Source organism: Platichthys flesus, chromosome 13 (assembly GCF_949316205.1).
Source record: "Platichthys flesus chromosome 13, fPlaFle2.1, whole genome shotgun sequence".
Classification (NCBI taxonomy): Eukaryota; Metazoa; Chordata; class Actinopteri; order Pleuronectiformes; family Pleuronectidae; genus Platichthys; species Platichthys flesus.
In genome coordinates this window covers 11,000,367-11,577,082 of record NC_084957.1, presented here as the reverse complement: position 1 = coordinate 11,577,082, position 576,716 = coordinate 11,000,367, and the positions used below count along the sequence as shown (strand labels likewise).

At 41.3% G+C, this 576,716-nt stretch overlaps 17 protein-coding genes, 1 long non-coding RNA gene and 1 pseudogene across 30 annotated transcripts; 13 read left to right on the top strand and 6 right to left on the bottom strand.

Moving 5' to 3' along the window:
- The first annotated feature begins 28,753 nt into the window (after positions 1–28,753).
- On the top strand, positions 28,754–55,033 carry fign (fidgetin). Its single transcript, XM_062402656.1, has 2 exons — positions 28,754–29,290; positions 48,612–55,033. Exons 1-2 carry the CDS (start codon positions 29,266–29,268, stop codon positions 50,846–50,848), a joined length of 2,262 nt encoding a protein of 753 aa, XP_062258640.1. The 5' UTR covers positions 28,754–29,265; the 3' UTR covers positions 50,849–55,033.
- Positions 55,034–59,461: 4,428 nt separating this feature from the next.
- LOC133967651 (uncharacterized) lies at positions 59,462–65,013 on the top strand. 2 transcript variants are annotated; one of them, XR_009924054.1, is made up of 2 exons: positions 59,462–64,098; positions 64,470–65,013. It is a non-coding gene; the product is annotated as an uncharacterized LOC133967651 (long non-coding RNA). The 2 variants fall into 2 exon arrangements; XR_009924055.1 differs by having other exon boundaries at positions 64,396–65,013.
- A 32,607-nt stretch (positions 65,014–97,620) lies between these two features.
- Positions 97,621–134,171, top strand: LOC133967787 (potassium voltage-gated channel subfamily H member 7-like). The gene is made up of 15 exons (XM_062403445.1): positions 97,621–97,696; positions 98,015–98,245; positions 107,390–107,549; positions 111,148–111,575; positions 112,631–112,842; positions 114,719–115,144; positions 117,693–118,092; positions 118,277–118,476; positions 119,854–120,106; positions 123,000–123,205; positions 124,000–124,087; positions 124,251–124,412; positions 127,141–127,297; positions 130,437–130,617; positions 131,839–134,171. Exons 1-15 carry the CDS (start codon positions 97,621–97,623, stop codon positions 132,172–132,174), a joined length of 3,516 nt encoding a protein of 1,171 aa, XP_062259429.1. The 3' UTR covers positions 132,175–134,171.
- A 1,182-nt stretch (positions 134,172–135,353) lies between these two features.
- On the top strand, positions 135,354–145,959 carry ifih1 (interferon induced with helicase C domain 1). The gene is made up of 15 exons (XM_062402474.1): positions 135,354–135,859; positions 136,272–136,443; positions 137,331–137,396; positions 138,935–139,161; positions 139,770–139,980; positions 140,991–141,208; positions 141,775–141,876; positions 141,967–142,090; positions 142,219–142,434; positions 142,767–143,023; positions 143,113–143,262; positions 143,376–143,537; positions 143,626–143,819; positions 143,903–143,996; positions 145,477–145,959. Exons 1-15 carry the CDS (start codon positions 135,425–135,427, stop codon positions 145,672–145,674), a joined length of 2,826 nt encoding a protein of 941 aa, XP_062258458.1. The 5' UTR covers positions 135,354–135,424; the 3' UTR covers positions 145,675–145,959.
- A 941-nt stretch (positions 145,960–146,900) lies between these two features.
- fap (fibroblast activation protein, alpha) lies at positions 146,901–155,268 on the top strand. The gene is made up of 26 exons (XM_062401980.1): positions 146,901–147,122; positions 147,342–147,423; positions 147,831–147,920; positions 148,030–148,124; positions 148,221–148,295; positions 148,445–148,497; positions 148,675–148,747; positions 149,384–149,504; positions 149,585–149,739; positions 149,901–149,998; positions 150,130–150,259; positions 150,358–150,396; positions 150,488–150,586; positions 150,671–150,741; positions 150,842–150,895; positions 151,099–151,223; positions 151,406–151,456; positions 151,905–152,003; positions 152,587–152,656; positions 152,755–152,949; positions 153,060–153,114; positions 153,202–153,301; positions 154,049–154,107; positions 154,211–154,283; positions 154,529–154,602; positions 154,807–155,268. Exons 1-26 carry the CDS (start codon positions 147,120–147,122, stop codon positions 154,906–154,908), a joined length of 2,241 nt encoding a protein of 746 aa, XP_062257964.1. The 5' UTR covers positions 146,901–147,119; the 3' UTR covers positions 154,909–155,268.
- An 872-nt stretch (positions 155,269–156,140) lies between these two features.
- gcgb (glucagon b) lies at positions 156,141–158,427 on the top strand. The gene is made up of 4 exons (XM_062401988.1): positions 156,141–156,226; positions 156,329–156,434; positions 157,263–157,412; positions 158,175–158,427. Exons 2-4 carry the CDS (start codon positions 156,340–156,342, stop codon positions 158,293–158,295), a joined length of 366 nt encoding a protein of 121 aa, XP_062257972.1. The 5' UTR covers positions 156,141–156,226; positions 156,329–156,339; the 3' UTR covers positions 158,296–158,427.
- A 1,458-nt stretch (positions 158,428–159,885) lies between these two features.
- LOC133966903 (sodium-driven chloride bicarbonate exchanger-like) lies at positions 159,886–190,222 on the bottom strand. 3 transcript variants are annotated; one of them, XM_062401979.1, is made up of 32 exons: positions 189,514–190,222; positions 189,134–189,288; positions 188,871–188,992; positions 188,481–188,639; positions 188,153–188,214; positions 186,767–187,581; positions 183,602–183,672; positions 181,579–181,641; positions 177,945–178,020; positions 175,384–175,533; positions 175,106–175,244; positions 174,460–174,620; positions 173,454–173,639; positions 171,948–172,036; positions 169,509–169,666; positions 169,287–169,374; positions 168,654–168,800; positions 168,456–168,559; positions 167,600–167,774; positions 167,330–167,463; positions 166,790–167,035; positions 166,568–166,673; positions 166,013–166,174; positions 165,374–165,487; positions 165,127–165,288; positions 164,785–165,036; positions 164,591–164,659; positions 163,476–163,649; positions 162,244–162,363; positions 162,099–162,163; positions 161,884–161,997; positions 159,886–160,872 (listed from the first exon to the last, which is right to left on the bottom strand). In XM_062401979.1, exons 1-31 carry the CDS (start codon positions 190,203–190,205, stop codon positions 161,922–161,924), a joined length of 5,292 nt encoding a protein of 1,763 aa, XP_062257963.1. In that variant the 5' UTR covers positions 190,206–190,222; the 3' UTR covers positions 159,886–160,872; positions 161,884–161,921. The 3 variants fall into 3 exon arrangements, with proteins under 3 accessions (XP_062257963.1, XP_062257962.1, XP_062257961.1); XM_062401978.1 differs by lacking the exons at positions 181,579–181,641; positions 186,767–187,581; positions 188,153–188,214; ... (2 more) ...; positions 189,134–189,288; positions 189,514–190,222 and adding an exon at positions 182,529–182,570 and having other exon boundaries at positions 162,105–162,163; positions 183,592–183,776; XM_062401977.1 differs by lacking the exons at positions 181,579–181,641; positions 186,767–187,581; positions 188,153–188,214; ... (2 more) ...; positions 189,134–189,288; positions 189,514–190,222 and adding an exon at positions 182,529–182,570 and having other exon boundaries at positions 183,592–183,773.
- A 15,127-nt stretch (positions 190,223–205,349) lies between these two features.
- On the bottom strand, positions 205,350–210,093 carry tank (TRAF family member-associated NFKB activator). Of its 3 annotated transcripts, none has more exons than XM_062401983.1 (8): positions 209,896–210,093; positions 208,882–209,023; positions 208,526–208,637; positions 208,310–208,380; positions 207,479–207,537; positions 207,256–207,374; positions 206,413–206,810; positions 205,350–205,796 (listed from the first exon to the last, which is right to left on the bottom strand). In XM_062401983.1, the coding sequence occupies exons 2-8, from the start codon at positions 208,978–208,980 to the stop codon at positions 205,626–205,628; spliced, it is 1,029 nt and encodes a 342-aa protein (XP_062257967.1). In that variant the 5' UTR covers positions 208,981–209,023; positions 209,896–210,093; the 3' UTR covers positions 205,350–205,625. The 3 variants fall into 3 exon arrangements, with proteins under 3 accessions (XP_062257967.1, XP_062257968.1, XP_062257969.1); XM_062401984.1 differs by lacking the exon at positions 209,896–210,093 and adding an exon at positions 209,580–209,862; XM_062401985.1 differs by lacking the exon at positions 209,896–210,093 and having other exon boundaries at positions 208,526–208,633; positions 208,882–209,021.
- Positions 210,094–222,659: 12,566 nt separating this feature from the next.
- On the top strand, positions 222,660–243,296 carry LOC133966905 (RNA-binding motif, single-stranded-interacting protein 1). The gene is made up of 13 exons (XM_062401982.1): positions 222,660–222,962; positions 229,704–229,882; positions 231,668–231,726; positions 233,147–233,238; positions 236,437–236,594; positions 237,547–237,626; positions 238,198–238,310; positions 238,655–238,704; positions 238,816–238,903; positions 239,026–239,076; positions 240,394–240,504; positions 240,632–240,712; positions 240,820–243,296. Exons 1-13 carry the CDS (start codon positions 222,912–222,914, stop codon positions 240,889–240,891), a joined length of 1,185 nt encoding a protein of 394 aa, XP_062257966.1. The 5' UTR covers positions 222,660–222,911; the 3' UTR covers positions 240,892–243,296.
- A 2,398-nt stretch (positions 243,297–245,694) lies between these two features.
- On the top strand, positions 245,695–250,223 carry cd302 (CD302 molecule). Of its 2 annotated transcripts, none has more exons than XM_062401987.1 (6): positions 245,695–245,836; positions 247,363–247,488; positions 247,600–247,710; positions 249,140–249,322; positions 249,450–249,467; positions 249,553–250,223. In XM_062401987.1, exons 1-6 carry the CDS (start codon positions 245,746–245,748, stop codon positions 249,753–249,755), a joined length of 732 nt encoding a protein of 243 aa, XP_062257971.1. In that variant the 5' UTR covers positions 245,695–245,745; the 3' UTR covers positions 249,756–250,223. The 2 variants fall into 2 exon arrangements, with proteins under 2 accessions (XP_062257971.1, XP_062257970.1); XM_062401986.1 differs by having other exon boundaries at positions 249,447–249,467.
- A 7,775-nt stretch (positions 250,224–257,998) lies between these two features.
- Positions 257,999–293,323, top strand: LOC133966901 (bromodomain adjacent to zinc finger domain protein 2B-like). 2 transcript variants are annotated; one of them, XM_062401973.1, is made up of 40 exons: positions 257,999–258,172; positions 264,620–264,662; positions 272,337–272,396; positions 272,527–272,688; positions 274,238–274,423; positions 274,939–275,070; positions 275,389–275,576; positions 275,687–275,902; positions 276,240–276,911; positions 277,661–277,722; positions 277,820–278,271; positions 278,474–278,776; positions 279,369–279,429; positions 280,454–280,562; positions 280,726–280,827; positions 281,155–281,365; positions 281,891–281,983; positions 282,069–282,130; positions 282,416–282,481; positions 283,285–283,350; positions 283,909–283,953; positions 284,153–284,179; positions 284,986–285,051; positions 285,202–285,342; positions 285,843–286,094; positions 286,575–286,798; positions 287,261–287,335; positions 287,455–287,620; positions 287,739–287,801; positions 287,880–288,024; positions 288,106–288,551; positions 288,772–289,060; positions 289,229–289,384; positions 289,545–289,699; positions 289,853–290,058; positions 290,290–290,425; positions 290,933–291,079; positions 291,277–291,425; positions 291,880–292,023; positions 292,128–293,323. In XM_062401973.1, exons 1-40 carry the CDS (start codon positions 258,149–258,151, stop codon positions 292,279–292,281), a joined length of 6,456 nt encoding a protein of 2,151 aa, XP_062257957.1. In that variant the 5' UTR covers positions 257,999–258,148; the 3' UTR covers positions 292,282–293,323. The 2 variants fall into 2 exon arrangements, with proteins under 2 accessions (XP_062257957.1, XP_062257958.1); XM_062401974.1 differs by lacking the exon at positions 284,153–284,179.
- A 1,077-nt stretch (positions 293,324–294,400) lies between these two features.
- LOC133967086 (WD repeat, SAM and U-box domain-containing protein 1-like) lies at positions 294,401–306,295 on the top strand (annotated as a pseudogene).
- Positions 306,296–307,136: 841 nt separating this feature from the next.
- Positions 307,137–406,864, bottom strand: tanc1b (tetratricopeptide repeat, ankyrin repeat and coiled-coil containing 1b). 2 transcript variants are annotated; one of them, XM_062401975.1, is made up of 26 exons: positions 406,757–406,864; positions 394,642–394,735; positions 376,186–376,377; positions 365,035–365,139; positions 354,499–354,632; positions 351,446–351,635; positions 347,674–347,985; positions 338,920–339,042; positions 335,897–336,178; positions 335,605–335,759; positions 330,977–331,208; positions 330,380–330,546; positions 326,989–327,596; positions 325,353–325,461; positions 325,011–325,133; positions 321,407–321,643; positions 320,867–321,052; positions 319,739–319,817; positions 313,954–314,087; positions 313,709–313,832; positions 313,415–313,590; positions 313,090–313,222; positions 311,974–312,065; positions 311,145–311,291; positions 309,982–310,082; positions 307,137–309,877 (listed from the first exon to the last, which is right to left on the bottom strand). In XM_062401975.1, exons 2-26 carry the CDS (start codon positions 394,700–394,702, stop codon positions 308,281–308,283), a joined length of 5,799 nt encoding a protein of 1,932 aa, XP_062257959.1. In that variant the 5' UTR covers positions 394,703–394,735; positions 406,757–406,864; the 3' UTR covers positions 307,137–308,280. The 2 variants fall into 2 exon arrangements, with proteins under 2 accessions (XP_062257959.1, XP_062257960.1); XM_062401976.1 differs by lacking the exon at positions 307,137–309,877 and having other exon boundaries at positions 309,978–310,082.
- A 5,201-nt stretch (positions 406,865–412,065) lies between these two features.
- htr1fa (5-hydroxytryptamine (serotonin) receptor 1Fa) lies at positions 412,066–415,161 on the bottom strand. Its single transcript, XM_062402812.1, has one exon. It carries the CDS (start codon positions 415,159–415,161, stop codon positions 413,965–413,967), a length of 1,197 nt encoding a protein of 398 aa, XP_062258796.1. The 3' UTR covers positions 412,066–413,964.
- Positions 415,162–464,123: 48,962 nt separating this feature from the next.
- Positions 464,124–490,404, top strand: pou1f1 (POU class 1 homeobox 1). Of its 5 annotated transcripts, none has more exons than XM_062401827.1 (9): positions 464,124–464,254; positions 476,489–476,589; positions 477,017–477,392; positions 479,386–479,547; positions 480,177–480,275; positions 486,470–486,733; positions 486,889–487,053; positions 488,341–488,410; positions 488,506–490,404. In XM_062401827.1, exons 3-9 carry the CDS (start codon positions 477,257–477,259, stop codon positions 488,744–488,746), a joined length of 1,137 nt encoding a protein of 378 aa, XP_062257811.1. In that variant the 5' UTR covers positions 464,124–464,254; positions 476,489–476,589; positions 477,017–477,256; the 3' UTR covers positions 488,747–490,404. The 5 variants fall into 5 exon arrangements, with proteins under 5 accessions (XP_062257811.1, XP_062257814.1, XP_062257809.1 ...); XM_062401830.1 differs by lacking the exon at positions 464,124–464,254 and having other exon boundaries at positions 475,514–476,589; positions 477,017–477,208; positions 477,296–477,392; XM_062401825.1 differs by lacking the exon at positions 464,124–464,254 and having other exon boundaries at positions 475,517–476,589.
- Positions 490,405–491,993: 1,589 nt separating this feature from the next.
- chmp2ba (charged multivesicular body protein 2Ba) lies at positions 491,994–502,419 on the bottom strand. The gene is made up of 6 exons (XM_062402922.1): positions 502,225–502,419; positions 499,483–499,574; positions 496,532–496,726; positions 495,645–495,747; positions 494,847–494,953; positions 491,994–493,670 (listed from the first exon to the last, which is right to left on the bottom strand). Exons 1-6 carry the CDS (start codon positions 502,256–502,258, stop codon positions 493,557–493,559), a joined length of 645 nt encoding a protein of 214 aa, XP_062258906.1. The 5' UTR covers positions 502,259–502,419; the 3' UTR covers positions 491,994–493,556.
- Positions 502,420–513,016: 10,597 nt separating this feature from the next.
- Positions 513,017–515,829, top strand: vgll3 (vestigial-like family member 3). Its single transcript, XM_062401845.1, has 4 exons — positions 513,017–513,444; positions 514,114–514,471; positions 514,572–515,123; positions 515,242–515,829. The coding sequence occupies exons 1-4, from the start codon at positions 513,340–513,342 to the stop codon at positions 515,280–515,282; spliced, it is 1,056 nt and encodes a 351-aa protein (XP_062257829.1). The 5' UTR covers positions 513,017–513,339; the 3' UTR covers positions 515,283–515,829.
- Positions 515,830–535,022: 19,193 nt separating this feature from the next.
- LOC133966833 (coiled-coil domain-containing protein 138-like) lies at positions 535,023–547,711 on the top strand. The gene is made up of 15 exons (XM_062401865.1): positions 535,023–535,149; positions 535,582–535,621; positions 536,300–536,414; positions 536,487–536,587; positions 536,929–537,095; positions 537,334–537,471; positions 537,864–537,983; positions 538,408–538,485; positions 538,608–538,727; positions 539,227–539,379; positions 539,509–539,625; positions 541,036–541,231; positions 543,434–543,604; positions 545,943–546,081; positions 546,348–547,711. The coding sequence occupies exons 1-15, from the start codon at positions 535,066–535,068 to the stop codon at positions 546,472–546,474; spliced, it is 1,866 nt and encodes a 621-aa protein (XP_062257849.1). The 5' UTR covers positions 535,023–535,065; the 3' UTR covers positions 546,475–547,711.
- Positions 547,712–555,453: 7,742 nt separating this feature from the next.
- edar (ectodysplasin A receptor) lies at positions 555,454–574,837 on the bottom strand. Its single transcript, XM_062401923.1, has 11 exons — positions 574,783–574,837; positions 573,246–573,365; positions 570,350–570,531; positions 567,884–567,969; positions 563,435–563,512; positions 563,161–563,286; positions 562,982–563,056; positions 560,310–560,382; positions 557,570–557,885; positions 557,391–557,454; positions 555,454–556,988 (listed from the first exon to the last, which is right to left on the bottom strand). The coding sequence occupies exons 1-11, from the start codon at positions 574,828–574,830 to the stop codon at positions 556,603–556,605; spliced, it is 1,554 nt and encodes a 517-aa protein (XP_062257907.1). The 5' UTR covers positions 574,831–574,837; the 3' UTR covers positions 555,454–556,602.
- Between the last annotated feature and the right edge of the window lie 1,879 nt (positions 574,838–576,716).

The following is a 576,716-nucleotide window of genomic DNA, read 5'->3' as shown; positions in this document are numbered from 1 at the left end:
CCTCTCTCTGTGTCACTCACGGACAATTTCCAGATTTTGACGTGTTCATTTAAAGTTGTTAATCAGATGTAAATATGCAAAGTGGCTTCCCAGGAGCTCCCTTTGAAATGCAAATACAGGGAGCAACAAAGGTGGGATGGATATAGGTTCTGATGCAGCAAAATCATGGCACTGTAATACTGTTCATGTCTCATTAAAATATGAAAGACATCATTCTGCCTGCCTTTTATTAGCAGACGGACTGTGATATCTGTTTTTCTATCTATCTATCTATCTATCTATCTATCTATCTATCTATCTATCTATCTATCTATCTATCTATCTATCTATCTATCTATCTATCTATCTATCTATCTATCTATCTATCTATCTATCTATCTATCTGTCTAACTGTCTAACTGTCTAACTGTCTATCTATCTGTCTAACTGTCTATCTGTCTGTCTGACAGAATGTTTAATAAACCACGGCCTTGTATTATAAATGCTGGATCTTAGAATTATGCCACTGAGAAGCTTTTTTTGAAATTGGGTGGGAGGTCTGTGGGAGGTTTTAAGTGATTGTGTGAAGGCAATTTATGAAAAGTGTCCCATTATGCGTTATGCATTATATTAACCTATTATTACTTGTGTAATCTCTACACATGTGTTCATAAGTAATGTTACCCTGTTAGAAATGGTTTTTTTTGCTGATGGGGAGTCTTTAAAGAGTGAATATCTCACTTGAGTTGGGATTTCCTCATAAACGTTTGCTCAGTGTAGTTTTTGATGGTGTCATTCTTGGTAGAATTTCTTTGACAGTTGTATTTTCAAAATTTCACAAAACATGCATCTCTCGATACGGAGTGGACTTTTTTCAAAACTTTTCCTACAGTCAGCTCAGCAGCAGTCGACTGATCTCCATTAATCCTCGTCCCCTTTTGTCCAAGGTACAGGAGTCCTCCTGTCTTTTAAATTGTCTTTTGTACTTTTTGCAGTTTATTTGCTTTATTTACACGAGAGGTTGTCGCACTTGTTGTCATTCTTTAAAAGAATTGGGTTGTTGTGCCTACGCAAAAGAAAAGCTATTTTATCAATGAAATGTATTATTTAATTATCTAATTGTGTTATGTGTTATTGTTGTAATGTGTGTTTGTGAACATTGTCATTGTTTTATTTGTCCTCTGCTGCAACACAAATTTCTCATCTGAATACCGAGCTGATCCTAACCTATCTGTAATAGCAACTTGGATACAGTTTTTCTTATATAAGTTTTTTTATATCAGTGTATTGTGAGTGAGAAAAAAAGCATTTTAGATGTGAGAATAACTGTTGTGCCGAGCTATTTGTCTGTAAGCAGTGAACTCAGTGATGAGAAATGTGGGTAACCATTTGTAAAAAAATGTGTTCATTGTCAAAAGATGCAGTATTGACACTCAATACGGACACTGAATCTAAGAGTGAACTGTCAAGGAAACCTAATGTGTGGAATAACTAAAAAACGATACCTCTGGTTAATGCTGCATACATTTTATAATGTCCGCCTTGACTCGCACTGTGTTACAGGACTGCGATGCTAAATCAGTGGAGTAATCTCTTAAACAACCACAGCCACTTTGTCATTTTCATTTCATACAACATATAGAAAATTACCGTGTGTGGCATAATAATAACCTGAGAGAAATGATGTGGACGGGTGAATGAAGCGCTGCTCCCTGCCACTGGTCAGCCTAAACTTTGCTGATGATTTGCACCTCACACTCATGTCTACACATTTCCAATTTCAGGAGGAAAATTGAGATTCCTGAGTGTCTGAAGTACCATTTTCTGACTCTTTGGAGTGGAAAATAGGATTCAATTCCTGCTCAACACCTCTTCATTAACTAGCCACCAAATGCCAACCACAAAAAGTGCTTGTATCACAGAACTTTGATAACTGCATTTCCATGCTTCCTAAAACATGTTGGGGTCTATTTCAGATTTCTCTTTTTTTGATTTAGTAAAAAAACAACCAGTGAAACACTAGAAGTGTCAAGTTCGGCGTAATTATTCATTGTGCCTTTGCTGTGACTGGTGAACGCAATTTTGTTTTAACAGAGTAACCCTGACCAGTTGCTCTGGAGAGGTGTTTCAGCCGCCTGTGTGTGCAGCCACTTAACCAGACTCACAGACATTAGCCACCCATGACTTTACTGCCAATCCACATTCAACACCCACTGTACTCAACCATTAAACTTTTACAGGTCAAAAATTTAAAAGGCAGTTAAAGAAATGTTCTTTTTCATTACATGTGACAAAAAGTGACGAGGTCAGCCTGTGGCGTAATGGCGCTGTAATTAGAGACTTACTCTTATGATAAAGTGTGAATTTGAATCAATCTGAGACTAATTAATGAAAATTGTAATTATTAGACATTTAAATGAAGATTTTGTTAAATTCCCCCGGATCTTGCTGCCATATTGGACCCTTCTATCAAAAAGAGCAGGTTTTACTGAGTTGAATTTGTCATTATTTCAAAATTTTCTAGTGACATAGGAACATTACATTTTTTCGTTTAATATAAGCAAAATGTTATTTAATGTATGAATTCATTTATGAACGATTGCACTGAGATATGGCTCCGGACACACGCTCTAACTTTTTTACTCTAATGGTATAGTTAAAAAGTATCTACAGTATATTCTGTAGACACACGGAGACACAATCAATGACATGACGAAGTAACTGAGGGTAAACCAACTTGTACTTTTGTAGTGAGGTCGCAGTGTTTTCATAGAAAGCTGCGTTCCATGTGTGCGCATCTTTGGTGGGTCCGTCTGGCATGCTACGTGATGTAGCCTAGCACCGTGAACAGATGTGCTTGCCTGAACACCAAAAGCAGCAATGTTATTCATGTTTGTACTACTGTCATGCATACAAGGATACAAGGACACATTTTCCCTAACTAGGGCTGGTAATGAATAATCGTTCTAGTCCCGCACATTATGACAACAACATCCTCCAGTATCTTGAACGAGCGGCTGTAGCAGCAGCTGTAGCTGGAAGTTAGGTTCGTGAGTGTTGTGCTCTCCACGCTCTTTCCCCCCCCTCCGCTCGCGTGTCCTCCCGTTAGTACTGTGCCGCTGATTTTTTCCCACGGCAGCACTGGGCTGGAAGTTAGCTATGGTCGGAGCTCATAGCCGCTACTACAAGCATCCGTAGCTAACTTCAAGCTACAGCAGCTACAACCGGAGCTCGTAGCAGCGTCTTCAAGCTCCAGCAGCTATTACCGACGCTCATAGCAGCTACTACCGGGGTTCGTAGTAGCTGCTACCGGGCTCGTAGTAGCTGCTACGGCCCTCAAGGGGGTGGGGGGGTTTGGGGGGGGGAAGAGAGTGGAGAGCACAACACTCACGAACCTGCCTTGCGATCACCGTGGACTCTGACGCCGTCTTCTTGCTAAGACTCGCCAGCCGTCCTCGATTAATTGTTCAATAACGTAACATGAAAACTCCTGTAAAGTCTCTCCCTATCCCCCACCACTACATACTAGCCCCCCACCCCTCACACACACGGCACAGCATGCTAACGGCACTAGCCTCCACACAAAATGTCTAAAAGAAGCAAATACCAGAATTATAAAAAAAATACTTACATTTCCCTCGTCTTCAGTATTGCCATGGAAAGATGGCACCGACCCCTCTTTCAATAACAACCTATTTAGAGAATCCGTTGTTATATTGGCCCAGGTTGATAAAACATTCCGATTCAAAGTGGTGGCAGGAACGTTGCCATCATACATGAACTCAATCCATCTCAATCTTGTGTCTTTTGAAGCTGGAGTCACATGAAGACATTTGTGCAGCCGACCACTGAGCATCTCGGTTGTCGAATTCGATTCATGCTGCTAGTTAGCTTATCCAAGTGTTTCCAAGGCTTGCAAGAATGAAATGGCTGCCGGACACCGAGAGACTGTCTAAAAAGTGGGTGGGTCCATCCATGGGTGGGTCGAGTTGTAGTGGGGAGTGCATAGATCTATGGGGGCATGGGCATGTTGCGACTATGACGTCTATTTCGGTCGTAATTCCATTGGACGCACTCTAGCACATAGTTTCTGAAATAGAGGAACCACAACAAATCGCGCGAGTTGTTTTTTTCCAGAGTTTTTGGGAAGGTAGACATGCCAGATACCCAATGAATGTGTAGAAGCACTACAAAAGTGGAATTTTCATAATATGTCCCCTTTAAGCTATTGATAGTTACATAGCTTCTGAGACTGTGGGGGACTATCCAGGTGAGTTAGCTGCTCAATGTAGCCGATTAGCATTAATCGTGTATTAATTTCAGGAATTCGTAGAGCAAAATCTAGTCGTATGTTATGTTGTGAAGTGAATATACTGTCAGTTGTTTTGGCTAATGAGCTGCTCACTGCTTTCAGTGTGATCACAGCCTAGAAGCTAAGCTAAGCTAAGTGCTACATTAATGCTAATACCATGGCTCAAGCAAGATCAAAGGGTGATTTGTGTTAACTTCAAGTAGTAAGTATTTCAAACTGATGATTAAATGATTTCAACTAAATGTTCTTCAAGCAGTAACAAGAACAGGTCCCTGTCCCATTTCAGAGGATACATCTCATTTCAGTGTATGGACATTTCAGTGGTCCCCCTTAATGCTTATGGTTTTGGTTGTAATTTGTTTTGTGTTTAATATGTGAATTGGTTTAGCTTTAAAATGAAATTTGCATTAAGTAAATGTGCAAAGAGAAACTACATTGAATATAATATTTTGCCAATCAATTTTTCCCCCTACTATTCTCATAAATGCTTGACTGGTGTGTTTTTGTGTAGGCTGAAGGTTACTGCTCGTGTAGAGCGCTGCCGCGATTCTCCAACATGTAACTAATTAAGGTCCTGTGGCCAAAATGTTCATGAGACATATTGAGATATTGATGTATAAGATACTCACCCAGGATCAGATGCAGAGATTTTCAGCGGGAACAACTTATTTCACAGTAAAAAGTGTTACATCAATAATTATTGGCTTTATTTAACACTATATTAAAGCCATAATCGTACACATTCCACATAGGGTACTTTCAATTTGTGTGCTTTATAAAACAAGTTCCAACTTTGTGTTAAATTTCACTGACTGGACCAGCGTCCTGGATGTGCAGAACAAATTGTGTGTCTGTCATTATACAGAACTACGCCTCCTAACAGTGAATTTTTGTGAATTCATAATCGCTGTGATTAAGGGTTAAGATTCCGAAGTTTGTGGTGAGGTAAATGTGATGCAGTAGTTATAAGGTACAGCAAATTAACCATCCCAAAAAAATCTGGATCTCATCAACGCCCTTGCTGATAGCAAATTCTTACATTTAGTATATTTAAACCCAAATCATTTAAATTTTACATCAAACTAAGTCATTTCCTATTCTTCAATAATTTTAATTTGTTTAAATTGATATTATTGTGTATTCATTTACGAAGCATAATCAAATTTGTTAGTAGATATGTACTGGAGGAAGAAAAGATACGTTTTTGTCTGCAGATTTCTTTTATAAACCTGCTTATTTTTCACCGGAGCTCTGCATCCTTATTAGATAATGAAAAAACATAATTTAATCTAATTTGGGTCCCAGTAAAAGCCAGGGAAAATGTTTTTCTTATGCCTGCTTTGTGACTAAATTAAACTCTGGGCTAAGATTGGCTGTAAATAATATAAAAGTGAGGATAACCAGAGGAGAAAGGGTGATGCTATGGCAAGTTTTGCTTATGTTTCAGTAGTGGCTCCATGAGTTTTCTTTAAATTAGTTTCTGTAATATAAGTTATATCAAATTTATATACATTGGCTATTTTGCAGCTCATTGTATATCAAACCTGTAAAAAGCATTTTTTTTTTCAATGTACACTGGGCAAATGCAAATCCTTAGAACTCCTGTATCTAAACCGTTTCGCTCATGTCAACAGTCAAGAGTTGCTTGAAATCTAGAATTTAATGTTCCTGATCTCTCTTCAACAGCAGTCACGTGGCCCCACTAAACCAAAGACCCATGGATGGATATCACAAGACAAGCTGATACATTTAAATAGGCACTGGGTTAAAGGTTCATATCTGATTACACAAGCAACATAGTTAAAATGTAGGAAAGAGGAAAAGGGTTAATTGTAATAAGCACCCAAGTCTTTCTAGCTTCTGGTGTTGCTATGGTAACCCGCACATAAGCAATGTTTTTTTTTGCCCCTTCTCTGATATCACTTTGCAATCAATCGGTGTGGCCCTGCAGTTATCAGCTTTACTTTCTGCAGGTGGCGCTCTTTTCTTTGTCTGACCATCCATGTTGGTTCTCACATCACCAGAGGGCCTGAGCATATGATACTGGGAGGTTGAAGAATGTGCACCGTGATAATAACTTTAAATGTACTTACTTTACTCATTTTATGAACAGATTCTGAAGGTCAATATGTAGAATCTGTAGGCGAGGGACAATATTTGCCTTCTGGTTTCCATTTCTAGTTTGACCGATTAATGTTTGAGCAGGACTTGGTCGCCTGCAGGTAAACAGTCCGTGTCGAGAGCGAAATAGGAGGAACGTTTTGCTTTTGAATTTATTAGCATTCATATGTTCAGGCTGCTAAATGTGGTTGAACAAAATTAAAGTGGATTCAGGGTTTTATGTGGAGAACCATTCGACTTGTTTGATATGAGAAACTGGTCTCACTGTTAACAGTGTTCAGAGAATGGACCAGGAGTAGTCTTATAGGCCGGCAGCCCCAAAATAATGTGCCCTGCCCCCAGAGGCTAATCCATCATCAGACAGATTGACTGAACACTTTCTGGTTTACTTCACGTAAAATAGAGCTTTAAGAATACTGAATATGAGATTTCACCGGAGAGTTTTTATTCACAATTCTCTCTCTCTTTCCAAGATAAGTAAATGTGTTACTCTCATGTGATAATTTGAATAACAGGTTTGCTCCACAATTTGTCTGAATTCATTACGACTAATTTAACAAAAACTGCTCAAAGAAGTCAAAGCAAAGAGAATATGAAATGCAGCTGTGAGACATTGAAGTGCATGAATATGACCCCGGGAAATTCCACTGACAGCAGTCGCCCGTCTTCAGTATGACATGAGACTTAAGGTTTTTGAGCTGTGCAAAGACATAAATGGTGGAGATGTTCAGCAGTCTCATCTTGCTTCTTAGTAAAAGTGAGGAACTAGAATGACTCGTGGTAGAGCACATTCCTCCTATAAGGCCAAACAACCCTACACATCTGTGTTGTTGTTATAATAAGATAACTTAAGTAGTCACCAAGCTAAACTGAATAAACGCATAGATTTTAGATTGATACATTATTGCACATAAATAACAGATGGAGCAATTCAATGATTTTGTGTATTCTTCCTGGCAAATACAAAAGCCAACAAACAAACCTGGATGAAAACATCACCTCCTCGGTGAAGGTGACAAACACAAATCTCATGTTGATCACTCTGACTGAGGTCAGGGACTGAAGGCAGATCTATAGAAGGATGTCAAGGTTGAGTTTGTCACACATAGAGAGTTGGTCCAAGGTGACTGTTGCTTTAAACACAATGTGGATGAAATCCTGCCGATGCAAATGGCCGGGCCGAGATGGAGAAGCTAATGTATCGCCTGCTCACAATTAGTTTGTTCCCCTTTTTCAGTTATATAATATTGCAGCTATGATTTCTTTCACATCGTTGAAAAAGCAGGCTGTTGGTCCTGTTGGTTTCTCATTAACAACATTTATCACACCACAATTTTACGTGCTTGAAGTTTTGGTGTTCATGTGTCTTTTAGATAAAAAAATGATTCCTCTATTCCTCTATCAGGAATAGAGCAATTTAAAAAAAAAAATCAGTTCACCAATAGACGCTCACCGGACATAAGGAATGCAAAATGCTGCTGCCTATTTTTTTGAATAATATGTATCCATGTTGAATCCCACTACATTGCCTATTCAGTTACACTCAGGGCATGGTTTAGTATTTTTCTGCTGGTCAGGGGCCAAAAAGGCAGCAAAGCACCAACAAAGGATGCAAAATAGAAAGAAAAAAAACTACTTTGAAATAAGCAGTAACAAATTTAAACTATTTTTTGACTAGAAAATATTGTATCTGAAATGAAATGCATTAAGCACGAATAGAATATAATTAATAATCATTGTAATTGTTTACAGTATTGTAAAAGTCTCCATAAAACATTTTATATGACATTATAATGACGGATTATCTATTTATCGATTGGATAGTGTTGCCCTGTTCAGTCAAAGTTTACATTATTTTCTCTGTTCTAGAAGTCAATCCCTGCAGATAGATATGGCTAGAACTGCCCCCTTCACTCTGGTTATTCAAAGGGTTTCAGAGTTGGGGTTGGGGGTGGTGTGGGCAGGGATGGGTGGGTATGGGGGGGGGGGGGTCATATTAGCAGGGCTATGAAGTGGAAGAACAAGCAAGGTTAATGAGCAAGAGTAGACAGAGCAGTGCTGACACTGGTGAAAGAAGAAGGCAAAGAGAGGTTAAAAGGGAATGCCTTTGTTTTGGACGGTCGGAACAAAGATGGCACACGCTGGAAAGGGGGGGGGGACCCAGTTGAAATGAAGATGCAGCATGTAACACATTAAAAGATGTTGACAAATATCTCATATCATTTTTTTGTAAATCGTGATTTGCCCGCGGGACGTGCCGTCCGAGTGAGATTATACAACTCGCCTGAGTGTGGCCAGTGGATGTCAAGCTACATCTTAACCACAACCGGCAAAACTGTGTGGAGCTCATCTCCGCTGAGGCAGAACTAAAATCTGGAAATAATCAGCTAGTGGGGAACACAAGAAATTCTCAAGAAAACACTTAAACGCCACTGGAGCCCACTGCTCCTCAAGATTGGATTCAGGTACCTAATCCCAGGCGGCAGCTAACCCACCCTCCCTCCCCGCACCCCCACCCCTCACCCCCTTGCCTTTCTTTCATACGGTGGGGCTGAGCAGCCATGGGGTGTCAAAGGGGGCAGAGAGACTGCTGCGGCTGACACCTGCTGGGCGCTATAAATATATATAAAAAACTGGAGCTGCCACTGTTAGTTTGTACTGTAGTTCTCTCTCCCGGGCCACTCGCTCTCGCGGGCTGATGTCTGCTTTAATGCAGACTGAAGGCTTCTGCCATCACCAAACCATTAGATAAGCAAGGCATCCAAATGACTCAACGGATTCTACCCAACAGCAAAGATCTTGTCCTAGATCACAGAGAAAACCTGTCACTGGAGCTGGTGCTCCCAGAGAGGAAGAAATCCATGGACGAGTCCGACCACGAACACACTGGTTCATTTTGGTGGTGCTGCGTTTGAATCATTTTTTAATTGAAAATGTTCATTACATCGGCAAAGAGGTTGTGTTTTCACCCCTGTTGAGTTTTTTTTTTGTCAGAATGTTCATTTGTAAGTAAGATTACAATAAAACTACTGAATGGATTTCTACTTAGCTTGGTGGTAGTGTGAGGTAGGGGTCAGGGAAGATGAAAATAAAGACAGGCCAAGGATTTATTTTTTCTCATTTTCCTTAACATCTTTAGCAAGAATTAAGGGCACTTTTAATTTTGTATTATATTTTTGACTGTGTACAGTTTGGTTTGGATCATAATATTGAAAAGAAATGTTTTTACACAACTGTTTTTTGTGTTGTAGTCTAAACTTTATAGTTGGCATATTTTCTGCTGCTATACTTTATTTCTCTTAGACAGATATATGTCAAAAATGTAATATATGTAACATTCGTTTTGTGTCCACTGTATAGGACTAAATACTTTTAGGTTAAATACTGTTTTGTTTCATATATATTTAAACTAATAGAACAATACAATTATGTGTGGGATTATTTGTCCTTGTAGATACACACTCTACTTATTGCCATGTATGTGTAAAAATATCATGTTTACCACAGGAAGTGATTGGATTTGTCAGCTCTGAAGTTGCTTGTAGTTGCTGCACTTTTAAAATATCTTAAAAGGAACAGATCTAAGTGAGATATGAAGAAGCGTAAATTAGCTCCTTTCATCAACCCAACAAGCTCTTAAGTATAAAGAGAGAAGAGTAATTCCTCGGACGAACCCAAGATATTGGATAGTGATTGAATGAACTCATAACAAGGTGTTTCTGCAAGCATGTTCCTTAAGAAAATAATTACTTTAATACACGTAGTTCATCTTTGTTTATGACCTGGTCAAATTCCTTTAGGTAACGCAATTTACCCCACACGTTCAAATAAATACCCGGGGATCCTGGTCAAACTCAACAACCCGACAGTCGTCAGGGAGACGGAGGGTTTTTTGTTTGAAGATCAGCGAGATGTGAAGCACACACTCCTAACAAACAGCTGAACGGCCACACATGACACAATATATAATCTGTTCTGTATGTGTTACGCAGGAAAATTCCATAGAAAATCAGGAGCAGAATTCCTTGCTGTTTGACATTGTTCGGCCTGGAAATGTCTGGGCTGTGTTCTGCTAGAATGTCTGTGGTGCTTTTATTCGTTTTTTTGTGCCGGGCTGTTTGCTTTCTGGCTCTTTCTCATCTCCCCTCTGTGGCTCGGTTGTATCCTACACCACCGGTGGACGTGTTCTTTACAGATGATCTCCTCTGGATTTCCAATTTGCAGTGCTCTGACTGTTAGAGGCAGCAGCAGTGCTTTAGCAGGGCTGTCAAAGCCGAAACGGCCCCCTCCACTGTCTGCGCGTGTGACACCTCCATTCCATGCTCTTGTCAGTCTATGGAAGAAAAAGTGGATTAATGTCAGCTTCTCGGAGGCTCACAAAGCAAAGTGTAGCTTTGAACATGAGAATGATTCTTGTTGAGATGGTCATCTGCAGCGTCTGTCAGAGGCGAGGGGAAAATAGAGCGGTGGGAGGTAGAGGGGGAGAGAGGAGCGAGGAAGAGGAGAGACGTTACAACACGTTGGGTACACACACCAGCAGGGTCATCACAAGTAGCCTGTTTAGAGGCAAAGGCTTAATCACATGTAAGCAGCATCAGACAGCCCACACCTTGCTTTGTGGAGATGTGATTCCGGTGTGTGTGTGTGTGTGTGTGTGTGTGTGTGTGTGTGTGTGTGTGTGTGTGTGTGTGTGTATGTGTGTGTGTGTGTGTGTGTGTGTTTGTGTGTGTGTGTGTGTGTGCACTTGTGTTTTCTGACAGACCCTCCCCCCATGGCCTTCCCCGCCCCTTGATTTTCCCAAGAGACACCCTGCTGAGAAAACGACAGGGCAGCAAAAATGTACAAAACCAGCTCTCTGCTGGCTTACACCACCTTTCTCTGCTCGGGGAGAAAATGTCTGAACCAAACCAACAAAAGAAAAAAAAGGGAAGAAAAAAAAAGATAAGCTTTCCTCTTCACTGTCATGCAAATAAACTGAGCTTGAATACCCTCAAACATGATAATGCATTAATTTAACCTTAAGGTTTTATTTTTCTTTCCATTTTTTGATTATACTGCTAAAAAGCTTTCCAGTGTGTTAGACAAAACATTTCTAACAAGGTTGTAGAGCATATCATTAGCAAAAAAATCCACTAATCAACACATTAATGTATAAATGTGTCATACATATGTAGCACGAATTTAAATGCAATATATAACAGAAACAAAAGTCATACATGTACAACTTGTACTCCAAAACTGACAGATCACTGTATTCACATTATAGTAATAGAAAACAGGTGAAATATTTATTGGTAATATTTCATGTTACTGTAAATGGTTTATTTATACCAGTAAAATAATAATTAAATGAGAATAGTAATGAAAGTTTAATTTTCGAGATTAAGTGATTGTCATTTTGATTCCATAAAGTCTGTGTCCCTACAGTTTTGACTGTATACATGTCACTGAGTTGAGTAAAAAGTATTGATGTGGGACTTTAAATACCAGCAGACTTGAAAGCACCAGAGGTGGTGGAGACTTGTGTTCAGCGAGAGTGGAGGTGAAATGTGCCAATAAATATGTATTAGATTTTGCTGCTGTCTCCCAGGTCATATGTGCGCTTGTGTTCAGGCCTCACTCCTTCATAGTGAGCCACATGGGCGGACTATTTATATCCTGACACTACAGTCTGGAAGATGTCAGTGACAGCTGGATAAAGATGACTATTCATTTCATTTATTACTTAAAACAAATGCCCTTCATTGTGCTATGTATTTTCTCTTAAATTTGTTGAATTTTAAGAGTTAAAAGATTACAAAGGACTGTTATTTATACCAAATCCTCCTGGAGCTGACAGTCTGAAATTGTTGCATTATCAACTGACCTGTTTTCACCCACAATAAGGTCCTAGAACACACCCACCATGGCATACATGATCATTAGGACAGTTAAGTTTTGTTGCTATTCTTCACTTTTTTTTAGTTTTTTTCAACTGCAAAAAAATCCGGAGATCTATATTATATTTAATGTCACTCTTTCAAAGCAGCACTAAGGGCCAGACTACCCTGCATAAAGATAAGCACACAGTATATGAAACCATTAGAAGTGGTCGATTTAAAGTTGTGACAGTTCAAGGCAACCGGGAGCCATAACATATTCAGAATGGTCCTGAGCAAGGTCATTGTTTTAGTACCTCTCCATGTCTATGCAGCGAACCAGACAAGGATGCAGCACATTTCATTTGGGACCGCCGGGGAAGACAATGTAGAGCCATGACTTGTCTAGACGCCTGGTACTTGTCCTTAGCTCGATGGCTCAGTAACCACCCTGAGTTGAAATAAATCCGTGACCCAGTCTGCGTCTGTATCAAAGAATCAGCAGATTCTTCTGCTCCCCCGACTAAGCAATGCACTACATCTGCTCTGTAATGCATGCACTTTACATTGCGATATGTGATATTGGCTCGGTCTTGCCTGATTGACCTGCATTCCGGAGCCAGCCCGCTCTCTGCTCACCACACCTGGGGCCCCGAAGCTGGCGTGTGGCTGTCACCGGCCATCGCCACGCCACGCGATTGATGACTGCTATTCACTGATGAAGCTGTATTCATCATTCCTGTCCAGGGCTGCACTGACCAGATGGACCCTGACCATCCATCCTCTGTCAGGGACACATCTGTTCCCGTTGTTGCTTAGAGTACTAACAAGTCACCTGCTCCCTGAAAGGCTGGTGTCAGCCGCAGAGAGATGGACGCAGCGACATGCTGCCTGTTAAAGACAGAGAAAGAGCCCCAGAACAAAACTAGCGCATCTTTGTTCCACAGTCGGAGGGGTCTTTACTCAGCATGATGGCGCAAGGTGCCTGCTTCTCATTGTGATTTAGAGAAAATCTGCAATGTTGCCTTTTGTTAAAGGGTTTTCATTTATTTTGCCATTGTTAAATCATTACCTCTACTTGTGTCCACAATAAGAACTTAAAAGGGAATCTTCAGGCCATGTTAAAGACAAAACATTTCAAATTTAAAGATCTTTACTGTCATTATACTCAGGCACAATGAAATTATAACCACTTGAGAATCAAGCAACAACATAATTAACCTAATTGTTGTAACCTCACGAGAATTTGGTTGCAATTGAGAAAAAAAAATTTATTCCGAGTAACAAGCCGTGATTTTACAAAGTCCTGATACTTATGATAATGTGGTGCTGATGTGCTAAAATGTTAAGCACTACATTGTTTGTGACACCTACAGTATACTTAAGTATAAAGTTACAGGAATGCTCCAATACATGGCCTAATATTATGACTTTACTCTCAAAATGTAATTTTCTTTCTCAACATGGCACTAATGACTTAATGCGATAACAAACAGAGTTATTTTTTTATGAAACTTTTGTGAATTAATTAGAGCTGATATTTTCAGTTGCATTCCTCCCTGCTATTGTCTGGCAGGTGGACATAACGTATAAAAGAAACATAATTCAACAGAGAGTAGTTTAATAGCTTTAATCTTTAACACCCCTATCTTTCATTATCATTTAATGTCTTGGAAGGAAAAATATTACCTTAATTTTCCTCAAAGATAATGTTCCAAAAACGGTTTAACTCCTCCCGACCATGTGTCAAAAGACAGTGAAACACAGCAGCTGTGAGTTTGAAATATTGTGTTGAGAAACACATCACTATCCGTGTCTACTTAACCATTCGTCAAAGAGAGAGAGAGAGGGGGAGAGAAAAAAATGAATGGTTGCTTTGACTGCTCTGAATATACTGTGAGAAGAGCTATCATTCTGTCAGGTTTTCCTGCTGCTTCTGAACATGTAACCTCCTGCCAGCACACGGCTTCCCATTCCAAACTCCACACAGAGGAAAGAATGATTTGTGTAAGGGCACCATGCGAGGGTTCAGTGGTCATCAGCGCTGTTTCTCTTTCTCTTATTATGAAAGGTTGCAGTTTTGTTGCTCCTAGCCAGTGTGTGTGTGTGCGTGTGTGTGTGTGTGTGTGTGTGTGTGTGGGTGTGTTTGTTTGTGTTTGTGTTTGAGTGCTTGTGTCTACATGCTTGCAGGTGAGAGCCGGTGAGTTTGGCAGCAGTGCAGAAGGGGCCAGTCTCTCAGGATGTTCAGCTGAAGCGGTTCGGAGGCCTGTTTAGCAGGTCTGAGTTCATTAGACTCCCCGTGTGGAGGCTGATTGTGCCTGAGGAAGCCCCGTGAAGTTCTTCATTGTCTTAAGACTCAATTGTAATCACCTTACTCAGCGTGACTGACAGAGGAGCTCTCTGGCGTGATTGAAAGTATCGATCCCCTCGGCCGGTCTCTCTGGACAACTTTGAGATGCACAATCACAGCTCTCACTTTCAAGAGAAAAAAAATCTCTTCATCTGCCTTAATCATCTGATCAATAATTAGTGTCAGGACGGTGGGGGCTTTTTGCCACGTGCTCGTTTTAGGTTGCTTTCAGCCGCCTGCCGCCTCTCCTCTGTTTCCCACCGGAAAGGAATCTGCTGAGTAAAGCTGATCTGGAGGACCGGGGCAGTGAGGCCAGGGTGGAAGCCCAAACAGCAATGACTTTCATATTCATAAGCTCCACCCAGCCAGCTCTGTACATCCCCCCCCCCCCCCCCCCCCCCCCCGCTGTCGTGCAAGATCGGCAAGATTTCTGTCACCTTCAGCGATGGCAAACAGCCAAATGCTCTTGGTACCACAATTCATTCTCGTAGCATCCTGTTGGAGCAGCATGAACTTGTTAATCTTCTGATAATTGCAGCTTTAGAGGAATATCACAGCTCAGGTGGTGGGAGGACGGTGGGTGCACTCGAACACAGCCGTGTTGATAAACATATTTCTACATCTAATTACCCGTAGCCTGTATATGAACACATACTAAAGTCTATATTTAACTGGCTGTTTCTGTATATTGTGGACAGGCAGCGATATTTCATGGTAAGGGAATACAAGCTACATGGAGTGGTGCTGCAACGTGGCCCAGTTACAGAGGCTCACTCGGTAGTTTGCAGAGTGGTACACCCTCATTAAAGCTGTTTGTGACACATCTTTTCCATGGCAACACAATAATGACTGCCCAACTCGCTTACCAAGACCACGACAGTGTTCGGTGGTACTAACACCCCCAATTGGGCTTCCCTCGCAGTACATGCATGGTCCAGAACCACAAAGAAGAAACACTGAAGTCCAAAGATACTAGAATTATCAAACCAAACCTTTAGTGGCAACTGCCTGTCAAACTTTGGACGACCAACCTTGTCTTTGGTGCCTGTTATCCCAATCTAACCTATTACAACAAGATGTTCAACATCATAATAATGATTCCTCCAAAACATATTTAAAAGCTTCCATATATTCATAAATCCAGTTGGTTTGTTGAATTAACAGGTTTTATGAATTTTCTGTCATTTTCATGCTTTGCAATTCATACGATTTATTTTATTTTACGAGGAAGAAAATGTTTTCCTTATAATTCCTGATAAGGACCTGTCACCCAATGGAAACTACTGGTTCTGTGCCCAACAAGTCCTCTAACTTCAAGACTTTTGGGAAAGAGGTTTTGCTAAAGGTCATGAACATGTTTGTGATTACGCATCGCAGCATTCTCAAAATCACAGACTTACAGGCAGATAATTACAGGGATGAACATCTTCCACCTGATGAACTCTTGAACACTGCACTTCTTGGTGTATCGAGGTTAACATTTGTTGTGGGCCTCCCCTTCATCAAACACCATTTGATTATTGTTTTGTAATTAATAAAATGCTGTAAGGTAAGAGGGCTTGAATGTCGGGCCAGTTCCCTTTCCTGAGAAGCCTCTTTGTGTTTGTGTTGATTACGACCCGATGATGCTGACCCGCAGCAGAGGCACACTCATCACCTAATTGCTGAGGGTATGTAGAAAGGTCACGGAACAATTAAGAGAAATCTAACCTGCTGAGACTGAACACCGCTCACACAGAAAACTTAACTATAAAAACACCATCCTGCTTCATACAGAGATATGAAAATGAGTGTAAAATCTTGTAAAATGGATTAAATGGAGAAAATATTGGTATTAATACATCAATCACTGAAATTGAAATTTAAACAGTCTTTTCTCCACTTTTTTGATACAACCAGGGAACCTGTGACACCTGTGTGATTCTAGAATTATAGACTCTTTAAAATCGAAAGAAAGGGTGTTACATTATGATAAAATAAAAAGCTACTTCTCAGTCCCACCTCTCTATATGTGTAAAGTCTCTCTGATTTGGATTTAACTACTCAGAACAGTTTATTAATCATTATCTCCTCTCCAGTATAAAAGCATGTAATTTTGTGCTGTGTATTCAGATTGTGAATCACCTTCCTACAGGGCATTCACCTCCTTATTGTGAGTACAGTGATAAAAGTACAGATGATAAGAATTCTTTTGAACCAAGCATATGTTATTTACAGCTTCAGGATTGCTCTCTTGAATATCATTGCACTGACTCAACAGGGAGAAATGCATTCTGCTGGTAGTCAGCATGGATGAGTGAAGAAGGAACGAAATGAAATATTAACCACATACAACACACATGCCTGAATGAATAGCATTTGGAAAATGAATCCTTAACATATATATGTTTTTACAGTCCTTATATTAATAATACAAACTATTCAGTTAATAAAATACATGAAGCATTATAATAAAACTTATGCATGATTTTTACAGTAAAAGAATCAAGTGTTCAGACAGTGGACTGCATTTAAATTAAGCAGAAGTATATGATAAACACTGCCATGAACACTCTTAAGCTGAATATGATACTTGGAGCCAGAGTCCACTTGAACATACATCAGTGTGATAAGAACTACCATAAATGCATCCACCTTGTGGATTTCATACCTTCGCCCACGTCCTATCAACTAACATGGAGGAGGCAGGGTTCATGACATGACCTTAGCTTCTGGGAAGCTGCCAAGTTGTTCATCTTCATGCACACATACAGGAGAGTTAGCCTTTTCCTTATAGCAACTCTGAACTTTGAGTAAGACACCAGTAGTTCTTCCGCCTTTATGGGACAAACAATTAGCAGGAGAAGAATTCATGTTTTCCTTAATCTATGTTGTGTTTTTCTACCGGAAAGCATTTAGCGAGGCGTCTCTTTGTGTGTAACTGTAAAGCTGCTGTGGCGTCGCCTTCCTTGGGGCCATTTCTTGTTGGAGATGTGCCAGTGGTGTTTCACTTGTTGAATCCACGGTTGTGCGAGCAGGAGAGCACACAGATGGACTAGCCCCGGCACACACAACCCCGTCTCAGAGGCCCAGGGAGCTGCTCTATTATTACCTGCTGTTCACCAACAACAGATGACTCCCATATAGTTCTCAGTGAGGCACCACTCAATATCTTTACACGGTTGAAATCTGGTTCTGCCATCACACTTTTGGCTTCTTGTTTAAATTTACAACTGCAGTTCTGGAAATTGGGGCATAAAACCAGTGACTATATTAGAACAAAAGCTTTTGACAGCTGTTTGCCTTCTTTTGAATGGATTAACAAGTACATGTTCTGTACATGTCTTTTAGAAATTGAGAAAAAACATGTGTAAGACAACAGGAGTTTCCAGTGCAGATTCAGATTCCCTCCCCTCGTCATTTTGGTTCAGGTTTAATCCCTGGGAAATGCACCTTTTCCGTTTCCTATATTTTACATTTGCACATGTATAATACTAATTTCCTTTTATCCATGGACAGCTTGTGAGAGACTATACAGATTTAGTCCACTTTGATTCAGGTCAGGAAGAAATTGTGGTTTTCAGGGTTAGATGTAAATGCATATCATATGTTGTGCTTTTTCCTCTTACCTCAACCTATTGTTTTGAACAAAAAAAAAAATCATGAAACCTCAACAATGCATAAGTTACTATGAGAAGGGTGAATATTGTGGCAAAGAACATGTTATTTGTTAAAGTTTGATTTGTGAATATTTAGCATTAAAGCTCAGCATGAACATTTTGTGCTTGTGCAGATAAACGTTACAATTTTATTCTGGGATCCATTCTCTGATATAAATGAAAGGAATATTTGAACCAGGATAAAAAATCTGATCCAAACCAAATATCACCTTTTAATAATAGATTTTAGCAATCTAAATATGTATTTTTTTCATAAATATTTTTACATCATGATCAAAACTCCTGGAGAAGCCCCACAAATCCACTCCAAAGCTCACAGGTTATTTCATAGATCATACCCGACCCCTCCACTCGGTTGTGGTAATCCGTCCAGTAGCTCTTGTGTAATTCTACAAACAAACCAACACTAATGAAAACACAACCTCCTAAGTGATTACCAATGGATACAATAAAATCATATACCTTTAAGTTAATACACAAAGAGGTACTACGTGTTTTACACTGTCATGCTTGTGTAATTGCCAGTGTGAATACAGTATACAGGTTTCACTGCCCATGTGTGTAGGTGCATGTGTGAGTTGGTGATCCTGTGCATGAGCCTGAATACATCTGTTTGCCTGTGTATGTGTGCATGTTGCGCGCAGATGTGTTCGTTGATGCCCGTTGTGTGCTCCTCTGCTCATGCACAGGCACTCCAGAGATGTCTCAGCTAATGGCCGCTGAAGCTGTCGTGGCCGTATCGATTGCTCAGACCTGCAGATTATTGCTCTGAGGAGTGACCAACAGCAACCCACCAAGGTAAAAGAGAAAAAAAGAGAAAAAAAGAAAACTTCTCGAACCAACAGGAGTCCGGCTGCTCTACCCTGAGAAGCAACATGTTTAATTGTTTGTGCTGTTCTCCGGCCCCTCTTGTTTGGAGCCGTGGGGGAGAGAGGCGAGTCCAGGGCCTGACCTTTCCCTTCCATCGCCAGCCTCATTCACTCACACTGACTAGGAAATGTATCAGTGCTCCTCTCTTCAGTATTACTACAATTACCAGTCACCAGGAGAAATAGAAGTCCTTATCCACTGGAATAGGAACACTGTATTCTTTGGGGTCTGTTAGACGCAGCTTATGCACTGGTTTCAACAAACGGGAGTAGATATATGCGGTGGCTGAGATGTCTAACACAATCGCATTAACAGAAAACAGGAATGCAAAAGCAGCAACACAATGCGAAAGCCGCACAAGGGAAACACAATTATAAAGGAACTGAGCAACAATGGATGTTGACAATATAACGGGCAGCTAATTACTGTGGTCAATATTTTTGCTTACTGTGGCCCAATAAGCCTTGGTTAGTAAAAACCCGGTCAGGCCAGCTGCAGCTTAACATGTGAGGTTTGTCTGTTTGAGGTGTTGAAGGTGCATGTGTGTTTTTTTTAAAAATCTTTTTGGATGCTTCAAGCACCTGAACCACAACATCCCAATTTGACCAGCAACACATTTAAACCAGGGACCTGGTTACATGTGTCCATGACTGCGTTGAATAAGTAACTCTGCTCGTTTCACTGTCAAAACCCGTCATCACTCGCTTCCGTTGTGGTTGTGTTTCTGTTGCATGGCTATGGTGGTTGTGTTTCTGTTGCGTGACCATGGTGGTTGTGTTGTGGCTTTTGCATACCAGTTTCCTGTTAATGCACCATGCAACGTCTCGGCCACCAGAAACTCAGTGATCTTTATGGTTTCACTGATGTTTCTGAGTTTATATCTTTGCCGTGACAGCTGGGATGTTTCCACGACAAGCGCATGTTATGACTATTGTATGTTAATTTTTCTCCTTCCCCTCCAGGGTGTCATGAGCGTCCTGATTGAGTGGAAAAATGAGTAAAAGTCAGATTGGGTTGCGGACGTCTTCCTAAACACCTCCATTTATTGTTGTGCAGATGCCACTGGAGATACATTAGAAAAAAGAGCTGTGCCTGTGTGAGCATCTGAGCACACTCCATCAGCATTCAGCTCAGTAGTTTGCAATTATAATGAATATTAATGACTGTTTTCTCATACATAATATTCTCATAATGACTCTACAAAGTAAATGCAGCCCTCCTAAAACAACCATTTATCATAACTACATACCAAAGCAGTAACACTGTCAACCCCTGGAAAGATAAAGCAATCAGCTCCACTCTTTAAACTCCAACATGCAAACATGCGACGGAGAGAGACGCTATTATTTTTCAGGAGAAATTACATTTTATATTGCATCAGATACATCCACAGTAATTTTAATAACCCTCATCATGTTCTGTGTTTTTATCCAGAGGATTTACACGAATGTTTACGTTGAATCCGAAAAACGAAATAAAGCAGTAAAGGTAATTTTAGTGTAAATGCTATGTTAACTCTCTTGCACACCATTATCAACAGCATCCAAAGAGCAAATGCATGACAGCACCTAAAACAAAATGAAATCCAGCGCTGCGTATGTGTTTAAGAGGACTTCTTTACTTCCGTCAAATGCCTTTTCCCGTGGGCCATTAAAACAGCAGAGGAGCCGAGCTCAATCCTCACAGACATTATCTGTGAGCGACTGAACCCTATTTGGGAATTGGTAAAGCGTACAGAGAAATAGACTTGGGATAGAACACCCGGGCAAATTCCATTTCACATCTGAAGTGGTCTACTTGTGAAAGATCATTTGGTATGGAGTGAGTAAACAGAGGGGACTCCATCGCTCTCAATGACTTATGTGTGAAAGCTGAGGATTACAGCCGATCAGGAAGTCTTGGCTTGCGAAAGCATTGGCTTGCAAAATGAATCCAACTCCAGGCACTGTGTTTCACAAGCCTCTTCTTCCCATCACATTTGTCCGAGCTACATATACCAGGCTGCACATATGGTGATCCTTTCCACACTGACTATAAATATGTTCTATGTTCTAATGCTCACTAATGCTTAGTCTCTTGTCAATATTTTCATGACACCCAGGATGAGTTGTTCCATGGCTCAGAAATAAGGATGTGGCTTTACACAAGAGTCCATAAGGACAAGCAGCACGTGTGGTTAAACATCACACCCATTTTAAACCCTTTAATGCATGAGTGCAATACATCCCCTACAGAATCAGATATCCAAATAACATTGGGTTTGAGCTCTTAAAATGTAATTTTGGAAACAATACCTTCAAACCCTTTTTTTAACTTTGATAATTTACACATGAATGTCTCTTGGTTCTCATACTGTGAGTATGACAAGAGAGAATTTGACTTGGGGACTTGATTGTATCTTTATTATTTATTTATACTGTGAATAATAAGGGACCTGAAGTTAATACCCCCCCGTTTAACAACATGATCTTAACAATTCTGAAAGAAATGAAGCAAATATTGATTTAATGGTAAACATGTTTGCACACAGAGCTACATTGTTCAATATTATATAAGTCAATATTAAACCATGGGGCATTTAGGTAATAACTATAATATATTACTTAACCTTGTAAGTAAAAGGTTTTAACTAATGTTACTATTAAAATGATAAGGGAAAAAAATAACAATAAATTGAATACAAAGGGGGAAAGGTCATTTAATTTTAAACATTTTCATGGTGTCTTTCCACTGTCATTAAAACGGCATCAGAACACGATGCTGTGTGATCGTGAAAGGCTTCAGTTTTGGGCACGATAGCAATTGCCTGTGATGGGCGAAGGGGCACCGAGTCAATGTGAAGCTAATGAAGCTAATAAAAGGGAGAGATATGAATTGAACGACATTAGTATGAAGTGAACCTGCCTCAATTTAAAAGGATGGTTGTAGAGCTTGTGAAAACATCTAAATCTTTGACAATAGCTTCAATTATGTTTTATTGTTTGTAAGAATACAGTTTAATTGTTAAATCAAGTTTGATACACAATGTGAGAGGTGATTTAACTTATTTTAACCAGGAGATTCTGAATCTTCAGAGGAACTAAGGTTAATTATCATAGGAATTAAATAAAACACTTAAGAATTGTAGTCAAACAATTGTTTTATCTAATTACAGACAGGTTATCTTGAAATGGAGCTGATCATGGATACTGTATTGTCCTTCAAATGCACCACTAAAGGGGGGGAAAAGAGAAAATAGACCTGAAATCCAAACTGGGATAGTAATGTGTTACTGGTGGTGAATACCTGAACCCCAGCTGAGGGTAGACACTGGCTGCTATCACAGATCCATCAAAGCAGCAGAGGCTGTCTCTCCTGATGTGGACTCCGGCATGGGCTCTGCCTGCTGCTGCGGGCGGAGGCCTGCTCTGCACTGTCCACTGGCTCCGAGCCAAACTGCCCCCTGCTCCGATTGTCCTTCACCCTCCAAGCTCTGACGCCCGCTATTCAATTAATATATAGTAACTTTGTGAGCTTCCCTTCAACAGATACGTCTATGGCTTCCAGCGTGAGGAGCGTGCGTCTGAATGTCCCTTCAGAGGCTCTTTAGAGTTGATGGTGGCGAGGAGACTGCAGAGCGCCTGCACACGGGACTGTTTTTGTCATGCTTTCCCGCGGACCATACGACACCGGGCTGTACAGTATGCCTTGGACCAGACTTTCGAACAGTCCCTGCATCATCTGGTGTATCTGTCACATCCACAATTACATTATTGCTGTTTCACTCACACGAGCCACTGTGTCAGAGCTCTCAAAACCAAACAGATGGAGCTGGTTGGCAACAGACGGCACGCAAATCATGGATCATTTGATTGGAGAACTTATTTAATTATTCCACCAAGTGGCTGTCTTGGAGGAGGCTCAATGCATGCTGCCTAATGTGCAATATGTGTAAGCAACTGTTACAACACTCAACTAATAATGAGCCGTACAAAGATGAAAACTGAGGCAAGGCATTGTTTAAAGAGTCTGTGGAGTGTACATGGAATAACTGGTGTACTTGTCATTTTCCAATTTATGAGCTGATGAATGCTGCTTCAACCATTTTGCCCTTTAGTTTCACTTTGTCAAACATAATGCGGTGATGAGCAGGAGGCAGCCGCACTTCTTGATTTCTTCATGGCTGCATTGTGTTACATATAACGCAACTCGCACATCAAGCACACGCAAAAGAGCAGCTCATTAAATATCACTGCGGCCCCGTTTTCAAGTGTGTCTGTTCATTTTTTTGCGTGAGCCTTGTGAAACCTTGAAACGCGACGGGACTGGAGAGGCAGCTCGGACAATGAAGCAAAATTACAATCATGTGGAAACGAGACCGGGGATTTGAAGCACAGCGAAGTGAATTCAATGAAAAATTTAGTGTTGGCCGAAACCAGTTTGCAGAAAAAACAAAATGAGCTGTATTTAACATTCAGGCACAATGCTGAAAAGTGACAACTGCTTATCTCCATGGAGATCAATAATGGCTGCGGGATCATTGTGTAAAGTGTCTGCAGGTTTAATGCAGATAGGATGTCATTATTATTTTCTTTCTCCTAATGACCATCATTATGCACGGACACTGATTGAATTCCATTTGTTACCTACGTTTGAGCCTGAGTGGAATAATTACCATTTAAGTATCTCCATTAAAATTCATGCACGGATGTTCATACTCAGACCTTCTTTTAAAAAATAACTAAAATATTCTTTGAATACAAAATGCTGTGGATCTAACCCAGCCTCGGCTTTCATATTTCAGGTATAATTACAAGCGAGTGTTATTAAAGCGTGTGTTCTTTTTTAGCGGGTATGATTTTTCTTTTCTTGTTTTTTAATGACGACAAGAGAAAGGCAAGAAACAGTTGCTGCTCGGCTGCTATCAATGCAACACACTCTCTTAATATTTAATTAAAATGGATCTGCTGGTAAGTGTGATCAATATCCAGTACCCTGTCTAAATTGCTTTTTCAACCTCTTGTGTCACATACAAAATAAATATGTTTTAATAGTCGCACGCACTTCTATTAGATTTATGTATTTCCATCACAAGACACAAGGTGACTGTGTTGTATTGCGATATTAGTGTGCGTTTTCCGCTGTTACACAAGCATGGACGTGATTTCCCCCTCCTCAAAAAGCAAACTCATTCATAGGAAATAAATCTGTTGGTTTATCCACCAGTGCACGAATTCAGCAGCATTAAGAACGTGTCACTTCTTGTTTCTTGTGTTGCCACTGGTCCTCCTGAGTGCACTGGAGCCCAAGTGGAAGTATCCATGTTTATTTTGCAGGTAAATAAGGAAGCCACTTCCCTAACAGAGCCATCTTTCTGTAAATACACGGCTGTGGCGGAACGGTGAGCCGGCACAGGCGAGCGGTGAGGGGATTTGGCCACACCTAATCAATCACTGACAGATTACTGCTAAAGCCACTTCCACACACATTAAAGAGGGACAAATGCAGAATTGCAACTGAACAAGTTCTAGTTTTGAGCCAACAGCGGGACTTCCTGGTGATTTATCAAAGTCACTGCTGCTGAGCGGCACGCCCGTGTGATTGTAGTTCACAGCAGACGGAACTGAGGCACAGCATTGAAAGGAGTGTTTATGCCCTCAGCTGTGGCACTGTCAGCCTTGTGGAATTTACTGTAAATCACATTGCTTTTATTGCAAGATTTAGTAGCTTATCCTCTGTGGGCTCTATTCACTTCAAGCTTGTCCCTATTAGGACTTAAGCTCCAGCCTATACTGGGACTCGGATACACATCTTGAAATAATGTGGGAAATCAGGCCTGTAATTTTTCACTTTTTACACATCTTTCTTCCCATAATAGCCGGTGCCCCTTTTGTAGTAAAAATGTTTCATTGCAGAAACTAGGCGACACTCTTATGCCTCGGTGTCTTGCGTGTTATTCCTCCTCAGAGATCTCTGTATCCGATAGCCCAGAGATAAGCAATCTGGCAAATTATGTTGTTTACAGCGCTGCTCCATGAAAAGCCCCCAAATCAGATTTGGTCAAGTTGTTAAATGATATAAAAAATATGAACACAGTAAGTTGAAAAAGGAAAAGCACCAGGGATATAACCCGATATCTAAGATCCTTGCAACAACCACCCGGGCCAGCAACATGACTGGAGTGATCACACATGACACGAGAGTCTGTAGGCAGGAGGTTAAAAAGCAGCCAGTCACGTGCTCTTAAACCCCCAACCTCATTCCTGGGGAAATTAACCATCTTTTCTCTGTGTGTGTGTGTGTGTGTGTGTGTGTGTATTTGTGTGTGAACACGCTGGATAGGAAAGTGGGTGTCAGCAATTCTTGTAAATTCATTCACTTTTTATTCTTTCAAAGAGTCTTTTCAAAATAAAGGTGCGATAGACTTAAGGAATATAACCCAATATTCACCTATACATTATTTGTATGTAATTAAAGGAAAATAATCTTCCTTTAGAGCAGTTCATGTTAATATGTGTTTTTCATGATATCCCAAAACAACATATAAGATCCTAAAATCTTTTTCATCCACCAAATCTAGTCTGAAATGGTCTGAAATTGTCTGACTCCAAATCGTATATATATATTTTTCCTGAAGGTTTTGATCCATGTCAAGGAGGATTCAAGTGTGTGATGGACATGAACTGTGATCCCTGCAGCCGTATGTGCGGGTGTTCACATGATGTGTGTATTGACGTGCCGTAGCAAGAGTTCAGGGAGGCAGCTGAGCAAAATAATTCAGAATGTCCTGCCTGCTGACACAAGGACAAAGGCACAGACTGAACATGCCCATATGAGGAAGGAGACAATGGACGTGGCCACACCTGGAAATGCACTGCTGTTTTCTTTTTTCCTTTTTTTTCACCGCCCTGACCTCCACAGCACACAGAGATTTTCACAGGCTGCTCCTACACGCGTGGACACTGGCTTCTGGTCGAGTCAGCCGAGTGTTAGCGCGATTTTGTTCAGCCACTGCCAGAAAATTACCTGACCAACTCTAGTATCTTCGCATTAGCGGCCGAATGGATGAACTCACACACACACTGTTATTATGGTGACCGTTTGCTCATTCCGATCTTTAAATGTTGAACAATTGACAAAATCAATTGACAAAATCTGCAAATGCTTTTGTCTCTTAATTTCTCTAAACTGGATTTTTTACATTTTATTTTACTCAGACGTTATATTCTTAGCTTTTGTTCCTAAGTAGAAATGTGCAATGCTGCGTATGAGAAGAATCTCTGGGATGAAAATAAGAATCTCCTCATCCCGTGCAATGACTGACACTGGACTGCCCCTGTCCAGAACGGCTCCATGTCCTGCCTTATGGGTAGGATTTCTCCAAAGAGCTCGGGCAGTTGGAATTAGCATGGTGCAGTCAAGGGAGTTCTGAAGGCTGAATCAATGCATCACTCCCAGGGCCTTGGGCATGGATATGAAAGGGCATAATGGGACTTTTGGTGCCGATCCTCATATCATGTGTCTAACCAGGGTCTTCCTGCACAGCCTCCCCAAAGGAGAGCAGATCTCCTCCCTCTTTCAAGGCTGTGTGCAGATAATAGAGAGTGGCTGCAGAACACCCTGGAAAAAGGGAAGGTGCCAAAACAAGTTTGACAAATTTTTTAAGCAAGGGATTTTTACATTTTTTGGTGGAGTTGAGAGGATTGACACAGCCTTCACATTTGCCTGCTAAATATTGAGCCGCCAGCAGCTGGCTAGCACAGCTTAGGATAAAGATTTAAAACAGGGGAGAAAGCTAGTCTGTCTAAAATAAATCAAATCTGCCCACTATCACTGCTACAGTTCCATAATTAACTTTTTAACTGATTAGTTGAATCCATGCAAAAACCAATGTCTCTCAACAACAAACAGTAGTTTTACAGAGGAAATCTTTCCTGGAAGGTTTCTGTCCTTGCTGTATGGTTTCCAGGCAACCTGCAGCAGCTTCAGGTCCCTCATATTTAATATTTTTGCTAAGCTAAGATCTGCTGTGATATTTCAGGTCTATTTCCTCATGTTTAGTTGTCATGTATAAGATAGGTATCAGTTTTAACTCCCAACACTACGCCCTCACCTCGAAAAGCAGATGTGTTGTGAGCGTAACTGTTCACATGCTCAGCTATTATACGTGTATTATGCAAGTTACTGGTGTATTCCACTAGAGGGCGCACCACAAAACTCAGACCTTATACTACTTCAAAAGTATAACGTAGCCACACTAAAATAGCACCAACAAAAAAACAGATCCCAGTGCCAGTATGATCTTCACGAGGCCCTTAAATCAACAACATTGTGGCAGTGGCAAAGATCTGCCCCCATATCCACCCCCCTAGTGGGCATGTGTGTATTGCAGCTTGGGGACACATAGCATGGATTTCTGAGAATGTGCAAAACTGCTGCAACAACTGGACACAACATTGGAGAGACAGAGATGATCCATACGCATAAACAATCTCTCGCACTGATGGAGCAAAACTATTTTGTGGGTCAAATTATTTATTTTATCGCAACAAATACGCAGCATAACGACCAGTGGAACTAAACCAGTTGGGCGTATTCCAGTAGGTTGGTGAAGATTCGTTTTGAGGTTAATTCAGGTCATTTTGAATATAACAAAATACTGTAGATCCATACTGAGGTTATTCTTCAAATCTGCATACCAATGTGAGGCAATGCATGTGTAACGCTGATCACGTATTTTAAACCATTGTCATTTATTAGACATAATTTAATTCTGTTTACAGATCAGTAATGATATCAGAATGTGCCACACATGCACAGTGCAGGGCAGAAGAAGTCAGTTCAAGCAGAGTACATTCAGATAGTTAATACTTGGTATTGGCTGTTTCATAATGTCACGATGGGCTCTTCTGTGAGCTGCTGCTCATTAACGTGGCTCCTCTTTGAATTTGGCTCCTGCCTCAGAGAACATGCGCAGTGCGCAGCAGCGCTGCCTTCAGTCAGCGGAGCAGCTGTCCAGGGTTTGGAATTCCAACATGGCAGAGGCTGTGGTCAGTCTTCCCCTCACTAACTTGGAATGGTTTCAAATGGCGAGCAGCCGCGTTTAACCCCCAGTGAAGCCGTTCGTCTGCGCCCTCAGCACCGGATCGATGCCGCTGTGAAGCCCGCTCGCCTCCCCTCTCCGCGGTCACCTACACAGGTAAGTCTTTATCTCCCGTGAGTCAGCGGCAGTAACAGTTCCACGGGCAGGGGAACGGGAGCAGCTCCGTGCGCGCAGTCACCGTGGGGTCGCGCATCACGCAGCTGCAGTGCAGTGCGCGGCCGGTGTGGCTCCTTCCGAGGCGCACAACACACAACACAACACTCCCGATCGGCGCTCGTCATTACTTGTCAAATAATAAGCAGCAGCGTCGGGATCGCTGCGGTCAACGCGTCCGAGCAGCACGCACACGGCCGGAGAGAGATAACTTTCCCACATCGAGAAGTTTCCCCCTTTCCTTTTTTTTTTCTGCATGTCAGCCTGAATACAACTTGCTGCGATAACCGCAGGCGGGGGGTTAATAGGCGGCTTGTCATTGCGGCTCTTAGTGGGACAACTGCTGGCAAGTAATCTATTTTAAAAGTAAAGGCAGGAGAGGAGGAGGAGGAGGAGGAGGAGGCGGAGGAGGAGGAGGAGGGGGTGCATCACGCTGGTTTAGCCTCTTCCTCTAATGGGCGGCATGAAGAATGTGTGTTTTATGTCATCCAGTCCCCTCGCATGCTTCCTATTCTCCTGTTTCAACTCGCGCTAAGAAGTGACAGGCTCCAGCCGTGCCTGAGTCCAGAGAAACAAAACAACAATCCACATCAGGCTCCCGTGTTCCGTTTTATCCCTCGGTCTCGCATTGTTCCAAATTACACGGCCCCCTAAATGAGTAGGATCCGAGGAGAGAACACGCAGGGGACCGTGCGTTTTTTAATGTTGTGAAATCTGATAGCTGCAGGAAAGAAGAAGAAGGAGAAGAAGAAGAAGGAGAAAGGAGAAGAAGAAGGAGAAAGGAGAAGAAGTGCCTGTAATGAGAAGCAACCTTTGGAATTCCTCCTCGTGAAAATCCGATTCTGCTGTTTTTCCCCTCTCTTGTCTTTAGGCTTGAAGACATGATCACTAGCACCAGTATTTATGGTATGTTGATTTTTGTCATTATCTTCACTGGTGTTATGATTTCATATTTGCCATGTTTGAGGGGGTGAAAGAGGCTGTTGTTGCAGTTTTGCATTTTTTGTTTCTTTGTGCATGCATGCTTCATCTGCAAAAGTTTATTTAATCCAGGTTCTAACATTTTCATGACAGTAGTCCAGCGAAGAGGACTCATTATGTGATTAATTCTATAGCATAAGGATCATAGGATCATTTAGGTTCAATGAACCGAGTGATAGTTAAATATTTCAGTTGGTTGGTTTTCCTGCTGGTTTTCTTTATCTTTATTATTGCACTGCTTTCATATTTTTGCATGCAAAACTTTTAAATATGATATTTTGGCCAATGCACAATGGATTTGAATACACCCAGAGGGGCTGCTAATTTTAATTTGGAGATTAAATCTTAAATAACTTGTTGCAAACGTTTTCCAATGTAGAATCTGCTCATCTTAAAATAAAATAAAAAAATCACCCAAATGTAGATTATTTCTAGATTTTGTATTATCATAATTGCTCGGAAAATGTCATGAATGTTTAGATTTATGACAACGTTGCAACTCAGGATCTCTGGGAAATAAAAGTTAATTTTAAACTAAATTATTAGCTCATGTGAAAATTGCTATTTACATAAAAACGTAGAAAGAAACGTAATTTCTCTGTTTTATCACAGATGTACTATAGATTGTGATTGATAATTATAAATGTGATAGACAATTGGAAAGTAAATAGAACAAAAAAAGACAACACTTGGATTAGAGCAATACTATAACGTGACCAGACTGCCAAACCCCTTCTGCAATAGATTTGGAAAACGCACACTTGCGAACTTATTTTAAGTTTAATTTACAAAGTTGCCATGTTCTTTCTTTTTTATTTACTTGTCACAATCTGTAGCAACTTGCCGGCGAAACTTTGCAACTAATTTGCTCCCAAATTGGTTCAAAGGCAGTGTCAGAAATAGCCGTTACTCATGTTCTGGTGGAAATGCTTTGTGACAAGCCAGTAAATGGATCTGAGCGTGGACACAGAAGTCAGCAGAAGTAACAAGTTGTGCGCTGTCTCTCTTGATTTTTTTTTTTTGTTGCAAACACTTTGTCCCAAGTTAACCTTTCCCCACCTCCGTCGAAACAATTTACTTAATTGTGTTCGCACATTTCATTTGCCTGTTTTGCTCTGAGAGGGAATTAACATCATCAGCAGCGAGCTGAAGTATGTTTTTACTCCTCTTCAGAAATAACAGCATTGCAGCATCTGTCACTCAGCGGGAGAAAAAAAAAGTGTACATTACCACCACATTCATTATGCCTGAGTGTTTGGTTGTAATGTGTTTTTTTGTGAAGTGGGTTTTAAATTTGTTGGTTAGATTTTCATGTTATTTCATATTTAGACCCCCCCCCCCCCGACCCCCCCACCACCATGCATGTGTGATGTGATTTTGTTAATGATTTGTGCTGCAAAGATATGGACACAATGTAGGAGGGGAAATTGTTTATTTAATAGATGATATTTAAATCTGTATTGGCCGTTTGCATACACTCTAAATCTATAATACCTTGCATGTATAGACTCTTCAAATGTAATATTTCATTTTAGTTTCTGGATGTTTTAATTGCGAAACTTCTAAGAGGATCACAGATTCATGAATTGTCCCTTTGCCGTGCACAAGCCTAATCTTTGCGGAAGTTGGAGTTTGAACCTGCAGTGGAAGAGCAGATGTATCTTTTAAATCACAACACATCCGCACAGAACAAACAAATAATAATCTTCTTGCAATTAGAAAAACCCTTCTCTCATAGATTTAATCATAAGTGTCCTAATTATTAAGTACCTGAGGATATTAATCAGTTCAAGCCCCTGGAAAGGTTGATGTGTGCGCGTGTGTGTGTGTGAGCTCCTGCAGTGTGTGAGGTGGTGCTCGCAGGTCCTTACTTAACCCCAGACACCTCTGCTGTGCATGAAAGAAGCTTGACAGCTCTGTTAATTTCTGATAGGGCAGCACTTATGATCGCAATCTAAACTGTTGCTTGTCATGAATCTCTGCGCTGCAATTCGATGACAGATTCTTACCCTCCGGTCTTTATCACCCTCTTTACACAATGATACACACGTGCACACCAAGAGATGGTGAGTGTAACCAACAACAAGGAGTTGGGTGAATTATATCACAGGGACACCGGGAGAGATAGATAGAATTATACTTGTCATTTTTACTCGTGTTGTGTTGAGAAGGAATTGCTTGCAGATGATGGCCAAATGGTCTTTGCAGCTTCCAGAATGTTTTTATTTAAAAATATATTAAGAATTATCTAAATAATCTTTATTGCTACTTTAGAAGCTTCCATTAATTTTGGTTTTGCACCACATAAATCTATTTAATTTTCCATGAATTCAAGCTTTTTCTCCTATAATTAACACAACACATACTCCTGATTCATTGTTAGGGGAGTGAATCAAAAACAATCTCTTTCTTATTGCTGTTATCAGTCCGTGTGAAGTGATGTAGCGGCTATAAATGTTCGGTGCACGTCTGAAGTGCACGTGTAACACTACCAGTGATGACTTAAATTGACAGCACGACTTAAACCATAGGGGAAGTGGTGCACGGCGGCACTGACACGTTATACATGTCCGCTAATGATGACAATTAAAGGCAGCTCCTGGATGCCTCGAGCTGCCTCCGTGTGTATACACCCCCTGGGATGTCTGCAGGAGCTGCTGTAAATTGATGAAATGTTCATCTTAACAGAGGGATCTATTTGTCATTAACTGCAAGAAAATCCCACTCAGCCTCCCGACTACAGAGATCAGTGCAGGATTGTCATCTTTAAGCAAATATGTTAAGTGGTGGTCTTTTCATATGAAGAGCGAGGGGAGTCCCCGGTGGAGTCAGACTCCGTGAAGAAGAAGAAAAAGAAAAAAGAAAAGCACAACATTTCTTCTTCTAAGTATTCAACATGTTCCACCCTCCTCCTCTCTTCCCCTCTCGTTCTCTCCCTTTCTCCGTCTGTCTCCCTCCCTTGTATCCACATCGCTGTCGTTTCCCTCATGGCAACTCGCTGTGTTATCTTTGTGTGTTTCTCTCTCCGCGCTGACAATCCTCGCCGTGATCTAAGTTGGACTGCATTAGAAAGTGGAGGCAGCTGTCTGTTGCTATACTGAGGGACGTGTTTGCTCTACTGCAAAGATGAAGGACCACGAATCCTTGACATCCTCCCTTTTCTCTCCCCTCCTCCTCTTCCCACCATCTCATTTAGACACGGCGACTGTCTGCTCAGACTTGTTTTTTTTCCTCTGAGTGACAGCATATGGCATAGACATTTTCTAAAATACATGTGGCTGCCATTGGCTGCTCGTACTTCCCCTTCATATGTCTCCTAGCTACAGGTCTGTCCCTTTTTTACCTCTAATTCAGACAAAATACAGTTTAATCAAGGTGAGCAGATTCTAGTGGATAAACTCATGTTGATGAGCTGTTACTTGTTTATTGTCACATACATAATGTATTTTTTAAAGGACTATGTGAATACATATATGGTGTATGTGTGTCTGTGTGTGTGTGTGTGCATGCAGGTCTGCCTGCCTTTTTGTCTTTGTGCTCTTTTTTTTCCGAACCACTTTTATGGAGGACGCAATCCCTTTTTCTCACTAATCCTTTTTTGTCTTTTCAAAAAAGTAACTAATCACTCCCATATACATGCTGTGATGTTCTTATGATCCATACCATATTGCACGAAGCGCTTATAGGACCTCAGGGTCACTAAATGACAGATTATAATAGAAACACTGTCGTAAGTCATGTTGTAGGGCTGGTTTATTCAGGCCATGTGTGCCAGGCAGGCATATTATTAATGCAGAGTACACAGCATTTGTTGCCTCAAACTCCTCGTCCTCCTCCTTTCCACACATGGAAACAGAGGCTTTGTTTCATCTCCTTCACTTGAAGTGTGTCTGCACTCATAAGGAGACAAGGCAGCGCCGTGCCTGTTGGGGATTGGCCAGAATAGACAATCCCCAGGTGTACGAAACTAGGTTTAGCACTAAGGCTTTTAATCTGGACTTGTAGGAGATTCATGTGCATTCATAGATTTGCCTCTGTAATTATCATACCCCCAGTGGCAGCCTAAGAGATGTTTGCCTAAATCACTGATGTCCTCATTACACTGTTTACATTTTAATTAGACATGCACATTTCTTCTTTCTCTTTCATAGTGGCCACAATGATTGGAGGTTTTCCTTTCTACTCAAGGTGTTGCCTGGTTGTTTAGCAGTATCTTGCAAAAATTGATAATTGTCCGGAGTTCATATCTTCTTAAGGTTGCCTCCTTACATCCGTACATCTCCCTGAAATGATCTATATGCTGTATTCTGTAGGTAAGAATATAATCTGTAGGATCTGAGTCGAGCAGTAAACAACCCTCGACAAAAGCTTGGACATATTTGTCAAATACAAACAACGCTACTACAGCATATATTTGAATTACAGCAGCAAACATATCTCCAGCTCAAGGACCCTGATTAAGAAAATCCACAATTGCATGACTTTTGAAAATCGCTGGCACTTTGAGCCGTCATTGTGCGCCTGAGTGCTGTTGCTTATCATTGAATAACCTTGGTTAGAAGAGGTTTTTTTTTTTTCTGTCCTTCTTCCAAGGTGTTTTTTATTATTGCCGTGCTGTTGGTGACTTTTGTATTGTGGGAGAGCAGAGAGCCTTTCACTGGAGGATAAGAGAAAACTGTATTTACTCTATTGAAATTCCCCCTGTGTTCTCGCAAAACACTGTCTGACTAATCTGGTAATCGAGGCCGCCATTTTAGCTGGACTGAAAAAAAACAACAGTGCAACTGGAGAACCTTGAAGTACTTTTTTTTTTTCTTCACCTCTCCGCATTTGTCTGTTTCATCGGTAATTCTAAGGAGTGCAAATTTGAAATATTTACTTTTATGAAATGTAAATCCTCAAAGTTGTCTTGATATCATGCTCTGTGAATCAATACAACCTCTTAAATATTATAAAAAAGGGTTTGGATCCTACTGCTGCGGTAAAACCTCTATTTCTATTGATAAAAAGAAAATGTGTCAGTTAACCACAGCTATTTTATGTTCCCTTTGTTGTGATGGCAGAATAATAGTGTTAGAATTAATGTATTAAAATGCATGCTTGAATTAACTTTGATATTCATATTCAGGAGCGTGCCTGGATTTGCTTTGAATATAAAAGTTCATCTTTTGACTGTTTTTCATCCTCTCATTCATCACACCCCGTGCTAATTGCCTCAAATTGATATTTGAGACAATTAGCTAAAGCGATAATCAGACGAGATGTGAGCTTCCCGTGTTTTTTTGGTGTGTTTTTTTCCCCCGCTAAGTTCTCAGCGATTCATTCATCCTCGGGAGGCGACGGGTGGCTGACAGGTTGGCATGGTGCCAGGTACTGGCGGAGGGGGGCGGGGGGGGGCTTGAGTGCCAGGACGGAGAGAGGATGGGTTGAGGTCTCGCCTGATGGTGTGGAGAGAGGAGGGGGGGTGAGAATGACCAGAGGGAGGCAAAGGAGGAGAGGAGGGGGGGGGGGGGTGTAGAGGGGTAAGTACCTGCTGCCATGGAGGTTCAAGGTGTCAGGCTGTGGCGGAGCGGTGGGTGTCACTGCAACGTGACCACGGCAGCCTGTGGAGAAGTGAGACAGGAGGGCTCTGTTCCCGGGGGCAGATAATGATGCTGTGTATTTCTTTACTGATTAAGTTGTACGGTGTTGTGTTAGCTGCATAAACCACAAACTAGAGGGGCACACAAATAGCACGTACATCCGCCAAGGCCCGACAGTCCCTTTATGAAAACCATATTTAAATTCACAGGTCTGGATTTATATTTGTTCATCAAGATCTATTAATTATTCTCTAATAAACCAAAGGAATGATGGAAAAAAGATCTCACCATGTTAAAGAAAGTGAAAAAACATCCTGCATCTGCCCCCTGATCCTAATCCTCACCAAAATGTTTCTTCCTGGATCACAGTTTTGTAGTAATTGATTCAGTAGTTTTTTGCTGAATAACAGACAAACAAACAAACTCAGACACATTCACCCCGACAGAGGTAATAACCGTTGTTTGCTTCGTGGGGGGGTGTTAGGAAATGGAAGTGAACCTGCGACTGAGAGGCTGCTCTCAACAATTGGCGTGTGCAGAAATGATTAAACACGAAACAGTGAGAAATATTATCTCTTTCAACACAACACATGTCTGTAATTTGATTTCATAAATTTGTTTTAATGGTGTTTAGTGAATAGTCCCTGCAAGTCGTGTTTGGCCTGTTTTCTATTTGACAGTCGCTCTTAGAGTCTACATGGAATTAGTTGAATTTAAATCAGAAAAAAATACATGCAAAAAAGAAAAAAAAAGAGCACTCAAGAGTTCAGCATCATCACAGAGCTTTATGAGGGCTGACACTTCTTTTGTGTTCATTATCAGGAACTCACCTTGGGGAGTCGTGTTGACTTCGCGTGGTTCTGAAATAGCTCTGAGAGTGGACTGCCCCACGCCCGCTCGCTGCCTTCCACTCGCAGTGTCGGGGGAGGCAAGGTGGAAATGCCAAATGAAGATTTCACACAGTTTTGACTCGCACTTAAGCAAAGGAAATTAAGCCCTTTCTCTGTTTGTGTTGCGTTTGAAGTTACAACAAACAAACGTTCAAAATGTCTGACTGCAGTCTGCAGTAGTATTACATCTGCAAATTTCCAAACAGTTTGAAGTTTTTTAACAATTTCCACTGATGTGTCCAACTTGATTTGCTCACAGATCTTCAGATTCTCTTTTACAGATCACTTTTATATTTTCACTCTAACATTCTGCCGACTTAAAGCAAAATGGGTTAATAGGCCTGCACACAGTTTATAACAGACTTTCTATACGGCGCAGAACAATAGCAGATTCATTTACTCGGAGCGTGATGTTTCTGCAGCCCAGACCCTGACTGCATCGCCTCTCCCACATCTTTAAATGGATCCCATGAGTCTTCGGCTCTGTTGTTTCCATAATTCATTTCAAAACTTCCATGCGGCATGGAGAGGCTAGAGGGGTGAAAAATAATTTTGTGTCTGAAAAAATTGATGTAGAGCAGAGTCACTGCTTTATGCAAAGTGTGCCATGCCTTGGGAGCATGTGAGCTGGCGTACTGTTGGAGGAGTGTGGGCCTGGGCTATGGATGGACAGCGTGTGTGTGTGTTTGTGTGGGTGTGGGTGTGCGTGTGCGTGCGTGCGTGTGTTCCTGCCTCTGTGTCTCTATGTTCCTGTCAGTCTGTCAATAGGCCTAATGTGGCTCCCAAGAGGTACCTGGGGGAGACCCATCTAGCACCCAGTCAGCCTCTGCTGGCGGCCAAGCAGTGACAATGGTTTCCCACAGAGAGAGGAAGTGTCATAGTATGTATGTTAACCAGTGACAGATGACTGGAGACATGTGGCCTGTAGACACTGAGCCTGCAAGTAAAAGCAGATTTGCCTCTTCGCCTCCTTTTCTTTCATCCCACTTGAGACTTCAGAGAGCGAGCATCAGGCTCCGTAACAGCTCGGAATACATTGACAACAAGTCAAAGATGTGAATAAAGAGGATGCAAATCATTTGGCATGAAAAGACACGGGCTATGTGCAAAGGTTTTGTTTGCCTTTGAAAGGCGGCAGCAAAGGAGCTCGGAGTTTTTTTAGTGTGCACAGCTTCAGGCTGCTTTTCTAGGCCACAGGTCATGTGGGTCAGTGTTACACTCCCCGCAGCCTCACTTCAACCTTCGGTCTGGAAATAGAACATGCAACGTCACCCAGCCAGGAGGGAGGTAGATTCCAGACCTCAGTGGCCACGGGCTGCACATGTGGAATCTGCTCATGTAGTTGACCCCAAGTGTTTGAAACTCAGAACGCTCCCAGTAGGGTATTGTTTTTTCATGCATACCCAAATGAGCAATGCTTTTTACGAATTGCCTTACACAAAGTGGACCACTATACTTAGACTGTACTGTCGGCTGTTCACAATTCATCAAGGGAGCACGGAGTAGCCGGAGGCCGATTTGTTAACAGTATGCGCATAACCTGTAAGAGAGGCAGAAAACTGTGCGGTAGGTTTTTCTTACATTTTTTCAGCCACTACTTTACTCTTCCAAGTATTCGTTGTAATAGATGGAGAACTGGCACACGTACCATAGTCGTTTACCACTGTACAGTAAAGAGGCAAAGTTTTCTTAAAGATTTCCATCAATGTCTGAACCTCTGCTATTAGGTCTATATCGTTTTTGTGTTTCCACATAAAATCCCTTATTATTTCACAACATTAAAACAAAAATGTAGTTTGTATGAAGCCCCCCCATTGGTTTGGGTAAATTAGGACAATTTAAAAACATATTTGTCAATATTCAAATATCACAAAATGTGAATTGTTTCTTCTATTAGCCATTTTTGTACTCCAGAGTACATCAAATATATACACTATAAAACTGAGTTGAAATGGGTTTCCAGAGAGAAAAGGCAACGTAGAAATAAGGACAATATTTTATAGTGCAAACTTATTCATGTTGATATTACTTGGAATAATTATAAGGAGCCAATAACTTAATAGGGTGCAATAGTGCTAAATACAAACTGATATTGAAAGACAGAATATGGTCAGGTTTGGATTTTACCATGCAGTTCCACTGAAGAAACCCGGTTTTGCTGTTTGTTTTCTATTTTGTTTCTATCGTCTATGTTTATTTATGAATCTTTTATGCATGTTCAATTCTTTGGGTTTCCCTGCAAATGCAAATGCTTGAGGTACGATTCAGGTCAACCCAGGCAGAAAGCAGACATTTGTTTTCCTAAACAGCCAGCAGTAAAATAAACACTGATCCAGCAGCGCTCCGGTTGCATGACTTGCATAAAAGAGTCGAAACACAGAACGAGTGCAGGAACACGTGAGCATCAGTTGTTCTATCACCTGGATCCTGTTTCCTAGCAGCGTTTGAGCGAGGGGCTGCGTGTCCGAGTGACGCCTCGCGCTCCTGCCTTCTGTCCAGGGAAGCAAAATCTATCAGCTCTGATGAGTTCATGCTCCGTCGAATATATCCGTGCCAAACTGCTTATTGTGAGCTCCAATTGTGCTATTGTGCTATTCTCTAGTCCGCGCGGTGCAAAGAGCCAATTCACGTTTGAGCAACGGCTGACCCTGGGTTGTGTATATTGATGAGTGGGATTTGTTTCTTAATAGAATTGTGTCTAATTAATTAGCTTTTAATTGGTTGAACTCTGAACATGCAAATGCAGCACAATGTAGAACAATCATTACTTTCAACTGCGTAAAGGACGACACATTGAGGTCGACACGATGAAAGGTGGGACATGTTTTGTGTCTGTTTGCTCTGTTAATGGTAATTCATGTTTGGTGGATTAAAAAAACTTACCTGAGGAACGGAGCTTTAAAACCCAGCAGGTGTTAATTTGAACAAAGAGAAGGAAGAAATGTTTAGGATTCCTACCTCTCAATTTCTCTTAATCATCCCAATTACTTTGTGCCACATATACAGATTAACCCTTTATTCACTTCATATTCTGTTAAAGAAATTATCCGAAAAATAATTCTAATGGCAGAGTAATGCTTGCTTTCTGGCCTGTGTGAAGGCAGCCACGCTCTCCTCCCCCCACCTCAGTGGTTCACAGTAACTTCTTATACACAGTGAGAGTCCTCATTCATTTCTATCCGTGTTTTTGTACAAATACTGAGACAGTTGAAGTGTTGCTGGGCTACGGCATGTACATGTGTGTATTCTCTAAAAGATGGAGCTATTTATACAAAAGAGGAAGGTTTTTAAGTTATTCATATTTTTGTATTATTTAGTGATAAAAGATGATGATAAAAGCTTTATATCTGCAGCACATTCAATTGTATGGACCACCAGCCGCTGCAGAGTTTCCTGCTTTTGATTGGTCGATATAGTTATAATAGTTGATTTCAAAAAGCTATGTAATTATACTAGTCTTTCAGAGTGTCAGGGTTTTTCTGTACATGGCCTGCACATGTTTACTGAGAACTACGGTGTTACATGGCAGCTTCCTGGAGCTTCCATTGAGACTCAGTGAACATCTTATAAATCATAGACATTTCTAAACATGATACTTTCATGTTTCTAACGTCACCGTCATTTTCTGTTAATCTGCCACTGTAACGCACAAAGTGTTGTGTTTTTATATTAAAGTTGGACATTTGCATCATTTAAACAGTATAATGCTGTGAATTATGATCACAGAGTCACATCATCACATATACTACAATAAACATTTCACAGCTTTACTAACAAAAGAAACTGATTTAATGTTTTCCTGTCGATGCTGTTTTGAAATTAAACACATCAAACCAAAGCATAAATAATGGTATTTAGTCATGATATTCTCAAGGAAAATTACAACACAAGTTACCACTGTTATTTCTAAACGATTAAAACAATCATTTTAGATGTTAACTGTTGTTTTATACTATATTATCAAATACTTAAAGAATCACTTAACACTGTCAGGATGAATACATAAATACTTAGTTTGCTTCACTCAAGAGCTCCCAGTGTTTTCCTTTTCATTAGATTATATCACGTTTGTATGTTTAGCACAATACTTGTTATCTTTTACAACCTCATCACAAACTCATGGTCTGTGAACAAGTTTTCTATTGGTCACTTTTTAATATAACATTTCATCACTTTTAAGCCACTTAAAGAAAAAAATATACAAATTTTGATTTTTTTTACATAGTTTGTCAAACACAACACAATAAGTTGTGTTACATTTCCCTGTGTAGATGCTGTGTGTCAGCTCCATGTTACTTTATGGCCGCGCCACCTTAGCTCTCAGAAGCCATTGTTTGCCAGTGGGCGAACCAATCTTCCAGACGGCTCTTTCCTTGTAAAAGTTCCCCTTCATGGCTTCACTACTTCACTTCAGTAACTTTATTACAGTATAGCTGAGAGATTTCTATTTCATATTGACCTAAGATTGCTTCAGTTGTCTCATTTCACCTTTTGTATGGCCTGTGTTGCAGAAGTGACCTTCTTTGAGACTTGCAGTCGATACCAGTGAAGGCTTCAGAATGCTTCAGCGAAAAGCTAGCACCAGTCACGGGCAAACATCCTTTTTCTTTTTACTTTAGTATTTTCAATTAGAGTTCAAGTTAAAACTTTTAGTCACTGAGATGTGTAGGGAGGCCCTGTCTTTGAACAACAGAAACATATTTCTCTATTGATCACCACCAGTGCATATACATTTATTTCTACATGAAAGGACAGGATGCTTTTAGTCAAATTCAGAGTTTTTCCCCACCCATTATTCTCAGTGATACATTCTCAGTAGAAACAACAGATATATGTCTCTTTATTCTTGCTGTGCAAACATTTTAGAACATTAATGTACAGTTTTTCAAGTTTAGAATCTTAAAAAACGGGCGGTGTTTCATTATAAATGAATATTAAATTGATCTGGTGTGATGACATTGTGCAGCAGCATGGAATCATGGGAGTTGTTGTCTTCTTGGCCAATAACCTTCATGGGTTGCTTGGTTCCTCTTTCCTCGTAACCAAAAGAAAACAACCTGTTTCCTTGAATAAAATTGGGGATTACTTCTGGTTTGTTGTTTGAACCCAGATAGCATAAGGATGTGGTCGATGTCCGCTTTTTTTGGCAAACATGTGCTGCTCCAATCAAGCAGTAATCTGTATATTAACCTAAAATGGCCCATGTGGTAAAATGTGAATATGGCCCAAATAGCAGTAAACCAATTCGGGCCACCTTAGACACCTTTGGTTGACATGCGTTAATGCAATGGCTTACTTGTGGCCCAGATCTGCCAAACAGGCGGTAAGTGGGCTGGATGACAGTGTTCGGTGTGGGACAAATCTGGGCCAAAACAATTTTGCTATGTGGGAAGTAGTACACAAGTCAACAAACTATATAACATAGGCCTCGTCATATTTTTATATTTTATTGATTGTTATATCTTTCAGCAGTTTTTCTGTGCCACTGGTTGTGTATCCGCCTGTTTGACAAGAAAAATATAATGTTTGTCTTCCTTTTCATTTTCATCCTGATCTGTGTCTCGCTGCAGGATCACAGTATGAACAATGAGGTTCCTTTACAATGTGATTTCCTTCCCCGTCTTCGCCAGGTTAACGCAGCTGTAAGGTCTAATGGTTGGACGTGTGGAGTAATCACAGTTGTGACTCGGACCAGTGAACAAGATAATCTGTTAATTTCCAATGGGGCCTGGCCTGTTGGTTTGTAAATCAAGTTGACTTGCTCCTGGTGCCGTTGAAGGAAAACGTGTTAAAAATCCAGAAAATCCTCCTAAAATCTTCACTTCACTTTTTACATTTTTTGACCCCCAGCTCCATTTTCCGCTTTGGTTGGGGGGTATTCCTCGGGAGGGGGTGCAGAACTTTGGGGATTGAAGATGTTAGCGAGGAGCTTTTGGTCAATGAGTCTTCATGTAGCAAGGTCACAATCTGCCTCTTTTCTCTTTTGAAGTGTTTAAGTGATCCCCGGAGAGGCGGAACAGTTAAGTTCATATAGAGTTTCGCAAAAAAACACCGCCTCTCCTGTACTTGAGCGCCATGGTTAAACAAGTTTCACCAAGTTCAACGACTGCTCTTTTAACTAACAAGCCATTTGAGTATTCATCAGTATTCTGCGCTGCGGAACACCATGAAGCCCGTCATCCTATAATTGTCTGAGTTTTGTTCTATGTACAAGTTCGGGTTGTGTGTGGAGCGCTGTTAGTAGTTTAGTATGTGTGTGGATTTAGCTCTACTTAGGGTAGTAATGGAAGATGTAGCCTCGGGGGCCTCTTGGCCTGAAGAGTCATGGTTTAATGAGCATCACTGAGACAGAGAAATGACAGCTCGGAGAATCTCTCAACCTCACAATTTATGGTATTACAGGGAAAAAATGAGAAATGCATGTTCCCCTCTAGCCAATATAGTTTATCATTAGCTCAGACCCAAAACCCACAGGATCCGAGAGTGTCCAGCGTACGCAGCAGAAAAACACATTATGTTGTAAAAATGGAAGTTTTTAGAAAGTGAGCTTAGCAAATGACATATGATGTCATCTTTGTTTCTGGTTGTTAAAAGTTTATATCTGGTTGCTCTGCTACACTGAACATTTTGTCTTCTTCTAAGTTTGTAAGTACCACATTTATTATGCTGGGTGCAAATGAGCAACAATCATACATAGATGATTATGTAGTTCTAATTGTGTATGTTTCAAATACACATACACAAGTTTTCCTTTTGTCAACAAATGCCATGAAAAGATCAAAACTAACAGCGTGTTTGTTAGTCCTGACTCATCCTGTTTATTCCCGCTGAGGCTATAAATCATTAAAAACAGGACTCAAATGTTTTTACTTCATTTTAAGCACAACAGCTGGCCTCTGTGGTTTTTAACAAACATTTCCTTGCTGCCAGTTAAAACACATTTTGCACATGTGTCACTGACTCACAATAAACGGCAGTGCATGTCCATTTTTATATGGAAGGAAGGAACAAATCCGCCTCAATGTCTCCGCAAGGCTGCTGTGTGCTCACCAGTACTTTTTATTATACCAAAACATTTACACAGATGCTTTACACAGTCATATGCTTTTTACTACAGCATAGCTGTATTTAGAGTTGTATTTAAAATGGACATTTATACAGTAAAATTAATTATTCAGATCATTAAAGGCTCTGTGGCGGCAAATAGTTTTATTCTGTTGAAAACTCTTAAAATAATGTGCTGCTCTGCAAATTAATTTATTTTTTACTGGAAGAAAAAAAGAAAAGGAGTGGTGACTCCATTTTAGTCATTTCAAGGACAAGGTGTGAACTTACAACATGCTTCGCTGCAGCAAAAACACAACCACTTCCACTACTGCACAGCCATGTCCTGATTCAAATCACTTTATGTCTGCCTGGTTGAGTATAGGCTTTTCACCTGCCGAGGCACAACACGGGGTGAGACGAGGTGGAACGCCGCCCTGCAGCGGGAGCCTGTCAGGCTGAACTCAGGGCAGAGTTAACCCTAAAACGAGACATATTTGCAACACACATTTGGAGATTTCGGGCAACAAAAGTCAGAGGCACGAAGGCCGACAATAGAGAGGCGCGCACAAGGTGGAAATGAAAAACTATTATTTTTTCCAGGTCTGGAAGTGATATACAGTTTTCAATCATAACAAAAGGGGCTCTTGTTATTTGTTTATTTGACTGTCACAGATATTGTTACATTTACAGATCCGTGCACACGTTAATGTGCACACTAAAAGGTACTTTCAGACACTCTCAAATATACATATATGAAGACTAATATATAGTTTAATAATTCATTTTTTGTTTTTATCCTATTTATAATTGACTGAATGGGAGGAGAAGATCAAAACATTCACCTACTTTGTTATCGAGGCTGTCAGACCACATTATTTTCTAATTCTATATCTAATAGTCTTACAGTTTAACCTTTCTGAGTCACTGTCAAAGAACATCAATTCATGTTATACTCATCATCTCAAGATATTTCAGCTATGAGACGTTTTCACTAACACAGGGTGTAAACTGGAGATACACAGCATTAGCATAAGCAAATGTTCATTCGGCTTTTTTAACCAGTTTCATCTGAAATATTCTGCTACAGGAGTAGTTGTTTATTATTCTCAGATAGTTTAAGTTTGAATAGACTAATTCACTTTGGACTGACACTCATTGTAGTTACATAGAATCCTTCTGTCGTGGTGCTTGCACTGTCAGGTTAAATACAATAGACATATTGTGACTGTTTGTTTATACAGTCATCTTCTTCCACCTTTTATTTCGGGATTGCTGTAGTATCCTCTGCACTCATGTGATCGTGTGGAGACTTGTAGTAGTGTGTTGCCATGGGTGTAATGTATGGGCAGCAGTCCTGGAAAAGACAGTGACTGAGGGAGGCATATCTTTTCTAAATGAGGGGTTAAATGGCACCCTGCCATCTAAAGATTGGAATTACTGCCACATGAAGCTCTAAATGGAGTTTAAATAGTCTTAACTTGATCTGTGAGATGAATGGGACTCGGTAGCTGCGCTGATTACCGCTCCACATTGCACTAGAATGTTTCGCTCCACCCCTACTTAGAATATCTGCGGTGGATTTGAATATGAATATGAGCTTGTTTTTATTTATAAACGTAATTAACGTCTGCCTGCAATATTTGCACGCTTGTCAAGCAGAGCGGTCCTTGTGTGCGGAATAAAAGCAAAAGCTCCCGTAATTATGTTTACGTCCGGAGATGAAAATCCCAGGGTTGTAATGATCAGTAATTATAAATACTTTTCAGCATGTCTGCGGCCTCAGCTGGGACTATTGTGTGGAGTGAAGTGCAGAGTTTGTGCGGCTTAATTATGACATTGTACATGACTAAATGCACCAGGCTGCTTCGGCTCAGGCAAAACACTTCCAGTGCATAATCACGCTCAAGTCTGACTTTAAAGAGCTCATTACAGTTAGTTTTTTAAAGAGTGGCTTATTAAACACAGTTACCTAATAGGCATCTTTGGTGGTGCAAATTGGTAAAAATGGTAATGAGTCTGATTAGGCCACGTTTCAATTACGACAGCTTTCACTTCCCTCCCCCTCTCTCCGCCGGCCCTCCCACCTTCCCCTCCCCCGAACCCCCCCCCCCAAAAAAAAAACAGAGGAAGGAGAAGTCCAGCTCTGTATGCTTGGGAATCCTCCTGGAAGGCATTTTGCTCTCTCGCTTTCTCTTTCTCCATCTCTCTCTTTCTCTCTTATACACACACAGACTCACACGCACACACACGCACGAACATACACAGAAAAAGGGAAAGAAAACCGCTCTGCCACCTCTGTGCTTCCTTTCAGCAGCACAGTAATGAATAGAGAATTGTGCAAGCGGCAGTCCAATTTACTCGCTGGGAAATTGGATGGACAGAGTGGAGGCCCACTCTTGTTTGCTTAAAAACGGCCGAGGCTACCAGATTAATAGTTCCCCAAAAAGGTCAGCATCTCTGTTTCATCGATGATGATCACTGAACCAGAAATTAAACACCACGGCGCAGCGTAACACCCTGGCATCATATGCCAGATACATTTCAGCTCCACCTGATGGCCTGTTTGTCTTTAATGACTGAGAGATGTTTTAGTATTTAACATACATTGCCAGTATCACTTTCAATTATAGTGACGATACAGTTTTTTTGTGCTGGACAGATATGTGCTGTCTCAAATTAATACATTCAAAGAGGAATCATTCAGATCTGACCTTAAAGACAAACATGTAATCAATAAAAAAAAAAAATGCATGCACTTTGGACAAAACACTGTTTTTTAATTTGATGATCATCTTAAAATTACCATCAAGGATTATTCAGACCTGTGAATGGACAAACAGACACAGGACTTATTTGTTGGTGGCTGATGAAAGGCATTTGAGCTCGAGCCCCAAGGCTATCTGAAAACATTCCATTAGTAGAGCGCGCTTTAATTCCACCATTTCACAGAAAGTTATGAATGTTGTATTTAAATATCGATGCAATTAAAACCAAATTACAGTATCCCTATGCTATTGGGCTGTGTGTCTTTGTGCATATTTGTGCATATTTGTCTATTAATGTCTTACAACACTATGGATATCAGAATCAGAATTGGCTGTAGTATGTGAAAACATATTTTGAACGATACTCACAGTGCATTCGATCAAAACTGAACAAGTTAAAGAATCCTAAAAAAATATTTATGGCAGTGGATAGCTCAGACTGTACTGTACTGCAGCATGTGAAAAGAAAATGGTGTATTGACCAACTCCATAAAACCTGTACACCATATTTATATTGGTAAAAGTATTAATAATATAGATATATATATTTGTTTTTAGAAACATTTACTATTCATTCCAACGTCTTAATTTAAACCACATAAATGTGATTCTTATTCAATAAGGTTTGCTTTATACCCATTAAGAGAAGTCTGGTTAATGCACTGAATCATTAAAAAAAAAAAAAAACAACAATACAAATTGTGCTGACTTGTATCATTGTATGTATCGATCGGTATGGACAGAATTGCTTTTTCGAGTATTTCTATATAGACAGCCTTCTCAGGCTGTTTAGCAGCGAGCTGTAGGTCGACAATCATCTTGAATGTCCTCCTTTCTGTGAAATACCTGGTGCTCAGATCTCAAGTACACTTTGCAAGCAGCAGTTCTTTGATTGTCCAAAGTGGCGGAGAGGATTAACAGTAATACAAGAATCTCACTCAATAAGTCGTGTGCAATTATGTTATTGAAAAAATGTGATTCGAGTGTTAATGAACACGACTCAGTGATTTTTTATAGAAAACCATTATCCTGATACTTGGCCCGAGTTGTCAGGAAATGCTGTGAATGCCTAACATTGTTTTGGCAGAGATTTCACTACTAGCTGCTGCAGTTGTGAAGAAATATTTTCACTCTGGAATAATGAGGAGAAATGTTCAATTGAGATGTTGGGGAATTTGTAAAAAATTGTATTTTAATGTAGTTTCAACAAGAGGGTGCATGTGTGTCTAAAGCTTCTGTGGGAAATACATTTGCACTTTAAACTTCTACTGTTGCATTACACATACATACAAACCTACAAATAACAGCTGACCTTGTGAATGTAGAGTGTTACTCAACAAGACTTAATTTAGGTTTTCTAGACAATGTTGACAGCTCCATTTTCTTTAATTTATTTTCAATGTGTACACCTTCACCAAGGTCCAACAGTCACATTGAGCACAACAAATGTGCTAGATTTTCATTTGGATCAGCATCAAATAACACACACTCATAAACATCAGCGCCCTAAATATTTTGTTTTAATCAAAGATTAAAAAAAATCTTAAATGTAGAAAAATTCCTGGATCCTGCCCCCGATCTGGTCCTTACCAAAAAATGTGCTGGTTATCTGTTAACTAGTTTTTGAATAATAAGCCTTCAAATTTTGCTTTTGAACCTTTTTTCAAATTCATTCTCAAATTCTTTGTCATAAATGCAATTATCGCATTTGTTACATACAGTTTGATGAACCTGTCTGTTCCAGCACAGTGTGGCCAATGTAGTTGCCTGCCCTGGCTTTTTGCCTCACACATTTTTTTTCTTAATCATTAGCTTGGAGGGCTGACAACCATGTGAGCCATAGCATGGATCTCTTTGACTAAAACCTTGTAAATTAACACAATTAGTGCAGCATCATCCTGCTAATTAGCTCCTGGTGTCTAGTGTGGCGGGTGGGCAAGTAGCTGGGAGGGAGTCGGAAGGGAATCTGCTCTGCCTCTGGACAGTCGCTGTTTTTTTTTCTTTGCCTAAATCCTTTGATATGGACTGAACCCACTCAAGTATGAAGTATAGCAGTGCAGCGCCTGCTCATAGTGAAGCCAAGGACCATTGTAAGAGCCGGAGACGGCTTGGTTAAATTCTCTTTCACATTATCTTGAAGCTTTTGCTGAGATTAGTGTTGATTTAAGATTTGCGAGGCTCTGCGCACTATCTCTGATTGTTTTGAGCCATAATCTCTCTAATAGTCCACATTCTTCAGGGATATATACATCCACTGATAATCCCAAACAGAGTAAAACATGACAGCGTGTGTTAAGCAAACTTTTATTCGCAGATTGACTTTGGGGTTTAACATGATTATTTATGTCATTCAAACCCTTATAAAGAGGCTGCAGAGAAAAGACAAGTGAAGCATGTTTTTTTATTTTTTTCCTCTCTTCCCTCACTCTGTGGACGAGGAAGCAGCAGGCAGACTGGATGTGGATGTAATTCATGCTGGGCTGAGGGGTTTGTGTGATGAAAGCAACGGAGCGCTGCCAGGGAAGATTGCTTTGCTGCTCTCCTCCAAGCAGATTTGAAACTGTCTCAGAATGCCTCAGATGAGAGTTGGATTATAGACTGACCTGCAATGTCTGTGTCATTCGGCTCTGTGTTGGGTGGATTATACCGCGCTAACCAGGTGTTAGATCCCACATCTGTACACTGACCGTGATGCGTGTTCTGTCAGTGCTGTCTGTTTGTCCTATGGCAAACATTTGGACTGGAATGCAAGTTTTCCTGATAAGAAAAATTGAAATACTGTATATTATCACATTTTTTCTTTTTAATTTCCCACCCGATCTTCAAGCAATTACAAAAAACAAATGAGCTTTTGTTACTGCACTACTTACTGTATTATACAGTAAGTAGTCATTTTTGGATGATTATGAGCCATGATTTGATGCATACGTTGACATATTTCTCCCTTATGTGGAATATCTAGGTCTAAAGATGCAGTGGACCCCAGAGCACACACAATGGGCAGAGCAACACTTTGACATCTCATCCACTACCCGCTCACCAGCACACAAAGTAGAGGCCTACCGGGGGCACTTACAGCGAACGTACCAGTATGCGTGGGCAAACGATGACATCTCTGCACTGACTGCCTCCAATCTGCTGAAGAAATATGCAGAGAAGTACTCTGGGATCCTAGAGGGCCCAAATGAAAGAGCCCTGCTGTGCTCCTACTCCGATAGCACCACCGGACTCATGAATGGACGAAAGTCAGAGAATGAGTCCTGGCAGGAGGGGATTTACCCAATGAACTGTGCTCCAGATGTTATATCTGTGAGCAAAGCTGGAATGACAGCTGCCCTACCCCCTACAGATGTGTCGGCTAGCATAGGCAGCTCCCCGGGGGTGGCCAGCAGCTTGTCTGAGCCTAGCTATTCCAGCAGTAACTGTGGGAGCCACACAGCCACTACTCTCCACTCGGGCCTCCCCTCTCAGGAATATACCGCCAGCTACAACGGCTCCTACCTACACTCTAGCTACAGTGGCCAGAATACCCCAGGACTCCCCTCCCCACACCCGTCCCCTTTGCACAGCGCTGGGCTCTTACAACCCCCGCCCCCACCTCCTCCCCCTACCTTAGTGCCGAGCTACAGCGCCGGGTCTCCAAACCTTCCCAACTACAATTATCCTCCAACAGGGTATCCTTCCCAGACTTCTGTTGGCCCTGGTTATAGCCCTGGGGGAGCACCCCCTCCTTCTGCTTATCTGCCGTCCGGTATTGCAGCTCCAACCCCAATACCTCCCTCCACACTGCCGGGCTACACCTACCAGTCCCATAATCATACGCCGATTGCACCAACACCTTTGAATGGCAGCACATCCAACTCATTAAAACGAAAAGCTTTCTACATGAGTGGACATGGAGATATGGACTCCAGCTATGGTAATTTCAACTACAACCAACAGCGCTCTTCACAGAGCCCAATGTATAGACTAACGGACAGTGGTGTGTCAGACTCAAACAGGGGCAATGGCTTTGAGAGAACTGCTGAAGCTTCATCTTTAGCTTTCAAGTCAACCAAGCTGCCAATGACCTCTGATCAACAAAGGAAATTTAACATGCAACCTGGCAGAGCACTAACTCCTCCATCCTATGGATCAACCAAAAGCTCTGTGGGTGACCTCAGAACTGGAGAGCCCTACAGCAAGTTTGGATCTCCCATCATGAGTGAGCAAACTGAAGAGCACAGACAGCACCTCTCTCACTTACTAACAGGGCCAGACCTCGGTACGGCTACCTCGTCCATCCACGCTGCAGAGGAGCAACTGAAGAACAGTGATTCCAACCTGGTGGAGATGGTGACCTCGGAAATCCTTCAGCATGGCCCTCCGGTGGACTGGAGTGACATTGCAGGTCTGGATATGGTCAAAGCAGCTATCAAAGAGGAGATACTATGGCCCATTTTAAGGCCAGATATGTTTAGTGGACTTACCACATTACCTCGAAGCCTCCTTTTATTCGGACCTCAGGGAACGGGTAGAACGCTGCTGGCCCGCTGCATGGCTAGCCAGCTAGGGGCTGCCTTCCTGCGACTCAGCAGCTCAAGTCTGGTGACTAAGTGGCTGGGCGAAGGAGACAAGATCATCCAGGCTGCGTTCCTGGTGGCCCGGTGCCGCCAGCCGGCTGTGGTGTTCATCAGTGAAGTGGACCTGCTGCTGTCCCCCCAGCTCAGTGAGGAGAGCCCGGTGAATCGCCTCAAGGCTGAGCTCCTCATGCAGCTTGACAGCATTCTGACCTCTGCTGAGGACCATGTCCTCGTGGTGTGCTCCACCAGTAAGCCGGAAGAAATCCCAGAGTCCCTTCGGAGGTACTTTACCAAGCGACTGCTTATCCCCTTGCCTGATGGGACGGCACGACATCAGATAATCAGCCAACTGCTCTCACAAAACAACTACTGTCTTAGTGACAAAGAGATGTCACTACTGGTTCAGAGGACAGAGGGCTTTTCAGGACTGGATGTGGCCCAGCTGTGTCAAGAGGCTGTAGTAGGTCCTCTCCATGGCATTCCTGGTGCTGACCTGTCAAGTATCCATCCCAGTCAGATGAGACTGGTCTCCTACCAAGACTTTGACAATGTTTTCTGTAAATTCCAGCCTAGCATATCACAAAAAGAACTTGACATGTACACTGAGTGGAATAAAATGTTTGGTTGTAGTCAGTGAAAGAGACTCATCAAACACAATTTCTTTAAACCCAATAATTAAATACAAATTCAAGTATTTGGCCTTCAATGAACAAGAAAGAAAACAGTGGCGACATTGACACGACATAAAGGGATTGTCAGCGAAAGACAGATGACATTCTGGACATCACATATTTGTAACAATTAATGAAATGCTTTACATGGCTTAAGCCATCTACTCACTAAAACTAAAAAGACTTGACGAAGATACCCCCCTTTTTGTATATACATATATATATTCAAATATATATATGTATATAGTAAACTGCTGATCTTGAGATTTAGTTGCTATCAAGTGCCTGAGGTGGTGCTTTTTTTAATTTGCTTTGGTTTCTTTGCCACACAATCTCTGACATTGGTGACATGTGCTAATATAAAAGCTTTAAAATGAAACAAAAAACTTAAAACTTGCTTTTTATTCCCCCATTTGAAACGTGTTCTGCAGCCGTGTCCGTTTTGTGCTCTCTGTGAACAGTTGTGGTTATTTTGAGGTAAACTGAATTTATTGATATCAGTTTTCATTGGGCTTCATCAGCTTACACAGGTCCTCATGTTTGTGCATGTTCAATAACATTGACATTCATATTTGTTTCCTTGGAAATTCACAGTGATGCTTCACCAGCCTCTCCACTATAGATGAAATTACAAAATAAATATTATTTACAATGTGACTGCAAGTTAAACAATAAATTACTATGTAATTGCTGTTAAAATAATGTTACAGCAGTAATTCACAGTGTTTCCCATTAATGTAAATTCTACAATTTTTTTTCTTTCGGTGTTCTCGATTTGAAAACTCAGGAAAGTGATATTGATATGTATAGTACCTCATAGGCTTGTGTCGAAGCGCTACAAACTACAAGAGCATTTGGCTTGCATTTGAACCTCCACCAACAAACCATGTAAGGCTATATAATACCTTGAATAGCTTAAAATGACTTCAGAAGGTTAATATGATGAATGTATGAGAGTATTTTCTGGTTTATTTGCTAAACATGATCAAGTAAGTAATTGGATTTGTTTGAAATAGAAAGCATTATCATGATTAGAGATTTTCCTGTGAAAAGAACCATTGTGTATCTTGAATTGTAGCCTCAAGGCCATTTCTGTTTGAGTTATATTTCCTGTCGGGGAAAACCTTCACTTCCATCACGTACAATGATCTTGTTCTTCAGTTCGCTGTTTGCAGAAACGGCCGTTCAGCTTGTGGTGACACGCAGCTCCAGAGACATTTAAAAAAAAAAAAAAGTGCAGACAAACATCTGTGGGTTGAGGAAGACATCTCGCCCTGAGCTATTTCATTCCATCCTGCTGCTGTTTTATCAATAATGAAACCTAAGGATTATGTATCGCCTAAGTTCCTTTCTACCTCAGTTCGTTAGTTATCTCTGAAAAACAAATTCACCAAGACTGCGAAATGTCAGCACCTATTGCGAAATCTATTAGCTTTACATTTTGATCACGCCCCAATATGTCCCTGTTTCTCACCACATGATGCACTTAAAGGGGAATACCACTGAACACTATGCCTTTGCCTAGGGACAATTTGGTCTGTGTTAGCTTACACCCACCAGTGGATCATGTTGCCGTTGCCTTTTTCTTGCCCCTGAATCTGTGATGTCAAACAGAAAATTTCAATGTGAGAGTATCCATGATGATGCCACACACACACATATTTCCCTGCATTAAACCAATTCCATTAGTTTCATATAATGTACAGAGAAGAATTGCTTTGACCTTCTCAGGCGTAACTGCAAAATTCATGAATTGAGTGGCATTCCTTTTTAAGAGCATGTCTCAAAGGCTCGTCTCACAAGGTCTGTACACAAAAGGTAACTGTTATTTTTCGGTCTATTTTCTCTTCATGCTTAAAGTGTTACAGTGTCATTAATCACGTCGCGCTGCCATTAATCTGTACAGTTTTCCATGACATCTCCGGGACACCTGAATTGGCAAGTAAAAGTATTGAATGTATTATGTCCTCTGAGCAGTAAGGAAAGCAAAGCACTTGCACAATGAGAAATGCCACAGAAGTAGAGAGCACTGTATGTGGATGATACTGCAGAGGCACCACAGGACCTTGTGTTTGTTTTCAAGCGGGGTCCCTTCATGTTTGCCGTCTATTGCACATATTTTACCACTTCTTTTTATCAACCTTATTACATAGTGTGCATATTGAATAACAGCCACCTGGTTTGGTATTGGTATTATCACTGACAGACCTGAATCAGGATGTTTCCAGATAATCTGAGCAAACAGCAGAAACACTACAAAGCTTCAAAGACAGCTAAAAGAGTTGATAAACTTGCATGGTAATGCAACACAACACAATTTGATTTCTTTGGTCAATTGTCAAAGGAAATTACAGATCATTTTCTAAGCTTCAAACGCAAAACAACATTTTCTGATGTGAGAGTCGACCAATATTCATGTAAAAGGCATTTTTACACTTTCACTATAGAAAAATGAACAAAAGAAAATGAACAGAAAACTCCTTAAATATTGTGTCTTCAACTATTGCACCTTGAGGTGTTTATTCTAGTCCCATCTTTTTGTCTTAAAGCCAAAGCAAAACATCTTTCTTTTGAATTTGATGAAAACACTTTTGACAAAGTTTATAAATTTCACTGACACAAAAACAGAACATTTTGAATCGGACATGTTCAAGCTCTCTCATTGGGCTCAGTTATTGTATCACACTATAATATTAAGAGTTAAATAAGAGTTTACTTCAATGTGTGAGTTCTGTGAAACATGTCAGATTCAATGAACAGTGTTTATCTCTGAAATGGAAAAGCAGCACAGATATTATCAGAACATTTCATATGTCACTGTGTTTTCTTAGAATGTAAATGTGTCCATGATTCCATGATTTGAATAAGTGATTTTGTTCATTGCAAGGTTTTTGACGAGAATTTGATAAGAAGCCCTAAGTGCCATTAACAAGCACAGATTACACGAGTTTAAGAGGTCGACTGTTCATGAACTTGTTAAAGGGGAAATACTCCACTCACATCAAGAAGTACTTAAAATCACTCAGACAACAATGGACATCGTGCCAGATATTTGCTTTAGTGAACAGTGCACAGTGCAGCGGTGGGCAAACGGACTAAAACGTACATTTTGTATCTATTTTTTTTTGTTTTTATCACAACTCGACAGAAAAAAGTCTTAATCGGAGGAAAACAATTACTCACGGTGTATATTTCACATTCTGTAGATGTTATCATTAAAAAACAGTCATTCATTATTGAGGGTGATGCGATCAAAGAGCCTAGAGTCACCAACAACAGTTGAGCAGAACCTTTGAAAAGCACATGGAGTCTGACAGCAACGCCGACTCGGTCACTTGAACCATTTTTTTGTTTTCATTTATTTCAAAATCTGTCAGTATTTCTGTATTTACATTTGTGTAGACCTGCTTAAGATTTTGATTCCATCCTTGTGTAATTTTATAGTCTGGCATTCTTTATAACCATTTCTACCTCATTACTACATATTGTACATGTAGTACTTACGTCCTGTCATTTTGAATGTCATGCATTTGTGGATTAAAACTTTAAAAAAAAGAAAAAAAGATAAAAAAAAAATCAATGCTTGCCGTTGAATCTGAACAGTTTACCTCAAAAAGACTGTCTTTATCAAATACAAGTCACAAAAAAAAAATGAGGCACCTTGAGGGCAAAAATGAAGTTGGCCTGCACATACAGTACAGACGTACAGTTTATTTACAATGCCATGTTTTCATTGAAGTGTTGTGGGCTGTGTAGGTTTTCTACAATGTCTCCAATGTGAATTAATTTGCTGAGACTTAACAAATTGCTTTAATCCTTTGTCAGCTGTTGTAGTGCGCATGTTAATGTGTATGTATGTGCACTTGCAATTTTACATGCAAGTATGAGGTGGACAACATTACGATTTGAACAATTTGAATTTTCACTTTTCATATACATGTACAGAGAATAAACTTGCACATAGCTGTATGTATTGTACATTTGCTAATGATATACAGCATACATACGAAAATGCACCACATACATGTTTATATGTGTGTATGTATTGCCATACTTACAGTACAGTCAATTTAAATGTATTTTAATTTCAAGGTACATAAAGGTTATCGGAAAATCTGAATAAAGATGTTTTGTTTTTTTTGTCCTGAAAACTGGATTGCATTTTGTAACTTAACTTAATTAAATTTTGGTGTGATTGATATAAGCCTGTGCTATTTCCATTCCAAGCCTATTCAAAACTCAACTTAGTTTGGAAACTCAGTACTTAATTTCTTGATTTAACTGGTGTTTAGCAAAAAAGAAAATATGAAAAAAGGGACTATAATTGAGCTTGCAGAGGTTTACAGAGGCTAAGTTAAAGGCTTACTTTTCAATGCACTCCTCCCACAATCATACCTCTTATGAGCCACAATAATTTATAAATCCAATGCTGTGTTTTTGTCAGAAAATTGAACAGCTATGCATTTAAAAATCCACTTTCCTGCTATCATTAGGAAGCGTGCGCGTGGGAAGTTTATGTGCCATTAACATTAATGAGAACAGACACTGCTTATTGTGCTTGTGCTGGTTTTTATCCCACGATTATGACAACATCGGATGCAGGTGGGTGCACTTTGTCATTAGATAAACTGCTTCTATTAATTCATGACTCTATATGTTGGAGGTGAATAATACTGCCTTCTCACAAAAAGCATTGTGCACCAACTGTTATGTTATTTATGAGCAGAATTGGGATGAAGTGTCCACTCTTTGCATGAAACTTTCTCTTTCTAAATAAAGACTTGAATGATAATTAACAAATTCACAAAAACTTAAGGGGTGAAAAAGGTCATTTCCTAGTATCAGTTCATTGGCGTGTCTCAAGACTCTCTCTTTCTCTTTCTCTCTCTCTCTCTATCTCTATCTCTGTCTCTCTCGTACGCACTGATAAGTCAAGGCAAACACACTAACTGTTAAAACACTCCAATCTCCCGTGGACGACCGCCCTTGGGGATGGAGGAAATCCGTCTGATTCAGAATGTCCGTTCTCATTACCTCACAAATTACGTGTGCTGGAGAAGAGGAGTATAATTCAGTCGAGTTAATTCTAAAGATTTTCCTCTTTGAATGTAAAAAAAACTTTGAAAAAAACCTAGGAGACATTTCACATCTTATTTCTCCAATGCAGATGTTAACAACGAAGCAGGGGACTGTCAGTGAGACGTTGCACCGAGACTCTCCTCCCACCTGATCTTGTTTCTTTAGCAGGCTGTCGCTGTCATAGTGTTGAGTGGGACTGCTGCTGGTGGTTTGATGCACAGATCAAAACACCTGACTGCATGTGCATGCTCTGTTTTCCTGTTTAACACTTTAACATGGAGTCTATCTTGGGTTTGTGCCAAAGCAGCATGTCTGTCATAAGAGAGAGCCGCAGGTAGATGTACTGTCTATATCTTTCTCCCTCTATATATGTGTAAAAATATAAACATATATAAATATATACTGTCCTTTCTCCATCCTGCTGGCTCTGAAATTCTAGCAGCAAATGCTTTGTTTCCTTCCACTGAATTGTTTAACAAGAGCCATTTGACCAGGCTGGAGAAGAAGAAGGTAAAAAAAAACAAAAAAACATTCAGGGCTGATAAGAGCAGAATAAAGTTGAGTCAAACAAATTACACTCAAGTTATTAGTGGCTATTTTGTAAATATCAAAGATCCACTTGTCCCAGTGTTCTGTGCTTCATTTGCATTCTGATGAAACTGGAGTGGATGTGTTTGAACTCGGGGGTTATCTGCGGAGCTGCAGCGCCGAGCGGTCGAATCAGACAGCTCGGCAACCGCATGGCTCAAGAGGATGAGCCACGGACCTCTCTCAAATCACTTCCTTCATAACAATTAAAATATGCAAAGTGATAATTTTCCTTAAGTAGCCTTAAATGTGCAATCTATTTAAATGCGAGGGAAATTGCCTAAAGCTTGCGGTGTGTGCATGTGCGGGTGTGGGGTGTGAGGCGGGGGATAAATTATGCAAATAGCAGAAAGGACTCTTGAAAGCCTAATTTTTCTGTAATAAGCATACTGTTTCATTTAATTTTTTTGCCTCTTATTAAAAGTGACAGTTCTTTTGCTCTGTCTGATGGCTATATCTGACACAGGCCTGGAACTGACTGCTCGGCTAAATAGTAAAGCATTTCTGTAGCTTTTAGATGATGGTTACATTCACAAAGTAATTATGCACTGGAGAGTGCAGAAATAAGGTTTAATTACACAGTAATCGCTTCTGATGGACACTAGGAAGTGTGAGCACTGCCAGACTGCAATCCATCAATGACAAACCTCTGGCCAGTTTTAATTCCTCCTCATTTGCATCATAACCTCGGCACCAAGTTGCACAAATGCTGTTAAATGTTAATAGGACCTGTCTCTCCACTCCAAATGGATGCTTAAGCCATTTCAATTCTCCTTTTTCCCTCTCTATCTCTTTCTTTCACTCTCGCTCTCTCTCTCTCTCTCTTCGCCTCTTTGCCTCGTAACACACACACACACACACACACTATCTCAGGCAGTCCATATCTCCTCTCTCTCGCCTCAATTCTCACATTCTCACGAGTCTCTACATAAATAGCCCCTCTTCAGAAGGGAAGCTGAGCACAGGAGACGGTGCACGGTCACTGCTGTGCTAATTGGGAGCAACATGTAAAGTTTTATCTCTTGAGTGCTAACAAACCATACAGACAGAGTATAATTCCTTGTCGCGTGTGTTTGTGTGTCTGTGTGTGTGTGTCTCACTTACACATTCACACAGCTGCATAAAGCATAAAGGTTTGAGAAAGCCCTCAAGTTTTCCCCCCGTTCTCGGGGAACTGGACAAAATGATGTTTTTTCTTAATTGAAATTTGTTATTAGTGCTGCAGCCACTTTCCTGCTCCTCTTCAGCCTTTCATGAGGGTGATTAGAGCCGGGACGTCTCATCATCCGCCTCCGTCATATATGTTGTAAGTATTCTCCTCATTACACGGGACATCCCGGTGATCTGCTGTGTGCTCAGATACGCACAACAGCTTGCCAAAGGTGGACATTAGACCCAGTGGACCACTTGTGTAAACAGAGTGGACTAATAACACGGAAAACAAGCACATTTTGTACTTCACCGATTCCTCTGCAGCATCGAAGCCTGCAACACATTGTAAAGAGCTAAATGCGTACTGCATTTGTAATAATACTCGATCAACATATACAGTTTACATGATAGTACACTCAAATCGTAGTTTTACTTTAATGGTTGTAGTACACATAAACTTCCAACCTCCATAATAATACATGGATCTTTTTAGTATATTGAGGAGCTATAATGGTAATGAGATTATTAATGGTAATTACAACAGACCATAAACTGGCTCGAAACGTAAAAATAGAGATTGGTTTAAACTTTAAACTACACTAAATAAATCATGCTGAGGACATTCATACGCTAATTTTGTTAATGCATCACAGACTGACTGTTGAGAAAATATATGTCATTTAACTACACGTGTGGTACATCAAAGTACATCAAGTAAATCTAAATGTAACTTCAGAAAATCGTGTTATATTTCACGTCATCCTGAATTTCAGTTGTATGATTATTCATGTTCATAAATTTAAATTGTTGTCCCATATATATTGTTGTCCCACTTGCTTTCGCACATATATAAAATGCTCTTTGACCAGGTATATTTATCAGGAAAGCTTGAGCAGCAGATGACTTTGCTCTTCAGTTAATTCATCACTGATTACAACAGATTACTGGACAGCAGCTAAAAACATTCACTTCTCTCCTCTTTAGTTATCACAGAGAGAGAGAGAGAGAGAGAGAGAGAGAGAGAGAGAGACAGAGCAAGAGCGAGAGAGAGAGCAGGCCGCCTGACTCAGGTCAGAGCTCCACATTTTCAGATTCCACCTCCGAACATCTGCAGGAATCACTTGTAGTTTACAGCAGATGTCCCCCCTCTCTCAGCATATACACTGAGCTCGGTAACCAGCTGCCCCCCTGCGCCATTGCGATCACGACTAAAATGTCGCTAGGTCAGTGCCGTCAACCATCCACTTCCAATGTTTATGGCAAATTTTGGGTTGTGCACTGTAATATTGCTTCGGAAACACTGGACGGTCCCCATGTGTGATCTCCACGATTCAGATAATTCCATTTCACATTTTCTCAAAGTGGGCGAAGTGGTGTGTAGTTACCATTACTGTGTGGTCTTCTTTTGAAAAGGATGGGATCTCTGTGTATTTCAGTAACAGCAGGAGCAGGGATACAGTATCAAGTCAATGGGATGATAGTCCCCAGGGAGTTTTTTTTTTCTTTTCTTCTTTTATCCACTAAATAATGATATTTTATCAGATATAAAATTGGTGTCATTTTCTTTCTTTTAAGGCATTGAACACTCAATTGATTGAATTAATTAATGTCAATAAATTGAGACATAGCATCAAAAGTGACCTAAAAGATTTCTTTCTTACATCCTAATTATGTAATCTCTAACTAATTGCCATATTTGGAGCTTTAATGTACGGCCGGTCACCACAAATTAAATAGACTCAATGGGGGGGGGGGGGGGGGGTCACCACTGGGGTAAAACTAATTGGGTTTTGCACATTTTCACCATTTCTTTACTTAAAAGTTGGTGGATCTCTTTAGTCTGTCTTAACCCCTGGCAGGGAACAAGTGGAGCTAATGGGGAGCAAAGGCAGAGGAATATATGTCCAATAGCCACATATTCTCCAGTCAAGGCAATCATGGGAAACACAGAACGTCACTCTTTCAATTTCATCCCTTCCACTGTCGAAGCCGCCCTCTATAACGTCATTATCTCCAGCAGATCTGCAGGGTCCTCTGACAGGGCCATGTTATCCAGACACCGGGGAAATGCAAATTGATTTCATATCAGCCGTGGCATTTTTAAGGCCTCCCCATGTTACATAGACTGTCATTTCAGGCAGAGATATGAAAATCTGAGGGAAATGTCAAACTGTGGAGGGACTATATTATGCGCAGTGTGTTGTTTACTCTGATCACCAGCTCATGGAACAAGATACTTCTTAATGCCACGCCGTCAGTTGTCTGTTTAAGAGGTTTCTATTACACTTTTGATCCTTATGAGTCTGGTGTAGTTTTTTGAATGTCAGAATAGCAGCAGACTAACAGGAATATGCATGATTAGCATAATGTAACAGAGCCAACAAAAGGCCGTCGTTGAGAGGTGATTAATTTGAATGACACCTCTAAAGCGAATCTCAAATGGATGTTAAAGCTGCCGTGATAAATATTTTTATCTTAATAAAGAATCACGGCTACTTGAATGTGAGAGTGGTTCATCACCTGACCGCGGTCCCCATCAGCTCTGCACAGCGTGTAGCATCACACATTGCATTCTGTTGTTGTTAGTGTGCAATCACTGCTTTCAAAGTGTCAAAAATTATACTATGGCTGCGAGCTAAATATCTCTACTAACTAACTAACTGTGTGCTATATATGGCCATGCACCAACAGCAACGTTAGCTGCTAGCTGGTGAATAAAGTAGAGCATTTTGTAGACAGACGTCCTACTCTGGAGTTGGTGGAGACTAAAATTGAGCTAAAAGGAGCGGTAATGATTGAATGAACTTCTATAAACAGATTCTGTGTGTGAATACGCACGACTTGAAGGCACGGGACAAGATTTTGGAGCCACAAGATCTGGTTTCTGTTTCTAATTAGACCAATAACGTTTGAGCAGGCTTTGGTCCCCCGCAGGAAAAAAGTCCATGTAGAGAGTGAAAGGGGCGGAGCACAGTGACAGAAACGCATCATCAGGAGTTTTTCATTCTTCTGCATGCATGCGTGATAGAAGAAACTATTCCTATTGTAAATCTAGAGTGACCTTATTGGAGGTCTTGGCCTGGATATCCACTATCTACACCTGAAGCCCCAAAATATTGTCCATCGCCCCCAGAGGCCAATTCATCGACTTTAGCTTCACAGCTTCAAATGAATGCTGCTGTTGGTCTACATCTGTAGGATGTGAAAAACAGGGCAAATGTGTGCAAACAAGTCGGCCACTTAACTTCAAAAGTTATAACGTCAGCATTAAGACATTGTTCAAACAAATGAGGCTTTTAAGCTAGTGCTCCACCAGCTATTTAAGGTACACGAGTGCTGTCAGGTGAAAATACATACACTGAGTGGGAGAGGATGAGGAGGAGGAGAAAGAGAAAGAGTAGAAAGCAGATGGCTAAAGATGAAGGTCAAAACCAATTGAGAAGTTTGTCAAAATTTGATGACATAAGCAATCTGTAAGCTGTTATTGCAGCCGAGCTTGAGGTGCAGAGAAACATATTGAAATTACAAAAAAAACCACTGCAGCTGCCAGCGCACTGCCAGGAATGATTGCCCCGAGTGTTTTTTTTCTTCTTCATGCATTGCCTCTCTCTTTTTGTCGCTTAACACCCCCCCCCCCCCCCCCCACACACACACACGCATGGCTGCCTGCCAGATGTGCGGCATATCTGGATTTAATGATATCACAAATGCCTTTCTTCATGCTCAATAATAACTCAATTCTGATTGATACACAACTGTCAGCGGCTTATCTTGATACAAATAGAGTTGTCTGTCATTCGGTATTGAGTCATCAATTTTAGCCGGTGATGAGGCTTGTTTGCCGCACCTAATCATCTGTCTCGTTGGGAAGCCTGGGAGGCTGATCAGATAGCACTTGTAACCATCACAACACAAGCTTTCAGGGAAAATTGAGTGGGGCCCATTATGCCTGTGCTCCGAGCAATGTCAGAGATTTCTTTGTACATAAAGCAAAGCCCAGAATAAATCACACAGTACACCCACATTTCTATTGATTAAAGCCTTTCCCATGCCTGCATCTGCCGAATTGTCCACAGAATAAAGAGCAGCTTTATATTTTGTCCTGTCAAAATGTTAGGTCATTCTATCAAGGCCAGCCAGTTCCATACAATGGCACAGTGAGGCTTCTGTTGAAAAACACCAAGAGGCAGAGAATGAATTCTGGTATTTCCGTGCAACAGGAACCTGCTAGGACTGATTTTTTTTTATTTTGTCCGTTAGATATTATAGCTCCGCACTGTGAGTAAATACCAATTTTATTTCCCATACTTTAACCCAAATAGTTTCCCTACAAAAAGTCAACAAGCATAACCTTCTAAAACTGTTATGAATATGGCGTCCGGGGCAACACTCTACCTCCTCCTGTAGACCTCCTTATTTAGCATTCATAGTCTGTATATAAACATTTAATAAATGGTTATTAATACTCTGTATTGAAGTTTTAAGTGGATGCTAGGGTTATAATATGCTAACATAAAATATGTCAAGCAAATTATTCTTCTGATACAATAATGTGAATATTATATATGAACAAACATGTATACCATATACATGATATTGTTTGCTGTCATAATAGTAACTTTAAAATGATTTTCCATCTGGCTATAACTACTTATTCATTACAGATCCCAAACTGTGAGTTAACACTTTATAATTAATGTAAAACGTGCAAATATTGTGACCTTATTGTATTGTAATCAGACTGATGACAAGTGCTGCCGGACGCTGCCTTGGCATTTTACTGCATCCTATACAATTATCCTGATGAGAACTTGAAAGACCTCTGTTAATGTGGGAGTGTGAGAAGGCCTGTAGCCTAAAGACCCCTGCTTTCATTCATCTCACTAACATCAGGGAGCTCAAGCTCGGCGTCACTCAAAGCTTTCCTCCTTTGAAATTCCCCAGGCAGACCCACAAATTAAGCTCACTTCTGTTTGACCAAAGATGAGACCAGCCCTGAAGTAAGACAGCTTTCCCTCCCTTTTATCACAAGAGTTTGCAATCTATCCCTTAGAACTCCACAGACCTATAAATCTCTGGAAAATCTCTCTATTCATTGTCAGGCCGCGATAAAGAACCATACAGAAAATTCTCTCCGTCTAAATTTCAGTCACGATCCTGCAGCAAAGGACAAACACAGTTTGCTTGTGAACGCCGAGAGTGCATTTGCAAGAATGTGCCTGAATTCTTCAACTTTTTCAGACTATTAAGTGTAATTCTAAAGACGACTCCATCCTGAATGCTGCAAAAAAACAAAGAAAGAGTTGTGCATTTGTTTAACAGCAAACACTGCTTGCCTCTAGGATGTAGACACATAGGCCTTCTTTCTTGTGTATTGAATTGAAAAGGTGGCATCTCAATCCATAAATGTAAATAACCAGCTCCCTCATTTGTTATGATAAGAAATTGCTTGGCTGTAGCATGATTTATAAGGAGAAAAAAAACATTTACTATATAAAATGGTGGGTAGAAATTATTGATTGAGGATTTGTGCAACTTGCAAATAAATATCCATCATACATTTTTTGCATTTTGTAGAAGGACTTTGGAATGAAAACAACTAGCATGGACCTCTTCTTGGCGCGTTTACACCAGTATTGCTTGTGTGTGTTTCAAAAGAACCACTATTCTCCCACAGCAGGGAGTGTGCGCCCAAATCTTCAAACTCCCCAACTTGGAGGACGTCTCGTGACAAGCAATCACTCTTAATAGGATTCTTCTCCTCCAGAAAGACTCACAAGGAAAGATTATCTGACTCTATTCTGAGCACATTCAAAGGCAAGGGACCATGCACTCCCCCTGCGAGTTCATTATCATGCTCAGGTTATCCCGGGCCCAGTGAATCTGGAACGCAAATGAATTAGTGAGAATTAAGAAGTCTCTGTGGTCTGAAACCTCTCCAAATCTCCTGCAAGATGAAAGGTACGTAGCCATGGCTTATTCGCAGTCGCTCCCCTCCTGAGCCCAGGAGGCATCTCCCGACCCATCCCGGGACACTCCCATCCCCCCGACACACACACACACACACACAAACACACACACACACACACACACACACACACACACATACACACACACTTACAAACACAACACTGCTGCCTTTCGGAAAATGGAAACAGTGCGGGCAGTTAATGTTGCCCAACATCTTCTGACTCGCAGTTTTTTTTTTTTTGTTGTGAGGGAGAAATTGAGCTGGGCTGCAGGACGGAGGCGGCCATCACTGGCGATTAATTACAGCACTGTGGTGCTGGCACTTCGGTTACGGCTGATCCCTCAGCAGGCAGGGCTGCTTCTCATCTCAGCCTCTCTGTAGCCTTCAAAGGGCTCTCCTCTGCCTGCAAGACTGAACCCAGGCCAGGTAAGAAAGATGCCATGGCTCCATTGTGCCTGTACTTCATATATTTCAATGGGACTTCAGTCACTGGTCAGTATCACCCCCACATTGTTCAGTGAGTTATCAACGACACTTTGTGACGAAGGTGATGACGGCTAAAGTGAAATAATATAAAAGGGTTGATATAATAAAGATAATTGTGTTACGTTGCAGGATTAGAAATGACAATGTTTGTCCCACACCAAGTTCCTACATGTGCTTCATGGCCATTTTCCCTGTCACAAAACAGATGAAATACAGTAATGGTGTGTGTGTGCTCAGTATTCCCCCCCTCCTTGCCTGCCCGTCAGCCTGGTCCTTTGTAACAGACTGCAGAGTCTGCCCCTCTCCCTCAGCTCATTCAGCATCACACCCTGCCCTTGTGCTGGACATCAAATGACCAGCTCGCCCCCCGAGGAGCTCTCAAGTTTCTTCATTTCAGCAGCCGCCTGGCTCTCCCCTGGTCAGCAGCCGGCCACGCAGGGAGAGGGGACATCTGCCTGTCTGAGGATAAGGGACAGGCTGGGCTCACCATCCGTCTGTCAGGCCCTCAGACTGGACCCCGCACGTCGCCGCTCCGCTCCCTCCTTGTTATTCTGCAGAGGACGCCGGGATCTGATATGTGGCATTGTCTGTGCCATACTGGTCAGAAAGACAGGAGGGGACTGACGCAAATGCAGTGAAGGAATGATCTGCAACAGAAACATCCCTGCTAACAAAACCAAACCCTGTGTTTTGCATTGTAACAGGAAATGTATTGTTTATTCCATTTGTGTGACATGCATACTAAAACTAGAAGCAATCTAGCTACAAACCAAAGTCATGAATGGTAGAAATTGTGAAGCAGTTGTACGCAACATGATTGTCTTTTCTTCACTGAATAAACATGTTTGTTATTTACATTCGTTAATGATTACCTCTATCTAATTACATGCAGTCGTCTCCATCCTGTTCCATCAAAGAGAGGAAAGGGGACCACGATCGATGGAGACATATTTGCATAAAAATCTATTTCTCACTAACGGAAGGATCAAGACTGAGCTCCCTGGATAAAGATCCCTTTGGCCCTCTCTCTCTTCCCTCTCACCTGCAAAGTAATTAATTTGCTTCCTGAACTTCATATTTGTTCTCTTCCTCCACCGATTTATACGAGCGGGTTATGGAGTCCGACAGCACGTGGAGGCAGGAAGAGAGGAGTGAAATCATCTACAGGTTCTAATTAACACTCAAGCTGGTCACCTGCTGCTTGAGATTCTGTTTAATTTGATTCTATAGAACACTGTTTGAACATATCCGCTGAAAAGTCCAAGTTGGAAATCTCAACACTTGCCCCAGTTTCGTTATTAATTTCATTTGCATCCGTGGCTGTTACCGAAGCAGAGCCGGAGCAGCGGTGGAGAAACTGATACCCCGGGTGCACTCAGAGAAGCGGGGTAATGTAAATGATCCTGTGCGTTTGAATGCGGGCCAGCAGCCAGGTCCATATGAGCCGAGGAGGACCACCACACCTCCTGGACTGAGCCGGAGGTGAAGGAGAGAGTATCACACTCTCCTTGTCAGCTGCAAGGGTAATTACTGCTGGCTGAAATTACTCAACATTTGTTTATTAGCTCCCCAGAGCACACTGTAAATAGATTGTCTGTTACAGTCCGATCACATTAAAACACTGTGCCGCGCGGCGCCCCCCTGCCTCCTGTTTGCTGTGTGCCAGCCTGCTGCTCACTTATTGAACAGCTAGAACCAAGGAGCCATGTTAAATGTGATTGTTTTCCATTAGCTGCATCCTGTCTAATACCTCACTTGTGCGTCGCAATTACTGAATTCTGCCATGCAACATAACCTTCATTAGCTGACTGTAGAGTCCTGCAGCTCCAACGGCCCCCTTACCATTTTTCATTTTTTGTATTATTTTTTATTCATGAGTGGGGAGTGTTTTAATTCAATATTGATTTCTACATAGACACCGTGTGCCTTTGCTCGGTGCACCGCGCGTTTACCGTGCTTTAAGTGTACGTGGTGATCGAACAAACAAAAAAATAAATAAAAAGGATCAGCAGGCCGTGTCTTTCCTTGAATTCATCGTGCTGGTTGGTCGCTGTCAGAGATGACATTCTGGAACATTTGACCTACAAAAAAATGAATTCTTGGCCAGAGCCCAGTGACAGTGGAGAGCAATTCATTCCCTGAAAATGTAAGGAGATAAAAAGCAGAGGCATGCAACGGTGCTGTCAAAAGAGAAAAAGGGGGAGAGAGGAAAGAGGAGGGGGGGGGTGTTAAAAAAAAAGAAGAGAGAAATGGAGTGTATTAATGTGAATGAAAAATGTGAATGAAATCTATATTCACGGCTGTCTGCAGGGAGAATCCGTTCGCACAGTTTGAAACACCGCACCAGATAACTCATCTCCAGACATCGGCGGAACACTTTGGTGATAATAGCCCAAATGTTGCTCTATGGACAGAGACATTTGTAACAGAGATATTTAGCCGTAAAATGAACTAAAACAGCATGCTTTTTTTTCTGCCCGTGACAGGTAGAGCTCGGCACCCTGGGAACCGGAGTAATAAAACGCCATCTTTCTGTCGCATCGTCCCTTTTTCCTCTAATGTTACCCTAATAAAAGCAACCGCTGAGGTGACTGCGCACAAATAAGGGCCTAAAGCTGCTGGACATCTATCCCAGCCCCCTGGAGCACCATTACACACACCTAATGGCCACTCCAAGCTTCATTAGGATATTAATTCTCCGCGTTTCTGAAGTGATTCCATCCGTAATGTGACAGTCTCTGGCTGCTAGCGAGACAACTTGTTGTTATTGTTGTCCCCACTCCCTCCGTTCCAATCATTTTATCCTCCAACCCCCACCCACCGCTCCACCCCCTTCCTTCTCTAAGCATATTGTTATTCTTACAGTGCCACTGTCTCAGTTCTTTTTTTTTTCCAAGAGAAGAGAAATCTGATAATGCTGGGTGTCCTTTGAGATGGAGGCCAATGGAACGGCTCTGAGCGCTGCCAAAAGCGGAGCTCCATCTGACCAGGGGAGCAGATGGTCAGGTCCAGGACGAGGTCTGGGAAACCATCAGTGACGCTCAACATTAGATGTCATTTTGCATTTTTAAATACATATCACCTCCATTCACCTGCAGCATGTCGGGGTCCAAGTATTCACTATGGCCAGCAGTCATGTGGAGTGAATGGGACAATAATAGAGTAGTTGTTAAAAGGACACATGGTAAAATACAACTTGATGTAAGATGAGGCCGGTAACCTCAAAGACTTAACGGCAAACTATATTAACACACACTATTCCTATATCTACTAAAGCTGACATTGTAGAGCATTGTAGTTTATTCTACAGGGGCGGAGACAGGGGCAGGACCAGAGGGGCATGGACCATAGCGGGAATCTGATTGGCTGGTGAAGTGACTCTGTGTAACCTAAGGCCCCTTTACAGCCCCTGGTTTAGAAAACTTCTAGCTCCGCCACTGATTATATAACAATTATTAACTTTTGATTTGCTACTTATGAAGCTTAGCAGGGTGGGTTAGAATTAAGTGGAAAATGAATGGATGAATCTGAGTTTTCAATAACATTATTGTCACATTCTTGCCAATTAGTAGTATTTTCTTTGACATTTTTTCACTCGAGTATAAAGCATAACATGTTATAATAAGACACATTTTTTTCAGTAGTAGCTAATTACTAATTTACTCAATTAGTTCAACAATTTTGACATTTGTGTATGGTTTGAAATTAACCTTCTCAAGACGTGAGAATCTCTTTTTTTTAGATGATTGTAAATGGCATATATCCGTCATTTAAGTTTAGGATCATTCATCATTGTTTTTTATAGGTTTGAGTGACAAGCTCAAATTAGTCACATTTTACACACAAGCACTGGAACACATCTGAGCTAATTCAAAGGAAAAACACTTCCAACATTACAGGAATTCCGTCCCTCCTCCGCTGTCACACCAATTAAACCCTGAACCTAAAACCTCTCCACCAGTGTGATCCTATCGCTCCTGTGCTCACTTCCTACATCTTGAAATAGCACAGCGGTTTCTTGAAGAATATCAAAGTAGGGGGAAATGAATTAGGAATATTCAAAATGTAAAAGAAAAAAAAAATCGTATCTTGTTTCAAAGAGCGCCGTATCAGAAGGTTCGAGGGTTGGTGGGAGAGGGCCGCTCATCTCTGTCGGGGAAGAAATTCCATTCATCCCAACAAGGCTCCTCAAGAACGGGTTATTTTGGGATATTTCTGAAGTGAGATGATAATTGTCTTTAAAGACTGAGGAGGGAAAAGGGAGACGAGAGATGAAAGATAAAAGGTTGGAACTAAAGAGAACATTAGGGGGGTGAGAGGGAGCTCGAGCCACAGAGACCAGCCACTTAAATAGTCATGAATTAAGAACTTTCTGCTTTGTGTTGAAGTTAAGAAAGAAACATTCAGCGAGAGGCCAACAGGCCAGACTAAATAATCCTTGACTGAGCCTCCCATTCTGAATCCCATATTAGCTGCCCATGATTTTAATGTAAATATGCCATTAGGCTGTCATTAAAGTGATCAGACTGCATGGCTTACAGGTCAGACCAGCCACTGTTAATTTTGCAGGCAAAAGCTTTTTTTCCCCCTGTCTCTTGAAATGTTAATAACTTTCTATTAGTTAATGTAGCGTGACTAAAATTCAAATTAGACCTAATTTATTTTAATATCTGTGACTAGCTTGTCTGACCATTTAGAGATGGTCTCCTGCTGAATACAACGCTCTAAATTGTGGTAATTTGCATTCGATGGCCAAGGCACGACAAGTCTCAGTGTTGTGCCATCGCAAAAGTCAAGGATGATTCATTTTTGCTCCTCGAGGTACAAGTATTCAGAATTGAATAATGTCGTCCGTCACATTTTATGCTCTTTGGGGAAGTACTTCATGGAAAAAATTTGACATTGTACAGATTTTGTTTGAGTTTCATCAAACGTAACAAGAATAGCTGTAATTTATTGGTGAAATATTGACGCTCTATTTACCTGTTAGGGGCCAAACTAATACTGCCGTGCCCCCAGTGACCCTCATTCCACCGATACCTCCTTATATATATTGGGTTTGCACCTTTTTGGTTACACAGTCCAATTAGTGCACGCAGCACATGCACTGTACATGTCAACTTCATTATATACCAAGACACGCAGAAAATATCAACAGCCCCTATCAGGATAATACTTCCAGGCCTTCCAAGTTGTCTAACTATCAATTGGGTTGTAGAATTTTATCAAGATGTAACTGTATTCTGGAATAAACACCTTTTATGAGCACACAACAATCTAGATTTGCACCGAGTAGAGTGCATTTCTCTGCCCAACAGTCCACTTAAATTCAGTCAAGCTGCACCAATTTGCACACACTTGTATATATCAGTTCCCTAAATGTGCCTGTTTTGGTTTGAATCAATATCCACAACTTATACCCTGGAAAATCTGTAGAAATGTCCAAAAAAAATGAAATGCCTTTATCTCGCAAAGAAGGTGAATTTTGATTCCTACCAAGATGTTAATGGGTTCTTCCCTCAACCACACTGCTTCCTATCACCAAGTTTTGTTAAAAGTTGTTCATTAGTTTTCGTGTAACCCTTCTTGCAAACCAGCAAACCAGCAAACCTAGATTTTCAACCTATGTTAAAAGAAGTGCAACAAGTTGAAATAATAATCTAAGGCCTATCAGGGTTAATAATGATTTACTTAAATAAATCATTGACTCAAATCATCAAACCCAATTTACTAAAAATGAGTTTGTGTTTGTTCCCGTCCCTGTTGTTCTGGGACCCCAGAGTTGCACACTTGATATTTTTCTACTTTAAGGAACTTAGAGGTCACACTTATGTCATTCATATAGCATTTTTTCAAGGTTTCTTATTGGTTTCTTCCTTTTTATTGTTGCCAAACAACTTTCAGTAAGCAGCGTACACGCTAACAAAATGACATGCACCATTTGCTTATTCTTTGAGGTGCATCAATGTGTGCTGTGAAGGCTGATGTTAAGTGGTTTACATCACACCTCCTCTCAGCCCCTTTATCCTGCTACTATAAATGATTAGCGCTGTTCTGTTGCTACGTCTGTTTGATTTAGAGACAAGGTCACTGGCTACAATGTCTCATCTCAGGCACCTTGTCCTGGTGGAATCATCACATGGTCAAATTACAGCTGCAGATTTGCTGTATTATCAGGTTTCAGATCAGGTTTCAAAAACAGTGTCTGTACAACCTCATGAATAACTCTTATCATTATTATTATTCAGGATCATGCTTAAAATTCCTGGTCTGTTCAAAGATAGAGTTAGTTATGAATCTAAAAATATCGATAAAGACATGGAGAAAGACATAGATAAACATATACATACACAGATGGGATGAATCAAGCTTGCTGATCCAAATGGACATGGGTTTAATTTAATCAGATTAAGAGGCACAAAAACACACAGTTGTCATTTACAGTGCCCCCCCACACACACACACACAATCTTACAGATTAAGGTGAATAGAATGTGAATTACATTGTTTTTGTATGTAATGATCATTAACAGACATTGTTATTTAAAATATCTAATTCAAAATCTGCTGCTGTCACAAACAACTGCTCATCATATGCACAATACTTAAATTCAAATTTATTTATCTAATAGTTTTTGCCCTTGTTTTTCAATAGGAGCAGAAAGAGATTAGGTGACGAGTTACAGTTATCACTGGAAACGTCAGCTCAGATTTACACTGATCAGATTCTCTCCTCCACCCTCACAACCACGTCTTCCAGCGGGTTGTCGGTGGCGCTCGCCGACTCAGACCGTGCACAGGGTGTTTGAGGAAGGATGCGGAGAAGCCCAGCTGATTGGAAACATCTGGGTGATTGTAGGGAGCACTCCCACATCATCCAGCGCTGGCTGAGATTTGACAGTGCCCTCTGAAGTGACAGCTTTGACCTCAGCCAGTGTGCATGCGTGCAGCTGCCAGAGACCAGTCTGGCTGAAAAGAGAGGACAGAGCCAGACGCTCTAGGCACTGGATGGTACTGGTGCCTTTGATGGGAGTTCTGTTGACAGCCAACGTTTCAGCGCGGGTAAAAAAACCCGCGTTTGGTACCAAAAAGAGAAAAAAAAGTGACAATGCAACAGCTTTTCAGAATATTTGGGGCACATTCATGAGATGTACGCCATAACATGTTTTCTTTATGATGAGCTGCATATGTGTGTTTCTTGTTCTTTCATAGGGGAGTGCGAGTGTGTGTGTGGTGTGTGTGTGTCTGCCAAATGGGTCCATGTCAGTCCACGTATACTTTATGTTTAAGTATAGACTTATTTACACCATAGAATTTTGTTGCACTGTATCAGGGGGGAGTTTAAATGCTGCTGTGTTAAATCCAGTGATTTTCAGATGATATAGTTATTATTTCTTAGTTACATGGTTATTCCAAACAGATGTTGTGGAGAGAATCAAAAACAGGCAGCAGACAATGCATATTACATCTTTACCTGCTGCAGTTCAGTGACAAACTGCATATTGGAAGCATGGTGTTTCCAGTCTATGTAGAAATGCCGTAAAATGTTTTTTTTTTACAAATTTTATCTCCAAAATTGCTTATTTGCAGAGAAAATGTAGTGAGTGCTTTGATTTTCCTTTTTTATTTTCTGCAAACACTGACACATTAAAACACATCATTAAAAATTTTAGCTCAGCACATAGCGGCATTAATATTAATGTTTATGGTAATGAACATTTTTTTGAAGAGGAACACTTATTCATATTTGATTCATTAATGTAATGAATGCACGGAATGATCAGATAATATGTTCTTGTGCCCTTGATATGCAATGAGGGGTATTAGACTGACTTGAATTCAAGATAGGTGTGCCTAAGCTGTATTAATCTATGCTAGAATATAGAAGCTATAAAGTCTGTGAGAAAAGACCGCGGAAAACCTACAATATTATAGATTAAACAAAACAGAGTGAAATGGAGTTCATTTGCATCACCCTCCTCTTTTCAGAGCTGAGGAGCTAAACTGCTTACCATTATTCAAAGATATCTTTTGAATGAGGCCCAAATACGCGGGTGAAACCAATTTAACGAGTGGCCACCAAAGACGTTTGTCAAATGATCTATATTGAGATTTTGAGTGTGTAAGCCTCTTATCATAACTGCTATAAAACACACATCATTCTGTTTCAGGACTGAATTTCAGAGATATGAAAATACAATAAATGTGACAATTTAAAGCTTTGGCTTACTTGTTAATTACAAACCCGTTTCCAATTGAACTTGAGGGGGGAAACTTAATAAGTGCATATTTGTGTTGAGGAATGAGATTCACCCGCACAAAAAAAAAAAGTGGAATGAGTCCTACAGCCAATGTGTTCCACAAGAGATCAACCAAAGGTCTGGTAGAGGCAGGTCCTTCGATTTAACTGCTAATCGAGTTGTATCACAGGTGCTTCCCTCATTCCAGTGACCTCTGCATCCTCTAAGTTTTATCCAAAAGTGAAAATAAAAGTGTTCAACTTCAGGTCGCGTGTGTATTCTCTTGGGGTTTGATGGAATGTGCTTCACAAAAGGCGTTTGAGTCAAACAGGGGACGATAAGGACAACATCACTCATGCGGAACAGCTTAATTACCTCGAAGAAAAAACAAATGGATGCATCCTCTTTAATTGTCTGCAGAGAAAGGAAATCACTACACACCTTGATCAACAGTGGCTGTGTGTATACATGCATGTTCAACTGTGTGGAGAATATAGTGTTGTGCGTTTATGGTGCATTTCATTCGTCTAACTCCAGTGACCAACTACCTGACACGCACAGGGGCGACAGGCACCAACCTGTCAATAGACGGTGAAGCTACCTTCTGTACATTAATAACACAAAACTATGAAAAAAATAAATAATCTCCTTCCAATTCAAGTAGATAAGTCTCATAAAACTGGTGAATGAGCTGCTGAGACAATTTAAATATATAAAAGTGACAGCAAATTCTATGGGAAACTCAACCAATAACATAAAAAAAACATAATTCCCTGTTATTATAGGGCAGAACAAACCGGCATTCCTGTACTATACCAGAAATAGAATACATTACATTGGTTGTCTTTACAGTGGCTGTGTGGCTTATTAGGGCTCTCTGTCTGGCTCAATAAACACTGCACTCTCCACACACACCCGCACAGCAAAGATGGATGAGCAACACTCCTCGGTTACTACAGCCACATTTATTTAGAAACAGTGGGGAGAGTTTTGGAGGTGAGGAATAACTCTAGCCAGCGGTTGGTGCCCAGTTGGAGAAAGAGGAGGAGGACCACCATGGGGCACCTGACAGTGATGAAGAGCATGGGTACATGCTGGCAGATTCATCTTGAGCCACAACGAGAGAGAGAGAGAGAGAGGCAGAGAGGGAGAGGCAGAGAGACAGAGAGAGAGGCAGAGAGGGAGAGAGAGAGAGCTCAGGAGGGGGGGCAGACAATGGCTGAACACAGGTTTAACAATAAAAACAGCACAGTGTTGTCTTTGAGGTTTGTTCTGCAGCAGAGAGGTGCTCTAACTTTTCTCGGCAACTTGCAGGAACGTGTGAGGGAGAGAGAGACAAGACGAAGAGAACCTCAAGATTGGTATGTGACTTACAAATTGTCACAGGGCTTACCAAACAGTACCCGCTACCTGGTCGGTGTTGGTCAATTACCTGTCACTCCAGCGCTCTTTTTGACTCCCCCACTTCCTTCCCCCCGCCCCGCTGTGTGTCCCCTGTGTGGTGCTGTGATAGGGCTGATGCTGATCACAGTCCCCGGCTCTCGTGGGTGCGGGCCAGCTGTCAGACAGGGAACTGAACAGTGTGTTGGGATGTAAAAGAGTGCACGGCTTCGATGACAGAAAGATGCACCCTTCTAGTTTGTATTTATGTATTCAAGCTGCCCTCTGCTGTTCGCATTCCCAATGACAGCAGACGGAACAAAAGAGAGGAAAACCGTCAAATCAAACCCGCGTCTGACATGTGAAAATCAGCAGCACTTTCATGCAGCTTCCTTTGCTTGACAAGTCCTTCGCTGGTATTGGATTCACTCGTCTTTCTTTATTTATTTCAAGGCACATCACTGTAATAAACTTCTTTCACTATGTGTCATGAGTGTTTAGAGAGTAATTTAAGGACTTCTGCAGCTACCCTGCAGAAGTTTTTTTTTTTTTATTTAATTCCTTTTTTATCTGCTTCCTTTTTGTATATTTTTTATTATAATGTTAATTCTCACAAAGCACTAACCTGCATACTAAACAAAAACCTTTGACAAACTCATTCACAAGTATTTCATCTGCAAAAAAACACACGAATCTACCCTCTTTTCTTATTCCACATTATCTTTGACCTCACTAAATGAAATGATGCAGTTTTTTCCCCCTCCTACCTGACAATTAGATTATTGCAGTGATTTTCAGAAACGCGCTCACCGAATTATAATACGTTTCTGAAATGCAAGTGGCCCATATGCTAACGAGGGCAACATATTTCCCCTCGCATTTACATATCATCTGAATTCAGTTACCTGACACAATTGCAGAGATCAACGCAGTTGATGTGTCAGCTACATGTATGTGTTGGCTTGTAAAATCAGCTGCACTCAAAGTCAAGTGGATGTTAATGCCCCACAGACCCGTCAGTCTGATTTCCCTCATAAAGCAGCAATGGCTCTCCTAACATCTTTTAAGAGAAAATTGTGGAGTTTAACCTCCCAATATTATCTCTCCTTCCTTCTTTGTGCGGGGGGACAGGCGTATATCCACAAGGAATTTGGCACAGTCCACACAGTGAAGACGCTGATAATCCCAAGTCTTTGACTGCTGATAAGACGGCCAATTTAACATAATTATAGACCAGTAGGATGAATAGTAACGATTCATTAATTCGGTACAGAGAGGAAGATGATAATTCAAATCTAGCATTTACTCACAATTATCACTCATGGTAATGATTTCATTAAATCCAGCTCCGATTTTTTTTTGGCATTATAAACATAATTGTTACACAGTAAAAAACAGTTTAACGTAATAAAATTGCGGCGCGTAAATTAAAGAATGTCTGCGCTGCATCGGAGAGGTGAGGCTGACGAATCCCTCTCTCAAAACAAATGCTGTTGACCAACACTATTATTACCTCCACACTTAATTACTTTTTGCTTTTTGGTTTAATTGCTTCAATAAAAATAATCTATCACGCTTTTTTAATTACACTTTGGGAGTGACCTATGTAAAGAGAATTTTATTATGTGCGCACAGTAATTACCCTGTCACAGTCCAGTTAGGGGCTATTGTCTGGCTATTCCTTTGCATAGCTGTTACTGGCATGACCAGCATACCTAACTGCCTTTTTACTGAGCTCGTAACGTCCTCAACAGTTGAATCATGTGGACAGTGTGAATAGACTTGGTTTTATTTAGTGCAAAGTATTGTGTAAAGGAAGAAGAAAGCATCTAGATACTTTAGAGTTAGGTATTAGTTAGGTATTACCATATTATTACATGAGTAATCACTCCTCATAAGGTTAGACCAAGGCCTCAACACCCACCTGTACAGTTTCAGGACTGTTCCTGCACAGTGGTGACAAAATGTGTGCTTATACAGAGAGACAGATAGACAGACAGACAGACAGAAAGACAGACAGAAAGACAGGCAGACAGACAGACAGACAGACAGACAGACAGACAGACAGACAGACAGACAGACAGATAGATAGACGGATGGATGGATGGATGGACGGATGGACAGACAGACAGATACCTGCCAAATTTCTGGATAACATTTTGCCACTATGAGACAGAGCCTCACGAGGTGATTACAGAACAAGTGTTGCTCTGGTTGCTGGTACAAACATTCCATTTGTGTACAATACCAAATGGAACGTTTACCGTTCACAACATAATTACAATTAGACAAATGAAAACATGCAATGATTTCAAACCACAGAATCAATGTGTGCGGCCGCTGTACAATAACTGGTCCACACACGCACACAGATATATTTATAGATGTGGACTTTGTCAACAGTCTGTCTAGAAATTAAAAGGGGGAGGAGTGGATGAGGAAATGGCGTTAATTAAATGGATGAGGACACTGTGCAATATGTATGCCGCTAATGAGTCGCTAATGCCTACACAGTAATTGTGATGTTTTGTCAGTCTCGGTGATGGCATGCTTACCTAAATATTATTGTTGCTTATAATTGCTTTTGGTTCACTTTGGTCGATCATGCAGGCGAGGAAGCCACGTGTAAGCTGTAAATGATTAACATCTTTTGACAACGGCACCATGTCGGGGGGGGGCTGCCTCACGATCCTCTACCACCTGGTTATAACTTAAGAAACCTGACCGCTTTCCTTCTCCGGACGTGAAATGTTGTGAGCAGCGCATCATCACAGGAGGCACTAGTATTTATTTCCTGCTGTTAGATGAAAAAACTAAAGACGTCTATGAGTGTTAACACAATTAAAAGATTAAAATGGACACAAGTATCAAAGTAATTGCGATTATTATTGTGGCTGTTGTGACATTCACTTGCCTCCCCTCCCCCCAACTGGATCACTAGAGGCTAACCCCTCCTTTGTACGGGTGGCCTTGTCAGTCCTCATCCATTTCCCAGCAGACTTAGCCTCCCCAATTCTAGCAGCTCTCACTAGTAACAGCAGCTCCTCATGAAAATCTGTTCAATCTCTAAGACACAACACAATTAAAATAAAACTGAAAAACTATGCGCTGCTTTAAATACACCAGTGAACAAGATATTTTGAAAAAAAATCACACATGCATTAGAATATGTTTTCAAAATTAATTCTAAATATATATAGATATTAGAAAAATGCACTCATTCGGGCCCCCTAAGACAATACGCTTTCTATTGAGGTTTATATTTTTTGAATGTCAACAGAAAAGGATAAGAAATACTGAGTGGAATTCACCACACACTTACAACATGAATCACAAGGGTCATTTGAGCAGTTTATGACCCAGCTGTAACACCACGCTGACCATGTTGAAAGCAGACTTTCAGAGAAATCCACAATTTCCAGCTGTACTATAGGACAGCCTCAGAAACATAAAGGCTCAAAGCAGATATATCGTCCTCAGAATCTCTGAGCAAGGGCCGCGGACAGCCCTGGGACCGGGGGCCTTCTTCATGCTGGCTTGCCAGAGAGCCGCCCAAAGCATGGACAATTAGAGGGGTCCCTGGTGCCTCTTTGCTCTCTGTGCGCCTGGTGGGCTGCTCTGTAAGGCACCGGGGGGCTTGAGGAACTGACTGGGATGGCTTGGCTGGCTGGGCCAGAGGCATAGAGCTGGGGGAGGCCTGATCTCAATAATCCCTTTGCCCCAAGAGGCTGTCACACCACTCACACTGCTGGAAGCTAGAATGGAAATGGACCGAGGGCTTTCTGAAGCTTTTACCTGCTAGAGGAGCTCATCATTGTGAGACAGACGTACTGGGAACTCGCTGCGGTTCAAACACACAGAGAAGTTTTTTTTTTTTTATATAAAGTGAACTGGTGCCTTTGATTTGACATGCAGCACTGCAAAAACACTTTTCTTTCCATTTCACATACAAATCAGCAAATTGATTTTCTTCTTAAGTTACACATTTTGATTTGGAAACAAAAGGGCGTCATCAGTAGTTATTTTACACCCTAGACATCCGCACCTCTCACCAGGTCTGAGGCTCCTTTACTGAAAAGATGGAGAGGAAAAGAGCAATAACCCTGCTGCGAATCTCCTCCGCTGCCATTCTCCGCTTTCATTAATGTACAATTTCTTCTTGAAATTCCCTAGACCGTGGCATAATCTATTGGCCTGGTGGAGTCTATATGATGTAGGATCACCTTGTTGTACAACTTAAAGTGAGCCGTCCCATATGAATATGGCGACAGTCAAAACCATTGGCCTAATTAGACCGACATGCTTCTGAATGTGAGGGGAAACTTAGTGCAAATGGATAAAGGTCTTTCCGCACTGTGCCACTGGCTGTCTCAGTCCCTTAATGTATTACCACCTGCACCCGCAATCAGCACAGGAACATTTAAATGACTGCGATTCAGTGGAGACCAAGCGCCAAACTGGTGGGAAACACATGAGAGGTGATTTAAGATATTGGATGTAATGAAGCTGACCGTTGGCGGGTCTGCTCTGAATGTGATGGGGGAAATTAGGGGCGGGAACGGGTCATGGACGTACGTATGCCGGGGGCACGGCGGCAAATGAAATGCAGAGTAGAAGTCCACAGTCCGCCGCGCTGTTTACCTCCGTGTCAGGTAAACATCAACCGCGGTGAGCTTCGGGTGCCTGTAAAAATGATATAATCAATGTTTTGTGTTTGTTTTTCCGGCAGGTAGAGTATATTGTGGTGTTCCCTTCTTATCACCTCTGACTGCTCTCTTCCCCAACACCAGCCCTCCCTTTTATAGACTCTAACACAATCACAGAAACGAACAGCCTCCCTTGAGGTTGGAAATAACATTTTGTTTTTATCCCTCTGCCCTTTTTAGCTGAAGGAACAAGTTTCTTTGTTATATTTTTAAACAACAAATTACACAGAACAAGCACGGAAAATGATCATGAGTTTCCGACAACATTAGCTTATGATGTCAGGGGGTAGAAATCTCAAAATACTAGTAATGGAAAAGAAGACAGGCAACATCTGGGTGTGACTCCTCAGACTGATGGCTGCTAACTGATCCTTGTGATTGTGATTGACAGGCGCTGACCACCACTCTGCTGGCCCCGGCTTCTCCACACTGCTGAGCACAGCAGGTAGTGTGAAGACTCGCCGAGATTCCCAATAAAATGGACATTACAGGGATAAACAACAGCCGGCCGCGCAGAGGTGAATGTTGGTCACGTAGCACTCCATCACACAATGTACCAGGGTTCACTGACTCTGCACTGTTCCAGGGATTGCAGAATATAGAGCCACACTCAGGCAAACATCTTATCGAAAAAAGTTAAAATGACCAGTGGTTCTGGCAAGATGTGTTCTTCAGTCGCACAAGTGCTCGCCACAACAGGATATACAAAGTACGTGCTGCGCAACGATGCTAAAGATAGCGTGTATATTTGAATATTAATGTAACTGGTTTTTAAAAAAAGCATAAAAGCCCATTTGCTTGATTGTCTTGACAGGGGCTGTTGTTAAAAGCATGGTTTAAATATGTGTTTAGCGTCTATCCTTGAAATTGGCTGAGATCTACTCATGTGCTTTCCAAAAAATGAGAGCGTATGTATAATATAGGTTATGTAAGTGTCGCCTCAAACCGGTAAATATTCCCACAAGCAAGGAAAATAAAGGCTCAAAGCCATTTACATCCCTAATTTTCACATCCATTAAAGAGATGAATGCTTTGATACCATTGCAGTGTTTATCTGGGGTCTCTGGGGATTCATTAAAGTGAGCACTCCTTTCAAAATATAATCTATTGCTTCATTAAACTTCCCAAATATGAAATTTGAACCCGCATATCTGGAGGGGAGTTACGGTTTTGTTGTTTCCCTAATTTGCACAATATTTTAATGAACAAGTTGCTAAGATATATTGCCATTTACATGTAAATAAAGATCTTCTTTAAAGCACATAGCAGCTTTGATTTGAATTATTCTTGTCTTGTGTTGTGTGTTTTGTGAGTCTATGTATGTGTATGCATGTGTGTGTGTGTGTGTGTGTGTTTGTGTGTGCGTGCGCGTGTGGTTGACGAACCTCCCCACAATAAGAATTCAAGCTGCACTGACTGCTTAGTAAATTTCACAGCTTCTAGCGCTGAAGCACATCATTACAAACGTGTGAAATTTTAATCAGCGATGTTGTGAGGAAACAGCGATCAGCCGACAAACCTAATTAATGTCCTCTGTCATGGAGATTATGATGGCAAATTTGAATGTGCAAGTGTTTTAAAGAGCAAGGAGAAAGGCATTAACTAAATTACATAGCTTGACGCCAATGAGCCATCATGCTTCTCTGTCAGTTTATCTATGCGCACATATCCTTTATTATACAGGACGCCATTACTTCCCTTTTTAATTGAACAGTGTTTTGTTTGGCGCGGGCCGACTGAACTTTTCATCAGCCGTGCATAAATTTCACGCGTGGCTCCCTCGTGCGTTGTCTCAATCAGAGCAGATTTTTCAAAGAGCCACGTGCAACACATGACTCGATGCATTCCGAACACACCAAAACAAAGAAATCAAAAGAAAGCCATTTCACGTGCTCAAGTGCATTTTGAAATAGTCTGTTTTAAAATTAAATCATATTGATAGCTGATCCAGAAAATGTGTTCGTAAAATATTTGATCGCTGTATTAAGTCGCTGCTTTACAGTGAGAGTGACTCTCGCCAGCGCACAGTTTTAGTTCACACTGCTCACTTGCTCATTAAAATGCAAATTGTGCATATGCTTTCATTTTCCTGTACAATAATCCAGACTCAGACTGTTTATCCAATCGTCAACTCCTCTATAAAGACAAGCTGGGGTTCACAGTTGTGCTGCACCTATACATCAGACATATGCGCCAACACATGCACCCACTTGGCCTTGCACGCGCGGACGCACCAACTTCAACGCGGTTTTTTCACCACGCACCACGCATCCATACGTGCACGGACATAGTTTGAAGCTGTGGGCCAGAAGTACTCCAAGTGCTTCAAAAACTACACTTGACTGAAGCAGAATTCCGGAGTCGTTGTCAAGCACCAAGTTGAATGCAAATCAAGGAATAATTCTCCATTTCATTATTTTTTCCTTTAGAATAGAGATTATACATTTAAAGAGAAGCGGCTCACGCGCTCTCTGTGAGTGGAATTCAGGGGAACAAGCAGATACATGTTCACATGCGGAGAAACAAAGCTGCTAAGTTATCCCAGTGGTCACATTGTGCGTGTCGTTAATGTGTCACAAATGTGCGAGAGAGAGAGAGAGAGAGAGAGAGAGAGAGAGAGATAGAGAGAGAGAGAGAGAGAGAGAGATGCTGCAAGTGAAAGACTGTACACCCGGCACCGTGCCCAACAGTTGCCAGGGCCGTACTCTTGTTTCTGTCACCAGCGTTTGTTTCACAAGCCTCCTAATCAATTGGAATGCGGCCCCCCAGAAATAGAACTTGGCACAGAACTCAACTCCCTCCGTTGTGCCGGCTGGTCAATGCCCAGAGAATACCCGGCCGTCACTCATGTCACTTTCCAGTTTCCCCTTTCCTTTAACAGGGTGAGCGTGGGGGGGGGGGGGGGGGGACAATAAACAAATTTTACATTATCGGCCTGCCAGCTCGCGCGAAGAGGACTCCTACTGTACGACCGTTTACTCTGGATGTGTGTTCTGCCAGGTGTGTGTCCCTGTGTTCTGTTGACAAGCAGTGTTAATGGAATCAGAGGCGCTGGCAGGGAGAATAAAGAGGAGCAGTTAGGTTGGTTAGTGAACACTTGCAGGGGGGGGGGGAGCCAGAGAGGCCGCATTCATTCTAATTTACTCAAGACAGCAGTGAGAGGGATCAGCCGCCGAGAACAATGTCATTAGTCCCCGTTTGATACACTGCGAGGCACCGGGATGCAAATAGCTGATTTTCTCTCAAGATGGATAAACAGCGGATAAACAACCCCCAGTGGGGAGCTGGGGGGCTGACGGACCGGTGCAGCCGTGACATGCCACTGCATCAGCCGCTGCATGTCGCCACGTGTTCCCCGACTAATCAAGGGCATCCTGCCTCCCATCGCCTCCGTCTTGGCCTGCCAACAGATTCATCACAGGCTGGGTTAAACAGGAATAAAAACACATTAGTGTCATGTTCGACTGATAGAGAGAAGTGCCCGGATTCGGCGCTGCACAATGGTAAAAGTCTGACTGCGTATTGATTTGTGCTACATAAATCTTGTTTTCTGTCTGCGCGAGTGAATCAGTCGCGACCCCCGGGGTTAACAAACGTGGTCGAGGCTTTTCAGCTGGCGTGTGAGCCAGCACCGCCCAGGCACTGCAATGGCCGTGGCCCCATCTAGTCGTTTCTCAGCCTTGCATGGCTCTGCTAATTGTTGGCAATCAACAGACGATTTTATGGGGCTGAGAGAGGTGGTGGGTTTCTTGTGGTTTTTTGGCTCTAACAAGGTGGTTTGCGGCTCCTGCAGCCAAAAACCATCAACAATGGATGTGAATTGGTCAGCAGGAGTCTGTGAGTTACAACCTGGATTAATTGGCATAAGGGGATCCAGCATGGCCAGCGCCAGATCACATTAAGCTGATGAGATTTGACTCAGTAAACTTTCACAAAGGCAAATCCCTCGTTACAGTGACTGAATGGCACTATAGCATGGAACCTCAGCTATGCTTATCTGTGACTCCTGCACTGACAAGACAACAATATATAAAACCATCTGCTGATAATACACTGCTAAATTTACCCGAGAAACTATAGGAAATAGCAGCTTGTATCTTATTACTAAAGGCTGCTGATGCTAAAAGCAACAAGGTACACAATATGTACGTTGAGCAATGTAATGACAGCAATATTTTTCGCAGGTCCCCGATGTCCACTTTTTGTTTTAATAAGTCATGGAAACCTCAGGTGTTAAATTGTTTAATCTTTCCGCACTATATGAAATCCATTTGTTTGTGGGTTTGGAAGATTACCATTGAGAAGGTAATTACATTATCGCAGGTGCTATCATCATCATTTATCTTTCTGACATTTCAAGACTCACTAAATGCCAAACTGTTCCTCGGAGATTAGCGCCTGATCCTCCGTGTCGCTCAAGCACTTTACAGCGCACAATTACGGGATCTTGAAATTCTAATAGTGTCCATCTGTAAACTTCAAGCATATGAGAAGCTTATGAAAAAACATTTTTATAACCCCGGGTGTTGTCACGACCGAAGAGTTCATATGCTCTCTCAAGTCTGAAATGGTATGTTTTTATTCGACCAATTTGCCAAAACAAGTGATCAAATGAATTCTTTCATATTTTCAAGTACAAGAGGATAACATGAACCAGTGCACCTGCTTAGAGTGTATGTGTGTCTGCGTGTGTGTGGAAAGAGGGAGAGTGGAGTAAGTTAAAGAGAGAGAGGATAACAGAATTAAACAGCCAGATATAGAAAAAAAATTGGGATGGCATGTCTCCGGAGGCCTCCACACCAGAGCTCACCCTGCTTCCAGGCACACTGCACACACCAGAGACCTTATTTACCCAGCAGCCCCCAAAGAGGCCTGGGCCCCAGATCTTATTTACTCAGAGCCTGGGCAACCATCAGGTGCTGAGGGGATCTGGCCGGCAGCAAAAGCAAATACCCCAGATCAAAAACAACCGTGGAGGAAGAGAGGGGCGCTCAGCCAAAGTCCTGGTCAAGCGCTAATGTTTACACTTTGGTTTGAAGGGCTGTGGATGGGCTCCATTTGAAGAACTCCGAACTGCCACCCCCCCTCCCACCCCCACCCGACGCCCCCTATAAAGAGAAAAGGGGGAAGAAAATCTGATGGCTACTACTGTCTCATATCCATATGTCTGGAGTACCTGCGGTAATGTGGACTTCTCTCATCTTTTAAACCAGCACTGCCACCGGTCTTCAGGATCAGACATGGTGTCGGGGGAAAGAGAGATGAAGACGGAAAAAAAGCCCAGCTAATGACTAGCTCTTATGCATCAGTGCACTTACTAATGAGCTTCCAGGGAGAGGCTGGCAGAGCCGGAGCGAAGGCTGAGCCGGGATGTGAGAGGCCTGGGCCATCACTTCCCCGCTGTGATCCCTGCCTTCCCACTCGCAAGGAGCCCCGGATCCCAGCCACTAATGAGTGTTAGAGGGAGAGTCCAAGCTCGCGTCCACCTGCCAGCCTTCAGAGCCCGGCCTGCTGCAAGACAGTAGGGGTCAGACACATTCCTGAGCTCTTAATAATTTACATCATATTGATTTCCTCACTGTTAGACACTCTCACCTGCATGGGCTCTCACTCCTGCTTTCTTCCTCAGCCTCTCTCTCTCTCTCTCTCTCCCTGAAATAAGCACATTCCACCAGAGAGAGGGGTCGGAATGATACAAAAGCATGTAACTTTGCCCCGGCTCCAAACCTGTTAAATACAACATTCAATTTAATAGAGTGTGCACAATGTCTGTGTCAGTAGGGACACTGGGCGCTCTGTGTGTGTCAACGACCGGAGCGTGGGCCTTGGAAATGGAAGACTCATATTGTTCTTGGAGTAGGTTTGCTGCACTCACAATACTTTTGCACAGTAATAGTTGAACTAAGTTATTGTTGAACTTTTTTTTGACATGCTAAAACTAACGACACGTATTGTCCTTTCTTCTTTGCTGCTGCTCCTCACCCGATTCCAGTTCAGGGGTCTAATTTGGCATGGAGAAGTTATCAATGCTAAAAAGTAGAGCCAAATCAAAAGGTACGAAAACGCAAGAATAAAAAATAAATTATGCAGTTTGCATTCTGCTTAACCTCTCATCAAATTCAGAGAAGAAGACATTAGTATTCCCCCTTTGTCAATATGATGATCTGTATACTCAGGCCTTTAAATATTCATCAGCTTAGAACATAGCGTTCTCCTTACTCTGATTCATAATTCAAATGATATGAATGTTACATAGGTATGCCACCAGTCCCAACCCCCCCAAAAGAACAACTTTCTATCATCAGTGCCACACTTAAGAATGACTTTTAACACCGTCCACCTCTTTTCACTGGAGACGCAACTTCAAAGTCTAAGAACTAACTCCACCAGGAAGAATTTAAATTCCCTTTTAACACATCATTTCTTCTGGAAATAGAAAAATAAGTATTTGAATGTAAGTATTTTATCATGTGAAGTACATATATATAGTGTACAACTTTATATATATCTATGTAACTATGTCATCTCTATGGATCTATCTATCTATGTATCTATGTAGATGTCATACAACCTATCTATGTAACTATATCCTGTCTTTGCATCGATGTTTCTTATCAAGGTTTCTTAACTATGTATCTATGTATCTATATATATATCTGTCTGTCTATCTATCTGTCTATCTATCTATCTATCTATCTATCTATCTATCTATCTATCTATCTATCTTTCTTTCTATCTATCCTTGTCTGTCTCAGTCTGCACGTCTTTTGTCAGGTTACGTCTCTGGTTGTTTCTGTACTTCTCACCCTGCCTCCGGCAAGCTGAGACAGGCTTAAAACCCTCCCCTGTTAATTCCCAGTGTGGTAATCCAACACACACTGTGCCATGGGTTTGGTGTTTGCTGTCAGGTCATTCTGAGAGCATCCGTCTGAATCTATATCCGGCCAAACAATGCTTGAAATAAGTGTCAAGTTAAAGAAGGGATGGTTGTTTGCAAGCATCGATGATCTCCTTTATGTGTACGTGCTGAAACCTTGAACAAATGAAAGGGTTGCTCATAATGTAGTTTGTATGTTATGAAATGGAAATGTGTGCTATAAGACTACTCACTTACTTACTTACTTACTTTCTTAATTACTCACTTACTTACTCACTAACTTACTTAAAAAATTCATGAAGGCCAACGATTCATGGAGGATGTGATAGAATCAATGCTAGTAAACCAGTCAGACAAGTGAAACTGGATGACAGTTATATCCCTGGTCAACACTGCCCTCTTCTGTTCACATGTTCTTTGCAATATTTGTTTGCTGCCAAATTCATTTTGGAAAATCTTAATATCCGTTCCCACTGATTTTTCTTTTCCACCACCCAATTTACTGGAGTAATAAAGTTCAAGTAGAGCATCACTTAATGGAGCAGAGATCCCACAGTGGACGGAGCTTTAAAGCAAATTTATTCAGCACAGTCTAGACGACTGATAATAAATGTCTAAAGACCATGGTTACATTTAAGAGAGAGTTTATTCACTTACTTTTAATGAACGTCATCAAATCGTTTTTTTAAACCCATTCATTTTCTGTGACGGATAAACTGCTAATGACACTTTATATGCGCACCATCCATAAAACACGACTCTAATTGTTAAAGGAGCGTTTAAACTGCTTGTCAGCTGCATAAATCTGCTGGTTACATGTCTGAGCAATGTTTCCAATCCTTCACTTGGAAGGATATGAGGTAGCTAATTCCAACACATACAAAAACACTTCTGCACAAACCATAACATGGCAACTTTACCTCTGATGAAAAAAACACGTCGTTATTAGATTTGTTGTTGATTCTTTGAACCTGCTGGTGTGAGTCTGTGGAAAGTGAAATTTCACGTCAGGTCAAATGACACAGAACATTTTTTGACCGTTTTTGACAGTTGCATTCCTGTGGGTGAACTCTGGGATGTGTCTAGTGAAACTGAAGACAGACTTGTTTACTACTCAGTCACTTAGTAACTTCAGTGTGTATGAAAAATATTCAAAGTAACACACTCTAAACCCATTTCTATATAGACAGAATCCTTCAGCCTCACATGCACTTGATTAACCTGCTTCTTTTACAGATATTGTAAGAAATATGATCATTCAGGGTCCAGGGTTTGACTGACGTTACCCCTCAATGTCCAAAGAAGAAGTAGAACCAACAATATGTAGGAAATCAGGATTTATTCGTATTAACGTTTAACTAAAACAGTCATTTGGAAAATAACAATCGCGAGGGATATAATTCAGCATCTTTTCTCAACCTCACTTGCAATTAGCAGTCCTGATCTGGTCATAAATATGTAATTATAGCATTCAAAAGATTGAAAGCAGGGATGTGATGGCACTGCACAATGTTTCTCTTACGTCAGTAACTTACTGTTTATTGATATGTGGTCAAAGTAAAAAACATTAACAGATGAAGTGCTTTTAAACTGGTCACATACCGACTGTAATGCTGTTTAAATCAGTGGTCATCCTAACATGTAATTGTTAAAAACCATTTAATTATAGGACAGCTGTTTAAATAGTTTGTCTTTACTCCATTAATGGATTCTCATTTTCAGATAAAGTGCATACAGTAAAGTGTCATGTTATTATTTAGAGTGAGAATCACTACTCCACCATCTATGCATCACTGTCCAACACTGTCCTCGTGTCCGTGTGATAGAACAGGAAGACACAAGGGCCACATGAGTTATGTCAGCTGTGCAGATCACGTGCTTGTGTCAGGGACTGCGATGCTCCAAAAGGATCCAGGACACAGCGATTTTGAAAAATGTAATTTGACTTGATAACCACATGGTGTCAGCACAGAGCTATTTATTTCTGCATAAAACAAAACCTGCACAATCTTCAGGTTTAGCTGTCATCATTTGTGCAAACACCAAAAACAAAGGTCATGAAATAAAATACTGTAAAAGATTGAAGGTTTGTGAAGTGAGGTGTGAAATTGACATGACTCCCTCTGATCGTGCTGCTGTGAAATGTAACTGGAGCAGACACCAGAGGGAATTGGTGACTGAGAATACAGAGAAATATCCATTTCTGAGCAAAAGGACAAAAGACAACAAACGAATACCAACAAGTAAACCCTTTTTTTATAACAGTTTGATTTTTTGCCACAACATACACTTTCTTGTCATGTTATCCCACAAATTGGCCCATAATTCACTCTGTGAATCTGTTTGTGCAGCTGTGTCTTTTGGGATTTCCTGCCCACTTAAAAAAGGTACCTCGCACAGGCAGGACCCAGTGAGAGAGCCATATCGGGGAAAGATTCTCACCAGCTCCCCAGTAACAAGCCGACTGTACCACTGCAACACAGGGCGCGTAAACACTGCACAATTCAATAATATTCTCATGCAGTAATAAACACAACACCTTCATGAAGCTTAGTTCACTCAACTGTGGTGAAAAAACTGAAATAATACATACAGCACCACTCATCTCAGGAATGACATAATTAGACAATATTATTGCACCTCCGTTTCATCTAATTGAACCAGAGCTCTTTAATTGCATTAAAATTAGAGATAATTTACTGAATTGATTGAATTGAAGGCTGAGAGAGATTCACTCCATGTCTTCCTGTTCCTCTGGGTCTTCCAATCAGGTCATCCTCCCCGTTTTTTCCCTCGGACATCAGAAATCTTACACCGATGTTTTATTTTTAATCATCACGGATAATTGCTTGTGCATCATTGAACCCCAGTGGATGATTGTGAAGATTAAAGAGAAGTACAGTGCAGCACGAGAGAATATTCATTAAAAAATGCTTTGGTGTCTGGTATTGCTGTACCAAAATAAACCTTTCCCCTCGGAGGAGAGAAGCAAAGAGGAAAGATGCAAATGCCTCGTGCTCCCTGTTTCCAGTCGTATATGATTCATGACAGTTCCATGTCAAAGGAGTTTTTTATATTGTAGTGACTGCATACACTATCTCCCCAGGGGAAATATATGCATGGATCTGTCTTCACGATTATACACACTACATCTTCAATGTGCTGCGTTACATATTGTTATATACATATTTCATCGTTTCAGTGTTTCTTATTACCAAGTAATCTGTCCAGTGTGTGTTTGTGTGTGTGTGTGTGTGTGTGTGTGTGTGTGTGTGTGTGAGTGTGGGAGTGAGTGACACATAACAACATGTGTGTTCATTAGCTCGGAGGTAGAATTTCTCTTCACTGGCCGCCCTCCAGACAGATAGTGGAGCTGTGGAGACTGTTTACAGCCACAAACCCTCATGTGAACGGTGCCAGCCAGACACAGCTCAAAGACAAGGGTCTTCTCTGAAGCATAATACAAAGCCTCAAAGCTGCTGCTACCAAGAACACAATGACTTGAAGGGTCATGTGTGATTAAACACTAAATGTTCCTGTATCACCGACCTGATGTTTACAAGAAAGGGTCTGAGCCTTTTATTTAGCCTTTTTGGCCACTGAAGCAATAGAGTATTTAATTTCATAGGTAAGTTGTCTTAACAGCATTTGAGGGGAGAACCAGCAAGCGATTTCCTGAAAGGTAGAGTGATGTGGGGAAGAGGGGCAGCCGCACGCCTCCTGGGGCACACCAGTTTCCATGGTAACCTGGAAATCACAGAAGGGATGGCTGAAAGGAGGTAATCACTTCCATCGAGCGCGGCCAGCAAAAGACACCAGTCAAATAAACTGCACCTCCGAAAACTTGTCAGGGATGATGGCAAGAGCTAAAGATTATTTTATCTTTCCACATCTTGACGTTTAGTTTACAGATAAGATCCTGTCGCTGGGTATTTATGGAGACAATGTTCATTCCTCTAGTGTATTATACAGGTTTTTAGTGTTTGTAAAAGCTCGTCAAAGTTTAGTCTGTACGAGAAAAGTGAAGTAAAGTAAAAGTGAATTAAAAGCCGAGTCAGAATTCTGACCTGAGCATAATATGTGTCCTTTAAGGATATACTACTAAGAATTATGAAATTGTGTTGTTATATTATTAGGGCCAGAGCAGTGACAGTTAAGTGACCCACATTGTTCTTATTATTATCTAACACATGATTTTATCTAAAGGCTTTCAGAGACATTGTAAAAACACAATCACAAGCATATTTACACATTTACACATGTACTCATCGTCTTCCGAGCTACACAGAGCAGGAGATAAGATGAAAAGTCCAGAGTTGACGCCTCAGTACTTTTTACTATTTTTCCACCGACACAAATACTTTTGATATCAATGTTTAAATGCGACTAATGAGTGAGCATCTCTGAGACAAGAGTGTTTCCTTCAATCCATGAGATTCAGTGATGTCTGCTGCAGCAACAAGATACAACAGTCGCTGTTTATTTCATCCTAAATGATTCATCTCCAGTCGGAGCAGAAGGTCAAAGCCATCTGAGATGGTGTTCCTTTTTAGTCAGCCTCACATTTTAATTGGAGGCATTTTAATTATTCATGAAGGCAAACTGCTACTTGCTGGGCAAAAGTTCAGTGACGGAGCCATTTGAATGTCATCTGGCATTAGACCGGCCTCTGAGAGCCATTTGCACTGGAGGAAAAGAAAAAGGTATATTTCGAATGACCTCGTTGGGGAAACTCCTGCCGTTAGCAACAGGCTCTTAAATCACTTCAGAAAGATTTACATTCTTCCTAATTAAGTATGAGTTTGAGTTTGATGGCCGCTGGGGGTAATGTCAGTTGTGATCCTAATTACCTTTTACCGAGTTAATATCCTTAACTTGAAGTAATATATCCAACATTTTGACTTAACATTATGCCTACAGGTACATACAGTGTGATTCACAAATATGATCTCTATGTATCAGGACCAAACAGTAAAATAAAGATGTAAAGCTGACCTACAGAAGATCCCTCCGTGGCTTTGTGATAAATCAGCACTCAAGGCCTGGACAAAGGCAAATGGCGAAGCAAGCCACACAGGCAGTTGCTACCTGTCAGATGACTTTGTAACCTATTTGTAGGTGGCAGCACATGGTGTTTGTGCCGAGAGACTGCAGCTGTATCCATCCGAGACCCTGCACCAGTTCCTTGGTAGTGGTGACACAGGGAACTGTGTTGTGTTGATTTTGGAGAAAAAAATGCACTTTCCATGAGACAGCTGTGACCCAGGGGGAAGAGTGGGTCCTCCATCCCAGTCTCCCCCACTCAGCAGGCTGTCCTGTCCTTGGGCAGGATAGTGAACCCCAGGCTGTGTGTGATTTATGAAAGAGAAAGTGCTGCACATAGAGTGTGAGAATAGGTGAAATGCAAACCGTACTGTAAAGCTACAAGAGTGGACTAGAGACTAGACAAATAGGAACAGACTGTTTGCTATGGCACAAAAATGGGTAATTATTGTGTTTATCACTATAGTCTCTGATCTTATTGTATATTTGCATTGATTCATTCAGATAAAAAAATAAAAGGGTAAATATTGTATTTATTTGCGTGTTTTGTTTCATCGAAAGCAATATAAAATAAATTATTTAATAACAACACAAATTATTTATCAAAAATTCTAAATCGCATAGATTTAGCATTTTACAAAAAGTAATGTGGAGAAACGTGTTTTCACACCCCTTTTTTTCTCCCTACACGTGATAGGTTTATTTCTAATCGAGACTAAGGGGCAAAGAACTGACCTCTGGCAGATTAAATTATTTTGTGAAGTCTCATATTAAGCCAAAAGTGCAGGGTGGCTTTTTTCTTTTTTTTTTTTTTTTGCTCACTGAGGGCAGATGGTGGAGGGTGTGTGCAGTGGCATATGGGGTTAGGCAAAGCGGCAGTAGCAGCAATAGAACTAGTGTTTTGCACTAGTGGATTACTCTAAGGGACGGGGTAGTAATGGTTTATATGGACAATGAGTAAGCCCCTGAGATTGTACTCTGTGCGCATATGTGTATGTGCCACAGTAGCAGGGACGGTAGAATGGGTGAGAGAGAGGGAGGGGGACAAAGAGGGCTGTACTGCCGTGAGACCTGGATTAGGCTCTGGACAGTGAATGCTGCTGCGGCTGCCACTGTTTTTCAAATTGCTCTGAATTCAAAGAGATTAAGTGGAATGAATGACCGGCTGACTGATTGACTGACAGACTTAATGAATGATTTACCCACCAACTCGATGAATGAATGCATGAATGAATGCATGAATGAATGAGCACACCTCTGCCAAGGCCCAACTCCCTTTGTTAAACCACATTTAAATTAGATTCAGATCTTCATTTGAAACTCCACCAAACTGCACACAGATATCATTCCTGGAAACACACCTGGACCTTTTACATTAAGATTCATGTATTATTCTTTGAGAAATCAAGAAAAAATGTGAAAAACAAATTGATAAAGAAAGAGGAAAAAGATAGTTCACAGATCCAACTCCTGATCCACTTCTGCACCGGAATTCAACAGGTTCTTCTTGGGGTCACCCAAATGATATGCAGAGCAACCACCCAGTATCAAGAAAGTGTCAATAAGCTGTGGCCCTGTACTGTGATTAAACACATGCCCCATGAATTATGAAGAATTGCATTTACTTGAATGTGACGTGACAGCAACAGCCCTTTTGCAAAAGTTTGCTTTTTACTTTCCCCGTCCACTCAGCTGAACTCGACAGTGAAACAGTAGAACAGAGCAGGTTGGGATTCACCTTTGTTGCTAATAAGATGGATGTGTGCTGGCACAGAGCTCTGGATCTAGGTGTTCCTCCGTCACCAAAGCACTGTCCTCCCGTGTGAAATCACTCAAAGCTGTAACTATTGTAACCCGACAGGCCAATTACCAGTCCTGCGGCCGCTGAGGGATGAATGTCGTCCTCTCATTCACTCGCGGGCACATAAACCTGTCTCTGGCGAGAGATTAATGCGCCTTTACATCTTGTTTGAGTCGCGTCTTTTGAAGATAGAAGATCAGGTACCATGTCATCAGAGTAAATGCTCTCTTGACAACAGTATAATAGGATGTACGCCGCGCTGCAGGTTTGAGGTTTCACTCACTTGATTTAATTCCACGTTGCTAAGTGGAGTGCAGTGCGCTCATCAGATTCCTGACCTCGACTTCTGCCCTCTTTACTTTAAATTGAACAACAATCATATTAGATGTGAACACTGCATCATGCATGACTCTTCTCACGTTCACAAACACAATTATTGATTGAAGCAATAATTATTGAAGGATTAAAGCTCACACCGCTGCTCTTTTGTCTCCGCTACATGAGATGGTGGATAAAATTGTGGTTGTACCTTTAAGTATGTTTTTCCCAAGGGCACACGGCTCTCTGTGGGATACAGTTCTTGTGCACAGCTCTCAGTAAGTGTGACCCCTCACCCACCCTTTGCTTTTACCAGTCAGCATATATGCCAGTATTTATCAAGTATGTTTCCAGAAGTAAGATGCAAAGAAGAAACATATTTCTCCCATTACACACAACACTGTTATTGTTAGAGTAATAGTATTGTTAATAGTTAATTATTTTATTTCTCCACCTGGATGCTGAGGACTAGTTTATCCTCATGTGAACGTGAAAAAAAATTATTTTTTGGGCCACGCACGACCTGATGTTGTCTTGAATGTATTTTTTCAGAAAATACAAGATTTGACTTTTCATATTTTACCTCATACATGCCCTACAGCTATTCAGTTACAAAAGAGAGCTTGAGGTAAAAAACAGTATCTCCTAACCTAATTATTAGTGAGTAATGGCTCTCCTCTGAAAGGTCCGACTGTAGCTGTGTTGTGAGTAATGGACACAAGCTTCAGATTGGCCTAATGCAACCGTGATTTAATAGTAAAGCTGACAAAGCACTGTGGCCTGGGGAGGTCTGCCTCAATTGGTACATGGGGAAAAAAAAGATCTAGCATGTTACCAATTTTTTTTAAGTCCTATGTTTTTTAAAGAGCACTACAAAACAAGAGAAGATATACTACCACATGTTTACGCCCCAATGATCTAAATGTGGGCCAATGAAACCGAAAAGAAAAAAAACAAATCACCCTGAAGTGCAGAGCTGCAGCTCCACGCAGGCTCCCAGGAAGTACAGTTCAGTGTCAGATAACAATGGTGCCTTTTATCCCTGCATATAATGATGCACCCTGCCAGTTTCAATAACACCAAGATGCATCACATATTTGGTGGTAATTGGTTAAAAGCAAGTACAAAGGAATACACAAGACTTTTGATAGTTTGGAAATGTGTATGATCTTGGCTTGACATGATCACGTTTGTATCTGTGTGTGCATTCAGGGGTCAGATGCTTATAATCCCACTGTGGCTTTGCATCGAGTATACGTTTGAATGTTTTGCCCCCGCAGCATTCACAGATCAGCTCAGTTTTTTTCTGCTTCTCGTGCAGCCATTCATGATAATCCCCGGGAGGAAAATGTGTGTGTGTGAGTGTGAGTGTGTCTGTGAGAAAGAGAGAGTGAGAGAGAGGGAGAGGGAGGAAAAAGAGAGTAGTGAATACACATCAGGAAACAAAAACAACTTTACCCCAGCGCGCCTGGAGTTTACAGAACATGTGACTGAAGCTGCAGGACCATGGACAGCGCCGCAGTAAAAACTCACCTCATTTTACTGTGAGTTTGACTCTGAAATGTTTTGAGGATCCTCTATCAATAATAGCCACCCATCCATCTTTAAGTGTTGGGTCGAGTAGCAGCAGGCAAAGCAAGGTGGTCCAGGTGTCCTTACCCTAGCAACAGTTTTCAGCTCCGGTTATCCAGAGGTGCTTCCAGACCAGTTGAGACATATTTGATCTCTCCAGTGTGCTATGGGTCTATCCTGGGGCTTTCTGCCGGTGGGTCACTGACTCATCCCCAGTGTCTGGTAAATCACTTGCTTTTCTAGTGAAGCCATGAACAAGACTCTGAGATACTTAAACTCCTTCACCGAGGGCAGAATCCTGGAGGAAACAATGGTGTTAGACTTTGAGATGTTGACCCTCATCCCAGCCCCTTCAAACTGATATCCAAACTGCCCCTGTGCATATTGAAGGTCATGGACTGATAAAGCCATCAGAACCACATTATCCACAAATAGCAGGGAATATTACCTTCTGAGCCCAACAAAATGGCTGAGACCTTTGTTGAAAAGGGATTCAACCTCGACGTATAGCATCTAAGGGATGTCAGTCAAAGCAGCCCAACCTAGTCCATCTCAGGGCGAATCTCAGTGACTCCTGGCACCGACCTACCCCTGAGGAGCGTTTTACCTCCCCTAGTGACCTCTGCCATGGATATGGATGAAGCTTCCCTTGATTCTTCTGACACTGCCTCCGCCTTATAGGACGTGAGTTCATGCCCATTTGTTGCTCAAGGAAAAGTCTGAGCCACCCAGGCCTGACCGTTCTCCTATTTTAGCTTTATTGCTTCCTTCACCACTGTTGACCACCAGCAGGATCTCAAGTTACCTTCCCATTCACAATGGTGCACATGGCCCACTCTGATTGCACATCCCTATCTCCCCCAGTGGAAAAGTCCATCTGGGTGTAGGGTTTAAAGACTTCATGAAAGGGCCTCACAACAACCAGATGAAAAGCAATTTTTAAAACAAGCTCACCTTGCCCGGATTAGGGAAACTGGGCCACACTCCTGGAGCCAATGCTAGGGGAAAGCATCTATTGTGTGAGTGGATAGCAACACAATTCATCAAAAATATTTGTTGTGTATCTTATACTAAACAATGTACCAAGATCTCCAATTTGGCATTTTATAAATATATTTATAACACTGAATGATATTAATACCAGTATTTTTCAGGTGCTGCTCCATTAGCACTTACATCCCTGAGAATCAACAGTCCAACAGTGTTAACCCCGGGCAGCTTTCAGCTGATTGATTTGGATCACTAAACCTTAGGGTTGAGTCCCTGACACTCTAATTGAGCCCTGATGCTAAATCTGTTAGTTCCCAGCACACACTCAGAAAGCTGGATGGGTGCTGCTGTCACCATGGACCAAAAACAAGCCATTCAAAGCTATTTTCTCCAGAGTTAGTGAACAAATCCAGTTCAAATCCGTGAATAAGACCAAACCAGAGCTCAAACACTAGGACCTTTCATATGTATTTAATTCACAAGGGTTGGTGCAGCAGCAGGGCAACAGACACTAAGCTTACACTGAGCAATAGTTTTAGTGTTAATGTCTAAGGGCCTCTGCAGTATGCATGTTAGCTACTGCTACACATAGCAGAACAGATGCATAATGAACTGAACAATCAGTGCTACTATTTCATTCTCTGCAGTGTTTTAGAAAAAGGTGATTGGCGCAGAACGATGCAAATATCTAATCTGGATTTCCTTCATCACCTGAAGTCCTCGTGACAATCCTCTTTAGCACCAGGGACGGCAACTTTGAAAAGCTCCGATCAGTTACATGCCAGAACCGACATTTCATTCATCCTTTCTCTTCCAATAATACGTCATCAAGGGCTATTGTGTAGTAAATAATAGCATGTGATTTTTTGTAATGTCTGTGAACCAAAGCTAAAACCATTATGTAGAGTCGGTACACACGCACCAAGTCCCGGGAAAAGGTTGGTTCTGGTAAAGTGTGTGTCTGTGTGTGTGTGTGTGTGTGTGTATGTATGTGTGTGTGTGTGTGTGTGTGTGTGTGTGTAGGTGTGTGCTATTTGACAACACACTTATCTCACTAGATCAGATAGAAGTGTTGAATTTTGTTTTATACAACTTAGATCAGTAGCTGAAAAACATCAAAAAGGCTTCATCTACTTGTAATACCTATGAGAACAGATGATGTAGTAACCACTCATTGAAACTTGAGGAACGCCTTGTTAAACACAGATGACTCATTCATAATTTACACAGATGAGGTTTCATCATCTGAGCGGATCCAAGCTTGCATTCAAGATAAAAAACAATATTGCTTAAATGTATTATGCCTATCTATCATTGAGTAGATCTTTAATTAAAATAAATCAGAAATATGGATTCCACAGGAGCTCAAGATCAAAACTAATCTTTTTTGCTATCTTAAGGTACATGACAAGATCAATCCATCATATTTTATCTCAGCACGAAGCCTGGAAATGGGGGAAAATAACGATGTCTGGCTTTCTCCTGAAGTCACAAGATCCACCCACCTCAAACTCTGATTCAGTGACCAAGCCAAAATACTGTAAAAAAAAAAAACTCAACCATAAAGGGAGTTTTAAACCAGATTTCTTCCCGGTGAACACACAGATTGTACAGCTCGAGGACCTTGAGGAAATATTGAATTTGATTAAAAAGTGTATCGGATTAAAATCCCTTATCCCTCCTTTAACAGCTTTGATTGTTGATAAGATATGTTGATTAGTAGGCTGTTCACTATTTAAGATGATTTTAACAGTAGACTTATACATCCATTTTTACCGTGTAAGGTTTAAAAAGGGTTTATTCTTTGCTTGAAACATGTTTTCGCTTGTTTACACCCAAGTATTTTACCACATTAAAATGCATATATGTCCCTTATTCACGAATGCACTGATAGATAACAACACTGGAACCATGCTTTCATTTGATGATACTAATGTATAGGCTATATATCATTTCACTCCCAACTGAAAGAGCCATCACATTGTGGTGGAAAAACACATAGGCTGTGTTTTGTTCTCAGCTTGTTTATGAAATATAAAATTCCAGATGAGCGCATATTCCGACAACAGCTTCGGCGCATACAATGGCTGCATGGGATTTATCTTTGTACCAGGGGTGGAGGGAACTAAGCCCCTCGGGAGCGACGTCCCTCCCCTTGGCATTTCACCCAGTGTCCGCTGTGCGCGCCCGGCACAGCAGCACCACAGCAGAGGACGTCAGGATCGCATCCAGTCTACAACTCAACGGAACGCGCAATGCTCTGCGAACTGATCGGGAGCCGAGCGGTCCTCCCCGAATCCGTGCGTCTCGGCGAGGAGGTATCCACACGCGCAGCAGGCACACAGGCGGGCTAAAGGAACTCCCCGGTGAAGTAAGAAGGTCATTTAAAGTGGAGAGAAGGGGCTCTCGCGTCGAGCTCGAGCATGGTCCGTGGCGAAGGAAGCATCACCCACAGCCCGCTGTATCTGTAACTTGGGGGTTTTGACTCTTAAAGGCGCTTTCATCTGGAGATCGCGGGATTTTCTCTGCGTAAACATGCCTGTGAGAAGAGGTCACGTTGCGCCACAAAACACATTCCTTGGATTAATTATCCGGAAATTCGAGGGGCAGAGTAAGTATGTTGTTTGTGTACAATTTCTGTTGCCGGAGAAGAGAATACTACAAAGTAAATGTTGTGAATTAATTCAAGAGCATGCTGAAATGAAACAGTTCCTTTCATAAGAATTCAAACAAAACAGAAGCTCAGTTGTTGAGGTTTTAATATGAAGTTATGTGAATAGGCTGATTATCTTAGAGGTGACAATGAACTCATTCATCTTCTTGAACTGATTGGATTTATTCATTGGCTAACCCTAACCCTAGGGTCAGATAGGTCAGATGGCTGTACACACACACACACACTGCTTATACTGTCTTCCTTTACGTGCAGATCGGAAATTTCTGATAGCCAATGCCAGGGTGGAGAACTGTGCAATCATATACTGCAACGATGGCTTCTGCGAGATGACGGGCTTCTCCAGATCGGACATCATGCAGAAGCCGTGCACCTGTGACTTCCTGCACGGTGACCTGACGGACAAAGAGGCCATCAGCCTGGTGTCCCAGGCTGTTCTGGGGTCTGAGGAGCGCAAGGTGGAGATCACCTACTACCGCAAGGATGGTAAGTCAGCCAACCTGGCTCAGCAGTGTGGCTGTCACAGCGTGCGCCAGGAGCCAACAGGGGTCTTTTGTTACATTTTGTTTCCAGAGAGAGCGCACACTGCTCTCCTCACTGTGTTCAGCTCACAATGTGGCCTGTCAGTCTGATACTAACCAGCCAGAGTCAATTACTGTATAAGATGCACAGCACACATTACTCCGAGAGAAATCCAATCAGGGCAGCCAGCTCTGAAATAGCTTCTTTTCTGTGCGTTTATAGTAGATCTCCACATTCAAACAATAATTCATTACAAACTCTGGACGATCTACGATGTAAATGCGGGGCCATAAAGGGAGCCACAGTTTACACAGTGGCCAATTAAATGTCTAAATAGAATTATTGTATTGCATCATTGAATATATCGTGTACGTCCAAAAAGTGTCATTTTCATAGTTAGTATTGTTAGCAAGTGACTATTTTTGACAGAGCAGGGGCCAATCAAATTTCAACTGGGGCCAGTGCCCCCCCTAGCCCCGCCTCTGGATCCGCCCCTGCTTGAATGTTTCTTATTCCTGCTTCATATTCAGTGATAGGCAACTTTGGGAAAATGCTAATGTGTGCAGTACAGATGAGATCTCACTGTGTGTCAAATACAAGAATAAATTGCTCCGTATGGGAACACTGTGAGTCACTGAGGTGGACGTGAAGGACACATCTTTCTGGTGCCTGCCTTGAGCAGCATCATGTGCCTGGATGACAATAGGAAGAAAAAAAAAAAATTGGGCTGCCAAATATGACGGTGTGCAATTCCTCATAGTTTTGGATTCAACAGAGAGCTGGCAACAGAAATAGGATGAAGCAGAAGCTGCTAGGTCAGGCGATAACAGGATGATGGACAGTGTGAGAGACAGTGGAGCTCACCTGCTGCCTTTGTACAAATATAATGCTTCCTGACTTTACTGTCAATTCAGTTGCGTCACACATTTCAGAGAAAACTGCGTATTTGAAGATCCATGGTGCATTAAGCCATGTGGCATAGGTGTCCAGAAGCTTTAGATTAGGCAGTGGATCAATGCACTAATCTGTAAAATTGCAGTTCATGTGATAGGGTCAGGCTTTTCCAGCTTTGCATAAAAAAAAAAAAAAAAAAAAAAAAAAAAAAATGCTCTTCCTTTTAATGCTGGACTGGTGTTTGTCATGCATTTTTTTGGCCAATCCTCGTCCTGGTATGAATGGTGTTCTGCGCAGGCAGCAATCCTGAGACAGAGAGAATTAATACGATGTTACCGCTCAGTGGTTTAAATCCCTGGATTTGACCACCTCCTGCCATGCTCTCACATGAGCTTTTATGGTCAGCATGACATAGCTCTACGGAGTCAATCCGAAGGTGCTCTTCCTGTAGAGCAGGACATCAAGTACATGCTTTCCCCCTTTTAGTTTGTACCAGTTTCGCACCAAGTGAACCCAGCATATATTTGTGTGTATTATTGCTTTACACTCATATTCTGATATGAGTGTATATGAGATGACTACTGAAGCATGTGCAGACAGCAGTACTGTATGTAAAGAGTCTAAGACTGTAAAAAAGGAGGCATAATATTTTATTTAATCATAAGGAGCCAAGGTTTTAATTTTTAATTGTGAGTTTGATTAATTTCTAGGCCATGGATACATGTTTAATCTACTATCAGCAGCCATCAGCTTAGCCTTTTTTTTTCCTTTTTTTCTTATTTGCTCGTCATGAAGAAACCAAGAGCCAGCTGCTACACTGCTAAAATAGATTCAGTCAGAAACTTGCAAGACAATTACACAAAACACTCTAGGGTCTGTTTGTGAGAGCACGAATAGCTTAGTTTTTTTTTAAGCAACTTCATTTATTTCCCCATCCTCCTCCCTTCTTGCACCCAGCTGCCGCGCTCCCTCTAAACGTCATGTGCCTGTAATGTTCAAAAGCGAGTCGGAGGAAAAGTACAGAAACCTTCCAACATAATCTTTGCTCCCCGTCTCGTTCACAATCCTCCGCGGTCTGCATCGTGGCTTCAAGACGCAACTCTTGGTACTCCTCAGAGGAATTTATAGTGAGCGCGTGTGCTCATGAATAAAGATGTCAGCGTTGACAGTGCAGTGACTGGGAATGAGCGGCTTACAGGGTAAATGCATTAAACTGGGAGGCAGCACACAATCCACATGCTCCCACTGCTATGGAGGAATGAAAGATTCATGGCATCCTTGAGAGTGATGGCCCTATCGATTCAAGTCACTTGACAAATTGAAGTTGATGGGCGGAAAGTGGATGGATTCCACTTTCAAGTTATCCCTCCTCATGTATATTGCTTAATCCTTTGTATTTAAGCCCTCCATTTAACATGGACCAACTGTATGTCAGAAACCACACAAGCATGTTGGAAAAGAAAACAAATTGAGCCACCCGCAGCTTCTCTGTTGGTTACGCACCAGATGCAGCTGCTCTATATGTTTGTCGAATTATGTGTACATTGTGTGAAGGAATGACGTTGGGTCATTTTTGTTTATCTCGTCCCCAGAATACCAACAGCTTGGAAATCCTCAAAAGTAAGGTTAGGGTTTGAGGAGGCTGGATGACATCAGGAGAAACAAAGCTTTCACTCTTTTCACTGAAAAGGCAAAAAGTTAAGCTGCTTACGCGTGTGCTTGGATATTAAAAGGAGTGGAACAATGGGGACTGCGGGAGCGCTGCAGCGGCTCAAGGGCATGTTCTTTTAGTTTCTGTGCTTCCCCCGTAGGTGAGCGACGGGGATGGGTTTTCACGTGCGCATTCTCCGACGATGATACATAATCAATGTGATAAATGCTTTCCCTTGATGGCTTTGTAAAAGCTATCCTATTCCCCGGGGTGTAATAATACTTTGTACCTGAATGAGTGTTAACAATAGGAAGCTGACACCGTGCAGCGGGGAGAAGTTAAATGGATAATGGCTACATAACAGCGGCAGCTTAGCTAACTGAACGGAATGATCTGGGCCATTTGGTACGCGGGGGTGCAGGGTTTCATAGGTGACTCCCCACCGAGGGGACTGCAGGGGCGAGTACCCCTGCTGAGGCTTTGGTGGTGGGGGGAGCAAGGGAGCAGGGGACACAGAGTACCTTAAGTGCACAGGTGCTGCAGGACGTTTGGATGACTTGCATCCATGAGCACATCCATTTTTCATCAGCGTCAGCCCCCCTTCGGAGTCTCGTTGTATGAAGTGAAGCACATTGAGAGCTTTGCTGATCAGGTTTCATGGACTATGGAAAGCATGGTTAACATACTGTACCTGGAGCTTATTCCCAGGAGAAGAAATTAATATTTTACTCTTTATTATTGCAAAATTTTCATATGTATTTATATATATGAGTAAATTTTGACAATCGCTTCCAATAAAAAGAATATGGATTTGGTTTATTGATACTGTTGAGGAACAGATGGAGCTTCAAACACAGGAAACAATACAGGTCTCACTTTACATTGGATAGTATCGTTTTTCCATGGGCTATTTTCATCTGATGGGATGTTTCTACCGGAGGTGTTAATCTTATATTCCTCCCCATGCCATCTGTGTTTTTCTCATAACTCTATGCAATCTTAAACTTTTATCAACCATTAGATCACGCTGCCAACATTTCTGCCTAATTAAAAGGGAATAAAAGACCACGCTGCAAAATATGAGGAGCATTATTAATTGATAAATGTAAACACAAATGAAAATGTAGTTTGAGCCAGAGCTGCTAGCGCTCCCTGATGGCTCCGGAGACATTGATTGAAGATGAAATTAGGCCAGGCTGCGTAGCTCCGAGCCGTCTTTACTGAGGCGAGATACCGCCACGAGGCCCAAGGACTCAAAACAAAGGGCTAGCTTGCATGGCCTCTCCCTACATGCCCCGGTCCTGATTGGCTATGCCCCAGTTACGTTGTGTATTGGCTTAAGCAGAATAGCCTTAAAAGAGAAACATGTCAGATTACATTATACAAGACCGACTACCAGGCAGTGGTCTGCGGCTGTGCTGTTTAGAAGCTGCGGTTGTGGATAGTACATTTGTTGGAAAATAAAAAAACAAAAAAATCACTGCTTAAAAAATAATTCTCATGTTTCCCCCTGAAGCAGCTTATGCAGATTAATAAGAAGCCTCGATACATCCAAATCAAAGAGTGAGGTTCAAGTAAGAAAAAAGCCCCTCTCTTTGAAATGAGATTAAAAGACGTATAGTGGTATCAAAAATAAATATAACCACAACTATGGATTTGTGCATCTTTAAGAAGTCTCACGTTTCACCACAACTCTGTCCGGCTCACCTGCCGTCATTGTATCAGCGTCCAAAGGGTCGCTTGATTAAGCACAAATGTTTTAATAATGGATGAACGAAATGGAATCTACAGTACTGATATTTCCAACATGAAAAGGGAGCCTGTCTTAATACAGCGTCCATTCATTCAAGCAGGTGTAAATAACATTTCTTAGCTCCCAGGGAAACACTCTGCGTAAAGGTCAGGGAGGGAATGAACAGCCGCTCTTTCAACACACCACTTGACTGTCAACGATGTTAACCGTGTCCGGCAGCTACGGACGCTGTGTTATTATGTTGTGCAGAGTTGAGTGTCGGAGGAGAATGGGAAGGCTGGGAGCTTGTTACGTGCTTCAGCCGTGAAGAGAGGGTTAAAAGAGCCGCGGATAGAAGATATGAACCAAACGGTTTCGCCTTTTTGACAATACACTTGTTACTTGAAGATAAAAAAGACACATTCACCTATTTGAAAATACATAATGCCACATAAACAAAGCACATCTGGACGTTAGGTGTTGGATAGTGTGCTGATAGTGTTATACATGATATATTTTTGTACAAAAGCTCAATGAGGCCTGTCAGGGTAAATGTTTTTGTTGGACGATATTTTATTCCCAGAATATAATATAATTAATATTGATTATAAATTATAATATTGTCATTTTTGTGCCCGACAGTCTCAGCATCCTGAGTTCAATCCGTGTATTTAGAAAGTCTGTTTCAGTCTTCCACACAAGCAAAACACAATTGAGTTCAATCCAGTTAGATCAAGGCTAAAACAAAGAAAACAAAAACAGTCCGCTCCAGGTTTAACCGCGGATCCGTTCAAACCAACAACTCAGGAACATAAAGAGAAAGAGAAGCTCTGAATCTCCTCTTTGACTGCTTTTCAGTAGTACTGTAGTAGTAGCAGTAGTAGTAGTAGTAGAAGAAGTACTGCTGCCTACTGGTCTCTTCCGTAGAGTGGTTCAGAATACGTGGGGCTGTGGTCGGGGTTGTGATTCGATTATTGACTGATTGTGGGTGTGGCTGTGGAAAACATGAACGAATGAACTCTCTAATAGGTGATGTGATCCAACACTGGTCGCTACAGTGAACAAACAGGCATTATCGAGGTCACCAAAAAATGATGGTGGTCATGTCCATACATTGCAAGATAACGTGGTAACTGTAATTGCATTTTTGTTACGTCTTTGCCCGTGTTTCTTTTATTTGATTTGTAATGTGTTTCTTTATGCTGAATATGTTTTACCTGCAAGACTCAAATAATCATACATACATGTAAGGATATTAGCACACACTTTTGGAGAATGAATAATGAGCTAGAGGGGATTTTTCTGCGATATAACAAACACATTGCAGTATACTGAAGAAATTAACAATAACTACAGAGAGCAAAAACTCAGTCGGTCTTCAGGAAAAGAACAGAGTAAGGAAGTGAAGATAGGAAACCAAATGAAAAGAGTAGCAGGAATGCAAATACTTCCCCTTTGACGGAATACCACAAAATAAAAGGAATTGGCTTACAATACACTGGCAGATTAAACAGAAGACAAATGAAACAGGCAGTATTGATAAAAGTGAAATTGTATTCCCTGATGATGTCTTAGATTATCTACACTATTACTGTATAATATAACTATTCTGTTTTCATTTAGTATCAAACATATACCACTGAAATATCAGAATGTAAGTTTTTTTTACTGTTACATATAATATAATATAAATAATATTTATGTGCACCAAATGTAGTACATAGTATCACAAGTGCTCGTAAATAGATCAAATTCCAAGAATATGCCTCGGTTCAAATGAAACAGACCATAGCTTCTTATAAAAGGCTCTGACAATCTTCTTATTGTGACACTTTAGCTGGGAACTTATCCAAGCGTCACATATTTCGAAAATGGGATCTGCCCGTGAGTGCAGTGTTTGGTCACAACAGGGTTTGTTTTTCTTTTTGTAGTAGCTATGTTAGGTAATGGTATTTAAGTTCACACAATTTGCCCCACCGAAATGACGTCAGCAAACTATTTGGACAGAAAAAGAGAAGAATAACACAGTTGTTCCAAATCAATAGCCAGTTCTTCTCCAGTAGCTCTGCTGATCCCATGGTTCACCGCCACTGCCTTTAGGTAGAGAACAAAGAAGCTCTCACTGTTTTATTCATAAAACGTTCCCCTTGTTTAGCAGGCTAAGAGCACTGTGGGCAAGGACGTGCGATTCCGAAATCATAACGTGATTAGAACGGCGTCAAGTTTAGAACGGAACACTCTCTGCTGATTTGTAGCATTTTTTGCCGTGAAGCGTTTCTTTCATCCATGTTTGTAGAGGTGACTTTGAGCAGGAGACCAGCTGAGAAGGGACCTCCATGACTTAACCCTCAAGCATGACCATTGTCTTCCCATCTGGTAAGGTGACTCCAGCCCAGAAATATTTCTGCTGAATTTACCTTCTTGGCTGCACACAGAGCACGGCTCTGTGCACACGATGTCTGTTACTATTAACAAATACAATGTTCACCATGCCGCTCTTAATTTAGATATTTCACCGAAGCATTTTGCATATTCTTTGTAAATTCACATACAGAACTGTCAGCTGCCAAGTTCCATCACATTTGTGTCAGGTGGCTGTAAAACACAGGATGTTGTCTCAAGTGTTCTGTAAAGAGCAATATACTGTACATGAAAGACTGCAAACTAAAGTGAGGAAAGCATCTTAACAAATTTTAATCATGTGCTCACTGCTGCGTTCAGACAAGTAGAGCAATACATATTTAATGCTTGGATTATTGCTTTATTCATAAAACTTTAGAAAACACCTGACATGGTTGAGCAATGGAGTAAAGAGGACGTCTTCAGCCATTGTGCACATAAGGAAGGAGCCACGTCAATAACTACATTTAACTTACACTACTCTACTCTGCTCCGTGTTAGGGCTAAAGCCACATGATAGGGAAGTGTCATGTTTTGTTGCTTATAGGTTTCCAATACACTCACTTAGTGGACCTGGGGTTATGGATTATACTGACCAAGAGTGTTGCAGCTTCAACTTCGACCGGGGAACTCGGTCTCTGCTTCGGTTCTTATCATCCACCCTTGTCTGTATTAAAGTCAATAAGCCACGTTTTAAAATATACACTTTTTGTCCATGTTAGTCATTTTGGATTCCAACATTTGTTTTTCATTACGTGTGTCTTCTTCCTGTGAGAATATTCCCCATAACCAATAATCATGATTGTAACTTTGGAGAATTTTAATTTCTACAGGATTTATCAGCCAACTAAAAGTCGACACTGAACATCTCCCTCGCTGTTATTCTTCACTCTGAAAAATGAGCACACTGTTAAATAAAACCCATCAAAGCTAAAAACTAAAAGTGTTCCATTTCCTAGGAAGGACGATGTAGACTTAGGTGAAGGATTTCTCAGAAATACGGGAAAGGGCTTTTTATGAAAAAGGAGATTTTCTGGGCAAGAACTTGCAGTTCCCCTGCTCTCTAAGCGCCAATCTCCTGCTTCACAACATAACATCACCAGGCTCCCATGACACCAGACAAGATGGGTGTGTGGTACTATCGTCCACATACAACACATGATGTGTCCCATTTTTTACTCTATTCACATGATACTGTTAAATTACTCTTTTCTTTTCCTATATTCTCAAATAGCGACTTACACTTTTTCCACGTTTTCCATTGTATTAAAATCCCAGTAGGATATTGTCGGCGGTGACAATGCGGGAACAACTTCTGGTAGATCTGATGCAGAAATCCTCCCAGCAGAACTCTGGCATGTTGAGGCAGAGCAAGCTTGTTATATTTAGTCAGACAGCAAGTCTACGGCTAATGAATGCTGCTGGCAGGGTGTCTGTGAGCCCTGAGGAGATTACAGTGAACACTAGTAATATGTGTCCTCTGTGAGTACGAGCAACAAAACAAGCCCGACAGTGAGACGGGCGGACCTACACAGGGTGACAGAGACACCGCTTCGGTGTGAGACACTCAGATCTTAAAGGCCAGGTGACAAACACCATCCTCCCTGGAATCAGTTACACTTTTTAAATACATACAGCGACGTGGTTTTTTGAGTATGTGCTGAAAACGGTCAGTCAGCTGTGCAGTATTAGGTCCAGTGAGACAAGATGTTTTAAAATCATTATTATTTGGCAGTTTTACCCGCAGGCATCAGGATATTTTGCTAACACAGCTATTACCACTGAGGTAACAAATGGTGAGAGTAAGATTAGTTTTGTGTTTGTTTCTGCTCCGCCGCCTCACACGCCAGTCAGTCGATTATCCCTGCGAGCACATCACACTCTGCTAAATTGGCAGAATTTTGTCCTGCGCTCTTTGATCTATTCTATTAAACCTCACCATCCACACTACCCACTGTGGCCCTTGCATCCTATTCATCTGACTTGAAGAAGCTTAGTCCTTTTCATGCCACACACGGCGCTTTAAAATACACATAAACATTGCTTGCGTATGCGTATAAATATGCATGCAACACACACGACCACATACGCACACGGGTAAACTTAGTTTAACCCCAGGGCTTACTTATATTATCTCAACTATTTCATTTGTTCTGACACGCAGGCGTTGACCTTTAAAAAGATCAACTTCTCGTCCATTTCCCCCCCAACGTTCATGTAAAACCCTGAGGTGTCGGCCATTTTTGGATCCAATTTAAACGACAATAATTATGATTATGAAAAGACTTCCTGATACATTTCCTTAATGTTTCTTCTATCATTTTATTTTGAAAACAGTTAAGTCATCCAGTGGCATGCCAGCCCTTTTAGAGATGCCCAGGAAGGATGTGTGATTCAGCTCTTTGACACGGACACTCGGTCTCTGTTTCAGGTACTGACTTCCAGTGTAACACTCACATAATCCCAGTGAAGAACGAGGAGGGCCTGGTGATGATGTTCATCCTAAACTTTGACTACGTTCTGGATGAAGGAAGTGACAGCTCCACGGAGAAGATAAGCCCCGCCTCCCCAACGAAGTCAGACCAAAGTGAGTATTCAATGAACCGTTGTCTCTTTACCATGGCAGGATGGAAACAGCATTGATGTGGATCATAATAACTGGATTTGTTTTTGGCTGTGGTTTACTCAAAGCAAATTCACAACCTAATATCACGCCTGCCATCGTGTCTGTGGTGTCTTCTTCTGGTCGTTTTTTTTTTTCAAATTAAATGTGTGCGTGCTTTGTGAGATGTCAACCCTCCTGAAACGGCTCACTCCGTTAAAGGGCAGTTATGTAAATAGAGACTGTAACTGAGATAATTCATTAAAATAGCCCTCTACATCTATTAAACACTAATTAAGCAGTGGAGCGTTTGATTCGGTTCCCTGTCATGCTCGGTGAAACTTCCTAACAAGTTGCCCGTTTTCATCATTCTCAACAGCAGGGCACTACAATGGAGTTTTACACGTACACTAGTAAAATAGTTGTGTGCCTGCGGGGGGGGGGGGGGATTACATAACCTTATCTTGCTGAAAATGTAGAACTCCTTATCTCTTTAATGTCTTTTTGTAGAGCAGCATATACTGTGCTCCTCATTTGTATTTGGATGTGTGTCAGGAGGTGTAAATGTCAGCGAGACTTTCCTGCTCCTCCCTGATTGGAGGCACTCAGCATCTCGTGCCTGACTGGGGCTCAGCTATCCACTTCACTCAGCATGAATTCCTCCGAGGCACTGACTTTCGGCTTGTGCAGTACTGTGTGTATTTAAGCGCGTGTGTGCATGCATATGCATCGACGTGTGTATACTTCTATGTGTGCGTGTATGTGTGTGTTCGAGCGCCCGTGTCTATTGCTAACATTGCTAATCAGAGTTGATTGCTTGTGACCGGGCTTCAGCGAGGGGTCATGCGGGTAGATGGGTAGATAAACATATGATGTGACTTCAGATAAGAGAATGTCTTGACTACATGCACACATCACACTTTAAGCGTGACCTTACCGTTGTCTTTGTCTCTGAGCAGCCCTTAGATAACAGCAGGGCAGGAATTCCCTGCTGTTCTTGGTTTTACTCAGGATCAGAGACTGATGCTAATAATCTTACATTAAAGCTGCATGCTATCAAAGTAGAGTATTCATAGATATTGTCTTTCATATTGACCATTTTCATTGCCATATATTCACTATATTATCAGATGTGTATGAACAACACATTAACAGCATTTAAACCATAACGAGATTCACATTTTTGGCACTAGCACCCAATGCAATTAGCACCTAATGCAATTCCTCCCAGGTTATCACGCTGTAAAAAGTAGAACGACAGAACCGTACCATTAGCAAAGGAACCCCTTTGATTCTTAGTATATCACCTGAAATGATGAGGGAGCATATTTCCACATGATCTGGTCCCATATTTTACTGTAGCTGTGTCTGAAAAGTGAATTTTGGACATTGGAGGACTAATTGTGATCCGGGGATGACAGCAGCCTGCAAGCCGGAAGGCATTAACCATCACAACACTGAATCGGCTAGAGATTAATCCCACTTTCCCCAAGCTGACGTCAAGAACAGCCCACTCAGCAAATACATTTTTATGCAGTGACAACCCCTTAAACTGTTAATGTTCCGGTCATGTATAGCAAGAAAAGTGGATTACGAAAGAGTATATTTATGCTGGAGAGTAAATTAATAAATTGGACACTGATCAATGTTTTTTTTATCGTTCCTCAACATTGAAGCTCCTCAGCCTTTCCATACATTCCTGTTTAATAGATCTAAATACATGCACAACAATATGCATTCAAGCTGAAAGGCCAAATGTGAGAGAGGTAACTTTAACTGCAGCTTTGTACCAACTGGGTGTATAAACAACAATGAGAACAGAAAAGCTTTATCAACAATATGTTCAAGGTCGGTAACAACACCACATGTCAACAGCTCTGACGAACACAGTTTCCCCCGTTATTTAAAGAGCGATGCAGCCACCTGAGCACCAATAGGCAGGTGTGTTAACACATTTATATCTTGACACAGTGGAAAAGCAACTGCACATTTGACCAACTAAAAAAACTGGTTTGAAGTCACATGGTGCAGTATTTCACTGGTATTGTATCAAGATAATAATGTGTACATACCCACTTTAGGCAGAAGGGCAATGTGTGTTCAATCTGCTGGTTACACAGCGTTTCCAGTTTCCAATTGCAAGGGCACATCACTTTTAACGGTAATGGGAGATGGCACTCTGATTGATTTATTGCATGTTGTGCCCAGAATACACCCATCACTTATTAAGTACAAGCCTTCTGAACCATGCGCCCGACGTCGCAACCTTGTCAGTGCCCTTAAACCAGCAAAGACGGATTTGGACATGCTCTAAAATGCACCTGAGCTTCCGATGATGTTTGTGGTTTGTTAAAACAGAGTACCAACATTTACAAGTTCCATCCTTGGATTTGTTGCACTTATGTGGCTAAATATAAATGGATCTTATGATTGTCCTTATCGTGATAAACATTTTTAAAATTGCAATCCATTTAAAAGGAAATTGGCAAATAACAATGTGATTACTGTAAGTTTGTATAGTAAAATGCAAATGTGTCCTGTTATGGTATATGTTGTATATGGACATGCTGTATGCCTTCGGTAAGGGCTTGTATCTTGTTTTCTGTAAGCTACTCTAACAACAAAATCCATCTTGTTAATTTGACATGAGCCCGATTCTCAGTGCAGAAGACACATGGTCTACCTGCAGAGAAGAGCCGGGGGGGGGGGGGGGGTTGTCCATATCGCCTGCCAGCGCAGGATGTCATTAGGGTTCCTCTCCAGGAATCTCTTTGAGTGTCACGGCTCTATAGTTGTCACATCAGCACATTTGGCCAGGGAATGGAAACAGATGGCGTTATGTAAGGAGGGTGCTGAGAGATGGGTGCCACGCAAGTGAGGCCAGGTTCACTTTCACTCTCTTTCAGTCGTTAATGAGCCAAAACTTTCGCTCTGTCCCGAGAGGTCGGTGACATTTGCCGCTGTGTCCATTCTGAAGATGCGGCTGTGCTCAAAGAAAGTCCGGGTTTCTGTCTCAAATCGATGAGGCAGAGTAAAGCCAACTGCACAATTCGCTCCTCCTCAACCTCATGGGCACTGAAGGGATACATATGCTTCGATTCGGCCAGATCAATGGTTTTTCCCTTTTGTCTGCATTTGAAAGTTTTGTATAAAATTTAACATTTAGTGAGAGAACACAGTAGATGCTGCAGTCAATGTGAAGAAGAAGAAACTCTAGCAGAAATCAACAGACTTTTACAACAGCGTAGGACCTGTGAGTGTGTTTATCGTGTGACTGTTGTCGGTGAGTCAGGTAAAGACTGAATTACAAATTGTCAGACCAATAAGAGATTCTCCTTAAGAGATGAATCAGAATAATCAGCCCTTTTTCATTTGGATGCACTGCCATTATGATCTTTGCTAAATGGATTTTTATTTGATCAATTCCGACAAATCTCTGATGTCATTTTCCCTTTTATTCCCCTTGTGTGTTTTCAGCTGAAAAAGTACTTCCCTAATTACATACTTGTGGGATGCATCAATTTTTCAGTGTTGTTCACTCAACCATAATTCACATAATTTTCTTCTCAACTTTTAGGGACAAGCAGATTCTTCCGCTTCCGCCAGGCCGCTTTGAGCCTAATGAACACTAAGCAGTCTCTTCCGCAAGAGGACCCAGACGCCGTGATGGTGGACTCACCCAAAGAGAACGAGAACTCGGTGGCCCTTCAGAACCTCCCCTCACCCGCCAAGAGCGTTTGCAGCCCCATCGAGGCGAACGACACGCACGCCCTCATAAGCTCCAGCCGCCATTCTTCCCAGGCGAGCGTCGGTCCGGAGCCACTTGACCATTCATCCCCTAAACTCCTCTGGGAGAAGCTGTACCAGATGGAGGCGCACCAGTCCTCCACCTCCCTGTCCAACATCTTCCCCAGAGGCAGCATCAGCAGCATGAGGCGAGCCTCGTCTGTCCATGAAATTGAGGCCTATAGCTCCAATTCCAAAGGTGTTTTCAGGGATCGGCATTCCAATGAAGGTATTTAAACAAACAAAAACACTTCACAATCTGTGGTTAGTGGAGCAACACATCACATTATATCTGGGGACATCACTGGGGACTACAATCGGATGACAGATAACTTTGCTCCTAAGATTTATTTCCCTATGTGGATAAGCTTATTAAAATGTTCATCCTTTACTTTCTCTGTCCTCACAGACACTGTGAGAGGAAACCATGCATTTCCGCCCAAGATTTAATTGCTCTGTGTTTGTTTTGGACCATGACATTCAAACACAGACAATCAGCACAAATGCTCCTCAAAGATTCCACTTCTGTTTCTGACATTTTTAATGGGCTCAGCGCACTTAACTTTGTGAAATGATTGTATACTCAGACCATTGTAGTGGTTTCGTCATCATACAGGAAAGCCTCACGTCTGAATAACATTGAACTTAACCTGCATGATCACATGCCTTTATTATGTAATATAATAGTTCTAAGCTACACTTGCCATTAAACATAGAGTGTTTGTTTGAAGACACTTCAAGGTTACAGAATAGGTCAAACGGCTGCTTTTAGGATAATGTGAAATTGTGAATTTCACTAAACCAGGTTATTTAAAAGATTCAGATTCGTCTTTATTTTTCACTTCCATATTAAATTTCCCAGCATATATTTGTGTAAATGCCATAGTCCAGATCTGAGCTGTAGTCCATTCAATTTCAGAAATAACTAAGCTGAAAATCTGTGTAGTTGCTCCACTATTAAAAAGCATATATAAACAGGTACAGTGGATTTATCTGTCTCACTTTTGTCACCTCAATAAAAACATGAAAATAAGGTTTTAAAATCTGTATATTCATTAGTTGTTTAAGTTTATAACTGCTAAATGATGACATGTTTTTATATTATTTACCTTTTCTGTTTTTAGAGCAACCATTTTAACAACCTGGGTTTCACTGTATAATTGTACTGTGCATCAATGGATTAGGTTGAGACATAAATAGCCAATCTGACAGCAAGTAGTTAAACTAACCAAGATATGATCACTTGGGTACTTATGGGACCGCTCTCTGTTGTGAAACCACCAGGCCCTTTTAATCACGTGAAGTCCAGCCGGCTTGGCTCTACTTCTGATTCCAACATCAACAAGTACAGCACCATCCACAAGATCCCCCTGATTGCACTCAACTTCTCTGAGGGGGCCGACAAAAAGACTCACTCTCCGCCAACATCGGAGAAAACCATCATCGCACCAAAGGTCAAAGACAGAACTCACAATGTCACGGAAAAAGTCACACAGGTGAGTGGGGAGGTTTTACACTTTTTTTCATGTCTCGTGTCCTGTGACATCTGCGGGGGGGGGGGGGCACAGAGGCTAATCAGCTCCCATTAAGACAAACTGGGCTTCACTATCCAGTAGTCCTGTGTTGTGTATTTTTCTTAGCACCGTTTGCAGTGTTTGATGGTAAGCCGGCAAAAGGACAATGTCCTCATGACTGCACTAATGTCTGCTTATGTTGTCACTGGCTGCAGTGCCTCCGAGGAAGGCTGGGAGATAGCGTGGCACTCATTCACAGCACATGTGTTCCAGTGAAATGTCTTACTGGCCGTCTGCGTTCTGCCCTCATCAGCGGTGGAGCGGTCACATTAAAAAACAAGAGGACAGGGTAATTGCAGATAAAGCTGGGATAATATCGAGAGAGGAAAAAAGGTCAAATTCTCACCCATCAACATCAGATAGGGATTAAAAGAATGCTTGATAATGAAAGTGCATGTCCATAACAGCTCAGTGGAGAGGACTCAGTTTTCTTGCCCAAGGACAGTTCAGCAGGCCCAACGTTGTATAATATGGCTGAAGGGATAACTTGGAGCAGAATTCCCTGGTTGACTGGAGGAGCAACACAGCTGCTGCCAACTTAGCAAGGACAGGAAGGAGTGCAGATGCAGAATTCATCACTTTCTCAAATTTAAGCTACAAAATACCCACGATTCATCAAGTTAAATGAAGTAGAAAGGGCTTGCGTTTCGTTCTTTATTTTATTTTGATTGTTAGGCGAAAAAACAGAATGTGCACAAATATGCCGTGTGTAGGTCACACCGTGACACAACAACAACACTGCTTATGAGCAACAAGGCATAAGAGAGGCACAGAAACCTTCTATTGAAACTTCAAAACAGCTTTCTCATTCATAAATGAAGACGAACCATCGTGGTGATTAAATGCTCTTCTTCCCCGCTCACTTTGGTTTTGGAGTTTGCAACCACTGAGATGTGAACACTGCATCCACTTCCTGACTGGTAGCATGGGGAAATCTATAATTCATGCGCTGAAGATAGGGGATGTGCAGAATAGAAAGACCCAGCACCCTCACCCTCACTCCTGCACTGTTTCCTGCCATAAGAGAGCCTCTCTGCCTTTGTCTGCCACTGCTTGTTAAGCCCAAATCATGGTACAGCTCGGCCTCCCCTGGCACACTGAATAATTTACTGTTCCGCCCAGGGCTCATATGGGGAAATTAAAACAAATGTTGGCTCACTAAAAAATATGAATGAGATATCCTTCAGTGAAAACATGTACAGCTTTTCTTCACTTCGCAAAGTGTTTTTCTTTTTAGAAATGTAGAACAAGTCATCATGTACATGGTGACGGGACCCATCCGTTCTTCATATACCTCGTTACCACCAAAAATAGAAAGTATGCGCAGAATTCACCTTTCTGTTTTTTTGTCCCGGTCACTGAGGCGCTCTCTCACCTCTCTGTCTGCCCATAGGTCAAGTTAGCGCGTTTCAGTGCGGATCGGATCCGATTAAAACTTGTGTCTACAGAAAAGTAATTCGACCCGAGAGTGGGTGCCGATTAAATCTATTTCCATTGCAGACAAAAGCCAAACGTTAGCGGGTGTAAGTGGGCTTTGTGACCAGAGGAGGAAAAGCTATTAGCTGCTGAAGGGAGGGCGTCACAATTACTGTCAAATCAGACGTTGAAGTCTACGAGTAAATTACTTGTTTTGCTCAACAAGTAATTACCTAAAAATTCACAAACTGTTTTTTTTATATCATGAAGTAAAAGACAATCAGAATCAATGACGACACATCAAGGAAAATACAGCTTTTATATTGTTCGTCAAACTGAGGGTTTCCCTCACAGCTCTGACCCTCTCCTGCTACTCCTCCAGGTCCTGTCGCTCGGAGCCGACGTCCTGCCCGAGTACAAACTCCAGACATCCCGCATTGACAAGTTCACCATCCTCCACTACAGCCCCTTCAAAGCCGTGTGGGACTGGCTCATCCTGCTGCTGGTCATTTACACAGCAATCCTCACTCCCTACTCTGCAGCTTTCCTCCTCAACGACCAGGAGGAGCAGAAGAGGCGTCATTGCGGTTACTCCTGCAGCCCCCTCAACGTGGTGGACTTAATGGTGGACATAATGTTCATCATTGACATCCTCATCAACTTCAGGACCACTTACGTAAACGTGAACGAGGAGGTGGTCAGCCATCCAGCAAAGATAGCGATCCATTACTTTAAAGGCTGGTTCCTTATAGACATGGTGGCTGCAATCCCCTTTGACCTTCTTATCTTTGGCTCAGGATCGGATGAGGTATGTTATCTCTAATGCATATATTTTTTTTTTTTCCCAGGGAGATTTACTGGTCATCACCCAGGCATGCTTGCACTGTTATCCATTGACTTAAGTCCAGACTTGTGCCCCTGGGCCACTACTTACAGCCTGAATCGTCCAGTCTCTGCTCTGAAAGGATTACTTTAAATTGCATGTTGTATTTTTTTTTAGTTTTTTTTTGTTGCTGTTGTTTTTCCTCTTTCCTTTTTTCTTTTTTTTTTTGAATGGCCCTCATTCTAGAATACATTTACACGGATTAATGGCTTACCAAAGGGCAATCAATGATGCATTTGTGTGAGGAGCAGGCCAGCAGGGCTGTGTGCAAAGCTTACATGCAGATGTGAGATGGCCATTGGTAGGCCGGCTGCCAGGCGTCCTGGCTTGTTCGTTGGTAGGATATGTCCCCTCAGGATCTGGACCCACTTCAGTGCTTTATCGTGCTTTGTAGGCACTCCATTACACCAGAAAAGCCCCTGATTATAAACCATAATCATCTTTTCCACCACTGCTGCTGCTGCAACTGCTGAGTCAGTTCAGTGAATGACCGCAAATCAAAAACGCCATGGACATTTGTTTCTCTCACAGGATGATAAAAAAATATTTTTACAAGTAGTTATTTGGATGTTGGTCTCTCTGAACTTTAGTTCCATTTGATAAAGAAACGTACGTTAAAGAGCAGTCGGCTCTATAAATAGACCGCCATATACTGCGATAACGTGGGGATACATCACTTCTATTAATAGCGTTAAATCTTGTTCATAGTTTTCACAGTGAGCTCACAAGGTTCCACTGCAGCCTCATTCAGAAAATAAAAGCTGCCGAGACGGCAGCAGATGTTTTTTTCCTCGAGGTTAATTTAATTTAGCAGCCTAATAAGACGGTTTTAACCTACAAGCACTTAGGTATAAACCTTTTCTTCGAGAGCATAGAGTATATTTGAAATCATTTTCAATCAATGTCTGGCTGCTTTTAAAACAACTTGCCCAGAAAATTGAACATCTGTGAGAGGCATTACGTGAAATTGGCACCAAGCAGCGTTTTGTTCATGATAACAATGACAATTATAGATTATATTCAAACAAAAGATGCATTTCAAGCTGTGTCGCTGTGAAAAGGAAGTTAAGTGCTTTGTCCTCACATGAACTCCGAAACGATGTTCCCATTAGAGAGGAAGAGAGACGAGGGCAGCGCAGCAGTATTACGTAATTGCTTGGTCATGCAGGTACACTTAAGACAGAATTTAACTGAGTGGAATGTGCTTGTCGCTTTATCTAATATTCAGAAATATATACCATCCAACAGAATGCAGAAACTGACATATAGATGTTATGCCAGCAGACTTGCAGGGCCTCTGTAGACAGTAACTTCCCTTTAAAGGTCACTCAGTAATTTTCAAGTCGATAAATGACCACGCTGATGGGGACGGTGGTTAGTGTTTCTTGGTGACGCAGAAGAAGCAACACAATCCCATGGACCCAGTGTGTGAGTGTCAGTGCATGTTCAGTGAGGATTTACCTGAGGGCTGCTGGTTTCATCACTTCTGGTTCATTTGCTGTTAAGCAAAGCACTCTGCTTTGATAACTTATTTGCCTTTTCTTCAACCGTTAAGAAAAGTAATTACTTGGGTTTGTCTTGATCGTTCACAGCTTTGATTTGCTGTTGACAAAGAGAGCATGTCCGAGGCAAAAGACAAGCTTGTCAATAATGAGAGTAGGATTGATCCATTGATCCAATCAGAGCGGGGCAGGTAACATTAGACCCCGCCTCCTGCATCAGCTACACTCACTGCTGAAGAAACACCTGGATTCTATTTATAAGAGGAAGGGACTGAGCCTACATTTGTTTTCAGTAGCAGCATCTGAAGCACGCTTTGATAACACGACTGAGTCTGTATTATTCTTGTACTAAACAAAAGAGACAGAAGGTACAGTTAATGATGTAGTTGACCATGGGGTTTTTTATATATTATATTCAAACGAAAGTACTTACTTTTACTACAGTTGAGAGGTTAATGCAGTACTTTAGTGTCTATTTATTTGTACTGTTGCCTAAAGCTAGGGCTGGTAATCCTGGATAAGCTAGGAAGAGTAAGCTATACGATGAGAACGTGCAATTGATACACGTCCCAACCCCTCCCAGGCCACTCCTCCTTGACTCCTGGCCATTGTCTCTGCTTCAGCAGCTTATGTCTCCCCGGCTAAAGACTCTGGTCATGTGCAGTAACAGACTGAAATGACTGGTCGGGTTTATTACAGTTCTGCACGAGCCCCAGACACTGGCTTTGTTTTTCTTTTTCAGACAATTTTATTTATTCATGGCTATTTGACGTTTCATGAACCACTTAACAACCCTATCTTTGAGAAATGTTTCAATGATTCCTCCACCACTGCCAATAGTGTGATCATATCTATGTAATATAATGCTGTAAATATACTCTTAGTGTGACATAACCTATTAACATGAAACAAACTTTGTATTACTTGTACTGCTTTTACAAATTAAATTCCCCACTGTACTTTTTATTCAGACCACCACTCTGATTGGCCTGCTGAAGACAGCCAGGCTCCTGCGATTGGTGCGTGTAGCCAGGAAGCTGGACCGCTACTCTGAGTACGGAGCCGCGGTCCTCATGTTGCTCATGTGCATCTTTGCGCTCATCGCCCACTGGCTGGCCTGTATATGGTACGCCATTGGCAACGTGGAGAAGCCCTACTTGGAGCACAAGATTGGCTGGCTGGACAATCTGGGCGTGTCCATAGGAAAGAGATACAACTACAGCGACCCCAGCTCTGGTCCGTCAATCAAGGACAAGTATGTCACAGCACTTTACTTCACCTTCAGCAGTCTGACCAGCGTGGGCTTTGGAAATGTTTCCCCGAACACCAACTCGGAGAAGATTTTTTCCATCTGCGTTATGCTGATTGGCTGTGAGTATGCTCTCTGTGCAAAACTTAATTATGCTTTTATTTCCCGTAGCACTTGAAATAAGACCTGCCCAATAACGTTCATTCAAGTTAACATGGTTTCTCTGTGAGTAGAGGCAGTAAAAATGCAAAGCGGCCCAGTAGATTCGAAACCCACCTCATGTATTGATCCTTGTTTTTGTTCCAGCCCTAATGTACGCCAGCATCTTCGGAAACGTCTCCGCCATCATCCAGAGGCTGTACTCAGGTACGGCTCGTTATCATGCTCAGATGTTGAGGGTCAAGGAGTTCATCCGCTTTCACCAGATTCCCAACCCGCTGAGACAAAGGCTGGAGGAGTACTTCCAACACTCATGGACCTACACCAACGGCATTGATATGAACACGGTAAATATCAATTATCCACACATCTGCAGTATATGCCATTGTGACTGGGTAGCATGTACCACCATGCAGGAATAAACTATACTTTTTTTAGAATTCTTAATGGTCATATTGCAATATTCTAAAAACTATTTTCTTTCCCTTGTCTGCTTTTCATCTGGATTAACTTCTCTTCATTGGTAAGAGCAGGAGGTAACTTTTGAATTTCTTGTCATTTTCATTCATTAATGATTCGCTGTTGCTCTAGTCTAGTATAGTTTCATCCAATAGCAAAGAAGTCAAAACATGTGGACGATATAATATATTATACTTTTGCATCTACTGAAATTTTGATACTGACTTCAACCTGAAATTGTATTTGTAATATTTTATCAGTAACAAATTTGCTGTATATTTAATTTTGCTTTCCAAATTAGATTCCCTAATAAATAAACTTAATCATCATGTAGATAAATTGCAGTTGCCATTTTAGTAAGTGCACATTTTGATTAAACTCTTTCTCAATCACAAATCAGTTCAAGAAATCACAGGTTTAGGGTTTTCAGACAATAGCTCAAGATTTCCCAAGGTAGTTCAAATTTAAGTAATACTCAAATTAATCATTATTTCCCAAGAATAAGCTTCTCTTCAATCACTGTGATTTTAGTTTTTGTTTCCAATCCTTTAATGTATACCACATAACCATATAACCATGTAATACCACAGTATATGATCTATCTTGTTGGATAAAGCATGAAAGTCTTAACTTAATAACTGGGGTTGCTTATCAAAAACAGCTTTTCTACATGAGCAGGTTACCTCATAATAATGTCATATATGATACTATTTCCTTTAAGGTGGATGCATACATCAAAAGTCTGAATTTAATGCTTGACTCCTACAGTTGAATGGATTCAGGGTATAAGAACGGGGGCTTCATTGTTGCTTCCATCACACGACACTCTTCCTCCTCACTCTGATACAATGTGTTGACAGTTGTGATGAAGAAAGAGACTAAGCCACAACTGAGCACGCATTGTGTTGTGTGTTAACCTCCGAGGTGGTTATATAAATCCAAGTGGCAGTTATGCTTCAACTTGATTATTTGTTAAAATGTCTTAAACAAGAAACATAATGATGTCAAATTTTTTTACATTTGATCATTTCCTTATGGTTGAGTTTGGTTGTATTAAACGGTAAATGTACATGACAGTGTGTAATGGCTCAATGACTCTGTGGGATGTTTGTTTTCATAAGACATCCTTTTCTCTGTGCTGCTCTCTTAGTCAAAGCACATCAACCCAACTCATTTGCTGCCCACGGTGTCGATCTAAATCCATCTCTTTGGGGGAAAAAAAAGTATTTTGTGCATTTCACTCAGGTATTCTCTCTGCGCCACAGGTGTTAAAAGGTTTTCCTGAGTGCCTGCAGGCAGACATCTGCCTTCACCTCAACAACAGTCTTCTTCAGGACTGCAAAGCGTTCGAGGGAGCCACCAAAGGCTGCTTGAGGGCCCTCGCCATGCGCTTCAAAACCACTCACGCCCCTCCTGGGGACACGCTGGTTCACAGTGGCGATGTGCTCACCGCGCTCTACTTCATGTCCCGCGGCTCCATCGAGATCCTGAAAGACGACATCGTGGTTGCCATCCTGGGTAAATAAGATCCCTTGTTAGTTGCGTGTAAATGCCATGTTGACACCTCCGTCGTGATGAGGACACACTGTGAAATTGTCAAATATAGATTAAGCACGATAAATGCTTGTTGATTTAACTTTTTTTCAGTGTCATCAGTATCATCAGTATCATGGATGCATTGGCAGCCTCGCTTGCACTCTAAACCACCACCATCCTATTAGAGGTGTGAACAACTGTAAATGTCGGCGTAAATGTCGCAGTTCTCGAGGCTGACTCTGCGTTGAATGTCAGCATCAAACCTGTGGAGACAAAGGAAAAACCCTTGTTACACTCTTGTCTGAGGGATATTAAAGTCATATCTCTTGTAGGTTTTACTTTAGGACGCTGGAAGTAAGGGTGCTGAGGGGGCTTCAGCATCCCTACTGGTAAGAGGCTGTAACTGCAAGACAAAAAAAATTGGAAAAAACTCCTTTCATTTAAATCTATTACAGTAACATTTTGGGAGTAGCAAAGCAGCAGGCCTTTTATTTTGTGAGACCATTTAAAATGATATATAAATATATATTTGATTTCATTTCACTGATATTTTCTGTGATCTTTATTATTCAGAAATGTAGTGACGTAGATAATGTTATAGACATGAACTGAAAGGATTTCAATGTTGGTCATACAGGGTTGTATATTTCTCAAAAAATATCTGCTTCTTTTAATTGCACAAAAGCGAAATTTGCTGCCTGTTGCAGAGTAAAATGTTGTCAAACTGGTTTAGAAATGAATCTTGCAGCAGCCGTGTATTTAACATGATGTTATTATATAGACATCCTCTCAGGATTTCCAGCGTCCCTGCCCTATTTTGAATTCAGAGAACATGGTTATGGACACATAGGACTTCATCTTCACAATCTCCGTGTGAAAACATGCTTCATACGGTGTCTGATCACAAAACACAAAATTACACCTTTAATACACATGTGTTATTCCAAAATTAATCAGATCACATCACAGAGTGAACTCCTTTGTTGTTAGTCTTTTTCTTCAAGCAGCTTAGCCGTGCTCACACACTTTGACAAGAATAGCAAGGTGCACCTGCTGTTCCCCCCTCGTTTCTGTCCTCGGGCGACGGGGCTGCTCGTTTGACAAGTTTGAGACTCTGACATTTCTATTAAGTGGCTCCGTGAAAGGTTGTTTGGCAATTTCAAAGACCACCGTAAAATACCTGCTGCTTTTTTGACAGCATGTGGAAATGAGTTAAAGCTTCAAAAGAGAAATTATTGGAAAAATGGCAGGAAAAGACGAGTAAAACAACTGCCAGCTGTAAATTAATATCTGTAAGGTAGTAATAATGAAAACTGAAGACTCATTACTCTTATTAGAATAATGGGTATTTATCTTTTTCCTGACGGGTGAACCACAACCAGGTGCTACAGGCCAAGCCCGGATTAAACCTGCCATTATTCATGAGATGAATGTTCTCCGAAGCTGCACCTGACAGAATGGGGTTTAAGCTTAGCAAAAGCTGCTGAATCACACAAGACCCATTATTAACAAACACACTGGAGAAGTCACCGATCTCATACAGAGAAGCCCATTTGTACTTGATACTAATAGAATGTCCCATCAGCACCATTTGTATGTCAGGACCTGTACGTCGCTAAAGCTGCTTTCAGACATGCACCGAAGTCTGGCGATTCTCCTGGAGTTATCCAGAAGGGCTGAATGTGAGAAAGCAAATGCCCGAGTCAGTTGCTCTGGATAATCTCCAGGGTATATTTCTGCAAGCCCCCCGAGTAAAATGTCGAGAAAGATGTAAGAGTAAGCCAACGCGAGGATATACTAGGATGATGTCTGCAAAATGCACAGCTTATATGTGACGGATGCAAAACGGATGAATACAAAAAGACGACAAATAACTGAGCCATACACGTGATGCCGAAGAGGACGTCAACTTGGAAAGACAACAAGAATCGAGAGGTTTTGGCTAAAAGGACCGACAGACTTCATGTCCTGCGTCCTGCACGCTCCAACTAGGCACCACCCCTCCCCAGAGGATTTTCCTGTTGTTAAAGCCTCTGACCCAGAAAGGTCTTTTATCATCTACCAAACATCCTCAGTTTTTAAATTAACACGGCGGTGGTCCCCCAATATCCTCATCCTCCAACAAGGAATTGCTCTCTTACACCGACATCCGAGCTAATGACAGTCTTAATCCTCGTGGTGAGAGCTGCTTGTGGAAAGAGATACACCACTCTGTGGGAGGTTGTCCTCTGCGGTAGAAAAGGTGTCCGGTGCGTGCTGTGAAAGGCACTAGGGCCGCCAACAGATCATATCTCTTTCACCTGAACCCCCGCTTACAGTGTTGGCATTTCAGTGAACCCAGGGAGGCCTTATAAAGAGGACCTCTGCAAAAAGGATGCTCGTTTCAGCAGGTTATAGTTTGAAAACCAGATTTTAATGATTTCTAGGGATATTTCCGGAGAACTGGCTTCATTATGTGACAGCCATTATTATCAACACGAGTCGCTCCCTTTGAAGTGCACGAGTAAAGTGTGTCAGTCACAATCAAACCCTCCTTTCCCTCCCACATCAAACCTGTTAGTGGCTATTCCTCGGCATTAACGATGGATCAAAGATGGGTAGACAGCTGATGCACGGCGCCTTGGGAGAATATCTACACAGAGGGGAGAGTCTGTTTGATTTTCATTAGCCACAAAAACAAACACGTCTGCTGCCCTTTAGTGAGAGCCTGAGGAATTGATGCGTCCCTGTAGAAAACACAACACAGATTCCTCCCTCTCCCTGATACGCCCGACTTATTGTAAAAGTCATTGCAGGTAAAACTGACGTCCTTCCCAATTCTCGGTGAACCTCTGAGAAGATTTATTATCTGTGTGTGTGTGTGTGTCACCTCCAGGGAAAAATGACATCTTTGGAGAAATGATCCATCTCTTGGCCAAACCTGGGAAGTCCAGCTCCGACGTGCGAGCTCTGAGCTACTGTGACCTGAGCACCATTCAGAGAGAGGACCTGCTGGAGGTGCTGGACATGTACCCGGAGTTCGCCGACTGCTTCCTCAACAACCTGGAGCTGACCTTTAACCTCAGAGACGAGGCTGTCCAGGTAGATCACGCTACGCTGACGTTATCAAATCATCGAATCCAATTGAATTTGTACCAGTGCAGTGCCATCGCTAAACATTCCCATTTGTGATGGGCTGTTTGCTCGGCCTGTGGTATTAATGCTCCAGAGCTATTTCAGAAATTGAATACAAAATAAAAAAAGATTTTAGAGTCAATGTTTTGCATAAAATTTAAATTGATTTAGATTTTTTAATCTAGCTGTGTGTGGCTTGTGTGTAAATTTGAATTATTTATTTAATGCTGTCCATTTTACATACATTGCTTATTGGCTATTTCATCTATTAAGCACTGGGGTTTTTTAAGCATCGACACAATCTTCAGACCCAAGTTCACAAATCTTCAAAATGAAAGCTCTGTAATTCAGCTCAATACAAAGCATTTCAGCACAATTTGCCTATAGGGCAATAACAAATCTGCACAAGGATGTGACATCCTCTCTCCTTAAGCCTCGACTGGAGGGAGGAAAACCTTTTAACAGGCTAAACAAACACAGAATCCTTCGAGAGAGTCTCAAGTGAGGGAACTATCTCCCAGTGTGGACAAAAGTATGACAGTGTGGCGTTTAACCGCGCCCGTCAACAAAATAACAGTATTTACAACATTAATGAGAAAAGACAATGTCAAACATGAATGGAGAGCTTTATCAATGTTTAAAGTATCGAAATGTTAAGAGTAATACGTCTTCAGTTGGTGTTTTGAACATTTTAACATTGACATTGTTAGGAACACGAACATTCATTTTATTATTTCAATCATCCTCGCCTGATTTTGTAGGCTTCAGGTTCCCAAGACTGTGAGTCAGATGGCGAGGGCACTAAGAGCATTAAGAGAAGAATCTCCTTCACACCAGATCTCTCCACAGGTAAGAAGAAGCTCACCTGCACAGCTCCGGTTTGTTCAGCTCGGTGGTTGTAGATTTGTTCTTTATTATTTTTCACTGACTGCCGCTCGCAGAGAACATCTGCTCTCTGTGGAATAGCGCAAAGTGTTATTCCCGCTAACTCCTGCTAATTGCCATTCTACAGGGGAAAACAAGGAAGTGGTTAAGGACGTGGGAGGAGAGAGGGAGTCGAACTTGTGCCTAAAGAGTTGCTCAGGAGTCCTGCGTCCCTCCTCACCCAATCCCCCAGTCCTGGACACAGAGCTGATTGTCAGAGACAGCCGGAGGAGAAATGCATCCTTTGAAGGTAAAGATCTTCTTTTTACTAATGAGCTGTAACTATTTATAGTTAATGAGTGTTGCTACACGTTCCTGGGATGTACATGGTATAAAAAAATAATATTCAGGAAAGGGCAGAATGTCTTTATTGTTACAAAAGAAATCTCCATAAAAAAGATTCTGTATATTCACATGCAGAGGTGAGGACCACGGTTTTGTGGTCAGAGCCCTCTGGTTTTTGTTTCTAGTTTGACCAATCACGTGAGAGCAGGCTTTGGTTGCCCACGGCCATTGAGCAGGAGAGGAAGAACAACTTGAACCAAATGCATTGACTATCTGCTTTTTAATTTGTCTGCACTCAAATGCTGATAGCTTTTCGTTGAGACTAACCAAAATGTCGTTTGGACCTTAAATACTTAAGTTGTGTTTAGCTGTTTGAGCTTTTTGCGAAGAAAGGATCCACTTGTGGGATTTAAGAAACTACTCGGACTGTGTACAGCGAACAGAAGACGGAGTCCTGGCCCAGGTATTCTACCCGGAAGCCCCCAAATAGTGTGTCTGCAAAAACACATCACAGTGGTTCATAATAGTACAAGAAGTATTTTGTACTTCCTCTTAAACCTGAATTGCAGAACTTTATTAATTGTACAAACAATGAACTCCAATGAGGTTTGTACTCGTCAGCTCGCCTTACTGTTTCTGTTTTATCTGGAGCTTCAGAAGATGTTCTTGGACGCTAACTGGGGTTTTCTGTGTTCAACATACATCCATGTCCCGTAGCATAACCCATCAGCATCACACGAGTGGCTCTTCTCTCCAGCTCTGGCCATCAAATCATTGCTGTTGGATATAAAGGGCATTGCTACAAACTCTCAAACTGGTTTACTGTGAAACACGCAGAGATTTACTTTGCACTAACACACTTAAATAAGCATAGTGTGAACTCCTTTGGTGGCAGACCTTTATTTATATATGAAAGTCCTCCATTCCAGCTTTAACAATTGCAAGGTTATAGCAGTGCTATAGCACTCACTTAACAAAGAAATGTTTGCTTGCATATATTTCATTCGTCAATGTAGTTATCACATTGAAATTAATGAAAAGGCTCCGTTTTCATAAAGTGCTTCTGTTGGTCTGGACACAGAACTTGCAGCAGCTCTGGGCTCCACAGTGCTGAGGCATCAGCCCGTTCCCCAGAGCAGAATCAAAACAATTGCTTGATATAATCATTATCCAACTTTTGTGCAAAGCCAAGAAAAGCTGAGCAAACAAACTTCACAAAATCAGTTTTTTGTTTCATTGCATTGTTACTGCCATGGATAGCTATTTTTTATTTCTCTGATGTCTTTGTGTCCACACCCATGCAGATCCACTAGAGCCAATCCAATGACCCATTTTTCTCCAATACAGACATGACTACGACACAGGCAAACATTAACAAGAGATACGAGTCCACCATATGTTAATATATCACTTTCAGATGTGTAGCATCATTTAAAGACACGTGATATTGTGCAGCATGCTACAAAGTGATCAGCAGCTTTAGTGACAGAGAGTGCTCTGCTTTTTTAATCTCCATGGATCTTAAATATACGGTGGCCCTGAAATGCAAATCAAAAACACGACAGCAAATAAGAGAACACAAGATCAATAACTTCGAACAGAACAAAAAGGTACTATCAACCACACTCACAAAAGAATTATGCCTAAACGTTGACTATATGTATTTCAATTACATGTTAAATTTCCCATGAATCTTTATGCCAGAAGTTCAATGTTAAGGGTCATATTTAATTAAGTGTTTTGCATTTGTTCACATTAGCTCATCGTGATAGAAAACACTTAATTAAATTTGACCTTTTACATTGAACTTATATAATACAGCTCATGGAAATTTGATATATAATTGAAAAACATAATGTCAACGTCTTAGGCATAATTATTTTTGAGTGAAGGGTCTTGATTGGACGAACGCACTTTCCAAGTGTTTGGCAAATTGTTGTTGTGTTTTTTTGATTAACACTGTGTTTTTCCTCATTTTATGCTGTTCTTTTTGATTGGCGATCGTATTTTTTTAATGGCTGTTGTGCTTAGTGATTCATTGTAGTACTTTGTACGGGGCCACCGTGAAAATACACCACAATACCTGCAAGACTTTGTTCACATTACTTAAGTGCACATCCGATTAGTAAACCACAGGGTTGTTGTAGGGACGTAGCATTTCCTTTGCCTAGACTCAGTAGACAACTAGTATGAAAATAGACAGAATCTGTGAGTGACAGACTGAGGCTGTTGTTCAGTTCTCTGTCTCCATGTGAGGGGAAAGGTAAGAACTGACCATGGTGTAGGCCCAGAGAGCTGCCGACAAGGAAGCTCATATCTGTACAGCTCATCCTGGTCGTGCAAAACCTCCGGTGCAGACTGCCGCAGAAGATAGTGTAATCACAGACCTAACCATCTGTCTGTTTAAAATCACAAAAGAGGCTCAACCCATATCACTGGACAACCAGCTGAATACCACCAGGTGCCCGGCAGAGATAACAACAGGGTTAGTTTGCCACTGGAAAACACTGCATGAACAATTCTCCCCCAGTGCCAGAGCTTGATGAATTACAACAAAGGAGCCACATGCAGCTCTCCTGTATAGATTAATTACATCCTATTCTCGTGTGTTGTTTTTTTATTCAACGATGACGTTGTTTCCGACCCACATGTGAGGATCTTATGCGTATGTGTGTTGGTTTGGCTGTGTCCAGATCTCCGCTGTGATAAATGGGCCTGTAAGAAGCCTGCAGACTACCTGGATGAGTCAGCACAGTTCCAGGACCTGAGAGAGGATGATCATTCTGCCAGTGAAATCACGTACGGAGAGGTGGACCAGCGCTTAAGTCAGCTGCAGGAGCACTTAAACAGGTACCTATTTTTAGAGGCAGTATGCAGATGGGTGATCCTCATTTTTTTTGTCCTAAACCAGAGTTTGAACTTTAAAGGAGACATATTTTGCTCATATTTAGGTTCCTTTTTTTTATTTGGGTTATTACTTGAAAGGTTTGCACAGTAGAAGAAAGAGAAAAAATTTAAAAACATAATATGTCTCAAAAGTCACTTTATAAACCAGGAATTCACCAAACCAGAGGATATTTCAGGTGGATCAGAAGTCAGATGACCCACGTCACAATCTAAAACTGTTGTACCTCGGGTTGCGTTCTCTGATTCCCACTCAATACAGTGGCTGTTAGAACCCAGTGTAACAGTTCACCAGACCCACCAGGACACCTGATCAAATAATGGTAGATATCATCAGGCCACTTGCAAGATAAACAGAAGATAGCAGAGCAAACTTCTCACACATGAGTACAACATTAATAACGATTGAATAGCACCGTAAAATTATACACAGTTTTTATGCAGATACTTTAACTTTATGTATACTTGTCAGTAGAGGTGGTGGTCTAGTGGCAGAAACTTGGACTATGGGCAGAGAAGGTCTCTGGTTCGTCTCTGGTTCGACTCCACGGAGAGACAACAAAAGACGAACCTCGATTGATCTGCCCAAAAATCCAAGCGTCTCCCTACCCTGTCTAGTGCCCCTGAGCAAGGCATCTTACTCCCCCAACATCTGCTCCCCGAGCGCCGTACATGGTCGCTCACTGCTCTGTGTCTCCTGCACCAGATGGGTCGGAAGCAGAGATTAAATTTCCCTACCTGCATGTGTTTGGGACTAATAAATGCATCTTAATCTTAATCTTAATTTGGATGATTACGATTATGTCAATACCTCTTTCGTGACTGTAATCAGATATTTTGTCACGTGTAGGAAACTGACATAAACAGAATTTATTCTTCCTTCACTGGAGCTTGTTCTTCAAATGGCTTTATGTGAGTTTGACGACACGCCTCCACTTCCTCCCACTGTACAAAGATTAATGATTAATGCGTGGCCTGCTTGCAGTGGGGAGGTCATCTACCAGTGCAAACAGCTCCATAATTAAATAAAACCCAACTTGAACATACATCAGCGTAATTAAAACAGCATGAATGACTGAGTGACAGAAACCATCTTTTAATAAAATGTGTACTTTGCCTTTTAGTTTGGCCCATGTCCCATCTGCTGACATGGAGACAGCTAGATTTATGACCAATACTGCGCCCAGACACCAGAGCCGATACATTTTTTGAATTGAACTTTAGGGGATCAGTCATGATGCCTAGCTTTATTTATTATTCTTCAACTGTATAACCTCCGTTATTAAAAAATAGAAAACTTGGTGGTTGGAAGTGTCCTCCTCAAAGTCATTCTCCGATTGTGGTTTGGAACATTTGTTGTTTTTTAAAGACGAGGGGATGTACAATTAAATGTCTCTGGTGCTTTGTCAACTATAAAGGGTAAAAGGGAAGTCACGCTACTCTATGGCAGCCTGATTTGCTTCTACACAACTCACCTTGCTTTTCCCTTTTTTCCATTGTTTACACTGTCATATAATGAAAGCAGGACACATAGCGGCCATGCCCAAAGAGCCTTTTTTAATCAAACAGCTTTGGTCGGACATGTGCAGGACTGAAAACCAGCCTGTGCAGACTTCTGTAAAAGCACCTATTACTGGGAGGACAGAGCATGTTGAAGTAATGCAATTACATTTATTCTTATTAATCATCCTACCAGTAGCACTTCTTCTTTTTTAAATTGTCACCTCCCACACTGCTAAAAAAAAGTAAGTTACATGTCCGCTGCCATCACTGGAAGCGTGTGTACTTCTATTGCTGCATGTAAGAGAATGTGGAGGAGGGAGCTGGCAGGAGCTGTAGTTTGAGGCTGGATCTGCTGGAAGCAGGATGTACCAGTGTGAAACCAGAACATATCAAACATGAGACTGTCTATCTATCTATCTATCTATCTATCTATCTATCTATCTATCTATCTATCTATCTATCGATCGATCGATCTATCTATCTATCTATCTATCTATCTATCTATCTATCTATCTATCTATCTATCTATCTATCTATCTATCTATCTATCTATCTATCTATCTATCTATCTATCTATCTATCTATCGATCTATCTATCTATCCATCTCTCCTTCTATCTATCCATCTATCTATCTATCTATCTATCTATCTATCTATCTATCTATCTATCTATCTATCTATATATCTTTCTATCTCTCCGTCTATCCGTCTATCTATCTATCTATCTGGTTCCAGTGACACACCTGCAGTCAGCATGGAACCTGAAATAGACACACAAATGACCAGCAGGTGTTATTTTTAGCTGGAATTGTCACAGACAGAGACAGACAGCATCGCGGTGCCTGAAACAGGGATGGCTCATTTTTATTTAGCACAAATAAGACATATTATCCACTGTACCCTACCCGACCTTGTTTTCCTTTTTTTTCTCTAATGCTAGCCGGCTGCAGGATGAGCAACACCACCCTGTCATTTTGTGTTTTTCTGGCTTTGACAAGTCAGAAAGGAAATGACAGGAGAAAAAAATGTTGGTGTAGGAGTTTCCTCAACGAATCCATATAAATATCGAAGAAAACAACAATCTGCCTGTTACAGCTGCGAGTGAAGATCTTCTTTGTGAATCAGGCATTACTTAGAAAATAACCATGCCTCTTTACGTGGGAGCTCTGTGAACATAGCCAATTTGACGTTATCCCTATATGTTAGAAGGGATGCTGTTTATTAGAAGGTTGTTCAGCACTATCCGGTGTTGCCTCATGTCTTAAATATAGAGCTTGGATGGAACCCAGTCATAATTAGTTTTACCAAACGTGTGTGATACAGTCATTTCCACAGTAAATGCTGAATTCACACCTCCCACACAAAAGCTCATTATCACTCCTCGCAGGAGCAGTGTCTTTTGTCTACTGCTCTGGCATGAAGAGTCTCCACGCCTTTAACCCTCTCCTCGTCTGTCCACTGGTGAGGGGCAGAAGTGCCATCTAGTGCTCAGTGCAGGTACAGCCGAGCCCATAATGAGCACTCACCTCCTCATCTCTGGGATTAATAGTCCGTCTGTGTCTCGCTCTCTTCTTTTTTCGAGGATGGAGTCCCAGATGATGTCGGACATCCAGACCATCCTGCAGCTGCTGCAGAGACAGCCGACTCTGGGACCTCCAGCCTACAGCACTGTGACTGCCAGTCCAGACTATCACAGACCTGCTGTGAAGGTTCAGCCAGTTGCTCTGCCCGCAAACCATTTCTTCAGTCATACAGCAACTCAAGTAAGGATGTTCTCCCTTTATTTATATATATATATATATTTTTTTTTTATTTTATTTCTGCACATCACATGAGGTATTGTGGGGATTTTTCCATCGACACTGAACTCGAGCATCAGCTGGTGCTACAATCATCAATCACATTCGCACCAAGTCATTAGTGATGTTCGATGAGGAAATCAGGCGCTCTCTATAACCTTATGAGCTCCTGCTGTTTGGTGAAGCCCTGCTTGTACCTACTTTACACTGTGACTGAGGAACATCTTGATGGTTTGTCAGGCACAGGTTTTGCAAAAAATGTTGTAATAATCACAGCAAAGGATCTGAGCCAGCGTCACACAAGTTTTATGATTTTTTCAATTTATCCGACACCATCTAACATTTCAAAACCGGTAATAGTTTTGTATACATAGTGACTGGAGGCGTTATTGTTTAGGGTCAGTCCCATTCTTGTGAACAAATATCTCAAGAACACATTGTGCATTTTTTTTCAAATTTGAGTTAGGAATTAACGGATTCAAATTAGATGGTCCAAGGTCTAAGGTCAAAGGTCACTGTACCCGTACAAAGCATCGTTATTCTATGAATGTAATATCTCAGGAACACCTCCAGAGAATCCTTTCAAATTAGGTGCAAACATCCACTTCGACTCCTGATAAGAATTTGGATGTGGAAGGTCAAAGGTGAACATTACATGTCAGGAACATCCCTAGGAAATTTCATTACATCTGCCACAAAGATTAATTTGAATTTAACGATGACCTTATTTGAATTTGGAGGTCAAAGATCGAGGTCACTTTGACAAACCTTTTTTGTCTTCTCGGTGCATTATCTTCAGAATACCTCAAATTAATCCTTTTTATATTTGGCACTAATGTTCGCTTGGACTCACCAATTAGCTGATAAGATTTCATGGGTTAAAGGTCAAAGGTCGCTGTGACATTTTATGAGTCTTGAATTGAATGTATTTAGACTAAAACTGCACTAGTTGGTGGAGGCATACAGCTGCAAGACGGAGAAATTTGTCTTAGTTTCGTTTTTTTTGTACTGTTAAAATATAAAGTTTTGTCAGCTTAATTTATAATGCTAATTGTAGTAGAGTTGTTTATATTACTTTCCATTAATTTATTTAACAAGGAAAGACAAAATAAATTCATAAAGAATATTGAATTAACAACAAGTCAATTTACTAAGCTTTGTGTACTCTGCCACTCTTCTGTTTAGGGCCCCAACCACCAACTGGAGAACGTCATTCAGGAATCCAAAGACTCTCTGTCGAGCTTGGCTAACACGAATGCACCCATTGAGGACAGCCTTACAGCACTGCTTGTACAAACACAGGCAGAGCCACTACAAGAACAACTACAACAGCAGCAACAACAACAACAACAACAACAACAACAACAACAACAACAGATCACAGGCCATCAACAGTCTGCACTGATCCTTCTTCAAACCGAAACGTCCTCCTCCTCTTCCTCCCAACCTCTTCCCGACTCCGACCTCAACAGGGCTGGACTCCATAGACATGTCTCAGACCCGGAGTTACCAGGACAATGAACCTCTCAGCAGGACAGTGTTCTAATATCCGGGTTGTAATGCTGTAATTACTAAGGAGCATAACTTTTTATCAGCATGCTGGCACTGACATCTGTATTGTTTATTTGCAATGCCTAATAGAAATAAGAAGTTGTTGTTTTTTTCAAGATGCATGTGGTTAAAACACTGTTTTCTGCAGTTAACAGTGTGACGACAATGGTTACATATTGTAAAAGTAGTTCTATCTACACAGGAGTCCTTTGATTGAATCTTTAGGTGTCATTACGCACTCATGTTTCCCTAAATGTGGATGCCCAACCAATCAGGACGGACCTCTTCAACCCAACCCCCATATAAGGATAGAAATTCCTTAGTAATACGTTTAAGCTTCTGGATCAAATCTAGAGTGGTGCTTGGTTGAAGGGCTCCACCTGGTTGTGATAGAGCGCTACAACACATTCCTGTGTCCCTGCTGCAACAAATCCCAGAATCCAACTGGTCACACCCGGACGCAGTAGTGGGGATGTATCATAGTACATTTACTCAGTTACTGTACTTGACTACATTGTTCATGTATGTGCACTGTTACTTAAGGAGATTTATTGTCTGGTACTTTTCACTTTTAATCCAAGACATTTAAAACTTCAAGTATATTTAAAAGCAAGTACTTTGACTTTAATTTGGCACTTTTACTTTCACTTGTGTATATATTGTCTATTTATTTGTACTTCCATTGAGTAAAGTGTCTAAGTGCTTCCTTCACCACTGCTGGGCTGTGTGACCAGGATGAAGGTCTTATGACCGGGTCATCACGGAATCTGGTCTCAGTTGCAAGGCACTGTCATACACAGGCTCCAATGCATAAGTCCATCAATGCCCTTGACCATCACAGAGATGTTTACCCCGCTCTATTTTTTCTTGCTAAGTAAGAGGCACTGACTGACCTACCTCACACTAGGCTGGTCCCGCGATCCAGCACACTCCAGGATACAGGCATTAGTCCATCACATAATGTGGATGTCCTCCTGGTGTCAGCTGCAGAGCCAGAAAATGTACCTGTGGCGGCTGGGCATGCTTGAAGAGGGTCCAGAAAGAGAACAGAAATGTGGAATTCTGGCAAGATCCAGTACTGTCAGAGCAGATTCAAGTCTAAAGCATGTGAGCGACACATATACAGGCTCCATCTCTTAGCGGGCCTGAGCTTGCATATTAAAATACCATACAAACTACTGCAGCTATTAGTTTAATACAGCATTATAACAAAGGTGCAAGAACACGTTTTTCGTATCCTTAGCTGTAAGCCTGTCTTCTCTGAAGTGTGACTCAGGGGTTATGGTCAATTGCACTGCAATATACAGTTCAGTATCAAGTATACTGTAGTTTTCTTCTTGACAATGTGCATTATTTCTGCGGTCACTGATGTGCATCCACTGTATTACATTAAGCCAACGGAACGCACCATACATGCTTGTCCGGGCAGACGTAACAACATGCAGATTTGAGCAAATCTTCTGCCGTTACCCCAGAGCTATGGGCCTCTGACAAGCACGTATGTTGCAAGCGTTTCTACAAGGCAGTGCATGTGTTTTTTATCTATATATTTACTGTTTTTTGCACTGCTTATGAGCCCAAAGTAGCACATTCAAATATAAAATGATGTCAGCGCACTCTTTTAGGATGCACTTAGAGGGAGTGTCGAGTTGGGCGGGGGGGAACACACAGGAAGTTAGTACTTGCGCATAAACAGGCCCCAGAGGCGGGTTTCGTGCCTATAAAACCGATTCAAATGCTAAGTTAGCATTTCAAGTATACAGTTACTAACCATACAACAAGTCATATTATTTCCCTTGACAGTTTTTGGTGGCAATGTACATAACAGATAACATGTTGTTAGACAAGTCGAAATAATACATCATATTGCAAGATGTATAAAAAAAATATGTATTTTTTTTAACTGAGTAAAATATATGAGAAACTCTTTAGCAAAGCAGTTGTACTTATGTTTGTTTTGAAACTTTGGGAGCAATAAATTAAAACACGCTCGCAGTTGTGTCATTGATTTTTTCAGTCAACCTAGAAATACAGTATTTAGTCAACAATACGTAAAGTATAAGGGACAGTATGAATTCACAAGGGATTCCTGATTGTGGTTCAAGGAAAGTCCTTCCTTCGTATTCCTAAATTATTAATATTATAATCTGTAAGCAGCATTGCAATGTTGTATTTGAGCCATGTTTGAGCTTTCTATTGCTGAGTGGCCATGGCAATACAGGATTTTTCATTACTTTTTAATTTGTCGTATAAATATGTGTTCACCAAAAGTAATATCTACAGCTGTAATTATATACAGCGAAGTAGGAGGTATAATATCCCTCTGAGTGTGATACTGTGTGCTGTAAAACTGGTGCCTCAAATTACTCTAATTAGACCTCATCGCAGGTTGAGCACAGCTTTTCTCTGCATTGCCAGAGGTCGCCTAAATGAATGGATCGGTTATAACAGGAAAAGTAAAATGTGTCCTTCACAGGTGCAACATGGGAGTTAGAAGAGTGGACGTGTAGGCCCTTTCAAATTCTTTCTAAAAGAAATGAGATCACAATATTGTGTTGCTACAGAGGGAGCTGGTACAGGAATGCAACGCACAGCTGGGTCCTAACAATATTTGATATAGACTTTCTGCCAATAGATCACCGTACTACGACCTTAATCATACACACTGGATCTTTATAAAAGGATCAAAGTAGCATTGAAAAGTGTCGAACACGAAGAGTAGGTCACCTCAGGAATAAGAATGTCACAGAAAATAATTTACATAAAATAGCTGTTGATATTTATGTTAATATAGTGATACCAATAAAAAAAAAATGAGAGTTAAGTAAAAAACTTGATAAAAGCAATTTTATAAATATTATAATATATATATATATATATATATATATAATATAATATAATTAGACATGTATGTCCAGAAAAGTATTTATAATTATTATATATATATTAAAACTATATATATATAATATTTGTACATGCAACTGTATAATAAAACATACTTTATTTATTATAGTTATTGCACAATAGAAAAAACAGTTGTAAATGTTTCATATGAACTTCGTGTGTGTGCAGATGGTACAATATCTCCATCTAGTGGCTACATTAATTTCCGGTCTGCTTTGGAGAAACGAAACTGAAAGAGTTTTTTGTTTCCGTTGATATCAACAGGAACATTGAAACATTTTGATCAGTGGTCATCAGCGCTGCAGGTGCAGTAACCATGGCCTCTGCCACGGACGAAGCCTGGGAGAGTTTCATTGGAGACATCCGGCCGAGGCTGAAGGAGCTGGTGGTGGTGGAGCCGCTCCTGGATCATGTGCACTTCATCGGCCAAGAGGAGAGGGAACTCATCCGACAGAAGGCCAAGGCAGAGGGGGACAGAGCGGCCGCCGACCTGCTCATCGACGCGGTCATCAGGAGGCCGCATCCTGTCGGCTGGTTCCGAGCGTTTGTGGATGCGCTGGTGAGCTCGGGCTTCGATTATGCTGCGGACATCATCCAGGCCGAGCTCCCCGAACCTGAGGTGGAGGCAGAGAATGATCAGTGTGTCCGGCTCATCCAGATACTGTCCCCCAGTCTCGTGCAGATGAAGACCGATGAGGTGTGTGTGCACTGTCTCGCTGAAGGCCTGGTCACCAAAGAGGACTCCGAGATTGTGAGTGGGTGAGATTGACAGTGAGAGTCAGATGTAACACCACTAATGACTGTATGATTTATTCTATTCACCTACTAGTCATTAAATAAGTACTTTTCATTCTATGAGTGCATCAGTCTCAAAGGGCCACAGCAGGCAATCACAATAAGTCATAACATGTCAACACATGCAGGACTGCACCTTATACACAACTTCTGTTTCTGCACTTTCTCTGACTCGACTTTGGCCACAAGATGGCAGACTAATGCCCTGCTCAGTTTTGCAGGACACCACACTTCCCTGACGATTGGATAACAACCAGTCAAAATCCATTTGATTGTGTTCATCATGCTGCAGATTAAAGCTGGTACAGTTCCTTGATGATTGCATAACAACAGGTCTAATCCATTTGATTGTGTCCATCATGCTGCAGATTAAAGCTGAAACAACAAGCAGAGGACCCATGTGCGGAGCCCGTGAACTTCTGAGAGGAATCGTGAGAGGCCGACCGGGGTGGTTCCCCAAGTTTCTCAACGTCTTGCGTGAGACTGAGCATCAGTCCCTGTATGAGCTGACGGGAGGGTCACCTGACTGCGACAAGGAAGGTGGTGAAACCTCAGTGGAGCACACACCCATGTTAAGGAATGCTACTTGTGCTTGAATATTAAGGAGTCAGCTGTTAAACAGGTTCTTGACGAGTGCAGCCACCTTTCTTATTCCAACTTTAACTCGAGCTCACAAACTTTAAAGGTTCAGTGTGTGGAATCTAGTGACATCTAGTGGTGAATTTGCATGTTGCAGCTTATCATTCATACCCTATATATCAACATTTAATAAATTATTATCAACTCAATATAATGTATTTGTAAGTAGATATGAGGGTCTATTAGAGCAATTAATGCATAGTGTAAAAGTTGTAATAATATTAAAATATGTCCTCGCATCAGATGCTTTTATTTTGGGGACAAATGCTGTACAATGATAAGATGAGGAAAATATCTTTATTTGAATGACACAGTGAAGCATTAAAAACATCAATTGCAATGCAGAGTAAGTAAAGACCCGTTCTTTGTAACAATACACTGTGTAAAGATACAAGTAAGATCAGTTACAAAAATATAAAGCCATGAACTAAAAACTAGCCTAAAATAGGAATAGAGCAGTATTAGATATTACACATGCAATTTAATTATTGCACATGAAAATGAAGATAATATTACAGTAAAAATACTGCAGATAATAAAAGGATAATGCTTTCAGGAAATCCCCTTGTATTGTTCACCTGTCTTGTAATCGTGACGCAACAGAAACCTCAGAGACAGATACTGTTTATCAAATCCTGAGCAAGTAAATCAGAAAGGCAAATTCAGGGTGATCTGCTATTTTTATGGTAATTTGGGTGAACTGACCCTTGATCAGTTCATGGGTTTAGATGTATCTCCTGCCTTCCTCGCCTGTCATGTCTTACATTTGGGCTTTTATCTCTCTGTAGGACTTTTCGCAGGAGCGAGCCCGGAATACGAACAACTGCCAGAAAGCCCGGAGCCTTCACAATCAGGTGATTCAACCTTCGCTCACCACAGATTACATTGTATTTGAATTATGTCGATAACCTGAACAGGTTGCTGCTGTTCTGCCCCCGGCTGATCCCACACAAAAACCTAACAAGTCTCTAGAATAAATGGATCTATAGTATCATACAGGCTGTCTGTGTAAAAGTGGAGCGTTGCCGTCCTGACACCAAAGAATACGTTCCATGTGTGTACCATGATCAACCGCACAGAGGTCAGAGAGGACAGCGCCTCAAATGTAAACCACATGCCTACTCCATATTGTTGAAAAATGTAAAGGAAGACATTTTATTCAAGTTACTGTGAAGTCGGGGGCCCTGCACTCAACCTCCTGAGTTGAACTGAGAAAAAACTCTTTGATCACTTCAATAGTTTTATTGCACGGTCATTATTATGTGGACTAACAAGAGAGTAGCAATGAGCGGAAAACGTGTGTGGTTACAGTCCAGCTCATCCCATGCATTTGAGTCGTACCATAAACACCGACGGTTGCCGGCCACTCTAAACAGCACAGATCACATCCACCCGTCTGTGAGGAGAGCTGCAAGAGGGCTGAATTATATGTGTGGCCCTCTGAAATGAGTTTCACTGAACCAAATCACATTGTCAAACAGGCCCGTGGCTTTTTTCTCTTCTTCCATCAAACAGAGCTGATTGTTGACTTCCCTTCTCTTATAAGTGCAGCGTCTGGGAACTGCTGGTAAGAGCCGAGGGGGGCGGCTGCACCGGCCACTGTTGACTTCCTATTGTTTTTAAAGCTTTATCTCTCCGTCGACCAGACATCTGTTTACTTTATGTAGTTGCTTATAACAGCAACTTTAACCTCTGGGAGGGAAAATTAAAAGCTGTCTGAGCTGAGGTGGGGCGGGGGGGGGGTGCTGATGTGGGGGGATTGAACTCATAACGAGGGGCGGAGATGTAAAAAAGCTGAGCCCAGGGGAAAGGGTTCCTTAGTCATGCTGTATCCACGTCCTGGACAGCAAGTGAGTCACAGCTCGGCAGCGACTGACAGAAAGACTGAAGTGGAGAAAGTCTGCTGTCAATAAAAAACGTTACAGAAAATCACATGATGAAGTCATACACCGCTGGCAATTCCCTCAAATGTGAATGATAAATAAATGATTACAGATGTGAGCTTGTGCAAAGGAATTAGTCCCAGCTGTTCGAGTATTTGAGAAAAATCTGAGGCTGTTAAATTCTCTCACATCACAGTAGGTATGTGAATTATATTTTCACATTAGTAAGGAAACAAGACATATTTGTACATGGACGATAGCATCTGCTGCACATGTTGGCCTGTCTTCTCGGTGTTCACGTCCCAACTCCCTAACACGTTGTTTTATAGGTGTTCCACTCAAGTTAATTTAGTCTTTTTAATAGCAGCAGTGGGAAAACATTCCAGTACAAAACCAAAACCACCAGCAGTGACAGGCGCAGCATTTTTCTTGCCCCCGGTGCCTGTAATTGTGGGTTGCTGACACGGACAGAAGTTGTGTCTCCTCTAAACCTCTGCTCTGCTTCACAGATGGGACTGTCCCAGAAGCCGCGGCCAGAGGCCCAGAGAGCACTGATATTCATCTGCGAGATTATCAGATGGATGTTGCAAGACCTGCCCTGGAGGGGAAAAACATCATTATATGCCTCCCGACAGGAAGCGGTAAAACCCGGGTTGCAGTTTATATTACCAAAGAACATCTGGACGGCAGGAGGGCGGAGGGACAGTCGGGGAAAGTGGTCGTGCTAGTGAACAAGGTACCGTGGCCTAAGTCTGGTGTTCCTGACTTATTGCTTTGTGCTGTTATGGTAGCCTACTTCTGTCCCCTTCACATCCAAAGACAACATTTTATCTTTCACTCAGTTTGCTCATCTGGGTCAGCTCGCCACAAGTTACAACCCACAAGGTTTAGATTTCCCCTCTACTTTGTTACTATTAGGCACATTGATCTCCTCTGCAGGAGGAAAATAATCACTTCTCACATTTTTGCCAAAAGATTGTCTTGCTATGAAACTATTTAGTTAAAAAAATAGCGATGATATGTGACTGAAACTCACCCTAGTGATTCTTGCTTCAGTACAATAAATAATTATACCTTAGGCTATTGTTGAGTCTCCTCCTTGAAAAACAATGAACAATGGAAACTTATGAATCATTGCACAATTAAATTGAAACCCAGCCCGTGTCAAAGTTTAAAAAAGTAAAGCACATATGCACAACACTGCTGTCAACAAATCCATTAACACTGCACTTATTGTGGTTGAGATAATGTGTTCACGTTTAGTTAACTGTGTTTCTTCTTTGTCTTTTAATTGAGCTGCACCCTTATTGTAGAAAAAAATGGATCTGCTCTGTTTTCCTGCAGATTCCTCTCGTCGAGCAGCATTTTTCGGCAGAGTTCCAGCCTTTTCTGAAGCCCACATACAAAGTGGAGAGAGTCAGCGGAGACTGCCAGCTCAAAATCTCTTTCACGGAGATCCTGAAGAAAAATGACGTTGTCATTTGCACGGCCCAGATCCTGGAAAACCACTTGGAGATGTCTAACACAGGAGAGGACGAGGGCGTGAAGTTAAGCGGTATGCTCTTTTAAAAGAAAGGGGTTTTCCTTCCGCTGTGTTGTTTTCTCAAGATTCAGTCAAATCGATCTCACGAAACCCATTAATGAGCAAGGATTCTTAAAACCCCAACTAAAGTCTGGCCAGGCTCAAACCACAGACACTGACGGGCTTTGGAGCAAAACACCTCATCTCCGCTGCATCTCCCCTGATGATACCTGACAGCCTCTTGTCAAAGTATTCCAGCTCTGCTCTTCACTCCTGTTGGCACTCACCACTCCAAGGTGGAATAGCCATCTCAGTGGAACATATGCTGTTTGCTGAAACGCCTGAAAGCGTGTCCTTTTTTTTTTTCCTCCATCCTAGCTCCTGGTTTCCAGGCCACACGTCTGTTCAAGCCATCAGTGTGTGGCTGATCAAATTCACTTGAGAGCCTCTATCACCCACAGCACATCAAGCTGCCACTCTCCGTGCTCTGTCTCTCGGGGGACACGTTTGTATCACTCTGAGTGAACATATAAATGTGAATGATTGTGAGTCGCGTTTACGAGCTGCTGGGCACTTTTTTTTTGTGAAAGACACAGTAGCTGAAGTTATTTTGGGGAGCAGAGAGTTTTTTCCAGCAAGTGTTATTGTGTGGCTTCAAGTCCTGCGTCAAAAGTTCCTGGAAAAATCCTGGCTTGTGTGGGAGAATCTTTCTTACAGAGGGATGCTATAATCTGTGAGGGACAATCATCCCTGTTTATTTAAGAAACCTAAACGAATAACAATAAAGTGGGCGTGTTTGGGTGAGAAAATTATTGTTTTTCTAAAGATGTGAGCAATTCTATCTCAGGCCATTATTGTTCCTCTGACAAAAACAGAAATGTATAAGCTCTTGTTTTAAAAGCAAGCAGTAATCTTACTCAGCAAGTCTTTTGTCAAGATCCTGCAATACACCGCGTACTTGTCCCTAACAAGGACGTTATCAAAAAGACTGCATCACATACAATACATTAATTTATCGTTTTTGTTTTCCCCTGCCTCTGTAGATCTGACACTGATCATCATAGATGAGTGCCACCACACCCAGAAAGGAGAAGTCTACAACGACATAATGATGCGCTACCTGAAGCAGAAGCACAAGAATGAAAAGATGAAGAAGGAGCAGAAGGAGCCTGTGCCCATTCCTCAGATACTTGGCCTGACAGCTTCACCCGGGGTCGGGGGAGCCAACAATATGAAGAAGGCGGTGGAGCACATTCTGCGAGTAAATGCAATTCTCAGTTCGCTTCGCCAATAGCGTCAGCACATCAGCCTAGGCACACAAAATATTAGCTAATTTCGTTGAATGTGATTAAAGGTTTAGCCGCCGATGTGAAAATAAATCCGCCTTAAAACAGATGTGGCAATTTCATAGACTGTATAAGAAGATGGATTAACCCTCTCTGCTTTCTACATTTGGACCTATTCTTTTAAACGTATGGTCTGAAGGAGTATTTTTTCACAGCTTTGGTCAACTACTACAAATAATCATGTGTCATTATCAACCGTACGAGTTTCTTTTCTGTGGTTTCAGTGTTTCAACAAAGCCCTTCCCAACTTTCTCTTCCTCGTTCATCGAGGATTCTGTTTATCCAGTTGAGCTGCTTCCAAAAGTTCCACCCTGCATATGCACACAGGGCAGCCATAAACTTTTCTGCTGCCACGTTAGAAAGAGAAAATTGAAAACAGCCTTTCGGTTTTTAACTCGGCGTTACACATGCAGACATTCGTTTGAAACAGACATATGTATTTTGATTCATTCACCACCACTAATCTGTGTTTGTGTCACAGATCTGTGCAAACCTGGACGCTTCCAAAATCATGACGAGCAGCCTCGGGGGCTGCAAAAAGTCTCCCAATAAAAAGACTCTAAGTGTTGAAGACAGAATGGAGGTACGTTTGTTTCACAGTGGAGTTCCCATTTTAAAAAGCTTCTCTGCGGACTGTCAGTACATGTCTTGAGGTCTTGGATGTCTTTTTCAGGATCCCTTCGGTGATGTTATCAAGAAAATCATGAACGCCATCCACGCTCATGCAAATCTGAGCACCAACTGTGACCTCGGTTCCCAGCGTTACGAACAGTGGATTGTTGTAACGGAGCGAGAAGGTGCGTAGAGCTTATCGCATGAATTAGGATTCTCATCTTCAAATACTAACCCCTATCGCTGTGAAGTAGCATGTCGACATACCACCGGACTTTTCGGAATCTGTCACCGGTTTCTTTCCTTTTTTTAGCTGCAGCAAAGGAAGATCACAAAGTACGGGTTTGTGCAGAGTACCTGCGACGGTACAGCGAGGCCCTGAATCTCAGCAACATCATCCGCATGTGCGATGCCCTCGAAATGCTGAATGAATACTACGAGAAGGAGATACACACAAAAATGAATCCAGATGACGTGCAGGCCATACAGATCACAGACACTGAGAGATTCCTCTTCAAATTGTTTGAAGGTACAGTATGGGAACTGTGTATACAAAATTTGGGGTTGTTTCTTCTTGAGACCGTGTTAATGTGGAATGTTATGGTCCGCATCACATTTTTATGATCAAAAACCAAAGAACATTTTAACCGTGAGCAAGTGGATTTAGGCTACTAGCCAGTCTTATTGCTAAGCTAAGCTACCCACCTGCTTGCTGTGGCAGTACATTTATCCGACAGGCACGAGAATGCTAGGAATCTTCTTATGTAACTCCCAGACAGAAGGCCAACACATGGAGCTATGCATTTAACCTCTTAAATGACATGTAGACTCGACTTCTTCTTTAAAATCGGTGTCCTGCAGAGAACAAGGAAGAGCTGCAGACTCTTGCAGGGAATCCAAAGTATGAAAATGACAGCCTGTCAAAGCTAAGAGGTAAAATCCTGCATGAGTTCAGCAGCAGGGAGGAGGCCAGGGGGATCATTTTCACCAAAACACGCTTCAGTGCCATCGCTCTAAGCAACTGGATTCAGGGAAACCCAAAGTTTGCTGACATAGGAGTGAAAGCCGCGTATGTGATTGGAGGAGGAGACCAGAGTGTCGTCAAACCAATGACCTCTGTGAGTACACACTGCACACACTATTCTGCTCCCACCACCATGTGCACTTCAAATCCAATTTACACTTCCCACCACATTGTGTCAATCAGGCAGAACAAAGGGACGTGTTGAAAAACTTCCACAATGGAGATGTCAACGTGCTGATTGCCACCACGGTGGCTGAGGAAGGTTTGGACATAGCGGCGTGCAACTTCGTCATCCGGTACGGCCTAGTGACCAATGAGATTTCTATGATTCAGGTCAGTGATGGCAGTAAATGAGTTGGAGCCTGTGGATTATTGCTGTCGAGTAATTCAGGTAGTTACAATGTCGACTGTAATGTCTGTACTGACTCAGTCTTTACCCTCTGCAGTCTGAAGGAAGAGGAAGAGCTGAGGACAGCACCTACACTCTGGTCGATGTCAAGAACTCGGGGGTTGCTGAGAAGGAGTGGGTCAATGAGCACCGCAAGAAGATGATGAACAAAGCCATTGAGAACATCAGAGCCTTAAATCCAGCGGACTATAAAAAACAGGTTTGTGGGCAGGTCCGTCCCATTCTGGTGAACACGATATCTCTAAAAAAAAACCTCTTGAGAGAATTTTTCTTCCCCTTGTTCTCAGATTATAGATTTTCAGTTTCAAGCTATAACCGAGAAGAGGGTGATCATGGCAAAGAAGAAGCAGAAAAAGTTGAGGAGTGAGAGTCCATCGGACGTGAAATTCACCTGCCGAGGCTGCAGCCAACATGTCTGCAATGGTGACGACATCCAGGTCATCGAGAGCATGCACAGAGTCAATGTTACTGAAGAGTTTAGGTACCATTTACAATTTAAAATGTACATTTACATTATAATGCTACTTTAGGTGAATTAAATAATCTTGAATAATTTTTTTACAGAGAACTTTACATTGAGAGAGAAAACCCCTCTCCCCAAGAGCGACCTCTGGATTTGGAGACCAAAGGCGTCATAGCATGCAAGAAATGTGGGAAGGTAAATGTGTTCCAGGATTTCAGTTGTCGGAATTGTTTTGTTTTTGAAGGACGGATTCAGAATATTTTGAAATAAACCCTTATTTGCGTACTTGCTGAGAGCGAGGTAAACTACCACGGCATACCAGTGCTCAGCCCAGTGGCCCTGAAGTGCACTTCACAGCAGTAAAACACAACAAATCACAAAATACAACAAAAAAATTCCAAAATATTTGTAGTCAACAGTTCCTTCCTGTTAAAAAGACAGACAGTGCATCCACCCAGTCAGGGATAAGCTATTGATAGCTGGTACCTTTCCCGAAAAATTGTCATAGTGTTTTGTAATTTGTTGATGTTTTTTGTAATTTGCTGCTCTGTTTTGTGATTTGTTTTGGTGAGTTGCCCTTCAGGACCATTGTACAGGGGAACTAGTTCCATCTGCAATGTTCTACTCCTGACTCCTGGAAAAAGAGAAAAGAAGGACATGAGCTGTGATCAGTCGTTTAGATAGATACATAGATAGATAGATAGATAGATTACTTTATTCATCCCCGAAGGGAAATTAAGTCGTCATAGCAGCCGGTACATTTGAATACAATAAAATACAATACAATAGAATAAAATATAAAATATAAAATATAAAATATAAAATATTGCGGTAGAAAGAATAAAAACAGAAACACAAGATAAATGGGTAGAAAAGGTGCAGTGGCAGATGATGGTAATAGTACTGATGATATGATGGTAATGTTATTGTTAGACAGTATATAAAAAATAGTACAGTATATATAGTATATAATATATATTTATATATGAAAGTAATTATACCAATATAATAGCAGTATATAGTAATAATAGCAGCAACAGTATATAAAATAATAATAATAGTAAAATATAATAATAATAACAACATGTACACATGTATAAATATGTGTATATAGACTTATATATACAAAGAATATATAAATATATAAAGAGTGATATAATATATGATATATAGTACGGGTATAAATATAAGTATTTGGCGATACAATAGATAATATAATATACTATGAGTGTAAGAATATGTAGACTGAGTGTGCAAAAGACAATATTATTGTATAAAATTATGAATTGAGACAGGTATGTTTAGTGCAGTTCTGTGATGGTGGCTCTGACAGAGGTAGATGCGTTGGACAGTCTTATTGCGGTTGGGAGGAACGATTTCCTGTATCGTTCCTTAGAGCAGCGGGGTTGAATGAGTCTGTGGCTGAAGCTGCTCCTTAGCTTGTCCAGTGTTATGTGGAGGGGGTGAGAGGGATTGTCCACTATAAGCTGAATCTGACAGAACACGACTGCCTCATGCAATTATTTCCTTGAGGCCTTTTTCTCCTGGATTATATTACAGCTGTTGCCGCCAAATGGCATAAATATAAAAATTGATTTGTGTTGTCCGTAGATAGACACATGCATATACCACCACATCACCCCTTTATCATTTGAACCCCTGTCCTCCTCTGCAGGGATGGGGTGTGATGATGGTGTACCATGGCATCGAGTGCCCCTGCCTCAACGTGCAGAACTTCTTGGTGACGGTCAACGGAAAGGCGATTCCCAACTGCACCAAGTGGAGCAAGCTGGCCGTCAGGTTTTCTGCCTTCGACTACGCTGAACAAGCGAGACAGATGGCCAGCAGCTCTGACGAGGACGAAACTAATTGAATTCAGGCAAATCTAGAAATGTTGGTATATGAGAAAACTCTGAAATTCTTGTATTTTCAAACGTGCATCACAAAGTCAGACTGTGAAAGGGAGCCCCGTCTGAACTGGAGCTTAACAGTTTAAACATGTTCCTGTGTCTTCCCACAAATGTATTAAACTCATGCACGTCAAATGCAGATGTTCTACTTATAGGCTGAATTTAAAGGTGAAATGCTGCTACGATCCTGAATGTGCCTCTGTGCTAGAAAATGAACTGGGAAAATAAATAAATTTCCTCTCAAAGCCCTGAAGTCTCATGAGATGGGAGCCAATGAAAGCCCCTCGGAGCCCACCTGTCATCACACATGCAGACAAACAGATGCTGATGAGTTTCTATGATGTCCAACATTTGTGAGTCACAGCTACTGAGCCGGTCACAGCTATTTATAGGAGTTGTCTTTCCCACTTAGTATAGATTAGTGGAACACACACAAACTCAACTCAGATGTATTTGTGTAGAGCCAAATCAAAACACATGGCACTTTATTTGTCTGAAGCACTTGTTTAGATGAAGTGTTATTTGTATTATTATTTACACATAGTAAGGTCAGCACCTCACAATATTTTAGAGAAACCTGACAGTTCCCACAACGAGCAAAAAAATAAAAAAAAGTTTAAGGGGAAGAAACCAGCAGAGAAAGAGACCAGTACCAGTTGTGTAATATTTAAGATCTCTCCGATACAAAGATAAAGATAAAGTAGCTTTATTGTCAATTTCTTAACATGTTCAAAACATACAAGGAATCTATACGACGTTTCCCACTCTCCCACAGTGAAATGGATACATAACATATAATGATGTGATAATATAGAACCACCAGCTAATAATAAAAAAGACTTGACCCTCAATGTCTTTTTTTCTATTGCCTTTATTTCATTATCAATTAATCCATAATATAATAAAAACCCATCCCATCTCAATTGGCTCACAGGGTAAAAACAACTCAACTTTTATTCAACTTAATTGAACAACTGATGTTAAAGCGCACGAGTCGGATAGAAGGAGGAAATCTCTCCAGCCTGGCTGTGGCTGTGCGCTCTCACATCTGTGGAGTGGATGACTTGTTGCGCCCTCGCTCCACGAGCCACTTCCCAAGAATCAGCAAGTTTGTGCGCTCCTGGAAAGTTTGCGGCGCCGCAGACTTCAGGGACTCATCTCTGTCCGCCTGCCTGAGTCGGGCTGCGCTCAGGAATGCAGCGAGGAAAAGGGAGAGTAAGGAAGAGGATCACTTTTTCTCATGTGGCCACATTTGCTCCAAACTCACTGCTCCGGCCGTTTTCACCAAGAGTGTTATGTCTGTAGATGTATTTAGTTTAAAGTGTCTTTAAGCTCAAACGCCAGCACCAGTCTCTGAGGATTACTGAGCAGAGCAGAGAGAGATCTTCACAGCGACTGCATCTGCACCATGGTCAGTAATCTATTACTCTACTGTGCGCTTCACTGGTGGAAAACCAGTTTGTGAACAACAGACAGTGATACACTCACTTTTTTAAGGTTGAATGGATTTGCACTAAAGTCAAACCGTGTGTGAATTTAGAAAGTGGTTTTCCAACTTGTGTGTGTGTGTGTGCGTGTCCGTGTGTGTTTTCGTGTGTGTGTGTGTGTGTCTATGTGTGTCACCTCACAGGGCTGCAACAAGGTGCTGTTGGCGGTGGTGGGGGCGGCTGTCGTCATCACGTTGATCACCATTCCATCAGTCTATTTCAGCAGTAAGTTAAACCTCAGGCCTCTCCTTTCTCTTCCATCTGTGTGTGTGTGTGCGTTTGTCTGTGTGTGTGTGTTTGTGTGTCTGTGTGTGTGTGTGAGTGTGTGAGTGTGTGCGTCTATCCTCTACAAAATTCTACGATTTCTTTGATGTTGTTTTATTATGTTGCGTATATTTTTTTTTCTTTGGGCTTACCTCAATTGACAGACCAGGAAAACCATATTATGCTTTGTGTTTATCATCATTGTCAAATCATGGCTGCTCGGAGTTGTAGTGCAAACAGCGCCACCGTGTGACGGAGTTTTTTTTTCTTTTTTCATTCCAGATTTCACTGGAAAACAATGAACCAGTCAAGTCTTTCACATTTCGCTGGTTCTACATCAAATTAATGCAGTTTACCTGTAATTTCAGAGTCTGCTGTCATCAAAAGGCCGTACTCCTTCGAGGATTACTTCAATGACACCATAAGGTGGAGATCCTACGGTTTATATTGGATATCAGGTATCAACGCCAGTCATGTCTCAATATACAAGTAATACACATAATGTGAATCCTCAAGTTGTGTACAAAACTCTCACATGCGTATTTGTTGTCCTTTCTAAATGTGCAGATAAAGAATATCTGCATAAGGCGAGCGATGGGAATATCTTTCTCCACAACGCAGAAACAAAAGAGGAGTCCATATATTTGAGCAATTCAACCTTTGTAATAACTTTAATTACTTCCTGAATAATAAACACTGTTTTATCAATGCGGAATTATCGTTTAACACTACTATTTCCACTATGATTTTCACTGTAGGACCAAGTGGATGCCACAGATTACATGCTGTCTGGTGATTATATATACGTCGCTTTTGAAAGCAATTTCACAGAGGTCAGAAACCTCTGGAGAACGTTCTCCAGTTTGCTTTATATTTGTTTTTGCAAAAGTTTATCTATTTTTAGTTTTCCACTGTAAATATCAGTTTAATCATAGGAAACTTTATTAAAGTCTGAAAAAGTCTTGTGTTTCATATCCTACAGAAATGGAGACATTCATTTACGGCCTCGTACACCATCTATGACAGGGAGCGTTCGTAAGTAGACATGTTTTAATGGGACAGTGTCAATTGTCACAGTGACAATTCAAGAAACTCTGATTTTATGTTTCTAGGATGATAATGTTTAATTCTTCCCTGACATTAAATCAACAGACACATATCACAATGAAGTGAGTGATCATGACCTGCGATCATTTCCATGTGTCATTGCAGGACATTTGTTACGCCTGCGAATCTTCCAAATGTGGTGCAGTACTTTTCCTGGGCCCCAAAAGGAAGCCAATATGTGAGTTGAAATTATAAAATTTTCAGCTATGTCAGTTTTGAAATACACTTTGCGTGTGGGTGAGGCTAAATGAGCTGATTGCGTCAGACAAAACTAATAAAGGATATTTGATGAAGTACATTTATAAGTACATTTATACATTTGTGGATTTCATGTCATTTGTTTTTTCATTTGCTTATTGACAGTGCTCACTAATCAATAGAGACAGTATACTGTAAATGAGCCAATTATAAAGGCAGTTTTTACAAGGAAACCTGAAATAGAATAATTTATTTCAAATATATATATATATATATATATATATATATATATATATAATTATAAATATCTATGTTTTCTTGTGCATTTTACATACCATCCACATTAACTGTATAAGAAAGCCATGATTAAAGAACCATTGGTTATCTTAAACAAGAAGATAACCAATGTTTAAAACCAAACAATACAATACAACGCTCAGATACAATACAAAGCCAAAAATGTGAGATAAAGTGAAATAATAACATTTAAAGTTAGGTTTGCTTTAAGCCATGTCTTAAGTTTGTATTTAAAGGTTTGGGTCATTGTTGTTTCAGTCAGATTTTTAACATGTTTTTAGATAAAATCCTCAAAAACTTCTAAAATTGTTTTTTGCAGGTTTACGTCTCAGACTTCAACATTTTTTACAAATCTGGTGTCACTGCTGAAGCCATCCAAGTGACTCACAATGGCAAAAAGGATGAGATCCTCAATGGCATCCCAGACTGGGTGTATGAGGGTGAGTGACAGGAACTGGTTCAGAGGTTTCCATGTGGCATGTGTGCGTCAGATGATCATTGAGTTGTGTTCTGTCCTCAGAGGAAGTGTTTGCATCGAACGGGGCCATATGGTGGTCGTCAACCGGGAAGTTCTTTTCTTACCTGGAGTTAAATGATACAGATGTTCACAAAGTGGAGTACACCTGGTATGGATCCGAGCAATATCCTCAAACCGTGGCTGTACCGTACCCTAAGGTGGGATAACATTCAACATAACAGTTAAAAGATCATAACTGATTTAAAGTTTAAAGACCAAATTCTAGTAACTTCTCTGTTCACGTTGTCCTTATCACAATCCATCCTCCACACCATGTGATTATTCATTACAAATGTGTAATATATTGTGTCGCGTGAAGGCTGGATCGACCCTGACCAAGGTGAAACTGTTTGTGGTTGACACCAGGAATCCAACCCTCCGCACACAGGTGCCGGCTCCTGCGTCCATTTCTTCAGGGTCTGTAGATTCTCCAGTTTGCAGCATGACTTAAATCCCTCCACGTTTTTTCAAAGCATGAGTCAAATACAGCATCTTCACGGTCTGCCTTTATGTGAAAGCCCTGTCACTTTCTGTTGCCTTTTACTCAGTGATCACATTTTGTGCTCAGTGACCTGGGTTACAGACGAACGCTTCGCGGTGCAGTGGCTCACGAGGAAGCAGAATTACGTGGTCGTGCAGATCTATGACCTCGATGGAAGCATCTGGAGAGAAATGCAGGTATCTGTCACTCCTCAGATGATCTCAAGCATTAAATGCTCACGCAAGTAAATGCCGATTAACAGATTGTAATGTCTCAACATCTCTGCTCTCTATAGAAATTTGAGCAAACAAGCAAAACTGGATGGGTCGGCCATGTGAGTTTCCAAAAGGTTTTCACCATCTATTGATCCTCAGCATTTGATTTGATGGATAACCCTAAAATATTGATTCTTTTTTCTTTCCCAGTATGTGCCTTTACCTCTTTTCTTTGCTGAGGATAAACTCAGTTTCTACAAAGTGATGAGCGACACTCAGGGCTACAAGCACATTCATTTTGTAAAAGATGTAAGCTATGCAACTATGCAAAAAGTCACTTGTATTTTGTTGCGAGCGTTACGTCACGTTCACTGTGGGTTTTGTGTCCTTAAGGGCAAAGCAACACCGATCACCTCCGGGAAGTGGGAAGTCATCTACATCTCCAAATTAACCAGTGATGCCATGTGAGTGATGACACCATATGTTTCTGAGCAAGCTATATAAACCTTAAAGCATATTTGGCAGAAAGGACATTAAAAACCTCATTAAAACTCTTTTCCACAGATATTTTGTGAGCAATGAGTACCAAGGAATAGCCGTAAAGAGAAATCTTTACAAGTAAGCATATCTTTTTATTTGTGAGACTGTTCTCATTTGTTTAATCAAATGTTCCCTTTGTTCCATTATTGTAATCATGGCTTTGTGGAATCCTGGAAGACAGGTGGCATATTTGGGATGAATTAACAATAGTAACGATATAGTATTACAGCAGTAACACAAACTGAATGACCGACATGTGCTGCTGGTTGTTTGTTCTTTAGACTTCTGATTGGAAGCAGCTCCTCTGCCCCTCAGTGCCTCAGCTGCGACCTGCACCAGAACAGGTGTCAGTACAACTCGGCTTACTTCAGCCTGGACGCCTCTTTCTACCGAATGGACTGCTCCGGTCAGTTACTCCCACCACCCTCTCTTAAGCAATGATTCATCTATGGTTAACGTGCAGGAAGTCACCTGTGGTGTTCAGCATCGGTGAACCATAATCTGAGCTAAAGTAATCATGTCTGAAGTCACACAAAAGACCTGATGTGTAATCAACTGTTGTTCGTTTTCTATTTTTGTTCTTGCCAGGACCTGGATTGCCCCTCTACACACTCATGGACAACAGGGGCCAAGGTGCACGTATGTAAACATGCAACATTTTACCAAGTGTCATGAATTCACCCAAGGACAGTGGGTAATTTATATTCTAGAATTGCCTGATTTTACAGTAATTATAATCGTTTTGTGTTTATATTTTTATGTAAAAATGATAATCTAGTGTAAAATATTTTTGAAAATTCACATCTGTACAGAATACAATAAACAGTATTTTTTGGATGGATTTAGATTTCCCATTACAGAATTTGCATGAAGCTTGAGTATGGATCCAGTCTTGATAACAGTAAAACGAGACAGTAAACAAATTAAGAATCAAAAGAATTGAACTAAAGAACGAAAAGTAAGGTCTCGTTCCAGTTAAATAATTTTTCTGTCTCAAAGGCTGTCATCACACGTCATAGTTGCACGTCCACATCTATAATTTCTAAAGTGATTAGTGGTTATTCCCTGTTTCTTTTTCTTTTTACAGAGATATCCATCCTAGAAGACAACAAGGACTTGGAAAATGTCCTGTCCGAATTCCACATGCCCACGATGCAGTACGGCACACTGAAGGTTGCAGGATTTGGTGAGACAACACAAGCTCGAATTTTCCCCCCAGAAATGTTTGAAGACCTATACATATTTAGCTAAAATGTCTTAAAAGCCTGTCTATAGGTACCAATATACAATTATCTTTAGTTCAAAACTTCACTGTTGGACACAAGACATTTCCCACTCTACTGAAATGGCTACTTTCAGCATATGTGCACAGGAGGCTTCAATTGTCCACATCACACTTGTGAAACACTGGGAAAACAGCTTTTAGGATTAAACTCACATTCATCATTCTGAACCATGGTGGTCAAACATCCATGTAAAGTCAAACATACGTTTCAATGTATCAGATATTTAAATGACATGCATTGTATCATATAGAAAGTTCCAAGTGAGGTCTAACTTTTTTTCTATCTAAAAGGACACATCTTTCCTTTGGAGACTTCAGGCATGTGATGTAATAGGTGGAATAGGGTCGAAGTAAAGACTTCAGGGAACAGAAGAATTGATTACTATTTGAAACGAAATTTAATGGGAAGACTTTAGTTCTCTAATGACACCTTTTGCAGTTTAAACATAAATGTCTCTCTTTTATTGTTTTTGCTTGCCAACAGATCTGTGGTACCAAATGATGCTGCCGCCAAATTTTAAGAAATCAAAGAAATACCCTCTTCTCATTGATGTGTAAGTGAACAACCCCCCCCCCCCCCCCCCCCCCCCGAGCTAATCCTGTGAAAAATTCTGTTAACATCTCTCAATGTGCCGTCGCTGTACCCGTGCAGGTACGGCGGCCCGTGCAGTCAGAGGGTGAGCTACCGGTTCAAGCTGAACTGGGGCACGTACCTCTCCAGTTCACACGGGATCATAATCGCCAGCTTCGATGGAAGGGGGAGCGGTTACCAGGGCGACGCAATTATGCACGCGATCTACAAGCGCCTCGGGACGTTCGAGGTGGAAGATCAGATAACTTCTGTGAGGTAAAAACAAAAAGACCTTCACATGCACGATTTATACAAAAACAGGTAAAATAAAAGTCCAAATATGTTTCTATCGCTTTTTCGAATGATGCTTGATTTCTATGTTATAGGAAATTCATTGACATGGGTTTTATCGACAAAGACAGAATAGCCATATGGGGCTGGGTAAGTTCTCTCTACTTGTCATGTGCTTATCTTTGTATTTCATGTTTCTTTATGCATTCACTGAATATCCTCAATTGTGATCTTCAGTCATACGGTGGTTATGTTACCTCAATGGCCTTGGGAGCTGGAACTGGAGTCTTCAAGTGTGGAATCGCAGTGGCTCCAGTAGCCAAGTGGGATTATTATGGTGAGTTGACGTGCTATAGTGGATGGATGGATGGATTCCTACTTTAATATTTACCCAGAAACAATGAATCATTTTGTTTTCTCTTCCTCTGCACCACCAAATTTCTACAGTAGCCCAGACAGGACAAACTAATCCCCGGCTCTGGAAAGGGACCTGAACATTCTTATGTCACCTCTCTTTAGCTTCAGCGAGTTACTTTCTCTGCTATGATCACCAATGCTGGAACCTCCTCTAGTCTCACCATGGTTGCTATTTACTTTGTCGGCTGTGGTTCAGGAGGCAGAGAGGATTGTCCACTAACTGGTGGTGAATCGATACTTGGCTCCTGTAGTCCCCGTTCCGAAGTGTCCTAATATTGTCCCGACAGCTGTATGAATGGGTGAAGTGTTTGAGTGGTCAAACATACAGTTCATAAACTATTTGCAATTTGTGCAAAATAGGAAGGTCACAATTCAACTTTTTGTTTCCATCCGGGGAGGATTGGGCCACGCTCACATCTCCAGATACACACAAAGTTAAAAGCAAGTATATCAGTGACCCTACGACATGGTCATAATAATAGAAAACAGTTTGGTAACTACATTACCCACAAACATATTTGCTTAAGGTTAGAATCCTTAGTAAGTGGAGTTCCTACTTAAGAATCCAAATCTCTATTCAATTTCTCTGAAAACCTTTTTTCTTATTTAGAATAAGTATTTGATTATTTGTATTCATTTAATTGGTGGTATCGGTTTTCTCCTGCAGATGCGGTGTACACTGAACGCTACATGGGCACACCTACAGAGAATGCAGACGCTTACAAAGTAAATATCACACAAGCTCAAGTGCATTAACCTTTTACTGCAGCACATTTATGACTGGATACGTGTTATTAACTGTGGTAAATGTCTCTTTTAATTTGAACAGAATTCCACAGTGACAGCCAGAGCAAAGAACTTCAAAAATGTGAACTATCTATTGATTCATGGCACAGCCGACGGTACGTTCAACTGTGTCATTCAAACACTCTGTTCTCCTCAATGTACGTGGCACAGAGGTGCCGGCTTGTTGTTCTGGCTTTGTCCCCTCATGGTTGAATGCACTTATTATAAGTCGCTTTGGATAAAAGCGTCAGCTAAATGAAATGCAATGTCATGTAATGTGAACAAATAGACAGTTTTTGCCTTGATGGAAACTTGAGCTCTGATGTTGGGTCACGTACTGACGGCACCGTCTGTCCTATAGACAACGTCCACTTCCAGCAGGCAGCACAGATTTCCAAAGCCCTGGTGAACGAGCAGGTGGACTTTGAGACGATGGTAAATATTGGCTCGGGGAAGTGGGACTAATATTGACCTTGATGGTGTTTTTTAATGCAGGTTTCAAATGGGGGGGGGGGGGGGGGGGGGGGGGGGGCATGTTTTATGTGTTTTGTCATGCACGGTCTCAAATATGCAGGCTATGGTTTAAATTTGTGTTATTTTAAGTGGAAAGAACTAATCTGACTTTGGTGTTCATTTCAGTGGTATACTGACAAAGACCACGCTCTCAGCGGACCGGCCTACCATCACATGTACAACGTCATGAGCCACTTCCTGCAGAAATGTCTCCTCAATCCCAAATAGATGTGAAGAGCGTGAAGGCTTTTTAAAATGAAGATTACCACAGTGTTTTTTGTTCACTGTTGTGTTGCAGTATCTCACTGATATTCGGAAGCGTCAGGTCGATCCACTTGTTGTCATTTTTATGTGCAAATAATATTTACTGCTTGTACAAATGAGAGTTTGTATTTTGTGTGGAACTTTTTCAAGATAGTTGTTGTTTAAATTTTAATAAATACAATTGCATGCATTTATAGTCAAAGACAATTTGTGAATAAGACGGCAAAGTGTCTAATTTGCTCTGCCCTGATTCAAATGTTTGGGTAGAGTGGGAACATTTGTCATGTTGTAATGAAAGTAAAATAAACATTGTTTGAACAAAAATGGTTTCCTTGTTTTTCTCATTAGAGTTGAGTTTACTTAAAATAAATTGTCCCAAGCGTCTTATTTTTTTAGTATTGTTTCAAGTTATAATATAGAGTTAGAGAATCTGTATAAAGAGTAGAAAAGATTAATTCTTTCTTCGTATCAACAAACTTCAGTGACAGGGAGACATGTCCACTTCCTTATGCAGGGATTACAGCATTAATACCTGATGATGACGTGACATAAAGCAGTGGCAGCTTATTTTACAGTCAATAAATGTACAAATAAAATCTTAACAATGAAGGTATCATCTTTGAGTCGTACGCAGCAAGTCCAGGATACAGAGAACAAAATTCGACATCTTTTGGAAATCCCACATTGTCCCTTCATATTTAGATACATGGGCACAAGCAAAATATGAAGGAATGGTCCACTTGCAATGAATAGATATTCAGAAAAGGTATATTAATATAAACTTAAAACTGTGTCATTCATTTCTGTCTCAAAAGTAATTATTGATAAAAAACAAGTTTAATATTATTTAAAATATGTTTTTTATGTATTTTTGCTTCATTTGCTCTTATAATATGATTTGCCTACGGGAGAAAGCTTTCAGTTTCCCCAGAGGCAGCAGTTCAAACACATCTGGGTGCCGGTATTTATTTGTCAGGGCAGAGGTCATGTTTGATTGTGACACCTAAAGTAGCAGCTTTTATCACTCAGACGTTGTTTTTCAAGTCAAACCCATCCAGTGGACTGAGACGGAAGCTGACTAATGGGTTGAGATAAGTGAGGATGTGCTGAGGTCTGTGTGACGAGGGAGTCACCTGAGAGAGAGCTCCTCAGCTCGACTATATAAGATCCAGCAGATCAAGAGGGGACCATGAAACAGCTGCAGAAGCCAAGAGAGAAGACGGACAGCAGTCAACGCTCCTTTTGATTCCCTCGGTCAGACGCTCAACGTAAAGGAGCACAGGTGAGACATGCATCGTATTTGGTCAGGAAAAACTTTTACTCCAACGAGGTGAAATAATCTCAACATGTTTTTTTTCTCTGTCTGTCTTTGTTCACGTTTCAGAAACTCAAACGATGACAAGCGTCAACACTTTGTCCGGACTCCTGCTTCTCATCATCATCCAAAGCAGCTGGCAGGTGCCTGACCAGGACACAGATCGTAACTCCATGTAAGATCAACTCTCTGCTTTCCCTCTTTCTCACAGGCTCAGCAGAGGACTCTCCAGCCTGACATGGGGTTCAGGTTTATCGAAGGTTTAGAATTTTCACAGCGAGTAACCAGAGTTGAACATAATTTATAGAAACTCTCATCAAAATTGTTCATCTATTTATTTTGTATGGGTGTCCCTCGGTCAAAAAGAAAGTGAGATAAATTCAATGTTCCAGATTTCACAAACAGATGAAAAGTGATGTCTTGAAATTTCAGCAGAAATTTGTAATGAGAAAACCGTAACTGTAAATTTACAGATTAGTAAAATTATGTCAGATTACACTTAATCATTTTTTTAGCAAAAATGTTACAACAAATATCCTAATGCCTGAGTTTATGTTCATGAATTGTGACTTTAATGTTTTATTGTTATTATTTAGTCAACTTTATTGATGCATGACAAAAAAATTGCTTCAGTTTTGTTTGTCCTCATTACCTTTTTTTAATCTAATTTTAGGAATCTTGGAGCACAGCATCAATGAGATGCACATTTACCGTTATGATCACTGAGTATGAAATGTGAGCATAGTGATTAGTGGATGAGGATGGTGAAGCTGCTGGAAGAACAGCTGTGGCGTGGGGGAGATTTTGGCAAATAAGAACTCCCTCGGGAGACCCTGCAAGAGAGAGGAAGAACACAGGAGATGGGCAGGGAGGGTAGGGTATGAAAAATGAGAACAAATAGGTTTGCATGCAACCCAGGTACAAGCACATGACAGGAAGAGGAGGGCTGGAAGAGAGAGTGCGTCCTGCTCGGCTTGGCTGTATCAATGTCTTCTTCTTGCAGGCTATTGCCCGAAAACTCCATGATGATGGAACCAGTTGAGCTCCCGAAGAGACATTCAGAGGGAACATTTTCAAACGACTACAGTAAATACCTGGAGACAAGACGAGCACAAGACTTTGTCCAGTGGCTAAAGAACTCAAAAAGGAACGGGTGAGTGTGTCCTGTCGAGCTTGTGCACAGATCCCAGGTTTTGGCCTTTAAATAATTGGGAGCCTTATGATACTTTAGATACTCAAATTATATTTTTTAGATTTGTATCGTTTTTTTTTTTTAAATATTACCCATGATAGCATCAGTTCTCAATTCAAAACATTTGAGATCTAATTCTGCGAGTCCCTTCCCTTACAGCACACTCTCAAACCCGTGAATGTGCGAGCAAGGAGGCAAAGAATCTGCTTCATTGTGGTGCAGCAGATCCACAGTGGGGCTTTGACCAACAGTATTTGCATTGCCTTCGCGTACGTGTGACCGTGCTCTCATCCAAGCCAAGAAGATTTTATGCGCCTGAATTGGCATCAAGTTTATGTTTGCCTGACATCAACGTCAAGTGATAGGATTTGAAAGCCTCAATACTGTTTGTCACTGCTGTGAAATTGAATATCAGATATATTTATTATCATTATTATTTATTATTAGACATCCTTAATTAATTAATTAAATAATAATTTTCAAAAATTATGAGAAGGGTGCCCTTTTTGTCATTTGAGCACCTATCCCCCAAAATATGCAAGCACGGCCCTGTAACCTTTTACTGCTGAATCACTTATTGTTGGGGCGTAACTTCAATTATTAGGAATGTTGTGATATATTGAGGAATTGACTATAATTGTTTTGTCTCTTGATCTAGTTAGACGACTAAACATGATTTAGTCATATGTACCCAAGTTGTAATGAATGTATCTGTTTTTGCAGGAGTCTATTTAGACGCCATGCGGACGGCACCTACACCAGCGACGTGAGCTCCTACCTGCAGGACCAGGCAGCCAAGGAGTTTGTGTCCTGGCTGAAGACCGGCCGGGGCAGGAGAGAGTAGACTCCACCACGTCAGAGCGCCACCACCAGCTCCCCATTAATAATGCAAAGATTCCCACTGACTCTGTGCCATTCTATGTTTCACTGTCTGTACAAGCCTTGTCATGCTATTAAATTCCCATCATAAAATCTCTGTCGGCCTTCGGTGGTTGAAGGAAATGTTAAGATGCAGAAAAGTACGTTTGAAATGTGTGTCAATCCTAAATGCTGGTGATTTTCATCAAGCACTCACATCATGATTCTTCTTTTCACATTTTCTTCTTCCTTCTCATATAATCTTAAAAAGAATAAGACACAATTATTGATCTGGATTCTGCAAGTTCACTAATTACTTCTGTAGATAGTCTCGACACCTTTTCTAATAATTCAGTAAAGTCATATTTAGTTTTCAATAAAGAAATGTGTACAATCAATGAGTTCCCTCTTGGTTTGACAAGGATTGCTCTACATCTTATAGCACAGGATCCACCTGTTAATGTGCATCAATAATTTCATTAAAACGAAATAAAAACATGGTCAATTTAATCAATAATAGTTATTATGATAATAGTGTTAATATTTGGCCAAGAAACAGAATTAGTTTTTTTCTGCCATGCTCACTTAATCCTGTTTAAATAAGCAGAACCAAACTCAGTCAACACGCCATGCAGCCCCCAGGGGGAGCTGTGCGCTGGGATTACTACCATATAATAACATGATGTGTCACCTGTCAACTGTTCACTGGTTATTTCCCACTGATGCACTGACAGCACACCAAGGACACTGGTCATGCTAAATGAAAGGAAATGTAATTATGTGATTGGAGTGAACAATGACTGGGTTGACACTTCCTCCTGGCACGATAAGCAGTGCAGCTCACCCGAGCCAGCAGCTCGACGCGCTCTGGGATCAGCCACATCTCTCAGCTGTCATCCGCCGCTCATCAAACCATCTGTTGATCTCAGGAGCCCGGCCCTCTCCAGTCGAGGCCAAATCTCAGAGGGTTCCTCCATGTTGTTCCCTTCCTGTCGTTCTGCATGCAGGAACAGTGGGTGGAGGCAGTGTGTCATCACACGTACAACTGGCTGATCTGACATGATGCAAGCAGCTGATCAATAAATGTCAAATAGATGATACCCTAACCCAAATAACAGCAATACCTTTGAGTGACCCTTCATACAAAACACATACAGAGAGAGAGAGAGAGAGAGAGAGAGAGAGAGAGAGAGAGAGAGAGAGAGAGAGAGAGAGAACCAGTGAGTTAGAGAGAGAGAACCAGTGAGGGAGTGAGCGAGAGATAGTGAGTGAGTAAGCAAGAGAGAGAGAGAGTGAGTGAGTGAGTGAGCAAGTAAATTTTTTTTTCTGAAAGTCCAATCAGTTATAAGTTCACTGATGATGTAAATGTCAATAATCATTCAAAGAGGACACATACAGCAAAGTGATTTGATCATTCATGATATATTCTACTTAAATTCATGGATTGAATCACATTATTATGAATTACTTTTGTATTTTATACCCTGATTATAAAGTCTCACCCATGATTCCATTGTTGCTGTGCATGCACAAGCTGCTGAGTATGAGAAAAGAACATGAAGAACGAGGGTGATCATTGAAATTTATTAAATTAAAATAACATTGACAAAATATGTGTGTATAATAAAACAGTTTTTTGTTTGTTTTAAAACTCAGACATTACAATCTCAGTGTTATCCTCAGGAACTGATTTTAAATGTTCTCATATCTTGTTAATTTATGACATCAAAGTGAGGTTATTCATATTTACATTTTCAAAATAAGCCATACACTGACACCATAGAGACACAAGTCTCTGTAAACTATTCTTTAACAAACATATTTATTATATTCCACAAAATAAATATAGATAATACTTTCTTATATAAATATGTAGTATTGATATCTTACCAAAAAAGTGCTTTGGTATTTGGTTCAGTTTTAGTATAGAATATTGTCATTTAGTTAGTTTAAAACTATAATTTCCATTTTAGGTGAGTCACATTCATTGGGCAGAATTAAATGGTTCCACCAACTCACATCAAGTTTACAGACTTTTTCATGAGGGACACAATTACATATGGCTTTTCAAACAGATTCTATGTAGTAATTGTTAACAATGATCTTATGTGTATGCTTGTAATATATGTAAAGCTGCATTTATTGTATGAATATTGACTAGAGCTTCATGTTTTATTACACATCATATTCAATGTAGGGAATTGTTATATAAATAGATAAAGAATGCAAGGACTTGCTGACATGATGGTATCTCGAAGAACAAAGTATGAAACAAAATACACATTTATCCCAAAGCAAAAACTTCAAATCAAAACCAATCTTTTTGTAGTTTGCATTCCGTTTGGTATTAATACACATTTTCTAGCTTTATAAAGTACAGTTTGACATCATCGACACAGGAAAATTCTACACAAGGCTCAATGAATAGCAGAATATAATTGTGACACATCAGATAACACGCACACAAATGTGCAAAACATATATGTGAGGGATTTATAATTGGTAGTAACACAATGTACACACAGAAGGGACAGTGACAGAAACACACGACACTGCCCCTCGTCTGTAAGAGAAAGGTAAACAGTAAGTAAATACAACATCTGTGCAAAAAAGTTTCACAAAGATAAAAAGGACAGTAAAACGTTCTTAAAGTGACAGAAATAGAATCATTCATTATGAAGTATCATATTATGTCATGTCATGTCATTTCATGTTATTATATACTGTCTATTTCATCTTGTAAGGAGTAAAAATAACACTGCACTGTAAAACTATAAAACCATGAAACTTGACCACACACATAACTGTAAAACGATTTAAAAAAACTATCAAACATAAAAGATTGTTTTGACATTTTCTTTTTTTCAAAAGAATTAAACAAACACTACAAAACATGTACATTTATGAGCTCTGTCACCATATATACCCTCCGACAGAGCCAGGCAGTTAGTGTTTGGAGTCTTTGTGCTAAGCTAAGCTGAACTAACTGGTGGCAGCCTCATATACTGTACAGACATGAGAGTGGTATCAACGGACTCGTTTATATTCAACAAGAAAGCTCATTTCCCACACACATATTCTTTTATATCTAAATTCCAGCACAATGGCTGATCAGACCTGAAACGTCGGTAATCCAAATGGACCACTTCGGTGCGAAACAGACTTTTTTTAAACATGAATAATGTTGTGAGTAATCTGTGTTTTTGTTTTTTGACTGGACATTTATTAAGACTCTCATACATCCCTGAAAGAGCTCTGTAAAGATTTCAGCTGCAGAGGAATATGAAGTACATGCCATCTGATAAGAGAAGCCAAAGATTTAATGAGAAAATGGCAGCCAACTTTGTGGATAAATACGAGAAATATTTCCTTATTTGAATGTGAATCCAAGCTTATTAGTGCCCACACACAAGTTTGTTTTTTTCTTTCTCGGTTGTTTATTTGTTGGAGTTTTTTCTGTATTTTGGTCAAATTTGACGTTGCTTATAGTTTATAATAACCAACTGTAGTTTGGCTTGTCTCCGTTGGCTCTGTCCATCAGCAGCTTTCTGTGAATTCAACTGAGGAATCTTACCTTAATTATTCTGAAGTCGTTATTCTTCATCAAAAGTCTCAGCCGTTTGCATTCCAAGTATTTCCAAAAGAGCCTTTTGACATTTCGTCTGTGATGTCGATGATGGGTATCCCTCTGCAGGAAAACAGAAGCCAGATAAAAAATGTCAACATTTACCAATTAAAATGTGCAATTGAAATGTGGTTTTAAAACTTTACAAATGTACGATAACATACTTGTACCCTTCTAATGGCACTTGCACGACTCCCTCGTCCTCTGCCAGTATACTCTGCTCCTCCTCCTGAGGATTGAAGAAAATACAACGTGAATGTACGTTAATAAATGGATTCAGCATCGACTGGCGTGTTGTGGTAACAGCACCTCATCAGCATCCTCAAGCTTCTTCTTCTTGCTCTCCGGCATGAGGTCATCCAGCCAGCTCATCTCTCTCTTGGTGAAGATGCAGTCCATTAGCTTCCTAATAAACACGAGCGCTAACACCTGCAGGATTCACAAGCAGGATCAAAACGGCTGAATCCACAGAAACCATATGTGTTGATGAAGGAGATAGATAGATAGACAGATAGATAGATAGATAGATAGATAGATAGATAGATAGATAGATAGATAGATAGATAGATAGATAGATAGATAGATAGATCGATACATAGATATATAGATAAATAGAAAGATAGAGATAGAGAGATAGAAATTAGTTTAAATGAGCTGTATTTTAGCAAGGTCATGGATGTGTGTTGATAAAAGTTATAAGCAATTACTTTGAACAAACTCAAATATTATGAATATGATGTTTTGTATGTATTATATATGCTTTTTGGTCAAATTTACATTATTGCTCATTTGAAATTAAGAAAACAAATATGTAAGTAAAATATATATATATCTCATCTCATCTCATTTTCATCCGCTTATCCGGGGTCGGGTCGCGGGGGGAGCAGCTCAAGCAGGGGGCCCCAGACTTCCCTTTCCCGGGCCACATTGACCAACTCTGACGGGGGGATCCCGAGGCGTTCCCAGGCCAGTGTTGAGATATAATCTCTCCACCTAGTCCTGGGTCTTCCCCGAGGTCTCCTCCCCACTGGACGTGCCTGAAACACCTCCCAAGGAAGGCGCCCAGTGGGCATCCTTACCAGATGCCCGAACCACCTCAGCTGACTCCTTTCTAAGTGAAGGAGCAGCGGCTCTAATCCGAGTTCCTCACAGATGGCTGAGCTTCTCACCCTATCCCTAAGGGAGATGCCAGCCACCCTTCTGAGAAAACTCATCTCGGCCGCTTGTACCCGTGATCTATATATATATATTTTTTTTTTATGAAATTCAATTAAATGTCAAAAATAAAATCACATTTCAGAGCAACATGAGAAAAAGTGACCAAATGATTTGCTGCAGGTGGAATGGTTAAGAAGAACTCGCAGTGTTGTCTATAAATAGACTTGGATCTATTTTATCAATGAGAGCAGAACAGAAAACACTTTACGGAAGATATGACTCTGATTGTCGTGGTATGAAAGTGTTTACATAATTTTGTCTGACAACAGCTGTGCTGCCCGTGCGATGTGCCTGCAGCTGCTGTACTTGGACGGTTCACGCACCATCATAGGGAAGACGATGGCAGCCTTGGAGGTCTTGATGACCCAGAGCAGAATTAAGCAGGTGAGCTGGATGATAGTGAACAGGTGCACCTTCCTCAGGGGTACGTGGCGGAGATAGATGAAGTCTGGCTGGTGCTTGGCTGGCATACCGAACAGTGTCAGGCGGTCAAACAACTGGAGAGGACAAATTATCAGAGTGAGATTTATTTTATAACACATAAAAATCCTTGTATTTAACAACAACTTACATATATGTGATGTAAAATATATATTTTTCAGAGAGACACAAATGGCTCTTATACACAACACTGCCTTTCCATCATGAAACACCAAACAAACTGAACCACTGAGGCTTGTGGAGAGAAACAAAAGTCTATCAAGTAAAAGTTGCTGGAACTACAACAGAATCTTCAGATCCGCATATTTCTGTCTTGGTTTATATATAATTTTCACAAACCAACAATAGAAAGTATTCAGAATTGAGGAAAATGAGAAGTAAACAGGGCAATTAAATCCCAGTCAGGTGTTCTGTAAATGCTGGGAACACACTAGTGGCCAATTAACACTTCTTCTCTGGGCAGCCAGACAATATGGAGGCGATCCCCTATCGTGCATTGCAGGGAGTTAACAGTCCACACAGAGTCGACGAGTTATCAACACAGAGCAGGTCTCTAACTAATCCACGGCACACAGATCATCACAAAACCATACGACTCAAATTCAGCTCAGGTCCTAAAGTGGTCGTTCGTCACATTTTTAATTGTAAGTGTCCAGACCTGTTTTCCATGCCCGGTTTGGATATTAAAACTGATTCCAGACAAAGTACCATGATTAAGACTTTCCTGCGAACACGGACATGTTTACCACTTTCTTTAACATCGTGCGATAGAACTTTTTCCAACATTTTGATGGATTTCTCAGATTATAATTTGTGGATTTTTAGGAAAAATATCAGGTATGTTTAAGGGACTGGTATTTTTGAGTGTGTGCAATTTGGTGCATAACTAGATACAATTTTAACAATCAAAAACCTGAGTGCTAGTTATTTCTTCACATTGATACAGTTCAATCTGAGCAGAATCTGCATTAAATACACCCAAACTCTAATAACTCACCTGAATGCCTCGGAGAGACGATGCCCCCATGTAAAGGAACACTCCGTACAACACAGGCATAGGAATGAACTGAAGAGCAATAAAAGCATTTAGTCAGTAACACTGTCATGCATTTCATCAACACTCAATGATTGAAATTAAACTTATACTGTTGTATGATCACAGAGGGCAAGTACGAGGGGTCCGTGACCCACCTTGAGCACAGACGTCATGAACACGGAGCAGCCCATGAGGGTGAAGATCATGAGGCCCGTAAATCGTTGCTCTCTGATGCCGAGGAACTTGGGCTGCTCGCCGGGGGCCGAGCACTCGGACTCCAGCTTCAGGCTGTTGACGTGGGTGATGGAGAGCACGGTGGCCGCCACGAACCACGGCAAACCCATCAGAGAGCACACGCCCAGCATCACCCCCACCACGAATAGGTCCAGGTGATAGCCACAGCTTTTCTGAAAAGAAGGGGGGGGGGGGGTACAAGCGGATGAAGCCTCGTCTTACTAATGTGACGTAGCTGTGACTGCATTGAACTCAGGCTGTACCTTAAGCTTGTGCTCCTTCCTGTTGATGATGACAGCAGTGATCTGCTGGTCCATGAAAATGAGGATGGTGCAGAGCAGAGCTGGGATCACTGATATGACTGCCGTCCACCAGGGGTTGGGCCCCAGCGGGTTAATGAACCAGCCTCGATCATCCCTGGTCGGCTGATAAACATAAAGAGAATGATTGTAATTAGTTTGACACGAGTAGATGGTCATTGAAAAATGATCTGCTGAATCAAGTTCTTACCTTAAACTCACTGGGAACCTGCAGCTTCGGAGAGGGAACCCCTAATGCGTAGTCCACTAACACCATCGTTAGGATGGTGAAGAAAATGGCAAAGTCACTGATGAGGGCCCTCACCTGATAGAGATGAGATTTATTTAAAATAAACTTCAAGCAGAGAGTTTTTATATTTCACAGTATTCTTTATCAAACTCAGAAACAAAAGCATTGGCAGGAAACAGGACTTCCTTAACTCCATAGAGGAGGAAATGTTTTCATCTGCGTTTGTTTAGTTTTGTTTGTTTGTGACAAGGTTTACTCAGAAACTACAGACAGATTACCATTTGTTTTGTGGATTGATGCCGTAGAGGTAAAAAAGGAAACCAATACATTTTGATTAATTTATGAAAAAGCTATAATTCTGGCATATTTAGGGGACTAATATTAGTGCAATTCCAGATCTAGTGAATTTAAATGTGCTTTCATATAGGGTACTGTCGTTTAATATACTGATTCTCGTCATACATTTTCTTTCCATCCCGCAGTACCTACGTTGAACCAGTAGAGGATACCACTGCACCATGCTACACATCCAAAGCTCTGTTCTGCAGAGACAGAAACATGAGGCATATTGATGTGAGGACACCAGAGGATGTACACTACCTTTGTGGGAAAGTAATTGCTGAACTTGAACTCCTTTAGGAAGGCAGACATGATGACAGTGGAGAAGAAGAGAATGGCCGACCAGAAGAGGACGTCAGGAACATAGGGGCCGTGCGGGCCACAGGCGCTGCCCACAAACTCGCCTCGTTTCTCGATACAGTCCTGCAACAAAGGGTAGAGGGCCATTATTCAATGTTGGCACATGATTAGCAAAAGAAACAGCATCAGCTGATTCTAAGCCTCCACAAACGGTTCATGACCATCCACATTTGTAAAAATAAAAAAAAAACTTTACAAAGTACAACAAATGTGCTTTTAGAGTGATTTGCAACGAGTAATCCAAAATAATCCAGCACACATGCCCTTAATCTCCTCTGTCCAGCTTCCTCCATCTGGGAGAGCATGCCACTTTAAGGTGGAAAAAACGTTTTTGGTCTGTCTTTGTGTCACTTCATAATTCCAGCTGCTGTATATTTAGAACCTCCATGACAGTTTATTATCTCATTTTTGTAACGTTTGTTTTTGTTTTCATTGCCGAGCTGGCGCAGGTTGTACCTTGACCTCCAGAGCTTCCCAGTAGATTTCTGAGGCAGTGATGTTGTTGGTCTCCCAGAACCTCAGGGTGCCGTTGGCGGGGTCAGACGGTTCGACGCACGAACATCTGCGGAGGCACATGAACATCTGGGTGAATGATTAATCCCATATCTGTCTGGGATTCACTGTGCCTCCAAGGAATCCACTTAATTACTTCTACTTTAAAGAGTACCCCGGACGTACGAGTACATGCTGAGTTTGTCCAGGTTGTTGTTCTTGTTGAAGGGATAGTGTTCCCCCAGGTGGATGAGTTTCTCCAAGGCCTCGTAGATGAAGATGATGCAGATGAGTGAGGCGAAGGCTTCCTCCGTGAAGCGCGTGATGTAACAGACGAGGGAACTGGCGTCTGTGGCCACCAGCACGATGCAGAGGAAGGCCGTCCACAGGCCGATGCATGTTCTCAGGGACAGATAGGATAAGCCATACTCCCTGCGTGGAGATGAGAGGGAGGGAAATGATTTTAGAAGAAAACAGATCAAATCACATCATGTTTTGATTGTATACTATTGCAATGTGGCAGATGGGAGAAAGACATTATCACAATGAAATGTAAATGCAATGTCGATACAATCACATTACATTTTCTATAGGAGGCCAGATGTTACATTCATGTTCACAGCCAGATGATAAAACGTCGGATGTGTGATTACAAAGTGATGCAATGATCCGGAATAACTGACGTGACAGATTTTGTATGTGCGGGAACATTAAATCCAAACATACTTGCAGAATTTGAACAATATCTTTTCGAATACAAGCACCGGCCCCGTGCTGCCCAGGATGGTGAGGGGCTGCCCGGCGAACAGGGAGTAGGCTATTCCAGTCAGCGAGGCTCCAAACAGCGACTCAATTGCACTCTGGGAAACGGAAATGAGGATAGAGAGATTACTGGTGCAAAGACAAAATGTTTATGGTACTGAAGGACTCATACAGCGCACCGCAGCGGACAACTAGAGCAGTGTGAACACTTAGAGGAAAGAGAAGGTGCTTTACTATGCGTCCTTCTGTTGCCTCGCCCAGCAGTCCTCCGAAGGTGATGACAGGGGACATGCAGGCACAGTAGAGGAACAGGAAAGAGGCCACGCACTGCAAACTCAGAGCGTCCGTGTAGTCAGACAGGTAGTGGGGGGCCTTTCGCTTGATGTCAAGAAAGAGACCACCGAACCACCTGGGGATGGAAAGAAAACGTTTGCCAGCTCTCTTGTTTATTTACTCACAACAACTTCATTTTCAAAAAGCATTAATAATTTGTTTCAAAGTTCAAACAGAAATAATAGGTTCAATGCAATGGTTTGTGCATTTTTGAGAAAAGTTTTGAAGATTTTTGACAATAGTCTTCATAAACAAAATATATTTAATGATTTTGTTCGACTTTTCAACCTTTTTCTTCACATTTCAATTCTTTTCCAGAGATGCAAAAAAGGAAATAAACATCTTCGACAGATTTTCTTCAACTTCCCTCGTCTCACTGTTCACCTCTGGGCACAATTCAGTCCTTGTAGTGGCGAAGCGTGGATGCAAATAGATATCTCAAAGCAGGATGTTTCTATGGAAACCCCTTTATGACTACTACTAGAGAGCAAGTGTACAAAGAAAGAGATGACTGCAGAATACAGTTGTGGAAAGTGGTGTTTTTGTTCCTCAGTATAAGGGCTTGATTTTAGCTAAACTTGCAGAGATGATTCATTTCAACTAATCTTTCAGTGTATTTAATAACATGATATTATCAATTGTCAGACAATAGTTAGAGCCCACTCCTTATTTGTAATGATATTCACTTAGAATATTTTACTGTTGATAAGAATTCAACAAAACACACACATTGTTCTTCCCTTTGTGATTCACTCACCTCCCAGTGCGTTGCAGTTCAGGACCACCATGGCCTCCAATTTCCTCCTCCTCCTCACCCTCGACTAAACCGTTTGGTAAAATATGACATTTCTTCCTCTTCTCCTGTTTGACAAACAGCACAGTTACTTTAAATAACTCTGACGTGCTGTAGAAATCTACTCAAGACGAATAATCAGCCGACCAAAGTCCTACCAACCTGAGATGGTACATTTTTGGGTGGCTCTATCCGTATGGACGGGTCCCACTCTCCTGGAGGCAGCACTGTCACCTGGTCGAGGAATTCATCGATCCCAGCGGTCAGATCGTTACGGTCTTTAGCTTTATAGGCTACGTCATGGAAAACCTGGGAACAGAGAAGAATGGATGGCTGTGAATGCTTTCCAGTGACAAACCCTGAGTGAACTGCTCATGAAGTGTACGTGTAAGGGGATGTTTGCCAAATGACATCACGACTGAACACACAAGTGCATTCACACTTATGGACTGTTCGGTCAAATTATCCCCATAAAAAGAGCTAAGATATGAAAACCTGGAACCTGCTCACCATGAAACATCAACCACTTAAACGACTTATAAGAGTGTATGATAAAGTCCATAATTTCCTTAATGGTGATGGAAGACATGAGGACATGAGCACTGTATATTAACCAATAACATGTTATAAAAACTCTGAGAAATGTCCCATTATTTCAGCAGTTTGTTGCGTTCTGCAGGACCATGAACTGGTCTGTACAAAATCTGACATTAATATTCAAACCCTTCTGTTCGGAAACTGACATGCAGGAATAAATTACGATAACGCTGACTGGGAGGTTCAGGGGATTCTTACCTCATCCGTCATAAGTGTTGCAATGGATCTTCCAATCTCATGATACTGCATCCCTCTACCCAGAGGCCCCAGGAGAATAAACAGAAACCTAAAGGGAAAAACACAGATATTTGCAAACCATATGTATAGACTGTATTTACTGCAAGGTTCACTGGGGATATATCAGCAGGGGGAATAGGAGGTGTTTGTCGAGGTTGATGTGTACAGGAGAATCAGCCTGACCTGGTGGTGATGGGGACTTCAGACAGACCGTTGAGCATAACCGCCGGGGAGAGACGCACGAACGCCACCACAGGTTTGTTCAGAAACTCCAACTCTCCCACCAACACGTTACAAGCTTCAGCGCCGACTGGGATCTTCTTCATGAAGTGAAGGTCTATCTGAGAGAGAAGAGGAGTACAGTGTGGAGAATGTCACAGAGAGGTTCAGCTTTAAACAGGGAGCAAGACTCTCGGGTATTGTGTTATGTTCAGTTTTGAAATGTTCGTGGGTTATTCTTCTTTTTTCTGACAGTGTGTGGGCTGCAGGATGAGGCAGCTCCAGTTTGCTTTTGAGTCGGGCTGTGTTTGGACACAGAACCGATGAATGCATGTGTTTTTGTCCAAACTTTTGTGCGAGCTCTCCGGGATCGTGCACATGTTTCTTTGTCATATGTAAGATTCGTCCTTCTGCTGGGAGTCCATGCTACTTGCGGGGGTGCCAACTGGTTTGAAGCCCAACAACTTTTAGATTTTGAGATTTTAAGATGTAAGAACAAATCTTCTGATCAGATCCTACAAGACACTCAGACATTATTTGCGTTTACTTTGACGTTACATCAAACAGCAACATGCACAAATGTTTAGTGTATAGGGATCAAATAATATATTCATATTTGCATTGGCTTCCCAAATTTGAGTCAAACTAGGAATTCCCAGTTTTAGATAATGATAATGATGCGAGCGAATCCTCCCTCTCTTCAGAAATCACATTCACTTATTACCACTATCACTTATTATTATTATAAATTGTAACGTTTATCTGCACATTAATCCTTAAACTGGTTTAACTGGACTGCAGTCCAAATATAGACCAGCTGTCCAGGCCTTTTGTGTCACAGGACAAAACATTCAAACTTGTCACAGATGTGCTACAAATGACATGTTCCTGAATCCTTTGTATGGACGAAGTTTCTTTCATTACCCATAGTGCATCAGAACTGACCCTCACCACGAAACTGCTCCTCTTACTCTGTTTCAAATACTGGACTTGCACTGAACAGAAAGTCTCTGAATATTAAGCGTGTTGATTTTTTCAGCGTTAATTATGTGCAGGAAACAAGTGTTGACTGGAGTGTTGTTTGTTCATGTGACTCTGTGTGGGGGGGGGGGGGGGGGAACGAGATCTAGATCCAAAATAATTAGTCACTGCTATAGTTTTGGGGATTTAAAGTTAAAACAGATTAATTTATTTCCTTGTGTCAATAAAAGCATGCAGCTGAGATCTATAAACTGTAGTGACATGTATAAGAATGGCACTACTGGACTGTGAATCATTTCATTAACATGCACATGAGACAGTTCAATAACTGACCTGGACAAAAGGTTAAACCCACAGACATCAGGCCGAAAGGTCGGCGGCAGGCTTTTATCTTTGCTGTGTGTGGTCATCCAGAATCAGACAAAGGACTTTTATCATATTTTTAGTGACTGTAATCCTAATCCCAGACTACATGACCTTTGAATTAAAATGACCAACAATGACCTTCTGTTCATCGTTGGAAACACACAACTAAACAAGAGGCTGCTCATTTTCATCAGACACGACATAAATGTTAACTGATACATGCTCAATACCATCACACCATAATCCAACCGGGTGTAAAGTGTTACTAGGCCAGACTGACACTGCTGCAGCATGGATAAGTACAAGTAGCAGAGAGCGTTCACAATAGTCAAAAGTAACTATAAATTTTCATCTCAAAACAATATCATGGGTATTCGTTGTGCAAAGAAAATTGTGTAAATTACTAATTTAATTATTATCACCTCCCCCACGGAGGTGATATATTCACATGTGTGTGTTTGTCTGTTTATTTATTGGCAGAATCAAACAAAAATACTAAACCGATTTCCACCAAACTTGGCGGAGGGAAGAAACCCAACACATTTTGGTTTAGATGCAGATTAAGGGCCAGGTGATTTTTGGTATGCTCTTTTAACATTGCCTGATTTTTATTGATTATTCCCGCATCTTGTTTTTTAAAAATCGTGCAGATTTAGTGAGCTGTCTTTTATGATGTGTACAATTCAGTGCTGATCAACATTGTTCAGATTCAGCCTGACAAATCTGCCTAATATCTTATTTTTCAAATCCCCTACTGTAACCATAGCTGTCACAAAGCTTCCCTGTTTGAAGTATAAGAGATATGTTTATTTGGTCCTTTGAGAAATTCATCATGCGACACAGTTTATGTCAGAGACAAATAAATACAGGACAGTGACAGAATCAACATGACTCCAAATAATTATATATTATCAAACTGAGGCTCAAGTAATTTCCTAAGTTTACTCAGTGGTGCAGTACGGGAGGTTTGGTCCCGACAGTTAAACTGATATATAATCATGTGAGTGTTACTTGAGAAACACTGTGTGCACAATGCAGCCGTCTGTGCAGTCATACCTTGCTGAAGTCGACAGAAGTGTTTTCCCTGCTGACGTCCACTTTCCCATCCGGACCCGCTAGGTGACACTGGGAGGACGACATCTGACCTGGAGGATCCAGAGAGGAGAAACATGATCTAACACTTCTCAATCAAGCTGGATTTCAGCAGCGGGGGATTTCACTATTTATCATGAGACCGACCAGGTGAGGAGAATATCTCTAAGAAGGAAAACTATGTTGAGGTTTCCACGTGCAAATCATGGAGGGAAAAAAACATCCAGACTGTCGTCACAAAATAATCCAGCCTCATAGTAGCAGGATTACTGCCAAGCTGCTTTGCAGGTCTAACTTCATTCACACACTAATTCTATCATTCAATAAGCTCACAGAGAATGAAGTGAGCTTCATCAGAGGACAATGATGTGTAATTGGCATTCGATGCCTCACAGGTGAAAATAAATTGTTCATGATGTACCATCTTGATTTCTGGTTCACTGTGAAATCATTTTACAAACACTTTGGTGGGTTCTGCACACCTCGTTCTGTCACTGGCTTGTAAAATGGAGTTGGCAATGAAGTAGCTAAGAAATGCTTCCAAGTCTGTGTCTGTCCTGGGCTCACTCCTTGTTCTGTGAAGACCAATACCAGACGGATGGGCATATTTATAGAATTAACTTGTTTTGTTTTTTCATCAACCTTCATTCAACCTGATAAAAAAACGTCTTATGATTTGCCAACATCCACACAAACCATAAGAATAATCCACCTTTGAATATGTTTTAAAGAATTAGATGGTAATGGTGTAAGAGCACTTTATTAATCAGCACCTGATGACTCCAGTGGGGCTGTGGCTCTGTGGCTGGGCTGACAGCGGCTGAAAAAATATGCAAGCTAGGCCCACGTGCATGTGGGACAGATTCTCACAGTTTGAATCTGGTGATCGTCGACAATCTATTTAATGCATCATATTAAAAATGCATTGTAGCAGCACAACTTTCATGATTTTAAACTTCATTTAAGTGGTCAGCAATAATTCACATCCGTTTTTGGAACATTTTCCATCACAGCAAACTTGAACGAAAGTGTATGTCAAAGGGACATAGTGTTTGTAATACAGCTGAGGACGGTTTGTGCATATTACTAGTCTACATCACGTTCTATATTTTTTGCATTGGATGGCCTACACAGAAAATACTCTGATGTTATCAAAATGAGATCAAATACTATTGTTACTCTAAAAAAATCATATGACGTAAAAATTCCAGTTTACGTTTTGGGGGTTTGCAGTTTTACCCTTTGCCAATAGGGGGCAAAAGTCAGATTTTTCCTTCTCTGTGTTTTTATTCTAATCATCATAGAAGCCAGAAGAAGTAAAACTCTTCAATAGCACCCAAGTCAAAAGTTTTACACGAATGCTTTATTTCTACTTTCGTCTCCTGTTGTCGTCTCATGATCGATAAGATGTATTTTAGAACCCTTTTCATGCTTCAAAGCCCCTGGAGACAGAATCTCCGGTTACCTCACCATTCTTGTCCAGGTGGGGGTCCGATGTCCGTCGGCCCATGTCAGCAAAGGAGCGTACGATCGGCAGGCGGTTAGCCAGCTTCTTCTGGTTCTGGTGATGGTGCTGCTTCAACAGTGTTTCCCGCACTTTCAGCCGGAGCTCATCCCCCAGTGGCGAGTACAAGTCCTGGTGGTCCAGGACCATGTCTAAGGACAACACACGCTGTGAGGACTCGTTCTGCAAGAATCTGGCTGTGAGGCTAAATAAAGTGTCAATAGGCTTAAGTCTTCAAGATTTAAAATAGCCTCACAAAGTCTCAGCAGGAAGGCAACAAGCACTCATTATACCGTATGATGAAAAGTAATCTAAATAAAGGAGGATTGTGTCTCTAATGTTACTGGTTGCAAAAGTTGGTGCATTACTACGCAATATGATTATTTTTTCTTCATAGTGACGTCATGATGACATCATTCCTATGATAATGAATTATCTATATGCGCTCCAGGTCATGTCTACAGTCCTTTACGAAGCAGAGATAACTTAACAATCTATGATGTCATTTTTTTTTAAATTCTTTGTGACTTCTTCATGACGTCACTTACAGTAATTTACTGATCATTACATTACATGTCATATAGCTGTGGCTTTTGTCCAAAGTGACTCACAATTAGTACACTCAACATTTATGAGGGGCCATTTAGGGGTTCAGTATCTTGCCAAGGACACTTCAGCTTGCAGATGGGGAAGAGTGGGGATTGAACAGGCAACCTTGTTGTTGGAGAGCAACCACTCTACCCCCTAGGCCACACCGCCCCTGATCAGTAAAAACGTCTCTCGATGATTTGCAGAGATATCTATTTTTCCAACCATATTTTGGTTCACCTTGACCTTTGACCCGTGAACTCTTAAAGTTAATAACCGGGTGATGCCGTCCCAGGTAATACTAACACCATTCATGCATTGTTAAGTCATTTTGTACACATATGAGCACGCAGGGTAATAAACGCGCCTCGTCTCTGTAGCTACCTGCGATCTCTTCGATGGAGTTGGCCCTCATGTCGAGCAGCACGGTGCTGTTGATGATGCAGCTGCGCAGCTCGAACAGACTGTGCAGAGACAGGGTGGCCACGTAGGGTTTACTCCATCGCTCCCCTCCGTCCTCAACGTCCTCTTCAAACTTCAGCCACCTGAGACACCAGCGGGAGTTTCAGTGAGGAGAAGGCAGCAGACGGCAAACTGTCGGACAATCTGTTCTCGCTGCAGCAACACTCGCTTTCATGTATATATATATATATACAAACATCTCTGTCTCCTGTTCTCTGTGTGTGTTTTACTCATTTACTCTCCTTCCTTATTGCCTCTCATCAGAGTATCACTGTAAATAAAATATGTCTGATTGGAGAGAACACCATAACTCCCATGATGAACACATTCCACATCTTGATTAACACTCGCAAGTCTCCGAGAAAAAAAACTGACAAACACAGACTTAAGTCCTCGAGCGATTACAGCAATGCATTGCAATTACTTAATGCAAGGGCCACATCTCCTCATCAGTGGGAGTGGGATCACCAGCCGGACCGCTCCATTCGATCGGAGCTTTGAGTAATGACGTGCAGGTCATGAAGGTCTGTGGATGCCAAGTTAATGACATGACGGTGTGACAGTATACCTGGCACTTTCCCTCCACTCCGGATCCTCGCCGTCCCTCACACAGATCTCGTCCATCTCTGTGAACAGGTCGTGAGGAATGTGCTCCTCGTCGTCGTCCTCGGCGCCCAGCAGGAACTGCACTCTCTGGGAGGGGGTGTCTGGGAACGTGAGGAAGTGCATGATTGGTCAAAAAACATATATGTGAAGTTTTGTCCCCCGTAGTTTATACCGTTGTATTGTAATCAGGTAAAAATAAAGATTGAATTAATGGATGAAAGTATATTTTATGGTCAGTACCATAAAGAGGAGACTCTCTACCCTCGACCAATGGGAGAGCCCGGTCCCTGCTCCTCCTCCTGTGCTTGTTCCCATGGCGGTGCCTGCGATGGCTGCGGTGCCTGGTGCTGCCCAATGGGACGTGGACCCCGATGTAGAGAGTCTTGTGGTCTGGGGACAAGTCCGACAGCGGTTAAAGGATGGTCTAATGTGTGTGTGTGTGTGTGTGGGAGTGTTTGTGTGTGTGTGTGTGTGTGTGTGTGTGTGTGTGTGTGCCCAGAAGCTTTACAGATTATAATTTCACCTATCATAGTTCAGCTCTGCTTCTTTAGCCTGGCCATGAGTTTGTGTGTGTTTTTAATGTAATGAAGTGCATTGCTCAAAACATCATACATAATAATGTAATGCTTAATGCTGGTATGTTTAATTCATCATGCTACATTAAGCATCAGACGGTATAGGCGTACCACCTGTTATGGATGGAACATGAAACATTTGACTTAATAACAATGAACCCACTAGGATTACTGGCCCATGGTTGTAAACCTTTGTCAACCAGTGCAGTTTGAGTCTCCATCGATTCTTTTTCCAGACTCATCTAAGGTCACTGTGACATTTGACCAGTGAAATCTCACCATTTAATCTTTGAGTCCAGGTGACAACAGTGCAAAATGTGAAGAGATTCCCTATGGGTGCTCCTGATGTATCATGTTCACAAGACATTGAGGTCACTGAGACCTTGACTTTTGATCTTTGACCTCTTCAAATCAGTATCAAATTCTAATCTGTTCATTTTTGAGTCCAATAGAACAATTTTACCAAATTTGAAGAAATTCCCTCCAGGTGTTCTTTAGATATCGCAACCACAAAATATACTTTGTGAGGTCACAGGGACCAAAACTAACATAATGTGAATGCTGAAAAAGATGGTATTAATAAAAAGTAATAGTGATCAGTGGTGGCATTTAAAAGGATAGTGTAATTAGTATAGGAGTTGCTGTATAACCTGTATTTTCATGATAATGAAAATATGAACGATCAAGTATATTATGTGCAAAATGTACCGCTGCAATTATATAATAAGTAATTGATGTTTGTATCTTAGTTGCTTTTGAACGGCTGTTCATATACTCAAGGCCTGCAGCGGTGTGGATTTGTGTTGCCTGGTTGTTAATTTATGTATCCTCTCCTTGTACTATTTAAAAGCCTTGCACAGCTGTGTGTGTGTGTGTGTGTGTGTGTGTGTGTGTGTGTGTGTGTGTGTGTGTGTGTGTGTGTGTGTGTGTGTTCGTGTGTGTGTGTGTGTTTGTGTGTCTGTTGGTGTGTTGGTGTGCTGGTGTGAGACTGTGAGCGAGATGGATAGCGAACGAGAGATATCTGTTTACGAACTCGTAAGTCAGCCCACTCAGCTCCCTGCAGTACGACATGAGGATTCAAACAACCACACACACTATATATAGTTTATATATCAAATTAACAGCGTGCAGAAGGATTTATGTGCCAAACAGCTTCTAACACAAGCATTTTAATGAAGGTATTTTTCAATCAGAACTTACTTTCTCTTTTTAAAACCAGCCACTACGCATGCATAAACATATATGCATGCGTAGGATGTTGTTTCTGAATATTGTAAATAAAAAAATCTTTGTATTAGTTAGAGAGACCCATTGAACTTTGATTTCGTATTGGGACGCATTCAATTTGGGTTATCTTTGCAAAGACATATCAAAGAATGATCTTGTCTAAGGCATTAGAGCAGCATTTTTTATTTTACAAAAACTTTTTTTTTTTACTTTGCTACTCTTATCAACTCAAGAGAAATCGCAAAGAGGAGGCGATCAGTGAATCTGATAGTCACGGAATAGAGACTTAAAACCTTCTGTTCCCAATAAATTTGTTCAGCTCTTTCCAAATCTCGTGTGGTAATATGACACTCACCATAAACTGAATATAAAGACGACTGCTCAACAAATGTGATGCCAAAACGTTACAATCGCCACCTGGTGGCTGGATGCAGTACAGTTTGTAAAACACACCTCCTCCATGTTAGTCAAACTGCATGTCAAATACATTTTTCCTCAAAGATTGTTTCTGTCATTTTAGTTATTTCTTTCAACACTGATGGATTTTCAACGGTTCATGTTTGGTGGCGTCGACCATTTTTACAAACAGTCTGTGGCACACACACATCCGGCAGAAGGGTATGAGACTCTGTTTGGTTAGCAATCTCTGACAAAAAAAAAAAAGAAGGTATTTTTTAAAGTACAGCCTATGATTTCATTATTAGTTTTGACAGAAAGTTTCCTTGAAAAGCTGTGGGTCATTATCAGTGTATGCAGATACAGATGGGAACTTACTGCTTTGTACTCTTGGTATCTTTTTTGTTTTGATTATCTGGGTTTCGCCAGTGATTGTGATATTGCTGATGTGAATTCCTCTCACCTACAGTCTCTGCCTCCCACTCTGCTCTTATCTCTTAGCTACGGGACCAGGACAGAGTGGGCGGACTCAGCTGCCGCAGCCTTTTAGCGTTTCGGGCTCTGTGTGTGTTCCTGATGCGTTAAGTGTTGGTCGAGTTATACCTTCCTCCTGCTCGAAGTTGGTTCCCTGTTGAAAGCGCGTCCCCCCTCTGTCCACCACGGCCTCATCGTCGTTTCTCTGTCGTACACATTGAAAACCAAACACACACATTCACAAATTCCACATGATGAAGTTACGAACATTCTACAACTTATAGAAACAGGATGAAACACATTGTCCTGTTAACTGATGTATCAGGAGCATTGCATTAAACAAGTGTTTGTTGACTTGGTGTTCCCCTCACAGATGAACTCGTTGTGAACAAACACATTATCCAACCGAATAGCACTGTTGTCATGGAAACTAATTGCACATCTCTTCTTGACGAGGAAAACATCTCAGTCCAAACAGAAAGCTTTTTTTTAAATGGGAACAATAATTTACCCACATACAAATAAAGTGTTTGGTTCTGTTTATTCATATTTTTTTTCTTCAACCCGCCACCTCTACTTACAACACATTGCAGTTGTTCTTACAGGATAGATCATAGACCGTATGTGAAGTTGGACAAGACATCTCCACTTCCTTCAAGTATCCAGAAATAAAGCCAAAATATCAGACTATGGTATGGAACCAGAATCTGCACTGTTCCATACCATACCTCCACAAACATCAGCGTGATAAGAACTACCGACTAATGTATTCAACTCTGACTTTTTAGTTTGGTCCATGTCCCATTCGCCAACACGGAGGAAGTGACCAACACTGCAGACAGCCAACAGGCGATGACACTTTGCATTCTATGTTATTACAGTCTACGTGATGGATTAAAAAAATACACTTCATTATTTAACTATATTCAAAAAGAATGTATGTGATCGCAGCAGAAATAAAGATCGAACCCAGAAGAGAGAGAGAGAGGAGAGAGAGAGAGAGAAAGACAGAGAGAGAGAGTATAATTTTGAATGCAGAGCTTTTGCCAGATTATAAGAGACAAAACTCAATGGCCGCTTCAACATGTGGCTGCAGTTAATAAGCAGTGACCGTAATTAGTTAGAGTGTGTGCGTGTGTGAGTGTGTGGGTGAGTGGGGGGGGGGGGGGGGGCAAGAGAAATACAGCAGGACACACAGACAGTGTCATAGCAGGAAATTACTCGGAACTGATTAGAGTCAGTGAGAAAAACCATCATTCTGTGGTGTGAACGCCGGCCTGCTTATGTAATAAGCAAGAAGAGAGGAGTGAGGAGGTGGCAAGAGGGAATCAGAGGCACACAGCAGAAATATCATTATTTCCAGTGTGCATGGAAGTGATGCAACCTCAACCACTGCTTTTGCCTCTTTTCAAAATCCTGTTAAGAGTCAGCACGCTAATGCAGCTCACCATGAGCAATCAAAATGTTCAGCTTCAAACTGTGAGTGACCAACCAAGAGAAAACCAGACAAAGTGACAATGGACTGTTACATTAATAATGATGTTTAATAAAACCGTATACAATGAATCTGTAAAACCCACATGTGGTTGATTGGAGGTCTAAATGTCTGTAAATGTAAACAAATCACATGACACCAACAATTTAAATAGCTTGGTGTATTTTGTATTTATTGAAATTCTCTTGGTCTGAATATATTTCTGTCCTTGGCTGGAGCAACTAAACCCATTTCCCCACAAGGGATCAATACGTTTTCTTCGGATTCTGATTCTGATCCTTTGGACAAGAAGTCAGCTTAAGAGGCTACCAGGCAAAAGGCCATGACATGACAATAACAATTGAACCCAACTTACATCATTTCTAGCACTCTGTGATATAAACTATATGTTACTCGGTAGATCATCCCAACAGTCCCCTTATGAAACTTCATCTCATAAATATCCGTCCCCTAAATATTTGCAGAATGGATTGTTTTCTGAGAAATCAATGAAAATGTAAAAATATGTTCTTTCTATGGAGAATGTTTTTTAACAGGAGCCCAGACTGGTCAAACTGAACACCTTTTGAGTTTTTATGACAGGTTCCTTTTCAAGTTTGGAAGGGGGGGTGGTGAGGTAAAGGGTTATTCAGCTGCAACGTGCAACTTCACAACTAACTTCTACACACTGAACCTTTTAAGAAAGTGGAAAGACACTGACAAATATCAGACAGACAAACAAAGGGGGTAAACGTGAAATAAAATAACTTTTCGGAAAACTTAAATGAAAACTCCCACTACGACAAGTGTTGTACTGGGATGGCGTTGATTTAATGTTGCCTGATCAATCCGTGAGATGTGTGACTTACAAACACAGCTCAGACGATGATTGCTTCTCGGAGCTGGACACTGTGCTGGTGTTGATTGCTACACCACTGCTGTGGATTTAAAACTACCTGTCATTTCCTGTAAATCCAAGCAACAGCTGGGGTTCAGAAAGCAGAACAAACACACGCGGGGCCCCGGCTTTTGCTAAGTGTTCCTCAAACAGAGCCAAACAATTCAGAAGCACTTATCAGAGCAGGTATTTCTATCTCCATGTAAGCTCACTTGATATCAGCTTTTCCCCACCAGTTGACCATCGGGGCATTATGATAATGAAGGGTGCTGCTGTTCACAGCTGCACCGACACATGGGCCGGCCGAGGGCACCAGGATGATGTTGATAATCTGTCTACAAATACACAGGCCAGGATCATCATCCCTACTCAGATTAAACTGCCAGTATTTGTTACTAAAGCAGGGGCCACATTAGCCCATATTAAAAATGCATATAAAATGTGAATGTTTAAACAGTAAAAACAGCACTTTACATTTAAATAGTATTTTTACTAAGAAAACTGTCTCTATAGAAAGAGCTTGACTACGTTGCCTCTAACAACATAATCAGATGAGTCCTGACACAGAGACACTGATACTATTGATTCACAGATATTATTTTCAGACTCACAAGTGACAAAACTAGGTTCTCAATGCAGATTGCAGGCTCTAAAGAAAAACTGAATCCAATGACGTCTTCTTCTGGAAGACTATACAGGATACTCACAGCTAAGGGAAATATTTTTAGGCAGTTGGAAATTCCTTCATCTGTCATTTTAACAGACAAACAATTTGTATGAGCTGAATGTTAATGTTTTCATCTGTAGTTATCTGTTGATGAATGTACATAAGCCCCGTTTCAATAAACTGCCTTTGTCATCACGATAAAAGATGTCAAACCACGCAAACCGCTGAAGTGGTGTGACAGGGCGCGGAGCATACTTGGATCTGATCCATGCGGACAGCCCTGGCACATTTGGAAACATCTGTGGCAGCAATGGCATGAACCGCACTGGCTTTCATGTGCTGCAAAATGCACTGTAATCCTTAAATGTCTCTGATATAAACTTCAACCTCCTCTAAGAGGACACATTAGTAGTGAACACAATTTTTCTATTTTTTCAGAGCTGCTATTTAAAGAATTTTCAGCTCTGAGCCCTCATTTAGTCAAGTATAATATCTGCTTCCTTGATGTCTGAAGGGCAAGATGGATCAGTCGCAGTCAACAGGAAAAGCTCTTTTCTGCTTTTGCCCTTTTTTTGCTGTATTTTATCAGGCGTTAACTGTCATTTTTGGACACGTGGAGAGAACGATCTCTGTAGAATTCCAGCCTTTGAACGTACACACGTCTGTTAACCTCATATTAGCTAAAACATCAGAAGATCCTGTGAACATTAAGCCTTTATCCTACCTGATTTTTGGAGAGCCAAGGAGCCTGCAAGTTTTCTGAATGCATGAGCTTTTCCTCGTGTGTCTCTGTCCACTCTTTAATCAGTTAAGTCAGCGTGCGACGCAGTGAAAGCTCTGCAGTGCGAACTCCTGCTGCCCGGCTTCACACCATGGCTGATAAATGCTGAAGCCCTTCTGTCCAACAACTGTAATTCGTGATTGAGCGTCTATCAACAGCTCGACGAGAGAGATTATAGATGTGACATCACATCACAACAGAGCTTGATTCATACTAAAGCACATATCTCTTACTGTATGTGAATACAGGTAAACTATATATATATATTATAAAGTAAAGATAATCTTGTCACATAGCATCAAATCAACTTGGTCACTCATACAGGGAAGTGTATCAGCAGCTTGGCCACTTCAGGCAATGATACAGCATTTCTTCCTGTGGCCCTGATAAAAATGTATGTGAACCCAAAGTGGCCCACTTGTAAAATTGCAAACATGGTTGAAATATCACAAAACAAACGTGGGCCTTTTTGGAAAGCAGGTGTTGCTCTACACAAGGTGAAATCTGCATGGGACCTAAAGTCGCCCTACGAGGTAAATTGTGAATATGGCCGAAATAGCACAAGACTAATTCAAACGTAATTCACCTTTGGCACCTTTGGTTGACATACAGTATTGCTATTGAGGATTACTTGTGGCTTGATCAGGTTAAACAGGAGCGGACCATCCAAAGGCCATTTTCCACACAGGACGTATGGACCAAATCTGGGCAATAACAATTCTGCTATGTGCTCTTAACAATTCGTTCAAAGGAAACTAATACACCTCAATGCATCAGAATGTACATGATATATGTTACAAATGCATATAAGATGAGAATATTGTGTATGTCGTATGTTTGTGATGTCAACTTTCATCGTTGGGTTCAGAAAGCAATAACATCCAGGAACTCACCAAACTTCTACGTCCAAATGACGAGCCAAACAAAGGGTTAACCTGAAAAATAAAAGAGGATCATGAGTACTTGCAGTATATTATGTGTAATCTACATAGTTCTTGAATTTCAGGAAATCAGCCACCGGAAGCATTCCCACATTCTCACATATTTTTTCCCCTTCAAATGAGATAAAGATTAACTCTGAAATGTTTTTTTCTTTTTTTTTATTCATGTTCGGTGACTTCTAAGGTCAGGTTGTGACCTAGCGCTTTGAAACCAAAGCCACTAAAAGTAGCATCAGAGCAAACTCGCAGCCAAAAGCCTGTCAGTCTAAAACCTTTTGGCTAAATGGGAGAAAAAGCTGTTGTGATGTAAACAGCAAAAGGATAATGACAAACAAATCTCCTCCAAAATGATGAGCATAGGGCTCACAGCTGTCTGAGAACATCCTCTGAGTGTCTGCGCTTTCTTTTAACCGAGAATTTCCCCAAAACAGATGCTACAATTTGATGATGGGAGCGTATCTGACACTTAAAAGTGTATTTGTGGTGCTATGTTATTCACAATTTACATTAAACTTAATCTGTCTCTCAATTCACTTCCATGAAGAGATCACACAAGGTCACTGCTTTCTGAAAGTGGAACATCTGTCACAGCAGGGATTTGTCCTGTTCTGTAAAAATTGTGTAGCACAAAATAATGGGACTTGAAATTATTAACTATTAAACAGTTTCACATTGAAATAAAAGGGCTAATGGAAGCCTCCAGGTAGTGTCAGTAATCTTCCACATCATGAAGATGAAGTCACATCTTGTCTCACTGAATAAAAAACTTGACGTAACAAAGCAGGATCAGCATGTTGCAAGTTCTATCACAAAGTCATTTTGTTTGGTCGAAGCTCCACAGGTGATCTGCAAACTGCAAAAAGCTCCACAGTCACCATCATCATCTGTGGAATGATTCAGGCTTTAACCCTCATCTGCCTCCTGGAATAACTCTAAACAACATATTTAACATTTTACCATTGAACTCCATGCTATACATGACATCAGTAAAATCAGTGCATCAATTGTCGTTTACCGATGGCAGCAGCAGCGGCTCGATCTGTGCGCCCTGGTCCGTGGGGTTCATCGTCTTCTCCCGCGGCGCTCCACCGTGTACCTGGGGCTGGGGGTGGGGGGACTGGGCGGAGATCTCCGGCTGGGCGTGTGTCTGTGGGTGCGTAATCCAGTCAGGTACAGCGGAGACTGAGCAACCACACGGCGGGTCACATGTGTAAATGGCCGCGGCTCGGTCAGCGGCTCGGAAACGATTAGCGCTTCTCAGACGCTTCAGGGAAACATGCGCGCCTCTCGCACTGCGGCGGGCGCGGGCGCGTCACTTTGGAAATGTTGTTTTTGTTTCAGACACATGGAAAGTGAGACATGGTGACGAAATCTGTGGAATTAGAAGAGAAGATGTTTAATGTTTTATCTCTAAATATGATCAACAAAATGTACCATTCATTCGTTGCAGATTATTTAACCAACCTTATTCATATAGACTCCGGGTTGGGGGTCATCGTTCAAAGGACACAAACTTGCCATTTGTGTCCTTTGAATGAAACTGCTTTTTCAATCTAAAAAACAATGAAACATTTAATACGATTTTCAGAATTTGGTTTCCATGGCACATCTTGTAAAATAAAAACATATTGGTTGTTTTCTCTTTTAAATTTTAAGCATCTTGCAAAAATGGAAGTCTTTCCCTCAGTCTGACACAACTCAGACCAGCTATTGAGGCAAAAAAATTTAAACTCATAAAAACCTAGAGCCTTAACAAACCATCAAGTGTTGTTTCATTACTACTAATAATATATCTCACTCCCTTATAGGAACTGAACTCCAAGAAATCAACTTGGTGTAAGAAAACATCCATTCAAAAACAAACGCAATGAAAACAATTGTGTGTAAGATGATAAGAAAGTGATTCCCGAGGCCCAACCTGCACATCAACTGAAAATGGAAAGCAACAGGGACACTGCTCAGTTAGACAACCGTGATCATTGTGAATAAGACTGAACTTTATCTGAGAGAGATGTGTTGAATGGTGAAGCAATGAGAGCACGTGTTAAAGTTAGTGAACTAAATGTGCTTTCCCACTTCTTAGCTGCTGTATAGTATCAATTTTTATTCAGAGCGTGTGTTAACATCTCTGTCCACCTGGAAACACGTTTGTCTCTGCAGGTTCCAGTCCTGCATGTGACCAGCAAAGGTTTCCTTTAATAACAGTGAAGTGCCGCCATCTGGTGTAGATCACAATCCATGTGTGTCCAGAGGAAAACCGCAGGGAGGCGCAATAATCGAGTCATAAATAGAATTTAATTTATTAATAAATTGTGTCCCGATTAGAATATTAACGATAATAAATGTGTGTGTTCTAAATTTCTCATTTAGCTGCTCCTGGACTGTACTGACCTTCCTGGGAGCCCTGAGGAGCAGTTTGATTTCAGGAGCTGCATTCATGTATCGCCATCTGCTGTTTATCCCTGAGAAGGCCACAAACACACACACGCGCGCGCGCGCACGCGAACACATCGCTATATTGACAGCTGTGAGCATCCTCACATTCAAATTAAAACGGAGCTTATTGCGCATCATGTATTCATGTTATATGAAGCCAAATTTTATCTTCGTTAATTTGATATCAGTTTTAAGTCATTTTTCAAATCATGCAATTATAAAGGCATATGGGCTGTATATCATTCAATCTACAATTAGGTGATCCATACAAACAATTAGCCTATAATTTAGAAGAATTCTTACTTTTAAATCATATTTTATAAAAATAATTTGTGGCTGTGGGTCTGTTCACGCCCTTACGCAAGTTCACCTATTTTCTGTTAATGCATAACTACAGCCAACAGAAATAAACAAAATGATCAGTGTGTATAATAAGACGAAATTAAAAATGATTATAATATAGAAATGCAATATTGACAATCTATGGAAAATCCCAAGGTCATTCCAAATTGTTGCTGCAAAAAGTATTTTTGGCACATCCATTCAGTCAGTTGTTGCTTCTTTTTTATTTCTAAAAACTTGATTAATATAAATCATTTTGAATTGTGACTGATATTAAAGTCACACACTGAGGTAAAAGACTGTGGCACATTTTTTTTTTTACACATGATGTCCAATTAGGACATAGGAGTCTCATAATGTGTGTGTGTGTGTGGGGGGGGGGGGTCTCTCCAGCATCATGTGACTGGGATAATTTCTCAGTGATAATAATGAGAGTTAGATGTCTCCCATTTATTCACCTGCATTTGTATCCTCTCAGCGATTGGCACCTTGATGGCTACCTGATATCTCTGGAAGAAAAGGGATCCACGTGGCGCATTTAAAGAAAAACAGACAAACGTAAACTCTTCGTCGGAAGAAATGTTAAGCCTTGGGTTTGATATCAAATAAAACATTATATACTGATGATAACAACGTTTATTAGGTTTAAGTCACGTTACAGTAGATACAGAAAAAATTCACAACAGCATATATGAAAAATAACCATTCTGAAAAGAATGAATGAATAAATAAGACCCTACGTTAGTCTACATTATACCAACATTTATAACTTCTTTAACAACGTGTATCATGGATGTAGCAGTGATCATAAACGTTTGGTTTCCTACGAGCTTAGATAAAGTACAAAATACATCATTTTTTTTACTGACAGGGATTATTATGCCAGTTTATGCTACACAAGAACATGTCATGTACACATTACCAATAACTTTTTTCTCTTCTGACAGTTGAGGCTACTTAACAGAAGAGGTTTTTTTTTCGAACACTACTTTATGAATCTATTATTGTGTACATTCAATCACTATATCACCAAAATGTCCAGTATCAATATTTACATTTGATTTATTTAATTACAGAGTGGAAAGAAAGTAGAGCCAGGACTGAACAGTCTGCGGTAGAATAATTTACACTTTGGCCATTTACTGAGGAGGTGGCAGTCCTTGTCATGATTTTATCACGATTTATTTTGTCAATTAACCTGTGGATGATAGATAGATAGATAGATAGATAGATAGATAGATAGATAGATAGATAGATAGATAGATAGATAGATAGATAGATAGATAGATAGATAGATAGATAGATAGATAGATAGATAGATAGATAGATAGATAGATAGATAGATGGATAGATAGATAGATAGATAGATGTTTTTCTTTTGTTTTAACTGTGAGGATAGAAACTGTAATAACCAATGTCCTTTGTGCAGTTCTTCTCACACTCCCTCGGTGCCAGCAGCTCAGACTTTAGCGGGGACACAGTCTCTGACACCGGGGTGGCAGACGGGGAGATTCTCCTCCTCTTGGCCTGTTCAAAGATCCCAGAGTCGCTCGAGTCGATGGACTTAATGGAGGACGGCGTCTCTATCCAGTTCGACTCGGACGTCATGTCTTTGGGTTTGGCCTCCTCCGGGCCGCTGATGGGCGACCTCTCCGTCGGGATGGAGTCCACCTCCTCGGCCAGGTAGTTGGCGCCCGCCCGGCCGCCGAGGGAGTTGGCGGGCCAGCAGGAGAACACCGAGCCGGGCTTGCTGTTCACGCCACAGTACTGCGGCGGCGTGCGTCCTCCCCAGCCCGACGGGTCTGCGTAATAGCCAAGGGGCCGGTTGGAGCAGCCCGCGGTCGGCAGCGGGAGAGCCTTCACTCCGGCCGCCGCGTAGGACAGCAAGGTGGCCGCGTTACCGGCGAAATCGGCGGCGTCGTATGCCGAGGCGGCAAAGTCCAGTCGGTTGTTGGCAGGGGTGACAAACCATCGCTGCGGGTGGGAGGCAACAGTGGGATCCTCGCTTTGCTGCGGGGATAGCAAGCTGTTGCCGAGTGGGACGCTGCGCTCCGTGCCAGGACCAGTCCCCACGCCAGGGTGAAAGCGAGATTTGGCATAAGTGCTGACAAATTGGTCCTGCAGGAAAGAGCTAGACATGGCATATCTAGCACCCGGCACGATCTGTGAACGCGGAGAGTCACCCGGTGATGGAGTTAGGCGGTCAATGTCGCAGCCTGTGTAGACACTGAAAAGATGGGGAAGAAAGAAAAACAGAGAAACAATTCAGACACGAAGCTGTGCGTAAAGGGCCGGTTACGCATCTAAAAGACCAACGAGATGTAGAATATTGTCACCACAGTTCATATGTTTTCCAAATAGGCATAAGAGGAAAAAGGCCTTGTATGGAATGGGAGATCATTTCGACATTTCATTTTATCTCAAACGCCTTAAAGAGAAAAACGCAGGACATGCAACGTTGTACTGCGCATAAATAAAATAATTCAGGGGGCGAAGGCCGAACTCACATAAACCATCAAGCCACGACAGCACTAATATTTAAAGAATATTTCATTATTTCTTCTTTACCGAGTACATGACATTCCCCTCAATTAAACTAGAAGCCCCTGAAACCAAATCAATTTCAGGAGCCTCCAGCAATTTTGGAAAAATAGTCTAAAAATATTCGGCGGAATAAGAACAAATGCCTTCAATACAACGAATTGACATATTTAATAGGACATTTCCTCAATGCCAGATATAAATTGTATTCAATGAAATTGCAGCAGTGTGTGACAAAATGAAAAAAGCAATCTTACGTGTCATAGTTGTCCCGAAATCCTTTAGCAAATGGATTGTGGTCGATTTTCAGTTGCGTAATCTGTGGGTAAAAATAATGTATCAATTACAATAATGTTAAATGTTTTTAATTTAGTGTGGGTGTGTTTGTGTGTGCCTTGTTAGAATTTGAGATTTTTTTCTCGATTTCCATTCAAGTTCATTTTGTTGTGCCTTGTTTTACAATATAAATGTAAAATAATCACATTCAACACATTCAAAATCCAGTCTCTCTCTCTGGTTGATATTGTCACAGATCAATGTCGTGTCTGGGCGGAATATTTTTGCTGAAATACTTCGTGCCCGTACATCGGTATTCTGATAAGCGGTGACGGCGATGAACTGCGTCTCTGTGAAGGTGAAAGTCTGGACTCGTCCCGGTTGGCTGGTGTCCTCTGTCCCGTCCTCGTTCACTTCCACCACATGGAGCCGGGGCTGGTACTTGTGGAGGGACTGGAGAACCACCATCTGGAGATTCGGAGGAAAGAAACGCTGTCAGACTTCGGATGGACATGCAGCTCCATTTGATCACCAATAATAACAACGCTCTAAAAGTAACGTTGCGCTGAAAGTGATGCATTCATAAATTCATAGGAAATCAAAACAAACTGAAAAATAATAACCTGGATACTATATTGTTTAGTTTATCAAAAATAAAATAAAAAAACCATTGGAATATTAGATAAAGTGTTGCATTACCTGTCCCGTGTTATTTGAGGCACCTTTATTGTTTGTAAGCTTTAGCTTCCCAAATGATATTTCCTGACGCATCCAGTGCGCACCGGTATTCGGTGAATCCGGGTGCATGTAGACTCTATTTCCTGAAGATGTAACACAAAGAGCAGAAAAGTTATGAATATACATCATCTATTAATATTGTCGTAACCACTCAAATCTGTTTAAAATCGAACTAACTTATTTTTGATTGTTTAGTAAATGTGATAATTAAAAGATTGTAATACCTATTACATTTGTGTCTGCTTTCCCACATGGTACCCACTTTCCTCCTTGGAATCGCCAGTGATTTGGATCAGCAAGTATTACATCCACAAATATATTATAGTGAGCAGTTGGGTCGAGGCCAGAGATGTTGAAGCTTAAAAATGGGAACATTCGTCTGTGGGAAATAAGGGAGAAACACATTTAGGATGGGAAAAAGGAACCAAAAACAAATTCCCCGTTAGCACTGGTCTCCTGCCAAATCCGTTCTTTTTATATCCGAAAAAAATGTGGAATTAGAGATACATTTAAACCGTGGAAACGCAGCCATCGCAGGGATGAAGCCCCCAAATTGACTATTTCTGCAGGTATGTGCCAGATGAGCGTCTGTGCGCGCACTCACCGTCCTTGCTTCGTGATGATCATCTCCGTCTGGTGCCTGTGAAACTTCAGCCACAGGGCCCTGTTGCACAGGTACACCTGCGCTTTCCCCGGCACCAGTCCCGCTTGCGCCGAGGAGAACTGGTAAAAAGCGCCTCCTTGGTACGCGTGTCCATACTGCTGTGCGTAAGGGTAGCCCGCCGTCGCGTAGCCCTGCGGAGAAGTGTTGGTCAGAAGGCTGTTGTAAGCTCCATTGGTTATGACCGGGTGGTGGGCCATGTAGCGGCTGGGACTTCCGATAGAAAAAGCCGGGTGCGCTGGTCCATGCTGGCTCGCGTAGGGGAACATGGCACTGGGAGCTGCTGAGACTGGCTGAGGTTGTGCGGATGGAGAAAAGATGCACCTTTCTCCTGCAGATCCATCGAAATTATGACGGATGTCAGAGACTCCGTGAAGATCAGGAGAGAGTTTGCCCCTCTGGACGTCCCCTGATGCGTCCTTGGAGTCGGGGAAATTGTCTGCCTCTGACTGATTCGTCATCTCCCTAGAGTTTTTTTTCAGAGGTGAACTTCTCTCCAGGTTGTCACTTGCAGATATAATAGGATGGTCCTGCAGCGAGAGCTCTGATCCATCGGCGCTCGAAAAGCCACTGCCCACATTCATAAATTTCTTGGAGAGATCACTCGCTGGCGAGATGCAATTCTCGACCTGCATCGCTCGATAGGAAGCCGCTATTAGTTCAACCTATATCACGGGCTTTTTGCGCACGCCTTTCCTAATCCAACACTATTTAAAACGCCTCGCTACGGCTTGAGGAACCAAAGGCAGCAAATTAGCCAATTGACACCATCCTGCAATCAGGGAGGATTTTCTCTCCCTCACTCTCCCCGCTTTGCTAATGAAACAAGTTCTGCCATTGGTTAACTCAAGGCTGTAATTTAATTAGACAGCTCTTAATTAGAACATTATGCGAAGCGCTGTGAGCAAAGTGATTTGTTTACAGTGTGACAAGAGCCTATATTTGATTACAACATATGGATTCCGACTTCCCCCCCTGTTAAAATAAATGCAAGGATAAAATAACACGAAAAAAATCTTCCACTGTCAGTTGTGTTATTTACCTATTTTTCTGCCATATTTACCTATTCATGTGCTATGAGTGCCAAAGTATGTCTGCCCAAGAAGCCAAGATATATTATTAACACACCAAAAATGACAGGCAGTGACAGGCAGTGCATCTGATGCCTTAAAATGTTTGTGATATAGCGTGAAATCATGGCGTCCCACTGAAGATGTGTTTATGAGTCCCAGTGCTGGTTAATATTTCATGGGCTAAAGTTATGAACCGGTGCACTGATAACTGGGCTCTGCTGCGGCAAACACGGCTCACAGGAAGTCAAAGGAAAAGCCATTTAGGAAAATATATGTCTGGGACTGTTGGGTTTGAGTTATTTTAATACAATTTAGATCTATTTGTTGTTTTTAAAAATAAGTCAAGTTAACATATTAAAACTAAAATTAGTTCCTACTGGTTATAGTGAGACTGCAAGAAATATCTTTTTGCAACTTGATAAAAAAAATAATCCATAATTTAAGGAAAGGACGAGGAGGATGATGATGACGATGATGATGAGTCTTTTACTTACTTGCATATGTTAATATTTCATATTTATTTAAACAAGTTCAAAATATACACCTAACCTAACAATAATGATGATGATGATGATGATGATGATGATGATTGATTGATTGATTGATTGATTGATTGATTGATTGATTGATTGATTGATTGATTGATTGATTGATTGGTTTTGATTTGATTGGTCAATTTTTGCATATTGATATTTTTTTATCTTTATTTGAAACATGTTCAAAATAAAAACCTAACTTAATGATGATGGAATTGAAAGTAGTGGTTAAAGTATCATAGTGTCTGCATGTTAAAGTGACTCAGTGCAGAGAGACAGTGGGAGAGGCTGCAGCCAGAGAGTTAATTTTTGATCATGCCTTTCCTAATCCAACACTCTGAAAGACGTGTTGTGTTTCTTTAAAACTGCAGTTTATGGCAATGTATTGAGTTTCATCGTATTATAATGTGCTTATCCATTCTTGTAATTGCTATAAATGAGGGCAGAAATTTGAAACTACCTTACATGACCACTCAGGACCAAGCACTTGACTTGGAGGCACATAGTCCCCTCATCCTGAAACCCTAACAAATCAGAAAGTGCAAATTGTCCACCTTCCATCCAGTACTTTAAAAACACACCTCTTCAGAACATCCCTATACTAATGTGTATTCTATATTTCTAGTTATTTACGTTCTCCGTTTTTTAGACTATGTTTTATATATATACGTCTTTATGTATTTATACTATATATAGTATACTGCTATTTTGTATACTACATTGAAATTATAACTTTACTATACCATACCTATCTATATACTATAACAATATATGACTAAATATATATATAGATGAAATCACTTTCATCACTTTACTCAAATAAATTTAGTGAAAGGTGTATATTATGGACATATTCTTTATTTCTATTTCCTATTTTTTATTTCTCTATTCTATTACTGTTGTATTCTATTTTATACTACCACATGTTTTTGTCTATCTGCTGCTCTAACAGCTGAATTTCTCCAGCGTGTGATCAATAAAGTTGATCTTATCTTACTCTAAATAAAGTTTGTATTATTATTATAATAATCTCGATATAGAGGAGTCTGGTTCAGCATCACTGCTGTATCGAAAAGGGATCATTGCCACTTCCCAGAGTAACGTTTCCTATTCATTGAACAATCTGCACCACACCAGGTTAATACAAAAACTGACTCCAGGCCTATTTCACCGGAGGCTACATCCGCACCATGCAGCCTGTATGTGTCTAATGAACAGCCATGATTCTCTGCAGCTAACAAGAGGGGTCATTACAGTGGGGCTATAGGGCCCGGCAATCTATTCCTGTGAAACATACAAGCACAGGCTTGTCTGAGCCCAAGGAAAAGAGGTCACTCTCTGCTCTCCTCATTACAGGATTATGGTTCACTTCCAACACTGATCTTTAATAAGCAAAATGGGCATGAGCTTTTTTTTTTTCTTCTCCCCCACCCTGATCAAACCAATTGTTGAATCACCCGAGCATAAACTCAGTGTGTCCTCTTGGTGCAACAGGGCCTGTGTATTACACTTGTGTCCTTACTTTCCATTGGCTCAGTCAGCCATAATGGGCATAACCGGCCGAGGAGGGGGCTGATTTGTTATGCCCATGACCAGCTCTGTCCCCTGTGGTGAGAGTATAATACAGGGTAGGATCCCTGCCCTCTGCCTTGTGCACAAACACCCCATCAGCCAGCTGAGCTTAATGCACTGGCTCCCTTTGAACACTACTAATCCTATGCCTACCCCCGAATAATTATACTTTTTTAATTTAAATCTTTAAAGGTGCATATATGTCAATTTTTCAGTGAAGGTATTAATATGAAAAAATATGTTTTTTAAGCCAGATAACAAAGTATTTCTTCTCTTTTAGATCACTATAAGAAATATCCAACATAAATCTGTAAAAAAAATATATAACAAAATGTAATTCATAGATCAAAAAAACCTTAAGGTTAATAATGTTCAATTCAGCAAATACATTTTTTTTTTCAAGCATTGTGTCACGTCTTTTTTTTATTGTGCCATAGGAATCTGCTTGCCACCTGGGTCTAATCTAATCAATGTGAATGACAAGGAGAGAAAAAGCCTGAAAGTGAGCACCAGCTCAGGGACTTTACCTAATGCCCAGCACTGTCACTTCAATGATATGATCACAGCACACAAAATGACAACAAAATTATTGCCAGCAAGGATATGGGGGACATAGTGTGCCACTCCAGTCAGGTGAAATTGCTTTTTCCGACTATGAAATGGCATGTCTCTTGTCGGATGGGTAAACATTTCCTTGTCAGGCCAGTAATAAGGAATGAGGCACACTGGGCTGAACTAAGAGGATGGAGCCAAGGTTATTTGGGATTCATGACAGGTAGTGGCTTATATTACAGCGGCACTAAAAATTTCATGGGAATGCATTTAAGATGGCCTTTAAGTTATTTATATGTTGTTTGCCAGACGTCACATTGCAATTTCCATCAATAAATCAAAGTGAAGCCTTTCCTCCCGTCCTTCTCCCTCTTTTAATTTAGAAAAAAGAAGATGACAAAACTTGTGTTTACCCTAAGTCTTTAATTACCCAGCTAGGCTAATCTGATGAAGTTTGGTGGTGCTTTGTGCTATGCTAACATAACTATCGCCCCCTGTGGTTTCCTGCCATCGGTGATCTGCTTTGTCAGAGGCAATCGGGCAACCTCTGACAGAGAAGACAGCTGGAGGCCTGCTAAGGGGCGGAGTGGACAGTTGTGGCTTTTAAAACCTTATTAGCCGTCCTCCCTGGACACACCAAGACACGCGTCTAACGCAGAAGTGCACTCCTACACCTGCTCATTATTGATGGCCTTTAAGGGTCAGACCAGACCTTTCCCCGCGAATCTTCACCACAAAGCTCACAGCAAATTAACCTCAGGACAGGTGATTATGACGTTTGGTGGAAAATACAAGGGACACGGCTGCTGTCTAGAGACTGCACCAAAGGGACTGCTCACCCAAAACAAATATTTATACATGTGCTTGATGCACGCTTTATTTGGAATACAATTCTATCTTATAAAAAAGCCATTTATTCAAGAAAGGTTGATTTTATCTCTACAGTATTTTTCTCATTTAAACCCCATTCCCATTACTTTCTTATTAACACATTTACGGTGTTTCCATATGCAATTTGACTGTTTATATCAGTTTTAATAAGAGAATGAAATAAAAACACACCTTTTAGTAGTTAGTTATAAATGATGGTTATGAGCATTTATTATATGTGCATTTATTCTCACTTTTCATCTCGTGCACTAAGGCCCTAGGCACAGCTCTATGTGCCGTTTCACATTCAATGCATTTATTCCCCGTACCTCTTCAATTAGGTAAAAGTATATTCTGTTTCCATGAGATATTTTTTAACTTCAGTCTTTCTGTCAATGTCAGTTGTTTCTACATCACAGGACAGTGACAGCATGATAATTAACACACTCCAATGGAAATCATAGTACAACTCTGTGGGGAAATGAGCCATGAGGTATCCACACTGCTCAGCTGAGCTCCCTCTCTCTCCCTTTACAAGCACTAGAATTACGTGCATACACATGATGGTATGTTAAAGTGATGAATAATTATAGATGTGTGAATTTCCTCTCTTACCAATTCTACAGCAAGGTAACACGTGTAAAATATAGCGATCCCTGAGGTACCACAGTCCCTGGGAGTCCTCTCCGTGCCCCCGGATGTGTACTATTTGGCTTAGCAAATGGTGAGGATGTAATGTCAGGAATCGCAAAGTTAGTGGAGAGGCTAATGTCTATGAAAACTTCTTTTATCACCTGCTACTGACCTGTTATCAACTGTTTGGTTTGTTGCTACTCCCTTTAAATATTAACGAGGCCTGTGTGACCCAACCGAGTGCAGTGGGGTTTGTGACCATTTTGTTATTTCTGCTGCCATGCACTGTCAGACGTCTGCGAGTGAAGAACATGGCCACTGTCCCCAGCATGCCCGCAGCATGAAAAATTCAGACTAACTCCACTTTTTAAGCCACTTCTGATGAAAAGCACGCAGAAATGAAACTGACTTATGCCAAATGAATATCATCGAGTCGCTGTGATTGTGAGGCTGATGTTTGTTACTTTCAAATTATTTATAAAACATCAGTTCCATTTTAAGAGTGGCCGTGCCATGAAGTGTGCACTTACTCCTCTGAGGATCCTTGGAGGTTTCTCAGGCACCATCAGCCTCAACCCGAACAATAGAAAACACATGGCTGCTGTCCAGCAACTTAAGCTTGCCTATCTTTTGATGCGAGTCTATGTTGCTTGGACAGGATGAAAATAAGCACCAATTACCAAGTCACAGCTGTGTCTGCCGGCGTATTGTTTAATCGATAACTAGTTTGACATGATGATGAGTGTTTAATCTCAAAACAACTCATAAATGCATTATCTTCCAGATCTGCCACATAAATATCTTTTTTTTATAACCATAATAAATCAGTGATTCACCTGTTAAGGAAACTCTCTTAAAATAAGGAGAGAATCCCGCACGGATCCCTTGACAATAGAAGAAAATTATGTTTGAGGAGAGCAATATTTTGGGGGAGAACAGGAGCAAACAGGCGCCTGTCGTGTTACAAGAATAATCTTCATTAAAATCACAGGCAACAACACCAGGCCAACACGCAGCTCATTGGGAATGCAGTGTGAAAAGAGAGGCCCACAGATTATCACTCTACATAACTCATGTTTAATTTATCCAGGAGCAATATTGTCAAGAGTCCTTCCATTCCAAGGAACGAGAGACACAGATAAAAGCTGCAATAGGACTCAGGGAAACCCAAAAATAACACAGAGTAAACTGCCGCGAAATGGACTGAGCACACATGAGAGCGAAGGCATTAGAGACGTCCTCTGATATGTTTAGCACAGCTTCACAGGACTATAATACAACTGCTTTCGGGTTGTTAATATTTCAAAAGAAGACTTCTAAATGACGATAAAAATGTTCAAACAACGCGCAGACATGATACCCAGCACTTAACCTTTGCTCTGATTTGGAGCCATTCTACCAAAACCTGCACCTTTGAATTGACATGGTCCTTAAATCTCTACATACAGGAAAACAAAATAGCCTTACATTCGATTATAAGAAGTAACCCTAGACCAATTTCTGTGGTGTATGTGTTTTTTTTCCCCCCGTGCTACTCCTCCTCCTCCCCATGGCTGAGTGAAATGGAATTGCCTCTCACATTCAAAGACAGCTCTAGGAAGGTGATAATAGAGCTACTCCCTGCTGTCTGCAGGCAGGAAATAGGAAAGTGGCATATGGGGCCAGGAACCAAATAGAGAGGAAATGTGACCAGGCAAGGGAAGGAACTAAAAGAAAGGTTAATGATCAGCTCTGAATTCTACAGGGAAGAGAACCATGTTCCGAGTTGAGAGGGAAAAATAAAAAAAGTGACATGATTTATGTCTGTGGCGCTCACATCGGGGCTGTCACAAACAAACATGTGGAAACCGGTTGGTTTTCTTCCGAAACTTTGCCGATGCTAAAGCCGCCGAAGAAATATGAGAGGATTCACATTGATTAGAGAGATGAGAAATACACACTGTAATATGTTATCAAGGAAGAATCCATCTTCACAGTTTCACTAGTGCGCTCCAGCAAGTATGAACCCACTGCTGCCTGCAGATCCCCCGGCCCTCAGCATCTCACAACTAAAAAAAAACGACTAAATTAAATGCTGGACGCCAGATTCCTGTGTGAGAAAAAGGAAGAAGAATAAAACGTTTCCAGCGGAAGAGAGTGAAATCAGGGATATTAGCGCCTTGAATGCAAACCAGTGGGTGTTATATCATTGAAAGGGGGGGGAGACGATGTCGGCTGCATTAGGAGCAAATTTGCTTTTAAATTTTCACCTTGTTAAACTATGCCTCGGCTGAAAGAGTTTGTGTCCCTTCACCACGAGGTTGGATTCTCACCCTTTAAACTATTACTTAATTCACGTCTTCCGCTGTAAAGGAGGGATCAATTTTGAAGTCATTAGCACTTGGTTTGTGCCGCTATACGGAGTGCCCGCTAACGCTCATTGTAAGTTGTCCTTTTAATTATCCGAGGGAGTGAGTGATACCGAGGACAGCACGAGACGAGAAGTGACTGAAACGCACACGGTGGAATTTAATGGTATTCTGCAAATACACTTAAGCTAACAGCAGTAGACTATATACCTAGATGATCAGATATCGGCAGATTGAACAGCATCTATACGCTGGCCTTCAACATGTTGCCGGGGAAGACTGTTGTTGCAACAGCTGGACGTTAGAGACAAAGCAGCATCACGCGGAGCGGCTTTTTCCAGATCTGACAGCTAGATCATTTGAAGCAGACAAGATAACACTTAAATGCAAAGGTGACATGACAGTGTCTTCAGAGCCAGATGGATCAATACACCGCTTGGCTCGTCGTGATCGGAGCAGTGGTTCTGCAGCCATGTTTTTTTTTTTTAAACTGCCGTTTTGAAAATAGGCTATCACGGTCTCGCACAATGTCTGGTATGTTGTCAATAAGCAGATTTCCTTTTCTTATGTTCCGACTGAAATATTGATTCCTTCGATTTAACAAAACAACTCTGGATTCCAAAGGAGACCTGGAGCCTTTTACCTGTTTTTAAATTGTAGTTTGTTTGGTGTTGTTTTTTTTTTTTTGTTACGTGCCAAATCTTCAGATCTTGAAATGTTTTGCAAGGTGTAACAGGAGGTGCAGCATCTGGAATGGGGGGCAAAGCGCGGCGCTAAAGAGCTCTATGCACGGATGCATGTTCAAATTCAAGCAGCGATAATTAACTATGAGACTAAAATGATCAATAATCTGTCAGCCCAATGTCGCAGTCAAAAGGTACTCGAAAAAGCACATTTTTTCCAAACCGTCCCCCAGTGAGACGGCCAAGAAGTCCCGTAGATCGGTTCGAAAAACTCGGCAAGTTGCCTTGGTGACCATCCAGGCTGCACCGACTGGCACTATCTCTATTTCCTTTTTTTTCCCCTTCTTCTGCCCCCCCCTCCCCCCCATCCACATATATACACTTTAAATAAAAAATCAAATCTATCTTTCAAATATTCAACGGTCCCTTTTTCCCTGGGAGAGGTAAAGGAGCATTGTTGAATAATGCAACCAGACGGGGATCTCCCAGGGCCGGTCTCTACAGGCATCACTGGGCAGGTCGGATCCCACTTGAGTAGCATCTATCACGGTGACATCATCCTTCACACAGGGAGATATGATCAGACAGTAGTACACTACTCTACTACTTGAGCCAACTCTAAAGCAGGCAGTGGTGTTACTCATTTAAACCGATCCATCGGCCATCTGTTGACGCTTAAATCATGGTCCGACTGCCATTTCTAAATCAAACACCATCAGTGTGCCTTTATTGCTTCCTGCTGAACGAGAGCATGTTCTTTAAGGGGTGAAAAAAATTGTAGCTTGCGAGACATATCGCATATTCTCTTTTACCTTGTGTGATTCTGGTGGGTGTGTAAATCTAAAAAAAAAATAACCACAGGGACATGAAGCTCAGGAAGAAAACAACATCTACATGCTGCAGCGGCGGGTCTCTACCCTCCAGATTAGGGCATTGGGAGCACTTTGCAGGTTGTTGTCACAGGTATGACGAGGGAGAATAGCGCTCACTATCCCCAGGTTGCACAAGGTGTGAACAAAATGTGCAGCCAATTTGTTTTGTGCTGAATTAGAAGAAGGGAGAGAAAAACAATGCAGCAATATGCTTTGCTTTATGTATATGTGTCTCTGAATTTGTGTGTGAGTTTAGTTTTTTTCCCCTCATTAGCTTGGAGGTACTTTCTGAGTGCGTATGTTCCGGTTCAAATGGTTATTTAAACTGGACGGCGAGTGACATCAAATCAACAACCAAACAGCATCAGAGAAGAAACAGGTCCAATCCAACGGGCTTAATCAAACCACAAGGACAAAGAGAGAGTGTGAGCATTGGCACAGGAATGACTGATCTTGGGGGAATTGGCAAGACCGACTGCAAGCAAGTGTATTACATATGGCGTGCCATTTTCACAGCTTCCACAAAGAGAACACAAAAAGTGTTATATCTCACTATCTAAGACGAATAAACAACAACCCAGATATGCTGAATTGAGTCTTTAATCCTGCAACAAAGGCTCGAGGTAGAAGGAGCTCGAGGAAGACGGGGCTTGCAGAAGACTCTTCGGATTTCTATCCGCGAGAGGAGACGGCGGGGTTGTCTGAGCTGAGCAGAACACACTAATAAATGAAGCTGTCCTCCCACTAATTCTATGAGGTGTCAGTCAGGAGGACTTTCAGCTCCAACCAAGCCAGATGGTTTCTTAACACTGCATTAATGAATTGATTTGAATGTGGCGTCTCAGGGAAAAGAAAAAAGGTTTGTGTTCTCCTGCAGAGGTGGCCAGCGTGAGGGTAGGGAGAGACGCAGTCCGCTGACCCCGACGGACGACGAGTTACACGGTGAATCTCTTCACTTCACGCTGATACCAATGTGACTAATATCTTCACAGTGTTTGTATCTGCTATGTTGACAAAGTGTTAAGACGAGGCCTTTGTCGTCACCATCGGACACAGCTCGCGCCTCAAGTGTTATCATCTGTGTCCTACCCCACTGCACTTTATTACTATCATTAGACGGATCGCTGCACTTTCCCTGTGGTGTGAATTGCTATCAATTATGTAGCCGTCTTTCAATTATTGTGTATTGTTTTAGTACCTGCTAATGAAATGTGAAACTACCGTGTTATGGTGTGATTGTGCCGGGCAATAATCGGCTACTGTACACTTAGGCACATTTTTCAATTAGGTCTGGGTGGCGATTCCTTTTTCAGTCATTAAGCACATTTGGTGCAAGGCTGTCCACCTTACACTTAGCCAAAGGTGTTTCTGCAGTTTCTTTTCGCCAGCAGCATCGCCGGCCCCCGGTGCAAAAAAAACCCCACTGCTGTATGCAAGAGGACTCTGAAGACAATACAAGACGACCCACTGTGATTTTCACTGGGGATTTTGAAATTCACACCTGTGCTAGGTGTTGTTTGGGAGTCTGATAAGCATGTGTGAAACCGGAGGGGTGACTAGAACGGGGGCCTTATTTGAAGGGACAGATCTTTTCCGATGTATCTATCAAGGATTGAAGGATTGTTTTGGATTTTCATCTATGACAATAAGAAGGGACAAGGCCAATCGAGCAGCGTGTATCTTAGTTACCAGTCATGTGTCTAACTGAAGCCGCACATGGCCATATGGCTGTGTGCAAAAAATAGACCCTCCAACAACGCTACATGAGGATTCAAGCATGTAGCACATGGGGAAATGAAGTATTCCCAACATCGCTGCCAGATGATAGTCAGCCACTGCACAGCTCGAACAATTCATATGAACATGCATGAGGAAAAGAATATTATAATTTTCAGCGTATGATTAAATCCCAGACCTTATCATTACAGGAGCAGAGGCTGGAAAACAAAGTGCATGGGAGTTGATGCTCCTCCTCTCTCCACATTGGTGATGTTCAGAGGCAGCCTGTTATCGGAGGTGTTAATTGGCAAATTCAGTACAAGTCAAGAGTATGTTCCCTGTCGTCCTCGCCCGGCGAGGCTAGGTCATTAAACCGAGAATGGATTCTTTCATGCTGCCTTAACCCTTGAATTGCGATTCGCCGCTCCACAAACATCCCCCATGCTCAATCCCACCCCCATGTGTCAAGAGAAGAAAAAAAACAACACTGGTTTAACCGTGACAACACAAGGACAGGAGGAAGGCACATGTTTGAGAGCAAGACTTTTTCAATCCTTAAATTCGTTTTAATTCAAAGCCAAACGACTTCAAAAAGTGAACTAGTTTACAAGTGTCCGACTGTCCCCATGTGAGGGTAGTCTTACATGGTGGCTGAACATTGTGAATTCTGGAACAATGGCATCAACGAGCGCGGCTGATCAGTGTCTATGTGTTCTGTGTATTGAACCAAGTCTCTCATCCGCCTGAAATGTGAGCCTCCTCTGGGGTTCCGGGTGCGATCTCACCACTGCCTCTGTCATCACTTGCTGTGACTGCCAAATCTCTGCTCCAGAAACCAGGGGCTCTCAGACCAGCACTGAAACACACACACACACACACACACACGACGGCCCGGGGCTGCTCGGAGACTCTGCGCACACAGGCAGCGACGGCTTCAACACATTTAATCGAACACACAAAGTCAGCGCCACCACTTCTGCACAGAGAGCACGCCGGAGCCCAACGCATGGCAAGACAACTGTGAGGTGATACTCTCAGCTCGCGACGCCATGAGAGTTGGCAGTCTCTCATGCCAACGGTGACCAGTGCACAGACAGTTGAATATGCTTCTCTCCTAAGTTGTTAATCATCGAGATGACATTGCTGTGAAGAGGGCATTCCAGCCAGGTGACCTTAATCAGTTTTGTTTTTCCATTTGACTAAACCCTTTGACAACTCTTTTATTCCCCCTGCTTGGTTTCTTGGCATCTGATAATCTGATGAACATTGTTTGAATAAATCTAAATATAATATTTTGAGGAGTAATTGTGAGAAATAATTACTTATACCAACAAGGAAAAGGGTATGTTTATGTGGTGTGAAGGTTTGTTTCATGGAATTTACTAATTCGAATTATTAGCCTATTATATTGTGATGCTTGAAATCAGTAAATATCATGAATTAAGCTCGCAGAGATGTGATGGGAGGTTTCAGAAAATATTCAAACCCCTTCTCTTTTCACGTTTGCTGATGTCTGATGGTAAAATCAATACAATTATTTCCCCCCCATCAATCCACAGTGAACAGACGATACTGACAAAGCAAGAACAACATTTCAGAAACTTTTCCAAATGTATTAAATGGAAAAACTGAAATATCACAAATATTAGGACCTTTTATTGAAGCACCTTTCCTGGATAGGATACGACAGACTTTGTTCACATGTGTTTGAATATATTTCTGCCATTGTTCTCTCGCAGAGATGTCTGATATGATTCAAACCAGGGTTCGGCGTGGGCCACCCAAGGGAATCATAGGGTTGTTCCCTGAGCCTCTCCTGTTCTTGGACTGTGTATTAAGGGTCAGTACTGTGCATCAGTCCAGAGGATCTTGTTTCCCACAGTCTGATGGTCCTTTATGTGCTTTTATGTGACTATCAGCCAGGAGAAGACTCTGTCTGGCCAATAAACCCCATTTCGATGGAGTGCTACAGGGTTGTGCTTCTGGAAGTTTCTCCCATCTCCAACCAGGATCTCTGGAGCTCTGACCATCACTCCAATGGTCACCATTACCCGGGCGGCTGATTTTGGTGGGGCTTCCAGCTATCAGATGATTCCTGGCTGCTTTAAACATCTTCCATTCAAGAATCATAGAGGCCATTGTCCCAAGATACAGTCCTGTCTCTGAGCTTTGCCGGCAATTCTTTAGACCTGCTGGATCGATTTAGATCTGATGTGCATTATCAGCTGCCAGACCTGATATAGAGAGGTGTTGGTCTTTCATGTCCAATCAATTGAGTATACAGCCGGTGAACTCCAACCAAGGACATCTAAGACGATCAGGATAAATGAGACGTGCCTGAGCTTAATTAGTCATTGTCATACGATTTGTCATAGCAAAGCGTCTGATTATTTATGTCAATGGATTTTTTTATGTTTTCCCTTTTAATCGATTTTTGGTTTGGGGGCAACACAGTTGGGCATGGTTGTATTTGTTATGTAATAAAGTTGTGGGCATTTTCAGTAACTTTTTCAAGTCTTCTATTGTTATTGAAACTTTTTCATGAAATTACCACATATTTTGCAGTACATCATATAATCAGCTAATTTCACAAACACGAGCTGAAAGCACAGGCCACAGAGATCAGTCTGTGCATGCGATCACCTCCAAGCTGAAAGAAGCAGTGGTGGAGTGCCAACAGCTATACCGTGCCCCCCCCCCCCCCTTCTCTCCCTCTCGTCTCTACTTGGAAATGACTGTGCTCCCCTGAAGCCAGTGACTTCCCATCTCCCCGAACTCTCTGCAGCACCGACTGGTGGTGCAGAAACACTGCTTATTAGCATGCAGTAATGATGGTGAGCTGGGCTCCATTGTTCTAACACCTCCCCTCTCCTCCGCACCAATCTGTCACCATTCAGTGGGCTAGAGCTGCCTCAAATGCTTCTCTCCACAAATGAGATGGATAATTAGTTGCCCCTCACGAATGCTGCACTCTTCTCACCCCTGATTGCTTTCACCTTCTTGCTCCTGGCAATTTTGACACCTTGTAATCAGCCTGCTACTTCACCATCTCAATCCATATCCCTCATCTCTCTTTTTGGACTCCTTTTACTTTTTTTTTTTTACAGCTCTTAAATCTAACATCAAATGTCCCAAAGAGAGAGATGGCTCACATATCTGTTCTTTTACTGGAAAAGACTGCAAACCCAATTGCTCGGCTGTAAAGAGGAGTTTTCTCAAAGCAGCACGGGCAAGAAAATACAGAGTGCGTTAAAAAAAAAAAAAAATGTAAAAAAAAACCCCTAGCTGTCACTATGAGTTTCCTCTTCCAAATAATGACAACATAATTATGAGCAAGCAGCTGTTCATGATCCCAGAGAGAAAAGCTTGCAGGTCGCACAATGTTCAACTCTTCACAGATTAACCACAAAGCATCATTAGGGATATGCACTTGCCAAAAGAATCAAGACTAAATTCTCCCCTTAGTATCCATGATGTGATGTGAAATATAAAGGTACGTGGTTTGCATCACTCGGATGATGTGTAGCCCAATACATTAGATAAATATGTAATATTCACCTCTGTAAATACACCAAATGGCATGTTCAATCGGTCTTTCACTCCATGTAGATTATACAGTGAGTTTGACAAGTTCTCTTATATTTATATTAGTCCAGAATATTTAATAAAATCCATCCCATTTTTTTAAACCCTCCTGAGTTATTTATGAAACAGTGAAATGCTCAACGCGGAAATAAGTTAAGGCTGAAATAACAACATCCATCAGTCTAATAAGCCGTGATTGACTTTCTTAGATCATGACGCCTAATACATGTAAAGGGGGAAAAAAGGTTGCTTGCCGACTTCACACCAGCTCATCTAGCCCAGCACAAGTGTTACCAGCCCATAGCTGAGGGGCTGCGAGGTCCTCGCCGCACAACCAAGTGTTCCAACACTCACAGCGTCCCCATTTCTTTAAACATCTTCACGCTGAATGGTGAAAATCACAGCAATTGTTGGCGGAGGTGTGAATAAATACTGCACAAATAAAAGGCTGAAGCTGCCGTATGGAAAAGACTCAGGTTTAGTCAAATGATTACTGTACACATACTGTAAGAGATGTATTTTCACACAGGGACCAGACAGTGACTGACACATCATCTGTTCTATTTCCAAATTATGATTAAGTGTTTTTCACTGGTCAAAGCTTCATGGAACTGCTTTCATTGTTTGTGTATTTCTCATATAGTTGCATGCTTAATAAAATATACCCTACAATGTTATAAAATGTATTCATAGGGAATACCTAGACTGTCTGAAATTTAAAATGTAGAACATAATTTGAGTAAAGATGTAAAACTGCTTGAATATAATACACTTGAATATATCAGGAAAAATTACCTATTAGTATTACCTATACAAACAGAAAGGTAATTGGACAACTAATTGAATGATGAGCCTGTGCCTAATGCTATGCAATGCCATCTGTGTTGATCATTTTATTGAGCATGTGGCATGCTAACTTTTAAACTTATTTCAAAGTTATAAATATTTTTTCAACTCTGCACCAATTATGACATACAGATGCTTCAAATTATCCTGGTGTGACTCAGAGAAACAATAGGGATTCATGTGAAAATAGCACTAATCACCGTTTTAATGCCTGATTGAGGGATGTGATGCACATTGTTGGTACGTCTAATTCATAACATATGGATGTTCTGTGAGATATGATGCCAATACAGAGAGCGGGCAGAACTCTCATGTTTTAGAATAAAAGTAAATGGTTGTATTTTAATGCAATTTCTTTTAGAAATTAAAAAATGTATACTAATTTGTACAAGAAAGTAAATAGATACACATATTGTCCACCGGATGTCTTGTGCACAGATACAATGTCCCGTGACGTTTTCTGTTTACATGTTGGAAACGATTCAAATGATGCAAGCGTAAATGTCGGTTTTATTTGCTTATATATACCACGTTATGCATCATCATCACTTGCTTTGGTAAAATCTCAACAAGTTATTAGAAAAATATATTGGGTAAAGAAGTGTACCATTTAATTCTTCAAAATTAAATAAATGGATCCAAGTCCTATTGCAGTGTTTTTTCAAATCCAGCACAGCGCGTGTGCTTCCTGGCGGTCAGGCAGACCGCAGGTACAGTAAAGTCTTTGGAGGAGTTAAGGCCGGGGCCCATCAGCTTGCTTACACTGTCAATCGTCGTCTTCACTCTTAGGAGAGAAATGCGAGTAGAGGTGGCTGTTCATTTGGTCCTGAGGAACCACCGCGTGGCAGAACGCGCAGTTATCAGGACTGCTGCTCTGAGGCGTCGCCGGCTCTGTCCCCACGTCAACTGCATCACACAGCTCAGGGCTCCAGAGAGGCTGCAGAGCAGGACGAACCAAACAAAAACAATACATTATTCATGCTCTAAACAATCCTTATATTATATTCATGCTGGACCACTTGGCCCTCAAGCTGAAGTATCTGTTGCTTTAATGTCCCCTGTCAATCCAAAAGGCTGCACAAACACTCAGGAGCACTAAAGGCAAAATGCGAATTTATCTCTTACTATTTGTGTTTGTTCAAGGTTTCAGAACCACCATGTCCGATCTAAACGTCCATGTTGATAAATCCAGGGGAATTATCATATCACGATAAACTGGAACAACTTCTAAAGCTTGCTGCATGTCATTCACAATTTTTTATTGGGCATATATTCACATCAGCAGATGAAATTCGGACACTGTGTTGCATTTTTATCTGGCTCACACTTTCCAGCAAAGATGCCAAATATAACCAGAGCATCAGTGCTTGAGTAAAAAAAAAGAGAAGAAAGAATCGGCACAGATTACACAGTAATACATTTCTAGTTAAATACCCCGAGAGGATTTTTTTGGGGGGGGAACTTCACACCGTTTCACTACTCCATTAGCAAAGATCAATCATAAACTGATAATCTGCTACTAGTTTTCTCAGACCTTCTCCTGTGATTCTCACCTGCTGGGGTCCCCGCACACTCTCCTGGGAGAGCGAAGATGATGTGGAGTGGGAGGGGGTCGGAGGGTAGACAAAAGGCATGGGCAGTTCCACGGGCTCCTCCTCTGTCAGTGCGGACGGGTCACCACTGAGCGGTGGCTTCAGAGGCATCATGAGACCAAAGTGTCTGTCTGGGGCACTGTTCAGGAAGTCATATTCACTGTCTGCAGAGGGCGGGAATTTGACACTAAGTTTGGTGAGAGAGTCTACTAAGTCCCGGTCCTCAGGGCTGGCGCCGCGGGACGCCAGCGACTTGGGCTGGGGGGGGATATCCACTGCTGACCTGAGCACTGAGGGTAAGGGTCCCCCTGCCTCTGCTGTACCGTCCGTGCACTGGATGGGCATGGAGAACTGATGATCTGTCAGACGGCAGGAAATTATTTGACATTATTCTGTCTTCTCTGGCTTTAAGGACATTTCTGCTCGTCAGAGAAGCTTCAGAGACATAAAATACATCTCACACTAGTACACTAATACACCTTTGACTTTAAATGTATTCAAATTTGAGTGTTATATTACCGTTTATAAATCCTGTATATATAGCCAGCTTCATGCATTAATTCAATTGATGCCTTCAAGTACAGTCCTAAGTAAGGTGCTCTTATTTAATTATTGTAAACATAGGTTGATTTGATATAAGTTATTGTTTTCAATTCAACACAATTTATCTCAATAAATGGAATAAATAAAAATACTGAAGTTTGCAAAAAATATGCTTGATTGAACTCGTTCTGGAGGAAGGAGTACGCTTGTTTTGTTAAGATAAATTGTATTTTTTTTCAATTTGATGAATATTGACATTACCATTTGATGCTTCGTTTCCTCCATGGAATCTTTTCAGGTGATCTTTTTGTCTTTGTGTTAGAGACCGAATCTGCCGAAATTTTCCTTGAATTGCTTCAAATAGGTCCAGCATGTCCTTGCTGACAAATAAATAAATAAAGAGTTAGGGGGGGAAAAAAATCCAGTCTTGACCTGAACTTTCTATGATTAAAGAAATAAATAAAAAGAAGAAGATGACACATACTTGTCAACCCTGCTGTTGACTGGTAATTTTGAAGAAACAGCAACAGGGCCCACATTCTCCTGAAAAAAGCCATATTGCATTCATAGAAATTATTATCACAAAATATCCAAGGAAATGTTTTTAACACTACTGCATGTTCATTAAAATTGAAGATTTGTTTACTCGTGGCTGGTTAAATAATGAACAGCAAAGCTCAAGCTGCTCAACTGTGCAGGGATATTATCCTCTAGCACCATCTGGTGAAGTAAAAGTGAATAAACCTTGTGTGGCGTAAAAAAAAAAGAAAAAGAGGATGGATTCTGTTACAGCAGCAGTTCAAACTCAGGTCCTCTCGATCGTTTGAATAATGTACAAAACATTTAAAAGGAAGCATGAAAAATTCAAGGGCATTCCCTTCTGATCGGCCGAAACGACTGGACAAGGACAGAAGTTCCCTCAACTATCATGAGGTTATATGCTAACTGCTTTGGAGCTGTGTTAACAAGGGTGAGCAACACTAACTTAACTTAAAAGATGAAGCTCAGACGTTACAGGGCTATAAATTGATCAGATAGTATCAATCACATGGGGCCAACACTTTGTTTCAAGCCTCATAATTAGTGCCATGTTCACTACCTAACCTAATGAGTTCCTCTGTTGTCAACACAAGTGCAGCAACATCAAGCAGAGGTACGTACAGAGTGTGTGTTTTGTGTGCGAGAGGAAGCTGTTTGTATGCTTGTGCATATGTTCCACTGTGAGAATGAAGAAAAACCTGTTTTGGAGTCATTATATAGACATTTACACACAGTATTGACCCAGAAGAAGCTCAGTGTCAGACAACAAACATACCGGGTACTGTTTTATCCTGTAGGCACTGGCCCCATCGAGGAGATGGTTGCAGGGCTCACATTTCATCTCATCTTAAGAAACCAAAACAGTGAGAATGAACATTTTGCACAGGTGAAAATACAAAATTTAACAAATGAAGTGTTATTTATGCCAATTCATCAAAATTGGATCTCACTGAAATATGAGTGAGGAGATGGTCTGATACGACGCACTAACCTGCTGATGGTGGCCTCATCGATGTCAACTTCACTTGAAGTTTAACAATCAACTGCTGCTGGTCCTCTATCTGCTTCTGAAGTGTTTGAGTGTATCCCTCGTAATATTCTGTCTGGGAAAATGTAGTTTTTGTTATTTATTTGTTAGCACCAATATGTGGAATCATGTTGAAGCCTTTACATCAGAAAGTGACACATTTCATCTACAAATATGTTATAATTAACAGTGAGTGACATATATTAAGAGTTTCTCAGGAACAGTGCGAGCTGCTTGGTAGAGAATCATTTGAGCTGCACTGGTAATGTTTGGCCGATTTTACACACAATTATATTAAGGAGACTTTCTCCTTAAGTTACCATTTTCTGCAGCTCTTTTTTTGCATTGTCCTTCTCGATGGAGACCTGGCGATAAGCTTCGAAAGCTTTGTTGAGCTGGTCTCCAATGTTCCTTTCCATGCCGTGTGCTCCACAATCATCACGAACACAGTAGACATGAGCCCTGAGAGTGAAACCACAAGATATTTTCTTTTAAATTACAAACCATCTGTTGCCAAAAAGACAAAAGAAGTTTAAAGAGCAGTTTTGGGGGAAACTGATTGAATCTTTTTGCACATTCTATTGCGTCTTTGCACCACATCATTCCACTTTTAACACACTCTTAAAACAGATGAAAGTCAGTGGAGTAGGGCCAAAACCTCTTGTTAATTTCTGTGAGCCAACCCTGAGTGAAAACACTTCCTAATATCTGCTGGCTATCAAAAAAAAAAGGAGAAGAAAAGAAATTCCAGTTGAGTCTCAGCCACTTGCATGCAAAAGCCAAATTGCATTCACATTTCAACAACTCAGGCCTTGGAGGATGTAAATGAGCAAAGTTAGTGTGAAGAAGTTGTTCAATGCATTTGCAGAATCAGACCCAAAAACCACTGACCAGGACCGATGATCCATTATCTGTCCCAGTGTCTGTGGTGACGTTCAGAAAAACATATCAATCTACAGCGTTAAAGGTTAAAAAAAAAAAAATGGACGTGTGGTGCAAAACAAACAGGAGATCATACCAGAGCTGCTCGTCATTAATTAACGCTCGATCCTCCTGATCAATGCCATAGCAACACTGAAGGTTGACAGGGCAGCAGCAGCCGGGTCACACAAGTTGAGTCGAAAAGAGAGAATGGCCTGAACTGTGATAACGAAGCTCCACCGGGACACGTTGAAGAGGCACTTCACAAAACTCCAAACCCCATAGTTCCGTATTTTCTACGGTGTTAGTGAATGGTTAGCTTTAGCTCATTCAACCGGTGGCGGATCAAGCGTCCGGGCAGACACTCCTCAGCCCGGCTCGGCCCGGCTCGGACCCGGCGTCTCTCCTCTTACCTTCATCCGAGTTCACAGCCACCGAACAAGTCCAAATGAGTTGTTCTCACTCCACCGCAGCGTCTTCAAAAGTTGTCTGAGCAGCAGCGGAGGATATGGCGTGTGAGTGTGTTTGTCTGCGTGTGTGAGTGTGTCAGTATGTGTTTGTGTGTGTGTGTGTTTTACATAGCCCAGTTGAGTTGGGAACTTCCCTCGGGGAATCCCCCCGCGTTATGGACTTCCGCCTTCAACCGGGCTCGGCCAATCAGCGCGCGGCATGAGGAGCAGAGCTGGGCGGTGAGCTGGTTGAGGGTTCTTCCATCCTGCGCGTCTGCAACCTCTGCAGCAGTGTGTACGTGTGTATGTGTGTGCCTCTGTGCGTGTGTTTGTGTATGTGTGTGAGTGTGTGTGTGTGCGCGTTCGTGTGTATGCGTGTGCGTCTGCCTCTGTGTGTGTGCGCGCGTGTGTGTATGGCATACGTGTGTGTGTGTGCGTGTTCGTGTGTGTGTATGTGTGTGTGTGCACGTGTGCGTGTGCGTCTGTGTGCGTGTGCGTGTGTTAAAACTGTCACCAAACCTGAGCTGCTGCAATATGCTCATTTTCATTCTTTTGTCACTGAATATCACTTTTTTACTTTCAGCAATTTCTGGGGCAAGAAGTGACTTGGTTTCTGTGAAGATAAATTAACACAATCCCTTACTAGTCCCACAACGGGTTAACCTGCAGTGTTACAGCACCTTCTTTAGCTCTTTTCATGAATGAAATCCTACATCTAAATTACTGTACTATACAAAATATGTAGACTGACAGAATGATTGTCTTGAGGGAGAGACTAATGCATTATTGGCTTTATCTCTTTGGCATGAAATCGTTGGAAAAACTATATGTAAAATATCACAGGCCTTAACTTGCACCCTGTTAGTTCAACCATTGCTTTGATGTTCCCAGAGCTTTCCTTAAAACAAATAGAGGCTCTGCTCTACAGTCTTAGCTCCTCAATCTCTGGAATGGCATAACTCTTACATTTACATCATCCGCTGTACCAACTGGAGGAAAACTCTAAGATAAGTGCATAAATTCTTACTTTTCAACAACGTTTTGCTTTTGTTATTTGTGTATTGTAGCAAGTTGACCTCCCTCATGCTGCATCGATTTATATTTTAAAACTATAAACATATTCCCTCACAAAACAGCCCCATCTACATACAGTGAATTTAGCTGTAACAGTTTATCAGCAAACCATAAATAAGTGTTTCCAGATGTAGGTTTGGCGTAGTTTTAGTGCCTCCTGGTGACTGAACCATTAACATGTGACCACAGTTTGTACCACACTGGATCAAGCTCTTATAATGTGGCACAGCCGCAGACTCAGGGTATAATGATGCACTGCTAAAACCTGTTCAGTGCCAAATGAGAAATACATGTTGAATGCTGATGGCTGAATATCAAGTCCTTTGGGTAAATGAGCCATATGGCCTGCAGCTGTTTTATTTAGGTATTGATACTATCTGTTAATCTCAGAAGGGAAAATCAAAATATACATGAAAAGCCTTTATCCTAAAGGAAGAGTGGTTTACTTACCTTAGTGAAAAACACTACCTGTGTTTTTCTCCATGTGTCTCCCACTAACAGTATAGAGAAGTGATGCAATACTCTGCTCTAGTGACTTCATGGTTAATGACTCTACTGCTTATAAACACCAAGTGCTCTCTTCTCGAAAACTCCCACAGTTTAGTGTAAGAATACGCATGACTCTAGTTGATCAAGGTTCATATTTCTGTATGACCTCTGACCAGGATTAAATGCATCAATGTTCCAGAGTGGATTGTGTGTCACAGTGAGAACTGTGTCTTCACCAAAGGGAAACCCAAGAAATGCTGGCAGCACGCAAAACAATGACCAGCAGATGGCAGCTGAGAGCGACGTGTTGCGATGACCTAGATCTTATTTTACAAGTTATTGAAACTATGTGATGTACCAACTACAGAAATTATAAGTGAAACTATGTGATGTATCAACTACAGAAGTTATAAGTGAAACTATGTGATGTACCAACTACAGAAATGATAAGTGAAACTATGTGATGTACCAACTACTGATGGTATAAGTGAAACTATGTGATGTACCAACTACAGAAATTATAAGTGAAACTATGTGATGTACCAACTACAGATGGTATAAGTGAAACTATGTGATGTACCAACTACTGATGGTATAAGTGAAACTATGTGATGTACCAACTACTGATGGTATAAGTGAAACTATGTGATGTACCAACTACAGATGGTATAAGTGAAACTATGTGATGTCCAAATCCCTGAAGTTATAAAATTAAGGCAGTTCTATTGTGAAGTCTCACTTGCTCATTTAGGTAAAGCATAAACCTGACGTCTCTACGTTTACAGTTTCCATTTAATGTTTTATGATTGTACATACTGTAAATAAACATTGAATGGTAAAAAAAAACACATTGTAAAGTGTGAGGTGGGTCACAGATAAAGGCAATCATATAATGATTAGTTTTTACTTTCTCTGTTGAATTAAACTTTTTTTATGACACCACTCTGCACAAAGACTCGTCATTATTATATTTTTGCTCTGTGCTGCATTTCGTATATACAAAGTATAAATTTAAGTAAAATTATTTACCGGCAACTTTCATTTCAGTATTATTATACAGTAATTATATGTTTTATATATGAATGTCCACACGTTAAAGCCCCTTTAATGTCAAAAGATGGAAATGGGAATTTTACTACAAACATATTCACATTTAAAACAAATGTTACAATCTATCAATCAATGTAATACATTTGTCAACAACGTTTTATTAGTGATGTAATTTAATATTTTGAAGAATTTTATCACATTCATCTGTCTACCTGCCTAGAACCTCACTATGTCCAGGACAAGATTATCCCTGAATTTGTGATTGATATATTTATACATTTATAAATGAACTGGTGAAGCTAACAGGTCTGATTTGAGCTTGAAAAAACACATTGTTCAGCAGCTTTTATTTTAACAGCTTAAATTCATTCGAATAACAACGGTCATCAACCATCTTTAGTGTTTAAATTGCACACAGGAGGGTGTTTGTGTCCATTGTGATGAGTCAGTCTAATTTACCCCTTAATTATTGATCTAATCCTGAACTGTGTAACAATGACACAGCATTGACACATTAAGGCTCCGGTGGCCTGGTTCATCCAGGGATTGTTTCCTTGCATCCTGTCACAGAGATTGTCATCTCTTACCCTCGCTGACCTTTCAACCTTCACCTCTGCTCCTGCTGAGGGTGATTTTTTTCCCACAAATAACCCAAACTCAAACACACACGCGGGCGCACACACACACCCTCTGTCGGTCCATGGAACACATATCTCGCGACACATTCATCCAATCGACTCAGCATGTGTAATGTAAATTTCTCGATAAAGTGTACCGCTGAGTGTGGGGCGGTACACTTTATACTCTGATGAACTCAACTTCAAACTTTGAAGAGATGGAACTCTAGTCTTCTGGTTCTGGTAGGACAGTTTTTTTTAACTGATAACCAATGTTTTGATAATTGAGTAACTGGTGAGTCATTTCACTGACCTCAGAACCCTTTACCTCAGGAATTTTATTTTATTTTCACTTTCTGTTCAGAAAACAATCCCCCCCTTTGTCCTGCTGTTCTGGAAATCTAAATGTTACCTAACAACATCAGAAAATGAAATTAAAGAAAAACTATATAGAAATATTAATCCAATGTTCTCTTTATCGACTCAACCTGAAGCGACAGTGTGAGCGTGAACCGCACATAAGATGAGAGAAGTGCAAACGCGATAAGACAGATTTATGAATACTCCGATGCCCTTTCATGTTGCACTATGCTCTGTTTGATCTCTCGCCCCTTCTTCCACTCTCTGTTTTTCTCTTCCAAAGTACCAAGCTACTGAATCTACCCATGTGTGACGCATAAATAAACTAGCACGTCAACATTTTCTCACATCTCAAAATGATGCATTTCCGTCAACAATAGGTGCATTTCCTGCGTTGTGAGAACACAGCATGAACACTTCAGTAACCCACACTTATTATAGGGTACAAAACAAGAGGAAGTTAACACACAGGTTGTTGTGTGTTCATTATAAATGACGATTACAACACCAGTATCAATCTGTGTTACATGCAGCCACGTGCAACGGATAAGAAATTAGTGTTCCAATTCAATTCTTATCTAATATCCTGATCTCACCACTTACTGTACAAGGGGCCAGGAGTGGTCCAGAGGCCTCATCAATTTCGGCAGGACCAATCTCTGGGGAGAAGCCATGTCCTCAGTTTTACCCTTGGAGAAGACATGTGAAAGGGTCAGATGTGGTTTCTTTGCCCCTCTGTCCATTAAAGGACATCTGTGCATGTGATTCATTGATTGATCTATGCCCTCAATCTCCACATTAGTGGGACGAAAATACTTTTGTATGCACAGCACCATGGCCTATCATCTAATGGTGTCTTCTCCCAGCCAGACAATCATTGTCCTTTTAGTGACGTGTCAGTGACAATACGAAACGTGCTGATTTCAGGGAGCCCTTCCCACCACCACCATTCTTGATACACACCGTGCTGGAGCCTGGCTGAGCTGAGCAGTAAATCCTGAGCCAGTGAAGGGTCCAACAGTGTTTCCTCCATGTCTGGCAAAATAAACAATCTGCTGTAGGTCTGCAGAAACAGGAGATCAGACAGAGGGCAGAGCGGAGGACTCCGGCATGCCGGGGGGAGGAGGGACTCAGGGGGAAACACACTGATCAGATTTCAGGAGCCAAGAGAGAGAGAGAGAGAGAGGAGGAGCAGACTGGCTGTCTATAGAAACCCACACGATATAAGTGATAGTACAAAACACACTAATACAGATATTTCTTTTTCTATTTACACCTTTTATTTAATAGAAATGTTTGCATTAAATAAGGCTTTGTGGAAAACCAATCAGTTCCTCGTGCAATTTGTGTAGTGTAATACATGGAAGCAGGGCATGTAAAATGCATGAATTCATGACATCAGAGCATTCCAGAGAGCCACTTGAGTTTCCATCAGAAGCTAAAGCTGCACACATAGTTGTTTGGGTTGAGGCTCTGCCCTCAGGGACTTCCTGCTATTTGAAGAGGATGGGGTGGGGATGAGTGTGTGTGAAAACAGTGAGAAGATTTAGGAGCTCTGAGAAGTTTTCACAATCAGGCATTATACTCTAGATCTTTATGGGTCGATTTAATGATAATCAGCTGTACTGGACGCTTAAAGACTCTTGGCGGCGGATAGCTTTGTCAAATGCCAAATTCCAAGAGGGATAAAAATGCAACACAACTATGGGGTGATTGTTTTGTGCCAAATAAACATTTCTATCTATTTGTGCCCCAACAGTGACCTAAATAAGCTGCTGCCTTTAACCATTTCTGACCATGAAGAAATAGAAGAAGAAGACTTTCCTGCATGCTTGTACAGAGTTCTCTTGAATGGCAGTGAAAGGATGTTCCCTCTCTGTTCCTGTTACAAAATGACTAAACCACAAAACGTAGTTGTGTATGAGCATTGAGCATTCCAGTATCACCTTTAAAGAGCGGATGAATCGTATAGCATGTTAATTCACATTCTGTTGTCTCAATAAGATACAAAACATGTTTTTTCTGTCACCGGTCTCCGGTTATTGTTTTGTCCTATTAAATTTCACTTTTTAGCCTTTCTATTATTACATTGCCTTATTTAACTTCAAGCAAACCCTCATTTTGTTTTCTACATGGTCATTACCCCAAAACATGGGCCAGCAATAGTTACATTGATCTTCCAACAGTTCAATCACATCCATATTGAGGTTAGGTCAATTGGAGACTGTGGACTGAATTGACTGTGGATGTGAATGATTGTTTGTCTCTGTATGTCGGCCCTGGGATACGCTGCCAGGGTGACGTCAGCTGGGATTGGCTCCAGTCCCCCCGCAACCAGCGATATAGATAATGCATGGATGGTTTTCTGGCGTTCATGTGTTTCCCTCAGATCTTGACGTTCAACAGTTATGAATGTGGTGGGAACACTTAAAAAGCAGACACCACTGAATGCAATTCATTCTGTTCTCATGGGAAAGCTAGGGAACCAACACTTATTACCGATACTTCGATGCCGCATGAAAGTTAAAAAGATCTCATCCCTTTATATTGTACAAGCTGCATGCAAGACCTGGATTGTTGTTGCTGCAGGTGGGATCAATGTCTGATCTGCCCTATAGAGAAGAGAACAAGCTGGTTATACAGCTCTGCAGAGTAAAACAAGACAAAAAGTCGCTGAAGATTGGAACAAAGGTGAGAGGGTATATGAGGTTACAAGTAAAGTCCCTAGCTAACCTCACTTAAAGAGCCCTCCGGCGCTCTCCATTACTCAAGCTCATGAAAATGTTATTAGCAGGAGACTGGAGGCTTCACATACAGACAGCAAGAGGAAACACAGGCAAGGCTTTCACACTATCAGTAAAGCAACAGTAAGAGTAGCAAAAATCATACTTTTTGGTCAAACACGTTTCCTGAGCGGTATTCAGGGAACAGACTTGGAGGAGTTCATTCATTCATGGCAGCTCTTGGGAATATAAAGGGTGGTATATGAGATTATTCAAATGCTAACCAGTTGCATAAATTAAACAATTTGTTTTTATAAAGCGATAAAATCGGTTTTATTTTCTTGAAATAAAAGAGTGGCCTGCTGACATGTAAACAGATTTTTTTTATATTCTCCTATGTGGCCTCCGTAGAGCAGGTTTTTGTTCCACATAGGCTTTCTTGGTTTGCCTCATCTAAAATAATATTGTATTTATTATAATAATGAATTTGAGGCATGAAATTGAGCATTCTGTTTTCACAAGATTGGTTGTGCAGATTTTTCTCTATCATTAAACTAAAGTAACCGGGTATAAAACTGTTCAGAAAGTAATGATAATTTGGTAATATGTTGTTGAATACTGATAGTAAGCTAATTCAACAAAGTAAACTTTAAACCAGGCATCATATCAGACGTATTTAATGCTATAATGAGACTGAGGACAATTGCATTATGCTGAGGCTGATTAGCACAATACAATGTTTACAATAAAGTTTGGAGAGTTGCCAGGCAGCAGAAACAATGAAAAAAGCTCAGTGGCGCTGCTCTTTATATCAGTGTTCAGGCCTGAAAGGACGATACTGTAGCTTTGTACACATATTACGCACATGCCCAGTACATGAGCGGAACAAAGGGCAAGCTCCACAATAAAGCCTTTGCTACTGTTATGTATTTCCTCAAATACATTACAAAGTATTCAGAGAAGTTTCAAATAAACATGTAAGAGAGAAATGTGACTAAAAGCCAACTTATCGTACAAACCCCTGTGAGGACAATTTTAAAAGCAAACACTGACATATTATGTAGCTCTATAATGTGTAATTTGAATATAAAATGTCATATTTACATCCTATTAGAAATTAGATTTTTCATAATTCAAATATGACTTCTAGAGTTATGTCTTCAGACGAAATTATCATTCATGCCAAGTTCAAAGAAGTTCCCTCGAAGTGATCCTGAGATGTTCATGGGAATTGGACATACAGATGGACCACTCGAACAAACATGCTGCCATGATGGTTGCCAATGCATAGGCATAAATACTGACGTCCAGGGTGATTGAAGATATATGTTGGACAGTTTGTTAATTTGTCAGTAGGACTAAGCAACAAATACAGAGCATATTTACACACTCATAGAAATGGGACGGGTTCATGGAAAAAGCTGCATATTTTTGCTGCTGATCTTTTTTATTTTGGTTAATCAGTTTCCCTAACATTGCAAGAAAGTGCCCTTTTATTCAGCTTCACAGAATTATGTATGGATCCTGATTTTAAAATACAGATATTGAATATGGCGTCTCCTGTTGTACTCCTGTTATTTTCTCTTTTAAAAGCTAGACAGACTGACTGGTGGACCCTGGTGGAGGTATACGCTCTATTTGAGTTCCATGCTGGGTAATGAGATATATATTAAAGAGTATTTCACATAAAATGGTTTCAAGAGTTTCAATTTGTTGCTTTTAGATTCATAAATTGCCTTGCCACATGTTTTATACATTAAGAGTACGAAGGCCACTTTAGAATAAACGAGTACGTCCAACGCCGTGCTCCAGCAAGAATAAATGCTGCATAATTGTGTGCTCTCTAATAGGTTCCAAGTGTTCTAATGCAGTATAATCCTCTTACTCACCTCGACAAAATGATATACACAGTTTTAGAGTGCACTGGACTGAAGGACGACGCTGCTGCACTCATCAGTGTGATCATATCCCAAGTTCTCTGTTACTGTAAATCAGACACAAGCCCCTTTTATGCATTCCTGTTGGAGGTGGGAATGTTATTTCGCCTCGCTGCTCTGTATATTGTCGTTCCACCTTGATACTATCCAACACTTTTGGCCTTTGAAGGGGAAAAGAAGCTTCAGAGGTGTAGATTCATACAGTAGCTCTGCCAACCACTTCCATGTGACCTCTCGAACCCCTCCCTCTCTTTCTTCTCCACAGGAAGAGGCCACGGACCAACAGGAAATAGAAGCAGAAGCAGAACAATGTCCACTCTAGCTCTTTTTTCTGGGCTTCACGTGATGACTTGCTCCTTGCGTTGTAGAAGAGAGTGGACAGTGTGGTGGAGAATGACCTAGAGTCTGTGTTACTACGTTGTATAAAACGAAATGTAAAATAAAATGTTACAATACCTTTACAATCCATTCACAGATTGGCATTAAAAAAGATTGTTACATATAGTAACTTGGCCAGCAATACAAAGATTACAGACAGCAATACTATGAAGGGTTCACACGTCATTCCAAACATCCAGCGATAGCGTAACATCATGTGATTGTTAGACATTCAAAAAGACAATTTGCAGTGGTTGATCAATGCCTTGAAGCTATTGAGTGATTCATTCGTTTTGGATAGCTGAGCAGGGCTGTCATGAACACTCCCACACCAGCACCTCAATTAAAGACCAGAGTTGTGAATGTCTCCATTTTTTTTCTTTGACACACACAGCTCAGATCAGCTCTATTTTATTGTGGCTACTTTACAGTCAAGAGTCAGGGGAAATGAATCTGCTGCTGCTGCCAAAGCAGTGTTACACGCCCAGCCCTTCCCATCCAGACAGGAAGGTAAAGAGCTGTCACTAACAAGCTTCCTGGAGCTGCGAAAAAAATCTCTGCAACACTGATTGTGGCGATACCGCTTCTCAGGAATCTACAACACAGGGAGGAAGTGAGGAGGAACGGCTGTCTCTGATTTTAACAGATTGAGCTGTTAGTGATGTGATTGCTGTTGTAAGCTGTGAGGACTGAACTGGGAGCTACACTTTCTCAATCTAGAGTTATTTGCTGGCGGAGACTGTTTTTATTAGTTCAGGGGAAGAGTGAGAACGAGTAGTACAATGTCCTAAAATAACCTCACTCTCTTATTTCTCTTGGAAATACCCAGTGTGTGTGTGTCGGTGTGTGTGTGTGTGTGTGCGTGTGAGTGTGTTTGTGTGTCTGTGAGTGTATGTAAGCCTGTTTTGAAAACTTTACATCTATGCATGTCCATGCCTGTTTGAATGATTACGCATCCATAATAAAGCAGCATCTATGTTGCATGCTTGTTGGATATCGGTTTCTTACATTATTCTTTTTGCCATAACATGTCAATGAAGCATCATTTTTTCCATTGTGTGTGATTTTAGTTTTGTACAATTTGATTTGCTGACTTTTAAAAGACATTCGAATAATTAGCTTCTTGTCTCGCTTCACATTCTTTGTTTTGATGTCCTCTTTGTGAAACACTTCGTTATTACTGTTTTGAAAGGTGCTATATAAATAAACTTATTATCTTAATAATGAAACAACCTGTGTGAAGTGATTTAATGGTACAAGTGCAGTTCCCGTCCTAAACATGGCTGTTTGCTTGGCCTGTGTTAATGAGCTACTTCAGAATTATTTCTTGTCATTAGTGAGTCCTCCTCAAACTGTTCTATACTATACTGTCAATTTTTTGTTGTTTGTGTTCTGGAAGCTGTGTGCAGAGTTTTTTATTCACAGTCTATGGTGCAGAGTATTTAATTTTTTTCCCATGTTGGTTTTATATGTATATTTGAATGATTGACTTAGCTGCTGTTAATTTTTTACAACAAGTGAAAGATTTCATTTAATGGTATAAATAATTGTTAACACGGTGAAAACATTAAATGCGTCATTCATTCAAGGCCTTGCTTGTGGAAATTAGTGAGTTTAATTATAATAAAGATAATTTTCCTGTGTTAATAACAATGATTTATAAAAGAAAGAATAGTTTTTTTTTAAGTGCTATTATAGTGCTACACAAACACATGGAACAGAGAACAAATTTCCTTTCACTGTTTCATAAAAGGTGGTGGTTCAATTGCCTCTCTGTCTGCCCTGCCCTGCCCCCCCTCCCTTTAGTACCCTGAGCAGAGTGCTGAATCAGACCTCTCTCCCTTTCCTCTAACATTGACCCATTGACTCCTTTTGGCCCGGTGAACTTCTCTACATGTTCCACTGGTGACCCTTGCTTTCATTTCGGTTGATATATCACATATCACACCAATCCATACGCATTGTGCCACCGCCTTCAGTGGAGAGGGACACTGATGTCATAGTGGGCTCAGGAGGATATTTGCAGTGATTACTAAGGGTTAGGGACCCTCTTTCTTTTCATTACACAGCTAAAACACAGGCTCTGTCAGTTAAAGGTTCTCTCCAGTCGTGCGTGGTTTGATGTTTAAGTGAAAGTGAGAAGTGAGAAGATAATATTTAATATAGCTTCCTATCATGTCTCGAGTCAATATCGGACAGTTGGGACATAAAACAGCTGCCACACAGGGAGAAAACAGAAGGTTTGACTGTTTGGCCAGACTGTAAAACCACAGCACGACAGTGCTTGTACCTTGCTGGAGGTGGCCATTAATTCACATTTTCTGCCACCACTGTTGGTTTTCCAATCAGCCGGTGACAGCGGTTGGTAGATTAGCTTTGATTTATAGCCCAGCCTGTCCCTCTTACCTGCTCCAATAAAGATCCCCACTCTGACCAAGACCACAACAACAACCCATCACTCACATTAAGAGGGTCCTACTCACAATCCATAATAGAAGCCACCTTTTTTCCAACAAAATTGTCCTTCGCCATGAAACCCAATCCTTAAAAGAGCAGTTAACCTAATTCTCTCAGGTTTCAAGCCATATATAACGCAGCTTGAATGTTTCGATTTTTCAGAATCCACTGCTGGGACTCCTGTCTCCAAATAAAATGGAGGTTAATGGAGTATTGTTTGGTTGCTCTCTACTTCCATTACCACTGCTAAAAGTGCAAAAAAATACATATATTTTTTACTTATTTGTTCATTTATGTATTTATTTGTTGCCTTGGGTAAATGTATTGTATAATATGCAATGCTATTACTATATCTGATTACCCTCATGCAGTGACTAGGCTCTGTTCACAATATCCTGCGTTTAGGTTCTTTAGATGTGAAATTGTAGGCATCCGTATTATTTTAGGGTGTTGGCTAAAGCTGATTTGCTCTCTGGTGGATTGACCTTAAATAGTTCCATTCATTATAAATGCAATATAACAATTATATCATACATTTTGTACAATGAATACATATCATCACAGCATGTTAATGTTGTTATGTGTGACTAAGCTACAGATTATGTTGATGTAACAGGTAATGTAATATTCTGTCTTTTGTTTTACTTAATTTTTTTACATAGATTTTCACTTTGTAATGCAATTTGAGGAATATAGAGGCACAAAACCATAGCTTTGCTCTATTTGGCAAGTTAGATTTTCTATTTTGTATGTATATCTTATTTTTTCATGTAAAATGTTTTTTTAGCTTTTATTTTGCTACAGCTTTACAGAAGACTTTAGGAAATTCACCTTCAGCTGTAAGTCCTGCATGATCGTTTTTGTAGCCTAAACTGTGGACTGTAAAAAAAAACAATAAAGAAAGTATTAAAAAAAAGGAAGTGGCTGTTTTTGCAGATGTGTCCAGGTAAACTGAGCATTGATATCTTACATCCCATTTCAGTTGAACAGGAAAGGGATGACCTGAAACTATAATAATGATACATTTATTTGTATAGCACTTACCTAAATAAGGTTTGCAAAGTGCTTCAGAAAAAACAATGGCAAAAAAGAAAATAGAAGATATTTGGTCCATAAAAATATCAAGGTGGAGACCTTAAAACTTATAGAGGAACCCAACAGTTCCCACAACTACAGCATTTCGTAAATGTGTTTTCATTGAGCCACACCATCTCTTACGTCCATCTGACTTGGAATTGAAAATCACACTGAACTGCATGTTGAATACCCTTTATTTTTTACAACTGTGGCAGCATAACTCAAAATATAAAGTTAAAATGGTCAGAACATCGCAGGAGCACCAGCCGCACGGTGGAATGCGTGGTATGCAACCTTCCATACACAAACAACAACAGAGGTGAAACGCCACTTTATATCGTCTTGTTGGGAGAATATGGACAATTAGAGTAGACAAAAAACACCATGTTGTATATCATTAATCAACAAATCCTTTAAATTATCAATCAAGTCGACTATGAACGAAGTGTGGTGTTATTTGGGGGACTAGTATTAAACGAACACCCCTACTTCAGGAGAGTGAATGGTTCCTCCCGCCGTAGCAGTGCCCGTCTTGCGCGGCCCCGACTGCAGATCAATGAATCCAGTCAGGGCAGCGGGGCTGGGCGGCTCCAACTTGGGACGATTTACAGAGCTTTCTCTCGCCGGATAGTCGACGACCACACGGACATGTACACGGCGAATATGCGCAGAAACATCACCTCGGGGCCTTCAGCGGAGTAAGGAGGACGTCGGCGTCAACCACTTTCACACTTGTACGAGAAGTTTGACGTATTCCGCGACACGTCCTGTGGCTCCCACCGGAGAAACCGAACACCCTCCCTTTTCCCGAACCCAGGATGATTTTCGCCAATACTGGAAACCTGCTGAGGACTCCGTACCGCAAACAGGTAAACAAACACAGAGTCACCTCACATAACGTTTTCGGTCTGGGTGTCAGAATTTGCCATTGGCCATTAGCGACCCAGACCAAAATAAACTTAACGCGCAACGTAGAAAGAGACAACAACTTGTTTATTGTTGATTTGACCGAGGTCGTGTGAGGTGGACGTGTTGTGTTCACGTGTCCGATGTGAGATCCAGACGTAATGACAATACCCGCTGCTCTGACAGTGTTGGACGAGGTCCAGGCCGATCTCTTGAGTGGATGCTCTGCTAATGTCATGGCTCCACTGTTCAAACAGAAGGCCAGCGCTCTCCTAAAGTGACCCTCATCTATTATGTAGTATCTCTAATGATATACAGTGTACACTCAACCAGTTCCCATTGAGTACGTCCCCTGCGTGGTTTGGATCAGTGAACCTTTTACTGGATTTCAGTTTTAGCACTTTAGGGTGTAATAATCCATCTTTTACCCAATTGTGCTTCAATATCATACATGTGCAATAATGTCATACTGTTTATTTGGTTTGCTTTGTACATATATTTCTATCTTTTATAGATCCCTGTGTTTATATTTTGTGTTTTTATACTTATTATCATATATTTGTATACGTATTATGTGTATTTCACTATTTCCTTTTTGCTGCTGTAATATGGTAAATGTCCCCATAGTGGGACTAATACAGACCTATCTTATCTTGTTTTATGCATTACAAGAAATCTTTTGCGAGCAGTATACGGTTTCAGAAATAAGAGTCTAATTGCCTACATATGCTTTGTCCACTTTGTCCCAGTTCCAATTACATATAGATTTAAGAAATACATTTAAAAAAAAAACTCCCCTTAGCCAAAAGATTTGAATAAGCATATTTATTCTATCGTGCTGATGCTGTTCATCCTGTGGCTAGAGCTCCATGGGCGAGGCTTGTTACTGGAAGCCCTGTGTATTTCCAGCTCGGATATGACAGGGCTCTGCTGGTCTGGAACTGGCTGATAAGATGCTGTCCTCTCCCCCCATCACAGTGTGTCACAGTCCCGCTGCATCTGAGTAGAATCAAGCATATGAATGAAAACAAAATTTACTTTCAGTCCAACAGAGAAAAGAGGAAGTTGAGGTCATCCGAATCCTTGACTGTGAAAATAGAGATTGGGGCTCTGTTGCATGAATTTTTCTTTAAATGCTGGCTTGTAATGTGTGTTTGTACATAGGTTATAAGCTTTAAACCAACTGGTATGTAATGTATTTACAGCTCACAAATGCAGTGCAGAGTGAATACACAGGCCACTACCAGTTAAACGTTAAATACAATTCAAACTTAGATCTTTTGTATATTTAAAACATTTACTCTCTCAACCCATTGATTTCCCAGCTTAGGTTTTTATTTATTTTTCTCATCTCTTGTCCTGGAGTTCAACTTAATGCAGTTGTTAGCCTTGGCACTAATTAATTTCTCCCCCACACCCCCTTTTTAAATCTGACATTCATGCTTGGAAATCGAACCATCCCAAACAAGGTCAAATTACCATGGCTTTATTGAGATGCTGAGAAATAGCTTGCATTATTTGATGTGATCATTTGATGAAAACCATGTATCGAGCAGGGATGTCTATACACCAAGCATTTAGTATTCCATACGATACCATGAAATTTACACCTTTCTCGATACCCAATTCAATACCACGGTAATAGACAAAAACAAAACAAGCTTTTTTTTGTCTATGCTCTCTTTACATGTTCTAATTTCCAAAAACATTCCTCCAAAAAAAGTTACATCGGCATTCACTATAGAGTATTGGGTGTTGGTCACAAAGATGACTCACAAGAATAAAAATGCAACGCCCCTTATAAAAAACAATATATGACGTTCTTCAGTGTTTTTACAGGGATGACAAATCCTTTGAGTGCTGTCACTGCTTTCTTCCACGTTGTCCTGGATATATGCTACATGCGGTGTCTGCACACATCCGTCTGTGAGATTGTTGCCAACTTAAGTTGAAGCACAACACTATTTAACATGTGTGTTTAAAAGTTTGGCATCCAGACACAGTTTAAATGGTAATGAAAATATGAAAAGGTAATACTAACTGTCCGGTTCAGTGTGTTATCCGTAACCATTTCATCAAAAATTACAAAGGACAACTTTATCTTAAAACTGCGAAAAATTGGCAAGCTGCACCAACTGTGAGAGACTGAAATAGAAGATTCAAGCAACCTTAAAAGAAGATTGAAGTTCTGCTTGAAATTCACTCTGGAGCAGCTACTGTACTAGGCGCCGATACACCAAATGCTAACAGACGGACCCTGTATTTTTTAATGAAAGGGATTACATCAAATATGGAGCATCCAGTTACAGACTTGGTTGATTCGCCCCCTGGATGTGTCGTAATGCAAATGGATTAGTTATGGAGGCTCCCAAACCAGCCTTCCCTAATTACACTTCTCACTGGCGCCAGACAGAAAACATCATCTCCAGCCAGGACTTGGACTGACGTTGTCCGGCAAATCCAGCAAGAAATCAAATATAAGTGCATGTATGCCCACTCCTGGACTCTCATTGCAAAACAGACACAAACCGTTGGCTCTGAACAAAATGAGCTAGTAATAACTAACTAATATATTTAACTAAGTGGCGGTGAGCATTTAGGATAACCGAAAATCCAGAAATCAACCGAGGGCTACATGAAACTATGCTAACTCGCCCCCCAATAAGGCGGGCACTACTCTGACTGGGGACTCTATACCCAAGCATGTAAAAATCTAATATAACAAATGTAGCTGCCTGGCACATCTGTCTGTGAGCCAATGGACCCTTACTACTACGTAATACTCGCCACTACTAATAGAGCAACTGAGCAACCTCTCAGGTCTCATTCTAACTTTGGAGAGAAGAATCAAATATTTTACCAACCTCCTTGGTCTGAATACATGACTGACATCAGCATTCCTCATCAATAGGATAACGTTTATTGACATTTTCTATATCTTTTGTAGCTGTGAAGACAAATTTAAACCTGATGGGATTCATCTAAAGATCCTTGAAACCAGAATACTCTTCTCTGCCAATCTAAAACACTCTTGGCTAGTGATACCCAAACAACAATAATGTGTGAATAAGAGCGAAGCCTCTATATTTCTCTCCTCACCTGACCCTCTGCTCCACACCACCTAAGGCAATCAAATGATATCTCTCTTAGTCAAGGAATCAAAAACTCCCCCATTCTCCCTTCAATATACTCACTTGTCTTCTATCCTGTCCTGTAATCCCTAAAGGGGCCCTGCTAAAGCTCATCAAATGAATGAACTCTTAAACAGCAATAGCTAGAGACTGAGGTGTTGTCCAGTGATGGGATAGACCTAATGCCACTTCCTTAATCATACCGGTTATATAAAGAGGCATAGTTAAACACATCAGAGCTAACATAGATCATCTGGTAACTGTCACAGTAATCTTAACATTGTCAATGTTCAGTCACAACCGGTAGTCCTATCATAGATTTCCTGCAGCTGAAATTTACTCTTATAAATTTCAGGTCCTCACACATCCTTTTTGGTTAATTTTGTGGAATTGTGTTACCATTAGATAGAGTGTAACTAAATTATCTGTATTTTCAGTCAGACAAAACAGAACAGGAGGAGGGATTGTGGACAGTTTGTGTGTCATTACATTGACCTGGGTGAATTCATGATTTGGATATCCTGGTTTTGAGCTCAAAGCAGAATTAACAGTACATTATGTCCATCACCAAGAGGTTCATCACTCTTTTTTTCTGGAATTCTCAGACATTACCTCACTTGGTACGACCAGCTATAAATTAATAATACTAAAATAAGACGTTCAACAATCCAGCCACACCCCCACAGCTCATAGCCTCAAAATGTGAAGAACTAGAATCGTATGTCGCTAGCAACATTACCCATTTTAATAAGAGCCATAATTGCTGTTGTTGTAAACACACACAACCTCATAAAACCTTGATGGAACCATGGGAAAATGTACCTGTGTTAACTGAGCTTTGCAGATTGTCAATGAGTATAGCTCTTCCAAAACATGTATGGACCCAGCATTTTTAAGTGGATGTTCAGTAGGGTTTCAAGTCATATCCTGAAGGTTATAAATATCTCTTCAAACTGACGTCTTCCCAGATACCTTTCCTTTGAAACCCAACCGAGATGGCAATGCACTGAGCTGCTACAGGCGATATTCAACCTGAAAAGTCATCTGTTAATAGGCTACTTGAAAATGAAATTCCAGTGCAAATGAAGTACTTAATTAAAGAAAACTATATTTCAAGGCTGTAGAACATGTACAGCCCTGAAATTACTTTTATGAATCAGTGATTTCAGACAAAACTCTGATGAAAATTAGGTTTCAATTCCTGTCTTCTTAGAAACAAGCACATTGTTTAATATTGGTGAACGTGAATCAATCCTCTTGAAATATGGGTTCAGCTTTAAATGTGAGTTCAGCCTTAAAACAAAATGTATCAAGAATCAAAACTCCCTTGATTAACTCTGAGCTCATGAATCTTGGAACACCATCTCACACATGGCACAAAGTGGCAACAAGCCTCATGCATCACTCATGTCCGACATACACAGTTGTCACCTTCCTATCCAGTGCCCACATTGTTTTAAAAGAAAATGCATGGGTGCAATGGTCTCAAAATGACTTGTGGTGTAGGATATTGCTGGCATAAGGCTATCTTGAAGCACTGGAAAGGAATTGTGGTTTTGACCCCAAAAAAAGGTGTGAAGTCAGAGGGTTGGTATGGTCTACTTTTAAGCTTTCACTTTCTTTTTTCTTACTTGCAAATTTGCCCTTGTCATGGCAGTCTGCCAAAGTGCCAAGAGTGCCTAGCTTTTAAAAGAACTGAAAGATGCCGCTCTTTGATTCATTCCATTTGATGCCCAAATCACAGTCTGCCAAGGCTTTTATATTTGACACGCCCTCAATACATTTTTGCCATTCCCTTTAGTCCATTCACTCAGATTGCTTGACGTAAAATTCACAATAGATTTGATGGTCCACCCCCTTATATAAAATGGGCTTCTACCAAGTTACATCACAAACTCCCTTGTTAAGTATTTGCCTTCAACAACACTGCAATTAGCTGCTGTTGGTTTTTTGGGATGTAGCCATCACAAGTTACCCCACAAAGCTATGGAACACAACCATAGCAGATAAGGGAGCTAGCAACGTATCACTTCACTTTAGCCTGAATTTGGCTTCATTCTATATGAAAGGTACAATACAAATAAAATGTATGATTATTTGTATCATTTTTTGTATTATTATTGTTGTTGTTGCCAAAATTAGTTGGAAAACAGAAGGTCAAACTTGGGAAGGCATGTTAGGCAGTCAACCAGCCAGGAACAAGAGAAGACCCTCTAGGCTGAAGTCCAAACTTGGGTTGCTCTATCCTGTCAGCACCTCATGCCTGGGATTCCATCATCTTCCTCTCAGCTTGTTATTCCTCAGAGGGACAGAGGGGGGAGGGTGGTTTGTTTCAGATAGTAAAGTAGAACACAAATCCCTGAAGGGGAAAGCTCTCCCACACCAGGACATCTGTGTCTTGTAAACATGAATCACAAAGTTGGGCAATCACAGAGGGATTTTTGCTTGTTTTTCCCCATTGCCTTTAGCAGCTTTATTATGCTATTCTTTTACTCAGAAAATTATCTTAAAACTGAATAGCATATGGGGAATTCATGTTGTCTGGCTGTGTCTTAATATAATCTTAAAAATCCAAATTTCGTAACTTTTTTTCCCTGTGACAAATTGTGGGGAAATGTGATTATTTGTGTCACTTAAACCAATCTGATAATCAAAGCTATATGTAAAAGGGGAATTAGGGTTAAGAAGTCTGGAACTAGACAAGAAATAATTGCTTATGTTGACCCACAAATACCTTGTTCAGAACCCCACAGCAGTGTGACATCTGTGTGACACTGATACAGCTCTCAGTGGGCCCTCATTGTGTTAACAGAGAAGGTGCGATGCAGGTTAGCCTGCAGATATGGATCACTGCTCTGTAAAACAGCAATCCTTGCACTGAACAGAAACCTACAATGATGGTGATACTTATAATGGTGTGCCCAGGGATTTTAATCTTTTTTATGTGACTGTGACTTTTTTATGTGACTGTGACTTGTTGAGGGCATGGCACACAGTGAGTCTTGTCTTGGACTTCATTTTCATGAGATGTCATTCAAGAGGGAAATCTTTTTATTCTGATAAATAAAAACACTGTGTACACTGTGTCGACTAGATTTGTATCTATCAAGTGGCCAGCAGCACGACTCCAAATGTAAACTGTTGCTCTGACATGCTGGACCAACTTTCTCTCATACATTTTTAAGGTAGTAAGATATCAAGAGTGCCTGCAGATTTACCCCCCCCCCCCTTTCTGATGTCATTTGACTTCGAGCAGTCAAACTAGCTGCAGTGATGCATTGACAGATAACGTACACTACAGACTGAACCAGCCCCCTGCTCCAACCATCCGTGACATTGGTGTGGTCAGAGATGAAACAAACTTGAAACAGAAGCAACATTGTTTCACAGCCCTGAGGTTAATTTATATTCTCCATGACATGCTTTTGAAGTGTCACATTTTATTCATTTTTTGAATAATAATCTGAAGAGCACATATTGTAATCTCAATATTATCTAAAAAATCTGCCACAATATTATTTAATCACCACCCTGGATTAACCTCATTTTTCCCCTGTGTTTTGCTCATCCCAGCCACTGGTTGCCCCATCGTCACACCCCATGGCTCCACCCAGCCCGAGCACCAACAGCAGCACCAACAACAGCAGCAGCAGTAGCACTGCAGGCTGGGACCAGCTCAGCAAGACAAACCTCTACATCCGAGGCCTGTCCCCTTCAACCACAGATCATGACCTGGTCAAGCTCTGTCAGCCGTGAGTACCGCACTTCCCCTCGTCATTAGCTGGTATTGATCAGACATAGATTTTGGCCTAATTTATTTTTCAGGTTTAGTTTTAATTTGCAGTCAGTGATGTATTGATTTATATTTGGTGAAAAAAAATTAAGGTGTGAAAAACTTTAGGGTAAGATGTACATGCTATAAAATGTTTGTCTATGTAGTAAATTATTGTTATTGTAAACTTTCTTTCTTTCTAATAATCGTAATTTCAGAATGAGATTTTTACATTTGAGATTTTAACAAAAGTAACAGTGTTGTAGGCTTTGTTTACATTAAAATATCCTAAAAGAGTGCACACGGACAGAGTTTAGCTGATATGCTTGTTGACAGCATGTGGAGCACAGCAGCAGAGATTTAATTTATCATGTATCAGAGCAACATGTAGTGTTAGTGGTGGTCCACAGCTCTCTTTGTGCACTGAATGCTTTATTATTTTCCAAGCAGAGAGAGAGAGAGAGAATGAAAGAGAGAGATAGAGAGACCACCCTGGTGGTTTGTTTGCTTTATTTTCCCAGGCCCCATCTACAAACAGGGCCTTCTTTTTTCTTCTGTCGCAGGGTCACACTGAATGATCCTGAACCGTGATTGTAACTATATGTACTGTTCATGAACTACAGTCTGATGGCACTGTGAGAGCGAGCACACGGTGGCCACACATGATTTGAGATTAGAGTTCAGATGATGGGAAGCTCTTCACCCAGTTAGTTGCTGTAATCCCAGGCTAAAACTCCCTCCTGGTTGATTGCAGGGCACATTGTGGCTTTCAACACTGTCACTGTATATTGTATGCATACATTTCAAATTGATTGTAGATAGATTGTGTCTCAACATTATTGAACAAAGAAAATAATGAGAGTAGACAGTAATGTGCAAAATGAAACCTCCACCCATGCAGGGATCAACGGGCAGTGAAACCAAAATAATTATCTTTCAAATGAAAGAATAACTTTATGAAAAAGCAAAAGACAACCACTTGTGAGACCTTTTAAAGATTATGGATTGGATTTAAAATTTGACATTTATTCAAATATGATTATTATTTAATGTAATACATTTTATAGTGTGAACAAAAGTTAATAAATGAATAAGCTTCTAACACTCAGAAGAATTCACATAAAAAATAGATATCATTACGTTTTTTTTAACAGTTCCTGCATCAAAGCTTCTGCTAGCTCTTCGTACTCTAAGTACAGACATTGTAGTAAAACTTTTTTCTCAGATGTTGCCATTAACACTTTGCTGTGGTCTGCTTGCATAACAACAATATTGCTCTGCTCAAACCATGGCAACAGCACGAACCAGACATTACTATTACATACGTTTTTTTGAGGCAATCATTTGCATTAACATACAAGGATTTGTAAGTTTGAAAATGTATCTTATGTGAAAAAAAAGTACCATTTAAAAAAAAAAGTATACACAGAGCATTGTCCCGAAATATAAAATATGTAAAAATACTGCATTTACATGACTCCCCATATTCAAATATAAGATATTGATAATTCAATTCATCCAAAATACTTTTGTGACAGTTTATATAGTTTGATTTACTGGCTCAGTTTGGCTGAAAAGGGGGACTGTTAAGCTTTGCACTCACATGGTGGGGATTTTCAGCACCACATGGAAACCACTTCCTGTTTCTCATATTTTCACGGTGATGTCATAGATTGTTGCTCAACCGTCTCTGTGTGTTTTATAACTGGCTGTGTCTGGTATATAATCCTGTTAACAATGCCTCGCCTTTCTGCTCCTCCCCTAGGTATGGTAAAATTGTTTCAACAAAGGCTATCCTGGACAAGACCACAAACAAATGTAAAGGTGTGTGGGTTTCTTTTTGTTCAGCTTCACAACGACACCCTCTTTTATTTATCTTCTAATTAAGTCTGAATAAAGCCCTTCTGGATATTCAGCCCCTTGCTGCGAGGGAGAACATCTCTTCTACACTTTCACAAAATATGACCAATGTGTGAATCCTGCCGAAATCTTAAGTAATACAACAGCTATCTAGTTGTCTCAGAGGATCGGGTCACGTGAGGAAACAAGGCAGCCAGGCTTCTCAAAGCTTCCTCCCAGCTTGTGTTATTTTAAGCCTCAGCCCTTGTCTGTTGGTGTGTCTGTGATGTGGGTGGGTCCTGGGGAGGATGTCGCCTCCTCCTCCTTTCTCTACTGAATGACAGTGCTGGTTTTGTTCCAGTCCTTGTAGACAGTCCACCTGGTCAAAGAGAGATTTACCGATTCTCTCATCTAGAGCTGATGGATTAAGAGAATACTTTGTCACTCTCCACTGGATTATGCAGATGCAAGTTAATCAAAGGTTCTCTGTGAAACGGGACACCATTAGATGCCCTGTAAAGCTCCAGCTGAATTTTAAATAGAACCCAGAAATGGCTGTGACAATAACCCCATGTGACCTTAAGTCTCACAAAAATCTTTTTTTGACTTAAGTCTAATTTTATACTTTTTCAAGAACTAAGCATATACATTAATCTTTTAGTACCAGTGGGGCCCGTTTCTAAAGCTGAACGAGCTCTGACATATTCACCATCACTCATGTTAAATATAGCAGCTGCAGGACCGGCACTGCGGTTTCACCCTGTTTGTACCTCCCAGGACAAAGAGCTGACCTGAGCCATGAATGTCACACTGGTATCTGCATCCTCAGCACTTTCTACCTCTACTCCCACACACACAAACACACACACGCCCACACAAAAGCACATATACATATAAAATTAGACAGATTTAAAGCAGATGTGTATGAATATGTGTCTGCTGATTTTACGCCGCTGCCTGACATGCCCATCCCAAGAAATGTAACCACACATTGCTGTGACACAGACCACAACTGTGATTGGTCCACTTGGTCCAGACTCTCTGCGGCCAGACAAGCACACAAAACAGTCCAACTGTCATACACATCATCTCTTCTGACGTCTTCTCTCTTTCCTGTGTGGCAGTAATTTCTGTAAAAGTAACTCTAGATCAGCATTTATGAGTTCCAACTCCAACATGAGCTGCTGTTTCAGTCCACAAAGAAGACACAGTCACACCAGCACACAAGTAAAAATACTCAACACCATAGAGAACTTGGCAGTAACAATGTTAACGCAAAGATTCCATATAGTAACACATGAGATACGCACAGACCATCACCATCCACAGCAGATGACAACACAGTGGCTCTTCCATTAAGCTCGCCAAAGATCTATTGTCCTAACTCTGCTGCCCGTCTCCACAGGATATGGCTTTGTGGACTTTGACAGCCACACTGCGGCCCAGAAAGCTGTGGCTGCCCTGAAGACGACTGGTGTCCAAGCTCAGATGGCAAAGGTGAGGATTTATTACGGTCTGATCCTTATATCACATCCATACAAGTCACTCATTCACACTGTTTCTCCTCCATCTGGATTCTATGGGAGCTCAGACCTAATCCTTGGGGTAAATAGACTGGAGTTCTTGACTGGTAGGTGTAGGACCCCCAACTCTGTGACTCTGAGATCAGTGACTTAAATTATGACAGACTGCTGAATGATACTGCACAAATAGTGGGTGCAGATATTTAATGCTGGCTGAGTAAGTGTTCTGCTGGATGTACTACAGTCACGTATTCATAAACACGACATTAGGTTATTGTGTAAATCCAGACTGGTTTGTGTTCATTATATTGGATTTTGAATTTGACAAATGGATTGAAAAGATTTTCATAATCATGGTGAGACATGAGTACAGCATGATAGATAAATCAGACTGAATCACTTTTAGAAAATGTATTTTTCCACATGGTTCCCTCTCATGTTTACACACTTAGTTCAGCAGTTGTTGGGGACACAGATCTTTGTTATCACTTTGTTATAGTCAGTGAAATGTCAGTGGCCAGCCTTTAAGGATGAGAGTGATCCACTAGGCTCTCTGTGCCATGTTTGAATACAGCAGTCTACCTGTTCACCATGCTGTTAGAAGGGACACCCTCCCCCCGTGTTGCCACCACATCCTTGGGGATCTCCTTAGGCGATAAGCCCTTAACTAAGGTAGAGGATGAAATCACAAAGGCCATCATTGTTTATTTTTCTCAGATGGTGCTGACTTGAGATTTTAGATTTAATTCCAAAGTTATTAACTTAGAAAGTTTCTGCATAATAATTTCTGCATATGTAACAAGAGATGTTAAATGAATCTTCTTCTACCTAAGGCCACAAATGTATCTCTCACCCTTTACACATTTTTAATCAAGAGTTCATGGGAAAGAAAATATCATAAATTCATACTCTTTCACCCGGTTTATTGTTTAGCTAAATCCCTGGTTAAAATATCCTCCTTGCTGAATGCAGGGTCCATCATAGTTTATATCACTGTCACTTAAGATCATGGAGGCTCTTTTTAACATGATACATAGACAGACTTTTCACATGATTGAGTACAAAAACTCTAATTGTAGGTGTGTGGTATGGATTTTTAGCGCCACATGGAGACCATTTCCTGTTTCTCATATTTTTACAATGATGTCATGGACCCTCCCTCTCTGTGTTTTTGCATCAGGGATACATTGCTATATAAACACAATTTAGTAGCTCAGAGTGCCACCTCCTGCATCTGAGCTGCCAGACTCTTTCTCATTGGTTTTATTCTGTTTCTTTTCCAACTGCAACAAAGTCAGTTTGACTCCCTTTGCACTAAAGCAGGGTTATGACCAAAATTCTTCACATTTATTTTGTAATAAGCTGCTGTGCTCATGCATGGTATGTTTACTTCCAAGTGGTGTAGGCTTTTACACCACTGATGGTTTCAAGAGGTATTTATGTCAGCCAACAGCACCCAGCCCGGCTGACAGAAAGATTTCAGATGTGATAGGCGCCTTTAGTCAGACTTAACATTTAGAGATTTGTGTTGCTGACAGTGGGATGACATACTAGGGGTATTATCCGGCACGTGATTGGGTTTCTACACTTAAGTCAGTCGAGGAGCTCAGAGTACTCACACTGAAGTCTTATAGATCAATAAAGTATCTCTGAAAGAGGAATTTTTGATTAAACCTCTCAAATATGAATAATTCTTCCCTTATTGGTTTAAAATGCTCGGACAAAAGTCAAGAAATACAGATTAACACATCTTTCTTTGGAGTTACTGTAGATTAGCAGATTATTTCTATTGAGTGGAATTTGGACAGATAGTTATCGAAATTTTAAACACTAGTTGGCTCTGTTTTTTAGGAGTTTATCAGATATGGGACCATAAAGGACGGCCACATAATTGTTGACATTATACTTGTCCCTGACACCAGTAAAGGAAGTAAATAATTGCATGTTGTTATGGTAACAGGAACCAGTCAGGGAAATGAGTTCCCATATAGCTCTGAGAAAGAGCTCTTTGCCTCATTTCTCTGTCTGGGGGTCTGTGGGGCTTCTTGACATGCCTCCGTGCACCCATTTTACTTTTTTAATTAAAAGAGAGCAGCGTTGAGGGCCATGCCTCAGTTTAATCTTTTTATTGTGGAAGGTAAATGCCATTATAAAGTGGGAGCCTTTCACTCCAGCTTTATTCTCACAATGGCAGTGGCTTGTTTGGGCTTAATGGACTCCTTGACAAAAGTCCCTTTTCCTGTTTTATTATCTGCCCTGGCATCCTTCCACTGACTTTTCCCCATTATTAGTTGAAAGTCAGGAAGTGGCCTTATAGGAATTTGACTTCTTTTTTTTGCTTAAACCATTTTCGTTTCAATGAGTTTATTTACTTGTGTTTATGTTTGTCCCTGTCTGTGAGTACATCCAAATTGATACGCCTAACTTTCATATAAGAGAAGATATTTAATTTAGGCACAGTATATGTCCCTGAATTCATCAAGCTGTGTGGTGTAGCATTATAGAGAACAGCATTCCTATATTGTTTCTTATTTCCTCTGACCTTTCTGTCAGTGCGTTACTTCAAATAAACTATTCCATCCCTGTAGCTGACTCTGAACACAACACACAATAGATGAATAGTAATGGTGAGAGGCTGCCCCCCAGGGACTAGTAGCCACATCCTTTGTTTCTGCTGATGCTATTAAAACACGGCAAGAAATCAGCTGATGTGAGTCTTAAGCCACCGTGGGCTGCATGCAAATCACTAATTATCACTGCTCATATTGACCCTTTATTACCTTAAATCCCCCAACACACAGACAGGAGGCAGCAGGACATGTGCTTACTCCATTACTAAGGTCTACAGTATATTAAAAGTCTATTTTGTGTTACGCTTTTTCCAGGGATAAATGATAAGTGATTGCTAAGAAACTCCCTCTTCCCTTGTTTCTTCCTCCTTCATCTTTAAATTAGTACGTCACTGAAGATTGTATGGAACCGCTTATGAGAAGTTCTATGCTAATGTGTTAAACAGCAAATGATTCCTGCTGATAGCAAATATTGTCTTAACAAATATCAACTGTCGGGACTTCCATAAATCTGAATCTGATGCTCAAATGTATATATCTGTGTGATTACCAGTGTGTTAATACTTTAACTCTGGCTTCCTTCTCATTTACGGACTATACAGCAACAAGAGCAAGACCCCACCAACTTGTATATCTCCAACCTGCCTTTGTCTATGGACGAGCAGGAGCTGGAGAACATGTTGAAGCACTTCGGCCAGGTCATATCCACACGCGTCCTGAGAGACTCCAGTGGAGCCAGCCGAGGAGTGGGCTTTGCCAGGTCAGCTGCTTGTGTCATTTCTTTGTCAATGATTTGTGCAAATGGAACAAAATATGTTTCTACAAAGGCAACTTACTGTAGGAATGTAATATCAGTAAATCTCATTAGAATCAAATGTAACAAAAAAATGTGTACACAGTGACCAACTGAGATTATTGACTTCCTCGTCCGGCCTCTAAACAGCATTTTGTCCATTAGGAAGTTTATTGGATGGCTTCATCGTCAAAATAGATCACTTTTCCGCAGTTAACAGGAAGAGACCACTGTACGACAAGTGTAATGGAAAAAAATCCAAGAGACAGCGGAAATTAGACGTAGAAGAAGTAGCAATTTAACAACCTTTCCATGTTAAGCCACATTATATATACGTGAAATTTATTTGGAGAGACAATAGTGCTAACAGGATTAAGATTGAGCCTAATATTCTACACCTATTGTCAGTATAAGTGTTGCATGTAACACCTTTTAGGTAGTAAGAAAATACAAAGTGGTTTGCTGATTCAAAGTACGTGTTTCATTTCTAAAATTAGTAACATGACCATGTTATCAATAGCAAAGTTGAAGAACAGCTCAGGTATGCACAAACGGAAACTCTTCTAAAACAGTTTCACAATGACTGGATGATATAATTATAGTGATAATGCTGGCTACCACCGTCAACACTTGCATAACCGGATGTTTGACAGAAACAAAAATAACTTAATGCATCTCAGGAATGTGTATGTGCGTGTGTGTGGGTGTGTGTATATGTGCATGTGTGTGTGTTCACTCATGGGTCTCTGTTAAGACTACAAGTTGCTTCCATAACATATTTATACTTAATGCTCACAGATAAAAAAACAGATTATTTTGAACCACCTTTTCTACCCAACCGAAAAGGAAATGATGTAAGAAAGCCGCTCACCCTCATTACTGCCGATGTGGTTAATGCTGTTTGTCTTTTTAACTTCAGGATGGAGTCAACTGAAAAATGCGATGCAGTCATTTCTCACTTCAACGGAAAGTTTATTAAGACACCTGCAGGTTTTCCAGGTAAGACATACTCCTGAATTATATTTGCAGACATACCTAGAAATGTAATGTCAAATTGTGTAGTTTAATTGTCATATTGTGAAAAGAATAAGTTTGAAGGCAAGTAGCCTTAGTAGGATTTGTATTTTAATGATTAGAATGGGTTAGACGTGGAGCTGTATAGACAGGATGTAATGGTCAGCCAACTGATTCATGCTTCCAGGAGGAGTCAGAGAGTCTGCTGGTACAGAGCTCATATACACTCAGCTTTAAGTGGCAGAGCCCAGACAAAGAAAACGAGAGAGAGAGAGCGGCTCTGTGTGGCCTCCACTCCCTCTATAAGCTTTTTAATTGGATTATTAGACTGAAATAGTCTCTGCTGGCCTTGCCTCCTTTAGGAAGCAGAGGGGATTACAGCTCCACAGCTGCCAAACTAGATGTCTGTGTTCCCAGGCCACCTAGTGAATGTACACTCCCAGGCTGCAGGGAGCGAATGACTGCATTAGCGAGCAGCGACAGAATGATCTGTGTGATAGTCTTAGTCTAGGACAAACATTTTATTTTATTCTCTTGCCCTTTTCTCTCTCCCCAGTGCCCTCTGAACCCTTGCTGTGCAAGTTTGCTGATGGAGGGCAGAAAAAAAGAAGTCAGAATAAATTTGCACAGAGTTGTCGGGGCTGGGCAAGAGACAGTGACTCAAGACTGGTGAGTGGTGGATTGAGAGATCTGAGTGGCTGATAGGAAGAAATCCATGTGCATATATGAATAATGAATGATAAACCTCAGGTGTTGATGACAAACAACAGCTACAACTGTCACACAGCAACACATATTAAAACCTACAATGTACAGTGTCGTATGTGTGAAGCATCTGAGGTGGTTACAGTCTCTGCTGGGAATTCTCCTGTGTAGTTAATGGTTCCCTCCCTCAGGTTTGAGTGTTGTAGATACACAGTAAACTGTGGAAACTTTAGCACAATGCTATTGAGTTTGTTTTGAGTTACATTCATCAGTTGAGCTGCTAAACCTGTGCTGTTTTTCTCCCCCAGGCTGGAATGACACTCACTTACGATCCCAGTGCAGCTGCTATGCAGAATGGGTCAGTACAACAACAGATTAGATTATATAGCCAATATATTTTCACCATACATATTTTACCAAAAATGTACCCTCCCATTTTAATGAAATGAACTTTATTCCGTGTCCACAGATTTTTCCCACAAGCATACAGTATTTCAAACAGGATGATTGCTCAGACGTCCATGTCTCCTTACATGTCTCCGGTTTCAACATACCAGGTTGGCTGCTCTTCAATGATGTAGATGTAGCTATAATAAAAGGTTTAATTCCAGTACTTAAAAAAAACCCATTTAATATAGAAATCAGACTTCTTACAGAGTGTGTTTGTGTGACGTTCCAGGTGCAGAATCCATCCTGGATGCCTCATCAACAGTACATCATGCAGCACCCAGTAAGAGCTAAATCTCTTCATCCTCTCATCATCACTGAAACCTTTCTCTTTCCATTTACTCTTCAGTGGGACAGTTGCTCACTGACTGACTGCTTCTTTTTGGGAGAGTTTAGCGTAGCCAACTTTGCGAAATTGTCACAAGCTTTCCAGATTATTATTTTTTTACTTCGATTGCAAAGAGGCCCTAAACCTTTTGAGACAAACCTTAACTCCTTTCAGTACAGGAGTCACCAGTATTGTCCTGTGAGCACGGGATCAGTCACACCACTCCACACGTCTCATTCAATTGACCTCACAGCGGCTGACATAGACATGAATAAGCTCCTAGCATCCTCTCTGATTGGTCATTTTACGAGTAAATACAGCTGAGATCACAGCACAGCTTTTGACTCAGGGTAAAGGCTTTTAGAAGCTTGGAAAGGGCTTAGAAGTGACCACTGGTAAACATGAACTGCTTTAAGGTGCACGTTTCAGTCACAATTTTATTACCTGTCCCATTCTCTGACAACAGTCAAATGTGTAAATGAGAACATCTTTATTGAGAATTTGGCTTCATTACAATACTGTCAATGTGAGCTAGTAAGAGCATTGATCATAAATGCTTTGACCATTTACAATGATTTAGTCTTGACTTTTTCTATTGACAGATACAATGTGGAAGAGTTATAGTTGCACATAAGGTGACACTGATTCTTGAGGCTTTACTGTGTTCAAGTGTTAGTACAGGAATGTAAAAACGGCCACTCTAGTGAGGCCTTATAAAGACGGGTAGACGATGACAGATGCCGGATATTTCATAACAGATGGCTGTGAAATTAAGTGCTTTGAAAATGAGTCAATGTACATGAGGGAAAAATGTTTTGGAGGCGTCAGGTCCGCCATGTTGCTCATAGACAACTTGTTCAACTTGTAAAACTCATGCTCCGACCTTCGGCTGCCGGCACAAGGTCTGACCTAATTCAGTTTCGCTTTCCCTGAAATCCAAATGGCAAATGGACTGCATCTATTCAACGCTTTTCCAGTCTTATCGACTACTCCAAGTCACAGACACACACACACACCTTTCTATAACACACCATTCACACACTGTTGACACAGGCATCAGGGTCAATTTAAGGTTCAGTATGTTGCCCAAGGGCACTTAGGAAAGTAGACTGGGGGAGGTGGGGATCAAACCATACAACATGCTGGTAATTGCTCGACCCTTTCTGCCTCCTGAGCCAAAGCCTGTATTACTCATGTGTTATTTCACAAGCAGAAAGACACTACTCCACCAGCTGCATCCGTGCCCCTCACCTGCATTTTCTTTTCCTCAAGGGTACAGTGCTATCGCCCTCTATGGACCCATCTATGTCACTGCAGCCTACTTCCATGATGGCGCCCCTTGCGCAGCAGATGAGTCACCTCTCTATGGGTAACGCAGGAACGGTGAGACCTTGAGCCAGACATGACTTCACACATTACACCCATTTGAGAATATGATATTTAAATGTGTTTTACTAAACTGTGAAACGTACAGATCATGACTCTTGCTCTCTTTTTCCTCACCGTGCAGTTTATGGCTGCCAACACAGCTATGCAAGGAGCATACATCCCACAGTATGCACACATGCAGCCAGCCCCTGTTCCTCTGGAGGTACGCTATAAACATTAATGCTGCCTTCATATCGCAGAAAGCATTATCTTCATCCAAAACGACAGCTCATTGGCAAAGAATCAGAGTTATCTCACTTTGTCTTCCAGGACAATGGGGGACAGTCACAATTGGACTCTTCCAGAAACCACTCCCCATATCCATACCAACAAACCAAGTAGCGCTGAGGTAACGTTCTGACAGCAGCTGAAGCAATCACGTCTACAAATGCAATGGGGGAGCCGAGGATCTTTTCACTGTTTTGCACAGGTTCTGCAAACGTTTAAGTGAGACTATTTTTTTGGGGATCGTTTTCAGAATTAAACAAATGATTCAAATTATATACAAACAAAAAAAAAAGTTTGGAAATGTTTTATTTTGATACTACATTGTTTATTGTTTACTAAGAAATGCAACAGGAGACAAGAAAAGACTAGTTGTTTCAAGTGCATGATAGTTCATATGTCATTTGTTAATATTTCCAGACAATTTCTTTTTAAGCCAGACATTTTTGAAAATGATGTTTTTGTGCTTGCTGTGTGAGTGTTGCTATGGTGAAGTATTAATTGTTGTTGTTTTTTTGTAAAGTGATTTCTCTTTAGAACTTTGGAATTGATCTTGCTGTCTGATTAAAATTTGCCTTAATAGTTTTGATACAGTAGTTGTACAGACCACCACAGAGAGTGGTGATACGCAAAAGCTGTCACATTTGAACCGGCCACAGACGAAGTCAAGAAATAAAACAAACTCCCAGAACTGATAGAAAAGTTATAGTAGAGAAGGAAATATCTTGGATGAAATGACTCCACATCGGATGCTTTATTGGATGTAATATTTATTCAGTCAGAATGCTCTTCATGTGTCTGGATGTTGGATGAGGACATTCTTCTGAACGATCACCATTTTGAACCTTGCCTTTTAGAATACTTAGTATTGCAGAGAAGCTGAAATGGATCTTGGTGGGGGGGGGGGGGGACTATTGTGTTTTGTTTGTCGGTCTTTGCTTTTCTCTTTTTTGGATTGATATTAATTGTGATATTTTTTTTCTTCTTTTTATGAGGTGTGTCTTTTTCACTATTCTTTGAAAAAAAAATAACAGTAAAAAACAGATGATTGTGCAAAAAAAAACAACTCGTCGGAGCCTTGTAACAGAACAGAGTCGTGGGGTAACAGAGATTAGTACGTGTGTTTTGTTGTACCTCGCTCTTTGATAGGAAACAAAAACTTGGCACTTTTCAATTGTAGTTTACTTCACCAAAGATTGTGAGCTATAGTACACTGAGGAAATAGCATCATTTGTCTCTTAAACCAGGACAGAAGTGACTCTGCAAAAGGAGATTGCAGTGCGGACAGTGTGCCTTTTTTTGTACATTTACATTCAGTTTTCACAGGTATCAGTAGAGAACCGACACACACACTCGAGCATGAAGGAAGGCCTGGATCCAGCAAGTGCCACAGATGAATTTCACTCAGACAGAAAATGCAACGTTATTGTAAAAAATAATCTGTTTAAAAGATGAATCAATATGAAAGGGCAGTGCTGTAAAAGCTGACGATAGCACTAAAACAACAAGTCCGATTATTTCAATCATTAACGTTAGCTTTTTGATCAAGGCGTCCTCCAATAAGCCTGTGATTCGACCTGGTGGTCAGTCTGACCAATTATCTACCTCAGAGTTTTCTTTCTCCTCTGCAATAGGTCGGGTTAGCAGGTCCAGCCCGCCCTTCCAGACCAAACGCCACGCTCAGGAGCTGGCCACATACAGCTGTTTCCTTTTAGGTTGTTTTTGAGTACTTTTCTTTTTTTTTTGTGATTTGCATCAGACATTTTCTTAATGATGTTATTAATGTAGTCACTGGCGGGTGGGGCAATGACATTATTCTCCTGATGCTCACACATTCAGCTTTATAGTTCCAAAAGAGCTGCTGCTTTTTTTTACAATAATGGATTTCTGACTCTGATCTAAGATATCTTGAGGCCGTCGATGACAGGGAAGCTTTGTGGCGTTCACTGGACCTGTGCTCCTTTAAACAAACACGTCGGTTGCTTTGTCTTTGGGTCCAGACAAACACGCAGCAGCATTTCCTCTGTAGCTAACGGGCGTGCGACACACGGAGGGGCCGCGATACTTGAGATGTAATGCCTCAGACTGAGAAGTTGTACTGTTATGTGAGGTTTATGCTGCTAATGGTGTCTGAACCAAGTGCCATAAGTACAAGGATCAAGAGTTGCAGAGGTGCGTCAGAGAAAAAAGCTCATATAGGTAACCATCACGTTGAACAGTCATTAAGTTATACAAGGAAAAGAAGTTCTAATTTATGACATTTTTTTGTACAGACAGCTTGAGAGAAGAAAGATTTTCATAGTGCTAGATGAAAGTTCTATCTTTTATTTTACTCGTGCCACACAGATGCCAGTGGTAACTTGTATGTACAGTTTAAGGAAACTTTCCTCTGTGTTTTTGTTTTGTAGTGTTTGTTAAATCCAAAGACCTGTTTTTTTTTTTAGTAGCTTGTTGCCTAAGGTTTATTCTGTTCATTTCTTTGACATTTTTGAATAAAGATTTTAAAGATTTTCACCTTTTAATCTGTTGTGAGTCTAGTGTTTGTTTTCAGGGCGAGCTGCTGTCCTGATTATGAACCCTGAGGAAACCTGTTCTTTTAATATCCTTGTCCTGTTCAAGGATAAAACTATAGACTTATCTTTTATGTGGCTCGTCAGTAAAATATCAAGAGTTGAACTGTATATTTTAATATGTTATTGTCAAGGTAGGTGACTAACATCAATGCACCGTCTCTCACTTTATTTTTAATATGTGTTATAAAGAAAATGGCTTTTATCATAACAAAAAACAAGATATATTAATCTAGCTTGACAGAAACAACATGCCCACTGACAAACACATATATTCCATAAGACAAATAAATGGTTTATTATTATTTGTGATTGTCACTGACTTGCTGCTTTTATTTTCGTCTTTTGCTATTTAGAACATAAGGTGGAATAAATATTCTCTAAACGAGTTCAGGAAGGCAGAAATCTGGGAAGAGAAGGAACAACATCTGCTTAATACTCTAATTAAAGCAGCAGCTGACAAAGGTCGCTTCACTGTCAGTTTTCTCCGAGATACCAGACTCCATTAACATGACAGTGACCATCCCTTGCACACACACATACTGCACAGTCCTTCAGGAGTCCACTCTGCATGTGAATTAATGAGACACTATTATCTCCTACAGCTGCAAGTCAATGTGTGGAGGTATGATGTGCATTTCTTCTTAAATATGGTTTCTCTTTACTGCACAGTTTGCTTGCATCAAACCCATATGTTTTTTTTTAACAGCAACCTTTACAATTAAACAAATATATTAATGTCATCACATTTAATAACAGCACTTAAACTCAGCTTTGTCTCAATGTTCCTGAGCATGCAGCTCGGTGCAGGAACCAGTATTTAAGAATCTCTGTGCTACCAGAGGACCTGCTTGAGGACTTTAACGACACTGTCACATGGCATTGTTGACAACATGCATGGCCTGGACAGTAATGGGTATCAGGAGGTAGCAGTGGGTGGACTGGGGGGGCGTCTGCGAGCAGGCCTTGCCATGGCAGATGGGTCCCCAACGGTATCCTGCAGGGTGTTGGTGCCACCCTACGGGAAGCCACCAGCTCCAGACGAGGAGGAAAACTCACACTCCAGCTGTCTGTGTTTGTGCCACCTGCGCCTATACGGGCCGTGGACATGAAGCCCCCTCATCCCTGTGTCCATTAACCATTCTGCCCCTGAGGCCCGCTGCTTCTGCCCTCTTCTGAGAAAGAAGAAGTGCTTTATCTTATACTGTGGTAGACTGGTAGGTAAAAATATTGATTGTGATTGCTGAGCACATCTCAACAACCAGGCATCTAAAAAAAATGACCTTTAGAAAGAGTTATACAAAGAATAAAGAAGAAGAAGAAGAAGAAGAAGAAGAAGAAGAAGAAGAAGAAGAAGAATTAAATTGATCTCGAAATCGAATGCTTCCATAAACTGACTGGATTTAGAATATTTATAAACCAGACAAAGGTCTTCTGGAATTTAGCTTTAGCCGAGACTCATTGCCTTTTTCGTATATTTACATATAACAAAGATGGTTATCAGAATGACTTTTCAAAATAAAGTTAGAAGATTTACATTATAATAAAATTAAACGACAGAACCAGTTAAATATAATAATGTGATGTATAACAATGCACATCCTCTAAGGAACAATGTGCACACAGCACCATCCAGAGGGCCCTGTGTGAAATCCTTTTTGGTCCATGAAGTTGAATTCCTCAGCAGGATACGTTTTAAATCAGGAGGTAAGAGGTGGATGGAAGACAGGAGATCCGAAGAGGGAAGAAATTACACCTAAAAACAAAGTCATTAAAGATGACTTGAGGTGACTTTTTTCATCCTGGATAAGGAACTCCTTTTCCGCTGAGGGGGTATTTAAAAACAAATTCGGGAATTATCAATTTTCCTTAAACTTTTGGGGAGTTTTTTCTAGAGAGAGCCTACTGCCCACCACCCAAAGTTCTTTACGTTGACTTTAATTCCCATTAACTACCGCCTTTGTGAGGTTTCTGGTATGACTAATATATTTCCTTGTATAAAACTAGTTCCTTAAAATAAATACCAGCATATACAGTCTGAAGCTGTGCTACTCCTGCACATATTTCAGCATAAAAGCTTCTTTTTGATCTTTGTAATGAATGGATTCTGTCAACAGAAACACTGGAGAGCCTTTATTTTGAAACAGCTACAAGTAGTGTTGATCTTAAATAAATATATTTAAATAAAATAAAACCCCATCGAAATTAGAATGCCTTTACTGTTAAACTAATTACAATCTTCTAATTTGTATGCATCCATCCATTATGGGGGGGGGGGGGGGGGGGGGTCCAATATTATATCGTTTCACAGGGCCCAAACCTTCTAGCAACGCCCCTGGCTGTGGGAGGGATTTGTTGAGTCAGAAAAGTAGTTTGGTGCTGAAGTGTCTTCTCCGCTGTCATGGAGCCTGTGAGCAGGAATCACCATCTTGGATCCGTGTGGCGCTGCGTCTTCCTGCTGAGCCTCCACCTGAAGTTCGGTCTGACGGGAGGTGAGAGACGCGTTTAAACCTAAAGCAACGCGTACCGATCGTGTGTGGTGTGTGCGAGCAGGCCTGTGTGTGCGCGTGGGTGCGTGTGTGAGTGTGTGCACGCGCGTGCAGGGCTTCACTTGATAAGACATGTCAGTGGAGTTTGGCTGCACGTCGTCATGCGCGTGTGTTGTTCAAACTTTCCTCTATGTCGACACTGTGGTTTGTGACCCCCCCACACACACAGCTTACAAAAAATGATGTGAGTAAGTGTGTGTGTGTACGTGCGTGTGTGTGTGTGTGTGTGCGCGCAAACACTACAGATTGAAAAGCCTGGAGGCGTCTAATCTTTGGTTTACTTGCAATGAAAGTGTTCAATATGTCATTATGGAGATCAGATTTGTGTGATCAGACAGTGAGTGGCAGTAGTGTGGGTCAATAGGGCACATTCCACTTACACAGCTGGTACACCCTTATAGAGGGGAAAGATGTCAGACTCACTGGGAGGAGACAGATGTGTAACTTTGAAGCAGCTTGAGAAGGAAAAACAGAGAAAAACCTGATGGGGCCGAAAAACTCCAAACAAATTTAAGAGGAACCTTGTAAACAGCTCAAACAGGCTGGACCAGTAAAGAGAAACCATGTTCACCAGTGGAGTACTCAGGGTAGTACAGACTTGTGCAGTCCATTAGGGGACCGGTGCTCAAATGTATGCATTTCAAGGACCCTTAACTGACACCCCCCACTCCACTGAATTTGGAGGTGTAGACGTTTTATTTGAAAAACTGAATGAAATTCAGGACCAGATTTGTTGGGTCTCTAACTGGTACTTTTTTGGCATATTTTCAGGGGTTTTTCTCAGATGTTTTTTGGTATTTCTCCATTAACAAATTCTTCCTCGTTATTCAGGTGAGGTTTGTAGCAGCCGAGTCTAGCAGACAGAGGCAGGAAGTGACGTATTAACTCGGCTGTGCAGATCAAGTGATTTTGTTTATAGCACCTGACACGTGGTCAGCCTTTATCACCACAAACGAGCTTGACATCTCCGTCGGTGTCTCCTACTTGAATGACACCGCTTTTAAACAGGGAGATATTTGTTTTCTGGATTTATCGGCGGATAACTTCCATAGATACTGCAAAGTGTCTCACTCTGAAATTAACATTCACACATGCTCCTCCTCCAGAAAACATACTGAGGGTCTGTGGACTCCCGTGCATGTCTGAAAGCAGCTTTAGTGTCTAGCTTGTGGATGAAAGGACTGTTAAAATAAACAATACTCTTTTTGCCAGGGATCCCCTGAAATCCCTTAAGGACCCTAATTGTTCCGTGAACCCCACTTTGAGTACCCCTGTATTCCCGGTTGTGAGATTGTGTAAACTGGCCTTCAGCTAAACTTATTGTTTTGAGGATAAAATGTTTTTTCAAGTCATATTTCATAAGGTGTGTTGTTAGATGTCTTCCTGTATATGTTTTAAATATCCTAATTCGGGTAAATGGGACACATCAGATATTTCCATGACCACATTTCCCCCCTGACGCTCCTCAGACTGCCCTGCAGATGGACGCACCTGGGTGCCCCTTCAAGACAGATGTTACCACTTTGTTCACGGAGACGAGGACAAAATCAAAAGTTACACTTTTGAGAGAGCAAAATCCCTCTGCCAAGGGTTCGGTACGTGAGACGTTTTATTTTCAATTTTTCATCAAAGACCAAATGACAAATGTTCGCCGTATCCTCAGTGTGGTGATATATTGAACACTGCTTTGTGTTTTATTCCCCCAGAGCTTCTGACCATACAGAGTGCGGAGGAAAATGACTTTGTCATTAAATATAGCCCAGAGGTGTGGAAAGGCATTGTCAACGTGTGGCTGGGAATGTATTATGACACAAATAGTAAGTACCATGTGACCGGAGGACTGTGGGAACATGCTGGACAACTTCCATTAGATCAAATCTAAATATTGATGGCAATCAGAAACTGCAACACCTAATTTATCAACTACAATTGGTTGGAAGGAACTCGGTGGACACCCGACATTGAACATTACAGTTTTGTTTCACATGTATTTATGTTCTACACTCAAGATTCATAATCTACATGTTTCTCTTCTTCTGTATTATATTAGCTTTAAAGTTGAGCCTGAAAATCAATAATCAAGCCTGGAGAGAGATCTCTGAAGAGATACTTTATTTTTATTTTTCATGAGATACATTAACTAAACATAAGTTTGTCTTCCCAGCTTTTTTAAATTTTTAAACAATCATGACTGGCATTGCCTCACTGCTGATAAAGCACTGATACAATCAATATTAGCTCAACAAACATCAATATGGATAGAAATCAAAAGAAGTTGAGTCTGTGTGGCAACATCTTTAATAAACTAATTTAATAGTGTAGGTTTACCTGATTCAAATTGTGAGAAAAAACATCATCACATTATCAGGACGATATTAACATTATTCTGTATTTGTATTATTGTCCACAAATCACATTTAAACATTCTGACATCCAACTGAAGACCTGAAATTAAATAATTCCATCTTTTTAATAATTTTTCCTTTCACAGTGATTGAAAATGCATCGACCTGAATAAGGTCATACTCTGATAAGCAGTATTCTTATTTAACGTGTGGAGCTTTCCGACCTTATTTGCATGATGTGCAATGGTACATGTCTCAATCACATTATAACGACATCTCGGCCTTTTCACAGCTTTTTGCAACCTTGACATAAGGCAGTTACCACCTGCATGACAGTGCACTTCCTGGATCGAGTGTAAACAAGTAGGAAGTAATGTGGACATGAGTTATAACTTATCTGACTAAGTTCTGTAACATGTAAACAGGAATATGCATGGAATATTCAGGATTAAGGTTAAAAGTCATAATATTGCTTCCCATGTAAATACAGTCACTGTCTCTGTTTCAGTTATTGTTCCAGTTTCCTGAAAGACATGTTTGCGTTTTCCTCCGTCTGTTGGCCTGTCCCCTAATTTCTGCTGGTGCCAGCAGCTTTTCAAAGCTTCGGTGAAAACACTGATTTATCTTCCTCTTGAAATCCTGGCGCAGCTTCGGGAATCCCTTTTTTCTTTTACTATATTAAAACAGTCATGGAAAAAAAAAAGTTGCATATCCCTTTCATATTCGTCTTTCATATTATTTGCGGCACAGTATGTGTGTGAATGCCGGAGAAGGGGCACAAAGACAAAGCAAAAGTGGGAACGGTGTAATTCCCCCGCTCCATGGTTGACGGTGTCTGCGATGGTGCTTGGTATTCCTGCTGCCCCGTCATGCTGGAGTAGTGATTGGCGTGTCTTGACAGGTGAGGACATGAGGTGGTTGGGCGAGGACCCCGTGGGATTCACTAACTGGGAGGACAGCTCGTCTCCGTCAGACCTCGTGCCCCTGGACACGTGCGTGACCCTGCACAGCAACACGGGAAAGTGGGAAAATGTCAGCTGCCTGGACGAGGCGGAGAACGGTGTGATCTGTGAGAGCGTTCAGAGTAAGATATTTGGCTTTTTTCCCCCTAATAATTTACTAAATCAATGATTTATGTGTAGAAGGAAATTGAACCAGTGTGACTACAGGATATTGTTTCCACTCAAAAATGTTTTCCTTCCCCTCAGAAGCAGAGAAGGTCAAGCAGAGTAAGTGGACGTTTGAGCTATTTTATTTTGTTATTTTCTCTGTGTTTATACTTGTGACCTTCCTTGCATTGTAACCCCTCCTCAGAAGCCAGCGTGCTGCTGACGGCCCTGGTCATTCTCAGCGTAGTGGCTATCATGGGAGTCTCAGCGGTGATTTGGTTCCTGCACCAGAAGCACAATCTTGGCTCCACCCTCTTCACGGCATTCGAGTACCACCCTCCGTTCCGAGTCCTGGAGACGGACCAGTCGTGCCTGGTGGAGGCTGAGGAGAACGACAGTGTGCCGTAGAACAACTCCCCCTTATCACTGGGTGGGTGTTCATGCAAAGAGAATTCCACTTTTTCAGCAGTTCCTGAGGCTACATCCATACTCGTTTGTTTTAGTTGTAAAAAAGGACGAAAAAATCTACGTCCAGCCTTGTGCTTTAGCTCCGAATCAGTATTAATCTCCATCCATATTAAAAGGCCTGAGAATGAGAAACAGCAACATGTTTTCTTGGACCGACCATGAGGTGGAACAAGTCTTCACCTACATCAGTTCATGCAGTTTGTTTTTCCTAACCTCTTTCCGTTTCTGCCCGTCCATGCTAAAACACAGCCCAGGAGTTTTCAAACTAAAATGGAGCCAGTAGTGTTTTCAAACTTCTCCGTTTTAGGCACTTGAAAACACCAGAGGCATGTGGTGCATTAATCAAACTAAAACGTTGCCGTGTGGATGAAGCCTGAGACAGTTTTTTTTGGGGGGGGGGGGGGGGGGGGTGTCATGTCTGTGTCCCGACTGAATAATATTGTGGGAAAACTGACCAGGATACTAACCTCTTCACATAAATATGTCACTGTCAGCTTTTTTTTTGTCGTCTGCACTAACGGACACTAACGGACACTCGAAGTCAACCTCACCCATCACACTAGGTTCACATCAAGCTCTACACTGCCTGTGGAAAATAACTTGTTGCGTATTAAAATAGGAGTGGATCAATGTAAGAGCCAAGCGTTGATACTTTTTGTGAGTAGAAATCTTGTTTGCCATATATAGTACTATCCTCAGATGAAAAATGGAGATTCTGACTCAAATTCCTCAGTATTAATTAAAGCTCATGAATGCTGCATTCTTCTGTACATTAGCATGTTTTCTCTATTATACATGTGTTGTCTTTAAGCCTGAGCTGAAATACCCCTGATCCCCAGGGGTCATTTTATCAGACATCAAACAGCTTCCTCCAGAGACATGATGTGAGGACACAACGGTAAAACTTCAGTTGTTTCCCTTCATGTGGTGTTCATAGGAACAGGAATCTTCAATCACAAGGTTTTCAAAAATGCACATGTACATAGTGGGATCAGAACGCGAGCCAAGTGATCAGTTGCCTGGTTACATGTATGTAAATGAGCCAATGAGGTTGAGTCTGTAGAGCGGATTTTTTTTTGTCCAGGTATCCTATCGACATGGAAAACCTTCCTGAATAAATACACAGAGACGTCCTGACCAATTTCCAAGCATTGTTATTAAGTGGACCGAAAGATTTCTACCAACTCGTTAGGATGGTTTAAAATCTTCCTGCCTCCTCCAAGTTGGGATGAGATGAAAGAACATAATAAATATAAAACTCTCATTCCAGAATATTTCAGTGTGGTTATCATGTTGATAATCTTTATCCACACTTTGGTCTGTTCTTTTGTCTTTTTAAGAGGACAGATGTTACAGTCTTTAACATACAGCATTGTCATGATTTTGATGTAAATGGGAATAATGAATCATCCTGTGACATTAAAGACAATCAAGTCTTGGCTCTATATGGTGGGTATGTTGCAGAATAATGAGAAATGTCCCTCTGAATACTTCTAATGACAACAGCATGAATGCTACTGTGCAATATCTGGCATTCATTTGGCAGAATCTGAGCCCCTGTGTGCTTTTCATAATAAAGTATGTTTGGATAGAAGAATGGTTTGATTAGCTTTTTCTTGAATTGTTCTGGGTTTAGATTTCCATGAAGAGAAATCTGCAAGTATTTCTTATTTCCAGGAATATGCCGCCCTCCAGTCTTGGGTGTGTGTATATATATATATATATATATATATATATATAATGTCAATGCATAATTGAGGAGAAGAAGATGAATTAGGATGCCAAAATAAGGACTGGATCCTAATTAGCTCTGAAAGGACATCTAGGTCACTGTCATTGAAAAGCGAGTCTCCATCTGAATGTCCAGCGGCTCTGTTGACATCTCAGCGTGGTCCAAGATGAAACAGAACTGAGACAAGTCAGCAGGAAATCCTTTCTCTTTCCACTCATGCATGTCTAATTTTAGACCTCCAAGAGGTCTGTCACACAACGAATTCCCTTTGAATCTCCGCTGCATGTTCCTCTTTTTGTTCAGATCTCTCTCTTTACGTGTTTTTTTTATCATCCAGAAATGTTATGTTATATTGAAGATTTTTATGGGCCAACATTTTGTGATGTGGTACCTTAATGAAAAACACCAACCGTAATATTTTTCACCCCAAACCTTCCTGATAGTTTCTGTATTTGGCCACCAGGTGGGACAGTGACACACAATATGACACGTCTCTTTCTCTGGGATTCTGCAGAGAAGCCATTAATCGATGAAATTCTAAAACATGGAGGATGATCACTTTGAATGCAGTGTAAATACAGTGGATGACATAAAGAATCTGATGTTAAGTCATAAAATAATATATAAACATAATCTTTTCTTCAGGCTGAGGTGAAAGTCCTCCTGGTTATTAACCAATTATTAACTTGTGATTGAGACCCCAGATTAAATGATTCTGACTGTAAGGCTGCTAATGTATTAACGTTCTGTTGCAATGATGGCAGTGTGCACACTCCCAGTGGCTCAATGCTCTCCCTGTCGGTGCATTCTTGGTAGGTTTAATTTATCTGTATAATTGATCTTGGGCACTGTATGTCTTTTTTAAGAATATTTATATTTATAGAATCTGTTAAAGGAATATTTATATATCTATAGGGCCTTGAGTGGGAATATTTATATATTTAGAGGAATCTCTATTATTTCTTGGTGAATTATCTTTTTTCTTTGCTGTGTTATGTGTGAATGCACAATCTGGAGCGCTGAAAATAATCCTGTTGTACTCAATGACAATGAATCTATTTGTTTACTGTATATCACCATTTTCGAAACGGGAGTGAAAGTGACACTTTTCAAATAAGAGACAGGTCTTTGGGCCTTTAGAGGTGGTTTATGTGGTTGTGGCTTTGAGCAGACATGTCCTTTTGAAACCCGTGATTAACTCTCATGAATATGCAACCAAGTATAATTTATCAGAAATACAACAGCTGAATGTTCCAGGGGAAAAAGCCTTTGAAAGGAGCCCAAAGTGATGCATTCATAAAGCTCGGGGTGCGATTGCAGATGTTCCTTTCTTCCCGCAGTCTCGCCTGGTTCCAGACCTCTGAGCTGCTGCCCTCATCTCAATTTGTTTTCAAATAATAGAATGAATAATGAAGCGAAAACAAAATGACTGCTCAGTGTTAGTATCAGCAGTATAAGGTCTACTGAACCTATACACAGATCTGCAATCTGTTGTATTGCAGACAAGTCCTCGGGTGCTGCAGTTCACCAGTTAAAATAGAGAAATGTGTATTGACATGCAGAAGGTGGGGTCCTATATTTGCCCTCCTGCACAGTTATGATAATTCGAATAAATCAATGCATTTATTTTACTCCGGATTAACCCTTTAAAATATGTGTATTCACAAATTTGGATTTGCAAACATCTTGAGTGATTTTTCCTGTGACATCCCTAAAACCATCTCCTCTGTTTACCTGAGATGTATTTTACAGTCACACAGTGGCTGTTGTCTCATCACAAAGGTTCCAACGGCCTGTTTTAACTTGGATAATAGCAGACATGATTTCATTCACACATCTGCCACACCACTGCTTGGAACAGGAGGGGGTCCTCGCTGACCCAGAATGATAAATTAAAACAGACATTGGTATGCATGAAGATGACATACAGTCGCATGATGGATGGAATGAAAACGAGAGGCGGTGAGAGGCAAAATTCATCAAGCATATGAATTATGATAAGATATGAGCCAATAAAATCAAATACAGAACTAAAAACAAAAACCCTCAGCTTGCTCACAGACACATTGTCTTAAATGTATAAATACATAGATAACAGCGCTGACTGTGGACTGTGTAAGTGCAAAGAGTCTGTGAGAACTGTTTCCTTTTCTCCTGTTCTCACTCATCCTGTCTTTCTCATCCTCCATGATCCTTGGAAACAAGTGTAGAGCATCTATTTCTCATGTACCGCAAATCTCAGGTTACTCTCCCATTTTATTTACTCTCCTGGAACATGCTGCTATTAACAAAGGAAAACAATGGCATCTTTTAAGGAGACGCCTCCCTGTTCTATATTCTTTTATGCCAAGGCATGGCATAGTACAGCCTTACTACTGCACACAGCTAATCTTAATAAGCGTGTGTAATATTCATGTTTAAACCTCAATTTTTTTCTTTCTTTATTTTAAAATCTGGCCCACATGATGGCTTGGGCAGTTCACGTTGGCATCCAGATTACACCTTGCCTGGAGCAGTGCATGTTTGCCAAAAAAGGCCCACATTTGATTTGAGATATTTCGGCTACGCTTGGTATTTTACAAGTGGGTCACTTAAGCTCAACTGCAAGAAGCCCAGAAGTGACCCACATCTGTGTGCTGTGATGTTAATGCCAAATAAATGAAATCATTACATTACACTATTCATTTGATCATCCCCTAATGCATGTCAAAGCATATGTTACTCAGTATATCTGATTACACACATGTTGTAGCAGAGTTTAAGAGTAAATCAGGTCTGAGTTGTTTGGGGGAAAAACTGTTGCACTAGACTTTAAACTGCATATTTCAAAAACTGACACAAACTTGATGAATGATAAATGAGCGTACGCAGGTTTCAGCTCGGATAATGTTTCATTTTCTAAATCAAATGCATGTGCAGTGCTGGGAGGCTTTGGCATGAAAGGATCAGAAGAAGTGTGCTGACATGATTAAAATCTGTATTATGGAGGGGGAGAAAAACAAAATCAATGACAGTGAGTCCAACTCCTGCATGCGCCCTTAGGGGTGTCCTGAGCTTTCTGAGGATTGATGGAAAAAATAATAATTAAAAACAAAAAGGAGTGTCTTAATTTGTTTTGCATCCGTCTCCAGAGACATCATCTTTGCTGTGTCTTTGGTATCTCATTATACTTTTTAATCAAGACTCTTAAAAAAAAAATCCCTTTTAAAAGGAGGACAGACTGCTTGCCCTTCCCCCAGCAGGCTGCTTGCATTGCAGCCATCCGCCACGACTTGTGTTACAAACGACCAAGGAAGGCTGACATTTTTATTGTACAATACGAAGAGCCACAGCCAGAAAAGAGGGGCTTTTTGAAAGCCACGTCGCTCTGATCTCTCATTCCCTCTAATGAGGAGTGTCCAACATAATTAAAAACCCAGGTATCCTGTGGCTCGGCTGACAAATTTATCAAATCATATTTTTCTCCCTCCCTCACCGTGTGTGTGTGTTCATCCAGGCGGGCATGTGTGTTTCTCTCAGTCCATTCAATGCACTAGCTCCTGTGACTGCAGCTTCTACAATGACACAAGAATTAAAGCGTGGGAGAGAAAAATCAATGAGCACAAGGGACAGTGAACACGCAAATAAGCCTCTTTTAAATAACAAACGCTGATCAAGGATTTTTTTTTTTGCCTCCCACATCTTTAATTCAGACGTGCCTTTGTGCCTTAATTACTGTGTCCAATTAGTGCAACTTTGTGTACAATGTGCAAAAAAGGGGCAAAGCCTTAAATGATAAATCCACTGAAAAGCAGCCTCTTGTTTCTCTTTAGGAAAGAATCGCATCGTGTAATTTTGTCAAACACATAATGAATCAGTGCAAATTCAAAAGGTAATTCAAAATGCCACTTTACCTCAGTCCTAATCTCCCAAGGCCAATTTATACTGTATCGTTATAAGCTGAAATATAAGCTAGCGTTATGTATAATTTGTCATCTACAGCACTACTTTAGTCACAGACTCCCAAAGTGTTTCCATCCACACTGTGTTGTAAATGTCTGTTTCAGTACAATGATCAAACGCACCCCCTTTTTTGTCGTCTGTGGCCAAATGTACGCTTGCTTAATGATCAGAAAGAAAGGCAGATGGTAGTCCTTGGCCAAATGGAGTCTTGAATAACGCATTTATTTATAACATGAATGTCTTGTTGACAGTTTCCCGCATCACACTTGAAGCTCCACTTGGTCCTTGTCTGACCGCAGCGCTTCACACATTTACACAATTAGACAAAATAGAAGAGTATGGCAACAGGCAAACATATTTCACACGGCTTCGCACCTGATCTTACATAAAGGGTTTGTGCTTCTCTCTTAGGTGAAATAATCACTTTATCTGCAGTCTGAATTGATTAAAAACATCTTTATTTCCCAACACTGTTGCGCTGTATCAACAACTCTGTCTTAAGTGTCACCTTGTTCTTAAATATATTGGTTTAGTATTACATGATGCTTTCTTTCTAATCTATGATATCAAACTGTTTTTGTGGCTGAATGAGTATGTGTTAAGTGTGTGTGTGTGTGTGTTTGTATGTGTTTGTGTGCTTGCCATAATGCAAGCAAAACTTTACAAAGCTGATAGGGGAATAAAGACTGAATTGCTGTACTTATCAAAGCCCCATTAAATCTTCAAAAACAGAAATGTGTCCTTCATCTTTATGTCAGTTTTACTTTCAGACATTACACTTTGTCCTCACTGTCAGAGCCAAACTTGCTGCGCCTGCCTCCTTTGGTTATTAATTACAAAAGAAGATGAGAGTGTATGTGGCACTGTCTACCACCAAATGCATTTGGCAGCATGTCCTCCGAACTTTATTCTGTACTCACTTTGATTAAACACCCCCAGGACGTGGTGACAGATTAGGTTCTTCTTAAATTTGAGTTAAATGCTGTGTAAATATTTCCTCAGTCATTTTTTTTTTCAGGCAAAAGCGGAAACGATTTGTTCTCTTTGCCCACACAAATGTTATCATATGATATAATGATACAGTTTAAAGATGTCTGTAAACATGTTGGAGTAAAAGAACAAAATGAAACATGGGAGCAGTGAGATGAAATAATTAACTTGTTAATTTATTTATTAGCTCAAGTCGTAACAAATACCTGGTTTTCTGAGCTTAATTTTCAAGGGTATATATTCTCTTCCCTTTCCCTTTCCTGTATTTAAACTTCACCTGCCTTGGTTTCCATGTAGCCACATTGTTTTTAATTAAAGCTTTGTTTTAATTTATTTAATTTGACTTAATTCGTGACATTATTACACTTGCACTTGTATCAATGTGAAGGCTCAGTGCTGTCATGTTAATGTGTACATGCTACAAATATGGTTTCATGTGTTCCTGGTTTATAATTTCTACTCTCCTTTTCACTTGGAAAGCTTGAAAACTATGATTTGAAAAGAATATCTATGATACTAACTGATGGTGTGTCTTCACATCCGTGCATGTAGCTGAGCTCATGCTGTCTGTCCTGTCAGTGTGTGTAGTGCACTTGCATAAAAAGTACAAAGTACTTCATAAACATTTTCAACAAGACTGCTTGATATCACCTACCCACATACTCTACCATTAGTGAAAATAACTCATTGGTGCTGTTCTGTCTGTCCTGGTAGAGGAATTATCTTATTCTTGTTGAGGGCTCAGGACAGAGGATTTCACACTGTGTCTAACTAATACGTGTTTTACTTATTGGTGCATGTTGCTGCAGAGCTGCTGCTGTCTGTTCTGTCAGTCTTTATAATGCGCTTTCTTGAAAAGTGCTATATAAATTAAATCTGTATATCAAAATATATGATAAACTCATGTTTTTCTTACTTGTGCGAGTTGCTGCAGAGCTGCTGCAGAGCTGCTGCTGTCTGTCCATGTCTGTACTGTCAGTGTTTATAATGCCCTTGCATGAAAATAACTATACAAATAAAATATGTTATATTACAAACTACAATATATTATTAAGTCATGTGTGTTTCTCTTGTTAGTGCATGTCTCTGCAAAGCTGCTGCTGTCCGTCCATGTCTGTACTGTCAGTGTTTATAGTGCACTTGCTTGAAAAGTACTACATAAATAAAATATGTTATATTACAATAGATGATTAACTCGTGTGTATTTTTCTTGTTGGTGCATGTTGCTGCAGAGCTGCTGCTGTCCTTCCATGTCTGTACTGTCTGCGTCTGTAATGCACTTGCTTGAAAAGTACTAAATAAATAAGTCTGTCATATTACAATAGATGATTAACTCGCGTGTGTTCTTCTTTGCATGTCGCTGCAGAGCTGCCGCCGTCTGTCCATGTCTGTACTGTCCGTGTTCAGCGTGCACTTGCTCGGCTGCAGGTTTGAGAACAAAAGTTTGCTTTGTAGGAGCCTCGAGCTGACGTCACTTCTCTTGAGTTGCCTGGATGAGACGGAGGAGAGACTGTGTTCAATCTGCGACCAGAGACCAACACAACCAGTCGCCCTCACCCGGACTCAATTAACTCAGCACCTCTCCGCACGCACCTCGCACCGCTGCTCTCAAACTGCGCTCCACTGGGAACTAAATGAGTGGCATCCTGTATGTCCCCTTTGAATTTGTATGAGGACACAGATCTTCGATAAGGTGAGTCTAATTGTTTTTTTCTCCCCCCTCCTCCTCTTTGGGACATTAGCAGCATTAGCTTCGCTGGACGTTAGCGCTCACTAACAGTGCTGTTCATTCACAGGTTTGTGGCTAGCAGCTAGCTACGCTAACGGTCCCTAGCTTCGTAACATCCTTCCCCCGAACACTTGCCACATCGAGGCGTCCTCCGCCCCGCGGAGTTCAGCACCGTGATGGAGAAAGTTAATATCAAAGTGCACGCGAGGTTTTCACTGGTCGTTCGGTTTGGAATCGGTCGGAAATGTCACTAGTTCTCTGTCTAAAGTGTAACTTGGTGATAAAAACACCGGCTCGGAGGCGAGGTTGAGTAACTAAAGCGCCAGCGGGCGCCCGGTGCTCTCCGGCGAGCGGCGGTGCTCTCCGGCGGGCAGCGACGCTCTGTGTCGCCCGCTCCTCGCAGCAGCCGCAGCGTGGATCTTTGTCGCCAGCTGCGGACCCGCCAGAAGCGGTGAACGGTCGGGCGGTGGAAATAGAAGTTGAGCTCGTGAGAACGTGAAGGTTTAAATCCCACGGCACGTTTCTCGTGTTTCATACTTGAAAACAAAGTGGTGGACGTGTGTGTGGCTGCCTTGTTGCGGTTTGACGCCTCTTGTGACAACACGTTCACGTATGACCCAATAACTGTATAAAACACAGGTGTGTTTGTGTGTGTTCTTTACGTGTTATCTTCTTCCTCTTTCATTGTGTTGTCACAGTGTTATGGAGCCGGGCTGCTCTTCTCCTCCTCCTCCTCCTCCTCCTCCTCTTCTCCCTCTCCCCCCTCCTCACTGTCTTCTCCTTTTGTGGCTTCCTCTTAAAGCAAAGCGCAGCTAATGCAGCAGCTGCGGTCTGGGCTGAAATTTACCCTCTGAGATTATGACAATACCTCCATTTTTTTCCGCCTGCTTTCATATAAAAACAACAAGGCATTCGCCATCTTGGGCTGTTTAGAAAATCAGCACTGTAAACAGCAGTGATCTGCCCTGAAGTTTGCGAAACTTTCAAGGTGGAAAGATCTGAAAGATAGGACCTTGATTTGTGTTGAGCTGAAATAGGAGGAGTGTTTTAAACACTTAAATCTTGGAGTTGCTTGAGCAGCGTGGAGGTCTGACTGGATGTGTTAAAACTGCTAAATAGCTGCTTTTATCTGCCTGTGATGCCACACGTTCTGGGTTTAATCCTAGAAATGAAAGTTTATCCTTAAAATGTGCCACAAGTCCAAACTTCTACAGTGCATGCACTGGGGGCATTTGAATCCCACTGATTTCTACCCTGATGTGCACTAAATGTTTTTATTATGACCCTGCTTTTTGGATTTCTTTCAATTCTGGTCAGGCACACATGCCACATAAGCACATTCAGAAAACCAAAGGAAGTCTTTCAGTGAATAAGGTGAACTATTAAGGGCAGGTCTAAAGGGATGCCACTGACTGAAATTAATTCAGATGCTTGAGATAAACATCAATACGCCTTTTTTGACTTGTCTTCGATGGGAAGGCACAGGAGACGGTTGAATTCAAGTGCTCCATCAAGCCATGAAAGCAGTGTGACAGAGAGCCAGCGGTCACATCGCCAGGCCTGTACCTGAATACATGAAGCCATTGACAATTTGAATAATAATTTTCCTTACTGTCATATGTTAAAATGATTTTGTGGAGAAAGGCCTGTGAATTGTTAAAACAATGTTAGACCTTCTTTTTTCGGGAAATTAACTTTTATAAGGCCATTTCCCATAAGTTTGTGATGAGTGAACTCACCGAGTCCAAATTGGACCACGGAGCTTGTTGTGATCGCATTAATTCAACGTTTATCCTTCAGTTGGCTCTGGCATGCAGCAGCTTTTGTTTAGCTGCACAGTGGAGCTGATTTGTTGTCTTTTACGGATATAATTGATAGTAATGAACCAGCGTGTGCCCTTTGCACACACACACACTCACACACACAGTCTACGTGAAATGGCAGTAAACATTATTCCTGATGAAGTTCATCATTTAAATGGCTTCAGTCGCCAAGGCAGCGAGATAAATCAGATCACAGCCTTGATGTGCTAGGCATGCATCTAGTAACTGCCAATGAATCAAAACACAGGTAGAAGGTCACAAAATGTTGCCTCATATTTATTCAGAGCTCACGTCCTTGAAAAGCTGTGCAGACAGTGCAGTGTATAACCGATGTGTAGTCGGCTCCTAATGTGAGCTTTTAACATTGTAAAAATCAAAAGAGTCAGCATCTTGCCATTTGAATGCTAAAAAAATAATGCAGGCTTTTGTTCTCCCATGCGCAAAAAGAAAGTGTAGCTCATGGCTGCTAAAAACAGGACTAAATGTTAGCAGTCAAATTGTAAGATATGTGTTTTCAGCTCTCTGGCTTTTCCAGAGATGTATCACTTGACTAAAAACTATTTGTTGTGTTACTTTAGAACCACTGACAGATCTGGGTTTTTCTTTTGCTGAAATGATCCCTGTTGCTTCTTTGCTCATATTTCACATGGAGTTCACATTAAACATGCTTTACCGGTCCGACATTTTATGCACGTCTCATATTCTTACATAATATGAGATCGTCCCTTTTGTATGTCCCTGTGCGTCTCTTTAACGTGTCCTCCTTTCCTTTGGCCTTTTCGAACGGCCAAAGGAAGATGAAAAAAAAAAATCTGTTCTTCTTGCTAATAATTGTGTTTTCACCCATTTTACCCTTGTCTCTCTATTCTTACCCTTTCCACAAGTTTGCACTCATTAATCAAAGATGCTGGAGTCCTGCTGAGGGCTGAGCTGGTCCATCAATTTGGCAGCCGGCTCGCTGTATAAGGAACAGTGCAGAGGCTCTTAACACACAAGCATAAATAAATCGGTGGTCTTTATATGCAAGCCCTGAAGGTTAATGCTGTATAATTCAATGCACCCTCTTTGTCTGCCGTGATTGATGTTTTTTAAACATGTAAGGCTTGACAGGATTCCCTTTTTGTAGGTCAGTGTTGACACTTTATGATTGGGTGAGCTTGGGGGGGAGCGGCACGAGGGAGGTGGATTATTAGGAATATGTCAGGGTGATTACTCTTTTTCACTCATCTTCCTGGTCTATTTTCTCTCTGCCTGGAAATGCTTATCCTCACCCATGATGTCTCTGAGACTGGAGGGTCCCCGCTGCGTTAATGGAGCGGATGTTTCAATTGTACTGCTGTTTAGTATATATTTGTGTTGGTATACTTTACTTCAGGAAATGCAGGCCACTTGCCGGCCCTGGTGGATTTGACTCCACATTCATAATTCCAGGCCAGTTAGCTTCATACATACGGTAATGCAGACTCTTTTTGTCCTGCTGCTGTTGTAAACCATTCCACTCTCACACAAAGACCGGGCCTCAGCAGCCCCCTTTTTTATTGATCCTCATGCATTTAAAACATGGTCACAAACACTACCCACTTGAAGCATGCTGCTGCAGCGTCATTTTTAAATATTTAATTTTTACTCGCCTCACACTGGCCTGATAAGAAACTGGATCAAAGTAATTCATCCACAGAAATGTCTGTATCAGCTAAGGCTAGAATCTAATGCGCAGTGAAGCCAACTGAGAGAATTGTTTGCAGACAGTGGCAATGCATCCTGGCCTGTAGTGACAATACTGCAACTCTTTTAAATAGCATCTTCTTGCATTATAATTATAGACCTCTGACTAATCTCTAACTACTCATTATGTATTGTACACAAAGCTTTTTAAATATTGTAATGCTCTCAAGTGTTTCAGCTCTATATTTATTTCACAACGCTAGGTTGGGACACACCAATGGTTTGATCGTTGCTCATTCCTCTCTGTGCAAGTTAGAGTTTTGCTGGACGTGCAGAGATTGATCACATTAGTTTTATCATAAACTATATATGAAGATGGACGACATGTCTGATCCCCAGACCTGTGTCCCTCTCCTACGGGGAGTGGGACACGAACCTAGAACACAGACCAAGACGAATACACATCATCAAGCACTGCACCTTTCTTTTTCGCTGCACTCTCTAAATGTCACACTGCTGTCTGTGTTGGCACTGAATGTTGCCATTATTAGAACATTAATTACCCGCATTAGTAAGAGACAGTGTTGGTTTGTTGGAGCTGAGAGGGGGGGTATTAACAAATGAGGAAATGACAGATGCTGCAGGCCTAGTCACGCCAAACTAAATGTTCAAGCGGAAAGACTCAAGTCAAGGACTGTCAAGGAGACTAGGAACAGAGGTTACCATTTGTTACCGATGGATAGTAAACAGCCTTATGTGCAGGGGGGTGGGGGGAGCAATCTCATTATCTCTACTTTAAATGATGACTCCGAGCGTGACAGATGGATAGCTGAATTACCTGAGATGGTTTCTCCTTGTAGTCAAAGACTACCTGTATACAGCCCATTTTTTAAGACCATACCAGTTATGGAGTCTGACCTTTTGTATGGTTGATTTTCAATGAATCATTTATGTGTAGAAAAACATTTAACAAAAGTATTCATATTACAAAATGACACAACTACAACTGAGTGTTGACTTGCAGGTTTGTGAAGGAAAACACGTGTAGCCGCTACGTATGAGATTGAATGGAGGCGACGCTTGTAAGTTATTAGAGATAGTGTTTACTGGTCATATTTATAGCTGATTCAGAAGGTAGAGCAAGGCAGGTTAACAGCGTCCCTGCATCAAACAATAAATATATGAAAGTGGCAGATATTTTATCCAGAGCCATTTTGCTTTATTTCCTCCCCCTGCATCTAGACATTTCAAGAGGATCAGTGTTTTGTGTCATTAGGATACAAAGTGAGCCTCATGCGACTGAACGCATTGCCCCTGTCTTTGTAGATACGGGTTCAGGAGGTGGAGAGGGTCAATCAGTCTCTATACAGAGGTTTGCAGACAAATCTGCACTTTGAGTGGTCGATAAGAATGGAAAAGTGCCATATAAATGCAGTGTACTTACGTTGTGATCATAGCGCAATTATGTTTTGAAGATGTGTTACAGTCAGGAATGTGTGAACCTGTAAAATCTTAATTAAGTGCCTTCTAAAACCATGAGCAAATAGCCTGTGCTTGTCAGGTTTTCTTGACAGTTTCATTAATGTTTGGGCCTGAAGTAGTTTCTGAAATTCTTAATAAAACCGCTTCAAGAACGGATATGTTGTCCTCTCACAGCACTAACAGTGTGAAGACTTTATTAAACAGTTAAATCTAAAATCTAAAGTTAATTAATCTCTTTTGGCCTTTTAATATATTTATTTACTTCTATTTCCTTAGCCGGGTTTTAAATCTATTAAACATCTCCTTTCAGGGAGAAATAAAACTCAAGAGAAGGCTTGACTTAGAATAATCTTCTCTTTTTTCTGCCATAGGACATGGTCCTGTAATTTATTGACACAATCACAATAGAGGACTGTGGAATGTCTGTAATTTTATATGTTTACTTTGTGAATAAATTATTTGAGACAGAAGCTTACTCCTATGACACTACGAGTTGGCATTCAGCCCTTTTTTAGGTTATTCTATGAGGGTAACAACATGGGCTTCAGCCCTTCAAAGAAAACCTCCAAGAAACTAACATCAGTGCAAAAAGAATCCAAACTAACATAGGACTATCCAATGGTGTGACCCCACAGTTTATAGAGAGGGATGGTGTACAGATATTGTAAAGGAAAAACACTGACTGGTTTTACAGTAAGCTAAATTCCAACTTTAAAGTAATAATAAAGAAGATAAAAGCCTTATGGATTGTTATTGATGGATGTCAAGTGGTTTTAATTTACTATACTGGACCATGACATCAATACTCTTATGGTTGCAGTAAAGCCTGCAGTCTGTGATCAAGTGATTATTTAAGTGGTGTACGAAGACTTGAAAGGGTTTCAATGATTCAGGGTTGATTCAAAGATATCTGGTCGAGGTTTTGTTTCTTTACATTCCAAACAAAATGGACACAGATGCTATTGGCATAAATAGTAAACATGTGGTGGCAGGTCAGAGGTGTTTGTGCTGCCTCACATATGTGTATTACATCATCAGAGTATTAACAGAATCAACAGAATTATATTAGGAAGGAGGCTTTATAACTAAGATTTAAGAAAAAACTTGTGCTTGATGCCAATTTATTTGATCTATAAATGTTTTTGTTTCCTAAGTCATCGGATGTTGGCTCTTCAGCCCCGTAACTGCTCTTGTTATACTGTAGCCTATAAACCAATTTCTCCAGAGTGTTTTTGTCATGTTCCATTTCCCTGTGTGTTTTGCTGGGAGCAATAGCTTTATTTTTTTTGCGCTGATGTTTAGAATGGATAATTCACCTTTCCTCCAGTCTATATTACCATTTTTATTTCATTTTCACAGAGCTCTCATGTAGGAACCATGCTAAATGAGTAAATCCATAAAATCACGCAATAAATCTGAACGTTGTTGTTTCGTGTTTCAGGTACAGAGCCGGGATGTCACAGAACTGAGGATCATCTCATACAGTAAGTGTCTGGATACATCAGCTTCCCCATCCCCCTTTTCTATGGAGTGCATCTTTAGATTTTTGCATAGGCAAAAAACTGTTTGCATTTTGAAACTGGAAAATGTCACCCATGAACGGAAATGCTGGACTGAGCTGATCACCTCATTTTAATGTATTTTTTAGGCATAGGATTAAAATTCTCCAATTAGGCTGAAATTTAACAAAGTCCTCATTTATGAAATTAGTTTGTGCTGCATTATGCTCTGCACTCATTTTGTGTGCATCTAATTAATTCTGTCTTTCTTAGGATTGGAGTATCAAGGCTTCAGAACACATTTAAATCTCTTGGGGGAGAAAGGAAAACTTTTTAAGACTATAGGGTATTTCTAGATAAATTACTGTGAGCTAAACAGGGCTAATTGGTGAGGCTGGGGCTATTGTTTGGCTTTGTTTTAAAAAATGAATATGGGTTACTCCACTAATAGTAACTTTATACAGATGTTTCTTGGCTGCAATTAAAAATCAAATTGTTGCCGCAAGACAGAGGTGGTGGGTATATCAAATTCACCTACCCTTCAGCCTGAGCTCTACTCTGTCACCATGTGACATGGTTTTCTTTTGACTGCTAAATTAGGAGAGAGCTAATTTGCAGTCTTGTAAGCCAAGTCAATTTTTTAAACGTCTACGTTGTGCTTGCTGCTTTGTAGAATAGGTGTGAATTGATGAGAGGTTTTTTTCACAAAACACTTCTTCCTCAGAATATATTGGGAATATTGTGCCTGCTCTCAGACTAAATTAGCAGCGTCAAAGCAGACATATCTCAAATCAAGTATTGTTGTAAGTGAAATATTATTAAAAAGGAATACTTCAGACCCCTAATTGTCTTGCTGAATTGTTGGCGAAACTGATTTTTACTCTCATTTACAGTACCCTTGGCAAATCCCGCCAAAGTCTTCTCTCCTGTGTCCTCTCTCCTCTGACTCCATTCGTACTTCCTCACTCTTTCAACTTTTAACAGTGTCCTGAAAGAGAAAGCGCGGGTCTACCCACTTAATTTTTATGAAGCAAAGAAAACTGAAATTGTGCCATGAAATTCATGACATGGACACGGCCACTCTTGATCTACAGTAGGGGGGAAAGTCTCCCGCTCTTTACGTGACCGACCCTGGGAAGGGACAGGTCATGTGCAGCACTGTGTGGACAAGCCGGGTTGAAACAGTGACGGCAAAAAAACAAACACGGTCGCACAAACCCATCATCTGTAAAGCTGAGCTCCCTCCCTTTTGTGTGAGGGTGTTGTAGAAGCTTTTAAGGATTTATTATGGCTGTTACCGGTAACCTTCAGTTTATCTACAGGGGCCACAGTAGGTTTTAGGATGGCAGAGTAGACAGCCAGTGCTTTTGGTTGTCCATTGGCTGAGGTATAATGATTGCAGTCTCCTGATACAACACATGCAAAATACACACACCTATAATAAGTTAACATGACACAATGCTAACTGTAACCATTAATTCAAGGCTGGGACTTGATATACACTTATTATTATTGTTATTTCTGTAGCGCTTCTATGCTATGAAGGAAAAAAAAGAACACGAATTAAGAATTCTGAAGACTTGTTAGGGAAGAGAAAGTTCATCATATGCCATTAGAATTAACACATTAGTGTATTATGATATTTCAAATCAATTATCTGAGTTACATTAAATGGGTTCATCATTTTATAATTTCCGATTTGTAATTTTCAGTATATGTGTATATATACCTTTTTAGATTGTGTTGGCATTGAGAGTGTTATCCATAATTTGCAGTTACATGATTGTCATTTAGGTCTTAAGTGAGGGGGAGGAAAGTTTTATGGACTGGTGATTGACATGTTTAATATTGATCATTATTTTATCCTGTATTGTCTTTGTGTTTATAAAAAGGAGAGGTTGAGCTGCGCAAATTACATTTTTTTTTTTCCTTCTCTTTTAAATTTTCACGACCCACAGTTAATAGTGTAGCGTCACAGAGCAGGCTATTTTTTTTTGATTTTGCCAGAATAGCAAACTGATAGCTGTTGTAATATAATATGGTGTTGTAGTTAAAAACAAAGCTCAGGCTTCTTTCCACTTCTTGTTCCTGCCTAGAGGGTGAAGTGAAATACACGCAGGAGAGAAAAGTGACGAGATGAAAGAACTCTGTCAATGGTAAATCAAAGGCTTGTGTGAATGATGCAACTATGAGATGTATCAGTTGTATGGATGGCGGATTGACACTGAGTGTTCTCAGTCTAATGAATATACAGACATATTTAGCTTCCAAGAATAGCTGCCGGGCGCATTATGCGTTTGTGTGGTAATCCAAAATCCCTGGTTACATCATACAGCTTTATGATATGAAAGTCTATTTTGAGGTAGTTTCAGTGCTGTAAATCTTTAGAATATATCGTCTGAAGGGCGACGTAGAATCTTTCTGTGGATGCATACGCCTGTTTATTTCAACTCTAAAGAAGCCTCTCATTAGCACAAAAGTGCCCTGAACTTCCTGTCATTTACAGCAAAGTAGCCCATTGTGGTGCATGTTTATGTGACTTTAAAACAGGCGGATGCACAGACACATATTCAATTTTTCTCAACTTGGTGATATATACAGCCTGCTAGTTTAAAGAGAGTATTATGATATTTAGGATATAGAGACAGTGAAGTTAGAAGTATGGATTTAAAGAGCAACTGGGGTCTGCTCTACAGCCATAAAACCACTTTGAGAGAAATTGTACATCAGAGAGTTCCAGGCAGCTTCAATCACAGGGGCTACTTCGTTGTCAATAAAGTGGAATTCATTATGTGAGCCTCTCCTCTAAGGTGACAGGTCAGGTATGCCTGGGATGTGGGACGATGCTGGCATGGTCTACTGGGGAGCCTGAGACTGTAGACCTACAAGGGCGTCTCTGAGGTGTGCAGATGGCATTGAGGAAAATTGAATTTGCTTGGGCAGCCGTGGCCAGCTGCCTGCTGTTCCTTCTTTACTGTTGGCATGAAGTCTTTATTGAACAACAGGGATTTTAAGTGTCTCTCTGACTCTATCACTACACAGCTGCACTGTGCATTGATTTTTGCTGCTGATCCAATGAAATAGTTGTTTCTTTGAGTGAAACAGAATTTCTGAAACCCTGCGTCTGCTCTATCATACATCTCAAAAACACTTAGACATTAGCAATGCTAATAAACTGCTTACCATTCTTGTGTAGGCTTAATGCCTTTTGTTAGACGTCTGCAGGGGCTGAACAGTAAGGATCTGTGGTGTCAGCGCTCAAACTGGTGTAGAGGTGACACCAAGGTGAACGCTGAGTTGTGGAATGGTTGGAAATCATTGACATTCTGACTTGAAGGCTGCAAATGGCTTGGTGGCAGATGGAGTCTTTGTCAAGGAAGAAAAATGGCAGCTCGGGAGCATCAATGCCATTTCCTCTATCAACTCAGCTGGCGGGCGGTGACCTTCTGCTGCTCACAGAGATCCCCCAGCACATGATCAATTATCTAATTTCCATTGTTGACTAAGCTAGTAGAAAAGGATTTAAATGTCAGTTTTTAGGGAGAGACTGCATGTGCCATCACAAAACTGTTGTTTGTTGTTGGTGTATAATGAGGAGACAAATTGCAGGCAGTGAACAAGCATGTGTTTGTTAGCACAGTAGAAAACTAAACTGGTGTATTGATGCATATGAAACCAATACATGGCAGCTGTTTAGCTCAATTTATTCCGTGTTGTTACAGAATTGCCGTAAATGATTTGAATGAGTTCCATCATATTTTACTAATGAAAGAGGATCCTCTGGAGTAAAGATAAATCACATGGCATCAATTTGGCAAGTGGCTTTCACTGACATTGTTTGATTCATATTCAATAATTTGCCACAATGAGGATGTTTTATTAAATAATATACATTCACAAAATCTGAAGAACCATAAAGATCAAGAAAATGTGGCAGATTAAATTACACTTTGGCATGAAATGTTATGGTTTCTGCTTAGATGTTGGAAAAGAGACAGGCTAATGTAGAATCGGCACAGTTTCACTTTTCGTTCTCAAAGTGTGAGAGACTCTTTCAGTCAGTCAGGATGTTGGTCTGTATAACTGTCAAAATCAAGGACATTTGGATTAAACCTAAAAGTGGTTCTGGTGATGATGTATGTAATTCTGGTGCTGCAAACTCGATCATTAGAGATGAGACAGCAGTGTTATCCTGAACAAAGTCATATTCAGAGCAGATCCTGGTTATAGTCGCTCTCTATTCCACATTAGCTCTGATTTGTTGGGTTTATAAATTAAGTAGTGGTCACACAATCTTCACACCACAATGACCTCTAGTATGTTACTATTTTAAAACTTGTACATATAAACCTTTTAGAATGGACACTGGTGTTTTGTGCCATTTGCTCAATGTTAGCAACACAATAGATCCCACAGTGTCTGACATATAGTCCAAGCTGGTGATGGAATTATTCATTCAGCAGAGAAGAAAACTTATTTTCTGAACACATTCTTCAAAAATATAAATAGTCTGAGTATCCCAATTGACTTTCCCACATCAATTGAAGCCATGTGTTGAGCAACTCTCCCATGAATTTCAGGTGTTTTTGAGCACCATTCAAATAAGCCCTCCTTTTTTTTCCATGCTCTTCCTCATCTCAAAGTCATTGTCCTATGTTTCATCCCATAAGAATTAGCATATTTAAAATAATGAAATGCCCTACTTGGATTTATAACCTTCACTCATTACTTTCCAAAATTATAGTGTGAAACATAGTTACGTCCAAGAGCCAAGAACAAAGAATTCTGAAAGGCCAAATCTGTTCCATTAATAATGTTTGCCTTTTAAAATTAATAGCCTTTGATTTAATGACTTAACAGAAGCAGAATGGGTTTTGTTATCCTAATCGCGCTCTTTGTGTTTGGACGGCTCCTCGTGTTTCGTTGTGTTCCAAGAATTTGTTATATGGTTTTAATCCCGTGCTCCTCCACATCAAAGTGACTGATGCAGAGATGTGATGTGTCAGTCCTTGTGCGTCTCCATTAGACGGCTGATGTAAGAGTTCCGCTGTTGAGAACCGTGCTCCCCTTTTGACAGCCCAGCATTATCCAGCTGTAAGGGTGCAGTGCCAATTTCCTGATTAACTCACATTTTACATTTCAGTGACCTTCATTTAAGACATTCAGTGTAGCGCACAGGTGCTTGTTTGAATGTAGCAAGCGTCGTCTGCTTCAATAAAGCAGTGGACATATGGACACTGTGTGACTAATGCTTTGAAAGGTTGGATCTGTTTTATTGCTTCATTTGGCACACTGCAGTCCTACTTCCCATTACGGTTGCCATGTGATTTATGTTGTGCTCTTTGGAGAGTGAGCGAGAGAGAGAGAGAGAGGGGAGCGCTGTATAAAAAGCTGTGATAGCGATGTTTACCTTGATCCCGCTGCCTTTTTATTTCATCCTGGGATTTGACATTGTGGAGAAAGAGGTTAAAAACGCAGTCAGGTTTTCCGGCACATAAATGCTGGTTGATCATTTGAGGCATGAGGTTATTGACATTGCAGCGTGAAGCCTAAAGGACCGGCAGAACCTTGGACTTTTTATCCTCACTGTCTCTGCTATGATATATAGCCAAAATCACACCGTCAGGCGTCACCACCTTCCACCAACAGAATACAAGCACATACTTCACTGTTGTCAGGCAGATTTTTGCCTCAATATACAGTAGTTCTGTAGCATAGTCCACACAATGTTCTCCTTTTGTCTAACCACGCAAATAAACAGTCATCATAATGTCATGATGTTACAGTAAATCCCAAATAGTATAGGCCGTGTCTTGTATGCTGCTGTGTTTGATTTAGCAGCGCGGAATAACGGATAACCTTTGCATCAGCATCCTCCTCTCATGATTAATTTGTAGCTCTGCTTCCTGTCAGGTGATGCACGTGATTATTCTTTAGTCCCCAGCTATGTTTTTTCCTGTTTACACGGAAATGCACCTTTCTCAGGCCACGTAGAGCTCGCCTTAGACAGCCGTCAAAATAATTAGTTGTATACCATCATGTATAGCACATTCTACACAAAGAGAAAAAAAGCTTACTCTAACAGTTATTTGAAGCTGTTTCACTCAGTTGCAGTTGAGGAGATGTCTAGACAAAGGGCTGTTATTATAAGAAATGTTGTTTAATAACAGTTTGTGATACTGTGTCATCACTCATCATAACCCTTTCAGAGTAATTTTTATTATTGGCTAATGGCTTTATTGTTTATTTGAATAGTTGTGGCTTATAAATGATTGATGGTGTTCTGTGCTTTCTTTGTCTGATTAGAATCTCTTTCTGTTGATGAGCAAATTTAGGTCATTACAATTCAGGGTTAGTGGATATATTGAAACATATACTTACAGTATACAGTTTCTTTTAGCTGTACTAGATTTGACAACATGAAGTATAGATAAAAAAAATTCAATTTGGAATTTGTATAGGAAATTGAGATGTCATTTCACGATTCTCATACGCCAGTTTAATTATCCAGCACAAAATAATGACCTCATAATGACATCATGTCTGCAGCATTTCACTTTAATGAATTGAATTATCACCAAAATGTAGAGTATGCAGAATTTATCACACGCACTTTAATCCCAGTCAACACTCTCGCCTCCTCAGCTGAATATTTAATTTCTACAACAGATTTAAAATTAATACACACTTAAGGTTTTCCCATCAGCATACTGCACATCTTAGCTTGACAAATGAAGGCTGATGAAGCAAGGTCAAAATGATACTCTGAATGTGTTTTTTTTTTTTTTAACGATGCATCATAAATATGAAAGCACCTTTTGTTCTTCGCTCTGCACAAACCCCGACTCACTACGGCAGGAAAACGGTGGCCTTATCAGTGAAGCATGGCCGCAGCCTTCATGTCATTTACGTCTCATCAGTGTCGTTCCTGGTGAGGGATGATACTTGATATTCAGAGGGTAGCTTTGTCTCCTCAAATTAATCAGCTGCTCCTGTTTTCCTGTGCAGAGGAGAATCACCAGGGAGATGGAGAAAATGTTGTTGTAATGTACAATGCTATACCAAAGGCCGGCTGCGAAATACAATCTGCATGAATACGTTATGTGGGCTTTTTGTGTTCAATGAGATCTGAAGCAATAGACTGGGGATATCAGTTGCACTATCATCTCTGCGGTTTGGGATGATGATTTGGACGATGGGCAAAGTCATCAGAGAAAATGGTGGAGACTGTGATTACAACCTCTGTGTATTTATCTGTGTTGATTTAATGTAAAGGTTGTGGAGGGAAAAAAGGAAAATGTGCTCCCATGAGAGTGAACATTGAATTTTCTCTTGAGGCTCACAGCTTCATTAGATTATCACAGCTTGGATGGCAGCAGCTTTACATTAAAGAGCTCTGGAACCCCTTGATATACATCAACAGCTTGTTGTCTCGTGTGTATATTGCTGTTGTATCTACTCGGTTTTATCCGTTATCTTTGTCAACTCTCCATATCCCTGTGCTGTGTTATTGTGGTTCACTTTCTATTTGTCTTTTACGTTGACGTGTACACAAATCAATACATTTTTCTTTCAATTAATTTGTTGTTTATTCATCATTCCAGCATTAACAAAATCAATGAAATACATATTAGACTGTTACCTGTTTCTTTCAAATAGGAGACCAAGAGACTCGGAGCAAAACGCATGCTTATTTCAAAGCAGAAAGCCAGTATTGTGGTGAGTCTAATTCAGTTGTGTGTCAGAAACTAAGTCTCAGTGGGGTGTGTGGCATGTGTGGGTGTTTTTTTCCTCTCCACTTTTTTTCTTCTCTTACATCGTTAAGTATTGACTGGATTGTGTTTGACAGATATGGAGTCTGGAGAGCGGCTGTCCTCCCCATCTTCAGTCTCATCCTCCCTTCACATGGCCTTCTCTTCAGCCAGCTCCTCCCCTGCATCACCCCACAAGCCCTCCACCAAATGCAGCCCGGACCCTAACCGTGCAGGCAGTTCCCCTCAAACCACCTGTGGTATGTGCACACACAAAAAATGGTTTTCAGAACTATTTGGGTACAAACAATTTAAGCACATGATCAAATGTGACTCACAGGTAATTGTTTTAATGTGTGATTTGATTTCAGTCAGGATATTTTATTATGTTGCCCACATTTTGGTTGTGAAATAATTTGACATACATTTCTACGCACCCACAAAACTGCCAGGCTATTAATAAGTGAACGGTAAATTACCATTCTGACTGACTAGCTGTCATTTAATAACTACACTTCTACACAAGCTTTTGAGAGGAAAAAAAAATTGAAGCAAATCTATTCGGGGATTCTGTCCAACTAAAATCTATGCAAAACACTGAATTAAAACTGTGCAACAATAAGGAGCTTAAGACACCTTCCTCTAGTTTTAACACGTAACAGACAATTTTGATAGAAATGGAAGGGCTGTTGAAATAATGAATGCCAACAATTAAAAGGCTGTGTACGCTCTTGTGGATGTCTTTTGACAACCTTTAGCTCCAGTTTATCCCGTGTGATTTGATGTGTCTGTCAGTCCTCACACTGCGCATGCAGCCGCCAACATCCTCTTGTTTTCTCTGAATACTAATTGTGGTCAGAGCCATTATGCATTGAGCAGGCAGCGATGCATAAACTGTCAGATTACCCCTGACCACAAAATAATGTGCAAATTTACATACCCTGGTTTGTGATTTATTTTTTTTGCTGTCATTATAAGATGCCCCCAAAATAATTTTTTTGTAGTGCTATGACAATGAAGAACACATTAGAGACACTCATAAATTATTCATTTATGAGCCCCTCACACCAAAACGTGCACAGAAATTTCCCCGATAATTTGTTTTGGGCTGAACACTAAATACTGAAAGTACACTGGCACCTTTGTAGTTGCTTCTATGTAGGATGGCAAACACCCTTTTGATTGGAACTACATTCAGGTGTTTATCACTTTCCCTGGTTGAGTTTATCTAAGAAACGTATATGCAAAGTGTCCCAGTCCAAATTGGTATATGACCTGGTAATTTTAGAGAAGTTGGTGATAGTTCCAGAACATCAGGAATTCATTATATATAGCCGAAGCTTTAAACTTGACGGACTCTAAAATAATAAATTCTGTGTGGGTTTAAAACTTTCCCACTCCACATTCACATCAGTTTAATTGTCGTTTTGAAATTAGTGAGGATTGCAGTTAGAGTTTAGGGTATAAAGTAGTTATAGACAAATATACATATAACTTATTGGCAAGGTTGTAAACATCAATCAGTTGTAATAAATAAATATTTGTTTTAATATGATTAGTTGTGCCATCCCTGAAATGGTATTTATTCTTAGTAATGGTTTTCAGACTCTGAATATACACAGTAGAATAGACATAATAGTCTATACTGTGTCTGTTGTTAGCTAAAGCAGTTTTGAACAGGAAGTCTGCTTCGTCTTTATTGAGTATTTTATTGTATGTGAATGTACGAGAGGTTCTAGATATATGGATGACCTATCTAGATAACAAGAATGATGAATACCTCACTTGATAAAATCCTTTCTTCTCCAGGCCCTTTGCTACAGATGAACGGGGATGCGTGTTTAAATCCGTCCGGCGAGCCCAACAGTTTTCCCTTAGTCGCTCATCCTGCTTTTGGGCTCTTCCCTCCGAGTTTAGGCCAGTCTCAGTTTGGAGGTCTTGGGAGTCTGGGTTTATCTGCCTTTGCTGCTAACCCCCAGTTTGGTACATTTCCAGGTAAGGAAGCTCAAGATGCAGTGGTTTTAATCCTAATAATCAAGGTGATGTAAAATGTCTGTAATGGAAATTCTTCCTTCAGTGAAATACTTTGCAAATGATAAGGAAAGTAGTATTTTGTATTGTCACCTGCTGATCATCAAGCAGGTACATACAACAGCATGCATATCCTCAAGTTGTCATTGTATATTTTGATGTGGAGAATGAATATGTTTTGAACAAAGTATTGTACATTAACTTTAATAATTTGTTGTCTGAATTTTCAATGACAAAATGATGATTGTGTCTTTCTGGAAACTGTTTTGTATCTAGGAAATGTCAGTAGATGTGGTGAAACCACAGAATTCCAGATCAAATGCAAGACCATACTCTGAACTGAGTGATTAGTGCTGTTATTGAGTTAGATAAACTGCTGCTCTCCCAGCATGTTGACAGATTGAATTGTCTGTATATCTAGAGCCGATAGAATTGCTATTTTTGACTTAACTGTACAGTTCCTCGCTCCCACACTCCAGACTGGTTTTGGCGATATGACGCACGTACCGGAGGAGCAGCATCCTTCTCCGTTCCTCCTCTCGGTCTCCATCCTGTATTTACACCAGTCTTCAAGAGCCAAGATCCTGCTCACTCCCAGTCCCGTACGTCAGGTTAGCTCCTGTTCTAGGTCATACATGTTGTAGCAGTTTACAATAAAGCAAATAATGAATCCATACATGTATTTTGTGTCCTTTGAGGCAGGAATAAGGGCTTGTCACTGAATGATGAACTAGCAGGCAGCTGTCTTTACTGTTAATGTAAAGGATTACTCTATTGCAAACCTGCTTTTGATATTATGAGACTAACCTTGCAAAGTGTTACTGGTATTAGTCAGGTTGTTTTTCTCTCTCACCCTCTTTAATAGTTCTCCTTATGTGTTTGACTCATGTTCCTTGTGAGTGTCCATCTGACAAAATGTACAATGCCAGTTTCTGTAGGTGTGAATGGAACAGTGAATGGGCGGAGCAGTTCCTGTCCTACTGGGAACTCTGCTGGGTATGCCAGTTCATTTCCAGCAAAGGCAAACAAGGATAGAACCAAGGCCAACATTCATCCAAAGAGCATTCAGGACCCAGGCCAACTAAACCAGAAGAGTGTTCAGAAAACAAAAGAAAAGGTAAAGTTTCGGTCAAGCCCAAGACAGTCATCCTGACTTATTTACGTATATGCATGAAAGTCCACTTCCCCGATCTGTTTACATTTCTGCGGAATTCTATTGTTACTTAGAAACCCAGCAAAAGACCACTAGAGACCTCAAGCATGAGTGGCAGCCAGTCTGGATCCCTATCAGATAGCTCCAGTGATGGTGAGGACAGCAGCAGTGATGCTGATGACATGGAGTTGGATGAGGAGGAGGATGATGATGAAGATGAGGATGATCAGAGCAACGACAGCGATGACTCTGATTCCGAAACAGAGCGTCAAGTTAAACAGGATTTCAAGGTAAGGCCAGGCTGTGTTGAAAGGCTGTTGTCTGTGTTTAAACATTTAGCAGAATATTTACAATTGGCTGAGACATTATTTTTGGTGTATCATTTTAAAATGATAAGCCATATTTCCACCTTGGTGGGACATTTCAGATGAATACTTCTGGTACAAGAGGTTGTTTTGTAAAGTTTTTTGTCTAACAGTTGTTAAAAAATGTCTCTCTGTAAAGCAGCATTAATGGCAGCCAACTGGATGTATGTGCTAAGTGACAGAGCTGCCACAGTGAGGCTTTCTCAGCAGGATTTGACATGACATGCTGTCTTCTCCCTTTTCTCCCCATCCTCCCACTCAGCGGCTGACAAAGAACACTTTAGAGAGTAAAAATCGAAGAGGTTGCGTTGCTGAAGGAAATGCAACTCAAGACAGTCGCCGCGGTGGTGTCTCTTTGACTTCTTCGCACCATATCCAGTCTCCCCATCCTGCTGGCAGGACTCAATCTGTCTCAATTACTCTGTTTCTTGAGAAATCCAGGACTGCAGACGAGGACCGACAGAAACACATTAGTGTCATTCAGGCCACAGGGCTGGCAGCCATTAGCAGCAGTCCCTCCTCGCAGTCCAACAGGGAGGTGTCTCCTCTACCCTCCAGTTCATCACCCAAACCCATATCCTTCTCCAACTCACCCAAGCACTTACCTCCGGCTTCACCAAAGCCCTTCTCTCATTCGTCCTCACCACAGCACATATCTGTCTCCTCTTCCCCCAAACCTCTTGCCCTCTGTTCCCCTCTGAAACCCCTCTCTCTGGGTACCTCGCCCAAACGTTCATTTCTTTCTTTACTTAAACTTAATCCCCTCTCCTCTTTACCCAAACCACCCACACCGTTAGCCACACAGAAGCCCTCACATAAACAGAGGGGTCTGATGCCCTCTTCTAAGCACACACAGCCTGTTGATAACCCAAAGGAGAGCAGTGGAAACCCAGATGAAATCTCATTGCACCGCAGCAGTTTTAAATTGAGAAAGGTGAGTTTTAATTTGTATTCATGTTGCTGCATTGTAGATGGTTTTCTTTTATTTCTGAATTCCATCTCGTGTACAGAAAATTAATTCTGTAGTTTGTTTCCCTCTTGCAACAGAATGAGCTCTGTTCTCATGTGTTGTCCATCATTTTCGCTGTCATGAAATAAATACAAATCTGTGGGTCCCGTAACAATAGACGATGAATGCATAGACACAATGTTTAGTACTTTTATTGTACTACACAATAGTGTACTTTTAGACTTCTAGTCCTGCGCTGGTCAATGTTTTTAGCTCTATAGAGAAAACTGACAAGCAATTAGCTCTGTTCTGCTTCAGGATGTTTGTTATCAAGAGAGAGAAGTTGGCCTTTTTACAGGACTCCGTTATTGTCACTGTATTGAGAAGGAGGTAGAATGTGGCAAGCTGTAACAAGAGCACTTTAATTCATATGATGGTGGTACATTAAATACAGGCTTTTGTTTGCCAGAGCATGACAATAGCAACCAATGCGAGATGACAGCTGAACTTGCAGGATGGCACTAGGCCAAACAATTTGAAAATATTTTTCCACAGCAGCCTTTTTTTCCCTTCATTGTCATTGACAGCCGCGAGCCTGCTCTTCATTGTCCCTGTCTCCTATTACACCTTAAATTCCTTCATTCACAGCCCACAGCGATGTAATGTGAGTGACAGTTTGTGTAATTACTTAATTTTTCCCCCTTTGTTTCCCTTTCTTTTGCATCTTTATTTAGCGCGTCCATGCCGAGGCCCCTTTAAAGCAGCCTTTCTCTCTGCAACTCTCCAGCCAGAACTGGTATTAAGTCACATGAATTCAGCATCCTCTTCAACATTGTTACCACCCAAATATTGACAGATATATTGAGTAGTCGTTTGCCATCTCTCCCACACAGCAATGACACCAACCTGTTCCTGAACCCTTGTCCTAATGGAGCGTTCGACAGCGAAGTTCAGAATGCCCCCTTGCCTCTCAAGATGTGCCGCATGCAGAGCAGCACCCTCAAAAACAAGCCACTTGTTGCCGCTATTAGCCCTTCCTGCCTGATGCCCATCAACTTGAGCACTGGCACCAAGGAACCAACGGACTCTGCTTCCCTTCTTAAATCAACGGCCTCGCCACGATTTTCTCACGGATCGAGGAAGACCAAGAGTCCTAAATCTCTACATGCAGGAAGGAGTCTCCTGAAAACCAACTCGTCCTGTCCTCTACCTGTAGAATTGGTCAGAAGCAGTGAGTCTGACATCCACAGCAGCAAGGACTCAAACTCGGACTCTTTGGGAGATGACTGCGATGAAGATGAAGAAGATGATCTTGAGGAGGAGGATTCTGGTAGTAGTCTATCAGGTTAGATGTAACACCCCTCTCTTAAATTAATCTAAATTAATTAATTGTCTTCACTGATATGTAAGAGCAGAAAGAGCTGTTAGATCAGGCATCTTTGAGAAATTATCAGTGCTCTGGATTGTTTGGCTGTTTGAAGAATGCTAATTAGGATTTATTTCTGCTCTTTCACTTGTTTTTCTTCTGTCACTCTGGAATTCCCCAGAGAGCCAGTCAGAGAGCAATCTGGAGAGCGACTCTGTCGGCGCTGAGGATGACATGAAAGAGCGTGCTGAGTCTGAAGCAGATAGCGATGCAGAAAGCACTCCCCTGAATCTAGCGAAAGCGCCGCTGTCAGCTTGCAAGTCCTCCTCGAGCCTTTCAGCCAACTGCTCCCTGCTCAACCATCAGGTCATCACGCCACCTAGTTTATCCAGTAGTCTGCTCAACCCCAACACACTGAGCAGCTTAGGAGCTCTGAGCAACCACAGCACCCCGTCCTCATCCGTCACACTTACCCCACTGCCAGGTAACAAACACATCCATAAACTACGATACAGCTTGAAATTACAGTTGACTAATTTCATTAAATCTCGGCTTCAGGACAGCATTGAATTCTCAAAATGTTAATTCCCCCCCCCCCCACACACACACACACACTTTTTGTCTCCCTACCTCTTGTACAGTATCTATCTTAATAGTTCCAGGTTAAAATTATCTCTATGGAAGATATTTGTTAAATCCTTGTTTTATCTCCAGCATCTTTTGTTTTTAAATCCCAGGCAAATGCCTTTAGAATCTGATACTGGATGAGTCATGGAACATGTTTTGTTACTAACAGAGAACATTGTGACTTTCTCAAAAGAGAGTTTATTTTCTGTTAGTTGTTCTTTGTAGTAACAGCATCTATATGCAGTGGATCAAATGGCCATTTAGGTGAAATTATGGGAAGTGAATTGTGCAATTCATGCATCAAATAACTATCCAAAACCGACTGGTCTGTCTATCAGTGTCTCCTTTTGAGGGACGTTATAGATTTTCAGTTGTGTGGTTCTTTTCTTTATTTTGTGTAGTGTAATTTGCTCAGTTTGAAGGTGCTAAGTCATGTCTCCTGTTTTAAGGATCAGGGAAGAGGAGGAGAGTGACAGATGAGAGAGTTCTGAAGTCGCCTCTTGAGTTTGGGTGAGCTGTTGTGCATGAAATTCTTTCAAAACAACTAACATTGTTTGGATGGTCTGACCGTGTTCTCTTTGTCCTTCCTGCTGTCATACTTGCTGCACTGTTTGTGTTTCTGCTACTGGTCTTATAGTTAAATGTCAGCTCACTGAGGGCTGACTAGTGGCCTTTTATAAAAGGTCACCTATGGCCAACTTTTCTTTGTGGGGCTGCCTGGATGTTTCTATTTTTAATTTTTAAATGCAATAAACACTGAGTACAATTTCGACAAACACACAAATCTATAGGAAATACTATATACTCTCATCAAATGCTATTATTGTGCTCCTGGTTATTTTTCCACTCCCGAATGTAAATGTGGGTAAATATGAGACTGGGCCCAAAAGTAGAAATCACGCTCAATTTTCCCAGGCTAATGTTTTAAAAAAAATTATTAGGGTTCCAGATCTGATCACTGTGGAACTTCTGCATTTTTTTCGAGTATGAGCAGACCACAAAAACCCTCGATACCTTCCTTTTAAGAGGCCTTGCTAACCCAGTCTCGGGCTGAAGGTCACAGTGGTCCGGAAATGAAATGAGGCCCAGCTGTTCGACTCAAGGGGTTAATTGCATCCAGTTTCAACACAGACAGGCAACATTAGCTACTCCCTGCCCGCAAATTCTGCAGCAAGGGATCAGAGCAACCTTTCATCTGATGGGGATGTTTTTCCTCAGCAGGTTCACAGGAAACAGGCCACTGGAATGTATTCCAGCCCCTATTTCTGTCTGGGATAACAGATTACATGTTTTTTCCTAAGTCATGGCTGCTCTCCAGTTGATCTCTTGGGGACTGAGGGGTTGCCCCTCTTGGCTCATGTCCATCTAGGAGTAGACAGCTGTACAGTCATCCATTAAATTATTTTCCTACTTGTTTCCCTGGTGGTTTGAATATGTATATTAATGATGACTGATTACAGCTGAAACATTATTTTAATGATATTGATTTCATGATTTATATGTTGGTACTTGGTTTGCAATTGTGTTTGCTCAGGTGGCAGAGAGAGACTCGGATCAGGAGTGTTGCAGGACGACTTCAAGGGGAGGTTGCTTACTTTGCACCATGCGGGAAGAAACTGCGTCAGTATCCAGATGTAACGAAGGTGAACTAACAATTTATGGAAAAAATAAAACCTTAAACCATGGCATATAGTCAGTGCAGCTTTATGTAATCACACACCAGTGGAAATCACAACATGTTACCAGTTATATAGCTCAGAGTTCTTCCCATGCTTTAATTACAATGCATAATTCTTTTGCCTGCAGTACTTAGTGCGGAATGGAATAACTGAGATCTCACGGGATAACTTCAGCTTTAGTACAAAAATCAAAGTTGGTGCCTTCTATGAAGCCAGAGAAGGACCAGAGGTAAATGTTCCCTTTTATTTACTTTACACAACATATATGAGATACATACATTTAATGTCTAAATTGTGTGAGGTCTGATAGAAACATTACTCCAATGAAAACATTCTGTTTGAGAGAAATTTAGCCAATATACCCACATAGTCGCAGGTATGAAGCAGAAGAATTCACATATTTGTTGAGACATATCTGTCACATTTCATTTATGATGAATCTTAAGCTTGAAAGCTGGCTTTTGTTAATGAAAGCAATCGGTAGATACAAGTCAGTTTGAACATCTTTTCCTTTCATTTTCTTTAATCCTTCCTTTGTCTATGTAATATTTCTCAGGGTCCTCAGTGGTTTTTACTGGCTGAGGAGGAGATCACTCCCATTATCATAGCGATGGATGGCCGCCGCAGCCGCCGCTTGAAGTCTGAGCACCAGCCATCAGGTGATGATTCTGGGGGCCAACGATGGAAGAATCATCCTCTAAATGTTGGAGAAAATAACTTCCAGAACATCAACAATGCCAAGCTGCGCCGCAAACTGGAGGCTCAAGGTCAGTGTACATCTTTGAAATGTTTCAGTGTCACCTGTAAAATAGGTAAAACAAGCTGAATCTGAAATTTTAACTTTTGTAGGTTGTTTGATCAACTTTTTTTCATGAGGATATCTGGCCACCTGCACATATATGTGAGATCACTTTAAGATGTTCACAGATCAGCTACAATAGAGTTTACTTCCAAAACCATTTCTTCAAACAATGTCAGTGGTGGATTATTTGGTGTCAGCACCACAAAATCAAGTTGTAAGAGTTGCCCACCTTGTAAGAGCCACCTTAAAAGAGGCGCCCTTTAACACTAAGCACATAGAGCAAGGTTTATCGCCTATGGGGCTTTTCTTTCTCAACTGTTTTCCTTACTGTTAAGACCAGCCTAAACCATCTTTGCAGTATGTCGTTAAATGCTTCAGGCTTTTACTCTGGAAATCAGGACTTTGGAGTTGTATGCAGGTCAATATTTTCCTAATCATTTCAATTATATTTGGCGTGTGATTTCATAGTTTATATCCCATCATGTTTCAGAAATGGCTCGACTGGTAGCTCAGATTAAATTGATGAGAAAACTGGAGAAGCAGGCCATGGCACAAGCAGCCAAGGAGGCCAGGAGGCAGAAAGGTAAACAGCCACAGTCTCGTCAGACTCTTCTCTAACATCGGATCAGGTTGTGTGTGTGTGAAGCTAACATGTTTGCGTTTTCTAGCAATAATGGCTGCTGAGGAGAGGCGGAAGAAGAGAGAGCAGGTGAAGATTCTCGAACAGCAAGTAAGGTTCTTTCTTTGCATGCTCTGTTTAATTTTCCGTGTATATCTTCCCAACTATCAGCTGTTGCATTTTCAGAATTTGTGCACTCTCAATGTTTTAAATTGAAAACAGTTGAACTGCTCTGAATTTCCACAAGGAAGTTGCTATCCTTCAAAATGCTGCACCTTCCTGATTTGCATAGACCCACTGTGCTTCCTCACCCCACACCCTGCTCCCCTCCTCCTCTCTATAACATGCATGACTTAACAGTTAATTCATTTGATCTTGCCCTCATCCTTTTAACAGAAGAAGATCAAGCGCAGTCAGCAAATGCGAATGGAGAAAGAACTCCGTGCACAGCAAATTCTTGAGGTTGGTCCTAAAAGTTATTGCAGAAACATTCTGAAACACTTCCTTTCTGCTGTTGATAGGACTTTTTTTTTTGTAAGCCAACCAAAGGCTATTCCTTAATTATATCATCCCACTTTTGGTCACATCCAGTGAGTACACGTGAATAATGCTTAATTGTTTTTTTGCAAAAGTGCCATTGAATATGAAAATCTCCTCAGACCGTGATGGAGCTTAATACAAAATACAGTATTTCATTAAGTTAGAGGTGGCCTTGCGTTAACCATGGCTAGGTGAAATTCCTATTTTGCATTCTCTCACTAATAGAAGCTGTGAAGTATTTTAGCTTTTCAAAATTTAAATTTCAGTTGACACACATGGCAAGTGGCTCTTAACAGGATTTCATTGGGGGCTATAATTACTGATTAAAATGTTGCCTAATTTATTCTTACTGCCTGCTGGTGTTTCATAATAACTGCGCTGCGGCTGCCATTTTGTCTTTGAGTTTTGATGGGAGGGAATAATCATGTCTTCACTCCGCGTGTCAATATGTTAGATCTGATATTACCAGTGAGACACTTGCTCTATTTAGATTTGTGTGAAATATTTTCTATCGACATCATTAAGCAAACTAAACCCCCAATTTTTTTTTTTTTTTAACGTTTGTTTCATGTTATACAGCTAATCAAAGAAATGATCGGTTGATTCATTAATCAAACATTGTTGCTCCGGTTAAATGTTAATTTATCTTTTCTGTTCTGGACATACTGTACTTATTGAATGAGTGTATCAGCCAACTCTTTTTCTTGAACTTTTTGCATTCACAGGTTAAAAGACAGAAACAACAAGAAGCAGCCAATGCCAGATTATTGGAGGCTGAGAAACGAAACAAGGTCAATAACTGATGTTTATGAGTAAATTGTGTTTTTCACTGTTGCTTCTGTTGTCACATCTTACAGACTCTGCCTTGTCAGCCAGGTAATGTTTTGGCCCCATTAATATGTATTTAGCAATTTATTTTGCCTTCTTAGTCCTAGTAAATGGACCCTTACTATAATTTAATTTTGTTATTTATAATGTTTTATTGTTATGTTTTATAATGCTTTTTTGTGTCCTGTCTGTGTTGTTTGTAAGATGTCTGTCAAACGGATGCATCTTTCTTAGATTGCAATTCAAATCTAGCTGCGGATACAAATAAAGTAACCTGAACATGAACTTTCGTTCTATTTGATAGCAGATTTTCCTTACCTTGGTTTATGACTATGATAAAAGACCACCTCCTTTTATTTAGGGTGTTTTTATTTTGTGATTTTCTCAACAAGCAAAGCCAAAATACCTCAAAAAAATGTCAGGCTGCTGCTGGATGGGATGCTTTTAAAATTATGTATATAATATAAGAATTAGTGTGAAACATATTTCAGTTTCTAAAGGATCTGTTCTTTTTCCCAAAGGATAAGGAGATGCAAAGACTGCAAGCTGTTATGCTGAAGCAACAGGTGGGTGTTTTTCCCTCAAATGATTTGAATAACTTTGAGATGGTCTCCAACTAATTATCGCACAATATATCATTTAAAAATATTATTAATTAATTTGGGGTTCTTTGGTATATTTTTAACTATAGGTTGGATTTTTCTTGCATTGATTTTCTCCTGTGATTTTTCTATCTCCTAATACTTTGCCAACTCTTCCTACCAGGAGTTGGAGAGGCATAGACTAGATATGGTATGGGTATGTTTGTTTCTGTACATTTAACAACATATTGTGAATGTGTTGTGGTAATTGGTTGCCATCCCAGCAGTATGTTGCGTGTAGTGTTTGGTTGCAGTCATACTACATCCCTCTGCATGGCTTTTCAAATCAGGGCACTGCATACATCTGCGATACTTGTCACTCAGGGAAAACAAATCCATTAAGTCCACGATATGATCGAAAAAGGCTGGACTGCACAGAATTTATACAAGGATGAGAAGATTTATGATCCACCTAAAGAATACTGACTACTTGTAAAATTCTGTTTCGAATGAAATACTTTTCTCACAACAGCATTTGAGCACGACTTATCTATCGTCCCAAGAGTTTAGCAGCTATGAGTGAGTTAGTATTATTTATAAATCAGATATACAATTTAATCCTTTAAATTCCATCATTGTTGATTTGAAAAGCACTCATTCTTCTGCTTGCTGTTCTGAAACTCTTGGCCTGTACCAGCTTTCAGTCTGCTACTTGGCAGATTAATAATGGCTGTTTGTAACTTTGAGTTTATGCTTTCTGTGTGCATCACTACCCATGTATGCTTTTTATTAATCACTATGTTCCATTTGCTTTAAATGTCGTGTATGTCTTGTACTTAAACTACTGTGCAGTATGCAGCATGTTGATTATGACATCATTGTGACAGTGTGACCTATGCAGACGCTTCTTCTGTGCATGTCAAGTGTTTCATATTGTGTTCCATCTGTGACCCTTGTCTTCATAGTATAATAGAAACTGTGATTAGGAAAGAAAATAATGTGTTTGTGCTCGGCTAGGAGACAGAAAGACGCAGGCAGCACATGATGCTGATGAAGGCTGTGGAGATTCGTAAGAAGGCAGAGGTGCGTTACTGCTGATTCACACAGATGTTTCCTCACTGGTTTTAAATCTCTGGGAAATGTTCTTTTTTTGATGAGTCAACACTGTGGTAATTTAGTTCCTAGTTTGTGTTTTTATACCAATATCATCGGGAATAATATGATATCTTGCAGGAGAAAGACCGTCTGAAGCAACAGAAGACGGACGAGAAACGGCAAAACAAGGAGAGGAAACTCCAGCTCAGACGATTGGAACTGGAAAAAGCAAAGGCGCTAAAGAAGCCAAACGAAGACATGTGTTTATCAGATCTTAAGGTATTCACGCACAGAGAGTCTGTACATCAGAGTGCGAACATATTACCACAGATTGTCTCCATCTGTGGAATATACATCATACATGTATGTGGAGAGATTTAGAATTGAACCAGGCATGGGTTGTTGTTTTTTTACATAGGAAACAAATCAGTATAATCAATGTAGGAGCTATAGGCATGAAGATTAGATGTTTTGACAAATTTATGGTTTCATTGTTTTACTGTCACATACAAAAATAGATTCTTAATATCACTGAAAGCATCTATGTTTGATTAAAGAGAGCAGGTATAAGTCAGAGCACTGCCACCAAGTGGCTACTGAAAGCATAACAAGTTCTACTGATCATATACCTGAATCTATATACTGTGTTGTAGACTCTAGTATTTATATCACATTTTACCTTATAGTCTTAAACAAGACATACTTGGGTCAGATAGATTTACAAATTATCTCAAAGTATAACATAACATTGAGCTTAATTTTTTAATTTTTTTATTCAGTGTCTTCCAGAGCTCTCACGAATCCCTGGTCTGGTCTTGCAAGGAAGCACCTTATCTGACTGCCTGATGGTGCTGCAGTTTTTGCACAGTTTTGGAAAGGTCCTGCGATTAGATAATTTAAACAACCTTGACTTAAGTGTCCTTCAAGCGGGTTTACTTAACTCTGGGGGCAGTATGGGGAAAGTACAAGACCTGCTGGTGAGCATGGTTTCTTCAGCCGTACAGGATCCTGGTATACCTGCAGGTCACAGGGTGAGTCTGTCATTGTCAGTGTAGTATTTATACAGTTGTTGAAAATTATTTGTTAATGATGTATTTATGCACACACACATTCATACTGATCAGAAGTAACTTTTTACAGGTTTCACATTTAATTGCTTTAGCGATGACTTTCACCATTTCTGTAGCTGATGCAGAACCACTGCTGTAGTTCAAAAGTAGAGTTGTATTTGTATTCAATATGTTTAAGGAAGACCTGACAGCAGGGACACTTTAGTTTAACAAATTCTGTATAAATACATGTTGGCAACAGCATAACAGCTGAGCTGAAATTGTTTTGTTTTTTACTAGCAGACTGCCTCTTCTCTGCTAACCAGTCAGAACACACTTTAGGTTTCTGTTCCTGTTCTGTTTGACATTGTAGTATACAAAAATACTTACTCTTCACGCTAAGAAGGTGAAGAAACATTTATTAAACACCCTGACTGAACTTATCAATATTTTTTCTTTTAGCGCAAAACCTGTCTAGGGGTACACTTGACTAATGTGGCGATCAACAGAGACAATGTGTCTGAGATCCTGCAGATCTACATGGAGGCTCACTGTGATCAGACAGAGTCAGCTGCTCTGGCCCTCAGTCTCAGAACGAAAGCTTTTCAGGCCCACAGTCCGTCTCAGAAGGTGTCCATGTTGTGCTTCCTTGTTAATGAGCTCTGCTGCAGTAAAGCTGTGATCAGGTGAGGGATCCATTTCCTTCTAATCCTCACATATCTCACTTCTCATTTATTTTTGCTTATATTCACAATATAACAAAATTATGGAGTTTTTTTTCAAAGTGTTGTGAATCTCACCCGCCTTTTAAGAGGTTAAAGTTGGGTTGAATGAGCCATTTTTATTTTGTAAAGTTGATTGCTTGCACTGTTTAAACGAGTGTTTATTATGTGCCTGGAGCTTAAGTTAATCTCTTTGCCTGATGGCAGAAAATAGTCACTTCAAATTGTGAAGAAACATCGGATGTATCAAAAGGAATATGACAAATCATGTTCTGATGGATAGTTTCAAAAGGTTGGATCAAACTATGTTTCATTAATCTTTCATTAGTACCAGCAACACTTTGAAAGGCATCTCCTACCCACTGCAGTGTGCTGCAAATGTATGAATCTAAGAATTGAAGCATGATTTTCAATGTTACTTTGCAGTGAGATCGACAAGAACATGGATCACATGACCAACCTGAGGAAGGATAAGTGGGCTGTAGAGAGAAAGCTCTGCAAGTGAGAACATGCTTCTTCTTCCAAGTTGTTACCAGAAGGTTCTGTGCAAAGTTTTCAAAATCTTTTTGTGGATAAATTAATATATATTTTCTTTCCTCTGTACATTTCTGCGTTCAAAGACTGAGGAGCACTCACACCAAGAGGACTGAGAAGAGGGACAGCAGTGTGGGCGGAGATGACAGCCTCACCTTTGATGACGACAGCGAGGACCAAGCAGATGACGATGACGAGGAGGAGGAAGATGGAGGAAAGAAAGGGGCAAAAGCAGAGATCTGTGAGGAGGAGGTCAGTATCAGCACAATGCTTTTTTTTTTTTTTTTGTTGCCAGCGGCTTAATCAGCGTTTGTTAAAGTTAATGTCAGTCAGTCCACTGGCCTCACACTAATGAGATATTTTCATCTAGGACGACAGTGTGAACTCCGCCAGTGTGGAGGAGCTGGAGAAACAGATCGAGAAATTATGCATGGTAAACTTCACCCACATTCATTTTCTCAGGTTGAGATAGTTGATGAATTAAACAAATCCCTGTTTTCTGTCTCTTTAGCAACAGAGTCAGATCACACAGAAGCTGCTACACTCCTCTCAGTCACAGCGCTCCATGATGATTGGACAGGACCGCTACAAGAGGCGTTACTGGCTTCTCCCAGAATGTGGCGGCATCTTTGTTGAGGGCATGGAGAGCAGCGAAGGTGAAAACTCATACCGAAATATACATTTGAATTGTTATGTTTGTTATGCACTTTCAGCTGATTTTTTGAAATGTTACTCAGGTTATGAAGAGTTGAAGGAGAGACAGGAAACGGCTCAGGTGATCAGAATAAAGGAGGAGCAGCTGGAAGAGACTAAGATGGAGTGTATGTCCAGCCCAGCACCGAGCACAGACCGAGATAAAGCCACAGATACTTCAGGGCCATATCCACTGTGTTCCCCCCAGCTCAAAGGCAGCCCCTGGATAACCTCCAGCCCCCAGCCTGTCCTTCAGGAGGATCAGCTCACTAGGACACTGATGGAGAAGAGCAGCCAGTGGTTTAGCCTCCTGCCCCGCTCTCCTTGTGACGAGCTTTCGGTCACCTCTGGCTCCAGTCCCCGTGCCGCCTCTTCTTCTCCACACACCATGAGCACTAAATCCCCCTCGTCCCTCTCCCCTAATCCCCCAGCTACAGCCGGCTACAACGCTCCTGCTGGGATCAATAACATGCATTCTCCTGTCCTTCAGGTTGGTGGATAAGTAATGCTGTCTTCATCTCAGCCACAATTATTTCCAATCGTGTTGTGCTTTTTTAGAACGATGATGTGTTGCAAGAATTATTCAATGTTGCAAGAGGATTTCCTCATGTTGCAAAACCAAGCGAAACTCCATTTATTGTTGGAGCGATTGTGTCTTACATTATGTATGTGCTAGTGGAATACAATTCTGTGTGTATTCTTCCTCCCAGCAAGTAAAGTCTGGCATTCATCAGAGCGGACTGACACTGTGTGACGTGTCCAGTGCAGCGACAAGTCCCAGCCTGCCCTCCCCTGGCACTTCTCTACCCCCTGTGCTGGATCTGTCCTCCCAGCATGCAGTGGGTAGTGGGAGCGGGGTCTTACTCCTGGTGAATAACAACACTGTCAACAAGCTTGAGACCCCAGAGGCCCTGTGTGACAAGCCTGCTTGTGCCTTGTTCCCTGCTGTGGAGGCAGCCAAGACCCAGGACTACCCCAGACCTCAGCCTATCCCTGAGGGTAAGAATGGCTCACTGCCAGTAAGCACAAGTGAAACAGGCTGGACTAAAGATCATCACTGCCCAGACAGTCCTGGAATATATGCTGTGATGACTGTCACTCAGCTTTACAACTTCCTTATGCTGCTAAAATTAAGCAATTAACAATACTCCTCTCTTTTGTTGGCAGAGATGCTGCACGGTTGGTGGCGAGTGTCAGACGTGCAGGAGCTCCACAGTCTGGTGGAGGCGCTCCACAGTCGAGGCATCAGAGAGAAGGTCCTGCAGAAACAGTTCCAAAAACATATGGAGTATTTGACCCAGCTCTATGCCAACAGTGAAGATGGTGTGTCCACTACTCCTCTGCTCACTTTCATTCTCTTTAATACAAAACATAACGTTATTTGATATTTTCATGTCACCTGCTCCCAAATTAACATGTATAAATATGTTGCTTTTCATAGACAGTCATTTGCTGTATTGTTTGTATGTATCTATGGGGGCAGCGTTTGATGTGGCGAAGCTGGAGAAACGGGAAGTGAGTGAGAAAACCTTGGAGAGTTGGTGTGTGGAGGAGCAGGCCATGGAGGTGGACATCAGCCAACTGCAGCAGGTGGAGGCTCTGGAGAGGAGAGTCGTCTCTGCCGGTCTGCAGATCAAGGTAAAAGTATCATGCACGTTTGTCTACTTACAGCTCATAAAAATACAAACATCCCAGATTCATTTCAAGACTATTTCTCCAGTATGTGCTCAGATAGGATTTCGGGTCCTTACTTTGTCACCAAACAGCATATTTCAACTCCGTGTCCCTCAGGGCTGGATGCACCCTGAGCCCCAGTCGGAGAGGGAGGATCTGGTTTATCAAGAGGACAAGCTCCTCTCTTCTCCAGCTCCCGAGAACAAGTGGCAAAGAGAAACCAGCCCGGAGAAACTCCCTGGCAGTGTGGTGCGGCGGCCTAACAATCCTCTTGATATAGCTGTCATGAGGCTGGCAGAGCTGGAGGGGAACATCGATCGAAGGTAGCTACAGAGAAATGAACCCTCAGATCAAACAGAATAATGCCTCTATGCCTGTGTCTGGATGATGAGTACTTTTTTCCTCTGCATGATGCATCCCAGTCCAAGAAGTACCCGACATTCTCAATGTGCATTGTACAGTTTATTTCTACTAACTGATTTCCCGGAAGTCCCTGCTTGTGTATGTGATGCTGTCCAGTAATTCTGCCGTCTCATTCCCTGTAACCTTCAAAGCAGTGAGGAGGAGGTGTCTCCTGGGATGAGGTTGTGGCACAAAGCCCTCGGAGAAGTCCGCAGCTCGGCTCAGCTGTCGCTCTGTATTCAGCAGCTGCAGAAATCCATAGATTGGGACCGCCCCGTCATGAAAGTGGTTAGTGATGCCTTGTTTCTCTCGCTATCAAATATTTGTTCTTATTATGTCCATGCCAGTGACAGCCATGAACTGCAGGCGTTACCATTGCGCATTATCCGTCCGTCCGTCTGTCCCATTCTCTTCTGCCATAAATCAAGAAGTTATTTGTTGTTTGTGACACATTTTGAGAGTTTTACACAAAAGGTTAAAGGTCAATTCCACTGCAGTATCCTATATACAGTCTATGGCGGTATCCCAATGTTCTTCTGGCCATATTTTAGCACCGTAGCTCAGGAAGAGTAGCTGAAGCTGTGAGCTTATTTCAGTTAAATGAACTGGTTATCAGGGACAAGCAATTATACAGGCTACAGAGGATAAGAAGAAAAATACACTAGCATCAATTTATAATGCACCATCACCAGGAAACAACAATATCAGATAAAAACACAATCTGCATCGTCCTTTATCAATGCACATTGTCTCTGTTTGAATTTGTCACTGCTGATGTTTTCTTTTGGTTTCCAGCACTGCCACCGTTGTCAAAATGGGGATAATGAAGAACTGCTCTTACTTTGTGACGGCTGTGATAAAGGCTGCCACACCTACTGCCACAGACCTAAGATCAGCACAGTTCCTGACGGCAAATGGTACTGTCACATTTGTGTTGCAAAGGTAAACCTGAGACTCTTTTCTCTTGTCTTTCACTTAATAAAATCTCCTAGTCCACAAGCAGTGCAGATCAACGAGCCTCAATCTGTTCAACTGTCCAATATCTTCATTGTTCCTCATGTCCACATCCATTTAATAAATCTGCACGGTATATGTTGCACGTGGCTCCTCACCAGTCGTTTTTATGACCCGTCTTTCAGGAAAGCGGTCAACTCCGCCGCAGTAGGAAGCAACAGAACCGAACAGCTGTGGGAGAGATGAGAGGCAGGGCCAAGCTTGACAGCCCTGGGTCCTGTGCCAAAAAAGCCAAACTGGCCAAAGATGACAGAAATTGGCTGGAAATGTGCCGGTAGGTATGAACGCATTCTCACTGCATGGATAAAAAAAACCGCATTTATTTCATCTCACTGTTTTAAGCGCAAACATTGGGGGAGTTGGACGTGACCCAAGGAGGAACCCATCAGATTAGATTTAGTTGTGGATTTTTTACTTTAACATTGCAAGAGAGGATGTTTCGCAACATTTTTGCTAATTTCTCAGAAAAGGATTTATGGATCTTCGTAAAAAAACGGGACTGGTATTTATGAGCGTGTGCATATCCAATGAAAATGAAAATCCAGATGTAAAGAATCTAACTTTGGTTTTGTCAGGGGACTGTTGTTGGTCATCTTGTTAGATGAGCTGTGATGACATGTCCAATCATCCTTGTTCACTTAAATATCTGAAATCTGTTTCAAACTTTTTCACAAATATCTGAAACTATATTAAAAGCTCAGCTTTGTCGACTGCTCATTTTCCTCCAGAGTTCTGCTGGCTGAGCTGGAGGCTCATCAGGACGCTCAGCCCTTTCTCACTCCAGTCGACCACAAAGCCGTACCCTGGTATAAGAAGATCATCAAGAAGCCCATGGACTTCTCCACCATCAGAGAAAAACTCAGCAACAACCAGTATGTTTGTGTTATACATACACTCATGCATCCTTTATTTCAGTTGCTTTTCTGATTTGAATGCTGCCTCTGAATAACAATTAAACCATTTCCAATCTTTGCAGGTACCTACATTTCGAGACATTCATCATGGACGTCAACCTGGTTTTTGACAACTGTGAGAAATACAATGAGGACGATTCAAAAATCGGACGAGCCGGACACAACCTGAAAGAATTCTTTGACAAACGATGGACTGAGCTGCTGAAGAAAAACTAAAGCTAAAATAAAGAAAATCACTTGTGCTACTTTCTACTTATCAAACGTCCTCTTTGGTGTCGGAGGCCTTCTCTTCACCTGTGACACTAGATCAGTATGAGCTTCAATAAAGCCGATTGTGCAATGTGAAAGAACAAAAACCCTCCATGGATCAGTATCTTCAAGTGCAATACGGTTTAGTTCATGAAAATAACTCAACATTTTGTTTGGGAATCAAACAGGTCATTGACTCTTTCTTATCATCAGCACTGCAGTACAGCTTTTTGTATATGTGTGTTTATTTTTCATATTTATGTTGAGTCTTTTCTAAGAAACGGAGGGAGATGGCCCACAGCTTTAACTACGTCTAAAGATTGTTTAATGGAGTACTGATCAAGCCGATCAAGGAAAAACAAAGTTTACAGCATTTATTTGTGACTACGGGGTCCAGCAGTGCTACTGTTCTGTTTAAGTGTAAAAAGATACAGAGGTTTACTGTCACATGTATAGTGTTCATTGCTTTCTTTATTTACATTTAAAAAAATGTATAGTGTACATACTGAATAGTGTCTGTGGGTGAGGATAGTTGAAGCATTACAAACACTGTCTGAACATTCACTCAATCACTGCTTTCCTCAGTATTGTAGTGCCTGACCTCTGAACAGTGAACGGAGTAGTGCATTTGTCTCTTTCCTTCTTTTTCTATTTACAGTGTGTGTGTGTGCTCTGTGTGTGTGTCCTGCACAATATACTGTAAGAAACCCCTTACACAAAATGCAAAGTTCTGTGTGGTGCATTGTGTTTGATCTCCGAGCCGTTCCTTTAACCAGTCTTGTCAGACGTCCTGCGGACAGACATGACACCTGCGCTGGGCTTTAATCCAGCAGGGAGTTGGATGAGTCACGGTCGGCTGGAGGCGGCTCCAGACATCTGCAGCTGGAACACTTGGAAGTAACTGGATTTTACTATTAATTTAGTAGTAGCAGCTTTTGTAGGTATATTATTTTTAAATGGTGGATGGCACAGATAAAATAAAGTTTTTCTTCCAGAGGTAGCACTATTATTAAGCAGAATCTCAGCCTTTGTAGCTTTGGGTTAACAAGTTTAATAATCATTAAATAAATATATATTTTAAGGACGCTTACTTGAGAATTTACCTTTTTTTTTAAACTTCGCTTCACTAGGAAGTATTTCCTCTATTAATCACTTCACTCCTGCTGCTTACTTACATTTCTTAGCTTAGTTATTGGGTAGAATAAAACATGATCAACAAACACAATACAATGTGTGGTTTGAGATCTGATGATCTAACAGGATATAAAGGAGCTCAAATCGGTTCAGGATTTAAATTTAAAAAATAATATTAAAGATAAAATTACTTATGGGGAAATAATAAAGTTGCGCTACTTAAAAAAAAAAGTGTAAATGGACTAAAAGACCAGAAGTTCATCATAAACATGCTATAAAGGGTTCAAAGCATCAGTGTCAATGAAGGTTTATTCACTACTTCAGTGATATTTTGAGGGATTTAAAGATTTGCATTTTTTCTACTTCATACATAAACCACTTCATGCGGAAATATTCACTCCAGTGTTACTGCTTAATTTAATTTCCCAGCTACAGAAGTTGGGTAATCAGCAGGTATAATTCTGAATATAAATGATCAAGAGATAAAATTGAATACATTGTCATGGTTATAAAGTAAAGTTATTGAACTCAGCTCCACTGAAAAGAACCACTCTGGGTTGTGTTAGGTTTTTATACTGATCACCTTCATATTTTAAGATATAACTTTATAGAATTTGGGGTTCAGTAACAAGTAGGGAAATCCCTTTAAGAGAAGGTCAAACTGTAAGAAGAAGTGAGCGTTGTGTGACTGAGGATCACGTCACTGATAACATCTGAGATAAACACGTTATAACTGGGCTGAAACAGGAAGTCCATGTTCCTCCTGAGAGTCTCCACATCCGCCTTCATCCCTGTCACAGCCATAGATATATATAAACAGTAAAGTAAAAAAAAAAAGTAAACTTTATATATATCTATGGTCACAGCTCCCATTAGCTGTTTGTCTCATATTAGATCAGTGTGCGCCCCCTGGTGAGTGAACCTCATTCTCCCCCTCCTCCTCTTCTTCATCATGGTTGCATTAAATCACATTCTGCAGCAGCACACAGACGACCTGCTCGCCACCTGCTCGGCCGATAAAACCCTCAGCGTGTACGACACTGGGGGTTTCTCGGAGCTGCCCGGCTCTCCGCTGACCCGACAAGGCTACGGGGTTCACTGCTGTCTAGAAACTTGTAGGAAAAAATTTATAAAAAAAAAAAAAAAAACTGCGCGCGCAATTCCTGCGCAATGGGCTTCTGCGCAGGATATGCGCAATGGGCTTCTGCGCAGAATGTGCGCATTGGGCTTCTGCGCAGAACGTCATGATAAATCAGTCTCCTGTGTCGCCTGTACCAGGATCCCCCCTGTCACTGGTTATCTTGGCTCGCTGTCGGGCCGTTAACCAGCCGTCCGGACCGCTCCATGAAGAAGGAGGAGGAGATGTTTCTTTACTTGGAATGCGGCCACTTTGTTTCTCTGATAAACAGCAGGAGCAACACTCGCATCGCCTCTATGTGGTCCGTCACTTCTCGTTATACACACACTTTCGGCGTCTTCTCCCATAATACCCTGGTGCACTACGTCACACACCACAAACTTTCCTTAAAGGGGCAGGCCATACCTGCGACACAACAGCTCTTGGTCTCATATACAGATGGCAAGAGAAAGCAGAGAGGGATTTTTACACACTGTCTGATTAAGATTCTGACAGTAAAGGCAAGGGTTAGTGATGGATAAGGTTTTCTTTTACAAGTTAGGACTTTCATTCTCACTTTCCACCTTGAAACTATGAAATGACTGAACTGTGAACTAGTTCATGACGGTGTTTGTGCAATCCCCCGACGTTGTTTGGTGATAAATGAACCACAACATTAGCGCCGCTGAAAACATGACGTTGAAACTGGTCCGACGTTTCCTAAAAAATATACAAACAAAACCTCCTTGATTTCAAAGCCTTGTCCAGCTGTTTACTGAGGTTTGTCATGTTTAATGAAGAGAGAGAGGGAGAGAGATACAGACAGACAGACAGACAGACTAGGTATATTGTGGTATATTACTAGTGTAATGCTGCTTTTGCTTCAACTCTGTCAGAAATCCGTAAAAAGAAATGTGTGTGTACTGTGTTGTCAGCTTTATAGAGGTTATGTAAGTCACTTTTGATAATTATGCACAACATTGATTTATATCATTTACAAAATTTGCAGCATAATGCCAAGAAAAGAGAGACTCCACAAGCAGAAGGACGGGGAACTGCAGCAAGCAGCTCAGGGTAGCAGCTCTCTTTTATCTTGGATCAGGCCATCAACTAGTAAAACAGATGAGGGAGAATCAGTAACCCTACCTGGTCCAGAGGAGCCCATCACATCACTAACCCTAACATATTATTTGGTTAGTCAATATGGCCTTGTTTAGTCTGTTTTTGCCTGTTATTCATTTATTTATTCAAATTGAAAATTTGAGTTAGTTCGTTGACAAAAATAAATATATAAGTTGAAAATATCCTACTGTGTTCTTTAATTATTATCATTATTTTTAATTTCACAAATAATTTTGGCGATGGGTGCCCTTTTTTTGTTGGTTTGAGGACCTGCCCTCCAACATGTCTGTGCATGTGCCAGAGTGTAGGGATGTGTTCTCTTTCATCTGAAGCAACACTGTAACTTTTACTGAGCAGCAGCGCCCTCTGCAGCCTCAGGTGGTGAATCATTCTGTAAGTCAGTTTCCTGTAAAGACAGAACTAAATCTATCTATGTGTTGACTGGGTCTCCCACTCACTGAACTGAAACACAACTGAACGGTCGATTCACAGCTTCCTCAACTAGAGGAGCTGCTGTTGTTTCAAATTCACCAACCTCTGTTTAGGATTCATATTTTAGTTCTGTCCTGTTCCTCTCATATAGAATATAAAATCCACTCACGCACAAATTAAGTTTTCACAGAGAGCAGATTGTTGAAAAACGGCCTGTTGCACACTTTCTTCAATCATAATGTTCATTTTATGATGTTGATTTTGAATTAAATGCTCATAAATCTAAATATGAAAGCCTGATTCTAATCCAAAGACTTTATCTATGACACTTACTGTGTGAAAGATTCATGCTGCATCATGTTCACACACACAGTCCGTCAGAGAGCATCTATTCATGTTTGGTTGTTAAACCCAGTTAAGCGTGAATATTGAGAGGTGTGTGTGTGTGTGTGTGTGTGTGTTTTGCAGATGGCAGCTGTGTGGAGTTTCGAACTGGCCTCCTGTGGACAGGACAGCCAGCTGAAAATATGGATTGTTTCCCAGCGTGAAGGAGCAGGTATGAAACCTACGCCTGCTCCCTCAACTGAAAACTCCCATCACTCCATCACCAGAGAGGGAGAGAGAGAGAGAGCGAGAGGGAGGGAGAGAGAGAGAGAGAGAGCTTTAACCTTGAAATCTCTGCAGAATAGAGGAATTTTATTAGTGTGTGGAATAAATCAGCTGCAGACTGAGTCATTAATAATGCATCACTTTAAGACATTCTCCTGAAATACAGAAGCAGCAGAGGTGTGTGTGTGTGTGTGTGTGTGTGTGTGTGTGTGTGTGTGTGTGTGAGTGTGAGTTTGGAGGAGCGTATATATCCACTCTGACATTCATATCTTGTACGAGCGATCGCAGTGAACGTTGTGTGTTTGCTCTCTGGTTGTGTCACCTGCTCACAGACTGTCTGTTGGCGTCTGTGAAAACGCCATGTTGCACGTTGCCTAAGATGTGTTGCCGTGGTAACAGGCGTTTCCTGGGAGGATGCAGCGTGTCCTGTGTTGTGACCCTTCTGGGGTCCGTGGGGATGTTCTCTCTCTCTCTCTGAGCAGGTGGTAGAGGGACACAAACCTCGTTCACTTCCTTCAAAACACTGTTGTCCACATGTGTCTCTGTGGAGGAGCTGGTTTGAAACTGGGATTTCTCTGTTTGCCGTTGATGTGGAACATTTTTCTGGTCCCTGCCTTGGGCCCGATGTTTGGACAGCAGATGGAATAGTTATATTCCAGAGCTGTTTGGAAGCTCTGTGGATTTGATCTTTTAAAATATTGTCAGTCAAATCTTTTTCCTTAAGCCTAGAAGAATGAGTAGCCTCGTGCTTGCATACACATCACATCAGTTTTATTCTCATGTCTACAATGTATTTTCTCTTCTTTATTCATGTAGTTCAGTTTTTTTTCTCCAGCCTCACCTGTGTTTGTTTCACATCGCCACATGAATATGTATGAAAATAACAAATGATCTGTCCACACAACAGTTTGTTCTCTAATGGAAGTTTGATTCAAGACATTTGTTTACAAGATGATTATTTAAACAGTGCTACGGACCAATTAGTTTTGGCACAAACAGTAGAATTGGGTGCACAGTGGTGTATTTCTTTGAAGTGTCTCAGTATCTCAGGCTGTGAGAACCACATCTTCACTGCCCGGAAGAAGAAGCTCTTGTTTCCCAGCAGCTGTCAGCAGGTGGCACCGCTCTGAGCCAGACATGGAAGAGAGCTATTGATAAAAACAGAAAAATAAAAAAGTTTTGGGTTGTCATACTGTGGGGTGGGGCTCCAGTCGATGATGCACGGTGAAGGGTGTGTGTGTGTGTGTGTGTTGTTGCAAGGGACTGAATTTTTTGACAAATTGCAGGAGGCTGGTAGTTGAACAAATAGACACAACTTTGCTTTGACCTTTTGTGTGTGTGTGTGTGTGTGTGTGTGTGTGTGTGTGTGTGTGTGTGTGTGTGTGTGTGTGTGTGTGTGTGTGTGTGTGTGTGCATGCATGTTGATGAGGGACTGAATTCTTTGACAAATAGCAGGAGGCTGATAACTGAAGAAATTAACGACATAACTTTACTTTGACTGTGTGTGTGTGTGTGTGTGTGTGTGTGTTTGTGTGTGTGTGTGTGTTCAGCTTGGCACATGAAGCGCCTCCACACTCTCACCAGTCATTCGGCTCCAGTTCTGTCCTCAGAAGACACTCTCCCCACAAACACATCTGAAAATTGTCCTTTTTTATCCATCTTTAGTTTTTTTCAAACATTTATTGTAAAACAATCTCCTCCCTGGTCCTCTGAGCTGATCTGTGGCACTGCTGTTCCCTCAGTCACCACAGGAGGAGTGTGTTTTGTGTGTGTAGCTTTTGCTGGGTCCATAATCTCTGCTCTGTTTTGTGACACTTAAATAGAAACATGAGAAATTGTGTTTTTCATAACAACAGTTATTCCATAATGCAAATGACTGCTTTGTGAATCCTGCGAATGAAACACTTCACTCTCCGACTCTTCAACAGTCCAGTGGGTAAAAGTGTTGCAGTACTTGACGCAGTGAGTAAAACACAGAGAACACTCGCATTCTGTTGCCTTCAGGTGGTTTTAGAGAAAAACAAAGATGTTCTGCTCTGCTCACAGAACGCGGGAGCCCTGCTCCACACTTTGAAACAGCACGACAGGTGAGCGGCCTCCGCTGCGGAATCTCTGCAGACAAACACGATCAGAATCGGATTCCCAGGGTTCGGGCATCCAAACGTGTGATTTTTGCTTGATTACTTGTTCTCCCAGAAGCCCCGGGTGCGGTGATGCAACCGGGCGCTGCTCGGCTCCGCTCGCCAGTCGAGTCATTGAAGTGGCACCGCGGGGGGGGGCTCCGGCAGAGCACTTTGAAGTGTTCGAACGGATTTGAGATACTGAACGATCCAAGACTTGATTTAGATGTTTTTTTGTATGAAGAGGAAACTTGACTTTTAACGCAGATCTCTTCCTGTGCAAGTTTCTCTCTGTCACACACACATTGCACATGTCCCCCCCCCCCCCCCCCCTCCTGCAGGTATGTCACTGCTGTAGCTCTGTCTCCCACCATGCCATGGATTGCAACCGGCTCCATGGACAGAACGGTGAAAGTGTGGAGAATAGGAGATGGAGACGGCTTAACTGGTAAATGCTTAACAGGGGATTGTTCGGGGGGGGGGGGTCCAATCACTCACTGCAAATATTACATGTGGGGTGGTGTCTGGCTGCAGCGTCTCAAGGAAACTACCGCTGAGCCCGGGAGAGCGGTTGTTATCGAGGTGAATCCTCTTCCAGCCCGACATGAAAGAAAATATTTGGAATAGAAAATGAAAAGGTGCAATCGTCAGACATCTGGAGGCCTTGAAGCTTCATCAGGGAAGCTCCTCCATCTGCTATCAGTCAGGCCCATGTTGACAAAGCAAATTCCTCCTCAATTGAGATCTGACTTTCTCCCTCCCTCTTTCTCTTACTCCCCATCTCCTTTAATCTTCTCTTTCTTTCTCTTCACGTATTAAACTTATTCTCTTTCATGTTCTCCTGCAGCAGTTGAATCGAGGCCGACAGAGTGCCAAGGTAAATAAATCCATTGCTCTGTTTTGCCCTTTGAGTTCTTCATTCACAGTCGTATTGGAGCTCAAAAGTGCTGCGTCTCAGTTTCAATATTGTGTGTGTGTCCAGATTGAAGGAAGTTGATATAAGTCTTAGTGCAGGTGTTTAGATCATTTCATGTCCCAATCCACTTTTCATGTCCCGCTTTTCTTCCAGTCTCTGCCAACTAGGTTAAGTTTTTTACGCCTGTTGTTTTTTCCGACTGTAACGTGATTTCCACAAAACTGGGGAAGGGGTTGGATGTGGGCCAAGAGAGAGAATCCATCAATTTATGGCACAGATCCGTACAAGTGTGGGGATCCAGGGTTTTTGTTTTTACTTTCTTAAACATTGCAAGACATGCTGTTAACATTTTCCTATAGGTAATAATTTAAGGATCTTGTCGGGAAAAAAAAACAGGCGTTTTTAACAGACTTCCATCTCTGAGTGTGGGGCAGCTTGATCTCATTTCAGGGAACTCTTGGGCTTTGCATTCACCTGAGTGCTATTCTAGTTTTCTCTATGTTGCATGTGAGGGAGAGCTTTCCCCATGTTGTGTTTGTCATGTTGGTCCACTGTAAATCTACATGCTGTAAACTGGGTTGCGTGGAGCCAGAAACACAGCGCTTCAGTTCGGGTGAAGCCAAGAAGAGAAGTTGCACTTTACCCAAAGGAAACATCTGCCATTATGCTTTCTGTCCACGCCAACAAATCCAATGAAAAGACTAAAATCAACAATTGGTTAATCTCTGTAGTTTTTACCAAATCCATTAATTCCTACTCTATTGTTAAATGATGCAGTTTATAGTTTCAGATCCAAAGAGGCTGTGTTATATCCTACATCAGGATTTAGCTTTTAGCGATGTTACAGCCATGACTTTGGGAATCACAGTGTCAGTTCACCAGTTTGGTCTTAAAAATATCTCAGCAGCTATTGTTGGAACTGTGATCAGTTTAGTGCCAATTAGCAAATGCACGGAGAACCCTAACACAGAAGAGATCTGTTTCTACATGATGTTCCATGTTGGTTTTCACAGGGTCAACACTCGGTTTTTAATCCATTTTAACACAAGGCAGCCACACGGAGGAATTCTTGGACATGGTGTCAATTAGTTTGGAGCTGACGCAGAAAAAACATTCAGTAAACATGAAGTTATTCGAAGCAGGCAGCCTTTTATTAGGTTTAATGACTAAATAATAGTTATCCTGGGGGTCTGCTGTACCACCACAGCACAATGACTGGCCACTCCTCCATCAGACCATGAGACTACAGCTCCAGCTCCTATTAGTTCACAGGCTTTGGTGACATTACATGACTTCCAGCTCCTCCCGGCTTCAGCCTGACTAAAGATCTAATCAGCAGCAGGGATGGAAAACATGTGTTGAAGACAGGGCCGTAAATTAAAAGCAGTGGGATACTGTACATCTTGAAGCTTTCAATGAACTGAGGATCTGAGCTAAACGCTGCTGCTCCATGTTTAGTTTGACCACGAGGTGCAAAGAATGAATCGAGACTGGGCTCTGCTGGGCAGACAATGCTCATTAACAGAATCAATTCATTGCTGGCTTTGGTCTGTTCATGGGATTCGTTGACAGTTAGAAAAATAGACAATCAGCCGCCTCGTCCTCTGAGCTGTGAAGAATGGAGATTATGGAGAGAAGCCTCGTTTGTGCATCTGTCTGAGTAATTAAACCGAGCAGGCTGAGCCGTGAAGCTCTGAGGTTTTCCTGTTTCCATGACTCAGCCTCGCAGACTGGGAGACTCCCCACACTCCCCGGCAGAGCTGGTGTTACTCTGCTCACTGTCATGCAGATCCAGGGAGTGGATGTGTTGTGTCTGTCGCTTCAACAGTTCGCTCCAGACTGATCTCAACGACCGGCTGGTACACCAGCGTTTGAGTGCTAATGTCCATCACAGCTACACAGTTCACATTCAGAAATTCTGGTCTTCAACCAAACCTCCACATTTTGAAGCATTATGCAGAAAGTTAGTGGCCTAGTGGTCTAACTCTACACACGTCATTATCTGACATGAACTCCAGTAAATGTCCGGACACTTGAGTCTGGACATTTTCTGCAGTTTGTCTTTGACTTGTGTAGAACGCAGCAAGATATTTCCCGGTCCATGAGTGAGCATCATAATAAGAAAATGTCCAGAAGGTTCAGGTGAGGGGGGGTGCCAGCATTAATGCACATTAGAGTACTCACATACAGCCCCTCAGGAGATTATGCGGAGTTCACTGCATGTCTATAAGGTGCTGTAGCGTCATTACAGTCTGACCTACAAAGCCAACCATAGAATTTAAGGAGGTTCTCACAAAATTGTTCTTTCTGTGGATTCAGAAGTTCCAAGCGGGGCCCCCTCTCCGCCCGGGGGCCCTGGGTAATTGCCTGCTTTGCCTAACTTATTGCAGTGCCCCTGGAATCAGCTCAAGTTTTAGCATTCCGTGTTTTTACAATAAATCATGAGATTTAATAATACTATATTGAGATATTAAGGATGGATCAATCAGAGGCAGGAGCATCAGTGCAGCCACAGGACATGTTATAATTTGAGTGAACGTTGTTTCTCTTCTTTCTCTGACACGGGGGCGATCAAATTGCCTCTCGGGATTCGAAACTGAATTTATTGTGAAGGAACAAACATGCATGGAGTTTTAATAGTTAGAGGTGAGGGTGAGAATCCCTCCATGGGGTGAGTGTTGTAATGAGCCACACCTTCCAGTCTTCAGGGTTATTTGAAAAGCTTCCAATCATGGGCTAATGATGGGCGATGGGAAGCATGCGGCCGCTGTGAGGTGTCATCAGCGGGGCCGAACCCTCCGGGCCGGTTCGCCTCAGCCCGGCGTGATAAACGACGGCTGCTCGCTCGCATGGCGTCACACTGAAGGTTGATGAGCTGCATGCTGGCTCCGTCTGAGGTAACACAACCCCGGCTTTCATTTTCCTGCTCCCACCTTTGTGAGGACAGGTGCATGTGCATGTGCATGTGTGAAAGTTAATTATCTCCGATCCCGCCGCAGAGTGACTGTGTGTTTTCTGCGGAGTGTCAGGGAAATCGTTTCTTGCATCAGATATGTTTTTGCTGCCAGAGACGGGGGAGTAATGGCCGAGCACTTCCTCCCTTCCTGTTGTGTGTTCTGTTCTGCAGGAAGGAAGTTGCCGGGTCACTTGAGGCCGCTGCTTGCTGATTGGTCGGGGGGGGGATGTGCAGACTTGGCTGCACGAGGAGGAACCAGAGCAGCTTGTCGGCAACTTTAAAGCCAACAACATTGATGGACCGGAGCTTAGCCGGCTGAACAAGGAAACAGCCTCAGAGCTCGGAATCGGTGAGGATATAAAAACACAGTCACGTACATTAGTGTACAACACACACACACACACACACACACACACACACACACACACACACACACACACACACACACACACACACACACACACACACACACACACACACACACACACACACACACACACACACACACACACACACACACACACACACACACACACACACACACACACACACACACACACACACACACACACACACACACACATTGGGATTCAGTGTTTTTCTGGGGATTTAATGTTTGATCCTAAAACATGACAAGCCCAAATTCAATAGCGGGATATAAGCAGCTTTTATTGAGGAACTGATTTATTTCCCCCCAAAATACAGATCGGATTTATTGACACGAAGCTGCAGCGTTTTTTGTCTGTTTAATCAGAAATGATGCAGCGAGGACAGAACCCCACACGATGACCTTTACGTCACAAACAATTATAATCCCTCTTAAAATATGATTAATTTCCGCTGGGCTGCACAGGGTCTACACTGAGGTAAGGAAGAGGGGTGAAAAATCTGTGATGTTAGCTTAGCATTAAGACCTGAGCCTGGCTAACTATTTGCAACTGTCTTCAATCTCTATGCTAACCTAAACGACTCACTGCTCCGTCCCCCATTGGCTGTTGCACAGTCTCTAAATGTGAAAGTTTGCATCCAAGATATTTTGGTTTTGTTTCTGGTTTGATGGGATTGAAGATCTGTGTGGACCATCATGATTTGATATTTAAAAAATGGAGTCAAACATCATGATCGACAACTGAGACTGACTTGAGATCTGTCGGGGGTTTGTATCAGTGGGACCTCAACACCGCGGCTCTGTGTGCACATGTCCCTTGTTTTTTGATGGGCTTCATTTGTGTAAAGTGAGGAAGTGGAGAGGCATTGTGCATCTTTATTTACAGTCTAGGATCATCATCATTTACAAACTACAAAGGTCAGCCTAAGAAATGGTCTCTACTTATTTTGGTAATTCTTCTTCTTCACCTTATCACGCACAGTTCTCTCTAGAAAACGACATCAGGTCCAAACTATGCATGACGTCCTCACAGCAGATTAAAACCTCATTATCTTCTGTTGCAACTCCCTGGATTGTAATTTGTGTTCTTGGTGGAGGCCTGAGCGTTTTATTCCGGTAGTTTCAGCTAAGTGCAGTCTGTCTTGAATTCGTAATTTCACAAGCAGCTGCCACTAGTCTGATTACAGGTACTGAGTGTTATCACGTAACAGGTTGCATCGCATTCCGCCCCTCATCACGCTAAAAAACGCCCTGTGGCTGCTGTTGTTTGCTTTAATTGTCTGTAAACACTGTTTAAAAAAAAAAAAAAAGTCAACTCATCCTCAACGCTGCTCCGTTATGCAAATCATGGTTTTATGAAATGGGAATTTATTTTCTGTGTGTTTCATGAGCAAAGAGTGGAAACAGCAGATTGCCACATTTCCTCTCCGTTCTGTGCCCAAGTACCAACTATCCTTTTCCTCCCATGCTGTTTGTGTGAGCGTAGACTCACATACACACACACACTTAACCACACACATACACAGCAAATTTGATTCCAGCACACTTTCCTTGATGAAATATTCATGACTCTTTGAGTAAGGGGGGAAAAAAAATAAAAAGTTCCTCTTGGATACAATTCAGTGTATCTCCGAGGAGATGTCCGCCGCGTCTCATCAAATTATCTATCTAAATGTAAAGTGGACGGTATCGTACTAATGGCTCGAGCTACCGTGAAAGATGAGGGAACTTATGGAAACCTCAAACCCTATAGAGCTGTGAGGAGCAGTTCTTCCCGTCCCGGAGTCATTTCCTGGATTAATTAAAGCACTTAACGTGTTCAGCATGTTTCACTGAGAAGAGACGTTTGAGATGAGTCGAGGTCTCTTAAGGACTTGAGGGAAAATGTCACTGCGGCAGCTCCCATCCGCTCCATCACTGGCCCCCACCTCTGTGACGCCACACGCAGACACAGCCACTACTCATGTGGCCGTAAAGGTCGTCCCTCCGATTGTAGCTGGGGCTGAAATTTGCAGCCGAGGACAAATTCAAAGGGCGACGCAGCGGGCAGCGACGTGCAGCTGTCGGCGGAGCGACTTCTCCCTGATTGGAGCCTTTTGGACTTTTATTCTCAAGTAGAATAATGAGAGGTGTTGACTTTGAACCAAAAGCCACATAAACTCAGGGGGAGACATCAACCCACAGAGAGTGTGTCTGCCTCTTTGTCTCAGCTCCGAATTGAGCAGAGCCGAGGTCCATTTGTATTCCTCCTCCCTTTTGTTTGAGCCTGTCAAGTGTTTCACAGAGGAACACTGAAGCCACGCGTCTCAGTGGAATCACATAAAAGCAGCACAGTGAGTCGTTTTAGGAGGACAAACCAACAGGTTAAATGTTGGATACAAAAACCCTTTTGGTTCAATAAAGTTTAAGTGTTGGAAGAAATTGCACTGCGTGTGATGTAATTCAACGGCCAAAATACTAAACACGGCTGTCGGTTTCTCAGAGTCGGTGGGCCTCCGCGGGCGTCTCCTGAGGAAGATCGAGGCCTTGAAGGCAGAGCAGAGCGGTTCAGACGCTGTGTCCAATCACCAGAGAGCTGATGAGGGATCCAGTCATCTCTGCAGGTTAGACGGAAAAAAGTGAAATGGAAAAAGGCAGTGCCCTCGATTCTTTCTGAAGACATCTATACATTTTCTTTATAAACATACGTTAGTGTGTCAGTGTCTTCAGAGTGTCAAAGTGTGTCTACCTCGCAGATGGGTATTCCTACGAGCGGGAATCCATGGAGAGCTGGATCAGAGGCAAGAACAGAACCAGCCCCATGACCAACCTGCCCCTGCAGACCACACTCCTAACCCCCAACAGGAAGATGGCCATCACACAGTGGAAGTCGACTCAGTAGACAGCAGCTGGTTTGTCAGAATCCACCAAAAAGGTTCTTAATCATTAAAGTAATAACTGATATAAAGTTTTGTTCAGGGTGAAGCTCAAGAGTCAAATTTGAAAGAATAACCTGAATGTGAGGTTTAAGATAAGTCGATTGTAAACAACACGTTTGTTTTATTTACCACAACTGAATATGCCTGCCAATGTCAAGGCAATATAATGTATTGTTTATATTTATATTTAATCAATATTGTGTATTTTTGATGACACTCCCACTTGTAAGAAGATGTTACAAGTGTAGTTAAATAAGGAATAAAATGAATAGCTGTTGAAATCAACCTGTGGCCATCGTAGTTAATGGTCATCCTAAACTACATCTCTTTAATCATTCTCAATGTAGCATCTGCAGGAGAAATAAGAAGCTCTCATTGAGGACACTGGACTTGTCTCTTTCCTCGTCCTGCTGGATGTTAGCGCTGCATTTGACAACATAGATCACAAGCTTCGGGAACAGACACTGGAACATGTTATAGGGATTAAAGGAACAGAGCTAAGATGGTTTAAGGTTCACCTATCACATAAATCATAACGACTCGTCCATGCAAACTAAAGTTAGTCATGGAGTTCCACAGGGTTCTATACTGGGAGCGATACTTTTCCCTTCATAAGTTATTCGTTCAGGCAATATTATTATAAAGCACCACATGCATTCACATTGTTTTGCCAGACGCACAGATCACCCTCTGGCTGGCTGAAGTATACTTTATAAAACCCACATCCTCCTTGTTGGTGGATGGGACATGGAACAAGGTACACGTCAAATAATCTTTCTAATCTTTGGTAGTTCTTATCTGTTTAATTAGTATTTTGTTTGTATAACAACAAGGGGATTTTAAATAACCGAAAGCCGAAACCAACTCCTATATCGGCAGGACCTCGTTACCACGGCTCCTTCCCCCCGAATACGACCGCCCAGACTCTGGCTCCGTATAAACAAGATGGCCGTGTTCGTATCCAGGATAATTGAGATTCATTTCTGAACAGGGAGACACGTCGCTCATCTTTATATACAGTCTTTGGTCCTGCTTCATAAACTGAGATTCTAACAGTAACTTTTCGCCTGAGCAGTCTTGTGTTTTCTCTAATAATAACCAGCAGACCTGTGTGTTTTGTCCTCAGAGGGTCTTTTATTTCTCTCTCCCATGATGGCTATGGCAGTAATGTTCTATTACAGTATGTGATCACAGCTAATAAAGCTCACAATACTGAAAACATGGAAACAATTGCATTAAATGTACATATTAAAATAGAGGTGATGGCACTAAACCCCAAAACCATTTCTGCTTTTATAGATTTTTTTATACTCTGAAATATAAACTGCAATTGTAGCATGCACTTAAACTCAACATTATCGAGAATCAGAAAATGACTTAGTAGCTGTGCAAAAATAACTATATAAAATATATTGCTTTTACAATTAACCAAGCCATCGGCGCTGTAAATAAATTAAACTAGACAGCAACAACAAGCAGGTACATAATAGGATTTCAGTTGAATGTTAATGGAGATTTATATAATGTACAAACATATTTAACAAATGCTTTTTTTTAGAACGTTTAAACACCTTTTGAACAACAATGTGCATAAAACTCAAAATACGCAAGTCTGAACTTGTCAATACACGGAACACAGACCTTCACTGAAAAGAAGGAAAAGTACTTATTTATAATAATATACACAAGGATCTATAACATCCTTCGTAAAACACAGGAATGCCCGTCCTTGAGACGTTCTTTGACCTTCAGTGAGGACTTCCTCTTCTTTACTTCTCTCAGCACCATGGACGTAATGAACACAGTTCAAAGATCAATTTCCATTCACTCAGAACTGTTCCGTAATAACATTAAGCTGGAACTGAAAGTGTTATTTAAGCGGCCTAACTGCATATAAAGTGCTCACTGTCACCGTTTTGTTTTGGTGAGGACTGTACAGTACACGTCCGAATACTTCCTTCAGTGCAACGTCTCCAGCTCGGCTGAACGGTGGCGGACGTGTCATGAAACGAGCCGACAGCCACAAGCGACAGGTTGGGAGGAGAGAAATCTGGAGCATTCGGTACACTGCCCGCGGCCTGCGTCCACACAGGGAATCAAACAGCTTGCGTACTGTATTTCTAACAAGGCTAAAGAGTGAGACTGTATTCTGTCTGGGGATGGGTTAAAAAAAAATTAAATCCACCTTTCCACTTTAGATTTTTGCTAGTATGTGCGTGCGTTATGGACTGTACGAGAGAAAAAACAAACCTCTCTACACATTCGACTCTATAAAAGATCGCTTTGGTTTCATCGAAGCTACGTGGATGGCAGGATTATCTCGGACTAAGCCCGGCTGCTTGGGCTTACTGTCCATGAACGGGTGCGGCATAGCCAGCGCTGGCTTGGACTCTTTGTAACAGTTGGCGGCTTGGCAGAATTTCTCCGTGAATTCCTTGGCGTGCATGCCGTTTTGTAAGATACTCATCGTCATAGGACCCGGAGGTGCTGGGGGTTTGTGCTGCTCCTGGTAAGTGCTCACTGTTTTGGCGTAAGGCCGCTCGCAGTCGACAGGCTGCAGGCCCATCGCTGACATGTTGTGACAGACCAGCCCGTCGGAGGAGTGGTTGAGCCAGCTGCGGCCGGCAGACTGCAGGCTCTGGTGGCTCTGCACGCCGAGGTGCGGCTGGGTCTGCTGCTGCTGCTGAAGGAGCTGCTGCTGAAAGCGAGCCGTCTTGTCAGTGACGCCCATGAAGGGTCTGGGTTGCGCTGGCCTGCTGACCTGTTGGCTGGGCTTCGTCTTGGTGCGGACGTCGGGTCCCAGCTTGCCGCTGTCTGATAGACTGCTGCTGGACGCCAGGCTGCTGGTGGAGCTGGAGACATGCATGCTGCTGCTGCTGCCTCCTCCCTGCGATCCTCCTGCACCACACATGCCCTCCTTTCCTATGTCGAGGTGGTTCCCCTGGAGTCCAGGACCCGAGCAGGCCAACGCATCTAGAGAGGATACGGAGTGACAAGACAGCCTGTCCTGCCCCACACCTTTGGAGCTGCTGCTGCAGGATGAAAACGGGACCTGCGGTGAATGAAGGCTCTCGTTTTCAAAACTGTGACCCATGGAGGTGGAAGCTGCTGCCAGCGACATGCGGTTACCATACACAGGCTCGTCAGCCGGAGAAGGCAGAGGGCTGATGTCGATGCCTGGTCCCGGCTTCAGCATGCTAGACATGTGTCGGCTGGGTAAGGGACTGGACGGAGCGTACTGAGATTTGGACCCACCTGAGCGCCCCCCCACAGCCCCAGCCTGCATGGAGCTCATATGCTGGTTGGTCTTGACGATCTGGGCCTGCTTGGTCGGCTGCAGAACTAGGCCCTGCTGGGCCAGTGCCTCCCTGTGCTCTCGAGGGTACCGGTGAGGGGGCAGCCTGCCGGGGCGTGGGGGTGAGCTGGGGGTCTGACTCTGATGTCCCACACTGTTGCTGACAGGCTCCGAGGGTAAGACTCTGTTGTAGGAGTGACTGTTGTGTGACCAGCATGCTTCAGCCGTCCTGGAGTGATGAGCGGGTGCTGCCGTCTCCTCCTCCTCCTCCTCCTCCTCTTCTTCCTCTTCCAGGATGTCTCTTTGGCCTTCCACGCTCCTGGCGAGGCTGTGCTCTGAGGGTTCGTCCTGTCCTTCGTCTTGCTCCTGGTCAGACTCATGGCCTCCTGACGCCTGGTTGGAACCCACTGCAGCCCCGGCAAGGCCGCCTTTGGTCTGCAAGCGCTGCATCTGTTTGCACTCGTCCTCCACTCGAGCCAGCAAACGGCGGATCTCTCGGTTATTGGGACACAGTTTGGCCGCTTCGTGCAGGTCAGCCATGGCTGCTGCGAACTGCCTGTGATCAGAGAGGAGAAAGACATGGTCACAACATCCAGAACCTATTTATCACCAGAAGCTACAACTACCGCCACCGGTCTGGGGCTGTGCTGAATAGTTTACCTGCTGCTTCTTTTAGCTCTTGCACGAGCGTAGTAGGCCTCATAGGATTTGGGTTTCAGCTCCAGTGCTTTAGTTGCAAACTCCTCAGCCATCCCGAAATCCTGCAGGATGAGGGGAATAAATGAATATGAATACATTTATTTGAATTATTTATTCTGTTTAAAATTACAGGGACAACACTCATCAATAAACAATTCTGTAAATTTTGGCTAAATTTCAACTCTAGTCGGTGTGAAAACAGCTATAAAGGTCAACACACACAATTAGACACGCACACTTCATAATAACACATATAATGTTAAAAACAGTAAAACAATACATCACACAAAGAACATATAACCTAAAAGCACACTCAGGCTGCTTGAATCTACAGAGTATGGTCACACACTTGATTATCTTTCAACCATAATTTAAAATTAATTTTAAAATGAACGAAATGTATCACAGTCTCTGATGGACGCTGGCTGATCTAAGTATGAGCTGCTCTGACTGAGAAAGCTGCTCTGACCAATGTTCGTCCTGAAACTCTTCAAACCCCTCTTACCACTGACCCAGTGTGTCCATCATCAGTGGTTTTCTGCTTGATAGAATAACTAAATTCACATAATAAAATATAAATCACGTCCACATTTGTTCTTGATGATAATTAGTTCTTATTAGTTCTGTTTATCCATTGGAGGGCAGACTCTATCTCTCAAGGTCAAACCATAAAAACTGTTTCATGTCTGCTTTGTAACACAGATCATTTCAACTCAAATCTAAACTTGAATACCTGAAACTGTATGGCTTTGACCACTGACAAAAAAAACATCATCACACCTTACTGTGACTGAGGGGACAGGCTGACACAAGCTGGAGCTGAAAATGGTTTCACACTGCTCGGTGCATGTGCAGCATCCTCCTCACCTCCTCCCTGCTACTACCTGAACACCGGTAAGCTTCCCTGCCCACACATGCTGAGGTCGTCCTGGTTACATATTTATTATTTTGTCAACTGGGGACTAAAAAAAATATGTTCTTCCACCAAATATCAATTTTACACTCTGTTCTCTGATATTCATTATGTTGATTAATACAAAATAGGACAATGAGATCAGGCAAAACATTTATAATACTGATTGAGGAGCAAAGAAAAACGTGTGAGAGTCTCTTGAGAGGCTTACATTGGTTTTCCGGCGACATCGGGAGAGATTTAGGTAAAGGGAGACCCTCAGGTCTTTGAACGCCTTCAGGTCATCGCCAAAGCCTTCTCTAGGAAACTTCCTCAGGGCGTACTGGTACCTCTGGGCCGCCTCTTTCATCTTCCCTTTCTGAAGGACACATGGAGGGCAACACATGCAGCGAGGAAGAGGAGGAAACCAGAAGGAAGAAGTGAGGGGAGGGTGAGACAGGGGATTCAGCAGATGTAATAGATGCTCTCTGGCTTGAGCTCTACATTCTCATCAATCACACATAACTCTACACTTGGCAGGTTTGTAATGTCTGCCATAAAACTCGATCTGTTTTATGGCAGACATTGATAATGGCTCCTTTGGTAAACAGTGCGGAACATACACATCCATTCATTTTTCTACATTTCACTGAGCTTGGAGATCAGTCATTATGTTATGATGAGCTAAGGTGGAAAATGCTCTATATCTTATGAAAAAGGATATCTGATAGGTCAGAACCATTAACAATAACAATAATGATCGCAAAAAATCAAACAATAGCAATATAAGAAGGTTCAAAATACATTGATAGATTGCTTATGAATAGTGTCACAGTGATGAGGATGTTTCCTATCTTTATTTCAAGAGCGAGGTCTTTTAGTCTGAGGGCCGGCTGTACTTATGTCAGGAAGACAGGAAAATAAACATATTTGGCAAAGCCGCCCAGCCCAATATCTGATATTTCTCTTCTAAGAGACACATTTGTCTTTCTTTTAGTGAAGAATAGCTAGGAAACCTTTAATAAGTACAGTGCAGTTCGCTCTGTGGTAAGTCACATTACCTTGTAAAGCAGGTTTCCCTCCTCCATCAGCTTCTGAAGAAGGATGATCAGTATGTCAGGCTTGGAGGTCGCCATGGCCCAAGCAGCGTTCCCTGTTGGTGAAGTGAGGGAAAGCAGAGCGGGGAAGAAAGACGGGTTAGGATGTTGTAATTGTCACCAGCAGACGGTCGCTGTATTCTCTTGGAATTGGTACAAGGTAAAGTTACCTAAAGATTGTACCTGATCGATCGTAAGGAGACGTTCTGTAGCCTTAGTTTTATTGAAAGCAGTTAAAAAGAAAGAGAGTCGGGAGGGAAAGAGTGAGTGAGGAGAAAAGGTTTGACAACAAGGGTGGTCATTTGACGTGAAATGAAAATGTGTTGAAAAAAAGTGAGGCGTGACAATGTGCAATTATGTGTCACTCAGCTTAAAATGGCTGTGTAATTTGGGCACTAAACGCATGCAGGCTGTGTTAACTGCGCTGAAGGGAAATTTAAAAGGTCTAACTTTTATTTTTCCAAGACGGCAGAGTGCAGCGCAGATAAGCCACAGACCCAGATACCTCTAAGAATGTCATTTAGATGATAAGTCACATTCTTAAATTAGCTCTGCAGCACGAGGGAGGGGATGTACACACACACACAATTGAAAAGCAGGAAAGGAGGAAGATTTTTTTTTTTTTCTCCACAACATTCCATAGAATTAGTCTGAGCTTATTCTTAGCACCATGAAAGCGTCTGAGGCAGAAAAACAACACAAAATACTGAGAGTAATAAATGCTACACCAGAGACTTTTATGGAGGAGCTGTATGTGAGAACGCAAATGTCTGAGTTAGTTGCTCTGGACAATTTCGGGCATTTTCGCTGCCAGCTCCTTGGTCCAGAAAATCACAGCCAGTGAGTGGGCGTGTTGATGTTGGCTTTAACATGCGACAGACGCAGGAGAATGCAAACGTCAGGATGAAAAAGAAGAGTCATGACATGCAGGAAACGCAGACAGAGAGGTCCCCTTTTAGTATTTTTGTCAATGCAAAAATAGACATTAAGTCTGAGTCAGTAGCTTCTTCTCTCAACTTCTTCTAAACCAAAAACATCAACATTTCCACAACTGCAAACAGTTTGAAGTCGTCTTCTCACCCAGCTTTGCCCCTTTCTTCAGCAGAGTCACCACCACCGACGTGTTCCGACAACCTATGGCCCGGTCCAGAGGCCTCATCCCGCTGTAGTCAACATGCTCTATCACTGCTCCTCTTTCCACCAAGTACTGGACCTAAGTGAGGGCGCAGGGGGGTTAAAGAGGCACTGTGTCTGTTGACAGTGGAGAGTGTGGTTAATGCGGAACGATGTGTGTTCAGTACAGAATAGGGAATGCTCTCAGTTAAGCCTAAATGAAGTTTGTCTGTTTACATGTGTGAGCGCTCCCATGGTGAGTGCTGGGCAAGCCTCAACTCATGTCACTCACGATCTCTGAATCTCCGTAGAAGGCAGCGAGGTCCAGCGGAGTTCGCCCGTTCTTGTCCGTGTGGTCAATGACTGCACTTTTCTCCACCAAAAACTGCACGACGTTCATTTGTCCTTTCAAACATGCCCAGCTCAGGGGGGTCAGCCCCTCCTTGTCCATCGAAGTCAAGGATGCACCTGCGTGACAAATGAAACAGAAGAGATTTGTCAACTACGGCAGATATGACTGGTAAAAATGAGACTAATGGTGGTGGGTGTGTCCTGTGGTGCTAGGGATGATGTTTTTGTCACTCACCTTTAGAAAGCAGAAACTCGACGGTGCTCAGGTGACCCTCGCAGGCGGCCACCATGAGCAGGGTCCTGCCCTGCTTGTCGCTGATGTTAATGTCAGCACCATGCTGCAGCAGCAGCTCTGCGATCTGTCAGAGAAAACAAACGATGAACAGATATTATTTACAAATTAAAGTTCACACGGGTTGTTTTAAGTAGATTCAGCAGCAGAAAAATGTCGAGTGGAATAGTTTCTCGCCGCTCTCTCACCTGCCAGTGTCCCTGTCTGACAGCGCAGAACAGGGGAGACACCCCCCGCCGGTTGACCTGCTGCACCACCGCCCCCTGCTCCAACAGGAAGCTGCACACCTCCATCTTCCCCCGACCGGCAGCCGCTGTCAAGCCTTAAGAGAGAAGAGAGCGGGACATAGACACAGGAACATGTTACAGTGAAAGAAAAGTGGAGTTTAAACCATTTCACCTAACGACACTAGGCTGAAGAGCTCACTGAGAAGCAGGAACAGAAGTGAACATAATAACATGTGCTGCTCCTTTCGCTCCCAGAAAGAGACGAGCAGAGAACTGTTTTGCTCCTATTGACTTTAAAAATAGACAGTTATGTTATTATGCTTATTAATGTAATTAAATTCCTGCCTCAAGCTCGACACCTCTTATACAGAGAGATGAGCAATCAGTCATTTTATGCATCAGCAGGCGAACATTGCACAACAAAGTCAAACAATTTGGGTTTATATTGTGTATCTTTTTCACACCGAGATTGACTAAAATGAACTCTTTGTCTAATGCATTTTAAACAAAGCAGGGAAACAATGTTAAGTGTAAACTTGTAGTCTGAGGAGAAAGCACAGACAGATCCTTGAAATGTTCAGATGCTCACAGTTAATCTGCGGCCGCTGACGTGCGGTGGCAGATGGGTCGGTTTTAAACGAGAGCTGGTTGCACAAACAGAGCGGGAATCAGAACAGCGCTGCTCGCACATTCACCTCAGAGAGATCGGCGGTGCCGTATCTGACTGACATCATCCGTCTGGATGAACAGTCACCGAGAGCCAAACAACCCCACCCTCCATCTGCTCCTAATATGGATCTCCTAAACAAGCAGCACAGCGTAGCACGAAGACTTGGAGCAGCTAAAGTGAGGCTCCTGTTTGTGCTCCTGGGAGAAGCGTGAGCAGCACCTGGGATGCTTCTGGGGAACAATAGACGTACTATCAACAGCTGGGATGATGTTCATTGAATTCTTAGAAGTTCTTCATGCTCCAAGTTCAGACTACACGACTTTCATAGTTGTCGAGTCACCTCTGCAGTTCACATAACTTAACTTAACTGACGAGACTTGCACGACCCAAAACAGAATATCACTTCAAAACGTTTGTCCAAACGCGGCTCAGCACGTCAGCTGCCATCAGGGTCCAGAAAATTCCCAATAGGCTTTTGACGTTTTTTTCTAAACTCTATTTCAGTCATTGTGATTTTATACAACATATAAAGAAATGATCTTCCTTCAGGAGAATCAATTGACTAGTGTCTCTGCTCTACTCTGATTAGTTTGTCTCCAATTTGTCCACATATTTAGTGACTAGAAATCAAGTTGGAGCCTTTTTTAGCATGTTTCTGAAGAGATGACACAGCAGGTGATGGCCTGTGAAAAGGAGCTGCGGTTTTTGCCTGAGTTCCACAATTTGGAAAATCAGGCTTAGAGTCTTGGAGTGTGAAATAGGCATTTAAGCCAGTCACACATCCTCCTGCTATAACATTTATATTTTGTAGAGTAATCTCTACAAAATATTTCTTTATATCACAGCATCAACACTATGTGACTTCTTCTGCTTCTATTATCAATAAAATCCTGTCTCATTTATCGTATCTTCGACTTTAAACTATTCATCGGCCTCGACTCAGCTCTCCTCTGCCTGCTCCTCCAGCTTCATCCTCATATTTGCATTGACAGTGTCTTGAGGAGGAGCCTCTAAATAATAACTATCAGAAAAATTGCTATTTCACCAACATGCTGGAGAAAACATCATGACACCGACAAGAACGATGACATTTTTAGTTTGAGATATTCATTTAAAAAATGCTTAAGGGTCTAACATTATTCCCAGGGCTAAATTCATGAATGACTCAATTACGTATGGTTCAATAATTGCCAAAAATGTCAATAACAAAAGGTTGCAGGCAATTTATAAATGCAACACAGAGACATTGTTTGTGATTTGTAAAATGGAAAACCTGTTTGGCCTGGAGATGTAGCAGAGTGTATTTTTTTTACCGAGCACACGTTGCTCTGCCTTCACCTCTGTTAAACAAACTCTAGATTCAGTGTTCAACAATGAGAGCGAGAAATTAATGAAGCAGAAATTAACTTAGCAATTAACAGCTCATGAGCGGAATTTTTGTGACAATTAGAATCGTTTCATCACGTAAATTCCATTTCCTTTTTTACAAGCATTATAACAGTCTGGAATTTAGAATCTCTTCGTAAAACTGATAAAAATAAACCCAGGGGAGAAGCCACTTCTCATTCAAAAACAGATGACCTGTGGAAACACAAATCTAATGACTCCATCTTTGAGTCTAATTCCCTCACACTGCTCCTGAGAATTGGACGGACAGAGGCACAAATGTCCGGACCTACGCTCTGTATTCATGAAATATGAACCAACAGTAAACATAATTCCTTCAGCCTTGACTATTGACAACACAAAAGCATAGAAATAACACTAATGGCAGTTGGCAGCCATTCTAATAAACACACAAACTCTACTACAAAGATAAGTAAAGAGAGAACTCCACCCCCAAAGTCAAACTGATGATAGATCCTTACTCGAACATATATATATATATATATATATATATATATATATATATATATATGCTTCCAATTAAATTTATCATTTACCATTCAAAGAAGTGCCGCTAGTGATATACATTTGCTGTAAGATATTATACTGTATACAGATTGTTGTGTTATCTGTTCATACCACAGGGTGGAAACTAAATATGTCATAAAATGATAATTGGATTTATGTAAAAATTCACGTTTTCAACAGTAAACAATTTTCTTTGCCATAGACTAATCCTGCTGCTGCTACGTGTTCAAAACAATGAGAATGGTTGTCTGCAGTTAAATAAGCGTTCTTTGCATAACAAGAGGAGCTTTAAGTTCTTAGATGGATTTTAAAAGATGAAGCCTGCACAGATGTGCAATGCAAAGAGCCTGCCTCTATTTAAGCAGAAGAGACCCTGGGTCAATTTGTATAAAGATGTAATAATCCACTGAATTTTAAATGGGAGATAGAGACAGATTCTTGGCGGAAGTTTTAATCAGAGAGAACGGTGAAAGGCCAGTTTTTCAGAGAATATTTCAGGAACTTTGTGTTCTGGCAGTCTCTGCATCAGAGCATCGGCTACTAACAGGGTGGATTATTAAATTAAAGCTACACGCTGAGAGGCAGCAAACTGAGGTGAAACTGAGTTTTCATGAATCGTTAAGTGAAAATCATTTATGCTGTTTGCTGGTAGTGAGCTCCTGCCCTGCTGCATTTCTATCTGTGATGCACAACTAGATATTCAGTTAGTTTCTTTTTAAAACACAACCCTGGGGGCAGAATCTACATTGTGGTGATAATTGTATTTACTAACCTATTTCTTCATGAATATGGATGAGCCAGGATCTCACTTTAAATGATTTATAAGTGGGGATGAAAATATGCGGCCTTGTCAAAGGTTTTGGAGAAAGCCTGAGCAAGTTCCGGGTGAATAGCAGGACAGATATTCAAAGAGAAAAACATTTCTGATACCAACATATCAGAAAATATTACCAAAAAAAGCCTGATATTTTACAGTTTAACCACAAACCTTTTTATATATAACCATACTTGCAAAATAAAACACACATATAACCAAATATATAGAATTTGAATCATTAACAAACTATATTTTAAATTTTAACATAAATGCATTGTTTATTCTGTAGAATAAAAGTTTTCATATCAGCAAACATAAGCACAGAATACAGTTACGTATTAACTGTGAAAGGCTCCTGATTTAATGAATAGTTCAGACTTCTTGGGAGAAATTCTGTTTGAGGTCAATGCCAAAGCATAAGACTTGGTACTGTTAGCTTTCCATGACGTCAGAAGTTATGAGTAAACAGCCGAGAAATGGAAATTGGACTCAAGCTATAGGTTGCTCCATTGTATGTGAGAGTATCATTTCTAATATTTATACCAGTGGTCCACGGGTCCTGGTTTCACAGCTAAGCTACATATCAGGTTCAGTAATGTGAACGGAAGCTTTAAAAAACGGGAATATGTTTTCCAAATGGAGCAGGCAGGTTTTTCTATTCTACCAGAACGCAGATTCTAGTCAGTGGGAACAGAGCAGCAGTTGTATTGACGAATATTTCAGAGTGACGACTCTTTGTGTCAGGGACAGTAATAAGGTCTAAAAGCCCTCCGTCATTTAGCAGAGCACGAGCGCCTGTTAACCACTCTGTGGACAGCCTCCCCACTAATAGGCTGACCTACATTCCTGGAGCAGCACCAAACTTTAACTGATAAACGCTGCTGGCTTTTAACTGAGATAGACACAAGAGACTATTATTAAATTTTTTTATCTATTCTGGTATGACGGTGCACAAAAAAGCATCAAAGCATCACGGTTGCTGTCAAATTAGAAGAGGTGCAATTTGAAAATTGATAGCTCAGATCACTGAACTCGCAGCATAAAACTCACATTAAGATGAGATGAACCATTTCAAACTCTCCATAATAATCATGAACTAATCTGTCAGAAGATCACCTCCGCAGTGACTTCAACAAATCGATCAAGATGCCTGGATCCTTCACAGTGTTTTATAATTCTGTAGATGTGGACGTGCACTGGACCATTTCTGTCTAAAATTCTGCTCTGTGCTACTTTATTCAGCTTTCAAGTCACCAGTGTTACAGCTGACCGCCATCGTCACCTCCTCCTGCTTCTGCTTTTAGACTTTATATTGTTCCTTGCTGCTTCACGTGGCTTTTTGCACCATTACCTAAATCCATCTCAGAAGGCTCTTTAACGACAGCCAAGCTCCCATGACTATTAATCCTGATTGTCACAGTGTTAAGGTCATGCTGAAGAAAATTATATAACTGTTATATTACAAAAATAAATAAATAATTTAATGAGAAAAAAGTATTAATATAACGAAAAGAAAACAAATAGGAAATAGGTAGCAAAGAGAAGCTGTGCTCACTGGAGTGTCACTCTTTGATATCACACAGAGCTAACGATGGCGACCACTTCCAAACATTTCCTCTTCCACAAAGGAGGAAGGTATTCAGTGAACTGTGAAATCTTTATAAAAAAACTTCTAATATCCCCCTCTAAAATGACACATAGCCTCAATTACTTTTTTCTTGCAATATTACAGCATTCCCCTCGGAATAATAAGACTTTCTTCACGAAAACTCAGATTATTTTGTCTTTCAAATTACCCTATACTTCATCGAAGTCTCTCACTTCCTGTCATCTTTTTTATTAAATCCGGCAAAGTCTTTGTAGAAGCCTCTGAAAAATGGTTTAACTAAAATCACCAGCTACATGCACAGAGTTAAAGTGAAAGTCTATTGTTCCAAATGTAATTCTACTGAACTACCCCCTGCAAAACCTAAATATGACTAGCAATGCATACAGCAGATGGTGGAGAGACTTAAAAAATGCCCAAACTCTTGGCAGCATCCTAACATAGAGCACCAGAGGGATGGTGTAGCTGAAATACCAGCAGCATGTTGGAAAATGATTGTTCAGAGGAAATGCTGTGTTGACCAAACTTTGAGTAGAAACCCACATGACCACAATAAGTAATGCTTTTAGCAGAAAAGTACAGCAGAGGAGAACTTGGAACGGTTGGCATTGTTGAGAGCGTTACTGTGGAGGAGAGGGATCCGAGTCTGTGAGATCACAGCAGTGTGGTCCAGAATGCTAAACCAGCAGGTGAGAAGACAGCAGAGCCATGTAATGCAAAAAGATGGATGAAAACATACCTGTCTCTCCCCACAGAGTGTCGTGGCAATCAATTTGCACAGCGTGCTCATTACTCAAAGCCAGTAAGCTGCTCACAACCTGCCAAAAGAGAAACCTAGATTAATGGCATACTGTTTTAGAACAAGATATCAAATAAGACTTCAAGAGGTTATGGAACGTGCAAAAACAGAAAAGATCAGATACTGCTGCCTGAGCAAATTATTCCTAATTAATCACAGCAGACGAGACGAGAGCACCGCCGCTGCCTGAACCTCTCTGTGAGGTGAGGTGAGTTGAGCACAATCTGATTAATACTTGAACTTTAATGGGGTCTCCTTCTATATGTGGGTTGACAGCTTGGCTTGGCCCACTTCTGTTATTCTAAACCGGGCCTCGGGATCCCATTCCTGCTAATGAGGGAGCCAAAATAAACCTTGAGCCTAAATTGCACCTGGGCAGCCAAAGGCAGTGCGCTGTGGTTGATCCTTGATGCTGCTTTCAGACATACAAGGCCAAATAACACTTCAATCTTGAAGTCGTCCTTATTGAGGGAAAGATGTGTTCAGATTTAATCGAAATTTCGATCTGCTCTTGTTGCTGCGGAAATACACAGGAAAGGTTAAGTGTCGGGCTTCTGTGCTTTCAATTCAGTAAATCTTTCATTTTTTGCACTATATAGTGTTATATATGAGGGAGTCAGTAGCAGGCTCCTCTGAGGACAATGTGTTTTTTCATCTGCATTTGTTTGTGTGTAAGTCTAGTTTGTTTCGCTTTTGTGCAGGGCTGGGAAATGACCCATCCAACCATTCATTTTGGAACAGATCTAAATAATTTGGCTGATCAAATAATTGCTTTTAACTTTCGTGCAGCTTTTTCCACAGAATTAATTAAATCTATTGCGCAAGCAGGGGGGCAGACGCACAGATTCTGAGTGACAGATACACAGACTGAGGAAGAGAAGTTCTCGCTCGACATCAAGAGAATTGCAGGTTCTCTTTCAAATGAATTTATTTTTGTTAAAAGCTATGGTTTCATTATGAGGACATACAAACCTCACCTGAGTTTCTTTATCATATCTTCAGCTTCATGAAGTGTTTTTGAACATGAGGGGACTGGAAAGTGTAAAGTAAAATGTGTGTCAGTCATACCTGTGTGTGTCCCATGCTGGAGGCTGCTATCAAAGCTTGCTGCAGAGCTTTGTTCTTCAGAGCGCTGTCCTGCTGCTGCCCCTCGGCGCTCCACTCCAGCTCCAGCAGGTACTGGATAATCTCTGGGTGTCCTCGAAGAGCTGCATGGACCAGCGCACACTGGCCGCTCTTATCCACGTGATCAACCTGGCAGACACACAGGAGTCTTGGTTATTTTGGCACGGGGACCCAGAAAATACCTCCAACACCTCGGGTGAAGGTGCGGCATGTTTAAATCACCGCAAATATCCACGAAGCTGAGTAAAGTCTGTGCAGGTGACAAAGAAGATTATTCCTAACTCATCTTTATTTATAGACGCAAGCGGTGGGACAAAGCTGAGGTACCGAGAGAAAACCCACGCAGACACTGGAGAACATGTAAAACTCCACATAGAAAGGCTACAAACCGGGAACCTTCCTGATGTGAGGCGCCGGTTCTAAGCACTGCATCTCAATGGCACCTTAGGAGTAGGTGGTTAATCAAAAATCAGACTCCCTCACCTTTGCCCCCCTCTTGCTGAGCAGCATGACGATTCCCAGGTGTCCTGCAGCAGCTGAGAAGCAGAGGGGGCTCATGGCATTTTCAGACACCACATCCACGCTGGCGCCAAACTCCAGCAGCAGAGAGGCAATTTCCTGGTGACCGAGGTGGGACTGGACGCAGAGCACTGGCGCGTTGTTCAGGACCTCTGTGCGGTAGTTCACGTTGGCCCCGCCCAGCATCAGCAGACGGCTCACCTGAGTGTGCAAAAGGGAAAACACACACAGCAGGAGTTGGAACATTGTTATAAAAGCATCACTTGACCATCCGTGCTCCTGTTGCAGCTCCAAGCTATTTCCAATTGTACGCCCGCTTACTCAAAACAGCAGAAAAGATGTATTTTAATGTTGACTGAATTAAAGATTAATGTAGTTTGGTAAAGTGAAGAAACAGGAGACTGCCCTGCTGCAGTTTCAAGGTCAAAATCCGGCTGTGTTTAATCATGTGAATCGTTATGCACTCAGTATTCATCTTACAATTTCCCTGAAGGCAGATAAAACAATTCTTCCACACTATTTGACAACATTACACAAATGCATTACTGTGCAGGTATCTATAAAAAGGGATCTTAACTTCAATTTAACAGCATGAGTTTGCCATTAAAGAAATTCCCTCACTTCTTCATGGGTGAAACTACTTTCTACGACAGTGAATTTTTTGTGGTTTCTGACTTTTAGGGATTAAGAGTGGATATGGATAATGACTAATTTAAACAGCAGAACCATGATCTACGATTCTAAGATAAATGTGTAATTTATTTCTCTACAAAAGCTCAAACAGCTTTGGCTTAATCTTGAGATTCTCTCACAAGCAAAGGTCAGACACCGAATGAAGTGGTCACATTCTACTGATGGGAAATTATTAAGTGTGGTACTCTGATCCATGATGAGGAAATCAATAATAAATGCTTAGTCAAACACAAGCTTCTGGCCAAATGAGTAGCCGACAACAGGAAATTAAATTGTGTTATTTGCTGGATCCTGTTTGGAATAAATTAAGGACCATTCTTTGTTTTGTTTTTTTCCTCAGAGGACAGAACGAGGTCATTCTGCGAGTGTCTCTTCCAGCGATATTAAACACAATAACTCACAAGCAGACGTTGACAGAAAGTGATGGAACACAGAGCAAGCGCTAATGAAAAAGAACGACGCAACATAATTTTGCTCATAGCGACGATACCTTATTTGGAAGTAAAAGCCTTTCTAGGAGAAAGAGGAACATTTTTCACTGCTTCAAAATAAATCTGGGAGGTAGAAGCTGCAGAGCATGGGCATTTGTCTAATTAGTGTTATGGTGAACAGTTGGTTAATAATCGCAGTGCGTCAACTGTGCGGACCTCCAGAAGAAATATTCACTAAAGTATGAACAAATGTATCTTAACTAAACAAATATGGCAGCCAGTTAAATATTTTATAATAGAAATTATACGATATATTAAAATATTTGTTTTTTGTTCCCCATTCATCTTGTACTGACCTTTTGGGTCCTTGCATTTTCCATCTACTTCCCCCTGGGACACGTTTAATCTGTTATCTACATTCCAATTTCCTCCAAACCTTTTTAAATTTCCTTGTTTCTTAGATGAAGTGGAGAATGCCCGGCCAGCATGTGACTGGCTTTTCACTATGTGAAACATGGAACTGACTATATTAGCCCAGAAATTCAGCCACTAAATGGAAGGGATATTAGATCAAACGACTCAAATTAGATCTAACAGCCTCTTTCAGGTACCTTCTTATTATTATTATTATTGTGTCCAAATAGGCGATTGGCATCCAGTGTGTTAGCAGAGGAGTCCTGCGAACATTAAGGTCTTTTATCACTCACATTAGACAAACACACCCTAGTTCAGGGGTATTCAATTCAAATTCAGAGAGGTTCAGATAGAGATATTTGTGATGAGCAAAAGTCTGGAACATGAGGTCAGTTGTCAAATAAGCATTATGATTTAATGCATTATATCTTTAAACATTAGACTATAAATGTCTGTATGTCATGACTAAGTAATATAATAATATAACAAAAAAATCTTCTTTCATGTCAAGTAAAAAATTAATTAAAAACTAATTTTCTAACAAATTCAAGTCATCTTAACTAAACTTAGGTTTAACACCTGCTTTTCTTTCTTTAGCTCTTGTATTACACCGAGCTCTGGCTTGTCCTGCCAGGATTTTAAAGTTAGGCTGTGATGATGTATGTTGATGATGTGTTGTTTCCATGGTTGTTTCACATTGCAGTTTCTAACAATCAGAACATAATGAACTGGTTTTAAACGGCCCTGCTGTTTTTTTTGCTGTCTACCTTTCTCTTTTTAGAGCACATGATGGTAAGTTAATTTTCTCCGACTCACTTCTCCGGTTTCTCCCTGGTCTGTGTATTTCCCTCAACGACACGACCCCGAATGCTCATTCTCATTCAGTTACGATTGGCTGAGAGACGTCACATTAAATGATTATGCAAGTGGTCTGCGAGTTTCCCGGAACGCTCAACCAGTGCCATAATGGCTAGAAAATCGGAAGCAGTTAAAATTTAAATGCTCTGTCAAAATGATCAGTTATAGGTCTTGGTGTAAATAGAACACCGTCTGGATCCAGACCGCAGTCCACTGACTCCTCTGCCCTAGATCTATCAGTACACTTTACATTAAAGACATTCACTTTTTGAGACACATTAGCAAGAAGAAAAAAAGGGAAATAGTGAAAGAAATATAGGATGTATTGTAATTTAAAAATGAAATGAATGGCAAGTGGAAAAGGTAGAATCTAGGAGGAAGAAATGTGAATTCATATGTATATTATGTGAGGGAACAGCAAATCCTCTTTGTGCTAAATGAAAACTGGATTAAAGAGCTACAGCTAATATGACAAAAGTTTGGAGCTGGAGGAGAAAAGTTGAAGCTCTTTTATTTTCACAGTCCATTTGGATAATGGGACTGGGTATAATTACATGCGTATTCATTTTCACTTTCACCTGGCTGACAATGACAGTCGCTTTTGTCCGTACAAACGAGAGAAGCCCACGGATCGAGCCGAGGCCAATAAATCAAGATGCATCAGTCTGAGCCAATGAGGATCTTTATGCTGCTTTTCATGGCCGTTTCAATTGTTAGTCTGTGCTGAGCTCTCACCAGAATGAGTGAGGAGCAGAGCGTGACATTTCCTATGATTCACAACTTGATTGTCATCTGTGCAATTACAAAAGCAATCAGGGAGGACATTTAATGGTGTCACTAATAACACTTTGCATACTAATCATTGTGAAGTCGGATTCAAGAGTTTTAGGGAAAGTGATTTTGACTGGAGAGAGAGGTTGTAATTTTGGGCTGCAACTATTGATCATGTTGTTAATCAAGTATTCCATAAATCTTTCTTTATTCAACAGCTAATTTTTGTAAATTTCAAAGTCCCACCGAAGATTCTATTTATATTGACTGCAAACAATTTAAGATGACATTTCAAAACTATCATTAGTTGATTTTCATTATCCAATCAGCATTGATCTAATCTAAATAGGGCTGCTAGTATCAGGTCCATGTGACAAACACAAGCTAGAGAACATCTGTACCTTGACGTTGGGGGTGTACAAGTTCCTCAGGGAGGCCAGAGCTGCAGAAAGGCCATCGGCGCTGCAGCTGATCCATAAAGCCTGCAGCACACTGGATGACACACCTGTTTTCTTACTCAGGCCCTGCACACACACACACACACACAGAGAAAGACACAAGCATATATGAATGCATACATAACATCAGTGAACATGAGCTGCACAAGCTGTCAGTGTTTGACTTCACATCCCATGGCTTATCCACAACACATGAACAGAGAGTGAGCGCCATGAAATTCCACGAGGGGATGGATTTCAACCACAGAGGAATGCAGACTGTATGTTTAGTTTCAGTAGCTGTACCTTGAAGATGTGTGCTTTGAGGATGTGATGTCCCAGCTCCATGGTCTGCTGGCGATTCAGTTTCCCCTCTTGGCGGGACAACATGAAAGCCATGAGAGCATGGCCGGTCCTGGATTAGAAAACAGAGAAGAGAGTCAGCTGTACGTAAGAATATGTAGTAAACATATGTATAAATACTATGGAAAGTATGTAAATTCATTTTGTGAATACTTATACGTTCATAAAAATTCCCATATGATTTTCAGCTTTATGTTTAACTCTGGATCTGTCTGGTGTGTTTAGCGTTCATCTGCCTCGCCTAACACTAAATTACTTTATTTATCCTGGTCATGAGGAGCAACTTGGCACTGTCGTGAAGACAGTTGGAGGAACAAGTGTCCAACCCCTTGGTTCTCCTCTCAGTCTTCACTCAGACACTATTGCGCTAATTACTGCAGGACTTCATTAAAAGGACATGCATGATTGCAGATTACTTTGATCTAGTTAAGAATTTCTCTCTGTTCGTGCTCAGGCGAACACAAGAGGCAGTACAGCGAGCTTTTTGTGTGCATGTGCCTTTCCCTGTGCCAGACTCTCGAGCCTTTGTTTTGTGATGGCAGAGTTGGACGGCTGTGAATGACCAAAATCCTCACCAGCAGTATCACCAGTAGAGGTGATGCTGATGAGCAGCGGTGAGGGAAACGTTGAGGCCTCTAATGGAGGTGCGTGAAGAAAATAAACTTTAAGTATGATGAACATGAAGGAGGGCACAACTACAAACTAAGATCACATATCCATCAGATTTAAATATCCTCTAAAAACATGAATGTTACTGAAATACACAGTAAAATCAGTAAAAAGTAAATAGATTACAGTAAAAATGATGTGAATTGTTAAGGCCGACATTTTCATACAACATGTTTTAGTCTTTTCCTTATGATCGATTGGTACGTCCATTAGTAATACAGGCCCATGAGGTAATAGATACCTCTTTTACACCAAAATTAGTGAATAAACTCAGCTTTACTAAATGGATGTAAACCCGCTTAAAAGGCCATTGATTACTTTCCCTTTGCCTGTAGAGGAGTTAACCTTTCTGTTTTTATTCCCAGGTCATGGGCCTCGTTTTTGAAATCACAAATGCAGAGGAAACTGAGGTGCTCTCTCAACTCGATGTCTCACCCGGGAGTGAATGTGAATTGTATCCACTCCCTTTGCAGGGAAAAGCCAGACATCAGTGGGTGTTAGTGGGTTATTTGACCAGTGGAGAAGGAGCATAACAACACTCAATCTCACTTTCAACTCAAACTTAGAACCGAACATTTGACTTAGTCCTTTATCTCTTTTTACCTTGCCTCCAAAACAGGCAGCTTTGATTCACACATCCTTAATAACAAATTCAGAACCACACAGAGTTAAAAAACTAAAATGTATAACCCTTAAACATGTATGTGCTTGTTATTTTGATCAAATGTCAAATTGAGAATAATTTTCTCTACTGCCATGTAATTATCATCATGTATTAAATTACATTTTACTGCAGGTTGTAGATGCAGGATCCTGGAGCTAGCCTGACTGCAGACTTGTTATAGTGACACACAGCTCTACAGGTGGAGATGCTGAGTTACTGTGTTCCATTAAAAGGCAGAGTACCGACCTTGGGTCACAGAGGAAGTCCGTGCTCTCTCCGTCAGCTCTCCACACCAGCCACTCTCTGAAGGACGGGTGGCAGAACATGCGCGTCTTGTCCCGCCTTTTAATGAGGAAGCACGACAGCAGCTCCATGCGCTGTTGGAAGTCCTCCCACGGGAGCTCGCCTCGGACGAAAGTGGCGTTGATGGCCTGGAACAGCTGCTCGTCCGTCATGGGGTGCAGTGAGGCGAGCGCCACGTTGAGGATGGGCAGCGAGCGCTCAAAGGCCGAATTGGTCATGAACTTCATATTGCACTGTAGCTGGTAGAGCTCGGCCAGCGACACGGGCACCACTTTGTAGCTGGCACTTTTGATGACGAGGTGGCCTCTCTCGAACAGGTCCAGGGTGAGCTTGAGATACAGGTAGGAACCCTGGCTGCGGGAGATCAGGTGGCTGCTGAGCTTGCCGACGGTGATGGGGTCGGCCTTCCCATTCAGGCTGATATTGTTCATGATTTCTTTGCTGCCATTGATACGGTACTGGATGTATGCGTTGAGGTCATTGCTTATCTCTATGTTGTCATTGAAGTCATCCAGGGAGATCTTGGAGAAGGGCAAAAGGCTGGTGATCTCCTGTGGAAGACACAGGATAAAAACGTGTAAGTCGTTTTTTTTCTGAGAAACCATGATGCTCAATTTCCTTCTGTAACAATGAGAAGAAAAATCAAAATTTAATTTCAGACATAACAATGAGTTACAGTCTCTGCGGTATGAATTGTATCTCTCATGACCACAAAATACAAATAGAATAATTATGCCCAAAAGCATCGTTCACATCCTGAGACCTGCCATTTGAATAAATATGTGCCCATATGCGATTACTATCAGTCTTTAAGCGAGAGGAAAGCAAACACAACACTGAGCTATCAGGCCAAAGCAGAAGCGCGTTACTGTTGGAAATGTGTCTACAGCAAACCGGATCGGGGAGAGTGAGAATTACGAGGCAGGGGATGGATGAGGTAGAGGACAGCCGGTGGCCAGAGGTCTGAGCCGAAGCTCACATTTCAATCTATGTCCTGGGGGCTGGAGAAATCAATGCACTTTAATCCTCCTATCCCCTGCCTGTCTGAGGCTAGAGAAGCATCACCTCAGTCAGATAACACCTCTCTCTATTTCATCATGACAAGGAACTGCAAACACACGCGAACACACACACGCACACACACATACACACACAAACAAACACAAACACACACACTCCCAAGAGTCAATGAAATATACTGATCATAATCCACAAGATGGGTGAGGTGCTACTAACACCTCACAGATATGTCAGATATTAGATTTTGCAAGCAAAAGCCAGAACTGTTACACCATTCATGACACTTTCATGACATATGGTTCTGTTGTTACAAACTGAGAATGTTTTTTCAAGGCTTCCTTTCTTCCTTCCTTACCACAGCCTCAACAATGCTGGCTTGTCCATTGTTAATCTACAAAAGGGACCTCAGAGACTGTGACATGAAAACTGACTCTAGAGTTCAGAGGTTACAATACAAATTGCTTCCAATTACTAAAGTTACCACCTCGGTTGTTTTGCTTCCTCCAGCTGACAAGTTGCAGGCAATACATTTACAACCTTCCTTTCTATTCCAGTTAGTTGTTAGTCAGTTAGCGTTATTGTGATAAATAATGGCTAGAAAAGAAGTGTCTTTGCAGAACATCATGCTGTGACAGTGAAGTTCACCTTTATACCTTTACTCATCAGTTTCTCCAATAGACTAAACATAAAGATGCATGACACGTCTCCATTTACCCTCATAATCAAGAAATTAAGCTAAAATATCCCCAAAACGAATGCTCCACATTCTCAGTTGTCCATTGTGATGTTTCACCTTCTTTTTATAGCATCAAATACTTATTAAATCCAAAATCAATAATAAAATTACACTCAACATACATTGGGGCGATCTGAACAAACTAAAATGACAGAAATTTTGTCCAATAGCAATGAGGAGTCAGGGATTATGGGGGATGATATGCTTTGAAGAGCTATAAGGTTGTCCATCGTTAAACACAGTCAATGGCTTATCAATGGTGAAGGTTGGAGACAAATTAGAAGAATTTCCATCTAGACATTCCTGAGAAATCAGGATATATAACGAGAATGGGAGGGATACACAACCTGAAAGCATAATGTCTCTGACATTGCCAGCGCAGCAACATAACAATGTCAGTCAGACTCCACCTTCACTCCTCACAGAAACAGTTTAAGCAAGTTGCCTTGTATGTTGTCGACTGGAACATCCCTGCAGATCAGAAACGCAATCTGACGGATTGATAGACGTGAACAGATGAAGACAAAGTGTCAGTGCTACAATATATTGATTTAACACATCCAGACAACCTCCCAGAGAATTAAATCGTTTCTCACAGTAGCAGTGTATCAACAAATGGACTCAGCTGTAGAGTGCACATTCATGGACATTACCCTCAGCATGGCCACTGCCTGAGTATTAATAAAGTGAGTTCTGGATGACAGTCAAATATCATATTATTATTCCAGGCTCAGCAAGAAAATTATAAAATAAATATCAGCCGTCGTGTGTCTCATCGGGCAAACAGGAGCCTGAGCCTTTGCCAGAGTGAGTTCAACACAGGCCCAGCACATTTCTGTAACTCGTCGACCTCCTGTCACCGAGCTAGTCTTGTTTTAAGTGACTGACTTCTGTTCTGCACTCTTGTTTCCTGATACTTCCATTCCTCTTGAATATCTATGATAAAACATGACTGTAGACAGTATAGAGTAGGACGAGTTGGAGCAGATCAGTGCAACCTGTCAACTTTCACAACTGTCAAAATCTATAGGGTTTGATGTCAAGTAGGCAAGAGCATTGAGAAGTGACAGCGACTCTGACTCATGGTCTGTTGCTGTTTTCAACTGACTTTGTTATGTTGGACAATTGTATTGAGAGAATTCTGAAACCAAGGTAACACACCGACTGATTATTATCTCAACCGAGGAGGTTGTGTTTCCTTGGTTTGTTTGTTGGGTTTGTTTAACTTGTTAGAGGGATGTGACCTTGGGCTGAGAAGATCTCAAGGTTTTCTGGCCGATGCGGTTTAGGGAATTTATTTTCACTTGCATTGTGTTTTATGATTAATAAATAATTGAGGTTATCAGACCCCTTCCTTTTCCTTTTTACATTTCGAACTAGAAACTCAGGTGAAGGATTTCTCCACAATGGTGGAGGTATGTGCTCTGCTGCCTGCCATTCGAGATACCCTCTGTCTTCACACAGGCAGGTTTGTTTTAAATGTTTAAGCCATCTCAACAATGATAGTTTGAATAGTATATATCTGTGGTAAGACATTACAAGCTCAGCACAATGTGTCTTCATTCAGTTTTTTCTTACCATCAAGTTTACCCGGACAGTGACCACGAGTTTGAGCCACGAGGGGAACTTGGCAATTATCTTTGTGATGAAGGAGGCTATCGTGTCCCCGTAGTCAGGTTTATGAAACTCTGCTTCGTTCAGCCCGTCTATCAAGATGATGTGGTCCTCCTCTGCAATCTTACGCTCTGGAAACACAAACAGGGGAGTTAAGGGAGGTAAGAGGATGTGCAGAGAGGTCACATTATTAGATCAAACTAAACTGCCCCGTGGTGAAAGTACAGAGAATTGTTTTATTTCACTGCAACTAAACTCCAGTCTCTCAATGGTGCAGTGAGTTTCAGCGGTAAGAACCTTTATCTTAATTAGATTCATCATCTACCCAACCACTGCTCCAAACACCTAAACAGTTACTTTCAGTTGTAGCTGGTTGGATTAAAGGGAAGGAATAAAACAATCTTTCCCTTGCCCATGAATATTTTCATACACATCTAATTCCTATTTGACAGCCATATAATGTTTGCAAGCTGTCTCTTGAAGAAACTGAAAATGAATCTTCAGTCATTTAAGTTGTTTGGCAGATGTTTTTTATATTCAGAACAGAACACTCTCTTCTACCTTTACGAAGGTTAGCTAGTGGCTCCAGGACCCCCCTCCGGAAAGCAGCCATCGGATCCTGGACGCAGGAGCGCAGACTGAGCATGCTCTGCAGGTGGGGCTCTTTCAGCAGCAGCTCCCGGTACGCACCAAGCTGGTGAGCTCTGCACAGCAGGGCTGCAATACTATGAACAAACTCCGGCACCAAGCAGGTGTACGTGTTGTCCGCCTGGCAATAATGATACGCCACCACCTGGAACACACACAAGAGGGAGGAGAAGCAGATGAAGACAGGGTGAACCCAGACTTAAGATGAATTAAAACATGTTGGAGTGATGATTGACAGTTTCAATTTGTTTAAGTGATGAATTATACAATATGCAAAAGAGTATTTAATCACGTTGAGGCTTTATAAAATAAACGCTGTTGGCAAAAAACTAACTCAGTGGTTCCAATACTAATATGATGCATTATATATTCATAGCCTTCATAAATACATATATTATCACTTTATCCAGGTTAAGAACATGATTTAGTCCAAGTCCACAGAGAAGGGATGAAGTAATCGAGCAATGGCTGACCACCTCAGACAAAGTGTTAGAGCAGGTTGCTGCCGTGCTTCTCAGAGGAAGGACAAGAGAGGAACAGGGGATAGAGATGAAGGAAGGAGAGATGCCCTGGGGGATGTATGAGTGTGTTCCAATTACAGGACAACCAGAAGAGCTGACGCACTTGCAGGAGCAGGTGACGTCTTCCTCCCCTGGCTCTACCTGCCTATTGCTCCATCAACTATGATGACCAGCTTTTCGAGTAGTCACTGACAAAAGCTCAAAGCTTATAAAACTCAGCAGACATGGAAAAAGTCCCCCAGTTTTTTTATTTTATTAAAGTGTACTGTGCTTTATAATTCTTCAGGCGATATTTTCTTCTCAGCTTTAAAGAGGGAATAAAAAACACATGGGCTGATAAATCAAACACAAGCACTTCAGCTATAACAAATTGAGGCACAGGGAGCCACAGTGTTCAGGGCTGCTGTGGTGTGAGAGGAACGAGAGACGTCGTGTCCATCTCAGGACCACCACTGTGGCTCAGACGTGGGTGAAACCTTGCCTAGTAATAATGAAATAATAATAATAAAGATGATCTACAGATGTAAAAACAAGGCTACATAAAAAACAGCAAACATTCCTCACTAATGTCGAGCCGTGTAATGATGCTGCTCGACAGGGAGACTGTGATTCAAAAATGGCATTTCTGTCTCTTAGGGGTAATGTGGTAGTTACAAAGAAAAGTTATTTGGCTAAATCTAAATGCACCAGAAATAAAAAGAATACAACAATCCTACTTTCGAAGTCGTCGCATAACTGTGCAGTTCTCACTACACAACCTGACGTATTGTGATCCACGGTCTGGCAGAAAATTTACTGGCGGCAGAAGGTCACACACTACTTGACCATTCATCAGGAGAAACCCTCATTTTATGTGTCGGGTCGACCCGTCCTGCGCTCCGATTGGCTGATGGTGTCGCCACTTCTACAAGATATTAAGTTGGATATCTAGTTGGAGGAGGTGACATTTTGACGAGCCTCTCAAATTGCAGTTTTGAAGAGTTCCCACATCGAACACTGATTTGTCTCAGAACTGGGCTTTATTTGCCAACTCCCAAAATTTGCCCGTGAGTGTAAAAAATCAGGCAAAAAATCTGTGTAGGGTGTTTTAAAAACCATGGCATGAAAGTTTCTCTACATATCATCATAATAATTAAGGCATAATAATGAGAAGGAAGGGACTTGAAGAAAGAAACTAAACTGAAATAATAAAACACTGGGAGAGCAATTTGTACTATATTGTATTATTATTAAGCCACAATGTCACAACAGCCAAGTCAAATATTTTATTTTCATTACGCACAAGGAACAGAACTTTTTATGTGGTCGTTTAGTTTTAAAGAATTAAGACAAAACTCATTTCAAACGCTGGGCGACAGCAGAACACTTCTCTTTTGGATAATTTCACGTGTCAAACAAATTAAGGGAAACAGACTTTGCCGTTATGTTTAATGAAGACAGTAAATATGAGCTAGCTGATGTTTGTATGAATACAATGACTCTGAACAGGCTGCTGCCAAAAAGACTGCAGTAACTTATCATCGTGTACAAGTCATGCAGACGACAGCTTCATCAGAGTCTTAACAAACGCTGATGAAACAATCAACAGAGCACCTGCAGTCCTACTGGCCCCGCAATGAATTTACTGCTGAGCAACAGTGTAAGAGTCGGAGGCATAAACGTTGTGATAAAACATAAAACCTAATGACCTCAGTGCCTCTGTGAGACCACGTTTAAATCAACGGCTAAAAAGGACTGGAGGAGTTCAACAGAAGCTGCACGGTGTTGCATCAGTTTTCTGACATCACAGGGGCAGAGCTGCTGTCGGGTGTCTGCTGGAAACACTTTACACCATAATTGGCTTGAGGGAAACTGCTTTGGACATTTAGATGAGCCTCAGTAGCATCCAGTCAGCTGTCTGGTGCACAAACGAAAAGTCCCACTGGCACAGGGAGGATGTACAATAGTTGCCTCATGCAACATTCCACTACAAAGATGGAATCTATGACATTAAGAGTGTTCAACCCTGAAGTTGTTGGAGGGACACCAGCATGCAATCGCTAACTTTAATACAAAGCTGAAGAAGTCCAGTGAAAAGAGTCCAGTGTTATAAATCTGTGAATGCAAAGTATTCTCTGAATCACAGTGGTTACAAATCTTTCTCATTGAAGCTTTCAGCAGGCAAAGAAACGCCTGAAACTTTAACTCGTCTATACATTTAAAAAAAAACTGTTCAGGTATTTCACTGAAGCTGCCAATCAATGCTGAGCACCTCTTGTAAACAGAGAGAACAGGTGCAGCCAGATTCAAGAGAGACACGAGAAGTTTCTGGCACTGGGAGTATTTCAAGATGCTGATTATAAAAATATAAATTCTGACGGTAAGCGGGGTCATTGACAAAAGCAAACCACTGTGACACTTTAATAGCAGCATCCCACGATGTGGAGCCCCTAATTATAAAACCAACAGACAGCTGAAAGCAGCATTACCACGGACCACGCTGGAGTGCACAACCTATTCACTGAACAAGTTGGATCGTAATGGGAGAAAGTATCACAACGCGTGGGTCCAACTCAAAGTGTGAATGACTAAAATGCAGGAATATTCAAACTGTTCACTCGTAAGTAAAAACACTGAGAAACATTATCCTAAAAGCTGTTCCAGGTATGCAGACTATCATCTATCAGCTAATTCCAGAAATCCCTGTCTGTCTATAAGTGTGTGGGAAAAAAACATTTTCAAGAGGACTGAGTCCTGCTGCAGGTCTTTACATGACGCCACTCAGATACTGCAGGTCTCTTTTACAGTTTCAGAAAGACAGGCTGCAACCAGCACCACCACAGGCAGAGTAAACAGTCTATCCCAAACAGGCAGGTTTAAAAACAGCCACTGCACTTGTGTAGACTGAAAGGCAGAGAGAGGAACAACCTGCATTCTTGTATGGTCTTCTGTGCACAAAAACAAATGAAAAGCTATTTAATGTAGTGCAGCTTGATGAGCTGTTAAAGACAGACAGTTCAGACCGAGCCCCTACATACTACAAATATGATACATAAAAGATACATCCGTGATGGAAACTTCATCAGTAGATGACGTAAGCCCCTCGGCACCAACAAAACTCATATTCACCCACATTTTCATTGTAATATTATATATACTTACAAATGAGAATATTAATATAAATACAGTAAATTATGATTAAAACAAGTTGCCAATCTTCCTACCCGACAACCTGAAAGCTGCCCACAGGATTGTATGCTCAATCCAGTTTACCTTTATATAGTGTGTATATAGTGTTTATGCAGTGTGCAGGTGTTGAGTGTTGGGTAATCCTGTAATTCAGTGCCAGTGATAACAAGTTAATCCCTTCATATCCACACCCTGTGAACAGAACTGTCTGTGTTGTCGTTCTGTTATTCGTTGCGGAAACGTTCTGAGTTGAGAGCCGACTCAATTTCGACCATTCAAACGTGTTGCCATGGGAATACAGAGAGCTAAAAGGGCACGCAAAAAAGATCGAAGGCCAACGTTTTCCATCTTCCCACTTCCTCAGCCGAGCTGCAGTGCTGAGATGCTGCGGACATTTAATCCTGAACTCGTTCTTCACAGCAGAGTCTTTAACTAACTGCTCCTCGAGTCAAACCCCGTCTGTGATATTAAAGGTCTCCGCAAGACCAATGGTGGCCCTGTCTTTCATAATCTCAGCGGACTGCCAGAGACCATCCATATTTCATGCGAGGAATATCAAACAAATGAACCCCAACAACCATAAATCACATATAAACACATATAAACATAAATCAACTGAGGCGAGCCGAGAATCAGATTTCTGCAGGACAGCTCATACATACTAAGAGCCGCACACCACCAGCACCTTTGTAATAAGTGTCAGTGCCAAGCACACACAGGGGAACTGAAGGAAAGGTACATATATAATGTGGAAGGAAACACACCCAGTATATCGATGCATGATGATTCAAATAATGACTGAGTATTAACATTCAGATTTTTTTAATGCAGAGGTCCTGGCTGTATTCATACCTTCGCAGCCAGACGTTTGACGGCCACCTCCCGGCGCTGCTGCATCTCGGGGGTTCCAGGGCAACTGTTGGTCCTCAGGGTGTTGGTAGCACTGGAAGGCGGGGTGGGCTGTGGGGGCTGGCTGAGAGGAAGTTCTGTGCTTGGTCCTCCACCACCTGAGGAAAACAGCATGAATACACATCATTATAGGAAGTTGAAAGTGAAGATTACCAGGTGTTTGAGAAACTGTTTTGTGAAATTGAAGGAGGGTTTTTGATGCTCACATCCAAAACTAAATACTGTAGTTCCTTACTTTTCGGGGAGGCACTGGGACTGTTGGAGGCGATCTGACGCATGCGGCCTCCGTGGCAGCTCAGCGCTACTAGCCGGGAGATAATGGCCGTCTTCCCGTAACCCACGCTGCCCACCACTACAGCGCCGTGGCTCTCCGTGGACTCGCCATTCTTCAGGACATCTTCCAGCTGCTGAAAGAGCCAATCTCTGCCAACGAACACGGAGTCGGTGGTGATGCTGGGCACCTCGAACAGCAAGGGCTTGAGCATGATGTCCACGGGTTTGTAGGGAGAGAAACGAGCTGAGGAAAGGGAACAGAAAATGAGGGAAAGAGTTGTAGTGTGTGGCATTATCTTTGGCACAACACTACAATGTGCAATGATACACAGATCTTTAAAACAACAAACCTGGCTACATTTAGCTTTCTCCTGTACCATGTCTATCAGAAACCTGAACACTGGGGTCGAGACGCTTTCTTTTTCAACTGACTGCTTAAGCTTAAATCAATCTTACTTTCAATGCAATCACAACACAAGTGGACTGGATGGAAAGAGGACTCTCTATCAGTCCACTTCAGATCTAATTAAAGCTCAGAAAACTTTTTCACTCAAGAGCTCTTTTAAATCTCTGATCCTCTCTACTTATACAACTCAAAAGAAAAAGCGTCTACTGCTGCTGCCGCTTTTACAACTACTACTCGTTTCAAGTTAAACTTACTGCTATTATTGCTACAATATATATACTTACTACATATTGTATATACTATATATATTAGTTAATCTTCTCTCAAATAAACATACAAATACAAAACTTATTTTCTGTGTGCAGAACTAATACATTTCAGAGGTTTTTTTTCTCTGCTTTTTTTTTACAGAGTACGATTACTGGAAATACTACTACAAATAACAATAAGTAATTATTGTTTGGACAGGAGGAAAGGTTTATTAATAGACTTCCTTTAGAATCGATGGTTGGCCGGACTCCTAAATATACAAGATTTTAAGTGAATAGTACAAGGCAAAATATATCACCAGCTTATTTCGTAAAAATACTATTATTGGATATATTATATACTCAGTGTATGTTTTGTCAGATAAATATATATATTGAATTTCAACAAAAATAGCTATACAACATTATTTTGACCAACTGCTGGCAAAGTTTGCCAGAATACTTTTGACCTGACGTTTTTATATGAGTTGTGGTGGCGTCGCCTGCCCACGCTCCAACTCTGCTGCATGAAAACAAACCACACCTCAATTTCTCGACTCTCTGAAGTCAAAAACTGTTATTTACAGAGCGTTGCATTCAGCTGTCTACTGTAATAATAGAGGCGTAAAGATGTATCTATATCCATACATAAGAACATGACTTGAGTCAGAGCAGACATGGGCTGTTCCACAGAGATGATTAACCATCCATATGGGACATACAAATTACATGATGCAGCTGTAACAACTTCATGTTTAAAGAAGATGTGGGGAAGGAAGCAGACGTTTTCAAAAGAGGGTTAAATACTTTGAGTATCTAATGATGTCGTTTTAAATTATTCATGCTCTCATCAAATATTAACTCTGTGGGATTTCGCTCCGTCAGATGGAGAATTCAAAACATATAACAAAGGCACGCGCGGGAGAATGAAGGAGTCTTTGCATGAGAGAATAACCTCATTCTTCCAACATACATTGGATCGCGTGGCTTTAAATCCATTCTGTGCTGCAGTGTTTACATTGCACCATGTGTCACCATTTGGACGGTTTCCCCTTTGGCTCAGGCAAAGTGGATGGAAATTAAACAATGCTGATAAGGTATGAGCTTTAATTAGATCAAATCAACTGTGGATGAACTGTGGCTCTTTTTAGACAGACCTCTCATTGTTAAAAAGAGCTATAATTCCAGAGCATTTGACCAGATATAAATATGAAAATCACCTACATTATTATCACTGAAACACAACACCCTCGCCTGATAATCACTGTCATTATTTTTATATCCAATGTGCTGGAGCTGAGTCAAAACATGTCAATATACTTTTACAATCTGAAGAGAATAACTTAAAATTTGAATTTCTAACACTGTGGCTGACAACAGTAAAAAAGAAGCCGAAGAACTAAGGGATAAATGTAGGGTTGCTTGGTTCTGGAAAAAATGAGAATCATTATTTTCTTGCTTAGAATTGAGAACATGATTCTCTCTTGCGATTTTTTTTTTAAATACACAATTTTATTGTTTGTTTATGTTTTGCAAACGGCAACAACAAAAAATATGATTGTGGCTGATCCATTATTGATGCCTGTGCGCCGGGGCGGCTGGGACTTTGATGTCCTGTTGGTCTTTACAGCTTCGTCTTATTGCCTCTTGTGGTCATGTTTAAGGTGATTACATACATTTGTGGTGCTGCTACTATGGCAAAAACACAGCTTACAGTGTTTGTGGTTTTGACATCCATCACTGTGTCTGCATCCCAAAAACGTCCACATCACAGGGAAGGAACCTTTTAAGCACAGTGGGTTAGTTTTTACCACCTTCAGCAGACGTTTTCTGCTGGATTCATTTTGATGTTGTTTTTATATATTTTTTTTTTTGGACCTACTCGCCGGACCGTGTATCACAAACAATGTAAACTCGAGCTCACATGAACATCATCAGGCTCCTGTCGGGATCTGACACGACAAACAGAACATTGTCAGGTAGGATTCTGGTTGGGCTCGGTTATCTTGAGCTTGGACGTATTCAGAAAGAAAAACTTGCTCTATTTCACTGCCGGTTTTCTGCTGCTCTGCATCTTAAGGAGTAACAGCATGTTGTCATTGGTTGAGGAACAAAGTAGGAGAGCTTGCTTTTTTTTCAGCTGATTTAATTAATATATAACAATAAAATGAAGCAAGATTGTTGTGAATTCAGTAAAGGATGCAAATGGGCCTGAATCGAGATCACGATTTGAATATGATAAATAATCGTGCAACTGTAGATAAATGTATAAGCAGTTGCACCTTTTACCTCATCACCCTATCTGGGTTCATAACACATGCTGCCACTCACCTTTGGAGTCCAGAGGCGGCCTTCCTCCTGTATTGTGCCAGGGAAGGCGAATGGATGTCCGCAGGGGGGTGTTGCGTTGTTCATCAAGAAAGCTCAGGTCCTCCAGCTTTGTGGAGCTGGTCGCTGGAGACAGACAGAAAAACAATGTGAAGCGTTTTGGGCTTATTTAACACAGCGACATGAAAGAGTCCGACAGTAAAAACACTAACAAAGAAACGATTTGTTGTTGCGTCTGAGAGAGATGATGAGTGAGGAGGCGAACCAGTTCGCTCTGACATTTGCAGCTTGCTGGAGGCAGCGTGTGCAGGTACCAAGGTTCTGCAGCACCATATGTAAGTCAAGACAGAAATGCACCTATTATTCCCCTCTTTGATGTGAGCTGACAGCTACACAATATAACAGTGGGAGGTCTACCCCTGCACTATACTGCAGAACAGTAACATTGACGTTTTTTAAAGCCCCAAATGGATGACGTCTCCTTCGGACACTGTATCAACTACTTGATGAGCAGCTGATTACTAAGCAGCTCAACTACCCATTCAAAGTATGGTCTGTACATAAGTGCATTAGTGCAACTAGTTATCTCCTCCAACTGCTGTTCACTGTTCAACAATGACATCTCCATGGTGACCCACGCGCTCTCTCTGCCTGGGCTGAAGACTGGAATCAAAGCTGCTGCTTTCTTTCTACTTTATCGTCCTCAGCTGGGAGAGACTGTCACAAACACTCAACTCTTCTCCCCCACTTGGTCGCTAACATACTCTCTGGAATTTGCCACTAATTAAACTCGACCGCTGACAATGGAGTAGCGGAGAAAGCTGCCATCACAACACAATGTTGGGATAAAAGAAGGGCCCTCATGGTCACCTTTTACTGCAGTGGATGGCTCTTTGACAAGTGGATATGGAGGACTCAGTTGAAATTACAATGGTTGTAAATAATGTTAAAACCAGGAAAAAAATAAAAAATAAACATGAACACACAAAATGCTAAATTACTGAGCACGAACACTTGATCAAATCTGATTCTAAAGCTAAACTAAACAGCTACTTACATCTGACAGCAGAGCCTGGGGGGACAATGGGGATTCTCAAAGCCCCCCCCCTTGTCCCCAGCATGGAATATATTTGGGCAGGCATACAGGCAAAGTAGGCAGGGTGCAGACCCTTTAGCTAAATCTATGAAGAGTGCTCCCGGTGGATGAGCTCACCGAGGGCACAAAAGCAATTCCTCTGCCCCAGTGCTCCCATGCAGGCACACTGGCAGCATTCAGCTGCTGAGCTGAGGGCTTGGCTGTCCCCTCTCCAGTGCTCAGCCAGTCACAGCATCCAAAGCATTAGGCGCTCACGATATGAATACAGAGGAGTGGCACCCTCCCTACACTCACTAAACACATGCACGGACCTCTCCCCATGTGTGCACACAGATACAGTTTGGAACACAGGGTGACAGAGAATCAGCTCTATGCAGCAAATCGCCACTTCTGACATCAGCAGAGCACAAGGAGAATATTTCTTTCCTCGTTAAATCTTCTCAAGATTTCTGATGTGAAAAAGGCAAAAGCCGCACAAAACATTATTTTACACAAAGTACATCTTTTCCTCCAGTGGACCAGAAAAGCAAAGGCTGAAGCAAATACTATAAATGCACACACACCTTTACTCCTATCTGTGGTTATACAACCCGAACCATTTTCTTTCTGTGAAGTCATATCTCTTATCCACATTTCTTTCAAGGCCAAAAATTCCCAGTGGATGCCTTCACATCCCTTCAGTCCTCTTCAAATCTTTTTTTCTACTCTCGGTCTCTGGATTCCTTCCCATTCTTGTACATCTCTGAGCATTGATAAAACGTAAATATGATACCTTGAAACATTCGCTGGGCTTGAACTGACTTTGAAGCCGCAGAAATGTGTATTCAGATGAAAACGGATTCTTTTTTGTCCTCTTTTCCTCGGGCAGGTCTGCCCTTTGAAACCTTCAGTTCTATGGTTCCCATGACAGACAAGAGAAAAGGAGTGAGCTCCTCATGCTCCAACCCCTGCACCCCCACCCCCATGGCCCGACTTGACTTTCTTCTTCTCCTCTAACAATGAGTATAATCAGGGCTCTCTTCACCTTGCCCACCGTCTTGCCTCTTTTTTAAATTGCAGGAGTTCTTTCTAACCTTTGGGTGACACTGTTGGAGTGAAAAGACAGATTGAGGAGTGAGGCTGGAAGTTCTGCAAATTCTCTCTAAAATGAAATGTTCATTTGGTTGCCCATGCCACAGAGTGATAAGCAATAACTACTAAACGTTGCTATCTATTAAATATATTTTCACAGTACACAGCTAAGATCCAAAAATGTTTGGAACATATGAAATCAGGTAAGTGTGACCCTTGACTGTAAAAATCTCGATAAACAAGAAAAAAAAACTGGTATAAACAAACTTTATAAAAGATATAATCTATTATCACCTTCCCGATATCAGTGCCTGTGAACTCTCTACCCTTATCACCACTAGCCCTGCTTCGACCTGTTAATTCGAAATGTCTTTTGTTGCAGTCGAGTAAGGGCTGAGTGGAAAGTGGATGGTCTGCGTGCAAATTTGTCTTGTTACCATGGAAACTTTATAATATTGAAGAAAGTTCTGATGTGAAAAGTCATTTTGTGAGATGAGTAATGATTGATTTCATAGTTTATCAGGTTTTACAATCCTGCGCTTTAATTATTGAAAATTTGTTTCCGGCTGCAGCATGCACAGAAGAATGTTAAGCACTACACTGAAAAGGGACCTGCATACAAACCATGCAACACAGGCCAGGTTGTACATGACCTACCCTGAGCCAAGAGTTATAGCCAGAAGGAAGAAAGGACATGGGGACCTTCATGCCATCATAACTATCACACGGCTCCTGTCCTGCAAAGCCATTACATCATTCTCAAAAGTAGGGGGCTGTTAATCAAACTTCCACAAACAGCTCTGTTGGTGCAGAGACTACTTAGCTTACACTGTCTGTTCGAGACTCTGCACTTGCTAGATTCTGATCTGTCAATGGAATAACACTGAGCAGAATTTTAAACGGCTCCTCCAACCTCAAGAAGATTGATCTCGGCAACGCTTTCTATTTCCGATCCCTCTCTGTGATGCGCGGCGCTAACAATTCTCTTTAAATGGACATTTTAAAAGATGTGAGAGTGACCTTTTCAAAGAGCTGCTGGATACGAATGGGTCATCTGGTTTCTTTATGCTTCCTTTCAACTTCTGGTCTAAATGGATCGATGTCAACATAAAGCCAGAGGCAGAGCTGAATTCCATGGCTACCTGATGTCGTTACAAAACACTCGACAACATGCAGAGATGTCTTCAGAGAGGGTTGCAAAAGTTAGAGTAGACAATACTGTTTTAAAAACACAAGCCAGGAAAGACGGGAGCTAGAAGCAGTTCCGAATGATCTTTTACATTCCGCCTTCCTGCTACAGTACTGCAGAGAGACCACAGCATATTGAATTTAAAAACCCATAAGTCATCTTTGTGCAGCAGCACTGCACCACTCAGACATGATTTCATATTTTGAGATTAATCACTGACTGACCTTTGCAAACATCTCTGTGTCACAGATTATGTGCATGGTACGAGTTCTTCTCATAATACACATATTTCATGCTGTGTTCAAAAGTTACCTTGTAAACGTTTGTCCTAGAATCTGCTCATCGACAGACCAGACACTCAGGTGAAGTCTGACATGGATCTCGGATCCATTCTAACTGCTGAAGGTATCACAGAGTAGGAGCTTTGCCAGAGGAACAGACGACTTTGAAGTGCACACACAAACAATGAGGGTGTACTGTACCGCCGTGGCTTAGACCACAAAGCTCCGCTCAATAGCTAAACACCACAGAGGCACTGTAGCGCCATTCCTTAGCCACACTGACCCTTACTCCGTCTTCCTGTCTGAGCAACACGACCACGAGCAGCTCTAGCTAAGATTTCAAAATCATTGAAATTCCAATGGCCACAACTAATACGGCCCTTTGACTCTGTAAGCCTTTTAAAAAAGCTTAACTTGAATGACCCAAAATAGAATTCTTATTGACTAAATACGCTGAGGAGTGATTGCGGCACATAGTAAGACAAATGGAGTGATATTTTGTCAAACTGTGTATCTATAGATTAAAATACGGATGCGTAAATCTAAAACCAATATCTGAGATAGATCTTGAGTGGTGGCATCAGAACACAAAACAACACTAAACTTTAATCAAGCATCTTCTGAAGCATCACAGCAAAATCAACAGCAGACAGCTTATTGATCATGATGGTATCAGGAATCAATATCAGCCCATTGCCAGGAGATCAGTATCGAATCGGGGACTCCAGATGTTGGATCATTTGACTACACATTTCACGTTAATGAAGTTAAGGTGCTGACCAGACACTGAAAGAAAATATCTAACAGGCTTAATTTAAAATGTCATTAACAGTGAGATATATTTTCACATTCTAAAACTCTGGATGGCAAGAAATAATAAAGAAACCAGAGCCATGACTACCTTGTTGCTCATGACGACTGCTGAGACTGAAATATGACAGCAAGAATAAACTAGTCGATTTTGGAGCAGATCCGGATAAACAGGCAGATCAAGGATTTTTATTTTTTCACTTTCTTTAAAATGGCAAGATGGGGCATTGGCTTGGAAGAAGGTCGGCTCTCCTAATGCCCTTCAAGTTGCACATTTATTTTGTGGTTATACAAATCTAACTGAGCGGGATTGTGATTCATGATATTGCACAATGATGAAAAGAAACCTAATGAAAAAAACCTAATGCATCTAATAACAATAACACCAGAAACTATACCAAACAAACTAAATCATCATTTACAAGCAATTTACTCTATTACATTATTTAAAAAAAAAATTGGAAGGCTCTGTTTCAACAGGATTTTCAATATTGGGCTGCTACAAGAAAGTCAAATATTTTCTGATGCCCAGGAAGTAGCCCTTCACATTGCTTTCTGGCTTTATGCATCCTACACAGTCTATACATGAGGTCGGCAATGACCTTTAAAACAGGATATATTTGATGTTAAATGGATGATAAATAGCTGTGCTCCCTCTTGGGTTTGCCACTGCAACTTACAAGATATGGAAGAAAATATTTTTTATAAGAAATGGTGCCTGAGAAAACTCCAAGCTAATGATACAACTACAAACAGCTCCTGAGGAGACATCTGAACTCGGCTGTGACAGGTGCTGTGTGGGCCACCATTTGTGAAACTTGCCATAGCATAAGCAGACTCCACACAGTGAGTTCCTGCTACAGACCAGGAAGAAGCTAGCCACAGTGTGAGAGCGCATGTGTTCACCAAGGAAGTGCAAATGACACTTCTCATACATAGCTAACATTCTTGAGGCTCAGCTACACACTGGTTGATTGGCATCGGACAGATGGATGAAATCCACTTTGCCTTTCAGGAATTTTGGCCTTTGAGCTGCACCTCTCCAGAACGTTATGTCAACGTTTCCCCTGTGTTGTAGTTACCTCGATATTCCAGTGACGAGTCAGCTGGTAAAAAGACCGCAGTGATGAAAGGATGCTTTTGTGTCTCATTTAGATTGGTGAAATTATACTGCATTTACATGCTTTGTTCTGGGTACCAATAGGTACCACTTGAGTACAAGGTTGCCAGGTGATGTAACAATGAAACAGCAAGGTTTCATTATCAACTTTTTTAATAATATTTCTCTATGGAAACAGTCGACCAATGGTAAGGGGAAAATACAAACACAGACGAATGTCGTAATATAGTACTTTATAAGCTCACTGCATTACTCCACAGAATCTCTATGGGAGAAGAGTTCATTTATCGGCTTATATCTCACATTTCTAATCATGATTTTTTATCAGGAGACACATCGTTATCCTACAGTGCAATCTGATGTACAAAGCTCGAAAATAAACATTAGTCAGAGACGTTGTGGCACAGGGAGCTGAATGCACTAATGATGAATATATTTTAGTTGAGTTGCACAATGACTGCTATTCAATTTACCTCCTTTCTGCTTGCGTAATTGCTTCTTCAAAATCATTATTTTATTATTGAATACAATTTCCTTGAGTATTAACCAGCTCAGATCGGTTTGGGGCCATAAATGAAGCTGTTTCACCACCGTCGTCCATGTCCTCTCCCGGGGCTTTTTTAAAAGGTGTAAAAATCTGAGGTGTGATTTCCACAGGTCCCTAGAGGGCAACGCTGCATAACTATGACATCAGCCCATAAACTCTGAACACGAGCACACTGTTGCTCACACGCAAACCAACACACACAAACAGCCAAATATTTCCTGGTCTGTTAACTTTATGAGCCAGTTCGTGTGTCTGCACTCTTCAGGTTTATGGTGGGGGGGTCGGATAATGAGATGTACAAGGGTACAGACCCATGGAACAACAGAATGGGCAATGAACAGACTCTGCACAAAGCCATGAATAAATGTCATGTTAACAATGTGGGCACAGATTCAGCTATAGAAACACTATCCGAGCGCTGCACAGAAAGCAGTGCACAGTGTGAAATACATAAGCTGTGGCATGTGTTCTGAGACCAGGCTGTGCACCAGCCATGCAGGCTACTGTTTGTTCTGCTTCTATATCTAGAGTCCATCTTTACTCTTTTGCTGATAGTTAAAGACAACACTGCAAGATTCATTTTGATATTCAGGGTAAGCAGACCAACATCATCAGTTAAGTGAGCTACTTGTTGTAAAGCTTTTAAGACAAACATGTCCCTTTGTCTTTGTCTCAACGACTGTGTTGACCAGACCTATTAACTGCGCCAAGGAGGTTATGATTTGATTGCTGTTTGTCTTTTAGTAGGATTACTCAAAAACAACATAAAAGATTTTATTGAAACTTGGTGACAGGCTGGGGTATGTTCCAAAGAATAAGCCCTTTCAGATGGGTAATTTTTGTGAATTTGTCAAGAAACAATCTCTGTAATAGATGATAATCTTCATGTGACAGAATATTGCAGAATATTTAGGCAAGAGACAAAGTTTGGGAGCTGGAAGCCTGGTTTCTGTGTGTAGTTTGACCAATCATGTGTGAGCAGGCTTCGGTTGCCTGCAGCTTAACAGGAGCCCAAAAGAGGCGGTAAACCAAAATGCATGGGTGATCCTTTTTTTCATTTAACTGCATTCATATGTAAATAGCTGTTAATAGGCATTAGGACATAACAATAGGACCTAGACAACTACAAAAAGTATCGCTCTCTGTGTCTTATGGGGAGAAACATGTGACTCGTGACAAAAGAAACTAGTCCCAGTGTAAACAGTATACAGTGACCAGAAAACTTGGCTCGGATTTCTGGTGTCTACACCGGATATATCCAAATATTGGCTCTTGCCCACAGTCGCAAATTTCCAGATGATAGCTGATGGGCTGATAGCCGATGAGATCTTAATGAAAACAATCTGGCATATTTAGGAGACAGATATCTATGAGTGTGTGCAATTTGGTGCGGCTTGATTGAATAAGAGGGGACAGTTGGACCTTGGCGGAGGTAAATCCGCATTCTAGTGTTCTAAATTCTTTCCCCCACAGTAATGCCCAGCCTGGCCATGCTGTAGCAGTATTCCTGTCATTTCAGTGGATCCGTCTGCTAGAGCAATGCAGTGTGACACAAAGTTCATCTTCTCTATAAACTTTCCAACTGTTTTTTTTCTTTTTCTATTGGCTTACGTCAGTGTCACTGTCACCCGCCCTTTGATACCAAATTTTACCTTCCCAGGAGGACTGGTCTGGAGTCTTGTGCAACAGCTATGACAATCAAATATGTTTCTATTAGTCTGGCCAACATAATAGCAAGCATGTGCAGTATGGTTGGCCTGGGTATGGACTGCGATAACGAGCGTGTGATGTGCAAGTGGAGCTGCAGACAACCTTGCTTGTGATTCACTCATCCAGTCCAGTTCATGCTTAGCGAGCCCTACAGCCAAAACAGAACTCAAAAGAATTCTTCTTGACTTGATTCTTGTTGGACTTTGCATTAACATGGTTTTAACTCTCCTTTGGTTATCACTACAACAATCAAAAGTTTTAAAGGAATATGTAAAAACTATGTCTTCAAAAACAGAGGGAGTCAATGTGAGGGGAGCCCTGGGAATGGAAAAGGGGGTGAGGGGGTGAGCGAGGGATATCAACAACTGTGACAGCTGTGTGGATAAGGCGAGCTGAGCCAGAACAGGGAAGTTCCAGGGCAAGAATGCAGAACAGATCGGCCAGACAGCGGCTTGTGCTTGTGGTCCAACATGGCGGGCCGAGGCCGAGGTGCAACACGCAACAGCTGGCTAATCCCCCAACTTCTGCCTTGATACCCCGCTCCCCATTGAAAAGCACAACCTGTCATCGGAAAAAACACAGAGTTCCTATTCCCCTCGGTATCTACACATGTTTTTTTCTGTCTCTGTCTGTCACATGCTCGGACTAGAAATGACACCGCGCTTGTCAGCCTCAGGCACAGGTCAAGTTGTAGGAAACAATCATGAACTGACTGCCAGTGCAGAGCAGGAAGAAACCCGAGCCCCACTTTTCATGTCAACATCTCAATGGTTACTAAGCTACAAGAAGAGAGGCTTGAGTAAAATGTTTTGTTAAATGCTAAATTAAAGTACAGGGTCCCTGAGGAAAGGTATACAGATCCATTCCTTTCTCTGCTCTGCTTTGCACAGAGGACACACAGATGTTCAACGGTGAGAAACCAGAGGCTCATACCTGCCACGGAGTTCGGCCTTGGCATCATGAGGGAAGAGGATGTGTGTGGTGGGTAAGGAATAGGCCCCTCGGGCGAGTGAGGCTGTGGTGGCCCTGATAAGTTGGGCTGCTGCTGCTGGTCTGTCCTGGATGAGGCGTCGGCTGGCGTTGCTGTGGCGCCGTTGGCGTCTTCTTCGGCCACAGGAGAGCAGGTGTCGGCCCGCACGCTCTGTGCCAGGCCATGGCGCACGCTCCCTCTCAGGCTGCCATCCTTACTCCACTCCAGGCTGGAGCCACTGCGGTCATCGTTCTCCGAGGAACTAGTGATGGTGGCTGAGAGGAGAAGAAAACAGAAAGAATTAGAGCAGGTGAGGAGGTGAGATGGAGGAAAGAGGTGAGAGATACAAGAGTTTGGTTCTTTAAGTGCTATGAAAATGTTTACTTCTGCCAAGAAGGTTATGTTGCTGCTTGCCTGTTTGACATTTTGCATGATTATGCAAAAACTACTGAGCTGGTTTTCTTGAACCTTGATGGAAGGCTGGGGTAAAAGCCAAGGAAGAACCCAGTACCTTTTTTAGCAATTTAAGTAATGGGGTGGATGAGGGAACGTTCCTTTCTTTCTTTAACATTGTGAGATTGGGTTTTAGCCTTGACTGAAGGTTTTTTCATTATATAGAAAAAACTACTCAACCTTATTCAATGATATTGTGTATAGGGGTAGGGCATGACCAAAGACAGAACTATTAAATGTTGTTGTGGATCTGGATTTTTTTTTTTTTTACATGAACATTGCGGGATAGGATGTTTTCAAAATTTTCTTGCGTTTAATTGAGATATCTTGAAGAAAATAACTCAGGCATGTTTAGGCGACTGATATTAAAGAGTGTGTACAATTTGGTGCTGATCCAAATCAAAATCAGGATCAATGTGAATTTAAATGTAGTTTTCTAAAGGAACTGTGCCTTTGCTGAGGTTAACACTCTGAGTGCGATTCTAGTTCTATGCAAGATACTCAGCTGTAATTGAACTTTAAACTTTCAATTTTTCTCATTGCCCATATGAACTCTATTGACTTGCTGATTTTAATTTATGGCGATAGCCGGTTTATATTGAGGTAAACTGGAAAGACACAACGCCATAAATTAGCAGAATTGGTTCGTCAGCACAGACTTCTTTTTTTTTTCTTTTCTTAAAAAGTTGTGTAAAACACAACTGGATGCTGCAATAGCAAACAAACTTTACACTTAAACATTCCAAAAATAACAAAAAGGGTTAAGAATGGGTGCTAAAAACTGCCCTGAGTGTTTTTAAAATTCAGACAGGTGTTTTAGTTCCATGAGAGCAAATCCTTTAATCCTCCCCAAGGCCAACCTAGCCACCGAGCACGATCCCAAACCAAAAAAAGCTGAGCGGAGCGCCAAAGCCACACAATGACAGGCAGCTGGAAACAGAAACATTAGCGCAGTCAGAGGAATGAAAGTGACTTGGCAGCTGGCCAAGTTGCATCACACATTACTAATCTGGATTTTCACGTAACATGACTAATATTTAATAAAACAAACACATCCTGGACATTGTGGCTGCTGTAATGTTTCCTTGAGCGAATGTTACTTCTCATGACAGCAGTTGTTTCTAGCCCTTCTGTCAGCATAGCACTGGGAGTCATCACACTGTAGAGGTTTCAGTGATTGTTTATTTGGTTGAATTACAGCCCTTGACGAATAAATCCATGTAAAGAGATGTTTATGGTCATAGCTGTCGGCCTGTTATAGGTCCTCCCTCAGCAACCTCGGGCAGAAACTCGTCTGGGGGCTGTTTTGTAAATGTTGACGCTGTGCAAAGTCTCCCCAGCTCCGCCAAAGAGATTTTAATGCAGTAAACAAACCAAATTTATGTGCTTTTGAAATCAGAGTCAGAGTCAAACTTCAAAGAACAAGGGACATTAACCACGGCTGGAATCTGACTTGTGGACACAACATGGCTTTGTTCTTCTCCGTGCCTGCACAGTCATATTAAGGCTGGTGGATGAGTTGTTTTGACCACTTTGGATTTGACACAGGCAAAGTAGCTTCGAAACGGACCACAGCACCTGTATGTTTAAACCTAATGTGGGTGGCAGCCTGCTGGAGGATTCTTTACCGCAGCTTCTATTAGGTTTGGTTCGGATTCACAACAACAAAAACATGTCCGACAAGGCTTTTTCCTGCACAGAGAATTGCAGTACCCTTAAAAGCACAGAGTTCAGTACCCAACCCGAGCCTCCATACATTATTTAGCAATGAGCGGTCATATTGCTGTGGGGGGACAGAATGACTAACTCTTCTTTAGCACTTGTGTCAACTGTGCAGAGCTGGAAAATTGTTGCAATATATTTAGTATGTTGCTTTCTATCGGGGGAGAATCCTGTCCTTACCTAAATAACAACAGATGACAAATGATTTAAATTAATCTGAGGGTAACTGCAGTATCCTACACTTACAAAATACAAACAAATCCGAACCAAGAAGGACATCCTCACATTTTACAGCCGATGGAGGCTTTGAGAGTAGAAACGGCAGACGGATTATTACATGAATAGACGTCATCTTCCTGTCAGCTTGTGCAAATCCCCAGATGTCTTAAAGGGGCTATTACTAGAGATACAGTACAATGTCAAACTGTGGCAACTGTCACCCCAGTGGTCTCTCATACTGAATACAAACCTAATAACTGACACATGGTGGAGGATGAATGCAATCTGACACAACTGCGCCTCAGTCTCATTAACAGAATGATGAATGGCTGACACCATGTAGGTGAGACTTTTGCGTCTACATAACAAAGAGTGCATGAGTTTATGATCAGATTCAATTAGAAATACAAGAGCTTCTTTGGAAACACTTTTAGAAGAAATTTTAATGCAGTAGGTCTTTGCAAAAGAACCTGTTGATGGGCTGCATTGTGCAGAATAAATGCTACAAAGGAGAAAAATATTACGGAGAGGTCACAAAACTTTTGTTTTCCTAACTTGTGTCATTAAATCTTCAAATAAGGAAAACACTAGTAAGCTGTCTCTAGGAAATAAACGTTTTTAGACAAATTGGGACTGTATATTTTCTGAAGAAGAAAGCAGACAGCAGGCGATTTTCCGAGTCAGAGACATTCACAACAACAGGGAAAACATTCAGCTGAGGGCTGAAGCATGAATAAAAAATCCAGGAGGATGGACTTGATGTATAAATTTCAGTGCAGAGGTCAAAGGTTTGTATTTATAGCATATCGGGAATCAATCGAATCTCATTGTCTTTCCATATTGCCAACATTGTTGGAGTCTTCTTTGTCTACAGCACTTATTTTAATTTGTTAGTTTAAAGCTAGGCATTTGACAGACTTTCTATAACTCTACAGCTTTATGTTATGTGAGTTGAGATATGAATGTCAGCCAATACTGAATGGTTTATTTTGGCATCATCCTGCACAATTTGAGACGAATGTAGTGCAAAAGTAAAATGTTTAGACATGGGTGTCTGATGACAACAAACAAAGCTGAGTCCACATTAAGTGTCACTAAAAAAACATATTGTGAGTAGGCCTGTCGAAAAAAGTTGCATTTTCTTCCTCACAAAACATTTGCTCCAAGGCAATTAAAATAAAAAGACAAGAATGCATCCTCATGTGCGTTCAGGATACAAACAAACTCATTACATTTTTTTCCACATCGCTGCTATTGGTCAAAATCTCTGCAGGGTACTTTTAATACACTCCTGCTACCAGTTGCTATCTGAGTGTGATGAAGGAGCCGGTGATTTCTCACCTATGATCCCACTGTCCTTGCTCTCAAGAGTGGAGCTGGGGCTGGTGATGGTCCCGCAGGGGCTGGAGCGGCTGAGAGGGGGACGGCTGGTTGTGCTGTTGAGCGTGGAACATGGGCTGTCAGTGCAGGGAGACGCTGTGCTGCTGGTCAGCGTGGAGCAGGGGCTGATACCCTGGCTGGTCACTGAGCACTGGGAAGAAGGAAGACAGAGGAAAGGGTTTATGCAAACCAAGAAATCAAATATGTCAACTCAATAAAAAAAACTGGCAGCTGGCAACTTATTCACATGCTGTCGGCATTGGCAGACATGCTAAATACAACAAAAACGTTTTCCCTGACAGCCTTTGAAGGATAATTGAGTTAATAATAAAAAATATTTGATCAAAGTTTATTGCCTGTTTGACCTAGATCCTGTGAAAGCAATGCTAAATAAAACTCCTCACTAATATACTACAAGCATTTCACGTGTGAGCATGACACACTAACCAAATTAGCACTGTCAATGGAGCAAGCCATGGAAATTACACAGTCATGTATCCCGGGGACCCAAAATAAGCCTGGAGAGAATTTCACAAGGCGAAGGGCTCACACAACGTTGACGTGACACAACTGACACCTTTTTTTCCTGTGTCATCAAGCCTGTCTGACAAGCTTAGTGCGGCTGAATCTTTGTTCCATCCAACTGACAACCATAGAAATCAAAATTAAAGCCAGTTTGTCCAGTTTCGCCATCTCACTTCAACTGTATTGTGATTCCACACAATGTACTGTAGCACCAGAAGGTCGTCATTGTCCAAGTATGAGGAAAACCAAAGCTTGATTATGGCCCAGTAAGTTTTGAAACGAGAAATGTTAATATAAAATACACCAGACAGAATGCTAACTTCACATACACATAACATCAATGTCCATGTCCATGATTAGCCTCTACAATCCATTATGTTTGGTAACTTCACAAGGATGTATGTACATTTTTGCAATATCTCTCTCCTTTCTACACATAAATACTCCAAATACAGCCCTCTGTTAAAAGCCTAGGCCAAATTAAATTAGCACACATACTCAATAAACCCACTTTGTTGTCGATATTTAGCTGCCGGAGGGATTTCACCCGAGCAGAGCTTACTACAAGAATGCGTATCACCTCAAACAAACTCCATTAATCAAATTCTTTGTCTAACATTACACCGTGACCTCAAATATCCTTAAACACCCTGGTTTTTGGTCTGGTTTTTCTCACATACTCCAATAAAATAAATATAAAATATTTGAAAGTCTTGTACCAGATGGACCAATACTTCCTTAAAATAAGTATTGAGTAAGGTGTGTAAAACAACACAAATATGTCTTGACACTTAAAGCATCAATTTTATGAAACTGTATTTCACATGCCTGATTCTATAATAATATAGCCAAGTCCAAAAACAGATTTTTACTATATGGGAAATATATAGCAAATCTGGTCAAGTCTTTGCAAATCAAGTCCATATTGTTAATATTTCATATTTTCCATGACATCTGATGCGTTTTATTATTCTACTCATTCCGAGAATTTGCAATGGGATTTAAATAGGAGTAAAGCAGTTAGGGAGATTTGATGGCCCTCTCAGTTAAGAAGGGGGAAAAAGAAAACTTGGGACCATCTCATCCTCAGAGGTCCTGAAGAACAAGGAGAATTTCATCTTTTGATCAAGTCTATTTTGGGATGTCAGTGGTCCAGTTTGCTCCACAAGCAGCAACACTGAGACTGCACATTGAAAAGAAGAAAACAAATCTCGACAACAAACGCAGCATATCGAACCTGTTCTGAAAACTAATTTGGGACGAAGGCTCCATAGTCGATTTGTAACGTGGTTGGCACAATAAGAGGTAATTTCTTTTTTAACAATGAGGACGAGGTGAGCAAAGACCTTTAATCAGTTTGAGAGAAAAATGTATAACCTCTCATTCAGCATGTAGTGACTGTTGAATTCTGATGGTCAACATGTTTGACATATAGACAGCAGACTAGGAGGAAAGCTGTGTGCTTGGCAGCATTATTAACGACTTGTGTAATGCTGGTAATAACTCCATAACATTTCCTTTTTACTAAGTCCAATCTGTTTGAAACGCAGGTAATGTTTTTCCCTGGTAACTTCCTGCCTGAGGCTACAGCCCAGAGATGATGCCACTTAATCAAGTCAGAGCCAAACATCTTACTGACATTAAATCATTTACTGCGAGTCCGATCTCAAAACAACACGCTGAGCTAACGTGTTGTAAAACAGCAGCACGGAGGAACAGAGAATTGTTGGCAGATGACAATAATAAGCCCCCCTTAAGCCTGGCTCTGCAAACACACACCTTCAAGCACATAAACAAACAACGTGAAAAACCATTAGACTTCAGTTCTGCCTGGCTCCTCTTTTGACATTCAAACATGAACAATGGACATGATTCATGAAATACTTTGTAAGCTTCTTTCACATTCCTTGGATTGCCGGTTCAGTGTCAAAACGTGTCTGAGACGCGGGATGAATGAGGCGAGCGTAATACGCCAGGCTCTGCTCTTCATACAGCCACAGCTCAATTAGCAAAGCCAAACAATCTGAGGCTCAGTCCTAACATAACTCTATTTCTGGAGCTGGACTCAGACACTCTTGTTACACACTCAAGAGCCCCTGGAATAGCACTCAAGTTACTGGGAGACTACGCACAGCTACTGGAGCGCTTCTATCAAGATATAACCACTTTGGGCAAATGTTAAATCGGTATTTACTCTTCAGAATGTTTTTTATCATCACAGACGAAACAGTTTAGTAGTTACCGTTGCTTGTTGTGGGAAAAAAAATGATTCAGAGTTCCTTCCTAAATCCTCATTAAAAAATATAATGCACAGGGGAAGAAAAATAACCAAAGCTGCAACATAAAAAATCCATTCTTCTGCTACAATACCTCCTCCTCTTATCCTTTCCCTCTCTCCTCTATCTCTCTATCTGTGTGTTGCAGCAGTGGCAACAGCTGCTGCTGTTGGAGGAGGGAGGGAGCTGGAGGGGAGGGAGAAAATGAAATACCTTCTTTTCATTCTTGTCGTCCATAGGTATGCGTGCCGTGCCCGGGATCCCTTCTCCCAGTAAAAAGCCCAGCCTTGTCATCAGTTCCTGGGTGGCAGGGGAGGAGGAGCTCTGCTGTTTCTCCGCTTGCAGCTCTGGAGGGAGAGAGAGTGAGAGACAGAGAGAAAAAGGCTCAGTGCTACAGCAGGAAAGATTCTCCCTCTCTCTCTCTCTCTCAGCTGGATGGCCCGCACATGGGCCACTTTGCCTCGCCCTGCCCCGCTCGGCTCGGCGCTCTGAAATGCGTAACTGCACTGCCCAGCTGCTGCTGATGTAGTGCAGACCTGTAGAGGGGGGAAGAGCAGGGGGAGGGAGAGAGAGAGAGAGAGAGAGAGAGAGAGAGAGAGAGAGAGAGAGAGAGAGAGATGTGGGGGGCTAGTGTGTGTGTATGTGTTCTAAAAAAGTCCAAGTGCATGTGAATGTGTACCATTGTTAAGAAAGCAGAGATTATGTGTGTGTGTGTATGTGTCTGTGTGTGTGTGTGTGTAAGCGTGCAGGTGTGTGTGTGTGAGCGTGCGGGTGTGTGTGTGCATGTCTTTTTCAAGTTGTGTTGACAAGTGTTGGTTTGAATCCATCATTGTGAGGTTGGTTCTCAGAACTTCAGGGAGTTGTTAAAGGGTTAATTAGAGTAGGGTAAGGTTAGGGTAAGGGGCTAGGGACTGCATTATGTCAAACAACATGTTGTGTGTGTGTGTGTGTGTGTGTGTGTGTGTGTGTGTGTGTGTGTGTGTGTGTTTCTCTGTGTGATTGTGTGCCTTGAGTGCCAATTCCAGTGTTTTCTGGTTGTTTACAGCTCTCACTCAAGGAGCCTCTGAATATCAATGAGTGGACAGAAGCTTTTTCCAGCACAGCTCAGACCGTCTGCAGGCTTTACCTCCAAACCTTAATACTGGCATAGGCTGCAATTTCAAGGTTGGGGGTGCAATCAACAAGGCAGAGACCACATGCAATCTTTTTTTCGGATGATGTTTATTTGATGCATTATCTTGTTGAATATAGTATCTAACCATCATCACCAAACAGCCAAACTGGTGATAGATACACTTTGCAGAAACTGAGAAATAGTGTTTTCGTCACCCACGTCTCTCAAATGCAGATGTGGCAATTAATCAATACAAAGAATCTGAATGACAGACAGATGGATGGACAGAGAGAGAGAGAGAGAGAGAGAGAGAGAGAGAGAGAGAGAGAGAGAGAGAGAGAGAGAGAGAGAGAGAGAGAGAGCATCTTACAGAAGCTTATTATCCAGCTCTCTGTCAGCACCTTTTCCTTGGTCTCCTCATTTTCCCCTTTAGCCCCTTTCTTCCACAGTTATTAATAATGTTGGCAGTGAATCTGATTAAATACAAATAAGGTCCAATGGCACAGTGCACTGCCAAGCCTCGTCAAAAACAATCCGCTGGGCACACACACACAAATACACACACACAATAGGGATGTGTGTGTCCATTACCGAGTCTGATGTGAAACACATCTTTTATTCAATGCCACTTGATGCTAAACAATATGATGCTAATTCAATACGGTAGATGGTTTGACTGTATTTCTTTGGCTCTTCTTAAGCAGGTAGCAAATCACAAATGAAATGTTTTTCGAAAATGCAATGTTTACATCACAAATTTTAGCTTTCAACTACTATCTCCATAGTACAGCCAGTCGTTATCTCCAATATTCATCTTTGACAGACTCAATCCTGAAGTCAGTCAGAAAGAAAACCACTTCATGGTCCTTTTCGGACGCTGCAGGTTGTGTTGCTGTTGAACTGTATCAAGCGTGTCTATAATTTAATCCACCCCATTTCTATCAGTGGGGCTAAAAATACAAACACTTGATGACATGCAGTATGTTACAATAACAGTGAAGGAAGGTTATTGATCTGCCCATGACAGTTTACCATATCTGTGGAGGCAACATTACAAACTGATCCACCACTAAATTTATTAAACTATCTTAAATTTTTCTTTTAAATGAAATGCTGGTCATGATTAACGCGCTCGCAGCTGATGCCTACTTCACAAGAGAAAAATTAAGCAGAGGAAGAATAAGCCAAGCCAGTAATTTATCAAAGGGCTTGTGTACAACACAGAAGTAAGCATTATGGCCTGGCACCTGTTAGACAGGTGCCTTCGTCCTTCAGCCAAGAACAAAATGTGTATGAGAAGACACTTGTATTATGAGTAATGGCAGACGAGCACATATCTCTAAGTTGAGGCTGTGCAGAATATTTACGTTGCCCGTTTGACATCTGTTCCCTGCTTTCTGATGTAATTATATTTTTGTGTTGCCGCTGCTTTTCAGCCAGTTGCAGCACCTCTTGGAAAAATACTCGGGTTTGATTTTTTTTATGAAACTGACATATTCTTTAGGCCTGAAAGGAAACAGCAATAATCAAAACAGGCCCAAAGGTTTCATGCTGAATAAACCAAAGCTTTTGTCTTTTTGCAGAAACAGATATTGGATGCTAACCTCATAGATACTGGATGCTGTACTTCACCACTCTTTCTTCATTGCAAATATTGTGGAGTATAAGAGACCATTCATTGGAAATCAATGCTCTGTAGAGAAAGGCACTCAACTCTTGTGAATGCTTCAGCTGAGACCAGTTCAAAGACAAAGCTGAGGCCAGAATGACGATGATTTTATAAATTCACTGGATTATATCACATTTTCGTCCAACAGTCCAACCAGAATGTGGACAATGGCAGCTCCTCGAAAGTTAAGCAACAGTGTCGCTTTCGCCCCCTGGTGGCTGGCTAAGGTCTTGGTCATGAAATCCATTAGAAATACAACAACTCCTCCTCAGTACTTTTGCCTGTCTTTTTTCCTATGTGTGCTTCCCTTTAGCTCTTTACAGTTGTGTAATTTGTGTACTTATATGTTTACATCGGTGGTATGAGACAAATGCATTTCAATCCCATCTTTGTTCTGTGAATATGACAGAAATATCCATTTTCTGTAAAGATGGCATGGCATTTTTGGTAGTTCTTTCACACTGCTGTTTGTTCACGAAAAAATTATTCCAGTGAGTAATTGATGCCCCGAAAAAACCCAGGGTTAACCGTCATGATTGAGGGCTGAGACTTGCAGATGTATCAGCAGGAGATTGCTACTACAGCTCAATTCCCCAATCACTACTGCATGGCAGGGCTCCTATCCAGGATATTATGGCATCATTTCTGGATAATGGGAGGAAGGGGCGACCTATCGTCTATTCTTACAGTCTATGGCTCACTCACACAGTTGTTTCCTGATAGGACCTCTTCTCAGGACTGTATGAATAAATTGAGGGTGTCAGCTCAACGCTCCTGTTAATTCTGAGGCGCCCGTTTGAGCGGAATGACTTCTTCACCTCTTATCATTCAGGATTGTGACACAACACAGTCATTTTCAGCCTGACCAGCCACAGCTATTAAAAACATGTGAGTGTGCGTGTTTGTGTGTGTGTGCTCGCGCAGAGGCTATATGACTCAACGCAACAATATAACCACATTTAATTATAATTTCTCACCTACCACAATATGCGCATATCTTAATAATGAGGAGCAGGAGTCTCCATCATACTTGTTACTTTGACAATGTGCGAAATGTGAGCGTTCAATGTACTTCCGCTTAATCTTACTTTGACATCTTCACTGGATTTTCTGTCATTAATTCCAGAGAAAAGGACGAAAGAATAAATAAAATATGTTATTATAACCAAAATCCCTTTTGTGTAACGTCAACATGCCATATAACTGAAATTTATCTCTATAATGAGCATTAAGTTGTTAAATTAAACCAATGACAGATATGAGAAGTACACAGGAACACATTGTGGGGCTCATCAACTTTTAGTAGACGGGGACAGATAATGAGAGTTTTTCCCAGGTCTTTAAACAGGGCACCTTACACGTTTATGATCATCGTACATTAACAGACAGTGACAGGTTGTTTTTTATACGAATGGGTTTTAGCTCCCCAGCTGCAAACATAATGGATCCATGGAGATTATAGATTATGCAGAATCACACCCCGTGACACGTGAACAGGACTATTTCAGATTTTTCTGTACGGTGAGGGAAAACATAAATGACAATATTACAACGATGCTTTTCTAAAACCGTATAAACAACAAGCAGTTACTCTTTACACTGCACCTGTACTTACTTTGGCTATTATGTTATAAATATAACATAACAGCCATAATATTTTTTACTAGACCCCAATTCATCCCTGGTTCTTCAAAACCATGTAAACCCACCTGCCTCTAAACTATTTGAAACACAGATCATTGTGTTCATAAACATGATAGAACAGGGCAATTGTCTAGTACAACTAAATGTTGAACTGTTGGACCAGTTTCGCCTATGGGTGCTATTATCTTTTATCAGAATATTTTACTTTAAATGAGACCATATTTACAAATTGAACAGTGTGCTGTATCAAGATGACTTGAAACTAGAGATTAAAATCATCAACTGCTAAAGAAAATGTTTATTGCCGTTATAAATCAAGTGAGAAGTTGAGTAATTTTCTCTTAATAAAAACCCTTCCGTATGGACCTTAAATGACCTCAGGACTTTGTTTGTGAAAGCAACAATGGCTCTGTCCTCGAACAACACCGTCACAACTTTATGAATCGGTTTAATAATGTCATAGCTGACAATATTTATGATTCTGTTGTGCGGATGATGAAACTGTGGCAGAGGGCCAACCATAGCGTTGCCATTACACAAGGTAAAATGATTGTATTTATCTGGAGGGAAGGCGGATATAAATTAAAATGTCTACCTGATGTAAATTGGCTGCCTGCCTGCACTACCAAGTATCTGATAAGTTTAAAAAACCATCCTGGAAGATATGGAAAAACCGAGGATGTAGCTGGAACCACTTTGTTATTCCAGTAACTGTACAGCAAATTGAGGCGAAAAAACAAAACAACTTTGTTATCTGCCGCCTGAAGAAGTTTATGAGCAGCTGTGAAATAGCAGCCGTGTGGTGCAGTCAGTGATAGGAAGGAGGAGGAGCGGGAGAAGGATGGAGTAGGAGGAGGTGGGGCACCCTGAACAGACTGGCTTCACAGAGTTGTCTCGGCTCTCTCCGCGCTGAGAAAACAATCCAGCCGGTGCTCATTAGCAGCTGGAGTTTCATTACCACAACAGTGGAGCCTGTTTAATGAACCCTCAATGAGAACATGCATCCTGCCTCACCGTTTTAAAGTCCAGAGGTTTGAGGTGACGTGCTCCCCTGAAGCACACCGAGCGCCTATCGCACATTCCAAAGATAGAACCGCAAATCTCTGTCGCTGGAGAGCGCAGATGGGTTTGTCCAATGAGACATCCCATACTGAGGTTAGACCGAGTCCCCGACACAGAATCTCCAAGTAAAATGAGGTTTGGGAGTTGGGGATGGCATGGTGGTAATAATCATAGTTTGACTGACGTCTCAATTCAACGAAGCCTCTTCATTAGGTAAAGAAGAATGGCAACACGGATTTCATCATGCAGCTGCTGATTAAAACAAGTAATCAACAATAAACCTGATCCGTCTTTGAGAAGCAGAAGAACCACCTCATTCATCTTAGATGCCACAAAGTTTTCCCTCGGTGGAGAAAGTGAATGAGGGCTTTATGAATACCATCTTGTTTTCTATAAACTGTTAACAATCAGCCTTGATTATACAAATGGGCTTGTGTCTTCAAAAAAGATGTTTTATGCAGAAGTGATCTACCTGGTCTAATCTTTAGGGAAACTGTTTCACCTGCAGTCCCCATTTCACAATAGAGCAATAACAGCAACCAGCCACTTTTAGAACAGCTCTAATTTTAAATTTATCCACAGAAGTTTGAGAAAAATCTTAAAAGAAAAGAAAAAAAAAAAAAATGTATTTTAACAGTTTTTAAGTGTGGAACCAGAATGAGCCGCCACGAGATGAATCGGGACCATAAAATACTTGATGTCTTTTCCTCGTCTCTAACAAAGCGCAGTATGTAAGGAAATCATGGTTGCTCTGTGCTCAATGTAATGTAACGCTGATGACCTGATCATAGCCGACCGGATTTTCGCAGTTGTGGTGAACATTTTCATTGTAACACAACCTCAACCAATCAGAGAGCTCCCTATTATACCTGAGGATTGTGGGTACTGGAGTACACCTCCCTGACATTGCAAATAAAACACGTTTTTCTTAACATGCGTTTGATATCATACAGTCTAGTGGCTTCTAGAGTGAGCATATTACATTATCTCATAATAGTTTACAATTCAAATCTCCATTTAGAAATTAAAAGGGATTATTACTTCCGGAAAGGTGCCAAGGACAAAATGAATAATTCAATGTTATCTGTATCATCTTATGAATGGCCGATTCAGAACCTTGCCAGAGTCGCCATGGTTTCAAACATGCAAAAATATTCCTTGCATGCAGCCTGTCAGGACCCCAGCTGCGGGTGAGAGATTCTGCATCAGATTACTTTTCTCTGATTAGATGTTTCAATCAGGAATTCAGAAAAAGATCAGATCACATTTAGGCAGCGCACACAGAGCCACACACACACACACACACACACTGACACTGACACACACGCACACCCACACCCAAACACACACACACACACACATACACAGAGTCTTGCTGGGCCTGTATTCTGCCAAAGACAAAACAGTACAATGAATGACACAATCTCCAAATGCTGTTAACAAATGAGTAACAGACACTGTACGGGAAACTGACAATGAGTGGTCACATTACCACAACCAGATGTTTTCCGTGGTGGAAATACACAGAATGGAACTACTACTTTGCCATATAATATTGGTAGTTTCAGCATTGACAAGATAGTCAGTATATGGAGAAACAGGTGCTGAAGGTTTGAGCTTGTGTCTCAGTGGGTTGGTAACATGGTGGGAGGTTCAGAAGAGAGAGACAATTGTGGCAGAGGACAAGACTTGAGGCTCAGTCTTGATTGACAGAGACAGAGCCTTGGGACCACAGCTGAAACAATTTTAACACTGTTGACCGTCTGTTGCAGACACACACACACACACACACACATGGACGGACGGACGGACGGACGGACGCACACGCATACACACATAAACAAACATCAGTGTGCTGGAGGACAAAATAAAAATACACATTGCATTTACACATGTGCAACAAGAAACTCTGTCCCTCCTTAACCGCGCTGCTATGTGAAGGGACTCTTGTGTAGGTCAAATCCTTTTCTTAGCCGACAGTCATTCCTGGTCGTCCACAACACAGAGCGCTGGAACGCAGACCATCCAACCCAAAAGAAGAGCAAATGAATAAATTCAAAGTCCACATGCAAGCATTAATCATATCTGAGAGTAGCCAGCTGACGTGTAGACCGAAAAAAATGCATAGGGTGGGAAAAATCTTAAATCTAAAAAAAAACGACTTAGCTGTTGCTGTTCAAGTAAAGTTTTTACAAATTCAAGACAGGCATCGTTCGGCACAACCAAAACAAAAAGCCCCTTCACAACTCATTTGATGTGTGGCCTGAATGTCGCAGAGCTCTCCAGTTCTCCCAATGGATTTTCCGACCCGCATTCTTCCGGCACGGTATCAACATTCCATGCTGACGCTGACCTTGTTACAAAAGCTGCTATGTCGAACGTACCATCTAGTCCTGCCTCAGCAGCTAGAAAAAGAAGCAAGCATTGTTTGTCCTCTCTGAAATAAGATACAACTGGCTGAGATATGCTCTCTTCATTGACAGAAAATAATGACTACGTCCTTGTCACATGGAATGTGTGATGCACAAGTAATGCAAATTAATCCAGCCGATGTTAAACGGCCTTTCGAGAAACTCACACTACAACAATACTAATATGTTTTGTTTGAAAACTCCAAGACTACATTACAGTCTGAAGAGGCAGAAACTGAGATGTGCAGACGTAGACACTGACAACCACTTGCTGATTGGGTGTTTTTGGTCATGACAAAGCCTTCTCTGATTCGTCAGGCTCCTGTCACATAAACCCTTTCTGGGAGAAAACAACCAGCCACAGCTTCAACTACCAGGGTACAATGCAACATGGATATTTAATTACAAGGGATGCTTACGCTGTTGTCTTTGTTAAAAGCCAAGAAAACTTCTCACCATTGAAATTTGTAGCCAACCTCTGTGATTAATAACCACGTGCTTCCTGTTAACACCTCCATGAGCATACCCACTGTACGTGACTGGTCACATGATGCATGGATGTGGCCTGAAGCTGAGATAGTTTGGATGTAGCCTCAGACACCATATTACGTCAAATATAAAATGTAGGAATTTGCTCATGTGGGGGAAAAAGAGAGTCAAAGCGTATGTGGTTGAGCTCAAATATCTTTCAGCTACATTGGAGCTCTTCCTACAGCTGACAACTACAAACAGCCATCATCAATTCAGAATATATACAGCACCTAATTGTAGATAACGAGCTGGGTAAGTTTGCCGGTTCTAATTTATCAGCAGTCAACTTATTTTACCTGCTTAACAGGGCTGTGAGAAGGAGGTGGATATCTTCGCCCTGACTTGTCTGCTTACATTTATTGATTAACTGCACACATCAGGTGAAGAACAGCACACACACAGACACACAAACACAGACACACACACACACACACACACACACACACACACAAACCAACTATAAAAACAGGTTTTTTCTTCAGTCCTGAGTAAGATGAGTCAGAATTTACGATACCGGAATCAGACTGAAATGTCTTGGTCATCTGGTGCTGCACAAGGAAAGAGACTTCTGCTCTTATTTCAGCAGTTATGAGCCATAAAAATGTCCCTCATAAAGGCTGGGTATGACTGTTCTGCAGTGTCATTTCTCATTTGTCATAAACTGACCAGATCTGTAACTGCTCTCTGCTTCATTGGGAGAAGACCAGAGGAACAACACAGAAAGCCAAATTCAATTTAAAATCATAGCTCGGAATCTTTGTGTATTCCCTGTGTTTGAGCCTGAAGTCAGGGGCAGATCCAGGGGGGCACTGGCTCCAGCAGAAATCGGACTGGCTCCTGAAGAGCCCCAGTACTGCCAGTAGTCTATTTCTTTAACAATAAACTAGTCACTGACACTAACAATAAATATGACAACTGTATTTTCTTAGCATTTTAATGATGTAAATCGCGGCCCCTTTATGGCCCCTGATCTAGAAAGATCCTAGACTGGCAACTGGATTAAGTTGTTTGGTGCTTCTCTGCATTTTGTTGCAGTGAAAAGATTCTCACGAGGGTTGGTCAGTAGATCTGTCACTTACTTGCGAGATAGCTCGGTCTGGTATATCACCTGAAGAGTAATTTTAGCTTCGACTGAAATCAGAGAAGAGGCACCATTGGGAACACAAGTTTAAAATCAAAACAACACAAGCGTGTTGTGTTTTTTTTAAACATTTTCTGCACTCACATTAAGCATTGTTTTTCCTCACTGTGTTGGAAAGCAAAGACAGGTAGGAGGGAAGCACGTAGGAGTGATTGATTTTACGACAGCACAGGCATATGAATGTTGATGTTTATATACGTGAGCTTCAAGGGGCATCTCAGGTCTGCGGACCAGGGCAGTGCAGGAGGAATACGAGACAGAAAAGGGAGAGCTGAACTGAATTTACTGCAGTTGATTTGAATTCATACACAAAGAATTCGTGCTCACTATTTGCCCAACCGCACAGATTCTGCCCGTATGCAAACTGTGAGAAATCCAAACCAGGTGTGTCATTACACTATCTCGCTAACAGTCGGCAGCACACCAGCTGTCACGAGACAACATTTATCTGGCGTCCACTATCTGCCGGTAGCCCTCTCTCTCTAAGCCCAAACACTTCTCCGTGCCAGCTGAATGTCGGACACACCCTCGTGCCTTGGTGTGTAACATCAACAGTGACTGGGCTGTGCTGGGTTACTACTGTCTGCCTCATATGTACAATGAGAGGGAACAATGTCTGTGCTGCTGAAAATATCCCATCCTACAACCCCACTTCAGCATACGGCAGGAATTTGAGACATCTCGCTCTTACAGATATCAAAACATAGCATTTTGTGCAACAATACACACGATTTCCATCACAGGAGTGAATAAGCAGCAGTAACACAGAAAGCACAAGAACACACGCATGCATGTGCAAAGTTAGCAAGCATTTAAAGAGCTTCTCATCATTACATTGCATGGGAAACTAATTTAGAGCCTCCGTGCGACAGTGTGTCTCCACACAGAGGAAAACTGACTCTTCTGTAATCTAAACACACACTTTCAAATAAACACAACTCAATTGTTTCTTTGTATAAAGGGCAAGGAACTGGATCTTTAAGTGAACACTCATGCAGTCATTTATGAGGTCTTACCTTTGCTATTCTCTAACACACAACAAACATGCAGCTATGAAGACAGATGACATATAAAGGCACCATTGTGGACTCCTACACAATCATATTTGACTTAACACAACGTTTTTACAGTTTCTGCAAAGACCACAAGCTGACAGATACAAAAAGGTGAAACTCACCATTGTGCGAGGACTCCTTGTTATCGGCCACCTTCCTCAGCGCTGACACGATGGCATCAGAAGGAACACGAGGACTCTCAACATATTTGGGTTTCCTGCTTGGACCTGCCAGCATGAACCGAAAGATGCAGGGGGGAAAGAGAGAGAGAGAGAGATCGAGAGGGAGAGGGAGAAAGGGAGAGGGAGAAAGGGAGAGAGAGAGAGAGAGGGAGAGGGAGAAAGGGAGAGAGAGAGAGAGGGGGGGGTGAGGTGAGAGCGTCAGACAGACAGGCAGAGGGGAAAAGAAACAAAACTAGAGTTAGAGAGCGAGAGCGAGAGCGAGTCGGAGTCCTCGCTGGATTAACGTGTTCCAGATGGGACAAGCGATGAGAGGCGGTGGTGTCTTCATTGTACGGGCTTGGCTGCACTCCGCAGCTCGCATAAAACGAACACACAAACATTAAAAGAAAAAACACTAACGCGCACACACACTTTCTCAGACAGCTCCCTGCGCTGGTAGAAGCTCTGGTCTGTCTGACAACCCAGAATATCGTCTGCATGGTTACAGACTCCCAGTAAAAACACTGCTCGCCAGCTCTGGGAATGTAAACTACAGCAGGAAACCACAACAATTAGCCCCTTAGTGAACTGTGAAAAAAAAAGAACGCTCAAACATAAAGCAAAAGGGAGCGTTTCTGCATGTTTATCTGTGAGAAATTATACCCTCTCATTGCTCTGAGGACACACACGGAAAGATTAAGGTCCAGGCATCCTGGTGCGAGTCAGATGATGTATCTGGGACAGTGGTGGAGTTCTCTGAAGACCGTCTTTGTCTTTAGCGAGGAGCTGAGGTTAGCGGGCTGCGCTGTTCCCTCTGCTCGCACCGTGACAGAATTAGAGAATCCCACAGCTCCGTGCAAAGTGCTTGCTCACTGTGCTGAACTTCACAATAAATCACTGACACAGTCGCCCCAGTAGAGACGCACCTCCTTTTGCAGGATTTGAGTGTGTGGCCAGATTTGCCCCTTGTCCTGAAAAAACTGTCCTTTAATTTGCCTCGAAGAAAAAAAGTTGGGTTATTTGTTTAGTTGATGGAAAAGGCCTTCAATTTTTCTAAGAGCAGTAAAATAATTGTTTATACTTGCAGGAGATCCAGCAAAGAAACTAGACTAAATACTTAACCATGACACAAACATCTCCCAAGCGACTTCACTCTTTCAAGCACTCTTCTTCCACCCTGAGTAAAAAGCAAATAGATTCCAAAGTCCACGCTCAAGGATAAAACTGAGGATGAAGAAAGTAATGTGAAAAGAGGTGAATGTAATTCACATCCATAAATCCATTGAGAGTGGCATCAGCACTGCCTCTCCTGGCAACACTCCTCCATACCACTCCCGCCTTGATCTACTGTTAACTCATCCAAACCTCCTCCTCCTCCAGCCTCCTGTTATCAGATGACTGTGTGTGTAACCCCAGTCATAACATGAAGATTGGATAGCAGGGCAGAGATGGACATTTCCTATTACCACATCCAGTATCAGTCACTCTGACCTCAACACAAAAAAGAAGGAGAATTTCCTCCTGAACAATTTCTTAAAACCACAGCTGTGATCTCAGGAACAGATTATTGGGTTATTGACAGGACTGGTGGTGGGGGGGATAGGGGAGTAACAGCAACAGGAATGCTAGAGGAAACGCTCCGGGAAGTGACACTGCAATATGAGTGTTGAAGTTTACTTGCTGCACAGTGCCATCTATGGATATGCAACTTGAAATGCATAGCGTGGAGCAGCAGAAAAAATATTCTGCCTCTTCAAACAGAACTATCTAAGCTTGTTAGCAGAAGTCCACAGGCATATCAAAGTAAAAGCCGAATGTCAGTGTCTGTCAGAAGAACTGAGAGCAATAGTTTTAGCATTTTGTGATGATAGTGTGGTTCAAAACCACTATAATCTAAGGTGGATTTCCCACATGTGAGATGAGAGTGTTTGATTTGTGTTGATAGGTAGTTCTGAGAGTGAAGGGGACTGATCCAGAGATAACAACCATCAGCAATCCAAGCCAGCCTTCTGTAATGCAGCTCAAGCCAGAGAGTCTGTCCTGAAAACCTCCATTCAGCTGTGCATGGTCAGGCACAGTCTATTACCCAGGAGTCACACGGCTCCAATTAGAGTGGGACTAAAGAGACAGAGGGGGCTGTGTGTGAGACACACTTAGTTCAGGTAAATATCTCGGACCAAAGAGCGAACCACCCAATATGTCCTCTTGAATGTATTTCATCTAAAGACATTAGCGGGCATAGTTTGAGTAATCTAAACCATATGCTTAAGTTCAGATTCGGTTTACATAAGAAACCCACGATCCACACACGAAATAACAAACATGTGGCCGGCTATTGGAGGAGTAATTTTCGGCCACATCTTAAAGAGGTTGATAATAAGGGGAGGAGGCAGAAAGGTCTTTTCTCCAAGGCTGTGATGTCTGAGGATCCGACAAAGCACAGAGGAGTTTCTTTTCCATTAAAAATCTCATCTCCAGATTTAACAGGGTGCCATTATGGCCCGGACCTTTCCTGACGGAGCTGCTGACGAATAAGCGATTGCAGTCTTTAACAAGCATGAAAAGGTCGCAGCCACAGAAGTGTCCGGCCTGTGACCCTTGAAGGACGATGCCGAGAGATGAGATGTGCTCTCACTCATATCACACGTTGGATGCAAAATACGGAATTTGAATTTTTGACATGGACATAAATTAGTACATAATTTACTATTATATAAGTGGGACAATGACATGGCTGTGTAATAAAACAATATCAATAAGTATTGCAATTTTAGCAATATAACAAACATGCATGCACAGTAAGGCGGTATAACACGTAATTGATCTACCTTAGACTTTGCTCTTTGTCAGGTGTTCATTCTCTGCTCATAAAGAAGAGCTTAAAACAACGTTCTGTTTTTAAACTAGGAAGAAATAATAATTAGAAATGTATCATGATATGAATTTTTGGCCATATCGCCAGTCGCTACAAAATCATCGGCAACTCTCAGTTTCTAGACTCTATAAACAACCATGACAGGAGAAGATTCAGATAAAGAGAAGGAAAAATCTGAGGAAATATCAACCAACCTTGAGCAGAACTGAAAAACAGCAAGTGGTATTGGATTGTCTTCCTTGAAAAAAAAATGTGTCTCATTGTCATCAAGGGCTCAATATGTGTTTCTTCTAGTGGGACATGGAGGATCTTTTCTTTTGCTCTTATGTGTCAGTAACTCCAAAATCCAAAAGTGCAGTGGGTTTTGTCCTTATTTTCTCAATTGTGTATTTTTATACTGGTGTCTATATACATAGACATAGATATAGAAAGAGCGGTGGTCTAGTGGGAGAGGTGGTGGTCTAGTGGCAGAAACTTGGACTATGGGCAGAGAAGTTCTCTGGTTCGTCTCTGGTTCGACTCCACGAAGAGACAACGAAAGACAAACCTGGATTGATCTCCCTACCCTGTCAAGTGACCCTGAGCAAGGCACCTTACTCCCCCAACATCTACTCCCCGAGCGCCGTACATGGTCGCTCACTGCTCTGTGTGTCCTGCACCAGATGGGTCAAAAGCAGAGGTTAAATTTCCCTACCTGCATGAGTGTGCCTTTGCATGTCTGTGCATGTGTTTGGGACTAATAAATGCATCTTAATCTTAATATATATGTATATAGGTATATGACTCCATATATGTATTTTCTTGCCAACTCCCGAAAAAATTGTTGACATCTGGGATTTATACTATGGTTCATTAACATGCTCTGCCCCTCTTAAATAAACAGATAAACAAATAAGATAAAAGGGTTGGACAAGTCCTTACTATGTGTAACTGCAACATGGGAATATCTAACAAATAGCAACACAGATAAGTATTGAAAGGTGATAGAAGAGCGTATGGGATATGAGGTACATATGATTGGTCCATCAAAAGCATTGTTTCAGCTTGCAGCCACAATATCTCCAACAGTACTTCAAGTAAAACCTACTCAATCACTAGCTGAAAACACGGGCTGCTCTCCTTTAGTGCCCCGTAAATATATGTGTACATTTGTGTCTACGAACAAGTGTTAGCTGAATAGGGAGACAAGCAAGAAAAACAGAGAGACAATATCAAAGGGTAAAGCAGCGAGAGAAGCTGCGACTGCCAAGGACGCTTGGACCAGCATTCAGCGTCAGACTCAGGAATCCACGAGCGGTAATCAATCAGTCAGTACGCACAAACCTATACCAAACAGATAACTATGACCAACAACTTGTTATGTCCAGTACATTCCAATGAATGAGGGGATTGTCCGTGGTTTACGACGTGATCAAGGAGTTTTCCCAGCATTCTTCGAGATAGACTCTTGACACTCTTCACATTTCAACTTATCAACGAGACAGTGTGTCCTCTTTGTGCAGCAGAAGGGGAGTGAAAGCAGCCCTACAACAGCCCTCTTTATGGCCCAAAATGTCATTCTTCAACTCAAAAGTGAAGTGGAACTAACGGCTCACGGTCATAGCCGGTCAGTCAGTTAGTCAGTCATGGTTTACACTCATGTCTATCCAGACCCACATAATACATGTTGTGTAGACTTAAAAAATGTTGTATTGTTTGACTGAGATGTAAAGGAGATATCATGAAATACATTGATTTAATTTTGTTGTTGCTCTTGTTCTGTGTTAAGCCACAATATGCTCTGCACAGTTGCAATCAGGGGGATAGAGCTGCTGGAGCAAGGTTTCACAGAAGCCCACCCACAGCCAATCGGGAGTAGCTCTCAGCTGTCAATCATAATGTTCCGGCCTGTTTAATTCTAAAAAACTAAAAGTTTCAGCTGACAAAGCTTCAGATGAGGATGATGCTGTAAAGCAGCAAAGATCTATACGGTCACTACAAAGTGATTTGAAGGTTGAAACCAAAGATATGTGTCACCAATTCACTGTCCGACCAAATGTGAAATATTGCGTTATGGCATTGAAGAAAAAGTGCATTTGCAGAACATCAAGATTACACAGTTGACCTTTTACCTTCTGGATATAAAATGTTATCACTTGATTCTTCTATCCAACAAGACATTTGTGTGTATGAAGTCTTGGGTTGTGGCCAAATACATCACATCCCAGTGACCTTGACCACCAAATCCTTTCATTCGTGAGTCCAAGTGAACATTTGTGCCAAATTTAGAGAAATTCCCTCGAGGCATTCATAGATGTTCCTAGACATGGATATTGCATCCATGAGTAAAGTAGGGACAGATGGACAATCCGACACCATAACAACTCTGGCCTTGACTGTCACTGGCATGGAGGCACAAAAATAATTTATTCCAGAAAATAAATGATATAAGAGATTGGTATTCTTAGCACTGTATAACGAACCAGTTTATTCTGTGAATGTCCTTTGAAGAGCATTAGGTGTTAAGCGTTTAACATTTTCACCATTACAGCCGTGAAATACAGTCGTGAGATTAGAGCCATGGTTCATAATGACCTTAACTTGTGAATGATAATTTACAAGTCATTTCCTATTCACAGCCTGACATACACAGTGCTGCCCTTATCCTGTCTGCTTAATGCAGTTTCTGCACTGAACCACAATGGGAGGCTAGTTATCTTTTTTTTAACACCATGTTTAATAGTCATGACTAATCTCACACATGCTGTTTCACAGTGGGATATGAATTATGTGTTGGTCTCAACTATGGACATGGTCACACATTGTAAAAAACAATTATATCAAGTGAGCCAAAATTTGTACTTCAATTTAACCATTTAAATGAACAACAGAACATTAGGTCCATATTGAAGGAGGAGACATTGAGAATAATGTAATAATATTATGAGAATAAAGTAATAATTGAGCAGTCATTTTATCACAAGAACAAAGTCCTAATATTGTGAGAATTAAATCCTTATTTAAGAAGAAAGTCGTAATATTATGAGCATTAAGTCGTAATTTAATTAGAAAAAAAACACAATATTACGACTAATAGCGTCATATTAAGATAATATTAAGAAATGTATTCCACACTTTCTGGATCCAAAATTTCTGAGATTAACAATCTCACTGTTTCTCAAGGAACTACGAAACTCCCGAATGTTATGACTTTATTCTTGAAATATCAGATTTTTCCCCCCGTTGAGTTGTCCCTTAAACTTCATCACATAAATGTGGTTTGATACACTTTTATATTTTAAGAGTATCCTGAATTTCCTGACTGACTGAGGATATATAATAACAGTTTATTCAGTTATGGTTTCTGATGCAGCGAGTGGACTGGGATCCCACTGCAGAAGGAAAATGGGGGGGAGAGAGACTGCATTTGATAAGGAATCAAAGCCGGAGTGTAGTGAAGTGCGGTGAAGTGGAGAACGGGATAGTACTTTTCAGTGGGTGCCCATCAGAGGAAGCTTTCAAAGAGTCCGTGCAGCATCACATGGTCTTTTACAGCTCAGCTCTTGGAGAGGCATTAATTTTCCCCAGGGCTGTCTGGTTGCTGTCAGTTCCCCAGAGGTGACTTCAGGAGAGTTCACCTCAAAGGAGCCACAACAGGCTTTGTAGACATTTTTCATCCTCTTGACAGAATTACAAAATAAACCACACTCATCTGGCAATGCAAGAGAAGACCAAGAAAGCTGCTGGTTGAACACTGAGATCATGCCTCCTCTGTCATTATTTGTCAGAAACATTTTTAAGCTGATTGTGGAAAATTAGTAAATTATCAGTATTAAGATTATTAAGCAAACAGCCATTTATTTATTCTTTGTAACCATGAGGCTAAATGACAAAACAGGAATCCATTAAGAAATTCTCATGTGTTTTACCAAATGACTTTGTGTTAATATCCTCTAAAGCCATCAGTAACCTCCAGTCTGACCCTTCGTACAGTCACTTTACTAAATGGATGTGGTGCTTGATAACCACAACAACAACAACACACTGCAAAGACTATATAGTGGTTTAAGCGCTAAGCACTTCTCACGTATATCCTTTAATGTGCTCAGAGGCAACACCGAAGATGCCGCTACAAAAACAGAGTTAAGGAGGAGATAAGCAACAAAGAGGTTATAGGGTCAGACCCCTGTGGATGAGCCCCGCCACCTGATCCGCTTTAACGTGCGCACAGACACACGCACACGCACACGCACACACACACACACACACACACACACATACACAGGGCAAAGGAGAGAGCTAAATATGGCAAGCTGGTTGCTGAAGGGATCCTTAGAAGTTGTAGAGATTATTTTCAGGTTATCTTCTTGGGTCTAAAAACCTGGATTATAATTGTGCATAGCATAGATGAAAAGCCAACTCTGTAGCCTACACAGGTGGCCTAGGCAGTTGGGTGCCTGTGTTACTCTGTTATTATACAACCAAGCTCTAGTTTGTGCCACAGTTTCTATGCTAACGTGTGTGTTCTTTAAACAATGGCGACTGAAACTGAGTACATCGTGGTGGGGTTGCATTGCATTGATTTGTCTACTGTCTGAGACGTATGGATGACACATGCTGACATGGGGCCAAACTGTTGTTGCAGTCTGTGTCATCATGACATGCAGTTACATTTCTAGGGAGATGCACGTCAGGCTCAGCATAGCCACAGGGTACTTCCTAAGAGTTCCATGTAGGGTACGACGTAGGCCACGATGCAGTGTTTTAACGGCCAAACTAATATAGATTAAGCACGTATAAAGTAGTAGTGGTATAAATTTGTCATTTTAGCTCAAACAAAGAGTATCACCAGAGTTGCCACCCTGCCTGAATGAGAGAAGAAAAAACTCTGGTGATGATTTACATGTTTGTTTGGCTGCTCAATTAGTGAATCATCCTCTGCACCGCATAAAGCCAAAGCTTCCATCAAAGCAAAAAAAAAAAAAATCACTTAGCTCATTTTACCACACAACCACCAGAGAGCACTTCCCATGTGGTCTAATTGCATACATACCAATTAAAGTGATACACTACTGATGGCAGTAATAAATGTATATGAATAGCGGTTTTATTATCCCTGACATTCTGACGCAGACATAAAGCAACTACACTGAGGTCACACGTCCACTGTACATTCAGAAACATATCACCTCTCTACCTACCACACTGCAGTCCTCCAGCCTCCTTGTTTAATCCATTTTTACAATATGTTTTATTCAACTGCTGCGGTAATTGTACTTAAGTATGAATGCAGGAGAGATGGGTTTATTTGAATAGTCAACAGTTGTGTTAACTTCATATTTACAGATGCAGGACAACCTAATGCTTTTAATCCCTAAACAGCACAGTAACCTATTGCAGCCAGTGGAGGTCACTGTGGAGATGGAGATACCCTGGAGACTGTGGAACCATTAATTTCTATCAGCTCTAATGGCTTAAAGAGAGCTGGAAACCATAATTACTGTGTCATCAACTAAACTCTGCTCATTTCATATTGAGGGCCCTCTGGTTTTTTAAATACCTGATCTCTGACCTGTGCTGCTTTGGTGCAGGATGGGTCCACTCAGGCGACATTCCTGCAGTAAATGTCCCCTCCGTTGTGCCTTCAGAGGTCCTGTAAACTATTAGGACTGTAAAACCAAGGTGCTGTTCAACACATGTCCGGGTGCTGTGTTTCATGGTTAAGCTCTGGGCTTAGCTGATCAAAGCTGTGGCAGTCAACACCACCAGAGCTTTGCGGCTCAGGCATCCGTCACACTCCTAATTAACTCAATGTTTCCCTGTTGTCCCTTGTGAAGTTTTTTCATGAAAAAGAACAACCACTAAGTTGGGGCCTTCCTAAGTGTGATAGATTATCCAATGTGTCGGGAAACGAAGCAAAGCCACAAAATGCTTTTTGAATCTGTGAAACCACTTCCCCTCAAAAGACGTCAGTGAAGGCTGTGTGGGAGTCTGACTCGAGTAAATTGAGTGTTCCTTAAAAGTCAAAGTATATAAATGAGCATGATTTTCAAACTCTGTATGAAATGTCGCCAGTGATACAAAATAACAACTACAGATATGATTCCCCCAAACACATTCTAAAAGCACTGCATCAACTAATAATTGATCACTCTTTTGTTGAGTCCTTTCCTGACCCACACTACATCCCTCCACCAGGTTTCATGATAATCAGCTCAGTAGTTTTTGCGAAATGATGCTAACAGACAAACAAACATAGTTTGCAAACAAAGCCACATTGCCACTTCTCATATGTTTGGATGTGAAAAAAAAGGTAAGGAGCATAAATAGATGTATAGCGTTTCTGAATATTTGTTTGGGTTATTAAATGTCTGTTTATCTATCAGAAAAACCTACATTGTACATCTTCTAGTTTCACGCAGCCACAGGGCTCACTGTGTCCCACTCTACCCCCCTGTGTTTTCCCCTCAGGATCTATACTGATCTCGTACAGGGCCTGTCTGGAATTAAGAGGTTTAATCTCTGTATAAAAATATTTAGCCATTTAGATGTGGTAAATATATATAATTTTCGTTGGGGTGGGTCCTGTATTTTATTTATCAAGTGTACGTTTCCTAAACATGTTTCCTGTGCTGGAAAGTTCACAGTCTCCACATCTGTGTGCATGACCGCAAACATCTGCAGGCAAATCTTTACTGAGTCAGAACACCTTTCAAGTTCTGACAATCAGCAGTACAGATCAAAATGGCACTTAAACATTTACACCCAACATGAATTCCTTATCCTAGAATAAGAGCAAACTTGCTTGTTCATTATACTGCTATATGCTTTCGAATAATGTGTTAGTTGTAAATACTGGCTCAGATTTCCAAACCATGCTGAACCACTCACTGATAATCAGTTTAGTAACTGAACATCTACATAATGGTAATAAGTCACAGGGTCGTCTCATTTTTATAAATTTTTTGTAGAGGGTGGAATAAAAGTAATTTCACCAAGAGCGGAGGCTTGAAATTGAGTTTAACACGATGTCCTCTCTTACGGCTCAACGGGGCAGAGAAAGAAAAAATGCAGCACGGCCAACGTCGTTTTCGTCACAGAGCTGAGACATTTCCTGCTGTATGTGTTTATTAACTGGGGGTGTGAACTCTCCCCCGGCGGGTTTTCACAGTTACCCCTCAGGACAGAGGAGGAGAGCTGCCGGACCCTCCCCCAACCTTCACTCCCCGGTCGTCCTCCGTAGCATCCTATCTTGTCAGTCCATTTTTTTTCTCATTCTTCAGAGCACGCCATGAGGGAATGTGCCTTTAATGAGAGTTCCCCCTTCCCCAGTCCCCAGGGCCCTTTTTTCACCTTCACAAACCTGAGCCTCCTCTCTCTCTTCATCTCTCTCTCCTGCTCTGTCAGTCCCTTCATGTCTTTAAAATATACATTTTCTCATTGGTGGAATAAAAACCACAAATCTCAAATCTTACATCACTTAAGGTGGTTGTACAGATTTGTTTTGAGTGGAGGCTGAGCTAATTTACCTCTTTGCAAATATAAACTGCATCTGTCTGTTTCATAGAATATATATATCCACAGTCTTCCATATAAAAAAAAATCATTTAATGAAAAACCCTGAAACACAACAGGGATTTATTTTACAAGAGATCTTAACATGAACGACAAGTCCGAGCAAAGATCAAGCCGAACCATCCCCCCCATCCCCCCTCCCACCAACTCATCTTTACACTAAACAGATCAAAGCTGTAACCACTCTAAACAAAGGCTAGATAGCCCGCAGATGAATGCCACATGTGAGTGGGGCCACACTGACCACTTAAAGGATTTCTCTCCTCTTTGCCAAGACTTCCAGAACACAAAGACTCAGGTTGAACCCCACAGCTGCTGACAACCACAGCCCAGGAGAGACACACAATTAAATCCAGTGTAAACACTCGCCCATTACGAGCCAGTAAAGTGTAAACACGCGGCACAGTTGTAGGGAGTTATACTTCAACACAAGGTGATCAAATACGGGGATGAAGTGACAAAAACAAATCTCTGTAACCAGCGGGATCCAGAATGGTCCATGTAATGTTGTTACTTCATCCTCCTGCCTTCATCCTCCTGTCTTCCCTGTGACTTTTATTTCTTTGTGAGGAACAGTTATCCAGAATACTTTGACATGTTTTTAGAGAGGAGTGACATAAAAGCTGCTGAGGGCAACTTTAGAACAACCCAAAGTTTAGCAGCACATTAAGCCGATTTTGTACCTGGCGATCTTTTGCTGGGCCGTAGGGGCATCATGTAGGACTGTCGTGGCAGCAGAGGCGATGAGGGCAGAGACATGGACACTCCCTTGGCGAGGCTTAGCCTGAAAATGTCATCATTAGGGAGAGTGCTGCCAGGCCCCTGGGACTGGGGGGTTCCCTCGAGTGGGAATCTTCTTTGACTGTGAACATCACCTGTTGAAGAGAATCACAAGGTGGTTACAGATAGCAATAGCCAACAATAGCATTGGCATGAGCTCATGTTCTGACATCATGACTCTGCACAGTCAATTCCAGTATGCACAGACCTTCAGCAGCTCAACACAAGCACTTACATGGGCATATGTGTTACTTTTATTGTACCAATCACAGTGCAGTGTCGTCAGGGCGGAAGGAAGTGAAGCTTTTTAACAACAAAGTACTTTTCTTGGACAGAATTGTTATAACTTTGAGAATTATATAACAAATCACTAATGTTTAATGTGAATGTAGTGCCGCACACTAATAAGCACTGTGTGCACAAGGCTGAATCAGTGTTTCCCGCAAAATTAGATTGCTGCCGGTGGAGGGGAACGTGCACTGCTAAGCGCAAAACACTTCATTAGAGATAATTTTTGTATTTAGTATAAAAATTGTTTCATCATGCAAATGTGGTATGACAAATTAAACTGCGATGTGCTGTTGAAGTTTAATTATCCAGATTTGTATTTGGATCTACACCAAATTAAACATGAATAAATAGTAGTCTCTTAAATGTGGCTGACATTTCATCAAGATCCATGAATTATTCTCTGAGAAATCAATAAAAGGCCTATTGTCAGAATTTTGAAAAAATCTCCATCTCCCGCATGATCATGCCTCACCCCTTTGCAATATACATCATGTTTATCATGATGTAAAAAAATGAAAAAAAATGAAAAAAAAAAAAAAATGAAATGTTTATCTGAATTGTAAGAGGCATTGTTCACATGTTTCCTTCCCACAGACCCAGTGTTTTCATGATTCTGATTCAATATGGTTTATAAAAGAAATGGGTTAAGCCTAAACAGGGAAAACGATGTAATACTGCAGACTGTCAAAAAGTGTTTTGAGATGTACCAGAAATGATTTACTATATAAACCATGTCTTATTATAAAGGATTCCATGTAATACAGAAACCATACACTCAAAAAAAGCTTTATATTTAGACTTTGGATAAATAAAGATAACCAAACTGACCTTGAAGCAGATTCTACTTGAACAATGTACCAAATCATTTTCTTTTACTACCATCCTGAGTCTGAAGGTCAGGAACACAATGTAAAAACCCCAGAGACAAACCTTGGCCGTGCTTATTTTGCTGCAGAAATCATCTTGGCTTAGACAGGACGGGACTCATGAGTATATACTGAATTCAACACACATAGATACCAGGTAGAAAACCTCCCATAAGGTCAGCTTTTAAAGAAGTGTTATGCAATTTTTTACACTCATACAGTTGTTGTTTACGTATTTATGCAATAACATAACCCACACAGCCGCACAGGCTTTCTGACTAATCAGCTTACAACACCGGGCTAATGGTGGATTTCAGAATTCACTACTGTGGTTCCTTATTGACATTTCCTGTAAATGATTCAAACAAGAAAACTAAAATATTGAAGAAGCTTCCATCGATTCCCGAACTCCAGGCTTGAGAGAAAGCCGCTTAAGTGGAATAACAATCCTTATAACTCCCATGACATATTCATCTCAGCACAGCAACATGCAGTGTCAAATACACTGTTTGCAATTAGGCTGTTTATTTAAGACGTTAATGAACCTTCCATTTGTGTGCTCGCACTGTAGCAGCTGGTTCATGGCCAATTCTGAGTTTCTACCGCCACACCTCTATTCACGCATACACCTGAGGGCTCTGTCTGTCTGTCTGTTAGCGGCATCATTCTTCAGTCTCCACTTTGCTGAGCTGTGCGTCGATGAGGAGCCGAACAGATGCCAAATATCAACTCAGTTCATGCTCCGTATCCCATAATAAATTTGTCCCACGTGAACTGAACTGAGCACAAGAGAAGGACATCCAATCAGCGGAGTAAACACGGCTGTGTCATTGACCACTGACTTTAAGATAACATCTTACTCACAAAGCACAGTGGCTGCCTGTTTCTTTAGTAAAGTAATTTAGGGGTAAAACAATCTGTTATCAGATGCTACTGAGAAATGTTAGTCATGTTCATCTTGTGTCTGTATACAGTGTTCCATGACAGAGTTGCAGCGGAATGATGTGAACAAAGCCCAACATGGAAAACCTGCCCTGGCCCTGAGCTCCCCTAAGACATATTCATCATGAACCTTATTTAAAACATTTTTGGAATATAAAAAATGGGAATTTTTGTACATTAGCTTGCTGCACTTTCCTGTGTAGTCAGCAAGCATAAGTTCTTCTCACATATGAGGGATGCAGCAGAAGATTGTCCAGGTCATACACATTCACAAGGAACAGGAACGTTTCCAGTACATTCAAGGAAGGGCTTGTATCTGGGTAGAGGCTGAACATGACTTCGAAATTCAGCCGAGGAAAGTATTTTTGTGTGCTGCACATCCGACACATGCGTCGGCCCTTAACAACAAAACCTCTCGAACCTTTCCAAGTTGAAATCTTCATTGGTTTCCTGTTCGTTTATGGCTCTTTTTCATCAAGAGATATTTGTATTCTTCCAGTTTTGCATCCGTCACGTGCTAGAAAGGTGATCAGCACTTCCACTCGCTCGCCGTGATTTTTCAGAAAATTGTATTGTGGGCTGTATTCATACGTGGGTTCAGGCAAACATTTTACTTAGCAATGGTCACTGTTTGTTATCCACACAAATTCACTGAATGAGCTTCTCTGACACGAGATTATCATACAAATCTAATGTTAGTCTAATAACTTTGTATCGATACTGAGCAGCTTGAGATGCCAAGAGAAAAACGCAGCATCCATCTAATGGCCAGCTGCATAAAAGGTTTGCAAGGCTCCAGCTTGAGGCAGAAAACCTCACCTGTGGTTGGACCCCACCACGCTTATGGTAAACCACCAGCAGCTCCGAAACACAAGCCTGATGATAAGTTGAGATTTCAAGCCGACTAAAGCCATGAAAGTTGGGGTTAGGTTCTTTGTTGTATCCCATGTTAAGACCCCCCCCCCCCGCCCGTGTAACTACAGTTATCTCAAACAGAAAAAAACTGTTGAGCTGGTCAAAATGATGTACAAAACAACCCATGTCCAGAAATAGAAGTTGTCTGCCATCTTGTATTGCAAGCCAGCACTTCTCTTTTACAGAGTCATTGTTCATCAAATCAAACTCACATGTTGCATGAGACGTCCCCACATTTTCCTTTTGAGATACAGTTCTCCTCACTGAAATGGTTCCCCACAGTCTCCACACATGACTTAGCACACAACTCCAAAACGACAGTACCTGGCTACTGGTTCACTCGGCGGTATCCAAGCCCTCCATGGAAAAACTGGTTTTGCTTTGCTGAGAACCAATCGTGCATGGAAAGATCGTTCTGGCCACGGAGTCGTCTAACAGCAAAGTACAGTAATCTGTTCTGCGGCACCAAAGTTGCCCACTCATCATAGCCACAAATTAAAATGTATGAATTATCAACCTCAAGATAACATGTAGTACCAAACTAATAACACAGACCATACGTCAGCGATTCCGGCTAAATCATAACTGCAGATGTGGCGAACCACAGTAACGACAATAAGCTTTGGGTTCCGTGTTCAGCACTGTGCTGCCTAGCAGATTAGCACTGACGCCTGTCTGCAGGAGGTTTGCAGAAATCCCTAAAGAACCTGAACTGCGAGAGACAAGCGACTATTAGCATCCTGCTCCTCTCCTCGGGGGAATAAGTGTTGTTGGGATGCTGGTCAAATCAGAAACAGTGACCCATTTTCTCCCCGCCTCCGCCGCACAACGGGTGGGAGGGGGGTAGGAGCACACAAAAGGTGCCCTGTGTTTTAAAGGGTGCCGAAACAAAGAAGAATGCCAGAGCCAGGAAGCGAAAAGGTTGCAGTGACACCTTCGAATTCCCTCAGACACAGAGAAACCTGTAATTGACCCAAAGGTCACGCAGCCAAGGTCAGGACCCGCAGTGACCCTGACCTAAGTGGGAAACACTGCAGCCACACACTTCCTTAGAGGGGATGTCCAATATGGGTCATTAGGAAATTGTGTCTGTGTGTGTGTGTGTGAGTGTGTGAATGTGTGTTAAATATGCCGATATAAAATATTTTATGCAGGAAGTTTGTTTCTTTTCTCATCGTTTGAGAATGGGGTAGTTAGTACGCATTGAATTGATCAGGAATGATCAATGATGTATTTTTGGACGCAAAGCAGTTCTTAACTTCCTGCAGCAACATTACTCCAGGTCACTTTAAGAATTTTAGGAAGAAAGCTGCCACTAGCATCACCATGCCCAGAAAACAGCCCATTCCAAACAGGCAGATTTAGAACAGGCACTGCACCAGTTACAACAATGCATTGAAAGTATCTGTACAACATGAAGATGATAAAGTCTCTACATATGGGTTTGGAAGATGCCTTACACTTGCTACCTATCTGTATTGATAAAAACTGCTTTACCAATACCTGCAGCATCAGCTCTCCACTCTTGTGCCAACTGACAACTTTAACAATAAATTTACATTTTCATCACAGAATACATAGAACTCATGATTCTGTGGTGAGCATGGTAACAGGGGAAACACTATAAACACACAGCCTCTATAACAGCTTTAATAGAGGCTAGCTCAGGCTACGTAGGGTGCACGTTGAGAGTGGCTGCAGTCATAGCAGGTCGTGGTCGATACAGGTTTCAGCCATACTGCATGCTAAAGAGATTATGGCAAAGTTGTAATTTTGGTAGTTGGTTCTGAAAACATGAGGCGCCACATAAAAGCCGGTCGTCCAAGTGCTGGTGAATCGGCTGCAGCGTGTCACGGTGACTGCGCTGCCATCTGACCGATACTATATAACGCAGAGGGACACAAGTACAGAAACTCACCCAGCTCTATTTTAGTTACTTTCCTAAACCCTGGATTCAGGCAAGGCCTGCAATTTCAGACCCTGCTGTGGTCAAGGAAATCAACCCTTTCTAATTATACATTGCTGCCCTGAGATGATGTAAAAATGATTACAGTCTTTTTCCTCCTCATCAAAGTGAAGGGCCAGAGCCCACGAGCATGTGCCCAGCCCATAAAAACAGTTCAATATTATTTCAAGACATTGATTTAGAAAAATAAACATAAAGCACAAATCAATTATTTGAGTAGGTCAAGCCTAAATGTGTATCCAAACCAAAGTTCCAATGCAGTAATGTCCTAAAGATAGAAACAAAACTCTGCATTAAAACTAAAGGAAATTGAAATAAATCGTAACTGTATTGTGATGAGAGTATCTTCATTGCCACAGCGATATTTGCATTGTGTTTACGGTCAGAAATGAATAGGGGTCCTGCGCAGCCTTTACCGAAGGGACAAGGTAAAGAGTTCAACCCCGTCAAATAAAAGTCAGCCAAAACAAATTAAAAAATATTTCCCGTTTCACACATGGCCAAAGCATCCTATGTTGCTACTGCTATCATGCTACTCGCTGTACACACAGCCGCCGAATGCTTTCAAATGTCTTTCATGGGTATAAATCTGGATTAAACCTTTCCCCTGCCAAGTAAATCTGTGCAATGGAATGTGATCTGTTGATCCTTCTGAGGGAATGTATGGGCCCACTGAAAGTGAATGGATCAATTAAACGATACAACCTTAATTCTTACAAAACCTTCAAAGACTACAAAAAACTGCAGAGTACCAAGTAACATGGACACATATGAAAGAACGTCACAGGAGATTGTCTTGGTCAGATGCCGGAGAGGAGCATGCAGGAGGCAGGACGTAACGTATAAATTCAGCTGCAGAGATCAAGTGCTTGTTAGGCATGTCAGGGTGTGAAAGGTATTGAAAGAGGAGGTGCTGTCAGATGAGATGAGTCTTCAATGGGTTCTTTAAGATAGAGAGGGACGCCGCTGCTGTTTGTAGGGATCAAAAAGAAGAACAGCCTGGACTGTGATTGCATTGTGTGCAGGACGACTGTCATGGAGGAGCTAGGATGCTGTGAGGGAATCTTCTATTAAACAGCCAAACTAATGGAGCACAATCCCGAAAATCATGCCACAAAAGTAATAACTGAATCAACAAAAAGGAAAAGGAACATTCAATTCAACCCATCTCTTGCCTATAGAGTAATACACCATGTTGAAAAAATGTTGATTACACAAACAAAATATTCATACAAAACAATACAATCCATATCATTCGATCCTCTCCGCTTACATATATATTGTATACACACACACACACAAGCACTCACACACATATACTCCATTAGCTTCTCACTAGTTAATTCTATGGACAGCAGAGAATGCAGAAAGGCTATAATGAATGCAGATTCTTTCAGTCAACACACAATGCACGATGACCATAGGACAATCCACCAAAGGGGCAATTCTCCCGCTAGACTGAGTGCCAATGTGGATTCCCTGTGTACTTCCGAGACCAGGGTGACAGTCTCACAAAAGCTGTCAAGGTTAACACCCAAAGACCCACAGAGAGGAAAGAGAGAGTGCCAGACAACAAGGACTACAGAGTGGGGGGAGGGTCTTCACTTTGAGTCATCTGAGATGATGAAGGACAAATTTGAGCTGATATGTTAATAAGATGTAAATATGTGTGGTTCAAAATTCACCCAAAAAAACGACACAGAAAAGACTTCCAATTAAGTTTTTTTTCCACAAGACCATTTGAATGCCAGAAAACCTGACAACTGTAGAACACAAAATTAGGCATGAGATACATTTTAAAGCCAATGATCTGTGATGGTTCTTGCAACACATTCAGTTTTCACTTGTATATCTTCTACCCGGCTTCATGGCTGGTGCAGAATCAAGCACGAAGCGTATAAAAGATAACCAATGTGACCTCTATTCCTCGAAGCGTCAGATTTTCTTTCCTTTCCTCTTTTGTTTACTGTAAGTTAAGTATATTAACACACTGCCTCCCTGTGGGCGTCTTTTCTACCACGAAATGTCCATTTTGCCTGCAACAACAAAATTCCACTAACTCATGAAGTTTACAGACTGACTCTTTAAATGGTTTGAACGGCTTACTCATCTATGCTGGTGGCCTCTAATGAGAGAAAACAACTCAAGACAGCCTCCTCACTTTTAGCTTGTAGGAACCAGCGGCTGTTCCCGCAGCTCTGAAGACCCTTAGCCTAAATTCATACGTACTTGATGATTAAAACAAATTTGCTGCTAAGATGCTGTAGGCAAGGCAAGATGGCAAAAATGTTCTGACTCAAAACGCTAAGACAGAGTGTATCTCATGGTTTGCGTCCGAAGCACAGCTCTGCAGTGGCCTGAGCTCTGGAATGCCTTCCCCACTGGCCCCATGAGGAAGAGAGACTCACAGGGAGTGGTGTGTGTGTGCTTGTGTGTGTGTCCTGGGGAAGAAAGAATAGAAAAGGGAGGAGGAGGAGGAGGAGGAGGAGCTGAAGGGCAGCACCTCACAGGCACCATGACATTTTCCATTCTTCTTCATAAATCGTCAATTTCAGTTTTTATCATGCTTTTTTTTTCAAGAATCATTGCAGGGACTCAGAAGGGATACCAATTAAGGATATGACAAAGGACCATTTTCTGTGTGATAGGATTTTATTATGAATACTGATGACCTGCTTGACCAGTCAATACAGAGAAGACAGGGTATAGTGTAATGGTGAAAAGACACAATAATAGTTTATAATGGCCCACATTCAGTCAGTCGAAGTGGAAACTCTTTGATGGAGAGGTCTTAAAAAGCTATTATTGGGTATTCACCATAGACTGTATATAAAGATGGAGAGTGCATCTCCATTTCCTCCCACTATCAAGAAATGAAGCCAAAATACCATAGATATACGAATGCAGCCATCTAGTGCATTTGGAGAGTTTATGCAGTAGCAATTCAGGAATGGAGCCCGGCGTATCGAGGTCCCACTGATACACGCTCTACCAATCAGTTAGTATTAGTTGTGAGCATGTGAGTTAGAACTTAGGTAAAACATGACAAATCTAAATGTGGAATGTTTTTACAGTAAAGAGGAATAAAAGCTGTTACATTTAATAATTGTGTGTATGTGATTGGACCCTTGTAAAGAATGGCTTCTGTGGTGAAATTCAACATTATAGACTTGTCTTTTAAAAGTGTTTTATTTATGTTGTTCTTAGGTTCTGTCTAGACACAAGATGATGATTCAGTAACTTCCAGACCAAGACTTGATTTAAAATACAAAGCACCACAACACTGTCACTTGGCACTAGCGAGCAGTATCTCACTTCCATATTTACCTTGTGTGTAGGATGAAAGGCACAATAAAGAAGTTGAACTTAAAGCCATAAAATGTCTCACATGGGTTATACAGTAAATGGGGTTAATTACAGCAATGTCCTCTACAAACCAAGGAAACAGCTGGTACAGTCAAAGCAAAGGACAGATGGATGATGGATGACCAAGTACACTTGTCCTCACCATGATCAATCATCTTAACAGTGCAAACACAGCTCTGAGGCCACTGTGCTTCAAGATAGAAGATTCACAATGCAGTCAGATGAGAGATGGACATGAGCTTTCACCTGCCACACATTTTCGGAATTCCTTGTGGACCTTTCTCCCATTCCTTACTGTTCCACTTCCAGTTTTTGACTCATATCTGGTAACAGTATGCACAAAGCAAACTCCCGCAGAAAAATAAAGGGGAATTTTTCTCATGGTGCAACTGCAATATAGGCTTGGGTCGTGGGTTGCCATGGAGATCTGGTACAACAAGAGATTTGGACCACCATTAGCACAGATCATTAGGCAGAGCTCCTTCTGGGGGCCAGGTGAGGTCATGAGAAAACCACCAACTCCTGGACAACAGCCTCTTCAGTCATTTTAAATGGACGGTATAGTGCACAAAGGCTCTCCGTCCAAACCCTCCAAAGAGCCTAATCCCATAAGCAAACATGGCCAGAGGCAAATCTTCGCCAAGCTTTCTGCTATCTTTAACATAAATTACATATGGTTTTGACAGGAACATCTTCAACCATTAGCAAAACGATGATTTGTCCGCTGGTTATTTTCAAGACTAACAATAAAGGAAAATACCCCAGACACAAAAACTCCTTCAGCGAGTTCTTAACCTTACTTTCAATAGGCTTTACTAAACTTTGCCAACTAAGTTTCAAATAAAAGAATGATCTTGAAAAACTAAATCTAAAATGTGACATAAATATGAAGAGGGAGCACTCTCCAGAATACTGCTCCTCTTTACAATAAGCTCCATTCCCTCTTCCTTTGAGGCCTGGCACAAAGGAGCCGAGGTCATTAGTTCGGCCTGTCTCAAACCCTCCTGAGCTAAAGATGGCGAGACATTCATCTACAGAAACAATTGCAAAAAGAAAAAAAGTCTCTGTGTTCAGAAATGCAGAACAGAGAAAGACAGAGTAAAGCTGGAGAGGGGACAGAGAAAGCCCCCCCCCCCCCAAATCCCAAAACTGAACAGAGGTCTCCGCAGACACCCACACAGACTTTACTGAGAGTCAGACACTGTGACAGCATGAGTCGCTGTCTGCATAGAAAGAAGGCGATATGTGACAAAAATGCCACCCTTAAAACCCATGGCAAAAAAATAAAATAGAATAAACAATTAGTGGTTAATTGTGTACTTGAGGTGACAGATAGTCGTCTGAATAAAGGGGGAACACTAAGTGGTCATTTAGATCACAAAGGATGGTTGAGGTGTGAAAGTAAAGTGGAAAATCGGACAGAAGGAATGTGTCTGCCCAGGAAGGTCACGCTGTAATTAGAAAAACCTGTGGCCGGCTGACCTCTCCAACCAATGAACTGCCACGACAGACGCTATCACCGCCTTCAAAGACCATCTAAAAACACCCCGCCATGTTCACTGATAAACACGTTTTCCTCTTCTTTGATGAAGGGGGATGAAAACACTATTTGCCCATGGATCCAGGAGGGGAGATAACGCAGGGTGATGACTGATTGCGTTTGCTGTGGTGTAGATGACATCACCCGCTGCTTCCAGGAGTCCTCGTGTATTTGTTTGGCCGCCTGCCGCTGCTGTGCACATCGCCTCCAAGGTCACACAAGCACTACGGATGCTGAGTGTGTGAGAGCCAAATTAGGGTAATGGAGAGTGATCACTGGCTGCAGTGGCAGACAGTGGGCCTCTGGGAAGCATTTCTCCAAATTCCTCCCAGCCAGAAGCCGCTGGGCAGGAAGAGGAGCGCCAGATTTGACCATCCGTTATTCCATTTAGCTATCCTCTGTGTGTTCTTCTTGGATATCACTAAAAATAAGCATGGGATGGAAATTATGCATCTCATCCCACCATAAAGAAAAAATGAACCAATACTTGAATGAGTCATATTAACAGTTTTAAATACAGCACAAAATACATATCATCTCAGCCACTTTTACAATTATAATGAAAATAGACAAAAATGTATCATCATATGTCTTCATTTGACATGAAGATACATATTATTTGCCAATAGGAACAGCCATGGTAACATTTTGTCCCTTGCTAATATAGCAACATAATCAAATGAAATGTCTTCGGCTCAAGAGGTAGAACTGGTTGTCTACTAACTATAGGGTTGTCAGTTTCTAGTCTAGTCTCCCCTCTTCTGTGGGCCAACGTGTCCTTGGGCCAGACACTGAACCCCAAATTGCTGTAAATAAGTGATGTATGATAGATAAAGTGCTGCAAAAAAATGCACTGTATGAATTTATGAGTGAATGAGTGAACAGCAAAACTGTACCGTGGTTTAACAAGACTAGAGAGGCGCTGTATAAATACAAACTATTTACTATATATTTATCAAAACCCAAAAAACTGCTAAAACTAGAGTGTTTCTCAGTAAAGCCTACACCAAGGACCAACAGTCCCCTTGAATTCAAGTTGCACCAAATTACAAACACTCCTAGATCAGTTCCCTAAATATGCATGAGAACTATCTATAAATATATCAAGACACCCAATCACATAATCCATCCTTTGACTATTTTTGGAAATCTGATTTGGTTTAATACTGCTGCGTACAAACAAACTGACAGGGATGAAATCATAAGCTGCTTGGCGGAGGTAATGGACAAGGTGTCAGGATGAATAAAGAAATGAAATGAAATGGTGATTAAGCCTGATCATCATGCTCACCTACTCAAATGTGATGTCATTTTACATTGTAGTGCAGAACATAAGGTGAAGGACTATAAAATCTGAACATGTTAAATACAAGGTGCAGAACCTACATAAGATCAATATAAATCATTACATTAAATTGAATGAACCGCTTCTTGGATTGTACGTCACTTTTAATGTGATCATAAACGTCAAAGCCATTCAAAGTCATGTGCTGTGAAAGCTAAATGTAGCCCAGGCCAGTGTTTGTTGTAAAAGTCGACCCAAACAGAAAACAGAGAGACTGGCAGACCAGGGTCACTGCTTTCCTCCACAGCCCTTGTTTTACTTTTCCGAAGCAGACACAGGGAGTGTCTAATGTGGATACACCTGAGGTTAGTGGGCGTGTGTGTGTGTTTGTGTACACAATTGTGTGTGTGTGAGAGTGTGTGAGCGATGTGGTTTGAGCTACGCCCTGCTAATCGTTGCCTGCTGGCTGCACAGCGCTTTGATAGCCCTGCAGGTCTGCCCTCTCAATGGTCTCCTTTGTAAATCAGGTGCATTCTTTTCTGCACCGTTTTAAACCCTAACACTAGTGTCTGGACATGAAAATTTAGATAAACATGACTACGAGGAAAAATAGCAAACACAGGCCGAAAACCCACAACACTATTGTCAGCTGCGTTTTCTTTTAATTACAGTGAGGAGAACAGAAGTGTACAATCGAATAGATATAAACGTATGTGTTTTTTAAGTGAAACGGATTTAAAAAGTCTATTTATGACAGAATGTTTAGTCTTAAGAGCTCAAATGGAGAACTTAAACCAACCCCAGCTTCATAGCCCCATGAGGCTACTCAGTATGAAGTGTGTTCCATAAGGAAAACCATGAGCTGATGATAAAGGAGTCAGTGGTTCTGGTTTAAACACTGCTTATTATGGTTAATCAAAGGATGTTAATCATGTCTCTTGAGGTTGCTTGCCTCTGTCTCTCTCTCCGTCTCTCCCTCTGTGCATCTCTCTCTCTCTATCGGTGTGTGGCATAGCTTAAGGGTCGGCCTTTCTGTCCTGTGCAGGTCACGTACTGTATATAATCTGTGGTCTAGACATCCCGTGGTTGACTGCGTGCATCTTGTTGTATCTGTCTCGGTTCAGTGTGTACAACTTCAGTGCTTACATAATATTGTAACACCAAATTCATGAAAAGAATACATTTTTCCAAAATTTCTGAAGTGGCCCTTTATTGACAAAGTGCTTTCCCTACTCACCATACCAACTGTCATACCAGATGTGCATCATGAATTCCTAGTTCACCTGGCACAGAGATTATTCAAGGCATTAGAGCAGTTTTCCAAATAAAAAGATAACTTAAAAGCTTCCCCACAGGACGGAAGAACTCTGCGAGGGAGTTTTCCAACAAGCCGCAGGACGAGGAGGAAGCATGTCTCAAAATGGCTGTGGTAGACATGGCTGCAGAGGAGGCGGCCACCCAGCTGTTCACTTAGAAGAACCAGGATATCACAGGCACTCGGATACACTCTGGACCTGCGGGCAAACTCGGTCCTGAGCGGTGTTTGTTGATGTCTGAGAGGAATGTCAGCCACTGTGTGTTTGTCAGTGAAAGAGCTTGCTGTGATCATGAACCTGGTGTTGAGCTTTCCCTTAGTGGTGTTGGAGGACTGCAACAACTCCGACTAGAAAGAAAATTCTTCTGTCACACACATAGACTGTAAATAAAGATGGACAACTCTTTTTTTAACTCTGAATTTTTAGTTTGACACATCTCTGAAACGCTAACATGGAGGAGGCAGAGTTTATGACCTATATTGCAGCCAGCCACCTGCAAAAGCCAATTCTTTGGCTTCAGTAATTGTCACATCGTCCATGTTTATATACAGCCTATGCCGTCAAATATCACTAAAGTGAGACCCACTCTTTTGTCGCAAAATGAAGTTTTCGCTGCACTGTTAAAAAGGTAAAAATGGGCAAATGACAGTCCATCAAAACTCATTCTTTTAACCAGATAATCAGGCAGCCACCTGTGGTTATTGTTTATTGAGGGCAGTCTTCCCATAACAGTAAAAATTCCTGATGTTAAACCCCTGAGGGCAGCTGAAAGAGAAAGACTACAGAAGGGAAGGAATCTCTGCAATGTCTGCTCTCATATTTAACTGTATCACCACAGAGTTAACATAGGGGCACTTCCAAAAAAACAGAAGACAACTACAATAGACAATAATAAAAACAGTAGATAGTGCTGTGTCAAGAAGATTATTAGCTTCATCAACACATTCCCTGTTCAGTTCAACAAAAACTAAGCTTTTCAAGTGTTTATCCAGGGCTGTTGAGTCCCCCCCCGCGGAAAATGCAGCATGAAGGGCAAACCTAAAAACTCTATCATCGTTGTTGTATCACCAATTTCCAGAATCATGTGAAATCCTACAAACACAACAGAGTCCTGCCTCGTAACCAATTTGCTGTTGCCTGACCCCTGAGCAACAAATCACTGTTTCATGTCAAAACAGCCGAAGAGCTCAAAGAAACTGCAGAGACAGCACGTACCAGCCACTGCCACAGCTGAGGCAACAGAGTGCAGTGCTGAATGGTCTCTCTCTCTCTCACACTTGCTCAACAACTCACCAAAATTAGTTTGTACACAGGTTTTCTACATTATGTATTTTCCATTTTCATTATTCACTTTATCACACACAAATCTGGGATGTTACTAATCAGAAATGAAGATAGAATTTTTTTTTTTCAAAAATCAGCAAATCATTTATCACTCCACGCTGTGGAAGACCTTGATGATGCTGAAAGCATTGTAGTCACACGTTCACTATTTAAATGAACAGAAATGCAACCTCTGAAGGACTTGGTGCAGATTTAGTTGTCATCAAAAAACAGCCATCGTGTAAATGAAAAGTTCAAGCATAACAGTTGCACCAACCATTTGCTTCTCCATTTCATTTTAATAGTCAAGGCTTAAGACTGAGCTTAAAGCATTACTCTAAGCAGAAATGTCATTCGAAGTCAATATTACGCCTGCTGACACTGCTGGGAAATAAAAAGTTAAAACAGTGCAGAAGAGCAGGCCCCTCCTTTTTTTCTTTGCTTACAGGTCAACAACAGGCCTGCAGTCTCCCGTCCAGCCAGGTGCATGATGGCTTCAGTCTCCAGGCATACGGCAAAATTAAATGGGAAAAAACCCTGCCAACTGGTTGTGGCTGCCTGTCTTGTTTTTGTGTGCGCATCGCTTGTGTGTGTTGTTGGGGGTTATAGGAATAAACAGCTGAAACCGTTATCGGCCTCAAAGGGTGCACGGCCGTGCATGCTAGTGTGATTAACTTTGCGTCACCCCACAACAGACAGACAACTGTCTGGCAGCTGCTTCGAGCGACCCAAGCTCACTGAGCGGGAAGCCCAAGTTGGAGGGCCTTCAGAGGCATTACCAAATCCACGCAGTCACCTTCAGCAATTAAAGCTGAGTCAAAAGTGCTGTTTGCCTGGGTCACATCATGAGCTGACTGATGAGACTCCCACAACAGCAGCGACAGTACGCAGCAGTTCACTTAACTCAAGACAGAGAGACAGATAATGCTCTCCTCTGTGAGAACCAGACAGAAAACTGGACGGTTTCACAGACAGCACCAAAAATACAGACTTGTCTTCACATGTCCTTCATAGGGATTTGGCGTGGTTTAAAAACTACTTCAACACAGTATGACATGGTTAAACACTTAAGAAACCATCAAATTTGGTCCATTAATCATTATTAGAGCTAAGAATATCAGGCTGGTAAAAAAAGAACCAATAGATTATATGTGACTAATAGCAGCATTGTGGACTAACACGAACAAGATTTAAGAGTGGGCTTAAATCAAATACTTTGGTTCTGAAGATGAATTCTCTTAGGGCACCAATAGGAGAATCATAGCCACTATACTCAACTCAAAACATTGTAGTTGAAGAACGTTGATCGCATCAAGGGATAGTGTTTAAAATCTATTCTGCCTCCTTAGATGAAGAAAAGAGTTCATCTGAGAAACTCAAACCAGACACTGTTGTGAATTACTGTGAAGTCAAAGGTGAACCTCGCAGTAAAATCTGAGTGGCCTGTATCCGCTACCCTGAAAGCCAACATCAATTAAAGCACTGCTTGATTTTTTACAATAATCATCTGCCTTTGCCTCAGGGTTACAAATCTATTAATTCCACTGAGGCTTACTGGCAATGCAACCTTTCTCAGAAAATGGTCACATCAAAAGCAACAGGCCAGAGCAAACTAGCAGCCCATTTCCAGTATGGCATGGGCACCATAAAAAACGACTTAAAAGGGATTAAAATGGCCAAGTCCAAACAGATCCCTTCAGAGTGAGTCTAGCAGAGGAAAGCGAGGAGGAGGAGGAAGGATCAAGGAGGAGCGCAAGATGGAGAGACTAAATTAGCAAACTGTGAGTTTTTGCGGTCTTGGCAATGGGGTGATCCCAAGGGAGAGCTAATGACTGTGGTGGTATCTGGCATGGGGGCCAAGTTTCCTCGACTGCTTTAAAGTTTCTTCCAGTCCATAGCAACCATGTCATGAGCAACATATGCGGAGCTATCTTGCAATTATACCATTATCAAGGTCCCTCCTCCCACTGACTTCCACTATAGCATGTCAAGCAGATTTTACAGGAACCTTGTCCTTCGGGTCCCTCTGAAGGAAGGACAGTCTGCACAGTCTGTTCCTGTAGAAAAACAAACAGGACGAGCAAAAACAACAGGGGTGACCTCTGGGAGAGCCAGGCTGGAAAATGACCCCAAAAAATAAAAGCACATTTTTAAAGTGCACTATGCTATGTAAATCAATTTGGAGTAATGGATAGAATAGAATAAAACAAAAGGGTTGACAATTAAACACAACATTAATTATTCTCCAAGAACAAAATAGCTCTTCTTTCTAAATGTATATTAAACAAGGAATGTAAATAAAGATGGACGACATGTCTCCACAAAATATCCTGAATACAAATACTGCCATCTTGAGCCGAGGATGTAATTTGGAGCAGTTGTTTGCAAAGTAGAGATCATAAGATGGAACCGCAGTATCCAGGCCCTGCCGATGCATGCACTCGACCAATCATCTTTAAGGAGGTTTGGTCCATGCCCCATCCACCAACACGGAGGGGGTAGGGTTAATGACCTATACTGCTGCAAGCCACCAAGGGGGACGATCAAGACACTTTAGTTTCACTTTTAGGAAGCTGGAATGTAGCCCATCTTTATAGTCCATGGTATAAAAAAACAAGCACTTCCCCAACGCAAAAAAAACTGAACCACACCACTGACACTGTGTCAACCAAATTTTTCTCTTACCAGTTGATTCTAATTTGAATATTTTAAGACAACAGAAACACAAACAATATAGTGGATGACAAAACTCCAACCACACCAGGCTTTAAATTGAACACATTCAACATTTCAAAACCTCCTGGGATCAAAATGATATCTTTATTCAATCTGTGCAGAGGACGCAGTGAATATTTTATGTGCAATATGTTACTATCTTGTTCCGGAGACCATTAACCATACTGCAGCGTGTCCAATTTGATTAACACAGCCTTTCCCATCAGGGCTCCTGTGATGCTAACTCTATTTCGGCTGCCAGGAAGGACCTGAATTCCCAAACAGGTCCACTCAAGGACAACAGGGACATAACCAGGGTGGTAGAATATTTAAACCAACTCCCTTCCATTGAAACTTACAATTTGAAATAATAGTGCTTAATTGATTAAAACTTATCCAAGATCACATAAGAACCTCAATTAAGATAATTTAAGAAATAACTTTAATTTAATACAGGCCATTACAGGAAATTTGCCATCTTAGTTTGAGTCTGACCTTCGTAAAATAGCCTGAAAATAAAAAGTACGCAGTAAAGATATCTGTCCTACGCAGGGGCAACAGTGCGACAAAGTGACCACTGGGAGCTGTTGTTTCTCTGTGACCTCTCATCTGTCTTAAGAGCTCTTAACAACTGATAGGAGTGGTCAGATTTTATTGTCCCAGCATGAGAAAAAGGGGAGAGAGCTGCTTTGGCTTGATGGATGGGTTCCAACTGGGAGAGTGAGGCTGGGATAAAGGAGCTGGGTCCTGCCATAAAACTCTGCTGCTCCCATCCACGTACACAGAGCCTCCTGTTGTCAAGAGCATATGTGTGTGGGTGAGGGTGTGTGGGCGTGTGTTTGTGTGTGAGTATGTGCGTGTGTGTGTGCAGCAACTGGGAAGCTGCGTTATCAGCGTGATTCATGCATGCAGACAGGTTGCAACAACTTAATAGCACCTGACAGAAAACAATACATAAAAGTCGTCAATGATAACTTCCCCCTCTGCACTGTACTGGAGAACAGTGGGGGTGACTGTTGTGTAAAGCAGAGCCAGACTCTTCCCCTCTTTAATCTTCACATTTGACTGTTGAGTGAAGTGATCGCGTCAGACAAAGACATGTAAGCGCTGTACCGCCTGCTAGAGGCAGTCCTCAGGTGGTAGAAGCAAGTCGAGGCTGGTAGATGCAGTCTAAGCATAAATGGTCAATCTGCTATGCCAAGAAAGAGTATTGGGGGAAAGCATTGTACGATAAAGAGACGAGTCAACAGGGTATTACTGACAGTGACTCATGTTTAGTCATGTCGGAAAATAAAGATATATGAAGGAAAAGAAAACATCTGTTATGACACAATGGCAACGCTTCCATACGAAAGGTATCCTGCTTTGAACTGTGGTTTACAGATGTAATAATGGTTATATGAATTTGAAATGAGTGACAGATACAGTGGGTTGGTGCTGGAGTGTATCCATAATGTACACAGTGTAATTGTCTTCACTTCGTCAAACTATTAGCAGAACTGCAACGGTGTTGTAAACCTTCATGCTTCCATAGGTGGCTAGTAATGACATAATATATAAACAATGACATAATGACATAATATATAAACAAAGCATGCAAGGATTTTTCTACCAAGACATAGAGGAAAGAGTGTGGATGCTTTTCATCTTTTGCTAAATATGGCTGATATGTATGTTGTCCACTGGCCGTAGTGATGCAGCACTGTTGCCAAGGACACACTAAGGATTATTTGGACTTTTTCAGCCTTTGTTTCCGAAGAAGTTTGTGTCTAAGCCTTGGGATACTGTTTAACATGTATTGCGATTTGTTTCCTCTATGTGATATTCCACATACCTGAATCCTTCTTGCTCCCCTTGCCTCCATCTCTGTTCTTCTTCAGCACCGACTTGAACATGGCAAGATTCCTGGAATCCTATCTGTAGAGCTTCTGGACCAAAAACAAAACAAAACAAAATATTTGATTACTTACAAAAAGAAAACAAACATATCCTAGGGAAAAGAGGAGGGTTACAGGTAGAAGAAACCGACGAATGTGTCAAGAGAGTTTGTTGTGAGCTGACACCGAAGTCTGTGTGTTGTACAGAAAAGCATGTGATCTCCGCAGCAGAGTTAATACGTCGCTTCCTGCCGCCGCCTGCTGCATCCGGCTGCACCCACTCTCGTCTGAATAATGCAAACAAAATATCATGCTGTGTTTGGTAAATTCCGTAGCCAGTTCTCCAGGCTTTACCCACAGGTTATGTCTGAAAACGGCCAAAGACATGCAGGTCTTGCTTTACACAATACTAACCGAGCGGTACAAAATGTGTCCTTGAAACCCTAACGTAGTAATGGCAAAACAGTGTTCAGCTTAGCTGGCACCCGCCTGGGAGTTTTCCCACAGCACTCCCAATCCTGCAGGTCATCAGTTGAGGGGCACATGGAAAGAATGCTCTAATATTTAAACAGAAAAGGACAAGTTCTGCTATCTTGTTATGCAGGAAAACACTGTTTCGAATGCCCTGAATTCCACATGTAATTGATGCTATGTGGCTGAACTTGGGGCTAGTGTGCATTTTGCACCGTGGAGTTAAACGGTATAACATGAACTCAAGGTCTTTCCTGGATGTGCTTGTTTTCTTTGGGATTATTTATAGACTTGTGTAGCCGGACAACGTAAACCAAACTGAACTGCACACGACACAAGCCAGAACAGTTAATTGTGGTTACCAACCCCGTGAACACAATATAGACTGCACACTGCTATATTAATAGCAACAGAGAAATCTTTCCAATGAGGAGAAAAGAAGGTTTCAACCAAATAAGGCTATGCCTTCTGCAAACAAAACACAAAGTCCTTGTACTGAGTCCTTAACCCCAGAGAGCGGGCTTTAAATATCTAGGTCCTCTTACTGCTGCAGAGAGAGGCTATCGATCCGCCCCTTTTCATCCTTGATGGTGTCACCTGAAACACTGTGAAGCAAAGCTGTCACCGAATCAGTTGTGAAGGTGGAGGAGGTGTCTGGGGTAAATTACTGATGAGCTTCAGCATCTCACCTCAGCCTTGACTGCTTTTCATGGGGTTTTACTCCAAAGAACCAAACTCTAAATTATCAGTGATAGTTTCAAGGTAAGAGAAAGAGAAAGAGAAAGATCAATCTGTTCACTTTCACTCTGCTTATTTTTGAAAAAGTCTGCTTCAGTACAAAACATTTTTCTGCATTTATTCACTCATTCTTGTTCATCTTTATGGATGACAATTCTTAGTGACTGATCCGGTTTCAACCCTCAACATCACATGAAGTAGGAGAGCAAGATAAGTTCATCAGAAACATTCCTTTAGAATTGAACAATTAAGTGAGGGATACAGACCTCAGTTAAAATATCAGGTTTAATACCTTACATTATATTAATGCCATTATGCCAACATAATTACGCCCAGATAAGCCAACATGAATAGATTAAATAGAAACTTATGTGTCAATTAACCAATTCATGGCAGTCGTGACAGTGAGCACAGCAATTTGGCACAGCGTGTGTACAACTCTGATGTCATTCTCTAGTGATGCTAATGAGTCACAGAGAGGTGAGATATGTCTACAAATTCCACAAATTAAAAGGCAAACACAACAAGTACAACAACTAAATTTAGTACCATAAAAAGCAGTTTCTGATGGCACCAATAGATAACTAATAAGCTACTAAACGAACATATATGCTAATGCTATTAACATGAACTTGCGATCTGAATCCTCAGCCCAACCTATGGCTGAGGTTGTACTTGCACAGAATAAGGCTTTTAACTAAATACAATTGTCAGCATACAGCTTCACTGTAGCACTGTTAAAATGAATTTTTAACGTAAAATATAAACATGAACGCACATCTTTTCTACTTTTTTCCTGTAATATGAAAGTTTTCATATATCGCACATATCGGCATACATAAACAGCAATATCGAAAGGCACATATCCTATCAGCTCGAGTATATTATTATATTATTATGATAATAAATGGCCTGACAGTAGAGTAAAGAGCACACGAGATGTAGTATAAAACAGACCTGTCTTTATCTATGTGGTGCAGCAGTATAGTATGATAAAGCACGGTGTATTAGCCTGGGGCTCACTGCTGTGTGGGAGCTGCCGGCTCATCTCCACAGCAACAATAAACATCACCCATGTTAACCCGTAGGAAATGAAAACCGCCCTCTTTAAACTCCAAAAGCCAACATGACAAATTCCTTCCACCACCCCTCCCCCGTCACAGCCACCAGCCACACACTCGAGCACACACACACTCGAGCACACACACACACACACACACACACACACACACACACACACACACACACACACACACACACACACACACACACACACACACACACACACACACACACACACACACACACACAGTCTATTCCCACTGAGAATGAGACACCACCTCTTTAACCATCATCTACAGTACTGTACTTTTTAGCTTGAGATAAGTTTCCATCAGCCTGTTTATCCCCAGGTGAGGAATTAAGCCCTGAACAAAACTTAAAAAAAAGCCCAACATGTCTAATCTAACCAATACTAATCTCTAATCAACAATTAATACCAATAACATATATTTTAATCACTGTGCTACATAGTGTACTAGTGAGAAATGTTTCCCTGTATAAGGCACAGGCGTATTCTGAACAGACAACTATGAAACCTGAACCCAAAAGTCAGAAATGAAGCTGATATTACTATTATACTAACTCTGATTTCTGCTAGGGGTACAACAATGTTTTCTTCAGATGTGTGTCACATATATGGTAGAAGAAGAATCTTTAGTTATAAATCATATATAATCTACTGTAGTCACTCCACATGTTTTACTCTGTCTAAACAGATGGTCACATCAGATCTGGGTACATTTTAGGAAATCTGTTAATGAAATCCCTAACTCTACAAACATTAATTAAAATGTTACTACTAACTTACTCAAATCAAACTTAAATTATATTATGTTCAACAGGCTTAAGGACAATATGTCTGTTTTTTTTGGAAATAGATGTTAGAATTCCTGAGAAAACTTTGAAAATCAGTGTGAAATGAAGTGTGGAACCTACTTTAGCAAAGATACCACCGTCAACTTCAAATGCAGTGAAGCTTAAGCTGTGGGGAAATATAACTGTGACCTTTGTGAGAAAGTCTTGTCAGAGAGGAGTCATGGATTGCATGGTATGCAGCAAGTCAAGCACCAAAATTCCTCGGGCCTTCAAAGTCAAGTCTATCCCACTGCATGTTTCATATTTGCCTCAATCCATGACCCCTTAAAAGGGGCCCTTTAAAAATAACAAGAGAACGGTGAAAGTCTCACAGTGGCTTACAGGTTTCGGTGGATGGCAGGACAAAATAAACCCTCAATATTCATTTGAAGAGATCAACAGCCAAAAGTCATGAAAAGGCTTCAAAAGGATATCAAACAATAACAATGCATGGACAGATTCACACAAAACCTGGTGAGGATATTACTTGGGAGGTTATCTCCAGATGATCAGTATCTGGAGCTGATTGGTCAAAGGTCAAGGGCAACGGCAATATGGTCCCTAAAGCATATTTTCAAGATAAATTAAAATAATACGATTAGAGAGACAATGTAAAGCTGACATTGGTCAGTAAATCATTACTCATCATATTGTATGGTATGATTAATGACGTCATGAAGTGATGTCAATAAGGTGGACAAATAATGATGATCATATGGTAGGATGGCATCATAATGACATCACCATGAAGTCAAAAAATGACATCATAGTGTTATAACTTTTGCAACGGAAAACATGAAAGACAAATCCAACAGCTTGTTCAATTAAATTAAATTATACTGTATTTGTATCGCGTTAAATCACAACATACATTATCTCAAGGCATGTGACATAGTAAGGTGGAGACACTACAATATTATAGAGAAACCCAAAGGTTCCCACCATGAGTAAGCACCTGGCAACTATAGAGAGAAAAACTCCCCTCCAGTCGACAGATTAACCAATCATTCATCATGGTATAAATTACATCATGATGACATCATAATGAAATCATCGCCCCCTCCAATTCTTAAAATTTAGTTTGGGGAAATAAAGTGCCATTAAGAAAGCTTCTTCACTTCTAGCATTTTCTAGCCATTCATGCTGTATGTCAGCTGTGTGACCTTCACATGGGCTGTCTGATACCTTGGAGCAGCTCGAACCACTCCAATCTAAAAGGCACAATGTAGAGACGGTTTACATTCTGAGAAGAGAAAATGGAACCCTGAGTGGTTAAAAGGTGCCTCAGGCTATCAACATGTATGTTTTCCAGGTCACCACTTCATTGATAGAGTTCAAATCGGTGCAGGCGGGAGAGTAGAAAAGATTCTCACCTCCACAATGCGGACGTGACATGTGGTTAATGGAGCTTCCTCGCTATACCACAGACATCTGAGAAGACAGCTATATATAGAAAGGAAATGGCATTGTTTGCACCAGTCGCCTCTGGCAGGTAAGCATTTTACATGCAGTGGCAGTTAGAAGCTGCTTTGTCCTCTGTGAGGTAGCATACAATAGAGAGAGAGCAGCCTGAAACTCAGAATATCTTCACCCCTCTTCCAGGGCGGCTGCAAAACAGCAATTTTCCAGCGTGTGCCTTCATCTATTTCCTGCTGAAACGCCCTGCCAGCTCTCTTCATCAACTGATTCTACATGAATGATCACTCTCGGATTTCCAAACTGTTGTCATAGCGACATGGAAATTCGCACCATGGGCTGACCTTCAAGCCCGTTCCTTACCCAGTGCCTGAAAGTAATCAGATATTTTTAAATATTCCTGTGAACTCCATAATTATCTGTTCCTTTTGTTGTCCGTGTGCTGAGTGCAGGAAACAGGCCCGGCCTGGACGGTGAGTTCAAGTGCTGCATAAACAATGGGAAGTTTGCTAACAAACCATTGAAGGAGGAAGTGTAGGGAGTCTGTGCGGAGGACAGCACAGTCTCTGTGTCGGCCATTGTAGGCAAAGGTTGTTATTCACACTAGCATGAGTGGACAACAAAAGAACAGACATTTTTATGTAACGCGTCTACCGGTTTGACTCGAGTGCTTCCCCCTCAACCTTAGAGCATTTGAGAAGCACGCCTTCCTCTTATACAGAGCAAAAAGGGAAATGTCTTGGAACGCCAACAGCTGGCCTTGAAGAGGAAAGACAAAGTCCAACCCGTCAATATAATACTACAGCCAACTTTACAAAGTATAAACTCTAGGTACAATGTTGTTATTGTGCTATCATTTTTCTCTAAGTTAGCAGCTGTACATTAAAAAGTTAAATAAAGGCTGTCTCTAGAGTTCCACCTCTTCAGGTAATCCTTGAATACCAATACCACAGTAGACATCTTGACATGTCACCACAGGAATAGAACAGGTGTTACTGATAACGGCAACAATGGCTCTGTTCAGTTCAAGTGTCCCAATAAGAACTGACCGTGTGACAGTGGGCCTGCCCGCTCAGTACCAGGATACTGAAACTGAAGCAGTGGAATAGAACTCTATTTACACCTGTGCTGTTCCTGCTGTGACATGTCAAAATGTCTGCTGTGAAAAGTGCCTATGAGCAGCATGTGTCTGCAATGACTCAGAAGAAGTGGTGGGTTTATTGGACAACTACAAAGGGTTTTTTGTATGATTTTGTATCATTGGTAGTATTGTGTTCTGACTAAAACAACAGCATCATTACTGCTGCCTACTATTTACTTCATACTATAGCATTAAATATGATGCTATTCTTAAACATTACGCTGTAGTCACAGGAAAAGTTTGTGAAAAGATTGGAGAAAGAGGATTGCAAATGCCTCCATCCGTAGAGCACAGGGAGTCACTGAATTGTTTGATGAGACTAAAAATGATTGTGAAAATGAATTGTATGCTACAGACTGTGCAGTGACCACATCACATTAAGTTCAGAAACTTCTAGAACCAATACACACTAACTATGTATCTGTATTTGTACCAAAACATTTTGGTATGGGCCACACGTGTGCACCGAACCAATATAGCCACTGCACATGCCGAACTTTCGATGTGTGTAAAAAATCTAATTGGAAGTCCGTGTTTGCACATCACTCGTTACCTGTCTGTACCTCTTCTGCGAGGATATAAGAAATTCCAAGGGAGTATTTTCTTAACTAAATGATGAGAAAAGGAGCTACCTTGTGGGAAATCATTCCATCCCATCACATACACACGCGGATTCAGTTCTAGCTTGGGGCAAAGCCAGCTGGTCTGTTATTGAGGAGTAGCTCGGCTCAGCACGACATTAAAAACGGATAACAAGTCTGATCTACTCATTACAATGCCATGGGAAAGGTGCTGTCATTTTGGAAAGACAGATTTAGCCCCTCTGTGGCCACTTGTCCTTGATCATCTCTAATGTGACTAATGTGATTAAATCCAGATGCAGGACAACATGTTGGTGCAGTTGTGACATTGGTTAAACCTGTGTCTTTATTATCCCACCTGCGTTGCCCTGGAAGTGTCAAGGCATGTTTTAGAGGGGGATCAGTGCTCTGAATTCACAGTTATACCCCAGGCTCAGGAAAGAGACAAAACCTGAAACTAAAACGTTGGAATAAGACATTAAGTGTCTTATTAAGGAGAGTGTTTCTCTCTCCAGGTATGGAACTCAGTAAGGGGTGAAATGATTCTGTAAAGTGATAAAAACATCAACAATATTAAATCCCCATGACGGACAGCGGAACCCTGATACCCCAGATCTTAATTAGCACTATAACAAATGTAAATCACAAAATGATGCACATCCTCTCCAGATAAATACTACCCTCCCTGCTTTACACAGATTAAAATAAAAAACTATGCTTACATACAGTACAACCTACACTGATAAAGCTCTACAGATCGGTGTTTCATGTGGCATCGGAGGAGTGAACAAACTATTTTCAGACACCAACTCCAGACCCAGTTTCTTGAGCCGAGGGGTAGCGCTTGAGTAGAGCATGATGTACAAATATGATGTTCAAATATTGCTGTGCAAAGTGTTTTTGACCAGAGGCCTTCTCATATACAGCCCCTCTAGAAGATTCCAGGGACATTTCTGGGAAATGTCTATACAGCAGCTCTATAAGACAGGACTACCTTTTAGGTTTCTTTTCTCAGAGCTTTTTTATTTTATCAATGAGCTTTCTCTTTGTTCTGAGTTAAAACTCTATAATTACACACTCCTCATACTAAACCAGCTACGGCCTCTCTTCAGAAATGATCAACCAGCCTCATACTAAACAGAAAAACTGAGTTACAACAACCAACGCATAATGGTTACGGTCAATAACTCCCGTTATCACTGCTGATAAACCGTATCCCCCATTACTATCACTCCATTACTGATTTGCCATAACAAGCAAAGTGTTATTGGCCATCTGAGGTAAATATAAATAAAGCTGTATCCTTGCTGCTTACACTTAATTCGACATTAGCCTCCCAGGAAGTCTGCTATTTGATTAAGGGTAAAACATTAACAAGTAGTGTTTAAAGTCTACAGGAAGTCTCTGCAAGCACAAGGAGAGATTCTCCTCACACTGAAATTTGTCAGTCAGAGGGTCAAATAAATGATTCAGCATCTTACTAGGACAAATTACATTATTTAACAGCGACAGCCACTTGATGAACTTGAATCAAACAACATGCCTTGTGTATCAGGGTTCAAGTAACTACAGATTCAACAGGGCTTCAGACCCAAAAGCCCTTTGCAGATAAGATGTCACCACCACTTGTCAATTTTGGAGTGCATGTTTATGCAAAGCCAATCTCTCTGAGGCTTTATTAAATGAAACAATTTCAGTATTAAACATTTACATAATTTGTAATTCATGTGTGAAAGAGGCTAGGAGGTTGGGTTGAGGGGCAACAAGCTCAATGCATTTATGAGTCAAACTGCTGTTCAGTCTTTAATGTGCAACTGCCTATTACAGACTGAGTTGTAGCATAGACAAAAAACTTGACATGTCTGACTCAGAGACTAGCATAGGGAAAAAAAAACTTTAATTCATTGTTATGGCTGGAATACATCAAGCTGGGTGCACCCAGTTCCAGTGTTGAACTTTAAAGACTCACACACTTTGACATACTTTCCCAGAAAAGTCTACGAGGATTCGGGGCTGTCCCACTGTGAGGTCGTAAAGTTCTTAAGGTCTTTTGCTCTATAGGAAGAACCCTCTGTGTGTTGAGGCCTTAATATGATGAGTCTATCACCACTCTCCATTTGACTTGAATGGGAAAATGGTCTCAGTCTTTACGACCTCACAGTATTTATCAGAATCCAAATAAAAGTTTGGACTAAATTAATATTTAGTCATATTGTTATGGTTCGTTTTCAAAGAACCTTGCTACAAATACTTGATTTCACACTTTGGTATGTCGGAGGCGCTTTGCACCACTGAATTGCTCTCTGGGGCCTTCGAAAAAGGCTTGACAAAAATGTAAATCAGTAACAGCTGTTAGTTGGAAGTACTGCCAAACACACACACACGTGCTCTAGAAACACACATGCAAGCATGACTGCACATGCACACGTGCACAGACCTTGGAAACATATATGCCAGTTCACCTGGACTTTCAACTTCCACAACAAAAAATACTGTACTTTGCCATGATAAATTATTGGTGTGGAACTCAGAGGAATGCCTCATACAAGGGCCAAAACAATCAGTGAAATACAAAGGCAAGTTAATATGCACGCCTGTCAAATTTGCAATTATGGAATAGATGACCTAAGGGTAAATGGGGCAAATAAATTGTGAGGAAGCAAGTGGATACATGAATTGTCATAAGTACTTAAGAAACTTGAGCAAATCCAATTGCACAACCCAGCATTGCCAGTAGCACTGACCCCAGATAATGTGTGTGATCCTCCGTCCACCACTGAGAACTAATGAGAGCTGACAGCAAATGATATCGAGCCTTTTTCGAGCTTCATGACTCACATATGATGTTCAGAACATTCATCTCAGCTTACAGGGATAATAATTTCACAATACTTTGATTCTGCTCTGTTTGGCACGTTGGGTTTTTGCAAACTTAAGTGTCTTATTTAAGGAGAGTCTTTCTCTCCGGGTAGGGAACTCAGTAAGGGGTGAAACAATTCTGTAAAGTGATAAAAAACATCAACAATATTGTATCCCCATGACCGACAGCGGAAACGTGATACCGCAAATCTCAATTAGCACTATAACAAATGTAAATCACAAAATTATGATCGTAGGTTAGGCCAAGCTATATTTTATTTTATATAGCATGCCTCACATGACCGTATTGGTACAACCATTGTAACACCAAAAAACTTTACTTTACATACTTAATCCACCAGAATTAATTTCATAGACACCATACAGGTTTTTGTGCAAAAGAACTAGGACTGACTGATAAAGGGCATCATGATGCTGCTTATATTTGTGGTAAAGTTTGGTTATATGGCATCAACCTATGGTTACATTCAACCTTAACCCTTAACTCTTTCTTAGTAACAGTGAAGGTCCTGAACCCAACTAACCTCTAAAGACTCTGCACTTCCTGTTGGAACCATGTGGTCCTACGGTGAGTGGCCTCTTTCAAACGGTACACAATAATGATCATCATCCTCAACAACAGCTCAGTATGTGCTGTCTGTCAGGTCACTGGCTCTAATAACTTTCCCTCCTCAGCCATAACAATGCGACTCCAATGCCAGCCTCTGTTACTGGCCAACTGGCTGGGGACCATGGGAACTAGGCTCTGAAGGGACTGGGAGGTAAACTCTTGTGGCACTTTCAATAAGATGAGTGCTCTGCCGAACAAACGCCTCATAACGCTGCAGTTGGTAGACAATTGGGGTTGCTCTGGCCCTGGCATGGAGGCATATAAATCCATAATCTGCGTAAAATTGCCTGAAATGATGTTGGAAAGTTAACACTGTATATCTCCAGGCGAACAGGCTGTCAGCACGACTGTCAGCAGCTAAGCCTGTTCCACCTGTTGAGTTTAAAATGGAAAAATCAACACCGTGGCATATAAAGTGGAATTGCTATTGACGGCAGATTGAGACGCGTAACTCAACCTAAGAAATGGCAAATGCTGTGGCAGGTTCTATCAAGATAAAAGAGGTTGCAAGGTTATGAAGACTTCATAACACTTGCTCCGAGTGTACGTTGAATCAATGACTTCATGTGCTGACAATGATCAAAGGTGCATCCGGGCATTTAGAGGCTGCTTCTCAAGAGGAAAAAATCAGAGTGCAGGGTTTTTTCAAAAGCACCTGGCTGAGCTACAAGAGGATTCCTCCACTGAAAATCTACTGGAAACAGAAAAGTCACACACAGCCAGCCGAGTTCAAACTTCAATGACTCAATCCTATGTGGGAGGACTGGATTACAGTCCTCTAGCCTGAAGCCTACCACTTCATCTGGGCTGGGTTTGCCGCTTTGAAAACCACCGCCTCCAATCACAAAATAGAGACTAACATTAGCATCAAACGAGACCACACAGCTCCAAGAAAAGTAATGAACTGCACGTGCATCCGAGCGGATGGGATGTTAGTCCACAATAAGCATGACACACTGCACAATAAGGAGACACACTGCACAATAAGGAGACACACTGCACAATAAGGATGACACACTGCACAATAAGGATGACATACTGCAAAAGAGGATGACATACCATTGAAGGGACATTAAGAAAGTGTGTTCATCTTAAGGCAAGTTAGGAAATACAGTTACAGACAATGTGGGATATTCTGCTGTGGCTTTTTGTAAACTGACCCTTTCATCACAATCAACATACACCAATCTATCGATCTGTTTTTTTTTCAGTTTACCTATCAATCAATACTTTAGCTTCTAAAATCCAAAATAGCAACAAAAAAATATATATATTTATCTTTAAATCTTTATTTATATTTGGCTTCAATACTCTGCCTCGGTTCCCTGGTCATTCAATCCCCTGACGCTTAAAAGATTTGTGTTGTTAATATCTGCATTAGCACATACTTGGTGACATTGACAGCTTAGTAGTAGTTCTGGTGGCTGGACTTTCATCTCACTGCAGTGAACTTATTATTGACTCATTTTGACTCATCTTTTATTATTCTCATGCTTCCTATGTTTGACTGTTTTGTGTACTACTGGATGCCCTTGGGATCAATAGAGTATCTATATATCTATCCATCTAGGTAGAATACTTCCTAACTTTGCACAATATTGACGCATTAGACTGTGGTTGTATTGCCATTGATGAAATTTACATGATGATACATATTGAAGTTTTTTCATTTTCCAGCCTGAAGGATCTTTGGGACTGTCAGTCCAACTTTAGGATGTCAACTCTCTGTGACCAACCTCTCCTGACACTGACAAATCTTTGCTTTTAGAGGGACACGCCAATGAAAACATGCAGAAGTAAAGTTAAACGAATCCAACTCGATGAATGAACCAACTAATCCATCGACTTATCATGTCAGCCCTTAAGTATCACCATGGCGACGGTGAAGTAAAGTCACGTGTTGCGGGATAAAAGTGAAACTTCTTCCTCGTTGGTTTTCCCAGCGACTCATGGTGAGTCCCGTTAAGTCCGGTTCCCACCAAACTAACCAAACACCACTGCCTGAGCTAACCAGGCGGCTAGCGCGGTCAACACGTAGCTTAACGCAGCCACAGCGGTAAAGCAGTAGAAGTAGTTAATGTCCACGCAGGAAGTTCAGAGGCTGAGAGGAGAGAGGTTTCCCCGCTGACAGACAGCGGTGCTCCGGTGCTGCGGGGCGGGAGGTGACGGCTGCTTTCAGGGACATGTCCCGACATTCCTCCCTGAGCACCAACTCCCCCACCGCCGCTAAAACAAACTCCCTGTCACCGCTTCCCCGCCGGTTAAACGACTTCTGTACGCCCCCCATCGCCCCGCGAGTGTGCTTGTAGAAGTCTTACCTGTTAAATGTCATGGAGAGTGAAGTACAAAAAAGTATAAAAGTTTTCCCGGTCCTCCGGCGTAAGGTCTCCACACGGACTCCAGTTCCCCCAGTTGATCCTCCAAAGGTGGGCAGGCTGCGGGCCGCCGGGCTCCTCCTCCTCCACCTCCTCCTCCTCCTCTTCCTCCCAGCATGAGGTCATGTTTGAGGGATGCAGAAAACCAGGCTGATGTCTTTCTTTCTTTCTTTCTTTCTTTCTTTCTTTCTATCTATCTATCTATCTATCTATCTATCTATTTATCTATATGTCTGTCTAACTGTCTGTCTGTCTGTCTGTCTGTCTATCTATCTATCTATCTATCAATTGATTTATTTGTGTTTCGTTTATCTTATTATCTCTATTGAAGAATTATTTGTACATTTACGTATATATCTACAACGTATTGCACAATCCCACCTGGTTCTTGTAGTTTTATTTACATTTAATTTTGTTTCTTATCTTTTTAACATTTTTTATGTTTACACTTGCACAAATACACCACAGCAAATTCCTTTGTGTGTATACCTGCATGGTAATAAAACCCGATTCGGATTCTCTCATTTATCTTAAGCAGTTTCATTATAATTAATTGCGGCTTTATTTCCAATGAATGTGGTTTCAAAGCCTTTCCAACAACAAGAACAGGTGAGGATAACTGAACTCTTCATTTCGTTTGTTCAGAAGTTGTTAGAGTCAGATCTCCTCAGTCTGAAAAACACTTAAAAAACATTGGTGTGTCAGATTCTGGTTGGCAGGTCATTAAACAGGAGTCCTCCGTCTATTTCACAGATTAAGAGTCTGCACTATTGAGAAATCAGCACTTGAGACTGATCACAAAGATTAGTTTACTCATTTATTTAATCCACACTTTGCTTCTTCAGGCCTATTTTCATTTTGTGAAGCTGATTTATACAAATGTTGTCGGCTACATTTTAGAGTGAAAGCTGAAGGTATTCGTTTATAGATCACTGAATCCATAAATATTAAAATAATCAGCAACATAGCCGTTAATGATATAAGGAATAAGACCAAACATTTTCTGATTGAAGCTGGTTTTGGATTGTTGGTACAAATCGAGCTATTTGAAGCCGTCATTTTGGGGCATTTATTTCACTCTTTTCTCTGTCATTTTATATTAAAATATATTGAAAATGTATATGTTGATTGATAATTAAAGATAATACTCAATTGTACTTCTATTTTATATCAAAATCATTCATGTTATAAAAGGAGTTCTACTCCAAATGTGTTTGTAGTTGTTTGCTGCTGTGCAGGGACTCAAAGCTGCTCATAAAATCTGATGCACGACTGCATTAAAAACTCAAAAGGTATAAAAAGTAACATGGCACCACCTGGACTGACGACAGCAGTTTCTCTGCTTTAACGTCTCATATCTGTCGAAGGGAACATTGGTCTCTTATTGTTGATATATTTTTTTTGTGTTTATGTAGAAGGCTCATAATCAAGTATTTTCACTTTGTGAGATTTTTTTATTTAAGTCAATAATCTGAACACCTCCTGCACAACTGCCTGATAAACACACTCCTGTCACCAGTTCTAACTCTGCCTGTTATAAAATCCTACTGACGCAAACTACCGGTTGTCCAACTGTTAACAATCTTAGATGTTTCACTGTGTAACCTCCTCCTCACTAATGGACATTAGAAGAAGATGATGGGTCGAAAGATGAGTCGAAAGCTTTTATGCAAGTGTTTGTGTATTTGATTTAGGTTTGTGTAAGTGGCTGTTAAAAGCAGGATGCCACTCTGTACCTTTCTATTTATACTGCTGAATCTGGATATGCTGTAGATTATTAAACATTCGCATCTTTTGATACATTTTAGCCTATAGCTTAATTTAAATGTTATTTGCGTGGAAGGACTAAAATATCTTAATCGGGCAATCATTTAAAACATCTGATGAATTTATAATCATGAAATAGCTTCAAACGTACAAATGAATGCTTATGTTAATGTGTAATTGCATGAAAATACACTGCAGGCTTGTTAGAGTAGTATTCACACTGTTTTTTTAGAGTGAAGCACGCAATACATCTTAGACTATAGTGACCTCATGTGGTGATAATATGTTATGCAGCTTATGTGCAAAACCAGTCTCACATATGTTATGCTGAACAGAGTAATATAAAAAAAATTGGTTTAAGTTATTTCTCTAAATGTAATTAGGGCCCAAGCACCGAACAATTGCACCCTATTGATGGATTATCATTGTTTTTATTATTTTTTCAGGCAAAAGAATTGGCTTTTTGAGGGCATTAAGATGCTCAAATCTTTACCAAAGTTTGCAGAAAATTTGAAAGGGGTGAAAATGTACGTATTCTGGAGTCATTTGAAATGGACGTGGCAAAATGGCTCAACAGCGCCCCCTGGAACGCTACACAGTTGCATCATGATCAGACAAATAAGAAAGTCGCAGGGAGCATTTTGAACACGCAACAGGAAGCCCACCATTTTACATTTAGTGGCCATTTTTCACATTTTTTACTTTGACCATCTGGTCCCAGGGCTTTTATCAGATCAACTTACTACTGAGATGAGTGTCATCTAAACAAGAAGGAGATATAAACTACCTCAAAGATCGTTTTTGGTCATCCGGTGTGACCGTGGCGAGTGGCATCAAAGTTTGATTACACGCCATCAAAACACGAGGTTCTGTACCTTGGACATACATGGACCATGAATCCTTTGATGATGATAATGCAGGAGTGGAGTTGTTTGTTGACGGCTCAGAATCAAACCACTAGAACAAAAAACAATGGAAGCTGGACTTCAAACCTGTCTCAGAGCTGTGGCAGCTGCTGAGAAGGCTGTGATATATGATGTTGTGATATGTGATGTTGTGATATATTATGATGAATGCTTTACTGGTGCCATATGCTTGGCCCTATTCCCCTTGGCTTCACTTCCGGCGTCCGTCACTTGATTTCGATCCTTATTTGTGAATTGCTCATTACGATCCACCCTATCAATTGCAGATCACATGGTGGAAATTGTATGTAAATTCAATGATTGTTGTAGAACAAAGCTTTGTTGCTGTAGCCAGTAAATGGCGACATCAATGTTAATACATAAAGACTTATAGATCTATTCAAGTAGGGGCTCTGATGTAGCATTCGCAATTTTGTTTCAATTGGACAATATTACAGCAATTCAATTATTATTATTTCCCTTTTGGGGCTTTTTCATTGTAGAATTGTAATTTAATGAGTAAAAAGTTGTAATAAGAGAATAAAGTTAAAGAGGCAAAAGTTAAATTGCTATTTAATTTGGAAAAGTTATAGTATATAATATAGAGGATAAAGTTGTAATTTAATTAGAAAGCGTTATAAGATTAGGAGAATAAAGTTGTGGATGTGTTGCAGGACTGTTGCATAATATTAGATAAGGTTTAGGTTCTCTTTGTTGCTACTTGAACTTGAACTTCACTTATTCACCTTCAAACTACCACATTTTCAGACTGAACGAGAAGATTCAGCTCCACATGAGGAGATTTGTCATATTGTCTGAGATAATGCAGGCAGTAACTGTCTCGAAACTCCAGTTCAACCTGTTTCCTGTAGCTTTGCATTGATTTTCTGTTTTGTATAAAGAGATAAGCAACCAAAAGGGTGACATTTATCTGCAGCTCGGCCAATTTAAAAAGAGAGACGGTTCAGAGCCTCATCTGAATGGTTAATTAAGATGGTGATAAAAATCCTTGTTTCCTGGAAATCCATTCACTAACAGTAGTAGTAGTAGAAACAGCCCTATAGGCATTTAGGGACCTGGGGGCCCTCTGTCACCAGTTACTACCTTGTCTGCGTGGTCTGCAGGGTGTGTGAAGGGGACTGGAGAAAAATCAAAAAACATATCAAAAAAACACAACAGCAAAAAAAAGAAAAGATGGCAGCAAATTGAAAAACCTAAAAACAAATTGGAAAACACAACTTTATAGCATTAATATGCCATTTAGAGCAGATACAAGGTGTCATATGCCGGTAGGAGAATAAACCATGGTATATGCGCTACTTACACATATACAGTATCTGGCATATGAGACAAATTAAACCCCTGATTACAGCAAATGTCCTTTAAGGTTGTGGGAAATTACCTCGTCTAATACCTGGTGCTTTCAGTGATGCTCCCTGGGGAGTGTACTAATAGTTCTGCTGCAGCAGTTGTTCATGTGCTATGGACTTCATTACAAATGTTGGGTCACCTCACAAGTCTATGCGTACATGTACATGTACTCTGCTATTGTGAGCCTTTGTATTGAATATGTTGTGAAAATATTTAGAAAAAACTGGAAAGAATACTGTGGGTAATAGCGGCTGGTGCTCACTTGCAAACCCCAGAGGTATTCCTTAGCAGTGGTTTCTCTGCAGTGTTTTCCAGGACATAGTGAGAGAAGAGTTTATATAATTATTCCAGCCTCACCTGAGTTGAGCTCCTCACTGACAGACAGGTAAAAGCACAGCACCCACCGCGTGTGTCCGAGTGAGCGTTTGGCTGTCTGCACCTGCTCCACTCTAGCGGTGAGTGGGACTGGAACTGGAACTTCGCATTATTACTGGTGATAATAGGTTGGGATACCAGTTGCTTCCTTCTTCCCTGGTTTTCGGAATAGACATACAACATGATCCTCACAACAGCAAGTTCGATAACCCACACAAAGAAGAAACTTTATGTGTCACTAACTAACTGAAAGACTCACTGACTGTGATGTGAGGACTGGATAAAGTGTTGATGCATTAGAAAGTGTATGTGTCACAAATGGGTTAACATGAATTTAGTTCTTTAGCTTTTCCTTAAACAGCCCATAAGACCGAGATGACTCTCACGTCCCATTTCTTAAATTATTATATAGTCTGCAATGTATGCTAGGTAAAATGCTATGTATATAAAGTGTATAAATATTATTGTTATTATTATAATTATATAAAAAGATTTGTGAATCTCAAAAGTGGTTTGAGTTAATAACAACCAGCTTGAAAGTCTCAATGCTGGCCACAAGGGGGTGCCATTATATCAGAATATGAGCTATCCTGTCCAGTCCCACTAAACTGCAGAATGCTTGCACACTGAAATATGATGTTGCAGTTTATCATATAAACAGTCCCTCATAAATATACAGATAATCAGGGAGTTATAATTTTTGTTATTCCTTCAACTCTCACTATATACACAGCAGCTATACTTGTGTCACCCACCATATCATCACTCAGAAAATCAGTATTAAAAACAGGGGGACGTCATTTAGCTGAGGACTGTTTATTATTGATGGTTGAGACAGAGCGAGACAAAGAAAGAAACAGCATACAAATACTGGGCATACCATTAGAGATGCATTTAAAAAAATGACACACAAACACACACACACACAAACACACACACACACACAGACACACACGTACACACTGTGTATTATCTCCCTGGCATACAGTACACCCTCTCACTTGAATCATCCACAATGTTTTTCCATCAACACATCATGTGCCCTCTTGGAGGCAGTAAAGAAATAGTAGTTCTATTCCAAGTACTTGAGTGGGAGTAATGTAATGAGGATTTCTCCTCCATTGGTTCCCACAATCATTAACCAAATGTTGGCTATGGTGTAGAGGTGAGATGGTTTGCCTAATGGATACAAGACAAATAAATCAATAATACTTTAACAAAAAATAAATTTAGGCTTTGTGCAAAAATATCAATTACGGGGCAGAGTTTTATATAAGCTGTAACTCTGTGTTTTAAAATATCTCCAAAAGTTATATGTTCGGGGTGAAATATCTTTTATATTCTTCCCCAAGTTTTTCTTTCTTTCATAGTGTTAAAGTGTAAAGTGTTTATCAATTACTGATTTGGTCCGAGATCATAAAACATTTTCTTCACACTTAAGGCATTCTTAAATATGAATCTATATAAAGCATTTCACTAGTAAGGACCACGCCTCAGCAATATATGACTTAAAGGTTTGAAATTTATATATTGGATGTTGAGGAGAAATGAATGAAGGAGGAATGCAAGGGTTGGCATGAAGAAGCGTCTCAAAGGCTGTTCTGAGAAGATGCACTCGTGACTGGGCAAAGGCTGACTTAGTGTGCGGAAGGGAGGGAGATGAAGGGATGAGAGAGAGAGGACATGGGTAGCGATGAGGGACCGAGGATGAAAGCTGAGGGGAGGGATGAGGTAAGGAGAGTGAAGGGATGAGGGACGGAGTATGAAGGGATGAGGGTAGGCATGAGGAAAGGAGGAAGATGAGTGTAGGGATGAGAAAAGGAGGATGATAAGGGTAGGGATGAAAAAAGGAGGATGAAAAGGGTTTGTTGAAGAATCAGAGATGTACAAATCGTGATGGGTTGACCTGGTATATGCAGGCTGAACAGGTGGCAGGTGTGGTTGAGGCGTGGCCCTGCTCCTGAACCTAAGTTAACCAGTTCACTTCATTTAATGAGTTCCAGTTGTTGTGAAGTTCACGAAAAGCAAGCGATAACTTCCCATTTTAGATTGTCGAATAAATTATGTCAGAATAATCCCCATTATCAATCAAAGACTAATATAATCTATCCAGTATTTCTTGGAATGTTTTGTGAGGCTGGATACGCACCACATTCAATGGCTGTCTCTTTCAATGATCACTGTGAAGGTCAGTCAGGTAAACCTCCCCCCTCCCCCTCCCTCAACAACAACATGGCCACAGAAAAAATCCCGAACTGGTCTGCTGAGGTATTCCACACAATTATTTCAGCCAGCAGATACAAGGGAGGCCATTAGATGGAATGGACATAATGGGTGAGCTATTTGAAGACCTTTGCATGGAGCTGATCACCGAACAAAGACCTCAAAAGGTCAGCAATGGCCCATTTAAAAAAAAAAATCCAACATGTCGGTGTCCCTTCACAAATGCACACCAGTTAACATCAAGGGGCTCTCAGGTTGTTCTATTAATAGCGTGGCGTGGATTTCAATGCAGAGCCTTGCTGCGGAGCTCATTGCTGAGCAAGTGCCACTGAGGCGGTCCAGATTCCCGGTGCAGTGTCTGGAAGTCGTTATTTTCTGAGGTTATTCCCTCTCAGGCGCATTCAAGTCAATACTCATCAGTCATTATTCTCTGGCCCCCAGCTAGTTAGTCTATATCTTCCCAGAGTTGTGAAGATGGTGTATGGGCATCACTGTGTACCATTTTAACCATCAGAGGTAATGACTGCACCTAACAAGTCTTTGGAAAGCTTTTTTGAAGTCTTCATTAAAGATGGTGTAGATGAGGGGGTTGATCAGCGAGTTGAGATAGCCCAACCACGTCAGAAAGTCGGCCATCTCCATTGACGTACTGCAAGCACTGCAGGTGTTGACGATGACCTCCTTGACAAAAAATGGCAACCAGCAGATGACAAAGGCCCCTATTATCAACCCCAATGTGGAAGCCGCTTTGCGCTCCCGTGAGCCAGATATCCGCGGTCCTGAGTAAAACTGGCTTCGACGTGACTCACTGCGCGAATCTTGTCGGCGTGACTTGGAGCGGAAAGCCTTCGACGAAGCACGCCTCCGATCACGCGGCGGTTCCTCGGTTGAGGGTTCAGAGGTAGACTTCTCCGGTGGATTTATTGGCACTGGACTCCGAGGCCCCTCATCAACCTGACCATCTCCAGCAGGGTAGGTTGAGGGGATCATGCTCCCATTGGTCATGCATGAGTGACGGCTGGCTCGGCTGGCCTCTCTGCGCATATAGAGGGTCTGTGCGGCCCGGTAGATTTTGTAGTAGAGGATGAGGATGAGCAGCAGGGGGATGTAAAAAGCTCCAAGGGTGGAGTACAAGGTGAAAGCCATGTGATGGTGGACGATGATGCACTGGTCTACGTAGTCTGCGTCCCCGCTGTAGTACCGCCACAGTAGAGGAGGAAGTGAGATTAGGATGGACAAAAACCACACAAATGCTACCATCGCGCCAGCCCTGGCCCCTGTGCGTTTGCGAGAGTACTCAACTGCATCAGTGATGGCCCGGTAGCGGTCGATGGCGATCGCAGCAAGGTGCAGGATGGAGCATGTGCAGCAGGTGATATCCACACTCAGCCAGATGGTACAGAACACCTGGCCCATGACCCAGCTCTCTTTCTGGATGTAGACGATGCTGAAGGGCATGACCAGCACCGCCACCAGCAGGTCGGTCACTGCTAATGAGCAGATGAGGTAGTTGGCGGGGTGGTGCAACTTGCGGGTCACTGCGATAGCTGTGATCACCAGGCAGTTGAAGAATGTCGTCAGGATGGCCAGTACAGACAGGGTCAGCGTGAGCAGGGTCTTACTTGGAGGGAGTTTATTGGTATCCAGTGAGTAATTTCCCTCACTGCTTGTAGCAAACACTCCTTCGGTGAAATTGAGGAAATCCATTCTGCAAGCGAGAGGTAAAGGCGTGTGCATTAGACATAATGGAAGCTTAGAGAAACTATGCTGTAAAAATGATTTATTTGGAGCAGATAAATGATTTAAATATAGTTTTTTCTCATCTCTTCATAATATAATTTAAACAGTCAACTTTTAAACATGCTGCGAAATTCACTTCTGATATTCTTCCCCCTCCGCTTCTACCTAGAAACATTCATAACCAGCAATTTTGCTTTCTGAACTTCATACATAAAACATGTCAGAGTGGATGAAAGAGAGGCTTTCATTCAGAATGTGCCTTTTAGAGATAGTACACTTTAAAGGTCTTGAGACATGAAATGGTTGGCATAGCTTTGACAATCTTAACTTCAAATCTGCCCACAGAAGTTTACCTGACTATATGGCCTGCAGATCCGGACTAGTTGCATCCAGTTGGTTCAGTGTGCAGCAGAAGGTCTGCTCTGGTCTGCCCCGCCCACCAGCTCTGCCATCGCATTCCTCCGGTCACTCACCAACACCTGAAGGAGAACGAGAGGGAGGGAGGGAACAGGAGACAGAGAAATCGTGAGTGAAAGAGAGAAAGGGAAAACACAGCTTAGTGAAGATGAAGCCAAGGACAAGTACAGTTACACAACAGAAAAAAAAGATTGCAGATGCAGTAAACCACACACACACATGCCAAAATTATGCTAATCATGTATATAAAGAGTACTGATTGAACACTAATTCAGAGACAGCCACTATGATTAAATCAAAAAAGCTCAGGTACGAATGTCATCGCAGCTCTCGCATTGCATCGCTCAGTATCCTGAAGACATGAGTGGGAACTGTTGCTATAGAAACCCACGGAGTACAGTAGTTTTTCCTCAATGTGGTGATGGAGCAGAGGCAGCCAAACTCTTGACTGCCAGGTCTGTGCTGAGACCGCTCCATTCCCAGACGGCCTGGCCCGCGAGCAGGTGGGTTGGCGAATGAAGCTCTGAGGTTACATGACAGCCGAGAGAGGTGAGAGATTTCAGTTCAGTTCACCATCACACAAGGCAATGTGCCTGCTAATATAATATATGCGGTAACTGTCGCTTCACAGCAAGAAGGTCCCTAGTCCGAAATCCCAGTTCCCAGTTTGAGTTTGCATATATTATCCCTGTGTCTGTGTGGATTTTCTCCTGGTTCTCCAGCTTTCTCCCACAGTCCAAAGACATGCTGGATGTGAGATTTGGTCGTCTCGGTGCGTTGGACCTGCGACACACTGGCGATTTTTCCAGTAAGTACCCTGCCTCTTATCCAATGTCAGCTGGGATTGGCTCCAATCCAAACCTCAAATGATAAGAGCTACAAATAAAGGATGGATGGCTGGACAAATGGATGATGGACTATAGCAAGGACAATGAAGGGAGTGGTGACACCAAGGCAATTTCCTTTATGTGCAAATATACATGGCAATAAAAATAATTCTGATTGTGATTGTGATTCTGATTCTGTGGGTTGTAACTCCAAGGCCAAAAAAGTGAACCAACTAATGTTTAAGGTTCAGTGTGTAGAATTTAGTGACATCTAGTGGTAAAGTTGCATGTCGCAGCTGAACGCCCCTCAACTCACCCTCCCCTTCCAAACATGAGAGAGAACCTCTGGTACAATTTAGTTGAAAAACACCTACTAGGATTATTTTATATCTAATTTCTGCCAATAGATCCCTTTCACCTAAATCTTACACATTGAACCTTTAAAAACTAATGTTACGGATTCATTACTATGCGATTTCTGAAAAAAATCATTTAGTTTCTTGTGTTTTGTCGTGATAAATTATCTAAAGCTGGTGTTAAATCTTGTTGGCAATTATGATTATTACAAAAATCTTGAGCTCCAGGTAGCTCAGATAAAAACATCTTGGTGAAACTGTGGCATTTGAATCGCCATCACAGTATTGACCATCTTACCTAATGTGCAGGTGAAATTCACAAAGAGCAGTGCAGAGGCACATGACTGTATTGTTTTAAGGCCTCATTCAGTAGTGTGGGCACATGCCACCCCTGTGCCAGACTGATTCATGTGCATCATCTCATCTCAAAATTCCACTGTAGAAAAAATATCACATTTTTGCTGGTTATAACACTTGTGGACACACAAAATCTTAGGCATTGTTAACTATTTGTTACTGTGACTTCAAGTGTTTTTGTACTTGAATTCCAGTCGATAAAGACGGTAAAAATCAGGCACTTCCACGCTTCTTTCCATTTACCCTCAGATCAATATGGAAGAAACTGTTACTTAATATGCAGATTACTTTGCACAAATTGATAGATGATAATTACAGCTCCACCTCTGCAGCACCCTCAGGTGAGCATCTGAAAACAATTAAAAGTATAGTTTGGGTGCAGTGTGTCTCTGTACATGCTCGCACTTTGTAAATCTGTAAACTGATGGCATGGATTGCGTCAGCCCTGTCATAACACGCAACAAAGAAATCATGTGCTTTTGTAATACAATGCTCCAATACCGAGACTCTCTGCTCAAGGCCGTATGAAGATCAGCTCCAGTGAGAATCTAATCTGTGCTTTACTCAGAGAAAAAAACAGCGCCCTCATATTAAACAGGGAAAACAGCTTCATTTCTGGACTAACCACATTGTTTTAACGTAACCCAGAAACCTCTCAAGTTTTTTTTTAACGTTATTGCTGGTGGTCTATACATTATGTGTAGGTTAAGATAACAGTTAACCAGCTCCTTTGAAATGTTTGGTGGGTTTCAGGCACTGCATTTTTAGCATATTTATGCAGCATTCAAATCACTGTACACATTTTCAAAATCACCTAAATTTCAAATGCAAGGTTATTATGTGGCACCAGATACAGGTTGTGCAGATAACAGGACGGCTGATAAAGCAGGGACGTGTTGGAAATATTTAAATATTTTCTCTCGTCTTCCAGAGATGAAGACCGATTATTCTCTGCACACACACACACGCAAGCTGCGGCTTCACTCTGATTTCCAGGTCGCACCCAAAAAGCGTCAGGGGGGGTAAACAGGGAAACTGCACTTGTTCTGTGAAGAAGTCCCACAATCTCCCAGACGTTGAGATCTGAAAAATAATATGACTGTAGCAACACAAGAGGCCACCGCAAGTTAATGTTTATCTAATCTCATCTGCCATATCTGTTTAATTTGGTGGACAGCAAAATCAAAATGCTGCTAGGGAGACTCTCTCAGGTAAACATTGTTTTTGTGCTGGCTTACTGAGCAGAAAGACATTTTATTCAGAAGTAAATATTAATTCTAGCTTTCTGAAAGAGAAAGGCAACCCACACAAAAACACAACACGTTGCAAACTAGAGTGGATTTTTAGTAAATGGTTATAGCATGGGATAACAGGAATAGGTAAAGGGCTCACTGTAGGGCTATCCACTTCTGCTTTACATTTCCATTATATTCCAATGTTCTTTTTTTTGTCCAGCACCTATTAATTTGTAATCACATTTTGACAGATGGGAGTATTTTATGCAGACCTGTGTCCTCGTTTCAAGCGTTACTGGATCGCTTCATGCGTGTCATGCCGGGATTTCACTGCACACGCATGACTCCATCATCTCTCTCGACCTGCTTGATGCAGATAGAAGTATTAGATTCCCCCCAAAGGACTGAATTAGATAGAAATGGTTCAAGCACTCACAGGGTCCAAACCTGGCTGTGCAAGAGTATTAGGGTCAGGCATGAAAAAGAGAGAAGAGAAAAGGAAGATGATGTTTTCTTTCCATTTCTGCATTTCGAGAATGTAAAGGAAAAAATTTAAATTTTCGAGATTGAAGTTGTAATGATGAGAATGAAATCGAAATGCCAAGAAAAAAAAAAATTACAAGAATAAAGGTTGAAATTACAAGAAAAAAGTCGAGACCTGAAACAACATCCGTGGAGAAATTGAAACTTCAAGACTGAGGTCAAACTTTTAAGAAAATATCAAACCAACATTAGCCTGTAGCCTCTGCAAAATGCCTTTTGTTATTGAATTGTTTAGTCTCAAGTAAATTATTTCTCTCTTGACAGAAACACTGTGGTGATGAGAATTAGGGCATTGAAAAGATTGTAAAATCCAACAGGCTTGTAAAGATGGAACATCTTTACAAGCTTTGGCTGTTAATCACAAATCTTTCACCTCTCTCTGGATTTGATGGACCAGAGGAATTTACTTTATCTCCACAATTCAACATTACTCTTGAAATGCAAAAAAATTATTTAGTTATTTAGTTTGAGTTTATTCACAAAATGCAAAAGGTATAAAATCTACTTTCGCCCTCTTTTTTATTATGCCTGTCCCTAATCCGAACATAGCAAATAGTGTATTATTATGATCATCTTGCTTGATGTGCACTCACAAGATTATATACAAATTGTGCACTGGACATGGTTTTTGTTTTACCACTGTCACTGTGTTTGAGTATTTTTAACCAGCTTCAATTGACACAATACGTTGCACACATCTGGATGTTTTCGTCTTAGCGTGTTTTGTCTGCATCATGGTAAATGGTAAATGGTTTTGTATTTATATTAAATTACATTACATTACATTACATTTCATTTAGCTGACGCTTTTATCCAAAGCGACTTACAATAAGTGCATTCAAACCCGAGGGTACATACCAAGGACGACAAGAATCAAGAAAATACAATTTCTTCAAATAAAGCAAAACTACAAAGTGCTATAAGTAAGTGCCATTTAAGTGCTACTAACGTGTTAGTTTCAAAAAGTTGTTAGTTGTTTTTTTTATTCAAGGTAAAGTCGGAGGAGGTATGTTTTTAGTTTTCTGTGGAAGATGTGTAGACTTTCTGATGTCCGGATGTCAATGGGGAGCTCATTCCACCATTTAGGAGCCAGGACGGAAAACAGTCGTGTTTTTGATGAGTGTTTAGCTCGCAGTGAGGGAGCAACGAGCTGATTGGCCGAAGCAGAGCGGAGTGAACGGGGTGGGGTGTAACGTTTGACCATGTCCTGGATGTAGACTGGACCGGCTCCGTTCACAGCATGGTACGCAAGTACTTGTGTTTTGAACCGGATGCGAGCAGCCACTGGTAACCAGTGAAGGGAGCGGAGGAGAGGAGTAGTGTGAGTGAATTTAGGTTGGTTAAAAACCAGCTGAGCTGCTGCATTCTGGATGAGCTGCAAAGGTCGGATGGCAGTAGCAGGTAGACCTGCCAGGAGCAAGTTACAGTAATCTAGACGTGAGATGACCAAAGCCTGGACCAGAACCTGCACCGCCTTCTGAGTGAGAAGGGGGCGTATTCTCCTGTTGTTGTACAGCATGAATCTACAGGACCGTGTTGTTGCAGAAATGTTGGCAGTAAGGGAGAGTTGGCTGTCGAGTGTTACGCCCAGGTTCCTAGCCGTCTGAGTGGGGGTTAACACAGAGTTGTCAAAGTTAATAGTCAGGTCGTGGATGGGAGAGTCTTTCCCTGGAAGGAAAAGAAGTTCAGTTATGTCAAGGTTAATCTTCAGGTGGTGTTGAGACATCCACTGAGAGATGTCGGTCAGACAGGCAGTGATTCGTGCTGCTACCTGTGTTTCTGATCGGGGAAAAGACAGGATTAGTTGGGTGTCATCGGCATAGCTATGGTAGGAAAAGCCGTGCGAGTGAATGACAGAGCTGAGGGAGTTGGTGTACAAAGAGAAGAGGAGAGGACCTAGGACAGAACCTTGAGGGACCCCAGTAGTGAGGGGACAAGGTTCAGACACAGACCCTCTCCAAGTTACCCTATAAGTGCGTTCATTGAGGTAGGAAGAGAGCAGGGAGAGAGCAGAGCCTGAGACACAGGTCCTGAAGGGAAGAAATAAGGATCTGGTGGTTCACTGTGTCGAATGCAGCAGAGATGTCTAGAAGGATGAGGACAGAGGAGAGAGAGGCTTCTCTAGCAGTGTGAAGCTGCTGAGAGACAGCAAGGAGGTTAGTCTCAGTTGAGTGACCTGCCTTGAAACCAGACTGGTGAGGTCAAGAAGATTATTGTGGTTAAGATAGGAGGAAAGTTGATTAAAGATAGCTCGCTCAAGAATTTTGGAAACAAAGGGAAGGAGAGAGACAGGTCTGTAGTTATTTACTTCAGACGGGTCCAGGGTGGGTTTCTTCAGGAGAGGATTTACTCTTGCCTCCTTCAGAGAATTAGGAAAACAGCCAGTTGACAGGGAAGTGTTGATTAGATGGGTAAGAAAAGGAAGAAGGTCAGGGGCAATAGACTGGAGAATATAGTGCTTTTCTAGTCTTGATGACCACTCAAAGCGCTTTACAGTACAGTTTTACATTCACCCATTCACACACACATTCATACAGTGCCTCTAATCGCAGCACTTTGTTATTCTATGGGGGGCCATTCGGGGCTCAGCATCTTGACCAAGGACACTTCGGCATGCAGATAGTAAGACTGGGGATTGAACTTGAGACCTTCAGTTTGGAGGACGACTACTCTACCTCTCAGCCACAGCCACCCATAATTTATTGTTCTATCTCTAATTCAACAAAATGGTTTAAGGCATTTTCTTAAATGCTTGGCTAGATACAGAGTTTTCCCTAAAGGTGCTGTATGTGATTTTTCTCTGCTGGGAGCGGGTGTTAGTGGAGGTGGTGGTAAACGTCACTTGCCAACAGCTTCAGCCATCTTTGCATTTGCAAGACAAGCGCTTTACAATACGGCCTATGGGCAACGCTATACTTCTTCATCCTCTCATGCTGAACCGAGGCCACAACGGACGCTAGTGACTCACTAACACAAAGTACTATTGAAGACATGCAGGGTTAGCTGCTCTTCTAATTATAGCAGAGGGTCAACGAAGTGATAGCAATAGAAGCTGAACAACAGTTATTATTGGTTTTGCGTTGCACTGCTCGACAAGTACAGGATTGAAGATTCATACTGGACATCCACAGTTTCCTCTGAACTGATAATTAAACTGATGTTAATGCAAACAATGAATGATAGCAATAGCAAGCATAAATATTTAACATCTTTAAAAGTTTAACCATGGAGCAAAAGATGTTACCTGCTTGTTATAAAAGTTCACGTTAAGTGTATGTGCACTGTATAGTTCAACTTTCCAAATTACACTTGTGTACTGGACCATGATTTGCTTCTGTGCTTGCTGGGATCACACAAAGTCTTGCTCGTCTACACGCACAACTAAAGTCTGATATAACATGAGCAAGGCCTTTGAATGTGCTGCTCTGAATATACACTGTTCTGCATTGTGAAGGCTAAACATCCAGGTAAAAATAATCAAAACAATCAATTATATTGGTTGGGTGGATGGTGCCTTTAAGGAGCTTTTGTTCAGGCTGAAGGAATAATCATCTATCATCGACCTGCTGGGCTGAACGTCATCTGTTGCTCATTCTCCAAAGCATCTGTACGTCTGAGCCTCTCTCTCTCATATGTCAATTGCATTTAAAAATATTTTTTTTAGATGTCTCTCTGAGGCAGAAGCCTCCAGGAATTAAATGCACAGGGTTTCCAAACGGTGTTAAGTGGTTGCAAGTGTAACTTGTTGAAACATGCAGAAGCACTGATGAGTATAAACCCAAACTTCACTATTGTGCACATTGAACTGACTAACTTCACACAGACGGCAGCCATTACAATGTCTACATTACAAATGACAATTACATAGAGCACATATGTCTGAGGATCTTGTGACTACATGTGCAGCTTATGAACAGGACGTTCCATTTGGCTCATTGTCGCCTCTAATGTTAAACATGAATACAATAGAGAAGAAGGTAAAGAGCAATTTTCAGAGTTACAATTTAAATAAAGACGAATGAATTCCAGCAGTACATGTAAATTGAGTACAGGTCATGAAGCGAACAGAGCAATCTGTCGAAAGCCACTGCAGCACTTGGAAGCAGATTCACAATAACAGCTTTGTCTCGTCGCAGATGATGGCAAGGATCCCTCACTCACTGCTAAAACAGGCTGAGATTAGTTTTTGTCCAGTTGTGCATCAGTAATACAGAGAGACTGCACAGAGAGGGTTGTATTCTGCATGACTGGAGTATAATCACCATCTGTCAGCATTCTGACACCAAACAACAAAAACAGGGATTCGGTGTGGCTTTGAGAAAGTGAAGGCAAGTGATGAGATTGACTGATCCCCCGTGCAACACAGTAACCCCATTACAATTTCAAGTCACTAGAGCCTAGCACAGTTGAAATGTAACTTCACCAACACAGCTCCTTCTTAGTGATTTCACCAGCAATCATTAATGCTGTAATATGTGATACAGCCAGTAGGCAATCTGAAAGGGAATGACAGGAGAAGCCATCCCCTTTAAAACCTATATGACCAAAACACCATCCCCTCTCAGCCCCATGACTTATGACAGAAAGGGCTGCCTGTGCATGTGGATATGCAGATCATTAGCAGCACATAGAGAAATCCTACCCCGTGTTAAAACATCCATAAATATTTTACCGTCTTCGTCAGGAAGGCAGGATTCAGCATTAACTCAGTAGTAAGGATGGCCAAACCGACATTTATAACCTCTAACTGACCTTATCGTACTCATGTCACTTAATTCCTCTAGTACATTCCCCGGTGCCTCCATTCACAAACATACAGGTTTCCTCTACGTTCATTTAGATGGGGATAAAATAATCGTTCATTAATCGTAATCGAGCTAAAATAATCATGATATCAATACATGGTTTTCTAATGCAGCGATTATGTATCTGCACCTCCAAACAACAATCAGCTCAAAAAGTCAATCATTGGGAAAAACATTCCAGAGTAGAAAACTAGAAACTCATGAATGAGAACCACACTGTACAGAATCGATAACCAATCCAAGTTTAAAAAACAATCTTTACAGAGCTGTAATCTATAAACATGTCGTTGCAATGGCAAAACATAACAACTAACTTAACTTATGTTCTCTTTCTATTTTGACTAATGTTCATGGCCCTGTAACTGGACACATGAGAAATCCCTGCCTTAATAAATAGTCCGCTGCAAAAAATGTAAATGTATATATAGTGCTTACTTTAATAATTATAAAAACAGGATTATAGTTGGGTCGGTTGGTGTAGACTAGAGGATGTGCAGGAAAGAAACTGATTAGTTGCTCTACACAATAATGGGAAGAGTTGTCTCAAGGCACATATTTAGATCGACAAAACAGGTGTAATGAGATTAAGGCAATAAACGCCCTAAAGCATTCTGTGCTGAGTTTTAAATCATTGGGGGGGAGGGGGGTTAGTTAAGAGGGGCATGGCATCCACCGTTTCATTAGAGGGCATTTCCATTCTATTGATTAAGTCCCTTTGAAGGCAGCATGACTGGTACCATGTTTGATTTCCAGTGTTTAATGTGAAAGTGCAGCATCAAAGCACATTATCATTAAACATTCTGCTCCACAGTTTAGCTTGATGAAAGCACAGAGCCCTACACACCAGTTGGCCTTAAAGCAACACACTGCAACATGAACACACAATTTTCTGTGCGTCGAGCAGAGGGCAGACGCACACGCCGGGATGTCCCCAGCATCATTGTGACAGTGCTGAACAATGGTCTGGCTGTACACATTAACAATCTGCTGGCTTGTGTTTACCTTTTTTAACCAATCACAATCGTCTTGGACAGCGCTGAGCCCGGGATGCAACGACACTACCCCTGTGGACTACTTACACATATACAGTATAATGAGGACATCCCTGTGATTTAAATAATTCCCTCGTAGGAAACACACTCACACACACTGTTGAATGAAAAAGTCCTTTTCTCTGCATCACTGGACATCCTGACAACACAACAAACCAGTCCTACCAATCCTGTGTCCTCATCATGTAACTGAGGGAAACAGTTGAGTATTTCTTAGTATGTTAGTGACGTACATTCTCAGACCATTATAAACGTATGTAGACCTGCAGTCATCCAGGTCGAGAGGAGTACCCGGCTAAAAACCCTCATAAACACAGGGAGAAAATGCAAACACAGAAGGAGGGGTATCAAACTGTAAACAATCTTGCTGAGGCCAAAGCGCTAACCATAACTGTGGATTCATGCTTATTGTCCGTGTGCACCAATTTGCGCTGGCTTCTTCTGGTCAATAGAAAATTGTCAGTTAAAATAGTTATTATTCAGGGTATTGGTACATTTCTTCATTTTTCTGTGCTTATTCATACTGAATGTCTCTTATTTAATTACGGCCCACATTGATTTTAATAATTTATACCCCTTTAAATGTGTTTTGACAACAGCCATTGCTTCCATTATGGAAAAGTGTTGTTAATTACTGAGCAGCTCCCTGTGTGATGGAGCAGAAGTTTAAAAAAAAGATTCGGCTAGAAAAGGTGAGTGAGTTTCTCATGCAGTTCAGAAGAAAATGTTATAAATTTATGTTTAGAAAAATGCTGATCATCTCTCTCAAGACAAAACCCTGCACGTCAGCAGTGTAGGATGTGAACCTTTACACAGACAGAATGCAATGCATCCAGTCCAACCTTCATACAAATAAGAAATAAAAAGTCCAACTACTGAATGATGAGCTTGGTAGGAGAAACAGATCATTCTGAGGTTAGAACAATATTGTTTGTCCGACACATGATCACTGCAATTTATTACTACCGACAGTAAGTACAAGGAAAAAGTGGAGATAGTTATCTCCCTTCAAATTAGGGTTAGAGAGCAATGTGAGTTAATGAGAGTATATATTTAAATATTCAACATGGTGCATGTGTAGTTTGATATTATTAATGGCCTGATACCAAAATGTTACAGCTACTGGGGTGGTTAATAGTGCTGATAACGTGTTAAGGTTAGGTCACAGTAAATTAAAAATGTAACTCCACTGGAGAAGAATCAAGATTGGAAAACTTCTAAGGAAACTATCAGCAGCTAAACATATGAGAAGAGCAAGTTGTTTGGCCCCTGAGAAACATCAATACATCCGGCCACGTACGACCACATCCGCTGAAAAAGTTGTTTGTGCCAAACGTGTTTCCGTATATTTTGTGGTAGATTTGCTTCAGTTAATTAGACTCAACCATAATTAATGTACAAAAAAAAATGGGATAAATGGAGCAGCTGCTTTAACTTATAATTCCCTGTGATCTCAGCATTATGGGTAATCACTTTCATTGCAATGGGGAGATAAAAGAGGACATTAAATGTCTACAAACACTGCATTTCTGAATATACTTTGCTTTTTTATATGGACCGTCCCATTACTTACAGTCCTTTGATTCAAAGTAAATCTCACAAATACTCATGAATGCGTTTTGTTTTTGTTGTTAACGCCATGTACTGTATATAATGATGGGCCTCATGACTGCTTCCCATAGATGAAGGCAATGCAAAACCCTAACAATCAATCGTCACTTAACTAAATCTCATAAACCCTGCCTCATCCATGGTAGTGTATGGGACATGGACCAAACTAAAAAGTAGGAGTACACGTCAAATACACTTTCTCAAAGAAGGTTTTAGTTTATGTGCTTTATCTTATTACACTGATGTATGTCCAACAAAATGCTTTCAGTAAGTTTGGTTTGATTAGTTAGGTGATGCAATAAAATCGATGACAACGTCATGATTGACAGCTGAGACCGTCTTGCGATTGGCCGATCCATCCCTGATCACTACTGCGCAGATTCTGTGCAGTGGCTCAATTCAGGGGCTGCACCCTGAAGAGGCTGTATTCCAAGACCGATAGCACAACAGCCTGTCCCATTCCGAAGGTGTCTTTCCATCCCTGAGAAACATAGGCCTTAATGGGTGGATCCTACCCAGACCATTTTTGCAAAGAGGTAATGATGCCGGCAGCTGACAAGATGTTTGATCCTTTACAATATCCTGCTGTCACGCGTCGACTCAACTGAACAGCTAGCAGTACACGTACAAAAAAACAAGGGGCTTTAAAACTTTCTTGTAATGTCCAACTGCAGCTCTTTTGCTAGGCTACAGCAATAAGGGTGGGACAAACAGATGAAGCCGATTACATAAATCCTCTGTAGACCACACCTTCTCAACTTGGTTTGACCTTCTAGTCTACACGGCCCACAAAGACCGCCTCCTTCAGGAGCTACGGAGACCATGACCTCAGAATGATGGAGCACCTGAGATAAGACACTACAGGCTCCAAATGCACAAGATGGCAGAGTTCATGTTCAGGGTATTTTGGTGTCATTTCTGGTTAGTGGGAGCAAGTGGAAATGTCGCTATTTAGAGTCGTGTGTGGAGTTTAATAGAATGGATAAACTAACTCATAGACATGTACTAGCTCTATCACACATACTGTACAGGTATTTAATTATAATTAGGTGTTTTGATTATGACCATGAATAGAAAACAGTTAAACTCTGTTTAAAACCCCTTGTGATCTTTTTCAAAATACTATAATCAATCCCCAAACACTAAATACCGATTTAATCAGCCACATGGATTTAATTAAATTGCACCTCATGCATAGCTCCTCAAACCTGCAAGAGCTAATATCCTCTAGCCCTTGTTCACTTTTATTTCCAAAAGAGTTACGCTGTAATGAGGGCACCTTAGTGTAAATGGTAATGACAATGAAACAGATGGCTAAACTGATGGGTGGTCCATGTGGAGAATAAAAAAACTAACGCACACACTGATTATTATTATTTATCCCACCACTTCAATCTTGTTCTGTTTGATTCTGACATGAAGGAAACATCCTTACAATGAGAACGATAATTCAGATGTTTGATTTGAAAACGTTCAGCTCTCAGGGCTGATGGCTCAAATGTCCTTTGGAGGTCAGCAGCAGATAGATGAAAAAAACTCCCTTATTCCAACATCACAGATGTTATTGACGTGACATAAATGTGACATTGCTGTGGTTTGGCTCACTACACTGCATCAATAGTTTGCTTGGAAACAGAGCCATTGTTTCGGTAAGTCTCCTTTGAGTTGTTTGGTGCATATCAAGGTTTGGCGGGCAGAAGTCACCCCCACATACTGGGGAGAAATGAATCAAAATGACGTTGAATGCACCTTTCTTGGTGCACATACTGTATATGATATTTGAAGCTAACTCGGTTTTTGTGACAAAGAACTTGTTTTGAAAAGCACTGACGCTTTGTAGCATATATTAGAAACATGTCGATAGAAAAACATGATAAACCCTTTCTGAAAAACGAAATGAAATTACTGAATACCCCCTTTTGATTCGGTGCTGACTCAAGCTGCAGGCTCTTCACTGTTGGAAACAGATGAATGATTAGAATCCGCAAGGTGAAGGAAAACGCTTTGAACACTACAGCCTGCGGTGATTGAAATGTGCTTAAGAATGTCTATCTTAGCCACAGGGGTTGAATGAATCACAAATTACTTATTGGATAACAGCTTTCTGGCTGCTTCAGAACTAATCTTCCACAGGTATTAAGCTCTGGAACAAACTCTGAGTGCATTTGTCTTTGCCCGGATCGACACCAACCGGGCCCACAGCAGATGTAATGAGAATGTTCAATGAGAAGCAGGTTAGGTGGGAGGAGGATATGGGGGCCAGGGCTGGTATTCAGAACACATATATTTACATAAATATATGGAACACTACTCCGTTTTATGTGTCAGTAGCTCAACAGTTTGGTTCCAGAAGTAAAATCTAATTTTCATTACCAGCCATAATATTTTGACCATCAAAGGTAGACTTACCACAAGCCAAATTGTGAAATTATGTTTTTTTGCAGTAGATGCCTCAAGTCCCTTTATCAGCTACATTTTAAGGAAAACATGTTTTTTTGTCGTCCTGGTACGTTAACCACCAAACAACCACAAGTTCTAAAGTGTTTTTTCAGTCCAAAGGAGGGAAAGTCACTACAGCAAGGTTCAATTCAAGAGGGAGTGCACTGGAAGTCATTGAAAGGGATCATTCGCCATGATTCATGGGATACGTAGTTCTTCACTGTTGTTCCTTTGCCTTGTATCTTTTTCCAAATATTTCCCCCCCTGCTATTTTCAGGATTGTAGGATAGTCAAGCTCTAGGAGATGGACGGCTGGCAAACTCTGCGAACTTCTTATTGGTTCTGATGTGAAAAGTTAAGACACAAATTCAGCTGCTCAAATAGGACATGTATATAAGTTCATATCTCATCCACGAGTTTTGAGTTTTTTACGTACACCTTCGGTTCGACAGATCACAAAATATAAACACATAAAATGCTCTTCAGAATTGCTTTAAAGGCTGAATTGAATATGTGTATTTTATATTATTTGCTTTAATTGCTTTCTCCTTTTTAAACTGTGCTAAGTGTAGATTTAAACAAAGCACTATATATAAAAAGTATAATTATTGTTTATTATTATAGGTAGAGGAGAAGAGGAGAGCGGCTTTATTGATTCCCAGCAGGTAAATGCACATTACAGCTGTGCAGGACCCAGGAGGTCAAAGAGGTAAGTACAGAGAAGAGAAATTATGGAAAAATACAATGTGGATATGTTATTATGGGATGAGTCTCTGCTGCAACAGCTAGTTACTTTAATGCAAGACATACTGTAATTTACACTGCAAAGAAATCCATGACATGTCATACAGAAATATAGTTTTGTTTATATAAATTGTATATAGCGGATATTTGGGTTAAAGTGCCTCTTATCTCCAGTGTTTTAATATGTCATGCAACATTGGATATCTTTCCTTCTTCCTCTGTTTGTATGATAATGACGAAGATGTATTCGAAAGGTCAGAGTGGGAGCCGATACATTATTGAATTATCACCATGTGACAGGCTCTCAGCTACTTTAGCAGCATGTCATTCCTGCAGACTGGAGCCATTTCCTAATTATCAGGATGGTTTCGATTGTGAGAGTGAGGTTCACCTTTCCTGATAGAGGAGAGTGGACATGGTGCATGATAGATGAAAACGAAGGGTGACTATGGACATTTGCATGTTCTCCTCATCAATATACTTAGTTTATTTCTATTCTTGTTGTTTTTATTCTTAGTTATTGTCAATTTTGGACAAGAATTTCCTTTGGGAATAATAAAGTCCTGTCTTGTCTTAAATGACGGGGATTTCACAACGAAATAGGTAAATGATAATATAGGTAAAATAAACCTGAAAATATAAACCTAATAATTTCTGCAACATAAACCAAAATATTGCAGATAATTCAAATATGATGAGTATTGTGTGTTATAAAATATAAATACGGAACCTGACCTTTTTTTTTTTCGTCTCGCATGTTTTATTTAAAGACCTCACTTTATTGTTTACATGTTTTAAATTCTATTTTGAAATTAAAGTGTGTCTTGTTCGCTGATGCTTCTGGGATTTCATACTTGAAACTGTTTATTGACAAAATAGACAATAATATTATATCTCTACACTCTGTCATAATCAAAAACCACTTAAGGAATCATCTAAAGAGATTGCGGTAATGACATTTCATTAGAGTTATTGTAAATAAGACAAAGACGAAGTCACTTAATGGAAGCTGCTTGTAAACCAAACATCGACCGAACCCTTTCTGATCAGAAATGTGATAATCCACTCATTGAATGATGTCAGACAGCAAGCCAAAAAAATTATACATATGTGGAAATGCTAATTAACTTCTTCCCTAATGCATCATCCTCTTTATCTGACACCAAATCAAGTCATTCACCCATTCTTACACACATGCATCACTTCTACTTGTCTGCAGTTCGGACTGGGCCAAACAACAATATCAATTATCACAATATAACTTTCATCGAAAGTGATATATCAAAGGTCCAATGTATATTGATTTATTGCTAAAGCATTGAGAGGAGGTATAACAAATAATTGGTTTATCTCAGATTTGTCTATTGTTTTGCTGTTTATAAAGTGTTTGTCATTCTCTACGATTATGGACGAAATTAACCACAAAATTCACTCAGTCGATCTGACATGTATCACAATAATTATCAAAAACACTTAGCCGAGCCAACTAGAAGAGCTGGGGATCCAATTACTGGCCTCTTGGTTAATGGACGACCTGTTCTACCTCCTGAGCCACAATCGCGCAAGAAAGAAAGTGAATTGCTACACATTGCAAGAAGTTCATAATATTCAGTTAGTGTAAGGCATAAATCACAGACAGTCACATACAACAGCTCATGCAACCTGCATCTACAGCCCTCCCACATATACAGTACAAAATTAACAGCTACAAGAGTTGCTGAGATGAGGTCACTGCGAGTTCTCGTGAGATGAGTAATGAACTCATGCAGCACAATCAAGTGTATATATTTTTTTATAACAGTCTTGCACATGTGACTCAGTTGAGGTGCTAAAATTTTTCACATCTCTTTTACAATGTCGTGTCATGTACTGCTGATCTATCAAGCTTATAGAGTTTACTTAACAGTTTTTTCCTTGATAGTCAATGAAGAAGTCATCTTATAACTTGTGTCCCCCTCTGAAACTGAGTTAAGTGGAATTACAAGCAGTGGGAATTGATCGACCTTTTAATTGGAACTGCAAAGAACCTCAGGGATGAAGCCAATGGGAAATCTGAAATCAAACCTGTTTGGCCTTTTGATAAGACAGCGCAGGACTTATTTTTTAAAGAACATCATCATTCAAGGCTGGACTCGCTACAATTTCCCCACGAGTCCTCGCTCGATCCCTTATTCACCAAGCAATAGCCAAACAAATCTGCTCTGATCTTTGACTCCTTGCAACACATTCAGAAAATTAGCCTTTACTGTTTTGTGTTTAAAATAAAGAGCTGTTTTCCCAGAAATAAGCAAAAACACATTGGTAATCAGTCAGTCATTCCATCTTTCATGGAAACTTCAGGCTAATATTTTAAAGGGTAAAACAGTTTAATGTTAAATGCTTTTAAAAAAAAGAGTTGGATTTCAACCATTAGTTTTCATTAGATGTTGAGTTTGTTATAATGCCAAGCAAAGGTTTTGAGATGAGTCCTTGGTGCAGACCTTATTCTAAAGGTTGATTTACTTGAAGGCACACACATTGCCCTGCTGCTTGTTCCCTCAGAGAAACTGATGATTTTATACCATCTTGAAAACTTGATTGTCATGCTACCTGTCCTTCAAAAGCTGCAATGAAATGCAGTCTTGAAAGAATCCCTATGCCCAAACTGCTTTCAGACATGCACTGAACTTTCCAGAGGGCCTGTATATTAGAGCGTAGCTGTCAGTCAGCTGCTTCAGACATTTTGCAGAACACTGTCTGTCAGGCCCCTTGTAAAATGTCCAGAATCTTGATTACATCTCTTCTGGAAGACACAGAAGAAGATGCAAACTTGAAAAGACAGCGAGATTCAAGAGCTTTTGAGGATAAGGGCAGACACGTCAATGTGCTGTAAACAAAATCAGGTAATTTCTGCAGCCAAAGTTTATAATCGTGTCCTGGCTTAACTTAGTCCTCACCCCTCGTCTGAATTTTCTCCTGTTTCTTGTGTTCTTCATACATCTAAGGCAAACGTTGGAAAATGTTCAGACCCCATGAGCCGGAGTTTATGTCTCAACACATCTCTAGTGTGTCATTAGCAGTCACTTTGTCACTGTTGTTATGTTCTGGTGATGATTTATTATTGATATATGAATTAGAGTTTAACTGATGGAACAGCATTTACAGCGTACAAGTATTGGAGCCAGAAATACACTGTTTGTTCTTTTAAAGCATCGACAAGTTGTAATAAATGGTCAATGAGTCATGAGCCTCAATTAAAGCTGTGGCTTCTTAGACAGTGCTGGATTTCACAGGATTTGTTGATAATATTTAGGATTTAAAATACTTTTATCTTTTTAGAAAAACACATCGGTGATAAAACGGAAGGTGACTGTCCTTTATAAACAAAATTAGCATTAATAGAAAACGATTGGGTGTTGCATATAAAGCTACATGTTTTCGAAGAGGTAAAGGTTAGCTAGATTTTTTTTGTAATTCAAAATGATGCAATAAGTACGATATACTAAAAAAGCCTTGGGTGTCCTACAGCTCTCTTTATGCAAAGTGGAACTTTTTATTTGCATAAACATAGGGCAAAGACTTAGCAACTTTTGTAACTGGCTTTGCCCTTCTTCTTACGGTTAATACAATTTATTTTGTTTACATAGTTGAGGTAGAGCAGCTTTAATTTTCTATAAGACGACACTGGAGACCAGGAGGATAATGTAAATGTCCTGGCAGCCCTTCAGGATTCTGAAGGACTTAACTTTGTGGGATGTGTCTATGGTGCAGTCCCTGAACTGGGACATACCCACTTACATATTCACGACACGCCTTGCATCATAAACCCAACGACATGTAAATGTCTCACATGAGCAGCATCATTAGTTTAATGGAATGTTCAGGACATCAGAGCCTCAGGGTGTCGCTGTCGGGGCTTTAGGCTTTTACTCTTGTTCCATTAAGAGTAAATTTCATATACCGGGCCAAAGGGAGAGGCCATCTCTCAGACATTGGCCACTCTATTAAATGTGCCCAGTTGACAGATGATCTCTTCAGGTCCACTTAAACCCCTAAAGGTTATCGAGCTACGGCTACTAGTTCACCTTTGCAAAGTCGGTTACTGTTTGTCTAGAAGTCATTTCTGCTAACAAGACAAAGTGCCATCAATTTGGTGCTCCCTCCATCTGTCTTATTCTGTTGCCGTGTCTACTCTCTCTCCCAAACACACATACACATAAAAACAAGAATCCCAGTGGGAGTGCTGTTATGTTTGCTTTATGCCGTCTTCAGTTTGAAGACCTTTCAAATGTCTTCAAAGATCAATGAGAAAAACAATGAGAGCTGTTGCATTTGCATACTTTTGGCACGCCATGCTGGCATAAAAACAGCTCACTTGAATTCTCGTCTTTCATGGATTGGTGACAATTAATTAAACACTGGTTCCTGGAGGCAATGGGTTTTTAAATGTAGCAGAGAAAGCACATATAGGCAGTTCTTTTCAGAAGAGACACATAAGGGAAACCTAGAGCGCTAAAAGACCCTTTTTCATTGTTCGACTTGATTAGGTGAGATGTATACATACAGATTTTAATTGAGGCTCTCACCTCTGTACTACGTGAGGGAAAAGCTATACCTTGGAAATCTGTGTGAGGGTTATTAGAAGCCAGGGGGGGCCAGAAAGACCCCAAGGGCAGACTCAGTTAAAAGGTCTTTCTTGAATAAGATTTATTTTTTTGGATTACTGTTCTTGTCTCATCAATTTAATTCACATGGTTGGCCCATAAGAGAGGAACATTTCAGACACAAACAGCATCTATCCTAATGAAATTAAGCTCCGAAATGAAGACAGCTCTGTCAGAGGGAAGGACAAACTGAGATTTAAGAGTAGCAAGCAATGGAAGCACAAGTTAAAAAATATTCTCCTCCACTCAAAGAACAAAAAGGCTTTCCACTTTGTATTTGATTGAATCTGTAGTGCAAACAGCTTACAGCAGTAACGGCAAAACCAGCAGCATTAAAAACACAAACAGTGGGCCTTAATTAAATATATCGAGCTGTGGAGGTTGTTTATGTACCAGCTATATAAACTATACATATTAAAAAGCTTTTAACATTCAAACAAAGAGTTACTTCAGATCCATATTCTGTATATAAGTTTTATAAAAAAAATAGGATACTGTGAAAGAATTGGGAAAACAAATGGCCAAAACGAGTTTTCTCCATCGGTTTGCTGGGCTCAGCCATAAGCCGTTTTCACACATGAACTCCAGACAATGGGTCACGGAATTTGGCTGACCAGAGTTGGCCCGCATCACTTGAGGGTTCTACATCTTGTAGTTTTCAAAGTGGATATCTTCTCACCTGTCTTATAAGTGTATGGATCTTTTTTTTTCATCCTGAGATATTTATTTCACATTTGCATCCGTCAATTGTTAGAAACGTCTCCAACTCTCACGTGTTGAATCCTCAATATCCAGCTGTATTCTCACATGGGCTCATGTTGATATTATCCAGGTAGCTTGTAAGTAGTTCGAAGGAAATACTCATGATTGTCCAGGACCTCTGTCTCAGAAGTTTTTTATCTCATATACTAAAGCAGCTTCGGAGATGAGGTGAAGAGTCCAGACCTCCGGAGGGAGCATTGAGAAAAATCGCTGCTCCTTTACACAGAAAGGGGGCAGTTGAGATGATTCGGATATCCAATCATGATGCCTCCTTGGAACCTTCATTGGAGGAGGGCCTGGGGTAGACCCAGAACTCCCTGGAGGGACTACATATCCCATCCGGCCAGGGGACACCTTGGACTCCATAAGGAGGAGCTGGAAAGTGTGGCTGGCGAGAGGGACGTCTGGAATATCCTACTTGGCCGGATATCTCCGCGAGCCGAGCTGGATGGATGGGTGTATTATTTCAGAAAGCAGGTCACTGCAGTGATCCAAAAGGTGGCTATGTGCAGTCCTTCCAACCCCCATAACAAACAATAAACTCGAATTAACCACTGAGATCCCTCAGGCTATAAACGATTCCAATTTACCTGAGCACATCACACCGGCCCAATATAAACACAGGGGAAAATGCTGGTTTAATATCATTGTAAGAAAAAGCAGATATGTCCTCTATGCTTTCAGATTGGCTGTTATGAGTTGCAATTCACTGGTTAAATATTCTCCTCCTTTCTCTTTGTCTCTCATACATTTGGCATATTTTGGTATAAAACATGCTGTCTGCAGTTTACTCAAATCACGTCTGGGAACTTTTTTTCACCAACCTCTCAATTTTGGTATCTGCAAAGATTGATTAAAAGTGTGAACGGATGCTTTTATCTTTTCCCTCTTCGACTAACCATAATGCTCTCTGGGAGAATTAGTGGAAAGCTTTTGTGAATGATTGACGTGTTATTTTCCCATCCCACTCTATTTGTTTTTGTTTGTTTGTTTTTCCATTAGCTCACACTGAATGCTCCCCTCTTTCTAAATCCCATGTTTAGTCTTGTCAGAAGGGAAAATCATTAAAAATTTTACTATTAACTCTGTGATGGTAGCACATCTGTCTCAGTCTAAAATGGACACCAACAGCCATTTCTTTTCAACTGACTGACAGCAAATGTCTTGGCTTTAGAGTTTTTAAGGTTTAATGGTCCTCACATCAGCCCAATTGGGTGAGTAATATAATTACTGGTGTATCCGGTCTCCAATTATGTCATGAATATGATAGAGTGGTGTTGTTATACCCCTCTGTCCACACAACGTTTACAAAATATCTCTGTCTAGACGAGAACACAATTATGAATACAAATGCCCAAACAAGCATGCCGGGCCAGTAGGTGGCAATAAAGTCTACATCTACGATCCCTCAAACACCAGAGAAGAATGCTGTGTTTCAAATTTTGTTGTGAAGCGCTGACGGCTGGTATGTAGACGCCATTGTCGTAGGTGTTCCTGCCGCATGCTCATTGCACACAGCCACAGTTGCTGCATGCGAAGTCAGTCACGACGACGTAGTTTCCCAAATGCTCGGTTTTACACAGAAACCACATTTAGAAAATCTGCACTTTGGAAGGCGTTTGTACAAATCTCCATTTCAGTGACATATAGTTCGCTTTACAAATTATCCATATTACTGTGGACAGGGTGTCAATGTAGCACGTACATCTTAAATCGAAAAGCAAACAAACATTGTCACTATATAAGTATGAGCTTACACCATATTCCTCCTGCTCCGTAGCTTCATATCATCGCTAAGTGTGTCCTTGGTCTGACTCTGCCACTCATCGCTGGTGTCCATTATTTATTCCCCCCCCCCCCAAGTTAATGTGCTTCCCTGTCCATAAGGAGCCAAGTGTGAAGACCTCTTTCAATATTTCATGTCAGTTAATGAAACGTTTTTTTTTAACGCTGCCCTGCACTGTGAGGGAAACCTCTGCTTTACTGTGCGCCAATTAAAAACCCTCCTTTAACCATTGCAGTGACACTACGCATGGCCCAGCCCACTATCCTGAGACTTTGGTTCATAATTACATCAGCGCGGCTCTGCCCTCTGTGTAGTGAGGTCGGGAGAAAGGTGGTGGATGAGTGTGTGGTTGGTCCAACTGTCATGCAATTTGATTTACTGTAACACAAGCGTTCCCTCACCTTGGAGTGTCTATGTCACATAAATACAACCATAACTGTTGCCCATCTTCCCTAAGCACGGTTTTTAACCTCACCCTAAACCAGGTTACGGTTGCCATGGACAGAATACTAAAACAGCATCCACTATTGACATTCTTGCCTGTCATGAAGGTTGCATGACCACACACAGTGTCCACTCAGTTGTGTGTGTGTGTGTGTGAGTGTGTATGTGTGTGTGTGTGTGTGTGTGTGCTCAGTCATGGGAATGCACGTAGAAAAAGCATTCCAGTCACTCACCCGTGTGATTCCCTCACTGTCTCTCTACCAACAAATCGGCGAAAACAAATGCTGCAACACACACACGCACACACTCTCTTTCTCCCATTATTTCTGCCACACACACACACACACACCCCTTCTCGACCACACGTAGTGATGATGTCGTGGGTTTGATCTTCTTTGGCTTGGTCCATCAGAGCTTCCTAAGTGGACCCTTTCATCAGAGAACCATCGCAGCAAAACTGGTTCCCGGTTCGATCCCACCACCACGTTGCTGACTTACAGTCCTGTGTACCTCCAGATGTTGAGCTCAACATGAAACATCGGGCATTCCCCCACACACGCACACACAGACACAGGCACAGACACACAAACACACACACACGCTACCACTAGTGATGCTTTGCTCTCAAATTGACCCCCTTGAAGAAGAGGAATCTCCTCATTGTTACTACCTATTAGTGAACCAGGCCGGGCAATTGGCAGTCAATAGAAACCAGTCTAACACAAATCACTTACAGCAGATACCTGCATGCTGTTACATAATTAAAACCACCCCTGGGTTATTAGTCATTTTCTTGAATCTGAGAGAGAAAATAAACAATTATTTGAGCCATGTTCATAACAAAATCTGATCATGCATTTCTGCATAAAATCACACATTATTCTGTTCAGTCCTGACTTTATCATATTATATGCATGGGAATAGTTCTGCTGTGCACAAAGGTGGAGGCACAGCCCTTCAGAGACAATGAGTGCAATAAAGAACCAATTAATTAACATGGCAGCAGCATATTAATGCCCATATTAATTAAACACAAAACAATTGACTGTCCAGTAATTAAACAATATCAGCTCCATCTATTCAGAGAGCTTCCCTGTCAACCTCCACACTCCTCCTCATCAGTGTTTAACCCGCTGAGGGGGGGAAATGAACTCACCCGGCTTCCGTGGATAAATAAATGACAGGAGAACGGCAGGCGGCGAGAGAAGAATATGACATTCCCCACTTCTGCCCATTCACGGCACCGCGACGCTCACGCCGACACCCGGTTAGTGTGTGGATGGAGAGAGAGCGTGTGTGTGAGAGAGAGAGCGGGGGGGGGGGGGGGCGCTGAGCGTGAGCGCGCTTCCTGGCCACAGACAGAGCTGGGAGAGGTGCGTCAGTACAAGGAGGAGGTGTGAGGACAGACATGGGATAATAACAGCTCAGCACTCACCAGCAGCGAAGAACCACATCATTGTTTTCTGCAGCAGCATCATCTGATGTGTGACCTAAAACATTCATCTCCTAATATCTGTTACTTCCCCAATCCCATAATAGGGTAGGATTTTTTTTAAATATGATGTTTAATACACTTTAAAACATTTACCTTGCATTTTTGTCTGAAAAAAAATAATTTCAAATATTATTATTTCCTCCTATAGGTTCCTACATCCTTTGAGGCATGTTATATTTAGTTTTTTAACGTTTTAAGAGGCGGTCACCATTTACTTCAATTGTAATGGATTTGGCTCCCAACACATTTTTTTGTGGACTCAAAACCCTCCACCTCCATCAGTTACTTGATGCTATGAAAATGGGTTGAAACATCATGATTGGCAGGTGAGGCTGACATATGATTGGTCCAGCCGTGTTTCAATGGTGTTTCGCTATCTCGGCTCCGGCAGACTCTGGCTCCAAATGTCCAAGATATGACGGCTTTCATGTTCTGGATCGAAGCTTCATCCCATAATATGTGGGAGGAAGAGGAAACTTAACGTCTGTCTTTACATACTACAAACACACTTTTACATGATGTTCTCTTTTGCTAGTATTTGTTTATTTATACCTTCGTTATCCTTTACTTCTACCATTGCTTTTAAGTGATGTTGTATTATTTTTCGGTTTTCTTTCATTTTACATCTTATTATCATACAATTTGCTGTATTTGATTTTTAACGACATCGTACTAATGCACTTCTCTATAACTTATTATACACAGATTCTTGATTGTATTGTAAATATTTGGAGCAGCATTATGTGTTTCTGGGCACTGTATGAAATGCCCGATACCGAAGAGGCAGTGTTAATTTCTAAATATAAAAAAAACTACCCCTTTCTCACATTAACAAGTTATTTCACAGTATCACAGTAACACGTTCACTTAATTTTCCAGGAAAGTGTAAAATCCGCTAGAGGTTTCGTGCAGAGGCGATGGAAAGGTTCATTAGAGAGTTGAAACGAGCAGAAAAGCCCTCTCATGTAAAACAAGCCCTCGGATATCATGTTGGAAATATCAGCGGGTCCGGATGACGGCCGTAATTAAGGACTTGGAAATCGCTGGTTATGAAATGAGCTGTCTCGTGATGCCTGGTTAGAGGTGTTGTGTTGCATTTTCCCATCAATCTCACCTCCCTCCCTGGATGTTATGTAAATGTGTCGTCACTTTGTTTCTTGTGAGAAAACACTTGACTGATGTTTAAACTCCCCTCTTTAGGATGCAGATTGGTTCAGCTTGCTAGCGGAGATGATACATGGACGGTTTCGGGTGCGATGGGTGGACTTGTGTGCAAGTGGGGATTGACAAGAGAGATGCCAACGCTAATGCAAAAGAAAAGAACTGATTCATATAGTGGGTTTGATAAATCCATGGTGCGGTGAATCATCTGCTTATCCTTGGTGAAATCACGCTTTCATTCGTTTTGAATCCTCTGAACCTTGGTGGCTGAGTATTCACACCCGTGGAATACACTCCGATTCAATGGAAAATAACATCTTAAGGCTGAAAAGAAAAATACACGGGTGTTGGGCTGGACTTTATCTGCAGTCCAGCTACTTGTCTTGGCCGTAGTGATAAAGCAGTACGGTGGCTCCTGCCTCCAACAACACGTCAGACAGGCTCAAGCTCATGTTAGTCACCGGGAACCAAAATGGCTGCCGCTAAACGATACAAAACCTCAATCTAATCAAGTATCGACAGAGTAAAAGATGTCACGGGGATGTGGAGCGACTCTCGGACAAATGTTTAATTTCCTCAGAGATGAAGTCGGGCCTTGTGGCTGTGTGAGCACTTTATTTGACAAACTTCGACCGGGATTGTCGCTCACAAGAAAAAAATCAATGCCACCAGCTCTGCAACAAGGTCTTACAATGCTCGGTTTTGAAAACAAAACAAAGTCTTCCTTCCTGAAATACATCTGCTGCAGTTGCTCTCAGGGCTCCTCGTCAAGTAGCTGTACGTTGGGTGGTGAGAGCTCTCATGTTCCCTGAGAGAATTGTGCTTGAGTAACTCTGGGTAGTCTCAACACCATCAGAAGGGAGTTTATGCTCTGCCTTTACGAAACGCTGGGAGCCTCTCGGAGTTGTTAAATCAGTTTGACAATCATCATTGAAAACATGAGCAATATGCACATTTGTATGATTATTATCTGAGAAATCAATGTTTTTCTAAGTTGCATAATTATCCTTATTTATGTAGTAGATGCATATATTCACTATTAGAATATGCTTATGTTATTGCAGCCTCAGCTATACAATCAGAAAGCTTCAACTTCAACTTGACTCATTTGAAGTGCATTTAAAAGTGTTTACATTTGTAGTCAGTTTTCCTGACACATTTATTTCTCCTAATCAGACAATACATTTTGTTTGGGTTAACTTTGATTTCAGGCTAAAAATGACACCACTGATTTAGTATTGCTAATATGCAAAAACCACTGAATGCAAAAAAAAATAACAACAGTACATTCTCCTCTTAATCAGCCCGTAATTTTGTATTTTGTATTTAGTGCTATCGTGATTTCATACTAAGAAAAAATGTCAAAATAGTAGTTCACTCTTCTCATGTTCTTTATATTTGAAAGGTTGGTGAATGCAGGGATTCATCTTAACTTGATCCGCAGGGTTTGAAGTTCTCTGCTCTTATTGTAAACTCAAGGTTATAATCCACGTCTTCACTCTGCAGCAATGCACCATTTTTGCCTTCTCCACTGATGATGAACAGGATTACAAACCCGCAATACACCACATCCACAATGAAAATGAGAGTAAATTCAGCTGTGACACACATTTTAGACAATGTAGATATTATGAGAATATGATGAGATTAGTAGAATACTACCTAATATACAAAATATAGTATTAAATGTTATATATCAAATAAAGTATTTAATTACTATATTAAAATATGATAGTAGAAGAGCTTTCATCATACTAATGACATGGAGACAAATTGGACATGTAGTGATGTTGGACAAACGTAAATCAATCAGACTTTATAGAGCAGTTTCATGCAAACAAAATATATCGCACGCACACACAAAAACAAAACATGGGCTTAGTAGAACTTGAAGAAATACAAATGCTCAGTAAAAACAGGAAATGAGGAAACACTATCTTTTCGATCATACAAACATATGAGAATTTGTATAGAAGTATAATATGATTGACTTACAGTATGCCGGCTTGAACTACTCTCCCTGTTGGCAACTGAAGTCCATAATCACATTTTAGGAACTGTTTGGTTAATGCTTCAATAATTATTAATATGATCAAATCTAATCAAATGTGGTGGAAATGTAGCCGCATCCTCTCCTCTGGGGAACAAACTGCTGTCAAAAGGAAACATTAATATCATGCTTGCTGGGCTGAAGGAGACAGAGAGGCTCTGCAGGCAGTGCAGGGTGGATGTGCACTTGTGGGCTGAGGCTTAATCCACGTTCTGGAGGGGGATCTTGATTCATCATTGTGTTTATTCATTCATCAAGTCCTACGCTTACTTTCCTGTCACCTCACAAAACTGTAGCTCCATCCTTCAGTGCCAGGACAGCCTTCACCTGATTTTCCTCCAACCCGTTTCTAATCATGTCTCCATCTGCACCGTGTCATTGTTTTCAAATAGTGAAGCTGCACCCCCAGCGTCGTCCCCATTCTCTGTTCGAAGAAATGTAATTAGGATCCCCTCATAGAGAAACTGCAGTCAAAGCTGTTGTTGCTAATTAGCAGCCACTGTTTTTTGTATATCCCATTACATTTCATATCACGAGTGAAGAAATTAATGAACTATGATTAGGGTTTACTTATGCATGTAGTGGAACTGCCTTGAACTCCACGGAATCAGCCAGTTCGATACTGACTTGCTTATTTACGAGTATAAGGCCACTAAAAGGGCAAAATAAATATCTCAGATTTAGAGAATAAAGATGGAATATTACAAGGAAAAAGTAATATATATATATAAATATAAATAAATAAATGTCTTATAATAATAAATGTACAACCTTTTTCTGTCATTACATGAGTTTATTCTTGAAAATCTAATCCCCCTACATATGCATTATTTGCCCAATTTGAGATTCAAGAATAGAGTAAAAATAAAGATCACATTTAATAAGTGGATTAAATATTTTGTTGAAAACTTTTAAAGCTACCTAAAAACAATTTAGATGATTTTTTTTAAATTTTTCCTTATAAAAACTACTTATTCCTTACGTCATAAATCTACTGTTTATATATGTATGTAAATGATGAGTCATGAATATAATGTTGTTATTATGAGTTTTGTTGTGACTGAATTATAACACCAACATTTCTGGGGATAAACAAACTTATCCACAACGTCTTTCAGGGGAAAGGAGAATTAAATATTCAAAATAACTAATGTCATGATTATATGTTTGTTATTATCACAGATTGTAGCCTATATAAAGATGGACAACAAGCCTTGTAAATGTGCGACTTTGTCCTCATCATATTCAAACTTCATGCTCACAAATTCATGACTTTTCTCAAAGTAAAACTTAAGTCTTAAGTGGCCCCAATACTCAATAATACGTATTAGCAACTGGACATTGCATAATTCCTTCGATTATAATAGCTGACTTAATAACATATCTGCAGTACTTGTGCTTCGTCAACTCTCCTTGTCTTTCCCCAAGCAAAATATATAACCCACTGCAATAGAATAGACAGCAGCAGATACTGTCTTCTGTTTATTTGAAGTTTGCAACAGTGGAATGAAAGTACCGGATTCGCTGGTCTCCTCCCACTACTATACACCCCTTTTTACTCACTCCTCTATGCAATCATGCGAGTTATGTAACAAGGTCAGCACACGAGCTATGCAGGTATTCTGCAAGACTGCAGAGCTGCTGTGTTGTCTGCTATTCATTTAGATAACACAGAATTTCTAAATAGCTCAGGATAACAGGAGGTTACATCAGTGTGGCCTGCTCGCTGAGAATCTAATGTTTTATTCAGTGTTGTTTTTGTGGCCACACAATGCGTTTGTCTCGTTGAAAAGATTTGAAAGAGTGGTTTCATGAGATTAATACAGATTAGGGAAATTAACATGGAATATTAATGTACACAATTCATACACAGTTTTATGAGAGATGGCTTAAACCTACCCAATAGCCGCACTTCCTGCATGTGAGTAATACACATCCACTGTTCACATTTCGATTGGAGTGACTAGAACCCATAAATAACTTTGCATTCATTACACTGTGGAGGCTGGAAACACACCAGACATACAGCGGGAGCATGCGTTGGTCTCATGTAGCACACAAACTCTCCATCTCCCCCGGCCTGAGATGTAAATGATAGGTCCTTGAAGAAATGCAGCTGAGTTATGCTGATGTTACACACCCATGGTAATTTGTTTGAGTTTTCAGTGCAGTAGACTCCTGTGTGTTTGAACTATGCTGCAGGAGAACAGATTTGCGATGACAACGTAAACTGTACTCAGGAGGATTAACGTTGGAAGTCAGGAGCTTGATATGGATGACGTGACAGTTACGAGTGAGTTAAGAGTGAAGCCAAATCATATTCGTCGCCTCCTGGTGGCTGGCTACGGTACAGGTCATGGATGGGACAAGGACCAAAACAAAAAGTCAAAGTTCACTATCAACACACCTTTTCTCAAATATGGTTTGGTTGTGGTCATTTTACATAGGTCTTATCTCACTAAAGCTTGTTCAAGTCAGCAATTGGTCAGGACCTCGATACTTTAGTGTAAGTTTCACAAATAACAAATACCTACCTCTTTTGTGGAGGTCAACTGTGAGGCTATCGTTGGTAACACCTTTAAGATGTGGTCCTGAGATATTAAATTCACAAGGCAAAAAGAGTGCTTTTGAGGTAATGAACAAAATTTGATTCGTTTTTCCTTAAATCCAAGTTCATATTTGTAGCAAATATTAAGTAATTCCTTCACGGCATTGTTGAGATATGCATTTAGGGGGACGGACAGACTAATGCACGCACATACAGACATACGTTGGGACATGGAACATAACTTCTATGGCCGCTGGCTGTCGTCAGAGCAGAGGCATAAAAAAGACACAATCATTTGAGAAAAGGAAAAGATATATTTTAGGAAACAAGCAAACAGGAGACCCATGTTTGCCAGGGTTCAGCTCCTTCTGGATCCAACATCTTGAACCGATCTCATCGTTCCTTGAGAAACAATGAACATTTGAATAAAATGATTGTGTCTTTTTTATGCCTCTGCTCTGACGACAGCCAGCGGCCATAGAAGTTATGTTCCATGTCCCAAGGTCCCAACTTATGTCTGTATGTGCGTGCATTAGTCTGTCCGTCCCCCTAAATGCATATCTCAACAATCGCTACAAATATGAACTTGGATTTAAGGAAAAACTAATCAAATTTTGTTCATAACCTCAAAAGCACTCTTTTTGCCTTGTGAATTTAATATCTCAGGACCACTTCAAGGAAATTATTTCACGCACACGTTTACTTGGACTCACGGATTAACTGATTCAATTTTGGTGATCAAAGGTTAAGGTGTCCTTACAAAACATGTTTTTGTCCTCTTGAATCTCACGACCACCTTTAGGGAATTTCTTTAGATTTCGAATGTTGTCAACTGGACTCAAAGATGAAATGATTGGATTTAATTGATCAAAGTTAAAAGTCACTGTGAACTCACATGAATCTGCTAAAAGAAATGATGCAGACTGAAAGTGCACCGGTTTGCAGAAGGCATACGACCACACTGCTCTATTTCTAGTCATCTAATTAAATAGTGACTTTATTGCGGTAATATTATGACTTTCTGCTCCATTATGGTTGTACATTATCCATCTCAATACACAGTCAATAGTAGGACCTTTAAGCCACACTGGGATCTCTCAGATTTTAACCTTTAAGAAAAGATGAGAGAATGGACTCCATCAGTCAGTCCTCTCGCTCTGGGACTGTTTAATTCACAGTTTTGCAGTCATGTGGCTGCGAAGAATCACATCAGTGAAAGATGCTGAAGTTGTGATGACACTCCTGCAGAGACGCCAGCCTCCAATGTGTCACAACCTATGGTCACAACACAGCTCTGATGGTGATTAGGGCTCATCTGAATCACAAGTGTGTCTGTGAGTGCCACAGATTCAAAAGAATAATAGCTTGCGGGACAACCTGATGAATGTGTCAGTTCTTTAATTAATTTGTTTACATGAATTTAAAATCGCTCTGTATCACTTTGATCACTTGAACTGCTGTTCCTCTATAGAGGCTGAAGTGGATGATCCTCGGAGGATGAAGAAGCACTCGAGCATTCAAACCTATATTTTCTGTTTCCCTGAGCCGCAGTCCATTATTTCCAAAACAAATCAGCTACTGTATTACACCACCTACACAATTGCATATCAAGAACAACACAAATAATTTGAGCCAAATGTTCTATCCGCAGCGTGGGAACAGTGGTGAAAGCGCGAAAACAAACTCGGGTCACACTTGTATAACATGAGAGCGCTGTGCTCATCATTAGTCATTTAGGAAAGACAGCGGGACGGCACGACATCTCTATTGTCATCATGGCTTTATTATTCCCTAATCATTTCCAGACCTATGTCTCGTGGTAAAACACACATAATTAGAGCCGGTAACACAGGTTTCATTCTGAAGGCCGAGCAACAAAAGACGCAGCCGCACCACTTTCGTTTTGTTGAAGCCTTAAAAGGAGAACGGCACGCACAACTAGTACGCTTGTGTTGCCTGGCAATCACTGATGTGCAGGTCCATAAAGTTGGCTTGGTTTAGATACCTAATCAAAGCAATAAATGAAGTTTTTAGTGGAAGCTCTCAGTTTGTTGCACTTGTGAGTTTCATGGCAGCAGGTCAGCGTCCATCATCTATAACTCTTGTTCTTTAACGGTCGTGCAGGGGCTCACACCAATCCCAGCAAATATTAGGCAAGAGACAGGGTACACTCTGTACACCTCGTCAGTCCATCGCAGGGCCGACATGAAAAAACAAACAACCATCCAAGCTCACATTCACACCTTCGTAGGGTTGCGGGGGGAGCCAATCCCAGCTCGCTAGTCCGCGACAGGACCAGCATACAGAACCTTTCTCTCTCACATTCAAACCAATACAGAACATTGAGAGTCTCCAATTAACCTAAGCTGCTTTTCTTTGGGCTTAAAGGCACAAAGTAATAAGCTCTGTGAGGAAATCGCTACATAGTTACCGTTGTTAGTCGTAAAAAGTTCATTTTCCCAGGTCCTGACGAGACTTTCACACCTCGACCATCAGCAATTTCTGTATGATGTTTTGTTTTTTTTAGTAACAGTGCAGCAAAAAGCTGTAAGGTGGAGTTCATGGTGTGAACGTATACAACGTGTTGGATTCATTCACTGGAGACCAAGGCTTATATATTGTCTCCTACCATAGATAAGGACAACAGGACCCTCTCAAAAGTGAAGCTACAGCGACTCAATCGCCCCCTGGCTGCTGGTTGCAGAATAGCTCCTGCTCCATGCCTCCTCCATGTAAGTGGATTTGACAAGAACAAACCAAAAACTTAAAGTTAACGGTTAAATGGATTTTTAACCGATGATTTCATAATTTTACTTATCGTAGTGTTGTATTTTCAAGTATTCATGTTTTGGTGAGTATAGTCTTAATACGATGTTATCGATGTTATCCAAACAATGTGAAAGGTCAGGATTGACGGCTGAGAGTGACTCAAGTCTCACTTCATCTACTGATAACGACTGAGCTGACTAGCTCCCAATGTGCAGGGTGGGAGCATTTGTATCTGGGTATTTTGATTGCTTCATTGCTGGATAGTGGGAGGAAGTGGAGACACGTCGTCCATCTCTTTACACAGTCGATATCCGCTACTAGAGTCAACTTTGATTTGTTATATGAAGTTCTTTCCAGAGGGTTCAGGCTTCTGTATAAACACAGAGTGAACAGAGCAAACATTGATTTTTTTTTCTTTTTATACTTGCCACACATTTTTGGTACATCTGACTTTTAAAAATGGGTCAAACAACATATATGAAATAATTGGTGTGTAATATTTTCATAATGGAACAGCTTGTCCTCAATTTAGTAATGAGAAAAACGCCATAAGGTATAATAACTGAAAATAGCTTTACTGACAAAAATTAGTGCTTGAGTCTTACATACACACACACACACACGCACACACACACACACACACACAGGAATAGAAACAGACACAAAAAGTTTCTGTCTAAAAGCCAGTTTCCATTCATCTGCCTCAACTGCTGAAAAGAGGGGAGTGGAGGCAGATTCAAACACACGGAAAAAAACAGGAGATCAGTTAATTTGATTGCCAGCCAACACCTTTCAATCTAATGGTATTGTTGTGCAGCTCATAGTTTGTGCTTGGAGGGTTGCAGCCACGAACGTGATGTGAAATCTTCAGAAGAAGATTTGTTCATGCTCGAGCAGCCTTGAGTCTCGACAACACTGACACACACAGCGCCCGGGACAAAGGCCACAGCATCCAAAAACTACCAGCAAGCTGAATCACCAGCTTTCTCCCCCAGTGACACCAATAACCCCAACATTAAAAGCTCCATAATGCAGGCTGATTGCAGTCATACATCCTGCATATGGTGCAGTATTGAAGCTTGTATGAGAGATTGTATATTTTTAGATTTGTTCTTGTTTGCTCTGTTTTTGCTCAGATTAGTAATTATAGTCTGTGGAGTGTGTGCATTTCCACTCGGAGACCGACCGAGCCTGGATGTTCTCACCGCTGAGACATGAACAATGGCCAATAAATGAATACCGCCCGAGCAAATGATAATTTGCTTGAACCCTGTGACAAGATTCAGAGTTTCACTTTGCTAGCAGGTCTTTCAGGCTGTTGTTAAACAACATGGGCCAACTTGCACATACTGAGAATGCAAATGTATAGACAGGGTTTTCCTCCTATCCTTGATTACAACTTACTTTATGGCTGACGTGAGTAAAGCTGAACTCGCCACCACCAAGGAGGAAATCGGGGCAGGGGAGAACCCACAACAGCAAAATCAGTTTGAAACAACTCTTAACTTCAATGCATTTCAAGTTATATGGTTCCAGATCTAAATTTAAGAGCAGAATACAATACTGTATATCGTTATTTATATAAAACATTACACAAACCGCCGCAGCCAGCTGACGACGTCGACAGTCCGCCCCCATGTTTGTTTTTATCCTGAAGTCATGTTTGATCGATGTTACAGTGAGATCCCAAGTCCCTGGAACCACCACTCTGAGATTGGTTTGTTTAAACGCCAAGTGTTTGGCCCTGCGTCTCGACTGGATGTGTGTGTTCTCATGATGAAAAGATTATAAACCATCTTTGTTCTCCCAGGTAAAATCATTTAGGATTATGCAAAACTGAGAATCATTTAGTGTGCAGCAGTCATCACACTGTAAAACTCAAGTAAGATTGGAATAAGATGAAAAATAAGTAGAATTACTAATAGAAGCCTTAGAGCAATTCCACTCAAGAGGTTCAAAACCTGTTTGAAGCTACATAAAACTGAACTCCCAGCTATATATATATAGACCATATAAAGAATTAATGTAGAAAATAAGACGAATAAAACCATTCCAGGATAATCAAACACCTTGTGGGGCCATAACTGAAAATGCTCAAAGCTATTTGATCATTTCATCATTAAATTAAAGGTAAGAAAAGCCGCTGAGAGCATTTCTGTCCAAAGACTCACTCTGCATTATAAATACCAGCCTGTATTTTGCATAAGCCAGTAGTGACTGTGTGGGAGGCTTTAACCAGTCCTGTGCCACTCTGCCTTATGGACGAGTCACGTCATTAGTTTGCCTCTCACTGGTTTGTTCGATCATCTTTTAATGGTCCCAAAAAGCTGTTGCACAGTCTTTTCTAAAGGGCTCCATGTGTCCTTGTGTTTCAGGGCAGCTTCTGAAGTTCAGTCAGACCAATGCAATTATCTTGTGTGTCAGCATTAAAATCCTGGCAGCTCCCGTGTATAAATTAACCCTGGGTATCTTGTGTCTAAGAGCCCACTTGTCAGTCAGATCCTGCAGAGGCCTGTGCCAGATGACACATTACCGCAGATTGCAGTTAGTTCGGCTTCGCTCTGTGCCCCCCCCCCCCACGGTCAAAACAGCGACACAAATTGCTTCACCTGAGAATCCAGGTTCCCAAATGGGGTCATCGCAGGTTGCTGCCTCACACTAACAATGACCAAGCTGCAAACATGTTTACCCAAAAGCTCACTTCAACCGCACACTCACAAACACGAGTTGGAGAAGACATGAGTCACATCTCGGTCGGCACCGGGGGGAGATACAGGTAACGCGAGTCCAATCTTCTTCAACAGCAGTGACAACTTTCACTGCCATTAAAACCACTCACACACTCGCTTAATGGGCGAAACGAGGGCGTCTTCCACCATTGATATTTAAAACTGGCGCACAAACACTCAGCTCGGGTTTGAAACGATCGGCCCCGAGAGAGGAGGCTGTGTGTATTTTGCTCTCAACTGCAGGAGAAATAATTATTGTTCAAGACCATTAACACACATATTGCACCACCTGGCATTCTCTGTTTCTAAATATGGCCACTGGCTCGAGGCTCTTTTTTATTCCCACCGGCTGCATGTTCTCGAGGCTGCCATCGGACACATACTTCCTCTGTATAGAAAAATGACCCAATGTGTTCATCGAAGCCTCTCGCATAATTAGGATGAAGCAAAATCTCAGTTATTCCTGCTCCCTTCATAGCACCAGGACAATTCAGAGGAAAAGTCGGATTGTGTTTTTCACATTTAATTGACACCCTCGAGCAGCAGGTTTGGAAATATCCCAGTGTGGCATCTCGGATTTTAATGTAACGTGGTTGTAAGCTGTGCATCCGGAAGCTGAAAACTGTCTCCCAGTATCAACACAATGTTGTCGTGTGACTGTGGTTGGAGCAGAGTGGCAGCATGGAGCACTGGTAATGGCAATAACGGCTTTTAAAGTTGGAGAGCCTGAATTTCCTCTGGCTCCAAAACAACGAGCGAGCTGCATTTACATGAGAAATAGGGAATTTTCTGCCTGCTGGAGTCGTTCTGCACTCTTCAGGCCAAAAACAGTCAATAGGCAAGTCCCCGGCCTGGCAGCAGCTCTGTGTGTTTGTTTGTGTGTGTGCGTGTGTGTGTGTTTGTGATTTCCAAATCCACCACCCAGACCCACTGTTTCTCTTCTTGTCCTTCAGAAACTCACAGTCACATAAGTAAGAACAACACCACCGCCACCACCATTTCGTTTGTAGCCTCTTTCGTCCCATTGTTTTGCTTTTCCCAAAACTGAACTGTTTGCTTCTCTCTCTCTGCTCTCGGGGTTTTCAGAAGCTGAAGGCAACTTTTATAAGCAAAAAAGCAAAAAAAAAATCCCCTGACTGCAAGAACTGCAGGAAATGTCTAGAATATTGAGTGCGGACATTCCTACGGAGTCTGCCTTTTCATATATAAAGGAAATCGCAGGACATTATCTTGGTCAGACGTGTTCATAACCACAGGAAAATGTTTGGAGCATTCAGGCGGGGGGGTGGCAGCTGGGTAGGGCATACGAAGCTCAACATAGAGTTTACATTTTGCCCAGGAGATCATGTGTTTTTGTGTAGAGCACATCGACTAAGGTGTTGGCTCTCATCAGCGGAAGCTCTTGAATCTCGTCGTCTTTTGCAAGTTGACATCTTCGTATGTGTATTCCACGCGTATGGCTCCTTGTTTTCACCCTAAGGTGTTTGTATTCTTCTTTCTTATTTATATTACCTCCTTAGTCATCATCTGTCTTGTGTCACTCACTACATGCTCTGTTTACAGATGGGCTCAAGCTCCATTGTCGCGGCATGGTTTTAATTCCCCAAAGAGACCTCTGCTTATCTTGTTCCTCCTCCTTCTCCCCGGTCGGCACTGATCTGTAAACAGAGTCTGGGTCATGGTGAAATCGCACCCGTATAATTCTGTCAGTCCACTTTCATTTAGATCATAAGCTATCAAATAACGGAGGCACAGATAAGGCCTGGTGAGGAGCAGGCCGGCCGGGATCTGGCAGGTAATTTGTTTGCTTTGTTCGTTTGAAGCTGCCTCCCTTTTCCGCTTCAGATTCGCAATATACTCTCAAATAAAATGGTTCTTTTCACTTGAAGCAGGAGCCTTTGTGTAACAACCACAAAGCATTGTGATGATGTCACTGAACCCATATGGGACTTTCTTGTGGGTAGTTCTTCATCTCGAATTCCTAAATTCTTCGAGAGGGATGATTTCTTGGTTTACTTTTTGGGAGTGAAATTGGTCTGAACCTACATTTGAAAGTTAATATTGAAGCCAATTTGCAACACGTTATGTTTTAATCTGATCCACGTTGTGTGTTCTCACAGTCAAAGTCAGAAGATTATTTAAAAATTCAATTTGCATGCCCTGCCCATACCCACGATCTCGAAGGAGCAGACCCGTCCAGCTTTTCTGTGGTGGTTTGTGTAAGTGGACGTTGCTCCAATTCCCCTGATCGGCCAAGTCAGTAGTACCAGCTGCACAAGGCTTTTATCACATGCATAATCATCTAGGCAGTGCTGCAAGGTTTGTGAAGTAATTGGTTTTTGAAGAACACAAGAACAGCCGAAGGCCAAGAGAGAGTTCATGCAGTCAGACTGTGGAAAAAAGAAAAGTGAAAGCCTTGTTTCAACCAGCTGGAAACTAACCAACACTACTATGCATTAATTGTACATAGTATAAATCGCTCTCTAGCAATAAAATCTTTTTAATTATATCACTGAAGAATGTGGCAATTTCTCTTTATCATAGACAGAGGGATGTACGCGGATGTTATATCTGTCTTAATCATTATTTAATGCCTCAGCTTTATTTTGTCCAATCACCATTAAACAAAGTAGGAAGAAACCGTGGAGGAGAAATGACTGAAGTCATGGTTAAAGTGAAGTACAAGCTTAATTGTTGATTGTGTTCATGTGTGTGTTTATTTCTACAGGTATCCTTGTGGGACATTGAGGACATTTGACCGGTCCTCACTTTCTGACCCACTTTTAATGGGCTGTTTGAGGGTAAAGACTTGGTTTTAGGGTTAGACTAAGTCTCCAGGAAATCAATGAAAATCAATGTAATGTGCTCTGCAGTCATTGAGGTACGTCTGTGTGTGTGTCTGTGTGTGTGTGTGAACAGATGACTAACATCATTTACAAAGACAGCTGGTGTCCTCGAAAGTAAACATTACATTTTTTTAAACTCATTAACTTTCATCCAAATACACCAACATGTTGCTGCTTATCTCTGCATTTCTCCCCGTTTTTGTTTAAGTGTTAAACATTTTCCCTGGTGTCTAATTTGCAGCTTTCCAGACGTGTGGTGGCCGAGCTTGAACATCTAGTGTGCAAATGATATCTGTGCTTACATTTGCTTACATATGTGTGTGTGTGTGTGTGTGTGTGTGTGCGTGCGTGTGTGGACGACATGATGAGATGTGAATTTGTGTTTCACATCTATCTGTATTTCCACAACATTCATGTAAATGTACCGGAGATCAAAACTGTTCCGCTTGTCTATCTGCAGCACTGAGAGTCACACTTTGTGAAAGCTATAGGTCCAAGGATTTTGCATTGTACGGCTGCAGAGTGGGTGGTCAAGCTTCCTTTCATTATTATTACAAAGGTTCCCGAAAATTGCAGTGATTTTTGCAACTCGCTTCATATCAGCACAAGTAATGGTGCATGAGGTTTCAGAATGCATTTAGGGGCTTGCGTTTGCGAGGGTGTGCGAGAGTGAAACCCTGGTTTAAATTCCTCCTCTGGTGATTTCACACTGATAAATCTGTTTTACTTCCTTTGGCTACTTTGCGTTTTGCTACTTGTGGTTAATAATCGCTAAGCTCACTTTATTTCTGTTCAGTTACATTGAATGTCTCTCTTAAGAGCCTGTTTTCAGTAAATAAATAAAATAAAAAATAATTAAATGATGCCTCTGGGGCGGACCGGAGGATATTACCGGATCTGTAAAATGAGGATGAAGCTCATGCTGTACTTTTATCCAGCAAATTTTCGAGTTTGGTAAGGGTGAGTTTATTTTAAAGCAGGCAACTGTTTCCATTAGTGCAGAAATTTGCTTTGAATATAAAATGGTATAACAGCGTGGAACATGATGTTGGCTTTTTTATTTGTCAGGTTGCATTAGGTTTTGTGTCAATCATGAATGATTTGATTCTTTTCAACAGCTCTGAAGTAAAAAGGGAACTGAGTCGTGGGCTACTTAAGCCGTTTCTTTTTATTATGTCCAAATATACAAGATTGAGATAAGATTTAATCGCTTAGAAGAAAAGGGGGGGGGGGCTTCTTTCCCATGTTTTATTACATTTACATGGTATCACCTTTTTTGATGTTTACTCAGCAGATAATTGGAAGCCGTGGAAAAAACGTACATAACCGTACAGACTGTGCTCAGAAAGACCAGGAACCTTTCTGTGAGGTGACAGTACAAACCAGCCCACACACCGAGTGACTGTTGGATCTGTTTACAAAAATATTGTACAGCCCTGAGATAGCGTCTGTTCTGATTTGGCACTGTGTAGATAAAAATGACCCTCGTTGAGCCGACTCTAAAAATCTAGATTATGCATGGGTGATTGAAGCAGTTCAGAATTTACAACCATGTATATACGCTGACTCATCAGGAGATAACCCTTCAGTCACTGTCAGAGTCAGGTGAGTGAGAACCCCATGTTGCCAGATAACCCCCCTTCGATGAAAGTACGAGATAACCTCTTCCACAATGTTGAAAGCAGCAGAACGACAACAGGTAACTTGATACCTTTTTGTTGCCAAAGGGTTAAGGAGCCGAAAGGCAGCGCAGATGAAAACAATGATCGCTCCTCTGAGTCGCCTGGGGATGTACTGAGCTCTGATTATCTTCACGCGCCCCAACTGAGAGTTAGTGTGTGTTTCCTTATTCATGCCAGTGCAGGATTATCTCTGCCTGAGTGACTTCCTTCTCTCCTTTCTCCCTCCAGAAGGACCTGTATTCATTTCCGAAGCATCTATTACCCACAGAGAGGGAATGAAACAACCTAGCAATTACAGAGAAAAGGCATCAAAGCCAGAAAAAGACTTAACTTTCCCCCGAGAAAATGGCACATTTGCTTTTAATCTTCCAGGCAAATTCAACTGTGCATTGTCACTCTTTTACATCCAAAACTGGCGGGCAGTCTGTCCCAGTCCACCCACTGTCTGATGGGAAGTGTTGCCCAGTCACAACAGCAGCCGTGAATAATGTACCAGTACTTCCAGTGCTCTAAGAGGGACTGATTCACAGTGGTTGTTTTTGTGTTAATGTATCTGTGCAGTGGAGAAGTTATTAGAGTCGTTTCTTTTTTTTATCAGCTCTCATCAGTGCTTCACTCGAAATAAGCCGATTCACACATACCGTCTGTGGTGTCGGGTTGGTCTGAATGTCAAGTGAGAGTGCACGGCAGGTAGGGTGGTATTTCATGGTGTCAAAACGAGGCTGAGGGGAGAGAAGGTGCGCATACAAATTCCCATCAGCACAATCTGGCAGTTCTGCTTTTCACAAAGGATAAACGCTAACGTTTCATTTCTACAATCACTCTCTCTCTCTCGCTCTCGCTCTCTCTAATTGGCCAAACTCGCAGTGTGTTGCAGCAGCAGCGAACACGAGCTGTAGCTGTGTTGACTCGTTCGCTCCAGCACTCGGCTGAGCTCATTAGAAACCTCAGTGCAGAATCTTCCCGGGTAAACTAAACCATATACCAGAGGTTGTCTCACCGCTGACTCCACCCCAGCAATATTTAGATTCAATGCATTTAGCAATAAAGGCTGAAAAACAGATTCACTTGACTTTGTGACTCATGGAATTTTTAGGAGCAATTGGATTGAGTCAGATTTTTTTAAAAGACAAGATGTTGGGAAAATGCAGCTATAATAGTTTGAGTACTTCTTAGAAAAAGCAGTGTATCAAACTACAATGTGCTGCTCACCTCAGCTCTACAGAGCGTTCTCATGACTTCCTGCTCATTCATTCATCTCTGGCAGCAACAGGCAGCTGCTTTGGGCAAAGAGGCTCGACGCTGTGTTCACTCTACTCACTATCTCTGCCTCTTTGGTTTTGAGCAGGCAGTCGAGCGACAGGCTGAATGTGAAATTGTACCACGCGTCTCCACTTCAGTCCACTGTACAAAAGCATAAGCCAAAATATCTTGGGGCAGGAGTCTGCGCAGGACGGGTGGAGCTGCGGTCGAGGTCCATATATAAAGCTCATGTGTGATTTGAAATTGTATGTAAAGAAAATTATTATTGCACAATTAAATGTTGTGATACATCAGTTGGATAAATATGACCTCTTATGACAGAAACCATTTTTCAATACATTGACATTTTAGTCTGGCAATACAGGTGATTTGGCTTCACTTTTCGGGAGCCCTCAAATTCTCCCTCTTTATATCCAGTCTTTGAACGGAGCTCTTAGCAGCCAAGCCACTGTATGTCCAAAGAAAATATAGTTGGTGGATCTGTGGCTTGACGGACATAATCAGGCCCTGAGCATCAACTTCCTGTCAGAGAGAGTGAGACCTCATGTCATCTGTCTGATCAGATCCTCAATGGACTGCTGATTATCTCCCTGCAGCATGAGGAGGACGCGGCGCACGGAGAGAAGGAGCACGGAGTGAGCAGTTGTGTGGTTAAGGCTGTTCTGCCTGTGTAAAGCCTGTGGAAACTTGTTGACATGGATTTGTAGACTCGTGCACCACCAGTTTACTCAGGGGATTAGGGGATTTGTGGTCCTGATTACAACTTCTGAGGCGGCCAACATGAGCAGTTTGTGGTTCTGGCTTTACACAGAGAGACGTGTCGGATCTAAAACATGCGACACAATTTTGGACAAAAAAAACGTATCTCATACATAATGAAACAGAGGAGGAATCGCAGTATACTCTATTTTCTATTTAGTGGGTTTGGGCAACTGAGCCTTTTAGTATTCCCTGTCGACACTGGATCACACTTGTGCTGTTTGCCAACTGTTTATGACTATTTCTTATCCCCAAGTTGCCAATGCTGCTGCAATAAGAGATTTAAAAAAGAAGTCATAGAAATTCAAAATACCTTCCTTCTATATCTAGTTGTCAATAAAGCAGCACAATGCACTGTTTAATATATTTTTTTATAAAGCAATAATTCAAACAGCTTAAAAAAACATGACGATACAGTTGGCATGTGTCAGAGAGGAATGTCTTAACCCTGCAGAATGTACACTCCCTGGACAAGATTACAATATCATCATGACTTGATGGTTTTATCTATTCTCTTCTTTTTCTCTATAACAAAACAAGTGAACATACAGAAAGAAGTGAGATGACACAATATACTTGAAAGTGTATTGTACCCTCATGGTTGAATGCACTAATTGTAAGTCGCTTTGGAGGAGCATCAGCTAAATGACATGTAAAGTAATGTAATGCCAAATGTTTTCTAAAATGCCCTGCGTTTGTTTTAGAGAGCAAATCTCATTCTCCCTGAATGCAAAGTGTTTATCATTTCAGTTTGCCATAGTTTTTGCTGCAGTACTGGGGGCGAGGCAGTCTAAATTGAACACCTCTTCTCCATCCTCTGATAACCTACACAACAGATGTATTTACTTCCCATTAAGAGCATCAAGCAGTGTCTGCAATACCTGCTTCAACCAATGGCTCTGCTAAATTCATAAACTTTGTAACTGTGCTTGTTATGTCAAAGCAGCTTTGGGCGCCTCACACAAACTTGCCGAGTCATAGCTTGGGTGTCAACTTTGAAATGGGCACTGCACAAGTTTATTCATAATAAGGTGTGAAGTGTTGTTCTGTTGTGGGACATGAGAACTTAGTCTCGGCCTGTTTTGCTGGAGCAGTGGCGAAGTAATAATCACACAGATGGTAATATGTGATTAACTTTAAATGATCCAAAGCGCAGTAGTGCCAAGGCCTGAGTTTCTAAAGATACCAAACATGTTGGATGAATTTCTTGAATTACATTCAAAAAACAGAAAAATGATGATGACGTAACAGTAGCTTAGTGTAGCGAAGTGTTAAAAGGATGAATATTTTAAGGGTATATGTCCAGGGTGTCCTTGTGAGTTGATCAGGCCTGTACATGGACGTTCATTCCCAAATGTGAATGAAATGCACGGAAGCCTTCTGTTGAGCCAGACTTTCTTACAGAGAGGCTCAAACAGATGGAGGAAGCTTTTGTTTATGTGATCGAATATGCCAAAAGGAGGAGATAATGAAATGTGAGTATAGATTGGTTCCCTTCCTCATTCTCTTGTTGCACAAAACACCACAGTCTGTGTGTGTGTGTGTGTGTGCGTGTGTGAGTGTGTGTGCGTCATCCAGCTGTGATGGGAGTTGAGACAGATTTCTGTAGCTGCACTGCTGGAGCTCTAACTGACTCTATTTCTCACGCCGACTGATCATTTTCTGCTTGTGGCACAGCAGCAGGAGTTCAAACCAAGCTGTGAAGAGGTTTTTATTTTCTTTAGCTTTCCTCACCGTTAGCTATGAATTTGTTTAAAGGAACCCCATGGCGATCTTGACCACTTAGAGAACTATGGAGTGATGCTTTTACAAGTGGGACTCTGGTTTTGTTTGTACTGTGTGTTACTGCATGAGGACACGTGTGCGAGCTCTAGCTGAACTTGCGATATCTGCAGGTACTGCAGCAGTAACTAGAAGGATGATAACAGAGGACATTAGGCTACAAACCTGGTGTAAATGATGCTGTTTCAAGTCGAATTTGAATGTCAGGGCTTACAGACTCTTGGATGACACCACATGAGCAGTATGGAGGCATTTGATGTTTTCTTTCTGTTGTGTTTTTACAATTGAACATGTGGTCGCAGGTTACTTTACTTGAATTGGATTTGGCTGCATCGCTCTTTACCCCTAAAACTCCAAAAGTGTTTTTTGGTGTCAACACTTCACCCAATCCTCCATTGCCATAGTGGTGAGTAGATAATGGGTGAGTTAAAACATTTCGGTGAACTATCCCCTTAATGTGAATTGAATATGATGCATTCTGGTCAATGTGTTCCTCCGGATTTGCTCGACACATGGACGTCACCCTGCTCAAATGTGATTGGTTAAAAGTAGAAACAGAATTGAGTATGCTTCTGGTTCCAAAATGGTGTCCCTCACCTACAGATATGCATATTTTCATACAGAATTCGTTCATAGAGATTTTCTTTTTCATCTTCTTCAGTGGCGCGTGCTTGCGTCTGCATATTAGTGTGAAAAAATTGAATGGGAATTACATCATAGTCATTGTTACATTTTTTCAAAAACTCAGACACTTGAATCCCAAAAGGCTCCACATCAATTTCAGTGTGCAGCTTACCGCCCACACACAGAGATGTTAGAGAAAGCAAACCACCGGGACTTTGAAATAAATAGAAACAAAATGAGTTTTCCAGTTGACCGGGACTGGATTCAAGGAAAGCAGCAATGCAAGGCCGACAGATTGTAATGTGCGAGTTCCTCTCTTAAGTCCCCACAAATCCACTTGGTGCTCCGCAGATCTTGACAGAAGAAAATGAATTCACTGTCAGTCTGAAGTATAATCAGAACGCAGGGAAACTGAGTGCACCTCTGGTCAAGAACAATCAATTACAGATCTATTTAACGTGAAAAAATGTAGTTTTGCTTACACAAATCTATGAAGGGAAGAGATCTGTTGCTTCCTCTCTAAAATGCTCCATGGGTTTATCTTGTAAGTAACATCAAGCCTTCACCTTTCATATTTGATTTTTGCAGCATGTTTGGGATCATTAATTCCTCTCCTTCTGCTTCGGTAACCCGGGGGTCATCTTTTTATTCATGTGATATTTGGTTGTACAAACTAAATTTTCACCTGAAAAATCTTTCACATCCTCCTGGCTTCTTTTCATGTTCTTTGCCAAAGTTCATTATCGCAGGTTTATTGAGGTCTTGATGAAGACACCAGCGTCCACAGCTAATCCTTGTGCAGGTCACAAGGGCTTACTCGTCGGTATTTTAATGCCAGGCTGCATAAATGATGAATTCATTCTTCTTCTACCTCTTCTAACCACAGATGGAACAGTTCATTCTGAGCAGCAGCAGTAGTAACTGATGCTACCGTTACCGTGTGGAACCGCGTACACAACCACGGCTAAAACTGAGGGAGCTGGGATAATCATGGCCCATTTTAAAACATTGGTAATGCACTTAACCTTAATTGGAAATCACAGATGGAACCACTTTGTTGTGCCTATGGGGAAAGTAGACTATGTGCTGATACCTTTTATGACACACACAAACACACACACACACACACAGGAAGTAGTGCAAAAATAAAGGTTTATTAAGCCGAAATAAATGTTGGAGCTAACTAAAGGACAAACTCCTATCATACCAGTCGACAGAGAAGGGGAAGCATTCAAGGAATCAGTTGAGAGGAATGGTGTTGAGGTAAGGGGGTCCAGTGTCTAGCTGAGGGAGGCCCGGAGGGTGGGTCCAAGTATGTGGAGCTGCCTGAGCGTAACAGTGACAGTAACTGGAGAGTGTGATCCACTAAAAGATGATGTTCTGCCAAGGTGGTTGGCCTGGAGCTTAAGGTGAGTGGCCGAGAACCGGCAACACACACTGGCAGGAGAAACCCAGCGGGGATGTCACAAAATACACCCCAGGAGCAAAAGGAGATCATGAAGGAACCCAAAAAATCCACAACAGGCTTCTGCCCATATTTATTGATTCTATATAACCTGTTGTTAGATTGTTTGCTGTATACGACGCTTTAGTAGTGAGCCATCTAATATTTTTATGATTTTGCACAGGGGTGTACTCACTTTAGTTTTATACTGTAAATCCAAAAGTGCAATGTGCATATCCAGGCTGAATTTCAAACTGTATGTGTTGGAGCTGTCGGAATGCAGCATGTGGTAGTTTTCAGATAAGACAAGACAAAAACATCTTTCTACATTTTGTTTGGGGGGAGGCTTGTGTAACTGAAGGCATTTCACTGCAGCACCAGATAAAGAAAAGTGTTGATTCATGTTGATCCCTGACTGTCCACCCCCATGAGTCCTCTTTTAACTGAACAAATGACACGCCAGCAGCAAAAACTACATCTCACCAGTACCTCTGATGGAGAATGTGGAAGTGTTGCTGAGAGAATGACAGCTGTTTTCTCCATCCCTCTCACCGATGTACCACCTACACTGCAGGAAACACCTCACTTGTCATCTGTCTTACTGTAGTAGCTGCTGCAGTGTGATTACAACCCTCTGAAGTGTTGGTCGGGCAACAAATGTGTTTGAAAAACTTGGGGCTCTTGGAATTTGTGTGCATGTTCTCTGTATATTGGCCCTGTGATGCGCTGGTGATTTCTCCAGGGTCACACCTCTTGGGATTGGCTCCAGCATCCTGCATGGCTTTCTGTTCAAGGCTATTGTATCTTTTGACATACTGAATAAATTATGATTTCTACATACAACAATCTCTCTCTCCTTCTTTTCAGCCAACTGGAGACTTAGCTCCTTAGCTTACTCCTCCATAACAGTGATTCATTCACCCTGACCTTTTGATGAATTAACAAGATTATTATCTGAGGGTTTTGAGGAAAGTTTTCATTAGGATAATGAAAATCTTTTCAGGATTCTGAATTAACGAGACACTTAAAAATCTCACCTGCTTGGAGATATGCTGCTGCTGCTGCTGCTGCTGCTGCTAATAAGCCCGACCATCTGACCGTGCGCTGTCATTTAAAGTAAGGGTCAGTGAAGGTCAGGCACCAAGGTGAGAGTTATATGTTAAAGCTAAATGATGTTCGCTTGACCGCCCACAGAAATTAAATGAGAAATTCTCTCTTTGTAGCAGGTTTAGGGTTCAAACAGATGACCTTGCAAATTGGTTCCTTTTTTCTGGCGCTATTCAGCCAACAGGGAACAGCCAGAAACTAAATGAGCACGGGCAGTGACAGTGAACGGTCTCAATTATCAGGCAAAGAAATCAAACCTAAGCCTCTGTGTCACACAATCAATCACGTTAGAAAAAGTCTTTATCAACATCTTTGGACATGTTGTATTATTGTCTTAATTGTCCCTTTTCATTGTCTGCTACGTTTGGAAAGCTAGCTGACATGTTTTTCCCGTCATGCTGGACTTTGTGGTTCATCAACAAGAACCCTGAGTTTTAAAATGGAGCTGAGAATTATGTGGGATTTGAAGAGGGAAGGAAGTGCCGCCTGGCTCCTGCTGATCCGACAGGTGCTCTTTAGTGAGGCAAGTACAAAGAATGAGGTCCCAGGAGTCGTACGTGTTGAATAATGTCGACTGCCATGGAGAGAAGCACTGAGGCACTCTGTCTTCAGACGAAATGATATCATGAGTTTATTCCCAGAGCATGAAGGCAAACCAGCAAAGAACCGTTATTCATCTCTAGCTTTTCATCACGTTCTGACCAACAACTAGTCAATTGGGATTGCATACTGGTCATTCATGACACACTGCTCAACAGCTATGGTCTAGTACTAGGACTCCACAGCCCATGGAGGGTGCTTTATCCCAACTAGAAAGGGAAATGTTAAATTCAGGCTTTATAATAAAAGAAAATCATGAAATAAAGAACTATAATGCTTCATAATAGAAATTAGAAAAGATGATTTCAACGTCACATCTAATCAATCCCACGCATTCTGTTATGTTTACAGAAAGTTAGCCGGGTTGTGTATATATGAAGAAAAATAAAACTTACATTGTCGATTGACTCTTTGTTGACTTTCTATTTGTTTTGGTTTGGGACTTATTGTCATGCTTTTGGACTTTGACCTTGTAGATCTCCTTGCGTTTGTTTTTTGGAATTTGTTTCTCAGACATTTGTATTTTGAGTTTATTACTTTTTTTATTTTGTACCTTGCTGTGTTTGCTGTGTCAGAGCACTTCACTTCCTGTCTTTGTCTGGTTTCCCTCCTGTGATTACCTGCCGCACCTCGATTGCTCCCACCTGTTTCTTGTCAGCTCCTGTATTTAAAGCCTGCACCCTAGTGTTCGCTGCCACTTTGTTTCTATCGTCAGGGCTCCAGTAGTTTTTCTTGTGTGATCTTCAGTGAGTTTTGTTACCAGGCCTTTTTTTGCTTCTGCCTTCAGCGTTTCCTTACTGCCTACTAAGTTTACGAAACCTTGTAAGCCTTATTAAAGACTGTTTACTGAAACTTTTCTCATATCAAGTTTGTATTTGGGTACTCACCTGTTTATGGCGTGAGGGATTACATTAAGTGCCTGTATCAGAAAATATATTATCTCAGAAGAAGAAAAATACATGATACAAGATATAAGAGGCATGGCAGAAAGTCTGATTCATTTTTCAGTCCTGGGATTCAGTGCGACGATCCAGAATGTTTCTCCTTCACAAGGTTGGATCAGTCTATCACCACAAACTATCAAACACTTTCAAAGAAGAGGATCTCACATGCTGCACTTGATTCTAGTGATCGATCATAGGCTTGTGTGGACTTATTGTGGAAATAGGAGTTTTGGGCTCCTCCATTCTGTCTTTATAGACTCCATGTGGGCATTCAAGATTATTTACTTCCTTAGTTTGCAGGTACATGTACAAATGTGTCAGTTTGAGAAATGTTACCTGCCACTGGGAAACTGGCCCACAGGTTTGTTGTGCAGTGAAGTCTTTGGTAGCTGTGGACTAGGTTATTTTGTAGCGTGGGAAACATTGTCTCCTCCTGGAGACAGTGAGAGCAAGTTCAGCGCATAACTTCTGCAAGGGTGGATCAATACTTAATATGCTCCACTTCTGATTAATGATGTGGCTGAGCAAACAATTTACTGCAAGCTGATACAGAAACAAATTGATTTATTTTTGCACAAAACTTTGTATCTTGTTGTCGACAAGATACAAAGTTTCCTTTAAGTCACAATTGTAGAAGAAAACTAAATCTGTGTATCTTCCACACCAGATCCCTTTTCTCCCTGTTGGGGTTGAAAGGGCCCAAAGGACAAGTTGTGCATGGACGTTGCTCTTGTTCAGCTTGCTACATGTAATATACATGTCTTGTTACCGAGGCAGTTATGTTTTCACCCCTGTCCATTAGCTACGTGGTTGGTTTGTTTGTCTGCAGGATTACGCAAATCAAAATACTGAATTGATTACCATAAGACATTTGGAAGGATGATGCATGAGCCAAGAAAGAACACATTACATTTTGGTCCAAATCCAGGAAGCTTGTTACCACTTTCTTTCACAATGCGAGATAGGGTGTGTTGTTATATTTTCACTTCTTTCCCAAGGAATCGTTTGTGGATCTTGCTGAGAAAAAAAAAGATTCAGTTGACAAATATCGATTAGTTTATGCTTGATTGAGTTTTCTCTTTCACTGTGTGTTGCTATTAAGATGTCGTACAGGCCAGGAATCCCAGTGACCATCGATGAAGATGTGTGAACTCAATAAATATTGAGCTCATGGGTGACCTGGGTCCACGACATCCTAATGACGCCAACCACAACCCCAACAATGATACATCTCAGGTAAGTCTACAGTTAACAACCGATAATCAATCACTCCCTTTGCTTTATTTCTCAAAATTGGTAATTTGCCTCCTGTTTGGTTTGATTAGCCTTGAGTCTACGACTTGTCGTCCCACAATTCACACTGCAAAATCCACTGTAATCTCCGTGGCCCTGTGAAAAACCTGCGAAGAAACCTGGATGCGAAAAAAGATCAGACATTCCTTTTACTTTCATCAGCCCATTGTTCTCATTATCTGTTCCTACCTTCCTAACTTTGCTGGCTCACTTCCTCTAAACATTACATCACCTCACCTCTCTTCATTCCTTTTCTTTTCCAATTTTGTCCAAATTCAAACCGTCTTTCGTCCGTCTCTCCTCATTTACACTTCAAAGTCTGTGGCGCTCGTTGCCATGAGCCTGTTCTCATTTTATAAATCAAGTGCTCTCAAGTGTCTCTTCTCCCGAGCAGAGCAGATATGCAAATATTCTTGAAACAATGTTGCACTAAAAGAGACCTACAGTATACGTCAGATAACTGGGACAGAGCAGCAAATCAACTGGACCTACAGGGATAGTTTTCTTTGAACTGCACTGAACTTGTACTGAATGTATATACTTAAAATATATTGCTGAACCAACTAAAATGGCTGATGCAATTAAAAATGACTTTTCACCCACTTTTTTATGAGTGTGTGTGTGTGAGGTGGGGGGATTAACGACTTGCCTATTTAACATAATGACTCTCAGCACATGGTATAGTCCCAGAGAGGAAAAGTACCTGAATCTTCCCATTGGTCAGCTAGAACTGAAGAAGCCCCTTCAAATGAAAGTTGAAGCGTCTTCGAGATATGCCAGCAAGTCCAGTTGCCAATGTACCCTTGTCCAACTTCTGAAGATGCCATGACTTGGGCGACTTAGAAGCTTCACGGACATGTCTATCATGTTTCAAAAAAAATTTATAGCATCAAATTAACAAAGCCAAACTTACCGTAAAAAAATTCACACTTGGACAATGTCATAATGGACAAACCAAAACGATAGAAAACTATTTATTTTATGTGGACTTTTACTTTTTATTTTGGTCCGTGTCTCAATCACCAACTATAACCTACACTGCAGCGGCCAGCAGGTGGCGGTCTAGAGACTTTGGCTTCAATTTTAGGGAGTGTTCATGTCATCTATCTTTATATATTGTCTATGTTCTAAGTGTAGTGCTCCTTTGGTTGTTTTCTAGTTGGTTGAAACAACTGAGCCAATCAGAGCTGCGTATGTCATGTCAGGTTAGGAATGAAAATGTTGTCCTCCTTTTGACAGAGCTAGGAATGCACTGATTTAAAAAAATCACCAGAAAAATTACACAGAGAGGAGAACAGTCAGAATAAACTATGCATGTTTTTTAAATGACAGAGGTCCTGTAGGTCCTTTATGGACTGATGGAATGGACGTGCCAGTCACTACTGATTGGTGAGTGCAATCCTGCATATTTTACCCCTCCAGGCAACACGAGGCTTCCTGGACACGGTCGAGCTGAATATAATTGAGCTCCTGGTTGAGATGTGTCCTTTTTGAGTCACAATGAAGAGCACCTGCCTGCTCATGCCCACTGCTACAACTGCTCTTGTTGGTGGAGGAACTGTTGGAGTTCATTTTAAACTATGTACAGTTGGACTCTATCATTTTAATTTGTCCCTGATATGCATGCCCCCTCCTGGCAGTTGAATAATGCAGAGAGGTCTCATTAGTCAAATTAACTGTTCATTTTATCCATCTTTTTTACAATGTCTGAGGCCTCTCAGCTTTCAGACCCACTGGCCCTTTATGTCCATGCAACATGTTGATCGCTCAGTGATCTGCTGCTGGCCTATCTGCTGTTTCCATGGTGACTCAGTAACTTTTTGGCATTGTCTATAAACCATGTATGGTTTTTGTTACCTTTTCACTCATGGCAGTCAAATCATTTCACTCCAGTGAACCATTTTACTTAGAGCGGCAAAGACTGAGACGTCAGGGAAGCGCTTGAATCGAGGAGCGATGGAACAACAGAAGCTCGATTCAAAGCCATCAGCTTTGATTTTCTATACATGCCATATGAAACATGACCATGAGTCACCAGAGGCTGATGGTGTGTGTATGTGTGGAGGGGACTTCTCTGCTGTATTTTTCATGACAAAAAATTAATGAACATCTCAAACTTTTTAAATTTCACCAAACCATACAGTGTACTCCATATGTCTTTTAAATACGCTCTGCTGTGCTGCAGAGGGCAAACTATGGCCATTGCAGCGTGACATTAAAGTGCCCAAATTTAGCATTTTTATTTGTTCTTTCCTCTAGTGTGTTATAGCCTCATCCGTCTGTGGCAAACTCTATTCTCATTCTCTACCACAGAAAAAACTGAACCTGTAAAAAAGCCAAGAAAATTACTGAATCTAAAATGAGATTCCCTGTGTGTGCTTCCTCAAAAATGTCCAGACAGCAGCCGCATTATTTAAATCACGTGCGTGACTGTGCGCATGTGTGTGTGTGTGCATGTGTGTGTGTCCTGAGCTTGTTGGGGCACTGCTGTCTGTCTTGAGGCAGTGGGAAGAAATGTCGCTTTTGACGAACAAAAACCTGGTCTGAGGCAGTGCAGTATTTTACTGGTGTTTCAAAGACACATTATTATGACAGTAATGCGTTACACACAGCTGGTATTTCAAATGCAAAGTGAAAACATTTTAAGGAGAAGCAGGCTTTGTAGAACCATTCGCCCATGGCACAGAAACCCCATATCTAAATGAGCAAAAAGTAGATATGACACTTGCACAGTGAGCTTGAGGCAATGTGCTCGGATCGTTAAAATAGAGCCTTATAACTGCCTCTCTAAACTAATCTGCAGACCATCAAGCGCTAAGGACAAGATCTGTGTGTGCTAATGTTTTAAGAGCCTTAAGTGTTCTTTTGTAACTAATGGAAATAAGGTGATTGAGGTTTTTTCAAGTTAGTCTGTAAATGGGTTGTTGGCCTGTCCAGTTATTACCATTTCAAATCCTCCATGCAGTACTTTGCTGAATGTCAGAACTGCGTTTTGAATTTTTTATCTTAATCCGTACGTGCTGCACTGATTGGTGCACTACATCCATCATGGAGACGGTGAATGGACAAAAGTCAAAAGATTGCAGACATTATACTTCTTTCTGAAGAACCTTTACAGAGATCAGGTTTGCTTTAAATGTCACATTTAAATGTAGGTTAACGCTGTTACGGAGTCCATCATGTCCACAAAAACTGTAAAACTGAGATATGAAGTTCAACAATTAAACAAAAAGTAGCCTCTGAGGTGACTCCTGGCCACCAGGCTGCTGTTTGAACCCAGAGCCAAACGCCTGCTTTTCTTTTTTTCATTTTTTATTTGACATTTCTTATTTTTTTGGCAACAACAGAGTGTGTGTGTGTGTGTGTGTGTGTGTGTGTGTGTGTGTGTGTGTGTGTGTGTGTGTGTGTGTGTGTGTGTGTGTGTGTGTGTGTGTGTGTGTGTGTGTGTGTGTGTGTGTGTGTGTGTGTGTGTGTGTGGCTAAAGACACTTTAACATCAGGACTTCTGGATGTGATGGACTAGTGGCATAGCTTCAGGGTTCTGTGAACAGCTCTGTAGATTCATGTTTTCAGTTTCAGGGCTCGCTCACACACATCCATATAAAGCACTGTTCAATTCTAATCTGTCCGAGCCAGGAGGAGAATAAAACATTTGCTTCCCTTCGCTGAACTTTGACCCCGTGATATTCGCGGATGTGACTCTGCACTCGGAGAGAAGGCTGTAACCCACCAGACCTTTCCAAACAGGCCTGTTTAAATCGGGCACTGTGTTATTTTATCCTGCTTATACAGTTGCTTATAAGTGAATTCACTCCCTTTCTATTCTACTTCCTGTATAATCACATTAAGTGAGCAGTAAATTGGGATTTCTGACAATAAGCATAATCACATGCAGGTATAATGTCACACGTCTGCAAATCTACGAAGCATCTATGCATCTTAAGAATTCGATGCATTGAATTGTGGTACTGCAAGCAGAAATTGGTATACAATGGATACCAATGGATACAGGCCTTTTTTTTTTCTTTCACATCCGATATTTCAACGTGTTATAATTGTGAGGACACTGTGCTACTGCAGACATTATGGTCGGCTCTTAATGTTCCCAGAGATGAAATTCTCCTGCTCAACAATCTCACAGTGCACCGGCAGCAAAAACGTGTTCAAACACTTTCCTTTAAAACCTGCTCCCGTCGACTTCCACACTTTTGGAGGAGGCTGGCACGAGGAAAACATATCACTGTGGTGTTAATCGTTCCATCTTTACTGCCCCGTGTTTATTTCCGTGCAGTTTGCTGTCAGCCGCTCGAGTGGCTACCAACCACTCAGTTCAGCTCCTTTCAAATCTAAGTCTGCAGAGGTGGCCTTCAAGGCAACAACAGCAAGAGAAATGTTGCTGAACGGGAATATGTAAGCCTGTGACTGAAAAAAGATATCCTCAAAGCCGATTGGGAGTCAGATGCACTCCACTGTGTGGGCTCTTCTGCGGCGCTCGAGATGATCCGTGAGCGATCGCGACAAACTGACGGCTGATCTTGAGGTCGTCCCTCGACTCTTTGAAGTTTATTTTTTGGTTACAGTGTGGATCATTAGGGCAAATTAGCCTTCAGTCGTTTCCCCTCTCTCTGATCTGTGTGTCGCATCTCTCCCTCTCTCCGCTAGCCCTCGGAGACCTGCTCTTTTCATCGCGATGACTGTTTGATCTGAGCCTCCGAGCTCTGGTCTTTACACGGGGAGGGACCGGCCAAGAGAGAGGGAGAGAGAGAACTCATTGTTGGAAACGTTATTGCGCCGCCCGTTCCCCACTGATATTTGGGTTATCGCTCTTTTTAATGTATTTGCCGTGTTGCTTTTATCACAGCAGCTCTTTGAATTTGGGAGAGCAGAGCCACAGCCCTCCCACCCACGTCTTCCTGTCACTACAGACAACACCTGGCCGGCATATTCAACCCAGAGCTGTCCTGCAACACTGCATGTGTGTTTTTTATCAACGTTCCGGGTGGCAGATCCCGTGCCTGTCAGTGACATCCTTTCATGTCGTACCAGCCCCTATGGCACAATCAAAGTCAGTCAGGCACATGGATGGCTCATGGTGGCAGCGGTTAATTAATAACATGTGGCCAGAGAGAGACCTGTCTGATTGACGGCTCCCTTTGAATCCTTGTATTTTTATTTATTTGAAAAACGCAGTTGAAAAGTTTGAATCTCAGGAGGGTAAACTTCTCAGGATCTAAGAAATTGGCTTGGTTTGTTGCTTTGTGAGGACTGATTTTGAATTGGTGTGTCGGAGGGGATTCAGTCGGACAATCAAAAGAGACAACTCCTGCATTACACAATGAAACATAAAAAGAAACCTATATGCTGAATCGATTAGCAACAAATTTAGCTTATTTACCACACACTGGCTAAGCAGAAAGTTAAAATTATTTTTTATTTTCTTAAAAATTGTAACATCTTCAACCTATTCTTTGTAGCTATGCAGAACGAAACGGTTGAACAATATTTACAATTGCATCTGACATCATAGTATGAATCCTTGTCTGTCAGGGAGGGATGAGTACATATGTACACTTTAATGCTTGTGTCTGTACACATCACCTCGCTTTTTATTGTATGTGAACAGCTGGTGATAAGTTACAAGCCTGAGTGGATCCAGATGAATAAATAAACCCAACTCGAAGTTAACCAGAGAACTGTTTTGCTTTGAGCAACAAATACCCTGATCTCATGAAAACCTTCACAGACCCCAAAGATGGAAACTAAGGGGCAAAGTGCTTGAGGGGGAGATCTGAGGTGGAGACGTTCACAGGAAGTTGCTTTTACTGGCTCATGGCTCTGCTCCTCATATCCATCTCTCACTCACTCTCTTTTGTTTGTGCTTGCCGCTCTGTAGCCTCCTGGTGGCCAGGTGAGGGGAAAGCGCCCTCAAGGTAGCAGATGGTGAAATGCAATTGTAAAGCTGAATGACCAGGCTTCATGTGATTGTCACTTAATGTGCTCTGTGGCTTTATGCTTGATGAGACCAGATTTGAGGTCTTAAATGTTACAAAGTTGCAGCATTCATTTTATTTTTCACCTGCTAAAAGGTTTTCTTTGATAGTTCAACATCATAAACCTCATGCACAGTGTAACAGCAGTATTTCATATAATATGATATGTAATATTTGAATATGGTCTCTATAAACAATATGTAATTGACAACGAAGTAAGGTAAACTTATAGACCGCGAGCGTAGGTGCAGCAACCTTGAAAACAATTTGATGCTCACAATTTTCTGACTCTGTCTTTTGACCCTCAACACTTCTTTCTGTTTTCTGTATTTATTTTTCATTTCAGTGCATGTTTAGCCAATGAAGGGATAGATGGAAACTCATAAAGCTTGTAGACTTACAAGGCACATAAGTAAACTGCCCTGTCTTCCTGCCTGTTGCCTAGCTACCGTCTACATCCATCCTGTATGATTTTTATTCTACTTCTTATCTTTTTTTCCCCTCTCGCTCTCTCTCTTTTTTTCATTTGTTGCCCCGGCAGAGAGACTCGATTGAAGTTGATTAAATGACATGTACATGTTCATGTGTACATCATGTATGTTTCATGCTTTTATTCTTCTCCACCCTTCACAGTTTCTTTCCCTTTGTTCCTCCTTTTTTATTTTACAACCATTTGAGCACTTTGCATCACAGCCCGGAGGACATGATGGCATTGTGCATCAGCCTCGCTTTTTTAAATACTACTGTTACACTGTGCATGAGGTTTATGATGTTGAACTTTATACGCTGAGACATTTTTCCTGCAGTGGAAAAACTCGGAAGAAGGATTTCTCATGGATTCAAATACCACTCCACCAGAAGGGCAGACATCAACCAGTGTTAGTTTCACACATGTCTGTTGAATCCAAAGCGGCGTGGCCCCCCCGTACCGGTGTCACTTCCACTCTTTATTTTTATTTATTTTAATATTCTGTCTCATCTGGTCAAGCGTTGACCCACGTGTCACTCTTCTCCCACCAGTTCCTTGAAGAATAAATGTTCTTACTTGTCAGATTTACTTATTTTTTTTCTGCAGCATCGTGTTATTCAGCAGAGGAGATGGACGACAGGAGCATGGTCGGGCAGAGCGGTGCGCCTGCAGCCGTATTGACTATGTAGAGTCTGGGGCTGAATCTCATCCGGCGCCACAAATTGTATATGGATCGTAAAATAAAAGTCTCTTTAAACATTCAGCATGCTGTGAAATAAATATATTTAGCAAGTCCAAATATATTTGTGTGATTGTCAGGAGGAAACTGGGGGGGGGGGCACAGTGTGTGCTCCTGGCTGAGGCTCGGTGGATGAAATGTGGCGTCTGGGTTGGAGGGAAACGGAGGAAGTTCCCCGCGGGACTCACAGTAGGTTTATACGGAATAATTATATTTCATCTTTACTGCATTGAATCATGATCGTTGGAGAAATTGGGTGACGCTTTTACTTTTACGTTTTATTATTTCCATGGCAGCGACCACACCTTTGAATACTGTTGATGGTAAATTGGATGGCTCATTCACTTGTATTACGTTTCGTGGAACCTTTCATGCAGTCTGTTGTGGGACGAGCGATTGGATGTGCGACCATTGCGTATCAAAGGTTAGTTGCCAATTTAAAATGCTTGCGGTCGGGCTAAGGGATAAGTAACCGGTAACTGTGGCTGAAAGCCCTTCATGTCTTATTTTCTCTTGTGCTGTGGAATGAAATGAGAACTTGTTGAATGGAGCTCAAGAGAGTATATTACAGTTCCTGTGCTCTGCGGCATCTTTATCCTTTTTCTTTTTTTTCTCCATCAGGGCTTCGGAACATTACAGAAAACACTCAACAAAGTGAAGTGTTGCTTTTATACTTCAAAGCGTTGTACATAAATGTGGGAAATGCTGAAGTTTAGACATCAAATATTTGATGCTGACATTTGCCTGATGACGAGAGATCGTAATCTGCGAGAGACGACGAGAGCAGGTTCTTGTTTCCTTCTACATGGACGCTTAACCTTTGCTGTTCTCAGCGGGGTTTGTTGAATATGTTGATGAAATTAGCCGCATCCCATGCGTTCGGGCAGTGTTTGTGCTCGGTGAGTCAGGCGCAGCTCCGGGCAGATGGTGGTCGGAGCGGCGAATAAGATTTGCTTGATATTCATCAGGAGAGCTGACCTCTGCCGTGATGTATTCAAACATCCAACAGGCCTCATTCGGAATTCATCACTGCATAATGAACAGATGCATAAATTCACAGACAAGACAAAAAGCCGCAGCGATCGGTTTCAGCTCCCTCTCTCCTGCTTTACTTTGGATAAAAACAGGGACATTCTGCCAAAATTCACTTGAAATACTTATGTAGGTAGGGTTTGGTGAATAAACACTGGTGCTGATATTTTTATTCAAGGTTGATTCTTTGAGGAATTTTCTGTAGTGGTGCGGGACCAATCATCAAAGTTCAGTGTGTATTAATAAAGGAAACGCTCACACCCACATTCAACCGTGAAATACTTTCTCAAGTTAAGACCTAAGAAAATAGGCAGCAGTTCAGTTTTCTTGGCTCGGAGATCTTTGACAACTCAAAGAAAACAATTTCACTTCTCATTGTGTTATCGGCATAACACTTTCACACTTTCACACAAAAGATTACTTCTGTGTGAATCTCAGGAACATGAAGGTTGATCTGAATGATACTCAACTGCAGTACTCATCATTTAACAGCATTTCTTCAGATTAATGAAATGAAATGGCAACACTTGAATAAAAATAACATAGATGATGCCAAATCTTCCCAGATACGAACGTTGCCATCTTTCTAATTTGGAGTTGTCGTGGCAACAACCGATCGCTAGAGGGGCTCGACCAATCATGAGTCGGTCTCAGCTGTCAATCATGTAGTTTCACAATGTTTTAATAGCACCAAATAACCAATTAAAAACAAACCTACCACTAATAATCTAAATTTGTATATATGTCAGTCTGATATGAACTAGAGGGAACTGTTAGGTTTCTCTACATATTTATACTGTAGGTCTTGACCTTATGTTATTATTTGATGTTTAAAAGTAACGAGTGGATTACCTTTTATTTTAGTTAATTCATTTTTTGACATAGATTTATGTGAATCACTTTGTAACCTTGTTTAGATAAGAGCTACACAAATACAGTTTTATTATTAGAATACCAGAAACTCTTTGAGAAACTTTTATTTGATATGTACCTTGACCTTTTACCTTGGTCCATGTTCCATGTCCTATCTGCTAACATGGAGGATGCCGGTTTTAGGACCTTTACTGCGTCCATCTTTATATGCAGTCGCTGTAAGTGTTCAACGGGTGTTTATACAAAAGTACATTGATACACACACACACACACACACATACACTTTCTTTACGGTGAAGACTGTTAAGATGTTACGAGATGGCTATTAAGATGTATACGTCATGGTGCTTTATTCTTAATTTTTTTTAAATACACAAATGTGTTGTCAGGTTTATTCACATCAGGGAAAACAAGATGTGCCAACTGGTTTTCAACACACTGGTTTACACATGCACTCACACACACACACACACACACACACACACACAGACCACACCATGTAGATTGTATGTATGTATGTGATACCTGTGAGAATGTGTCACTGCACCATGTTCCCACTGCACCAGTGCATGCACCTGTGGTCTTTGGTGTGTTTGTGTGTTTGTTTGTGTTGGGGAGGGATATTACTCTTGTGCCTGAATCCGACTTTATGCCTGTTGCAAGATGTTTTTATCACCTTTATGAGCAATTAAGCTAATAGTCTATGTGAAAACTGGAACACTGTATTTAGGTGTGTGTGTTTGTGAGGAGGGGGTGTGTGACAGGGATGGTGGAGGGAGATCTCGGACAGGTGCTTTAAGAGAACCCCTTTGACTCATAGTCTCTTCACTAATTAAGTTCAGCCTCTTTATGTGTGTCTGTGTGTGTGTGTGAGTGTGTGTCTACTTGTCTATCCATGGGAAAGCTTTGCCTTTTCCATTCCCTCGCCTTTTGATTATCTTTTTTTTTTTTACTCGTCTACGAGGCCATTCAGACTGAGCCTATAGATCTTTGAAGCTTCTTTTCACTATCATTTTAAAACATGAACGTTTTATTGTTACATTAACAAACAGACATTTTGGTTCTTCACCCTTCGTTAAGTTAAAAATGAAACAGAAATTTCAACATCCCTGTAATATCTTCACTAAAATGTTATATTTATGGTGTTGAGAAAAATTTGAACATTTTTTTGTAAGCCTGCAGCAAAAAGAAACATTACGACTAAACCAAGGGTTAAATGTGATTTTTAAAGTCAACATTTCTTGTTCCGGGTTCAATTTCTTTGTTTATTTTGTGGCTACATTTACTTTTGTGTGGACCTCGAGTCATCTCGGCCAAATGTTACAGATCAGCCGCTTTCAACTCAGGTTCTTCCACACATTTGTCAGTGAAAAGGCTGTAGAAAATGGAAAAGAAAAGTATAAGCATAGGCATTAAATATACTTGAACTTTTGCTGCAGCACCGTTCACCGTTGCTCATTATTGAGACACTCTGCAGTCTGATGGGTTCTTTTAATTACTTGTTATACTTTTTGCGAGATTTACAGGAGCACACAGATTGTTAAAAAAACAGAGGATGTTCAGTCTCGGTGTGCAAAAATAAGACTGCATTCGCCAGCTGGGAAGATGGACTTTGGCCCGAGTGGGTGTTGCTGGCTGCAGTGAAAGAAGAAAGAAAAGTATTTTTAAGGATGATATTTGTGTTGGTGAGTTTTTTTTCTCTCTTTCTGTTGTCACACAGCATTATGTCCACTTGTCTCCTTAATATTATGGGTTTTGCTTTGTTTATTTCAAGCCTTGAACGGGTGAAATAAGATTTGTCAACGTCCATTGTGATTTGCTCAGCTATTTGTCTCAAAGGCTTTCATTATCAGCGCTCAACCTCATTGACTCTTTTTAATCAAATATCTGATTTAAGATGTGCATCTATCAAGCGTCCAAGCTGAAGATTATTAGCATTTAGATTTTAATTTGGATTTTAATTTGACACGCCAAAGTCACAATTAGAGAGGCGGTGGTCTAGTGGCAGAAACTTGGACTATGGGCAGAGAAGGTCTCTGGTTCGTCTCTGGTTCGACTCCACGGAGAGACAACAAAAGACGAACCTGGATAGATCTGTCCAAAAATCCAAGAGTCTCCCTACCCTGTCTAGTGCCCCTGAGCAAGGCACCTTACTCCCCCAACATCTGCTCCCCGAGCACCGTACATGGTCGCTCACTGCTCTGTGTGTCCTGCACCATATGGGTCAAAAGCAGAAGTTAAATTTCCCTACCTGCATGAGTGTTCCTTTGCATGTCTGTGCATGTGTTTGGGACGAATAAATGCATCTGCATCTTAATCTTAATTAACAAATCCTGAAATTGTTTCTTTCGATATTTGAAGATGGAAATGAACTAAACTGTCCCTAAACCATCCTCAAATGAAAAGATTGCTCAGCTTGAGTCCAGTGAATGAATGATCTCAGCAACATTTAAGATGCAAATAAATTCAGAGGAGAAACATCGACGAAGAGTTTATCCCTCTCCAAATTAACACTATGTGCTCGAACAAGTTGAGTCGTGTCTGCCACCCACAAGCTTTTTTTCACCTGCTGCCCACCTACATCAACAATAGTGAAGCAGAGCCCGGGATAAACACAAATACAAACAGACACAACAGAGTGCACATGGTGGCCACGCTCCTCGGATTAACTGTTATCCTCCCTGATGAAACCTGTTGTCCTTACCCTGGGGCGCTGTCTCTGCATTCGACACAATGTGAACACGGTGCCGAAATAGTAGGAAGCCTTTCTGCCACTCACTCTGAGATAAAGCGACAGATTTTTGGGGGGTTGTGGGCTTAATAGGCAGAGTTAAGGGGTGCTTCTCCCCTCCAGGTCACACTGCATAAGATCTGGACAAAAACGCCCCCCCCCTAAAAAAAAAAAAAAGCTCCTGCAAGGCAAAGATGTGTAGTGAACATATTGTGTTTTCCAAGTTGCTTTAGCATTGACTTGCGGGCACACACAAGCAAAACAAAGCAGAGCAATTGGTCTGAGACAATTCAAGTGTTCACTTTGCTTTCCCATTTGCTTCCACAACACAATCCCGTAATCAGGGAGAGGGACGGCGAGATGGCAAGAAGAGAGGAGGGGATCGGGTTTCTCAGCTGCGCTGTACCCTAATCCTGGATTTGGGAGCGGGATGAGAAGAACGCAGGTAAGGACAAACACAAGTAATAACAGCACTGACATTGGATTGGTAGGTGGGGGTCTCATAGGAGACGGGGGGGCTCATAGGTTGAGAGAGGGGTGGTTAGTCGTAGATGGGTGGGATATAAATACCTGCAGTAGACAAGGGCGGCAAAAAAGCTGAGGGTATGACAGACTGGCTTACCTGCATATCTAATAGAGACAGGGAGCTTCACGGAAGAGGCCCTAATGAGCGAAATCTCAGTGGCTCAGAAAGACCTTTGAGCACATTTACAAGAAAGAGTGACTTGAACTTGCAGCTCATCACTATTCGTCTGCGGCGGAGGGTAAGAGTCATGCCAAAAAAAACGGAACAATGTTGCTCGAAGTGCTGACATGCATTTGTCTGTGAGAACAATAACCAAGTAACCTATCGCAGTTTTCTACCCTCACAGTCCCAAGTGACTGAAGAGGACTTGACTCCAGGTGGTGCAAGGAGGCGTGAACAAGACGAGGCCAAAGAAGACGAGACGCAGCCTAAACTCAGACGGCCCAGGTTACAGAGGACAAGACTTGAAAAGACAAAGGACAAGCAACAGCAGTGATGGGAGGCAACTAAAGCTGGAGAAGACAAAGCCAGACAAGAAGTCAGTCAATCAAGCTTCAGCTTACCATTGGGATCAGAGCAGAGAAGAATGGCGTGTCAGGCCTTTAACACAGACTCTTTCACGCAGCTGTCAGGAGACTCAGTTTTACCGATCCTCATGCACCATGCATCCGCCAGTGACTGCCTGCCATCCACGTCCCACGCACACAGCATGGTTTCTGCAGGTGAGCTGAACCTCTGAGGGTCTTCTGTCCTGTTGAGTTAAACACATTTTCTCTTGGATTATTCTCATGAGTTTTACCTTGTTTAATTATTTGTATAGAAACTCATGAATTCAGATCGATTTGGGCCATAACCCACGTCATGTTTTCCTGATATTAGATCCCAGCTGCAGGAAGAAAGGCCTCTAACAGGATTCACAATCACAACTTGGGGAAACCTTTAGAAGAAAGTGTATTAGCATTGTGCCTACGACAATGTCTAGTTGAGGGCATTGTGAGAGATATACTTACGCACTATTGATTATATCGGAAGTTTTTGGGTTGCCACAGGTGAGCCAAGTCTCTTGTACAGATACAAGTTGCTCTGATAGACGTATAATTTGCACAATTGTGCTTGGCCGCCCCACTGATGCCTCCTTAACAAGGCCCAGTATCTGGTGACAGTGGAGGACAAATTGACACATTTATTCAAATCCAATTCAAACTATGTAAATGCATGAAATCAGCTGGGTTGGCCCAGCTGTCTCTACTCACTGGATAATTGCATTTGAGGATGTGTTATCATTATGACAAATTCCCCGAGGTCTGGTTCTGTCTCCGGAAAAATGTGGTGAAAACACACTTTAGTGTCCGCTGACTGTTGTTGTTTAGAATAGACTGTGTTGGATTGTGCAGAAAGTCAATCACAAACTACATATATATAGAGGCAATTTGAGCGTGTAACATTTATTTTTCTACTGTGACATCACTGCGCTTTTGGCCCTTTGTTGTTTGCTGCTACTAAATATTGACCCGGCCTATATCTTGTATCGTCTTCCCATAAGTATTTAAACCAAATGCAGCCTGCAATATGGCCATGTAAGACAAATACAAGTTTAATAATGGAACAAATAAATTCACAGTTATGACTGAATCCTCGGTGAGTATTTTTTTCTGACACGGCCCTCATGAAAACTCAAATCATAATACACAAAAAGAAAAGAGACAGTGTCTGAACACGAGCTGCACCATCAGAGTGCATCTTAACCACACTGGTGTGGATCCTCCAGCTGGGGAATTGCAATAATTCCAACACTTCAAAACTTCTAAAACATCATGTTTATTTCCTCTTGTTTTTGATTCAAAGAATATAATTATATTAACTAGTTTGTATTACTCATAAGTCCATCTGGAGTTTAAAATTTAAATTAGTTAAAATCTTAACATTTTCTCCTCCATTCTGTCTGCATGAGCATGAGGTCAATATGGTCCAAAAAAATATCCAGATGGAAGTTTTCGTATCATATTGATGATAATAATAATAAATTTCATATTTCTTTTCAAATATATGTTGTGTTACACCAGCTCACTTTGCTTACACAATGCTTTTGTTAAATTGCAATTGCTAAAATTATATTAGTGCATTGCTCAGCCCTACATGAGACAGAAATAAACACACATATTTGCCATCATCATTTTCAGAATCAGAATCAGTTTTTTGCGGCCAAGTATTTGTACACATGTATGGAATTTGACTGCTGATTAAATTGTTCACTCCCACTGTACTATTATAGAAATAATAACCAAACTGAATAAGTTCAGGAATGGTACAATAATACTTAAATTTTAGTGGTGCATAGTTCCGACTGTAATGTACATGTAAAAGAAAGTAGAATATACAGTATATAGGAAACAATGATGACCAAGTATACACCATGACAATAACTTGTTTTCTATGTTGTCAACTGATAAGTTGTCTGAAGAAGCAACGTAGCGCAATGAATAATATATGCTGTATAAATATGAGGATAGGGGATGGATATGTACATTGTTAGCGATGCATTTATTTATTTATATACACACACTCACACACACAGCGAGATCATCTTTCTTTTCCTGTCTGTCGACTACAATGAAGCTGTCAACAATTATCGTTATATTTCACGTCTCTGCAGCACTTGTTTTGTTCCGTCTTTTGTTCTCCACTCACAATGAAACCACGTTTGTCCCCCATCAGTGTCATCTGGACTTTCACTGGGTCAGAGCTCCAAGCGCTCACACATGCATCTGTCCGCCTCCTCCCTCGGCAACGCACTGGGTAACAGCCCCCCGAGCCTTCATTACCCAGTCGCCCCCTGTCACTACAGCAACCAGCAGGCCACCTATGGCATGATGACAGGTGAGTAGTTGCTGCTGTTGAGGTATCTTCGATGGTGAAGATGACAAAGCCGTGATGTATTTAGCAGTGGAAGATGTAAATGGTTATATATAGAATTAAAGTGTCCGGTTTCAGCTTCTTTTATGTATAAATAATTCTGTTATAAATTGCTTTCCTACATTTTTTTTAAAAATATATAGTTGGGTTTTTATCAAGCAGATTCACTCTGGTCATGCTACATTGGACTCTGGGAAATGTTCTTCTCTCTCACGTTGAACTAAATAATTAATGGAAATTGAAAAAGTAAACACTGTCAGACAGCTGAACTATTTATCAGCTAATTATTGCTGAGGAGTCTGAACTTGTTTGTGGGCTCTATACACCAAACGCGAGATCATTTATTTGACAGGCGGGACACACGGATGTAGTCTCATAATTTGACACAGATCACACTGAGGCGTTCCGTGTGAAGACGTCAATATGTTCAGACTGTTGAAGCTCGGATTATCAATCCAATATTCTGAAGATATAACAGCATCATAGCAATAATTGCACTGACAGAGGCTTTGATGAAGATTATAGATAAAGGTTATTGTGGTATTTATGGTATCTCTCTCTCTCTCTCTCTCTCTCTCTCTGTGTCTCTCTAGCTCAGGAGATGCTCTCTGCCAGTATCTCTCAGACTTGTATCCTGCAGACATGTGGAGTCCCTCACCCTAACATGGTGGGCGGCGCAAACCCACTGCAAGGTAATGAGCAGATACACACTTACACCCACACACACACACCCATATGAGGGCACACACACATACACACTCTTCTATTTCTAACTTAGTGAGGACAATGATTTGCATAATGCATCCCATAGCCCCATAGCCCAAACTTAATCATCGCAATTAAATGCCCAACTGCTCCTACTCGGTGTCTGTGGTCTTTCTGTTATTTAATTATTTTATTTACTTATTCATTTATTCCCTTGTATGGTACGATTTTAACCAAATCAATTATGATTTTAATGAGTGACTTTTTAAGTGTTTTTTAATTTTAATATTTAACTTAATTTAGATTTTATTTTTATACATCCACGGTCCCCGTATGCCCAGGCCCCTTGTGACGCACACTCAGAGTGCTTGATTTTAAACCCAACCTAATTCGAACCTTAACCCTGAAACCAGGTCTTAACTCTTTAACAGCCATTTGAAAAGTGAGGAGTGGCCAAAATATCCTCACTTTCTGAAAAGTCCTCACTCCATACCGTCTATGTTTATGGTCCTCACAATTGTATGAATTCATGTACACACACACAATCACACACATGCATGCACACACACACAGGCATAATCATTCTCCCCCTGTCCTGCAGTTAAGCCTGCTAAACTCAGCAGAGAATGACTTTATCCTCCATTTAATTTTAAATCTGCTACCAGTTCAAATCAATTTCAGACTTGATTACCTGACCTAGTGCCTGAGATCTTTAGCGCAGCTGTTAGGCGTAACTGTCAAAGAGGACACTTCCTCCCCCTCCTGCAGAGAGTGTAGAAAACCCAAATAAAGAGGCAATAGTGTGAAAACGGTCTCGAAGAGCTATGTTGGTGTCGAGAGATTTCCTTTTTTGCTCATGGCAGAAGGAAACAGATTCATGTCAGTCCTCTGTGGTCTTTTTCTAAATATTTTTGACACTCGATATGTGCTCGAGCAAAGCAGCTGTTTATGCAATTTAACACCAGTTACCTAATTTAAAAGGGAGCTCCATCTATTCAAATTGAGATTATATTTGCATTTCAATATCTCACACAGCTAATGTCTTTACCGCCTGCTGGTTGATGTTTTACACTCAGTGAGGAGGAAAAGGAACTTTAAGCATTCGTTGTGCAATGCAACTAAAATGTATTTAAAAGCTAGAATGGTACTTGGTAGAGTGCAAACCTTTATCAAGTCCAGACAGTCCCCTAATTAAACCAACTTAAAACTCACTGGATACAAATTTTTATTAGGACCTGCACCGAATTGCCAGACTCATAAGTATCAGTTCCATAAAAATGCCAGATTTTTATTGAGATCCATTAATTATTCTGTGAGAAATCAATGAACATGTTCAAAAAAAAAAATCCTGGATCTGATCCAGATCGGCAACAAAATGTAATGGCTTCTTCCCTCCCTCGAAGTTTCATGGTAATCAGTCTGGTAGTTTTTGCGTAATCTTGCTTAAAAACCAACCAACAGCCAAATGGACTGTGGTGAAAAACACAGATAACAACAGGTAACTATATATTTAGATGTAGTCGCCTCACAGCAAGAAGGTTTCTGGTTCGAATCCCGGTTCGGTCTGGGTCTTTGTGTGTGGAGATTGTTCGGTTTGGAGGCTCATTTGCCGTGAGGATGAAAAGCGGTATAAATAATGCTCAGATATTACATTCATGCACTAAGCTTTAAATCTAAACTACAATCACAACTAAAATGGAAAATGCAAGGTTCCTCATTTTGAATCCACTTTGAGAGCACTGGTTTTTACTTTTATCTCCAAGGAAGTTGAACAACTTCAACTTTTTTTTGTACCAGACATGAACTCAGACCAAAAGAAATATACTAGCAAGTGTAATCTGTCAGACAGGCTGTTACAACAGAGGAGTCCTGCATACTAATTCCTCATGAATAATAAGATTCACTGAATACATAACTCTCCTCTGTAGGTCTTGAGTAGAAAAAAAATGAATGTGACTTTATTTAACGAAAGTGTAATTTAAATATTACAATTTCATATGATGAAACCAACTGGAGGAAAATCAGGCCAAGAAGAGTAAATTAAGTAAAGCGTAACCCTGGTGGCACAGAGTGATTAGTATTTCCAGACCTAATGCCAGCAGGGTTAAAAAAGTAGGATTCAACCCACTCGAGCATCGACCCGGTGACATCAACCCTCTCCTGTAAATGGTCTAATAAAGCAGTTTGGTCTGTGCTGACCAAGGCGGTGCTGAAACACATTAGGATTAAAATTAAACCGGGGCCCACATTTACGACCACAACGAGATCATTTGTCGCTTCAATAAAGATGCTGTGCCGCCAAGGGGCCGAATGATGGTGTGACAGATGCAACCAATGGTCGACGTGAGTAACATCAACTTGTTTGGGACAAAGGGATGATGCTTAGCTCAAACCAGGGAGGTATTTATTATTAAAAGGCTGACAAACCAACTGTAATTAAGACAAATAAACCTTGAGGAATTTAGTGGGAGGCACATGATGCGGGTAAGAGGGGGGGAATCCACGAGAGAAACTTGATGATACTTGTTCGAACAGGTCAACAGTGCTGGACAAGAGGATATGGGAGAGGAGGTAGAAACAGTTAAACAGAGCTGTGTGATTAGAGATGAGATCACAGGAGAAATTGCTCCTTTAATTTTTAAAGCTGCACTAATCTATTAATTAAAAATGAACAATGGATTAAATGACACAAAGTGGAATGTGAAAGGTGTTGCTTTACGAACCCAAAGAGAATTATCAACTCCTCTCGGCTATCTAGAGGTTATTTTAGCCCCTTTTACCTCATCAACCACCAACCTTGTTTTCAGATATATAAACACATACACATATATTTACAGAAAGGTACAGGTATAGATAAAGAGAAAATGAACAGGCGACCATGCTGATCATAGATGTGTATGTATGTAGAGTATGTATATAAAGATTTAGCAACCAGTAACAAATTAAAACCAAACTTATCAGACATATGAACATACATCAGTGAGATAATATGACACAAACAGTCTTTGAGAAGATGTTATGTAATGCGACTTTAGTTTGCTGCATGTCCCATCCACTAACATGGAGGAGGCAGGGGTAAATTACCTATACTGCAGTGACAGTCTACGTAAATGTGGCAGTTTGTTTTTCTTTCTCTCTTTTCTGCTGCCCGCTCAGCCTCTGTGTGCACCGCGCCATGGCCGTGTGTAGACACAGTCCAAGGAACATCAGAGCAGAACAACAGCCTCCCCCCCCTCCAGCACAGTGAGCAAAACACGGCGCCTCAGGCCCAAGTCACACAAGCCCTAGACTGACAGGAAGTTATGAGGCATCAGCCAAGCTCTATGAAATATAGGCTTCAAGTTATAATTGTAAGAAGGCAGACACGCTGTGCACTGTACCGGTATTTTACCTCCTAGTGTTAAAAAAAGAGTTGATTTCAACTTCTCCCCTACACCTTCAAGACAAGAGGAAATCACTGGTGCATACAGTTCTGCTAGAACCTGCCACTTTGCTTTCCAGCTGCTGCTGCGTAGACTTGACAGAACAATTCACCGGGTCGATGACAGCAGCCTTTTCTCTGTCCACTTTGGAAGTCCAACCATTTTCTACAGGGGGGTGGCGCGGAGATCGAGAGGGCTGTTATGGCATTTAGTATTTCTGCAGCTGTATTTCTCCACAGAGGCAAAAAACGTTGAGCTGCTGCACATTAGAGTTTCAGATGAAGCGTTCACAGCCATGTTGTCACCTCGGGCTCAGGCGGAAAGGCGCTGCTGTTCGAGGCAACAAGCATTTGATGGATTGTTGCTGTTGTCTTTTAGCCGGGCAGCCGGAGAGATAAATCTTTGCCCCCGAGCAAAGTGGATGAGGCTGAGATGAAACCCGTGTGAATTTTGATCAGCGGAGCGACTATCACACAAAAAACTCTTGATTTATTGTTTACCTTTGCAACACAACAGACAGAACAATATAAGGAAGTGTGTGTGTGTGTGTGTGTGTGTGTGTGTGTGCAATATATAACATAGTATAAAATGATGATATTATTAATTTAAATTGTATAATTATATTAACAGTCTCACCATTATGATTCAATTGTTAATCCAACGATAATCTCATCATTACAACAGTCTTACAAAATGATAATAGAAAAAAATCTTTTAGATAAATGTTTAAAAGAAAAATGTGCATTAATACTTATCCTTGTCTTGTCAACATCAGTGTTATTTACTCATAACATTGATTTGCACAACAACATGAAAAAAATCATAGAAGATGGATTAAACGAAGGGGTAGTGCATTTGACTTGCTGAGACTAAAACAAGGAGCCAATCTCTTCCTCCCTTAGCACAGAAAGTCAGGTGACACATGCATGTTACATTTGCATTGTAACCCCACAAACACAAGAGGGGAGTGTTGTCTTGTTTATCTCAGATCCAGTTGCAGCAAACAAAGCGCATGAGATCCGTAGAACTGCTGTAGCCTACTGCAGTGAAAAGAACGCAGTGTCAAAGAAATATTTATTCGGTAAAATCTATCAATGCACTTCTTTTCCTCCACTGCAGCTCTGTGTGTGTGTGTGTGTGTGTGTGTGTTTGAAGCCGTGATCCAATGGGGAAGCATCATATAACAAAAATCCCAATTATGCACCAACCATCTGCTATTCTGGCAGTAATCCGTCATTAATACAAAATAAAGGAAGGAACTAGTTGTTAACAAGCAGCAGCTCCACTGTATCGCACTGAGGCATCAACAGCCACCTGTAGAAATAATGAGGAATCAAGGTTTTGGTCTTTTGTGCAACGTTTATCGCTCCTGGAAACAAACCTTTTACAACAAGTGTGATAAGGGATCTCAGGTTTGCGTGGGGACACAGGAGCCAAGGACGAGAAGCCGCTGAAAACACTAGAGTTACTTCAACACCCTGTTTTTCACACCATTCAAACTCTGCTCACTGTATTGCTCGGTGAATGGAGTTGGCTCAGTTGTCAGAACATCAGCCCGAAATTCCATTTCATTCCGTACAACATACGGTACATTCAATGCCCAGCTTGTGCTTGTGTTTTCTTAGTAGACGTGCGAGTGACAGCATCTGTTCCACTGCGGATTTGAAGTGTTGCTTGTACATTCAAAGAGACAGAAAATAAAAAGAAGGCAGCGCAGTGGGCACAGCAGGAAGGTTCCCAGTTTGTCCGGGGTCTCTCTCTCTCTCTGGACTGTGGATGTTCTCCCTTGTCTGCGGGGGGGGTTTTCCCCTGGTACTCCGGCTTCCTCCCATATTCCAAAAACATGCAGCTAGGGGTTCAATTAATTGCAAACTTTGCCTGTGAGTGGATGTTTGTGTTTATATGTTCTCCCTGTGATACACTGGTGATCTGACCAGGTGGGGGTACCCTATCGACAGGGATGGGCTCCAGCTCCCCCCGCTACCCTCTGCAGTGTAGATGGTGGATGGATGTATGGGAAATTAAAATATATCAGCAACCAGAATGGCACTCAGTAGACCCATAACTTGCACATCTTTATGATTGTGCGTTGTAATCGCAAAGGTACTTCCTTGTGAAATTCTTCTTGTAACCAAATAATCAAAAGTTTAGAAGGCTTTGCAGTTCATAGCATAAAACAGAATGGCACTCAGTAGAGCCCACTCCTCCACCAACAGTCCCCTTAGATTCAATCAAGCTGCAACAAAGTGCACACACTCACAAATATCGGTTCCCTAAATGAGACTGATTATTTATTTTTTATAAACAAGAAGGGAAATTAGTTAAAATGAGAGATTCCTCCGTGGAGCCGCATCAAAAAAATTTTTTGGGCCCATGTTCCACACTTCCTCGAGAAATCCGCTTGGTAGTTTCTGCATAATCCTGCTGCCAAACAAACAAACAAATGGACAGCGGTGGCAACAAATATAAAACCGGCTTGAACCTTCATTTCAGGAGGGGGGGGCTAGAAGTTGTCATCTTGTTGCCCACCAATCAAACCAAGGGAAGTTTTTATTCCCATGCCTCAGAGAGTCTCACAGGGGCACGTCAAAACACTTTCTGTGCTGTTGAGATAAAGGCTCCCAGTGTACTCGTGGGAATAGAGGCCATGCTGCTTCCAGTGCCCTTCTGACAGGCTGAGGGTCTCCCCTGTGCCTCCAACCCACTAATTTTCCTCACTCAAGTTCTCCCTCTCTTTCTGCCCCTCTCCCCTTCTCCAGGGTCTCTTACTCCTTGCTTGTACAAGTTTCCAGATCATGGTCTGAGCAGCGGCTCTTGCGCATTAAGCCACGGTTTCTCTTCGCTGCCCTCGGCTATACTCTCGACTGATGAGGCCCCAGGGGGCCCCACTCTCGGAGAGATGAAAACCGATGCCCAGAGGAAGAGCATGCGGGACCCCGACGATACCCCCGCCATGGACTCCCCGCAGATACGAGAGCTGGAGATGTTTGCCAATGACTTCAAGATACGGAGAATCAAGCTGGGTAAGATTCCTGGGCAGCTTGAAACCATCTTTGTGTTTGACTGCAACAATTAGATATCTCACCACATGCGTCTGTGTTTGCACCCACCAAGAGCTGCTTCTCCTTCCAGTGCATTCAATAAAGTGTTTCCTTTTCTTTCCCATTTTGACCTCCAGGCTATACCCAGACTAATGTAGGCGAGGCGCTCGCTGCTGTGCACGGCTCCGAGTTCAGCCAGACCACGATCTGCCGCTTTGAAAATTTGCAGCTGAGCTTTAAGAACGCCTGCAAACTCAAGGCCATTCTGTCCAAATGGCTGAATGAAGCGGAGCTGGCCGGCGGTGAGTCACACGCACGCATCAGCCATCACGCGCCATCAGCGAAAGCATTTATTTAAATGTAACCTTTAGCCATCTCATCTCTGTTAGGAAAATAAGTGCTTTTGATTAGTCTGAAAGGATCTATTAGAAATTATGAGCGCAAACTTTTCCCAGCGTTATTATTAAGATTTATGCCCGACTTGTACATCATGTAAGTCAGAAGTTCACAGTCTTCTTGCTTTATGACTTAATTAAAATCAACTAATATCTATCAGGAGAGGCGGTGGTCTAAAGGAGAGGCGGTGGTCTAGTGGCTGAAACTTGGACTATGGGCAGAGAAGAAAAATCCAAGAGTCTCCCTACCCTGTCTAGTGCCCCTGAGCAAGGCACCTTACTCCTGCTCTGTGTGTCCTGCACCAGATGGGTTAAATGAAGAAGTTAAATTTCCCTACCTGCATTAGTGTTCCTTTGCATGCCTGTGAATGTGTTTGGGACAAATAAATGCATCTTAATCATCGGGCTTTAAGCAGTGGCAGCTCTAGGATTTTTCTAAAATGAGGGGCCACAGAGGAGCCAATTATATATCCAATGTGGATGTACAATTCCTGATTCAGTAAGGTGCACATTTAAGTGTTTCTTGTATATGTAAACTCCGTAGCTTTGATTCAAAGAAAAACATCATTGAATATATTTGAAAAAGTTTTTTTAATGTTCAGGTCAATATTAGAATTTCTGTCAGCTCTCGAGAAAACCCTCAGGTTTCGGGGGGGGTCGTTCTCAAACAACACTGAGGTTTAGAGGTCCTTTCTAAATATTGTTGCATTGGGTCCTAATGGTTTATTGACTACTAGCAGGACAGGGTCACTTAAAGGGCCAATCAGAATTCGAGCGGGGGCCAGTTCCCCCTGGCCCCCGCCCCGTGGCTGTGAGCTGATCTTTTCTTACTTCTAATTTAAATGAGGTCAAATTACTCAGACCTGATGTAAGGAAAACTTTGACACAAATGTGCATCGTGTTTTATAGTGTAGGTTTTCACATGTCTCGTAGAACAAGGTCACATTACAGTGCATCTGAGAAATGTGGTTTTTAACTGGGTGACATTACTATCTGTTCTAAAGGTCATAGGGACGTCACAGTTGCTCTTATGTTACAGTCGTACAGGTGATTGGAGAGAATTCAAAAAAGGTCCAGTGTGTTAGAGTAGATTGTTCAGTAATCAACTGTCAGTATCTCACTTCCATCTCTCTTTTCCATCCTCACTCACAGCTACAGGTACAATAAAGTAACGACGTGTTTTCTTCCTTGCAGCCTTGTACAACGACAAAATAGGGATGAACGAGCGAAAGAGAAAACGGAGAACAACTATCAGGTATCTAATGTAAGGACCATACATACAGAGCGCATATATGTAGATGTAGATGCTTATTCTCAGTGTTCTCTCCCTGCCCCCCCCCTCCCCCCCCCGCACCACAGCCTGGGAGCTAAGGAGGCTCTGGAGCACAGCTTCGGGGAGAAAAGCAAACCGTCCTCTCAGGAAATAGCGCGGATCGCCAAAGGCCTCCACCTGGAGAAGGAGGTGGTCCGGGTGTGGTTCTGCAACCGGCGCCAGCGGGAGAAACGGGTGAAAACGAGCCTGAACCTCAGCAACTGCTTGTCCAAGATCAGCCCAAACTGCCTCTCACAGATGAGTAAAGCACAGAGGCCGATGACGTAGTTTGGTGTTGGGATGGCGAGCGAGTGTTCCACTGATGGCCGGTGTGCGACGATACTTCCCGGGGGGGAGGGTGAAGTTCACTCAACAGCGATCAGAAAGGTCTTATAATAGAAACTGCACAGTAAGCAGCTGCTGACACTTGAAACTGTTTCACTGATTTGACATCCAGATGAGGAATCATACCCGGTGAGGCGGACAAATTCTAAACACAAAACGCTCCAACACAACATTGCTATAAACCCACAAATCAACATCATCGGAGAATGTCTGAGCTTGTAACAACATCCTTTATTACAATTACCTTAATGCCATTTAAAGTTGTTTCCCTTCTTTATTACGAGAACAGAATAGTTTTTCGAGAGCCTATTTTACAATCCATATTTCAATGCAGTATGAAGGTCACTTAAAGGACAAAAAAACAAAGCAAATTTGAGAATAAGGTCTTAAAATTGCAAGAATGTAATTTGTTATCTTATTAGAATAAAGTTGTAATTTCAGGAAAGTTCATTTGCAAGAGGAATATCAGAGGATTTCTAGAAAAAACGTTTCTTGTAATATTACAACTTCACTCTTCTGATATAGATGTGCTGATAAATTTGTAACTTTATTCTTGTAATTGATGGTCTTTTTTTATATTATGGCTTTTCTCACTGCCTAGTAATAGTATGACCTTATTCTCAAAATCGATCTTTTTTCTTTATCATTACCTCAGTACCCTGTCGTACTTTCCCTCTTTATTACTGGAACAGTCCTTTTTCTGAACCTTTTTCCAGTCCTGACTTTCAAACCCACTGAACCTTGACTGTGCCTTGTTTTCAACGTTAATACAGAAACTCTAATAACCACACAGACCAAACATTATTAACCAGCATCAGATTGCAGATCCATCAATCTCTGTGATTGATCAGCCCGGTGCCTTTTCTAAAACACAGACGTCAACAATCCTGTGCTTGAACCTTAGAAGTAAAAACATAATGATGATGATGTACATGCTTGTGCTGTAGTTTTGTGTGTTTGTGTGTTTCTTTGTGATTACAGCCGACGACTTTGTCTTCTTTAATTATCTGTCACTGTCTTATGATAAATGTTTGACGATTTATTTAAAAATGAACGTAGCCATAGTCAGAAAAGTAATATATGTCAACTTTCACAACAACCTATTTATTTGAGATCTAATATATCACGTTGATCCACTTACGACCTCTTTGATTTATGCTCTGAGGTCTAAAAGACTGCGGTGGAACTTTTTTGACATTTTTGTCAACTAATGAATCCGAGGTGTCCCCGTTTCCCTGCTGTGTGACATACTCAATATCCGGTTTTTAGTTCCCGCCGCCATGACGGAGTGTCAGGCCGAGAGGAGCGGCTGCCTGTCGCCACTCCAAACCGGTCGGGATGACTAATGTGAAACTTCTGAGACTCAGGTAGCATTGATCGGTGTCTGGAGGAGACCTGAGGAACGGAACTAAGCGTCGCGTAGGAAATGACAGATGGATATTAAGGAACCTTTATTCATCTGAATTGAGAATATAAATACGCTAAAAGTATGTTAAATGTGCAGTTGTTTGAAGTTTGATTGTCTCTGGGCCCCCAGACACTGAAAAGTATATCAGCTCAACTCCTATCTGCCAAACAATAAACTCAGTTTTATGATGAACCCCATGTGCCATCTCTCATTTGTAATGATGCTGTATTACAGCTTTGAAAACATGAGTAGTCGAAGAGAGAGGGAGTACAGTGTGAGCTGTACAAATCATGGGGGGGATATCACCGGGGATTCATGAATAAAGTCAGAAGACGCCTCAATCCAGAAACAAGCAGTTTGCCGTGTGATTCATGTGCCGCCATCGAACCGGAGTGTCGCCAGGGGAAATAAGGGCATCGATCGCTGCCACATGTCTGAGGCTGCACGGAGGAAAGCTCCATCCCAGTGTGCTGACGAGGAGGATGGAGACGCTCGGTGCTGCTGCTGACACGGAGCTTTACTACTCCTTTAACACTCCTGCTCTTCGAAGAGCCACTTCAGCTCTCCACTGCTTTCTTGTATTTCCACGGGACGCTGCTGAGTCATTGTTAAAGTTTCACAAGTTATCACACTTTGTCAAACATGTGATCACATACTGTTCGTGATGTCTTGATACTCTACAGAAGTAAAATGCAGAACACTTGCACGTTCAAGTGTCTTGTTCTTGAAAGACCCTGCTGGTGGTATTATTTCTCATTTACTGCAAATCATGTTGACCCTGGTGGGATTCGGAGAGAAACTCAGTGGAAGTATGTGATGTTGGTTTTTGTCCATTTCTTACGCTCACATGGTTTTTACATTTCCCTTATTTCTCAGGGAATAATTCATGATACTTAATGAAAAAGTCGGGCATATTCAGGGGACTGATATTTAAGAGTACAATTTGGAGCACATAAAAATCTGGATCTAGTGAATCTATATGTTCAATAAGGTTTTAATACTTCCAGTGACCGCGCTGGTGTTGATTTTTATACATTTGCGTGTTTTTCATTCCAACTGTCGACTCTGCACAGGTTTCATCAAATGCCACTTTAACAAAAATGAATGAGGTCTGCCGGTTACGTGGAAATGAATTGAAATCCTTGGCTGTCTGGGATTTTAAGTTAAAATACATGTGTTATATGAAAATCAAAGACTCTACAGAACAAATTGGAAACTGGTCTGCAGAAGTGTGAAGGCTACATGATTCATATGAAGTTACAGAAATGGCAGGAGAACAGTAGAACTGCACATTAAAGAGTAAACTCATAGAGAAGAGGCTAAAAAGAAAATCGGGAGAAACTTCATACCTCACGATTTACAAATCACAGCTGATACTTTCAGTAACCATGCTGGTGTTTCTCCTCATCCATTTGTTTTTTATTATTTTCCTGTCATTCCAACTATCTATCTTAGTTCCATGTTTCTCTGCATGATGTGAAAATCTATTAGACTCTTCATTCCTCGCAAACAAATTTTTTAGCGTCTGCACTGCTTCACTCCCATGATGCCGCTTGATGAAAGTGAATGGGGTGGTCTGCAGTTAATGATAAAATGAATGAGAATCCTTTGCTGCATGTTTTATTTTACGATATAGTATAGATGTAACAATTTTACTGAACAAAAATATCTTGAAGAATTTGAACCCTTCATCGTTAAGTTGGAATTATGTAACTAACAAAAAACACTGACCTCTAAAGGGTTAACTCAAATGAGGCCCAGAAGAAAAATACTTTCAACAAATAGTACCTGAAGAAACTTTATTCATTATAAAAGCCATAAACCCTTTACAGGGTCAATTTACAATGACAAAGAAGGAAACAGAGATGAGTATACATACAGCACATATGTTGTTTTGAAAACTGGGAACTTTGAAATCACACTCAATGTCAAAATCTGTTAAAGCAGTTTCCACTCATAAGAAGACTATTGGAAGGTGGAGGATGAGAATAATTTACAAAAAGAAGATGTGACTTGAACATGTGGAATACATGCAAGAATGAACACATTTTTTAGAGTTGTTTTGGCAATGAGAGAGAGACCAGGTAAATATGAGGTGTCTTCAACACTCAAAGCCTGAAGCTGAAATTAAATCAGTGTATAGAGGAATCTGCTTCAGCGCTGAAGAGGAGAAAAGCCTCTCTTGGATCACAGTGTAAATTTACCAAACACCTTCATTATTTAGTTGTGTGTGTGTGTGACTGAGGCAGCTTCGAATAACAAATGACGGTAACTGCACAGCAGCTGAAAGAGAAGAGCGACTGCAGGACCAGTGCCATCCTACAATCACTGTGTAAATCCCAAGTCCGATATAAGATATACAATCAGACAGCAAGCATCAACCCATAAGCCCCCCCCCCCCAAAAAAAAACAAGAAATCGTGATTAATCAGTAGCATCTAACAATCGATTCACTCTTTGATAGAAAGTCTTTCATTAGTCCCAATTTGTGTTTGCTTAAGTTTTGTCTCACAATCTGTACAACATTGCAACTACGGTGGCGCTAATGAGATGCTAGCCAGTTTGCTATCGGCTCAATCTGTCTCTTCATCAGATGCAAATAAAAGGTGTTATCATCGCCTGAAGGCATCAGTGTCTGTCACACGCTTCACATGAACATCTGCCTTATGCATAGATTTAAATAAACATCATGATCTACCTGACCAGTTTGTTTTCTGTACATGGAGTGAGTTTAATAAGTTTGTCCCATCTTAGATTACCCAGTATGAACAGTAATAGTCTTTATACCCGCAAAATAACTTTTCCAGAGAATTCTTGAACAAAGACAGGTCACCTCACAGCAAAGTGAGCCGGTAATATTGGAAATCTGGGGATCTGCTTGTTAAACTATTGTTTAATCACCACACTACGTCCATCTTTAATCAGGTAGAGGCTGATATCTGACTAACTCAAGTTTGACCAAGACGTCAAATGGAAAAAGCTAAATATTAAGCATATAGACTGTAGCCCTTTATGAAGACAGGGGTGGATGGTAAACAACAGAGTGGTCGGTTCTTCAGGTTACGCATCTATTATTAGTCCACCTTCAGAATGACGCCAGTCTGACGTCTGAATAAATATTATTTTAAATAGATCAGATGTTCTGCCTTCATGATCTATAAGGCAACCTGTCCAAGAATGTGAGAATATGATTGTGTTTGTGTGTGTGTGTGTGTTTGTTAGTGTGCACCCTCTGTTACACCTGTACCATTTAAATCATGACAAAACCAATGTGTCTCACAGTTTGTATCCATTGGTATTAATGTTGCACAGGTTTGTGGTGTGAACATTAAAACAAAGACAGCAATTAGTCCACTCCCAGCGCTCGGAGCTGTCGCTCGATCTCGTCGTCGGAGATGGTGGATTTTTTGGCAGAGGCGGCGCTGGGGAGGCTCTTTCCTGCAGCTGGAGCTCTCACCATCTGGAAAATTCAAACTCAAAGTTAAAACACACAAACAGTATCACGAGGGTCGGTGCTTGTTTTGAGATTGGCTGCTGTGTACGGCGACTCCAAAGCCAAATCTAAAATCGGTTAATCAGACAAATTAATTTAACACCATGTAGTTATCTTGAAAGTAGGAATAAATAGGGATGTAATAATTATGCAAGTGTGTGTCAGTGAACTGTTTCTATTTTCCCAGACCTCCTTAAGCCTATTTAAACTCTACTCTAGAGGATATTTGTCAGTTAATAGTCAAATGTTTTCAAAAATATGACGTTTGAATTAGCGGAAAAAATCCTTATTGTTTGTCTATGTTTGTCATCTACAATAAAAAACATGATCAAATGAAATATGATCAAAATGCAATCTTTAATTCCTTCCCTAAAATCATTACAGCAAATACTCCTGAGCTGTATTAAAGACTAAATAAGAAATTGTGCCATTTCTATTTTTCACAATAGTGTGTATTATGTTAAAAGTAATGATAAAGACCATTAACTTTATGACTTGTGCTGAAAACACATGGTAACGAATTTGCTGATGCTCGTTTCTTCCAAACTACCTCAGTTTATGAGTCTAAGTTCCTTCTAGCTTCAGGGTTGGTTGAGAAAACCTTTACTCTCTTGTTTTTCTTAGAACGTACATGATCTGCTCTGTTTTTTTATTGTGATTTAGCAGGAAACGATCAACCCCCTCCCCCCTCGCTCCCCAACAGCAAAACGCAGTTTAACAGGTTTGTCTGAAACCTGCCTGTTTGTTCTCTGCAGCTGTGTGGGCTCCTTTATTGGACAATTTGTAGGTTTGTGTTGTGTTTTGAGAGGTAATAACTCATGGAGACCCCAGGGGGAGCCAGACACACAACAGATGGCAGGCCTGGCAGTTTACAAGGACTGCAGTGTTCACAGCTAAAAAAGCTGAAGGCTATAGCCCCACCATGTGGCAGCTGTAATACATTTCAACACTCAGTAAAAGACGTGTGGAGCACTTATTGTTCACTCCATGTTGCTACACTCCATTAACACATGTTACAGTTGTAAAATGTGTAATAAAATGCTATGTTTTAACTTCTATCTTTAACTGTTCTCTAAATGTAAAGAGTATTAAGGCCTATGAGGTCAGTGGTAGTTTCTGTCTCTCTCAATTGGAATTTCTTACCTTTCCTGAGATCTCAATGCCGATCTCATCCAGAACCTGGTTGACAATGTCCTGAGACTCTTCCTCATCCCCAGAATCATCAAAGATCTCATCCAAAGTGTCGTTGACTGGACAGATAGTGAGGGAAGGAGGGAGAAGATAAGGACAGACGAGTCAATTAAAAGCGAGTCAGACACATTGATTTTCAGTCACTGGCTGGACTTTAGAGTGAGATAGCTGTAGGCAATTTTACCTTCAAGAAGCTATTTTACATTCAAACTAAACAAATATCTCACTCTGATAAAGGCCATATCATATCCAGAGAACAACAGATACTGGAACTTGTAACTAATGTTTCTCATCAGTGAAAACCGGCACCATGTCGGCAGATCTACGCTGCAACAGACGCCCTTATCTTCCATCTTAATGATTCTTTGCCATATGGTGAGCCGTGGGCAAAGGCCTCTGTCCAGAACTCCAGCACGTCTGAGTGTGGAGTTTGTTTTGAGCACTCCACTGTTCTTCTGTGCTTCATCTGTAGACTCTCTCTGTACGTTTTCACGTGATTCTTGTGGAGGTGGTGGTAAGAGAGGTCAGATGATGTTTTTCTATATCCATCTAAATTACATGTATGTATTTGTGGATGCACATGTGTTGGTATTTAAACTTAAATTGAAAAAGCTGTTGTGTCAAACCTTTAGTTTTATATTTCTCATTACCTAAGCAAACATGTGCCTCTCGTCCCCCTCACAAGTTTTGAAAAGCTCCTTAATAATACGACTCTTTGTGTCTGTGCATGTGTGTAAAATGAATACTTACTCATCTCTTCCGTCATGTCCATCTTCATGTTCTCCTTCTGGAAATCCTGCATAGTCTGAAGGGTCTTCTGAGGATCCATCTTTTTATTCACCGCTTGCATTGTCTGTTCAGGTGGTAAAAGAAGGTTAGAGAATGAATCAGTCAAGAACTGTTTGTACACAATAAACTGAACACCTGGTCAGGTTTGGGTCAAGCTCAGTTAGTTTCCTCTCTGACAAACTGGTTCAAACCATGCTAACACACAGAGCTTCCTCTACTGAAGGAGGGAAATGCTGTACCATGCAAATAACTGAATGGATCTGCGGTTCTTTTCTAAGAAAAAGCACCAGTTCATTAACAAGTATTACAAAGGTCTGAAAATTCAACAATTAATATCTCTCAGGAATACACACGCCTCATCACACCCCATTAAACTGAAGCCTAATTATATTTGACCTGTATGTGTTTGCTAAGTCTGACTCTGTACAGTAACATCGCTCCAGGCCAATTACTACCTTTCACACTTCATTAGCACCACAGTAACAGGACTCCTGTTTTAAATGTGAACAGACCCCACATTAATACTTTAATTACACTGAAATATTCATATGAGTAAACACGGAAACTATTTAATGTTCAAAAGACAAACACACTTACTTTGTGAAGTAAATAAAATTAACGTCAAATGTCTAGATAGCCATTTAGGATGAATCAAAGTTCTAATTAATATATCTAATAGTAAGAGTTTTAGATAGTAACATTAATAATCAGCAAAGACGTAAACTCAGCAGGCTGTTTGATTTCATGTTAATGATCATTACTTCTTCTATTAGTTCAGCCTTTACTTCCGACTCACTGGTGTAAACCACTCAACACATTTTAGAACCTGAATTAAATATGATTCTTACCTTGGCTGTGCTGGACATGGCACCGGCCATCTTCATCTGAGAGTTCATGACCTTTGTCTGCGTCGACATGGAGGTGACCTTAGAGCTGACGGCGTACGTTCGGTTTTTCTGCTTCCTTAGCTGGACCAGCTGCTTGGCGAGGATCTTACATGCTTCCTTGTTCCCACTCTTTGCCATTTTCTTGATCTCTGCCTCCTGGAGTTGGACAAATTAGGATATGAGCAGTAAGTACATTTTCCTTACACTTTATGCCTCAGTTTTCACTGCATGAAACAAATAATGTAAATTTTAGCATGACAGCGTGTAAATTAATCAAATGAGTGAGTCTGTGTACAAAATGTTGAGTCAATTTAGTGTGTCACTAATTGAAAATATCTTTGCTTATCAGGAACAAATCTACTGAGGCTATTAAGGGAAATTAGTCTCCTGGTTTCATGGGTAAGTGAGTAATTTGCCAATCAGCAATTTTGAGATAATGTTTCTGTGTACAAACAAGTCAATTAGGAACAACAGTGGATTAAGGACTAACCTCACAGGGACGTTGAACTGCAGATTAGACACAAAGTAAAAGTAATGTTAAAGAATTCTGCTCAACCATGTCAAATGACATGCTGAGATTTTGGAGATATTTTTATGGATGAAAGATGGAGCTTTTTTTTTTACACATTCATTACTGGACATAGAAGTTTCTATTTTTAGCAGTGTATCAATCCTGACTCGAGGGCCTTCTTCCTCCAACACTTCTCAGTTAGTGTAGCTTAAAACGTTTATTTTTGTCCACGCGACAAGCGACAATCAATCAGAAGGTCTTCCTCCTACACATGTTGCATTAGAAACCCACAAGTGAGTAAGCACACACACACACACACACACACACACACAATAAACGTATTGATAAATATATCTAGGATATTCCCTCAAGACTAATGTGTTTGCAAAAATAGACAAAGTAAACACAGTCGTCCGGATCAAATGTTACTTCACTTGCGAACGAATACAACCTTTTAGCTTTAGTAAACATAGGAACACATACTGATGCCCAGAAGGATCCCTTGTGTAGGCATGAATTTGTGTGAGCGTCCCAGGGGGAAATGAATGGGGCTCCAGGTTACAGTAAGTTAGCCAGGCCTCTGAGCACCGCTTCTTACAGCTCCAGCATGTTTTGCTTATTTCTCTTGTGCATAAATGTGTGTGCGTGTGTGCTGAAAGCATCCTTTTCAGGAAATGACAATTAATTATTAATGTCTGATACTGCAAAAGCAATTCACATTCTGGCTCTCTTTCCCCTCTGCGCGCACACACACACACACACTCAGATGCGTGCATAGAACAGGTGCATTAGTCTCAGAGAGAGAAAAAAAATTGAATTAAAGATAAAAACTTTGAGCTTTGTGAGAAAAACATACACTGAAAATAATACTGACAACTGAAGAATGCATTATGAATGCATTAGGAGGAAAAAGACAGAGATGAGAGCAGTGGGACTGCTGCTGATGTGAAGCTTATGATGCCTTATTTACTCCCCCGTCAGAGGGGGAGGGAGGAGGTAAATGATGGATAGAGAGGGATTTCCGACACATGTAGGAATGCAGCTGGGCGGCTGTCAGGCTTTGCCTGGTAGTAACACGGAATCAAAGACAAGGGTCAAAAAAGATTTCTCTGAACACAAGGACAATGTGTTCAGGGGGTTATGGCTTCACTCCTGTCCTTTTTTGTTTGTAAACCAGATTACACAAAACTACTGAACAGATTTCTATGAAACTTGGTGGAAAGATGCAGTATGAAATAGGGAAGAAGCTATTTCTTCCCTAAATGTGAGAATATTTTTCTCACATTTGCACTGTTTTCCAGGAGAATAATTCATAGATCTAGATTAAAATCAGTCTATGATTAAAATACGATCACACATATTTAGGGAACTGATAACTATGAGTGTGTGTAATTCGGTGAACAGTGAAAAGATTAAAATTATTTAGGACTTTCATTTAAATTCAATAATGGATTTTACTCATTTTGCTTGGTTGGAAAAAAACCTGGATGAAATGTGGAGCTTGAAGACATAACATCTTCTTAACTCCATTCACTTCCTAATTTAGTAGATCCTACTGAAAAGGTGTTTAAAATGAACCTGACAGGGGATAATCTCTGCTCCATATCATTATTACACAGTATATGCAGGTGAATATGTGCAAGTGTGCATGATCTCACGTAAAGTGTGCACGGTTGGGGGTCAATAGTCAGTCATGATTGTGCTAAACTGCAAATACACAGTAGGTCATTTCCATTTCCCAAGCGGAATTATCTTTTATTCACAATGTGCTAAAAGGCTTTTCTTTTTTTTTAATAGACTAATTAGCACAATGTATTAATGAGGAATGAAAAAATGTGGTTCCCCAGGGAGGTAATTATGTCCTGTATGATATTTACTTAATACAACAGAGGGGAGAGGACACAGCTGGTTTCTTTCATCTTTCAGAGACGGGAAATGTGCGCGTCTGCGAATAAAGCCTTTATCGTGTGACAGCGTACGAGTGCATGTGTGTGGGAGAGGGAGGTCACACTTGCCTGAAGCAAAGCCACAGCACCAGCTCTCTATCTTGTATTTTCATTTACACCCATTAGCCAATCCGGTTCAATTGCAGATTGGAGGAAATGGATGTGGTGCATGTGTGTCAGGAGAGCCGAGAATCTTAAGAGAGTTGACGCAATATGTAGAAATATATGGAAGATAACGTATGTTGGGATATTTGGTTCTGTGTGTGTGATAGGCTACCTCAGGGCACAATTTTCATACTAACTACCAGTTAATTAAGGACTACTTGTCCAATTGGGAGTCGAAAGCCATATCCCCCAATTGGGTTCGGCAAGTTATGGTTATAAGTCTCCAGGAAATTAATGCAAGTCTATGTACAAGTGATGCTAGTGTGCGTGTGCATGTGTGTGTGTCCCACCATTTGTTTCTCTTGTTTCTCCAGCGCTGCTCTGTCTCTGGTGATCTGTCTCTGAGTGCCACGCAACTCTTTCGACTGTTCCTTGATGATGTCTTTGGAGGGAGAATCAACAAGGAGGAAAGATGAGTGAATACTTATCAAATCTGCAAAACATATACATTTAAAACAACATTTTCTCTACACCAAAATACAAATACACACTGTATTTTTTACCTCTGCCTATGTTTGGGCTGAATCAAAAAAAATCCAGCTATGTGGAGTGACGGTAAGACAACTCCAGTCTAAAATCTGGCATCTCACATGACTTGCATTGCCCAAATAATGTGAAGCTGACAGCTGAACAGAGATCACATATTAAGACCAGCAGGAAAAATGTGGAATACCACTCTTGTTTTCTACGTGGTTATATTGACAAATTCCCTCCGGTGAGATACATTAACAGTGTTGAAACATGGACTATTGAAGATGATGTGAGTTTTCAGTGTGGATGTCTCTACATTTCCTATTTTTCATTACGGTTAGAGAGGGCAGGGTCAAGCTCAGCTGTGTGGAAGATATGTAAAACATCTATTCAGCGGGTGTGTTTGAGTGTGTGTGCCCCTCATGCACACAAAATACCAGAGGGTTATTCAACAGCACGCTGAGGGCGCGCTCCGACACCGACAACTGGAAGTGCTCAACACTGAGTCAGCTCTGAACCACCCACTCAAACACAAAGTGACATCATGTGAGCTAAAGCGTGACCAAGTAATCACACACACCTTCAGTTCATCAGGGAAAAAATGTTCACCTCAGTAACGTCATTTTTACAACTTGATTTGGTCACCCCCCTCAAAAAAAATCATTTAAAATTTAAAAAAAAGAAGAAAAAAAAATAAACACAAAGATAAACTAATTAATCAAGTCAGGTAAAGTCACTTTATCTTTAAAGCTCAAGATTATAAATAATATAAAAATATTGTAAAACATAAACTTACTAAAAACAGCTAAAATATATTAAAAAAAGTTTTAAATGTCACTATATTGATCACCGACTATCCTTTGGCTCTCAGTTCAAATAATAGGAAATCCCCCCCAAACCAAACCTCTAATATGGTTAGAAAAAAAAGAAGAAGAAACCTCAGAAAGACCGACGGAGGAGGGATCTGTTCTAGGATGGACCGACAGAAGGTGTTTAAAGACATCAGGAGTTAAATGTTATATAAATAAATAAGAATTGAAGGACTTCTAAACATGGTTTTAATAAACTGATTCAGCTCCTTATATAAGCTGCTATGTAATAAGAAATAACCTTAATGAAAAAAAATTAAAAAATGTGAACCATCGGCAAAAATAGTCCAATCACGAAGTTGGTCAAGACACGTCAGTGCCTTGGACCACTTGCGAGAACGACACGCGTGTACGTACAAGGTGACGTGGCGCCAACGTCTCAAAGTGGGTGGGATATCGCCCTACATATATGTGAGATCTAACCCACCCCCCCCATCGCCATTCATCAAATATCAAGAAACCAACTCAACGATGGCAACTGTGGGGAAAAAAATACCACGTCCAGAGAGCGAGGGATGTGAGAAATTAAGGAGAAGAGGAGGATGGAGACTACGAAGTGTCGAAGCTGAGAAGACTCGGCGGTGGCTCGGCGGTGGAGGGGGGGAGAGAACACAGCACGGTGAGTACGGCGTGAGTGAAACTGGGAGGACAATGATGGGAGGAGGGCGGGGAGGCGGCTCTGTGAAAAGATTTGCCTTTACCTACAGATCCTGTTATGACATATGCCAGGAATATACTGTGATATTGATGTGTGTATTTGGAATAATCCACATAAATGAGTTCAAGTGGGGCCCAGAGGAAGTGAAGTTCCCCCCCGTCCTCCATGTGGAACTCCAGCCCGACGAGTGGCTGTAATCAGTGTTGGAAAGAGAATAATTGATTCATTAAATTTGATAAAGGGCGGGCTACGGCTTTCCCATTTTGACCTTGTGAGGCTGATTACTCCGCCTGGAGGTAAAAACTCCTGATACGTTACGATTGAGAGGTTTTTTTCTTTTTAGAAATTTGACACCTGCACATTCCTGACTCATATAGGCAAATCAAACTAATATGACCAACTTCCCCCATAGCGTTAGACCAGTTGATCACACCATTCACCATTTAACTGAGGGTATTTTTTTTTAACCACAGCACAGCAAGGCAGTTGTTTCAATATTTTTAAAAATCTAACAAAATAAGACAGTAATGTATCTTATTTACAATTTTTTGAGAAAAAGCCTCGAAAGGCAGAGTAGGAAATCGGTTGATCCGAATTTATTAGAGATCATAGATAAAAATATGAAGTTAAAAACCTGTTTTTACCTCCTCAACAAGACGAATATAACGACTTGAGGTACACTTATCGACAAATGGGGCTTATTTCTGCTTAGTCACTGTAAACAACAACAACTTCCCATTAACATGGCAGTAAACAGTCACCATGTTCCTATATATGGATTAAACGCTAACAGAGAGATACTGCGGCAACATTCCTACTTGGAATCACTCTGTGTTCCTCCATTACACAACATGTTCTCCTCTGCTACATGTTCGAGTTTCTGGTCTCAGAAACTCAGACCTGAGCAGTGACACTGAGGCAGAACCGGTTACACGGGTTTGAGCGTGGATTTGCTAATTTCAGATGGAAACAACACAACCGGGGCTAAAAACAAGTTAGCTAGCTCCGAGCTCCCGGCACAGGAGCAAACTTACCGTCCACAGTCTTCTTCTTGAAAAGCGAGGCCATGGCTGCGCTTCGTGTCGACTCTCAACACTGGACGTAAACTCCCGGGTGGGTGACACCGTGTCGCTGCTACCTGCGTCGCCGCCGTTGAGCCGTCAGACCGGGACAGTGGCTCTCAGCTGCTCCGCCTCGGCTTCCTGGTTCACTTTCCTCTGGTTCCTGCTTCAGCGCCGAGGACACGGCTCCGCGTGACGTCACGGCGGGACTCTCCGGCCGCCTTCACTGTAGCTCGTAAAAACAGCTTTCACCTCAAGTCAGCGTTATCAGTATTATAATTTTTTTTATATATATATATATTTATCTGTTTATCTATTTGATTTTTACCTTTGAAATATACAATGTGTGAGGCATGTGTGTGCCTATATATAAATATGTATTTTTACTATGATAAATTACATTGTCATGGGACAAAAACCCCTTTAGAAGTATTGTGTCTTTTTTATTTATTTATTTACATATAAAGGGACCATTGTCATGGAATTGAATTGTTTGGCAGAAGACTTGGCTCTCAACAACAATATTCACATCTATTTGTGTCTAATTTAAAATATATATTGTGTGAAATTAATAATATTATTAAAATTAAATGCAAGAATATAATAGCATATTTTAATCTGGACAGTTATGACTGATTATGTTCTTAAGGTGCTTATGTTGTATGATACAGTTACACAGGTGTAGGATATGCAAAAATCTTGAAGAATATTTTTATAATAGGGTTTTATTTTTAAAAGCCTAGTGTTATTTCTTTTGCAACTTTTGTATATAAATTCTGGTTTATTTTGTATTCCTTGCATGAAGTTAATAATCTTTAATAAAAATAATCACTCGTACTTGAATCATCATCTCAGATCTCACATTAAAAAATGTATTTGAATACTGAATGCATCTGTGTTCTATTCGACATTTCTTCGTTTAAGGAGGATGGATGTCTGATCAGTTTCTTAAGTACCGTAATCTCTGGTTATGATATTTCAAATCAATTGTTAAACCATAGTTGCTCTGGTGATCCATACAAGGAAAGAATACTACAATATAGTCATCAGCAAGATATTACTGATATTTCTTACGGTTACTGAATGCAGCATAAAGGAGACCCTGTTCATTTGAAACAATCATTATTTAAATGTGCTTAATGATAAGGTTAATCAAGAGCATAAGTCATGTTGACTGAGAATGGGGTCACATATTTATGGTGTGAATGAATTTTACTTTTTACATTTATATGATATTTGATCAAACTGATGTTTTAATAGTTTTTTTCCATTTGTTCCTTTTAGTCTTCGAAGTGCATTTGTGTGTCTGTGTGCATGTGTTAGTAGCAGATGACGTTGTTCGCATCACAAAAATATGTAAACTATCATGAGGATACAATTCACAGATGGAAACCCTGTCAACAAAATCTCCCCATGGCTTCTCAAAGCATCATAAATTGTGTTCTCAATTCTATTCCTCGCCTGTTCTACCCCACAAGACAGCGGCTTCCTTACAAGTCAGCGTGTATTCATATATTCGTACATTGTTTTTATTTTATATTGAGGCTGAGAGCAACTTTAGGGGCCAGCGGTGGGACTCCTGAACCATAACCAATTCAATTTGGCGCATGTGTGTGTCACATGTGGGGGTGGTGGTGAGGCTGGGGGGAGGCAGTAGAGAAGATGATGGCTCTCAGCTCAGAAATAGTGAGAGATGCCAAGTTATGGTTGGAGCGGAGGAGAGGAGAGAGGGGTGACTTTCAGGAGGGGGAGAGGAGGATGGGTAGCCCTCAGCTCTTTTCTCTATCTCCGAGGAGGTGTGTGTGTTGGTGTGTGTGTGTGTGTCTGTGGGTGTGTGTGTGTTCACGTGCGCGCCCAGACTCTCGCCCGTATGCATCGGCATGTCGTCCTGAGGCGTTGTTCTTGTTAAGGTTATTAGGGAAGATGTCTGGCGCTAATCAGTGGAGGGCTGCAGGGACCCCCACTAAACGGCCTCATCATCAGAGGGCCCCAGTGGTGATAAATCTAGCCCCAAGCACCCAGAGGGCCTGCAGGTACAGAGCCTGTTATCTGCCCCTGTTTTCACTGGTACTTTGTAACAACATGTAAATCAATACTCAGGTTAGGTTTAGGGCATTTCTCTACATCTGATAGGTGTGTTGGAGTTTGATCAATGCATGGTAGAATCAATCAGGGGAAGATTTGTTGCCAAAGAGGCTTCTCTAAACCAAGTAGAAAAAAAAGTTTTTGACTTTACAAGTAGTTCATATTGTTGCAACATATTTTGTATTTGTAAGTGCAATTCAGGAAAGTTATTAATTACAAGGAACAAATGTTAAGAAATCCTTTTCTTTCTCAATCGCTATCTCTGCTTCTTCCTCCACTTTCAGCATCTATCCGTCTCTTTTATTCTCCTCCTCTATCTGTGATCTAGCCCGGGGCAAGCAGACGTGTTATGTTAGGGCACTAACTACAGAGTGTATGGACACACATACACACACACACACCCAGTAGCAGATAGAGAGAGACACTCAAGTGTGAAATGAGATCTCTAAACAATCAGTGGGAGTCGCAGTCATAAAGCACATCCAGCTTTTCAGCTCTGAGGTATCATCGAACAAATCGCACAAATCCTCGCACTAGATGATCGTAAAGTTGCTGTGTTCTGGTAACATGGGTGTTTTTTCTCCATCCTCTTCACAGATGAACCCATTGATGGACATCGGAAACTGAAACTGAGTGATGGGTCTTCCTCCTTCTCTTCTTTTTTTGTCAAAGAAGAGCAGACATTTTGCACCAAACAACATTTCATCGGTTTTTATTCCTAACACAAACTAACAAATTGCCAGAGTTCCTCGTAATAACTTGTAGTTTTGACACCTAGATTATGGTAACACATAAACTCTCACACATGAACCACCTAATAACTTTGAATCTACTGACAAACTGCAGCGTCTCATCAGAAATCAACGACTTTATATCCATAACAATGACAGACATCATTTTTATGGTAACAAAGGGCCAATGTCCCCAACACTCAGCAGAATCACAGATTCCATTATTTTTCTGTATTTTGTGATTTGCAATAGAATATTTGATGACGCTCCCTCAGGCCTCTGCAGGTTGTGTATCTCATTCCCATATTCATAACGCATAAATCGATATAAGGTACAGCTACAACTGTGTGCTGCATTCCTCTCTGTGCCACTGACACATAAACAGACTGAATAATGTTTGTATGCAAACGCCAAGCGAAAATGATCCGGGATGGGAGGCACGGGATTTCAACAACTCTCCTTTCTCCGTGATGGATGGATACCTCACTGCTACCCAGATGGAGAGAGGTAGATGTGGGGAGGACACGAGGAGCACCAGGGGGATAATAGACAGAGGAGGATAGAGGGCAAAATCACAGCAAAGGAGCAAGGGGAAAAAGAAAGAAGATAAGGGATGTGAGGGACGTGAGGATGAAGTTTACAGGGTTTCAAAAAGTTTGGAGCTACAGGGCAATATTGATCAAGCAAAGATCAGAGATTTAAGATTAGATCAATCATCTCTATCAACCTCCACAAATGTGTATCTGTCTGTATATTGTTTGCATATCTCGAGATTAGTCCATATATAAACCCAATTTTCATTGCATGAAAAATATTTACTCCAAAATCTCCATTGCAGATGAACCAGGTAGGATGAACGCAAAGTTCTCTAACTTTTGGGCACTGTCACTGTAATAAAAGGGATTATTTATCCCTTTCTATTATTATCTCGCTTTCTTTGTTAAAAAGTTAGATGCAGAGATTGATACCACTCTCATGAGGAGCAGTAGACTAAGTACTCGAGTGGATTGAGGACATGTGGAAGACGGCGGCGTAGTGGGAAGACACAGGGAGAGGCAGGACGACATGGGGATCGCAGCGGGGGAGGCAGAGGGTACAGGGGGAGTTTGGGATGGTCTAATAAATCGAGTGAGTGACTCCACTCATTTTTGCCCATGGGACAAATCTAGTCGCGCTCACCGGCGCAGTGCAGCATCAGGGAATTGCAGGGTAATGAGAGCTTATTCTCCCCTGTAGTGTTTGTTCATCATCATCGCCACCCCCCCACAACCTCAGCCTCCCACCAGGCACACACACACACACACACACACACACACACACACATACATGCACCTACACAGACGCATGCAGATGTAGCAGTTAGATGCTGGTATGGAGTTTTACACGAGCCTGTGCAGACACACACACACACTAATGTTGCAGACATGCTGTTGGTTTTTGTGAGTAAGGTCAAACAGCGAGGTGTTATTGCTTAAATCTGCTGCTGGCGCCAATTTTGGATGTCACACTCAGCGAGGCACACACACGTGCACGGATCAATGACACCCTCTTTTATCCACAGGTCCTTCTTAGCCTGAGGAGGCCAATCTGTCTGAGGGTAGATCCTACATGCAACCAACCACAACCTTCTATCACCCCCCCCTCCACGCTCTCTCTCTCTTCTGTCTCTGCAGTCCATGCTCCGTCCTGCTAGCCTCCGGGCCGGGCTGTGACCACGAGAAGTAGGCTGGTGGTCCCAGCAGGAGCTGAGGCTCAGACACACCATTAGCATGAGGGAATTAGAGTCATTATAAGAGGAAGGGCAACGGAGGACGAGTCCTTCCCTTGATCTGCAGAGGAGGTTCTGGAAGTTGTGTGAGGAGCAAAGACACAAAGAAGGAAGAGTTGTTCATTAGATCACTGAGAAACATATGTCCAATATGTAGTACATGCAGATATTATGTACTTGTACATGTGGTAGTATTGTGAATGGTCAGTACTCTGAATGCTACATGGGGAAGACGTAAATGTGTTTGTAACAAAAAAAAAAAGAGAATTCCTGTGTAATCCTTGTGCAGTCAATCAGTTATTTGTAATGAAAGGTGACATTTTTCAAATGAGAATCTTCAAGCTGGAAGAACAAAAGTTCACTTAATTTTTTTAATAAATGATTATTGTTGAAATATGAATGCTCCTTTGTTTCTCCAGTGCAATAGTTTACTTGTTTAAGACACATTAAACAATGGGGAAGCAAACGGATGAGTTGTTTTAGGTCTAAGATTAATTTACGCAACATCGAGTAAAAACTATGAGTTTCTTTTATTGGTTTTCCACAAGAGTATTTATCTCCTATAAAAAGTTTTTTTCAAATACTTTTGTATAAGAGTAATATTGTTAGCCATACAAAGGTGGGACAAAAGATTGAATCATCAAGATTTCAGGGGCCCCAAAGTAAATTTTCACCGGGGCATGAAAAAGGCGAAGACAAGCCCAGCATAGTGAAAACAGCTTCTCCATTGTGTCTCCATTTATTCAAGGTTTTTCATTCATCACTTTCTTTGTTCTACCAGACAGCACATTATTACTGTCACAGATAACTGAGTCTGTTCCATGTTCTTCCCCATGCCGTTGTTTAAACCAGACATCTACATTTATCTCTGAAAACTGACAGAGCAAAATGTTATGGGAAGGAAGCCGTGTGCCTCATTTCACACTTAACCCCAACATAATCTCGAATGTCCCTATATATATATTTTTTTTTTTTTCCCAATTTGCAGTGGATTTTCAGGGTTCCACATCTAAACCCAGCTTTTCTTTTAAAGGAGGATTGACCCTCTAATGGGTGAGGTGGGGGAGAGGGTGGGGGACACATCTGTCAAGTGCATAAACATGACCCTGTCTTTGAGTCTCCATCATCTCATTAACTTGTGCTGGGCAGCGAGGGCCGTCTCCATTATCTTTGCACATGCAGCACATGAGTTGAATCTGGACGATGGACCGAGCAATTATCTGCTTTTTTAAGAAGGTCAAGCAACACAGTCCAAACATCCACTGGTCACTTTGTTAACAGACGGAAGGCGCAACCACTGACTGTACAGACACGCTATGAAAGAAGCACTTTCTCTTTGTCTGGCGTCTGCAATTAATCATTTCCACTTTTAAAATGCGCAATAATGGCTTCGACCAATTAAAAGTGAATGTGTGAGATCACTGAGATAATGAAGAGGGAAAAGCTTTTGTTTGATAAATTGGTGTTTTTTCTTTTCCTTTGACTTCACATTGAAATTCCATTTCCATTAACTTACAAATGACGGTCTTTTTTTCCTCATTAGAGCGACGCCACAGTGTAAACGATGTTGTTCTTTGTCCCTTCTGCACTGAATTATACATCAAGACTCAGTTCTAAATGAGAGGCAAAAGAGTTTTTTATGTATATTGAGTTTTCTGAATATGACGGTGAATAAAAATCCCCTCTTATTGCGTCACTCTGAGATGCACTAATGATTCTTTAATTAGACCTTAATGTCTGCGCTCCTCCCCCACCTCTGACACCCGCTAGAGGAGGAGTGTTTCTGGAGGGCGCAGCTTTAATAAAGCAGTGACAACAGGCTATGAAAAATCTCTTTTTCACAAAATGTGTATTAGAAAGCCGGGTTATGTGTTATTGTGGTGTGCCAGGGTTAGGGCGCCATCTTTTGAAGTCTTTATGAGGGTTTGGGCTTTTATAACAGATAATGTTCCACCTTCAATGTAGAGGCAGAAATAATAGAACAATATCGAAGTTAGGTTATTGGACAGATATTTCCTCTTGATGTCAGTCATTGTCTTTGGTTTAAATCAACCGTATATATCTCTATTGTCTCAAGTGAGATCAAATGAGGCCGTGCTGGTTGGAGCCTATAAAGGAAAAACTAAGCATGGATTCAGAAATAAGTGATGTCTCTTTCCCTGTTGAGGCTAGCAAACAGCCACACTTAGCACATATCATACACTGTCCATAACGATTGACACCACTTCCTCCTATATTGCAAAAATGTACCTGAAATTATGTTTTGACATAATTTGAAGCAAGAGTCTGCACAGTTGTTGTCGTGGTGTGTTGCCACGAAAACAAAAATTGCACTTAAACTGTTAATTGTACAGTGTTGGACAACTTCATATCTAATGCTGCAACACCATAATATGTACATGTTGTTTTGTTGGATAAGAATAAAAACCACAAATTCAACAATATTCAACGCAAGAAAAGATATGCAGCTTCAGATCAGTCAGAAATAGCTTTTGGTGATCGAACCAATTGTACGGTAAAGAGACCTGAGACCTTATTCATTAGTTCCCCTGACTATGTTCTCCCTCATCATCACCCCTGTCATCATCCCTTCAACCATCGACCAGAGACTCGGCCCAGGCAGGTGTGCGTGAGTCCGTATTTCTCTCCAGGGCAGAAGAGCCGAAGCAACGGTACCACAAAAACTCCTGATGCTGCACTCTGCTTAATGTGAGATATCATCATCACTGGCGTTCAGCATTATCTCACACCTGCCTCCTCAGGAGCGCAGCGTCAGGTTGAAAAGGATCAATCTTTTAATCAGGGTTAAAAAAATCATTTGGCAGGATGCTGCGTGGTGTGTTTTTTTTTTTTTTGCTGAAAAGGAGGTTGACTAAATGTGATGCACATTGTCTTCTTCTTTGTCAGTGTCTGAAAACCTAAAGGGTTGGACTTCCAGTGATTTTTCTTCTGTTACCGTTGAGACTCAGATCTGGGACACAACTCTTGTGACCTGTTTCTTTCAGGTTTCCTGGGACCTATCCCCCAAAAACATCCTTCCTCCCAGAGAGAGAACAAGTGTCTGTGATCTGAAGGGGTGGAAGTTTACTAAGCACGTGAAATCTCTTTAGATCTGAAGCACTGAAGGTGTCCCTCGTCCTTTAAAGCAGGATAAACCAACAGCTCACTAACTCCACTTTAAGTCTCGTCCCTAATCTTCTCCTCCCTCTGTTGCTCCCTCTAAAACATCCACTAATAAACAACTCTGTGCCTCATTAAGGATCAGAGGAGGAGAGGCACCGGCTGCTCCAGATGTTTGGCGGAATACCCCCCAGGTCCAGCAGCGTCTCTGTCAGAGAGCTTGTGTGTAATACTCCCTATCAATTGTGCACGGAGGCACGAGGGTGTGCACAAACGTGTGTGTGTGCGACCACTCTCTGACAGTGTGCATCCTCCCTCCCGCTTCCTGCTCTGTCTGTGGGCATCCCTGTGTGTGCTCCACTGCCCCACTTCCAGAGCAGGCGCAGGCGGCGAGGGACGAGGCTTCCTCCGTGAGAACACTAGATGGAGATGTGGACAAACTGTGCTCAGCGTGCTTTTGTAATCAGTCTCTTTGTCTGCTGATGCTGTCACACTGAGTGATCTGTCAGGTCAACACATGCAGGTGACAGTAGAACATTTGAATGATTTATGAGGATGGTACCGGCTGTGTATGACAATCCTTAAAGTCACTATTCTGCAACATTTTTGATGGATATGATGGAATCTCTCTCATTGCTTGTTCTTTGTGCACCCGATCAGTGATTTTACGACATATTGATTATTACTATTGTTTATACACAATTTCAAGTACACAAAGAGAGCATGCATATTTAACTCTTCAGTCCTTACTATTCAAACTAATTAAAAACAAGTACATATACTTTTGATTCAGTTTTCCACCCTCATTATCTTAACAAAATGTTGACTGACAGTTTTTTTTACATGATCCCTTTCCATGAAACAATAATTATTTTGTAATGTCATGTTATTTTCTTCCAAGCTGCTGCCCCACTTCCTTGTCTTCAGCTTAAAATGATTTATGTTGCCTTTAAGAAATCAATGTAAATAAAACATGAGGGAAAATGAGGAGCTGCTGTTACCGTGTTGTCGTTTAGTCCTTGAAGCGTCATCAGTGACAAATGTGGCAACAACAGCATGTAGCTGATGGTCATGAAATTAATCATAGATCTCACCTTCCTAAACCTTTACCTTTCCCCACAGTGGGTAACAGCTCTCTGATGAACACATAATATATGTATTGAGACCAAAAAGTCTCTGTTTGCCTGAATGTGCACTGTGTGTTAAGCTCTGCACAGATCGGCCTCTTGTTTAGAAAAAGTGACCAAACCATTGATTATCAGCCCAATATTATAGGTCTTCTTCACAGAAGTCTTTGTCAAAGTTGTAAAATCACATGAATAGATAATATTAACTGACACAATTATGGTTTTTAATAAAAATAAATGGTGGTGTCTCAATTTAAATGACAATCATTTGTATTATTAGATTATTATTAGATCATTTGTTTTATTAGATTAGATTAGAGTTGGCTTTTATGTTTAAATATTGAAGACTTTTACCATTATGAACCTGTGGGTTCTCTTTGTTTTTATGTCAAACACAATAGCCAGTCCAATTGATCAGTTTTCTGGGCAAATTCCAGGTCAGCCTTTTATCCAAAGTGCTCAAGGATGGTAGTTGGCTTCAAAACGTCTGTGCAATGAATCTTCCTCTGTGAACTTTTGTTCGATTTTTTGTATTTGTATTATTGATTTGTCAGGGTCTCACAATCTCCTTGTGTTTGGACTCTGCTTCCTGTTTTATTTTGAGGTTGCATGTCAGTATCTCATGTTCTCATGGTGTTTTCTTATTGTTCATAGTGTTTGAGTTTTTTTTAACTTTCTTTTAGCCTTAAAGAACAGTGCATGGATACATATATACAAATCAATTATAATGACAAAAGCAATTAATGTTAAATAGTTTAAAGAACGTATTGATGAAATACCTTTTATTGTTTTGTACAGACGTCCTGTAAGAGGTGAGTTTTATTACATCGTCTTCATGTCAGTGTATCATGAGTGATGTCATATCGTTACTAAACATGAACGTCTCACTGCTTCTAGAATGGATGATGTGGATGAGTCTTCTTTGGACCTCTTACTGAATCTCATTTTGACACTGACAATGATGTAATGTCACTGACCTCACCAGCAGGTGGCAGCAGACGGTTCTCAATCAATCAGGGCCATTCATTCAAACAGGGAAACAACTGACATTCATGTTAAACAAGACAGAAATAAATAAGCTGGACTATCCTATTCATGCTGTTTTAAACATGTCATGACAGCCACAGCATGAGAGGAATGATGGTCAACAATGGTTTGAATACACGAGACAGTGAGTTTCAATATGCAAGAATTTTAAATCAATATGAAAGAATTTTAAAGGAATGTGACCCCTTTTATTTAGTAACCTTTACCTTTTGTTTCAAGGGTACAAACTGAAATAGTTCCCCATAGATGACCTTAACTGGCTTACATGCACCTGCCTTTGAACAGCACCTGCTGCTGCAGATGGTCTCATTCACACTTGGTGCAACACATTTCTTTTAAATTGGCTATTTCTTCAAGTTAAATCTTTAGACAGTGAGCTTAAATAGAATAGCTGATTAGTTTAGTAGTTTTAAAACTAGATTTAGACTTCCTGTTGGGTAATTTAATCAGCTGAAGCCTTATCTGACACAAACTAGACCAGGGACCCCGGTTTGATAAGATGTTTGATCTCCAATGTTTTACTACAGGATGTGTATGAATTTCACGACCAATATATTGTTACTTTCTGGGTAGAAAATGTTTGACTCATGACCACAGCACTTCTAAAATCCTGACTATGACCCTTAGCCTTGACACAGTCCTGGCGTTAGCGGTCTCATGAACTAATAGGTGTTACGAGAGGTTGCATAATACCTCAAGTACATAATGAAAAGTTATGAATGGGAGCCTGCAGTGGGAAAAGGACCTTAAGGTGCGGAGTTGTGTTCGAGCCCTGCTCCTCCACTGCAGGCCTGGCCCTTCCCCGGTGGGCGTGCGTAAACGGCCCCAGCCTTCTCTAAATATAACTCCCCTCCAAAACAGAAAGACAGAAAAGGGGGAAAGGAACATTCATCCAATCAGAGGCGGTCTAAAACTTGTCAGAGGAAAAAAAAAGGGGGTGTCTTTCTGGATACAGTGTGTGTTTGTGTGTGTCTCATAGCGTTTTTGATTCATTTTGTGGCCCCGGGTTGCGTGGTGCTGGCTGTGAGCGCAGCGGGAGGCGCATTGTGTGTATGCAAACTGGACGACATGGCCATTGTGCGCGTTTGGGCATATATGGAGGCACCGGTGGCTCGGAGAATACAGCCCGTCTGAAGTCTCGGGGAGAGTAGCGTTTGTCTCCTGCACTCGACTTTTCTCCACTTTCCAACAAGCGCTCCGCTCCGTCGCTATGAGCTGCCTGGATGTGATGTACCACCAAAGCTATGGAGCACACTACCTCCCTGCAGCGGCGTACAAGGCGACCTACTTCAACCACCACCATCAGCAACAACAGGTGAGAGACTCGTCGCTCAACTTGAGCAGCGACAGAGGGACACTGACACAACTTCATTTAGTGAACAGAAGAAGGTTTACACAAGGGGCGATTTAGGATTAGGAGTGAGTACTTTATTTCCTGATCATACCTGACAGAAAGGAAAGTTTTTAATGTACTACAGCACAGCAGCTAAAAGTAAGATAAGACTGAAGTGGCTTTATGAGGATAACGTGCTATTCAAGAAAAAACCTTAATAATGTGACCATTCCCAAAAAGCCTTCGTTCTTCACCTTTCTTCACTTTTTTATGTCTTCCACACACACCCAGCTCTTAACCTGAATCAAGGTTATGACACACAAATATTAATCCTATTATTCAAATGGTGATGTAATGGCAGCCATTCAGGAATGTAGATGAGGCACATTGAGCTTCACAAATAGTTGGAGAGCAGTATGGGAAAAAGGAAACTTTTTTCAAACAACACCTCAGCCGTACCCAGATCAAATAAATACTAATTACCTAAACTTATGGTTTTTTAAAGTTACATTTTATTTAGCCTAAAGTTTTTCTTTCAGTATATTGATTTAACTCGTCTTAAAACGATGTCTATGCTCTTGTAAAAGCTCCTCTATTCTACTGAGGTGAAGTTTAATCCTCATTGTTGAATCTCTGTTCTGTCTTTCTCAGAGGAAGCTGAGTGTCTACAGTAAGATGCAGGAGTGTATGGAGCAACAGCAGGAGCACCAAGGACCAGGAAGAGGGATGCATCCCTCCAGGGACCAGGGCCTCCGGCCCGATCCTGTACGCGAGCTAGGAGGCCGCAGATCAATGTCCAGCTCAGAGCTGAAGGACAGTACTCAACCTGCCGAGGCGGAGTACTTGAGCTCCCGGTGCGTTTTGTTCACGTACTTCCAAGGCGACATTGGCGATATGATAGATGAACATTTCTCCCGAGCTCTCAGCCAGTCCAGCGCCTTCAACAGTGAGACCAAGCCAATCAGAGTGACTCAGCAGTCGCCTTCAGCCACCGCCGGTGTATGGAAAGGTGAGAGGAGCATCAAAGCTGAGTTAATGTAACATTTGAAATGTAAGTTGTTGAAAACGAGTGGTGTCTAAGTGCTTATTTGTTTGTGTGTTTGTTTTAGATGGTGGTTCTCTCTCTGAGGGCCAGAGCAGCTCAGTTTGGAACAGCACCACCTATCCAACCCAGACCAGTCCCTGCCTCCCATCTGTCTCGGTCTCAGTCCACCCAGACTTTTGCCCCAGCCCTGTTTCCTTTAATCACCCAGACGGAGCTCTGTGGGCCGGACACATGCTCTCACAGGCCAGCCTCCCTCCTCCGGCCACGCTCCCCGAGAGCTGGACTTACAGCCTGAACAGCCAGAGCACGAGCGGCTACCCCAACGTCCACGACGTCTACCATCCTCACCCCCACGCCCATATCCACTCCCGGCACCACCACCACCCGATGCTCCCTTCATACCCGGCCCACAGCCCAGCGCTGGATCCAAGGTTCAGTCCTTTGCTGCTTCCGGGTGTGAGGAACCAGGGTCAGCCAGCTGCAAACCCTGGGGGCTCCCCACACTGTGAGGGGGTGAAGACGGAGATGAATCCTGGCAGCAACAGTCCTGTAACAGCTACGTCTGTCACATGGAGCCCGTCAGCCCTTCATGGATCTCTGGAGACATACGACTCAGGTAGATACAACAAAACAATGCAGCTCTGAGCACTTGTCTGACTTCACATGAACTCAATCTTTGTAAACAGCAGTAAAAAGCATAATGATAATCTGAATTTTTCTTTCTGTCTCTGCAGCTCTTGATCAGACCAAAGCAAAGACGTCAGTTTGGTTCTAATTGCTGAACTGAGAAGAATGAATTGACACCAAAAAGGATCCATTCTGTGGCTTTATCAATGTATGGCTGCGACACCAGCACTGTATTGTAACTGTAGATAGAGAATGCTAACTGTAGCTTTGACTATGAGTCCTGCACTGTCCAATCAACTTATTATGAGGGTTAACTCAGGCTTTGGACTTGAACTGACAGCGATCTAATGCTTTGGCTGCAGGTCAGAGGTCAAGAATTTCACAAATGGCAAGAAAACACTCGACTAGCTTTAAGGATGGAAGTCCTCCTCTTCATTGTCGGCACCAAATTATTTTTGATGCAATGTGAGACCAAGTGGTTCTGTTTCAAGAGCTTCATTTGGATCCACATGTTCTTTTGTACAGTATGTTTGTCGATAACTGTAAATTTTATTTTTGTGTACAGTTTTGCCATGCTATGTTTGCTGGATGACTTATGCTAATTTGTTGCCTGAATGCTACTTTAATTTTTTTTGCCTCTTGGGTAATGTGTACTGTAAATATTGGTAGTGAAATAAAGTTGTTAAACATTTAAAGCTGTATTTGGAAATGAGTTGTTTTTCAGACTGTTCTAATTTGTTCCAAACACAAGTGGAGCATGCACAAAACATTTATTTGCTTCTTACTGGAAGTTCAATATGTAAAAATTCTGCTCCTAAGAGATAGTGATTTGTTGGGTATTACTTTCTTATTTCTTCCAGAGATGTTCCGATATGGATACTAGCATCAAAAATGTCTTTGATACTGCAGAAAATGCTGAGTCGAGCATCTGCGATTTCGTAAATCTATGTACGGATCTGATACCACGTGTTTTAGTTTCTCTTAAATGAAACTGTGATACTGCCATTGGCCCACACTGATTTAAGAGCAGCCAATAACTGATTTTAGGTTGTATAGCGTTAGCCAGAGCTAGCTTAAATGTCAGCAGTTTGGCAATATTTAATGCTGGAAAGTTCCATAAGTGAAATGTAACTCAATAATAACTCTTAAAATATGTTGTACAAGTAGTAATTTTATTATTTACTGGTATTGGTTACAATCCAAATTATCTACAAAAAGCCTAATGTAATACTCACTGTTTTGATGGTTGCAATACTCAATAACACAATAACATGTACCAGGTCTGTTGCCAAACAACAAGTTGTGCACAATGGACCAAACAGGAGCTGACCTATTGTACCAGTGGAAGTGGATTGCATTCCTCAGATAACTCTGAAAGGTACCATGACAGGTTTGTTGTCTGTCTCCACATAAACATACATGCAAAAACACACACAATCCCAGACTGATGAGCACATACCAAAGAATGCATTTCCTGTCTGGACAGGAAGTTTCTCGGATAGTAGCAGAAAACTCACACGCTCAAATACCTACACAAAGAGACAGACACAAACACACACACACACACACACACACGCACACACGTGCACAGACATGTTTCAGGTATAACAGTTTTGTTTAGTTTTTTATTCAGGTTTTTCATACATATTCTGTTGAGTGTCTGAATGAAGATCTTTACTGATTTGGATTCTGAAAAATGTATTGATTAACGCTTGATCACAATGTACATGTACTGACACTGAACTCTGAGGATGCTGCTCACTCGATCGGGTGCAAGGACCGGACTTATTTGTACCCATCCAATCATAATGAACAGCTGCCTGAGCTTGTGCATGGGTGGCCGTGTATGTGTGTGTGTGTGTGTGTGGTGAGTGGTCTGACCAGGTGGTATGATCAGAAGGCGTAGTCCACTAACATTCCAGCCTCCTCTGACACAAACAGTATCTCATTCTCTGCTAACCAGTATATTTCTAATCTGGACCTCAGCTACTGCATTTCTGTCCAAAATATCAGTAAATCATGACGCATTGAAATAAAGAACCTGCATGGAAAAGGGTCGGAAATAATGAGATAATTTTTTTTATCATTTCCTCTTCCAACGTGAAACAAACTTCATGATGAATTAGAAGGAGTTTTTTTTTTTTATACCTACTTGTGAGCCATTTATATAAACATTGGATCATGTTCTTTTCAAGTTTCCCACTAAGACAAGACAGTGTGTCAGTGAGGCTGCGTGCAAACTACCAGGCTACATCCACACTAAAAGGTTTTCATTTTAAAACCGTTTTGAAGAATAACAATCGCTCTGTATCAGAAGTAATCTTCATTCATACCTAAACACCTGAAAATCTGTATGATATAACCATTCATGCATACTCTTATTCGTATGTCGCTGTAAGCAGGAAGCAGATGTACACTGAGTCGCAGAAAATGCTACGAATGATGAACAAGAAAGTTAAAAAGGATGATCAGGGATTTCTTTACTTGGAATGACGACAAGGTGGAACCATTACTGGAGATAGGTTTAACTACACTTTGTAATCAAGTCATTACTGATGCCATCTAATCAGGAAGTACATGTGGATGTCTAGACTATTTGATCCAAAATGAAACACAACCACAGAGTTTTTAATTAAGTCAGGGCCAGCAGCTTTTCCAAAATTCTCACTTTTAGTAGCTCAGAAACGGCGGAATAGTGTGGAAACAGGTGGTAAACCGAAAATTGTGATGTGGTTTATAGATAAACAATATTAGTGTGGACAAACCTTTAACCTGAGTCACTTAAATGGAATTCAGCTATGATTCAGCTCTAATAAATATTTCAAAATGTCCTCTATGGAAAAGGTCCCAGTGTTGGAGGTTACATTTTTTAACATGGATATGTTTACATCCATATGAATCATTTTTAACACAACAACCTCTGAAATAAGGAATAATGAATAAATATAAAATGATAACTAAAGCAAAAAGTAGAAACTGAAGCAAACTGTGAGGTGCAATTTATCCGTTCAGATGTCAGCGAACTCATATTTTCCCTTACAGTTTTTTCGCTTTGCTGCAAGATGTTTTCTGTGACCTCCTCTATCTGAGCATTCAATACGACCGGCCTCAGGAAGCCAATGGAGAAAAAACATGGCAAGAGGAAGAGTATTTGGAAATATTCTCCAGCAATATTCCCTCCTCTTCTTCCGAACCCCTAATTAGCATTAGCATGTAGCCTCTGCATCAGCATGTAGTGCAGTTATATGCTAACAGGCGTCCCGCTGGCAGCCTTGGAGGATCTCCACAGGCACTTCCACTGCAGGAAGAGCACTGAAGATACAGAAACACAGACCTGAGAGCTGAAAGGGAGTGAATTAATATGTCCATTAGAAATGGCCGAGCCAGAGGTTTAGGAAATGTTGCATGTGTAGCATTAGTGGTCCATTAAAGTTTAAATAACTTTACGCTTTGTGCTGACATTGACGATCTTCACAGCAGTAACTGATGACACCAGCATAGAATGTGTTATTATAACTGACAATATAACAGTAAAGCATTTAATTTCTTAAAAGAATCTGTAAACATTTCTATAAACACATTGTACACATCTTTTCAAATCAATCCAATCTGTTTTTTTTACATAGGTAAACACACACACACACACACACACACACACACACACACAAACACACAACAGTTCTCCCTTACACAAAATACATCAAATGAGCAATGGAGGAGCCTGAAGCCAACCTGGGGCATCTCCTCTTTGCAATGATTGCCTCTTTTGTAACCAATATTTATTTCCTTTTTGTATCAGAGAATCACATTACTTTTTTTCAGGGATGACAAAAAATAGATTTGTTATGTCTTTTTTTCTTTTTGTGGAATTCACATTTTCTTCTGACCTGATGAGCCCTGTTAGAATTTGTTATGACGCCAGATCAGTCCTCAGATTATTGAACTACTCACCTCTTCACTCTGCTCATATAGATATAAATATAAATTGAATACATATATTGAATTGAACCAAATTAAACCAAGTGCTGAAGAAACAGCAGGAGAATGGCAGAGTCGCAGGCTGAGGGTCCACAAAACAGGGGGAAAAGAAAGAGTGAGAGAGAAGGAATCAGTCATAACACGGCCCAGCTACACATTCCAGAGTAATTGAGCAGATGATTAGTCTCACAATCAGCAACATAACACCAGCTGCCTGAATGGAGAGAGAGGAGAGGAGAGACAAAAAAGAAACAATACAAGAGGTATTTGATGAATATGATGATTTTTTTTCTCCCAGCTCCATCGTATCCTTTAACTCAATTTTCCTCTGTTTTGACCTCAAACATCTTTTTCTCACTTCCAGCCCCGCGCCTACAAATCACAAGGGTAATTAGAGCTAATTTGCCATCCTCGTGCGAGTATTAGGGGCGTTAGGGGTATTAGTGAAAGGCTCAGCTTTCACCACTCTGTTTGTGTCAACAGGGCAGCCTAATGAAGCATGCTGGGGGTTTCACAGAACACTTGTCCTGCTGATTACGCTTGATTCCTCTCTGTTTTAAATGATACCTGATTCCTTGTTAATACGAGGAGGGACACCCAAGGAGTGCAGACAGCGGATGTTTAGCCCCTCAAAACAAGTATTTGTATCAGTGTTGAAATTAGGATCAGTTTAAAATTGGTATTTCCTTAATTTCCTCCCATCAACCGAATGCTGCAGGTCCAATGTGTAATTGAGGTTCAAACAGGACCACCGTTAAATCTCTATAAACTTTCCAATCTAAGATTAAATTAGATCATTAAACTTTCATTTAATTTATTTGGATTGGATGGAGCTGTAATGATACCATGAAGCATAAAGGGTCACAGCACAAGAGAGGAGGTAATAAGAAACTGAAGAGGAAGGAAGAGCTCCAGTGAACAGGCGATGATAATTGACAATTGTTTACACGTTTACAGAACATAACTTATATATCAAACTATCCATTTTAACAGGCTTATCGGTTTCCTCATGTGCTGCATCTTTTAAATAATCTGTTAAAGATGTAGTTATAGATTTTTGGCCACTTGGGGACTGTATATAAAGATAGACAATGCACTTCCACTCCCTTGTGTTGTTTGAAAATGAAGCCAAAACTTGCACTTTTTGAGTGAGTCACAATCTTGAGTGGGGCGAAGATTGTCCTTTTTGGGGAAGGAGTCATAATGTTGATCTTTCTATGTCATTTCATTAGCTTAATTTTCAATATTCAGACAAAGTTATCTTAATAACTTGCAACACAAATATCTGTCTGTTAATTACTGAATGGGCCTCTTACTTTTCTTCCAAATGAAATTTGCACATTGAAATCCCGATGGATGAGAGTCGTAAGGCCGAACCAAAAAGGTGAAGTTGTGTGACAAGAAAGCCAAAAAGAAAGAAATCAGTAAAATCCTGCATAGATTCTGATTCGTACCCTCGAAACACACTTCTCACCTCACACACAGCCATGTTGTGTTGATTTATGGATTTGATAGAATGATTTAGCATCCTTCTTGCCTTTTTTTCATTTGCATTCATTATTTCATAGCTGCAGCAGTAAATATACCCCATGTTGTATTGCATAACACTGGTTTGGATCAACTGGCCATCTAACATGGTTCACCAGTTCAGTGATTTTCGTAGTACAGCTCACTGGTATTTTCTCACAGACAAAGGAACACCCTGAACAATTGCATGGCTTCACTTTTATGACTTCAGGATGTTTAATCAGAACCGGAGGCAAAAGAAGAAAAAAAGGAGGCATTTTAACAGTCACAGTTTCACGGCTTGTGTTTATCTGTGTATTCCCATATGGCAAGTCCACGATCCTGAGTGGTGAGCATACGGTCTGCAGCAGCTCCGACGGCCGAGGGCTGGCTGTTAAATCAAATTTTAATACATAGTTACACCACGAGAAGAGATCAACATTTAAGCCTGTTTACAATGTACGGCATGAACATCCACCCATAACACAGGCCAGACACATTCCTCTGCCTGCCCACACACAGAGCAGCCGGGTACTCGATGATTTGTGTAGAGCTTAGAAATTCACTTTTAGACATTCAAAATAAGAAATACTGGTGCTCGTTCTAAACCGGTCTGCCTGGAATAGGCTGTTCTATTGACCTGTGTTACTGCTCTGGAGCCTCAAAGTCCTCAAAAAGTTCGACAAGATAATGTCACTATTTATTGTTTGCATACTGGACGTTGTGTTTGTTGTGTTTATAAAAAGTCAGAAAACTTGGCATTCATCCTACATGGTTTATCTGCAGTGAAGACTTTATAGTCGATGGTTTTTCATAAAAATTAAGCTGAATTTGCTTAATTGCTGTTCATGTGTGTGGCTCATATATTAAATTTAATGATTTATTAATGGTTTCAATTTTTCCTAAATTGCTATATCAGAGATATGTTAATCTCTGATCTCAATCCTCCGACCCAAATTCACAACCTTTCAAGATGAAATCTCGCTAATTCAGCTCAGTAGTAAGCATTCGGTAACAAAACAAACCTTTGTTTATTTTGTAGATTCTGGAGGAAGTGAAAAAAAAGATAATAAAGACATTCTACAATAACTTAATTCCTTTTTCTTGAGCTTATGTTTATCGTTCATTGCTATTTAACTCAAATCCTTTCTCCATCACTGTAAAAGTCTCTCCATTCATAAAGGCCAGAGGAGCTGCAGCAGCAACAGCAGCAGCAGCAGCAGCAGTCGGTTGTTTCAGTCAGCTCCGCTCTGGGTAATGTGCCAGTAACCACAGAGGCCAGTACATAGCTGTCATTCCTCTGCTTACTGAAAGCACATTTAGCAACCAACACCTGTTTCCCCTGCTCATTCTCCACTGCAGGCTGCTCCGCTACAGCTCTGCCTGCATCATGAGGAGGAGGAGCACGGATTCAACTCTTAGGACTTTTCACACGCGCGTATTCTGCTATTTCAGGAATGAAGCTAATGACATTTTTTATTGCAAAAAGTAACAGTAGCAGCGAGCCCAGTCTGAGCTAAATATTCCCCAATATTTTTGCACATCTCCTCATGGAAATGGTTGTGGTGATCATTGAGAAATATCTGCAGGTTTCAACACAGGTTTCTCTGTCACAGTCTGATGATCAAGCCGCTGGTCAAACAAAAATTTTTATTAAACTAATAAAACATAAAGTAATGAGGAAGGAATGTGCACAATTCATGAGAAGAACTGTTAATGTTCAACAGAAGTTTTTCCATTTCCTCGTTCCTTTATTACAGTTGACCTGGTCTTGTTTTGATGACCCAAGAAATCAAATCCATCCATTGATAATGTGCTCAACAAATTACTTTAGCCTAAAGAAAATTCTGTCTTTAACCAAGAGGAAGGTCCGAGGTCAGGGTCAAGAATTTGGCCGAGCTGGAGATGGTGGTGGTTCTAATGGACACTTCTGTTTGGTGGCCACCAAGCTGAGAGCTTGATTCTCTGTCATCAGATTAAAGGGTAGTGCTCGAGCAATATTAAAACCACTCCTTTCCACTGATTCTGTCAGTTGGATAAATATTATAAAATTGAATTATGTGGCACTCAATAAAGCAACTGCCTCTGTAAAGGCCCAAAAGTCCCCTTAAGTCAAGCCGCACTCAATTTCAAAGTATCAGTCCTCTAAATGTGCCTGATTATTTTGTGGAATTCTGTTCAGTAGTTTTGGCGAACAAACGTGGCAGAGATAATAAGATAGAATTGTCATTAGAATGGTGAGAATTCTCACATAGAATCTAATACTGCAGCTTTTCAACTGATTTGGTGCCAAATCAGTTGAAAAGTAGCGGAGCCGCAGTTACTCAGCAGTGGGGGAACCATTGCTCTGCCACCTGCTTGTCAATCATCCTTTAGGCAGAGTTATGCGACCCTACCTGCTGCTACTGTCGCATGCTGCCCACAATGACCATACCACACATACCACAGCCACAGAGGGACATTCCTGGACCACTGACCCACAGTGTTGTTTTTGTGTTTTTTCACTTTTTACTTTATGTGTCACTGGAACAAGGTTTCTACTGAGGATTGAAAAGACAAAGGATGTTTTCCTGCAGGAAAGGGTGGAGACACAAGCTGTGCAGCATCAAAAACCAAATAGATGGATAGATCCAGTGTACTTAACAAACACGAACACTTATTTTAAAACATCCTTGGAAGTTGTGGCAGAGTAGTGCAAATGCATGGGGCAAATGCATGTAACCCAATTAAAAGGCAACAAACATGAAGCATCCTGTTACCTTGAATAAGATTAGGGGTTTTAGAAGATAGAAGAGTTTTAGACACATTTAGGATATTGTAGGTACACAAGACACCAAAACAAATGGCATACGTCTAGTTGTTTTTAGACGTATTAATATGATTATGTGATTCTTCTTATACGATTCCCCTGTACTGTATCCCTGCTTAATAGGCTAACAGCAGATATTGAAAAAACAAGCACCTTAACAGCTCGTACAGGATCAAATGGATTAGCTCAAATTACTGTTATTACCAATCTAAAGGAGATTACACTAAATTATTGGTTTGGAAAATGAAAGTGGGCCTCTCCCACTGTGTGTTTTTGTGTGTGTGTGTGATCATGTGTGTAGACAGTGTAATCTGAGGGATAACATGGTACTTATCCAGCTGATCCCCCCACCTCCCTGGGTTCTGACAGGTTGACACCCATCATTCTGCACATTAACTTTGCCTAATTGGCAGGTAATTCCCCGCTCCCCTACCGTACTTCATTGTCCTGCTATTGTCCCTGTACTTGGCCCCCGCTGTCTGGGTCTTTGTCCCCAAATGCAGCCAGGCGGCTTGCACCCAAACAGCCACTCGGCAGGACGTCTTGTCCGATCCCAGACACCCAGTGGGTCCTGTCACTGTAGCCTGGGGAAGTGAAGTTGGGAGCTTCCTCTGTGATGTGACCCCCATGCTGGGAAGCTCTCTACGAGGCTGACAGGCGAGCCGGCCCTAAAAGTTTCAACCTGACAGCATCAGCTGCATGCCCACCCCTCTCCACACACACATCTCTTGAATCACAATATGCAGGTTATCCGGATTATGTTTCAATTCGGATGTAATGTTTTCACTTTTATTGTGATATAGTTGGTTTTCCATTTGTGATACTTTCTGTACAACTCTGTCCTCCATTATTTGACTGATCATATGTCTTTTCAATCGTTTACTTTGCTTTGAGCTCCAAAAAACAATTGTTATAGAGTGACATCAGCATAAATGCCAGTCTGCCGTCCTCGCTGCCACATTTCACAGTTTGATTCCCATACAGCCCTTGTTCTTTTTTCAATGTCTCTATCTCAAACATACAAACACACAAATTCCGGCTGTACTGTAGCTCTCGTCCAACCCTGACAGTGATTGACAGGTGTTTGCCGAGTCACTCGGCGAACTCGGACACGAGACATATGGGAGCCCCACCCTCCTGTCACGTCCGCCCTCCCATGGGTCTTTTGTTGGCCGAGGTGGAGGTGGCAGGAGCAGTCAGGAGCTTGTCAGAGCAACAGGAAGAGGATAACACACTCCCTCTCTCTCCCTCTCTCTTTCTCTCTCTCTCTCTCACGCACACACACACACACATCTACACAAACACAGAAAGATTCCCCGCTCTTTACAGAAACAACCCACATACACTTTACACTGTCAACCCCCCTGGGAGTGGGTCAGCTGTCATTAACTTCCCCAGACTTCCAGTGAGAAGGGGTGCTTCCCCTTGCTCCCAGCCCCTCACAGGTGACTCTCACTGGGGGCTCCATGCTGGGGATGCCAGCTTCTCTGCTGGAAATCTCCATCCCATCAATACACAGGCCAGAGAGACTTAAGTTAAAGAGGAATTCATTATGTATTCTACTGTATGTTTATGATTTAAAACAATGATGTGTGAATGTGCATACCACATGTATATGTGTGTGCTCACATCTACAGCTTTATGTGATTATGTTTCATATGATTTGTTGAGTTTAAGTATTCGTAGATTTATCTGTGTACGTGTGTGTGTGTGTGTGTGGCGGTCGGGGGGGTGGGTATCTGTGGAATTTGTGTGTGATATAAAGACTCTCTCCTCGCGCCACAATGGTGTCTTTGACAGGCGGGAGAAGGGAAGGCTTTGTTTGGTGACACCACACAGTGTTGTGAATGCCCGACATAGCTGCCATTCCTCTCTCTATGCCCTCCGCCAGGCCACAGGCTTATCAGGGATTCCTCTCCTTTTCTATCTGCCCACGCACAGCCGTTCACTGTGTGTGTGTGTGTGTGTGTTTGTGTGTGTGTGTGTGCGTGTGTGCGTGTGTGTGTGTGTGTGCGTGTGTGTGTATGTGTGTGTGTGTGTGTGTGTGTGTGTAAGGGAGGGAAAGAGTTTGTGAAGCAGTGCTGTTAACACCAAGGAAAATGCAAATGAGCTGTGGGGGAGAATAGACCCTCTGTTTGATTACACATTTCTCCACAAGTGGACCAATTTGGCTGCCATATTTTTTAAACAATCTCAAGAACCATGTCTACATTGGATTGGATTTGACTCTGCACTTTGAATGAAAGAACTTAAGAACATGATACGTCGATCTTTATGTTATTGAACTCAGAATGACAGTGATGATTCAGAAAATAATGACAATATTTAGGGCTTCAATATCCGGAATCAAGGTAATAGAGCTCAAAGTGGTGCAAATATTAGTGCACACAAGGCCATGGAAACATGTTGTTTTATATTTATATTGTCCATATACATTATGTTCTCTTGTCTACCTCATTCTGACTTTCTGCTGCTATAACAAACCAATCGTAGCTCCTTGCACATTTTTTTTACCTTTTATTAAGTTACTCCAAACAAAGTTAACTGGTTTATCAGCTTCATCAGCTTAAAAAAGGTCTAGTTTTTGACGTTTCATGTGTCACATGAAATTCAGTAGATCAGAAAACATTCGTAACAATGCAAGCAATCCTATTTCGTTTGCTCAGACTAATCTACAAGGGCACTTGGCATGTTTACCCCCATGGATAAACCCTTTTGTCAGACATGAATGGTAATATTGGATATTTGTGGTAGACATTATTTTGCAATATGAATTTCCTCTTTAAGTTATGAATCGGAGGGAGATGAGAGATCAGCTGTGCACTCAAACAACCGGGGTGAACGAGTAACCTTTGGTGCAGCATGCCTGCCATCAACAGACCTGATTAACTTCAGGGACAAACCGACCACTTGGAGCCAGGGTGCAGCTGTGCCTCCTGCTGTCTGTCTGGTCCAACTAGTAATCGAGTAAATTGCATTAAAAGCAAGTCTATGATTTGAGCAGCGACTGGAGATGCAGCGCTGATTGTACCAGACAACGTTCGTCCTCAGGCAGGTTGTTCCAGGGTTCATGCTTTCTTCCCCCATTTTCCATCGTTTAATCCTCCTCTCTCATCATTCGCTTTATCTCGCTGCTACACTATGAACTAGTGCTCTCTGGTTTCAGTAATCATACTGCTCTCACGCTAACAGTGTAGCTGCCCGGAAGCCTTAAAAACCCAACTTAAAGCAGGGTGAATCAGTAAAGGCAATACATGTTAGCTTACAGACACACACACACACACACACACACACACACACACACACAGCTGTTTCTTTGTGGTTTCAATGCCCGGGTGTTATTTTGTGTTTGATGTGTACATCCAAACTTTGATGAGCCTTAGGCTTGGCAACACAGAGTGTATATAAAGATGGGTAACATGACATCCCCCAAAACTGAAGCCAAACTGTCTCAGTTGCCCCCTGGTGGCTTGGTGAAGTATAGGTCCTGAACCAAGCTAAAAGGCCTCTCCACTTAAATAAAAATGTCTGTAAAGATGGTTTCTGTCATTTTACGTATTTTGATGTACCCTGCACATAACACCTACATTAGCTTTTATGACTTTCAATTCTCAATCAACAGGCAATTAATATGGAGTTGGTCCCCTCTTTGCAGCTACAAAAGCTTCCAGTCTTCTGGGAAGGCTCTCTAAAAGATTCAGGGGTGCGTGGGAGTTTTTGCCCATTCATCCAAAAGAGCATTTGTGAGGTCAGACACTGACGTTGGACAAGATGGCCTGGCTCACAATCTCCATTCTAGTTCATCCCAAAGGTGTTGATGTGGTTGAGGTTCTTCCCTACCAAGCTCACCCAACCGTGCCTTTATGGACTTTGCTTTGGGAAATGAGGCGTAGTCAAGCCGGAACAGAAAAGGGCCTTCCCTCAAACTGTTCCCAGGAAGTTGGAAGCACAGAAATTTCTCGGTAAACTGAAGCATTTAGATTTCCTTTCACTGGAACTAAGGGGAGTGTCCCAATACTTTTGTCTATAAAGTGTATGTTCAGTTGCTCATATTTTAAGATCAATGCCACTTTCATTGAGAAGTAGAAAACAAATCATGCATTTAAAAAAATCCTCAATGGAGCAAGCAGAAAGGGACTAGCTGGACAGACGCTGCTTCACCATACTCTACCATACCTAGCTGACATATTTCAAACAAAAAGCTTTGGTCTCTGGCAGGACACTGTGTATTTGAGTTGTCAAACGGAAAAAAAGATGAGAAGACCACCTGGAAAAATGTGAGAACTCACATTGTGAATGTTAGAATACAGTCCTGAGAGGAAGAGGTGGGCTCGGAAGAACTCTGGAGAATGTAATCAAAGATATTTACTGATGTTGTTATATCCTTGGTACAAAATATTTCAGGAATGTATTCCACTTCTTGCCTGATGCTGAAAAGATGAGGAGCAGAAAGTCAAGCGTTTTGGGTTTGAACAGTGTTTATTTAAGATACCACATTTCACAAACCAGGATTTTGAAGCTGACAGTTAAGAGAATACTCTTAAAAAAAAAAAAATCCTTTTCCTCAAGCGATTTCCCCATGTTTCATTGTTTTGTCAAACATAAAGGAAAAGAGGCTTCTTCAATCTAGTGGCTCGCTAAATGGTTGCCAGTGTTGGGTGTGGGAGGTTTGAGTTATTCTTGTAGCTCTCCTCACGCTGTGCCTTTAGGGAACAGCTAGGTTCCTCTTTTTGTTGTTGTTGCTTATTTCATCACACTCCTCCATCTAGTCTTTTTCTGAGACACACACACACACACACACACACACACACACACACACAAACGAGATAATATGAACACACATGGCCCATTAACTCTCCTAGTCTCCCAGGAGCCTCCTGCAGTTGGATCACAGCCATTCCATCAGACTCATCAGCACTTCTGTGGAAATAATATTAAGAGACAATAATTAGCCCGTCTTTTTATTTAGCACTCTCTCTCACACACACACACCCACCCCCCCCCACACACACACACACTCACACCCACACACACACACACACAAGCATCTTTACTGTGCATGTGTTGTGTGCGCCTGCTTCCATGTCTGCTTTTATCTTTGTGCAGTAGGTTTTTGTGTGTTCTAATGTCAGATGTTGTATCTATATTTGTGTTTGGCCTGCATTTGCATGTTTTAAAGCAATGCAGTGAGCGCAGAGAGGTATTTCTGAAAGGTGTGGTTAGAAGTGGGCCGGTCTATGTTTGTGCCTGCATGTGTGAGTGTGTCGCGTAAAACCCGCCGCTCCCACGTCCCTGAGAATGAGGCCAATCGGACTGGACAGACAGTTTATTTCCAAACACCAGAGTCTGGCCTGCTGCCTCGAACACACACACACACATACACACACACACACACACACACACACACACACATTCCAGTACTTCCAGACAGACTTTCAGAAGCGGGAATTAAAAAGGCATTGGAGTTGTTAAAACATGACATTCCCAAAAAAGGGCTGCTGGGGCCCGAGACTACTCAGAAACATCTCACATGACTCAACCCTGCAGGAATGACAGCACCGCCAGGGTCATTGATGAAGGTCCTCTCTTGGATATGTCTCTCTACGGCGTTACGCTCCTCTCTTCTCTCCTCCGTCCTTCTGGCTCTCTGTCATCCTGCACTCTCACATGTTAAATAATCCTTAACTAAAAGGTCTGCCTCTGTTATTGTGTCGTGCAGTCACGTTTTTAAGCTGATGTCACCACTAGTTATGAGGGAGGAGAAGATGACGTTCTTTCACCTTCCAGTCCAGGTTTATTCAAGCAATGCAGGGAGCAAACATGACGACCATCCTGTCAACTTTTCTAACCCATGGGTGGAAATACAGTGGGAGGCCAGTGGGGCTACTGGCCCCAACCGAAATCTGATGGGTCCCTGAAGTGCCCCTGTCCTGTCAGTACTCTTTTTTTAAATATATAAACCAGTAACTTTCTTAAAACACTATTAATAAATATGACAATTTGTTATGGAACAAACTTTTCTATGGAATATATACAATATCCAAAGTTATCGAGTTTACAGTCAACAATGACTTAAATGTACACCTTACTGAATCAGGAACTGTGCATGGATGTTGGACATATAATCAACTTTTAAGATATTTAATATCACCCTACGAAAATGATTGGTATCTGTATCAGCCTCCAAAAATCCTGGTACACAGCTACACACACACACTTTTGGAGGAATTTTGTGTGTGTCGTGAGTGGGAGTTAAGGTCAAGCTTCACTATCAGGGACTGTGTTAATGTATTCAGCTCCTATAGAGGCCGGGCTCAGGCGGCTATCTTGTTTAACAGTGGGTCAATTCATCCTGCGAGCAATAGAGAGCCTTTGGGGCTTTGACGCAACTGAAGTGACCATTTCAAAGTTTTAAATGGGGGGGGGAATCAACTTCCTCTCGAGGCTGCACGTATATCACTTCGAGGTTGGGTTCATTAACAGTGTCATGATCAGGAAAGAAAGGCTGGTAGCCACAGACTCAGGAGATTGGTCTCATCCATATGAGCACACTATATCATGGGTAAATATATATCAGCATTAAACTTCCATAGGAGAAGTTTGCAAGAGAAAGAATTAAAGGCAGACGTTTGAATATCATGGCTTTTTGTCTCTTGAGTCAAACTCTTACACATGCTGGATCCGAATTTGTCGTTATTCAGCCCAAGGATGTCATTTTGTTAGAGCGCCATTGTGGTAAATATTAATGTCAAACTGCGTTCCCCTCTGACATCATAATTAGGTGTTATACTATGATATCAGAAAATTCACTGCAGACCCTTCAGCGGTTGTCTCAGGCTAAATAGCACTCTTGTGTGATTGTAATGTACTTATTAGGTAATTTTCTGTATTAGATTGAAGTGGTGAGAAATTATTATTAACAGTAAATTAGGGGGAAGTTATAGTCATCAGTTAATACAATTTATATTTCTCTAGAATAAAATACTATTACTACTTTTTTATATAATCTTCATCTAATGAGACCAATTTAAAAGGCATAATGGTCTTTATCTGGACAGACCACTTCAGCAGATTTAGAGGGGAGGGTGTGCTTGAAAAGTTTCCATATTCAATAGATGTATAATATCCTTCTTTCTTCTTTCACCTAATGAGGTAGAAGTGTAATAAAACAGGCAATGTCAAAATTGTCAAAAGGACATACATGCCCTTTTTGACAATTCTTTGTTGTAGGGGGAGAGAACTTCTACTCTTCTCTACGACTCTGCTCTACTCATAGATATAAGAAAAAAAATTATCTTACTTCACATCCTCTCTTACTAACAGTTTTCATTTACAAGAACACACAAACACACAAACACACAAACACACACACACACACACACACACACACAGAGAGGAATCATTTTGCCAAAAACATGTGAATCTCTGGCAACTAAAACAGAGAAAGTTTGTGAGAACATTTTTATGGAAAGCACATTTCACATTAAAGTTACATTAGCATCAATAAAACTGATTATATACAAACAAGCTCTTCAGAGAGGATTTCTATCGCTGACGTTTAGTAATGTCAAGTTGACTTGTACAGAATATTGACCTGTTCCGATCAGAACTAGTCATATTTGTTATGTCACAAGCAGCTCTGTCAGTTATTTCACTTCATCCCTGAACCCGATTACAACTCTGTATTGTGTTCCATATGGACAGATTGTGAATCATCACATCTTTTCTTTACACTGGGTTTTTGTCCAAAGAGAGAATATTTTCTCACAGATGGAGCAGGGCATCAGATATTTTCAGACCAAATGTAAAGCAACAAAAGGCAATCACACCAGAACAAAATACTTTCTAATCGCTCCAACACGTTTATTCAAGTGGAACTCTCACCCTCTTTACTGAATCCCATTTGTGTTTCAGCAGAATAATTAGACTAATCTAAAAGTCTGATGAAACTCTGGAGCGTTTGAATAATTACAACATTTTCGTAGATTTCCATAAAAAAAAGAAAAGTAACTTCTAGGGGGCTTCCCACAAAGTGGATTTACTTTACTCCTCCTCCCAGTTTCCTGAGGCCCCAAAGGTCTTGTACAGTGTACGAGGGGTAAACATTAAAATATTTATGCATCGATTAAATCTTTAGAAATTAATCTAATAAATTTAACCTGACAAAGCAATTACGGGCTCTTAAACAGCAGAAGTTATTATGAGAATAAATCCTGCAAGGCTCTGGTGGTAATGCTGATTGCATGAATAGATCCAACTACTAATCTACAGTGTGGAACTGGACAACAATAATGCTGGTTCACTTTAAACAGATCGTAAACAAGGGATACAAACAATATGTCCATTGTCTACAAAACGGAAAGGATGAAACCATAAAATCAAACCTATATATGAACACAACAATGTTATTTCTGTTACTATTCTTCGACTAAATCCCTTTCAACAGACCCATTACAAAGAGTTATAGATATTACACTCCCCTATACGTACTAATTTAATTGTTAAATTATTGAGTACACTATACTGCAATTTAATTGCATATTTAAATATTTTTTGAGTAAATGTATCTTTTAATTGGTGGTGTATCATTGTATTTTACATTTTTTACAGGTATTAAGTATTTACTGTGACATTGTTCATTGTATAAGCTGAGCTGATAAAAGTCTAAGTATCAATCGGAGATAATGTGCCAAAGTTCCTCTGATCGGACCACTGCAGTTCATCCTCCAGTCCTCAGAGATTATTGCTCTTAAATGAATGAAACCTGGGAAAACGTGAATATGGATAATCACAGAGATGAAAGAGCCTCATTCCAAATGCATAATCCATGATTGCCCCCTATTGATCCAACCCTGCGTTATCTATTAGGCTTCACATTTTTACAGGCTAATCCCGAAAATGTTTCAAATATATTTTTAATATGGAAAAGCCCGTTAAAGTTCAACCCCCATACCGAGGGACACAGTGTCTTGTCCTGGGTCTGAGACTGTGTAATTGCTCGGGGGCTACCCCTGAACCCCAGATCCATCTTTACAGCTTGCATTAGCATACATAATACTGCTCTGTGGACTCAAAGAGTCATGCCAATTGAAAAGCAATCTTTTTTTTTTTTTTCTACTGCAGAGAACTGCCACCGCCGCTTTAATTGAGTGTGAGAGTGCATGCATTTGTACGTGCATGGTTTTGTGTCATGAAACAGGGGATAATTGCTTTGCATTATAACACAGCAATATGCTGTTAATTCAATGATAGGGGTTGATTGCTTTTGTCTAGTTTTGGTCCCATGGGAAGGCTCAAGTGTTTGTCAAAAGGAAAATAAACCTTGGGGGGGGAAGACGCTAACTGCCGGCCGCATCCCGTTAGGGTTGTTTGTGACAGTTTCTACACAAACACTTACAGTACACAAACAGCTGCGTGTGAGATACAGCGGCCTCGGGGGTCCATAAACTCCGATACAATAAAGAGGAGGATTATACTTGATATAAGCATCCCACTGCTCAGTGGGAATCAAACCCAATTATCTTATCCTACCATTATTTGCAGTTATATTGCTTTTCATCAAAATGCAATATGTGACAACAGAGACATATACTGGAGCGTAGAGTCAAGAATGCCATCTTTGCTCTTTAGGAATATCTCCACTGATTCTCTCCGACCCTGCGTGTTGTTTTAGTTTGGTATTTGGCTGCAGAGAACCATTCATAATCGAAACTACTAAGGTGGCTAGTGCTGTATCAGTGGGGATTTTCCATTGACTAATAAGCCTTTAACTTTAATCTGGACTAGGAATATAGCCCTGTACGTTAACCCATGACCTGATCATGATTATCCTCTGACACACAATCCACCAATGTGTCAGATATTGTCTCTTTATGGCACTAATTGATAGAACAGCCCTAAATGAACAACTTGTATCAAAAATTAAAATAAAATGTATGTAATTTCCATTCAAAGTGGACAAAGCAAACAGCTCCTGAATCAAGATCACTTCTTAATATGTTTGTCTTCTGATTTCTCTCGGTGTCAGTGATACCCTGCAGGGACAAAGTGATGGAACATGAGGAAGTGTGTTAATGGCGCTGGCTGCTAATTAGCCAAACAGAGAGAGGGGGCATTAATCGTGGAAGCCTAGTTGTAGGTCATTCAAGTCTGGCTGAAACTTGGCACTGCCTGCCCCGGACGTAATGGCTAAATGCTACGCTAGTGGCTAGTGAGGGACTCGGGGTGCAATGAGGTTAATCTGTGGATACCCTAAACAAAGATGGACTCAAATGTCTTTTTCTGCAGCTCCACTGAATGGATCTTTGAATTTTGTTAAGTGCGCAGACAGCGAGTTTGCATTACTGTATCCTACCATTCATAACTGTGTCATCAGCATGTTCTAAAATCATCACTAAAATCAGAAATTCAGTTATTCCCAAACATTTTTAAATGTATTTCTTTGAATGGATATCAGCAGTTCAAGGGGCCTAGAATACTTTGAGATGTATGGTTTTTGCTGTACTGTATGAAGCACTTTACAGTATATTTAGACTTAGACTTAATTGTCTCTTAGGGGAAATCACAGTCATTTTAGTGCAATCCTTTTCTCTTGATATGCTTTCAAACACAGACCGTTTACGACACGACTGGGCCTTCTCAGTGGGATGCTGTTATCCATGATGAGGCACTGACGCCTGCTGGCTCATTGGTGAAACTACACTGTGTCTGAGTGGAATAGACCCTCCATCCATCAGCCTCAGAAAAACACAGTTTGCCTCAGGGACATTAAAAACTGAAATGAGATCAAATGTGCACATTTATATGCCTAATAGCGCTTCTGAAAACCTTGATAGTCTCTTTCTTCTAAAATGCAATATAGCTTATTGAGGTTAATCGTCTCACTTTTGACACTCTGACATGTTGACTGATAATATGCTGATACCTGATTATAACCCTGTTAAAAGCCTGTTTTAGAAATGTAGGGAGACCTATAGAGTTTAACTCCCAACATTTTAGAAGGATACAAATATAGTGAAATTAATGCAGCCCGACATGAGATGGAGGTCATGGCCAAATCATATGGAAATGAGAATGCAATAGAACAAAGGGCTTCATTGACTTCATAAGAGATGGAAGGGACATAGTAAGTATAGTGGTCATATTTGTTTGTATTTCTCTGACTGTTTGTTTCCCCCCCCCCCCTATTCCTTCGTATGCCTATTGGCTCATTGTTGAAGTTGAAAAAAAAAAAAAATTTAAAAAGGAACAGGTTTGCTTTTTGTTTCTAACCAATGATGCAGAGATGGCATCTATGTCCTGCTGCCCCGCTAGATGGCGCTACTCGTGGTGTGAAAGATGCTTGAGACATACATACACACACACACACACACGCACACACACACACGCACACACAAACACACGTAAACACACGTACGCACATACGCACACACAGTAGAATACATCCATAACGGAAATGTGATGATGAGAATTTCAAAATAAATAAACTCACGTAGCAGACGAACAGGCACATAATTATAATACACGATTTATTCTGAAATTCCCCACCGGAGGTTGGTTTCGCTTTGACGTTACTTGACAGCGTGGGCAGCTGAACGTGCAGCTAATCAAGTCTGAGGAAGTCGTAGCAGCGGTAACTATGAACCAGCAGGTTAGAGACACTGAGGCAGATGTAGCTGTGGAGAAGCTCAAACAGAAATATCTGGAGAAGAAGAGGAAACAGGTTTGAACTATGATCATTTAACGATCAGAAACGAGACACCCCCGTGGTTACAGTAAATACAACAACACGTCAGTGAGATTACTGTCACCAAAGCAATGCTAGCGTGCTAACACTGTCGCGCTTGTGACGTGTGTTTACTTTTACGTTAGCTTACCAAGTATAAACACAACGGCACTAGACTTGAAGAAAACAAAGAAACTGGTTACTGCCACTGTTAACCTAGTCAACTCACCAGCTCGTGTTCTTTGCTAACTGTGAACAACTAGTTAATTTGTGCAAATTTGCTAGGTAGTTGTTGTTTATGCCCTCATGAGCCAAAACAACCTTTTTTAAAGTTGTATTTGTCGTCTAGTAGCCATGCTTATAGATATAACATACAAGTCCATCCTTGATCTGTAAATGTTATATGAAATATTAATGTTTTTGTTTTAGCTGCCACCTTCAGAAGACGTTCCCTCAGGAACCAGTGATGGTATGTGAAACACGCATGATCCTTCACATGGTGCTTTGACCTGACGGGTTCTAGATTCAGTCACCATCATTATGCACACTCTGTCCTATTCATAACTAGGGTGGGATTCAGTCCAGAGCATTTTCAACCGCCCCTTATGAACCAAAACCAAACCAGTTACATTCACTGGATTAAGATATTTGTGTCAGGCAATTTAAAGGTGATGACACCTCATTTTGCACATTCAAACACTTGGATTCAATTCACCATTTATTGAACTGATGGATGCTTTATATGTACAATAAGCACATTTAAATCCATACATTATCATCTTTGCCATTAACAAGATAATAAAAGATACATAAAGTCAACATGTATCTGAAGTCTCTTTCATGAACAGATTAATTTCCTCTCAGGTATAGTGACCACTGACCACGAAAAGTAAGGGTCTATTTAGAACTAGTAAATGTCAATACAAAAGATACAATTATCTCAAACTATAGCAAAATAAGTTGAAACAAACTTAGTGGTGGCTGCCTGGTCTCAAATAATGGGAATTGTTCAGTCATCTTATAACAAATCTTTAATCATATAGTTTGTTTTATGTGACTCGTCGCATCACACTGGTCTCAATCCATTTATAATTGACTGACATGAAAAAAGGCCTCTTTTAACATAGCTTTGTTTTGATTCTTTTAGAAGCAGTACAAGGGCTCATCTTGTCCCACAGACCCAGACAACAAAGCAAGGAGTTGAAATGCTACAGCAAAGCTTTAAATGAGCTGTTCAAAGCAGTTACCAACCACCCTGAACAGTAAGTTGTGACATTACAGTGCTATAAATCACAACTGTACATGTTTGTGACTGGTAAGATGTCTTTTCTCAGGTTTGGTAGCGGTCATAATAGTCTGCATGGGAGTAATGAGGACCTGAGTGAGGACTTTGCAGCTGCCCCACTACAGGACTCTCAGCTGTTCACAGAGACAGGTGAGTGTGTTTCAGAGCAGGGTAATGGTCAGTTTGTGACTGTTTGTGCTTTCTTTGGTAAAATGTAAATGATAACTGGTCACTTTTAAAGCATTCTCAAAGGAGCAGCTGATACAATAATTTCCTGCAGGAAATTATTTAAAATGAATGACTTTCCTTGACTTGATGAGGTCTTGCATATAAAATTTGGGCTTGAATTTCATTAGACTAGTTCTTGCAATTCAATTTCTTACTTTCCTATTATTGCAGAAATTTCAAACTGTTCTTCCCAGTCCTTCTCTTTTATAAATGCAGAAGATAATTGGCAATCCTTGGACTCTACTTTACCTCTATTTGTCCAGATGTGACCCTTCCATCCTGTCTGGATAATAGCCCTGGGTCCCATGATACTGAGCCAGACCGAGAGTTGCAAAGACCAATCAACCCTTTCCCTGACTCATGCTGCTCCTCATCCGTGGTACAAGTAAAGGTTTATCAGGAAATGATGACCATCTATGAACAGCTAAAGGTGAGAGGGCAACTTGGTGTAAGTTCACTGATGTGGCACCAGACGACGCTTAAAGATATGTATCCATCGTTACACACCAACTCAGAGGCAGAGAATGTTATGATACAACGGTTCTTGTGTGTTTTTTTCTCTCCATTTTGTTCCCCATAATGGTATTTAGTGATTTGTCAGGTTCAGTTTGTGTTAGAGAGGGAATGTTGTATATAAATGATAGTTAAAAGTGCCTGTGTGTTTACAGGCAGAGCGACACGGCCAGCAGCAGTGGGAGAGGGAGCTGCATGAACGAGAAAGAAGGCTGAAACAACAGGAGGAGGCTTTTGGGAGGCTGGCCGGAATGGAAGAGCTGCTCCATACTCGCATACTGGCTGTAGAGGAGGTCAGACAGACACAAAGACTCAAACCTGTCACATTTAACACAAGGGAAGAATTTTTTATTTCTTTAACCACACATTGTTCCCATGTCTCCTTTGGGGAAGTAATACTATAGTCCCCAAACACAAACGTCTACTAAATACAGCTAAAATAATTATAATTATATCATAACATGTTTATATTTATTTTCCCATGTGATGTAAAAAAGTTGACAACACACTGCTTCAAAGCCAAATCTAACCGTAAATTGACCCGTAAATTGGGGTTGCAGGTATAAACCAACCAATGAAATAAATAAACCAACCTATGGTGTAGACAATGTTTATTAGTCTAATTGAACCCCAGAGTTGTTTCCATGAAGAGCAAACAACATAATCTAGCCTGACGTGTTATCAGAAACACCAGCAGGAGCTCAGCCAGCTGCAGGATCTTCTTCGAGAGAAGAGCAAAGAGAACAAGAGGCTCAAATCCAGCTTTGACACCATCAAGGAGTTGAATGACAACATGAAGAAACAGGTCAGAAGTCTTGATATTGCATCTGTAATAAATACACTGGTCAAATATTCATTACATAGAGGGATGCAGAGCAAAGATCATAACAAGCTATTCAGTATGTAGACCACTAGAGGGCACTACAGCACAAACCTCTTGCATTTGGATGTTGAGTAGTGACAGTAATAATAATAGCTTTGCTCATTGATTCATTCTCTGAAGTGCTTCACAAATATAAAATGATAAAATTAACATTGCATTGATTTAGGGTCACTGGGTTTGCTCTTGTTTCTTACGTTTTTGTGTCCTTTGGAACTTAGAAGTAGTTTGTTGCTTTTGATCGTAATGTCTCTGCTTCAAAAGCTAATTTGTTAGGAAATATAATAATTGATCTTGTATCCCCTGGTTTTGCATGACCTTTTGATATTCACTGTTTTTATATCAACAGCTGAATGAGATCAGTGAACAGAATAAGAAGTTGGAGAGTCAGTCCAAGAGGGTGCAGGCTCGACTTGAGAACCTTCAGGTAACAACATATCAACCATTTAACAAGTTAAACCCAGTTTATGGCATATACGAACACAAATGTTTGGTTAAAATTGAAAACAGATGATCTTTCATACATTAATTGACCAATTCATTTTTTAGAGGAAATATGAACACGGCATAGCATCAAGAGGTTGTCAGAAAGAGAGCATCCAGAGCATCCAGAGTATTAAATCATCCAAAAAGGAGAGAGCTGCTGCCCCTGGAAGACCCAGCATCAAGGTATTTTAACGTGTGTGTTACAGTTAAATGTTCTCAGTATCAGCAACATTTGCCCCAGTTGATGCTTCATTGCTTCATTTGATTGTTAATGCGTTCATTGGTAATCCACTGGACGTTCTGCATTCTAGAGGCACTAGGACATATTTTCAGATTGGAAACTGTATCCTCAAATCTCCACACTCCACCCCCTTTAGCTGCATGATAAATCACAGTTTAAGATTTTATTATAACTTTTTAATGAAGATGAATATACTGCTGAATATCAATGCATTTTTCATTTAAACGTCATTTTCCCCTTCTTTCTTCAGAGAACACTGATTGAGTTAAACTTTCAATGACCGTGGTTTTCACAGCAATGATCACCTTTAGGCTCCAGTATGAAATATTAACATAATACGCCTGCATGTCCTATGACTGAACAACAAATAGTGAGAGAAGGTTGCAGATGACAAATTTGGCAATAATGTTTTAACCCTTTATTTGATTCTCCTTCCTTTAGGGCAGCTCCAGTCCCACCTCACTAAAGCTCCTGGCACTTTTATTGGACTGGGTCCTTGACAGACAGATGTTCTCCTCAGTAGCAGGAAATGAAGGGAAAGGTGTGGGGCAGTGTCTGCCTCCGGAGGCTGTGCTCAATGACAGATGCCTCAAGGTGGCGCCTTCATTCCAGCTTCACTCTGATCATTGAATTTTGTTACAACTCTCATCAGTCACCTATACTGTCATGATCACAAAAAAGTTTTATTGCAGTCATGATCAGAAGTTTTCTTTGTTTGCTCAGGTGCTGCCGTTATTAGCAGATCAGCTTCATCACACACCTTTGTCCGAACCTGACCTCCTCCTCAACCTTCTCCGCCTCATCCACTGGGTCTTGAGACACATGGACAACAGCACACAAGTAAAGATATCATTATTTCAGAGGGTAAAACTAGCTACAGGATGCTTAAAGCAACAATAAAACATGACACCATGAGATATCCTATGTAGTGTCATTTTGTTATTTTTTCTCAAATACTGTAAAACAAAAAAATGGTATGCTTGTTTACATACCATTTAGGTGGCTGCCTAGTAAAAGGTGATTTCATGCATTAAAACTTAAATTTAGTTTTATTTAAAAGAGAACATTTATTAACATATACATTAACCACTATGTGTAAATGTGTCAGACTTATCCTAGTTTGCTTTGCTGGAGAGCAACATCCAACCTCTTTCTTAATCGATGATCCTTTCTTAGTTTCAGTGTTTGGTCCTTACAGAAGGTAAAAGTAACTGTACAGAAAAGCTGCTGGTTCTCTTTCACAACATCCTACCACAGAAACCAGTCATGACACACAGTTTTCCCTCGACACAGAGAGGAGCACACATGCACTCCAAGCAGGGGATATCCAGTCTATCGTCGTCTGGAGATCCTGTCGAGTCCCATCTTGTGTTCCATCGAGAGGCGTGGCTATCTGAAGTCCCCTGTCTGTGTCTGTGCTTTGAACCAGAGTCTGCACTAGAACAGGCTGTTCCTGTGTTATGGCTTCAATGAGGATGTGTGTCGTGCTCAATTGTACTGCCACATGGCAAGAGCCCCAGCCCAATAACAGATATCGGCATCAGCCATTGCTGGTTGATGGGTTGATGGGTGACAGGACAACCTCACTCTGACACTACTTAATTGGCTTGATAACTTGCTGCAATCTCCATCTTATTCGAACCAGTATAACACCCTCCAGCCCATATCCCCCATCTAAACTCTTAATTCCAGCTATGGGCCAGGCTCCATCCGTCAGCTCTGGACCACTTCTGCTCTCCCCTCCAGCTCCCGAGCTCCAGTACCCTTCTCCAGCCCTCTGCTGCAGGGAGGCTCGCCCCTCTGTGTTTGTTTGTCAGGCCATGTCATATCTGCTCAGTGACATGCTTGATGTTTAACCGGAATCACATGCTCCCTTATTAATGCAACATGTGTTCACTTTTAAGACAAAAACCAACCACTATTGGGGCCACAATACATAAATGGAGGAAGGAAGATGTTATTTAAACTCTTATGGTAGACAGCGACATGTAGTGAGTTTGAAAAAGCTCCAGTTCTTTGGGAATACACAAATCTTTGATGGTATCTGTATCTCAATGCATTGATTTATTAGCTGCTGGCTCCCTGACAGGCAGACCTTGTATTTTTTTTATACAGACTTTGAAGAAGCCGATTATAGTCATATCCATATTTTGGACTGTTATATAACAACTAACTGGATGTGGGCACAGGTATATATTATTTTGGGTGATAACCAATGTGTTTAAACCAATACATGTGTATTTCACACAGCATGTAGCCCTCTCTGCCACTCTGCGACGGATAGGAGAGGAAGTGTCGAAGTCAACTGCTGTGCTGCAAGATCCAGACCTGCCCAAGCCCTGCAGTGTGACTGCTGGACCGCTCAGGAACTGTCCCCTCTACAGGAGCACCTGTCGTCACACGCGTATCCTCTCCACCCTCATTATCCTCCGCACCGTCACACAAGGTAGTATTACTGAACACACTAGTACATATTGTATCTTTGGCATTATATTTGAAAAAAATAAACAGGTGTCAAGTTGTGAGTTTCAGCAAGATGGTACATTAGAATTTAAACTAATGAATCAGCAGGAAGGAAATATATCACTGGCACTGTCCCATCCACATAATAGCTCTTTTTGTCCATCCAGGAGTCACAAACCCAACAATGTTTCATTATATTAGTAATCAAAACAATAAATAATGTAAGAAGAGCAACAAATCCCCACATTTCAGGAAACAGCAAATGATTTTACTTATTAAAATGATCAGTTTTCTGTTACCATAGCTTTGAGATGGAATCTGAATTTTCACTCATGATAGATTTCCACTTGGGATATGCTGAAATTTGTGCCTGATGAAAAAAACCAGGGCACGGTTGGTATCACTGACTGAATTGAAATCAAAACCAAGCGGACATAAGTCAACAGTAACAACAGTTATAAATTATATTGGAGAGCTCTAGACTTTGGTTTTAATTTAGATACTAGTCAAAAACTGGATGTGATATCCTGCTCTTGTTAATGGGAAGATGATGAAATATTATGGGTTTCAAGTTATTTATATCTCAGCAAACGGTAAACACACATGTAGCAATATCTCTATGAGTCAAAAAGCTGATTTGAAGAAAATTAGTTGAAGGTGAAGATGTGGTTGGTTTAATTTAACTTGGACCTTGAAAGTATGAGCAGTACATCTGTTAACACTTATCACACCTTACTATGTTAGCACCCCACCTGTGTAGGTGTGCAGGTGTGAAGCCACAGACAGGGCCTTGTGGTTATCACACTCACTTGCAGTGCTGTGTAAACTTCTCATTTCAATTAAAATTTCCTTGGTGGTGTTAATACAATTTGAGGGTAAAGAGGCAGCTGCAGCTGAGAAGTGCGTCACTGCACTTTTCTGTCTTAACCATAAGTCTTTTGAGAATTTTGCCTAATCATCACAAACCATGGTAGACATCTGAAGGCCTTTGCTGGGAATAAGCCAACAAAAGTATTTTCAGCCCATATGGGGCGCCACAATACAAATACCCAATATATGTACCTCAAAACCCAGTGGTCAAGATTTCCCAAAATTAAGTGGGCCGGTTGTAGAAGCATAATAAATTCCCCAAAAAAATAAATCAAATGTATTGAATGAATGAAAATGGGTATAGACATTCACCTTCTCCAAAGGATAAATTATATTAACCTTCATTATTCTTAACTTTCAGGCACCAGCTTCAGGTTCAAATGTCAGTTATTTTAGTGCTTTGGTTTGTTACCACAATGTGGAGCTACATTGCACAGAAAAGGCAACACATGTATGAGTGAGGCCATTTCTTCGATGATCATCTCATAATTACATTTTAAACAGAATGAGATGTGGCATGATCTGAGTGTTTACAAGTTTGGAAAGTGTGAAACATCTCAATCGGTTGCATTGCAAAGCTCATTTTAATTAAAAAGGGATGTCGAGCTTTTAGCTGCATTCCCTCTGCCCCCTGACCTCCCACACTATAAAACTCAGGGCACACACAGCGGACGCAGCCTCCATTTCCTGATGTAGTTCGGGAACTCTCCTCGAAACTGACCTTACATCTGCTACTGATGCTTTGGGCTCCCTCACTATGTCGCCATATAAAACGATTTTCTGTCCATCTGCTCACCAGGTTGGCTTTCTACTCTTGTCTGGATTGATGTGAAACCAGATTAGTTATAATAGTGAGATGATTCTTACCCTGCGTATATGTGGGGGTATTATCCAATAGAAATATATTCTCTCATGTCAGGTGGTATAAATCTCACGTATCTAATTCTCAGGATTATTTGATTTGATCGCAGATCATATGTTTGATTTCGACGGGTGTGATGGATTTTGGACTTAAAGTGAACAGCAGAAGAATGGCAGGCATTATAACCAGAGTGTTAGTTGGGTAAAGATGTGTAAGGATCGGTGGGGGAGTAATTTCCTGTTGCTGAGCAGACACAACGATAAGAATACAGTATATATGACCGATATAAGATTTGTCTCCCTGGAATTATTTCATAATTTATCTTGCAGTCCTAATCTGTGCCCGCTGAAAGACTATATTGCCATTGCAAGAGGAAAATGACTCTTACGTTTAATGTAAAACAGAATCAAGAATCTCTTTATGTGAATATGCTTCTTTTCATCCTGTCTGCAGCTGACGTGTTGGCCCAGGCTCTGGACAGCCTCCACAGCGAGCTGACAACCGAGGAGGGCCGAGGCCTGTTCATCCACTATGGAGGAGTGTGTGTGCTACTCATTGTGTTGAGGGCGGGCCGTGGCTCACACGCACCTATAAACATCCTGATGCAGCTAACTGAACCGTCTCGTAAGCATGTGCCCTGGAACTGCTGTGTAGGACCATGGACTGTATATAGAGATGGGCGATGTGTCTTTACATTCTCCCTCTATCTGTAAATGAAGTCAAAATATCTTGGATACAAACAAGTCCATCATTTTAGTTTAGTCCATGTCCCATCACCATATACAAGTTTAATCGAACTGTAAAATTGAGCGTGACAGTTACGCTCTGTGTGGTTTTCCCGAGACAGTTAGTGCTTCCATAGCACCTTACCTGTGACCTCAAGAGTCACTTTTAAAATGACTCAGTGAGCTATGCCTGAAAAATCATCTGTGGTTGATGAAGCCTTGAAAGCTTCTGTAATCACTCAGTTTTATAGACTGTCTTTACTATCACTATTTACTTTGATTAATACCAGCTCCTGCTGCAGTGTCTCTCCACCCCTCCTCTTCTTATGAAAACCACATGTTATATGTACAATTTACTGCAGAAGCATCAATCATAAGCACTGGTCAGGCAGGTTTACGAGTTGAGCGCACAAAACTTTGGACGTCCACCACCTCTGGACTTTTTTTTGTTTGAAAGACTCGTTGATGTAGATGGACGTGGAGGAGAGAGCAGCTGCTGTGTGTTTGCATGGTATAGCGTTTTTTGGCAGGGATGTGAACCATATCATTTAATACTGCTGTACGCTAACACACAGCAGAGCTGTACACCAGAGGCAGCTGAGGCCAGAGCTGTGCGTGTATACATAGTTGTGTATGTCAGGGGGACTGTAAGTCTAGCAAGAATGGCTAATGATTATGTTTTACAAGCAGTAATGAGGGAAGACGATAAAGGGGCGAGGGAGAGGGGGAGAGAGGCTTACACCTGAATATTGCCAATAAAACAAAACAAAGAGGCAGACAGGACTTCTGTGGTCCTACTGCGACAACTTGACGGCTTGTATAAAGTTCAGTCACAAACTCAAAAATTCACAAAAACACATTTTGTGATTGGCACAAAGTGCAACTCGAACACTCTCTGGTAACAGTGTTTTACTGGCTTTGACTGATGGTAAACAGTGGGTGCATTAACCAAACTTCTTACAATGGATTCAACTTCCCTGGTCACATATGGACCCACTTTCTGTGTATATTTCCATTCTTTTCAAGCTCGCCACAAAAGAGAAGATGTGTTTGCCGTTGTATGTTTTGATAGTGTTTAAGTTTCACGTTTCTTACTATTTGTTTATCACTGCACCTATGTTATTAATCATGAACGCACAAGGAATCTGTGGGTTGTGGCACACATTTAAAAGAAGATCAGAATAATCAAAATCAGAAGACCGGGCTTTTAGATAAGATGGAAAGTAAGTTATTTTTGCCCATGAACTTGTACTTCAATTTTACTGTAAAAAACAAGCTGGTTGTAAACAGCTTTGACTTTTCTGTGACATTTTATCACATCCGCTCTATGCAGTTGCGAGCTGGTGTATTGTAATTTTCTTCTTCTTGCTGAGCAGTTTTTTAAAACATTTTTCCTTATTGATTTGGAAGCAGAGCATGAAATGGGAAGAGAAAGCGAGGAAGTTAAACAACAAAGAGCCAGGTCGGAATGGAATAGGCGGCTGCTGCAGTAGGGCTCAAGCCACCGCTTATCAGGCACCGTGATTTTGTTCCTGGACCAAACTATCCTGTCCTTCTTTGTCCTTCTCTTTGTATCAGATCCTACCTGTCTTATCCATTCTTATCTGAATCTGATCCTCCTCTTCCTCGTCCAATCTTCTCCTGTGATTTAATGCCAACAGAGCCGCTGTACCATGGCGCTGCAAAGAAAAAGGCCCTCTGTGTCTCCGATTGTATTCCCTCATCCACATACGTGCTTTCACACAGCGAAGAGTTGCTTGTTTGAAGGAGCAGGAATGTGACTTTAGTAGAAACAAATGTTTGTTTATTAAGAACCGACTAATTTTAGGATTCATGAGGTTGACATTTGCTCCTATTAATGTAAAAAATGTGCAGCTTCCATCTGTGTGGATTGATGCTGATGTCCTTCTTCTGTTTCATCTCCCTGTGTGTGAGGTTTTTGTTTGATGAAGGGAAGGTCAGAGTTAACAGTGTCAATATGGACGCTCTTCCAAATACACTAATCCCAGAATCCTTCTGACCAGCATCTGTGTCCCTGTCTCATTCAGTTTGATCGTTTAGGCTTTTCATGGTTTGTTTGCGTGTCCATGTAGTTTTCATTTCTATGCAAATTTAAAAAGTATGACCTAATCACTTCCATCTCTTCAGAAGTTTTAACAAAAGTCAAAAATGTGGTGCTCATCAGCAAAACGGTTTTGTTAAAAGTTCTGTGTTCCCTTTGCTTTGCCTGTGTGCAGGCTACCTGAATCCCTTCCTGGAGGCTTGTAGCTGTGAGGACTTTTTCCGAACAGCATCCCAGCTCCTGAAACACCCTCGTCTGGAGCTCCCATCACTGGAGAAGCTTTCTATCCTTCTGCAGAAACTCTCCAGCGACAGGTAGGCACAGTGAAACACACCACTCATCGCTGTGCTGCTGTGTGCGTCTTATTATTTCCATTGTACATGAATGCTGCATAACTTTTAAATGTATTGGTCGTTGAATTTGTCCGATTATTTCCACTCTTTTCAGCTACTGTCAGGTCTCGTCACTCCCTCATATTTGTGTAATTATGCAATGTGTATAGGGATATTTTGTCAGCACAGAGTGAAGACACGTGAAGTCTTTTGACTGACTGCTGGTTGTTTGGTTTCATTTTGTCCAGGAAGAACCGGCGTCTGTTTGAGCTGAGCTCTCTCCACCTCCAGATACAAGAGCTGCATCACAAAACCGATCCCACGCACACTTTCCTCTGCCTCAACCTTAGGTCCATTCTCCACAACCTTAAATAACACACAAACACACACACACACACACACACATCTGCTGGAGTGGAGGGTTTCTTTAGAAGCTCAGATTAAGTCCACCCCAACAGTAATTGCTTTATGTCCGACTGTAAAGTTCCTCTGCGCTCCGTGCCTCTCTATAACGTACGCACACCCACATTCTTTATTTATGTAGCAATGTTTTTGAAGTTCTCTTGTCTGTCAAAAGTACTTTAACGTTGTGTATGTTGTGAGCTTTGTGACTCCTCTTGTTTTCTGTGTCCTAGGAATGCTAATCTGATGTTTTTGTGTTTTCTGTGGTGGAAGACCTTGTATAAAATGAGTGTCATGCTTCTTAGGGGCCTTAATGGGAAGAGACTGTGACTAGGAGGCATTTTAAGGCAATAAACAAAAAAGAACTAAAGAACATTTAAGATCGGACTGCATATAAAAATGCCAAACTGCATATGTTTTGTATCAACATCTTATTTGTTTGCATGGGTGGGTTGATGGGAGTAATAGCCTCAGTATGGGACACACTGGTTGTATTGGTTGATGGGGAGGGACTGGAACAATCACAGCGGCTATTTAAAATATATTTATAGAAAACCAATGGGAAGTGCTTGACCACTCAGGATTACAAAGGGTGACTTAACTTTTTAAGGCCCCGGAGTATCTGTATTCCAGAACCCAGTTAAATTCTAAAAACTTTTTCAGGTCAGGGTTCTAAGAGGCTGGGATTTACTGGATAGTGTCTTTGGATCCCTTTTATTGTAGACTATTTTATTAATTGTACTTGTACACTGCAAAGCCCTTGAATTGAGCAGGAATGCAGAATTTTGAAAATATAACCCTGAAGAGTAAACAAAGCCAGTATCACATAAATTCACAATTAATGAAAACGAACATTTGATGCAGGAAAAAGCTTGGTTCTGGGGGGAAAGAGTTAGATTGAGATTCTGTTGAGACTCGGGTCTAAAGAAAAGCTTTCTTTGATTTTAGTTTACACAGGGTTCACACATGCATCTGTTATTTATATCAGTTCTGTTAAATAAATTATGCCTAATGAGTTTGGTTGCATAGATTATATGTGTTTTTAAAGCATTTGTTCGTGGCAGGATTACACAAAAACAATCTTGGTGTTGAAAAACAATTGATCCACTTCAGCTTTTCAAAAAATGTGTGAATTTCTCAAGTGCTTATATAAATGAATAGGATTTTTTTGCAGAACTTGATAATAAAAAAGTATTTTTATTATTTTTTACATTTCTGTGCACATTGTTTCCATCTATTAGAGTACATGTATATGCAGTATGGTGATAAAGTGGTCAATCAGCCATAGAATACGCACTACCTATGTGCCACTCTAGTTTTTATTTGGTTAATTAATGGGCATAATATTCCTGTTTAAATCAAAATTGAGAAAAAGCTGTATTTTCTCAGATTGCAGACAGTCAGTGTTTAACCTGGAGGCTTCAATCCGCCTCCTGGAGAAAAAAACCTATGAGAACAAAGATGTTTGAAATGAAACGTTCTGCCAAAACAAATGCAACCTGTTTTAGATGCTTGAGTTGAAGTGAATCCTCGAGTGATAGCAGACGCTTGCAAACTGTTTACATGTGCACAAAGCATTATGGTTAATATAATACAGTAGTCCCACGGGCGGAAAACGAGGCACGCGCTGGTACTGTAACAGAAACGGGCAATATTCAGGCAAATAACCATGGAAAGAATCAGAAATGGAAATCGGACAAATTTACGACATCATGCATCCATTAAACAAGCTCAGCCACTCCTGTGTTGATCTGTGTTGAAGGTTCTGGAGCTTATGGTCCGAGGTGATAAAGGTTCAGGAATGAGCTGTAGCCTATAGTTTAGCCCGTTTAATAAGGAATGTTATTACCCTAAATTACTCTGGGTTTTAACCACTTCTGTTATTATGTGGCAGGCACTCGAACACATGGTAAAAGAACAATGGTAGAAGTTGTTGATATGCAAGATGACTGGAAAAATACTTACTTTTACTGCCCCTTTAAACAATTATTGTGCTGTTATCCTATAAGTGGGGTCATTTTATTCTCTTCAGTGGATTTAACTAAATTACCAGGGCATAGATGGAGCAACCCCCCCCCCTTTCCCACCAAGCATGTAATCCTGATTAAGTTTTAGCCTACACTGAATTCTTTACTCTGTTACTTTTTTCCCGCTTCACTGGCTGTTAACAGCCACAAGCAGAAGGAGAGATAAAAGAGGGTTTTGTTGGCAGCACCGTGGAGGAGGAGAGTATTTACATTTATCCCTCATTGGGGCTGTTGTGAATTTTATCGCATCTGGACGATATCAAATGGAAACAACAGACTTTATGATAGAAAAAAAAAAGTTTTCATCAAGTCGCCCAGGAAACACGACATTAAACCCGACCTTATAGGGCAGCCTTCGGACAGCCTCAGATCTTGAATTGGTTGGCATTAACGTGATGTGATCCAATCACAAGTGAGTGCGTGACTCGGATCAAACCTCACTTCACCGCCCCGTGTGCAAATAAACACGCGAAGATGCAATGCATGGTGGGAAGCAGCAGGAAGAAATCAAAATAACAAAGACAACGCGTTCAAGGCAGAGCAAATAACTTCTGTTGTTGTTGCCTGTTGCTACAGTTTAAATGACTCCTGCACTGGTATGTGAATGTATTTCCACTTTAACAGGGGATGTCAGTCCCGCCCTTCAATGTGACCCAGACCATATCAGCATTCACAATACTAAAAGAATGTGGACTCGCGAGATTGGACCTCTATCCGATCGCAGTGCTTCCACACCTGTACTTAGTCATCTCCACTTCTCTCTCCACACAGATTGTCCTCAGCGACTGCGTGAAACTTTCAAGGTCAGTCCTCGGAAATGTGAAAACCTTCTATGTCACTTTAAGGCAGATGCGGTGGTTTGTGCAGTCACTCTGTAAAACCCTCATAAGATTATCATCCACTTCTTCTGCCTCAGCTCTGCAGACAGAATACAAATTAATTGAAAACAGGAGTCTGGTGTGAAGCCGCTTGTCACTTACTGCCTCCATGAACTCATCTGTTGTTCTGGCAAAGCAATAACTTGGAGCCACTGAGTATAATGGTGACACATGACAGCCTATCAGATTTGGGCTGTTCATCGACTCAGAGAATGAACGTAACGATGCCAGGATACAGATCAGGCCAGGCACAGCAAGACTTGGGCACATCTCTGTTTTTCAGACCTGGAAACTCAACTGTCCTGAAGTCTGTTTTTGTCCTTCCTATCGTTTAGACATCAGTTTCTCCGTTGACTCATCCCAGCCTGGCACTGATTAAAGATGACCCTGATGTGACACGCTGTCTTCTCACTCTCTGCTCGCTCTGAAGATGCTGAAATGCTTTGTAGCTACAGAGACAGACGTCGGTGACAAACACTTCCACTTGGACAATTATAAACACCTCTCAGTATGATGCAGTCACCGCCAGTGACCTCACAAACATATGTTTTTAAACTCAAAGTTTTGGACCTGGTTCGACGAGCACTTTCAGTGAGGACAATGTGCTCAGACAGCCGTGAGATACAATTGAAAACTGTGGAAAATCGCTTGATATGGATCTTTTTACACTTTAATCACAATATTTTATTGTCGAGGTCCAAACTAAGCTTCAAAGCCCAACACCTCTTCAGCCAGACATCCCACTTTCACGCAATTGAAATTATTGTATTGATGGGCCCAGAATTCCCTCAACCTGACGCCAGATTTAAATAACTGATCCATACAACATACCTTCACCACAGTGTGTTTGCCACAGTCATGATATTAGATTATTTGTGCAGCTATTGCAGGAAGTGAAAAGTTTTAAAAATGTATGTTGTCTTTTAATTAAATCTGTGGTTTTTGCTAAATGTAATTGTCCCATATTTATGTTTTGTGTTCCTATAAATTAGAATATATATATAATTTACATTTCTGTAGAATGAAGAGTGTATTTTCACCAAAATACTGCAGATAAAAGACACAGAAGCAGAGTATTTTGGCAAAAATATGACAATGATCAAGTGGATTGACAGTTTAAAATGGGAATTGATTTTAGCCGACTTGAATTCACCTACACAAGTTCCCACAGCTGCTTTTCAAGCGTAATGAGAACGAGTCTCTGACAGGGAAATACATTTTGGGTGGAGTATCACATTAACAAGGCCTTATTGCCTATATGACTCCTTCAGGAACTGCCGACGGCTGATTTATTTACTTTCATGACTTCAGTGAGGTCTGGTCTGTGCTGCACTCAGCACAGCGGTGTCTGGTCCGTGTTCTCTAACGCGCTTAACTCTCACCCACAGGGATTTATGTGCTGATCTTGATTTATGTTTGAGGTTTTTTTCAGTGGACCAAAAATTCGGAAAATTGCTCGGCCTCCTCTGGTCTGGCTGGTAAACCTCATTAAAATGTTATTTGGTAGGTGGGAGGAGGCTGGCAGGGGGAAACATTAGCGGTTCCACTTCAGCACAACCATAAAATCAAGTCAAACGGCGATTTGACGTGGCAGACCACCAAATGTATATCATTTCCACCAGCCGCAATATGCATAAATATGCTGATTGAGTAATGCAATAAGGACGTGGAGGCTGTGGTAATATACCTGGCTGTAAATAAAGTGAGTGTTTGAAGGAGCTGAGAGTGGAAGCAGCTGTCGGGGGTTATTCTTTGCAGACGGGCTGGGATCGCACTCGCTCCTAAACTTTGTTTGATTTTCACTTATTTTATTTGACAATTTTTTTACATTTCATTTAGCTGACGCTTTTATCCAAAGTGACTTACTATAAGTCCATTCAACGTGAGGGTACAAACCCGGAAAAACAAGAATCAAGAAAGTAGAATTTTCTTCAAAGCCAAACTACAACATGATATAAGTCAGTGCCATATAAGTGCTACTAAAGCATTTATTCAAGGTATAGTCAGAGGAGGTGTGTTTTGAGTTTGCAATGGAAGATGTTCAGACTTTCTTCTGTCTTGATGTCATTGGGGAGCTCGTTCCACCTTTTCGGAACCAGGACAGCAAACAGTCGTGATTATGTTGAGTGATTAGCTCGCAGTGAGGGAGCAACAAGCCGATTGGCAGATGCAGAGTGGAGTGAAGGAGCTGGTGTGTAAGGTTTGACCATGTTCTGGATGTAGACTGCACCCGCCAGTAGTGAGAGGACAGGTTTCGGACTCAGATCCTCTCCAAGTGTGGTCGTTGAGGTAGGGAGAGAGCAGAGCCCGAGACACGCAGATCCTGAAGGGAGGAAATGAGGATCTGGTGGTTCACTGTGTCAAATGCAGAAGAGAGGTATAGAAGGAGGAGGACAGAGGAGAGACAGGCTGCTCTAGCAGTGTGAAGTTGCCCAGACACAGCAAGGAGGTTAGTCTCAGTTGAGTGACCTGCCTTGAAATCAGACTGCTGAGGATCGAGTAGGTTGTTATGGTGAAGACAGGAGGAGAGTTGATTAAAGAAAGATCGCTCTAGAGCTTTGCAAAGAAAGAGAAGAAGAGAGCCGGATGTAGTTGTTTACTTCAGACGGGACGAGGGTGGGTTTCCTCAGGAGAGGGTTTACTCTTGCCTCCTTCAGAGAGTTTGGGGAAACAGCCAGTTGACAGGGAAGTGTTGATGAGATGGGGGAGAAAAGGAAGAAGGTCGGGAGCAATAGACTTCAAGCAGAAGGTTCTTCTTCAGGCTTTAGTTAGGCCCACAGTCACCATCTTAAATAACCATTATCCATTTTGATAAACTCAATATGAATAAAATTAGAATAAACAAGGGACCAGCGCTCTGTAGGAGCCGCGGCTGGGACTCATCAATGTTGTGTAGACCATGACAGCAACAACTGACTCTCCAGCTCGTGGTTGTGCGTCCAGAGTCAAGCTTCACAGAACCCAGAATAAACAGGTGAACAGCTCTGTGTGCAGCCGTGGTGGCACAGCTTCAGAGTTCTGTGTATCTGCAGTCTGCAACCAGCACCACCACAGGCCGAACAAAACAGCCCATCTCAAACAAGTCTGTTTAAAAAGAGCACTGCAAATTATAAAGTCGTCATACAGATATAATGTCATATGAAGAATGTCCATGAAAGGTAAAAGCTGAATAGTCTATAGCGTCTTTAGGCATCTCTGTTTATTTATAAGTCTAAGTAGTCATAGTCAGGGTCAAGCTGTGCTATTGGAATTAAAGCGATTAGATCTTTTACGGGGGAATTATTGTGTTAAACTATTTCTTTATGACGTTTTTTTTTATAAATAGCTTCTTTCAAAGGATTTTTCCAAACTTCTACTGGAGTTAATGGCAGTTGAAAGAAATGCAATTACACAGAGTGCCAACAGTTCATCCTGTGCTTTAGACGTTCAGTAGGAAATACACCTGACTGAGGTGTGGACACTAATACCTGGACTGTTTGATGTGTTTGCAGGTGGCTGACAGGGGATGAGTGTCTGCATGAACGTTTTGTGTTGGGGGGGGGGGGGGGGGGGTGATGGCAGGGGTTGAATTAGTGTCATGGTTGGCATTTCTTGCCCTGAAGAGCCTGTCCGGCTTCCTCCTCCTCATTTAAAGTCAAGCCAAGCCGAGCACTTATGACGCAGAAACAGACCCTGAAGACACACACACACACACACACACACAAATGTGTACCCTTGTGTTATCAGAGTAAGAGGCTCTTCAAATTGGATGGATTATTTGTTTGAAACATGATGAGAGAAAGACCTCAATGCTGCCCCGATGCCCCACAGCAGCATCACTGGCATTTCCACTGCCAGACAGAGCCTCAATGAAGCAGCCTTAAGATCCCCAGCCAGCGCGCACACACACACACACACACACACACACACACACACACACACACACACACACACACCTAATTGTTAAGCTAAGGCCTCGGGAATCTTGGCACAAACACACAGTGAAAGCCTGATGATAGAGATGTTTGCTGAGGTGACATCTGTAGAGGCTAATGGCACGAAGCTGGGAAAATTAAAGTCTTCAGTATAAAAAAGATAAGTGGGGCCAGAAGAGGAATTTACATTAATTTACGATGTCCAGGACAAAAGTTCCTCCCAGTTGAGAAAACGTTGTAGTGTTGATGCATTGTTTATTAATCCTGTGATAGAAAACACTGGACGAGATGAAAGTGCATGTGAAAGCCAGAACTAATCCCTGAATGCACTTAAGGCCCATTCATCTTTTCCTACAGTCTTTTTTTATGTAATGAAGCATTGAGGTAATGTGCCACGTTTAATGACCTATAACTAACTGTGGGAGTTTTGAATGCTCTGGAAAATGTTATGATTAGTGATTTTCCACTCCATGTCTCTAATCCATTAACCAACCTTGTCAATGTCTTCTGTAATGGTTACTAATGTGTCCTAAGTCCATCGTGGACCTTTAATGTGTTTCAATGTCCTACACCTCTGACATGAACATAGGACAAGATGGAGAATATCCCTTGTTAAACATGATATACCTCATGTATGTGTATTCAATAAGTGCATATCATTTTTCAGAATAATTACATTATATTTGTTATGCTTAATTGATGATAATGACTTTCTACTCCCATAAATTTGGTCCAAATTGAAATATCACAGCGTAAATTGGATAGATTGATTCCTGTTTTTTCAGTAGAGCCACATGAGGTCTGGTGTAGTGTTATTCATGAGTGGTTCTGTGAGAATGAACGGAAATGAACTACTTCCTGAAATGATCCCTCCATTTCTCAGCTCAGTGCAGCTCTCAGTGGGCAAATGGGCACGGCGTACTGGAGTGAGTGATTTATGTCAGTGACTTGTTTGAAGGTTGGTTGAGTCAGTCGCCCAGTGGGAACAAATCACTGACATGAGCCACTCACTCAGTGTGAGTCTGACTTCAAGTCTTTCTGTTTGCAGGAAGTTTGATGAAGTCTTAAGTCGGTCAGTCATAGAAAGGAAATGACTTTGTCGGGGCAGCAACGCATCAAAGCAAGTCTATAGATTAATACTTAATGTGTAATTCGCTAACCCATGTAAGTGAAAGAGCGCCACCTACTGCTTATCTTGATTAAGCTACATTTGAGATACATCTGATTGGAAACCACTAGCAACATTTAACAATCAGAAGTTTCCCGAAGTCCTGAAGGTCCAGTCCACCGTCACTCAGCTCAAACAAAAGTCAGACACCGAGCCATCTTTTCATTACATCTTTATTAATGTATACACTATGTACAATAATAAGTTATATATACAGTTATACTTTGGTTCTGTGATGGCTTTGCATGTGTGTTTCTACATGTTCTACTATTATGTTTGTGCTACTGAGGTAAGAAATCCATGTTTGGTTTCTGTCTATCAGCATAATATACTGTGTGTTAGGCAAGATTCCGCGTGCCTGGAATCAGGGCTTGGATCCATTTCATTTCAATTCAGTCCAGCAATCATATTATTTACAAAGCTCAACAGTATAAAACATCATAAAAATAACTAGTTAAACATGTTTCGAATTGAACTGGATCTGATGAAGACGGCCCTGCTCTGATAAAGCAGTTATATTTATCGTGAGCTTTTTCTTTTCCTCGACAAAGAGAATTTAAAAAGGAAATAAACTATGAATAGATGCTTGGTGAACATGCACATTCATTTAAAGCACCCGAGGGTCCAGCCCCAGAGTTTGCAGTATTAAAAAAAAAGAATGAACAAAAAGCAGTCAACAGGAGAACTTGGCAGCAGGTGATGTGTTTGATTCTGTGCAGATCAGTCACGGGACACGATGCTGACAACATCAGGCATCAGATAAAGATCAGTCCCATTCCCGAGCAATGAGATCAAAGTCCGTCTTGGCATCGCTGGTTCCAGCTGAGTTCTGGAGCTCCACCAGCACAGAGAGCCGGACGTTGACCACCATCTTATCTGTCGGCTCTAATCTGTAATTAATGAAGTGCATCAAACATGACGCTTTCCGTAAAGTTTAACCTGGTGCTGTTCGGAGCCCCCCCCCCCACACACACACACACTTCAGTCTCTGTGCATAACAACCGTAAACCGGCTTCGGCTACTTTTATCAGAAGTGGACGACCCACACGAACTGCACGTTGTTCTCATTTGCTATATTGGTCCCATAGGGTAGAGGAGAGCTTAAATCCTGTCTGAGCATGACTGAGCCACAGAAGCCTCCACCACGGCCGGCTCGCAGCTCAGACCCCCCCCCCCAGAGGCAGTTAGTCACGCCTGCTGCTGTGGCATCTCTATTTCTTAATGCACATTTTTTTTTTTTTATAGCTTTTCCACCGGGCCTTCAGTGGTTAAGTGGCCCTAAATGCTTAATTGGGTGATGGAAATCACAGGCACTTTGCACCCGCTCTGTAAACCACAACACCTCAGCCTATTAGGGGCCCGGCAAGCCACACGCCAAATAATTAGGACTGGCGGCAGCGCAAGACCGCAGCGCAGGGGTGAAAGGGGAAATGGGGGGGGGGGGGTGTAGACTGGAAGAATGACTAGGGGGTGAGGGGGGTCACAGACTGGATCACTGCTGAGGAAGTAGCCGTAGCAAGAGTTTGATTTACATACTTCGCACGAGCAGCAGAGAAGTTCTGTGAATTGTGTAGTTTGAACTCTGAAAAGAGCAAATCTAATAAACTCTTCAGATAAGTCATTCAACTCCCAGATTCCACTCTTGACTATAGTTGTGTATCTTTTTTAAAACTGCTGACGAAATGTTTGTTGGTGTTGCATCCAGCGCACAGTCAAACCAACTATTTCCATTGGAATTTGAGAAAGTAAAAAGTCTCAAATGAATCGTGATTGTTTTGTTCCTGAAAAGCAGAAAATATCTAAACAACCAAACGAGAATAATCTGAACTCGGGCAATCGTTCATTTTTTTTTTCTTTCTGAAACTCTGTAAAAGTTTAGAAAGATGGGAGTTACGGAAACGGCTTCACATTGCTAGCTTCTTGAAAGCGAGAGAACCACGATGGGCGAAGAAAAGAACTGTGCCTGCAAAAGGTCCACGGACATTCTTCATGTGATGGGTGTAATATGTTTGCTGTATACGTGCTGTCCTCCTGGTCGGAGCAGTATATCTGTCCCTACTGAAATGTATACTGTAAGGCATCCCAGTCTCTTCAGTCTCTGCTCCACCACACGTCTAGACACTGGCGCAGCGCTGGGAGGGTGAGGGGAACTGGGACTGACACACCAGCTGGCTGTGGAAACTGCTGATCGCTTGCCGCCCGTTGACCGCCGTCGTCTCGCCGCAGCCCAGCACGTCGGAGCAGAGCGACTCCACGGCGTCCAGCCTCTCGATCTGCACCAGGCGGGTCAGGAGGTCGGGGATGCTGTAGCCCGCCGTGCTCACCCTCTCGAAGAGCTGCAGGCCGTCGCTCATGCCGCCGATCTCGTCGCGCTTCAGGCCGAAGCTCTCGGCCAGGTGCCTCCACGTCTTGACCACGGCCGCCTCGCTGCTGTAGGAGGAGCTCAGCATGCGGCTGGTCTTCTCCAGACAGTCGAAGGGAAGCTCTGTGGGGCTCAGGCCTGCAGGGGGACAGGAGGGTTAGAGCGGCCTTACAGGTGCATCTAAACAAATGTGAATATCGGGATAAAGTTCATCATTTTTTGACAGTTATATAAGAATATGACAAATTATATATCCTAGACCCATTACACTTAAACTAAAATGTTTCAAGCATTTGTTAATTTAAAGTTTCAAGTAACTTAATATTCATTCATAATAAATACAGTGTATCGCTCGTTCTATTTCATTATTTGTAACCACAATCATGGGGAAGACTGGACCATGGCTTAGTGTCCGTAGTACTTTTATATATATTATATATATGAGTGCATGAACCAACATACTTTTTTGAAAATGACACTTAAATGCAGTTCATAGAAAAAGTTCAATTCCTCCACAGTATTGAGAGACTCCAGCCTTACCCTCTGTCACATTGCAGGCTCTGGCGTACAGATCCAGGATCTTTTTCCTTCGACTCTGTAGCATCTGCGAGATAAAAAACAAAATCACTTTGTGATTTCCAGATGATGCTGAGCCGGAGATCTGTTCATAATCATATTTTTTACTGCAGTCATTTCTTTAAAGGGTCCTTCTTCCTTACCCCTGGGGTTTTATTGTTGTTATTGATCGCATTCATGTTGCTGATGTGGTTGTTGCTGCCGATGTGGTTGACGTGGTTGGGACTCGGGCCGTTGTTGGCCTGGCCGGAGGTGATGGTGGGGGACCCGTTGCAGGCGTGGTCGCTCTCATGCCGCCCCAGAGAGAGGAGGCAGAGGTCGGGCTTGTTGCCCAGGTTGACCAGGCGCGGGTTGGTGTTGGTGGTGTCGGCTGATCCCTGTTTGTCGGACGCAGCCTCCTCGTCGCTGTCGATGCTGCGGCTCAGCAGCTGCTCGTTCTCGGAGGATGCATCGTTTTCACTGCGCACACAAAGGCACTCGTTGGAACACATGTGCAACATGTTCTCTGGTATTACATAAAACTCAGAGACCAGACACAAGGTTAAAATGGGATTATGATCTCCTGCCAGTAATTCTCTTGAGCTCATACATTCTCACCACTATAGTCAGGTAATGTTTTTACATTTAACTCTTATACAACTTACAATTAAATGAAATACGTGAGTTGTATATCTTGTGTTTTGTTTTTTAAGCTTTATTAGTAGGCAACTCATTTAAAACATGCCTGCAGTAGCCTTCAGGTAACAAAACTGTAAAAGGCCTCCTCTAGGTTTCTATATTTTTAAATGAAATCAGTAACAAGAGGGGAGTTGGTCCACTGATCCAATCAGGGCAGTCAGGTAACATTAGACCCCGCCTCTTGCAGCCGTGACTCAGATATAATGATGCAGTTAACTTTTACACTCAGAAGTACTTCTAACTTTTAATACAATTTAAAAACAAGGTACCAATTAACTTTTAATCGCCGCTGTCTGTAGGAGAGGTTCCACTCCCAATGTAGATATAAATGACTGATTTGAAGGTAAAGGAAACACAATGAGTCTTTATTTTAGGAGATTATACACTGATGAAAAATTATTATTAATATTATATTATACCATTTCTATCAATGGATCCCCCTAAATTCACTGGACCTTTATACAAATCTATATATTTTTACAGTACTCTTTATACATAAAAAAAACGTACTGTCTGGAAAGTAACACACAAGTTATCAAACTGCACAATACAATGTGTTGGAGCTTATTTTCATTGCAAGGACACAACGATATTTTGTCATGAATAAAAGCTTTTAGCAAAAAAACTAAATTACTCAGGATAAATTATTATTATCCTCAGATGTAAGATTACTTTTGTTCTGATTTGCCCTCAGACATATCGATGAATATGCACTCCTTGGATTTATCGGCAGAGTGTGTAGTCCTGCTGCTCTGCTATATAATTAAAGGTGCGAGTGACAGCCAACACACACACAATGACTCATGATCTTTGCCCCATTTGACCAATGAAAACGTCTCGTAGAAGAATGATTCTGTTGTTGCCATAGCTGCGGATGTTTCGTGGCTGTTACCTGTGGTTGACTGAAATAGCCCTGTGATTTAACAACATGATACCGTATAATATAATATTTATTACCCATCATCTCCCTCCAAAAGCACCTTGTTGACAGAGAACGCCATTGTTTCCCAGTCCCATGCTCTTTTTCCTCAACTCACACACACACACACACAAATGCCATTGTTTCCTGGAAATCTAACACCCACGCTGGCAGTTCTAGCAGTGAGTTAGCACATCCTTTGGCATGATGCTATACGACACTATTAATGGAGGTGTGTGTGTGTGTGTGTGTGTGTGTGTGTGTGTGTGTGTGTGTGTCATCTATTATTTGATTTTGACCCATTCCCTGTCCTTGGAAAGTCAATATAAGTATTATTTTTTTTTGTTTTTTTGTGCAAGAACCATAACATTTGAACAGAAAGGCTGTCTGTAGGTTTGTGTGTTATGTTGTGTTGTGTTGCCAGCTCCCATAAAGCAGCATTGTCTGCACTGGGGGGGGATGAAATATATGCAAAAGAGATGAAGGTGAGAAAAACGGTCGTCCTTTTGTTGTCTGCCAGGATGTGCTTTCACCTGGTGGTGGTTTTAGGTGAAGCCTGGAATAAATACCCCTATCGGCTCCAACAGGGTTAGGTTAGGCTTCAGGGCTCAACTATACTCCACCTCAGCCCCCCCCCCCCCCCCCCCCCCCCCGCAAAAACCATGTCTCAGCTGTCTGCTTCATTAGTACAAAAGAAAACCTCAACTGCACTTGTGTTTAACATACACACACACACATACACACACACACATGTTTGTGTGGATAAGACACACAAAATATGCCAGCAGCAGTGATGCTCCTACTGCAGTGACTTGTTGTGTCAGGGCTTAATTACAGGCAGATGCTGCAAAAATGATGAAAGCTTCATTCTTTTGTGTCGCGTCTCTGTGTCGCCACTTACAAACCCAAAGACGCACACAAAGATAAGCACACAATGGTGTTTAAAAAACAAATCACGTACTATATACACTCAGTATATCACCCATATATATAGTATGTGTATATAGTATGTATAGTATATATTATAATTTCATTATTTCCATTTCTATCATGTGAAAATGCTGAATTTGTGTATTTGTCAAGATATAGAAGAAAATGATATTACAACTACATATCGCCATAGTTATCAATAAACAATCATATCTTATATTTTTTGTACCAGTTCTTTTTTTACAAGGAGCGTACGTTGTTGTGATTTAACGAATAATCACTAATAACCATTTCAGCAAACTACGTAAAAACCAAAGAGGAGCAGGGCTGCTCATGAATCAACAGGCGTCTCTCACCTTTTGACCGTCTTCAGCGGGGGGGCTTTCAGTTTGTCAAACTCGTCCTTTTCTGAGTAGATCACCACATTGTCTAAGAGAGAGAACGAGAAGACACACACGTTCACATGCGTTTCCTTTTCTCAAATATATTAAACACAGCGGGAGAGGATCCAGAAAAAACAATTTAAAGTTCCCATTCTAAAAAGGTTTCAATTCCTGAGGCTTGATGAGAATTCATACCTTGAAGAAGGAGTGAATGTTTAAGTGTAACAAAGAAACGGTGTAGGTGCGTGTGTGTTTGTGTGTGTGTGTGTGTGTGTGTGTGTGTGTGTGTGTGTGTGTGTGTATTCAAGCATGAGTGACTTTCTTCACACAAACTTATTAACTCTGTCTCAGACAGCTCCGGTAGAGCTTCAAGCAATGAGCTTCACTCTCACACACACACACACTTACACACACTTACACACACACACACACACGCACAAACACCCGTCATCCCAAATGTATTGACACACAGATGCACAACATTCACTCACAACTCAGATAAAACATTTTTAGCAGCCATTAACTGAGCAAACTTATCATAACACAATGTGTTTGCGGCAGTGTGAGTCAGAGTGTGTGTCTGTGTGTGTGCGTTTTCCCATCCACGCCACATGTAAATGGTTAGTCAGTCAGTCTGCGAGTGAAATTGAACAGAGCATCATTGTCAGGAGAGATGGTGCCTAGAGCGACTCGTGGCTTTAGCTTTGGAAGCTTCACATTCCACCACGAGGTACTCATCCCGCTGCAGGTCCCTCACCACACACGGACACACACACCAACACATTTGCATAAATCATGCTGAAATCATCACACGTACACACATGTACATACCAGGCTGACACACGGAGACGCCACCGCATTAACATTCAAATGGGATTCAGTCAGATTGGATGAGATCTGTCCGACAACATGTTTAACGCAGATGTCCCATGATGCAACATGCGTGTGCCAGAGAATAAAGAATTTTCTGCCCGAAATGAAATATGCAGCGTCAAATAAAAAGAAGAATAAAAGAAAATCTAAGCCCACAGCGCTACAGGAAATGGTTGGATAACACTGAAGCGACGATAAGCCTGATTACAGCTGATATGAAGAGTGTCTGGGTTTAGAAGGTAAGCCGCTCGCAGCCACCTGAATCCAGGTGGAAGAGGATTGAGTCAAATTATACACATGTCGCTGTTATCACTGCTGGGTGGAGCGTGTTCGTGCCTCATCTGACTGTCACGCAAATTGTGTGCTGGGTCACTGTGATTATTTTTGTCGTACAGGAGTAAAAAAGAAAAAATACAAAATTACAGTTTGCCTTGTTGCTATAATTGCGGAGCTGCGAGTGCCTCTGTGCTTTTATCATGAGTGTATTTTTGAAGTGGCTCAAGTGTAAAGTGCATCTGCCACTGAGCGCTCGGCTCGTCGGCTCGTCATGAAGGGGCCGTGCGACGTGTGAGTTTACGGAGACGTGGAGATGATCGGTGTCTGCCGGTGTGTTTATTATATTAACGCGGATATGAAAACACTGAGAACATTAGAGGAGACGTAAAACAGATGTTGCTTACACACAGTAGAGTATAAAAACACCCCCTGCCACTATATTAGAGCCATTTAACGCGTTGTATGACACAATTTCAACATATCAATTTGTGCAATACAAATTGCAAAATAATGATCTCACAGTCTGTCTAACCTCGGGGAAATGTACTTTGATTGGCTTCCTTGGTTTTACGGGTGAAACAATGATGTGTTAAAGTTATCTAAATCAATAATAATATGTAAATGCCACTAGGGGTCTCTTAAACAAGACAATCTCAAAAGACCGAGTTTGATGATGTGGTGAAGCAGCGTGGGATCATGGGATTTGATGTCGTCAACACTGTTTCTTGTCTCTGGCATTTGCTCTGGAAGTTTAACCCGTCGCGACCGAGATGAATTGTCCACTGCCTTGAATGAAATTGTGGATTTCTCTGGGTTTGAACATTGTTGAATCACGTTGTATGTGTTAGCACAAAAATCGCAACGTCAGTCTTAACAAAAAAAAAGAAAGAATTGTAACATATAAGATCTTCAAATATCGCAATTTGATTTCAGAACCCTGGATTAAACCACTTCTGCCTGTTCTGAGGAGCCTGAACATGCTCAATGAAACGCTGAGTCAAACGCGTGCCTGCGCTCATCCATATGGCCAAAAATGTGGATAATATTAGGATCATGTATACAAGGACACGAAGAACAGCATTACTTAAGTTTCATGTAAACATCACATCCAGATTATAATGAACACCAGGGTGAGGCTCATAACCAGGAGACTAATGTGCATGTAAACAGATTCATTGTTCATTGTTACGGATACAAAGTGGAACTGAGGCAGTTCTGGTTGTGAGGCTCGTCAAACAGGATTCTATTAGACGCCTAAATAACACGTCTTGTTACTAATTCTTATTCAAATCTTTGTGAGGACCATTTTAAGCATAGACCTGAAAGAGTGGTTTTATTAGGGTTAGGGTAAGGTTAAGGGTTAGGGGTTAGGGTAGGGCTTTTAGTTTGGATGATTACTATTAGGGTAAGGGTCCTCGATGTAGATAGACGTACAAACGAATGTGTGTGTGTGTGTGTGTGTGTGTGTGTGTGTGCGCCTCTTTGTCCTGTCTCACCTGGAACATCTTTCTTGTCTTCCTGTTTGATGGTCTGAGCCTCCACTGTCTTCACAACTTGTCCAGAACAACACGCTGCAGACACACACACAAGCACAAAGAAACATGAAGCATCATTAATCACAAATGCCCACCTGTGTGTGTGTGTGTGTGTGGTTGTGTGTGCGGGCCCCGCTCACCCTGGCCGCTGGGTTTGGCCTTCAGGATGTAAAACATGATTATGAGGACGATGGCGATGGCCATGATGAATATGGTTGACATGGCGATGATGAGAGCTGTGGCTAGGTGACCCTGTCCATTGGTACCTGAAACATGGAGCCATGGTTACTATTGATGGTTGAAAGTTGTGTAAGAGAGTGTGTGGCTGCATGTGTGTGTGTGTGTGTGTGTGAGAAGGGATGATAAAAGATGATAGATGAGTGTATATTTTCATCCGGGTGTATTTGGATTTACCTTTATCCAGGTGAGGGAACACTGTCGTGCTGCCAGGGTCAATCGGAGGTTTCTCTTTTGGTTTAATGCTTTGCTTGCCTGTAAACACACACACACATAAACACACCTCAGTCCCAGTTTCCTAAAGCAAAACGCTGCCAACTTTCATTAAAGTAACCATTTCTCAATTGGGAAATACGGTTATTTACCGTCAACAGTTAGATGAACAGATTGGTACAATTATAATTTTGTTGCAGTGAGTATGAAGATAGATCCCCTTGGCACAAGGACTGGAAACCCATCAGTCCCTGTATCAAACTACTATTTAAATTCTAACATTGTAACAACCAGTTAGATTCTAATATCTAACTGGTTGTACCACATGTACTGCACACACAGTGGAATCAATCTTCTCATTCAAATTCCAGCAGGACACAGAATAAGCATTGTACCCTTGTTCTAACCGGATGACTACTTTCTTCCAAAATATGTCAAATACAGCAGATTGTTCCACCACAAACCATTCCAATTAGTCCCGGGCAGAGTTCACATCCGATCATTCACTGGTGGTGATGGTGGTGGTGGTGGCGTGTTAGCTTTGGCCTCGCATTTTATGGACCTTTTAGATTTTTCCCCCCAAAATGGTTTGCAGGCGTTAAAATATCAAATTACCCACACAAACAGTTTGTCCTGAACTGTAGTGAAGGTCGGGCGCTAGAAAACAACTCGCAGTCCAGATGTCTCTCTTCCTTATGAACCCCCCCGTCTCCGTCTCTGCGACTGGATTATTCATCAATTGTTTTTACTCGCTTCTAATTGAGCTATAAAACCACTGGCAGCTCGTAAATCTGCTCTCTTAATCAGTCCTCTATTTCCCCAACTTGATATACTGTTCACCTTTTTGGCATGCGCCCTTCCACTTCCCATGGCCTCTGAGACTCATGTCACACACACACACACACACACACACACACACACACGCACACACACTCACAAACACACACACGTCGGTGCCCTGTGGCTGCAGACATTAACTCCGGGTATGTGTTTACACTCCCTGGGACAAGGATATGAGTCTGAACTGGAATTTTGTTTAGCGTCTCGTGGTTTCATCTCTTAATCACGTCTCAAAGGCTGAATAGCACAGGCTGCAAAGCGGTGATACTGCAGGGCAATCTGGATGCCCGGGTCCAAACAAACTGAGAGGAGCAGAATTACAGAGCGGCGTCAACATGAAAAAAGGGCACTTTGTTTGAGGTGAGAAGCGTGATACGTCTTTAACGCGGGGATGAATCGAAGGTTAACCTCCGATGAATCAAACTTGAATATAGTCCCACGTGTGTCTGGTGTCTCTGAGGGGGGGGAGCATAACTCTTCTTAAACTTATACACTTATCTATTTTAAGCGTTTATGTGTATAGGCAGCTGATCGGGAAAAAAAGTCAATAAAAAGCCCAAAGTTGATAGTGGAATTTGAGCGATGCCTACAGACTTTAGAGTCTGTCTGCCAGAGAGTAGCATCAGCGCAAGCACTAACATGTTAATCATCTTTCTTTCTCATACCCACTAAAGTTTTAATTATCACACACACACACACAAAATAACACACACACACTCTCACACACACACACAGACTCAGAGGTAGGCAGGAGCCGGGTAATTTACAGATTACACGGCGAGTGTCAGCCTGCCTTCAGGAGAACTCCCAGCTTTCAGCTCCTTTTCTTTTTACTGCTGCAGATGGGCGGTTCTGATCTAAAGGCGTTTAATTAAAATGTATCACAAGTTGATTTAACAGACATAAGAGAAATAAAGGATGCTCTGTGCGATGTTATCTTCTATCAACACAAATCAAAGTTATTTCAGATAACAGGTTGCGTTGCCAGTTCTCATCCGTCTCACCGACGGATTCGACACAATAGTGATATTACATCTGTGTCAGATCATTAAAAGACATAAATTGTCCGGTTCAGGTCAGGAGAAAAGCAGTGACGCATTTTACGTTTTCTGGAGCAGAAATCAAAAACATTCTTGAATGAATAGTTGCACATTTTGGGAAACCTGTTTGCTTTTCTTGCCAACGTTTATATGAGAATATTGATACCACACTTGTGTCTGTCGTCAGCAGCCACTTAGCTTGGATAAGCCTGAGGAGTGGAAATAGGGGAGAACAGCCAGTCTGGCTCTGTCCCATCAATGACCATGTTTACATGGACACCTATGTTCCAATATAAACCCCCTTAAGACCATAGTCTGAATAAGAGACTTATTACTGACACATGTAATCACATTATATCTTCCTATTGGAGTTTCACAGCATTTTGCAGTTACCAACTTACGCTTGCCCTGAAGACGGAAGGATGAAAAAGGAGTCGTAGCTCTTGCAAAATTAGATAAACCTTAAATAGTATAAAGAAGTAACTATAATGGAAATAATGCCTATTCTGAATAAGGTCAGTAGTTGATATTGATGGCCATGTATAGTGAGTAGTGAGAAAATTCATCTGCACCTCTGAAGATCACCAATATCCATATTACAGGTTGTTTGTTTGGACCATACAAAAACCAAAGTGTTATAACAACTGAACCTTCAAACTAAACCATGTTGTAAACAGCTGCTGCATGAACAGCCAGAAACAAGAGTGATGTGAATATCCGGAGCTGAATCGATATGGAAACTGTAGGAAACAGACACATGACTGGGAAACAAGACGCTTAAATGTTAAATATTGAAATCAACTCAAAGAAGGACAATCCCCCAAATAACCTGGATAAATGTGAACACACCATGAATAATGAAATTATTTGTCATCATTCTATCTATCTTACTCGCACATCTTCACACCATCGTGCAATCACTTATTTCCATGCCTGGGAGAGACATTACAGCGCTGTTGAAAAGCAAGTGCTTAATTATCCACATGCACATGAACACACACTCACGCAAGCACGCGCACATGCACACACACGCACAGGGACACGCACACACACACACACAAACACACACACTCCTCCCCTCTGCGCTGCAGGAGGAGGCTTCTTTTTGAGGTTTTCAAACACACTCATTAAATGTGACAAAACAACAACACCATTAATTTCTGGGATATTCAATTACACTCAATGGGGAATTTTGAGCAATTATGTTCCCATAAATAATGTTCCGTCATCTATATCTATATATAGATCTATACTTATCTATATATAGATCTGCATATATGTATTTATCAGTGAGATTCAAAAACACTGTCGATCTGTTTGTCCCATGTGGACAGAGCTACTTAGGCCACAGCAGGAAAACATAAATAATTGGCTCCCTCTCTGCAGCAAAACTGTTTTGACAATTTCTGTAAAATTGCCCCTTACAGAAGATGACTGCTAAAATGAGAATCCATTAATCTCCTTGATTAAATACTGAGGATGATTTTCAACTAAATGGCTTGATAACATGCACACATCTCGGTAGGAAGATAAAAACAGATGAATCCAACTACTCTGTGCATGAGATGTGCAGGGGCTGTTAATGATCAATCTCCAGATTAGTTAGTGACAATTAATTTAAAAATAATACACTACAGTTGTGGGGACTCATTTAGCAGAAATGCTTATATGCTATAACAACGAAATCTTATGGTGGCAACATCCCTATCAGTATTATCACCTCTGTCAAATGCAAATATAAAATCTGCAACTTATCAAAACTTAATTTTCCCTTGACTGCCATCTGCTGGGGTTTCGAAAAGCATTTCAAATAACTGAGGATAAAAAAAACTCCTGAAATCACAGAGGACCAATGTGTGGAGGTCAAATCGACGTGTCACGTGATAACATTCACTCTTTGTGCCGCAATTGTATAGACATTTTTATGAGCAGCTCAGGCAGATGGTAAACAGAAGAATAAAACCCGGAGACAACCTCTGGTAGATATTATCGTCCACTGATGTGGTCGCAGCAACAGCTGGCACCAAAAGACACACACACACATGCACACTGTACACACACACAGTCAGGTATGAGGGGCAGTGAGGTTATGAGTGATGATAATGAAGGGCAGAGGATGTCCACCCCTCTGTCCACCAGCGAGGCCCGGTGACAGGAAGGAGAGCAGCCAGGCTGGGGGAACTCGGCACAACATCTGACCCCCACTTGTTTCCCTTAAACCTCTGCCAGGCTTTTGACACACAGTTTTATCTGCTTTTAACAACAGCCTGTCCTCTTTTATTTCCTTTCATTTAGATAGTAAACTTTAATGTTTGGTGGCTTTTTAATCTGGCGGAAACCAGATCTGTGTTTGCGCAGAGAAAGCTGTGAAGATGAGTGTTGAAAAAGAAAAACATGGGGAATTAACGCTTGAGAAGAGAATAAATAGAGGACGGCGGTGGAGAAGGATTGCAAAGGATGAAGAACGGAAGGAAGGAAGGGGATGGAGGGAGGGAGGGAGGGAGGATTGAAAGTGTGAAGACGCAGCTCTTACATTCTTTGGTGTTGCGCGGTGCGTTCTGGCAGGAGTGGCACACCATCCCATAGAGGTTTCTGGGTCTGTTCTCCAGCATGTAATACCTATGGGAGACAAAAAGGTCTGCTATCAGTGGGATAGATCTCTTAAAAAGTTGTGCTTGTTCCTAAAGGTAAGCAAACCCCAGTGAGCGTGGCAGGTGTGGATAATGTGGCCTCCCTACCTTCTAGGCACACTCTACATGCACAGTGCTGAGGTATGGGGAAGCAGCTGAGGTGAAAAGTTTGACTCCGTGAAGAAATGTACATAATTGACGCCCCGAAGGCACTAAACACTGGCTCGGTACAGACATCGCCCTGAGTCTCCAGCGTCTCAACGTGCATTAGAGGAGAACGGAGGGAGAGGCAACCAGGGCCTGGATGTGCGAATGAGTGGCAGTGGAGCTAAATCATTTAGGCTTGAGAGCAGAAGCATCCATAGGTACGTGCGTACAGAGTTGTTGTGCAGCCCGCAGGTGCCGTCAGATATCTGTAGTGTATGTCACAGTGACTGGTTCGGTCTTGTGTGTAATTCCATGAGATCTCTATGGATGTTGGTGGACCTGAAGTTGAAGAAGATGGATTTTATATTTAAACTACAAATAACTAAGCTACACATGAATGTTGTGCACTTGGAATCAACAAGCTTTGGATTCTTTCAGAAAAATGGCAATAATGCATTTAATTCAATATTTAAAATTATGGCCTCATCCAAGGCAGTTGTGTCTTTGTTTTTTTGTTTGTTAGTTGGCAGGATTACACAAAAATGACCAAAGGAAAACTCCATTGGACATTGGATCAAGAATACATTTTTCACCTTCTGTAACATTTTCATTTTCAACTTTCTCCAGATTTCCGTGGATCTTGATGAACAAAACATCTGACATTTTCAGGGTACAGATATTTATGAGTTTGTGCAATTTGGTGCTGATCCAAATAAAACAGTGTCTCTAGTGGGTTTAAATGTGTTTCTTTCGGGGACTGTTTGGCCTTGGCAGAGTTCTGCATTCTCTGAGTGCTATTCCAGTTTGTTATATGAATTCCTTTTCTTTCAGAAATGTGCTCAATGTTTATAGATATTCTGCAAAAATCCTGAAGACAGATGGTTTTAAACTGCAATTGCTGCACAAGTTCCAACACTAGTATTGCACAATAAACAACGATGTCAGTGAATAACGTAATCACATTATATTACTTTATATTAGTCGGACCAAAATAAGATAACAAAAGTTTATATGTTTTTGTACATTTAGATAAAATCTAATGAATGAATTTCTTTGCCAAAGATCATTGCACATGGTTCCTTATTTTTATGAACCCTACAAAGTTTAACATGCGTCACACAGCAGCTATCTGTTTTCAAATTTTCTCCAATAATATTATCTCACTGCACAAATATTTGATCTTCATCACTTAAAACAGGTGTTATGTATTATCAAAACGTAGTTACTGTATAGTGACTAGCTGAGTATTTATTTAGTCTTTAATTCATTATGTGAAGTGCTGAAGTCTCTTTCTCCTGCAGCTCTTCACCTCCGCTGAGCTTCAGGCTTTAACTTTAACAAATGTTCAGGCCTGTTTTTCTCTGCATCAAACACGCACTGGACTCTATCTGCGGCCGCACACAGACATACACACAGACACACACACACACACACACACACACACACACACACACACACACACACGACATGACCAAACACTATGTTCCGGTGCACGCTGCTTCCTGTAACGATCGCACTCATCAAAAGCACAAAAAAACATCCTGTGGAAGTGGAGCGAGAGCCAAGAAAAGTAGGAGGCAGCCGGACAGCATCCAGATGAGTGATGAGAGGAAACGATTTCAACGCTCGCTCTCCTTATTGGAGTGGGAGGGTTCATCCAATTCCACCGAATCATCCGTCTCTCATACGTTTGCCTTCAAGACCCACCTAATTATACATTTCTCACATCTAATCATACATATCGAATGAAATATGTTTTTTTATCAAGTGCCTCAGCAACCAGATTTTAAAAACAACATGCCGAACGCTCTCGGATAGAAACTGTGTCCGTTTGCAGAGAGGAGCCCGTGGAGGGAGGAGGGAGGAGAGGGAGGAGAGGGAGGAGAGGGAGGTCTGGTAACATTTAAACCCCCGACTTAATATTTTTAAGTGACAGGGGTTGCATCCACAGCTGTCATGTGCAAATGGCGGAGCGGAGGATTTAGTGTGTGTTTGTGCGCACAGCGAGGGAGAAGCGTGGGACCGCCGGCAGCAGGGTGGTCTGTTCACATGGCAGCTCGGGCTACTCTAAAGCAAGTGTACGGAAAACATCTACACAAGGATCTGAGCACTCATATTGTTCCATGTAAATCTCCGTGTAATACATATTCACAAATAATCAGTTATATGGCCTCTGTACAGTAACACATGGGGTTTGAAGCTTGTATTTGTGTGTGGTTTACCCCTGTAAACACGGCCCACACTCGGCATCGCTGTCCGGAGTCCCCGCCGCCCGCACCGTGGCTTTGTAGAGGGCGTCGCAGTCTTTGTGGCGTCTGCAGATCTCGTACTTCCCCTTGGAATACTTCCCGTGAGGACACGGCACACAGGCAAAGTCCTCATCCCTCACACCGTAGCCGCAGGTCTGCAAAACACACACGTACACATAGGATCATGAAGACGTGTGTATATCAGTACTTATAAAAACCTTTAATGCAATTTTAAATAAACTCAACGTTCTTCAGATCGATGTGTGTGTGCTGCAGACACAGAGGGGGGAAAAAGAAACACTCGAGCACATCTGTTTCTGCCCATATCATGAGCAAATCTGGCATTGCTGTTGAAATGACTAAATAGACATCTGATTGGTCGCGGAGGTCCCTGTGTGTGTGTGTGTGTGTGTGTGTGTGTGTGTGTGTGTACAGCGCTCAATGCCTGGTAGTGTTTAAAATGACCACCTCATCATTCTGTCTTCTTGCATCAATCTCCCCCCATCTCCTCGTGGTAATTCCTCACGGCGGGGAGGCCGAACAGGCCACACACACATACAAAAACATACTCTCTTTCTCTTTCTTTTTTTTTTTGCTCCCTTGCTTTCATGTTTCAGTTCCCTTTTACTTTCATCCGTCTATTAAAAACAAGCCTATGCCTCTTCGCTCTGGGCTAGAGCCGATTCTTAAAGAAATCTAATATCACTTATCTTCTGTTTGACGTCCGCGAGTCTCGCTGCGACCGTTTGATATGACACTGTGCTGAGCCATCGACAGGATCCTGTCGCTCTGGGTTAAAGATGGCTTTGGATCTCTTTGTACACAGGCTGACCACGGCTCTGCTTCTGTTTGCTGTATCAAAGCTGTTCTGGACCAGTCGAAAGCTTCTTTTCAAAGCAAATTTGGGGCCTCTTTGATTCTTGGATATCGGAAGTCGATAGAACCAGGGAATTATAAACCAACAGGGGACTCTTTGGCACTTTCCTGGCTTTTATTTTGAAGGTTGACATTGAAGGGAGAGAGTTGACACTGTGATGACATGCAACAAATCTCCCGGGACCCATCAAACCGAGGAAGTTGCGGTGCAACGTCTCAAACCGCCAGCCCAGGAGGCCGCCGCGGGGACCATACTCTTAATGGCCTGCAGCTTTCACACATCAGGATAGCTGATGTGTGAAAGCTCAATACCCCATCCTTTTATGTGTCTTCACCTTACAGACACTTTCTTCCTCACCCAGTGACAGTTACGAATTTTTGAAATATAAGTTTGACTCCAGCGTTTACAGCACATTCATGTACAGCACACATTCATGTACAGCAGAAAAAAAATCTGGATACAAGATGCAAGTTAAAAGCGGCCTTGAACGTCTTCATTGTGTGTGTTGGGGGGGTGGGGGGGGGTGGGGGCAATGTACTTTCTGAAGTCTCTGTAGTGTGGAGAAAAACCCTATGGTTACTCCATGATTAAAAGAGTGTCAACACACACATGCAGGGGGAACTCAGGGGAAGAGAAGAGCACATGAATTACAGGCTGTGGCACCAAGAGGATCAGACGGGCAGGAGAAAGTGCAAAGGGGCTTCTCATCTCACTGATTAAACCTCTTCGTTCCTTCATGTTTCTGCCGATCACAAACGGTTAAATGACCCTTTCATGACCGAGCCCTGAGACTGAACCTCTCGTCCCCGTCAGAGAGGGAGAGAGAGAGAGAGGGAGACGAGTGGATCACTTGATTTTACAAGTTCAAACACAGCGCATTGTTGGGATGTTTACTTTGAGCACTTGGAAGCTCATTGAACACAAGGTCAGGAAGGTCGGAAGTGGGAACGGAAGGGGAAAACTAAACTGACACGGTGGGAACCTTCATGTGATTTTGTTTTGATTTTGTTTTTGAATGCCGTCCAGCTCATGGAGGTAAAGGAAACAAGGACAGGCAGCAGTAACAAACTGGGATCCTTATATTTTCTTCAAATATCATGAACTTCTTGGCAAAGAGAAATGTAGAAACTGTTTATTGCCAGCTAGTGACAGTTAATGAATGTTTGAACCAGGTTTAAGGGGCTTTATTGAGCATATTCAGTTATGCAAAGTTATTGGGTAGTCAAAATAAACTCTCTGTGATTTGTCTCAATGGAAAGTACTGCTGCAAAAAACAGTTGTGTGTTTCCTTTTGAGACAAATTGGAAGTTTTTTTCGATGAATGTTATTGTCAAGATTGAGACCAGTCTGTGCCCCGGACCCCACCGACTTCTACAAAGTACTGGTCATCTGTTTATTCAAATTTCGATAAGATGAACGGTTCCCGAAGGATGCATTCCACAGACAGACAGATGTTTGTGGTTTAAGTAGGCAGATCATTTCTGCATGTGTCTACAGGTGCAGATACAGGTACAGATGCAACTGTAATTCGTCTGTAAACAATGCAATAGAAAGGACCGCAGACATGTGCCCAGACATAAACACTTTTTATTTTAACAAGAGTTATTTCTGTCCACCTTTCAGCTCTCTCCCCTGCAGCCGCCTCCCCTGAGAGGGTGTGGCACCCCGGGGTGCCCGCTGAAGCGCTTACCTGCTCTGTGTTTTCTTTGGCTGCCAGCAGACTGACTGACGGGGGCTAAATCACTATGTGACTACTGCAAGTCATTCACTCTAATGCATGCCTTCACGTGGATGTCAATGGGAGCAATAAACCATAGTGAAATTACAATTTAGGCACTCTTCACTGCAGCTATGTGTGACTGTGTGTGGTCTGAGGAGAAATGACATGAGGGTTCACAAGGTCACTTTTTCATGCTATTTATCAATTTTAGTTTTTTTAATGGGTTCACCTTTAATTGTTGGATCGTATGTGCGTGCTTGCGTTTGTCTTACCATGTGCGGCTCTTGTCCAGGCTGGCACTGAGGACAGGCCTGGCAGCTGTTACTGGTCTGGTTGAAGAACTCGTACTCTCCACAGCTGGAATACTCTGCACTGGCAAACATGCAGCACACCTAGACGGAGACAGAGCCACAGACAGAGGGACAGACAAATGTAAGACTGTCAGTCAACATGTTGTAAAATGTGTCTGTTAAAACTCAGAAATTCACACCAACTCATGTGATGTGCAGATTAACTTCAGCAGCAGCAGCAGAGATGAACAACTGCACCAGATGATGATGATACTGATTCATTCAGCAGAATCAGCATCATCGTTTTTTAATTGACAAAAACCAAACAGCAAAGAAAACAAACATCACAACCCCGACTTCATCAATTCAGATTAGTGGAGATCATTGTGTGTGTGTGTGAATCAGACAGTTTCCACAACACTGGAATAAGCCTGTGTGTGTCTGTGTATTGTATTGGTGTCTCTGTGGATGCGTGTGTGTGGCATTGTGTCCTAGTGGCTCTTTGTAATAAGGAGCAGCTGGTGTTCATGGCTTTACCAGCAGACTTCGTGCTTCTCCAAACAAACTAACTGACTTTAAGAAATCATCTGCAGCCCAGAAAATGATGGCGGGAAAGCAAGCGAGTGCGTGACTAATTCTCTCCATCTTCTCTCCGTTGTTTTAATAACATCTCCCTCTCTTCCTCATCCCATGACAGCAGACGCAGGACGCTGCATGAGTGATTATACGTTGCATCATTTCAGGCCAAATAATCTTGTTGAGGTATAAACCGGATTTCAAATAATGTCCTGTCATTTGGCCTGTATTTACAGGTAATACGGCCAATACTCAAGCAAATTTGGTGGAATGCCCCTTTAACATGGCCACAAGGTCCTTATTTTGCAACCACCAAGCATCTTATTTGTTTAAATATGTTTAAATATGTACAAAACATCCGCTGCCCTTCTTCTTTGTTGGTGTGTTGACACATTTAAGGGTCACTGTAAGTATTTATCGAGCAATTACCGGCAGGCGTTGTTTACATAAACTCTTTCCATGAGCTGCGCTTTCACTTTGAAGACGCTGCAATAATAATCTTGACTTCCTTAGTTTTCCACAGTTGGAAAAACAAACTTCCTGTCATACCAGTACACCATGCTAGATCTGGGCAGACAGCTATCCCACAATGCCTTGAGAGGACCAGTAGACCCCGGTAAATTCAGCTCTCATCTCTGCACATGTGCACCGCATCCGGTTATCTCCGGTTGAATGTGTTTCATTCTTGCCAGGGTTTCGCAGGAACACTGGATGAGTATTAAACGACGTGTTGCACTGACTAAATTCAAATTTTAAAGTTGAAAGTTTTAAGTGTAGCATTAATCAAGCGTGGGAGGAAAAGAAATAGCATTGGAAAAAGATAGGATAGGAATAAAAAAGAAAGCCTGACAGCAGCTGAAGACGGGTATTAAAGCTGGAGGACAGAGGGGATTACGGCAGTAGAGACAGGAAATGAGGAGATAAAAAAAAAAAAAAAACTTACCAATAATGACAGGAAAATGGACTTCTTCTGACCTCTCCTCTCTGACATGTTTGCGTCTTCTTCCTGGTGGGCATGGAGATCAGAGATAGAATTAATCCTAGTGAATATACAGCGTTAATCGTTCGCCATCCTTTCAAACATTCCTGCTCCTTCACCAAACTCCACTTATGAAACAGTGGAGTCATGAATCTAAGCGCAGCTGCCAACAGTAGTGCTGTCAGTGTTTGTGTGTGTGTGTGTGTGTGTGTGTGTGTGGTCCTGATGAGTTCACTGTCCTGTTAGCATCACGTCATCCCCCATAAACATGTAACTGCAGCAGAACAGCCCATGGCATTCCTCTGGCTCATGTGTGCGAGCACAGATCACCGTTGGCTAACCTCTGCTTCAATAAAGGTTGGTGATATCACTTATACCGTTTACTTAATTGTCCAATTCTCTGCTAGGTCTATTAGTCAAGAGGCTAAAGTTGACGTCAAAACCCCAAATGTACTCAAACAAAGCTTTTTGTACTTGGGTCTAGTTTCACACCTGTGGGTGCTTGTAGGTAACACTTACGCTATTAAGGTGTCATGGTAGGAAAGAAAACACGATTACACTTGTTAAAACTCTTGGGAACTTATACCGAGATTACTTTTTAATCATGTGGCATAGAGAAGCTGAATTTTCACCTTCATCAAATACTGTGATGAAGATCTGTGCTCTGACTGCTTGTCAATTTTCAATACATAGAGCATATTTTCTATTACCAGAGATTTGTTTTTACTATAAAATAAATCATATTTCTGTCAAGGAGGGATGAAACATCTCCACATCTGCTTTGAATCCTGACAAGATAAACATCATTAAGAATAATGTCCAACCTGATCTGTAGGTATTTATAGATCTAGGGGGGGGGGTCTATGAAGGATGTGGTATGCAACACGTTGTGTGATGTGACCTTAGGTCAAATCAGTTTGATTCAACACATGAAGAGATGAAAATTGAATCCATCCTGTCGGAAGCCTCAAAGTGTGTTTGTTGGAGAGAGACACAGGAAGAAGCCGCCATTATCTCCTATCTGCGGTCAGAATCTGTCTGGCTGGCTCCAAACCTCTGATTTCACTCTTCCATGTCGCAGACTGGAGTGAAAAAACCTCTGATCTTCAGTCATGGCTAATTCCCCAACCCTGAGGGTTTGATCTTGCTTAATTACAGCCTCCTCACTCCGAACACACACACACAAATACACACACACACACACACACACACACACACCACACAATAAAAACAACACTCATCAACTTCAACACATAGATATATGGACTACAACTACTCACACACAGTTGGCCTGTGAGGGCAAAATAAGCTTGATTGCGCAAGTCTTGTGGCAAGACCACAGCCAGTGTGTGTGACTTATTTTGTCCGTACGCGTACTGTATGTGTGTGTGTGTGTGTGTGTGTGTGTGTGTGTGTGTGTGTGTGTGTGTGTGTGTGTGTGCATGATTGCATGGGTGTGTGGGCCTGCGTCCCGCTGTTGAAAAGATAAAAGGTTAAATAGAGCATTTTTTCTTAAATCAGGAAATGAAGAACTGCCAAATGGTTGTGGACCCCCTCCAGGCTACTCATTATGGGGTTAAAGTGACGCACATGCACGCACACACACACACACACACCCTCCAACGCTGCGGTGTTTGAAGACTCGGTATCTTCTGACACTCCGCTCTACCTCTTTCAACCCTCTCACGGTGTCTCTCCAACCCTCGCTCTCTCTGTCGAGGCAGGTCTGAGATGAAAGTCAGCCCAAGTCTTTTCGCCCCCCGAGGGTAATTATCTTCTAACGACCACATAATCTGATAAATAACCCTCCTGTCTTTGGCTCTACCTGGTGGAGTCACTGCAGTTACGTCGCCTTGCCAGCAGGGACACAACGGCCACTTCAGCCAACTCTCCGAATG

What these genes read in the sequence shown, in the direction of transcription:
- fign (XM_062402656.1), top strand. Translation starts at nt 29,266, where the DNA reads ATGATCACTAGCACCAGTATTTATG. An exon ending in CACTAGCACCAGTATTTATG is followed by an intron (nt 29,291 to 48,611) that starts GTATGTTGATTT and finishes TGGAATATCTAG; the next exon opens with GTCTAAAGATGCAGTGGACC.
- LOC133967787 (XM_062403445.1), top strand. Translation starts at nt 97,621, where the DNA reads ATGCCTGTGAGAAGAGGTCACGTTGCGCCACAAAACACATTCCTTGGA. An exon ending in CCGGAAATTCGAGGGGCAGA is followed by an intron (nt 97,697 to 98,014) that starts GTAAGTATGTTG and finishes CTTTACGTGCAG; the next exon opens with ATCGGAAATTTCTGATAGCC. An exon ending in GGATCGGCATTCCAATGAAG is followed by an intron (nt 111,576 to 112,630) that starts GTATTTAAACAA and finishes TGAAACCACCAG; the next exon opens with GCCCTTTTAATCACGTGAAG.
- ifih1 (XM_062402474.1), top strand. Translation starts at nt 135,425, where the DNA reads ATGGCCTCTGCCACGGACGAAGCCTGGGAGAGTTTCATTGGAGACATC. An exon ending in TGGTCGTGCTAGTGAACAAG is followed by an intron (nt 139,162 to 139,769) that starts GTACCGTGGCCT and finishes GTTTTCCTGCAG; the next exon opens with ATTCCTCTCGTCGAGCAGCA. An exon ending in TCGTCAAACCAATGACCTCT is followed by an intron (nt 143,024 to 143,112) that starts GTGAGTACACAC and finishes TGTGTCAATCAG; the next exon opens with GCAGAACAAAGGGACGTGTT.
- fap (XM_062401980.1), top strand. An exon ending in ATTTGAGCAATTCAACCTTT is followed by an intron (nt 148,125 to 148,220) that starts GTAATAACTTTA and finishes TTTTCACTGTAG; the next exon opens with GACCAAGTGGATGCCACAGA. An exon ending in ACTGAAGGTTGCAGGATTTG is followed by an intron (nt 152,004 to 152,586) that starts GTGAGACAACAC and finishes GCTTGCCAACAG; the next exon opens with ATCTGTGGTACCAAATGATG.
- gcgb (XM_062401988.1), top strand. Translation starts at nt 156,340, where the DNA reads ATGACAAGCGTCAACACTTTGTCCGGACTCCTGCTTCTCATCATCATC. An exon ending in GACACAGATCGTAACTCCAT is followed by an intron (nt 156,435 to 157,262) that starts GTAAGATCAACT and finishes TTCTTCTTGCAG; the next exon opens with GCTATTGCCCGAAAACTCCA. An exon ending in AAGAACTCAAAAAGGAACGG is followed by an intron (nt 157,413 to 158,174) that starts GTGAGTGTGTCC and finishes CTGTTTTTGCAG; the next exon opens with GAGTCTATTTAGACGCCATG.
- LOC133966903 (XM_062401979.1), bottom strand. Translation starts at nt 190,205, where the DNA reads ATGCAGGTCGAGAATTGCATCTCGCCAGCGAGTGATCTCTCCAAGAAA. An exon ending in CTCCATCGAAGAGATCGCAG is followed by an intron (nt 173,640 to 174,459) that starts GTAGCTACAGAG and finishes TGTTGTCCTTAG; the next exon opens with ACATGGTCCTGGACCACCAG. An exon ending in AGGCAACAGAAGGACGCATA is followed by an intron (nt 167,464 to 167,599) that starts GTAAAGCACCTT and finishes TCCGTTTCCCAG; the next exon opens with AGTGCAATTGAGTCGCTGTT.
- tank (XM_062401983.1), bottom strand. Translation starts at nt 208,980, where the DNA reads ATGGAAAGGAACATTGGAGACCAGCTCAACAAAGCTTTCGAAGCTTAT. An exon ending in AAAAAGAGCTGCAGAAAATG is followed by an intron (nt 208,638 to 208,881) that starts GTAACTTAAGGA and finishes ACATTTTCCCAG; the next exon opens with ACAGAATATTACGAGGGATA. An exon ending in GTGTGCGGGGACCCCAGCAG is followed by an intron (nt 205,797 to 206,412) that starts GTGAGAATCACA and finishes CCTGCTCTGCAG; the next exon opens with CCTCTCTGGAGCCCTGAGCT.
- LOC133966905 (XM_062401982.1), top strand. Translation starts at nt 222,912, where the DNA reads ATGATTTTCGCCAATACTGGAAACCTGCTGAGGACTCCGTACCGCAAA. An exon ending in CTGGTCAAGCTCTGTCAGCC is followed by an intron (nt 229,883 to 231,667) that starts GTGAGTACCGCA and finishes CTCCTCCCCTAG; the next exon opens with GTATGGTAAAATTGTTTCAA. An exon ending in CGAGGAGTGGGCTTTGCCAG is followed by an intron (nt 236,595 to 237,546) that starts GTCAGCTGCTTG and finishes TTTTAACTTCAG; the next exon opens with GATGGAGTCAACTGAAAAAT.
- cd302 (XM_062401986.1), top strand. Translation starts at nt 245,746, where the DNA reads ATGGAGCCTGTGAGCAGGAATCACCATCTTGGATCCGTGTGGCGCTGC. An exon ending in ATCCCTCTGCCAAGGGTTCG is followed by an intron (nt 247,489 to 247,599) that starts GTACGTGAGACG and finishes TTATTCCCCCAG; the next exon opens with AGCTTCTGACCATACAGAGT. An exon ending in AGCAGAGAAGGTCAAGCAGA is followed by an intron (nt 249,468 to 249,552) that starts GTAAGTGGACGT and finishes ACCCCTCCTCAG; the next exon opens with AAGCCAGCGTGCTGCTGACG.
- LOC133966901 (XM_062401973.1), top strand. Translation starts at nt 258,149, where the DNA reads ATGAGGACACAGATCTTCGATAAG. An exon ending in ACTGAGGATCATCTCATACA is followed by an intron (nt 264,663 to 272,336) that starts GTAAGTGTCTGG and finishes TCTTTCAAATAG; the next exon opens with GAGACCAAGAGACTCGGAGC. An exon ending in CTGTTATGCTGAAGCAACAG is followed by an intron (nt 283,954 to 284,152) that starts GTGGGTGTTTTT and finishes TCTTCCTACCAG; the next exon opens with GAGTTGGAGAGGCATAGACT.
- tanc1b (XM_062401975.1), bottom strand. Translation starts at nt 394,702, where the DNA reads ATGTTCAAGTCGGTGCTGAAGAAGAACAGAGATGGAGGCAAGGGGAGC. An exon ending in TCAGCAAGAGGGGGGCAAAG is followed by an intron (nt 321,053 to 321,406) that starts GTGAGGGAGTCT and finishes TGTGTCTGCCAG; the next exon opens with GTTGATCACGTGGATAAGAG. An exon ending in CCAGCATGGGACACACACAG is followed by an intron (nt 319,818 to 320,866) that starts GTATGACTGACA and finishes CTCTTTTGGCAG; the next exon opens with GTTGTGAGCAGCTTACTGGC.
- htr1fa (XM_062402812.1), bottom strand. Translation starts at nt 415,161, where the DNA reads ATGGATTTCCTCAATTTCACCGAAGGAGTGTTTGCTACAAGCAGTGAG.
- pou1f1 (XM_062401827.1), top strand. Translation starts at nt 477,257, where the DNA reads ATGGCGTGTCAGGCCTTTAACACAGACTCTTTCACGCAGCTGTCAGGA. An exon ending in GATACGGAGAATCAAGCTGG is followed by an intron (nt 486,734 to 486,888) that starts GTAAGATTCCTG and finishes TTTGACCTCCAG; the next exon opens with GCTATACCCAGACTAATGTA. An exon ending in ACAACTATCAGGTATCTAAT is followed by an intron (nt 488,411 to 488,505) that starts GTAAGGACCATA and finishes CCCGCACCACAG; the next exon opens with CCTGGGAGCTAAGGAGGCTC.
- chmp2ba (XM_062402922.1), bottom strand. Translation starts at nt 502,258, where the DNA reads ATGGCCTCGCTTTTCAAGAAGAAGACTGTGGACG. An exon ending in CAAGAAGAAGACTGTGGACG is followed by an intron (nt 499,575 to 502,224) that starts GTAAGTTTGCTC and finishes CTCCCTCCAAAG; the next exon opens with ACATCATCAAGGAACAGTCG. An exon ending in CCATGTCCAGCACAGCCAAG is followed by an intron (nt 495,748 to 496,531) that starts GTAAGAATCATA and finishes CCACCTGAACAG; the next exon opens with ACAATGCAAGCGGTGAATAA.
- vgll3 (XM_062401845.1), top strand. Translation starts at nt 513,340, where the DNA reads ATGAGCTGCCTGGATGTGATGTACCACCAAAGCTATGGAGCACACTAC. An exon ending in ACCACCATCAGCAACAACAG is followed by an intron (nt 513,445 to 514,113) that starts GTGAGAGACTCG and finishes TGTCTTTCTCAG; the next exon opens with AGGAAGCTGAGTGTCTACAG. An exon ending in CACCGCCGGTGTATGGAAAG is followed by an intron (nt 514,472 to 514,571) that starts GTGAGAGGAGCA and finishes TGTTTGTTTTAG; the next exon opens with ATGGTGGTTCTCTCTCTGAG.
- LOC133966833 (XM_062401865.1), top strand. Translation starts at nt 535,066, where the DNA reads ATGAACCAGCAGGTTAGAGACACTGAGGCAGATGTAGCTGTGGAGAAG. An exon ending in TCAGCTGTTCACAGAGACAG is followed by an intron (nt 536,588 to 536,928) that starts GTGAGTGTGTTT and finishes CTATTTGTCCAG; the next exon opens with ATGTGACCCTTCCATCCTGT. An exon ending in GCAGCTAACTGAACCGTCTC is followed by an intron (nt 543,605 to 545,942) that starts GTAAGCATGTGC and finishes GCCTGTGTGCAG; the next exon opens with GCTACCTGAATCCCTTCCTG.
- edar (XM_062401923.1), bottom strand. Translation starts at nt 574,830, where the DNA reads ATGTCAGAGAGGAGAGGTCAGAAGAAGTCCATTTTCCTGTCATTATTG. An exon ending in CTGGACAAGAGCCGCACATG is followed by an intron (nt 570,532 to 573,245) that starts GTAAGACAAACG and finishes TGTGTTTTGCAG; the next exon opens with ACCTGCGGCTACGGTGTGAG. An exon ending in GGCCAAACCCAGCGGCCAGG is followed by an intron (nt 563,057 to 563,160) that starts GTGAGCGGGGCC and finishes GTGTGTCTGCAG; the next exon opens with CGTGTTGTTCTGGACAAGTT.